General features: G+C 41.6%; 6 protein-coding genes, 1 non-coding gene and 3 pseudogenes across 18 annotated transcripts in view; 8 read left to right on the forward strand and 2 right to left on the reverse strand.

The window, feature by feature from the left end:
- Positions 1-66,406: 66,406 nt before the first annotated feature.
- Alg6 (ALG6 alpha-1,3-glucosyltransferase) lies at positions 66,407-130,907 on the forward strand. 2 transcript variants are annotated; one of them, XM_045151153.1, is made up of 16 exons: positions 66,407-66,514; positions 68,459-68,714; positions 88,151-88,235; positions 95,750-95,839; positions 97,401-97,489; positions 101,070-101,152; positions 102,414-102,478; positions 110,204-110,389; positions 110,935-111,070; positions 113,376-113,461; positions 114,519-114,603; positions 122,075-122,145; positions 125,652-125,720; positions 125,831-126,029; positions 127,199-127,330; positions 128,603-130,907. In XM_045151153.1, the coding sequence occupies exons 2-16, from the start codon at positions 68,633-68,635 to the stop codon at positions 128,663-128,665; spliced, it is 1,521 nt and encodes a 506-aa protein (XP_045007088.1). In that variant the 5' UTR covers positions 66,407-66,514; positions 68,459-68,632; the 3' UTR covers positions 128,666-130,907. The 2 variants fall into 2 exon arrangements, with proteins under 2 accessions (XP_045007088.1, XP_045007087.1); XM_045151152.1 differs by lacking the exon at positions 128,603-130,907 and having other exon boundaries at positions 127,199-127,526.
- LOC101601253 (integrin subunit beta 3 binding protein) lies at positions 111,785-220,657 on the reverse strand. 10 transcript variants are annotated; one of them, XR_006637279.1, is made up of 11 exons: positions 220,397-220,657; positions 194,830-194,872; positions 179,586-179,721; positions 171,807-171,876; positions 164,444-164,522; positions 163,689-163,782; positions 162,774-162,833; positions 150,779-150,925; positions 142,127-142,223; positions 141,288-141,335; positions 135,492-136,175 (listed from the first exon to the last, which is right to left on the reverse strand). XR_006637279.1 is itself a non-coding variant. In XM_045151155.1 (10 exons), the coding sequence occupies exons 1-9, from the start codon at positions 220,399-220,401 to the stop codon at positions 141,289-141,291; spliced, it is 681 nt and encodes a 226-aa protein (XP_045007090.1). In that variant the 5' UTR covers positions 220,402-220,655; the 3' UTR covers positions 111,785-112,502; position 141,288. The 10 variants fall into 10 exon arrangements, 8 of the variants coding, with proteins under 8 accessions (XP_045007090.1, XP_045007093.1, XP_045007096.1 ...); XM_045151155.1 differs by lacking the exons at positions 135,492-136,175; positions 142,127-142,223 and adding an exon at positions 111,785-112,502 and having other exon boundaries at positions 220,397-220,655; XM_045151156.1 differs by lacking the exons at positions 135,492-136,175; positions 142,127-142,223 and adding an exon at positions 112,381-112,499 and having other exon boundaries at positions 220,397-220,655.
- Positions 116,258-119,181, forward strand: LOC123460912 (neuroligin-2-like). Its single transcript, XM_045151149.1, is given in 2 exon segments — positions 116,258-116,737; positions 116,739-119,181. Coding segments are annotated over 2 exon segments (2,520 nt in total). The 5' UTR covers positions 116,258-116,260; the 3' UTR covers positions 118,782-119,181.
- Positions 207,766-208,779, reverse strand: LOC101600949 (annotated as a pseudogene).
- Positions 220,603-282,157, forward strand: Efcab7 (EF-hand calcium binding domain 7). Of its 2 annotated transcripts, XM_045151151.1 has the most exons (15): positions 220,603-220,894; positions 221,321-221,461; positions 222,984-223,171; positions 229,081-229,292; positions 230,439-230,525; positions 233,908-234,103; positions 234,497-234,615; positions 248,122-248,263; positions 264,106-264,215; positions 267,418-267,575; positions 268,775-268,908; positions 275,151-275,299; positions 279,444-279,653; positions 280,432-280,539; positions 281,840-282,157. In XM_045151151.1, exons 3-15 carry the CDS (start codon positions 222,985-222,987, stop codon positions 281,912-281,914), a joined length of 1,887 nt encoding a protein of 628 aa, XP_045007086.1. In that variant the 5' UTR covers positions 220,603-220,894; positions 221,321-221,461; position 222,984; the 3' UTR covers positions 281,915-282,157. The 2 variants fall into 2 exon arrangements, with proteins under 2 accessions (XP_045007086.1, XP_004663247.2); XM_004663190.2 differs by lacking the exon at positions 221,321-221,461.
- A 19,998-nt stretch (positions 282,158-302,155) lies between these two features.
- On the forward strand, positions 302,156-384,615 carry Pgm1 (phosphoglucomutase 1). The gene is made up of 11 exons (XM_004663189.2): positions 302,156-302,452; positions 334,607-334,769; positions 335,198-335,344; positions 337,412-337,537; positions 340,956-341,146; positions 342,407-342,561; positions 345,223-345,338; positions 362,756-362,891; positions 369,302-369,485; positions 372,262-372,396; positions 383,989-384,615. The coding sequence occupies exons 1-11, from the start codon at positions 302,207-302,209 to the stop codon at positions 384,076-384,078; spliced, it is 1,689 nt and encodes a 562-aa protein (XP_004663246.1). The 5' UTR covers positions 302,156-302,206; the 3' UTR covers positions 384,079-384,615.
- A 28,024-nt stretch (positions 384,616-412,639) lies between these two features.
- LOC123460685 lies at positions 412,640-471,988 on the forward strand (annotated as a pseudogene).
- A 28,388-nt stretch (positions 471,989-500,376) lies between these two features.
- Ror1 (receptor tyrosine kinase like orphan receptor 1) overlaps positions 500,377-576,716 on the forward strand; it is a 401,244-nt gene continuing 324,904 nt past the window's right edge. The window contains exon 1 of the mRNA XM_045149154.1: positions 500,377-500,485. Coding sequence (XP_045005089.1) covers positions 500,377-500,485 — 109 coding nt within the window. The remainder of the gene's footprint in view (positions 500,486-576,716) is intronic.
- On the forward strand, positions 513,306-514,088 carry LOC101600655 (annotated as a pseudogene).
- Positions 562,069-562,177, forward strand: LOC123461242. Its single transcript, XR_006637533.1, has one exon. It is a non-coding gene; the product is annotated as a U6 spliceosomal RNA (small nuclear RNA).

Here is a 576,716-nt window from a genome sequence, read left to right on the forward strand (position 1 = left end):
TAGTGAGGTCATAAGTGAAATAGCCACTTCATGTCTGGAAGACAGCATTTCAAAGAACTCCTCCCCACCCTTTGGCTCTTACATTTTTTCTGCCACATCTTCCACAATGGTTTCTGAGCCTTGGAAATTATGATACAGATGCTTCATTTAGTGTTGAACGCTCAATAGTCACTTCTCAGCACTTTCACCAGTTATGACTCTTCCTCATAATCACTTCCATTTGCAAATGAAGAGAAGGAGAAGGAGGAAAAAGAGAAAGAATAGGAAGAGGAAGAGGAAGAAGAGAAGGAGGAAGAAGAAAAGGATAAGGAAGAGGAAGAAGGAGAAGCAGCTTTTCTGACCAAAGCTGAGAGCAATACTAATACATGGGCATCAATATAAACAAAGGACAATTTGATATGTACAACCTACACATTTAATCCAACAACAGTAGTAGCTTCCCCTTAGTGCCTGACCAGGTATGAAATCCCTCCCATGGAGTGGGCTTCAGATCCAGTCAAAGAGAAGTTGGTTACTCCCATAATAGTAATGTCAGTATTGCACCAGAAGGCACAACTTGCCTGCAGTTGGTTGTACAGCTCACAGGGCCCACTGCTGATTAAGACTGTTGATGACTTTTCTTTCCCAGGAGACTGCATAGTAGCACTTTCCAGCTCTACGACAGCTAGCCAGCTGGGATAAAACTTTCAGCTCAGCTCCTGCTTGATTTCTTAGCATCCTACAATCAAAGCATGTGGTGTCTTCAGCAATAGGATTTTGCCATCTAATTCTGGTGGGCAAGAAAGAAACTTGGCAAATTAGCCTATATAATTTTGAAGACCTTAAGAACCTTCCTGACCATCAACTCAGCAGGAAATATCCCACCCTTGGCACTGGGATTTTTCTGTAACAACCTGTGCCTTCTGGGTACAGCATTAGCCATGCCTACAAGTTTCTTCTGCCCAAATTCTTTTTTTTTTTTAATTTTTTGTTGTTGTTGTTTGTTTTTCAAAGTAGGGTCTGGCTCTAGTCCAGGAAGACCTGGAATTCACCATGTAGTCTCAGGATGGCCTTGAACTCATGGCAATCATCCTAATCCTGGTTCCCAAGAGCTGGGATTAAAGGTGTGTGCCACCATGCCCAACTTTTAATTTTAATTATATGTATGTATGTTCATATACATATATACAAATTTATACCTATATATAATTTAAATTTGTATTTATTTGCAAGTGCACACGTGTGTGTGTGTGTGTGTGTGTGTGTGTGTGTGTGTGTGTGTATTGGTGCACCAGGGTCTCTTGACAGGGTAACTGAACTCTAGGCACATGTACACTTTTCATCTCCTTTATAGGAGTGTTGGAGAATTGAACTCAGGCTAGCAGGCTTTGCAAATGCATTTAAGTACTCATCCATTTTTCCAAGCACTTAATTATAGTTTTAATTGTTTAACAAGGAAGTAAGTTTCCATCTGGCTTTTAAATAACATTATTGATTTTGGTTATCTCTCCCCTCTCCTTTATCCCTCCCTTCTCCTTTATCCCTTTCCCTGGTTTTTCTTTTTTTCTGTTCATCTTTTTTATTAACAACTTCCGTGATTATAAAAAATATCCCATGGTAATGCCACCCCCCCACCTTACCCTTTGAAACTACATTCCCCATCATATCCCCTCCTCCTCTCAATCAGTCTCTCTTTTATTTGATATCATGATCTTTTCCCCCTCCTATGATGGTCTTGTGTAGATAGTGTCAGGCACTGTGAGGTCATGGATATCCAGGACATTTTGTGTCTGGGGGAGCATGTTGTAAGGAGTCCTATCCTTCCTTTGGCTCTTACATTCTTTATGCCACCTCTTCCACAATAGACCCTGAGCCTTGGAAGGTGTGATAGAGATATTGCAGTACTGAGCACTCCTGTTACTTCTTTCCAGCATCATGATGCCTTCTGAGTCATCCCAAGGTCACTGCCATCTGAAAAGAGAAGGTTCTCTACCAAAAGTGAGAGTAGCATTTATATAAGGGCACAAACATTAAGAGAAGTATTTACTGGACAGTTTGATAAGCATAGTGTATACATTTAGCCAGACAGCAGCAGAAGTTACACACCTACCACTCATGACTACCCCTGTTTTTCGTTTTCAGTATCAGGGATGTATTCCCTCACATGGAGGAGGCCTCCAGTCCAATTAGAGGGCAATTGGTTTCCACCATGACAGACATGCCACTATTGTACCCATTGGCTCATTTGGCCTGGCTGGCCAAATACAAGGCTTGCAGAATCCACTGTTGAGTATCTTCACTGGTGGTATCTCTTTCTCCCATTGAACTACATGTAGAATGGCTTCTTCCAGCTTTCTGTCAGCTGGTCTACATGGAGGAGGTTATCAGCTCAGTTCCAGCAGGAACTTGGTCTTGTAGCCCAAGTATGTGGAGTCTTCAGCAATAGGGTCTTAGCATCAATTCCTGGTGGGAAACCAAGGGCCTTGGCAATGGCCTATAAGGTTTTGGGGGCATCAGGGACCTCCCTGGCCAACAAGTCACTGGAAGGTATCCTATCCCTGGCACTGAAAATTTTCTAGCAACAATCTACGGCTCCTGAGTATTCCATTGTCTAAAGTAGGTTTCCATATGATTTATTCATATCCTCTTAGATTTTTATTAGCCCTACCTCCACCTTTCCTTTACTCAGTCCTTTCCCCTGACTTCAGTTGGGCCTTTTCACCCTCATGAATCTTTTCTTCTACTTACATATATACAATACCATCCTATTAAGTACCCCCTCCCTTCCTTTCTCTTCTGTTTATCTCTCTTTTCTAGTTTACTGGCCTTTGCTACTGAATTTTTTTCCTACTCACATGGAAGTCCGATCATCTGTAGCTCGGATCCACATTTGAGAGAAAACATGTGACACTTGGCTTTCTGGGCCTGGGTACTTCACTTAGAATAATCCTTTCCAGATCCATCCATTTTCCTGCAAATTTCATAACTTCATTTTTATTTACCACTGAGTAGAACTCTGTTGTGTAAATGTGCCATATCTTCATTATCTACTCATCAGTTGAGGAACATCTAGTCTGGTTCCATTTCTTAGCTACTGTGAATTGAGCAGCAATAAACATGGTTGAGCAAGTATTTCTAAGGTAATGGGATGAGTCCTTAGGATATATGCCAAGGAGTGCTATAGCTGGGTCATATGGTAGATCTATTTTTAGCTGTCTTAGGAACCTCCACACTGATTTCCACAATGGCTAGACCAGATTTCATTCCCATCAACAGTGTAGAAGGGTTCCTCTTTTTCCACATCCTCACCAGCATTTATGGTCATTTGTTTTCATGATGGTAGCCAATCTGACAGGAATGAGATGGGATCTCAACGTAGTTTTAATCTGCATTTCCCTGATGACTAGGGATGTAGAAAAGAGTTTTAGATGGTTATATGCCATCTATATTTATTCTTTTGAATACTCTCTATTTAGTTCCATAGCCCATTTTATAATTGGCTTGTTTGATTTCTTATTATTCATTGTTTTGAGTTCTGTGTATATCCTACATGTTAATCCTCTATCAGATGTGTAGCTGGCAAAGATTTTTTTCCCATTCTGTAGGTTGCCTCTTTGCTTTATTCACAGTGTTCCTTTGCTGTACAAAATCTTTGTAATTTCATGAGGTCCCAGTGATTAATCTGTGGTTTTATTGCCTGAGCAATTGGGGTTATATTCAGAAAGTCTTTGCCAAGACCAATATGTTGAAGGGTTTCCCCTACTTTTTCCTCTAGCAGTTTCAGAGTTTCAGGTCTGATGTTAAGGTCTTTAATCCATTTGGATTTAATTCTTGTGCATGGAGAGAGAGAAAAATCTATTTTCATCCTTCTACAGATACATATCCAGTTTCCCCAACACCATTTGCTGAAGAGCTGTCTTTTCTCCAATGAGTATTTTTGGCATTTTTATCAAATATCAGGTGGCTATAGCTACCCAGACTTACATCTGGGTCTTTTACTCTGTTCTATTGATCTACATGTCTACTTTTGTGCCAGTATCATGCTGTTTTTGTTACTATGGCTCCGTAGTATAGGTTAAAATCAGGTATGGTGATACCACCAGCCTTATTTTGGTTGCTCAGTTTGGTTTAGATATTTGAGATTATTTCAAATGAATTTCTGGATTGTTTTGTCTATTTGTGTGAAGAATACCATTGGAATTTTGATGGAGATTGCATTAAATGTGTAGATTGCTTTTGGTAAGATTGACATTTTCATCATATTGATTCTTCTGAACCAGGAACAAGGGATGTTTTTCCTGCAACTTCTGTCTTGAGTGTTTTAAAGTTTTCATTGTAGAGATCCTTCACTTCCTTGGTTAGGTTTATTGCAAGAGAGTTTATTTATTTATTTATTTATTGATGCAATTGTGAATGGGAGTGATTCTTTGATTTCATCCTCTTTGTGTTTGTTGTTAGTATATAGGAAGGCTACTGATTTCTGTGTCTTTATTTTGTATCTTGCTACATGGCTGTAGGTTTTTATCAGCTCTAACAGTTTGCTAGTAGAGTCTTTAGGGTCCTTTATGTATAGAATCATGTCATCTGCAAATAATGATAACTTGATCTCTGCCTTTCAATTTTGTATTCCTTTTATGTACATCTCTTGCCTTATTGCTATGGCTAAGACATCCAGTACTATATTATATAAAAGTGAAGACAGTGAACCTCCTTGTCTTGTCCCTGATTTCAGTGGAAAAGCTTCCAAATTTTTCCCATTTAGTGTATTGTTGGCTATAGGCTTGTCATAAATAGCCTCTATTATATTGACATATGTTCCTTCTATTCCCAGTCTCTGTAGGACTTTTATCTTGGAGGGATGTTGGATTTCATCAAATGCTTTCTCTGCATCTAATGAGATGATCATGTGGTTTGTGTCCTTCAGTCCATTTATATAATATATTTCATTTATTGATATGCATATATTGAACCATCCCAACATCTCTGGGATAAAGCCCACTTGGTCGGGGTGAGTGATCTTTCTGATATATTCTTGTATTCTGTTTGCCAATATTTTGTTGAGAATTTTTGCATGTATGTTCATGAGGGAGATTGGTCTGTAATTTTCATTTTTTTCTTCTATCTTTGCCTGGTTTTTGTATCAGGGTGATGCTGGCTTCGTAGAAGGACTTTGTTAGGATTCCTACTTTTTCTATTTTACGGAAAAGGTTAAGAAGCAATGGTGTTAGTTCTTCTCTGAAGGTCTGGTAAAATTCACCAGTAAATCCATCTGGGCCTGGACTTTTATTAGTTCAGAGAATTTTGATAACTGCTTGGAACTCCATACTTGTTATAGTTCTATTTAAGTGATTAATGTCATCTAGATTTAATTTAGGTAGGTCATATAAATCAAGGAAATTATCCATTTCTTTCAGATTTTCATACTTGGTGGAGTATATGTTTTTATACTATGTCCCCATGATTTTTTGAATTTCTCGGTACCTGTTGTGATACTGCATTTTTCATCTCTAATTTTACTAATTTATGTCTCTTCTCTCTTTCTTCTGGTCAGATTTCCAAAGGGTTTATCAATCTTGTTTATCCTTTCAAAGAACCAACTCTTTTTTTCATTGATTCTTCAGATTTTTTTTTTTTTTTTTTTGGTTTCTATTTCATTAATTTCTGCCCTAATCTTTATTATTTCTTCCTGTGTACTGTTTTTTGGATTGCCTCATTATTCTTTTTTGAAGGCTTTAAGGTGAAGCATTAGGTCGCTTACTTGATTCCTTTCTAATTTCTTAACATAGGCACTTAAAGCTATGAATCTCCCTCTTAGGACTGCCTTCATTGTGTCCCAAAGTTTTTGAAATATTGTGTTCTCATTATCATTTGAGTCTATGAATTTTTTGATTTCTTTCTTGATTTCTTCATTGACCCATTCATCATTTAGTACTGTATTATTTAGTTTTCATGATTTTGTATATGCACTTTAGCTTTTCTTGCTGTTAATTTGTAGTTTGATTCCATTGTGTTCTGATAAAATACAAGGAATTATTTCAATTTTCCTGTATTTGTTATGGCTTGCTTTGTGTCCTAATATATGGTCTATTTTAGAGAATGTTCCATGTGCTGCTGAAACAAATTTATTCTGCAGCATTTGAATGAAATGTCCTGTATATATCTGTTGGGCCCATTTGTTCTATGACCTTATTTAACCCAAGGCCTCCCTGTTTACTTTTTGCCATGATGACCTGTGAATTGATGACAGTGGGGTGTTGAAGTCACCCACTACCACTGTGTTTGGTGTTATCTGTGACTTTAGTTCTAATAGCATTTGTTTGATAAAGTTGGGAGCCCCCATGTTTGGTGCATATATGCTTAGAATTATAATGTCCTCCTGTTTTAGTTTGCCTTTAATCAATGTAAAGTGCTTTCCTTATGTTTCATAACTAATGTTGGACTGAAGTTTACCTTGTCAGATATTAAGATAGAAACGCCTACTCATTTTCTAGGCCCATTTGCTTGAAGGACGGTTTTCTAACCTTTCACCCTAAGATAGTGTTCATCCTTTGTAGACAGGAGAGTTTCTTGGAGACAACAAATTGAAGGATCCTGCTTTTTAACCCAGTCTGCCAAGCTATGTCTTTTGGTTGGGGTATTGAGGCCATTGATATTAAGAGATAATACTGAAAGGTGTGTATTCATTTTTGCCATTATTTTTGTAGTTCTTCTGGTTTTACCTTTGTTCTCTTGTGCTAACCAGAATTTGAGCATCGTTTGTTTTTTCCAGGTTCCTTATATGTTTGCTTTTCTTTCTCTTCAGTATGGAGGATTCTTTCAAATATTTTCTGTAGAGCTGGTTTTGTCTTCAAATATTCCTTTACCCTGCTTTTGTTGTGGAATGTCCTTATTTCTCCATCTATCTGAATGGATAGATTTTCAGGATAAAGTAACCTCGGTTGACAATTGTTATCTTTCAGAACTTGGAATACATCACTCTAAGCCCTCTGGCTTTTAAAGTTTTTGTTTGTAATTTGCTGTGATCCAGATGGGCTTGCCTTTGTAGGTAACTTGATTTTTATCTCTAGCTCTTTCAATAAATTTTCTTTGGATTGTATGTTTGTTAGTTTAATTATAATATGGTGAGGATAGGTTCTTTCCAGGTTTTGTCTGGGTTGATTTTCTAAAGGATTTCTGATACCTGCATTGTTACCTCTTTCCAAATTTGGGTGAAGTTTTCTTCTATGATTTTGTTGAAAATGCCTACTATGCCCTTGGAGTGAAATTCTTCTCCTTCTACTATACCCTGAATTCTAATGTTTTATCTTTTCATAGTGTCCTGAATATTTGAAATTCTCATTCATCTTTTCCTATTAGTTTGCCTTTTTCTTTGTTGGACTATATTAGTTATGCCACCTGGTCTTCTAGTTTAGATATTCTGTTCTCTCCTTCATCCATTCTACTGGTGAGATTTTCTACAGTGTTTTTTTTTTATTATTTCATTGACTGTGTTCTTTATTGCTAGTAATTCTGACTGATTTTCCTTTATTATTTCTATTTCCCTATTTGTGTCTTGTATTCACCTCTTTATTTCATTAAATTGGGTTTTTGTGTCTTTTTTGATTCCTTTGATTTTCTCTTTCATTGCTTTGATTTTCTCTTTGACTTCTGTGAGCATATTTATAATCATTGTTCTGAAATTTTTCTCAGGCATTTCCTCTAACTCCTTCTCACTGGAGGTCATTTCTGATGCATTAATACTTTTTGGTGGATTTATATTGTGTTGATTTTTGGTGTTTCTTGTGTTATAATTTATATATTTTTGCATCTTGGATTAATTTAATGCTTGAATTTTCTAGTAAGCTGCAGTATTATATGTATCTATCAATCTTGATGTTATATATCCTCAGGGTAGGAGCTTTAGGTGCTAGGTATGGCTCTTAAGACTCTCAGAGTATGTATGAAAGTGACCTTTGATGTTGGGTTTGCCTGCTATGAGAGTATACAAGTAGGCTGAGTGGAACAAAATACAGGCAGATTCTAAAATTTAAGTAAACAATGTACACTTTCAATGAAAAGCAGCACAAAGTATTTACGCAAGAATAGGTATTATGACAACCAGATCCTCTAACAAAGTCACTGTCCCTTAAGGTGTGTGGTTTCCCACACCTTTAATCCTGTCAACAAGCAGGTCTGTTGAGTGTTCCAAGTTAGCTTGTGACCAAATTAGACCCTTCCCTAATGTACAACAGAAGAGGAAACAAAGCCACTATAAATCAAGAAGCATCAAATAACAAGCCCAAAGTATAGCTTATTTAAGAATGTCAAAATGACCATCCATCAGATTCAACACATAGTTTTTCTTGATATGGAAGGTGCAATTATCACTTCTAGTTCAGGCCTATATACCAGGCTTATTGGTGGGTAGTGACCTGGTGTAATTTTAGTTACCTTTTGGGATGATTTTGGTCTCAGTTATGCTGCTCCTGTTTGGGTCCCTCTTTGGTGCACTGTGGGTTCATGTAGGCTGGCTGGGTCGTTGGATCGCTGCTCTGGTCACTGGTGCTGGGTGCTGTGAGCTCCCTTCCCCAGGTCTCTTGTGCTTGCAGGTGCTTGCGCTGGCAATGGGGTTGGGCTGTGTATGCTGTCTCTAGTTCTCCCCCTGGTCCACACAATCCTCTACCTCATGATCTGCTCCTCTGTTGTTTGCTGCTGTTCTCCCTTCATGTTTCTTGAGTTTGTGAAGAGCTCTGGTGGAGTGGAAAATCCCCTCACCTGGCTTTTCTTGCAGCTCAAGCAGAGCCTTGTAGCTGTGACCCTACAGACCTGGTGCTGCTGCTGCTGGTGCCGCTTCTGCCTGCCTATGTGAGCTCTTGATGCTCTGTGTCTCTCCTAGTTCTCTGCTGCCATTGGTAATTTCTTATAGACCTCACTTTTTAGTATAAGAGTGTATTTTGCTGTTTTTTTTGTTTTTGTTTTTGTTTTTGTTCTTTTGCTTTTTCTCCCCTAGGCTGTTTTGCCATGGTTCCTACACCACCATCTTAACCAGAAGTATCCCCTGATTTTTCTTTTAAGAAACTGGGCTCTTCCTCCCTCAGCCTATGCACTCTGCAACACAGTTTATATCATTCACAATTATTTTGGAAGAATAGACTAAGAGTCTTGTTTCACCAAATTACATAAGGAGACCTGTTCATGGGGAGGAGAGAGAAGCAATCTGAAGATGTCTGACACTTGCCCCAATCCAGGTTCACTCGCAAAGTACCTCTGCATGAGTGTTCAGTTTAACAACAGAAGAAAACTGGTCCTTTTTCTGTAACCTTTTGGGACTGGGACATAAGCATTCTTACTATACCTTTTTCATCCCATTTTTTTCCTTCCAGTTACAGATAAGATTCATCATTCATTGCTTCAGAAAAGGGAAGTCTCAAGAATACCCAAATTTTTTTATACTAAAAACACTAAAAACAATCATAGATCTGGTCAAAATTTCAAAAAAAAAATACATATTTAGAGCTGGGTGTGGTGGTGCTCATCTATAAGCCCATGGCTCCAGAGACCAAGGCTGTGGGACTGTACATGCTAGAAGCTAGCCTGGTTTACATAGCAAGTTCCAGGCCAGCCAGGGCTACAGTATGAGGAATTATCTCAACAGCTAAAAATCAAAAACATCTTGCCTTGAATGTTGGTAATTGTGACTGTTAAATTATATTGCCAACTTGGTCAGATTAGGAATCAAGTAAGAGACACTCCTCTTGGACAGATCTGTGAGGGTGTTTCCAGGAAGGACTGATGCAGGGAGGGAGACCTTCCCCAAGAGTGAGTGCCCCTTCTGATGGTGAACTATATATGATAAAGCTCTGAAGGAACACAGAATAGCCTGGCTGCCAGTGCTGTGGACTGGTGACCTCTACCCTGTTGCTGTTGTCCTTCGTGGATATCAGAGCCTAGCTTCATCAGCCTTCTATTGTGGACTGAAGATTTCTTGGAACCCTCTAGCCCTTTGGTGCCAGATTGGAACTGCTGAAGCATCAAGACTAAGCAACTACTGTTCTCAGACTCTCCAGCCTGAAGGCAGCTATTGTTGGACTGCCTGGCTCACACTGGTAAGCTAGTATAATAAACTCCCTATATAATACATATTCATTCTATCTGTTTTGTTCTATAGAACTCTATTACAATGTTCTAGCATGCAGGCTCCATGGCCAGTTAGGACTGTTGGTCACAATTCTCCCCCAGCAGCCTGGGATGCCTTCCAACACCACACAAGCTCTCAGGCAGGGAGGAAGTTTCCAGGTGAGTTTCATCTTGAATTCTCCATGTCCTACAACTGAAGCCAGCCACTGACTTTAGCAAGAGGGTCTTACCACTTGTTCTGGTGATGAGCCAATGACAGCAGCAATAACCTGGACTTTTTGGAGAGGGGGGTCTCAGGGATCTCTCTGGCCAACAACTCAGATTAGCCTACCCTTGGCAATGGAATCTTATGTTTTTGAGAGTGACTTTCTCCACCCACATAAGTTTCTTTAATTCAAAAGCTTTTACCATTGATTTGACATTTGTAGGCACAGCCTGTTGTAGGATTTTTATCACCCTATTGGGTCTCATCTGTACCCTACACATCCATGATGCTCCCAAGAACTTCACAGCTCTACCTGGCTCTCACCTCTGTGTGATATGATTTCCTTTAGGTGTGCTTGCACATGCACATCTTCCTTATGATTTTCAACATACTAAAACACTCACAAGTTAGAATTCCATCATCTATGGTATGAAGCTTCTATTCAAAGGGTGGGCAGCATCTCTGAAGGCCTCCCACCCACCACTCCAAGCAAATGCCAGCTGGTTCCAGAAGTCCCATACAGCATGGAAAAAAATCCCATTATTTGTACTAATTACTTACTCAAAAGATCAATGTTTGTGGGCTGTAGAGATTACTTAGTGGTTAAAGTGTTTTTCTGCAAAGCCAAAGGACCCAGGTTCAGTTCCCCAGGACCCACGTAAGCCAGATGCACAAGGTGGCACATTATGTCTGGAGTTTGTTTGCAGTGGCTAGAGGCCTTGGTGTGCCCATTTTTTTCTGTCTGTCTCTCTGACTCTCCCAAATAAATAAATAAATAAACAATACTTAAAAAAAAAAAATCAACGTTGGGTACAGTGGCATTGACAAAAGACCTTGTCTTAGTGTTTCACAATCTTTAGTCATTCTTTTTTTTTTAATTTTTATTAACATTTTCCATGATTATAAAATATATCCCATGGTAATTCCCTCCCTCCCCACCCCCACACTTTCCCATTTGAAATTCCATTCTCCATCATATTACCTCCCCATTACAATCATTGTCGTTACATATATACAATATCAACCTATTAAGTATCCTCCCCCCTTCCTTTCTCTACCCTTTATGTCTCCTTTTTAACTTACTGGCCTCTGCTACTAAGTATTTTCATTCTCACGCAGAAGCCCAGTCATCTGTAGCTAGGATCCACATATGAGAGAGAACATGTGGCGCTTGGCTTTCTGGGTCTGGGTTACCTCACTTAGTATAATCCTTTCCAGGTCCATCCATTTCTCTGAAAATTTCATAACTTCATTTTTCTTTACCGCTGAGTAGAACTCCATTGTATAAATGTGCCACATCTTCATTATCCACTCATCTGTTGAGGGACATCGAGGCTGATTCCATTTCCCAGCTATTATAAATTGAGCAGCAATAAACATGGTTGAGCACGTACTTCTAAGGAAATGTGATGAGTCTTTTGGATATATGCCTAGGAGTGCTATAGCTGGGTCATATGGTAGATCAATCTCTAGCTGTTTTAGGAACCTCCACACTGTTTTCCACAATGGCTAGACCAGATTGCATTCCCACCAGCAGTGCAGAAGGGTTCCTTTTTTTCCACATCCCTGCCAACATTTATGATCATTTGTTTTCATGATGGTGGCCAATCTGACAGGAGTGAGATGGAATCTCAATGTAGTTTTAATCTGCATTTCCCTGATGACTAGTGACGTAGAACATTTTTTTAGATGCTTATATGCCATTCGTATTTCTTCCTTTGAGAACTCTCTATTTAGCTCCATAGCCCATTTTTTGATTGGCTTGTTTGATTCCTTATTATTAAACTTTTTGAGTTCTTTGTATATCCTAGATATTAATCCTTTATCAGATATATAGCTGGCGAAGATTTTTTCCCATTCTGTAGGTTGCCTCTTTGCTTTCTTCACTGTGTCCTTTGCGGTGCAAAATCTTTGTAATTTCATTAGGTCCCAGTGGTTAATCTGTGGTTTTATTGCCTGAGCAATTGGGGTTGTATTCAGAAAGTCTTTGCCAAGACCAATATGTTGAAGGGTTTCCCCTACTTTTTCCTCTAGCAGTTTCAGAGTTTCCGGTCTGATGTTAAGGTCTTTAATCCATTTGAACTTAATTCTTGTGCATGGCGAGAGAGAAGAATCTATTTTCATCCTTCTGCAGATATATATCCAGTTTTCAAAACACCATTTGCTGAAGAGTCTGTCTCTTCTCCAATGAGTATTTTGGGCATTTTTATCGATTATCAGGTGGCTATAGCTACTTGGGCTTACATCTGGGTCCTCTATTCTGTTCCACTGATCTACATGTCTGTTTTTGTGCCAGTACCATGCTGTTTTTGTTACTATGGCTCTGTATAGGTTAAAATCAGGTATGGTGATACCACCAGCCTCTTTTTTGTTGCTCAGTATTATTTTAGATATTCTAGGTTTTTTGTGATTCCAAATGAATTTTTGGATTGTTTTTTCTATTTCCATGAAGAAAGCCTTTGGAATTTTGATAGGGATTGCATTAAATGTGTAGATTGCTTTAGGTAAGATTGCCATTTTCACAATATTGATTCTTCCAATCCAGGAACAAGGGATGTTTCTCCACTTTCTAGTGTCTTCTGCAATTTCTCGCTTGAGTGTTTTAAAGTTCTCATTGTAGAGATTCTTTACTTCCTTGGTTAGGTTTATTCCAAGGTACTTTATTTTTTTTGATGCAATTGTGAATGGGAGTGATTCTCTGATTTCATCCTCTGTGTGTTTGTTGTTAGCATATATGAAGGCTACTGATTTCTGTGTATTTATTTTGTATCCTGCTATATTGCTGTAGGTTTTGATCAGATCTAACAGCTTGCTAGTAGATTCTTTAGGGTCCTTTATGTATAGAATCATGTCATCTGCAAATAATGATAACTTGATTTCTTCCTTTCCAATTTGTATCCCTTTTATGTGTGTCTCTTGCCTTATTGCTATGGCTAAGACTTCCAAAACTATATTAAATAAAAGTGGGAACAGTGGACACCCTTGTCTTGTTCCTGATTTTAGTGGAAAAGCTTCCAGTTTTTCCCCATTTAGTAATATGTTGGCTGTAGGCTTGTCATAAATAGCCTTTATTATATTAAAATATGTTCCTTCTATTCCCAGTCTCTGTAGGACTTTTATCATGAAGGAATGTTGGATTTTGTCAAATGCTTTCTCTGCGTCTAATGAAATGATCATGTGATTTTTGTCCTTCAACCCGTTTATGTAATGTATTACATTTATAGATTTGCGTATGTTGAACCATCCCTGCATCTCTAGGATAAAGCCTACTTGGTCAGGGTGAATGATCTTTTTGATATATTCTTGTATTCTGTTTGCCAATATTTTGTTGAGAATTTTTGCATCTATGTTCATGAGGGAGATTGGTCTGTAATTTTCTTTTTTTGTTCTATCTTTGCCTGGTTTTGGTATCAGGGTGATGCTGGCCTCATAGAAGGAGTTTGGTAGAATTCCTTCTTTTTCTATTTCTTGGAAAAGCTTAAGAAGCAATGGTGTTAGCTCTTCCTTAAAAGTCTGGTAAAATTCAGCAGCGAATCCGTCCGGCCCTGGGCTTTTTTTAGTTGGGAGATTATTGATAACTGTTCGGATGTCCATGTTTGTTATAGGTCTATTTAAGTGATTAATCTCCTTTTGATTTAATTTAGGTAGGTTATATAGATCAAGGAAATCATCCATTTCTTTCAGATTTTCATACTTTGTGGAGTATATGCTTTAATTGTATGTCCCTATGATTTTTTGAATTTCTCTGGAATCTGTTGTGATGTTACCTTGTTCATCTCTGATTTTATTAATTTGTGTCTCTTCTCTCTTTCTTTTGGTCAGATTTGCTAAGGGTTTATCAATCTTGTTTATCCTTTCAAAGAACCAACTCTTTGTTTCATTAATTCTTTGGATTGTTCTTTTTGTTTCTATTTCATTAATTTCTGCCCTAATCTTTATTATTTCTTCCCGTCTACTGATTTTTGGTTTGCCTTGTTCTTCTGTTTCCAAGGCTTTAAGGCGAAGCATTAGGTCGTTTACTTGTGACCTTTCTAATTTCTTTTTTTTTTTTTTAATTTTTATTTATTTATTTATTTGAGAGCGACAGACACAGAGAGAAAGACAGATAGAGGGAGAGAGAGAATGGGCGTGCCAGGGCTTCCAGCCTCTGCAAACGAACTCCAGACACGTGCGCCCCCTTGTGCATCTGGCTAACGTGGGACCTGGGGAACCGAGCCTCGAACCGTGGTCCTTAGGCTTCACAGGCAAGCGCTTAACCGCTAAGCCATCTCTCCAGCCCTTTTCTAATTTCTTAATATAGGCACTCAAGGCTATAAATTTACCTCTTAGAACTGCCTTCATTGTGTCCCAGAGATTTTGGTATGTTGTGTTCTCATTATCATTTGACTCTATAAATTTTTTGATTTCCTTTTTGATTTCTTCATTGACCCATTCATCATTTAGTAGTGTATTGTTTAGTTTCCATGATTTTGTGTATTCTCTATAGCCTTTCTTGCTACTGATTTGTAGTTTAATTCCATTGTGGTCAGAGAATGCAAGGAATTATTTCAATTTTCCTGAATTTGTTAAGATTTGCTTTGTGTCCTAATATATGGTCTATTTTAGAGAATGTTCCATGTGCTGCTGAAAAGAATGTATATTCTGCAGCCTTTGGATGAAATGTCCTGTATATATCGGTTAAGTCCATTCCTTCTATGACCTCATTTAGTTCAGATGCCTCTCTGTTTATTCTTTCCCGGGATGACCTGTCAATTGATGAGAGTGGGGTGTTAAAGTCACCCACCACCACTGTGTTTGGTGTTATCTGTGACCTTAGTTCTAATAGTGTTTGTTTGATGAATTTGGGAGCCCCCATGTTAGGTGCATATATGTTTAGGATTGTAATGTCCTCCTGTTGGAGTGTGCCCTTAATCAATATAAAGTGACCTTCCTTATCTTTCTTGACTAACGTCGGACTAAAGTCTACCCTGTCTGATATTAGGATAGCAACCCCTGCTTGTTTTCTAGGCCCATTTGCTTGAAACACCATCTTCCAACCTTTCACCCTAAGATAATGTCTATCCTTTGTAGAAACAACAAATTGTAGGATCCTGCTTTTTAACCCAGTCTGCAAATCTATGTCTTTTCGTTGGGGCATTGAGGCCATTGATATTAAGAGATATTATTGAAAGGTGTGTATTTTTGTTTGCCATTTGTGTGTGTGTGTGTGTGTGTGTGTGTGTTTCTGGCTCTACCTGCGCTCTCTTCTGTTAACTAGTATTTGAGTATTGCTTGTTTTTTCTAGGTTCCTTATATGTGTGCTTTTCCTTTTCTTCAGCATGGAGGATCCTATCAAGTATTTTCTGTAGAGCTGGTTTTGTCTTCAAATACTCCTTTAACCTGCTTTTGTCATGGAATGTCTTTATTTCTCCATCTATTTGAATGGATAACTTTGCAGGATAAAGTAACTTTGGTTGACAGTTGTTATCTTTCAGAACTTGGAATATATCACTCCAAGCCCTTCTGGCTTTAAAAGTTTGTGTTGAATAATCTGCTGCAATCCTGATGGGCTTGCTTTTGTAGGTAACTTGATTTTTCTGTCTGACTGCTTTCAATATTTTTTCTTTGGTGTGTGTGTTTGGAAGTTTGATTATAATATGGCGAGGAGAGGTTCTTTCTGGGTTTTGTCTGGCTGGGGTTCTAAAGGCTTCCTGTATCTGCATTGGCACCTCTTTCCCAATTTGGGGGAAATTTTCTTCTATGATTTTGTTGAAGACGCCTACTATGCCTCTGGAGTGGAGTTCTTCTCCTTCTACTATGCCCTGAATTCTTATATTGGATCTTTTCATAGTGTCCTAAATATTTTGAAATTCCCACTCATACTTTTCTATAAGTTTGTCTTTCTCTTTGTTGGACTGCATTAGGTCTGCCACCTGGTCTTCTAGCTTAGATATTCTGTCCTCTCCCTCATCCATTCTACTGGTGAGATTTTCTACAGAGTTTTTTATTTCATTAACTGTGTTCTTCATTGCTAGTAATTCTGACTGGCTTTTCTTTATTATTTCTATTTCCTTATTTATGTCTTGTATTGCCTTCTTTATTTCATGAAATTGGTGTCCTGCATCTTCTTTGATTCCTTTGATTTCCTCGTTAAGTTCCTCTTTGACTCCTTTGATTTGTTCTCTGACTTCTTTGAACATATTTACAATCATTGTTTTGAACTCTTTCTCAGGCATTTCCTCTAACTCTTTCATTGCAAGAGAAAAATATACAAAGGTTTATTGTGAAAAGTAGATAATTATTGCTCACCATGGAGACAAGTTTAGGTTTTGTTTGGTTTTTCCAAGATAGGGTCTCACTGTAGCCCAGGCTGACCTGGTATTCACTCTGTAGTTCTAGGCTGGCCTCAAACTTTCACTGACTCTCCTACCTCTGCCTCCCAAGTGCTGGTATTAAAAAGTTGTGTGTCACCACACCCCATCAAACTTAGGGTTTCTTTTTAATTTTTTAAAGAATATTGATTTTTTATTGCATTTTAAACATATTTTTATTTATTTACTTGAGAGTGGGGAAGAGAAAGTATGGGCACCCAGGGCCTCTTACAGAGGCAAAGGAATTCCAGATACATGGTACATTCTGTGCCTCTGGCTTTACATGGGTATTAGAGAATAGAACCTAGGCCAATAGACTTTACAAGCAAGCACCATTAGCCACTATGCCACCTCCCCAATGCCAAGCTTAGTTTTGTTCTTGCCACATAAACTTGGTCTTTTTCTCCTTCACTGCTCTATAATTCATTCCCTCACAGAATTCATGCCTTCATGAGGCCCCAAGCACTAGATTTAGCTTTCTTTCAATTTCTCCCCCCTAGGAACTCAGACTCAACATCAATTCTGCCACATAGTTATTTATTTAGTATTTTATTTTATTTAAGAAAGAAAAGAGGGGCTGGAGAGATGGCTTAGCGGTTAAGCGCTTGCCTGTGAAGCCTAAGGACCCCGGTTCGAGGCTCGGTTCCCCAGGTCCCACGTTAGCCAGATGCACAAGGGGGCGCACGCGTCTGGAGTTCGTTTGCAGAGGCTGGAAGCCCTGGCGCGCCCATTCTCTCTCCCTCTATCTGCCTTTCTCTCTGTGTCTGTCTATCTCAAATAAATAAATAAAAATTAAAAAAAAATCTTTAAAAGAAAGAAAAGAAAATGAGAGAGAGAAAGAAAAGAATAGGCAACCTAGGGCATCCAGCCACTGCAAACAAACTCAAGACACATGTGCCACCTAGTGCATCTGGCTTACATGGTACTAGGGAATTGAACCTGGGTCCCTAGGCTTCTCAGGCAAGTGCATTAACTGCTAAGCCATCTCTTCTGGCCCACTTTTGCTTTTAAGGGATCCACCCAGACCAGGTCATATATCAGTTACTTTCTCATTGTCAGAACAGCATTCATGACCAGAGGCCACTTAGGGAAGGAAAGGGCTTGTTTTGGCTTATAGTTTCTGGGGGAGTCTCTTCATGGCAGGAGGAGCAGACAGCTGGTATCACACCTTCACATCAACAGGGAGGAAGGAGTTAGAGTGAGAGCACCAAGAAGCTGAGCTATAGCAACTCAAGGTCTGCCCCCAGGAACATACTTCATCCAGTAAGTTTCCACCTCCTAAAGTTTCCATAAGTATCCAAACACTGAGGATGTGGGAGATATTTGACATTCCAACTACCATGGGCCCCTTTGACTCTTTAGCACTTTAGGGACCTGATATACATGCCAGTCTAAATCATTCAGATCTGCTAGTACTTCTTGCCTACCTCATAAAGATCACATCATACCATGGGGTTCAACAAAGCCCCTAAGACTACATACCAGTTCTGAGGCCCATGCTGAATTAACTTCTTTCTTTTTAAAAAATTATTTTTATTTATTTATTTGAGAGAGAGAAAGAGAAAGGGGGGTAGATAATGGATGCACCAGAGTATCCAACCACTGTAAATGAACTCTAGACACATGTGCCACCTTGTAAATCTGGCTTGTGGGTCATGGGGAATCAAGCCTGGGTCCTTTGGTTTTGCAGGTAAGTACCTTAACCCTTCAGCCGTTAACTTCTTTCTTAACTGTGCTATGAATACGACCCTATATGCCCCAGTGAACTGGGCATCAAACACTGTCATATACCCAGTTCCTTCAGTAATGCCTGCCCTTCCTCTATTGTCCTTTACCTCTGATATTCATGGGGACCTTGGCCAGTGATAACCAAGTTTTCTTAGTGGTTCTTATGAGACAATCCAGCAGGGAGTGATTGCCTTCATATTGCCTTAGATTATCCAGTCTTTGTTTCAAGGGGGATGAGTAGATATATTCTTAGTTCCTCTGCTTCCCAGGCACTCAGACTGATTCCCCATGACACACCATGTTGTGAGTCAGGCTGTAACAGGCTCTTTTACTCCTTGTTTAAAAGCCTTCCCCAGTTCAAGCAGTTTAAAGTAACAATACTTTTAGTTTCACAGTTTCCTATAACTGATCATTGTTATTAGGTTCCCCATCTGCCAACCATCTCAGGACCTAAGGTTGGATTGGAGGATTATCTTTGACTTCACTGTCCAAGTCTTCCCATAAATTCCAAGTCTTTGGTTCCCAGGAAGGGTTCTAGCACAGACAATTTGAACTCTTTCTCTTCTGGCCCCCATCTTTAAGAAACTGCAGAATAACACCTCCATCTCACCCAATTTTTTTCTCTACTTTTTCTTTCAATTCAAAGGCCAGTGCAGAGGGTGGCATTGGCATGTCTTTTGCTTATTGTTACCCCTCCTTTACATAGCTGGTCTCTTTCTAGGCAGAAATTTGGGGCCCCAAAATTGTTTGGGGGCACCCCTGTATGTATTGATGGACCCCAGTCATCAAGAAGGCACACTACTCCATACCGCATAGGAGATGCAAATTCTTCCCACAATACTCTACCTTCAGACAAAGCCACCATAATTCCATGTTCTTCCACGCATGTCAGGGACAGCACAACTGCTATTTCAGCAAGAATGCATGCCAGCCCATACCATAGGGGAAAGATGGCCAGAATTGGATTGCCACCACTGATGTTCTAGCCTCAGATGGTACAGTTTCAGTGGAATGTCTCATCACTCACAGCAGAGGCAATGAAAGTGCCCCTTCCAAATTCATCTTTAGTTCTGTCATGTTTCATATTCAGCCATGGATACCTGGTAAAACCCTGTCTCAAAAATACAAAATAAAAACAGAAAGGAAGGAAGGGAGGGAGGGAGGAAGAAAGAGAATACAGAAAGACGCTGCTATGGGCCTGTGTCTGGCTCGGGTTAGGCCAATGAGATCAGGCCAGGTCTTTTTATGGAGCTAATGTAAGAGAGGAACTCTCTTTCCATCAATGTTGCCAAGTTGGTAAAAGGTGAGCCTGAAGCTATGGTAGCCATCCAGTTCCATGAGGGAAGAATCTATGCAGGATAATGTGAAGAGAAAGAAAAGCCAACCTGACACATGAAGGAAATGGATTCCTGATGATATCTTTTAACATGTGGATTCAGCCAGCTGTAGGACAAACACGGTCCCTGCCTTGACGGAGTGCAGAGGGCAGTATGCTGAGGGCTGGAATTCAGTACTTTTTTTAAAAAATACTTTTTTTAAATTTTGGTTTTTCAAGGTAGGGTCTTGCTCTAGCCCCAGGCTGATCTAGAATTCACCATGTAGTCTCAGGGTGGCCTTGAACTCACAGTGATTCTCCTACCTCTGCCTCCGAGTGCTGGGATTGAAGGCAAGCACTACCACGCCCAGCCCTTAAAAATCTTTTTATTGACAGTTTCCATAATTATAGATAATAAACCATGATTATTCCCTCCTCCATCTCCTCCTCCCCTTCTCAAATCCACCAGCTATGAGTCTCCATCATCTCTACCTACTGCAAGAAGAAAACTATGACTAGCCAGAAAATTAAAACAAGAAGAAGGGCTCCGCTATCAAGAGCACAAAAAAAAAAGAAGGTGAGCGCTAATAGGGAGGAGCAGGACAGAAAGGAAAACAAGACAAATGTGTTATTAGGAATACAATGCACAGGAAATCAGGCAAAATATTTTTAGGTGGACCTGCTGGGAGGCTCTTCCTTCCACCCCCTTCCCTTCCCTTGCCTCCTCTCATTCTCTCTCTCTCCCTCTCTCTCTCTCTCTCTCAAATTCGAGACCTCAAGTATGCTAGGAAACTGCTTTACTGTGGACTCACATTTTCAGCCATGGGATATTTTTTATTTATTTATTTATTTTTTCAATGCAGGGTCTTACTGCAGCCCAGGCTGACCTGGATCCTTCTACCTCAGCATCCCAAGTGCTGGGGCTATAGGTGTGAGCCACGATGGGATTAAAGGCCTGTGCCACCATGCCAGGATGCCTTTTACTTTTTGAGAAGGGGTCTCACTATGAAACCTGATTGGTCTTGAACATGGGGAGGAGGGGGCGATCCTGCATCTGCTCCGAAGTGCTGAGAATAATAGGAATGCACCACTGAGCCCAGTTCTAAGTAGATTTTCTTTTTTAAAAACAACCAAAAATATCTAGTTAGCCCCCATTCTTGTGAGAATGAAGGGTAAAATATTGACTCTGTTCAGCTTAGAGCATTAGCCCAGAAACTGTTCGTATGTGCTCTTTGAAATCCCAAGAACAACTTGAGTTGATGTAGTAGAGGAGATTTAAAAAATTATTTGGGGGCTGGAGAAATGCCTTAGCAGTTAAGCGCTTGCCTAATGACCCTGGTTCGAGGCTTGATTCCCCAGGACCCACATTAGCCAGATGCACAAGTGGGTGCACGTGTCTGGAGTTTGTTTGCAGTGATTGGAGGCCCTGGTGCATCCATTCTCTCCTCTCTCTATCTGCCTCTTTCTCCCTCTGTCTGTCGATCTCAAATAAATAAATAAAAATAAGGCTGGAGAGATGGCTTAGCGGTTAAGCGCTTGCCTGTGAAGCCTAAGGACCCCGGTTCAAGGCTCAGTTCCCCAGGTCCCACGTTAGCCAGATGCACAAGGGGGCACACGCGTCTGGAGTTCGTTTGCAGAGGCTGGAAATCCTGGCGTGCCCATTCTCTGTCTTTCTTTTTTCTATATTGCTATGCTTATAAATAAATAAAAGATATTTTAAAATCATTTATTTTTTTTGCATATGTGTATGTGTGTGAGCATACCAGGATTTCTTGGCATTGCAAATGAATACCCATCTGGCTTTCCATGGGTGATTGGAGACTTGAACCCAGGCTGGCAGGCTTCACAAGTAAGAGCTACCAGCTTAGCCCTGTAATGGAGTTTTAACTAGCTAGTGACAGGTGTTTTTTGTTTTTTGGTTTTTTTTTTTTTTTTTTTTTTTTTTTTGTGTGTGTGTGTGTGTGTGTGTGTGTGTGTGTGTGTGTTTTCAAAACCACCTAAATAAAAATGACTCCAAGTGTAGTGGCTCATGCCTGTAATTCCAGCACAAAAGAGATTGAGGAGGATTACCATGAGCTTGAGGCCAGACTAAGTTACATTTTTTTTTTTTGTTTAAATAAAGTGTATAATCTCACTTTATGAGTGACTGTGCTGTTTCTTAACATCTGGTCACTTAGGATACACAGCTCCTGATGGGGCAAAGGATGCATAGCATTGAGGTACCCAACACTGTCTTTGTTGAGAGACAGCACATTCTTGGGCCTTTTATTAAGTTACATTTACTCATTCTAAAATATTTAGAGTTATGCACTTAAAAGATACAGAGCATACATATTCCACCACTGGAAGTATTTTACTCAGTGAATGTTCAATGTAGCAGGTAGAGATGAACTTAACGCATCTTGTAGACTGAAGCGGGAACAGACTCTTCAGCCATAAAATGCACTTAACAGTCTATTTAATAGTGGCAAGGTCCTTGAAAATGCAATATCCATGCTAATCTTGCCTTTTTCCAAACCACAGATGAAAAATAGGTAAGTTAGGTAGAGCCTTCTCTTTTACTTAAAGTGTGACATTTAATCTATTTAAACAGCTACCCAAACTTTATTAACTCAATGTAAGATAAGCATGCTGGGAAAGTAGCTAACTTTGTTAAGAAAACCAGGCTTTCCAGAGTTTGATCTGGATTTTGTGGATCTCAGGACTCTAGAAAAATCTCTATTTGGGGGTTTTAATCAAATTAGTAACAAAAGAAGAACCCAAGCAAAGCAATTTGGAACATAATTAAGCTCCACCCACAGTTACACAGTTTAGGAACAGAGGATAATACAAAAACTAAGTAGCACAAGTTAGAAGATGTGGTGGTTTGATTCAGGTGTTCCCCCATAAACTTAGGTGTGCTGAATGCTAGGTTCCCAGGTGATGGAGATTTGGGAATTAATGCCTCCTGGAGGGAGCTTATTGTTGGGGGCGGGCTTATGGGTTTTATAGCCAGTTTCCCCATGCCACTGTCTGGCACACTCTCCTGTTGCTGTGGTCTACCTGATGTTGGCCAGGGGGTGATGTCCACCCTCTACTCATGTCATCGTTTTCCCCTGCCATCGTGGAACTTCCCCTCGAGCCTGTAGGCCAAAATAAACCTCTTTTTCCCAGAAGCTGCTCTTGGTTGGGTGATTTCTACCAGCAATGCGAAGCTGTCTGCAACAGAAAAGAAACTATCAGGACCGGTGGAGCACACCTATAATCTCAGCACTGGGGAGGCAGAGACAGGAGAATCACCAAACCAGGCCCTGTCTCAAAGACATCAAAAGGAAGCCCTAGCTCTAACCAACCAGCTGCCCTCTGGCTCACCTGAGCCAGAAGACAGCCACCACTATAAGGTTATAAATACCTTTGCAAGGAGAGTGTAGGCTTTCTCTGACCACTTGGGAATTTCCAGCTATAACTGAGTTTTTCCCCCAGCCAGGTTGGGCCAAGAGGAAGGCCCCCTAGCCCTTACTCTCTACATGGACTCCTTACCCCTTCCAGCTCTCCACATGACAGGTGATCCTTGAACTTTCTTTTTCCTTTCCATGTCCCCCTCCCCAGGCCCTCCACTTGGGATCTCTAGCCACATGGGTGCCTTTCCTTGGCTCTGTACTTCTGTCAATACACATAATAACTTAATTTAAAAATTCAAAAGAAGGGAAGGGGAAATTGCTCAGTGGTTAAAGGCACTTGCTTGCAAAGCCTGATGACCCAGGTTTGAGTCCCCAGTACTCACATAAAGCCAAATGCACAAAGTGGCACATATATCTGGAGTTTGCTTGCATTAGCAAAAGGGTCTGATGTGCCCATACTCATTCTCTCTCTGGGTCTACTTCTCTCTCCCTCTCTTTCTCAAATAAATATTTTTTTTAAAATACCAAAAGCTGGGGAGATGAGATGGCTTAGTGGTTAAAGGTACTTACTTGCAAAGCCTGCTAGCCAGGTTCAATTCCTCAGTTTGTGTAAATCCATACACAAAGTGACATGTCCATCTAGAGTTTCTTTGTAGTGGCAAGAAGCCCTGGCAAGCTTATCCACTCTCTCTCTCTCTCTTTTTTCCATCCTTGCAAATAAATAAATAAATATTTAAAGAAAACTTTAAAAAATATCTAAAGGAAAAGAATGAGGCAAGGGAGGGAGAGAAGGAAGGAGCAGAGGAGAGGAGCTTCCAAGAAATGTGTTCTTCATGCCCTGATATATCTATGCAAAACACTTTTAGGGAAGAAAGGAACACAGCAATAAAGAAACAAAGAAATCTTGGGGCTGGAGAGATGGCTCAGTGATTAAAGTTGCTTGCTTCAAAGCCTATTGGCTTGGGTTCAGTTCCCCAGTACCCATGTAAAGCCAGATGCACAAAGTGGTGCATATTTAGAAGTTAATATAACCAGATGCCACCTGTGGTGTACATCATTTAAACTACAATGTTTGGTAAAATTAGTTGCAGAAGAAAGTGCAGTATATCTCCTGAGTATAATTGATTTCCCTGGGGTCTGTTTTGTAAAATAATTGTTCCATATTTCTTTCTAGTCCTTCCTTCTCATTTATTTGAATAGGATTTGGGGTTCTCTGGCCTCACCCATCTAGTCAACACCAATGGATGCAGGGCGATGCGGTGGTTCCATCTTTCCAAAGAGCTGAACAACAAAGACCCAGTACCCAGTACTGACAAAGTACAAGACACAATAATGAGGAAGAGCCAGCACCCAGTAATTACAAAGTAAATGACATAACAACAAAGAATACACAGCACCCAGCCCTGGCTAAGTACACACTACAGAAGCATTTTGCAACAGCTCTGCTAGGGATTTTGAATTAAAAGAAAGAAAAAGTAGTCTAGCCAGGTGTAGCAGCACACATCTTTAGTTCCAGGACTCAGGAGACTGAGGTTGAGGATCACCATGAGTTTGAGACTAACCTGGGACTGCAGAGTAAGTTCCAGGTCAGCTTGGACTGGAGTGAGACCTTGCCTCAATAAATAAATAAATACCAATAAAAAATGTAACCTGCCTTCCCAGCTTTCTAGGAAGCTGAGATATGAGAATTAAAAGGCTAACTCTATTCTTGGATACAGAATGAATTCAAGGTTAGCCTGGGCAACTTAGTGAGGCCCAGTTTCAAAATAAAAGTATAGAGGCCTGGAGATATAGCTCAGTTGTAGAGCACTTGCCTAACACATGCAATCCTGTAGTTTCAATCCCCATTACCACAAAAATAAATTAAAAGGAAACAACAGAACACTTCCTTGGACTATAGATTTGGGTGCTGTTACTGAAAGGGAAAGATATTGTTGTAGTCCAGTTCACATTGCTGGTAGAAATCACCCAACCAAGAGCAGCTTCTGGGAAAAAGATGTTTATTTTGGCTTACAGGCTCGAGGGGAAGCTCCACGATGGCAGGGGAAAACCATGGCATGAGCAGAGGGTGGACATCACCCCCTGGCCAACAGAAGATGGACCACAGCAACAGGAGGGTGTGCCAAACACTGGCATGGGGAAACTGGCTATAATACCCATAAGCCTGCCCCCAACACTACACTCCTTGCAGGAGGCATTAATTCCCAAATCTCCATCACCTGGGAACCTAGCACTCAGAACACCTAAGTTTATGGGGGACACCTGAATCAAACCACCACAGATACTTTCTGGTCCTTATCCTCTGGTTTAGATAGTGGAAGAAATCCTCAAAGAGAAAGAATATCTAGAGGTTTCTTCTACTTAACCGACTATTATGGATTAAGTCACAGTTTAGTTCTGTTTCTTTCAAATATCAGCTCCAACAATTAGAGAAAGGGAAGCGAAGAGAGAGAATGTGTGTGTTTGTCTCATTCTGTAACCTAGGTTAGCCTGGAATTCATGGTGATCCTCCTGCCTTGGTCTCCTAAATACTAGGGTTTCAAACATAAGCCTCCACGCATGTGTTTTCTCTTTGTGAGAATCATTTTGGTTGGTCCTATGCATCAACTACACATAGTAGCTGCCTTCTGGGTACACATGGTACCTTGTTTAGATTTCACATCTATGTTCCTGGAGTCAAAGTAGTGTCTCTGCCAATAACTGCCATCTCTGTTTTCCTTAGCCCCAATCCACTAACAGCCAAATGGTAAGACAGAAGCCATGTCCTTGTCCTACCCCTACTCAATACTTCTTTCCAGTTTGATAATCTTTTAAAAGATGAAAATGGGTGTGGTGGTGCACGCCTTTAATCCCAGCACTCGGGAGGCAGATAGGAGGATCGCCATGAGTTTGAGGCCACCCTGAGACTGCATAGTGAATTCATAGCCTGGACTAGAGCAAGACCCAACTACAAAAAAAAGAAAAGAAAAGTCCTTGGGATAGCAAAGATGGCTATGTAGGTAAGAGTGCTTGCTGTGTACACTTGAAGATCTGAGTTCAATCCCCAGCAGCTACGTGGAAAGCTAGGCATGGCTGCACATTACTGTAACCTGAGGGAGGTGGAGGCAGGAGAATCACTGGGCTCACTGGTAGGTCAGTGTGACTGAAAATAGCAGCTTTAGGTTCAGTGAGAGACTCATCATAAAGAAACAAAGACAAAGAGCATGTGTATCTGCACATACAGATGCCACTCACCTCTTACCAAAAATACAAACAAATGCAAAAATTCAAGCAAAAGCTCAGGCTTAATTTTTAATTTTGTGCCTTTTCATTCTGCTTCTCTAAGTTGGACTTGACTCTTTCTATAAATAAAATTTCACCTAAAAATATGACTTTAATTCCTGATGTATTTACTATAATTTTAATAAGCTGGAACTTCCTCTCCTCAGAGAAGATTTTGGTTTGAATAGTTCTTACTAGAAGGTTGTGCCTCCTTTATATTTAGACAAAATTTCATTTTTCAAGGATCATTTTAGACAAGTGCCAGCTTTAACCAATGGATCTGCATGCCACATAATAGAGTGTGGCAATTCAATCAGTTGTGAAAGACAATGGAGATGAAGCAATAAAGCAACATTTGTGTTTCAGCACTGACCCAACGGTGCCACTTAGCCCTGGAAATTATAGATGCTTATAGTTCTTCAAAAATTTGCTGGACTAAGTTATATATCATAGATTTAAATTGAAATTCAAACTTCTGGGCTGACGGAGATGTAGATCTGTGACATGTGACACTCCTTGGAGGGTTGGGGGGACCATGAACAGATGAATACATTATATTTCCACATTAAAGTACTGCAAAAATATAAGCACCATCCTACATTTTTAAATAGCTTCAAAAAAAAAAAAAACCAGAGTAGTAGAATCTTAGGATTTGGTTGGGTTTGGGGTGATTTCTCAGTGGTTAAAGGTGCTTGCTTGATAAGCCTGGTGGCCCTGATTTGATTCCCCAGTACCCATGTAAAACCAGATGCACAAAGTGGTGCATGGGTCTGGAGTTCGCATGTAGTGGCAAGAGGCCCTGGCATACCCATTCCCAATTCTTTCTGTCTCTCAAATAATATATATATATGTACATATATATATATGTGTGTGTGTGTATTGGTTTTTTGAGGTAGGGTCTCACTCTAGCCCAGGCTGACCTGGAATTCACTATGTAATCTCAGGGTGGCCTCGAACTCATGGCAATCCACCTATCTCTGCCTCCCAAGTGCTGGGATCAAAGGCGTGCACCACCACACCCAGCTCAAATAAGAACAATTTTTATAAAATCTTAGGATTTTATTGAATTTAGAGTTTTATATCAAATTTTATCTGTGGGCTGTTATGGATTTATATTTGTTCTGTCTTATGTATATCTTTTTTTTTTTTTTTTTGGTTTTTTCAAGGTAGGGTCTTGCTCTAGCTCAGGCTAACCTGGAATTCACTATATAGTTTCAGGGTGGCCTTGAACTCACAGCAATCCTCCTACTGCTGCCTCCTGAGTGATAGGATTAAAGGCGTCACCACCACACCCAGCTTATGTATATCTTTTAAGATATAAAACATAAAAATATAAATGTGTTCTCAGCATTGTTCCTAGAGTATATTATAATAATGCTAAACTTTGGGCTGGAGAGATGGCTTAGCGGTTAAGCGATTGCCTGTGAAGCCGAAGGATCCCGGTTCGAGGCTCAGTTCTCCAGGACCCACGTTAGCCAGATGCACAAGGGGGCGGACGCATCTGGAGTTCGTTTGCAGTGGCTGGAGGCCCTGGCGCGCCCATTCTCTCTCTCTCTCTCTTTACCTATCTGCCTCTTTCTCTCTGTGTCACTCTCAAATAAATAAAAATAAACAAAAAAAAATTAAAAAAAAAATAATAATGCTAAACTTTATGGCAGGAACATACCATGTCCCTTTTATGGATATATCAGCAAAATTATTCTTACATGTATGAATATATATATATATTTGAAAATTTTGAATATGTAAGAGAATAATTCAACTGTTACCTTAAATTGACAATAAAAATAATGATTATACTCTCTTGCAATGTATGAAATACAGGTCTCTAAGCTCTTTAAGGACAGGATATCTGTTCAGTGAATATTTGTTGAGTAAATAAGTATATCTAAAAGTAATTATAAATTAACAAGAAGATATCAAAATTCACTCTACTCACATAAGACAAAATTGGCTCCACTGTGGTTTCACCCAAATGTGAGATTAGTTTTTGAAATTCCAGAAGAATTCCCTTTCACCCAGAAGGCTGTTTTGTGACTTGGGAAGAGGGTAACATTGTGTGTATGTATATGAAAGAGAGAAAGAACAAAACAGAAGGAGGGAAGAGGTGATGAACTAAAATATTTTAAAGAGGGCCTCTTTTATATCAACTGTGGCAGTCATGTGAAAGCTCTCAGAATGGGTTGGTAACTCCATAACAGACTTAAACCACTATTGCAGCAGTGGCATATTTTGCCCAGTTGGTTGGTAGTGAAGCACGCAGGATCCATTTTCTGTTTCTCATTACACAATCCCACAGGCTGGTACAAAGAAAACTTATAAGAAAAGAAGATCCATTCTTGCTCATAGTTCTGCGGGTGTAAGGCTGCATCGGATGATGACATCAGGGATAAGGGAGTCCTGAGGTGATGGAGGGCATGTAATGTCTGTGTGTCTCTTTTTAACCTTGTTTTGTTTAATTTTGTGTGTGTGTGTGAGTATTAGTGAATGTTTGTATGTGCGTGAGTGCATGTGTGTGTGGGTGCGAGTAGAGGCTGAAGGTCAATGTCAGGTGTTTTTCTCAGCCACTTGCTCTTTGAGGTGGGCTCTCTCACCGAGTCACCAGTTTAGCTAGACCAGCTAGCCAGTGGCCCCAGGGCTTCCCTGTCTCTACCTCCCTAACACTGAGATTACAGGTGGTGCCACTATACCTAGAATTTTACATGTATACTGAGGATCTGAACTCAGGTCCTTTGAGGCATCTCCCCTTATCATCCCCTTTCTTATAAAGCCACCAGATATGGTCATGGGGCTTCTTGTCTCAATAACCTTATCTAATCCTAATGACCTCCACAAAGGCCCTATTTCTAAATACCATAATTAGATTACATTCTTATTCTCTAAATACTTTACAAAGATGATTAAATTATAATCTAGATTGCCTTAGAGGCTGGAGAGATGGGTCAGTGGTTATGAGCACTTCCTGTGCAAGCATGAAGGCCAAAGGAGGACCCAGAGACTTCATGTGGCCAGGCACATGTGTAACCCCAGTACTACACCAGAGTTTGCAAAAGCACAAAAAAGAAAACAAAAACGGCAAGGTCTAGGAACAATAACAGACTCTTGCTCAAGTAAGAACCAGCAGAAGAGAGATGAAGTGGGACATCCATGTTCTACTCTGGCCACCAGAGGCAAGTGGTGGGCACATAATGCACTGCATGAGTGCATACATCTCCATACCCCACACCACCCACTGTGCTCACCACCTTACACACATATCCACCACCACACACACTTCAAATGTCTTTGGGTGTGGTGGCACACGCCTTTAATCCCAGCACTAGAGAAGGGAGAGGGCAGAAGTTGGAGGATCATCATGAGTTCAAGGCCACCTTGAGACTACACAGTGAATTCCAGGTCAGTGTTGACTAGAGTGAAACCCTACCTTGAAAAATAGTAAATAAATAAATAAATATAAAATGTCTGTGGAAACACACTCAAACCAGAGCCAAGCAACGCTAATAGTAAATATGGTTTCTCTTTGTCCTCTCCTTCTGTTTCTCTCTTCTTCCCTTTTTATTTTTCTTCCAAATTCAATAAAAGAAATCCTGAATTCATGCTGAGATTTAACTTCATTATGTTATATGTTTAACTCATTTTTTCCCTGCTATAAGAATCATGGTTTTTCAGGCTGGGATTATATAGACATGGTGGAACATGCCTGTGGTCCCAGCACTTGAAAGGTGGAGGCAAGAAGATTACAAGTTCAAGGTCAGCCTTGGTTACATAGAAAGTTTGAAGACACTGGGTTACATGAGACCCTGTCTCAAAAAATCAAAAGAAAAAAAAAAAAGAATCCTGCTCTCTCAAATCACTAGTGATGATAGAATTTATATATTACACAAATCTTCATTGTCTTTTTAAAAATATAATTTATTTATTTGCAAGGAGAAAGACAGACAGAGAAAGAGAGAGAGAATGGGTACACCAGAGTCTTAGCCACTGCAAACTAACTCCAGATGCATGCACCACCATGTACATCTGGCTTATGTGAGTACTGGGGAATCAAACCCAAATTGTTAGGTATTGCCTTAAGTGTTGAGCCATCTCCCCAGCCCCAAATCTTCATTTTCCTTATTCTCCTGTTTTACACACACAATAGTTTTAGAATAATATTTTAAAATAATTAATTTATTTTATATATTATAACAGGCTATACTCTTATTTATTTATTTATTTTATTTTTTAAGGCATGGTCTCACTCTAGCCCAGGCTGACCTGGAATTCACTACGTAGTCTCAAGGTGGCCTCAAACTCATGGCAATCCTCCTACCTCTGCCTATTGAGTGCTGGGATTAAAGGCATGCGCCACCACACCTGGCTTAAGCTATACTCTTCTATATTTTTATTTTTATTTGTTTACTTGCAAGAGAGAAAGAGGGGAAACAGAGAAAGAGAAAGAGAATGGACACAACAAGGCCTCCAGCAGCTGCAAATGAACTTCAGACACATGTGCCACCTTGTGCATTTGGCTTATGTGGGTCCTGGGGAATCAAACTGGGTCCTTTGGCTTTGCAGGAAGCACACATCTCTCTAGTCTGGTTATAGTCTTATCCCCTTGCCCCACTCCTGTTTCCCTAGGAACCCTCCTCAGTGGGTTTATGGTATTCACTGTGGGGTCATGAAGGCCTCAATCAGTCCCTGTGGGGTAGCAAGGAACCCATTCCTCAGGTTATTCCTACCTACTCTGTGGCTCTTACAATCTTTCTGCCCCCTTTTCTGTAATGTTCCCTGAACCATGGCAGGTTTATTGGCAGTTTGATTTAGTGTTGAGTTTTCTGTAGCCTCTGTATTTCTGCTTTGATGGGTTTTCATTGTTCACTGTGTATGTCATCACCATCCTGGAGTTGGTTGTCAGGCGAGCAGTAAGAGCAGTATTCATGTCACCACTTCCTCTGCAATTTCTCCTGGGCCCTGGAAGATGTGGTAGAGGTGATATGTCTTGTGGTTTGTAGTCAGCTATCTTCTTATCTTATTGACAGATCTTGGTTCTCCATTTTCTCTGCCATCTGTAAAATAAAAGATTCTTAGGCTGAAAAGATAGCTTAGCAGTTAAGGCTCTTACCTGCAAAACCTAAAGACTCAGGTTCAATGCCCCAGTACTCATGTAAGCCAGATGCACATGGTAGCACATGCATCTGGAGTTCATGTTCAGTAGCTATAGGCCCTGGCATGCCCATTATCTCTGTCTCTTCTGCCCTTCTCTCTCCCTCTCTCTCAAATAAAATAAATAAAAATTTTAAAATATTTCAAAAATTCTCCAACACAGAATGAAAGTATTTCTTTTTTTTTCCTCCTGGTTTCTTTTATTGTGGTGCCTATTCTGCCATCTTTTGTTTTTAAGGTAGGGTCTCACTCTAGCCCAGGGGGACCTGTAATTCACTATGTGCTCTCAGGCTGACCTTGAACTCATGGTGATCCTCCTACTTCTGCCTCCCAAGTGCTGGGATTAAACGCATATGCCTCTATGCTTGGCCTATTCCACCATCTTAACCAGAAACCAGAAAAAAAATTTATTTAACAACACGATTTGCAATAAAATAATTTATTTTAATAGATTCTTTTTCCCCTTAAGTATTGTGATGATTAATCTTTGTTAATATTTGTTGTTCAAGTTTCCCCTATAAGTTTAGGTGTTTGTTCTGAATGCTAGGCTCCCAGCTGATGGAGATTTGGGAATTAATGCCTCCTGGAGGCAGTGTATTGTTGGGGGCTGGCTTATGGGTATTATAGCCAGTTTCCCCTTGCCAGTATTTTCCCCTGCCATCATGGAGCTTCTCCTTGAGTCTGTAAGCCAAAATAAACCCCTTTTTCCCTCAAGCTGTGTTGGCTGAGTGTTTTCTGCTGGCAATGTGAACCTGACTGCGACAGTAAAGTTGGTACCGAGAGTGGAGTCATTACTGCTTGAAACCTGATTGTGTGGCTTTGGCCTTTTGGAGCTTATTTTCAAGAGGAATATGGAAGGATTTGAAACCTTGGCCTAAGAGATGCCTTACAGTGCTGTAAGTACAGCTTGACGAACTATTTTGGTCAGAGTTTTAAAAGACCTGAATGCAGGAAGAAATAAGGATGATGAGGTTTGGCTTATGAGGGTGAGAAATGGCTTTGCCTGGACTAGTCTAGAAGCAGTTTCTATGACAGACTTGCTGTTATGCTCATATCCTGAGAACTTGCACAGGGTTGCTTTGCGTAGAAATGGACTGGTGTGAGCAGAGCATATTTGGGATGAAACTTCTGCCCATTCAGCTGCAATTATGTAAGAGATTATAACCTTTAAGATTGGGCCAACTGACCTGCATTGGGGAAGAATGTAGACGCTTTGAAGGTGTCTGAATGCTGAAGGACTGTTCTGTTCCTCAAAGTCTGTTTTATTCCTCCCTGGATTAATAATTTGGCATTCCAGTTTGTATTATGGAATATAAGACATGCAGGAAAGAAAAGGTCATTGAATTTGCAACATGGTCTTGTGTTTTGGAAATGGCCATGGGCAGTGTGAAGTAGGATTGCCTGCAGGGAGACTTAATAGAGTCAAGAGGATGGACCATGGATTGCAGTAGAGACCACAGAGCTGCCGGCCCCAGATGAAGTTTTCCCGGACTGTGAGTAGCCTAGCTGTAGGGATGGAATTGGAACTCCAGAGATTTGATACTGGCTAGAATTATCAGACTTGGAGATTTGTCACTAGCTAGAGTTATTGGATTTGGAGCTATAGAGTTTGGTGTTTGCCATATTTAAATCTTGTATTGGTTGAATATTTCCTTTCTATGCCCGGTGCCATCTTTTGTAGTATGAATGTTTATTCTGTGCCATTATGGGAATTGGGGAGGATTTTTTTGTGTGGTATTTTTGAGGTAGGGTCTCACTCTAGTCCAGGCTGTCCTGGAATTCATTATGGAGTCTCAGGGTCTCAGGGTGGCCTCAAACTCACAACGATCCCCCTACCTCTGCTTCCCAAGTGCTGGAATTAAAGGCATGCACCACCATGCCCAGAAGATTTTTTGGTATTTTGGCTCAGTTAAAAGATCTCAGACTAGGGCTGAAGAGATGGCTTAGCGGTTAAGCGCTTGCCTGTGAAGCCTAAGAACCCCGGTTCAAGGCTAGGTTCCCCAGGTCCCACGTTAGCCAGATGCACAAGGGGGCGCACGCGTCTGGAGTTCGTTTGCAGAGCTGGAAGCCCTGGCGCGCCCATTCTCTCTCCCTCTATCTGTCTTTCTCTCTGTCTCTCTCACTCTCAAATAAATAAATGAAAAAAAATAAAAATAAATAAAAAAAAAAGATCTCAGACTATGGGCATTTTTGAACATCATTAGGATTGATAAAAACTATGAGAACTTTTGAAGTTGATCTGAATGCATTGCATTTTACATCATGGACGGTTATCAGTTTATGGGGACCAGGGGCAGAATGTGGTGGTTTGATTTGGGTGTTCCCCATAAACTTAGGTGTTCTGAATGCTAGGTTCCCAGCTGATGGAGATTTGGGAATTAATGCCTGTTGGAGGCAGTGTATTGTTGGGCAAAGGATTATGGGTATTATAGCCAGTGTCCCCTTGCCAGTGTTTGCTATTGTCCACCTTATGTTGGCCAGGGGGTAATGTCCACCCTCTGCTCATACCGTCATTTTCCTCTGCCATCATGGAGCTTCCCCTCGAGTCTATAAGCCAAAATAAACCATTTTTTCCCACAAGCTGCTCTTGGTCAGATGTTTTCTGCCAGTAATATGAACTTGACTGCAACACCATGTAAATCCAGATGCACAAATGGTTCATGCTCCTGGCATTCATTTATAGTGGCAAGAGACCCTGGAGTGTCCATGATTGCTCGCTGTCTCTCTCTCTCTCTCTCTCTCTCTCTCTCTCTCTCTCTCTCTCTCTCAAATAAAATATTTTGAAAAGGAAGAGTCTGAGTTGAGAATGCTGCTGAGGGGATTCCCTGCTGGAAAATGGCCACCTAAGGAGTGTTCCTGAGGTTCAGCCACCATGGCACACAGTGGTCCCTGTGGCTGTGGTAGAAGTGGGTCAGAGTACATCTTTAGCAGGCAACAAAACTTGGCAGTGTTATTTACATGGTACTGATTTTGTAGGCAGGCAAAATATAAGAGTTACAGGGTCACAGAGGCTTGAAGCCAGGTTTCCAAAAGCTTCCAAGTCAGGCAACACACAGCAGGGTTGGATTTCCTGCAAGGTGGACATGAAAGACCCTTGTATGAAATTATGATGGTGAAGCCTAAAGTTGTAATAGAGACTTCAGGATGTTGGAGATGGCAGGACCTTGGAACGCACACCAAGGAAAGCTGAAGGAATAAAGTAGAGCTGGCCCAAGAAAGAGACATGTTGCATGAAACATTTTCCCTGCAGAGACATAAACACATGTCTGGTCATCCCAGTAGGTAAGGCACAAATGACAGTCCAAAGCATGATTACACCAAAATCAGTTTTGGTGTATCAGTGGCTTTATTGGGTTAGTTACAGGGCATAGGTGAGGTGTTAATTACAGGAGCATGAGTGATTCAGAGGCAGCTGCAGCACCCCATCCTGGAAGGAGACCTCATGGAAGCTGCATCATGGAGCCCCATTTTAGTTAACTTTCTACCTCCTATATAATCTAGTTTCCCCCCAAGAGCACCTGCAGCTGGGAGAGGCCACGGGGAACAATTGCTGGAATTCCAAGTGAAGGTCTTGTGAGCTTTCCCTTCTCCATCTACTAAGGATTGTCAATAGCTCCATTACCATTACTGTAGACCTGGTACCATTACATTGTTTTGCTCCAAAGTTGTCATAACTAGCAGGCCAAAGCACTCTTTACTTTAAGATGGCTGCCTGGGGAGGTAGCTCAGTGGTTAAATGTGCTTGTTTACAAAGCCTGCCTGGGTTCAATTCTCTTGTACTGTCTATGCAAAAGACACAGCTCTTATCTCAAAGGGGATAGGAGTTTATCCTGGAGCCAAATATAGTGACCATGGCCTGGGAACATGGATTTAGGTTACCCCAAGTCCATGTTCCAAACTGCTAACAATTTCATAAAGGTTTTATAGATTTATAACAGAAGAAAATCATAAATAAAGGTCCCTTTCAAATACATTGGCTGACCATTAGGCAGACAGGTTATGGTAAAATTGGGAAATCTCTACCATAGGCCTCAGATGCTCTCTAGTGACATTCTTAGCCCTTTTGTTGGTGGTCTGTCAGTACATTCCAGAAAGTTCTCACCTGGTCAACTGATAGTCACATGAATGTTAGGTTAGACACAGAGGTGGGCAATAAATGACCATTGAGGGCCTAAAGGTAGATCAAGGTAACTTGACTCTGATCCTGAAACATTCTTTCTCTATGGGAGATCTGTCAGTCCACTCAGCTTTATCTGAGACAGATGCTGCACTTTCAGGAATTTTAGTACCCATGGAAAGCCAGATGCACAAAGTGGTACATGAATCTGGAACTTGTTTGTAGTGGCAAGAGGCCCTGGTATGCCCATCCTCTTGCCCTCTCTGTATCTCTTTTAAATAAATAATAAAATTATTTTCTTTTTTAAAAAGATGGGATCCTGTTATGCTCAGAGGAAAGGTAGCATATAACAAGGCTACATGAATTGTAAGGAAGAGCGAGGAGGGTGGGCCTACCTGAGGCTGTTGGAGCTTAGATGATTTCACCAAGAGCCCCAGATGCCAGACATGGAACTGAAGACTTTATGCTTGTCCTACTAAGTTTTGATCTGATATTTACTTGATATGTCTCCATTCTTTTTTTTTTTTCTTTAGGAATTTTTATGCTATTGTAAATTGAATGTAATTTGGTGTTTAGTTTTTCAGGTGCTCACAGTTAAGAGATTGTCTTGAGTTTTAGAAGAGACTGTGAATTTTGGACTTTTGAAAGGTGTTAGGACTGTTAAGACTTGGGGGCTTTCAGGAGGGATTAAATGCATTTTGCATCATGAGATGTACATGAGAGTTTAAGGGACCAAGAGTGGAAGACAATGATTACAAGTGCTCTGCTTGAATGTCAAGTTGACAAGGGGTGGAGTTATGAAGGTTAATTTTCATTGTCAAACTGACTGGATTTAGAACTGACCTGGAAAATACACTTCTGGGCATATCTGTGGGGATGTTTCCAGGGAGGTTTAATTAAAGAGTCACCCTGAATTCTGTGGGCTGGGGCTCAGACTGAATAAAATACTGAGTATAATAATTCCCCTTTTCATCCTGATCTGCTGAGATGTTGATGCAAGATTTTTGGGTCCAGGGAGGGACTACCTTCTATAAAGATGCAGGAGATCCCAGGCTTATAGATCCCAACTTTTGGGTTCTTATCTGATGAACAAAGAATTGAAAAAAAAAAAAGGATTCCAAGAAGGGTAAATTATGAATTATGAAGTTTATTTTAGGAAGAATTAGGATCCAGGGGAAAAGCTAGCTGAAAGACTCAATCAAGCCAGAGGGAATTCTTCCCCTTTCCCTGGCTGGGAAGGGAGAGGGGAGAATGGAGAGAATTTCCTTTACACAGAGATCTCCAGGGAGGAAGCCTCTGCACCCTCGTGCACACACACACACACACACACACACACACAGTAAGAGAAAGCTGAGACTGGATACTAAAGGACTCAGAGCTTAGAGAATGATCACACGTTACAAAACAAGAAAATACCCAAAAACAAGATAGCAAAGTGCCCAGATATGAAGAAATCCCAAGCCGGGTGTGGTGATGCATGCCTTTAATCCCAGCACTCGGGAGGCAGAGGTAGGAGGATTGCCATGTGTTTGAGGCCACCCTGAGACTCTGTAGTGAATTCCAGGTCAGCCTGGGCTAGAGTGAGATCATACCTCGAAAAACCAAAAAAAAAAAAGAAGAAGATGATGAAATCCCCCTTCCCCACCAACTTGGCAGCCAGGCTAGGAAGGAGAAGAGTTTACCAAAGACCAGGAGACATAAGTGCCAGGAGAATGAGTATTGAGGAGAGGATCCACACTGCCAGGCCTATTTACATGGATTAGACATCCAATTAGGATGAGCCCTGCCATCACATTCAGGTGTTTGATGGAGAGGCCTGGTTGGTTGGTGGACTCAAGGGGCTGACTCAGGAAGGGCCAGCCCACCAGGTGTGCTGAGCTGAGGAAGAAGCAGGAAGCTGCTGCTGGGGAGTGTTTTTTGCAGCCATCATAGGTGAGACTGGATCAGACATGGGTTCTGGTCCTGTTAGGGTAGGCAAGGTGGCATATCCTTGGGCCGTTGTCCCTGGCTGACTGCCTATAAAAGAACTATCTTGTTCCTTTTCCTTCTTCAACACTAGCAAATGTCCAACACCACATCTGTTACTACCCTGCCACCATGCCTTCCCAGCCATGAGGCACTGTAGTCTTAAATTGTGAGACCAAATAAGCCATTCCTTAGAAAAGCAAACAAAACCTTATTTACATTGCCTTTTTCACAGCAACAATTAATAAAGGTATATTATTCTAGAAGTTTTCCATCTAAATTATTGGGCTTTTAAGGTCACCTGAGCTGAGTGTGGTGATGCAAGGCTCTAATCTCAGCACTCAGTACTTGAGGCATAAGGATAGAGTTTTAGGCCAGATTGGCTACATAGTGAGAATATCTCAAACAAACAAAAAATCCAAAGGCTGGAAATGTAGCGTAGTGGTAGAACATTTGCATAGCATGTGCAAGCTCCTGGGTTTGATCACTAACATAGGGAAAAATGAAATTTAATTGAAACAGTTACTCTTTGTGTAGCTGAGCAGACTGGAAATATACACTTGGGTATTTTCTTTTGTAATACTGGGGATTGAACCTAGGGCTTCATGCATTAGCAAGTGCTCTGTTCCCCGGCCCATTACACTTAAGTTCTTTTTTTTTTTTTATCAATTTTATTTCAAATTTAGGGGCTTTGTTTTTTAAGGTAGGGTCTTGTTTTAGCCTAGTGTGACCTGGAATTTACTATATAGTCTCAGGCTGGTCTCAAATTCATAGTGCTCCTCCTATCTCTGCCTGCCAAGTGCTGGGATTAAAGGTGTGTGCCACCATGCCCAGCAATATTTATTTTTAAAAATATGTTTATTTACTTATTTGCAAGAGAGAAAGAGAGAGGGAAATAAAAAAATGAAAGAGAGAGAGAGTCTCTGTGGGCACACCAGGGCTTCTTGACACGTTGCAAATGAACTCCAGATACATGTGCCACTTTGTGCATCTGGCTTTGTGTGAGTACTGGGGAATTAAAATTGAGCCTGGAGGCTTTTCGAGCAAGCACCTTTAACCACTGAATCATCTCCCCAGTCCAGTACTTATTTTTAATATTTAATATTTAAATTTAACTTAATTACTGAATTATATACTCATACATCCTTTATATAGACAAGAAACTCAATGAACATAGCTTATATCCCTTTTTTTGTTTACTGTTGTTGTTTGGGGTATATATGTGTACATGTACATATGTGTGTGCAATTGCATGTTCACATGAATATGCATGTGTGTGAAGACCAGAGGCTGACATTAGCTGTCTTCCTCATTCTCTACCGTACTGGGTTTTTTGTTTGTTTGTTTGTTTGTTTAAGGCAAGAATTTTTTTTTCAAGGTAGAGTCTCACTCTAGCCCAGGCTGACCTGGAATTCACTATGTAGTATCAGGGTGGCCTCAAACTCACGGTGATCCTCCAACCTCAACCTCCGGTGTGCTTAGCTCCTGGCTAAGACAAGCATTTTGAGTATGTATATATGTATGTATGTATGAGAAAGAAAGAGGGGAGAGAGAGAGAGAAAGACAGAGAGAATGGGTGCACCAGGGCCTCTAGCCACTGCAAATGAAGATGCATGCACCACCTTGTGCATCTGGCTGACATGGATCCTGGGGAATTGAACCAGGTTCCATTGGCTTTGCAGGCAAGCACCTTAATCACTAAGCCATCTCTCCAGCCCTAGTTTTTTTTTTTTTAAATGTTATTTTATTTCCTTATTTATGAGAGAGAGAAAGAGAAAATATGGCATGCCAGGACCTCTTGCTGCTTCAAATGAACTCCACATACATGTCCTACTTTGTGCATCTGCTTTGTGTGGGTACTGGGTTATGGAACCCAGGCTTTTAACCACTGAACAATCTCTCAAGCCCCACCTTAGTCCTTTTGAAAGCATCTCTCACTGAACCTGGAGTCACCAATGGGCTAGACTAGGTGGCCAGCCAGACCCAGGGACCCTCGCCTGTCTCCACGGTGATGGGAGTCCATGCAGGCCACACTGCCACACAACCTTCTTACATGGAGGCTCGGCATCAGAACTGGGGCTTGTGCAGCAAGCGCATTACTGACTGAGCCATCTGCCTGCTATCTGTTGCTGGTTTTGTTCAGAACTGGGGATTGAACTTGCATGCTAGGCAAGTGTTTGTATACGAGCCATATCCTTAAGTCTCCTCTTCCTAGACCGTCATCCTCTTTTTGAGACAGGGTCTCACTATGTAGTTCAGACTGAACTGGAGTTCATTATGTAGCCCAGAGGCAAGCCTTAAATTCATTATTCTCCTGCCTCGGGGTCCCTAGTATCTGCAATTATAGGTAGGCATATGCCACTGGCTCTGGCTCTGAGATCCATGTTTGTTTGTTTGTTTGTTTGTTTGTTTTTGGCTTTTCGAGGTAGGGTCTCACTCTGGTCCAGGCTGACCTGGAATTAATTCTGTTATTTCAGGGTGGCCTTGAACTCATGGCAATCCTCCTACCTCCTCCTCCCGAGTGCTGGGATTAAAGGCGTGCGCCACCACGCCCAGCAGATCCATGTTTTTGATCCTCCCATGCTGGGTATCCAACCCAGGGCTTCATACATGCTAGTCAAATGCTGCTGTGCTACACCCCTCAGTCTTTGTTCTAGTAATTGAACTTAAATCCTCACACATACTAGAAGAGTGATCTAACTGAGCTCATTCTCCAACTCCCAGAGTCTTGCTATGTAGCCTAGGTTAACCTTGAATTCAAGAGCTTTGTGTCTTGGTATCCTGAGTGTTGGGATTACAGAAGTATACTACCATGTCCATCAAACTCCATATTTTAACCGAAGTACATTTGTTTGTTGTACCTGTTAGGGAAATTGTATAATGTCTCAAGCCAGATTTAATTTTTTTTGTAATTTTTTTGAAATTTTATTTCATTTTTTAAAAACTTTTAAAAATTATTTTTATTTATTTATTTATGAGAGAGAGAAAATGCGTATGCCAGGGCCTCTGGCAACTGTCAAGGAACTCCAGACGCAGCACCACGTTATGTATCTGGCTTACATGGATACTAGAGAATCAAATTTAGGTTCTTTGGCTTTGCAGACAAGTGCCTTAACTGCTAAGCCACCTCTCCAGCCTGAAATTTTATTTTATTTTTTGGTGTTTTGAGGTATTTATTTTTAAAGAGTTTCTTACATGTGTTTATGGTATGTTGAAGATATCCCTTGGTGCACTATTCCCCCACCCTCCCTTTTCTCACTGTTTTTCCTCCCATTAATTTCCCTTTTTCCTTGGATAAAGTAATTTGTATTTCATTTACTATATACATAGGTGATCTTAAGTGACTATATAAAATCAAGGAACAACAAATAAGAGATACATGTGATATTTGTCTTTCTGAAACTGGCTTACTTTTTTTTTTTTTTTGGCTTTTCAAGGTAGGGTCTCACTCTGGTCCAGGCTGACCTGGAATTACTCTGTCATCTCAGGGTGGCCTTGAACTCATGGAAATCCTCCTACCTCTGCCTCCCGAGTGCTGGGATTAAAGGCCACCACTCCCGGCTTTAAATTCTTAGTAGAATTCCCCCCAGTGTATTTTTGCAAACAAAATAACTTCATCCTTTTTATGGCTAGAAAAATTCCATTGTACATATGCACATTTCCCTTATCAATTCCTCTTTTGTTGGATATTCAGGCTGGTTCCATAGTTTAGATACTGTGAATAGTGCTATTGTAAGCACTGATGTGCATGAATATCTGTGGTATGTTGACTTGGAGTCCTTTGTATAAAGACCTAGGAATAGTATAGGTGAGTTATATGGTAGACTTTTTATTAGTTGAGAACCCTTCATACTGACTTCCATAGTGGCTACATTTGTTTATATTGCCACCAACAGTATATAAGGGTCCCTTTTTTTCCACATCCTGGCCAGAATTTATTGTTATTTATTTTCTTAATGACTGTCATTCTGACTCAGATAAGATGAACTCTCAAAGTAGTTTTGATTTGCATTTCTCTGATGGCTAGTGAAGCTGAACATTTTTTCATAGATTCATTGACCATTTGTACTTCATCTTGTGAGAACTGTCTACATTTCAGTAGTCTGTTTGTTGCGCTATTTTCTTGTTGCTCAGTTTATTTGTTTTACTTTTTTAAGTTCTTATATTATAGCTAATTCTCTGACAGAGGTATGGCTAGAAAAGATTTTCTTTCCATAGGTTCTCTTAACTCAGTTAATTGTTTTCTGTACAAAAATTTTCTAATTTTTAAAAAATATTTTATTTATTTAAGAGCGAGAAAGAGGGATGGGGAGATGGCTTGGCAGTTAAGCGCTTGCCTATGAAGCCTAAGAACCCCATTAAAGGCTGGATTCCCCAGGACCCACGTTAGCCAGATACACAAGGGGCACACACATCTGGAGTTCATTTGCAGTGGCTAGAAGCCCTGGTGCATCCATACTCTCTCTCTCTCTTCCTCTTTCTCTCTGTTTGTCGCTCTCAAATAAATAAATAAAATAAAGAAGAGAGAGAGAGAGGCAGATAAGAGAGAGAGAGAGAGAATGGCCATTCCAGGGCCTCCAGCCACTGCAAACGAACTCCAAATGCATTTGCCCCTTGTACATCTGGCTTACATGGGTCCTGGGGAATTGTGACACATCAAAAATCAGAGTGGCTATTCTGATGAGTTGAGCAAGGGAGGTTAGCTTGATAGACTAAAAGGACTGAAGAAGCAGAAATAGAAAACAAAGAGTAGTCACTTCAAAATTATTTTAATTGTAAAGGTTAAAACAGAAGTGAATTCTTGGATAAAACTGGTCTGTTTGGGGATTTGGTTATTAATCTCTTTCTTCCTTTCTCACTTCTCAGAAGGCTAGATGAACAATTCAGTCATGTCTTGGTTATATGGAAGTTTGGTATCATCTTGGTTTGGTCTGATGGGTCCAGCACAGTGAGCTCAGAGGCCCTATGGGGGTAGGAATTGACGCTATTGTAGATATTCTAGCTTCAGATACTCCTGACTGCCATCAGTGACCTTGGTTAATGCCAGGGAGACAGAAGAACAACCCATCTGAATGACCTGGATTATTGAGCTATAGAATAATGAGCAAGCAAAAATATTTCTGCATTACTGCTGTGAAATTTGTTCTCCAGGCTTGACATGGCCATTAAGATCTTGAAATTAGTGCAACTGTGGTTACCTGCATGAAGTCCTCACAAGATTGTGCCTACAAACATTTCCTCATGAAAGGATGGAGGACTCACCAGGTGGCCTCATGACATGAAGCAGTTACATGAGGCCCTTCTTCTCCCCAAGGATATATAAGCCGTTAACAGTCACTGGGAGAGAGGCTCTTCATCAATGGTATAACTGCCCATTCTTCCCTAAGTAACTAACCGCATACATTCTGTAAGCTAGATGTATGGAATCATTTATTTGGTCTTACATTGTCCTCTTTATATGGTGTGGACAGAAATCAATTCCCTGGGAAAAAAAATCATACAATAAGCCCCTATGTTTGATATAAAAATATGAAATTTGTTATGCAAAGTAGATAATTGCAGCCATCACTTGTTGGTTTTAGAGCTAACGCTGAGAAGTAGTACATATTAGTATAAATTGGAGTCACAGAAAACTTTCTGCCTTTCATCCCAGCACTCTGGAGGCAGACATAGTAGGATCACCATGAGTTCGAGGCCACCCTGAGACTACATAGTGAATTCCAGGTCAGCCTGAGCTAGAGTGAGAACCTTCCTCAAAAAATAAAATAAATAAATAAAAGAAAGAAAGAAATAAAAGTAAACTTTCAAATAGTTGAAATAGTAGGCTTTGTCTTTGGAAGGAGTTGGAATATATGTATGTGTGGACAGTTATATGGTAGGAAAGTGGACACTTCAGAGAGGAAAGGGCTGGGCATGGTGGCCCCACACCTGTAACCCCAGCACTAAGGAGACTCATGCAAGAGGAGTGCTGCAACTTTGAGAACAATCTGGGCTATACAACGAGTTCCAGGCCAGCCTAGTTCAAAAACAAGATCAAGGGCTGGAGAGATGGCTTAGTGGTTAAGGTGCTTGCCTGAAAAGCCTAAGGACCCAGGTTCAATTCCCCAGTACCCATGTATACCAGATGCACAAGGTGGCACATGCATCTAGAATTCATTTGCAGTGCTTATAGGCCCTGGTGCACACATTTTTTTCTCTCTATCTACCTTTCTATTTCTCTCTCTCATAAATAAATAAATATTTTTTAAAATCCAAGCCCCCATTCAGAACTTACAAATCATTCCAGTTTGGGTCTCTAGGTGGGCTTTACCCTCGCTTGCCTTCTTCTGGGCAGGAGATCTTCATATTCTTACTTCTTTCTTTTAATATAATAAAGTTTCTTTAATTTTTAAAACAAAAACACCAAGAAAAGCCGGGCATGGTGGTGCACGCCTTTAATCCCAGCGCTCAGGAAGTAGAGGTAGGAGGATCGCCATGAGTTCGAGGCCACCCTGAGACTACAAGGTGAATCTCAGGTCAGCCTGGGCCAGAGAGTGAGACCCTACTTAAAAACAAAACAACAACAAAAAATAAATAAAAAAGAAGAAGAAAGGATGAAAGGAAGATAGGAATGAAAGAAGGAAGGGTAGAAGGAAGGAAGGTAGGTGAGAGTGATATTAAAAGCAAATTAGTAGTTATTGTTTATTGATTCATGTTACATAACAGGCAATATGTTCAAAGCTTTACATGCATGATTTCATTTTACTCTTATTATAACTTAGAGAAAGCAGTAAAATACTATTATTCCTTTTTGTAGATGAAATAATTACATTATAGATACATTAGACAATTTTACTAAAGCCACATACCAGAAAGAGCTGATTTAAATTTAGTTACGTATTTATGTTTTTATTTTAAAATTAATTTCTTAGTATAGAAAATATTTCCATACATGCATATCATCATATCTTGCTCTTATTCTCCCACTCTCACTACATTTCTCCATCTCATTTCTCATTAGTCCCCTTTCTATTCTGAATAGGCCCACTTCTACTTTAATGTCCTATGTATAAATGCATGTATAAATATTATTCTACCTGGATTCTGCTTATGAGAAAAAACATTTCTTCCCCCATTAGCCTCTCTTCTTTACCCTCCCTTTAAACTTCTTCTCCCCCCTAACTAGTCCCACTTTATTTGAATTTTCATGTTCTATATATGATATGAAAATGAGAGTCATACATATGTAAATATAGATTTGGCATATGAGAGAAAAGCATGTGATATTTGTCTTTTTTTTCAAGGTAGGCTCTCACCCTAGCTCAGGCTGACCTGGAATTCACTATGTAGTCTCAGGGTGGCCTTGAATTCACAGCAATCCTCCTACCTCTGCCTCCCGAGTGCTGGGATTACATGCATGTGCCACCATACCTGGCAATATTTGTCTTTTTGCTAGCATGATGATTACCAGGTCTATCCATTTTCCTGCAAGTGACACAACTTCATTCTTTACTGAAATTCCATTGTATATATCTTTTTTTAAAATTTTTAAAAAATTTATTTGAGAGCGACAGACACAGAGAGAAAGACAGATAGAGGGAGAGAGAGAGAATGGGCGCACCAGGGCTTCCAGCCTCTGCAAACGAACTCCAGATGTGTGTGCCCCCTTGTGCATCTGGCTAGCGTGGGACCTGGGGAACCGAGCCTCGAACCGAGGTCCTTAGGCTTCACAGGCAAGCACTTAACCGCTAAGCCATCTCTCCAGCCCATTGTATATATCTTCTACATTTTCTTTGTCCATTCTTTTTTTTCCTCCAGAGCTGGGATTTAAACCCATGACCTCATGTCACACAAGTGCTCTACCGACTTATGTGGACAGTGCTACAATAAACGTGGATGCATGAGTATCTCTGTAGTTTGCTGACTTGAGTTCCTCAGGTATATTTGCAAGAGTGGAACAGCTGAATCTATGGTAGTTCTGATTTTTTGTTTTGTTTTGTTTTTTGAGGTAGAGTTTCACTCTAGTCCAGGCTGACCTGGAATTTACTATACAGTCTCAGGGTGGCCTTGAACTCATGGCTATCCTCCTACTTATGCTTCCTGAGTGCTGGGATTAAAGATGTGCATCACCATGCCTGTCCTCTGTTTTGTTTTTGTTAGAGCTGAGCATGAGACTTTAAGCACTATGTTGAGCAAGAGTGGAAGAGTGGATACCTTTGTTTCATTGATACTTTAGAGGAAATGCTTTAAGTTTCCTCGTTTAGTATAATGTTGGCTACAAGTTTGTGCTATATATCCTTTATTATGTTGAGATATGAGTATGACCATGCCAGGACCTCTTACTGCTTCAAAAAACCTCCAGATGCATACAACATTCTATGCATCTGACTATATGTGGTACTGGGAAATTGAACCCAGGCCAGCAGGCTTTGTAAGCAAGAGCCTTTAATCCCTGAGCCATCTTCTTATCCCTAAAAGGTTTTGTTGTTGTTTTGAGGTAGAGTCTTGCTCTAGCCCAGGCTGACCTGAAATTCACTGGGTAGTCTCAAGGTGGCCTCAAATTCACCATGATCCTCCTATCTATGCTTCCCAAGTGCTGGGATTAAAGGCATGTGCCACCATGCCCAACACCAAAAGTTTGACAGTATGATTTATCCTGCAGATTGCAGGTGTCATAGGAGCCTATCCAAGGGACTCCTGTCCTTTCTTTTTAGGCTAAGAGTCAGTCCTGAGCCAAGCCTGCCCTGAATATGCCTCCTGAGCCTCTCCTGGCCAGATGGGTACCATCTCCTATCCAGCATCTCCGTGCAGCTTTGAACTGGAGCCACTTTCCCTGTGCAGGCTTCACTGGTCCAAGAGAGGTCATGGGACTCTGAGCTGCTGGAGACAAGCTCTGTTCACTAAAGCCCAACACCCTAATTCAGTGTCACAGCTGCAAGTTGCCCAGCCAGGCCTTGAATGTGGGTGGAGTGACCAGAGATACTGTTCTATATCTGCATCTTACATAACCATTTTCTTCTCTGTCCTTCTCTGCCCCAGCACTGTCCCCTCTAGAATGAGCATGCACCCTGCTCAAGAAGAGGCCAGCCCCTAAGTCGACTGAGGCCCATACTAGAGTCCCCAGAAGTGTGGGGCACCAACTCTCCCTAGAGCTTCACCTTGACTGACTATATGTGGTACTGGGAAATTGAACCCAGGCCAGCAGGCTTTGTAAGCAAGAGCCTTTAATCCCTGAACCATCTTCTCATCCCTAAAAGGTTTTGTTGTTGTTTTGAGGTAGAGTCTTGCTCTAGCAAGACTGACCACATAGGAGCACAGCAGTGATGTCAGGGATGTAGTCTTTTGCCAACAGCTCCAGGCACTGACCTTCAGCACTTGCTTTATCCCAATCTCTCTGGATGGCAGCTAAAAAGTATAAGAGAGCAAGGAAATGATTAGGGAGGCCAATTTTTGGTTTAAAGACATTATTTACTCAGTTTCTTGGCTTCTATTTTGGAAATCTAAAGCAGAAGTTGGCAGGAGTGGTTCTCAGACTCTTTTGGTATGATGGGTGAGCCAAGAATGATGTTTCACCATTGTTGAAGAGAAAGAAGAAAAGATACAGAAACTGTATGTAGCCCACAAAGCCTGAAAACATTAAATTCTAAAGAGTTTGGCTAATACCTACCAAAAAGTGCCCAAGTGGACGTAGGTGCTCAATAACATTGGAAGGCAGAATAGACCTTCTGAAAGAAATCTTCAACCAAAAAGTTTAGCATATTTCTCTTCAAGGAATCAAACAGAATTTTGTTCCTTATTGAACTCTCTTCAAAAGCTATCAAGGAGTTATCATTAAATGTCATAACTATAAGTCATTTCTGATCCTGGAGAATTTGCATCTGAGCAAAACTTTTTTTGTCTTACCAATTTCAGAGTTAGCTGGAATGGAAGCCCAATTCACTTTGGTGAGAAGGATTCTTACAAACAGGAGACTAAAAGTAATTTTGCAATATATTAAATAGGCTCACTGTTAAAAATCATAGACCAGATTTGGTGCTGCAATTTGTAATTCCGGTGCTAAGGAGTATGGGGCAGAAGGATTAAGAATCTGGGACAGGGCTGGAGGGATGGCTTAGCAGTTAAGGAGGTTGTCTGTAAAGCAAAAGGACCCATGTTTGGTTTCCCAGGACCCATGTTTGATTCCCCAAGACCCACATTAGCCAGATGCACAAGGGGGGGCATGTATGTGGAGTAAGTTTGTAGTGGCTGGAGGCCCTGGCATGCCCATTCTCTCTCTCTCTCTCTCTCTCTCCCTCTTTCTCTGTCAAATAAATAAAATATGAAAAAAAATCCTGAATCTTAGAAACTGGAACCAGAATGGGATACATAGTGAAACCCTGGCACAGAAATCAAACCAAAACCAAGATGGAGCCCTAATTTAAAACATATCTAAAATATTTTTACATTTGAAAGGTATTTTAGGTATACTTTAAAATGTTTATTTATTTACATGTGTGTGTGCACACACATGTGCTAGGACCTCTTGCTGCAGCAAACAAACACCAGACTCTTGAACTGGCTTATGTGGATGCTTGGGAGTTGAACCTGGGCCAGCAGGTTTTGAAAGCAAGTGCGTTTAGTCAGTGAGCCATTTGCCCAGCCCCAGTGTTTTTACCAATCTCAGTCATTCATGGCTCTGAAAGCTCTGTGTCCTTCCTGCATCTGATACAAATAAATTCTCATCAGAGAAACTGCAACTAGAAAAATCAAGTGTGGGAGTTCTCAAACCTTTCTCACCATGCTGAAGTTTCCAAATCCTAGGGCAACAATGTGTCTCCTCTCTTGAACATAAAGATTATCTCAAGTGGCATTAAACTGTCAGAAATGTGTAGTGAAGAGAGGGTCCAGCTCACAGTGACCAAACTCTGTGGGTCTTGTTTTAGACCAGCACACTGCTCCATGACTACCTCTCAAATCCAGAAGGCACTTGTTCTAGGCATGTTCCAGGAAGCTCGAAGACTGGCTTCTTCTCTCCATGAAATAATATGCTGCTGAATGTCTTCCTGTGCAGATGGTGTCTGATCTAGAGTTCATTAACTAAACCAACAGCACATCCAGGCTGCAGGGCTCAGTCAGGGTGAAGCTCTAGGGAGAATTGGTACCCCACACTTCTGGGGACTCTAGTCTGGGCCTCAGTCGACTTAGGGGCTGGCCTCTTCTTGAGCAGGGTGCATGCTCATTCTAGAGGGGACAGTGCTGGGGCAGAGAAGGACAGAGAAGAAAATGGTTATGTAAGATGCAGATATAGAACAGTATCTCTGGTCACTCCACCCACATTCAAGGTCTGGCTGGGCAACTCGCAGCTGTGACACTGAATTAGGGTGTTGGGCTTTAGTGAACAGAGCTTGTCTCCAGCAGCTCAGAGTCCCATGACCTCTCTTGGACCAGTGAAGCCTGCACAGGGAAAGTGGCTCCAGTTCAAAGCTGCATGGAGATGCTGGATAGGCTGCCAGAGGCCTGGCAGGATCTAAGTTGCCTGGGTCATGGGCTTTCAGCATGCTCTGCAGTCCCCATCAGACCCCAAGCAGAGTGCCAATACCAGCAAGCAGCTGCTGGAAGTCCCAAGAGCTAGGAAGACACCAGAACTTCATCTCCCCCAACCCCTTGCAGCTCCTATTGATGCCCATGGGCTCCTGCGCCACCCCTCCCCAAGGAGCAAAACTGGACAGGGCCAGCACTATGCAGGTGGAAACGAAGGAGCATTTCTCCTGTTTGATGTCTCTTCTCTGGATCATTAGTTTGAGCACTGACTGCTCAAAATAGGCAATTTTCTGAGGTTGTATAGCCTTCCTATGCTACTGGGCTGTCACCTGTCGGTTGCCCATCTGCTTCTGCCCCAGCCCTATGTGCAGGGTGCTCCCAGTGACACACACCAGGTGCCTTGTCCAGATGGCTTCTACCACACCACCAGGAGGAAGGGCCTTCTACAGTGGGCTATGGGCTCCTCTCAAGGGATGCTCCCGCTGCAATACCAGAGGAAACTGGGAAGAATTCCCTTCTGCAACTCCTGGATGGCCAGGCCCTCCAGAAAGTTAAGAACCTATCCTCCTGGTGAAAGAGTGGTCTAGACTGCAGAGCCCATGACATCTAGTCACCCCCTTTTTCCTTGCCCAAAGGGCACAGAAGGAAAGGTCAACGAAAAGCCTAAAGAAAGAAGATAAGAAAAGGATGATAAGGAGGAGGAAGAGTGATTGGTGGTGTCAGGACAAGACAGAGACAGAAGGGTAAGATGACAAGAGCAGGGGTTCATCTAGCCATGGGGAAGTAGCAACATGGAAGGCTCTGGAGGCCCAGGAGGACCTTGCTTCCATGAAGTGCACTCCCAGATCTCAGGAAGGAAATCTCTATCCTTAGAACTTATAAAACACGGTGCAGAAGACACCCCAGGTGTCTTCCGTGTGCTGCTATGGTGGCCATGCCATCCTCAGCTGACACAGTGCTGCTTAAAGGCACTTTGACTTGTGGAAAGACTGATGCAGTGTGCTGGTGATTCTGACCCAGCCCCAGGCTGCTCCACAGGTGGGAAACCTTGCCCAAGGAGAAGCTGCATGCAGATCATCTGCTAGGCTCTGCAGACTTCCAGGAGTCAGGGAAGGAAGTGCAGGGTGAAAGCCTCCTGACAGTGCACGAAGGAACTGTCCTCGGGCTGTAGCTTCTGACCACAAGTTCTGCAAGAGTAAAGCAGCCACACAAGTGCTGTCAGGGCTACCTTCACTGCCATGGTCACTGTGAGGTAATGAAGAGTTGCCTCCACATCCCATGCTCTCCTCACTAGATGAAGCTCAAGACTTGGGCACATTGGTAACATGCAATATCAAGGTAGAAAGATCTGGAATGATATATCAGAGACCCTGAGGCATAAAAGACAGGCAGTGGCAATCTGCATTACTTCTCAGCCTGCTTTACTTTCCTTCCACCTGCTGCAGGGACTGCAGACTTTCTGTCCCTGCCCACTTACATTTTGCAGATCCCAGCTCCTTCTGCTTCTACTGGCAGACCAGGCTACTTGGCCTCCACATCCTGCCTTTTCCTCTACCTTCCCTCCCATCAAATAATACCCATCATCCCCCTTTTTCCTTCTTTGGCTCTCCTTTTTGACCCTCTTCTTCCCCTTTAAAAAATAGTAACTAATTAATTACTTTGTAAGCAGAGAGATATAGAAGAGAGACAGAAAGACTGGGTATGCCAGGGCCTCCAGACTTTGCAAACCAACCCCAGCGGCATGTACCACTTTCTGCATCTGACTTTGCGTGGGTACTAGGGAATCGAACTTCAGTCATCAGGCTTTGCAGGCAAGCACCTGAACTACCAAGCCATCTCTCCAGCCCCTTTCTTCCTCCTTTTAGGATCAGACCCAACATAGGAGTTCTACCTGATGAAAATGAAGTCTCTATTTACTCTTAGAGCAACAGTGCCTCCCATTTATCTCCTCCCCAAAGCTTCTTGCCCTGAGCCTTTACTCTTCAAACCTTACTCCTGAAGAAGGGAATTCTAGTCTTCAATGTGTCTAGGTTCCCTTCCTCACCCTCCTCTAGCTACTTCCCCCTCTAGCTCCTCCCCTAGGCACCCACATAATCTGTTCTACCACAGAAGCCTGTGCATCTGAACACGTGGCCTGCCAGCAATCTTCAAGGCCTATGGTGATTGACATGACATGGTCATGACTCCCCTCTTCTGAGATTGCTATTTTGACAGTTTTAAGTTTAGAATTTATTTTTATTTATTTGAGAGAGGCAGGGGAGATTTGAGAGAGGCGGGAGAGGGGAAGAAAGAGGGAGAGAGGAAGAGAGAGAGAGAGAGAGACAGAGAGAGAATGGGTGCACCAAGGCCTTCAGCTGCTGCAAATGAACTCCAGATACATGTGCCACCTTGTGTATCTGGCTTCCATGGGTCCTGGGGAATTGAACCTGGGTTCTTTGGCTTTTCAGGCAAGCACCTTAACTGCTAACCCATCTCTCCAGCCTGATAGTTTTGTGTGTGTGTCTGTGTGTGTGTGTGTTTTGAGGTAGGGTCTCACTCTAGCCCAGGCTGACCAGGAATTCACTATGGAGTCTCAGGATGGCCTTGAACTCACAGCAATCCTCCTACCTCTGCCTCCCGAGTGCTGGGATTAAAGGCGTGAGCCACCATGCCCGGCTTTTTTTTTTTTTTTTAAGAAGGGTCTCTATCCCAAACTAACCTGGAAGCCACTCTGTAGCCTAGGCTGGCCTCAAATTCACAGCTATCCTATCACCTTGAAATTGCTATTTTGAGATTCCCCCACCCCGGGCTCCAGTGTGAACACTTTGTGATTTCTCATGTCACGGCTGCATGCATCAGAGACTCACTGAAAATAACACAGTCTCTACCAGTCCTCTGTCCCACCACAAGTTTTAACCATCCTTTTGACCCAGAAACAAGTTGGGGACCACATGTGGGATCTCTGATGGATCTCACAGTGCTCCTTTATTTTGGGTCCTTTCTGGCCCAGATCCTGTACTTTCACCCATCACAATAGGCAGCACCTGTGTCATACCACCATCCCACTCACCATGGCTGATGAGGCCCCCATCTTTCACTCCCCTCCTGTCTTGAGTGGCAACTACATTTGGGGAACTACCCCATAGGACCAGCATGGCCTCCACCCAACTACATAGCAGTTTGCACGTAATGTCAGCTTGGAGCTGATTGCAACTTGTAGCTGCATTTCCAGAATTATGGCCACCACATCTGGAATCCTTATTGGGCAGGCATATGACAACTTTGTCTTGGTGAGGGACTTAGCAGCTCTGTAGCAGCTATTGGCCTAACCACTGTTGCAGCCCACCCAATAGTAGCACAAGGCCAGCAGAACTCACAGGCCTGGCATCACTCAGCCAGCAACTGAAAGAGTCCAGATGCTTTACACACTGGCATAGCCACAGCTTCTGGCTTTAGATTTAGCACCAAATGTCCAGTTCGGGGGACAGAAGTTGCCTAGTCTACTCCCAGCACATTGATGTTAAGTGACCTGAAGCTTCATCTAACAGAAGGAACTAGAGGTTTGACAGCTTACTTGAGGCTTCACTTCATAGTGAAGATGTTAGTACCACTGCTGTTGCCCCCTTCATCTTGAACATTTAGGCCCCATTTGGACACACCAGGGATGCTGCACCCAGGGCTCAGGGGTATCAAACACTAGAAGAAAATGTGTGGATCACCAACTGCCCTGCCTGGCTTGAGTGCTTGCTGGGCTGATTCAAGCTTGAGGGCAGTTTCTCAGTCCTGGATATGGCAGGATGCCAACTGCTGTTTATAGACGCTCTCTCTCAATGATTGCCTTAATGACCTTCTCTCTACCCAGTTACAGACATTAAAAACTCATTTTGTAAAACTTTTTATTGACAACTTCCATACATATACATAATATACCATGAGCATAATCCCCCACACTTCCCTGATTCCCCTTCATTCAATCCCCTTTTCTTTCCAACTAGGTTTCTGTTCAATTTTGATATCATATTTTTACCCTTTTTATTATTCAGGTCTGTGGAGGTATAACATTTGTCACTGTGAGGTTATGAATGTCACAGCCTCTTTGTCTGGAAGTTAGTAATTACAAAAGACTCCTTCCTTTGGTTCTTACATTCTTTCCACCACCTCTTTCACAATGGTCCCTGAGAAGCTGGTTATTTTTTTTTATTTTTTTCTGTTCATATTTCTGTTTTGCTCCTTTGAGTCAAATGTGGAGGAAGAACCAACATATATAAGTGGCAATCTGCTAAGCCAGACTTTATGCAAATTTCCTGTGTCCCAGGGAATACTGGGGGCTTTCTAGTACACCATGCTGGTCTAAACTTTTTATTCTTCAGCATGTTTTTATTGGAATAGTTCCTATGCCTGAATTCTTTTAATTTATTGATGTTAATAAGAAGGTTGCACACATAGACCTCCTCTTCCCCATCCCAATTCTGCTGAGGGCTTTGGTGGGGTCATTGGTATTCATTGTGGGGACCAAGAGGCCTCAGCAGTCTCTGCAGGGATGGGGAAACATGGCATCTCAGGCTGTGCCCACCCACCCTGAAGCGCTTCCAATCTTTCCTCTTCTGCAATGCTGTCTGAACCTTAGTGGGCAAGATAGATATCTGATTTAGTTTTCTGTGCCTTAATTTTTTGTTTAAATTTCAAATTTTTATTAACAACTTCCATGATTATAAAACATATCCTGTGGTAATACTCTCCCTCTCCCCACTTTCCCTTTTGAAACTCCATTCTCCACCATATCCCCTCCTCATCTCAATCAGTCTCTCTTTTATTTTGATGTCATGATCTTTTCCTCCTCTTATGATGGTCTTGTGTAGATAGTGTCAGGCACTGTGAGGTCGTGGATATCCAGGCCATTTTGTGTCTGGAGGGAGCACATTGTAAGGAGTCCTACCCTTCCTTTGGCTCTTACATTCTTTCCGCCACCTCTTCCGCAAAAGACCTTGAGCCTTGGAAGGTGTGACAGAGATATTGCAGTACTGAGCACTCCTGTCACTTCTTTCCAGCACCATGATGCCTTCTGAGTCATTCCAAGGTCACTGCCATCTGAAAAGAGAAGGTTCTCTACCAAAAGTGAGAGTAGCATTAATATAAGGGTATGAACCTTAAGAGAAGTGCTTTCTGGGCAGTTTGATAAGCACAGTATATACATTTAGCCAGACAGCAGCAGACATTACACCCCTAGGGCTTATGACTACCCCTGTTTTAAGTTTTCAGTATCAGGGATGGATTCCCTTCCATGGAGTGGGCCTCCAGTCCAATTAGAGGGCAGTTGGTTTCCATCATGATAGATGTGCCACTATTGTACCCATGGGCTCATTTAGCCTGGCTGGACAAATATAAGGCTTGCAGTGTCTACTGTTGAGTTGTGGGGCAGGCAAATGGATCCTGAGATGTTAGTAAACTCTGATCCTTCACAGAACTAAACACCCTGCAAGAGGGTAGAAATGATAAGCATTAGAGTTCTTAGTTCCTGGGCTGGGGAGATGGCTCAGTGGTTAAGACCACTTCCAGTGCAAGTATGAGGGACTAAGGCATCCTGGGATGACCTGAATTCAAACACTAGAACCCACATAAACAGCTGCGAATGACTACACACATCTGTAACCCCAGTCCTGTGGGGAGCTGAGCCCAGAGAACAGCTGGAGACTTTGGCTCAAGAATGAGCAGAAGTGCAACACAGGGAGACAGTGACATGAGTGCAGCCCATTGCAAGCAAGTACTGGGGTGCTTCATGGGTGCACACACATGTGTATATCACATACACATCCCACATCACACACACATGCAAAAAGAAAGAGTTCTCATTCCTGCCATTGTGGCAGAAAGATAAGGACTTGGAGAGAATGGCATCAAGATGAACATATGAAAGAAGGAAAAGGCAATTACAGAGAAGACTGGAAAACTTCCCGCCCCTGGCTACATTCACCATAGGGTGCACTGGAGAAAAGTTGGCAGTATACACATGCTGGAGAGGTGGGTGCTATGTAAATGACCTATATTGGGTCATGAGCCTTGTGGCCTTTTTCTAGTTCACTAGCCCACTCCTCTTCTTGGAAATGTCTCATTTTTAATAAACTCTCTGTTTCTATTACTCTGTGTCACTGGTGCAATTCTTTGATCTGGAGCATTTGAACCTGGAATTCTCAGCAGGTGACCTTGGAACTCAACCTAAAACATCAAGGATGCCATGGAGTTCTAGCTGCCCATTGAGGCTCAGGGCTATGAGTCTATCCAGAGTTATCCAGAGCTTTAGAAAGCGAATGGTATATATGTAAGTACAATAATTGAGATAGGGAGGTAATATGATGGAGAATGGAATTTCAAAGGGGAAAGTGTGGGGGGGAGGGAGGGAATTACCATGGGATATTTTTTATAATCATGGAAAATGTTAGTAAAAATTGTGAAACAAAAAAAATAATAAAAATTAAATTAAAAAAAAAAAGAAAGCAAATGGGGCCACCAGCTATGGAGCCCTTGACTGCCCAAGCCCATGCCATCTGAGCTTCTCAACATGTCTGCACCCAGCCCTTCCCCAAACCATGACTATCACCAGTAGCCATCTCCACAGCCAGGGGCCGTGGCAGGTGGACTGTGTTCCTTGTTATCAGGCCCTCAGAGTAGCTCAACAGGGTCCCTCTCAAGATGGTGCAAAGCCATGGAGAGTGACAGAATGACCTCTTATCCCTTATTGAACATGTCACCAGAACCCCAACTGACTTTGAGGCTCATAAGAACTGTGGGTCTGTTCTGGGTGCAGCTGGCCTACATTTTGGGTGAGGACTCTGTTTCCACTATCCGCCGGAAGCCGCATGGCTGGGACTATGTACTGCTTACTCCTGCTCATTGGGTCATCCTTCTGATGCAGGATTTCTGGGGTTCAGAAGAGGTCCCCTAAACTTGTGAAGCCCCATATTGGGTCCTTATCCTATTTTTAACAAAGAATTGATAAAATGGATGCAAGAAGGGTGAATTATGAATTACTGAGTTTATTTTGGGAGAAATCATAATTTGTGAAGTTCAGTTAGGGGAAATTGGTATCTAGGAAAAAGGCTGGAGCAGTTACACACATGTGGGAGATCAAAGAAGCCCCATAAAATAACAGACAAGAGATGATTAAGAAATTGTGAAGGACTCAGAGATCAAAGATAAATCTTAAATATAATCAAAGTGACAGGGTACCCCCAAAGCATGGTGCAGAAGGCAAGAAGAAAATGCCCAAGCCAAGATAAGTACTCTCCCCTTCCTGCCAGGCTGGTCTCATCCAGGCTGGGACGGAGGAGGGATAGACTCACCTGTTCAGTGTCGATCACAGGGCAAAAGAAAAAGAAGAGAGCCTGTGAGAGATGGAGAGAAGAGGCTGGGCTATGTGGGTAACCTCTTTTATATGGATCAGACATCCAATTAGGGTGAGCCTGTCATCAAGCTGAGGTGCTGACCCAGAGGAACAAAGTTCTGCTTCATGGACTCAGAGGCCTGACTCATGAAGGTGGAACTGAAGAAGAGGCAGGATGCTCAGCTGAGCTTGTTATTGGCAGCCATCTGGAGAGACAGGATCAGAACCAAATTTCAGTTTTGCCAACATGGACATAATGGTATTTCCCTGTTCCCTCCTTGGACTTCTGTCACTAACCAACTGACTGAAAGAACCTAGCTTTCTCCTATTTCTTCTTCACTTCTGTCTCTCAGCTGCCTTTCAGTCCTTCAGCTGTCCTGTCAGTCCCTTTGTGATTTCTGATACTGTCCTATTCTTTCTTTAAATAGATCATTTACATAAGAGACCCGATTCTGACTTCTCATTTGCTACAGCTTCCAGTCTGCTACCTTATCCTGGAGGTCAAGGTTTAAATGTAAACTTGTCTGCTCACTCAGGTACTTGCTTCCTCCTTTTCTCCCTTCCCTTCTTCTCTTCCTCATTTCCTGTCTCTAACTCTCTCCTCTTTTTTTTTTTTTTGTAGGGGGGAGGCTGTCATTTTTCAAATACAGTCTCTCTCTCTCTCTATCTTAGCTTTCCTCAAATTCATGATGATCTCCTTACTTCAGCTTCTGGGTATGTGTCCTCACACCCAGCTTCATACTAGTTCCTAGTTCTTTATTTTCCTTCCTTTCTTCTTTTCCTCCCTTCCTGAGACATGGTTTCATGTAGCTTAGGCTGGCTTTAACTCAATAATCTTGAACCTCTGGTTCTCCTGCCTCCACCTCCCAAATGCTGGGATTATAGGTGTGCATTACCATGCCTGGTGCCCAGTTCAGTGTGGTGCTGAGGATTGAGCCCAAGGACTCATGCATAATAGGCAAGTATTCTATCAACTAAGCTACGTTTCAGACTTCAGATTTTTTAAGTGTGCTCTTCAAAGATAATGCACCACCACCAATCCACATGCCCCAAATAGGTCCTGGCTTCTTCTACCCAGATACTAATTATGATGGCTTATATACTGTTATTTTTTCAAAATTTTATTTATATATTTGAGAGAGAGAGAGAGAGAGAGAAAGACAGACAGACAGAAATAAAGAGGCAAATGGCGAGATAATGGGCCTCCTAGCCACTGCAGGTAAACTCCATCTGCATGTGCCACCTTTTGCATCTGGCTTTATGTGGTTACTAGGGAATCGAACCTGGGTCATTTGGCTTTGCTGGTAAGTGCCTTAACCACAAAGCCATCTCTCCAGCCCCCTTTCTTTATTTCTGAGACAGACAGACAGAGAGAGAGAGAGGGAGGGAGAATGGGCATACCAGGGCCTCTAGCCACTGCAAATGAACTGCAGACATGCCACCATGTTCATCTGGCTTATGTGGGTACTGGGAGAAAGAACCTGGGTCCTTAGGCTTCCCAGGTAAGCAAGCCCCTTAACTGCTAAGCCATATCTCTAGTCTCCTCTAGCCCCTATTTTTATTGAATGTTTTAAACATTTTATTGACAACTTCTGTACATATAGACAATACACCATTATCTCTTCCTGCCACTCTATTTTCTCTCTCCTCAATTTTTGCTCTACCAAATTCCTTCTTTCCAACTAGTCTGTCCTTCATTTTGATGCCATCACTTTTTTCATCTTATTATGCAGGTCTTGTGTAGGTAGCATCAACCAATGTGAGGTGTCATGAATACCATGGCTACTTTGTGTTTGGGAGACAGTTTTGTAAGCTTTTCTCCTCTACCATTGGCTGTTATAGTCTTTCTGCTACCTCTTCCACAATGGTCCCTGAACCTTAGAGGGTGTGATAGAATGTCTCAACTGGTGAGGAACACTCCACTGTCACTTCTCAGCACTTTGGTGAGTTTTGAATCACCCCAGGGGTTACCACAATATATATGATGGTTTATATTTTTTATCAATTTGACAGGACCTAGCATGACCTATGAGGGATTGCTATGTAGATCAGGTAGATCTTGGCTTGTTGGTGAAGGATTTTCTTGATTAGATTAATTGAGGTGGGAAGACCCTCCTTAACTTCATGGGCTGGGGACCCAGACTATATAAAAAGGAAAGAGCAGCATTTATTGCTTTCTGCTTCCTCACAGTAGATGTGACCTGCTCTGCTTCAAGCTCCTGCAGCCATTCCTTCCCCATCATAATGGACTGTAACCTGGAACTGTAAGCTGAAATAAACCTTTCCTCTTGTCCTAACAATGAGAAAGTAACTAATGCACTATGTTTAAATCATCATTCTGTACTGTCTGTAAACTACATCAACAGTTTTTCTATGGCTTCTCTTGTTTGCTGATGGTAAATATAATCCTTCAAAATGCATTGATAGGCTGGGGTCAAGTGCTTGCAGCACAAGCATGAAGACTTGAGTTCAGTCCCCAGCACCCACATAAGAGTTTGGTGTGGTGACATGAGCTTCTAATCTCAGTGCTGGGTAAACTGAAACAGGTGGATTGTTAGGGCTTGCTAGCAGGTAGGCTAGCCAAATAAGTGAGGCTGAGAGATCTTGTCTCAAAATATAAGGTGGAAAGTGACTGAGAAGTACACTTGACATCAACCTCTGGCCTCCACATGTGTGCATAGAAGTGTGCTCACATACACACACATATATACATATGTACCACCCATATATACACATACTATATCAGTTATTTTATTTGTGAATAAATACCCAACCAGAAACAACCTAGGGAAGGAAAGAGTTTATTTTGGCTTACAGTTCTCAGGGGTAGAGTCCATCATGATGGAGAAGGCATGGCAGGCTAGAGCAGGACAGAGCTGGTCACATTTCTCATTGGCAGGCAAGGAGCAGAGGAACAACAGGAAGTCAGGCCAGACTACAAAACCTTAAGGCTTGCCCTCAGTGACCCACTTCCTTCAGAATGGCTCCACTTCCTAAAAGTTCCACAATCTTCCCAAACAGCACCACCAGCTGGAGGGGATCAAGTGTTTAAACACATGTGCCTGTGGGGTATATTTCACATTCAAACCATAACACACACCCAAACCAACCAACCAAGCAAACAAAAAAACCCAAAAAAACAAAAATGCATTTTCTGAGCCAGGTATTGTGACGCATGCCTTTAATCCTAGCACTCGGGATGCAGAGGTAGGAGGATCGCCATGAGTTCGAGGCCACCCTGAGACTACATAGTGAATTCCAGGTCAGCCTGGACTAGCGCAAGACCCTACCTTGAAAAACCAAAAATAAAGCACTTTCTGAGCCTGATATTTATAGGCACTAAACATTCACCAGGGAAAGATAGTCACTAGTGAAGGGAAGGGCAAGAGTGGGGTGCAGGTGGTGGTTGTGGGACAATCTTTTAAGTTTCTTAAACTATTTTTCATGACTACTACAAGGAACAACTTTGTGCCAAATACTGAATTGAAAACTATTTGGCTTGGGAGGCAGGAAGAAACACTATTAACTTTCACCACCCCATAATGCATTTTTTCTCATATTCATATTTCTGAATTATATGTTTTCCAATAATTACTAGTTTAAATGGAAGCTCTTCTTTTCTTCTGTCTTCGGTGGTACATAAAACAGTGGTGCTGTTCCTCTCCATTGACAGAAATTTGTATCTAGAAAAATATGGTTTTTGGAGCTGGGTGTGGTGGTACAGTACTTGGAGGTTGAGACAGTAAGATTTTCACAAGTTTGGGTGGGCTTTACAGCAAGACCCTGTCTCAAACAAACCAACAACAAACAAACAGACATGGTCTACCAAGCATGACTCTTGTTCACAAGGTGTTTACTATTCATGATCCTGAAGCATCCTGGTATCCCACATTTATAACTGTGCAGCACAATTCATCAGCTCACCCTCTCTTGGTTTAAACACATTTACTCAAGTGCAGTTGTCTATTTTCATTTTATCATATCTCCCTCATTCTTCAGCAAATGAAAACATTTCATTTCTCCACCTTCAGTCCCGGCTTCTTTTCTGGATTCTGACGCATAACTGGCACCTGAGAAGACTATTTTTTTCTTTAAATTTATTTATTTGAGAGCGACAGACACAGAGAGAAAGACAGATAGAGGGAGAGAGAGAGAATGGGCGCGCCAGGGCTTCCAGCCTCTGCAAACGAACTCCAGATGCGTGTGCCCCTTGTGCATCTGGCTAACGTGGGACCTGGGGAACCGAGCCTCGAACCGGGGTCCTTAGGCTTCACAGGCAAGCGCTTAACCACTAAGCCATCTCTCCAGCCCTGAGAAGACTATTTTGTATGTTGATGTCACATTAAACTCAATTCAGGGCAGCATCTTCCCTCCAAGTCAGCTTCTCCAAGCTTCCCAAGGTCTATCAGTTCATATAATCATTCCAATTCAAAACCTGTGGTGCCATCCTTCAGCCTTCCTTCCCCTTGACTTGACTTGACTTTTGCATATTTACTATGTTACCAGGACCAGGACATTTTCACTCTTCATTGATCCCTTCCTTTCCAGTTCCACTATTACCATATTAGTTCACACCCTGGTCTAATCATGGATTAGGATAATCACCTTTGGATCTTCCTCTGACTCATCTGATCCAGTATCACCAGTTTGTTTCCTCTAACACTGTGTACACTTGACTCCCTGCTGAATGTCACTTAATGGCCCTTTACTGATCACTGAATAACTCTAACCCCATAGCTTGGTGTTCAAGCTTCTTCATGATTACTTGTCCTTGTTAATCACCCACCATCTAAACTGAAGGAAATGTTCTATACTTCTCAGCTGCCATATTTTGGCTTCAACCATTTCCTTTGTGTGATTCAGATTCCCATTCTCCTGACTTTTTCCATGCTCAGTTTCCCCTTTTAAGTTCAGGGGACTTCCTAGGAAAAGCCTTTCCTGAAAGTTTATAGTTTCTAGTGAGCCCAACTCTTTTCTTAACTCATGCAAGTGCTTAGAGTATAAGCCCTGGACATGGTAACTATTATGTAATTCCTTCTGTTGCTTTCTATCTTAGGCATGGAATTGTTTTTTCAAAGAGAATTAAGTTCCTTGAGGGCAAGGACTTGGCCACAGCTTGCCATAGTTCCAAGTTTATGGTGATTTGTTTGTTTTTGGCTATTTGAGGCAGGTTCTCATGTAGCCAAGGCTGGCCTTGAACTCAAATCCTACTCTTCAACTTCCCAAATGCTGGTATTCACAGATAAAGAAACCAAAGCCCAGAGTGCTCAACCTCACTTACTCGAAAGTCACAACAATAGTCAAACACTTGCTGAAACTTAGAAATTAAAGGGATTGGTTTATACAGAATGGCAGAGTTCAGAATTCAGTTAGTTTTTTTGTGGCTCTGAGCAAATGTACTAGACAAGGGAGGAAGGGTGGGGGGTTATTTTGGCTTTCAGTTTAAGAAGAGATACAGTTCGTTGTTGTGGGAAAAGTAAGGCAGAAACTTTGGTCAGAATGATGAATGTTCACACTCAGCTCCCTTTCTTCTTTATATGCAGTCCAAGACTCCAGCCCAGGGTGGGTTTTTCTATCTCTATCAACCCACCCAAGAACCTTCCTCACAGACATTCCCAGAGGTTTGTCTCCGTTGGGTGAAACTTTTTTCCCTGGGGAGACTCAGACACATATCTATTCACTTCAGATGGGACACAGACAGCAGACAAGTAAGATTACACCAAAACCAGTTTTGGTGAACCAGAGAATTTATTGTTGTACTTACAGAGCAGGGTGAGGGGTTACTTACAGGGATGTGGAGCCCCCAAAGGCAGCCATAAACCCAAGACGTCTCTCTTAACCCAGCATAGATGGCTACTTCCTCATGTCTGCTTAGGGCTCTTTGTCCCTTGGCCTTACCTTCTATATCTCCCTTTAAGGCCACAAGACCTGGTGCATCACTGCATACATCCGGCACAGGAGGTGTTGAGATCTCAGTGGGAAAGGGGATCTGATGGCCCTCCCCACGCACTTTCTATGGGGGAATATCAACAAGCCCAATCTCAGAGTCTTTCCTGGATGGTTACTGCTTTTAACGTAGAGGAATTTGCTACACAGCAGTCTCCTAGGTGATTCTAAATTCTGTCAAGTTATCAATCAATATTAACCATCACAGGCAATATATAGGTATTCTTTGACCAGTTGTGGTGGCACACGCCTTTAATCCCCCAGCACTCTCGGGGCAGAGGAAGGAGGATCGCCATGAGTTTGAGATCACCCTGAGACTACATAGTGAATTCCAGGTCAGCTTGAGCTAGAGTGAGACCCTACCTGAAAAAAAGGTAGGGGGTATTCTTTGAGAAATTCTTTGAGTGGAATAAGAGATTCAAGATGCCAGATAGAGGCATGCATAGTGGCTATTCGAGAGCAGAACTGTTTATTTTTTTGTGAGGGGTTGGGGTGGGTATGGATAAGCTTCTTGCTTTGTAGCCTGGGGTGGCTTCTAACTCTGGATCTTCCTGCCTTGGCCTCCACAGGGCTGGGATCGCCACTACTCCTGGACAGTGCTGATCTGATGTCCCACCTAAAGGCTCTAGGGAATGGTGAGATGTTCAACGTTCTCACAAGAAGCAATTTCCAGTCTTAACACCTCAATACTCCTTCTTAGCTGGACGCGTGAAGTAAGTTGGCTTCGTCACTGCTGGGGGGCACAGGCTTAAAGGAAGACTGTACAGTTCAGGGTGAGGACCAGCGAAAGGCTCTCCACTCTGCAAGGCAGGCCAGGGCCCGCCCCTCGCAGGAATCCGTGGGCTAAGCAGCCGCTCTGGCCTTGGCCATGAGCCCAGGAAAGAAGAGCAAGGGGCTTTCCACTTGCACCCGGCCTAACCCTGGCAGCCAGGCCTCTCGGGTTCCAGCCACTCGTGCCCCACCTCCGGAACTGCTGGGCATCTCGCCCTACCGCACCGCGCCCCGACCCTCTCTCCTAGACCCACCCCAGCCCGCTCCTGTCCTTCACGCACTCCCCGCCCCCTCTCCTGGCTCCGCCCCCAGCCCGCTCCTGTCCTTCACGCCCGCCCCGCCCCCTCTCCTAGCTCCGCCCCCAGACCGCTCCTGTCCTTCACGCACTCCCCGCCCCCTCTCCTGGCTCCGCCCCCAGCCCGCTCCTGTCCTTCACGCCCGCCCCGCCCCCTCTCCTGGCTCCGCCCCCAGCCCGCTCCTGTCCTTCACGCACTCCCCGCCCCCTCTCCTAGCTCCGCCCCCAGACCGCTCCTGTCCCTCAGGCCCGCCCCGCCCCTTCCTTTAGCCCCGCCCCTCTCGCCTCACAGGCTCGCTCCCGCGGGCTGCGGGGCGGTGCGCGTGCTCATGGAGGCCGAAGCAGGAATTGGCCTCGTCGGCGTGGAGTGCGCAGGCGCTATCGGGGGCGCGCGAATTCCGGTGGCGGCGGCGGCGGCGGCGGCGGCGGCAACGGTGGTAAGTACAAGCCCCCGCTGGCAGAGCTGTGTGTGGCTCGGGCCGTGTGGGAGAAGCAGGGACTCGCCTCGCGCCGCCGCGGGCCGGAGCTGAAGGCTCGGCTCCCAGCCCCGCTCTGTACCCAGACACGCGCCGCGCGGCCTCCGCGTCCAGCTGCGGGGCACGCGGGAGCTTGCTGCGGGGAGCCGGGCCGCGGACAGCTGCGGCAGACGCGGTCCCGGCGGCCCTGTGCTCGTAGACCCGAGGGTCTGGGCTCCCGAAGTGACGGGAAGGACCGGCCCGGGTCATCTGTGGGTGTGCGGGCCGCGGGCGGGGACCGACGCGTCTGGCGTTGTGGAAGCACTGCTGTTCAAGGGAAGAAAGCGAGGAAAACTCTCACTGGGTGTCTCACGACCCCCTCCCTTCTGCCCCTTCTCTCTTTTTCCTCTGCCAATCAACAAATGCTTAGAGAGCACGGTCAGTGGCACTTTTAGTCCAGTTGACAGGTGAACGTCATTTCTTTTATACTTTTTTTGTTGGAATAACATAAGTACAGAACAGTACTGTACACAACCTGTGACTTGTTGCTTGTGCACTTATAACAAAGTGAGCATAGCTTTTCATCAACCACTACCAAATCAAGAACTTGAATATTCATAGTATCTCTACAGATCTCCCTGGATACCCCGCCCCACCCCCTCTTTCCTAGAGTCGCCTCCCCATCACCCGTCACCTCTTTCCTCCCCCCACCAACCTCTTTCCTGAATTCTAACATGTTCTGCCTATTCATGAGCCTTTGGCAGGGGGGAACCCTGTGTTCTTTTATGTCTAGCTTCTTTTACTCTAAACTATGTATGAGAGAATGTTGAGAGCTGAGCTACCAGCTCTATGTTGTAATTTTCTTCCTAATTCTTTTGCTTTACAAACAGTTCAGGGAGGAAATTTTAGTAGCATAAGGAGGAATGGTCTTTTCAAAGGTATGACTTGATTGCTGAGTTAATAGCATTCAAAGCAAAAAGACAGAAGGGAAAGGAACTGAATTTGAATAAATTTGACAGGTCCAAAAGAGGGAAGCCCTTGTGGTAAAAAGTGAGAAGTTGAGAGGCAGGTTGGGGTCAGATCATAAAAGGGCCTTTGACTGGGATATTTGATGTCATTTTAAGTGTAGGAGCTGTCAGAAAGATAATTTTGATGCTTTTCAACTATAAGCATGATTCATGTGTGTGAGATGTGAAGGCCTATTCATCGTAGAAGCCCTGCAAAAAAATGGCAAACATTCTTATTGGGTTGGGGAACACTAAATCAAATTTAGAAATTAATCATTTATTCTTTTTTTAAACAATATTTTATTATTGGGGGGGAAAGAGAGACAGAGAATGGGTGTGCCAGAACCTTTAGCCAGTGCAAAGCAACTCCAGATGCATATCCTACCTGTGCATCTGACTTTATGTGGGTACTGGGGAATTGAACCTAGGTCTTTAGTGATCTCAGGCAAACACCTTAACTGCTAAGGCATCTCTCCAGGCCCCTTACTCATTTATTCTAACTCTTTTAAAAAAAGTTGTGGTCAAGCCAGGTGTGGTACTGCATGCCTGTAATTCTAGCACTTGGAAGGTGTTGCAGTCAGGTTTGTATTACTGGCCGAAAACACCTGACCAAGTGCAGCTTGTGGGGGGAAGAAAGGGTTATTTTGGCATACATTCTCAAGGGGAAGCTCCATGATGGCAGGGGAAAATGATGGCATGAGAGGGTGGACATCACCTTCTGGGGGACAACAGCAACAGGAGAGTGTGCCAAACACTGGCAAGAGAAAGCTGGCTATAATACCCATTAGCCTGCCCCTAACGATACACTGCCTCCAGGAGGCTTTAATTCCCAAATTGCCATCAGCTGGGGACCTAGCATTCAGAACACATAAGTTTATGGGGAGCACCTGAATCAAACCACCACAGATGGTGTAGGTAGGAGGATCTCAAAATTGAGACTGGTTTGGGCTACAAAGCACCACCCTGTCTTGACAATCCCACATCCATAATATTCCTGTCAATGTATTTGAAGGCTGAAGAGATGGCTCAGCAGTTAAAGGCGCTTACTTGCAAGGCCTGATGGCTGGAGTTCTTTTCCCCAGTACCCTTGTAAAGCAGATGCTCAAATTGGCACATATGTTTGCAGTTCATTTGCAGTAGCAAGAGGCCCTGGTGTGCCCATTGTCTCTCTTTCTCTGCTCTCAAATAAATAAATAATAAATAGAACAGTCTTTTTAAATCTGCTAAAGAGAGACTTTCTTCTGAAGAAGCCACTCCTTTCACTTTGGGACAGCTTGAATTGTTATAAAAGTTGGCTCAGTATGTGTATACAAATGCATGAATGCACATATTTATTTTCAGTGTTGGGCATTGTGTGAATTTTTCTTAGGGAGACATGAACAAGGTCTCTTTACCCCAGATAGGGCACTTCCAACAGATGAAGGAAACCATTCCACTTAAGTCTAGCTTAGTGAACCAGTGAGTTTATTGGGATTACTTGTAGGAGCATGGATGACTCACAGGTAGTTGCATCAGCAGAAAGCCCACCCCAGCATGGTTGAGGATTCAAGGAAGCTGTATCTCTGAAGTGCTGGAGAAGTGGAGACAGGAGGATTGACAGAGTTGGCTGGTCTATCCAAATTGGTGAGCTCTGGGTTCTGGGAAGGACCATGTTACAGAAAGTAAAGTGGAGAGTGGTGAAGCAAGGCACATGATCAGCCTCTGACCTACATACACATGTACACACACACACACATGAACACACACATGCTTACTACACATACCTACAAAAAAAAATCAAGCTCAAGAGGTAGAATGTGTTAATTTTCTCCTAAGGTTCTTAGTTGATTCATTATTTGTATTTTAAAATCAGAACCATTCTTACTGATTTTTGAAAAAGTTTATTTCTGTTACATAGTGATACTGTTAGCACAAAGATTTTGAGAGAAAGGAAGTAAAAACCAAGCTATAGGGCTCAGTAGATAAAGCACTTGTGCAACTCTGAGTACCTGAAATCTGGTCCCCTCAGACCTCTTATGAAAGCCAGAAGCTGTGGTGGGTTCTGGAACCCCAGTGCTCCCATGGCAAAAAGGGAGGTGACAACAAGGGAATTGTCTGCAAGCTCACCAACAGCCGTGAAAAACAGTGAGAAGCCTTGCCTCAAACTAGGCAGAAACCAACCCGAAAATTGTCCTCTGACTACACACGGGTTGCATAGTACTTGTAAATCCATGCGCGCGTGTGTATACACACTCTCTCCCCACCCCCACAAAATTTCTTTTTAAGGTAGGATTTTGCTCTACCCCTCAGGCTTACCTGGAATTTACTTTGTAGTCTCAGGGTGGCCTTGAACTCACAGCGATCTTGCTGTCTGTCTGCTTCCCGAGTGCTGGAACTAAAGGTGTGTGCCACTACGCCTGGCTAAAAATTTAATTTTTTTATTATCAACAGTTTCCATAATTATAGATAATAAACCATGATAATCACCCCAGTTTCCCTTTCACAACTCTACTCTCCATCATATCCCCTTCCCCTCTCCATTAGTGTCTCTTTTATTTTGATGTTGTCCTCTTTTCCTCCTATTATGATGGTCTTGTGTAGGTAGTGCCGGGACTGCAAGGTCATGGATATCCAGGCCATTTTGCACCCCAGAGCCTCTAGTCACTGCAAATGAACTCCAGGCGCTTGTGCCACTTTGAGCATCTGGCTTACATGGACCTAGACAGTCACACCTGGGTCCTTAGGCTTTGTAGGCATGTACTTTAACAGTGAAGCCATCTCTCCAGCCCTGGATGATAATTTTTTAAATTAAAAAAACAACAAAAAACAAACTATAGACGTTATATCAATGGGAGACTTTTCCAATGTAAATGCAAAGACAGAATTCTTTTTTCTGTATCAAAATCAAATCATACTTTCTCTGCCTTTGTGGTCTTTTTTTAAGAAGAAATATTTTTATTTATTTGAGAGAGAAAAAGAGAGTGAGAATGGGTACACACCAGGGCTTCTTGTCACTGCAAATTACCTATAGACACTTGTACCACTTTTTGCATCTGGCTTTATGTGGGCACTAGGGTTGTCAAGCCTGGGCCAAGAAGCTTTGCTGAGCCATCTCCCTAGCTCTGTGGTCTTCTGTGTGTATGTGTGTGTGTTTGTTTTTGCTTTAAAATATGTCCTGAGCATGTAATGCAGTCTGGCCTGGCACTTAGGATTCTTGTGTCTCATACGTTACCCTCCTGACTGCTAGGGTTACAGGTCACCTGTATGGTTTTATATTTTTCTGTAAGTGAAATGTTTAATAGAATTGACTGTGCTACTATTGATGTGTTGTCGTCGTAGTTGTCTTTTTTTTTTTTTTTTCTCCTCTCAGAAGCAGTTACTTATGAGAACAAACCTTTATCTTTAGGTATACTGAGCTGCATCTTATAGAGTGCTACCTGTTGAAACTCATTTCCCAATTCTGGGAATAAGGAACCCTCAATAACCTAATCCAACCCATACATTCTCCCTCAATATCCCATCTCTCTTCTGGTGTCATTTGTTCCTTGTTTAGGTACACAGCTAAATCTTGTTTTCTTTCTCCCTTAGGCTGCTTCTCCAGGCATAATCAACTCTTGACTTTTGAAGTAAAGTATTGAAAATCTCCTCAGACTTCTAATTCTGAAGAAGTGATGACATTTCTCTGATCCAGGAAAGAAGTGACCAACTCTGTGTTAATAGTTTCTGAGCCCAGGGCTTATTTGCCTCCTGAATTTGAAGAATATGGAGAAATGGCCTTGGATGACCATTGTGGTCCTGATAGGACTCACAGCACGATGGACAGTTTCTCTTAATTCTTATTCAGGTAATGCTTCTTACTGTTTAAAAAAAAGTAAACACTCAAGTTAGTAGAGGGTTTTTTGTTTGTTTTGATGATAATTTGTATTTTTTTAACAACAGGAAATGAATTTTAAGACTATCTGAGTACAATAAATAATGAAAACACCTAACACACCATGTAGTTTCTTCCAGTATACACAACTTTGTAAAAATAAGGCAAACTTCTACATGTCCTCATTTCTGAGCTTTTAAAGCTCTTGAATCTGGTCTCTGACTAGAAGTAAAGGAAAGGATTCTATAAAAATCTCTTTTGTTTTTTCTTTTCCCATATATTTTTTGACTGAAATGGAGGAATTCAGGTTTTCATTGGCATGGTCAAGAAAGGAACTGGAAGGCCAGAGAGATGGCTCAGCAGTTAAGGCACTTGCTTATCTAGGTTTGATTCCCTAGTATCCACATAAAGCCGGATGCACAAAGTGGCACAGGCATCTTGAGTTTGTTTGCAGTGGCTAGAGGCCCTGACATGCCCATTATCTCTCTTTCTCTGTCTGCAAATAAATAAACTTAAAAAAAAATTTACTTATTTATTTATTGGAAAGAGAGAGAAAGAGGGACAGAGAAAGAATGGGCATGCCAGGGCCTCCAGCCACTGCAAACAAACTCCAGACTCATGTGCCACCTTTTGCATCTGGCTTACATGGGTCCTTGAGAATCGAACCTGGGTCCTTAGGCTTAGCAGGCAAGTAACTTAACTGTTAAGCCATCTCTCTAGCCCCAAATAAATAAAATTTTAAAAATAATTTACTTAAAAAATTATTTATTTATGAGAGAGAAAGAGAAAGAGGGATAGAGAAAGAGAATGAGCATGCCAGGGCCTCTAGGCACTGCAAAAAACTCACATGTGCCACATGTGAAGCTGGTTTATGTGGGTTCTGGGGAATTCAACCTGGGTCTTTAGGCTTCGCAGGCAAGTTCCTTAACCGTTAAGCCATCTTTCCAGCCCTAAATAAATAAATATTTTTTTAAAAAAAAGAAAAAAAGCTAGAGAGATGGTTCAGTAGTTAAATGTGCTTGTTTGCACAGCCTGATGGCCTGGGTTCAGTTCTCCAGTACCCATGTTAAGACCCACATGCATCTGGAGTTTGTTTGCAGTGGCAAGAGGCCCTCCCATGTTCATTCTCATTTTCTCCGCTTGAAAATAAATAAATACATATATAAACACATAATACTTATAAATACTATAAGAAAATACACATATAAGTATCCAAGTCTAATAAAAAATGTATAAGAGCTAAACATATTTGTGACACGAGAAAAAAAAACTATCCTATCTTGTGATGGGACAGTGAATGACAAGATATAAATATGTCTTGAGCTAGTACTTCAAGATGGTCGTGGGATCAAAGGGGTTTATGTTGTTTGTGGAGAAGGGACATTACTAGTTTGTTAAGAAGAGATAAGTACAGAAGAGTAAGAGTAAGAGGGAAGAGGGGGAGTTAAGGGAGTGTGATCCTGGAGACTGGGGTGGATCAGACTTCATTCTGCAGGTATATATTTAACACTTTTGTCCCAAGTATCATGTGGGCTAGGTGTTAGAAATACATGGTGAATATTAACTTTTTTTAAAAAAATTATTTATTCATTTGCAAGCAGAGAGAGAAGAGAGACAGACAGAATGGGCACACCAGAACCCCCAGCTGCTGCACATGAACTCAAAGAAGCATGAGCCACTCTGTGCATTTGGCTCTACATGGGTACTGGGGAATTGAACCTGAGTCCTTTGGCTTTGCCAGCAAATGCCTTAACTGCTGAGCAATCTCTCCAGTCCCTCATTTTGTTTCTTATTTTATTTTCCAAGGTAGAGTCTCACTCTAGTCCAGGCTGACCTGGAACTCACTCTGTAGTCCCAGGCTAGCCTCAAACTCATGGCAATCCTGTTACCTCTGCCTCCCAAGTATTGGGATTAAAGGCATGTGCTACCATGCTTTCCCTTTCTACATTTTTTAAAATTTATTTATTTGAGAGCGACAGACACAGAGAGAAAGACAGATAGAGGGAGAGAGAGAATGGGTGTGCCAGGGCTTCCAGCCTCTGCAAACGAACTCCAGACGCGTGCGCCCCCTTGTGCATCTGGCTAACATGGGACCTGGGGAACCGAACCTCGAACCGGGGTCCTTAGGCTTCACAGGCAAGCGCTTAACCGCTAAGCCATCTCTCCAGCCCCCTTTCTACATTTTAATGTGTCCTTGACTATAAAAGTTTTAAATTTAAATTTAAAGTAATATTTACCCATCTTTTTAATTTTTAAATTAAAATTTTTTTATTTGTATGTATATGTGTGGGGAGGAGGGCACCAGCGCCTCATGCCACTGCAAAGAAACATCAGGCACTTGTGCCATTTTTTGTGTCTGGCTTACATTTGTGGTCATCTTTAACTGCTGAGCCATCATCCCAGTCCCCATCTTTTTTCTTTTTTTTTTTTTTAAATTTTTATTTATTTATTTGAGAGCGACAGACAGAGAGAAAGACAGATAGAGGGAGAGAGAGAGAATGGGCGCGCCAGGGCTTCCAGCCTCTGCAAACAAACTCCAGACACGTGCGCCCCCTTGTGCATCTGGCTAACGTGGGACCTGGGGAACCGAGCCTCGAACCGGGGTCCTTAGGCTTCACAGGCAAGCGCTTAACCGCTAAGCCATCTCTCCAGCCCCCCATCTTTTTTCTTTATGATTTGTGTTTCTTGTGTGTTTTAGAAATTCTTCCCCACTCCTAGATTACAAAGACATTTTCCTAAAATTTTCTTCTAAAAGTTAAAAAATTTTTTTCTTTTCCTACTTAACTTTTGTCTCCTACGTATTGATTTTTGTGGAAAGTATGACAGAGGGAGCCACTGACTTTTTTTCTCATGTGGGTGATCAATTGTTTCAGCCCATCTGATGACTCTTCTTTCCCACTAGATGTTATTATAGTCTAGTGGGCTAGACTAGGTTACATGTGTGATGGGTCTGTTTTCCACTGTTCATTCTGATGCATTGGTCCAGTTCTCCTGTGGTCTTCCTTAGTTTCATGTATTGTCTTCATTTGTAGTGGAGCAAGTTCTTCTACCTGGCCATGGTGCTTCTGGGATGTCTTGACTCTAGGCTTTGCTCTTTCATATTGTAGGCAGGAAAATGGCTCCTTAGAGGTGTCCTTACTTGAATCCACAGATGTCATGCATAGCAGACCTGTTTGGGTTTTTTTTCTTGTTATGTTTGGCATCAAGACCAGAACCTAGACAAACATTCTCACACAGTTGACTTCTAAGATATTGCATTAGATTATTCAGATGTACACGGTGTAATCAGATGAGCACTTAAAAGAAAGAACTTTGTTATTTTGGGACAGGATCTCTTGTAGCTCAGAATGGCCTTAAACCTACTATGGAATTGAACCTTTTTTTTTTTTTTTTTTTTTTTGAGGTAGGGCCGCACTCTGGCCCAGGCTGACCTGGAACTCATTATGTAGTTTCAGGGTAGCCTTGAACTCATGGCAATCCACCTACCTCTGCTTCCTAAGTGCTGGCATTAAAGGCGTGTGCCACTGTGCCCGGTGGATTTGAACTTGTTAGGAAGATTCTCCTGTTTCAAGCTAGTATGTGTCACTTTTTGAATGAAAGTTGTTAAAGTCCTATGAAAAGCTTTGTTGGGATTTCCCCCCTCCCCCCATTTTTGAGACATCCTCACATAGCCCACGTTGGCCTTGAACTTAATCAGCAGTTGAGGATGGCCTTGAACTCCTAACCCTCATGTCTCTTGCCTCTACCTCTAAGTGTTGGAACTAGAGGTAAGTCCCATAACACGCAGAAACTTTCCTTTTCCTTTTTCTTCCCTCCCTTCATACCTTCTCCCCTCCATCTCTCCCTCCCTTCTTCCTTTCCTTCTTCATTCATTTTGCGATAGATTCTCATGATGTGGTCTAGTTTAGCCTCCAACTTGCTAGGTAGGTAGTCCAGGCTAGCTTTAAACCTGATTCTTCTGTGGCAGCCTTTTAAGTGCTAGGAGTACAGGTATACACTCCTATGGCTAGCTTTAATTTGTTAACTGTCCACTTAATTTTAAAATTTCATTTATCTAAGTAAGTGAGAGAGAGAGAGAGAGAGAGAGAGAGAGAGGGTGAGTGTGTGTGTGTGTGTGTGTTTGAAGATGAATGTGGAAGCCAGAGAACAATTTTGGAGGTTGTTCCTCAGGAACACCAACTACATTTTTTTTTTTTCTTTGATACGCAGTCTCTCATTGGCATGGAGTTTGCCAAGTAGGCTAGACTGGCTGGTCAGTGAGTCCTGGGATCCTCCTATCTCTGCTTCCCTAGAGTTGAGATTACAAGGGTATGCCACCACACCTGACATTTTACATGGATTCTGGGGATTAAGCTCCAGTCCTCATGTTTGTGAGACAAGTACTTTACCTGTTGAGCTCTTTATCTAGCCTATATTTTATTTATTTCCAGAAGTTGGTTGGCTGTCATTCATATCTTTTTTGTTGTTATTGTTTTTTCAAGGTAGGGTCTCACTCTAACCCAGGCTCTGCTGAAATTCACTATATAGTTTCAGGTTGGCTTTGAACTTTTGATGATCCTCCTACCTCTGCCTCCCAAGTGCTGGGATTAAAGGCTTGCACACCATGTCCTGCATCTTGATCGTTTCTGATAGTCTCTGTTCTCTTCAATGTGTTCTCAGTATCTTCTAAGATTAGTATGTTTCTTGTATATTCCTTATCAAAAAGTTATCTCTCGGGCTGGAGAGATGGCGGTTAAGTGCTTGCCTGTGAAGCCTAAGGACACTGGTTCAAGGCTCAATTCCCCAGGACCCACGTTAGCCAGATGCACAAGGGGGCACACATGTCTGGAGTTTGTTTGCAGTGGCTGGAGGCCCTGGCACGCCCATTTTCTCCCTCCCTCCCTCCCTCCCTCCCCCCCTCCCTCCCTCCCCCCCTCTCTGTCTGCCTTTATATCTGTCACTCTCAAATAAATAAATAAATAAATGAACAAAAAAATAAAAAAAGATGTTATCTCTCTTTATTTTTTCTTTTTTGTGGTTCAGAGGATTGAATTTAGGACCTGTTCGTTGGTAATATGTAGGAAAGCTACTGATTACTATGTATTTTGTATCCTGTTAGGTTGCCAAAAGTGTTTTTCAGCTGTAACTGTATGCCAGTAGAGTTTTTAATAGGCTCCTTTGTGTATAGAATCATATCATCTTCAAATAATGATAATTTGATCTCTTCCTTTCCAATTTGTATCCCTTTTATATGTGTTTCTTGCCTTATTGCTATAGCTAAGATTTCCAGTACTATATTAAATAAAAGTGGTAACAGTGGGGCTGGAGAGATGGCTTAGCGGTTAAGCGCTTGCCTGTGAAGCCTAAGGACCCCGGTTCGAGGCTCGGTTCCCCAGGTCCCATGTTAGCCAGATGCACAAGGGGGCGCACGCGTCTGGAGTTCGTTTGCAGAGGCTGGAAGCCCTGGCGCGCCCATTCTCTCTCTCTCCCTCTATCTGTCTTTCTCTCTATGTCTGTCACTCTCAAATTAAAAAAAAAAAAAAAAAAGTGGTAACAGTGGACACCCTTGTCTTGTTCTTGATTTTGGTGAAAAAGCTTCAAGATTTTCCCCATTTAGAAATATGTTGGCTGCAGGTTTGTCATAAATAACCTTTATTATGTTGAGATATGTGTCTTATATTCCTAGTTTCTGTAGGCCTTTTGCCATGAAGGGATGTTGGATTTTGTCAAATATTTTCTCTGCATCTAATGAGATAATTGTGTGGTTTTTGTCCTTCATTCCATTTATAAAATGTATTACATTTATCGATTTGTGTGTGCTGAACCATCCCTGCATCTCTGGGATAAAGCCTACTTGGTTGGGATTAATGATCTTTCTGATATATCCTTGTATCCTGCTTGCCAATAATTTGTTGAGAATTTTTGCATCTATGTTCATGAGGGAGATTAGTCTGTAATTTTATTTTATTTTTTCTGTCTTTGGCTGGTTTTGTATCAGGGTGATGCTGGCTTCATAGAAGGAGTTTGGTAGGATTCCTTCTTTTCGTATTTTATGGAAAAAATTTCTTAATATATGCACTTAACACTATAAATTTTCCTCTTAGGACTGCCTTCATTTGGTATGTTGTATTCTCATTATAATTTGATTCTGTGAATATTTTGATTTCTTTTTTTTTTTTTTTTTTTTGGTTTTTCGAGGTAGGGTCTCACTCTAGCCCAGGCTGACCTGGAATTCACAGGGTGGCCTTGAACTCATGACGATCCTCCTACCTCTGCCTCCCAAGTGCTGGGATTAAAGGCGTGCGCCACCACGCCCGGCTCTTGATTTCTTTTTTTAAACTTTTATTATTTATTTATTTGAGAGAGAGAGAGCGAGAGAGAGCGAGAGAATGGGTGTGCCAGGGCTTCCAGCCACTGCAAACTAGCTCCAGTCGCGTGTGCCCCCTTATGCATCTGGCTTACGTGGGTCCTGGGGAATTGAACCAAGGTCCTTTGGCTTTGCAGGCAAGCACCTTAACCACTAAGTAATCTCTCCAGTCCTGTTTTGATTTCTTTAATAACTACTTACCATTCATTAGTGTACTGTTCAGTCTCCATGATTTTGTGTATGCTTTGTAGTTTTTCTTGTTGCTGATTTGTCTCATTCCACTGTGTTCAGATTGAGTATAAGATACTATTTCAATTTTCCTGTATTTAAGATTTCCTTTGTGTCCTAATACATGGTCCATTTTAGAGGATGTTCCATGTGCTGCTGAGAAGAATGTGTATTCTGCAGCATTTGGATGGAATATTCTATAGATATCTGTTAGGTCCATTTGTTCTAAGACCTCATTTAATCCAGATGTGTTTCTGTTTATTTTTTGTCAGTATGACCTGTCACTTGATGAGCGTGGGATATTGAAGTCACCTACTACAATTGTGCTTAGTGTTTTCTGTGACCTTAAGTCTAATAGTGTTTGTTTGATGAAATTGGGAGCATCCATGTTAGGTACATATATGTTTAGAATTGTAATGTCTTCCTATTGAATTTCCTTTAATCAATGTAGTATTTATCTTTCCTAGCTAATGTTGGTTTGAAGTCTACTGTTATCAGATATTAGGATAGCAACCCTTGCTTGTTTTCTAGGCCCATTTGCTTCTGATACTATTTTCCATCCTTTCGCCCTGAGATAGTGTCTTTCTTTTATGGAGAGTTGAGTTTCTTAGAGGCAACAAACAGACGGATCCTGCTTTTTATTTATTTTTTATTTTTTTGGTTTTTCGAGGTAGGGTCTCACTCTGGTCCAGGCTGACCTGGAATTAACTCTGTAGTCTCAGGGTGGCCTTGAACTCATGGCGATCCTCCTACCTCTGCCTCCTGAGTGCTGGGATTAAAGGCGTGCGCCACCACGCCCGGCTGGATCCTGCTTTTTAATCTAGCATGCAAGCCTATGTCTTTTGGTTGGGGCATTGAGGCCACTGATATTGAGTAATTATTGAAAGTTTTGTATTTATTCTTGCCATTCTTCTTGTTTCATAGTGCTTCCTGTTTTTTCATAAATTTACTCTTGTATTAAATATTATTTGAGTATGGTTTATTTTTTCCTGTTTCCTCATGTGTGTACTTTGCCTTCTCTATTTTCTGTAGAGCTGGCTTCATGGTCATACATTCCTTCAGCCTTTTTTGTTGTGGAATAATATCCTTATTTCTCTGTCAATTTGGATGGATAGCTTCACTGGATAAAGTAATCTTGGTTGACAGTTGTTGTCTTCTAGAACTTACAATACATCATTCCAAGCCCTTCTGGCCTTTAAAGTTTATGTTGAGTAACCTGCTGTTATCCTGATGGGCTTGCCTTTATAAGTGACTTGGTGTTTTTCTCTAAACTGCTTTCAATATATTTTCTTTGGTTTGTGTGTTTAATTATAATATGGTGAGGAAAGGTTCTTTCCCCGTTTTGTCTGTTTGGTGTTCTAAAGGCTTCCTGTATCTGTATTGGCATCTCTTTCCCAATTTGGGGGAAATTTTATTCTGTGATTTTATTTAAAACACCTATTATACCTTTGGAGTGAAATTCTTTTCCTTCTACCATTCTTGTTTGATCTTTACATAGTGTCCCGGATGTCTTGAAATTCCTATTTATACCTTCCTATCAGTTTATCTTTCTCTTTGTTGGACTGTATTAGGTCTGCCACCTATTCTTCTAGTTTAGATATGCCATTCTCTCCTTTATCCATTCTGTTGGTGAGACTTTCTACAGAGTTTTTTTTTTTTTAATTTGACTTACTGTGTTTTTCATTTCTGGTATTTTCCGATTTTTTTTTTCCAGTATTTCTATTTCTTCACTCATGTCTTGTATTGCCCTCCTTATTTCATTAAGTTCGTTTCCTGTGTTCTCCTTCAGGAGTTTGTTTACTTCTTTGATTCCTTTGTTTTCTTCTTTGATTTTTTTGGAAAATAGTTATAATCATTCTTTTGAAAGATTTGTCAGGCATTTCATCTAAATCAGTCTCACTGGAGGTCATTTCTAATGGATTTATAGTTTTTGGTGTATTTGTGGTGGTTTGTATTCAACTTTTAGAAGCACTTGGAAACAAACCTTGGCACCCACCTAACTGTTCTATGGACTTAGGCACTAGACTGGATGAAAACAATAAAGCTAGCTTCATCTATGTCTTTGGTGACTGTGGAGTGAATGTGACCAGCTCTGTCAGACTTTCCTTGTCGTGATGGGCTAAACCCTTGTAATGTAAGCTGAAACAAACCCTTCCTTTTAAAAGTTGTTTATGGCTATTTAGTCATAGCAATGAGAAAATAAATAATACAAAACCAAACCAACCAAAGCAATCCAGGGATGTAAGAGGCCATGTAAGTGTGGGCAGTAATGAATTGAAGACTGAAGAGTAGTTAGCAAGTGGACATAGAAATGTCAATAAGTTTGTTAGTGTAGAGGAGGGGAGGTAATTGTGTAGCTAAAATGAAAGATTGGATGAGGAAATGCTCAATTTAAAGTATACAGGGCTAGGAATGTGGTTCAGTTGTAGAGCACCTGTGTAGCATGTACAAGGCCTACTACCACCCAACAAAATAAAGTGCTATATAGAATATGGTCTTGCTTTCAGTTTAAAGTTGGTCTATTAGACAGTCATCTTCTTTTCTTATCTCACTATATTATTCCTGAACATAACTAGTTTCCTTTTTTTGCTTGTGTTACTGAGGTTGAACCTGGGTTTCACACATGATAGGCAAGCACTCCACCATACCGGAGCCACATCTCTATTCCCATATTTATTTGTTTAAGTTCATTATTGTGGTGCTTTGAATGAAATGTCCCCCCTTGGCTCCTAGGTTTTGAATATTTGGTCCTTTTCTGATGACAGTTTGGGAATGTTGTGGGGCCTTTGGGTGGTAGAACTTTATTGGAGGAGTTGTGTCGGTGGGGGCAGGCTGTAGCTTTGTGGTAATTTAGCCCATTTTCAAGCCCAGTACTTCCTTCCTGCTACTGTGGGGATGTGATGTCCACCCTCTGCTCCTGCAGTGCTTTCCCTGCTGTGGTGAAGCTTTGACTCAAAACTGTAAGCTGGAAACAAACCCTTTCCTTCCATAAACTGCTGGTGGGTGTGGCTGGCTGTTTTGTCCTAGCAATGAGAAGGCAACTAATACAGTTATTTATAATTTTTTGGTCACCACACAAAGAAATGGATTTTTCTGTAGGCAACTGATACAGTTATTTTCTTTTCTTTTCTTTTTTTTTTGTCACTGCATAAAGAAATGGATTTCATTGTGACATTTTCATTATATTATCATAGTTTGTTCTTATTTATCCCTCCATTGTCCTCTGCTGTGTACTGTGCCCCACTTGCTGGTCCCCTTCCTTCCTCCAAATCATTCCCTCCTTCTACTTTTATTACATATGGAATAGATAGATAGATAGATAGATAGATAGATAGATAGATAGATAGATAGATAGATATTCCATTATCCTTTTGTTATCCCCCCTCCTTTTTTTTTTTGTTTTTGTTTTTCAAGGTAGGGTCTCACTCTAGCCCAGGCTGACCTGGAATTCACTATGGAGTCTCAGGGTGGCCTCGAACTCACGGTGATCCTCCTACCTCTGCCTCCTGAGTGCTGGGATTAAAGGTGTGTGCCACCACACCCGGCCCCCCCTCCTTTCAGACCTTTCATTAGCCCCCTTCTACATTCATGTCCTATGCACAGAGGCAGATAGACAGACAGATAGATACAAATATAAATCTATATTCCCATACAGGAGAGAAATATTTATTTTTCTGAGTTTGGCTTATTTTGCTTAATATAATGATTTTTGGTTCCATTCATTTTCTTGCAAGTCTTAACTTCATTCTTATAGCTGCCTAAAATTTTCTTTCTCTGTCATCTGATGATGAACAGCTAGGCTGGTTCCATATCTTGGCTACTGTGAATAGAGCAACTATAAACATGGAATGTAAGCATATCTTTGGTATGCTGACTGGAATTCTTTGGGTATTACCCAGGACTTGTCTTTGATTTGTAATCCTCCTGCCTCAGCCTTCTAAGTGCTGAGATTATAGGCTGTGTCATTGTATTTGACTAGGTAGTTCTACTTCTAGGATTTTTTTTTTTTTTAATGAGAGAAAGAATTGGCATGCGCAAGGGCCTCCAGCCACTGTAATCGAACTCCAGACGTGTGTCATCTTATGTGCATGTGTGACTCTGTGTATTTGTGTCACCTTGTGAATCTGGTTTATGTGGAATCTGGAGAGTCGATCATGCATCATTAGGCTTTGCAGGCAATGCCTTAATTAGCCATTAAGCCATCGCCATAGCTCTACTTAGGGTTTTTTTTCTCCCCAAGGTAGGGTCTCACTCTAGCCCAGGCTGACCTAGACTTCACTCTGTAGTCTTATAGTGGCCTCAAGCTCACAGCCATCCTCCTACCTTTGCCTCCCAAGTGTTGGGATTAAATGCGTGTACCACCATGCTCAGCTTCTTTCTAGTTTTTTTTTTTTTGTTATTTTTATTTATTTGAGAGTGACTGAGAGAGAAAGAGGCAGAGAGAAAGGGAGAGAGAGAATGGGCACACCAGGGCCTCCAGTCATTGCAAATGAACTCCAGATGCCTGCGCCCCTAGTGTATCTGGCTAACGTGGGTCCTGGGGAATCAAGCCTCGAACTGGGATCCTTAGGCTTCACAGGCAAGTGCTTAACCTCTAAGCCATCTCTCCAGTCCCTTTCTAGGGACTCCATGTGGATTTCCATAGTGTCCATCCTCTGTTTATTTTTACTTTGAGATAGGATCACAAAGTAAGGCAGGCCTTGAACTTCTATCTTCTGCCCACAGTCTCTTACATAGCTGGGATTACAGGCCTATGTCATTACTCCTGATTTCTGTTTTATATTAATTAATTAATTATTAGCAATAGGATCTTCATATGCAGTGAGGCTGGCCTCGAATTCACTATGCAGTTCAACCTGGCCTTGAATTGTGATCCTTCTGTCTCAGCCTCCTAAATTCTGAGAGTACAGGCATATGCCACCATGTCCAGCCTAGTTTTTAGTCCTGTTCTTTTAGCTTTTCTTTTCTAGTTTGTTTGTTTGTTTGTTTGTTTGTTTGTTTCTTTCTTTCTTTCTTTCTTTTTTTGTTTTTCGAGATAGGTTCTCACTCTGGCTCAGGCTGACCTGGAATTCACTATGTAGTCTCAGGGTGGCCTTGAACTCACGGCGATCCTCCTACCTCTGCCTCCCGAGTGCTGGGATTAAAGGCGTGCGCCACCACGCCCGGCTTTCTTTTCTAGTTTCTTAATTTTAAGATAGTGTTGCTATGCAGCCTCAGCAACTGCAGACACATGCCTCAGCCTACCTGCTATTGGATTGAAGCTATGTGCTGCCATGCCTGGCTTGAGTTTTCTTTTCTTCTTCTTTTTCAAAATATTTATTTATAAATAGAGAGATAAAGAGAGAATATGAGTATGGGTGGGCTTCCTGCTATTGCAAACTCACTCCAGATGCATGTGCTATTTTGTGCATTTGGCTTATTGTGGGTATTAGGAAATTGAACCCAGGTCATTAGGCTTTGCAGGCTAGCATCTTAACTGCTAAACCATCTCTCCAACCCTGGCTTGGTTTTCTAATTTTGACCAATAAAAAACAAATAACATTTTATTTTTATTTTATATATTTTTAAGTTTTAATTATTTATTTGATGGAGAGAGAGAGAATATGAATGGACATGCCAGGGTCTCTAGCCACTGCAAATGAACTCCAGACACATGCGCCACTTTGTGCATCTGGCTTACTTGGGTCTTGGGGAATTGAACCTGGGTTCTTTGGCTCTGCAGGCAAGCTCCTTAACTGCTAAGACACCTCTCCAGGACTTTATGTTGTATTTTTAAAGACAGTCCTGCTATGTAGCCCTAGCTAGCATGGAACTCACTATGTTGATCAGGCTGGTCTTGATCTTGTGATCTTCCTATCTCTGCCTTCTGAGTATAGGATTACAGGTGTACGCCATTGAGCCCAGCTGTTTTATATTTAAATAGTATTTATTTATGAACTGACATTATTTTGTTTAAACTATGTTTAACATAGTTTGAACAAAATTGAATTGAAAAGAGCTAAAATCAGAGTGTAGGGTAAAATAATGAACTTTTTAAATGTTTATTGTTTTCTTGAGACAGGGAATCATTCTGTAGCCCAGGCTGACTTCAAACATGTGGTGAGCCTCTTGCCTTAGCCTCCCAGTTCTGGAATTAGGTGTGAGCCATCATACCTGGCTAAATAATATACTTTTTATTTAATTTTATTAATTTTTTATTTTTTTGAGGTAGGGATTCACTCAACACTAGGCCGATGTGGAACTCACTCTGTAGCCCAGACTGGCCTTGAACTCTTGGTGATCTTTTTATGTCAGCCTCATTAATGCTGGGATTAAAGGCATACACCATGCCTAGCTTAAGATAATAAACTTTTAAAAGCCTGCCATTTCAGTATTGCTCGTATATGTAGTCAAATGCATGAGGATTCAGAATTACACAGTACATACAGGTTATACAATACTTCCCCAAGGTGTTTCCTATAGTATTTAAGTTCACACTTCTCTCATAGAATCTGATTTACTTGTTTACTTTTCTTACTTGGAAAACAGGAACTGTATTACCTACTTTACTGAGATGTTATTATAAAAGTGGATTGTACATTTGAAATGCTATTCATTAAGAAACATGCTAATTTTCCAGAGATTTTTCAATCCCTGACAAGGAAATAATGTTTGTAGCACTTACATGTGGAGAACATATTTTTGCAGTGCTAGGGATGGAACCTAGGGCCCCACACATGCTAAGCATGTATGCTACCACTAGGCTATGTCCTCAGCCCCACATATGAAGAACTTTGACACAGGATTAATGAATCTGATGTCTGTAGTTCTCAGGATCCTCAGTAGTTACAATGCTTCTTCATTATCATTTGTTTCAACATGCTTACTGCAGTTTCCTTTTGGCTTACCATTTTTTAAGACCGTAATTTAGAAGCATTTTTAGGAGAGAAAAAGTGTTTTTTCCTTTTTGGACTTCTAGGTTCTCTGCTGGAGCACCTATAAAAGAGACAAATTAACAAGAAATAACCATAAAAATTTGTTCAGTTTAAGTTTTATGTGGCTTGGGGACCTTCATATGGAAATGAAAACCTGAAGAAATAGTTTAACCTATGTGTTTTATGAAGAGAAGGAAGCTATGGGAAAATAAGAGACAAGGGATACAAGCTAAGAGTAGTAAAGTGTGGAAACTTGGTGGAACTGTTCATTTGGTTCTTATAGCCTGTTCTCAAACGAGAGTCTTGTGACATCTCTAATTCTGTCAGCTTAAAATAATGCAGTGTGCTATGGTGCCATATTTTGGGTAACATGTCCAGATCCCTGTCATACTCCGGGGTGGAAACTCAGGTTAGCTGTTTCAGTATTCACATATTATTGTTTTTTCAGAAATTAAGGCTATTTATGTTACAGTTTAAGTTTTTCTAAAATTTATATTCCTTAGGTTTTTAGTGATGCTTAATGTATATTAATTTTCAACAACTTAAAATATTGTGTTACTTTTAAACAATCTAGAGAGTAGACCGTGTGTGCATGTGTGTGTGTGTGTGTGTGTGTGTGTGCGCGCGCGCGCGCACGCGCACTCGGGCCTATATGCTTGCCTCAGAGCATATGTGGAGGTCAGAGGAAAGCAGACATCACTCCTCCCCTTCTTCCTTTTTTTTTTTTTTTTTTTTATTTTTCAAGGTAGGGTTCCACTCCAGCTCAGGCTGACCTTGAATTTACTCTGTAGTTTCAGGCTGGCCTTGAACTCACAGTTATCCTCCTACCTCTGCCTCCAGAGTGCTGAGATTAAAGGTCTGTGTGTGCCACCACGTCTGACTCCTTCCTTGTTTTGAGGCAGGATCTCTTTTTTTTTTTTTTTTGTACCACTGGTTTCACCAGGCTGTCTCCCATCTTGCTTTAGCTGTCTTGCTTTCTACTGGGTATTGGGGATCTGAGCTCTAGTGTTCTTGCTTGTGCAATAAATGTTTTATCTGTCAAACCATCGCCCCAGCCCCAGGCTCTTATTTTAGCACTGGTTATCATGGTTTGCAGAGATTCACAATTCCTCTTACACTGGCTCCAAAGTGTCATGACCATCTTTAGAGAAAAGTGGTTGAAGAAAGTTATTTTATAATAGTCAATTATTTTCCCTGAAGTCATATTGGCTGCTTAGGATGAAAAAGTAACAGAAAGTCAGTATTGCAACATAAGTTTCTTTTAACCTAACCATTACTGTTTGTAAGAACTTACAAATTCTTATCAGAAACCTAAAAGAGATTATATATGGCATATTTTCTTGTCTTAGTTTAAAATATAGTAGACTTCATATTGTTTAAATTTGAACATGATTTGATCAATTCAGCAAATAATAAAAATGAAAATTTAAGTATTGCTTTATAAGCCCATTTTCCTGTATAAATATATATCAGTGTGTTTTCTTTATGTAGTTCCAAATCTCATGTGAATACATTTGTAGAATTAATCACTGTGGGAAGAATCCTTTTGCCCTTCCCGAGTGGAGCTCCCACAGGTACAGTTGGGATGTCCTTCTGGGCTGCTTTAAGGGCACTTTAGCAGTTTTACAAACTTAAGTACTAATTTCATAGCCAGTGTCAGCTGAATTTATTGAAGTAGGTCAGACTCTGGATAAAAACTTGTTTCTCTACCCTAAAGAGAGTCATTATCCACCCTTGGATTTGTTAGAGAATGGTAGTAAATTCTTCCACAATGACCACAAGTCTTGAATAGTTTCACAAAAATCTGGGTAGTTGGATTTTTTTCAGGCCTAGGAAATTATTGAAAAATTTTGACTTTTATTATCCAAATGACCCCTAAACAAATTGAAAATGAATTTTTTCCCTTTCCCCAGAGAGGCCATATTTAGTGGTTGTATTCATCAGAGTGTAAACACACATATACACACTCCTAATATACATGTAAAAATGTAAATAACTAGGCTGGAGAGATGGCTTAGCGGTTAAGCGCTTGCCTGTGAAGCCTAAGGACCCTGGTTCGAGGCTCAGTTCCCCAGGTCCCACGTTAGCCAGATGCACAAGGGGGCGCACGCGTCTGGAGTTCGTTTGCAGAGGCTGGAAGCCCTGGCGCGCCCATTCTCTCTCTCTCCCTCTATGTGTCTTTCTCTCTGTGTCTGTCGCTCTCAAATAAATAAATAAATAATGAATAAAAAAAATTTTTAAAAAAATGTAAATAACTCATTGGTGATTTCTTTTAAGAAATTATTGTAGCTTATTCTTCCTCTCCTGTTCAGTTTAATTAAGCAAGTTTTTTCTTTTTTAATTTATTTATTTGAGAGCGACAGACACAGAGAGAAAGATAGATAGAGGAAAAGAGAGAGAATGGGCATGCCAGGGCTTCCAGCCTCTGCAAACAAGCTCCAGACGTGTGCGCCCCCTTGTGCATCTGGCTAATGTGGGACCTGGGGAACCGAGCCTCGAACCTGGGTCCTTAGGCTTCACAGGCAAGCGCTTAACCGCTAAGCCATCTCTCCAGCCCAAATTAACCAAGTTTTAAATGTAGTATATACCTAAAATATATTTCCTTTAAACTTTAAAATAAATATCTATCTGTCATCACCAAAATTCTTTTTTTTTTGTTGTTGTTGTTGTTGTCCACTTTCATTGGCAGATACAGCACAGAGGACATTGTCTGCGAATTGGGAGGTCATCAAAGAGGAGGTGGTGGAGGCTCATTTCCTTTATTACTGTCTTTTAAATTTAGGTTTTCTAAAGCAACCATCACCAAAATTCTTATTTGGTACCAACTGGGAAGTTTTATATGATAAAATCTGATACTAAAAGTATATGCAGTATGAGAATCAATAATTTATGATGAATATGTTTTTAATTCATTAGGGAAGGTTTGTGGAGGATTTGAGATTTGAGGTTTTTTTTTTTAATTTTTTTTTGTTCATTCTTATTTATTTGAGAGTGACGGGGGGTGGGGCAGAGAGAGAGAGAGAATGGGCGCGCCAGGGCTTCCAGCCACTGCAAATGAACTCCAGACACCTGCGCCCCCTTGTGCATCTGGCTAATGTGGGTCCTGGGGAACCAAGCCTCGTACCGGGGTCCTTAGGCAAGTGTTTAACTGCTAAGTCATCTCTCCAGCCCTAGGTGATTTTTAAAAATATATTTTATTTTTTATTTATTTGAGAGAGAGAGAAGCAGAGATGGAGAGAATAGGCACACCAAGGCCTCCAGCCACTGCAAACAAATTCCAGATGCATGGTACCTCCTTGTGCATCTGGCTTACTTGGGTGCTAGGGAATCGAATCTAGATCCTTTGGCTTTGCAGGCAAGTACCTTAGCCACTAAACCATTTCCCTAGACCCCTCCCTTTTTTTTTTTTTTTTTTTTTTTTTTTGAGAAAGGGCCTCAGGTTGCCTAGACTGGCTTTGAACTCCCTATGGTCAAAAGTAGGAATATTGAATATTGAATATTCTGCCTCCATCTCCTGAGTGCTGGAATAACAGGCATGCATCACCATGCCCAGCCTTTGAGGTAATTTATTTACTTATTTTTTGGTTTTTCAGGGTAGGGTCTCACTCTAGCCCAGGCTGACCTGCAACTCACTATGTAGTCTCAGGGTGGCCTTGAACTCACGGCCATCCTCCCACCTCTGCCTCCCTAGTGCTGGGATTAAAGTTGCATGCCACCACGCCCAGCAAGGTAATATTTTAATATATGTGTGTGGTGTGTGCATGTAGGTGAGTGTATGTGTGGAGGCCAGAGGTTTATGTTGGGTGTTTTGCTTAGTTGCTCTCTTAGTATTCTGTTTTGAGACATGTTTGCCAGTGAATCAAGAGCTCACCAATTTTGCTAGACTAGCCAGCCAGCTGGTGAGTCCTAGGGTCTGCCTTGTCTGCACCTCCCAGTGAAGGATTACAGGTACCCTCTACCACACTTGACTATTTTTGTCATTGTTTGAGACAGTGTCTCACTTTAGCATCAGGTTAGAATTCATTCTGTAGCCTAGGCTGAGCTGAAACTCAGAGTGACCATCATACCTCTCAGACTCCCAAATACTGAGATTAAAGGTGTGTACCACCACACGAGGCATATTTATCTGGATTCTGGGGGTCTGAACTGAGGTCCACATGACTTTGTGGCCATCACTTTACTTGCTGTGCCATCTGCGCAGCCTTTTTCTAAAATTATGTGAGCACATGTATGTATGGGCAGGTACACCTGTATATACATGTGTGCTGAGGCCAGAAGGCAGCCCCAGGTGTTATCTTAAACATGCCAACCACGTCCTTTGAGACATGGTTTCATTGGCCTGAAGCCCAACCAGTTAGGCTAGACGGGATGGCCAGTGAGCTATAGAGATTTTCTTCTTTCTGTCTTTCCCAGCGCTATGATTACGGGTATGTGCTGCCGTTCTCAGCATTTTTATGTGGATACTGGGGATCAAACTCAGGTCCTTATGCTTATGAGGTAAGCATTTACCAACTAAGCTATCTCCTATCCTCCATTGAGGTGGTTCTGGTTTCTGATACCATTTTGTTTTGTTTTTTTTCAAGGTAGGGTCTCACACTAGCCCAGGCTCACCTGGAATTCACTATGTGGTCTCAGGGTGGCCTCAGAGTCAAGGTGATCCTCCTACTTTTGCCTCCCAAATGCTGGGATTAAAGGTGAGCGCCATGATGCCTGGCCCTAGTGAGCATATTTGTTAGTATATGATTTTCACCTTATTCTTCCTCAGAGCTTGGTAGTTAATTGCTACTTAACCAGAGAATGGGTGTTTACTCTTTGTTATGTGGAAGTATCTAGATGTTATCTTCAATGGGCACTATAGGGTAGGTGTTAAGAATGTGATTTATAGAGCCAGTCTGTTGGATTTTGGTTTTGTGGGGTAGGGTCTCACTCTAGCTCAGGCTGACCTAGAATTCACTGTGACCTAGAACTCAGTGATCCTCCTCCTACCTTTTCCTCCTGAGTGCTGGGATTAAAGGCATGTGCCACCATGCCTGGCTCAGTCTACTGGATTTTACATCCAGACCCTGCTCCTTTTCTATCCAAGTGACCATTGCCTTTATTTTTCTGGCCTTCAAGTACAAGCCACAATAACAGTAGTCAATAGGATTGTTGTATTTAGCAATGTATTGGTTACACTTTACATGTTGCTGGGACAAAACATCTCACAAAAAAACATTAGGAAGGAAAGAGTTTATTTTGGCTTATAGCTTCAAAGGACTGACTACATTTCTGTCATGGTAGGAAGGCGTGGCAGCAAGAAGAGGGAGGCCAGCTGGTCATACTGTATTTACTTAGGAGGTAGAAGATGAACAGGAAGTTGTGCTGGGCTATAAAACTTCAAGGTCCACCCGCAAGTGATCCACTTTCTCAAAACAAAGCTCTACTGCCTTAGAAATTCCACAGTCTTCTACATACTATGAGCCTATGGGAACATTTTACATTCAAGCCACAACTGTATTGTTGACAACTTTTGTCATGAAGCAGAAATAACATGGGTACTTATAACAAGCTATTGTTAACAGTACTTTCTATTTATTGAATGTTTACTGCATACTAGACAGTGTACTGGGCACTTTATATCCATTTTTATATGTATTCTACTAATTCTCTGGTAGTTTGCATTGGCCATGTTCTGAATGTGCTGAAGCTTGGGAGAATAATTTGCCCATTACACAGTCATTTCATGTGAGAGCAATGCTAGGATCCAGATCTCATTTTCCTACTGTTTTGGAAACTTCTGTTTTCTTTCCTTAACTTGCACTGTTCCTGTATAGGCCATTCTTGTAAAGAAGTTCAAAAGTGATACACTAAATCACTGATGCATTAAAGTACATTATTTTGCTGTTTTTAAATTTTTATTTATTTGTTTTTACCTTTTTTAGGTATTGGAAAACCCCCAATGTTTGGTGATTATGAAGCTCAGAGACACTGGCAAGAAATCACTTTTAATTTACCAGTTAAGCAGTGGTATGGTTAGTTTTATTTTTATCAGAGTTAACCTTGGTTTATTTGAAGATATTGAAATTCTTTTGTTTTTAATGTTTTGTGTGTGGGGAGTGGTGTATATATGTGTGTAGTGCATGTGGAGATCAGAGGAGAATATGAGGTGTTTTCCTTGTGTTCACCACATACTTTTTAAAGACAGAATCTTTTACTCACCCTAGAACTGCTGTTTATGCCTTTTTTTTTCCTTAGTTGGTGAGCCCCAGAAATTCTCTAGTCTTTCTTGCAGAACTGGGGTTACAGATGTGATGTTTATATGGGTACTGGGGAATCGAATTTGGGCACTTTTAGGCCCTCAGGCTTGTTTAGCAAGTACTCCTAACCACTGAGCAATCTCCTGGGCCTATTTGAGGATATTTAAAGGAATAGCCATTTTCTTCATCCTGACTGGAATCATCTGTTGTGTAAAATGCCTCATACTTTTTGCTCTAGCTTTATCTTGAAAATTTCATTCAGTTAGCTAGAATATGTTTATTGAGCTAGAACTTTGATGATAGGACACACCATTATGTCTTAGGAACTCCTTTGCTTTTCTCAATATAAACTAGAAATACCATCATGAGCTGAAACTATTTTTCCTTGGGACTGGGGAGATGGCTCAGTGGTAAAAGGCATTTGCATGGGTTCAGTTTCCCAGCCACCCTCGTAAAGCCAGACAGGCTACATGTGTGTAAACACACATATGCAAAGAAAATTTGGTTTACAAAGTGGTTCTTTCTTTCTCCACTGCTTTTTCCACTAAAGATATTAGATGAGGGCTGGAGAGATGGCTTAGCAGTTAAGCACTTGCCTGTGAAGCCTAAGGACCCCGGTTCAAGGCTCGGTTCCCCAGGTCCCACGCTAGCCAGATGCACAAGGGGGCGCATGTGTCTGGAGTTCGTTTGCAGAGGCTGGAAGCCTGGCGTGCCCATTCTCTCTCTCTCCCTCTATCTGTCTTTCTTTGTGTCTGTCGCTCTCAAATAAATAAATAAAAAATGAACAAAAAATATTAAAAAAAAAGATATTAGATGAAAACAGAAGAGTTTTGGCAGTAGCAAGTAACTGCCATTTGTGGAGCTGAAAAAGGGACGAAAAGGAGATTTGGATTTGTTTTCAGTTCTGGAAGTTTCTCTTTGCCCCTTGGATCAACTGAATCTGCACTGAGTGTGGGATGTTGGGTTTGATGTGTTGCAGACCTCTGAGTGTCTGTGGAAGGCATGGGTATTGATGCATTCCTCCCTACATGCTCCATGTCCATAGGGCTCTCTATTAGGAAGGAAGGGATCAACTCCATCTTCATGGTTTCATGGTCTGTTATCTCTGCTACCTTCTGCTTTACAGAACTCAGAAAACATAGAGATTGTTACTATTTACCTTTTTCAATCACTACAAAAGTGGTGATTAACCTTAATTTCATGTATATATCTACCTGGAGGTTTCACAAGTGTATCTTGGAAATGTTTGAGATGTTCAAGTGTGGTGAAGAGTGTAGGTGCTAGCTCTGCGATTTACTAGTTGTATGACCTTTGGTAAATTATTTAACTCTACCTGATAGGAAATAACTGACTAAATTTTTAACTATTGTTGTGAGGAGCAAATAAAACAATCTCTGTAAGGAATATAGACCAGTGCATGTGATGAGCTGTCAGTGTTAGCTATGGTTATAGAGACCTAGATGGCCATGCCTGTGGGCTGGATGTGGCTCAGGCACAGTGCTTTACTAGCATCCATGAAGCCCTAGATTGAACCTCCAGCACTGTAAAAACTGAAATTTGTGTGTATGAATCCAGCATGGTGGCGAACATCTATAATCCCAGCATGTGGGCATGCATTTATAGTCCTGTGTGTTGGCATGCACCTATAATCCCGGTGTTTGCCTGTAGTCCTGCATGTTGGCATACACCTATAATCCCGGTGTGCACTTATAGTCCTATGTGTTGGCATGCACCTATAATCCCAGTGTGCACTTATAGTCCTGTGTGTTGGCATGCACCTATAATCCCGGTGTGCGCCTGTAGTCCTGCGTGTTGGCATGCACCTATAATCCCGGTGTGCGCCTGTAGTCCTCGTCAGTCCTTATAGTCCTGTGTGTTGGCATGCACCTATAATCCCGGTGTGCGCCTGTAGTCCTGCGTGTTGGCATGCACCTATAATCCCGGTGTGCGCCTGTAGTCCTGTGTGTTGGCATGCACCTATAATCCCGGTGTGCGCCTGTAGTCCTGTGTGTTGGCATGCACCTATAATCCCGGTGTGCGCCTGTAGTCCTGCGTGTTGGCATGCACCTATAATCCCGGTGTTTGCCTGTAGTCCTGTGTGTTGGCTTGCACCTATAATCCCAGTGTGCATTTATAGTCCTGTGTGTTGGCATGCACCTATAATCCCGGTGTGCGCCTGTAGTCCTGCGTGTTGGCATGCACCTATAATCCCGGTGTGCGCCTGTAGTCCTGCGTGTTGGCATGCACCTATAATCCCGGTGTTTGCCTGTAGTCCTGTGTGTTGGCTTGCACCTATAATCCCAGTGTGCACTTATAGTCCTGTGTGTTGGCATGCACCTATAATCCCGGTGTGCGCCTGTAGTCCTGTGTGTTGGCATGCACCTATAATCCCAGTGTGCACTTATAGTCCTGCGTGTTGGCATGTACCTATAATCCCGGTGTGTGCCTGTAGTCCTGCGTGTTGGCATGCACCTATAATCCCGGTGTGCGCCTGTAGTCCTGCGTGTTGGCATGCACCTATAATCCCGGTGTGCGCCTGTAGTCCTGCGTGTTGGCATGCACCTATAATCCCGGTGTGCGCCTGTAGTCCTGCGTGTTGGCATGCACCTATAATCCCGGTGTGCGCCTGTAGTCCTGCGTGTTGGCATGCACCTATAATCCCGGTGTGCGCCTGTAGTCCTGCGTGTTGGCATGCACCTATAATCCCGGTGTGCGCCTGTAGTCCTGCGTGTTGGCATGCACCTATAATCCCGGTGTGCGCCTGTAGTCCTGCGTGTTGGCATGCACCTATAATCCCGGTGTGCGCCTGTAGTCCTGCGTGTTGGCATGCACCTATAATCCCGGTGTGCGCCTGTAGTCCTGCGTGTTGGCATGCACCTATAATCCCGGTGTGCACTTATAGTCCTGTGTGTTGGCATGCACCTATAATCCCGGTGTGCGCCTGTAGTCCTGTGTGTTGGCATGCACCTATAATCCCGGTGTGCGCCTGTAGTCCTGTGTGTTGGCATGCACCTATAATCCCGGTGTGCGCCTGCAGTCCTGCATGTTGGCATGAACCTATAATCCTGGTGTGCACTTATAGTCCTATGTGTTGGCATGCACCTATAATCTCGGTGTGCGCCTGTAGTCCTGCGTGTTGGCATGCACCTATAATCCCGGTGTGCACCTGTAGTCCTGCGTGTTGGCATGCACCTATAATCCCGGTGTGCACTTATAGTCCTATGTGTTGGCATGCACCTATAATCCCGGTGTGTGCCTGTAGTCCTGCGTGTTGGCATGCACCTATAATCCCGGTGTGCGCCTGTAGTCCTGTGTGTTGGCATGCACCTATAATCCCGGTGTGCGCCTGCAGTCCTGCATGTTGGCATGAACCTATAATCCTGGTGTGCACTTATAGTCCTATGTGTTGGCATGCACCTATAATCTCGGTGTGCGCCTGTAGTCCTGCGTGTTGGCATGCACCTATAATCCCGGTGTGCACTTGTAGTCCTGCGTGTTGGCATGCACCTATAATCCCAGTGTGCACTTATAGTCCTATGTGTTGGCATGCACCTATAATCCCGGTGTGCGCCTGTAGTCCTGTGTGTTGGCATGCACCTATAATCCCGGTGTGCGCCTGTAGTCCTGCGTGTTGGCATGCACCTATAATCCCGGTGTGCGCCTGTAGTTCTGTGTGTTGGCTTGCACCTATAATCCCAGTGTGCACTTATAGTCCTGCGTGTTGGCATGCACCTATAATCTCGGTGTGCACCTGTAGTCCTGCGTGTTGGCATGCACCTATAATCCCGGTGTGCGCCTGTAGTCCTGCGTGTTGGCATGCACCTATAATCCCGGTGTGCGCCTGTAGTCCTGCGTGTTGGCATGCACCTATAATCCCGGTGTGCGCCTGTAGTCCTGCGTGTTGGCATGCACCTATAATCCCGGTGTGCGCCTGTAGTCCTGCGTGTTGGCATGCACCTATAATCCCGGTGTGCGCCTGTAGTCCTGCGTGTTGGCATGCACCTATAATCCTGGTGTGCACCTGTAGTCCTGTGTGTTGGCCTTGCTCCTGCTCTGAGACATCTTCTGTATCTTTCACACCAGTCTTTATTGTTCTATCTTCAGCGTTTTTCAGATGCTAGCATTGATTTAATGAGTGTCACTGTTCATATTAGTAATGCATTCTTTTTTGCATAAGTGTGTGTACACCTCTGGACATGTGTGTGTATGCATGTGGAGGTCAGAGGTTGTCATTGGGTGTCTTTCTCCATCATACTCCACTAAATTTATGAAGGCAGACTTTCCTGAGTTCAGAATTTATTGATTCAGCTAGTCTAGCCAGGAGGCTGACCCCAAGTTCATCCCAGGGAGTCTCTGTCTCTGCCTCTGCCTCTTTAGTCCTGGTTTTTAAGCAGTTGCCATGCCCACCTGGCATTTTAAGTGGGTACTGGGGATTCAAACTCCAGCCTTCATGTTTGCACAGCAAGTGCTTTATTGACTGAGCCAGGTGTCCAGCCCTAGATTAATATATTTTTCAATGTTTTTCATGTGTTTGATTGGTAGAAAAGGATAAAATTTGCTAAGATAAATTAGATTATTGCTTCTTAGCTTTGAATTGGTTCCAAAAATTACATGGATAAGATAATTTCCCTCTTGGTTTTAGATGAGTATATCTCAAAGATTCTGATATAAAATTAAATGTAATATTTAATATTGAAAGATTAAAATCTGTAGCTCTTAGCATAATGCTATGTAGAGAAAAATATTGTGTTTTAACCTTGTGAGTGGATGGATCATTCCCATCCCTAGCCACTTCAGTTTGCAGTTTTCTCTGTGAATGGTCTACCTTGGCCAATGTAGCTAAGAGTTGATTATATGTACCTGTGGGAGACATGGTTAAAGCTCCCCAGTGGAGGCCTGAAACCATGTATGTAGAACTCTATTTCAATATAGATATATTTAAAAAATATTTTATTTGTATTTATTTATTTGACAGAGAAAGAGAGAGAGAAAGAGAGAATGGGTGTGCCAGAGCCTCCAGCCACTGTAAACAAACTCCAGATGCGTGAGCCCCCTGTGCAGCTGGCTAACGTGGGTCCTGGGGACTCAAACCTGGGTCCTTTGGCTTAGCAGGCAAATGCTTTAACTGCTAAGCCATCCCTTCAGCCCTCTTAGCCCATTTTCAAGTGCTATAATGAACTATAAGGCTGAGTACTTACAGAGAGGCCCATTTAGCACACAGTTCTGCAGGGTCAAGGGATTTGTGCAGGCATCTGCTCAGCTGTAGTGGGGGTATCACGGTGGATAGCATCACAGCGGTGGGAATATGTGCAGGAGAGGTCACATAGCAAGACAGATTAGGGAGCACAGTTGTTACCCTTACATTCCTTCCTCTCAATGTCTTTATTGTTAGAATATATGTCTTCAAGCTAGTTTACTGCCACATTAGCACGCCTTCTCATTGATCTCTAGCGAAGCTCAAGGTTAAAGTAAGTGAAAATTAGTGGTTTGCTTTATGAAAAGCTGAAAACCAAAACAAGTTGTATTGTTCACAGTGCGATTCTTGAAGTACTAGATGATTCCATTCCTATTTGTATTCCAGTAGTTCTGTGGCTAGTGACCAATTGTAACTAAGCACTTTGTGCCAGGAAGTGACTTAACAGTTTTACATGCTTAATTCAGTGCTTTAATAACTCTACGAGTCAGGTACAATCAAGCTTTATACCAATGTGCCTGTAGTTATATGAACTGGTAAGTAGCACAATTCACACCTGTCTTCAGAAGACTCCCTGTCAGGGGAAGTGAGCCCTGTTGTCTTCTGTCCAGTTTTCCAGATTCAAACTATGCAAAGGGACTCTAGCTAACTTGGAGATTCTTAGACAATGTTGCTCCTATGGATGTTTCTGCTGGAGCACACACCTGCCACCAGCTGGTGCCATACTGTAGTGCCCATACCCAGATTCTTCAATCTTAGCATGTTTGTTTGATAATTTTATTACTTGCCTCCCTTTCCATACAAACCTTCATTTTAAGCAGACCTTCTGAACATCAATGACAGCATGTTGAATGCTAATTTAAAAAAAAAGTTGTTTTAATCCTGAAGTGAGAGATTGTGACCCATTTGAAGCAGCCTTACAAATAATGATTATTTGTGGGTTTTACAGCTTGCTTTGAATTATTGTAAATTACTCCTATGACTGAGAGTAAATTGGACAGAAGAAACTGCTTAGATATAAAGGATATGATTAAGAAATTAATTAATCTAATCATGCTATTTCTTAAGGCATAGTAGTGTTGTGCCAAGACCCCTGACCAGGAGCCAAGTCTCCCGGTCACCCAGGAGTCACCCAGAGAACCGCCACAGAAGCCGAGACACTCGAATGCAAAAGCAGCAGGTTTCTTTATTGCAAGCCTAGGCCTGGGCTCCGTCCCCACAGTCCTGTACAGCGGTAGTAAGGGAGAGAGCCCCTTTCTTTTGGGGTAAGGGGTTCATATAGGAATTCAAACAAAGAAGTAGTACATGATTGGTTGATTAAAATAGTTCTGATTGGCTTGGGGGTTTCAGCGGGCAAAGCTGGGGGCAGGAGCTAGGGGCACTCCAGGCAGATGAAGTCATCTCCATTGTACTTGAAGTGGAGATTCCTCAGTTTCTTATCTAATCAGGTGGTCGGAGGCACACCCTGCCCCCCATAGTGGAGTGTTTCTGCAATGTCCTTGAAGTGGAGATTCCTCACAAATGTTAGGGGGAAAGGCAGCAATTAAGCAAGCACCTTAATTGCTAACCCATCTCTCAGCACCGTGGATTTTTACTTTTTATGAGTTCAAAAAATACTGTTTCTTGGGCTGGGGAGATGGCTTAGTGGTTAAGGTGTTTGCCTGCAAATCCTAAAGACCTAGGTTCAATTCCCAGTACCCACATAAGCCAGCTGCACAAGGTGGCACATGTATCTGGAGTTTGTTTGCAGTGGCTGGAGGCCTTGGCATGCCCATCCTCTTTTTTTCTCTCTCAAAATAAGCAAATAAATAAATAAGATAAATACTGTTTCTGTAATTTATTAGATATAAATTGTCCTTTGTTGAATTTTTTTGAATTTTTTTTGTTGTATGAGTATTAGTCATTAATTAAGTCTACTAGTAATAGTGTGAGAATTCCCAGGTGCTCAGGAAAGTCCTGTTTTGTATGTGATGTCATAGCCTAATTATTATATCTTAATTACTTAAATCATTAAGCTTAAGTTTAATAAATGATATAAGGTGTTACATTATTTCTTGGATATTGATAATGAAATGGTGCTTTTTTTTCAGGTATTTTAACAGCAGTGATAACAATTTACAGTATTGGGGATTGGATTACCCACCTCTTACCGCCTACCACAGTCTGCTATGTGCCTATGTGTAAGCTTTTTTCCTTGACGTAACTGAATATATGGTAAGGCACAGTGTAATCCAACTTTAAGAGAGAAGAATTGCTTGTAGCTACTATTGTGTTATGTATTACAAACACATTTCAAGAAAGTATGTGTAAAATGTGAACATTTCTGTAATTTTTGTGGAGAATAGGCTAGAAAGAAATACAAAAATTGAGTTTTGTTTTGAGTAGAGATGTCACCAACTGTATAGTACTGAGAAATCGTATCTAATATGGGTTAGTTGTGCAGTCCTGGAATGGCCTAAAATAAATGAGAAATAGAGGTCCAAATGTTCTGCTGATTTACCTGTCAAGGTAGAAACTAGAACTAGAATCCCCCCCCGCCCCCCGCTTATTTTGAGGTAGGGCTTTTACTCTAGCCCAGGCTGACCTGGAATTCACTGTGTAGTCTCAGGGTAGCCTGAACTCACTGCAATCCTCCTACCTCTGTCTCCTGAGTGCTGGGATTAAAGGTGTGCATCACCATGCCTGGCAAAACTGGAATTTCTGTACTGACTCACATATGACTTAAGATTTAGGATTGGACTTCTCTCGTTCCTAGAAAAGATGAAAGATGAGTACTTGTGGGTTTAAAATTCTCTCTCTCTCTCTCTCTCTCTCTTTTTGAGAGTGAGGAAGAATGTGGGCATGCCATGGCCTCTTGCTACTGCAAACAGTCTCCAGACACATGCACCACTTTGTGCATCTGCCTTTACATGGGTACTGGGGAATTGAACCCAGGCCAACAGGCTTTGTAAGCAAGTGCTTTTAACCACTGAGCCACCTTTCTATCCCAAACCTGTGTTTTGATGGAGACTCAGTTCTACTCTATAGAAGTATTCCATCTCAAGTTTGAAATGTATCAACAAAAATTTGAGGAACTCATTTCCTGAGCCTATTTTCTTTGTTTCATCATTTCAGTATTTATTGTATATTTTATAAAAATTAACTTCCAATTGAAAATAAGCCACTAACCATCATGATGATCAACTGTACTTTGTAGTGTTTAGCATATGAAATCATTCATTGATAATGGTAGTGTTTAGTTTCATGCAAACTTTATGGTATCTGCTTACTATAGCTAGTTGATATAATAACTGAAAAGCTTATAAACTGTAAAACATGAACTTACTATTCTTTACAAAGCATGTTTTTAATAAGTGAAATGTGACACATTAGGTTGTTTTCTTGCTAGCCTGTGGTACAGTAAAAGTAGGACTGTGAGGGTAAGGCTGTGGGGATGTAGGGCTATGAGAGTAGGAGTAAAGGGTAGGGCTTTGAGGGGCCAGACTGAGGGCCAGGACTGTGAGGGTAAGACAGGTTGTAGGGCTGCGAGGATAGGACTGAGGGAAGGGTTGTTTCTGCATGTTATATAGTTTTGTTGGAAGATGAGCAAGAAGAGGTGGTTAAAGTCTTGAGTTTCACATGATTTTCATAAAGAGTAAAGCTGCATTGTGGACTTTAAGAGGAATGGCCAGTTCTCAAAGTCCTATGTCTGTTTTGCTAGAAGTGATGAGGAATAAAATGTATGTATGCTTTGATTTACAGGGCAGAATTTATAAACCCAGACTGGATTGCTCTCCATACATCCCGTGGATATGAGAGCCAGGCACATAAGCTCTTCATGCGTGCAACAGGTAAAAGAGCAGTTGGTATTGAATATAAAATTGGATTTTTAAAAAATACAATATTGGACAAATTGATTAAAAATTACTAATATTCAGGCTGGAAGGTTAAAGGTGCTTGCTTACAAAGGCAGATGGTCTGGGTTTGATTTCCCAGTACCCACATAAAGCCCGATACACAAAGTGGAGTGTGCATCTGGAGTTTGTTTGCAGTGGCTAGAGGCCCTGGCATGCCCATTTCCTCCCATCTCTGCTTGCAGATAAAAAAAAAAAGTAGTTACTGTAATGACTTTAAAACTGTATGAGTATAAATACGCAGGCATATGATAATAGCATAAGGCCAGAAGTATATGTAAACTAAAAAGAATAATTCTGAATATTTTCCACTTTTTTAAAATCACAATTCTTTGACATGTGAGTGAGGTGACTAACTTCTTACACTTACTGTTAGGTGAGGAAACTCTTGAGATGCACTTGAGTGAGGCAGACACCTGCCTGAGGCCAGGTCCTTATAAAATGAAGCTTTACTTAAAGTAATCCTACTGATATACCTCATATGTTGTATTGTTAGTGCATTATTACTACATTAAATAATCCACATGACCCTTTTATGTGGAGGCAGGGCACTGCTGTCAATTCAACACAGGGATCTGCATATGCCAGGCACATGCTTTACCACTGAGTTATATCCCAGGCACCTCAACAAATGCTTATTGTTTTTGTATGCTTTTCTCAGAGACTGGAAGTAATAAGCTTAGATTCCTTTAAAAGCTTTCTATGACTAAGACTTTAGTGGCAACCTGCATCTTTTTGTTAGTCAAAGTTTATTCAGTATTTGATGTCTTTACTGTTCATCCAGTTGCACAATACCAGGCCCAGGGAATTACCTGTCTCTCTCTTTTTTCACATCTCTCTCCTTCCTCTTCTAGTGCTTTAATCTTTCCCAGACTGCATACTCACCATGTGATGATTCAGCATCTAAACCAATATGACATTTTAAGGAACTCACAAACTTTAGCATCAGCCTCTTTTATTTTCAAGAGTCATAGTCATAAAAATTTCTTCCTGTATTGAAGTAACCACCAGTCATTCCAGGTGCTGTTTTCTTGGGTCACAGAACAGGAGTGATCCCTTGTCTACCCAGTAGTCTGTAGGCATTTGAAGTCATCCCTCCTCCAGATTGAACATAACTGGGTGATTTAGCTATGTAGTACATGACCAGGTTGTTTGGGTACATTCCAGTTTGTCAGTCTGTTGCTCTCTTGGTTTCTGCATGTGTGTGTCTCTCTCACACATATACATGTGCAGAGGGTCTTGTGTCCCATGTACTTTGATGACATGTGAGTGTCAGTACATCTGGTTTTAAAAACAAAATTCATGTGGTTTGCCCTGCTGGGTATGGAACTCAGCTTTGTGTAAGTGCTCCATCACTGACCTATATTCCCAGCCTCAGTGTCACCTTTAAATTTTTTCTTCTCTCTTGGGTTTTTTCTTTTTTTGGAGTAGGGTTTCATGCTAGTCCAAGCTGGCTTGGAATTCACTATGTAGTCTGACTAGCCTCAAGCTCACTGCAGTTCTACCTCTACCTCCTGAGTGCTGGGATTAAAGGTGTGTTCTACCATGCCCTGATAAAAAATATGTTTTGATTTACTTGAGAGTGAATGAGTGTATGGGCATGTTAGTCTCTTGCTGCTGCAAATGAACTTCAGGCACATACATACACCACTTTGTGCATCTGGCATTATGTGGGTACTTGGGTATCCAATCCAGGCTGGCAGGCTTTGCAAATTGTTGAGGAATCTTCTCAGACACCCAGTGTCATTTTAAACATATCATCTATAGCTGAACATAGGTTGCATGCTCTTAAGAGGGACAGTTTGCAATCATTTACTCTTTTTTTCTGTTTAGTGAGTGTTGCAGTCAGGTTCCCATTGCTAGTACAAATCACCCAACCAAGAGCAGTTTGTGGGGAAAAAAAAAGAGGTTTATTTTGGCTTACAGGCTCAAGGGGAAGCTCCACGATGGCAGGGAAAATGGTGGCATGAGCAGAGGGTGGACATCACCCCCTGGCCAACATAAGATGGACAATAGCAACAAGAGAGTGCCAAATACTGGCAAGGGGAAACTGGCTATAACTATACCCATAAGCCTGCCCCCAACAATACACTCCCTCCAGGAGGTGTTTATTCCCAAATCTCCATCAACTGGGAGCCTAGCATTCAGAACCTGAATCAAACTGCTACAGCGAGGTATAAAAAAGTAGGTTCTTTGGACAGCTGTGTTATTCTTTTGAGGAATGGATTATTTTCAAGGGATTATGCATTTCTTTTTCTCTCTTTCCTCCCCTCTTCTTTCTCTTTTCCCCTCCCCTCTATTTCCACTTGCCTCCTAATCTGAACCTAAGCTCTTTTTTTTTTTTTTTTTAAGATTAATTTTTATGTTACGTTAGAGAGGGAGAAAGAGTGAATGAGAATGGGCAGGCCAGGGCCTCTAGCCACTGCAAACGAACTCCAGATGCATGCACTGCCATGTGCATCTGGTTTATGTGATACCTGGAAAATCAGTCCTTAGGCTTTGCAGGCAAGCACCTTAACTACTAAGCCATCTCTCCAGTCCTTAAGCTTTTCTTTTCTTTCTTTCTTTTTCTTTTTGAGACAAGGTCTTGCCTTGTTCTACAGCTGGCCTGGAACTCTTAGTTCTCATTCTTCATTCACCCAGTGGTGGATCACATGTGTGAGCCACTGTACCCAGCATTCCTAAGTTACTTATTGTATTAATTAACAAAAGCGTATGTATTTTTATAAATACTAGCATTTGAAAGTGATCCTCCTTTGTATCACACTGGAGTTCTTCACAGCATAAAATTTGAAGTAGAGGGCTGGAGAGATGGTTTCGTAGTTAAGGTGCTTGCCTGTGAAGCCTAAGGAGGCATGTTTAGCTACCCAGGTCCCATGTAAGCCAAACACACAAGGTGATACAAGTGCACAAGATTGCACATGTGCACAAGGTACCATAAGGTCTGGAATTTAATTACAGTGGCCTGGCATGTCAATTCTCTCTCTCTTTTTCTTGCATAAAAAGGGAGGGGGAGCTGGGTGTGGTGGTGCATGCCTTCAATCCCAGGCAGAGGTAGGTGGATCGCTGTGAGTTCGTGGCCACCCTAAGAATACATAGTGAATTCCAGGTCAGCCTGGGTTTGAGTGAGACCCTACCTTGAAAAACCAAAACCAAAATAAAAGGCCAGTCTGTTGGGCTTGCCTAAAAAAAAAAAAAAAAAAATGGAGTAGACAGCTAATGAGACAAGTGATGTTCTCTGCTTTGAATATCATTCATTTTAAGTTCAAGTAAGAGCAGAGTGAGAGCAATGAGTCCATTTAATTGATTAGACGTATGAATTTGTTAGAGAAACTGAAGAGACTCTTAATGACATCGCATTTACAGTCAGGTACAGGTGAGGGGGATGAAGAGGGCTAGTTGTGCCAGGGTTTGCCAGTAATGGGTATAAAGTCAGGGTTGGAGGAAGAAAGGTGGTTACTGTGTTGTTGGAGATCTTAATGGCATTCATAATTAAAATTATTTGCTTGCTTTTCAGTTTTAATTGCTGATTTACTGACTTACATACCTGCAGTAGTTTTATACTGTTGTTGTTTAAAAGAAATCTCAACCAAGAAAAAAGTAAGTTTTAAAGCAACCTGACTTTTCATCTCTGAAATGTTTTATTATTATATATATAACTGTATAATATAATCACATATATTTTATATTATTCATTATCAGACTATTACTGATTTACTTTGTGGAAGCATGTTTTTGGGAAACAGAATATTAGGGACCATTATGTCTTTTGTCAGTTTTTTTTTTTTTGTTTGTTTTATGAGGTAGGGTCTCACTCTAGTCCAGGTTGACCTGGAATTAACAATGTAGTCTCAGGGTGGCCTCGACCTCACAGCGATCCTTCTACCTCTGCCTCCTGAGTGCTGGGATTAAAGGCGTGCACCACCATGCCTGGCTTGTCAATTTTTATTTAGAGAACAATAATTAATGTTTTACTAAACATTAATAATAAGATGTACTAAATTTTAGAACTTGTGTGGTGGTTTGGAGCTATATCATGCTGAATTTATTATTATTATTATTATTGGTTTTTCAAGGTAGGGTCTTATCCTAGCCCTAGGCTGACCTAGAATTCAATATGTAGTCTCAGGGTGGCCTTGAACTCTCAGCTATCCTTCTACCTCTGCTTCCTAAGTTCTGGGATTAAAGGTGTACACCACCATGCCAGGCTCATGTGTTGAATTTATTGTTTAATAAATCAGAATTTTGAGCTAGCCTATGACAAATGACTGAACTGCATTTGGGGAAATTGGTGTGTCCTTTCTTAGTCATAGTTACCAACATCCTTTTACATTGGTCATCTTCCCTTGAATGATGGGCTGTGTCTCTGACTTGCATGTCTTAGAAGTACTCCCTTTGACAAATACCTTTTGGTAATTTTTTCTTTTTCTTGAAGTATGTTTGTTACTCTCTTCAATTTCAGTTTCAATGTTGTAAGTTTTATAAAATGGAGTCTCGTTTGTTTTGAGGTAGGGTCTCACTCTAGCTCATAGTGACCTGGAACTTACTCTGTAGTCCTAGGCTGGCCTTGAATTAAGTGATCCTCCTGCCTCTGCCTCCTGATTGCTGAGATTAAAGGCATGCACCACTATGCCCAGCTGTTTTTTCTTTTCCCTCCCTCCTTCCCTCCCTTTCTCCTTCCCTCCCTCCCTCCCTCCCTCTCTCTCTCTCTCTCTCTCTCTTTCTGAGAGTATTTTGATAAAAAGAAAGGCTTGCACTGCAGGAAAATATAGACATTTATTACCATGTTAAATGAAAACCACACCTTTACCCTTTTTTAATAGCATACTCCTTTACTATGTCACAATATTTTTCTTTGCAGATTGCCAATGCATTATGCATATTGCTGTATCCAGGTCTTATTCTTATCGACTATGGACACTTTCAGTATCCTTTATTAATTTAGAAATGAAACCAGTTACATACATGACATCCAGGCCCAGCACTGCAGTTTTGTCCAGTAATGTTGTGTTTGTAGTATGCTTGCTTATATGACCATTTTAAAAACTAAATTAATTAATTAATTAAAAATTAATGTGGTTTAGATACAAAATGTGGCTGAGGAGATGTCTCAGTAGTTAAGGGTGCTAGCTTGCAAAGCCTGCTGGCCTGGGTTCAGTTCTTCTTTTTGTTTGCTTTTTTTCGAGGTAGGGTCTCACTCTAGCCCAGGCTGAGCTGGAATTCACTATGTCATCTCAGGGTGGCCTTGAACTCACAGTGATCCACCTATCTCTGCCTCCCGAGTGCTGAAATTAAAAGTCTGCGCCACCACACCTGGCATGGGTTCAATTCTTTAGTATCCACATAAAGCCAGATGCACAACATGGAACATGTGTCTGTTTTCAGGGGCCAGAGGCCCTAGTGCATCCATACTTTCTCTAATGAATAAGAATATTTAAGAAAATTAGAGTCTATATATGAATTGTGCCCCTAAAACTCATGTGTGGAAGACTTGGTTCCTAATACAATGCACAGAAGTGGGATTTGGGGGAAATACTTGGACCATGAGAGCTCTGACTTAATCAGTTGATTAATGTGGATTCATTGAAGATGTCAAGTTGTAGGACATAATGGAAACGAAGGGCTAGGGTGTAGTTAGAAGAATCAGGTCACTAGAGGGTGCCCCACCCTGTCCTGGTGACCATGAGATGAGTAGTTTTTCTCTGCTGTACCCTTTAACCATCATGCCTCACCACAGGCACATTAACAGAGCCAAATGACCGGCCTGGAATCTCTAAACCTTGGAGCTATAACAACTCTTAATTCTTTAATTTTTTGTCTTCTTTTTTTTCTGGTTTTCCAAAGTAGGTTCTTGCTTTAACTCAGGCTGACCTGGAATTCACTACATAATCTCAGGCTGGCCTTGTACTCATAGCTATTCTCTTACCTCTGCCTCCCAAGTGCTGGGATAAATGTATGCACCACCATGCCCTGCTCTTTCATTTTTTGTTAATTTCTTTAAGGTACAAGTTAGACTCAGAGAAGAGAGAAAGACAAAGGAATTGCTCAATAACAGCACAGGGCTCATGTGGGGGTTTCTGGTTTCCTTCAGAGCCCTCTTTCTACTTACAGACCCCAATAGTTAGTGCCCATGGGAGGGGAAGTAGGGATGGCAAATTTTATAGCTAGCCAATCTCAGTAGAGGTGGTAATGTGATGGCTGTTACTGATCCCATGAGGAGGAAGGAAATAGTAGCAGAAAGTTTCAACTTATTTTTTTAATTTAATTTATTTATTTTAAAATTTTTATTAGCATTTTCCATGATTATAAAAAAATCCCATGGTAATTCCCTCCTTCCCTCCCCCCAAGTTTCAACTTATTTGATACAGCAATCAAAGGAGGCTTTAGATTAAAAGAACTAGTAATGTATCAGACTCAGAAAGCTACAAGCTTTGGTTCATCTTAGCAATTAGTGTCATTAGTTGTTTATGTGGCCATCATCTAGAGGATTAAAGATCATAGGCACAATGAAATTTTGTATAATAACCACATTTTATAAATAGATTTAAATCTTTTTTTCTAGTAGGATAAGTTTTCTGCAGGTTTAGGGAGATGGCTTAGAGGTTAAAAGTGCTTGCTTGAAAAGTCTGTCAGCCCCTGGTTCAACATTTCAGAAAACTCCATTGTTGTAAAGTGAGAATTGTATGTTAGCTTTAGAGTTTTGATATTTTGGCCTTAAAATTTAATATTCTTTAATAATAATAATGAACTATGCCAACTTTTTAGTTTAACTCTCAAATATACCTTAATCAGAAATTCACTTGTTAATATAACCATAACATTTTTTTTCAAAATACACATTATAATTTCTATACCTTTTAAATAAAACCCAGGAAGTTGTATCTAAGAGACAGAAAGCATGTATGTAAATAACTACAGGTAAAACATATCAATAATCTTGTATGTTATAAGTCTTTTTGTTCTTTATTGAGACAGGGTCTCATGTAGCCCAGGCTGCCTTGAACTTGATTTCTTTTTTTCTTTCTTTTTTTTTTTTTGAGGTAGGGTCACTCTAGCTCAGGCTGACCTGGAATTCACTCTGTAGTCCCAGGCTAGCCTTGAACTTACAACAACCCTCCTACCTCTGCCTTTCAAGTGCTGGGATTAAAGGTGTGCACCACCACACCCGGCTTGGCCTTGAACTTGGTATGTAGCCAAGGCTGACGGTAAGCTTCTGATTTCTGCATCCACCTCCTGAGTGCTAGGATGACAGGCATTCTCCATCTCACATGCCATCTTGTGTTTTATTAGTAAACCCAATTTGGTTACATTTTTAGATTTAAGTCATTATAAGAATCTTTTAGAAACCATCTAAAATCTTGATTTTTTTAATCGAATCTGTCAGGAAATTTAAAAGCAGATGTAAGGGCTGGAGAGATGGCTTAGTGGTAAAATGCTTGCCTGTGAAGCCTGAGGACCCCAATTCAAGGCTCAATTCCCCAGGACACACGTTAGCTAGATGTACAAGGGGGCACACACGTCTGAAGTTCGTTTGCAGTGGTTGGAAGCCCTGGTGCGTCCATTCTTTATCTGCTTCTTTCTCTCTCTCTGTCGGTCTCAAATAAATAAATAAAAAATTTTTTTAAAAAAAGCAGATTTAAATTTACCATTTGCCCTTTTCAACATGTTGTGTGGGGGTTGGCCACATTGCTTAGGTGGTTAAAGGTTTATGTTTGCAAAGCCTGCCAGTCCTGTTCAGTTCTCCAGCCACCCATACAAAGCCTGACAGGTATTTGTTTACAGGACAAGAGACCTTAGTGTACACACACGGACATGCATATAAATAAATGTCTGTTATTTCATTTAGCATGAACAAGCATTTTTCTTTTAAAGTCAGAAACAGAGAAACAAGTTTTAAGCACATTATAGCGGATCTTTATTAGTTTAAAATACATATGTACACATTATAAAATTGGAGTGCTTAATGGAGATAGATTTAGTTACATAGTTTTTGAACATAAAATAATAAAGATAGCCAGGCGTGGTGGTGCATGCCTTTAATCCCAGCACTCAGGAGGCAGAGGTAGGGGGATTGCTGTGAGTTCGAGGCCAGCCTGAGACTACAGAGTTAATTCCAGGTCAGCCTGGGCCAGAGTGAGACCCTACCTCACCCCCCCCCCCCAAAAAAAAAACCATAAAGACAGAGTAATGAAAAGAACATGAATACATGATGGTGGCTAGCCATCCATAGACATATGACATAGGACATGCAGTATAATTAAAGGAAAGAAAGATATCTTTAAAATTCTAGCTATACTAAACTGAAAGGGACTTGAGATCATTTAATATTTTATTAAAAAAATTTTTATTAACAACTTCCATGATTGTAAACAATATCCCATGGTAATGCCCTTCCTCCCCCCACTTTCCCCTTTGAAACACTATTCTCCATCATATCCCCTCCCCCTCTCAATCAGTCTCTCTTTTATTTTGATCTCATGATCTTTTCCTCCTATTAGGATGGTCTTGTGTAGGAAGTGTCAGGCACTGCGAGGTCATGGATATCCAGGCCATTTTGTGTCTGGGGGGAGCAGGTTGTAAGGAGTCCTACCCTTCCTTGGCTCTTACATTCTTTCTGCCACCTCTTCTGCAATGTACCCTGAACCTTGGAAGGTGTGATAGAGATATTGTAGTGCTGAGCACTCCTGTCACTTCTTTCCAGCACTATGACGCCTTCTGAGTCATCCCAAGGTTACTGCCATCTGAAAAGAGAAGGTTCTCTACCAAAAGTGAAAGTAGCATTAATGTATGGGTATGAACATTAAGAGAAGCGCTTACTGAGCAGTTTGATGAGCATAGTGTACACATTTAGCCAGACAGCAGCAGACATTACACCCCTAGGGCTCATGAGTACCCCTGTTTTGAGTTTTCAGTATCAGAGATCAATGGTTTCAGAGTGAGGAGGGTCTGGACTTCTGCCTGGTAGAGGAAGACAGCATTTGACTCAGGGCTGTGCTTTTCCAAAGCAGGCAGATGTCTTGGAAGGACCTGCTAAATTTGTCATTCCATGTGGGGAAGGGGAAGGGGAAGGGGTTGAGGATGTGGCAAAGAAAGAAGGAAAGGGGGCAAAGAAGCTTTTTTTTTTTTTTTTTTTTCCCATGAACTGAGAGGATTTGGGAGGCCAAACAGGAAGAGCAGAAAGAGGGGTAGGAACATAGACAAAGGCTTGGATGTAGGGGACCTTTAGGTCATTCTTTTTCTCTGAAGGAAATAGCTGTTGTCTAGAAGGAGAAGGACAAGATTTGGAGGATAAAGTCTTGGCTATAGGGGACCATTTTTCATTGTGTCAGATGAATTTTGCAAAATCCATTTGAATTTAGGTGTTGGAAGGTGGTGGTGTTCTTGGGCCAGCTCTGTGGCCAAGGGGACTGTGGCCAAACCTGATTACAATAAAAAATGCCTGGCCCTATGCAGGGAGGTTACAGATGAGACATCCCAGTCACCAGGAGGTTTGGCATTATTTGTGGGATCATGGCTATCAAATATTTTTTAAAACATTTTTATTTATTTATTTATTTGAGAGCAACAGACACAGAGAGAAAGACAGGGAGAGAGAGAGAATGGGCACGCCAGGGCTTCCAGCCTCTGCAAACGAACTCCAGATGCGTGCGCCCCCTTGTGCATCTGGCTAACGTGGGACCTGGGGAACCGAGCCTTGAACCGGGGTCCTTAGGCTTCACAGGCAAGCGCTTAACCGCTAAGCCATCTCTCCAGCCCCAAATATTTTAATAATATTAGAAGCAATGATAAAAATATAAAAGAAAAAGCAAGGCCCAGTATTTGGGAAGTTGAGGCCAAAGGGTAATGAATTCAAGAGCACCCTGGATTGCTACATAGGGAGTTTGAGGCCAGCTAGGTTACAGAGTGAAACCTTGCCTCAAAAATAAAAAAGGAAGACTGGAGAGATGACTCAGCAATTCAGGTGCTTGCCTGCAAAGCCTAAAGACCCAATTTCTATTCCCAGTACCCACATGAAGCCATATACCAGATATACAAAGTGATACGTGCATTTGGAGTTCTTTTGCAATGGCTGGAAGCCCTGGCACACCCATATTCTCTCTCTTCTCTTTATCTCTATCTGTTTGCAAATAAATTAATAAAGATTTGTTTAAAATCAAGGCCATCCATGGTGGCTCATGCCTTAATCCCACCATTGGGGAGGCAGAGGTAGGAGGACTGCTGTGAGTTCAAGGCCAGCTGGGACTACAGAGTAAGTACCAGGTCAACTTGGGCTAGAGTGAGACCCTACTTAAAAAAAAAATCAGTTTGAAAATTGTATTTCCTTTGACATATGATATTTATATAGAACACTATGCAAAACATCAGTGAATTGGCAAAGTATTCTCAGACAAGAAGTAGAGCACTGTTACCACCCAAACTGCCCTTTCATACACTTCTGGGAACTTCTCCCATCCTTTTCCACAGGCAGCCACATACTAACTGCAGACACTACCACAGTGTAGCCCTCTCATTCTTAAATTCTGTAAAAGAAACACTACAGTAGGTAATCCTCTGTGCTTGGCGGCTGGAGTTGTCCAATTTCAGTGCTCTACAATACTCCATTGTGTGACTAGGCACAGCTCTGTCACTAACTGGCATTTGGGTGGTTTCCACATTTTTTGGCTATGAATACTGCTATAAACATTTTTATAACTCTGTGTGTGTGTGTGTGTGTGTGTGTGTGTGTATTTCTTGTAGGTGGGATTGCTGAGTTATCTTGAACTGTTTTTAAGCCTAATGTTCCAGTTAACATTCAATCATTCATTCATTTATTTGCAGAGAGAGAGAGAAATTAATGAATGGAAATGGGCACACCAGGGCCTCTTGACACTTACTTCAGACGCATGTATCACTTTGTGCATCTGGCTTTATGTGGGTACTGGGGAATCGAATCCATGTTGACAACCTTAGCAAGCAAGTGCCTTTGACTGCTGAGCCATCCCCCAATCCTCCAGTTAACATTCTTAACAATGATGGAAAAGATATTTTTGTTTGTTTTTGTTTTGTTTTGAGGGAAGGTCTCATTTTGTGGTCCCTACCTCTGTCTCCCCAATGTTGGGATTAAGGGCGTGTGCCACCATGCCCTAGCTCTGGAAAAGCTTTTGATGTTTTGTATTTTCACTGAGTGTTAGTCATTTTTTCTTTTATCTATTCTGGTAAATCTTTATTTTTTGTGGTTTATAGATTTAAGTCTTAAAGCGTTTGGGTTATGTGATTTTTGTGGGCACACATTATCTTAACCATTGTATATTTTCCCCTTCTTTTTAAATGGTGATAATAGCTCTTACTTGGTAAGCTTGCTTTGAGAATTGAGTTAATGTTTGTAAAGCACTTAAAGTAATCCCCTGAAAGTGGTAAACATTGTATAGTTATTCGTTGCTACTGGTGTAATTGTTGTTGTTACTTACTTGGGGGGCCACTAAGCATGTACAGCGATATGTTTAGGTGGAGGTGTTCCTCACAGATGGTTTGGATAGCATGGGTACATCTGTTTTTTTATTTAAAAAATTATTTTTATTTATTTGAGAGAGAGAGAGAGAGAATATGGATGCGCAAGGGCCTTCTAGCCACTGCAAACTCCAGACACATGTGCCACCTTGTGCGTCTGGCTTATGTGGGTCCTGGGGAATCAAACCTGGGTCCTTTGGCTTTTCAGACAAGTGCCTTAACTGCTAAGCCATCCTAGCCCAGGTACATTGGTTTTTAAGGCTCATGTTCTTTAGTTGTGTTCTGCAGAACACTTATGTCTTTCATGATTTATTTCAGCTCTTTTTTTACTAAGCTTATCAGTCAGAAACTTGTTCTACTTATCTTTCTTAACATATTTTATTTATTTATTTGCAAACAGAGGGTGAGGAGGGAAAGCCAGGCCTCTTGCCACAACAAATGAACTCCAAACACACGCACCACTTTGTGCATTTGGCTTTACATGGGTACTAGGGAATCAAACCGAAGTCATTAGGTTTTGTAGGCAAGTGCCTTAACCTCTGAGCCATCTCTCCAGCCCCTATTTGTTTCTTTTGTGCTCTAGAAAATTGGCTTGACTTTACCATCATCACCTGTATTAAGTCCATACTTTGGTAAGCATAGATTTTGGCATATGATAGCAATATCTGAAGTATCTAACAAAAGCAAAGCTGTGTTGTAAATATTTAGAGCTCTTTTATCCCTCTCCACATTAGTTGCTGTTTAGTAATAGATTTAATATATTTGAGGCTGTTAGTATCAAAATGATGAATATAAAATTATATGTTTCTACTTAGATGTAGCCTTCACTCTACATACATATATATGGACACACACACACACACACACACACACACACACGTGTGTGTGTGTGTGTGTGTGTATAAAATATTTTTTTTGAGAGCGACAGAGAGAGAATGGTCCCACTAGGGCCTCCAGCCATTGGAAACGAACTCCAGATACATGTGCCACTTTGTGCATCTGGCTTACATGGGTACTGGGGAATTGAGCCTCAAACAGGGGTCCTTAAGCTTCACAGGCAAACATTTAACTGCTAAGCCATCTCTCCAGCACTACATATATGTTTTAAAATCACATAAGAAATATGTTGTGTAAATTGAGATAATTTCCTTGACATAGTAACATATATAATTCTGTGAGTCTTGGCTTTGCTTTGTGGGGTATTCTTGGAGTATCTTGTGACTGGGACCTGCTAGGGTCACTCGCATTTTGCTTAGCTTTAAATTATAAGCAGATGGAACTTTACCACTCCCTGCCATTTTTTTGCTTTTTACTTGGCAAGTGTCTTAAAAAAGGCCTCAAAGGAAAGGGGTGAGTAACTTTTAAAACATAGAATTCACAATATTACTTCAGAGAATTTTGCATACTTATTTGGAGGAAGGTGGTCTTTCTCTTAGGTGGGTGTTTATAACTATGTTGGCCATAGGTGAACAGGAGGAAAGACCTTAAGTCATATTCTGTATTCCTTTAAATCTCCATTGATAGAATAACTTAGGGTCAGTGTACACTTAACTTTGTTAGAGCACTGCTGGAGAATGTTAGCTGTTAAGGCTTACTACATCATACACATCTTGGAGAAGTATAAATGCCTCTCCATTTGGCATTTTTCATGACTGCATGCCTTTATTTCCATAGAAATAGCATTCAAGTTAAATGCATAATTAGGATAACAACAGAAGTCTTTTTGTTGGAGAAATGCCTACCTGGAAATTTTCAGTGTTTTATATTTATATTGGTAGTATAGATTGAGTATTACTATTTGTTTGCATTTATTATAATTAATGGGATTGGCATCACCTTTGCTGAACTGTTGGCCTTTCCCTGGCTTATTACTGCTCATCTGTCTTCTCTTCTAGGTTTGGGTTGTTGCTGAAGCTAGCTTGTACTGTGCTGGCTTCCTTTCTTCTCTGCTGGCTGCCCTTCTTAACAGAAGGGGAGCAAGTCTGGCAGGTCCTAAGAAGACTCTTTCCAGTTGACCGTGGATTGTTTGAGGCATGTTTAAAAACTTTCCTGTTCACCTTTTCATTACTGTAGCTTTCTTGTGGCCTTTGGGGAGCTCATGTAGAAGACAAAAGGGACAGGAAGAGCTGCTTTCCCCCTGCAGTCATTCCTGGTCACTCACTCACCCTCTAGTGAGCTGGCATTTGTAGCTCCTCATAGCAGTAGGTAGTATTTTTTGCTAAAATTAGGTCTATAATGAAAGACAACATGAGATGTGGCAGCTACATAATCAGTATGTCTGTAATTTTTTTTGACTATATCAGCTTTTTAGTGTAACAGTTATTTGTTGAACTAGAAATCATGCTTCAGAAAGATCTCATAATTTCTAATGAGATACAATACCCTCATTCATAGTAATTTTTAATGAGAATCTTCCATTTAATGCCAGCCTAATCATTCATGTTAAACTTTCATTACATGAATAATTTGATCATGTAGGTTTAGTAATTAAATTAAACAAATCATTTTTCTGGAACAAAATGCCATTTAATAAAGTTAGACAGAGACAACATATTTATAGATAATTTGCTTTTGAATAACGTTTCTTTTACAAATTACCAATCATATCTATGTAATTTTTTTAGCTTAAAAATTTTTTTTTTTAAATTTTGAGAGCATGTAAGAGAGAGAGGAGATAGAGAATTGGTATGACAGGGCCTCAGCCACTGCAAACTCCAGATGCTTGTGCCACTTACTAGGCATGTGCAACTGTGCTTGCCTCACCTTTGTGCATCTGGCTAATGTGGGATCTGGAGAGTCAAACATTGGTCTTTAGGCTTTGCAGGCAAGCACCTTAACCACTAAGCTATCTCTCCAGCCCATATCTTTGTAATAATTTTTGAATGTATGATCCTATAGAATATCTTTCAGTGGATTTATGAGAGGATGGAGCAAGCATTATGAAAGAAACTTAAGTGAGGAGTGAATTTTTATGAAGGCAGAGGAACACATGACTCAGTGGGGATGACAGATGCAGAAACTGGTGACTATCGTCACTTCTAGGTGCCAGACTGCTCCTTGTGATTTCATGCGATCCTTTCAGCAGCTCTGAGATGGCTGTTAGGCCCCACTTTCCAGACAGAAAACTGAGGTCAGAGATTTATATGACTATTAAATAGCAGAGTTGTGAATGTTTGACAGCTGTGCTCCAGTCTTCTTATATAGCTTCTAATGTTAGCACCTAAGTAAAGAAAACTGGGTTTTCTATGAAAGCTACTTGGTGATTTGCTGTATCTGCCACTTCAGAAATAATGTCTCTCATAATTATGAAGATGGGCATGGTTGATAGTGCTTTGTTTCCCTTTCATTGTTCACCTCACAAGCTGAGAGCTTTTCTTTGATGCAGCACAGGAAAGTGGGATGGTGCAGTTGTCAGAGATGTTACTTTCCCGATGTCATGCCCACACATCTGTGTGCTATGCAGCTGTGTAAAGAATGGAAGAACAGTAATTACAGATTAAATTTTAAAAATGATCTTTGCACAGTAGTAGTTTTTAAATTCTTGATTTATTAGCAGTTAGATACTGTCATTGTTAGTAGATTAGTTGAAATAAATTAAAATTTTTAATAAAATGAGTCAAGTTAATATGAGTTTTACAAATTTGTGATAAAAGGATTTCTTGGAAAACTTCCCAAAGGAATATTTTCAGTATTTATGGATAGTGTACTATTCTTTGAAAAATAGTAAGTATTTCATTGGTATATCTTTATTATGGTTGACTAATGATTTAGTTAAACTTCCATTGAAAAGAGGAAAAAATGCTTGAGATTACAGGTGTTTGTTTTTATTGCTTGAAGAGTTGAATATAGGGCTGGGGAGACTGCTCAAGCACAAGGTCCTGAGACCACCAGAGTTCAAATCTCTAGGACCCATATAAACAGCTGGGCATAAGCATGCATTCTGGTAATCCCAGTTCTGCAAGGAAACAGAGAACCAGAAATTGTTGCAATATATGCGGAAAATTAACAATAAATGGCAAGCTTCAGAATCAGTAAGACTGCCTGAAATAAGAATTGGTAGACGAGGGATTATGAGTTTGCTCTAGTCACTACAGGCTAGTGTACCTTGCTGCAAGCAAGTGCATGGGGTACCTCAAGGCATGAACACATGCATATACCACACCTACCACACACACACACACACACACACACACACACACATGCCCAAAATGAAAAGTTTAATCTATTTGGTTATAAATGTGAATGAAAGTTTAGAGATTATGGGTTGTATTTCATAGGTTTAATACTTCTTTCAATTACAACAAAATGTAAAACTAACAAATCTTTTTTTTTTAAGGATAAAGTAGCCAATATATGGTGCAGTGTCAATATTTTTCTAAAGATTAAGGACATTTTGTCACATCACATCCAGGTAGCAATCAGGTAATAAACAGAGTTTATGTGTAGTATTTTACAAGCTATTCTCTAAAATACAGTAATATTTCATTTATCTGAAATGTTGTTCTGTAGTGACTTTCCCACTTAAAATTGTCTGTCTATATAGTAATAGGTTTTCTCTCTCTCTTTCACCTTCTACTTATTTCAAATAATTATGTGTGTATGTATGTAGTTGTGGAGGTTGTTGGGCAAGCAAGCCATAATCTACAAGGCAGGCAAGAGGAATGAAAACTTTCTGGGAACTAAGTATGACTGTGCCAAGCTGGTGTTAGGGAAGGCTTGAGCTCTCTTCAGAGCTGTTTCAGTCAGGTACTTAGGTCAAACTCCCCTATGATTGACTTAAATGAACCAAATAAGACAGTGTTGGAGTAACTAGATGGGTGTTGCCCTTCTTTTGTGTGCCAGCTGTCAGAATATCCCTGTAACCTATCTTGGCAGTGAGTACACAGGAAAGGAAGTTTGGAAACTAGTTGATAAGAACCACCACAAGTGAGAGAATCTGGTCCTATTTTCAGGTCTCAAGATCTGCTTGTCATAGATGCTAAGTGGCTCTGGTGCTTCTCTTGTTGTGTCTGTATTGGAGTTCTGTCTCTTCCCCATTCATCAGCCATCACTAAGGGAAGCTACAATAACTCTTATTCCTGTTACACTTTGTTCTGATTCTCCATGGGCTTGAAAATCGTATTTCACTTTTGTGAAATGAGGGCCAAAGGGAGTCTTTGAGTAAATTTATGAATGTGTTAAAAATACAGTATTACCTCCCTCTATCTGATTGTTTTCTTATTCTGAATGCCTGGTAATTGACCTCTATGTCTTTTGTGAATGTAATATTAAATACTAGGATAACAATATTTAGTATTATATTTGTTTTTTTTTGTTTTAATCACATATAGTTTGTGCATTTCAATGTATAGATTTTATTTAAATGTTACAGTTCTAACTAATTTGAAATCAACTTTGATAATGTGATTCTTATATTTTTAAAAATATTTGTTTTAGATAGATATCTGCTTCTCAAAGAAAAATTTTTATTACTTTTTAGCTTTTGTTTTACATTTTTGAGCTTGCTTCCTGCATGTATAAAGTTAACACTTCAGCCCTCTCCCAAAGGATTCAGATATACTCTGGTAAGTTTCTCATTTTACTTTAGATATTTAATTATTGCTTTAACTAATATTTAAAAAAATATTGGAAGTAATTTTCTTGTCTTGAACGAGATTGATTGGGTTGGAAGATAAGACATTCATTTATTTGGCAAACATTTAAGACTATTTCCCATACTGGATGCTGTGTTGGGCACTAGGCTCCTTAGTTTTTGTTTTTTATTGGTTAATGAGGGTACACAAAGAAGAAAATAGTAGTGATAAACATGTACTAAAGTAATCATGCTGTCAAGCAGCTGGTGCTAAGTTCTGTCAGGCACAAATCAAGTCCTGTGATGATGTGGGAAAGGGAGATATGATCTTGGAGGAAGAGTTTAGGCAGCTGTTTAAAGCAATTTGGATTTAGGCCAGATTTTGAAAGCTGGGCCAGATCTGTATAGCAGAAAAGATACTCAATAGAGGAGCATTCTGAGATGGATTATTAAACAATAAAATTTGTGTGGTGTGTATGTGCATGTGGGTAGGAAAAGAAACAGGTTGTCAAAAACAATGGCCAAATTGTAGAAGACTAAATGAAAGTACAGATTTTAGGAACAAGATAGAACAAATCTTCTAAATGATTTGTGTCAATTTAAGGACAGTGCATAATTTCTGACAGCTTAGTTTTTCTCAGTGAACTCACATATCAAAAATTTTGTTCCTGTGTGTGTCTTGGTCTGTAAAATGACTTTAAAAGTATCTTAAGTTTTGAGAACATTCAATTGGTGAAAAAAAGCAAATACCAGTGGACTTAATTAGATGTTAGATGTTCACGCTTCTGTTCTGGGACTGCCAATTATGTACATTTGCATTCTCAAAACAAGTTAGAGCAGAGTCAAGAGTGAAATGCTGTATTTCAGTGTCACAGTACCAAAGAGTGTATTTCAGTTGTTTTTTTTTTTTTTCCCCCACGCTAGGGATTGAACCTAGTGCTATGCACTTAGTAGACAGACACTCTACAGACTAGCTTTATGTTATTGATGCCTTTTTGTCCAAATTTATTTTTAAATATTTATTTGAGAGAGAGGAAGATAAGTAGAATTGGCATACCAGGGCCTCCAACTACTGTAAACAAACTCAGATGCATATGCCACCTTGTGCATAAGGTTTATGTGGGTACTGGGGAATCAAACCTGGGTCCTTTGGCTTTGCAGTCAAGTGCCTTAAATTATAAGCATGTCTCTAGCCCTTAATTGATTCATTTTGTTGTTTCAGTCTGTGAATAAACTCTTAGCACACTAAGTCATCTGTTAATAGTCTATAGGATGATCTCCTTAATGGGTCTAACTTGAAATGCTTCAAATTTGTGTAAGGTTGTCTTTCTAGAAAATAGCATGCTAAGGAAATGTATATGTCAGATATAATGGAATAGGACTTTAAAGTGTAAATAACAATGTTAGAAATATAAATGTATAATTAAGGTTATAAGTAATATGAATCAGTATATCTAAGCAGCAAAATGATTTATATTTATTCCAGTAATACTGTGTTTCCTCTAATGTGCCAGTTCTTTTTCTGGGTAGTGATATATAAATGATTGACAGATAACATTCCTACTTCTTGCTTGGGTCCTTTCACAGTAGTGGCAGGAGATGGACAAGAAATAAAACAAGGGGGAGGGAGGGGGGGTCCCCCGATCAGCATGTGGCTCCTGGCGTTGTGTCTGGTGGGGCTGGCTGGGGCTCAACGGGGAGGAGGGGGTCCCGGCGGCGGCGGCGGCGGTGCCCCGGGCGGCCCGGGCCTGGGCCTCGGCAGCCTCGGGGAAGAGCGCTTCCCGGTGGTGAACACCGCCTACGGGCGAGTGCGCGGCGTGCGGCGCGAGCTCAACAACGAGATCCTGGGCCCCGTCGTGCAGTTCTTGGGCGTGCCCTACGCCACGCCGCCCCTGGGCGCCCGTCGCTTCCAGCCGCCGGAGGCCCCCGCCTCGTGGCCCGGCGTGCGCAACGCCACCGCGCTGCCGCCCGCCTGCCCGCAGAACCTGCACGGGGCCCTGCCGGCCATCATGCTGCCCGTGTGGTTCACCGACAACTTGGAGGCAGCCGCCACCTACGTGCAGAACCAGAGCGAGGACTGCCTGTACCTCAACCTCTACGTGCCCACCGAGGACGGTCCGCTCACAAAAAAAACGTGACGAGGCGACGCTCAATCCGCCAGACACAGATATTCGGGACTCCGGGAAGAAACCCGTCATGCTGTTTCTACATGGCGGCTCCTACATGGAGGGCACCGGGAACATGTTCAACGGCTCAGTCCTGGCTGCCTATGGCAACGTCATCGTAGCCACGCTCAACTACCGTCTTGGGGTACTCGGTTTTCTCAGCACTGGTGACCAGGCTGCAAAAGGCAACTACGGGCTCCTGGACCAGATCCAGGCCCTGCGATGGCTCAGTGAAAACATCGCCCACTTTGGAGGCGATCCTGAGCGCATCACCATCTTTGGGTCTGGGGCAGGGGCCTCCTGTGTCAACCTGCTGATTCTCTCCCACCATTCAGAAGGGCTGTTCCAGAAGGCCATTGCTCAAAGTGGCACCGCCATTTCCAGCTGGTCTGTCAACTACCAGCCGCTCAAGTACACGCGACTGCTGGCAGCCAAGGTGGGCTGCGACCGGGAGGACACTGCTGAGGCCGTGGAGTGTCTGCGCCGGAAGCCTTCCAGAGAGCTGGTGGACCAGGATGTGCAGCCCGCCCGCTACCATATCGCCTTTGGGCCTGTGGTGGACGGCGACGTGGTCCCTGACGATCCTGAGATCCTCATGCAGCAGGGGGAGTTCCTGAACTACGACATGCTCATCGGCGTCAACCAGGGGGAGGGCCTCAAGTTCGTGGAGGACTCTGCCGAGAGCGAGGACGGCGTGTCCGCCAGCGCCTTCGATTTCACTGTCTCCAACTTCGTCGACAACCTGTATGGCTACCCCGAGGGCAAGGACGTGCTGCGGGAGACCATCAAGTTCATGTACACCGACTGGGCGGACCGGGACAATGGCGAGATGCGGCGCAAGACTCTGCTGGCCCTCTTCACTGACCACCAGTGGGTAGCGCCGGCTGTGGCCACTGCCAAGCTGCACGCCGACTACCAGTCCCCTGTCTACTTTTATACCTTCTATCACCACTGCCAGGCTGAGGGCCGGCCAGAGTGGGCAGATGCAGCCCATGGGGACGAGCTTCCCTATGTCTTTGGTGTGCCCATGGTGGGCGCCACTGACCTCTTCCCCTGCAACTTCTCCAAGAATGACGTCATGCTCAGCGCAGTAGTCATGACCTACTGGACCAACTTCGCCAAGACTGGTGACCCCAACCAGCCTGTGCCACAGGACACCAAGTTCATCCACACCAAGCCCAACCGCTTCGAAGAGGTGGTGTGGAGCAAGTTCAGCAGCAAGGAGAAGCAGTACCTGCACATCGGCCTGAAGCCGCGCGTGCGCGACAACTACCGGGCCAACAAGGTGGCCTTCTGGCTGGAGCTCGTGCCCCACCTGCACAACCTGCACACGGAGCTCTTCACCACCACCACGCGCCTGCCTCCCTATGCCACCCACCAGTCCGTTCACCCGCCGAGTCACGGCTCCCCTGGCACACGCCGCCCACCTCTGCAGACCCCCCTGCCATCTGACTCTGACCTGGAGCTGGGTCCCAGGGCCTATGACCGCTTCCCCGGGGACTCGCGGGACTACTCCACGGAGCTCAGCGTCACGGTGGCCGTGGGAGCCTCCCTCCTCTTCCTCAACATCCTCGCCTTCGCCGCCCTCTACTACAAGCGGGACCGGAGGCAGGAACTGCGGTGCCGGAGGCTCAGCCCGCCCGGAGGCTCGGGCTCAGGTGTGCCTGGTGGAGGACCCCTGCTCCCCACTGCTGGCCGAGAGCTGCCCCCGGAGGAGGAGCTGGTGTCTCTGCAGCTGAAGCGGGGCGGTGGCGTGGGGGCGGACCCTGCTGAGGCCCTGCGCCCCGCCTGCCCACCCGACTACACCCTGGCCCTGCGCCGGGCACCGGACGATGTGCCTCTCTTGGCCCCTGGGGCCCTGACCCTGCTGCCTAGTGGCCTAGGACCCCCACCACCCCCACCGCCTCCGTCTCTTCATCCTTTCGGGCCCTTCCCGCCGCCTCCCCCCACCGCTGCCAGCCACAACAACACGCTACCCCATCCCCACTCCACCACTCGGGTATAGGGGGCAGCTTGGGGAGCCTGCCTCCCCAGCCCTCCCCAGCCCAGGCCTCTCTGAAGGCAGGGAGGAGGACTTGGCACCAGGCTTGTCTACTGTGGAGTTGTCACAGGTCATCGAGCAGCATTAAGGCGGACATGGGATTCCTCACTGGGATGCAAGCTTCTCCCATGCGGAGAGGCCCGTCCTCTTCTCTGGACCTGGGACTTTGAACACCTGGGGGGAGGTTTATGCCCTCCATTGGGACACCAGTGTACGGTGTGTGGAGATGTGGAAGTCTTTTCCCATGTGGAGGTGTGCTTTACGCATCAGGGGGTGTTTTCCCATGTGCAGGGTGAGGTTTTTTTTTGCCGCACTGGACACATGTTGACCCCCTCAAAGAATTCCTGTGGGGATTTGTACCCCAGAATCCTGTTCCCTCATGCCTCTGGCCCTCCTCCTCCTCTCCCAATCCTTGGAGACCCTGGAAGAGAAGTGTTTATATACAGTGACCCTTGGCCACCAGACAACAGAGGGTGGTACCCGAGGAGCAGCAACGACATCACAGACACCCCGATCCCACTCTCCCCGTCACCCCTACAAAGCATGTTTCCCCCCATGGCACAAGTCAGGACAAGCACGGTCTCCTAGGAAGGCCCTTGCCTTCTGCAGACAACTGATTTCCTGCCAAGGGGAAGGGAGACCTGTGCTCCCACTGCGGCCTGGAAATGTCTTTTCCCATGGTCCAGGACACATTTCACTGAATGGAGACATGTTCTTGCATGTGGATGTGTGCTTCCCAGGCAGAGGGTCCCCGTCTCCCCAGCACTTCCCTGCACCCCCCAAGCCGCAGGCCCAGCACTCAGTTCCTCCTCACGTAACAGGTGGGAATGGACTTCAGCGTGACAGAAGCTAAGGGGGTGTACAAACCGAGGGAGCTGCTGAGATGAGAGGATGGGGGCATGGCATATGCCACCCACAGAAGCCATGCATGTTTGACCAGAGCCCTCGTGGGGCCTGAGGACAGCCTTTCCCTCAGTCCTCAGAACATTGATCATCTGTGCCAAACTGGGTCGGTGGGTTGGGGGCGGGCGGAGAACTTCAAAATGTGCCAAGGATCCCCTAGTCCTAGGCCAGGTTGAGGGAAACAACAGAGGGCAGTGAAGGGGGCTCTTACCCACGCCTTGTCTCTGTGTCACGCCGCCCTCTCTGCCGCGGCTCCTCGCTCCCCCCTGGTTCCTGTGTCAAAGTTGTCCCCATCTCCGGGTCAGACCAGCTTTCTCTCTTCACCTTCTCTGACCTGCTCCCCTCCCTACCTGCTCAGGCTGATGGATGGAAAGGAGCAGAGGGGAGGGAGGGAACGAACGCGGAGAAAGGTTGCATGGGCAGTTTGAGGAGAGAATGAGGTCAGCTGCACCGAGGAGCAGATGGAGGGGGCCGTAGGGGACAGGGGCTTGGGCAGATACCAGCAGGGAGAATTTGAAAGGAAATGTGTGAGGCAGCTGCCCAGAGGTCCTTGGGTTTAGGCGCTCTGGGGAAAAGAACCATCGTAGGGGACACCAGTGGAGGTGTCGTGTGGCTCTCTGTGGGATGCTAGTGCCAAACGTGTATAGGGGTGGGGTGCTGTCTTCCACTGACGCCCAGATCCAGAATCCTGGTCTTGAGTTCCCTGGCCTTCCTCCCACTTCCACCCATGGAAATGTAGTTCTTTTCTGGCCCTTTCCCTGCCTGGTCTAGCAATTCTTGGAGCAGCCATGCCTTCCAAATGCTATCAGCCTGGGCCTTGAGCCATGTAGGCAGATATCCCCAGACCTAGGGCATGAGAGCGGGGCTGGGGGAACCCCATGATATAGCCACGGACTCCAATTCCAATACCCAGCCCCTCCAGAACAATCCCGTGACCCCACCCCAACCCTTTGCGGCTCTGTACACATTTTTAAACCTGGCAAAAGATGAGAATATTTTAAATATAAAAATTTTAAATTTTAAAAAAAAAAAAAAAAAAAAAAAAAAAAAAAAAAAAAGAAATAAAACAAACCTCAGTAAGAGTATCTGGGGGTAATGCGTACTAAAAAATGGGAGGAGAGGAACGAGGACAAAGAGCGTGCACGAGAGCACTGATGGGGTAGATTGGACAGGGTCTGTCTGTGTTGCTCAATTCCTGGACCGAGTTGATCCTTAGTTTTTTAAATTTTTTTGTTTGTTTGTTTTATTTATTTGAGAGTGACAGACACAGAGAGAAGGACAGATAGAGGGACAGAGAGAGAATGGGCGTGCCAGGGCTTCCAGCCTCTGCAAATGAACTCCAGACGCGTGCGCCCCCTTGTGCATCTGGCTAACGTGGGACCTGGGGAACCGAGCCTCGAACCGGGGTCCTTAGGCTTCACAGGCAAGCGTTTAACCGCTAAGCCATCTCTCCAGCCCTGAGAGCATTACTTTAGATTGAACTTACCTTGCCAAAGAAAAGGTATTAGGGCCAGGAAATGAATGACCAACTAGAAGAAGACAGAAAGCCTTGGCCTTAATTTGATAAAATCAAAATTTTTAAAGACAGGAACACATTTAGGTTGCTCTAAGCATACATAATAGATATGAAGTGGCTGGGTTGAAGTGAATGAAGGTGACAGTAACTGATAAAGTAGAAGAAGACAGGAGCGAAGTCTCATGGGAATTTGGATTTTATTTGATAAGTCATGAGAAGCTAGTGGGAGATTTAAACAGGGAAGTTACATGATGTGATGTAGCTGCTTGGAGAACAGACTGTAAGGAGCAAGAGCGCTCCCAGTCACATTACTGCACCAGTCCAGGTGTGGCTGAGGTCTGCAATGGGGAGCAGAGACCAATGTAGGAAGTACCATTCAATAAGGTATATTGATTGTAATTCAACCTATTGGCTTGAGTAACTAACTAGATGTATATAGATAGTTAAGAAATTTAAAATCTCAAATAGATTAATTTATAAAACCTTTACTAGATTTTATTGAAGCACATTTTTTAAAAAAACATTGCAATAGATTTTATTTTTTTGCAGTTTTAGATTTTGATCTTTTTGTACTTATACTGTTAAATTAGTTTAGCCAAGGGAGGATGAAGATATGATTAGTGTATTTCACATACTCAGTAGTTTTGTTTGTTAACTGAGTCACAGTAAAATTATAGCTTTATAATCATTGTTTTAAACTATATTTTAACATTTGGTTTTACCTTTAGTTGGTAACTACAGCAAATATTCAAAAATTTTTTAAATGTTGAGGTATAATTAAGTTGATATATTTTGCAAGTTGTTACATATTATTTTACCCCCTTTTTTTTTCTTAAAGGTTAGCTGTGCACTATCATTCTTTTTATTTTCTTTCCAAGTACATGAAAAGTCCATTCTCTTGGTGTCACTGTAAGTAGAAATCTCTAAAATATGCACTTAATTTATTATGTATAAGTGAATTTACGACTTATAGGTAAATCCTAATTTAAATGCAAAATAAAGCACATTTTGGCATATTTATATTTTTATCAGAGTGATGATGCATTAACTTCTTTAAAAAATGTTTTAAACCAAAACAGTTGCTAGAATATACTTCACATGTCTTCCTATTTCTTTGTATCTTCTCTGTGCAGATACACATTTTCCAACAAGAATTTCTCACATTTGAGCCTGTTCTTTACCTCTAGTTTCATCATCTCATTGACTTCATCATCTCATTGACTTCCACATCTGTTTGAAACCTTCTCTATTTACTGCCATGGGGCCTTTCATATGTTGCCTCCTTTGTCCTATCTCCCCCACTTTGTAACCTGAAGGTGAAGATTTTTAGACCCTGTTGTCAATCCTTATCAGACCACCTTGTTTAGGAGCATTAAAAATTTTTCTGCCCTTTTTTCTTTCCGAGGTAGGGTCTCACTCTGGCCCAGGCTGACCTGGAATTCACTATGTAGTCTCAGGGTGGCCTCTAACACAAAATGGCAATCCTCCTACCTCTGCCTCATAAGGGTTGGGATTAAAGACATGCACCACAATGCCAGGCCCTTAAAATTTTCTGCCTTTTACAGAAAGTACTGGTGAAATTTGGGGATATATTATCCTAATAATAAAACAGTATTTGCCTAAGACACTTTGGAATACTTAAATTCTCTCCTAAGTCAGTCCATAAGCTGCTACCATAAATCCCACCATGTGCTCGTGAGGCTGTCGTAGAAGACCTGTATGGGTGGTGAGGAGTGGAAGGGAGCATTATGTGTAGGTGGAGTTTCACCTTGTGCTCGTAAGGCTGACTTAGAAGACCTGAACTGAATGGTGGTGAGGAGTGGAAGGGAGCACTACCTGTAGATGGAGTTTCACCCTGTTCTTGTGAGGCTGATGTAAAAGACTTGAACTGAGTGGTGGTGAGGAGTAGAAGGAAGCACTGCCTGTAGGTGGAGTTTCACCTTGTGCTTGTGAGGCTGATGTAGAAGACCTGAACCGAGTGGTGGTGAGGAGTGGAAGGGAGCACTGCCTGTAGATAGAGCTTTACCATGTGCTCATGAGGCTGATATAGAAGACCAGTGCAGAATGTGAGTTAAACATCTGAGCTGACTATAGCAGGTATCCTTCCTGTGAACACTACAGACTCTTATCCCTGCAGATTGGGAGGACATGTCATGCTTGAAGCCTAAATCTTAGTTGGATTTTACCACTTACTTCCAAGGTATGAGGGATCTGAATACTGTAGGACCGTGTAGGTGATACTAGAACCTTTAGCTTTTTTTTTTTTTTTTTTTTTTTCATCCAGGTATGGATAGCTCAAACCGATGAAGGGGAAGAATGAGAGACAAGTAGGTGTAGGGAATTTTGTTGCTCAAGTATGAATTTTAATGTACTTTGAAGTTAAGGTAGGGTTATATTTATCGTTCAATTATTTTAAAAATATTTTATATTTATTTATTTATTTGACATAGAGAGAGAGAATGAGAATGGGCACACCAGGGCCTCTAACCACTGCAAATGAACTCCAGATGCATGTGCCACCTTGTGCATCTGGCTAACATGGGTCCTGGGTAATAGAACCTTGGTCTTTTGGCTTTACAGGCAAATGCCTTAACTGCTAAGCCAGTCCTTTCAATTATTTTTACAGCAATGTCTATGTGTAATAGATGTTTGTTTATTTTGTTTTATGAGAGAGAGAGAGAGAAAATTAGCACACCAGGGCCTTCTGCCACTGCAATTGAACTCTAGATACATGCACCACCTTGTGCGCATGGGTCATCTTTCACACTTGGGGCATTTGCATCTGGCTTATGTGGGACCTGGACAGTTAAACATAACCCCTAAGCCATCTCTCCAGCCCTATAATGGACTTTTGATCACTGGCTTTGATAACTATATTTTGAATGAATAAATGGGAAAGAATTACGAACCAGAAAACCTACTACATTCTTGCTGATGAATCCATTTTGATTGATTTAAAATTCATTGAAGAAGGCTTATAAATCTTGTATGTTAGTTGATGTGGAAAAAAGCCATCCTTTTAAGAAAGCAGAGAATGCTTAAACCTTATGGAACATTTTTCTTTTTCTTTTGAGGTAGGGTTTCACTCTAGCCCAGGCTGACCTGGAATTTACTATGTAGTCTCAGGCTGGCCTTGAAATCAAAGCCGTTCCCCTACCTCTGCCTCCTGAGTGCTGTAAGTAAAGGTATATACCACCACACATAGCTTCCTATGGAACATTTTTAAAGTAAGTACTAAAATAATGGCAGTTGGGCTGGAGGGATGGCTTAGTGTTTAAGGCACTTGCCTGCAAAGCCAAAGGACCCAGGCTCAATTCCCCAGGATCCATGTAAGCCAGATGCACAAGGGGCGCACACATCTGGAGTTCATTTGCAGCAGCTGAAGGCCCTGGTACACCCATTCTCTTTCTTTCCCTGCCTATTTCTCTCAAGTAACTAAAGAAAACTATAAAATAATGGGAGTAGTAGCAACAATTATTCAATAGCCATCAATATTAGAAAAGAAAAAAGCCAGGCATGGTGGTACACACCTTTAATCCCAGCATCTGGTAGGTGGAGGTAGGAGGATCGCTGTGAGTTCAAGGCCACCCTGAGACTACACAGTGGATTTCAGGTCAGCCTGGGCTAGAATGAAACTGTACCTCAACAAAACAAAATGAAAAGAAAATACTAGTTGATACTTGCAGAGTGTTCTATCAGCTGTTTACAATAAAAGTATTTCCAGATACGTATGACAAAACAGGTCACACAATATGCACCAGAGATAAGCCTAGCTTTGCACATGTATGCAGTTGAATTCAGAAGGTATTGGACCAGGGACTAGGGCTGATGCCCCTAAACAGATGTTGTGGGTAATCTAGTAGCCCCACTGATTGACACTGTATTTTCAGTTCCTCTGCTATCTCCCTTTCCTTGTAACTCCTCATGCTTAGTTTTCACCTCTTCTTTTAGTCCACTGTTACCGTGGGTTTCTGTTTATAATTCATTCTATTATTCTTTCTTCATTGACATGATAATCTCATCTGTCAGAACTCCAGCTTGTGACTAGCTGAGTAATACTAACATGGAGGAAGTTTGAAAACAACTGCCCTGGGAATTCATCTTCTATTTCCCCACTAAGATGTGCTGTACACAAGTCTCTTTTCTGAAGATTCAGGTCAACCTTATGTGATCTTTCTCTCGGTACTGTTAACGTGCTATAAGCTTTGCTGGTGGTACAATGAAACAGCGGTATTCTGTTCTGCCCAGTTACCACCTGTTTAGTTTGGACTGTTATAAAAACCAGTCTATATGGAGAATTGGCTTTTTTCTTTCAAGCTAACTTTGAAAATTATATTGAATGTGTTTATGTGTTTTATAAGTTGTAATTGAAATTATATTATACATATTAAAATACTTTTTCTTTGTCATTTTAGACCAGTTTGCTTAGTTTTAAATGAAATTCCTTTTATGTCAACTTGGTTTTTACTTGTGTCAACATTTAGGTGAGTCAAACCAATTTCCATATATTTTCACTATAATTCTTACATATTCACTTAAATTTTTTTACAAAGTATTAGCATTTGACTTGATGCCCCCCCATCTTTCATTACAGTATGTTACCTCTTCTGTTAAAAGATGGGCTCCTAATGCCCTCAGTTGTGACAGTGATGTCATTTTTTACGGCTTGTGCAACTTTTTTTCCAATACTTGAAAAGATTTCTGAAGAAGAACTGCAGTTGAAATCCTTCTCCATTTCTGTTAGGAAATACCTGCCATGGTTTACATTTCTCCCCAGAATTATACAATATTTGGTAAGTTGTTAGGTCTTAGGGAGTATATTTTTCCAGCATGTCACTAGTTTTTCAAATTATTTAATTTTTTTTTGTTTTCACTTTTTTCTTTTCTTTCTGTAAGGCTTCTCTTTCTGGTTGACATACATCTTGTCCTCACATGGCCTCTACCTTATGTACACAGGAATAATCTGTGGGATTTGTCTTCATTAGGAAGTATGGCCTCATTCTTACTTCATTGCATCATAACTGCCTTTCTAAAAGCTGTATGTCCAAATGTTGGGGGTTTTAGTCTTCAACATGTAAATTAAAAAAAAATTATTTAAGAGAGAGAGAGAGAGAGAGTGAGAATGGTTGTGCCAGGCCTCTAGTCACTGCTAACAAACTCCAGATACATGCACCATCATGTACATCTGGCTTACATGGGACCTGGAAAATGAGCCAGGGTCCTTAGGCTTTGCAGGCATGCACCTTATCAGCTAAACCATCTTTCCAGTCCCAACATGTAGGTTTTGAAGGGGGACACAGTTCAGTCTATAACATGGAATCATTGAAATGCAGTCTCTTGACTGGTTTCTTTTATAGCATCATTTTATTTTTTTGGTTTTTCAAGGTAGGGTCTCACTCTAGCCCAAGATGACCTGGAATTCACTCTGGTCTCAAGCTGAACTCATAGTAATCCTCCTACCTCTGCCTTCCCAGTGCTGGGATTAAAGGCATGCACTACTATACCCAGCTTCATGGCATAGTTTTTGAGGTTCATCCATGTTGTAGTAGTATATGTCGATATTTTTTTTTTATTACTAAAATCCATTATGTGGATTACCACATTTCATTTATCCATCAATCATTGGGCATTAGGTTGGGTTTGGCTAGTATGAACAATGCTGTTAGGAGCATCTGGGAAAGCCTTTGGAGAGCTTTTAATAATAGGTATTAGTATTTAGAGCTACCCTTAAATTCTGATTTCATTTGTCTGGGGTATGGTATGTGCATCAAGACTCAAAAATCTCTTGGGTGATCCTAGTATGAAGGCAAGGTTGACAACTACCTATAGAACAGATTGGACTTCCCCCACCAAAAGACACACTTATCCTCAGTTCTACTCACATAATAACTACAAATTAATATTACCAGTACCTTTAACTTTACCTTCTATGCTATTCCGTAATAACTCTTATCTTTTTTAGTATCTTTCTTCAGTAGTCTCTATGGTCCTTCTGACACTGATGACTGTCACATTGGATCCTCCGAAGAAATTACCAGACTTATTTCCTGTGTTGGTGTGTTTTGTATCCTGTATGAACTTCCTGTTTTTTTGGGTATACTTCAACATTATAATCATATGGGATTCAAAAATTGGAAGAAATGGGAAGAAAATCAACTAGCTGTATTACCAAACAAAAGGGATCTTTTTGTTACATATAAATGAAATTTTCATTTTGAGAATTGTGGAATTACAGGAAATGATGAAAAGGCATTGTTATTTACACACAATAAATGTATATGGCTATCAAAGACTAATGGAGGTTTTATTTTCTTTGTATTGCTTGGCCAAAGCAGAGCCTATGTAAGTGGTAAAATAAGTGTCTCATGTCTCAGTTCCTACTTAGGAAAGGTATTCTATAAAGTTGTCAGGAGCTAGCAACTGCAGCTGGGAATCTCAATGCCTGCTTGGGAAAGGCTTCCACCAGATCCTCTAGGCCTTGCCTCAACAGTATCAGCAGATCTTTTTGGAACAGGGTCCCATATGCAAAAAAGAAAAGAAAAACACCCAGAAGGGGTGCATGCAGATAGCAAGGGCAACCCAGCGGTAGGTAGCCTCTAGGAGAGTTCTCTAAACAGATCTCACCCCCAAGTTCCAGTCACCACTACAGCCCACAGGAAGGATCCAAAGTGGAATCCACCCTTAGACACCTGGCAGTTGGGCACTGAAGCTCAGGTGGGTTTCCTACCACCCACCCACCCCCTGTGCATACTGGGTCCTAAAAGAGCTGGCAGCCGTAACCTGCCACTCTAGAGCAGAATTCCCTAGCTGTAGCTTGGAACACCAGCACGAGTCCCACAAGGTCCCTAGGCTGATTCACACCAAAGGGCAGGTAACAGATGGGCATAGGTAGGCATTTGTGCCCAGGTAGGCTTCTTAACCCTCCCCTACGTGCATCAGGTCGTGAGAGTGCTGTGAAAAGAGTTGCAGCCACACTGGAGCCGAATGTCTGATCCCCCAGCACACCCTTTCCAGCAGTGCTAGCACTGCAGCCCACATAACTCTAGGGCTGACCACACACCAGAGGCCAGGCAGAACACTGGGCACTCAAGCTCAGGAGCTTCCTTTCCCCACATGAACCTGGTCTGATGCTTGCTGTGAGGTGGTAGTTGCCACACTAACCGCAACATAGAACTTCCCTCCTTCCCATCCAGTGGCCCTGGCATAGCCCCACTGCAAATGAACTCCAGACACATGTGCCACTTTGTGCAACTGGCTTAGTGTGGGTACTAGGGGGACTCAAACCCAGGTTGTTAGGCTTTGCAGGCAAACACTTTAACTGCTGAGCGTCTCTTCCGACCCCTGTTTTTTGTTTTTTCCTGTTTAGATGTATGGAAGCAAGCAGCTTCTTCCACCATTGATGGAACTTCTCCTGGATCTGGAAACCTGAAATAGATCCTTTTCTTCTATAAACTGTGTTTGGTTGGTTGGCTTCAGCAACTTGGAGCTGGAACACCATCTCATCACAGTCAGAATGGCAATCATCAAAAAAATTAAATGACAAAAAATGTGGGTATGCAGAGAAAGAGGAACCCTTATCTACTCCTGGTGGAAGTGCAACTTTGTACAACCATTATGGAAACCAGTATGGAGACTCCTCAAAAAGCTGAAAATAGACCTATGATTTGATCTAACTCTGCTACTGATGGGCATATATACCCTAAAGATTCTACTCTTTCCTACAGAGATTCTTGCTTAGCCATGTTTATAGCTACTCTAGTCACAATAGCTAGGGACTTGAATCAGCCCAGATGCCCATCAACAGATGAATGGTTAATGAAGATGTGGTACATATACACAAGAGACTCTCAGTGGTATGGAAAAATGCTCAATGAAATTTACAGGAAAATGGATGGACTTGGAAAAAGCCATACTAAGTGAACTTACACAAGCACAGAAAGACAAATGTTGCATGTTGTCCCTCATATGTCGTTCCTGACCTGGGACATCTTGAGTTGCAGGCATATTTGACAGGCAACTTGAAGGACAGATAATAGGGGTGAAAGGATTTGGGGGGAAGAGAAAAGGGGTGGGAGGAGATTTATACAAAACTAAAGCCAACATGAATAGTACCATAAGAAAACTTTCTCCTGGATAGCAAACTTAAAACCCTGAATAGGAATGTGGGGGCTGGGGGATTGTCTGGATAGAAGGAAAGAGGCCCAGAGAGGGCAGGAGGAGTCTAATTTTAAAGCCATGGGAGCTAGCTTGTAATTCCCAGTACCAGAAATGGGTTATACCCCATAGTGAGCTGTTGGTCATACAGACCTATGAGGTCCCCCAAACAAGGCAAAAACACTTGATTACCCACCAAAATTAAAAGGTAAGCCCCAACTGCTGAAGATACCATAAGCTGCCAACACAGAGCATGAAAAGATCATGCTGGAATATGGAAGGAAGGTAGCTTTCTGATGACAAGCCCTCATAGTGCTGGGTCACTAATGTTATGAACAAGCAGGGGATCCTGCTAGCTATGAAATCAACCAGCTGGACAAGATGCCCATATCAATAATAGCACTCAGCCTATGCAGGTAACCAATTGATTGATTGGATGAGAGACCCACTCAAAGGAAGGAACTCAGAGCTGGTACTTGGAATCAAGTCAGAATCCTAAAGAGACAATGGTCATGGACTCCAGTGAGAAGCTCCCACTAGTCTTTGGCCAAGAGAGGTACACCCATCAAAACCTCTCTTAATTAACTATACTTACCCCTTTAACCCATGATGCTGTCATTTTATGTTGGAGAATCTGTTTTTTGTAGAAGGCAATGAAAACTGGGGAGAGCCAAAATCCATCAACATGACAAGAAAAGATAGCTGACTCTGACCATGAGATGAGCATATCAGCCAAGGTCCATGTGAAACCAAAGAAGAATTGGCAAGTTAAGCATGAGTGCTGCTCCCATGGTGAGCCTGAACCAGGGAGATGGCAGTTGATACTCAAAATGTATCAAAGTAGAAATCCAGAAGTTGCTGAGAGCTGAACACTAAAGTAGACTTAAAACACACCTGCCAAGGCTCAGGGAACATGGGGAAGAGGGGGTGGAAAGATCTTAAGAGCCACAGGGTAAGAAGGAATGGTCAGAAGTATTGCCCAACCCCCACCATGACTGCTGATCTCATAATTCATAACCCATGATGAATAGCAGTAACCCCATTGATGAGGGTCCTCAATGGAATGGGGGTGGGGAGGAGGGGAATGGGACCAACACATGATTTGGCCACAGAGCTGTTTTCTAATTAATAAAAATTTTTAAAAGTCATGAATTCTGCAGATGTAGTGAGCTAAAAGGGAAAATCTTTCTTTTTAAAGAAATCTTTAGTAATGATATTCAAATTTAGATTTTTTTCTTTGCATTTTACAAGGCAAGTAATACACATTTCATTGTTTAGAAGTCCTATCAGGGACTAAATTGGTTACTTGTTTTATATTACTGAGAGGGTAAAGTAAGCTGCTTGAAATTTGAATATGCCTTATAATATATGCTGAATTAAAGGCTAGTTAAGGAGTGCTTTTATTTCTCAAGAGTGCAGGATTACTTGAATTCATTTAAAAAATGAGCTATACCACTCCTAGGCATATATCCTAAGGACTCTTTTCACTACCTTAGATACTTGTATAACCATGTTTATTGCCACTGTATTCACACTAACTAGAAAATGGAACCAGTCTAGATGGCCCTTAACTAATAAACAGATAATGAAGATGTGGTACATTTATACAGTTCTATTCAGCAGTAAAGAAAAATGACATTATGAAATTTGTAGGGAAATGGATGGATCTGGGAAGGATTATACAAAGTGAGGTAACCCAGGCCCAGAACACCAAAAGTTGCATGTTCTTTCTCATTTGTGGATCCTAGCAACAAATGTTAAGACTTGTATGTGAGTTGGAGTAAAACTCCAGGCCAGTAAGCCAGAAGAGTAAGCTGTATGGGAGGAAGGAGAGGGGAGGACTTAAGGGGATGGTATTGTATACATGTCAGTAGAAGAACAGAATAATGGGGGTGAAAAGGCCTAAGTGAGGTCAGGGGAAGAGAGTAAGTAAAGGAAAGGTGGAGGGATGGCTAATCAAAATTTAAGAGGATATGAATAAGTCATACGGAAACCTACTTATTTAGATAATGGAACACTCAGAAGCCAGAGATTACTAGAAAATTTTCAGTGCCAGTGAGTTGGTTTCCCACCACAAATAGATACTAAATTTGGGCTCACGGTCACTGAGAAATCAAGCTGGAGCTGAGCTGAAAACCTCCCTGTAAGCCAGCTGACAAACAGCTGGTAAAAGCAGCATTGCATGCAGCCCTGTGGGAGACAGAAGTCATCAATGGTGAAAACAGTGAACACTGCAAACCTTAAGTTTGGCCAACCAGCTGAATGACTGAACGGGGGCAATAGTGGTGTGTCTGCTATGGGGGAAACCAACTGTTCTTTAATTGGACTGGAGGCCCACTCCATGGGAGGGAATACATGCCTGATATTACTGCCTAGTAAGCACCTTACTTAACATTCCTACCCATATGTTAATGCTACTCCCACTTTTGCTACAGAAGCTTCTGTTTTCAGATGGCAATGACCACTGGGATGACTCAAAAGGCACCACAGTGCTGAGAAGAAGTGACAGAATAGCATTCTGCAGTAAAATATCTCTTACATCTTCCAAGGCTCAGAGTCTATTGTGGAAGAGGTGGCAGAAAGAGTGAAGAGCCAAAGAAAGGGTAGGATTGCTTACAATGCAGTCATTCAGACAAATTGGCTTCAGTATCCATGACCTCAAAGTACCTAGCACTACCTTCACAAGACCCCTCATCATAGGAGGAAAAGATGATATCAAAATAAAGGAGAAACTAATGGATAAAGGGAGGGGATATAATGGAGAGTGGATTTGTGAAGGATTTGTGGGGGAGGGGAGGGAATTATCATGGTTTGTTAGTCTGTAATTATGAAAGTTGTCAATAAAAAAGTTTTAAAAATGAATTTTCTTCCCACTCCATGGGAGGGAATTTATGCCTGCTACTGAAAATCTAGTCACAAGCCTATGGCTAGGGAATCATAAGCCTGGGAAGAAGCTACTACTGTTGTTTGGCCAAATGGATACATTATGCCCACCAAACTGCCCTCTAACTACTTATGTTTATGCCCACACACAAAACAGATGACATTGACAACTTGCCAAAATGGTGAGAAGTGACAGTGGAGTGTTCAGCATTAAGAGTGATAACTCTATCACACCCTCCAAAGCTCAGGGACCACTGTGGAAGGTGGTAGGAAAAAAATATAAGAGCCAAAGGAAGGGGAGAAGTGCATACAATACTGTCTTCCACACACAAATGTGGCACTTAATGACCTCTTAGTAGCTGATAGTATGTATTTACACAAGACCTGCATAATAAAGAGGATAAAATGATACTAAAATATAACATGGATTAGCTGGGAAGAAGGGATTCAGAGAAAGGACCATAGGGGAAGGGGACAAAGGAAAGTGATGAGAGTAGATTATGATCATGGTATGTTGTATATATGAATGGAGGTTGTCAAAAAGATAAAAAATGATTTTTCTTGAATTTGAATTTAAATGGCTTTAGGTCTTTTTAGTTTCTTATGATCACTAGTTCTAAACTTCCAGAATCTTTCTGTTTAAGTTAAATTATGTCATACGAAGCATTTCATATTCCTTTTCTGTTACAATCTGGCTTAAGGTTACTGCTGGCATAAGCATTTATTTAAACCATGCTTCAAATTAGCTTGATCCTATTCGTGTGGTTATCACTTCCTATCAACCCAAGTGTGTCTTTACTATAGTATTCAATTGGTAAAAATTACGTGTCATATTTATCTAGTAGTTTCTCATATAAAGATGTTTCTTCAGTCTCTAATAAAAATAAAATGGTCTATTTTACCATTACCCTATTTTTTTTTTATAAGGTTCAGAACTATTTTTTTAAAATATTTTTTGTTCATTTTTTATTTGTTTATTTGAGAGTGACAGACACAGAGAGAAAGACAGATAGAGGGAGAGAGAGAATGGGCGTGCCAGGGCTTCCAGCCACTGCAAACGAACTACAGACGCGAGCGCCCCCTTGTGCATCTGGCTAACGTGGGACCTGGGGAACCGAGCCTCGAACCGGGGTCCTTAGGCTTCACAGGCAAGCGCTTAACTGCTAAGCCATCTCTCCAGCCCCCATCACCCTATTTTTAATGAACATATTTTTCATAAGGTAGTCATTAAAGCATATTAAGTGGTACATTTTAAAACAATGTAAGCCAAACCATGTCCATACAGGAAATTTTGTTCTGGGCATGGACAACCACAGGCTCTGTAAGAAGGTATATATTTTTCATTCTGATAAAAGTGGGCATAGACAAAAGAAAAATTGAGGCACTACTTTCTCAATGCAAATGTGCATAGATTAGTGGGCAGGCCAGCACAAAAAAGCAGCCTTGAGTTGCTGCTGAATCAGCAGAAACATCACTGTCCATGGTCACCATCTGTAATGACTGTGGCCAAGTGACAGCATCTTGGCTGGGCTGGGTTAGCTTTATTAGTTTTTTTTTTTTTTTCTAATAATGGTACACTTGAATTTAACATAGATGGTTGATTTTAATTAGAGATGAAGTTCTGACATTGAGGAAACTGAAGTAGAGCAACTTTATTATTTGGAAATAAAAAGTACTGCATAAGCAATGTAGTATATCATGTACATTCAGGGTCTCAGGTAAATTCTGACCGGAAAAAATTTTCAGATTTAATCTGATATTTGTTTGGGAGACTTAGGGTAATGTACACCAAGTAGCTTTGAGCTGGGCATGAGAGTTCCACTTGTGATCCTGTACTGGGGAGCTTAGAGACTGGGGGACCAGAATTTTAAAGCCAACCTAGGCTGTGTAGAGAGTTCATTGCCAGCCTGGGCTACATGAAACCCTGTTTTCAACAAAACAAAACAAAAACTATCAAAACAACAAATAGAATATACTTCCAATTTGGAGTATCTGAGTTTCAAAACACTGAAAATATTCAGCAATGAATTAAGATCATAAAAAGTGGGAAATTGCAGAGAATTCCTCTCAGCTAATTTGTGGATTCTAGAGACATTTTAATAGATATTTAGGTTATACAAAGATATTAAAGATAGACTTCTCATTTTCTTATCTGTCAAAAATGAACCCTTCTTTTATTTCCCAGTGCACATAGAGGGAAGAGGTAGTCTGAGGAATATACTTTTTTTCATTGCTAATAAACTTGGGCTTGCTTCTTAAAGCAATGAAGAAAGGGTGTGTGTTCATGCAACATATATGAAGCATACGGAAGTCATTTTCCTCTGAGGCCTTAGGGAGGGGAGAAAAATCCCCAATGTAGCATTCTGTCCAAATGATAAACCACAAATAAGTGAGCAAACATTTACAAAAGTCAGGGCAGCCAGAAGAGCCTTTCTGTTCAGTGGGTAGAAAGCAAGAGATGGATAGATTTTAACTAAATAATGGTTTCAAGTTTCAATTGGTCACTCTTCTGTTATGTTCATTGGAAGATCAGGGCCAAGCATATCCCTCCATTTTCTCCCCCCATATAAACATTAGTTTTGTGTGTAGATCTTTCTGTTTTGTCCTTCATGTGGCCTCCAAGGGTGATAAAGCGAGAGCCATCTAATCTACAATGAAGACAACTGGGAAATGACTCTTAGCAGACCCAGCTGTTTTGAAAGGCAAAAGCTTAGTACATCAAGAGGTCAAACACACAATAACCGGCTTAATAGCATTAAGCACATACCTACACAGCTTGGATTACATATGGGACCAATCTACTTAACCCTTTGCTCTCTAACAAATGTAGGCTACTTTATAAGATGCTTTGGCTCTTATCCTAGGGTTGATAACATTCAATTGGAAGGACTATCACAAAGTAGTTTGGATATTTAGTAGCAAATTGAAATAGCACCAAGAAAAGCCATCATAGAAGGCAATTAGGTTGAGTAGGTGACTGACTGGATTATTGTTTTGTTCCTATGCCATTCAATTGTTTTTCATTTTAAAATATGAACCTGAAATGTTTCAAATGGAAAATGAGTTCTTTACAACCTTAATTTTTTTTAAGGTTTTCAAGGTAGGGTCTCTCTGTAGTCCAGGCTTACCTGGAATTGACTCTGTAGTCTCAGGGTGGCCTCGAACTCATGGTGATCCTCCTACCTCTGCCTCCCAAGTACTGTGATTAAAAGCATGCACCATCACACCCAGCTTCTTCAACCTTAATTTCAGATTTTTGTACAGGATATTTATTTTCATAATATACTGAATTAAATGATATTTTACACAATTTTTTTTTCCCCAAATTGAGGGAGCATACCCAGGAAAAGAATTTTGTTCTCTGTTGGAATGGCCAATTATGGGTCTTTAAAACCATGTTATCAAGATATGACATACTTGGGATCCCTATTCCCCTATTTATCTGACAACACAGGTACTCAGTGGCACCAACACAATGATTAGTAGAAGTTCAAGCTGATGCTTTAGAATGATTGAAAGGGATCACATGCTGCCCAGAATAAAGGTCTTTTCTTTAAATTTACTGTAGTCTAAATTCAGTGCAAAACATCCTTCATAGTTAAATGTCTGTACTAAAAATGTATTCCAATATTTTCTAAGAAGGTATGAAACTTTACAACTTTCTCCTATGTCCTAGCTTACATTGAAGGGTCAAGAAGAAATACAGTATTTACATTGAGATTATCTACTCGTATGTGTAGAAAGTTTAAATTAGCTGCAAGAAATTTTATCTAGACTTGCACCTGCCTGGTGGTATGAGCTGGTATTTACTGGGCAGATGAATTTCACGCAGTGCTTCTGTTCCTTTAAATATGAGCAGGCAGATGCAGACATTGTGTTCATAATGCATTTCTTCTAAGTGTCTGTGGGACATAAAAGATGATTATTACATCATCACAAGTTAGTTTACAAACTAATATACATCACTTAAATTATTTAAATGCAAGCCGGGCTTGGTGGCGCACGCCTTTAATCCCAACACTCGGGAGGCAGAGGTAGGAGGATCACTGTGAGTTTGAGGCCACCCTGAGACTACATAGTTAATTCCAGGTCAGCCTGAGCTAGAATGAGACTCTACCTTGAAAAAAAAAAAAATTATTTAAATGCCACTTTGCCATGTAATTTGGTACCTAGTTTAGTTAGCACTAGTTAACCTCTTATTTGCTTATTCTTATTCTTCTGAGCAAAATTCACCTTCACAAATAATTTTACCAAGTATTCTGACTGTAATTTTCCTCTTAGGTGAAGACACAGATACTTTGAAAGAATTTTGATACTCCAGAAAATACCAAATTTACATTCCTTTGTCTACATGCCTTAAGAGGCTTCCTGCACATATTTCCTCCAACAGCTGCCAAAAAGGGAAGGAAGAAAGGGAGGGAGGGAGGAAGAGAGGGAGAGAAGGCAGGTGGGTGAAAAAGAAAACTGAAAAACAAAAAGACCAATCCAAACTATTCACTGTGATAGATTCCTATTCAGTGTGTCTCTCTGGGGACTCCTAGTGGTGGTGAAGGATCTTGTCTTATTTGGCAACTGATCAATACATCCCACTGGACATGTGGCTCTCTGGCTCTTTTCTTGTGTACATTAGCAGGAAGAAAGCAGCAGTAGTACAGAAAGAAGCAAACAGGCTCTTTATGTTCTATTTGAAGAAAAAAACCCCTAAGATATTCTACTCCTTTTCTTAGAGGACGGGTTATAAACTTGGTAATCTACTTTGGTCATCTCTTCATTTCAGTCTGGTCTGTAGTCTCAGGGAAGGTTTAAGTACTTTAATATCTGTGTAGAATATGAATACGGTTGTCAGAACTTTTGACACTATCAAGGGAGGAAAGCTGACTTGCACTAGAAAGCTACTAGGGACAAGACTAAGTTATGCTAACTGTTATGTTCACCAGACAGTACCACTAGTCCCATTTTATAATGAAGCCTTAAGGAAACTAGTACCTTGCTTAAGACCACATAACTAAATAGGTACTAGAGTTGGTGTTGAGCATCTAATCCAAGTAAGACTTTAGGGGCTGGAGAGATGGCTTAACAGTTAAGGTGCTTGTCAGCAAAGCCAAAGGACCTAGGTTCGATTCCCCAGTACTCATATAAAGCCAGATACACAAGCTGGCTGGGACATGTGTCTGGAGTTCATTTGCAATGGCTAAAGACCTGGAATGCCTGTTCTCTCTCTTTCTCTCTCCCTCTTAATAAATGTAAAAAAGATTAAAAAAAAAAAACAACCTTGCTACAAAGTTTTCATCATTTGATCATGGCTTCAGGGAGAAGTATGTTGAGAAAGATTCTAAGTTCAAGCCAGGACCCATCAGAAAGAAATATTTGATGAATGAGGTTTATGTCAGCACAATAGGGAGTAGGAGCATTTATCCTTCATAACAACTATATTTTCTTTTTTAATTTTTATTTAACAAAGAAAGAGCAAGAATGGCAGCACCAGGGCCTCCTGCCACTGCAAACTAACTCCAGATGCATGCACCCCCTTGTGCATCTGGCTAGCATGGGTCCTGAGGAATCAAACTTGGGTCCTTTGGTTTAACAGACAGACGCTTTAACTGCTAAGCCATCCCTCCAGCCCTATAACTATATTTTTTTTTTAAAACATAATCCTGTGTTAATTGAGATTCTCTGCCTAGAACACAGTAGCCTAGTATCAGTGGTGGCTTGATTCCACCTTCCCTTCATCTTACTTTTTTTTTTTTTTCCCCACTTTGTTCTTTCTGCCTACCATGTTTACATAACCCATCACAACTATCCTGTTTGTATGCATGTCACCCCAGCACTTTAGGAGGCGGAGGGAGGAAGAGTAGGTCAGTGTGGACTATATAGTAAGATCCTGTCTCAAACAGGCAAAAAACCCATTTTCAAATTTCAGCTACTTGGTAAAGTACATAGAAGCTATGCACTTTACATTACTATAGTCCCAATCAGAGACAAGCAGAATGAAATTACTTGAACTGATTATTTATTTTTTGAGATATCATCTTGCTACAAGCCTTGAACTTGACAGTCTCTGTTTCAGTCTCTCAAGTGCTCTTCCACACTGGATCAGGACTGGTTTTAAAATCCTAAAACTTTAACAGATTACCTCATCACTGGAGGTCATTATTTGCACATTCTTTTCCATACATACTATCCTTATCACTGCAATTCCAGTCCAGTAAGTCATGTGCTAGGGAACTACTACTTTTTCTCATGCTGACTACAGTCATGAAAAGAAGGCAGGTCTGTGTTAAGTCTTCACAGACCAAGAGATAGAGCTTTCCCAGGTTCAAAACATACAGAATGTAAGGTTTGAATTCAGCAGGGGTTCTACTTCTATTGAAGGCACAATCCATATTAATTATCCTGACCAGAGACTTGTCCTGCTGGAGGCTATCAGTTCCTTCACTAATACAGCTGATAATTTGATCCTTATTAGAGTCAAAATCTTTACAGTGGCCAAAACTCTAGAGTGGATAAAAGATTGAGCTTGTACTGATAAATATAGCTGAGAAGTCTTTGTTCCCATATCTGAACTGCTGCTAGGTCACAGCATTTCTGAGTATGCTTTGAGTGTCTAACCCGGAGTGAGCTCTATACATCCTAGGAGAGTAGGAGGAGGGCAGCTGTGAAGGCTAAATGACAGAATAAGTACATCAGGGTGTGCTACATGGCAGCTAGGACTGTGGCTTTACTGATCAGCAAGAGAGACCACATACAGGTTTGGAAATCTTGTTTCACTAAGATGAAAACTAAAGTCAAGGGTGTTTACAAGATGAAGAAAACATAAGTGAAAATCAGAACCCAGGGAAGTGCTTCAAGGCTGAAGCCATTCTTTACTTCTCACTGAAAGCAACATTTCCTGGTTTCTCATCCTTACTGCTCAAGCCAGAGTTATGAGACCATCCCTGAAGCATGATGCTCTTCACTAGGATTCATGAACACAAAGTGTCTCTCAGTACTCAGCTTCCAGAATGCACAATGCGACTATCACACACTGGGTGTGCATGTTGCTTTACTCAGTGATTGTGGACATGGACTCTGAACAACACCTAACTGGTTTCTGTGGATTTCTGTGAGCCAGAAATTATATAATATGTTTAACTCTATGTTGAGTAAATATATATGTTATATGTGCCTAATAGCATATAACATCCTTGACTAGTTGGTGATGTTGTTCATAAGTAACCCTGTGCAGTAGTCAAGACTTTGGCACCAGACTCCTCAAGATGTTGGATACCCCTACTGATGGTTCGGGGACAAGATTCTTAGCCTCTTAGTGCCTCAGTCATCTCACTTGTCAATACAGGTCATAACTGTACCTACTTCCTACATTGTTGTGAAGATTAAATAAAGAGCAGTTCCTGGCACAGAAAACATGTCCAAAACCTGTTACAAATTATTTTTGTACACAACAGGATGACCATCTTAATGAATGAAAGTGGCAGTTTTTTGTTTGCTTTTTGTTTTTTTCAAGGAAGGGTCTTACTCTAACCCACGCTGACCAGGAATTCACTATGTAGTCTCAGAGTAGCCTCGAACTCACAGTGAACCTCCTACCTCTGCTTCCCAAGCGCTGGGATTAAAGGTGTGTGCTACCATACCCAGCTAATGGCAATTATTTTTTTGTAAAAAAAAGTTCTGCAAATAGTTTGAAAACAGCTAGTTAGGCTAAAATTAATCACTTCAGACATTTCTAGAATGCTATGAATTCTCTAAATAGAATATAATTCTCATTTTTCTTTATTTTTTTTTCTAAGAGACAGCAGACAGTCCCAGCTTAGTGATTCCACAAAGTCTGGGATCATACCAGCTCCTAATATGATCCCTAAGTTACAGGTACACATATTGACAACATCCTGACTTAGATTATATGTTACAATTAGCTCTTAAACACATATTGCCTTTACTTGTCTTGTTGAAAAATAGAAGTTTTTTGAAGGAAAGCAATAACTAATGTTTAATCATGTTAATTATTATTTACTTGATAGGTTAGCATATTTCCAAATTTAAAAGATATGTAATGCCTTATTCAGATGAATCTTTTAGAGACTATAGTATATTACATTAGTTATATGTAGTACATATTATGTTAGTATTTCCATTTAGCTATCTTCACAAAGTGCTTAATTAAGAGCTCTACTTACACTCAGTTCAATATCTGACCTCTTTGACTTTGACTATGTACTTTTATAAACTTACTAAATTTTTATTTCTTTGTGAACAGAGGGATAGAGAGAAAATACATGAATTGTGCATGCCAGGGCCTCTTGGCACTACGAACAAACTCTAGATGCATAAGCCACAGTGTGTATTTGACTTTACATGGACACTGGGAAATTAAACCCAGGCCGGTAGGCTTTGCAAGCAAGTGCCTTTAACCACTAAGCAATCTCTCCAGCCTGAAGTCTTTATTTTATTTATCTTTTGTTGACTTTTTGAGGTAGAGTCTTACTCTAGCCCCAGCTGGATAGGAACTCACTCTGTAGCCCAAGCTGGCCTTCTATCTCAGTCTCCCTAATGCTATGATTAAAGACATGTACTACCACCACACCTGGCCCAGTCTGCTTTTTTAGCAGGTCTTAATCTCATAGATCATGTTAGACTGCTCTTCACAAGAAAATACTAAGTATAATTTCAACAAAGTTTAAAGTTCATATGTCTATTTTCTTGATATAAAAAAAATATTTTGAGAGAGAAAGGGAGCGAGAAAGATGGACACAGGGCCTCCAGCTGGTACAAACAAAGGCCAGATGCATGCATCACTGTGCATCTGGTTTTACGTGGGTAATCAGGAATTGAACCTGGGCAAGCAGGCTATGCAAGCCAGTGACTTTAAAAACCACTTAGCCATCTCCCCAATCCCATATACCTATTTTCTTATATAAGATCATAATAAACCTCATAATGTAAGCAAAAAAGTTTCTACCTGTACAAAACAGTGAATTTCAATATAGTTAAACTGAATTTAAAAAGTAAAACAGTACCTCAGTTTAAAATGGCTTTAAGGAATTCATAGCTGTCAAGATGATGTTCTGTATGAAAAAGAAATTTTTCAGAATAATTTCACAGTAAAGGATATAAAACAAATATTGAAGCAAAACATAACTAAAATAACCTAATGTTTCATTTTAAGTGATAGTGTTGGGCCATAAGTTTTTATTTTAGTATACTATAGCTTGCCTTTATTCTTTATGAGAATGTCCATTTTAAAAATGTATTATAATAGCCAAGAAATTTACCACAATCTATGCTTATCCATTATATCATTTTATTTACCATATTATATATTATAGTATATATTAATTATATAGTATACATTATACATTATAGTATACAAGTATAGTATACATTAAGAGTATACTAATATGTAATACCATTATTATGATACTCTTTATGTTTTATTATGATGAATTGCCATTTATGCTGGATTCTGTACCCCCAAGGACAGGGCAATGTCTGTTTATATGTCATTGTACCCACAAGGCTGGAATAACACATATTTCACAATGGGCATTCTCTTAACATTAAATTAATGAGATGTGTAAAGACAGCAATTTATAAATATTTGAAAATGTCTAGTTAATTCTTTTAAAAGTTCTTAGACTATCAATTCATATCATTGCCTTAAAGGACTTCAGCCAGGTTTGAGGCTGGTGCTTTACCACTGAGTCATACCCCAGGCTTCTGAACTAGGCTACCATACAGAGAATTGTCCAGAAAGAGCCCTATAATCAGAGAATGACATGAATGACACCACCAGGTGTTTATAGATGTTCATGCATGTAGTGGAAGCTTAACGATGAAGCAACTGTGCTTTCTTTACCTAGGAAAAGGGAGTCTTCACAGAGGATAGGACATGTGACAGTGAGCTTATAGTCAGATAAGCAAGAATTTTCCAGGCAGAGAAGGAAGACAGCAATCTAGCAAAGGGAGAGAAGCACAGAAGTTCAAAGTCTGCAATGAAAGATCCCAGAGGACTGAAACTCAGTGTGGATAAAAATATCCTCTCCTCTCCTGAGGTCTCAGATGGAGGAAAACTCATCTAACATAATTAACTATAGAATAATATAAATATCTGCTTAATTATATATCTGTTTAAAATGTGCACAGCACTTAGATAAAATGTATCTAGTTTTGGGCGGGGGGACTTTTCTGACTAAGCATTAAAATGGGAAAAATGCTCACCTGTCAGGTGACAGAAACCCAATTTCTATAAATGTGCCAGAATGATTTTTCTCTACCTCAAGAACAGTTAGTCTTCAGTCTACTCATTACTGTCTTTTTATAGTATTTTTATTTAATAAAACCTATTAAGACTACCATACAAATCTCTTTACTTATGCTTTTATCTTTTAACTGATCAATTTTTATATTGCTGACATCCCTTCTTCACCATTTGTTCATTTAAAAATTCATAGTATGTGAGCTATGTCGCTGGGGAAAATGTCTATAAAATTTGTTACAGCTGGCAAATGTGTATGAGTCAGTGATAGCAATGACTAAATGCTTCACAGAAAATAAAATTTGTTTCTGTAGTAAGCAGAACTGTTTAAATGTTATTTATTTTTATGTTTCAAAGAAAATATATTGTGAAGTGCTGCATTGATTTAATACGCAACAATGTCTGTGTACACGCTGGAGAAGGAAAATTTATGAAACCTTTGCACAACTCCTTTAATTGAATTTTCCAAATCTCTCACCACACACAAATAATCAATATCTTCTGCAGAGAAAACCAGTCAGAATTATTACAGTCTTTCTTTTCAATTTTGTTGTCATCAGCACATAGAGAGTACCTGGGTATTTGTACTGTCTGCTAGCATGTTATTTACACCTCTTAAACACATAATTGCTATTAAGTGAGCCCAAATGTATGGTTTTAATTTTTTTTTTTTGGATTTTCTCCAAAAGAAAAATTATCATGATTCTAGTAAGGTGTAAAAAATTTAAATCACATTAGAAAATTATTAAGATGGCTCTGAAAAGTAATAAACCCATTTGGTTTTCCTTAAACCCTGGATAAATCTCAAGTAAGCATTTCCAGCAGTTAAAATGTATTCTCTGAAACAGATATGACCAGTGTGAAACAGAACCATCAATGCCACCATGGGCAAAGGTGGGATCCACAGACAGCACCAGGAAAGCTGAGCATGACAGAGGTTGAGGACGATTATGCACTAGAGACTATGTGTGCTACCAAAATTAACAGCTATATTTTTATATCCCATTGTATAATTTAATTAATATAATATGCTCAGAATATTAAAGTTTAAAGGGGAATTTTAGGGGAAAGTTTTCAAGCTCACATGTTTAAACTTCAAGCATCAGTACTTTTAAAATTAAACTATCTGCTTGGAAGATACTTTTTAATATTTAAGATATAATTGAAAAAACAAAATGCATTAGTCTTCTCGAAGTAAAACTATTTAGCAGACATGATGAATCCTCTTTCAAGACTGAGTTGGGGAAAGAATGACATAATTTTATGTTTAAAAAATACTTCCGTGGTAGTAAGAATGAAAAGGTATTATCAAACTACTTTATAGTCTTAGAACAAAAAGGTTTTAAATGTGACTAGTACACTGATCATTTGATAACTGTAGAATCCTATAGCCAAGTTGAATTTTACAATGTAAGAATATAGTGAGTTAACTAAAGAAAACTTTATAACTAATGCTTTCTTAAACATACCAGAGCTAGAAATTCTGAAATACTTTCTATTACAAGTAGCTGAAACAATGAGCTTTTTTGAACACTATAAAGTTCAGATATTCCATGTAAAATATGCAACCTACACAATTATTCTCAAAACGGAAAGTATGTTTTAAACTGAAGCTAAGTGTCTGGATTTCATATCTTGGCAACTGCTAGACAATTTGCTTACATTCTTTTCAAAAATATTTTGTTTACTGGAAGTCCTAGTCATAGACAAACAATGGTGGCATTTTTTAATATTTCAAAAATACCAAGTGATACAGAATGCCATCTATTGACTGAGGATATCTATATCAAATTGTTTTTAGCAGAGGTTCATTATGTAAAGTAAATAAATGTCATGCCTTACCATGTGATGAGAGTGTGACATTCCATCTGTTTAACCACTGAATAGTCTTGTTTTTACTCTTCAGCATAACAAATTTAAAAAAATTATGAAAACTCACATCCAAATATAATAGAGCAGAATCCTTCATTATTTTCATAACAGTCATAAAACCAAGATTATTAAGGAAAGTGAAGTTAGGCTTGAAGCCTTCATTTGTTTAAGAAATTTGTCTTAGCAGAGGAGAGCCTCTGTGATTCACATACTAACAAGGCATTCTCTGATTCATCCTGAAAATGGTAAGATGTTCATGTGGGTGTTTTAAAGCTCCTGGAAGTTACATGGAGCTAGAAGTAAGAATGTGCAGTAGATGTGTATTCACTGAAAACAGCAAGTGCTGCTTGATGATTGTCTCCTTCTTCCCACAGCTATGACTGCATGTGAAACCAGTAAAGGGAACTAGCACCAAGAGGAAAAAATAAGCTGAAAGACTAATTTTAATGGTTGGTGACAACAGAAATGTTACATTTTTCCTGGAATAATTACAATTAAAGACAATTGTAACATTTCTGTTGTCACCAACCATTAAAATTTTAATTTCACATCATAATATTCTGAATCTTGTCCAGTTAGGAAATTAAAATACATACATTTTAATCAATATATACAGTGCTAAAGCAGGAGAGGAAAGACCCCAAACTTTTCCCTAGAAAACTACCATTTATGTTAAATTCTTAGGGTTCTAGTACAAAAGACAGGCTCAGGAAGCCTGCTTGTCTTCCCTTCTACAGGAACTTTAGAGATATTGTTACAATTACCTTCTTGCTGAGAGAAAACATCCAACCAAAAACAGCATATGGAAAGAAAGGGTTTATTATGGCTTAGTCTCAGAAGGAAGTTTAATTATGGGATGACACAGCAAAACATCACATCTTGTCACATTAGCTTGGAGGTAGCAGCAAAAGTACCTGAGTTCTGGCAAGGGAGGGGGATGGCTTATAATAGTCCAAGGCCCAACCCAAGTGAAACTTTCTTTAGCAAGGCTCAAAACCTTCCATATTGCCACCAGCTGGAGACTGAGTAAGAGGCTTTATCACAAACACATAAGGGGACATTTCACAGTAAACTACCACATTCCATCCCTGGCCCTCATAAAATCACAACCATCTCATGCTCCAGAATCTATTTAGGGGCTGGAGAGAGGGCTTAGTGGTTAAGCACTTGCCTGTGAAGCCTAAGGACCCTGGTTCTAGGCTCGATTCCCCAGGACCCATGTAAGCCAGATGCACAAGGTGGTGCATGCATCTGGATTTCGTTTGCAGTGGCTGGAGGCCCTGGTGTGCCCATATTCTCTCTCTTTCTTTCTCTTTCTCTCTCTCTCTCTCTCTCTCTCTCTCTCTCTCTCTCTCTCTCTCTCTCTCTCTCTCTCTCCCCCTCCTCCTCCTCCTCTTTCTCTGTAACTCTCTAATAAATAAAATAAAATAATCTTTTTAAAAATTCCATTTAGTCCAACTTTAAAAGTCCCAAAGTTTTCAACACCATTCCAGAGTCTTTTTTTGAGACTCAAGACAGACTCTTAACTCTGAACTTGAAAAATCAAAACAAGTTAAATGCTTCTAACACATAATGGCGCAAAGTAAACATTCCTACTGCAAAAAGCTGACATAAGCAGGAAAGACTGAACCAATGCAAGATTTTATATATATATATATGTATAAATTAAAGCAGTAGGGCAAACATTAAATCCTTGAGCCCCATGTTTGGCATCTGGGACTTGCAATGAACTCTCTAAGCTCCAAACTCCACCAGATTTGGATGATTACTTTCTGGCAGATCTACAGAGTCAGAGTGAGCACCTTTACTTGGCAGCCATCTCATAGTACTGGCATTTCCAAAATACTTGGGTGTCATCTGCAACCCACAGTTCATCTTTACAGGGTCTTCATGCAGGGACTACAACATTACTGCTCTACTGTCTGTGGCTGTGGTTATATTTCCTGCATGTGTCGTATTTCAAAACCAATAACAGGCAAATTTGTTAATCCAGGGAGATAAAGCCAAACTTTGAGGAGCAGGAATGGTGCCATCATTCTTCCCACAGGCCCAGTGCAGAGAAGCTGGCCAATACTTAATGGTGGAAATCTCTAAAACTGAAGCAGTCTCTATGCCTGGGATTCAAACCTGCTCACATTTCCTCTGCCACATATAGCAGTCCATTGCTTTTAAATTCAACTTTGGGCAGAATGCAGTCAGAACATCATACAAACTTCCTTTAGCCCAGTCTTGACAAAGTCCTTTTTCCTGTCTGAAAAAGGATGAAGTGATGAAGACTTGTAGCCTCATAGTTCCTTCCCTGTTTAGGTCTTCCAAATTCTTAACAGATGGCTCATTAAAGTCTGCTTACGGCACTGCAAGTCTTTAGTCCAAAGTTCCAAATCCTTTTATATTCCTCCCACAAACCAGTTACAAAAGACCAAAAGCTAACAGTCAAGATCATCATAGCAATTACCCCACTTCTTGGTACCGATTTTCAATATATTATTTGTACTTATTATTTGAGAGAGAAAGAGGGAGAGATAGAGAGAGAAAGAATGAGCACACCAGGGCTGTCAGCCACTGCAACAGAACTCCAGACGCATGTGCCACCTTGTGCATCTGGCTTACATGGGTATTGGAGAATTGAACCAGGGTCCTTTGGCTTTGCAGGCAAGCACCTTAACCACTAAGCAATATCTCTAGCCCCCAACTTTCTATTATAATTACCTTCTCATTGCTGGGCCCACAGCAGCATATGGACGGAAAGGGTTTAGGGTTTATTTTATCTTACAGTTTCAAGAGTGTCATCATGGCAGGGAAAGGATGGCAGAAGCTGAGCATCACATCTTGCCACAGCAAATGGCAGAAAGCAGCACGTCTGAGCTAACTTACTTATCTGGGTAGAAGTGTAAGTACTGGGCTTGCAGCTGAGCTAATAAACCCATATTACAAGGTAGAAACTTATAATCTTAATGGCATGGTCTATCTGAGTGCGAGGAGAAGAATGGTACCCTCAGTGGATTTGGAGAACCTGGAGAGGACTGGAGGGAAGCTCAGACTCGAAATTGTTTTATTGTAACTTCTATTTTTAGTAAGCGTTCAACAAGAGTGGGTTATGGAGAGAGGCAACATAACCCCCAGAATTGTGGCAGATGGGAATTGATTATTACTCAGACATTTGTATCACACTGTTGTCATGTGGTTTCCAGGAAAAGAAATGACTCTAAGATTAGGCTTAGACCCAGGTTCTAAACTGGGGTGCAGAAATGGTTGGAAAAGGTGATGAAGACTTGCATTGTGAAGGGCTCTGCTTTGGGCCAGGCAGTCCTGGCTGTCCCTTAGTGACTGCTCCCTATGATGAGTCATCTGGCCCTACAACCAGCAACCTAGATGTCTCCACATTAGCCTAAGGTTCCAGAGCACCTGTCTGCAGGACACAAAGGATCACCAAGTTTTCACTGAGAAGTCCCACCTTGTGGTAGTTTAAATGGATGGCCCCCAATATATTCAAGATGTTATTAAAGTTTATAATTTAGATCTACAGACACCTGGTTGGAGGAGGTGTCACTGAGCAGATTGTAGGGTCCAGCCCTAAGGTGTGGAGGTGGATTTGGAATTCCAGTGTAAACATATACAAAATGCCTCAGTTTTGGTCTGATGTCTCTAAAGTGTGCTTATTTTTGGTGCTGGTGTTGACCTGGGGCTCTTCTCTCTCACACTCTCTCTCTCTCTCTTTCTCTCTCTCCCTCCTTACCTCCCTCCCTCCCTCCCCCCCCCCTCTCTCTGCTTGGACCTGTGAAAGCAGGCCAGAGTCTCCTGCCATTGTGGAACTTCCCCTTTATCTTCAATAAATCCCTCCATAACTGTGCCTGCTCTGGAAGTTCATCTCAGTGACCTGAAGCTGTGTGCTATACACCCCCTTTTTAACTAGAGTCATTTCTACTTTATCTCTGCCTAGAACTGGAAAACAGGAAATAATTCCTTAAAGAAAAATGTTGTGGGCTGGTGAGATGGCTTAGTGGTTAAGATGCTGGCCTGTGACCCATGTTTGACTCTCCACATCCTACATAAGCCAGATGCACAAAGGTGAGGCAAGTGCATGGTCACACATGCCCACTAGGTGGCACAAGCATCTGAAGTTCAATTTCAGTAACTGAGGCTCTGGGATGCCAATTCTTTCTCTCTTGCTCTCTCTAAGATGAAAGGAAGGAAAGAAGGGAGGGAGGGAGGGAGAAAGGGAGAGAAGAAGGAAGGAAGGAAGGGAGGGAGGGAGGAAGGGAGGGAGGGAGGGAGGGAGGGGGGGAGGAAGAAAGAAGGAAGGAAGGAAGGGAGCAAGGAAGGAAGGAAGATGTGACTAGGCAGTCTAAGGCAGAATAGCCACTCCAGCAGAGGTTTTCAAGAGTTGACATTATTTGGATAGAAGGCAGTGCAGGACCTAGATGAAATCTCTGTGATATCCTTCCTCTGTAGTTTGGATCTCATTTCAGTTGCTTTCTACTTCTTAGGATCCATCCAAGGTTGGTGGTTCATCAAAACTGGGGCAGGGAACACAGGAGCAGGAAACTACTGCATACCTTTGGCTGGGTAGAGAGAGAGTGCAGGTGCTAACTCCCAAACTTGATAGCTTGTATCAAGATAGAAAGTGGGGCTTCCTGGCTGTACACAGTACTGATGTATTGGGAGGACATACGTGGAATGCTCCTGTCTAGGGATGTATCTCTGGGAAATTGAGGCAAGCTAGGAGGGGAACATCTTTGAGATCCGGCAGGGTAGACATGGTCAGGTGGGCCAGGACTGCACTCAGGAACTGGCCGTGGCTAGGTTAGAAGTGATGGCAGGGTTGAGAAGGCATGCACATTCATGTTCCTGGCAGTGTACTAAATACCACCAGTACAGTCTATCTTGGTGGAAGACCTGGCTGTGAGTCTCTAAGGGACCAGGTAGGTGAGGGACCCATGGACCTTTGTTTATTATATTTAGTGTCAAATTAGGATGTCCTCAGTACTCCTCAGGTAAGTACAAAGTGCAGCTTATAGGTTCTGGGTATCTGAGGGCTTTGGGTTGGGAGATAAGGACTATCAACTGGCCTCGGCTAGGCCCAAAACCAATCAGATTAGAAATTACTGGTCTTACTGCAATCAGCTGTGGTATCCATCTCTGCCCTCAAACTGAAGACACTGGATTCAGAGCTTAACCCAGAGAAACATGGGGGCATATACATGGAGACAGAGGAGGTCAGCTAGGCAGGCCAGGCCCTAAAAGGCCAAGCTGACAGGGGCTATGGAGGAGTGGGTTTCAGGCAGTGAAGGCTGTTGGCTCAGAGAGCCTGAGGGGCTGGGGGGTGGGGGTGCTCATCTCTGTCCAGCCATCCCTCCCTCCCTGGACTAGTACCAAAGAATAATATGCTAATTCCAAGCAGCTGAGCTGCAAAGGTCCAGGAGAAGGAGTGGCTAGGCCTGTCTTGTGGACTGTTGGCCGCCTCTGGTCTGGCCAGCCAGTTGGGAGCCCTCCCAATGCACTGAAGCCTGACCCAGAATACTCTTAACACCACTCAGACTAGACCCACACTCACAGACTGATCTGGTGTTCATTCACTCACTCTCTCTCTGCCCCTTTTTCTTTCTTCCTTCTACCTCTGCTGCCCAAGTATTGGGATTTCTCCTTTTATCTCTATTTCCTTTTTCATTTTCATTTTGATAAACTTATTTATCTTGATAGGCTGGCTTAGTTTGGCAAGTAGAGTAACAGGCTTCCATGTCTCAGCCTCCTGAGAGTGGGTACTTTTGTTTCTTTAACTCTCTTTTGTCATTTTACCATAACCAAAACTGCTTCATCTCCCCTCCCCTTGTCCCTATTCTTCCCTTTTTACTTTACCTGCCTCTATTTTTTTCACTATCAATTATATATTAATCTAAACTACTCTTAGTCTCCTTTTTAATCTTTCCACTCATTTTGATAGTAACTAATATTTTACTGTGCAAAGTACTAGAAGTGTACCTTTACTTCCTAAAATGGTGAGTATTTTATGGGCTACTGCTTTTCATTTGACTATTATTTTCATAGTGGACCTTTACTTTGATAGTGATTGCTTTTGTAGACAGTATTTTACCTCCATGGAACTACTGAGGATTAAGTCACTAAGTCTGGTGGGCTTGACCACATTCTAGTAAAGAAAATTACTAGTCAAACAATAATGACCTCAAATGAGTATGAATTAAATGAAATCCCAAAGAACTGAAAAGAATGAGTATAAGTATCTTCAAAGAAAACAAAGACTGAAGGCAAAAGAACACAAATAACTGAATGAAATAAGGAAATCAATACAAGGTATGAAAATGGAATGCATTAGAGGTAAGCACAGAAAAAATAAACTAAACTGAAAGTGTGTGTTGTAGTTACCTTCTTGTTGCTGGGACAAAATACCCAGGCAGAAGCAGCGGATGGGAGGAAAAGGTTTACTTTGGCTTACAGTCTTGAGTGGAATATTTGCCATCATGGAGAAAGTATGGCAGAGCAGAGGCTGGCCATTATATCTTGCTACAGCAGCTACCAGAAAGCAGCAAGAGAGTGAGCTGGCTCATATCTCTGGGTAGAAGTCATTTAAGTATTGGGTTTGCAACTGGGCTTTTAATAAACCTCAAGTTCAACCCCCATTGACATAAATCAAGGCTCTATCTCCCAAACTAGCACTAGCTAGGAACCAGACATTCAAAATCCATGATGCTATGGGGACACTTTACATTAAAACTACAACAGGGGCTGGAGAGATGGCTTAGCAGTTATGCACTTGCCTGTGAAGCCTAAGGACCCGGGTTTGAGGCTCAGTTCCCCAGGACCCATGTTTACCAGATGCACAAGGGGGCACGTGCATCTGGAGTTCATTTGCAGAGGCTGGAGGCCCTGGTGCACCCATTCTCTCTCTCACTCACTCTCTCTCTGCCTCTTTGTCTGTCACTCTCAAATAAATAAAAAATAAGCAAAAAATTAAAAAACCCAGCAGACTAGAAATGAAAAAGTTCAGTAAGACAAATATTGCTGTTGCTCCATGAAAATTACTGAAAGTAGAATGTATCAGGTGGTGGATCGGGCTTGAAGATAAGGTAGATAAACTGAGTATTCAGACAATGACTAATGTAAATTGGTTGTAAAGTAAGAACATAACATAATAGATCTATGGGGCACTATGACAAGACCAGCTCTATGAGTCATGAGTGTAACATTTAATGTTAGAAGCATAGTAAACATTTTAGGAATTTTTTTATTATTAAATTTAGTCTGGAGGGATGGCTTAGCAGTTAATATGCTTGCCTGCAAAGCCAAAGGACCCAGTTTCAGTTCCCCAGGACCCATGTAAGCCAGATGCACAAGGTGGAGTATGCATCTGGAGTTTGTTGGCTAGAGGCCCTCTCATGCCCATATTCTCTCTCTCTACCTCTTTCTCTCTCTCAAATAAATAAATAAAAATAAAATATTTTTTAAAAATTAAATTTATTGATTTTTTTGAGGCAGTTTCACATAAACATTTTAAATAAAATTATTTCCCTAATTTAGGAAAGGAGATGCACACCCAGATTAAAGAGGCATATAGAACATAAGCAGACAAGATCAGAACAGAGCTTCCTACATTAAATTATAGTTTAAACACTAAATATGCAGAACAAAAAAAAATATACTAAAATCTGCAAAAGAGGCAATGTAAGAAGCAGACCTTTTAGAATGACAGATTTCCCAACATAAATGTTAAAGTCAAGAGGGCTTGTCAAGTTCTGAAAGACACCAGCTGCCAATTTAGACTGCTATGCTCAGGGTAACTATCCATTGCAATAAGAGAAAGAAACACTTTCCACAACAGAAACAGGCTAAAAGCAATTCATAACCACTAAGCCAGCTCTAGAGAAGATATCTGAGGAAATCCTTCAGACTGAAGAGAAAGATAAACATAGCTATGTGGCTATAGGAAAGCATTCCAATTTAAAAAAAATAGTTTTTGCAAAGAGAAAATCAAAACAGCAGCACTACAAAATAAGTGGCAAGAATTAATACATACTTTTAGATAATAACTCCAAGTATTAATGGTCTTAATTCCCCAACAAATAAGAGGACTAATAGATTGGATAAAAAACAAGATCCACTGGAAACATTTTTCTGGGAAGCATTTTAAGCAAATGGAACAAGATAATAAGTAGGTGTCACTATTCTAATACAAAAAACTAGAGTTCAAGCCAAACTCAGAAGAGATAAAGGCAGTTACTGCATACTGATTTAGGGAATGATATGTCAAGAAGACATTACAATTATAAACATATAATTATAGATACACCTGCATCTAATTTCATAAAACAAATATTACTACATTTGGAGACAGATTAACCTCAAAACAGAAAAAGCAAATGGTATCAGTACTCCATTTTCACCAACAGATTGAATATCTCTACAATATTAAAGAGAAATATTTGAGTTAACAACATCGTAGATCAAATGGACCCAACACGTGTACATACATGTACAGATCATTCCATCCAAACACTTCACAATACATATTTTTCTCAGAAGCCCATAGAACTTCGACTAAAATACATCATATAATAAAATACAATGCAAGTCTTAACAAATATAGGAAAATTTAAACAATTTCTGCTATTCTATCCAAAAACCAGGGAAAAAACTAGAAACTACAAAACACACAAAATTATGGAGATTAAATAACACTCTACTGAATGATATGTGGATCAGTGAAGAAATCAAGAAGTAAATAAAAAATCCTTGAATAAAGTAAAATAAAAACACAACAGGGCTGAGTGGTTAAGGTGCTTGCCTGTAAAGCCTAAGGATCCAGGTTCAATTCCCCAGCACCCATGTAAGCCAGATGCACAAGGGGCACATGCATCTGGAGTTCATTTGCAGTGGCTAGAGGCCCTGGTTTGCCTATCCTCCTTATTTCCTCCCTCTTTCTCTCTGTCTAATAAATAAACAAAATAAAATAAAAAATTTTTAAAGGAGCAAAAATCCCCACAACATACAAAAATCTATGAGATAAAATGAAAGCATTCCTAAGGGGAAACTTTCTAGCTACAAGTACCTACATTAAAAAAATTAAAGAGCTCAAATAAAAAACTTGACAATGTACATTAGGGTCTTGGGAAAACAACAACAACAACAACAAAACCCTCTAAATCTAATGGAAAGAAATAATTAAAGGTAGAAATTAATGAAACAGAAACAAATACAATACAAGGAATCAACAGAGCAAGAGTTGTTTCTTTGAAAAGATAAACAAGATTGGAAAAGCAATAGCCAAGCTAACTAAAAGAGAAAGAAGACTCAAATTAGTAAAATTAGAAATGAACAGAGAGATATAACAGATACCAATGAAATTCAGAAAATCATTAGGACATGTCTTAAAATATATATATATTCCACTAAATTGGAAAAGAAAAATAATTTCTAGATGCATATGACATGCCAAAACTAAATAAAATGATAAGCATTTTAAATAAATCTATAGCAAGCAAGCAGACTGAAGTAGTAATGAAACTCTCCCAAATAAGAAAGTTCAGGTCCAAATAGACTCACTAACAAATTCAACTAGATGTTTAAAAAAATTAAGAGCAATGCTTCTAAACTATTCCAGAAAACAGATCAGGAAGGAATACTATAAAACATTTTTATGAACTCAGTATTACTCTGAAACAAAAAACAAGACACAACAAAAAAGAGAATGACAGGTCAACCTCCCTCTTGAACACAGCTACAAAAATTCTCAATGAAATACTTGCAAATCATAATCAAAAACACATATAGAAGACTACTCCCCATAATCAAGCTGACTTCATTCCAGACATGCATGGATGGTTCAACATGACAAATTTATCAATGTAACACATCTCATAAATGGTAAAGAAATCACATGATCATTTCAATACATGCAGAAAAAGCTTTTGCCAAAATCAAATATCCTTTCATGATAAAAGCCCTGAAGCAGAGTTGTGGTGGCACACACCTTTAATCCCAGAACTCGGGAGGCCAAGATAGGAAGATCACTATAAATCTGAGGCCAACTTGGGATTACAGAGTGAGTTTCAGGTCAGAGACAACCTTGAAACCCCTCCCCTCCAAAAACAAACCCTGAAGCAAGAAGAGACATAAGAAATATCTGAACATAAAGGATATACTTGAGAAACTTATAGGCAACATTATAGTACATGGAGGAAAATCTCACAGCATTTTCATAAAAATCAGAAACAAGAAAAGGGTGTCCATCTTCTCCACTCTTATTCAATACAGTACTAAGTCTTTGAGCAATAAGAATGAAATAAAAGTAATACACATGGAAAATGAAGAATTTAAGTCATCTTTATTTGCAGATGATAATTCTATACATAAGTGACTCACCAGAAAATTCTTAGAGCTGATAAAAACTTTCAGTAAACTAGTAAAATATAAAATCAACACACAAGTCAGGAGACTTCCTATATTATATGCCAATAGTAAATACACAGAGGAAGAATTTAAGGTAACAAGCCTATTCACAACTGTCACACATTCACCAAAAAAATAACCCCCCAAAAAACCTTGAAACAAAACTAACTGCAGTAGTTTGAGTGTAAAAGGCTCCTCATAGGCTCAAGTGTTTGAACACTTGGTACCCAGTTGGGACTATTTGGGAAGGTTCTGGAACATTTAGGAGGTGGAGCTTTGTTAGAGGACGTGGGTCACTGAGGGAGGACACTGGGGTTTTATAGTGCAGCCCCACTTCCTGTTCATCCTCTGCTTCCTCACAACATGACTGTGTCACTTCTGTTGCCATGTCTTTCTGTGATAATGGAATGTATCTCTTTGGATCTGTAAGCTGAATTCTTTAAGTTGTAGACTTTCCAACTTTATGCTGCTTCTGTCAGGCTCACGGTAACAATAAAGTAACTAATACACCTAACCAAAAAAAAAAGTAAAAAAAAAACTTCCATAATAAAAAAATTTAAGAGAGAAACTAAAAAAAAAAAAAAAAAATAGAAGATGGAAAGACCTCCAGTGCTCATGGATTGGAAGCATAGATCTTATAAAAATGTTCAGCTTGCCAAAAGCAATCTAAAGATATAACACAATCTCCATCAAAATTCTAATACCATCTTCATGGAAATAGAAAAGAAAAAACTATCTAAAATCTATTTGGGGGCACAAAAGAGGATAGCCAAAACAATCCTGAGCAAAACAAACAAACAAAACTCAGTAGCAGAGGCGAGTAAGTTACTAAGCTACAAAGGAGATATAAAGGGAGGGGGGGATTTAATAGGATGTTATTGTACATATGTAAGTAGAACAAATTTATGGGGGTGAAAAAGCCTAAGTGAGGTCAGGGGAAGAGATTGAGTAAAGGAAAGGTGGAGGGAGGGCTAATCAAAATCTAAGAGGATATAAATAAGTCATATGGAAAGCTACTTTTTTGGACAATGGAACACTCAAAAGCTATAGATTGTTACTAGAAAATTTTCAGTGCCAGAGATGGGATGCCTTCCAGTGAGTTGTTGCTCAGGGAGGTCCCTGATACTCCCAAAACATCACAGGCCATTGCTGAGGCCTTTGGTTTTCCACCAAGAATAGATGGTAAGACCCTATTGCTAAAGTTTCCACATGCTTGGGTTGCAATGTCATGAGAAACCCTGCTAGAGCTGAGCTGAAAACCACTTCCATGTAGACCAGCTGACAGAAAGCTGGAAAAAGATACGCTGCATGCAGTTCAATGGAAGAGAGAAATCACCAGTAAAGATACTCAACAGTGGACATTGCAAGCCTTAAATTTAGCAAGCCAGGCCAAATGAGCCAATGTGTGCAATAGTGGCACATCTATTATGGGGAAAACCAACTGCCCTCTAACTGGACTGGAGGCCCGCTCCACCGAAGGGAATACATTTCTGATACTGAAAACCTACAACAGGGGCAGTCATGAGCCCTAGGGGTGTAACATCTGCATCTGCTGGCGTCTGACTAAATGTATATACTATGCTCACCAAACTACCCAATAAGCACTACTATTAATGTTCATACCCATATATTAACGCTACTCTCACTTTTGGTCAGATGGCAGTGACCTTGGCATGACTCAGAAGGGACCATGGTACTGAGAAGTGACAGAGGAGTGCTGAGCACTGCAATATCTCCGTCACACCTTCCAAGGCTCAGAGGTCCATTGTGGAAGAGGTGGCAGAAAGAATGTAAGAGCCAAAGGAAGGGTAGGACTCATTACAACATGCTCCTCCAGACACAAAATGGTGTGAATATTCATGACCTCACAGTGCCTGAAACTACCTACACAAGACCATCATAATAGGAGGAAAAGGTGATGACATCAAAATAAGAGAGATTGATTGAGAGGGTGAAGGGATATGATTGAGAGTGGAGTTTCAAAGGGGAAAGTGGGGTGAGGGAGGGAATTACCATGGGATATTGTTTACAATTATGGAAGTTGTCAATAAAAAAATAAAAGTTAAAAAAAAAAACAACCAACCCAAAAGAAAAAAAAAAACAACCCAGAGCCAGACATGATGGCACACGCCTTTAATCTAGTACTTGGGAGGCAGAGGTAGGAGGATTGCTGTGAGTTTGAGGCCACCCTGAGACTACACAGTGGATTCCAGGTCAGCCTGAGCTGGAAAAAAGTGGTGTAAAGTATAGGGCTGGAGAGATGGCTTAGCAGTTAAGGCACTTGCCTGCAAAGCCAACAGACCCTGGTTTGAATCTTCAGGACCCACATAAGCTAGATGAACAAGGTGGCACATGCATCTGGAGTTCGTTTACAGCAGCTGGAGACTCTGGCATGCCATTCTCCTTTCTACCTGCCTCTTTCACTCTAACTCTCAAATAAAAAATGTTTTTAAAAATTTGAAAGAAAACAAAAACCACAAAGCACCATAGTAACAAAACAGAAAGGTACTGGTACAAAAACAGACATACACACAGATCAACAGAAAACAACAGTGGACCCATAGATAAAGCCACACAGCTACATTCACCCACTGCACAACCCATAATCCCCACGGGGATGCCCTGCATCCCCAATGAGGGGGGCCCTTTTGGAAAAGGGGCAGAGATGAGGGAAAGGATAGAACCAACATGTCTTATTTACATACTAAGTATGTTCATAGTAAATTAAAAAAAGAAAATGAAATTAGATTCTTATTTTTTATTCTGTACAAAAATCAATTTGCAATTGATCAAAAGCTTTTTGGCAAACTTGAAGCTGGTAAGAAAAAAAGTAGGAAAAGCATTTCAAGATTTAAAGATAGATGAGGTCTTCTGGATAGGATTTCAGTCATTCAGGAAATAATGCCAATGACTGACAAATGGGACCTCATGACATTAAAGACCTTGCATACAGTACTGTAAACAGTTAACTGAGTAAAGTGACAGCCTACAGTATGGAGAATATCTTGCTAGCTATACATCTGGTCCAAGACAAGTGCTCCTAATATACAAAGAACTCAAAAATCCAAACAAGAAATCAAACAACTTAATAAATGGGATAATGAAGTGAGCAGTCAGTTCTCACAAGATGAAATATAAATGGTCAATAAATGTATGAAAAATGTTCAGCCTCACTAGCTATCAGAGAAAAGCAAATTCAAACTATACTGAGATTTGAGTCTATGACCATAGCACAGAACATACCAGATGTCATTTGAGATTTGATCTCGAGTCAGAATAATAGTCATTAAGTAAATAACAACAAATACTGGCTAGGACTAGGACAAAAGGGAACCCTTATACATTGCCATTAGAATGTAAACAAGTGCAACTACTATGGAAGTCAGTAAGAAGGGTTTTTTTGTTGTTTTGTTTTTGATTTTTGAGGTAGGGTCTCACTCTAGCTCAGGCTGATCTGGAATTCAGTACACAGTCTCAGGGTGGCCTTGAACTCACCATGATCCTCCTACCTCTGCCTCACAAGTGCTGGGATTAAAGGCATGCACCACCATGCCTGGCTCCTGAAGGTTCTTTATAAAGCCAAAAATAAATCTACCACATGATCCATTTTTATTACTCCTGGGTAATCTGAAGAATTTTTAAATCAACATATCACAGATACTTTACATTAATGTTTATTGTAGTACTATTCATGTTCTCATTGCCCAACAATGGAACAATGGATAAATATATATATATAATTTGTGCTGGATCCTTTTTTCAGCCATGAAGAATGAACTTACATTGATTGAAGGAAAATGAATTGAATTAGAGATAATAATAATAGATGAATTAAGCCAGTCTCAGAAAGATGAGTATCACCAGATTTTACTCATTTCTGGTTATATTTTATATAGATGCATAAGATCATGCATGTATACATGCTGACATAAATACAAACTACAGAGGAATAGAAAGACCTAACGGGAAGGAAAGAAAGAGGAGGGGTAAAGATATGGGAAGAGGATGCACAAAATAAAATATGCACTTGTATGAAAGTGTCTACATGTTACATAGTACCATGTATAATGTCAACACACAATAAAAATTAAAAAGAAAAATAGAAACCACTCATATGCAAAAAATGAACAGAAAAAGAACAAATTGAGTATGTGGTGCATAAAACATGTGTTCACATAAGTATGAACACACACCATCACATTTCAATTTGGTTACAGTTTGGGTATATAACTGAAATTATATTGCATATAGCCATTAAAGTCTTCAAAATTAAGCTGTTAATGGCTGAAACATGTTCTGTTCTATGATATCATAATTTACTTTGCCTAATTGCTATGTTTGGTCACTTATGCTGTATAAAATTTCCTTCATTGTAATATCATTATGAGGTATATACCCAACAAATGAGTTCTTATAGCAACAAAAAGCCATGTATATGAATATTCATTACATTTTTTTTTTTCGAGGTAGGGTCTCACTTTGGTCCAGGCTGACCTGGAAGTAACTCTGTCATCTCAGGGTGGCCTTGAACTCATGGCAATCCTCCTACCTCTGCCTCCCGAGTGCTGGGATTAAAGGCGTGCGCCACCACGCCCGGCTCTCATTACATTTTTAATAACCATAGGGAACAGGAAGGAACCATGTCATTTACAGGAAGTTGAATAGAACTGGATATTATCATGTCAAGAGAAATAAGCTTGACTTAGAGCTATCACATGTTCCCTCATACGTAGAATATAGAGAACAACAACAAAAAAAGACAACATGAGGGACTTCCTGTTAAGATGGTGGTGTAGGTACCGTGCCAAAGCAGCATAGGGGTTAAAAGACCAAAAAAACTCAGCAAAATACACTTTTACTAAAAAGTGAGGTGTATAGGAAATTGAAATGGCAGCGGAGAAGTAGAAGAGATCCAGAGCATCCAGTGCCCACACAGGCCAGCAAAAGCAGCCCTGGCAGGTCCGCAGACTGTGGTGGCAGCATACTAGAAAGCCACCAGGCTCAGCTTGAACTGCAGGAAAAGCCAGGTGAGGGGAGCTTCCACTCACACCGGAGCACTCCGCAAACTCTAGAAACATGAAGGGAGAGCGTCAGTGAACACCAGAGGACCATATCACGAGGTAGAAAAACACGTGGAACAGCAAGAGAACTAGAGCATCATCAGCTCCCTCCCCTCCCCCACTGCCTGTGCCCAGCTCCAGCGAACAGAGCACCAGTCCTGGGACCTGGCCATGCCAACTTGAGCCGACAGCGGGACCCAAGCTAGAGCAGAGTCCAGCAGCAACATCAGTGGCTCCAGCACGGGCAACAGTGGCCCCAGAGGCAGAAGATCCAGCAGCAGCAGCTTCAGCAGCAGCAGCGGAAGTTCCAGCAGCGATAGCTTCAGAGGCAGCAGTGGTGGATCCAGCAGTGGCAGCTACAGCAGCAGCAGCAGCAGCAGCAGCAGTGACAGATCCAGCAGTGGCAGCTTTAGCAGCAGTGGTGATGGATCCAGCAGCGGCAGCTTCAGCAGCAGCAGTAGGGGTTCAAGCAGCGGGGGTGCTGATCTGCAGGGCCACACTTCCCGGGCTCGGTTTGCCCCACAGGAAAAGCGAGTGCCCAGCTCCAGAAATTAAAACAGCAGCCCAACAACCCAGCCAGCAACTTGACTGAGACCAAAATCATCCAAAAAGGTAACTGGGATTGCACCAGGGAGGGGTCTCACTAGGTCACAAGCTGACTTGGATTCCACAGCAGACAAGAAATCTTAACCTCTTTGTTGATAGAGGATCTGGTTGTTATAATACCTACTGTTACATAAATACTCAGTGCTGTTTTTGATTGAATGTGTACAGTGTTTAGTTAAATTTTAGAACCTACCTATATTTTATTCCACTCAGCCTACTTGAATACTCCCATAGCAGGCAAATTCAAACCCTACGAACACCTTTGTAGATATTCTGAGAGTCTTAAGAGCCACACCTAACACCTTAAGCTCCTACCCTGAAGATATGTAACATCAAATCAACTGATACAGCTAAGAATACCCAGCTAACTAGAAAATCCAAGCATTAACTTAATCTAAGATGCAAAAATATATACATTATAACACTAAAAAGCAAGACAATATAAATCCATCTAAAAGTATTAATGCATCAGAAATGGCCTCAAGTGAGAATGACTTAGAGGAAATGCCTGAGAAAGATTTCTAAAGAATGATTGTAAATATGTTCAAAGAAGTCAAAGAACAAATCAAAGGAGTCAAAGAGGAACTCAAAGCGGAAATCAAAGGACTCAAAGAAGATGCAGGACACCAATTTCATGAAATAAAGAAGGTAATACAAGATATAAATAAGGAAATAGAAATAATAATAAAAAAAACCAATCAGAACTACTAGCAATGAAGAACACAGTTAATGAAATAAAAAATTCTGTAGAAAATCTCACCAGTAGAATGGATGAAGGAGAGGACAGAATATCTAAGCTAGAAGACCATTTGGCAGATCTAATACAGCCCAACAAAGAGAAAGACAAACTAATAGAAAAGTATGAATGGGAATTACAAGATATTTGGGACACTATAAAAAGATAAAACATTAGAATTTAGGGCATAGTAGAAGAAGAATTCTACTCCAAAGGCATAGTAGGCAGCTTCAACAAAACCACAGAAGAAAACTGCCCAAATTGGGAAAGAGGTGCCAATGCAGATACAGGAAGCCTTTAGAACCCCAGCCAGACAAAACCTGGAAAGAACCTCTCCTTGCCATATTATAATCAAACTACCAAACACACACACACCAAAGAAAAAATATTGAAAGCAGTTAGAGAGAAAACTCAAGTTACCTACAAAGGCAGCCCATCAGGATTACAGCAGATTATAAAACGCCCCACACAGGCTAGTGTGTTTGCATGCTTGGTTCCCAGCTAGTGGTGCTGTTAGGAAAAGTTGTGGAGGTAAACCCTGCTGGAAGATGTGGGACACTGTGTGAGTGGGGAAGGACTTGAGGTTTTGTAGCTTGGCCCCATTTCCTGTTCTTCTACTTCTTGATTGCTGAAGGAATGTGAATAGCCCACTTCCTGATCCTACCCCCATGCCTTCCCTGCCATGTAACTTCCTCTGGAAACTTCAAACTGAATTTAAGCCCTTTCCCTCACTAAGTTACCTCTGGTCAGCTTCAAAGTTCAAAGCAACATGTGAAAAAAAGGGAGACACCTGATCCTCACAGTGAATGATCACTCTTAAGTTGGTCTAAAGTTTTAACACGTTATATTCCATGGTTAGTTTGTTTACTGATGTATATTTGCTATGAGAACTTAAAAAAAAACTAATTTAGTCCCTCATACTGTGAAATGTTCAGAGGTTTAAGTTCATAATAGATCAAATGTCAAAAGGTTATTAATGATTTGTGTTTCCAGTTCACAAGTTACAAAGAAGCTTATAATGCTGCATCACTAAAGCTTGTGTCATATTAATATATCATTATCTTTATTGGTCTGTATTTTGGTAGAGAAATTGTCATACAAAGACAAAAGTGTGTTTCAAAAGACAGGGATGTAGATTTCACCATACATAATTCTTCCTAAATGCAGTAGATTTTTTTTTCAATTTATATTCATGATTTTCTTTTTTCTTTTTTAAAATTTTGTTTGATTGTTTATTTATTTGAGAGTGACAGACAGAGTGAGAAAGAGGCAGAGAGGGAGAGAGAGAGAGAGAGAGAGAGGGAAAGAATGGGTATGCCAGTGCCTCCAGCCACTGCAAACAAACTCCAGATGTGTGCATCCCCTTGTGCATCTGGCTAATGTGGGTCCTAGGGAATTGAGCCTCGAACTGGGGTCCTTAGGCTTCACAGGCAAGCACTTAACTGCTAAGCCATCTATCCAGTCTTATATTCATGATTTTCTGAAAGAATATACTAAAAGGATTCATGAGATCTTGTTTGGTGAAATGATATGAAAACATTTCTTTAATATTAAAAGTACAATACAACTCTACCTTTTTGAGGAAGTTCTGAACTCTTCTTTACAAACAGTTTTTGTTTTGTTACTTTTATCACTAAAAGAGAAAAAAAAATCTATTATTAACAATTACTATGGGTGGCTGGGCGTGGTGGCATATACCTTTAATCCCAGCACTCAGGAGGCAGAGGTAGGAGGATTACTGTGAGTTTGAGGGTAGGTAGCCTGGGCTTTAGAGTGAGTTCCAGGTCAGCTTGGGCTACAACAAATCCCAACCTTGGCAAAAAAAAAAAAAACAAGAGAAAGAACAAAAGCAAAAAAAAAAAAAAAAAAGTAAATCAATAAAAGAATAAAAAGAAATAAAAGCTCTGGATCCCCTTCCTCTGTTAGAAGTCTGCCCCTCTGTGTGTGTGCATTTATACTCGCAAATACACCTTGGCTGTATACTGCACTGTGTGTATGATGGGGGATGGGGAGGTTAGAGGTTTAGAATTACTAAAGGGAAGTTGAATGTGGTAACACAAATCTTTCAGCCCAGCACTCATCTGACAGAGGCAAGGAAATTACTGTGAGTTTCAGAACAGCCTGGGTGACAAAGAAATGGAAAAAAAAAACTAAATATGAGTAATTTCTTTTAATTTGGAAGAAAAAGCTTCATGAGAAAAAAATGACTCTCAGTAATAGGTATCAAGGACAAAATGCAATTTCTTCTTATATATCTGATTTCTAAAATGAACCCAGCATAAAAGACCTACTAGAAGTTTCTAAGGTGCAGTCTGTTCTAACACATTTAAGAAGAACCCTACCCCAACCATATCCTATTAAAAGATGTTTCTTAAACAAAGCAATAGATTTCTATTACATGTCCAGGTATAGTTTACGTGATCTACCAAATTTAAGTTATAAAAAATTAAGTTTATCTTTAAAAGTATTAAAATTGAAAATTTCTTACATAGTTCTTTGGTTTTCTCCACTTCTCCTTTTAAGAAACATGGTGCATGGGAAATGCCAATGAGATTTTCAAGCTCTCTATTGCCTTCCAAGGCCTAAAAAAAAGTCACCTTTAATGAGCTAAGTACACTGGCTACAACAAGATTACTGACATAGGAAACTATAGTACATTGTCTTTATACTGGAAAACACAAATCTCATGTGAGGAACTTTGAATTTTTTTTTAATTTTTTTTTTAATTTATTTATTTGAGAGCGACAGACACAGAGAGAAAGACAGGTAGAGGGAGAGAGAGAGAGAATGGGTACGCCAGGGCTTCCAGCCTCTGCAAACGAACTCCAGATGCGTGCGCCCCCTTGTGCATCTGGCTAACATGGGACCTGGGGAACTGAGCCTCGAACTGGGGTCCTTAGGCTTCACAGGCAAGCGCTTAACCGCTAAGCCATCTCTCCAGCCCAACTTTGAATTTTTTTGGTAGGTAAAGTATTGCAAGTCCTACAATGCCTGAATAACAAACAAATATTGTTAAAAAGATTACATATAATCTAAAAGTTACTTTTAAATGCGAAAAACCAACTATTATTAAAACATTACAGTTAAATAATATGCATACAATCAAAGAGATTCTACAGAAAGTACATTAAACATAACCCTGCAAACTCTCAACTGGATTTCTAATTTGGGGCTTCTTTCTTACTCTCCTTTTCACATTAGGCAATGAAAATAAAAACAATTATATGCAAGAAAAATGCAAACCTGTGTACTTCTTAAATTCTGCATTATCTTCATGATTTCTTCTGATGATTGTTCAACTTTAGATAGCAACATCATTAATCTAGGAATGAACAAAACTATCATTAATAAGAGCAAGCATTTAAATGTGGCAAGTCACTCAGAACATTAATTGTATTTAAAGAAACTCAAGGGCTGTAGAGAGGTCTCAGTGGTTAAGGCACTTGCCTGCAAAGCCTAAGGTCCCAAGTTTGATGCTCAGTACCCATGCAAAGCCAGATGCACAAGGTGATGCATGCATCTGGAGTTTGTATGCAGTGGCTGGAGGTCCTGGTGCATCCATATTCTCTCTCATTCCTTCTCTACCTTTTTAACTCTCACTCTGTTTCTCTCAAATAAAATAAAATAATTCTTAACGAAACTCAGATTTGCCTTCTAACCCATTTTGACATTTGTCAAAGACAGAAATATGTAAATACTCTTCCTTTATATTACTCCTTTATAAACACAATGTATGTTCATCAACTTTCCTCTCAGAATGGACTTTTTCTTATTCTCACTGAGCAGTGGGAGAGAAGACATAGTTGCTTTCCTCCTCCCCATAACACCATTTTGAGTATGTACCTCGATCTGAGTCGAGAGAGAGAATATGAGAATGAATGAATGCCAGGGTCTCTTGCTGCTACAAACAAACTCCAAAGGTACCATATTGTATATCTGGTTTTGTGTGAGTCCTAGGGAATTGAACCTGGGCCAGCAGGCTATGTAAACAAGCAACTTTAACCACTGAGCCAGCAATCTCCTCAGCCTGGGACTTTTTTTTTTTTTTAAATAATAAAGCTGGGCATGGTGGTACACACCTTTAATCCCACCACTCAGGAGGCAGGGGTAGGAGGATCCCATGAGTTTTGGGCTAACCTGGGACTACAGAGTGAATGCCAAGTCAGCCGGCTAGCATGAGATCCTACCTCAAAATAACTAAAAATAAATAAATATTTTTTGAATTGTATATTTCTAAATGAAACATACAATCTTTCAAATTTGGAAATAAAGAACAAGGAAAAAGGCAATTCCACTTATAATTCGACTTTGTGGTCATACAGCTGGTCAGTATCCCAGAAAAATCCTCCTAAGGTTTTAAAGTTTATTTCTGTTATTTTTCAGACCATGCTCTTTTTGTTCTTAATTCTATTATTATTATGTTATTATCTTATTGTGGGGAATATCACTGGTTTTCTGATTGGACCTGAAGCCTACTCCACAGGAAGGAATTCAGACTTGGTACTATTAAATATGGTAAAAGCCCATGGCTAAAGAGGTCACAGGCCACTGACAGGAAAGCTACTATTATTGTTTTGCTGATTAGGTATGATACCAAAATGTCTTCTAAACATTTATGTTTGTGCTCATAGGTCTGTGCTACTCTCAGCTTTAATCAGAGAACCTTCTTTTTGCAGTGGGTGGCAGTTAATGCACAGACTCATAACTGGTCAAGGTGATGAGAACAAGTGACTGTTGAATGATCAGCTCCAGATGGAACATCTCCCCCCTGGAACTTTCAGGGGAACTTAGGAAAGAAAGGGCAGAAAGAACATAAGAACTGGAGGTGGGAGGAGTGTTGTGTAGTACTGTCTTCTGGACATGACTTGGTCATTGTGCTCATGAACTCACAGCAACTATGGTTACTTACAGAAGACCCACACATTTTGGGCCCACTAACATTCCATCATAGTTGTAAGACATACTCATGAAGCCTCACTCCACCCTGACAAACTACTAGCAATTAATTAATAGTTATCTAGGGAGGAGAATCACTTCCTTCAGTAGTATAGCCACTGGTAAGTTGACCATGATACAGTAAATAATCTTCCACCCTTCCTTATGCAAGTAATCCTAATTATACTCAGTGGGTCACAGAACAATGTTACCCAGAAGTATAAAGCATTCCAAACAACTCTTCAGACACTATAGATACAGTGGAAGATGATACTTCTAGAAGCCATTATGAACACTTCTCAAAATCCCAATTTTCTTCATTTCTGTAATTTCCAACTGTTTAATTTGTGTCTTTGTTAGATTATAAGGTCTATGAGGGCAGTGATGATATATGTTTATAACCTATTAAGTACTTTCTCTCATAAATAAATAAATAAAAAATTTTGAAGATCTCATATTAGGGGCTGGGAAATAGCTCAGCAGTTAAATGTGCTTGCTTGCCAAGCCTGTTGGGCCAGGTTCAATTCTTCAACCACCCATGTTAAGCTGAGACCAAAAAGTGGTGCAAGCATCTGGCTTTCCATCTACAGTAACAAGAGATATACACACCCATGTGTGCACACACATACATACCCCATAGGCAAATACATAAATATTTTTTAAAACTTGTAATAAAATGGCATTTCTATTACACACCAGCTTTTGAGATTCATTAATCATTTTTGACTTATCATCTCCTAGTGAGCTTCTAAATTTGAACAGTATAGGACGAAATAATAAATCTAGAATAACCATAGGCACCAGAGTCCCATGAAAACTCCAAGAAGCAGGTACCCTGGGCTTCTTTTTCCACGTGTCTTTCTTGGTTACATGGTACTTTGCAGAGAGGAAAAGATGTCATGAGAATATTGCCAAAACAAACACAGTATTTTATGATCATTTAAAACTACTCCCATACTTGGGCTGCAAGACCATTGAGAAATCCTGCTGGCAGTGAGCTGGTAACCTCCTTCATGTAGACCAGCTGACAGAAAGCTAGAAGAAGCCAGTGAAGATACTCAACAGTGGACACTGCAAACCTTATATTTGGCCAGCCAGGCCAAATGAGCCAACGGGTGAAATAGCAGCACATCTGTCATGGTGGAAACCAACTACCCTCTAATTGGACTGGAGTCCCACTCCATGGGAGAGAATACATTCCTGATACTAAACCTACAACACGGCATGAGCTCTAGGGGTGTAACATCTGCTGCTGTATGGCTAGGTGTATATTCTATGCTTATCAAACTGCCCAGTAAGCACTTCTCTTAATGTTCATACCCATATATTAATACTACTCTAATTTTAGGTAGAGAACCTTCTTTTTTCAGATGACAATGACCTTGGGATGACTCAGAAGGAATCGTGGTGCTGGAAAGAAGTGACAGGAGTGCTCAGCACTGCAATATCTCTAGCACATCTTGCAAGGCTCAGGGTCCATTGTAGAAGAGGTGGTAGAATTAATGTAAGAGGCAAAGGAAGGGTAGGATTCCTTATGACATACTCCTCTAGACACAAAATGGCATGGATATCCATGACCTCACAGTGCCTGACACTACCTACACAAGACTATCATAATAGGAGGTAAAGATCATGACATTAAAATAAAAGAGAAACTGATTGAGAGGGGGAGGGGATATGATAGAAAATGAGAGCTTCAAAGGGGAAAGTAGGGGAGAGAAGGTATTACCATGGGATATTGGTTACAATCATGGAAGTTGTTAATAAAAAATGAATTAAACATAAAAAAAGCTACACCCCTAATGTGAGGTATTCCATTTAATTTGGGCTTATAAGAACTATCTTTGGGCTGAAGAGATGGTTAAGTGGTTAAGGTGCTTGCCTGCCAAGCCTAAGAATGCAAGTTTGAATCTCCAGGTTCCATGATGCAATCATGCAATGTCGCACATGCACCACAAAGAGGCATACATGTTTGGAGTTTGTTCACAGAGGCTGAAAGGCCCTGGTGCACCCATTCTCCCTCTCTCTCTCTCAGAAAAAAAAAAACAAAAAAACAAAAAAACAAAAAAACAAAAAAACAAAAAAACAAAACACTAGTTAAAAATGTCTTTCTGAAATGAAGTTATGAAATTTGCAGAAAAATGGATGGACCTGGAAAGGATTATACTAAGTGAGGTAACCCAGGCCCAGAAAGCCAAGCGCCACATGTTCTCTCTCATATGTGGATCCTAGCAACAGATGATTGGGCTTCTGCGTGAGAATGAAAATACTTAGTAGCAGAGGCCAGTAAGGTAAAAAGGAGATATAAAGGGTAGAGAAAGGAAGGGAGGAGGATACTTAATAGGTTGATATTGTATATATGTAATTACAATGATTGTAATGGGGAGGTAATATGATGGAGAATGGAATTTCAAATGGGAAAGTGTGGGGGTGAGGAGGGAGGGAATTACCATGGGATATATTTTATAATCATGGAAAATGTTAATAAAAATTAAAAAAATAAAGTTAAAAAAATGTCTTTCTGATGAGAACTAATTTCATAATAAATGGAAAATTTTTAAATAGATTATTTTTATGTATTTTAAAATATCTCCACTTAAATTCACTAATTCTAGCACTAACGGAGGTTTTCAGAAACAAATGTTAGTAGAAATTAATAAATTAAATAGAGGTAGACAAATCCCTAGGTGACAATAACAAAGGTTCTCGCTGTGCCCTTGCTGCCTGAAAACAAACTGCCATGAGAGACAGTCATGAAAAATTGTTAGCTCTCAGCCAATTAATGAATTCCAGAAAGAAAGAAATGGGAATTTAAGTATAAAAACGTGGAACAATTGAAGAACAACTGATTTGGGAGAAATCAACTGGTTGGTTTGCCTTGCTTACATGGAATCCCTTTAGTTCAACAACCTTTCTTCTTTCACTGACTACTCTTATTTCAAAATTTGTTATATCTGATGTGATTATACCAAAATCCATCTGAGTTAGTACTCATCAGCTTACAAATACAAGCTTACCTGTGATTTGTAAATGATCCTTCCTACTTTGCTTTCACTGTATGTTATCGCATACACTCTGAGATTTTTGCTGTATACATGTTACCCATATTTATTTATTTATTTATGTATTTATTTATTTGGGAGCAACAGACAGAGGGAGAAAGAGGCAGAGAGAGAGAGAGAGAGAATGGGCGCGCCAGGGCTTCCAGCCACTGCAAACGAACTCCAGACGCATGCGCCCCCTTGTGCATCTGGCTAACTTGGGTCCTGGGGAATCAAGCCTCGAACCAGGGTCCTTAGGCTTCACAGGCAAGCGCTTAACCGCTAAACCATCTCTCCAGCCCATGTTACCCATTTTTAAAAAGGTAAATAAAGGGCTGGATGGCTCAGCAGTTAAGGCATTTGCCTGCAAAGCCTAATGACAACTCAGGTTTTATTTCTCAGGACCTATGTAAAACCAGATGCACAAAGTGGTGCATATGTCTGCAGTGGCTAGAGGCCCTGGTACACCCATATTTTCTCCCTCTCTCCTTCCCCCCATCTTCTCTCTCTCTCTCTACTTGCAAAAAAAGTTAAGTTAAAAAAGAATGATTTCCTCTTAATGTAGTTAAGATTGGTTTCACTGAGGAAATGGGAGCTTTGATTAGGAAATTAATAAAAAAAACAAAAAACATTTGTGGGGTAGGAAAGAGTGGAGAGAGAATATTTGGAGGTAGGTAGAGCATGGCTAGGGAGGACGACTCCTAAAAGTGAATGGAGAGGGCTACAATTCCATGTAGATGACCAGCAATGAGGCTTGTCCAGGAAATCCTCCTCTTCATCCTTAAGTACTTTATTTTAATTTTTTTTTAATTTTTATTTATTTGAGAGAGAATATGTGTGTGCCAGGGCCTACAACCACTGCAAATGAACTCCAGATGCATGTGCCACCTTGTGCATCTGGTTTATGTGGGTTCTGAGGAATTGAACCAAGGTCCTTTGGCTTTGTAGGCAAGTGCCTTGACTACTAAGCCATCTCTCCAGCCCCCTTTATTTTTATTTTTATTTTTTATTTTTACAAGGTAGGGTCTCACTCTAGCCCAGGCTGATCTGCAATTCAATATGTAGTCTCAGGCTGGCCTTGAACTCACAGAGATCCTCTTATCTCAATCTACCAAGTGCTGGGATTAAAGGCATGTGCCACTATACCCAGTTTCTTAAAGTACTTAAAATGTCATTCAGTTTTCATCTTTTAATCTTGACTCTTACTAATAATAATAATAACTCTAGCTCAGTTACATTATGAAAGAGATGTGTGATCTGACCCAGTTATAAACCACACATCCTAACACTATTTATACAAAACATGCATAGGAGTTCCATATGAATAATAGAAAACATTCTTACACATAACCTACTTTTAGTTGAGGAAGGCATATTAACTTAAAATGGAAGACCATGGACTCTTACTAGACTGAAACTTCATTTTCCATTGAAGCACATGGCATACAGAAATGGTAAAGGAACACATCATCTACTTTGTACTTTCCTCATCACCTAAAGTAGCCTTTCCAGGAAGACATGTCCTTTTAGGATACGCTAGCTTTCTGCAGAAAATACTTCATTCTAAGGCACTGCTGCAGCCCTATGGAATTGGTTGGCTGTTGCATGTAAGCTTCCAGGGTTCCCTTACTCTACTGGTTTTGCTGCATACTTTCCTGGCATTCAGTTCCTTTTTTATCCACTTGAGTGGGGATTTTCTCAATTTTTCCCTAAACTGGTCTATTATAATCAGCCCACAGAACTAGGCTTAATCAGTATTAAAGTTAAGGCATCATATTAATAGCATTACATAGGACTGTAAAACACACCATAATGATTTGACTTTTCTTTTAAAAAGAATTTATTTAGGACTGAGGGATGGCTTAGTGGTTCAGACATTTGCCTGTAAAGCCAAAGGACCCTGGTTTGATTCCCCAGGATCCACATAGCATCTGGAGTTCATTTGCAATAGCTGGAAGCCCTGGCGTGCCCATTCATATTCTCTCCCCCTCTCCCTCTTTCTCTATCAAATAAATAAAAAAAATAAAATATTAACAAAGAATTTATTTATTTATTTGCAAGGAGAGAAAGAATGAATGGGTGCACCAGAGCCTCTTGCCATTGCAAATGAACTCCAGATGCTTTGAGCATATGGATTCATGCAGGCTCTAGGGAATTGAACCTGGGCCATCAGGCTTTGCAAACAAGTGCCTTTAACCACTGAGCCATCTCCCCAGCTTGTATTTTACTACTTTAAGAAAGAATACTCCAAAAATCAATTAATAGCAAAAGCAAATATAAATAAACTAATATACAATAAACAGAAATAATTTATAGAAATAAAAGGCTTTTAGGGCTGGAGAGATGGCTTAGTGGTTAAGGCACTCACCTGTGAAGCATAAGGACCCACGATCAATTCCTCAGTGCCCACATAAGCTAGATGCATAAGGTGGGTGCATGTGTCTGGAGTTTACTTGCAGTGGCTAGAGACTCTGCACCCATTTTCTCTATCTGCCTTTTCCTTTCTCAAGTAAGTAAATAAATAAATAAATGATATATTTTTTAAAAGGGCATTTATTAAATTTTAATTTTAAAAAATATCAGCTTTTCCCTGAAAAATACACATATACTTTCAAAAACAACAAACTTACTCGTCATTCTCTTTTGTGGTAGAGTCCATCCTTCGAATTAAAATGGGGTGATTTGGTTTACTTCTCTTTCCTGTATGTGTATAATAAAGAAAAGAACACTAAGTTAAGGAGGCAAATTGTCAAATAAATGAAATTTAAATAGATGAGAGTGCCAAATATTAGCCAGGTGTGGCATTACAAAACTGTAATTCCAGTACTTGGGAGGCAGAGGTAGGAAGATTATGAGTTCAAGGCCAGCCTGATATATACATCTTGATCCTATTTCAGAAAAAATAAAAATAAACATTAAAAATAAAAAATAAAAAGGAAGAACTTAGATTGCCAAATATGAAATAGAAAACAAAAGATTGCAAAAAAATGAAATGAAGGGAGACAAAAGAAAAGTATTTTGGTTTTCTCATTTCCCATGCTCATAGTTTTTTAATGAAGTAGAGTTTGGGTTAGCTAATTTTTTTTTTTTTTTTTTTGATTTTTCGAGGTAGTGTCTTGCTCTAGCTCAGGCTGAACTGGAATTCACTATGTAGTCTCAGGGTGGCCTCAAACTCATGGTAATCCTCCTACCTCTGCCTCCCCAGTGCTGGAATTAAAGGTGTGTGCCACCATACCCAGCTTAGGTGAAATATTTCACTACAGATTTTAAGCATGAGGGTTAAGAAGGAAAAGTGAAGGAAGAGAGTAAAGAAGCAAGTTTCACTGAGCATAAAAAGGGGTTCCTCTGAGAGAACTGACCTTTGCTATTTTCACAACCACCATCTGTATTACTTAAGTGCGTTTTGAACTTATTAATTTCAAAGAGTTCCTAAGGGATCTAATGAGATCAGAGTGGTTCCTGAGAGGCATGTGGCAAGATTACCCTTGATAACATAAAACTAGACACAGGGAATGAGAATATCTTTAAGTAAACAAAGCTTATAGTCTTGTGTATGAATCCTGGAAAGTAGCTGGGAGCAGGAATGGAGTCATAGATATTCTGTTCTTAAGCTTGGTTTATTGCTATTTAACATAAAGTATCTATATTTGAAAGGCATACTATCTCTGCATGTGCAGCCCACAACTGCTATGATGGAGTTCTCGCTTCTCTACTGTCCAGAGACTTCAAGTACTCAGGGTTGAAGGGCATCTTTCCCTTCCTATAATTTCCCTGTCTACCTTGCCTCAACTTACCCTTTTGTGGTTCTGATCCTTTAATTTTGAGGGCTGACAAGGCCAAAATTCCATTTTCTTAAACTTCATCCATGCTGAGTAGGGTCACAGATCAGGTGACAGCCATGGACCCCAAGTCTTAGGGACTCCAAAATGGCAGGAACCTTAAAATGTCAGGATGGCATAAATTCCTATTTACAACAAAGACACAGATTTCCATTTCCCTGAGAAGATATCAGGTCCTACTGTCAGGGCAGGACCTCTCCTGTGTGGACCAAGGCAGGAGATCCAATTGCCAGCTCCGTGAAGACCAAGGTTGAGGGAGAGAAATGAAAGGGACCTTTTTCAGTTAGCTTCCCTGCTCCTGAACTCTTATTTTCTATTTGTTACATCAGTCTTCTCATCACTTAATTCATCACTAGATGCAGAAGAACACACTTGCAAGCCGGTACACAACGATCAATCTCAGCCTGCCTGGTGAAAGGGGAACATAAAAGTCTAAGGAGCTCAGAGAGTGAGTTTCCCGCAGAAGTGCACCTAGTCCAGAGGTGTGATTCTCAGTTCCCTCCTTTGTGCTCTCAGGCACATGTCCATGGCCTGGGTTCTACCCTCGTGCTCTGAGGTGCTGGCATGGGGAAAGAGACATTTGTGTCCCTGACAGTTCCCAGACCTCAGCAGATCCTGTAGTTTGCCTCAGCTGCATCAGTGCCTGGCTTCACTCAATGGCTTCCAGGCCTGGGCAGTCCAGCTGAGTAACTGCAGAGCCCATGAGTAAGAAGTGCTTCCATGACACTGTGTTCTGTGGAGCAACTTGATTCAGTCAGTCTCAGCTGCTCCCGCTAGCTTCCCTATGGAGCTCATGCCCAGCTTAACCCCATTCTCATATTTAATACATGACATTATATAGAGAAAATGTTTTCAATCAAATTTCCACTGAGGTTTGGTTTAGTAAAGAGAAAATTAGATCTGATAATTTAAAATAAAACAGTAAACTGTAATCGATTATTTATTTATGGGTTTTACAGAGGAAAGAACTTACTCTAGGCCAGGCTGACCTGGAACTCACTCTGTAGCTCCAGGCTGGCCTCAAACTCACAGCAATCCTCCTACCTAAGCTTGCACTGCTCAGATAATGGATTTTTAAAGTCAACTATTTAATTCAAAGATAATATAATAAGGCTTCAAGAACTTGTATTATTTTTACCCATTTATTTTTTCTCCAAGTCAACTAAAGATTAATGATACTAATACCTAGGAAGTAGTAAGATTCCTACTGATATAACAGTAAAATAAGTTTGATCTTAGGTATAAATAACCTATTTATTTATTTTTAAAAGATACCCTACCAATTCAATCAATATTCCAAGTCTTTTTAAAAAAAATTTATTTATTTATTTATTTATTTATTTATTTATTTGAGAGCGACAGACACAGAAAGACAGATAGAGGGAAAGAGAGAGAATGGGCGCGCCAGGGCCTCCAGCCTCTGCAAACGAACTCCAGACACGTGCGCCCCCTTGTGCATCTGGCTAATGTGGGACCTGGAGAACCGAGCCTCGAACCGGGGTCCTTAGGCTTCACAGGCAAGCGCTTAACCGCTAAGCCATCTCTCCAGCCCAACCTATTTATTTTTAAGTAAGATATATATAGATACAACATGATATTTTCTTTTTTTTAAAGATGGATACTTCTTCCTTTTTTTTTTTGTTTTGTTGTTGTTCATTTTTATTTATTTATTTATTTGAGAGCGACTGACAGAGAGATAAAGAGGCAGAGAGAGAGAGAAAGAGAGGATGGGCGCGCCAGTGCCTCCAGCCACTGCAAAGGAACTCCAGATGCGTGCACCCCCTTGTGCATCTGGCTAACGTGGGTCCTGGGAAATCAAGCCTCGAACTGGGGTCCTTAGGCTTCACAGGCAAGTGCTTAACCGCTAAGCCATCTCTCCAGCCCACATGAGATTTTCTTATTGGTAGAATGGTTAAATCAAGATAATTAACATATCCACGAATGACCTCACATCCCTGTCACAGTTCTGGTGTGAGAATATTTTAAATCTTCCCTCTGAGAAATTTTTAAATGCACAGTTCTTATTTTTAATATCAGCCCCTGTATTATACATTAATCTCCTCAACTTGGTTCTCCTGTGTAAATACAGTTTGAACCCTTCCAGGAACCCTTCCTTAGCTAATGAAAATAGCTTTCAGAGGTTCATAAAGCCTGGGGGCACTGGTCATGATGATGATGGCTAATATAGCATTTATTAGGGCAGGTGCTATTTTAAACATGTTATATGTAATAATTAATTAATCTGAGCTAGCCATGATGGTACATGCCTGTAACCCTGGCACGTGAGAGGTAGAGGCAAGAGGATAAGGAATTCAAGGTTATCTTCAGCTAGTCTCCAGCAAGTTCATCCCTACTTCTCCAAAAAACTTCAAGTATGGTTCTTAGTTGGGATTACTCTTCCAGTTCCTGATACTGGTAAGAAATCTTTCCTCTGGCTGTCTTTAAATTTTTCTCTGACTTTGATGTTATGCATTTTTTTAAGGACCTGACTAGGTATGCATTTAATTTATTCTATCCAAACTAAGCATACTATTTTAATTTAGAAATTCTTAGTGGTATGCCTTACATCTTAGACTACTGGCTCTGCCCATTCTCTTTATTTCCTCCTGGTGAAAGTCCTATTTGACAAATGGAGTTTCTTGTTCTGTTCTGCTTTATCACTCTGTATCTCTTTATTTCTCCATGCCATTACATTGCTACAGTTTGATTTTCTTTAATCTACTGCCCAGTTGACAAATGCTCTATTGACCATGAAGGGTTTTTTTTGTTTATTTTTATTTATTTATTTGAAAGCGACAGAGAGAAAGAGAGAGAGAGAGAGAGAGAGAGAGAGAGAGAGAGAGAGAGAGAGGGAGAATGGGCATGCCAGGGCTTCCAGCCACTGCAAACGAACTCCAGACACGTGCGCCCCCTTGTGCATCTGGCTAACGTGGGTCCTGGGGAACCGAGCCTCGAACCGGGGTCCTTAGGCTTCACAGGCAAGCGCTTAACCGCTAAGCCTTCTCTCCAGCCCAACCATGAAGTTTTTTATCTTAATTTTTTTTGTGTGATAACATAGTATCTCATGTGTGTCCTAAACTGGTCTGGAACTCACTATCTTCTGATATGCCATGTTTTAGTGACTCTTGTCCAGCCTTCTGAGTGCTGGAATTACAAGCATCTGCTACTAGGCCCTCATTAAATAACAAGTCTGAACTTTGCTACTTATACATCCTTTCTTTTCTCTTCTTGCTTGATTTTTGTTTTGTATTTTTGAGATAGTTTTTTATGTAATGTAGGCTGGCTTGACCCACTCCTCCCCTCTGCCTCCTGAGTGCTGGAATTATAGGCATGCACTACCATGCCTGGTCCAGTCACTCTTTTTTTTTTTTTTTTTTTGTGGGGAAAAAAGGTTTATTCTGGAAGGGAAGCTCCATGATGGCAGGGGAAAATGATAGCATGAACAGAGGGTGGACATCATCTCTTGGCCAACATCAGGTGAATAGCAGCAGCAGGACAGTGCAGAACGCTGGCAAGAGGACACTGGCTATCACACCCATAAGCCCGCCCCCAACACTACACCGCCTCCAGGAGGTGTTAGTTCCCAAATCTCCCGCAGTTGGGAACCTAGCATTCAGAATATCTAAGCTTATGGAGGACAGCTGACTCAAACCACCATGGAGAAAGCAAGCAAGCATTCACGGCTCTTGCCACTGCAAACAAACTCCAGGTGCATGTATCACTTTGCAGTCACTCTCTTTTCTAAATGCCTAATAGTTGGAAAATTTTGGTAAAGGTTGGGGAAAAGCAGCAATACAATATAATTGTAATTACAGTAAATGATATAACAAACATATCTATCTCTTAAAAGTATTAACTGAGGAGTTGCAACCAGTTACTTCATATTTGCCAAATATGCACTTTAAGCAGAGGGAAGATAAAGAACCAGACTCCATTCCTTTTCTAATTACAAATGGACTTAAAGGTAACACAGTCATGATTTAGATATATAAGGTACACATACAAACACATCAGGAGGGAGAGAGTTACAAGGAGAAAGAACTGTACTACATAACTCTATGGCAGCAAGGGGCCTCAGCATGACTAATGGATGAATAGGGATAAGAGTCACTAAAACATGGCAAGAAATGTAGTTTTAAAAAATAAGGTGGCTAGGTATAAGATGGAAATACATCTTTCAATGTCATAGTAAGGGCTTTGGATTTACCTTCAGCATGATGGGAAGTGAAGAGCAACTGAAATGTTCTTGAGTCTTGCATTCTACTTTAAATGATATTTTTAAAGTTTAACAAAGGTTCTTATGATCTCATCAGGATCTTACCCTTATAACATTTTATTATTTATTTGGATATTATGCTACTAAAGAACATGGTTTCTCTTTTAATTATACTTTGAATTATTTGCATGCACATGTATGTGTGTGCATGCATGCATGTGCACAGGGGCTCTTGATACTGTACACAAATGCCCTTTGGCTTTATGTAGGTGGTTGGGGAATTGGACCTGGGCCACCAAGCTTTACAAGCAGATGTCTTTAATCACTGAGCCATCCCCCAAGCCCCAAGCTTATTTTTAAAACATGTGGAATAAGGGCTGGGGATGGCTTAGCGATTAAGGCGCTTTCCTGAGAAGCCTAAGGATCTAGATTTGATTTTCCAGGTCCCACATAAACCAGATGCACAAGGGGTCTAGACTTTGTTTGCAGTGGCTAGAAGCCCTGGTGCACCCATTCTCTCTCTCTCTCTCTCTCTAAAAACAAAAAAAAAAAAAACACAAAACATGTGGAATAAGACATATTAGGATGAGCAGTATAATGATAATAATATATATACTTTAAATCAAGACCTTAGATAAAATTCTTCTGTTCTGAGATTTCTATATGTAAGATATCCATGTACCAGAGTAAATAAAATATCAATCTGTACTTTTATGATTAACTAGAATAAACTGGTATAACTATCACATAGGCCACAAGATAGAATATTGCTAGCACCACTGAAACCCTTGCTATTTGACTTTTAAAAACTTTTTTTTTATTTTTAAGAATACTTAGTTCCCTTTAATGTGATAGTTAACCACAAAAATGTCAAGTGAAATCATGTGACTAGTCTTTTTTATGGCAAAAGAAGAGGCCCCTTAAGTTCATATTTAATTTAAATATGGAATTTTAAGTATCAACTTAAAATCTATTCACAACTGGGCAGGGTAGCACATACCTTTAATCCCAGAACTAAGAAGGCAGAGGTAGGAGGAATGCTGTGAATTCAAGGCCACCCTGAAACTCCTTAGTGATTTTCAGGTCAGGCTGGGCTGCAGTGAAACCCTACCTTGAAAAAAAAAATCTATTCATATTCTTATATAGAGAGATGCAATTTCTAAGCTATTAATTTTTAAGCAAAAGATATATTAGCTACATAAAAACATAAGCATTAAAAAATACACATTTTTACAATTTTTTTGAAAGCCAAGTTAATCATAATAGCTTAGAGATAAAAACATTTAGTTAAACTAAAGTTAAAGACATTTAAAAGCTTAGTATCTCATTATAAAAAATTAGGTAAAATGAGACTTATTTCTGTGAATATTCTAGTGTATGCTTAGCACTTAATAAATATTAAAAAAATAAAATATGCATTAGGCTAATCACAGCAAATATAAAGTTTTATCAAGTATGAGCCTATTTATAACTTTATAATATAGAAAATGACATGTCACTGATTTATTGCCTTTTATAATATAAAAAATTAAACCCATAAAATTGAGATCTTTGCTTTTAAATATTTTAGCAATAAACTACCAAAGAATAACATATATGTATGGCCAGAATTAATTACCAATATTTTAAAATTAAGCTTTTATATTAAGTAATTAAGTATATTATGTAAAATTCTGCAATTGCTTTGCAAATTTATTTGAAATAAATAAGAAAAGGGAACAAATTATAATATAATAATGTAAACTATATAAAACTACTCTGAATGTGGACAAAACTAAATGGGCAATATAGAAATAACATTTAGAAAGATCAATCTTAGCTGGGTGTGGTGGCCACACCTTTAGTTCCAGCACTTGGGAGGTAGAGGTCAGAGGATCGCCAAGGGCTTGAGGTTACCCTGAGACTACATAGTGAATTCCAGGTAGCACAGTGAGAACCCCCACCTCAAAATAACAAGAACAAAAAAAGGAAAAGAAAAGAAATATCAGTCTTACACTGTAGTACAGCACTAACTGAGGTGTGTGTCCTTTAATTTATGCACATGATGGATAGCTCATTAGGGGCCTATCTGTGACTTATAATTGATAATAGCTAAAGGCAGTCAGGCCATAACTTCAACTTAATAAATGTGATAGTAACAGAACAAAGTCTACATTAGCATTTTAAAATAACTGCTTAGTAAGTTTACAATTATGTCTAATATAATACCTACAGTCTAGCCTTTTCTGTGAAGTTCTTTGAAAAAATAAAAAAAACAGCTACCAGAAGAGCCATGTATTATTAAATCAAAATTTTGATTTAACCAATAACTAGAAAAATCTTACTATATAAGTGGAAATGAATGTTCCACTAACCACATGATAATGAGGCTCTGTACTCTTGCTTTTCAGAGGTTGTGGGAGAAGAAAATGGGCTTATTCGACAAGTTCCAGTTGTTGGAGAATACTCTGTCATACTTCTCTTGCTTGTGATTCTTGAAGGATCAAATGACTAGAGAGAAATAAAAATTTGGAAGAAAAATACTCATGTTTAGTTATAGATCTTTTAAAATACCTTTAACTCAGCAAAACTCAAACCCACACCTATTTCCTTGTTCTTTTCAGATTTCAAATGTATTTAAGTATCATTTCAAAGTGTACACTGTTCTTTGAAATGAGGCAGATATTTCAGATCATATTTATGAAATTAAACATAGTAAATTTCTGGGATGCTATCTCCCAACAGTTTCAGAGATAATAACTCTGGCAAGCACACCCTCGCCATTAGTGTATAATATGTAATGTATATAATAAGTAACTATGTAAAGCATAATTATGGAGCCAAGCCAGGAGGTGCTGATTCACAAGGAAATTCTGGGAAGGATCAGTGCTCAGCTTTTCCCACAGTTCTATGATACAGTGCCTTGTTCTAAAAATAATTACAAGGGTTCCAACAACTCAGGCACTGAGACCTGAGAATTTAAAATGAACTACACACTTCTGTCCCAACTTCTCCCATTATATTCCTCTAGGTACTATGTATGCCTCTTATTACAGCCACATATTTTCATAACTTATACTTTTCTCTGCTATATTAGAATTTGCTCTGAAAATCTCATTTCCTCTTTGTAAAAAAAAAAATGTGAAAGAATTAATGACTTAAAAGGAACATGGTCATACCACTGACCCCGATTATCATTTGTTCACAGATTCACTCATGAACTAGCACCTGTAACTTCAGTTACTGGACTGCACATGTAGGTCTCAAATCAGTATATGATCTCAACTTGGAATAATCTTGCTTATCTTCACCAAGACCTAGTCTTTCTTTAATTTAGGTATCCAATTCATAACTCACTTTCTCCAAGCATCCACTATCACACTGCTATTTGTTTGCTCTGAAATTCTCTGAGCCATACTTTCCGTTATTCTTACTGATCACTTAAATTGCTACTTGTGGAAAAAGAAATACATCTATAGCAAATTGTTCTGGCCTCAAAGAGTGTCTACTAAAAATTAAAGCCAAAGATCAAGGTTTCTTTTTTAATTTATTTATTTGTGTGTGGATGGGGAGAGGGCACACCAGGGCCTCTTGCCCCTACAAACAAGTGCAAGACACTTGTGCTACTTTATGTGTCTGGCTTATGTGGGTAGCTTTGCAAGCAAGCCCCTTTTTTTTTTTTTTTTTTTTTTTTTTGGTTTCTCAAGGTAGGGTCTCACTCTGGCTCAGGCTGACCTGGAATTCACCATGTAGTCTCAGGGTGGCCTCGAACTCTCGGCGATCCTCCTACCTCTGCCTCCCAAGTGCTGGGATTAAAGGCGTGCACCACCACACCCGGCATGCAAGCACCTTTAATTGCTAAACCATCATCCCAGCCTTCCAGGATGAGGGTTAAGTTAGCATGTATGATACAGTAATGCAGAGAAGAGGGAAGATCATCATACCCAATCTAAAGCTATATTACAAAGCCATAGTAACAAAAACAGCACGGTTTTAGCATAAATACAGAAACAAACCAGTGGAACAGAATTGAAGACGGGACCTTAGGTCAAGTAACTACAGCTACTTGATCTTTGACAAAGGTGCCAATAATGCACACTGGAGAAATGACAGTATCTTCAACAAATGGTGTTAGACAAATTGTATAGCCATATGTAGAAAAATGAAATTAGACCCACTCATCTCTCCATACACAAAAGCCAAGTCCAAATGGATTAAAGACCTCAATATAAGACCTGAAACTCTTCTACTGGAAGAAAAAATAGGAGGAACTCCCATAATATAGGAGTGGGAAAAGACTTCCTGAACAATGTGAGCCCAGGAAATTAAGCAATCACTCAACCAATGGGATCTCATGAAGCTAAACATCTTTTGCACAAACATACTCATAAGCAGAGCCACTAGATTACCCACTGAATGAGAGAAAATTTTCACCAGTTATACTACTGACAGAAGCCTAACATCTACAATCTACAAAGAACTCAAAAAACTAAACAATAAAAAAAACCAAACAGCCCACTCCAAAAATGGGGCAGAGAACTGAATAGGGAGTTCTCAGAGGAAGAAATGCAAATGGCTAACACACACTTAAGAATATGTTCAACATCCCTAACCATTAAGGAAATGCAAATTAAAACAACCATGAGATTCCATCTTACTCCAAAAAGGATGGCAGTCATTAAAAAAAATCTACCAATGACAAATGTTGGCAAGGATGTGGAGAAAGTGGAACCCTCATATACTCTTGGTGGGAATGTAAACCTGTACAACCACTATGGAAATAAATATGGAGATTCCTGAAAAGGATGAACATAGAGCTACCAATGATGGTTTAGCAATTAAAGGTGCTTGCATGCCGGGTGTGGTGGCGCACGCCTTTAATCCCAGCACTCGGGAGGCAGAGGTAGGAGGATCGCCGAGAGTTCGAGGCCACCCTGAGACTACATGGTGAATTCCAGGTCAGCCTGAGCCAGAGTGAGACCCTACCTTGAAAAACCAAAAAAAAAAAAAAAAAAAAAAAAGGTGCTACCCACATAAGCCAGACACATAAACATAGACCTAGTTATTTTCTGGGCATTTATCCTAAATGCTCCATATATCACTAGAGATATTTGCTCAACCATGTTTATCTGCTCAATTCATTACAGCTAAAAAATAGAATCAACCCAGATACTCATCAATGGCTGAATGGATAACTAAGTTGTGATACATTTACACAATGAAATCCTACTCAGCAATGAGAAAAAAAATGAAATTTGTAGAAGAATGGACAGACTTGGAATAGATCATACTCAGCAAACTCACACCATCACAGAAAGTCAAATGCTGTATGGTGTCACTTAGCTGCAGTTCCTAACATGGACCTGCTTGAGTTGCTGACACACCTGATAGGCAACTCAAGGCCCAGAGAATAGGGATGGAAGGGTTTCAGGGGGAGGGAGAAGAGGGGCAGGGAGAAACAAACACAAAACTAAATCCAAAATGAACTGCTACCATATCCCTGGAGATAGCTTAAAAGATATAACCCTCAAAAGGTGGGATGAAGCCTAAGCTTAAAATTTTTTTTCTGTCTCCAGTACCAGAGATTGGTTGCTACCTACATTGAGCTGTTGATTGGAGAGACCTACAAGGTCCCCAATCAAGATAGCTTTCTGTCAAAGCACTGATTACCCACCTGAGGCAAAAGTAAGACCCTAAGCTGAAGACACCATCTGACAGAGAGCATGGAGAGAACTGGTTGGAATCCAGAAGAAAGTCAGTCCTCAGACAGCTTGTCTAGTGCTGGAAGGTGCTACATGAGCTGCTGGAGGAAAAGTATCCAGCAACGGTTTGAACCACCAGAGGTCTAAGCTACCAAGCAAACAACCTGACAGGATGTACACTCCAGAACAATAGTGGCACAAAACCCTAGTGGGTAACCAATAGCTTTCTGATTGGCCAACAGATCCACTCAGTGTAAAGGAACCCATATCTGAAATTGGGAACCAGATCAGAATCCTATGGAGACAAAGATTATGCTCTCCATTGTCAAGCTCTCACATTAGTCTTTGGCTAAAAGAGGGGTTACATACATCAAATTCTCCCTAAATTAATAATGTTTATCCCATTTAAACTATGCTGACTTCACTCTCCATTGAAGATTCTGTTCTTCTTTTTCAGAAGGTAATGAGATCAGAGGAGATAAACTACCCCTCGCACTTCAGCCAAGCCACACATGAAACCAGAGGAATGGAGAGATGAACAAGAGTGTTGCTTCCAAGCTGAACCTGATAATGAGCACCAGGGTGTGGAAGACAGACCCAGAGGACACTCAACACTTACCAAAACAGAGATCCAGAGGCTCCTAAGAGCTTGTCACTGAAGTAGACTTAAAACTCCCCCACCATGGCTCAGGGAATTTGGCTGAAGAGGGGGTGGAAAGATTGTAAGAGCCACAGGTTGAGACATCATGCCCAGAGGCACTCCCCCCTCAAAATAACTGACTGCTGCTCCCACAACTTATGAGTCACAACCACATGGGGAATACCTGCCACCTCACTGAGGAGTGTTCCCAACAGAATAGGGGTAGGGATGAGGTAAAAGAGGGTATGACATATCCATATGAAATATGTTGTTAATAATAATAAAAAACAGTTAAACATGGGAAAATTATTTATTGGCATATGGATGGGAAGAGGGTGCAGCATGGCCTCTTGCCCCTACAAACAAATGCCAGAGACTTGTACTACTATATGTGTCTGGCTTATGTGAGTAGCTTTGCAAGCAAGCACCTTTAACTGCCAAACCATTGTCCAAGCCCTCCAGGATGAGGGTTAAGTTCACATGAATGATAGGGAAATGCAGAACAGAGGGAAGAACAGTCATGTTATCTGTGACTCAGGGGTTCTTGTAAGAGGGAAGGCTGAGTATCAGATAAGGGAAAGCATGAAAACCCTGAAAGCAGAGGAGTAGATGCCTAGGATGAATTCAGAGGATATAGAAAAGGTCTCAAGGTGTATATGCAGTCAGCACTGTAAAACTAAACCAATCTCTATGGTCAAGCATCCTTTTAAGACACCCATGACAAAAACAGTGGCTCTGTCATCTTTTTCAATAATCTAGGCATTTGTTCCAGAATCTATAGCACAGGAAAATTTTACAGTTAAGATTTTAAGTGATAAATATTTGTTTTGGGAAAAAAGACATTTATACATCAACAGTAGCCAAAAAAAAACCAACATCTTTAAAAAAATCAAACTGTAATAATATTATAACTCCAGAGTAATCTTTTTAGAGTGAACAGTTTCTACAAGTCTTTTTTATCAAGTAGTTATTAACTCTCCATCTTGAGTTTTCACCTGTGTATATGTACTCAGTCACAGACTATGACATTTATCCAATCCATTCTCTGCTTTTCCAAGAATTTATTGCCCAGAACTATTTCACTGTGTATGTACAAGAAATGAAAGTCACTACCTTAATGTACATTTATGTCAATGTTTTCCTATTTTCACCAACAATTATTTTATCCAATTGCCAAATGTCTGAACATTGCAACTGTAGATAATATACTTTTTTCTTGAAAACAGTTTCCCTGTTTTCAGAAAACAACTGTGTGTATGTGCATGTGTATGCTTCACCTCACTTTAAAAAGTACTATCTTCAGGGCTGGGGAGTTAGCTCAGCAGTTTAAGATACTTGCTTTCAAAGTCTGCTGATACCAGTTTGACTTCCCACTATGCACATGAAGCTAGATCCACAAAGTGGCACATGCATATGAAGTTTGGAGCAGCAAGAGACCCTAGCATGGCCATACACACTCTCTCTGTCTCTCGTCTTTCTCACAAATAAATAAAGTATTTTTTTTAATACTGTCTTCTTTTTCTTTTATGGCTACTTGTGTGGTTTAAAAGGAAAAACCACTATGTACGACTATACACAGAGAGAAAACTAAAAAGTCTACCTTTCTATACTAAGGATTTTTCTGTAAAATGTGCATTTTAATATATTTGCCCTACTGTATTCAGACATAACCTTTACTTCCCTGTTTTTCTTTCCCTCAAAGTTTTGTCAAGGTCTTTGAATTTTTAATCTGTGAAGATTCAGAAACAATGGTCCTAGGATCAAAGAATTTCATTCTTCCATCCTCCATCTCTGAAAGACTTGGCTTCCATTACCTCCCACAATGGGAGAAGTTGGAAGCCAGGGATGAAGGGAGACTGACCTACTAACTTTCTACTCCACAGAGTGCTTTATATAATCACTTATAACTACTAATATTTAGAAATATTTAACATTACTAAAGCAAGAAAGACAATATTCTAATGTTTAATCTAAGATCAGCCCAACTACTACTTCTATACTTTTTGTAAAGAGGTCAAAACTTGTATATTATGGGCTGGAGAGATGGCTTAGTGGTTAAGCACTTGCCTGTGAAGCATAAGGACCCCTGTTCGACACTTGATTCCCCAGGACTCATGTAAGCCAGATGCACAAGCTGGAGCATATATCTGGAATCCGTTTGCAGTGGCTGGAGGCCCTGAAGTGCCCATTCTCCTTCTCTCTCTCTCTGCCTCTTTCCCTCTGCCTGTCACTCAAATAAATAAATAAATAAATTTTTTTTTAAAAAATTGTATTAGAAAAACTAAAATTTAGGCATTTTGCCTCAAGAAGTCAATATTCTCACTATAATTTCAAATAGATCCAGCATTTGCCTTCAATATTGTTCACAAACTGTAGCTTCCTTTGTCACCTTGTTTAAAACATTCAACCCAAAGTGGCTGCATTTTATTGACTTTGTACATGTTACAGTCTGGAAAGCACAGCCAGTTTCTTTCACAATAAAATATAGGGCAGAAATGGATTACTCTACATCCCTAGCCTCTGCTGTCACCATTTTATTTGAAGCACAGGCATACATTGTCTATATAGCCAAAAAAAGGCAGTCAAAGGGAGATTAGTCCTTCACCCATTTTTTTTTTTTTTTGAAACAGGGTCTTTCTAAGCCATGATAGCTTTCAACTTAAGATCTTTATACCTCAGCCTTCTGTGTATGGGGATTATAGGTGTGTGATTCTGAATTTGGTGAGTTCATTCTTAATAAGCAGATAGTAGCTGATTAGGTTACTAGAATATCCCACCTAGGAAACAATGATGGATACCATTACCAGTTATGTATATTAGGAAACTTTAAATACTAATTAGGTGGGTGTTTTTCTTGTTTTGGACACTGGATTCTTGGAAGAGTAGCAGCTGCCAACTATTATCAGCTGCCACAATCACTGATGCCATGAGCACTGGGACTTTGCTGTTGCTTTGGAGTAAATGCAGAGAACAAAAGCACTTTACATTTATCTAGTACTTTTACAGGGACAGCAGGGAAAGAATATGACCAGTATGTCAGGCTTATCGTAATGGAAACATTCTATCTCCTGCTAGAGTGATATTCCAGGCTATGCAATGTTAAATTCATTGAAAGGTATAATATACTCAAGGTTTACAAATTTAATGTGAATTTAACCTTTAAAAGTTAACAGGAACCTGTCATGGTAGAGCGTGCCTTCAATTCCAATACAGAGATTCCAGAGACAGAGGTAGGTAGGAGGACTTTTATGAGTTTGAGGCTAGCCTGAGACTATATAGTGAATTCCAGGTCAGCCTGTGCTACCTTGAAAAACAAACAACAACAAAAAATCTAACAGGAAAAATAAAACTCACTGAAACAGTTGGTAAACTGTTTTTATTTTTCATATAACAGGATACTTTTTAAAAACATATTTTATTTTTATTTATTTGACAGGCAGAAGAGAAAGAAAGAATAAGCATACCAAGGCCTCCATCCATTGCAAACGAACTCCAGACACATGTGCCACCTTGAGCATCTGGCTAATGAGGATCCTGGGGAATCAAATCTGGGTCTGTTGGCTTTGCAGGCAAATGCCTTAACCACTAAGCCATTCCTCCAGCCCCAGAATATACTCTTATATCCCTTTGCCCCAGCTCTTGATATCCTGAGGGTCCTCCTCAATGGGGTTATGGTATTCATTATGGGGTCATGATATCCACAGTCAGTCCCTATGAGGTAATGGGGTAACCATGCCTCACAGTATTCCTACCCACTCTGACTCTTACAATCTTTCTGCCCCCCCCCCCCTTCTGAAATGTTCCCTGAGCCATGGCAGGCCTGTTGGTAGTCTGATTTAGTGTTGACTTCTCTATAGCCTCTGGATTTCTGCTTTGGTCGGTTTTGCTTGATTACAGTGTCTGCCCTGGAGCTGGTTGTCAGACTAGCAGTAAGAGCAGTATTCATGTTGCCACTTCCTCTGCAATTTCTTCTGGGCCCTGGCAGATGTTGTAGAGGTGGCATGTCTCATGGTGGGTAGTTATTTGAGAGATTTTTGGTGTATAAGCTCACTCTTCTCCAAAGACCAGTGGGGGATGTGAGGTCAATCTGACTGTGACATCTGTCACCCCATTGATCGCCAGGGTTGATTCAACTGATTTGGCTGGCACCGCTCCATGTGCGTCCCTCCTGAAGCAGCCTGCTCAGTCAAAGAGGATGACCTTCCCCGAATACAGGAGGACTGGTGTTCGGTCAAGGGTATATGACTAGCTGTGCTCCCCTGTGAGAACCTCAAAACAAGCTCTCAAGGTCCAAAGAGCAGTGGGGACTACTCTCTAATGTCTAAGTTTCCTGACTATGGGATTATGACATGGTTTCCAGTACCAGGTATGAATTTGGTCCCACTGAGCAGGCTTTCGGTACAATCAGAGAACAGTTGGGTATCCGCAGAGGCCACATGCCACTATTGCACAAACATGTACTCCCTGTCTGCCTGGTTGATTTCGTAGTCTGCAGGGTCCCCTGCTTATTGATACTGTTCCAGCAGCCCAGGAGGGAGCTAGTTTTCCTTTTGGCTCTAGCATTTTGTTCCGATGTCCTGTGACCTCAGCCTGTTGGTGTCTTTAGCAACCCTGTCTTAACTTTTACCTCTGGCAGATAATCAAGTGGCATACCGTTTTTTAATTTAGTTTGTTTTTGAGATAGGGCCTCATGTGTAGCCCAGGCTGGACTAGAACTCATTGTGTAGCTTAGGCTAGCCTCACACTCACAGCAATTCTCTTGCCTTAGGCTCTTAAGTACTAGGATTACAGATATGAGTCAGTGTCTGGCTGGATAGACTATTTTTTAAGAAATTACTTTTTTACTTTAAGAATTTACTTTTTTAAAAAATACATATCTTAGAGACAGAAAAGTAGAATAAGGGAAGGAGGGACGGAGAGAGGGAGGATCACAGCCTCTAGCCACTGCAAATGAACTCCAAATGCATGGGCCACCTTGTGTATCTGGCTCATAAAGGAGAATCAAATCCAGGCCATCATGCTTTGCAAGTAAGCACCTTTAACCACTGAGTTATCTCTCCATCCCAGAAATTCTATTTTCAATTAAAATAATGTTGGTGTGTGAGTAAAGTATGTCATGGCACATGTGAAGGTTGTCCTCACATTCTACCTTGCTTTAGGCAGGGTCTCTTCTCTTTTCATCTGGGTTTGCCAGGCTAGCTGGCCTGTGAACTTCTAAGGGATACTCTTGTCTCACCTCCCATCTTGCTATGGACACACTGGGATTAAAGACACCCTTAGCTACAACAGCTAGGTTTACATGGATTCTGGGGCTCTGAACAGAGGGAATCACGCTTTATCCTCGGAGTCAGCTCCCCAGCTCCTAGATACTTTTTAAATTTGTAATCACTCTTCTTCCACCATTTTATGGGTGCCAGAGGCAAGGAAAAGAAAGCATCCTTTGGGTCTAGAACTGTTTTACTTCTAATTGAAGGGTCGAGTGGTCACTTTTCTTTTTCCTGTTTCAGCATTCATTTTTCCAATGCCCCATTTGCTTATATTAGGCACACTGATCCTTTTTAAATTTTGTTCTCCCTCAAAAAGGTCTCAGATTCTTATCCTTGGGCTTTCTATCATTTGTTTCCCTTGGAATTGCTCCTACCACCTTAGCCAATTGTTTTGTTTTTCTTTTACAGTATCCCTATTGTTATATACTTCTTTGTTATATACTTTTTGAGCAGTTTTTAATAATTGAGGCCTGTTTATGCCTTCAAATCTTTTTAACTTTTGTAAATCCTTTCTAATGTCTGGGGCTGACTGCATGACAAAGGCAGTATTTATGGCTTGCTGGTTTTCTAGGGTGACTGGGTCTACGGTAGTAAAGACCCAATAAGCCTCCATAAGATGCTCCAGGAATCCAGCAGGTAACTCTTGAGGCCCTTGAGTCACCTTGCTTACCTTAGACAAATTTTTAGGCTTCCTAGAAGCTGCTTTCATTCCCCCTAGAACAGTTTGGAGAAAGTTGTCCAGACACTTCTTACCTCTCAGAATTGGAGTACCAATTAGGTCTTACACAGGGAAAGAGATATGCTCTATTTGAATTTTGTTGTCTGGGAAAGAGGTTGCCCCTGGTCACAGAACAATCTTTTTTACTTTTAATTTTAATTTGGATTTGTTCTTCCATTGTGAAGAGAGTGGCCAGGAGTTGTTGACAATCATGCCAGGTGGGCTGGTGGGTATAAAAGATAGTCTCAAGGAAAGTGATTAGTGCTTGTGGTTTCTCGGAGAAAGGGAGGGTTTGGGGTTTTCCAACTGTGTAAATCATTAGTAGAGAAAGGAACATATGCCATAAATGGACGTGGAGCTTATCTGAGTGGGAGGAGAGGTGCAGCCCCAGCCTCTCCAAGTAATTGTTTCTCTCCATACACAGATCCATCTCATGTATGAGATGGGGAAGGGGAAATGCAGCCTCAGCTTCTCTAAGTGTCTGCTTGCCTCTCTGTGTGCAGATCTGTTCTGCACCCAGGGAGGGGAACTGAGTCTGAAGTGGAAGAGGTCAGATCCCCATGAGATCCCCTGGCTCAGGACCAGGCAGAGGTCTTCCTGGTACATATGGTGGTGGAAGTTTGTTCTTCTTTGGTGGACCCAAGAGAATCTGCTTTACTTTCAGTTTCTTCCCCATTGTCGCCAGACACATGGCACAGTCACACAGCACAGATCACACAGCACAGTCACACGGCATAGTCACACAGCACAGATAAACGACGCAGTCACACAGCACAGATAAACGGCACAGTCACATGGCACAGATACATGGCACAGTCACACAACACAGTATTTTTATTTGCAAGGACAGAAAGAGAGAAAAAGAGGTAATAGGTCCGCCAGACTACAGACGCATGCGTCACTTTGTGCATTATGTATCAGCTTTATGTGTGTACTGGGGTACTAAAACCGAGCATCAGGATTTGCAAGCAAGAACCTTTAACCACTGAGCCATTCTCACCAACCAGCGTTTGAATGTTTTTATTAGAAATATTTCAATTTTATATTTATGTGCATTTTAACACCGTGGATAAGGTGCACAAGCCACCACAGAGATCATTTGATAGCAGCTCCAGTTCTGCAGAGCAGGAGTTTTTGCTGGTGGTTATGTTGTCTTGTTACCATTAACAGCTACGTGGAGTATCAGTCTTTTGAGTGACTTCATTTCTGCTGGCATTTCTACCAGTGCCTTTTGAGACTCCTGCCATGTGATCATGTTTTATGGGAGACTTGGTTTAGTCAGCTGGCAAATTACGTCATCTCTTACTGGAAGACTAGACATGAGTGTACGTAAGAAGACAGTGCAGAGAATTTATAGCCCAGCCGGGAAGAAGGACCTGGAGCTAGGACTAGATGAGGTGTCTATGCATGTAAGGAAGGATTCCTACTCCAAATAGAACTGGTTTCTCATGCCAGATAAAGCCAGGCCTACCATGCACAGTAATTGTGTGTATGTGTGCTTATGTGCATAAAAATATCAGCTGGTAAATTTTGGTTTTTAGAATGATAACTGAAGATAAAGGAAGTGCCCAGTATAACAAATCAACCATCAAGTAAGCAAATCATCCTCAAAATAACCATCTATGCTTTTAGGAATGAATACATGTAGCAAGGGTGTAAACCTCTCCCAATTAGTGAGGTGATATTATTTTATTATTATTGTTTAATATCTGCAGTACCCTTCCCTGCTACAGAGGTGAATATGATTATCACAATAGGCCAAGAGAAAGGGGCTCATTTGCAGGATGTAAGACCACTGTGATCTGATAGTACTGCTGATGTAACAGAACAAAGGAGGGCATATACATATGTCTGATCTTGAAAGAAGATCCTCCCCCCACAAGTGAAGATGAAAGTACAAGTTGACTACTTAGGAATTTTACACAGGTACAAAAAGTATGCTAAGGAGGGCACATGAATAACTAACAGGAAAACATTTCTCCATAATTGTTGCTAGAAACTCTTGAACTTAAGAGCTTTTCAGATTAGTAATGCTTACCCTAATTACTCTGAGGAAATAAGAGAGGTAATAAGGAGATACACAGAATGATTCTATGTTAATCAAATAAATAATTTGGATGAGATGGCTCAATTACCTAAATCTTACATCCTGCCCAGACAGAAACATTAAGAACTAAAAAATACAAATAGGTTAGTACCAAGTAAAGAAACTAAGTTAACATTTAAGGCAATTGGCTTAAAGTACAGAACTGGGCTAAATATAACAATGTACTTTAAAATTTTACTTACTTATTTGCAAGGAGAGAGTCAGAAAGAGAGGGGAGAGGGAGAGAGAAGAGGGTACCAGGGCCTCCTATGGCTGTAAACAAACTCCAAACACATTCGTTACTTTGTCCATGTGGCTTTAAGTGGGCACTAAGGAACTCAACCCAGGCCATCAGGCTTTCCAAACTAGTGCCTTTAACTACTGAGCAACCCAACCCAACCCAACAACGTATTTTTTAGATACTGAATATTAATTGTAACACTGGCTACTAGATAAATTCTCATCTGAAAAAAAAAAAAAAAAAACCCCACTGGGAGAGGGGAAGCCTGTCACAATGACAACTGTGCTCTGAAGGGAAAGGATTCTGAAATAATCATACTTTTCCATCAGATGTTTTCATCTCCTAAAGAATAGCTTAGGGGCAGGAAAAGAGTAGTATTTCATTTCAAGGTGGTCTAATTATTTACCAAAATACCATTTTGACCAAAGAAACAGATGCAGAATTACAGTCACAGCTGCAGTCTGCAGAGAACAAGTTGTGCAATGGTACTCTAAACTGCTAATTATACTGTTAATGATTTCTTTAGTCCCATTGTAGTATTTTGCCACCTTTGTATAAATTTTCTAAAAAAATCTAGAAAGTTTAGGTGATCAATTTCTTAAAACCCAATGAGTATTCCAAAGGGAAATTCTCTATAGAATCCATTTTTTGAAATGGGATATTCATGGGATTTTTGTAAAAACTCATTTATTGACTAGCTGTTTAAATTTACCTTACCAATTTTATTTGCACTTAGGATATTGAAATCACAAGAATCTAAGTATTAATGTTTATACATAGATCCATAGTTGGTATGAAAATTTAGTTAACATACGTTATAACATGCTGGCATTGAGAATGTGCTTTGACTAGACTGAAAAAGTAATAGCAACAATACAATCTTATTTTCATTGTCTAACCATGGTGAAATTTACTGAACTGTTAGCATTCTGTTGTTTAATCCATGCCAGCACAGCTAAGACAAATTACTACATTAAAATTTTTTTTTGTTTTCTTTATTTATTTGAAAGTGATAGAGAGAGAGAGAAAGAGGCAGAGAGAGAGAGAGAATGGGCGCACCAGGGCCTACAGCTACTGCAAACAAACTCCAGATGCGTGCGCCTCCTTGTGCATCTGGCTAACGTGGGTCCTGGGGAACCGAGCCTCAAACCAGGGTCCTTAGGCTTCACAGGCAAGTGCTTAACCACTAAGCCATCTCTCTAGCCCTCATTTTTTGATAAGAAAATAATTTTACTTTAATACATTGCAATATGCAGATTAAAGATCTTTTAAATTTTTTATATTTATTTGAGTCAGAGAGAAAGAAGCAGAAAGAGAATGGATGCCAGTACATCCAGCCACTAACTTCAGATATATGTGCTATCTTGTGCATCTGGCTTATGTGGGTCCTTGGGAATTGAACCTGGGTCCTTGGCTTTGCAGGCAAGCGCCTTAACCACAAAGCCAGCTCTCCAGCCTGATTAAAGTACTTTTATTATTCCATATTGCTTCTTACACATTTGAGTGACAGACTATTTTTTCTACAAAATAATTTCTACTAAGGTATTTTATTAAGGTTTTAAAATAAATTCATTAAAAATATTTACTTATTTCATGTGTGTATGTATGTGTAAATGTGTGTGAATATGGGCATGTATACCATGCATATGGAGGTATGTGTATGTATGTGAATGCAAAGTATGTGTGGTTATACATACCATGCAAATGGACATGCAGTTTTTGGGTTCTACTGTTCTTGTTCACTGTTTCCTTTAAGAGCTTCTGGAAAAATTCCCCTATTTTGCCTCCCTTAGGACACTGAAAGCACAGAAACTTCCAGCTTTTACATGGGGTCTGGAGGTCTGAACTTAGGCATCAGGTATTTGTGCACAGAGTTGTATACAAGTGCTTAATCCACTAAGCCGTCACTCTAGCCTCATAATTTGCTTCTTGTATAATCTTAAAGCTGGCTAGACATTTTGGAACATTAGATTTATTTATTTATTTTTTATTTTTTTTAATTATTTATTTATTTATTTGAGAGCGACAGACACAGAGAGAAAGACAGATAGAGGGAGAGAGAGAATGGGCGCGCCAGGGCTTCCAGCCTCTGCAAACGAACTCCAGACGCGTGCGCCCCCTTGTGCATCTGGCTAACGTGGGACCTGGGGAACCGAGCCTCGAACCGGGGTCCTTAGGCTTCACAGGCAAGCGCTTAACTGCTAAGCCATCTCTCCAGCCCACATTAGATTTATTTTTAAGATATTTTCTATGTGTTAAACTGTATTATTCACAACTATGTCATGTTGTTTTTGATATTTTTTACTTTTAATCTAAGAAAACCAGTAGCTAAAAGTTTAAAACACACTCTAAACATATAATCACAATCTCTCCTCTCTCTTTCCCTCCCTTCCTTGCTTCTTTCCTTCCTTCTTCCCTCTCTCATTTCCTCCCTTCCCACAGGGTCTCATGTAACACAGGTCACTATGTAGCTGAGGATGACCTTAAACTTCTGATACCCCTGTCACCATCTCCTAAGTATTGGGATTATAGGTGTCTGCAACCATGCCCAGCTGCAATCAAAATTTTTGGGTAGAGCCTTTAATCCCAGCACTTGGTAGGCAGAGGTAGGTAGATCACCGTGAGTTTGAGGCCACCCTGAGACTACATAGTGAATTCCAGGTCAGCCTGAGCTAGAGTGAAACCCTACCAGGAAAAAAAAAAAAATTGTTTTTCTTTTGGATTGGAGAGATAGCACTTGCCTGCAAAAACCTAAGGACTCAACAAAAAAAAAAAAAAAAAAGGGCTGGGAGTGGTGATGCATACCTTTAATCCCAGTACTCAGGAGGTCCAGGTAGGAGGATTACCATTAGTTTGAGGCCACCCTGAGACTACATATTGAATTCCAGGTCAGCCTGAACTAGAGTGGAACCCTACCTGGAAAAACCAAAAAAAGCAAAAAAAAAAATCTTAGGCAGATACTTACACTTTCTTCAAACTGATCATCCAGCTTCAATGATCTTTTAACACTAAAAATAAAACATTTAAAGAATTTTAGATTTGACATGATTTATTTTAATTAGGTATATATTTATAGGTAAAATATTTAAACAGAGATTCTAAGCTATTTTTAGCAGCTAATATTTATATTGCCTGTTCAATCAAAATACAACATGAAATAAGCAATTATTGACGATGAAATGTTTGGTTCTTGTGTTTATTTGTTGTTTAAAATATTTTTACTTATTTGAAAGAGAAAGAGGAAGAGAGAGAGAGAGAGACAGAGAGAATGGGCACTCCAGAGCCCCTAGCCAACGAACTCCTGATGCATGTGCCACCATGTGCATCTGGCTTACATGGGCACTGGGGGAATAAATCTGGGTCCTTGAACTTTGCATGCAAGTGCCTTAACTGCTAAGTCATCTCTCCAGCTGAATTTTTTTTTTTTTTTTTTTTTGGTTTTGAGAGAGAGAGAGAGAGAATTGGTGTACCAGGGCCTCAGCCACTACAGTCAAACTCCAGACACACCACTTACTAGGCATGTGTGACCTTGCGCTTGCCTCACCTTTGTACATCTGGCTTACTTGGAATCTGGAAAAAGATCAAACATGGGTCTTTAGGCTTTGCAAGCAAGTGCCTAGCTGCTAAGCCATCTCTCCATTCCGATGATTTTATTTTTAACATAAAGTATATTTTAATATGGAAACAAAAATAAATTTCTGAAGAGATCTCACCACTTTTTTTTTTTAAATTTTTTATTTATTTATTTGAGAGCGACAGACACAGAGAGAAAGACAGACAGAGGGAGAGAGAGAGAATGGGTGCGCCAGGGCTTCCAGCCTCTGCAAACGAACTTCAGACGCGTGCGTCCAAAGGGGTGCATCTGGCTAACGTGGGTCCTGGGGAATTGAGCCTCGAACCGGGGTCCTTAGGCTTCACAGGCAAGCGCTTAACCACTAAGCCATCTCTCCAGCCCTCTCACCACTTTTTTATGTATGTATTGCCTATACATGGACTAAGCATATAAATTAAATATCAAAGTTTCTTGTTTAAAAAGTCTTAGTAAATAAACAAAAAGTTGTCAGCTTTAAAATACTACTGAGGGCTGGAGAGATGGCTTAGCGGTTAAGCGCTTGCCTGTGAAGCCTAAGGACCCCGGTTCGAGGCTCGGTTCCCCAGGTCCCACGTTAGCCAGATGCACAAGGGGGCGCACGCATCTGAAGTTCGTTTGCAGAGGCTGGAAGCCCTGGCGCGCCCATTCTCTCTCTCTCCCTCTGTCTGTCTTTCTCTCTGTGTCTGTCGCTCTCAAATAAATAAATAAATAAATAATTTTTAAAAACCATTTAAAAAAATAAAATACTACTGAGACAGGTGGAAAGAAGGGATTTAGTGGAGGGGGGATTTGGGAGGCGGAAAGGAAGGGTTGTGGGAGGAAATTATGATATACTGTCTTCATGAACGGAGGCCAATAAAGTTAAAAATAAAATAAAATGCTACTTAGAAAAAGTCTACATAAGAGCAAAATAGTCTACATATATTCAATAGAGACACTGAAAATAGATCATTTGCAAAAATAGATCCCAGGTATCAGAGGTACTTGCAAAACAAAAGAAGTTGTGAACATTACATGGAATATAATTCAGTGCGACCAGAACAGGACTTTGCTGAGAACAGATGCTCTATGTCTTCGTAAGTCCCCAATCCATAAGAAACTATTTTTTGTTTCCTTCACTAAACTAGTTCAGGAACATGCTGGGCTCTCTCTCTGTGAAATCTGTTCTGCTAAACTGGATGCCCAGCTGTTGGTGACAATGCTGAGAAAGGAAAGCTGAATATTTATAATACTTTATTTAGTACAGCTGTCTTCTAAAGAGCAGTCATCAACATTTTACGGAATGCACACTAAATGTTCAAAGGAGAAAAAGGTCAATATAAATTAAAACTAGTTTTCCCAGTGACAAATGCAACATTAAAAGCACTTTCTTCATCTCTGAGAAACAAATTGTTCAGAATACTAGAAAATTACATTAGAAATTGCCTTATATTCTGTTTTGTAGAACTTCTCTACACAAATAAGTATAGATTCTAAAGAATTATTACTCCTAAATAGCTATTGATTTACAATCAGCATGCAGGACCAAGAAAAACTGGAAGAGACAGTCAAGCTGAAATCAGCAATAACTTTTACTATAAAACTTCATTGGCACTGAATTTACTCTTGCTAGTGCATCATTTGCCATCACAACATTATTTCCTGAAATTAATTAAATATCTTTAGAAGTCAATTTAAAACCAATTTAATGTGTATACTCAATGAAATAAGAGGAAAATGAAATATGAACAAATAAAAATAGGTGACAATTTTTAAAAAGTATTTATATTAAGCTTTGGAACGTATATTAATCTATTTAGGTATGGAAGATATTCTAGGCATTTTGAATACAAATCAAAAACCAAAGTTACATGCATGGTGGCACACACCTTTAATGCCAGCACTCAGGAGGCAGAGTTGGATTACAGTGAGTTTGAGGCCAGCCTGAGACTCACATTAAACTCCTGGTCAGCCTGGGCTAGAATGAGACCCTACCTCGAAAAACAAAAAATGAAAGTTATACACTATAGCATTTAAAAAAATTATTTGCGCACGTGTGTGTATATATGGGCATGTTAGAGTCTCTTTCTGCTGCAAATGAATGGCTTTACATGAGTGCTGAGGAATTAAGCCTGGGCTGACAGGCTTTGCAAAAAATACCTTTAACCATTTCCCAAGCCACAGTAAAACATCTTAATACCATTTTTAGTAGGACACAAACCCCACTCTGATAATTGTTTTAAACACTGCTTTATTATCATTGGTTAATTTTTAGAGAAATAACTCAATAACTTGAAATAAAAGGTTTCTAGATTAGATTTTAGGTTGATATAAGAAGACAAGAAAATCTGTGAAGTAAACAACTTGATGTTTCTTTGTTGGGAATCTAAAGACATAATTTACTAAGAGAATGTTAAAACAATAAATAAAGTAGGTAACAGTTGTAAGTAATTTAGGAAGACTTAATAGGCAAGACTAGAAGAAATCTTAAAAAAAATCACTTGGGGGGGTAGGGAGGGAATTACCATGGGATTTTTTTTATAATCATGGAAAATGCTAATAAAATTTTTTTTAAAAAATCACTTAGTTCAGCTCATCATTGGTATAACGTGCTTTTTGACTCAAAGTTTGAGAGAGGGAAACTCAGACCCTTGTGCTTAATAAAACTGTTGAAATAAGGAGGAGGGAATTAAAGATCAGTGAAAGAAGAAGAAACCTACTAGAGGAATTATGACCATGTATCCTTACCATTACATCAGAACTGGAACCAGTGTCCAATTATCAAAAATTAACCCAGTGTAATTTTGCCCCTTATAAAGAAAAAGAAATGGAGTCATGAACTTTGTAGGAAAACGCATGAAATTGGCAAAAAGTTATCATGAGGTAAGCTAGGTCAAGTAAGATAAAAATAAAATTGCATGTTGTCTCTCATATGTGGATCCTAACTTTTTTTTCAAGATAGGCTGACCTGAAATTCACTATGTAGTCTCAGAGTGGTCTTGAACTCACAGCAATCCTCCTACCTCTGCTTCCCAGTGCTGGGATTAGAGGCGTGCACCACCACACCTGGAAGATCCTAACTTTTAATGATTGCATGTATGTACAGGGATCTAAGAGAAAGATGAGATGAGATGAGATGCGATGCGATGCGATGCGATGCGATGAGATGAGATGCGATGAGATGATGAGATGAGATGAGATGAGATACTAAACCATGAGAGGTGATAAGAAAGGGGCAAGAAACAAAGGCAAACCTGGAGCATGAAAAGTACACAGGCATCTATAGAGGAAGAAGGAGAATGGGATGAGGGGACACCAAAAACTAAATTTGTTTAAAAAAACACTATAATGAAGCCTAATTTTTTGCATTCTTGTAAAAAACAAAAATGAAAACATTAAACACATACTGTAAACAAGGCACTCCTTTACCTGTGAAAAACTGCAACCAAAGAATGAAGTGAGGCTAAATGGGTTAGGGTGATATTAGTGGTGGAGACTACAAAATCATCAAGGAAGAGCAGGCAAAACCTGATTAAAGATGAGATAGTTGTTTCTATAAATTTTTTTCTGCTTTAAAAATTTATTTTTATTTATTTATTTGAGAGTGACAAAGAGAAAGAGGCAAATAAAGAGAGAATGGGTGCTCCAGGGCCTCCAGCCACTGCTAGCGAACTCCAGATGCATGCACCACCTTGTGCATCTGGCTTACGTGGGTCCTGGAGAATTGAGCCTCGAACCAGAGTCCTTAGGCTTCACAGACAAATGCTTAACCGCTAAGCCATTTTTCCAGCCCCCAAATTTTTCTTTGAATTTTTTAATGCATTTATTTAATGTGTACATAAAAGAAAAAGAGACAAGAGACAGAGAAAGATGCCAGGGCTGCAAATGAACTCCGGGCACAGTGTGCTGCTTTGTGCATCTAACTTTATGTGGGTACTGAGGAATTGAACCCAGATGGTAGGCTTTGTAAGAAAAAACTTTAACTGTTGAGCCACCTCCCTAGCCCTATTTTTCTGAAACATTTTCTGCCACCAATATTACTTACTGATTGAAAGTGGCATTTTCCTGGCTTTTGCTCATACTATCTTGACTTAACATACACACACACACACACACACACACACACACACACACAAACAGGCAAGGGGATAGAGAGATGGCTCAGTTGTGCCTGACAACCCAGGTTCAATTCTATTCTCTAGTATTCATGTAAAGTCATATGCACAAAGTGTGGTCTGGAGTTCATTTGCAGTGGCGGGAGGCCCTGGTATGCCCATGCTCACCTCTCTCTGTCTATCTGTCTCTCTCTCAATTAAATAAAAACATTTTTTTTAAAAAAAATCACTTTTAATCAGTGGCTTAGGTACTTGCCTGCAAATCCTAATGACTTGGGTTAGATTCTCCAGTACCCATGTAAGGCCAGATGCACAAAGTGGTACATGCATGAGGAGTTCATCTGAAATAGCTTAAAGGTCCTGGCACACCCATTCTCCTTCTCCCCCATCTCTCTCTGTCCATATAAATAAATAAATAATACAATAAAAATCACTTTAAAGAGGGGGGTGAGCAAAGCATGGTGTCACATGCCTATAATTTCAGAAATCAGGAGGCTATAGAAGGATCACAAGTTTGAGAGTAGCAAGTGCAAAGCTAGTCTGGGCTGTATCGCAAGACTTTGTCTCAAAAGAAAGTGGAGAGAGAGAGAGAATAGGAGAATGAGGCATAAAACAATGGGCCAAATATTTGAATACACTTTTCCCTATGTAAGACACACCCAGCATGTGAAAAGTTGTTCAACACTGTCATCACTAGGGAGGTGCCCATCAGAGACATCACTAGAGTAGCACACTGCTACCTATACTTGTGGGAGGGCTGCCACAGACAAACAAGAAATGACAAGTGTCAGTGAGGGCATGAAGAAACTGGATCCGCTGTGCACTGCTCAGGGAGTGTAAACTGATGTATTTAAACAATATCACAGTGCCCTAGACGGTTAAAAACATAATTACCATGTGATGCAGGAATTTCACTTCCAAATGAACTAAAAGCCAGGACATGAACAATTATATATAATTATATATATTATATATAATTAATATATATAAACAATTATATATAAAATAATACTGTTCATGATAGCAAATGCATCTCAAGTGTCTGGTGACAAATGAATAAACAAAATGTGGCACATGGTTATGTATGCATATATATACACATATGAACTACTACTTGGTTTTTAAAAGAAAATGCGGTACACACTAGTACACAGATAAACTCTGAAAACATCACCCTAAGTAAAAGAAGCCAGTTACAAAAGGACAAACTGTTTTCTCTCATGTTTTTTCATGAGAAAAGTCAAATTCAGAAACATAACTGGGTGTGGTAGCACAGGCCTTTAATCCCAGCATGCAGGAGGCTGAGGTAGGAAGATCACTGTGAGTTTGAGGCTTGCCTAAATCCAATCCAGATCAGCCTAGGCTAAAGCAAGACCTTATCTTGAAAAACAAAAATTCAGAAACGTGGGAAAATAAAATGGTGGTTTCTAGGAACTTGAGGAAATAAAGGACAGGAAATTATTGCTTAATGAGTACAATTTTAGTTTTATAACATGAAACCCACACTAGAGATGATGGTGGTGCTTGTTATACAAAAGTATGCTGATGCCTCCTTCTTATGGGTAATTTTATAACTATGCGGGTAACTTCTCACTTCCAACTTATCTAAATTTCTACCTATGCCTGTAACTTGAATATTATATTTCATTTTCATGTGTACTAGGTTTAGATTCATGGATATGTTCGTTAGTTATAACTATCAACTGAGTGTACTGAGAACTGTCTGGGAGATTAGTAAATCACTATTTTGGATGTCATGAGGGCATGTTCAGAGAAGATTGACTAAGGAAAGACAGCTGCCCCTTGAATGTAGCAAGCATATTCCAGACCCTGGGGGCCTGGAAGGAATAAAAGGGGAAAAGAAGAAAGCTGCCTGCACAGGCATTCATACTCTTTCCCTGCTTTCAGGCAACCATGATGTGGATTGCTCTGCTCTACCATTTCATCACCATCACGATGGACTGAAAGCTTTTAAACTGTGAGCCAAAATAGAATTTTCCTTCCTTCAGTTGTTTTGCCCAGGCATTTAGCTGCAATAATCAAAAGTCTTCTTAATAGATCAGGGATCAAAATCTCAGTTGCAGGGCTGGAGAGATGGCTCAGAGGTTAAGGTACTGGCCTGTAAAGCCTAATGAGCTGGGTTCAATTCCTCAGTACTCACATAAGTCAGATGCACAAGATGGCATATGCATCTGGAGTTCATTTGCAGTGGCTAGAAGCCCTGGCATGACCCCCGCCCCTGTATCTCTCTGCTTGCAAATAAATAAATAAAAGACTTTTGAAAAATCTCAGGTCTACTAGAATTAATACTATTGGAAATTTAAAAAGATAAAATATTTTTAAATAGGTAAATTATGGTTATCAACTTAGATATATTATTCTTTTTATTTTTTTTTTATTTGAGAGGGAGAAAGACAGAGAGAGAGAGAATGGGCACACCAGGGCCTCTAGCCACTGCAAACAAACTCCAGATACATGCACTACCTTGTGCATCTGGCTTACGTGGGTACTGGGGAAACAAACCTGGGTACTTAGGCTTCACAAGCAAGCACCTTAACTGTTAAGCCATCTCTCCAGTCCAAGATTATGTTATTCTTTAAAACCATTTCTTCATTTTATTTATCTTAAAAATGATAGTATCCTGCCAGGCATGGTGGTACACTCCTTTAATCCCACCACTTGGGAGGCAGAGGTGGGTGGGTCACCTTGAGTTCAAGGCCACCCTGAGACTACACAGTGAATTCCAGGTCAGCCTGGACTAGAGCGAGACCCTACCTCAAAAAAACAATATATATATAGTATCCTAAACAGGATTCTCTAATTCATCTTAACAAAATGGCTCGGTAAATTTTATTATATGATGTAACTAAAACAAGATGATATTAAGAAATTATTCTAGGGGAAAAAAATCCATCATTAATTTCTAACCAAAGCTGGAAATGACAACACAGTAGCAGTTCACAAAATTACATGTTTTGAGGTCCACTTTTATAGAATCTTTAAAACATTAGACTAAACATGATTTTGAATCACAGGGCTAAGGAGGGAGTAAGAGGTGAAGAATAAATGTGGCCAAGCATATATGACTCAGGGAGCTTTGATGCTATGTCAAATTCTTCCCCAAGGTTTAGCTTACTTATGAAGTGCACTCGGCTTCATAAAGCTGATCATACTGGCCTGTAAAGTTGTAAGAAATTTCTGAGTAGAAGATAAAAATACCACTTAGTATTTCAGTGCTTGCGTCACTCCACACAGAAGCAGACATTGTTGGGCCCTGAGAGGCCCAGACGCAAAGCCTAATGGAACTTTCTGAGCCTAGCTAAAGTTTGGCGACCTGTCTCTGGCCAGCTATGACTCAGCAGGGCTCCAATTTACCTCTGGCCTGCTATTTCCCCATAGGAAGTTAGAGTTCCCGCAGAACCAGTCATTTCAAAAGTCGCGGTATGCTATTGGCCCTTATACCTCACCCATCCTGAGATCCCCATCCTCGTTCTCAACTCCATATAAGCACCTGCCTGTTACAATAAAGTGAGATCCTGCTTCGACAAGTCTCTTGACTCAGTGTGTTTCTCTCTGGTGAGTAGGAGAGAGTCTGGGTCATGGACACTCACTATCAGCTCAGCCCCAAGGAGAGACCGGCGGGACGGCTCTCCTACAGCCCTACTTGCAGGAGAGCATGGCAGGACATGACAATTTTGTCAGCTAACAACTTCACATGACTGTTCAGAGGGCTACTAAGTGTGCTGAGATGCACACAATCCCTTGATGAAAGGCAATGACGAAATTCATAGCCCACATGATTTAAGTATAAATTGAGATATTGAAGCAGTGTACTTTCTACTTAGCAAGTGAGAATGAGCAAAGAAGGGAAAAGAACCTTTTATATCCTTTCTATACTCTTCTTGCCATTCAAGCCTGTGCTTCTTTGTGTTCAAAATTTCTAGCAATACACACACACACACACACACACACACACACACACACACACACACCCCAATATGCTCCCATACCACAGGTGAGTGAAAACACCACTGCATCACATATGGTCATTGTGAAAGCATCTACATGAATCATTAATTCTGTTTCTCTTTATGATAAAAATGGCCAGAAATGTATTGGTAACATGTTTATGGTACCAAAGCCTTCCTTATCAAAAGAATTTTCACAGAGGTTAAATGGATATATTTGGGAATATAGAAGTGAGATGATTTGGGATTGAATAAAATGAGAAATGAAGTTCTGACCATTTTACTCCTAAATGTGCGTCTATTTGTAGTCAGCTCCACACTACTGAGATGAACTTCCAAACCAAACATGTTTATGGGAGGAAGGGATTTATTTGAAGCTTACAGACCCAAGGAAAGCTCCATTGATGGCAGAAGGGCTGGCACCTTTCACAGATCCACACCCACACAGCCAGTACCACAAGCAATCAAAAACAGCAGGGAGGCCTTTAATCCCAGCACTCGGGAGGCACAGGTAGGAGTATCACCTGGACTTTGAGGCCACCCTGAGACTACAGAGTGAATTCCAAGTCAGCCTGAACAAGAGTGAGACCCTATCTTGTAAAACAGCAGAGAACAGGCAGCCAGCAGCAGGGATCCAGACAAAGCTCAGATCTCTCTGCATACTTTTGGAATGGAAATTCAGTCCACCCACAGTAACACCATTAAGGCTAGATCCCAGGATCCCCCCTGCCAGTGACACCTCTTCCAGCCAGGCAGCTAGAAGCTAGAAATCTAAGTTTTAATAAAACACCTGAGTTTACTGAGGAACATACATTCAAACTATCACAGTATCCCTAATATAAAATAAAAAGTTATTACTACCTCCTGCTAAAAACTCATACATAAACACATATATTTACATATGTATCTGACATATACATAAATATAAATGAAGGGCACACATACATCTTTTTAAAGCTGAAAGAACTCAGGTATCATCTTCCTCTTTTTGAGACAGGGTCTCTCATTGGCTTGGAGCTCACCATCAGACTAGATTGGCTGGTGTGGGAGCTCCAGAGATATACCAGTCTCCACTGTCCCAGCAGTATGATTATAGGCATCTACTACCATGCCCAGTACTTAGTTGGGTACTGAGGACCAAACTCAAGTCCTCATGTTTACATGGCAAGCACTTTACTGGTGGAGGTATTTCCGTAGCCCCAAGTCAACATATTACATCAAATGTACCAGTCACTGTTAGGTTTTGGGGATCCAAATATAAACAAATACTGTGTTACCTAGTTAAGTTTCTGTTTTCATGGAAGAGGTGGTTCAATTAGAATTTCTACAACTTACAGCCTTCCAAATGGCAGTCATGGTGCAAATAACATATTAATTAGGGAGGAAACATACATACTATTTTAACATAAAAAGTTATACACAGATGCTATGAAGTACAGAAGATGAGTACTTGGTGCAAACTGGACCGTATCAGGGAAGACTTCTTAGAAACGGTTGTGCAGGAGTCCCAGAAGTACAGTATGCATCACTTTAGGCTTGATTTATTTTTAGGATGTGAAATACTCATGCCAAAAATGTATAAAAAAACACCCATATGCCATTTTTTAATGCCAAATGCTAGCAAGAGGAAGCTGGCTGTATTACCCATAAGCCCACCCCATCAATACACTGCCTCCGGGAGGCACTAATTCCAAAATAACCATCAGCTGGGAACCTAGCATTCAGAATACCTAAGTTTATGGAGACACCTGAATCAAACCACCATACCACATAAACCAGATGTACAAGGCGGTACTTGTTTCTAGAGGCCCTGGCATGGCCATTATCTATCTGCCTCCTTCCCCCTTCTCTTTCAAATAAATAAATAAATAAATAAATAAATAATTTTTTAAAATTCTTCTTAAGCAAGGTATGCTGGTGCATGCCTTTAATCCCAGCACTCAGAAAGCAGAGGTAGGAGGATCCTCATGAGTTAGAGGTCAGCCTGAGTCTACAAAGTGAGTTCTAGGTCAGCCTGGGCTAGAGACCCTGCCTTGAAAAACAAAAAAACAAAAATTCCTCTTAGCTTTTACCGAGTTCTAACATGTTTTTGTGTTTTGTCCTATTTGCTTAAACATTCTCTAAATGCACATACATGGAAATTTATTACATATGCAGATTTTCTCTCAATGAGATTAAAAATAATAGGGCCCTACCCATAAGCATTTCCATGGGTTCATTCACCCATTCTTTCTCTATTCCTCTCTCCTTCCTCCCTCTTTCTTTCCTTCCTTCTCTATTTCCTTCTTTGAGAGGAGGCAGGTTTGAGAGGGCTCAGGTAGCCCATGCTGGCCTTGAATTCACTATGTAGACATGGGCAACCATGAACTCTTCTCTTGTCTCCATTTCCCAAGTGCTGGAAATACAGGCATTGTCACTACACTGGGTTTAATGTGTCTTATTTTATATTTCACATATTTTTTTTACTGTTATCACATGCATCAAATGAACAATTTACCATTAAAGTGCACTGGTCAGTGATACCATGTATATCCACAGTATTGTACTGCCCACCATCCAGCCACAGGACACTTCACCTTGAAAAATTGTACCTCTACCTATGAGAAAATATTCCCCATTTTCTTTTCTCTGATCATACCCTGACAGCCACACATTACTGTTTGTCTGAGTTTGGCTGTTCTAGGTATCTCATATAGTAAGTACAAGTAATATAATGCCATCAAGGATGGCCTTTCTTGCAGCCTGTGTCTGAATTTTCTTTCTCTAATTTAAGGCTGGATACCCTTCAGTTGGATGGACACACTTCATTCTGCATAGCCATTCTCCTGTTGACAGACACTTGGTTTGTTTGTTCTTTCTAACAATTGTGAACATGAATGTACAAATGCTCAAAATCTTAAATTTCAATTCTTTGGAGCATGTGTTCATATTTTTTTTTCTAAACACAAAACAACTGCTCATATAAACATAATAATCAAAATTTTAATATATTTTAATGTTTATTATTGTTGTTATTATTAACAAGATGTTTCATATGGATATATCATGTGTTGGTACCTTCATTTCCCTTGCCCGTGCCCCCATTCCACTGGGGGACTCAGTAGGGTTGTATGTTGCTAGTCTATATTCAAATTTTATCAGCTGTCCTATTCTTCATAGCCAATTTCCCTCCAAGTATAGGTGCCAAACAAGACCACTCATTATAACTAGTTACTATGCCTTTTTAGTCTGCTTTATATTAAGATAATTGCTCAACTTCTCTTTGAATTCCTTTAATCTGAATTTTTTTCAAGAATACAAATGATTTTAAATTTTTTTAGCTCTAGGTACACTTTACTAAATAATTTTATAGGATAAGAACAAAAGTAGATCTCAAGCACTGGTAGACAGGACTATAAATGAATAGTTATTAGAAACAAGAGACTTAAGCCGGGCATGGTGGCACATGCCTTTAATCCCAGCACTCAGGAGGCTGAGGTAGGAGGATGGCTGTAAGTTCGAGGCCACCCTGACACTCCATAGTGAATTCCAGGTCAGCCTGGGCTAGAGTGAGACCCTACCTCAAGGAAAAAAAAAAAAAAAGAAACAAGAGACTTAAGCTTCTGTTTAAAGTGTATGAACATGAATAAGGGGGTGGTCATTCCCAAATGCTTAATACTAGCTAGATACAAGTCCAATTGTTTCCATGTGTGTACATGTGCATATAGTACCCCACTCTAGCTCCAGAAAGTGTCTACTGCTGTACAATACTGGGAAAAGTATAACCTTCAAGCTTCAGGCACAAGTTTTACAGGGGCCAACCATGGTCATGGAAGAGAAAGGGCCAATAAACAAACATGTAGTGGTAAAACAGAAAATAATCTTAATTGGAATAAATTCTTCTATTCAAACCCAGTAAGGGTCTGGTGAGGATGAAAAGGTACAAAAATAACAGCAAGACAACAGGAATAAAACCCACATAATCACTGTGGCGTCCAGTTTCTATTCACAAAAGAAAAAGCTTCCAGCCCATCTTTTAATTTGTTTTTGAAAAATTCCTGACATTACAGAACTAAACTGAAATGTATTATAATATTCCACTCATATTTCCATGACAAAAAAATCCATGAGCAAAACAAAAAAAGGGGTAGCTTATAAAACTAAATATAGATCTCAGCATAACAGCTGAACAGAGAAAGGAATTAAAATGCCTTAATTAAAAAATCAAGAGCAGGTGATAAATTGTGTAGAAACTGAAAATTCACCAACTATTTAAAACCTGGAAGCACTGACTGTTCAGAAACTACACACATGGGTCGTGGGTGGTGGTGGTGAACAGCAGAAAGGGAGTATGGATGAATCTGCACTGTTCTAGCTGTTCCCCTCTCACCCTTCTCTGAGGAAAGCCCAACACTGATTAAATATTGGGCCAGGCTAATGTTGGCAGCAAATCCAGAGAGGTAACAAACTCTTCCACTGGGTTTGCAATTTTGATCTGAGCCCCAGACATCTGATGAATCTCACTGATTTTGGTGCCCTGACGCCCGGTTATGCAGCCAATCAAATTGTTTGGAATGATGAGTTCCTGAGAAGTAGTCTGAACAGACGCATCCAAACCTGCCCAATAACCTTTCATATCTGGAGAGCTGGATTCAATGCCACTGAATATGGTGTTGGCATGCATCACAGGAAAATGAGACTGTTGTAGCATCAACTGGTACAGCTTGGTCAAATCTGGCTGTGGAATGGCATACTGCCCACCCTTCTGGGGGGCACTCCAACATGACCATGCAGATGTTTGACACAATGATGGACTGTGGAATGCCAGTAACAGTGATGGCCTGCTCAGTTGAGTTAGGAGCATATCCCCTGCCACCTGGACCTAAGCCCCTGTACATTCTTGTATTTCCTTGATCTTGCAACCACCTCTTCCAATGAGATAGCCACACTCACTAGCAGCTACCACCAGCCTTAGGGTAACTGGGGGCGGGGGGGGGGAGGTCTACTGGCATATGTGCTATTAGTCATCGAGTTGCTAATTTCTCTTCCAGTTTATCAATGATCATAGCAAAGACTTTGACAACGGCATTAGTGGGTCTAGCCAAAGTGATAATTCTCTTAGGACAATTCCATTCTGAGATGTGGATGTATGCATCACTCTCCTCCCACATCTTCTCAACTGATCCTCCTGTCTTTTCAAAGATACTGCCAACTTCCTTCCCATGAGTAACTAGCAGGATGGCGAGAGTGACATTTACACCTTTTATCACACTGGTGTCCATAGGGAGCAGAGTTATGGGGAGCTGGACATTGAGTGGCCAAGTCTTTGGACACTGATGGGGGGGATGATAGCCCAAAACTGCAAGCAAGAAATGACTACAGAAGGGGAGGGGAGGAGGTGAGCAGGCAGGAAGGGGAAGGGCAGGAGGCATGGGGGTAAGGAGGCCCAGAACAACAGGGGCAAGCAGGAATGCAAGGTGGGCAGAGGAGGAGGGTGAAGGAGGAGGAGGAAGGGAGAAAGAGAACCCAGGGCGGAGGGCGGGTGAGAGAGGACACAGACTGTGGCTGCTCTGGCTGCTGCCTCTGCTGGTCTCGATTTTAATTTTTATAGACTATATTCAATTTAGACTTATGCCCTATTTCCTTGTAATTGAGTTATACATGTTTTGGCACAGATATGATTGATATGATTTTATACTCTGAGACTATAATACCTTGAGGCACATGACGTTGATATACTCAGTGATAAGAATTTATTTATTTACTTATTATTTCAGAAAAGGAGAGAGGTAAGGCAGAGAGAATGGAAATGCCAGGGCCCTTTTTCGCCACTGCAAATGAACTCCATATGCATGTGCCACTTTGTGTGTCTGGCTTTACATGGGACCTCGGGAATCAAACCTGGACTTGTAGGCATTGAGAGCAAGCACCTTTAACTTCTGAGCCATCTCAAAGACCCAGTTCCAGTGATAGGAATTTTGATCAAGATACTCTTTTCTACTTTTCTCCAATGTAATAAATAAGAAGTCCAGGCTGGAAAGATGGCTCTGTGGTTAAAGGCACTTGCTTGCAAAGCCTGCCAGCCTGGATTCAATTACCCAATACTCACATAAAGCCATACACACCAAGTGGCACATGCATCTGGAGTTCACTTGGGACAGCAAGAGGCCCTGGTGTGCCTATTCATTCTCTCTTTTTCTCCTCACAAATATTTTAAACAATAAAATTAAATAAATAAGAAATCCTGTACATGAGAGAAACTGGTGGGTTTTCAACACAACATTCCCTTTGTCTTTGTTGGCATCTACTCAAAAGCAAAGCCTTCCTTTCTCCTTTCAGGTACAACTGCAGTGTTACAAATGTTTATTATCAGCTAATCCTATCATTTATGTTTAAAATGTTTCTGCATAGCTTTGAAATCAACTTCTTCTACAGTGAGACCAAATTCTTTTTCATGGAAGACAATGGCAGTTAGAAATCAATATGGGCACTAACTGTATTCACTGGTACTCTGTCATTGCTTATGGGTCCTCACTAGTGCTAGAACATATGCAACACACCCAAAGAAAGACACAAATTTCTATTAATATTTAATATGCCATATTGCCACATTAAAACTTAGGATCTCTAGCTGGGCGTGGTGGCGCACGTCTTTAATCCCAGCACTCGGGAGGCAGAGGTAGGAGGATCGCGGAGAGTTCGAGGCCACCCTGAGACTCCATAGTGAATTCCAGGTCAGCCTGGACCCTACCTCAAAAAAAAAAAAAAAACAACTTAGGATCTCACACTGGTCTCCAATACCAAGTCAATATACAATATTTAGAATTCCTTTGTTCCAGAGTGAGAAGTCATCAACCACAATATATGTATTAATTTGTTCAAGTCTAGAATATAAAGAAACCAATTTCAGTACACTATGCTTCAATATTTGTCTAGTTTTAATGTAAAATTTACATACATGAGTTATATTCAATGGAAAGTTACAAGTGAAATTATAGTCTCTTATACTTTATCTCAGTCCCAATATTCTGTATTCCTTATAAATCTAAAATTTTACAACTGTTTTTCTTTCTTTCTTTCCTTCCTTCCTTCTTTCTTTCTTTCACTATGTAGTCTCAGGGTGGCCTTGAACTCAGAGTGATCCTCCTACCTCTGCCTCTCAAGGGCTGGGATTAATGGCATGCGCCACCACACCTGGCTCACAATTGGTATTTTTAACCCAAACAAGATCCCTGAGCATTTCTTTTTAGTGTGTCTGATGTGGCATATTCTCTCAATTTTTGTTTAGTTAATATCCACTTCAGCTTCATTTTTGAAGGATGGTTCTCTAGAGACAGGATTCTGGGTGACAGGTGTTTTTGTTCCTTTCAATACTTTAAAATATATTATCTTTTAAATTTCATTGCTTCTAAGAAAATTTAGGTTTGATTTGAATATGTTCCTTATATGTAAGCACCAATTTTCTATGGATTTCTAGGGATTTTTCTCAGTTTTAGTTCCTGCCACTTTTATTCTAATATATATATGCATACTTCTATATGTGAATATACACTTCTGTTCATCCTTGATTGAAATTTACTGAATTTCTTGCATGTGTAATTCTGTTCTCAGTGAAATTAGAAAATGTAGATTTCCTTCTCACCTTCCTTCTTATCTTCCTGACAGGTTCTCACTGTATAGCTCAGACAAGCCTGCAACTTGTTTTGTCCACCAGGCTGGCCTCAAACTCAAGACCCTCCTGTTCCAGTCTCCCAAGTGCTGAGATCACAGGCAGAAGCACCATGCCTGGCTGAGTATTTGGTTTTTTTCATTAAAAAAACAAAACAAAAAAAAATCATGCTGGGCGCTGTGGCGCACGCCTTTAATCCCAGCACTTGGGAGGCAGAGGTAGGAGGATCGCCATGAGTTTGAGGCCACCCTGAGATTACATAGTGAATTCCAGGTCAGCCTGAGCTAGAGTGAGACCCTACCTCGAAAAACCAAAAAAAAAAAAAAAAAAAAAAAAAAAAATCTTGCTGCTCTCTGTTCTTATTACTCTAATTCGTTAATGTAGATTAAATCACTTGATGTTGCTGTTTTCCCCTTCATTCCTTCAGTTAGATTATTCTATTCTTCCTCAAATTCAGTGACCTTTTCTTCTGCCCAGAAGTTCATTTTCAATCAAGATATTTCATATTTTTCAAACATAGAATTTTCACTTATTTTTTCAAAATTTCTCTACGTTCTCTAATTAACCTCTGTTTTTCAGAGATACCCCAGGAATTCTTTCTTGTGAGCATTTTTCCTTTAAATCCTCTAACATATTAATAATGTTTTAAAAGTCTTCGCTAATTTTAGAATTTGTGTCATCATCAGGTCTATTTTAAGGTTTTTTGTTTTTGTTTTATTGTTTGAGGTAGGGTCTCTACCTAGCTAAGATTGACCTGGAATTCAGAATACACTATGTAGTCTCAGGGTGGCTTTGAACTCACAGCAATCTTCCTACCTCTGGCTCTAGAGTGCTGAGATTAAAGACTTGCTGGCTTTTTAAAAAAGCATGTTTTAATTATTTATTTTCAAGGAGGGAGGGAGTGGGAGAGAGAGACAGAGAGACAGAGAGAGAGAGAATGAGAATAGGTGCATCAGGGTCTCTAGCACTGCAAGTGAACTACAGCTACATAAGCACTTTGTGTAGCTGGCTTTATGTTCGCACTGGGGACATGAACCCAGGTCATCAGGTTTTGCAGGCAACACCTTAACTGCTGAGCAATCTCTCCAGCATTTCAAGATTTTTTTTTTAACAACACAGCTCACTTTTTCTTGTTTTATTTTCCATATGTTAGTATTTTACTTCATGTTGGACAATGCAGAAGACAGGACACAGAATTCTGCTAACTTAATCCTCACAAGATTAAATTTTGTTCTAACAAGCATTTAACTTGACTAAATTCAAACTCTACCCTTTCTTTCCTGTGATGAGAAATGAAATCTCTAATCAATTCTTTCAGCATTCCAGCTACTCATAGTTCATGGGATTTCTTCAACGCATGCATTGTTCAGATGTGGCAAAAACTTAGGTAGTTATACTCACATTTGGAGATATCTTTCAAAGTTTTTTTTTTCATATATATATATATATATATATATATATATGAAAAAATATATATATTTATATATATATATATATATATATTTTTTAGAGAGAGCGAGAGCAAGCAAGAGAGAGAGGGAGAGAGAGAGAATTGGCATGCCAGGACCTCAGCCACTTAAATGGAAATTCAGGCACTTGCACCACCTAGTGGGTATGTGCAACCTTGCACTTGCTTCACGTTTGTGCATCTGGCTTATGTGGATCTGGACAGTCAAACATGGCTTTGCAGGCAAGGCATCTTAACCCCTAAGCCATCTCACCATCTCTTGGAGATACCTTTCTATTTTCCCACAAGACTAGTAGTTTCAAACTTGATCCTCTGATTCTTTAAGCTAGTAAAACATGACTTTTTTTTTTTTTTTTTTTAGTTTTCGAGGTAGGATCTCACTCTGGTCCAGCCTGACCTGGAATTAACTATGCAGTCTCAGGGTGGCCTTGGACTCTCAGTGATCCTCCTACCTCTGCCTCCCAAGAGCTGGGATTAAAGGCGTGCACCATCACGCCCGGCTATGACTTTTTTGTTGAGTTGTAGATGTATGATATAACACAGACTGCCATCAGGCAGGTCAGACAAACTCAAGCTTTGTCCATTGTAGTTTCTTTCAAAGATCAGCATTTGTCAAATTTCTATCATCTAGAGCCAGCCATCTACTACCTCCAAGTAGCTACTTTTTTTTTTTTTTTTTTTTTGATAGTGACAGAGAGAAGAGGCAGATAGAGGGAGGGAGGGAGAATGGGTGTGCCAGGGCCTCCAGCCACTGCAAACAAACTTCAGATGTGTGCACCCCCTTGTGCATCTGGCTAACGTGGATCCTGGGGAATCGAGCCTCGAACCGGGGTCCTTAACCTTCACAGGCAAGCACTTAACCACTAAGCCAGCTCTCCAGCACCTCCCCCAAAGTAGCTACTTTTAATATTGTATACAGAACATAAAACTATATCTATGGAAAATTTAGTCCAATACAAACTACTTTGACATGGAAGGACATGCAGTCTGTTTCAACAATTACAGTGTTTTGCTTCTAAATTGTATAATTATTCTAGTTTAAAATCTGCTTGACTTTGTAATGTTTTCATGTGTGATAGCTTATCTAGTTGTTAACTTGACAGGATGTCTGTTCATGATTGTCTTGATTAGGATAACTGGGTGGCACTATCCCTTTAGCTGGGATCCTGGACTACATAAAGAGAGAAGATCTAGCTAAGCATTTACCTTTCAGCTCTCTCTACTTTCTCCCTGATGATGTGAAGATATGACACTGCCTCCCTGCTCCTGCCATATGTTCCCCACCATGATGAAAATAAACCCTCCCAGAAACTAGAAATTAATTGATATATGTTATAAATTTCATTTTGGTAGTTATCTTTTTTGAATGGCTATCTGTGATTTTGTGGTATCTTTTGGTTGTTCTGAACCTATGGAAAAAGTGGAGTCTTAAATTGAGCATGCCATCTCCCAGAGATGTATATTTGACCTCCTCACTAGCAGAGGGATCCATTCCAACAGGGATCATTTAGTTCCTGTCCTAACTTAACCACAAAGGCTTCAATTTAACTCCTTTACCTTGCCTGTAGCCCAAATCTACAGAGAATTCCTACTTTTCATCTATGATTACTTTTTACCATTTTGTTTAAATTCATTTTTTAGTTTATTCTTTGAGATTTAATTCCTTACAAGCCAAATGTGATAAAAATGTGATCTATGAAGAGTCTAGTTGTATTGAAATGTTAGACTGTCAAAGACTAGTTTATATCTGACACCTATTTTGGTTTCCTGTATTCTTATAATTTACTGACTGAAGGGAAGAAGTAAAGAATTACACCATGTGCATGGTTTACATAATACTAAAGTCAGATGTAATTAGTGCTTTTTATTTCCATCTTCATCTTTTTCTTTACAAGCTTACTAGTATCATTTGCTTAGCATTTAGTGTGTATCATGTTAATTCTGACCTTCCCCTTTTCTTCCCCCTTATCTTCCCCCTTACCTTCTCCCCTTACCTGTTACCTGTTCTTGTCTCCCTTCTCCCTTCACTTCCCTTCTCTCTTTTTTGAATGTTTTTGTTTTACTGTAGCCAAGGCTGGCCTCCAACTCACTATGTAGCAAGAAAAGTTTACTTTAAATTCATACTTGTAAATATTGACAACAAGTACTAACCATTTTACTTAATCTTAAAAATACAAGATACTTTTAAGTAAAAGAAATTATATAACCCTGAATATCTACTATGAGTCAAACAACATTTATTAAATGATTAGGTGTTATTTAGCCTGGCATATCATTTCACGCATCTGTGTTTTTATAATCAATACACAAAATAAGAATCATCACCCTTGGCATTAGTATCAGCAAGACTACATATCCAAATACATGCAATAATATAGCTAGGCTTTAGAGTTGGACATGGTGATGCAGGCCTGTGATCACATCACCTGTAAGCTGGAGGCAAGATATCATGAGTTAAAGTCATCCTCAGCTATGCAGTGTACTTGACACCATTCTGGGTTACATTATAGCATAAATAAAACAGGCACCTCCAGAATGTACTTACATAGACCGTGAATTTTATTTTAACATGGAAGAAATAGCACATTTTAAAGTTCTCCAAAAAAAAAAAAAAACAAACAAAAAAAAAAACGCATAAGTACATCAGCCAAATGAACATACTCTAAGAATACTATTACATACTGTTAAAAAGTCAACACTAGGGCTAGTCTAATATCCTAACTTCGGTCATAGCTTGGAATAGAATGTAGTTAATTCTTCCAGAAGTTGACTGAGTATCCTCGGCAGAATTAACATGATGATACACACTAAATACTAAGCAAATGGTACTAGTAAGCTTGTAAAGAAAAAGATGGAAGATGGAAATAAAAAGCACCAATTACATCTAACTTTAGTATTATGTAAACCATGCACATGGTGTAATTCTTTTCTTCTTCCCTTCACTTTTCCCTTCCCCTTATCTTCTCCCCTTACCTGTTCATGTCTCCCTTCTCCCTTCACTTCTTTTCTCTTTTTTAGTGTTTTTGTTTTACTATAGCCATTTACTCACTATGTAGTTGAAGCTGATCTTAAACTCCTAATCCTCTTGCCTCTACTTCCTAATTCTGGAATTTTAGGGATAATTTTTCTTTCAAAGCAGCAACTTTTTTATTATATTAACATTTATTGATTATTTTATTAATGATGACATCTAGTAGCAACCTATATATCACATGGCTGCCTAATAGAAGATTTGAATCTTGGTTTGTCTTATGCCTAAGCATAAACAAAATTAAGATTTTTAAAAACAATTTTAAATTTTGTTTACTTTGTGTGCAGGGGAACATGTGGAGGGAGATCAGAGGACAACTTTGAGTTGTCTTTGCTCTTCCTACTTTGAGACAGTGTCTCTTGCCACTGCAATGTGAAACTGGATGGCCCACCAGGTTTACATTTTCCTAGCTCTACCTCCCGTTGTCATAGGCATGCTGGGATCACAAATCTTGCACTATTTTGTATCCAGCTTTACACAGGCGCTGGAAAATTGAACCTGGGCTGACAAGCTTTGCAAGTGAGCATTTTAACACTTGAGCCATCTCCCCTCCACCCTCGCCCAAAGTCCAGATTTGATCTAAATAAATAATAATGACTTAAGTTTTATAATACAAGGCCGGGCATGGTGGCGCATGCCTTTAATCCCAGCACTTGGGAGGCAGAGGTAGGAGGATCACCGTGAGTTCGAGGCCACCCTGAGACTACAGAGTGAATTCCAGGTCAGCCTGGGACCCTACCTTGAAAAACCAAAAAAAAAAAAAAAAAGTTTTATAATACAGAGAAAAAAACTAAGTTTGGGAAAGAAAATTAGCTTAAAGAAATCAGGGGGCACAATGAGTTAATTAATCTGTTTTTCTCATTCCCAGACATATCTAAAGGACAAACATTGAGAACTTTAGCTAGGTAATCTCTTGATCTTTTCAAAAACATCTTAAGTATTATATGATTACATGCTAAAAATAAATATAAGATGTACAAATTATGAAAAACAAGTACCCAAAAAACTCATCACATAATTTAAGAAACAAATCATTACCAATATGGTTGTCTAGACCTGTGTATTTCTTCTCTATTCCACCTGCTTCCCCAAGTGGCAGGCATCAAACTAACTTGTATACTTATCATTTCTATCATATTTTTATTATACTTTTATCACATACATATATAACCCCAAATAATAATTTGTGTTTATTTGTTCTTGAGCTTTAAAGACAATATACTAGATGTAGTCTTTCATAAACTGGTTTTCATTCAGTATGATTTTTAAAAATATTTTTTGTTTGTTTGCAAGCAGAGAAAGAGAGAAAAGAGACAGAGAAAATGGGCATACCAAGGCTGTTTACCATTGCATACAAGCTCCTGATGCATGCGCCTCTTTGTGCACCTAGCTTTACATGGGTACTGGGGAATCAAACTGGGGTTATTAGGCTTTGTAGGCAAGTGCTTTAACCACTCTCTCCAGCCCTCATTATGACATTTTAATATGTTCTTAGTCAAAAGAAGTATATTTATGTTAAATTTAGAATGATTAGCTCTCTACTAATCTTTCAAAGTACTTACAGACACTAATAGTACTCATAGTTGTGTAAGTTAACAAACACCCAATACTACATTTTCTAAGAACTTTCTTAAGGCATTAGTGCTTTTAACTTAAAGTAACAGATTTTTGATTAACTATTGAAGTCTGTGTGATAGTGGACTTAAGGAGCTCAAAATCCTATTTCTTTTAAAAAACAGATTTTTTTTCTGTGCGAGGATTCATACCTACCAATTCTTACAGTTTTTGGTATCTATGTTATATTTCTCTGGTCCAAATGTATAGTTCCATAGGTGTTTCGTGTAATCCCAATTTTATGCTCTGCCACTCTCCACTGGGTAGTTAACATTGAGACTTACTTGAGTTTGATATGTTCCAGTTTGGTGGTTAATCTGACCATAGGTTTTCCAACCAAACCTAGGAAGATGTATTCTAGAAAATTAGAGCCTGTTGGGCTGGAGAGATGGCTTAGCGGTTAAGCGCTTGCCTGTGAAGCCTAAGGACCCCGGTTCGAGGCTCGGTTCCCCAGGTCCCACGTTAGCCAGATGCACAAGGGGGCGCACGCGTCTGGAGTTCGTTTGCAGAGGCTGGAAGCCTTGGCACGCCCATTCTCTCTCTCCCTCTATCTGTCTTTCTCTCTGTCTGTCGCTCTCAAATAAATAAATAAAAAATTTAAAAAAAAAAAGAAAAAAAAGAAAATTAGAGCCTGTATATACCACTTCATAAACATATTGCCATTGTCTCACACATACTACCCAGGCTGTCCATCTTTACATCACTTAAAAAATTGTTCCACCTTCCTATGTAACTTGCTAATATGACTACTTGTATTCCCATACTTTTGACCACCCTTCCCACATTTAAAACTGTTTGCAAACATTGACGGAGATCTACTAAAGTGCCACTATTCTTCATGCACTTATCAAACTATTGATCTGTTCATAATAACTTTGCTAAAACATGTTAATAGCAAAACTGGGCTGAGGATGAAGTTTAGTTGGTAGGGTGCTTATGCTGGCAAAATGGATTCCCAGCACTGTATAAACAGGTGTGGTGGCACACACCTATAATCCCAGCATTCAGGAGGCAGAGGTAGGAGGACTGCCATGAGTTCCAGGCCACCCTGAGTCTACATAGTGAAATCCAGGTCAGTCTGGACTACAGTGAGACCCTACCTTGAAAAAACAAAAATAAATAAGTAAGTGAACAAATAAGCAACCAAAATACATGAGATGGCAATCTCAACTTTAAGCCAGCATTATTTTCAAAACATATTTGCTTCCTCCTCATATAAATCAACAAACCCCAGTGACTGCCAAAAAGGATAATGTGATGGGTATATGATCAATTCAGAGCATGTTATATTGAATTTCACAATAAAATTATAGTATTAAAAAATAAAGTTCATGAATAAAGTATAACCTTTGGTAAGATTTTTTTTTTTTTTGATGTAGGCATGCACCTTCAAGCCTAGCAGAAAATGTATTAAAAAAAAAAAAAAAAAAAAAAACCTTACTAAAGAAGACAGGTGTGGTGGCGCACACCTTTAATCCCAACACTCAGGAGGCAGAGGTAGGAGGACTGCCATGAGTTCAAGGTCACCCTGAGATTACATAGTGAATTCCAGGTTAGCCTGGGCTAGAGTAAGACCCTACCTCAAAAAATCAAAAAGATAAAAGAAAAAACATTTTCTTCAAACTCTTCTAATATAACATGCATCTACTGATTACTGAAGTTGCCAGTCATCTAAAAGGTTTTTTTTTTTTAATTGTTATTTTTTATTTATTTGAGGGAGAAAGACTGGGAGTGTCAGTAGGGCTCCTGCAAACAAACTCCAGATGCAGATGCATGTGCTACATTGTGCATCTGGCATTACGTGGGTACTGGGGAAGTGAACCTGGACCTTCAGGCTTTGCAGGCAAGCATCTTCAACAAGTTAGCCATCTCCCCCAACCAAGTTTTTTTTTTTTTTTTTTTTGAGGCAAGCCCAATGACTTTTTTTTTTTTTAATGCGAGAGTGAGAGAGAGAATTGGCACGCCAGGGCCTCCTGCCACAGCAATGGAAATCCAGAAGCATGCAGCCCCTTGTGCACATGTGACCTTGTGCACTTGTGTCACTGTGTATCTGGCTTAGGGGTGCGGTCTGGAGAATTGAACATGAGTCCTTAGGCTTTGCAGGCAAGAGCTTTATCCGCTAAGCCGTCTTTCCAGCCCCCAAGTTCTACTTTTGTGTTTTTTTGAGGGGGTCCACCACATATATAAACAAGTTCAGGAAACACCAACATTTGTTAGACAAACACATAAGTTTGCTTTCATTGTATCCTAAGTTTTTTTCTTTTTTGCTGTTACATTATCTTTACAGCTTTGTATATGTAGTGACTAATTTTTCTAATGCAGTAATAGGGAGACAAGTCTTTTTTGGCATCCAGATGATAGATTCCATAAATATAGGTTATTGTTTCTATACATGCTCTCATTGTCATGTCAGTTCATATTTAATACAAACATTTTACCTGATGTTTTATTTTGCATTTTACTGAGCCCTGAAAGTAAAAGGGAATATGCTACACTATTGGGCAGCTCCTTAATCAGCCTGTTGAATGTTGTATTACCCACCCCTCTTTCAAAGTTTACAGACCTTTTAAGAAGTTTGTGTAGGAGGGTCTACTGTGTCTTACTCATCTCACTACAGGGTGAATGAAAGGTAGGAAGAACAAAAGATTATTATTACCTAGCACAATGCTCAGCCCCACTATGGTTATTCTCAATAATTAAGACTACTGGAGCTGGATGTTAATTTACGGATTATCCGATACAAACATATAAGAAAAGTATGTCATTTAAGGCTGGACAGTAAAATCCAGGTAAGATTTCGTTCATAAGATCTCTCGAGAGTTTACATGAATTCACTACACAAACGTAGGCATAGAAAAGATTTACAATTATACAGACATATTTAGACATTACCAAACAGCCTACAGAAGACTTTGTGAAAAAGAACAAAGGGAGCAAGGGTATCAGCTGAGTCCGGTTAGAAGAGGTGTGGAGCTGGACTAAGCACCGCGAACCATCAACAGAGATAAGTTTTAGAAATAAACAGAAAGGGAACGGGGTGCCGAGCCGCCACATCATCTATTCGTCTTGCCCATAGAGAGCTCCCCATAACAGCAGTATCAAGGAAGGGATACCTACGGCATTTCTAGAGACGGGAAGCACCGTCCTCGCAGGTCCAAACGGTCTAACCGAAGTCTTCAGAGGGCTGAGGAATGAACACCTAAGCGCGAAAGGCGCGGGGGCGGGGCACGAGGTGGGGGCGCTGTGTCACAGCGAACGCGGCCCGCCGGAAACACGCCCCGCTGCATGAAGCATCCCGTCCTGCGCGAGGACAGGGATGTGCAGGGAGTCTGGGACCGGAATTCCTATCTAGTCCCTGCCTAGTTCCAATGTGACAGCTCTTCGCTGTTGTGCCCATCGCAGCCTCGTGGCAGAGGAGTAACAGTGCTGGGACCTCTCTTTGGATCAACGGTCCCTAGATTTCTAGTCGGACCCCTTGGGTCAGGGCTCTGTATCTTATTTCCGGCGGCGGAGAGGAGCAGTTGCTATAGTAATTAGAGAAAGACTGCGTCTGTCGGGCTGCTCCGAGAAGACTGCGGTTTTGGCTGCGCCCCGGGGTTTGTGAGCTGAGATGAGGTAGAAACAGCTCGCTCTTCACCCCTCACTCCCTCTGCCCCTCGCCCTGCTCGCTGGCTTCTCTTCTCTGTGCTCCTAACAGCGTCGCATGCATGCTCCTGAAATAGATGTACCGACGCCGCGCCGTGCCCGCAGGAATACAAAGGAACGCGAGCGGCAGCCCCAGATTAGCTGTGGACGGATTTCTCTGCGTAGGGACGCGGCTGCTTGGCTCTGTTTTCACTGGTCTGAAACGCCTTAGGCTCTTGTTAACAGTTTATTTTTCCTGCTTATTGTGTGTCTGGTTATTTATGGAGCCGTTTGCTGCGGTGTACTCTCTAGGCCCCTGTCTCAGTCTCGAGATGAAGTTTTAAATAAAGGAGGTTTCTCAGCCTGAGGGGTACAATTATATATTTATTTAAACTTCAGTTTATATTCTTTTCACAGAAAGGAAAAGAATAGGAATCTGGAACATTTCTGCCAAGGAGTTTCCATGTGAGAATAACCTTTTAAGGAAAAAGAATTGGCAGAAGATCCAACTTAATAATAATAATAATAATAATATATTTTAAAATTGCTTTCTGTCAGGTGAGCGAGTCTTCATTCTTCCTTGTTGGAAGTTCTCTTCCACATTTGTGGTGTGAACGCATATGTGTCTAAGACTCTGATGTTTAATTATAGGAATATCAATTTGTAATAACCAGAGTGTGACATCACATCCCTGTGGAGTCCTTCTAAAGCTGGTGTAATATGAAAGTGTCAGGCAGGCGGTCTGTGTATTATAAATAGAGTACTTCATCTATGAGAAGTGATTATTATCTTTCTTTCCCAAGGTAAAAGACCTACATAATTCAAGAAGGTACCCACGATTTAGGCCTCCTGAGTAAGAATTCAATGAGTCCTGAAGGGGACCCTACCTGTGTCATCCCACTGTTGAACTATTCAATTTATTAGATTGGAATGTATTTTCACAAGTCAAAGCAGGATAAAATAATGTTGGAAGTCATTAGGCCACCAGCATAATTTAGCACCTCATAGCGACAATTGTTCAGGAAACCATTCACATGCACAGAAGAAACTTACTGAAATTTTACCACTTACTGCTAACTAGATGTTATCTCTGTTCTTCAATTTCACCATCTGTGAAATGGACAAAAAGTACAGGATTACCTTAGTGGGATTAAGCAGATATGTAACAGTTCATTAAGGTCTTATAAACAAAGGTGGTATATAAACCCAAAATATTTCTACTAATAAACACAGTAAAGCCCCGTGGTAATTTCATAAATGAGACTTTTTAAAATCCACTTGTTTGACATGTGCTGCATTATAGAGATGTTAATGCAATTATTTGGTTGATTCTTCTGTGGAGGATGATTGTCAACTGTAACTGATTGATACAAAAATTCTCATCATAAACCGGGCGTGGTGGCGCACGCCTTTAATCCCAGCACTCGGGAGGCAGAGGTAGGAGGATCACCATGAGGCCACCCTGAGACTACAGAGTTAATTCCCGGTCAGCCTGGACCAGAGTGAGACCCTACCTCGAAAAACCAAAAAAAATTTCTCATCATGAGTTGGGCATGGTGGTGCATGCTTTAATCCCACCTCTTGGGAGGCAGAGGTAGGAGGTTCAAGGCCACCCTGGGACTACATAGTGAATTCCAGGTCAGCCTGGGCCAGAGTGAAACCATACCTCAAAAAACAAAACAAAACAAAAAAACAAAGTTTCACAGTAACTACAGTTTATTTAGCACTTATGTGCCAAGCAGTGTTCTATGTGGATCACATGAATGAGGTGGTGTCTGATCTGTCTTCTGATTTTGAGAGGTTAGAGGTATGTTCTCTCTGTGTCCTGATTCTTTTAGTTCTTTCGGCTGTTATTACATATTTGAAGAACAATTACATACATGTTTGTATATATAATTAGAGATCAATTGCCAAGAACATATTTTATGTAATATGTACTAATAAGTTTATATAGATAATATTCATCTTTTTCTTCTACATATAAAAACTTTAGTATCTTGATTCCCCCCATCAATTGTGAAATTTGCATTTCAGGTGATTAATATTGACTGAAACAAATTCTTAAATTATTTTACCATAGAATGGCTGCCAGCCCAGGAAACGATGCAGTTTTTACCTGTCAGAAATCAACGCTTTCAGGGATTCCTGGGACCAAGAAGTCTCCACTAAGTGAAGAGGAGATATTTTATATGAATTGTAGAGCTGCCTACTTAACTGTCTTCAAGAGCAGCTTAGAAAATATTATTTCTAAAGACCAACTTTGCCTGGGTAAATTTTTTCATGTTAAATATTTCACCTTATTTGTTGATAATAAATCAGATTATATTGCTGAATCTACCCAATTTGATAGTGAAACTTGAGCAATAGAATTTTAAGAAGCTGTCATTTCATTTTATGTAATCACATATTGTAAGAACTTACAGCTATTGTTAGTGCTGTTGTAGTCTATCTCCATTTGCACGTGCACTGCTTTTATCATTTACTGCTGGCATAGGCATGTTTTCTCTAGTTTTCATTGTGGTATTTTGGATTTATGATAATAGAATTAAAACTTTTGTCATCTGGATCACTAGTCTGAATTTTGACCTATATTGAGGCAAATAAAAAGCATGCAAAAATGAGTTGAAATGACTGAGAGGAGAATATCCAGAGACAAATTAAAAGAAAATTAAAAGTTTAGGGTTTTGGTTTGTGTTCATAATGCTTCTCTGCAATTGTCATATTTAAAAATTCTCTTGATTGCAAATATACCCTCAAACCACTTTTGATCCTTGTTATGATATGAAATGACTTCAGAATCTTAGGTCTTTAGTAACAGGAGAGCAGTAAACACCACTAGGTAATGCCAACTACTAATGTCAGTTTCATCAAGGCTGTAACTCTGTGGCATAAAAACTGATTTATTTTGTCATTAGGAGTGATCGCCTTAAACTCTGGTATATTTCTGCAACAAAATACTGGGTTTGTATACAATATGGTCTTTATTTGAGGAAATCCACATGGGGGATAATGAGAGTTGAAAAGATTAAAATATATTTGGTGTCTAACTAAAGGACATTTATAAAATAATTTAAGAACAAATGCACATGACTGCAGCACTTTTTAAAATTATGTTTAACTTTAACTTTTGTAATTTTAAAATTAGTAGAATATCCCACTGTGACTTATAAATATTTATGTTGAACTGATAATATACTACATGATATAGGAAGAAATCTGATTCATTAAAATTCTAGAATTTGGGCTGGAGAGATGACTTACCAGTTAAGGTGCTTGCCTGTAAAGCCAAAGAACTCAGGTTCAATTCCCCAGTATCCATGTAAAGCCAGATGCACAAGGTGACACAAGTGTCTGGAGTTCATTTGCAGTGGGTAGAGACCTTGGTGTGCCCATTCTCTCTCTCTTTTTCTCTCTGCCTCTTTCCCTCTCTTTCTCAAGTAAATAAATAAATAAAATTCCAGGGCTGAGAGGTACTTGCATGCAAAACCTGATGTCCTGGGTTCAGTTCTCCAGTACCCACATAAAGCCAGATGCACAAAGTGGTGCATGTATCTAGAATTGTTTGCAGCAGGAGATCCTGGTGCACCTGTATTCATTCATTTTCATTTTCTCTCTCTCTTTCTCTCTCCAATAAATAAGTATTTTCTTAAAATTTTTCAGTTACTGTTCAAATATCCAAGATTTTTTTCTTTCATCTTTTGAAAATAGACTGGAATAACCAATCTTCTGCTTAAAAGTTTAACATACCTTCCACTGATACTGTGCTTAGTTTGTAACTCATTGAGTATGTATTAATCAAATCCTGTCAGTCTTGTGAAATAATCTGAGTGGATAACAATGCAATATTCACTTCTCCAATATTATATGTACTTTAGATTTTATAGTGGCATATTATTGTAACACTGTTGGATTTCAGATAATCTAGTTAAAAAGATAAATAATATGGGACTGGGAAGATGATTCAGTGCTTAAAGGTGCTACCTTGCAAAGCCTGTCAGCCTGGGTTCAAGTCTCAAGCCATCCACATAAGGCAGACACAAAACGTGGCACAAGCATCTGGTGTTTGCAGCTTCAAGAGGCTCTGGTGCACACACACACCCAGGAATAATTTTTCAAAAGAGTAATATATGAACCAGTGATGTCTCTTTCTTATTGCTGTTCTCTTTTTTATATATCCTCTGCCTTTAGGCATATAATGTGCTCTGACATTTCCATTTCAAAGTCGGATAGAAGAGTACCATAAGTATTATATGTACATTTTAAAGTTTAAAATAAACCTTACAAAAGATCACTATCACTATGCAGGTGTTAACCTTTAAACATCTATAGTTATATAACATTTTCACTATAATTAAACTTAATGAACTGTAATTCTAAACTGAAGTTAAAGCAGCTTGATTGTATCAATTTCTTAAATACAGAGGTGTCTATTTACTGAGTGCATATTTTGACATAATTCTTACCTTCAGAAAGTTGTTTTAATTAACAGTACATTTTATTTTTTAAATTTATTTTAATTTATTTATTTGAGAGAGAGAAAGAGACAGAAAGAATGAGTGTGCCAGGGCCTCTGGCCACTGCAAATGAATTTCAGATGCATGCACCATCTTGTGCATCTGGCTTATGTGGGTCCTGGGGAATCAAACCTGGGGCCTTTAGGTTTGCAGGCTAGTGCCTTAACTGCTAAGCCACCTTTCCAGCACAAACAATACATTTTAAAAAAATATTTTTTATTTTTATTTATTTATTTGAGAGCAACAGACAGAGAGAGAAAGAGGGGGAGAGAGAATAGGCACGCCAGGGCCTCCAGCCACAGCAAACGAACTCCAGATGCATGCCCCCCCCCCGCCTTGTGCATCTGTCTAACGTGGGTCCTGGGGAATCGAGCCTCAAACTGGGATCCTTAGTCTTCATAGGCAAGTGCTTAACCACTAAGCCATCTCTTCAGCCCTCAAACAATACATTTTTAAAACTAGTCATTTCTAAGGCTGTAGGGATATAGCCCAGTGGTAAAGCACTTGCCTAGCCAGCACAAGGCCTTCAGTTCAATCCTCATCTCTGGAGAAAAAAAAAGGCATCAACCAGCAGATTCATAGCTGGGCATAGGCAGGCATGACAGCGTCAACTTATAATTTCAACACTTGAGAGGCTGAGGCAGGAGGATTGCCATCTGTTTGATGGCAGATGAATCTACATAGTGAGTTCTAGACTAACCTGGGCCACAGTGGGCAACCTTGTCTCAAAAAAAAAAAAAAAGCATTTTCTTGTTAATGAAGGTAAAAGTAGAAAGTTTGTGCTAAGCTCCATTTGGGAAAATTGGATAGAAAGTGCTTTTTTCATGTAGATTTTTAAAATGTAGATTTTTTAAAATATATATTTAATTTATATATTACTTATTTAAGAGAGAGTGTGTGTGTAAGGGCACCAGGGCCTCTTGACACTGCAAACAAATTATACAAGCATGTGCTACATTGTACATCTAGCTTTAGTGGGTACTGAGGAAATGAACCTGGGACAACAGGCTTTGCATGCTGGTACTTTTAACTGCTGTCATAACTCCAGGCCCCACATGGATTTTTGATCTTTAAATTATACCTTCATTTAAGTTCTAATTGTATTCTTAATGTTTAAGGACCGGGAGTTAGCTGGGGAGAGATTCTTAAGATTTCCATTCTTTTTAGTAGGTGAATTAGGGAATTATCTCATTATACAATGGACAGCTTACCTTTTATTCCCAGCATAGCATGGTAATCCGAGATTTTTGTCTACATCCCAAAATAAACTTGAAAATAGTTATGTCCAATGTTTCACATTTCCACAAAGGTTTTGCAGTTGAATAGAAGACAGCAGTTACTACATAACTTCAATTGGCTCTGAAGCTAATCTCTGAGCTTGTTTCTCTCTGCCAGAGCTTCTGTTCTCTAGGTACAGTGAAATGAAATAACCTAGGGGAATGAAAATTTTGTCTTTGGGCTTCTGAAATATTGTGGACTGTAAGTCATGAGCACAAATAGCAATATTAAACTTGTGATATAGGCTTCTTACCCATTACAAAACATCTTTGGAACTAAAATGTCCATTCCTCTGAAAACTCACCCTATGTATGCTTATGCACAATAAATGCCCAATATGACTGACTCATAAATGTCTGTATCTATTACATTGAGCTAGTTTCTATTCCTTTGAATATATTGCTCTAGATTCTTTTATTAGTCTTGATTATATTAAATTGTAAGTATTCACATAATCATCTTACTTCTGGTTTTTGCTGTACAAACATTATAAATCACCACTTAAGATAATTAAAATATCCTAGATAGGGTTTTTTGTGGTTTTTTTGTTTTTGAGGAGGGGTTGAGGTAGGGTCTCACTCCAGCCCAGGCTGACCTGGAATTCATTGTGTAGTCTTAGGATGACCTCAAACTCGTGGCAGTCCTCCTTACCTCCACCTCCCAAGTGCTGGGATTAAAGGTGTGCACCACCATGCCTGGCCTAGGTCAGGTTTTTAAAAAGCTGGTAGCATAATTAAGAAGTTATCCTTTTTAAAATTCTGTTCTCTTCTTTTAAAAATATTTTATTTTTATTTATTATTTGAGAGAGAGAGAGAAAGAAACAGATAAAGAGACAGAGAGAGAGAGAGAGAGAGAGAGAGAGAATGAATGGGCATTCCAGGGCCTCTAGCTGTTGCAGATGAACTCCAAACACATGTGCCACTTTGTGCATCTGGCTTACATAGGTCCTGGGGAATAGAACCTGGGTCCTTTGGCTTTGCAGGCTTACACCATAACTGCTAAGCCATCTCTCCAGCCCTGTTAATTTCTTTTATGGTGCTTAAGAAACTTACTGTTTTTTTGTTGTTGTTTTGTTTTGTCTTGTTTTGTTTTGTTTTGTTTTGTTTTGTTTTGTTTTGTTTTGTTTTGTTTTGAGGTAGGGTCTCATTCTAGCACAGGCTGACCTGGAATTCACTCTGTAATACCAGGCTGGCCTCAAACTCGCAGCAGTCCTCCTACCTTGGCCTCCTGAGGGATATATTGGTTAATTTTAAATAGTTATGTTTTAGTATGCAGAAATTACTTGCAAATTATTGTTACTTATTTTCAAATAGTGGTTTAAAGGTACTTTATTTTAGTATGATATGACATATATGCAGTACTCTTCTTAGAGTATCATGCTTTTATTGATTTAAGGACATAGCTAAAATTTAAAAACATCTTTAAAATTGTATCTTTATGATAGTCTTTTCTCAAAGTGCAATTATATTCCTTGATTTTTAGCAGGGTCACAACTACAAGTGGATATTTTGTGGTGCTTATATTTGGCATTGGGAACATGATGTTTTCATAAGCCTACTACCTAGAAAGATGAACACTTGGATGTGGCACCCTGTTGACATGCATATTCTCAAACATGATTTCTCCACTTCTTTAAAATATTTGTCACCAGGTGTGGTGGTGCATGCCTTTAATCCCAGCACCCGGGAGACAGAGGTAGGAGGATCACCGTGAGCTTAAGGCCGTCCTGGAACTACAGTGTGAGTTCCAGGTCAGCTTTGGCTACAGTGAAACCCTACCTCAAAAATATGGAGAAAAAAAAATTGTCAAGTCAGAAAAACTAATAATGCATGCATTTGTGTTTATCGTATGTTCCCAAAACAAATTGTCACTTTTTCCTCTGTAAAAATTTTTAGGTAAACCAACCAGGTGTGGTGGTTCACACCTGCAGTCTCAAAACTCAGAAGACAGTGGCAGGAGGACCACCGTAAGTTTGAGGCCAGCTTGCTCTATAAAATGAGTTCTAGCCCAGGATAGGCTACAGAGTGAGACTGCCTCAAATGAAAAGAAGTTCTTAGATAAACCAGATATTATCAATTGTTTAACCATATAGGTTGAGACCAAACTAACAGTACAGAAAAAAAAAAAACTGTTCAATTCTGGTACTAATGAATCAAGACTCTTTAGCTGTAAGCAGGCATGCGTACATACAAATATATACGCTCACACACACATACACACATTTTCAAGAACCAGGCATGCATCTGTATAACTAAGATAGTGAAACCAAAGATAATGTATTGGAATGTATTTGATTTGCCTGATAATATATAGTGATTAAAATTTAAAGTATGCTTAACTGATTCCAAATGTTACAAAACAAATAATGCTTGTTTTATTGGACAGCTCTTCAGCATGCAGGAAGAAATCCATCCCAAAAGATCATTAATAAGTACTGGACTCCTCAAACTGCCAAATTGAATTTTGATGATTTTTGTATAATTTTAAGAAAGGAAAAACCTACTTCAAAAGCAGAATTGCTAGAATCATTTAAACAGTTAGATGTAAATGATGATGGCTGTATTTTACACACGGACCTTTATAAATTTCTAACAAAGGTAAGCTTTGTGAAACTACTTTACAATGTGCAACTTTTAGTGCAGCTTGGCCCATTAAAATTCACTTTCAAAATAATGTTTTATTACTTTGACAGAGGAATCTCTGTAATTGTATTGTTTTGATAACTTCTGTATGAAAAGTGCTTTATAAATGAAAGATAAGCTGGGTGTGGTGGCACATGCCTTTAATCCCAAAATTTGGGAGGTAGAGGTAGGAGGATCCCTAAGAGTTCAAGGCCACCCTGAAAAATTCCAGGTCAGCCTGGGCTGGAGCAAGACCCTACCTCAAAAAACCAAACTAAATAAATAAATAAAAGATAAAATATAAAGTTGAGCCCATGTCACAATCCTCTTCTCCTATAAAGTTCCTTCCTTCCTAGAACACTATAAACCAGTGCTATGAGTGCTACTCTCACGGTGAGCCTGACAACCTGTGCCAGGGAAATGGAGACCGACACTGAGGCCACTCAAAATGCACCAAAGCAGAAGTCCAGAAGTTGCTGAAAGCTCAACACTGAAGTAGACTTATAATGCATATGCCAAGGCTCAGGGAACAATATAGAAGAGGGGGAGGAGACATTGTTCCCTCACCCCCATATTGACTCACTGCTGCTCTCATAACCTGTAATGTCATGGTGAACATGAATATCCCCACTGCGGAGGGCCCTCAGTGAAAATAGAGCTGGGAAGAGCAGAATGGGAACAACAGATAATTTGTTCATTCAACCATGTTTCTAATTAATAAAAAAAAATCAGTGCTTAGTCTATATGTAAAAAGTAAAAGGAAAATAAAGTATAAAGGGGATTAGAAATCTATTCTCTTCTTGGGAGGTTGAGGTAGGAGGTTCACCATGAGTTCAAGGCCACCCTGAGACTACGTAGTGAATTTCAGGTTGGCCTGTACTAGAGTGAGACCGCACTTTGAAAAAAAAAATATATATATATATAAACAATTTTGTAATTTCACAAAATTTAATAAAGTTGTGAAATTTTATGTAATACTCTTTATTTCTTGACAGTTATCTCTCTGATTATAATGTAAGCATACATTCAACTTGTAGAAGAGATCAAAATGGGTTTCTACTATCCTTGTGAATAACAAGATGATAATCACATTGTTTTAGCATAAATCTTATTTGATTTCAGAGAGGTGAGAGGATGACTCAAGAAGAAGTAAATGCCATAATCAATCTGGCTGATGTAAATGCTGATGGCAAGTTTGACTACATTAAAGTATGTAAGCCCATATTGATTTTAAATTTATAGACTATGCAGAAAAATATTATTTTATTTTTCACAGCTTTTAAAAATAATTATTTTATTTTATTTATTTGAGAGAAAGGTGGATAGAGAGAATGGGCCCATCAGGGCCTCTAGTCACTAAAAACAAATTCCAGACACCTATGTCACCTTGTGCATCTGGCCTTGCTGGGTACAGGGGAATCAAACTTGAGTCTTTTGACTTTGCTGGTAAGTGCCTTAACCGCTGAGCCATCTTTCCATCCCCAAAATTATTTTTATTAATTTATTGGCAAGCAGAGAGAGAAAGGGAATGGGTATGAGGACCTTTTGCCACTTCAAACTCCAGATGCATGTGCCACTTTGTGTAACTGGCTTTGTGTGGGTACTGGAGAATCAAACCAGGGCCATCAGGCTTTGTGAGCAAGCACCTTTAGCTGCTGAGTCATCTTCCCCAGTCTAGCTTTTTATAATTGATAAAAATTGTGTATATTTACTTTATACACATAAATGCTTTTGATAGGTATATATGTTTGGGAATTATTAAACCAAGGTAATTCATATCAGACAAGTGTTTATTATTGTTGGTTCCTTTTGGTGCTGAGTATTGAAACCATGCATGTTGCACACACTATCATAGAGCACACCTGTAGCCACTAGAAAAGGGCACATTGGCAAGAACATGTTTGTGTGCTGGGCATCAATGTACTTCTGTATGAAAAGTGCTTTATAAATGAAATTTATTGACAACCTCCAAACAGATAAAAAATATATATATACCATGATCATAATCCACCACCCTCCATTTTCCACCTGCCCCATTTCTTCTCCACTGAATCTTTTTTTTCCAACTAGTCTTTCTTCTATTTTTTTAATTATTGACAGCTTCCATAATTATAGGCAATAAACCATAATCATTTCCTCCCCCCATTACTTTCCCCTTCACAACTCCATTAATTCTCCATCATATCCCCTCCTCCTCTCAATCAGTCTCTCTCTTAATTTGATGTCATCATCTTTTCCTCCTATTGTGCGGGTCTTGTGTAGGTAGTGCCAGGCTCTGTGAGGTTATGAAAATTCAAGCTTTTTGTGTCTAGAAGAGTGCATTATAAGGATTTTTGCCCTTCCTTTGGCTCTTACATTGTTACTGCCATCTCTTCTGCAATGGATCCTAGGCCTTGGAAGATGTGTTGTTTCAGTGCTAAGCACTCCTCTGTCACTTCTTGTCAGCACTGTGGTGCCTTTTGAGTCTTCCTTAGGTCACCACAAAGCTTCTCTAACCAAAAATGAGAGTAGTGTTAATATATGGGCATGGACATTAAGAGAAGTGCTTACCAGGTAGTTTGGTAAGCATAATATATGCAGTTAGCCACACACCAGCAGACATTATACACCCGGAGCTCATGACTTCCCCTATCATAGGTTTTTTCAGTATCAAGCATGTATTTCCTCCCATGGAGCAGACCTCCAGTCCAATTAGAGGGTAGTTGGTTTCCCCCATAACAGACATGCCACTATTGCAGCCATTGGCTCAATTGGCTTGGCTGGCCAAACTTAAGGCTTGCAGTGTCCACTGTTGTTTATCTCCTCCGATGATTTCTCTCTTTCCAATGGAGCTGCATGCAGTGTACCTTTTTCCAGATTTCTGTCAGCTTGTCTGCACCTTTCTTCTATTTGTATGTCATCATTTTCTTTCCTATTATGCAGGTCTTGTATGAGTAGTGCCAGCCACTGTGAGGCCATGAATGTCACAACCACTTTGTGTCTGGAAGATAGTATTGCAAAGCACCCCTCTCCTTCCTTTATCTCCTGCAGTCTTTCTCCCATCTCATCCATAGTGACTTTTGGGCCTTGGAGGGTTTGCAAGAGATGTCTTACTTAGTGCTAAACACTCCAATGTCACTTCCTCTCAGCACTTTGATAAGTTTTGAGTCTCCCTGGTGGTCACCACATCTGAAAAGATAAGCATCTCTAGCCAAGAGTTAAGTAGTTTTAATACATGGGCATAAACTTACGTATTTAGAAAGCAGTTTGGTGGGCATAATATATTCATTTAGCCAGATAACAGTAGTAGTTTCCTCCCTAGGCCTTATGACCTACCCAGCCATAGGCTTTTGATTAGGTTTTCAGTACCAGACAGGAATTCCCTTTCATGGAGCAAGCCTAGAACCCAATTAGGGAGTAGTAGATGTTCCCCATAGCACACATGCCACCATTGCACCAGGTGTCACATTTGGCCTGACTGGGCAGCCATAAAGCTTGCAGAATCCACTGATGGTTAAGATTGCTGATGACTTCTCTTCCTCAACCATCTGCATAATTTTTTCTAGCATCACGACAGCTAGTCAGTAAGTTTCCAGCTCAGCTCCAGCTTGATTTCTCAGTGTCCTGTAGCCCAAGCATACGGTGTCTTCAGCAGTAGGGTCTTTCATGTTCTGGTGGGCAATCAACAGCTTTGGCAATAGCCAGCAATATTTGGGGAGCATCAGGAGTCTCCTGGACCAACAGCTACCTGAAAGGTATCCCACTCCTGGCACTAAATTTTTCATGTGATAATCTTTGACTTTGGGGCATAGCATTATCTATCCTCAGAGGGTATTTTTGCCCAAACCCTCTTTTTTAAACATATATATTAATAAGAAGGTTTCCATATGGCTTATTCATAACATCCTTAATTTTAATTAATCCTCATCCACCACCTCCTCTCCATGACTTCCCCTAACACAAGTTAGACCACTCTACCCTCCAGTATTCTGTCCTTCTGTTTACATATCTACAATACCCTCTCCTTAATCCCTCTCCTATTTTCCCTCCCATATTACATTGTTTATATAAGGCATACATGAAACATAAGTGAACTTCTCACTTGTTTCTATATTCAAGATCTCTCACTGTGTATAAACAAATAATGACAAAATATGAAGAAATCTGAAACCCTTTTGGTCTGAACATTTCAAATGATGAGAATGACTCAGCCTGGATAACCACATTATACTATGTTTGTGTGTACACACAGATGTACAAACAAGTATAGACACTCTTTAGAAATGTATCTTTTGGGGGGCAGAAACGCCATGAAAATTACTTAGAGCAAATGTAAGTTGATGTGTCTTGTAAAAAATAAATCACCTCTCTCTCTGTAACATTTATTTTCACTCAAGGCTATGACCTTCTCATTGATTCATGGCTGCATTTCACTAGGTCACTTGAGGCTGACCAATCTGATTCAAGAAAATAAAATGAGTGACCAAGTTCAGTAAGACATGTATTCCATCTATCAGTCTGTTCTTTGCTTACTAATATGTATTTGCCTTCTTGTCCTCCCAAATGTGTGATTCAATACTTTACCCACTAGGTTACTTTTTATTTCCTTTAGTTCTGTAAATTATATATGACAACCAATGACCGATGTCTCAAGACTACACTAGAAAAACTAGAGGCCAACAGGAAACTGAGGCTTCAACAGTTTGGAAGCCACTTTGAAGGGTCCCCTGAAAGAGACCCATCACCAGTACCAAAACCATCACCTAGAGTCATAAGAAAAAGTGACCAGGAAACAGTCTCAAATAAAGGTATTTACTTCAACACTAAGAATTCCATGATCAGGAATGATAAGTCTAATTCAGATAAAATTTTACTTTCAGCTTAGGGTATCAGAGTTAAAACAAATGAGAAACTAGCTTTTGTTAGTCACCATTTTTAAATTGTAAGCTGTAAAATCTACTGACTTAAATTCTGTTATGGAACCTGACGTGGCAATCTAACTTTTGTTAAACCTAAATTTTACAATGAGGTGGCATATTAAAATGGAAGTTTGTTAATAGCACATACATTAGAGATCATTAAGGCCTTATAAAATTTTTGACTTTATTTCAATAGCTAGAACAGAGAATGAAAATGACACAGTAGGCATTTTTATAACACTGTTTAGAAATAAACTTTTATTGACAACTTACTTTTTACAGGTGAAATAAGGAATTCCTTGCTGTCAGCAACTAGAAAGTTCAAAGCATCTGTTTCCTTCATGATCACATTAGCTGCCAATAGTAACCAAAATGCAAGGTTGATGGAGCCAAACTTAAAGGTATAGTACTTTGAGAGATCACATACAACTTTTTATGAAAAAGATTAACATTAAGCTTATTAATAACTATTGAGTGTGCATAAAAACTAATAAAAGTTATAAAGTATTTCTTTTGAGATTTTTCCTATGGAATGTAACATTACTACTTATAAACCAGTCATAATATTTTTAAAATAAAAATATTGAATAAGGATATTTTTATAAAGTCTATAGTTTGAAAATGATGATTCAAATTTTTCAGCTTGAATAGATTACCTAATTAGATACTTTTACAAGCAACTTTTTTATTTTTGCTTAACAAGTACTTTCCATGGGTATTTCTTATGATTCAATCATTCACTCAGTATAGCTGCACTGAGAAAGATGCAACAAAGTCACTTGGCTAAGTCAATATTTGTGGAGTGTTAATATTGATCTTTTTTCTTTGTTTTCCCTTTCTAGACTCAACCTTTACTAGTTTTCTTTCAACAGAAAATTATAGCTATAGAAATATTAAACATTAACTGGAAACTGCTAGGATACATTAAAAATGTGCACCTAGAGACCTCAGTATAAAGGGGAAAAAATGGTTATGACCACAGACTCTAACTGCTGTTAGAAAACTGAACTGATTGTTCTCAAGAGCTACATTTTTGTTTCAAATAACAACTCTGTATTTGTTATTGAACTCTGAAGTCCCTTATATCTTTAAATTGCTAGACAGTGACATTTGTTCTATATTAAAATTTTAAAACATTATCTCTAAGGAATTTTGTTCTGGCTGTTTAGGAATCTATACACCCTAAGCAATTTGGTCTGCATGTCCAGTATGTTCACACAATATTTAATGTTCCAACAATATTATTTTTCACCAATGGAAACTCTATAAATTTTATTACCAAATTAAATTAATAAGCTTAATTAAATAATTATGATTTCTTTGAATAAAATATTTTAGTTACTATAGAGATAAGTAAATATTAATGTATTATTAATTAATTAATTATTAATATTAATATATTATTTAATAAGGCTTTTTCTCTTTTTCATTAATTAAGTTCATACAATACAAGTCCTTTAATTTAGTTCACTTCAACAAATAATTTCTCTGTGTGTCAGCTATTTTAGTGTAAATATGGTTGTAAAATTAAAAATTAGAAATTTTCACTTGATTACTAACAGTCTTATACCAAGGTAGGATAGTATACTACTTCATTTATTCAATAAATATGTATTGCTTAACTGTTCTCTGAAAAGCAGTGTTCTAAGAATTGGTGATGAGCTCCCAGTAGACAGACGTGAGCTTGAACTCCATCAGTTCCTCTTAATAATTGATACAAACTTGGGCAAGTTTATCAGCCTGTCTTCTGAGACTTCGTTTCTTTATCTGTCAACTAGGAATAATTTTATCTAGTGTGTTTTGAGAGATTTAAATCATCTCTAAAGCATTTCACACAGTACTACAAACATATCAAGTGAAATACAAAATAGTGTTAGTATTACAGAACTAAGACATGACTACACTTCACATGGGAGATGATAAAAGTACTGTTTAGGAAGTTATCCTAGTATTGTATTGAAATGGAGACCTCAGAGAAACTTACCTGAGACTGATGGAGTTATCCATATATGGAGTGATGCCAGAGCTCTTGTGTTTAACTGAGGAAGATGTTGATCTTAATAAATCTTCCCAGAATCAGTCTGCACAGTAGGTGTGAAGAAGAACCCCCTTAAGGTTTGCTTCTCACTCATCAAAAACAAGGAATGGTAATTAAGAATTAGACTAAGAAGGTACTAAGAATTTAATGACTAAAAATAGTTGGCATATTGTCAACTTTTTATTTCTGTAATTTCCACATATGCTTAATGTCTTTTAGAAATATTTTTTAGCCTTTTATTTCCTAACCCATTTTATCCTGTTTATATTTCCCACTTTATTTACTGGTATTTCTTAGCTGAGCTGAAAATGTGACTACTATTATTATTTTGGTTTTTTTTTTTTTTTTTGAAGCAAGGTCTCACTCTAGCCTAAGCTGACCTAGAATTCACTTTATAGCCCAGTCTGGCCTCAAACTCATGGCAGTTTTCCTACCTCAGCTTCCCAAGTGCTGGAATTAAAGACATGAGCCACTCTGCCCATCTTTATTTTTATTATTTTTATATTATATTTATTTATTTATTTTTCGAGGTCTATTCTCGCTCTAGCCAAGGCTGACCTGGAATTCATTATGTAGTCTCAGAGTGGCCTCAAACTCACAGTGATCATCCTACCTCTGCCTCCTGAGTGTTAGGAATAAAAGCATGTACCACTATGCCTGATATATATATATATTTATATATATGTATATAGTATATTTAATTATTACTACGTAATATAATATATTTTATAATATATAATATTTTTATATCTTATTTTAATAAGAAATCTGGCTGGAGAGATGGCTCAGTGGTTAAGTGCACTTCCTGTACACACTTCCTAGCATGAGGGCCTAAGGAGGCCTGAAACCAGCAGAATTTGAGTCTTCTACATAATCAGCTGGGTGTTACCACACAAGTCTGTAACCCCAATCCCAGAAAGGAGCAGTGACCCAAGAATTGTTGGAGTACCGCAAGCTCTGGAGTCAATAAGAGACTCCTGCTCACAAAAACAAGACCAGGTGGGAGAGTGATGGAGTGGGACATCCGTCATTCTGTTCAGGCCACCCACCATAGGTGAGCATGTGGAGCACCACATTACAGTATCTATACATACACACACATAAAAGCAGTCAGATAGATAGATAGATAGATAGATAGATAGATAGATAGATAGAAAAAAACTGTGGCTCTTTGCTCTTCAGCAGGTTTCCATTCTTTGTTTTCATCTGCTTTTTTAAAATTTAGAAATAATTTGTCTCCCAAGTTTTAAATATTTATGAAGTTTTATAAGCACTCTATTAAATATTTAGTTATGCAAATACAAAATAAATTTCTACAAAGATAGCTAGATTTGACTTTATTAAAGTACTTTAAATTTACTCTAAATAAATACCTCAGATCATGTATAATAGACAGAGAAATAAGGAATTGAGACAGAGAATAAAAGACTTTAGAAATCTGAAAATTGCTATAATAGGGATAGCATAAGCCAGCTTTGTTTTCCTTTCTTCTCTACCTATACTCACTCTCTACCTTCCTTCCTGTATTCCTTTTTTTCTATTCCTTTGTTCACTTCTTTTTTTATACAGAGTCTTGCTCTGTTTGCCCAGGCTGGTCTCGAACTCCTAGGCTCATGTAATCTTCCTGTTTCAGCCTTTTTGAATATCTGGAACTACAGGTAATTCCACCATGCCCAACAATCAAATTTTAATAATATATCCACACAATTGGTAAATGACTTGAGTTGCAGAACACTAAGATCTTTACTGACTATATGTATATGTGACTTTTTACTGGGGATACTTAGACTGCCCGCCCCCCCCCCCCCAAGGTAGGGTCTCACACTAGCTCAGGCTGACCTGGAATTTACTATGTAGTCTCAGGGTGGCCTCAAACTCATGGCGATCCTCCTACCTCTGCCCCTCAAGTGCTGGGATTAAAGGTGTGCATCACTATGCTGGCACTATTATGTCTTTTTTATTTTAAATTCTGTCTGATTGCTTAGGTTCTGTACTGCTCAAGGAATGTTAGGAATTTTCCTTTGAGAGGTAGCTTCAATTTACGTGCTAAAGTCAGTCATAACCAAAATTAGTAGGCCATGAGCCACTTATCATAAGCCCTATAGATCCAATACTTCCTACATTTGGACTCCTAATTGAAATATGCCTGAATATGTTTTATACATATATGTTAAATGATAATGTACACGGCATATACATATATCATAAAGCCCATATATGGTATATAGAAATATGTCTATTTTACAGTATCATGCTATACATACTTACAATATGTGTTATGTGTATATAACCATATAATGTTTTATACCATATATGCATTATATTCATGTTTTCTCTTTTTTTTTTTTTTTTTTTTTTTTTTTTGGTTTTTTGAGGTAGGGTCTCACTCTGGTCCAGGCTGACCTGGAATTAATTCTGTAGTCTCAGGGTGGCCTTGAACTCACGGAGATCCTCCTACCTCTGCCTCCCCGAGTGCTGGGATTAAAGGCGCGCTACCACGCCCGGCTTTATATTCATGTTTTCTCTATGACAATACAAATGCATGAACATTTCAAACTCAAATAGTTTTGTTTCTATTTTAGAATGCTAATCAGCACAACCAGTCAATTAAGAGACAATGCATATTGAATTTTCCTTCACAAATCATTTAACCTTTTATTTTCAAGTATTCTTTTGTTTGTTTTTGAGGTGGGATCTCACTCCAGCCCAGGCTGACCTGGAATTCATTGTGAAGTTCTAGGCTGGCTTTGAGCTAACAGTGATCCTCCTACCTCTGCCTCTTGAGTGCTGGGATTAAAGGAGTACACCACTATGCCTGGGTCAAGTATTCTTTAATAACAAATTTTAGAAGTTATCTACTTCTCTTAACATACTGAAAGCAAATAGTTTTCTGATAAGGATGCAAAATAAGATATCTTGATAGAAAACAGTGGTGCTGATAATGTAACTTCCTCTACTGATTAGGTCTGTGGTACATGTACTGCTTATTATACACCTAAAATTCTAGAAAAATACAGAGTTTGCATGTTAGAACAAATGTTGACTATTGTGTAAGAAAATGTAACTTTACTGATATATTTGCTTTGATAACTATTTTCTGCTTCACTATGTGTACTGTGAGACTTTTAGCATTCCCTCATTTATTATAGGAACATAAGTAAAATTTGTAAATGACAAGTAAATGAAATTAACAGTTGTTTGCATTCATATGGATTTACTTGAATTAGTAGAGTTTAGCACCACCTCATGCCTTACATAAGAATTACAACTGTTGTTTTATTTGTGAAAAATTCTCAATTTCTTCCTCTATCATTTAAAATTTTAATACAATATATTTCCATGTTTTTCTAATAGTATTCAAGCTGTCAACTTAATCTATAGTCCTTTGAAAATGATTTATTTGCACAAGGCAATCAATTTACCAGTACTTTTTACTTTTAATTCATAACATTTTAGCTAGATCCATGAGAAAAATCATGTGGAAATCATTTTTTAATGGAAATTTCAAGTTGAGTAAGTATTGTGTGTTTAATAATTGGCATATCTTAAGAAAAAGAATATCTCATTTTAAACAGCAAAGCTACAAATTTTCCTAGCAATATTATTTATTGTTCACAATATGTGGCTATTATACTGAAGCTCATTTGGTATCACCTGTGTGGCATTTGTCTTCTGTACCATTTCCAGCCTTATCAAGCTATGTATAGTATTACAATATGTATTTTGGCACCCTTCCATAGAATCTTGCAAATTCCTTTCTAATGTAGCATTATTTTCTAGCAATGAAACTTGGGAAAGATCTTCAATAAAAATGTTTTAACTTCTCTTCATGTAGCTTGTATATAGCCATCTCCTGTCAGCCCATAACACTACCAGAAGAGCCATTTACCATGGAAATGATGCAAATATGTTTACCACCAATATAGCAGGCAAAGTACTTTAATTTATTTTTTATGAGAGACAGAGAAAGAGAGAGAGAATTGGGCCTCCAGCCACTGCAATCAAACTCCAGACACATTTGCCACCTGTGCGCACGTGTGACCTTGTGCACTTGCTTGTGCTGCTGGCTTATGTGGGACCTGGAGAGTCAAACATGGGTCCTTAGGCTTCACAGGCAAGCACCTTAACCACTAAGCCATCTCTCCAGCTCACAACTTTAATTTTTTTTATAATTACATTTAAGCTATGGAAAGCTGCTACATCCATGGTTATAATACAAATATAAGAAATGCTGTTTACTAAAATCTAAGTAAAAAGGCTAAACACATAAGTTTATCTTAACACTTAAGTGAAGGGTAATTCAGAATGATAATGCCTGATTGTACTATATTATAATGTCATAGAACTTGTTTTTAAAAGTGGCTCATGCCAGTTGTGGTGGTACATGCCTTTAATCCTAGCACTTGAGAGACAGAGGATTGCCATGAGTTTGAGGCCACCCTGAAACTACATAGTGAATTCCAGGCCAGCATGTGCTAGAGTGAGACACTACCTTGAAAAACAAACAAACAAACAAACAACAACAAAAAAAAAACTGTTTCTTAGGGCTGAACAGATAACTTAGCGGTGCTTGCCTATGAAACCTAAGGCCTCAGGTTCTGTTCCCCAGTACCCACATAAACCAGATGCACAAGGTGACACATGCATCTGAAGTTTGTGTGCAATGGCTGGAAGTCCTGGCATGCCCATTCTCTCTATTCTCTGTCTCTCTCTCTCTGGCTATCTTTCTCTCTCTGATAAATAAATAAGATATTTTAAAACTGGCTCTTAAAAAGACATGCAGGAGGGCTGGAAGGATGGCTTAGAAGTTAAGGCATTTGTCTGCAAAGCCAAAGGACCCAGGTTCAATTCCCCAGGACCCACATTAGCCAGATGCACAAGGGGGTGAACGCATCTGGAGTTTGTTTGCAGCAGCTGAAGGCCCTGACACACCCATTCATTCTCTCTCTCTCTTTCTCTCAATCCCTCTTTCTCTGTCTAATAAATAGATAAAAATAAAATATTTTTAAAAAAGAAATGCAGGAGCCAGAGGTGGTGGCTTACACCTTTAATCCTAGCACTTCAGAGGAGGATCTTTGGGAGTTTGAGGCCAGCCTGGAACTACAGAGTGAGTTCCAAGTTAGCATGGGCTAAAAAGTTAGACTCTACCTCAAAACTAAACAAACAAAAAGACATGGCAGGGTGGAGAGACAGTTCCATCAGTAAAGTGTATGAGGAATGTCCTCTCCTCTCCACACTAATATGCAATATGTGCATGCACACCCCCCACACATGTGTACGTACACACACACACCCCATCGTCATCATCATCATCGTCATCCCAGTTTGTTGTTGCTATTGTTGTTTTGTTTTTGAGCTAGAGTCTCACTGTGATGCCTGCCTGGCATGGACTCCATGTGTAATCTAGACTAGACTTAAACTTGTAGCCATCCTTCTGCCTCTGCCACCCAAGTCTTGGGTTACAGGTATGAGCCACCATGCCATAGTCATGACAGAGTTTCAAATGTAAAATGGAACACAACTCAGAATATAACTGGTAGACTAGAAAGAAAGTAAAGAGTTCTAGCTCTGGTTCTATAGTCATTGAGAATTGTGGCATTGTGCCCACCAGTTTGCTTTTCAGACCCTGTACCAAAAAGGAAGTATATACTTGCTTTGTCAGTACCATATACATTTAATTCAGGTTGAGATACACCTAATGCAAAAATTCGAAATCTAAAATAGTCTAAAAATTTTCAATACCAACATGATGCCACAAGTAGAAAATTATACATTTGACTTTATAAAATGGTCACAGTCTAAATTTAGGCATATATGTTACATATTTTATGTTATGTGTACATAAGATACATACAAAGCAATGAATTTCATGTTTAGAGTTGGATCTCATCCATGACACATCATTATGTATAAGGAGTTAATTCTGATATCTGAAAGTCTATGGTGCATCTAGAAAAATTGAATCTGATACTGTAATCAAAACTGATTGAGAAGCTGGGGAAATGGCTCAGTGGATACAGGTGCTTACTTGTAAAGCCTGCCAACTTGGGTTTAATTCCTCAGCCACCCACGTAAAGTTGGACAAACATACACACACATGAATAAATAATTGAAAGGAGAACATTGCATGTCAAGATTATAGTTCAGACTTTCTCAGAGCGTAACTTACCTAAAGAAACGTGAGTTTATGTTTTCCTTCTTAGGATCCCAAGTCATACTGATCATGTTAAGGCCAGTTAACTCTGAGATCATCATCTGTTGTGATTACATATATGTTCCCATACAAGAGATTTATAGGAATGCGAAATGACAGTTTGTACACATCCTTATTTATCACTAATAGTTGAACTTAGGCTTTTGGCTCAAGGCTAAATTTGAATTTTACTGAATTAAAAATAGTTTTGTATTGTCATACTGATTATATTTTCTTATGGAAACATGACCTGATGGCAAAACCATTGATCCAAAGTTATGGACTTTAACCCTAGTATTTCTATAAAGTCCTCTTAAAACTTGGATCCCATATAACCACTGCATATTTCAATTTCTATGTTTATTAAAATGACTAATTTATACCTACCCCATATTGCCTCAGGTGATGTTGAAATATCACATGCCATAACTTGTTTATGTCACTGGCAATATATTTGAGAAAATTGATTCTATTTGAAATCATATTTTAATTTCTCAGAATTAAAATACCTCTATTCTTTATATCCCAAAGTTGTGACAATGTACATGATTAATGGTTGGCTTAAAGCTTGAAACTTCATTAGTAATGATGAAATCTTAAAAGTCAATTTAAAAAGTATTCTCTAAGTAAAAGATAATAGCCAGGTGTGGTGGTTGTAATCCCAGCATTCAAGAGGATGAGAAAGGAGGATTACTACAAATTTGAGGTCAACTTTGGTTACAGAGTGAGACCATCCATCTCAAAAAATACAATAAAAGTGAAAAAGGGAAAACTTATATCAGTTAAGAAATAACTAAGAGTAAAAATAAAAAGAAATAGGGCTGGAGAGATGGCTTAGTGGTTAAGGTGCATGGCTGTGAAGCCTAAGGACCCAGGTTCGATTCTCCAGGTCCCACCTTCTTACATGGTGGCATATGCATCTGGAGTTCTTTTACAGTGGCTAGAGGCCGTGGTGTGCCCATTATCACTCTCCCCTCCCCCCTGTGTCTCTAATAAGTAAAATCTTTTAAAAAAGAAATATCAAAAATACATGTATGAAAGAAAGTTCACCAAGTATGGCTAATATCTAAAATAATCAGAATTTATTAAAATATATAAGAAAATACCAATTTATAAAATAGCTGTGAAACTAGAAGATGAATAGGCAGTTCATACAAAAGGAAACAGTGATAAGCACATGGGGGAAATGTTCAATCTTGCAATTATAATTATAAATTCTAATGAAAATATTCTAATGAATACAAAACTTATTACAACCCATTTTTGCTGTCAGTTATACCTGGTGTTCAAGAATAAATAGAACACTATAGAGAATGTTTTATGTGCCCATATCTTGCTTAAGCATTCCTTTTCACCCTCGTTTTTTGTGATAAAATACTTTGACCAAGTTATGGTAAAATTATTATATACCATTGGTGATGTGATATTGTAAAAATAACATCACTTGGATGGGGAGATGGCTCAGCAGGTAAAGGTGCTTGCTTCAAAGCCTGCTGGCCTGAGTTTGATTAACCCCAGCAGCCGCATAAAGCCAGATGCACAAAGTAGTGTATATATCTGGAGTTCATTTTCTCTTTTTCTCTCCTTGAAAATAAATAAAAATATTTTCAAAAATAGCACCACTAAGCTGGGCATGGTGGCGCACGCCTTTAATCCCAGCACTTGGGAGGCAGATGTAGGAGGATCGCCAAGAGTTCAATGCCACCCTGAATTCCAGGTCAGCCTGAGCTACAATAAGACCCTAACTTGGAATACCCCCCCAAAAAAATAGCACCACTATTTTACCAAGTAATATGGGAATGCATGTCAGTATGTTTAAAATATGTATATTTTTATCTGAAGTTTTTCTTTTTAAATTTTTTAAATATTTTATTCACAAGAAGAGAGAGAGCGACAGAGAATGGGTGCACCAGGACCTTTTGGCACTGTAAACTAACTCAAGATGTATTCACCACTTTGGGCATCTGGCTTTATGTGGGTCCTGGGAAATTGAACCCTGGCCATTAGGCTTTGCAAGCAAGCTCCTTTTGCCAGTGAGCCATCCCTAAAGTTTTTCTTAGGGAAATCATTCTTTCAGGGAAAAGCTTTCAGACAAAGAAGTATTCTTTATAGGATCATCTATGCTAAGAGGAAATTGGAAATAATTAAACAAGTAATAGTAATTAAACAAGTGATTAAATGGTAATTAAACAAGTAATTAAATAGTAATTAAACAAGTAATAGTCTCACTCTATTCCAGGATGATCTGGAATTCATTCTGTAGCCCAGACTGGCATTGAACTCATGGTGATACTTCAGCCTCCTGAATATTGGGTTTAAAAGTGTGAGCCACCATGCCTGGCCCAACTCAGTTTTTTGTTTTGTTTTGTTTTTTGAGGTAGGGTCTTGCTCTTGCCCTATGATCTGTGTAGTCTCAAGGTGGCCTTGAACTCATGGTAGTATTCCTCCTCTGCTTCCTAAGTGCTGGGATTAAAGGCATGAGCCACCATGTCAGGCTCTCAACTCAGGTTTTTTTTTCTTTTTTCATTTTGGTTTTTCGAGGCAAGGTCACACTCTAGCTCAGGCTGACCTGGAATTCACTATGTATTCTCTGGGTGGCCTTGAATTCACGTCAATCCTCCTACCTCTGCCTCCTGAGTACTGAGATTAAAGGCATGCACCACCACGCCCAGCTCAACTCAGTTTTTAATACCGCTAAATCAAAATTCTGAATATCATAGCAAAATTCTTTGTATGTGGTAAAATAAACAGCATGAAATTTATCATTGATTTATTTTTAAGTGTGCGGTTCTATGGCATAAAAAGGCTGTGCAGCCATTACCATGATCTACCTGCAGAATTTGGTTGTCTATACTCAACCCATTAAAGTAGCTCATTTTTCTCCTCTCCTGGCCTATGTAAGCCACCCTTCTTCTTTCTGAGTTTGACTACTCAGGGTACCTCCTATAAATTGAACTGTTTGATTCTTGTTCTTTTGTGTCTGCTTTACTTTACTTAACTAAATATCTGTTTCATGCATGTATTTCATGTATTAGAATCTCATTCCTTTTTTGAGGATCTTGCTATGAAATTTAGGCAAGCCTTGAACTTATCATCCTCCTGCCTCCACCCACCAAGTGCTGGGATTATAGGCCTTCATGACCACAACCAAAGAATTTCATCCTTTTTAAAGCTAAGTAATATCCACTTGTATATATTGTGTCTATGATCAGTTGACATTAGGGAAATTTCCAAGGACCTAGGTTCAATTCTCCAGGTCCCACAAAAGCCAGGTGCACATGGGGGCACATGTGTCTGGAGTTCGTTTGCAGTGGCTAGAGGTCCTAGAGCACCTATTCTGTCTCTCTCTCTCTCTCTCTCTCACTCAAATAAATAAATAAATCTTTAAAACTTTCCTAGGCTATATGGAATGTTGTATTTAATTTTTTTGTTTGTTTGTTTGTTTTGTTTTCCTTGCTGGAGATAGAACCCAGGGCCTCATGCATGCTAGGCAAATGCCATACCACTGAGGTCCATCCCCAGATCCCTACATTTAATGTATTGCATATGCATGTGTGTGGGTGTGTGTGCATGTGGAGGCCAGAGGTTGACATTGGATTTCTTTCTCATTTAACTCCTTTTATTTACTGAGGCAAGGTCTCTCACTTGAACCCAGAGTTCATTGATTCAGCTAGTCTCAGCCTGTTTCTGCCTCCCAAGCACTTGCATTATAGGTAGCTGCTGTACCAATAGAATGTACATGGGTGCTGCGACTCTGAACTCTGGTTTCTGTCTTACTCTCTTACTCCCTGTCTTTCATTCATTTCAGGTTTTTCTAGATAGCTCAGGCTGCTTCAAACTCACAGTTTTTCTCTTTTAGCCCCCCAAGTGCTAGGATTACAGGTATGTATCATCATGCTATTTCTCAACAAATTTCTGGTAGTTGTAAAACTGTTTTTTATTGTTCTATATAGCTAAACTTTAAAAAGTTATTTGAATTTTTGTGTAATTTACTTTTAATTACAGATCCTACCACTCTGTCTTTCAGTGTATGTGTTGTAGCAGTCCTTACTTCTTCATTGTTACTGTGCTTCTAACACTGGTATGACTCACATTGTGACAGAACGCATTCACTACTTTCTTTTCTTATTCAGTCTTTTGTGCTCCTAACACTGATGTTGCATATTCATTACTTTGCATCAGTATTTTGTTTTTTCACTTTTGAGCTTTTAAAAATATTCTGGGGCTTGAGAGATGGCACAGCAGCTAAAGGAACTTGCTTGAAAAGCCTGCTGGCCTGAGTTTTATTCCTCAGTATCCACATAAAACCAGATACACAAAATGGATTATGCATATGGAGTTCATTTGCAGTGACAAGAGGCCCTGGTGTGCCCTTTCTCTCTTTTTCTTCTCTCACTCTCCTTTTGCAAATAAACTAACAAAATATGTAAAATGTTTTTGCTGAGCTGAAGATATGGCTTAGAGGTGCCTGCAAAGCCAAGGGACCTAGGTTCAGTTCCCCAGGACCCACATAAGCCAGATGCACAAGGTGGCACATGGGTCTGGAGTTTGTAGTGGCTGTAGGTCCTGGATCACCCATTTTTTTCTTTCTTTCTCAAATATATTTTTAAAAAAATTAAAAAATACATATTTTCTAACTTTTCATTATTTGAATGAATTTTTTCATGGTCTAGTTCATTTGTAACCCACCCACTTTATATCAGGGCTCCCCGTTAGTCAGACCAATATATTTATTGAGCAACTACATTGAATTAGGCATTATTTTAGGAACTGAAGTTATAGTATTGTTTTATACATATAATTCTTTTTTGCATATTTATGTGTATGTCTTTGTATGTGTGTGGGTGAATGTTCATGTGTGTAGAGACTATAGATTGATAATGAGTGCCTTCCTCAATAACTCTCCACCTTATTTTTTTTAATTTTATTTATTAGAGAGAGAGAGAGGAACAGGCAGAGAGAATGAAAGAATGGGCACACCAGGGCCTCCAGCCACTGCAAACGAACTCCAGATGCATGTACCCCCTAGTGCATCTGGCTTATGTGGGTCCTGGGGAATCGGACTGGGGTCCTTAGGCTTCACAGGCAAACGCCTTAACAGCTAAGCCATTTCCCCAGCCCTCTCCACCTTATTTTTTGAGGAAGGATCTCTCACCAAACCTGAAGCTTACTAATTTGGCTACATTAGCTAGCTGGCAACCCCAGATCCTTCTGTGTCTACCTTGCTGATGCTGGGATTTAGGTGCTGTTACACCAGCGTTTTATGCACAGGTGCTGAAGATCTGAACTCATGTTCTCATGCTTGTGCCGCAACTGAGCCATCACACCAGACCTAATTTTTTACTATATGTACACACATACACACACACACACACACACACACACACATGTATATGTATATATGTGTATATGTATGTATATGTATGTATGTGTGTATATATATACACACACACACACACACACACACATACATACATACATACATACATACATTTCACTGCCAATTATGTCTGCTTTGTATCATGCCTATTTTTTACCTACTATCTTGCACGTTTCTGAGGAGCATTTACTGTATTTGACATGTCTTTTGTATCCTCCTTGGGTTCTTCCTCATTCCTAAATATGCTGCAAACATTGAATAAATACTGTTTAAAAAACATTTTCCCTTTCTTTCAGGACTGGCAATGTGTACAATCCAAAGGCTGCTTCTTTTTAGAAGATGATGGTGAAATCATTAGTCACCAATACAAGATGCAAATAGCTCAAAGGTCCATGGTTTATCTAACAATTAAGCCATTAAATTTGAGTCAAGTAGAAGGCAAGTTTACAGTTTTTGTTTTCTTTTCTTTTATTTCTGACAATGTCATACACGTGTGTAGTCTATTTTGATCATATTTACCCTTCATTGCCCTTTATTATCCCCTTCACATTCTTTTCTTTTTTCATATTTTATTTATTTATTTGAGAAAGAGGGAGAGCGGGAGAGGGAGAGAATGGGTGCACCAGGGCCTCCAGTCACTGCAGACGAACTCCAGATGCATGCACCCCCTTATTGCTAACTTCCATAATTGTAAACCATATCCTGTGGTAATTGTAAACAATATCCCATGGTAATTTCCTCCCTCCCCCCACTTTCCCCTTTGAAACTCCATTCTCCATCATATCCCCTCCCCTCTCAATCAGTCTCTCTTTTATCTTGATGTCATCATCTTTTCCTCCTATTATGATGGTCTTGTGTAGGTAGTGTCAGGCACTATGAGGTCATGGATATCCAGGCCACTTTGTGTCTGGAGGAGCACATTGTAAGGAGTCCTACCCTTCCTTTGGCTCTTACATTCCTTTTGCCACCTCTTCCTCAATGGATCCTGAGCCTTGGAAGGTGTGATAGAGATGATTGCAGTGCTGAGCACTCCTCTGTTACTTCTCAGCACCATGATGCCTTCTGAGTCATCACAAGGTCACTGCCATCTGAAAAGAGAGGCTTCTCCAGCCAAAAATGAGAGTAGTATTAATATATAGGTATGAACATTAAGAGAAGTGCTTATTAGGCAATTTGGTGAGCATAGTATATACATTTAGCCAGACACCAGCAGACATTACACCCCTAGGGCTCATGACTACCCCTGTTGTAGGTTTTCGGTAGTTTTGTTTATTGTTTTTGACCCCACTGAGTTAAATTAGGGTTGCTTTTATGAGAACAGGAAGGATATTATTTACTTGAGTATGGGCAACTTACCAGTGCCATACCACTGAAGAACTATGACTCTCCCTCTTCCAATAACTATTAAACTCTATACTTCCTCTGGGAAATGTGGGTTCTCATGAGTCCCTCACCCCCCACAAAAATATTAATGGGTGTTAACCCAGAATTCGCAAGAATAAAGACCACCAACCACAAATTGTTGCCAAGTTGAAGCAAGCTTTTAATAGTGCACAGTAGAGCCAGTCCAGCTGCTGCCTCCTCAAGGTGGAGGTGTGGAGAGAAGCCCCAAGTCAGCTTCTCGGAATCTTTTTATAGGCCAAAACCATAGAAATCACAGAGTAGGAGGTTTTCAGAGGCAAGCAAATGTGACAGATGCAGACCAGCTATTACAGTTAAACTACTTCCCTGAATGTTATGAATACACAATCCTGGGAAGAGTAACCAGGGAACAATTTGTGGCCCCTGCTCAGACATAGAAACTTAACTTAGTCATTATATCAAAATGGCTTGTGCTATTAAAATGGAGTCAGGTTGAGTCTTCATTGCCCCCCTTTTAAAGGGTATTTCTGATTTTTTTAAAATCTTTTGTTTATTTTTATTTATTTGAGAGTGACAGAGAGAAGGAAGCAGAGAGAGAGAGAGAGAGAGAGAGAGACAGATAGAGAGAGAGAGAGAGAATGGGCGCACTGGGGCCTGCAGGCCCTGTAAACAAACTCCAGATGCGTGCGCGCCCCCTCGTGCATCTGGCTAACGTGGGTCCTGAGGCGTCAGGCCTCAAACCGGGGTCCTCAGGCTTCACAGGCAAGTGCTTGACCGCTAAGCCATCTCTCCAGCCCGGTTTTCTGATTTTTAAAAAATACTTTATTTTTATTTATTTATTTGACAGAGAAAGAGGGAGAGAGAGAGAAAGAGAAAAAATAGGTGCACCAGGGCCTCCAGCTACTGCCAGTGAAACCAGATTCATGCGCCCCCCCCTTATGCATCTGGCTAATGTGGGTCCTGGCTAATCGAACCTGAGTCTTTTGTCTTTGCAGGCAAACGCCTTAACTGCTAAGCCATCCCTCCAGCCCGGTTTTCTGATTTTTTTTTAAAAAGTTATTTATTTATTTATTTATTTGACAGAGCAAGAGAGAAAGGGAGAGAGAGACAGAATGGGTGCACCAGGGCCTCCAGCTACTGAAAGCAAACTCTAGACACGTGCATCACCTTGTGCATCTGGCTTACGTGGGTCCTGGGGAATCGAACCAAGGTCCTTAGGCTTTACAGGCAAATGCCTTAACTGTTAGGCCATCTCTCCAGCCCTGCCCCCTTTTATGTATCCCTATCAAATCTTTGATAGGGTTTTTTTTTATTTCTATTGGCTGTATTAGTTGATAATGTTTATTAAGAACAAGTAGTTTAGTAGTTTCTGTCTGTCTGGTTACAAAATTAGTAATGTCCTGGAGAAGGCATGACTCAATTGTTAGGGCAAGTAAGACAAGTAACAAAGGGCCCACTGCAGCTGAGATAAGAGTAGTTAACCAGGAGGCCCAACTGAACAAAGATTGACATTAGTTACCTCTTGGGGATTCCTTTAGCTACTGACAGAGATAAGTTTAGCTTCTTAGTAGTTAATTGTTACAGTGACTTTACATTTATCTTCACAGTCATAATCCCTTATAGTCTAACATGTAATTTTTTTAACTAGGCACAGTGTATATCATGTCCATTTTTGAAAATCTCATGTTGAATTCCTCAAACTTCTGCTGTGTGTAGACTAGTCAGCTTCCAGAGTGACTAGAGCAAGGCTGTAGTCTCCTTGTCAGGAGCAGGTGTCCTCTGGAGTTAGACTTTACAGAGACCCTCTGGGTTCCTGGTAATCTGTTAGCTGCTGCAATCAGCTGAGGACATTGTCCTCTTGATTCTGATGTGATGAATTTATATCCCTTGGGTATGGGACCAATTCCCTGAGAGTATGTGGGTCCCCTTATGTTACAATTTTTTAAAGTTTTTATTTATTTATATATTTATTTAAGAGAGTGAGAAAGAGGGAGAGAGAATGGACACACCAAGGTCTCTAGCCACTGCAAATGAACTCCAGATGCATGTGCCCCCTTGTGCATCTGGCTTATGTGGGTTCTGGGGAATCAAACCAAGGTCCTTTGGCTTTGCAGTCAAACACCTTAACTGCTAAGCCATCTCTCCAGCCCATTAGGTTACAAATTTTAAGGGAGTACCATCAATGGCAAATCTGATTTACCTCTGTAAATCTGAGCAAAGATACACCTTCAAAACCAGCACCATACAGGTACAAATAGCTAGAATTTTAAATTGCTTTTACATGTTAGGATGGGGGTCTGAGATCTGTCTTTAGTGATATACCTCCTTTAATAAGACATATCAAGGATAGATTGGACTAATACAAATCAGTAACTATCAGGTGAACATAACCAGTGAGGAAAATTTTGGGAATTTTTATTTAAAGGCAACAGTGGCTGACTAATCAGGGACAAACAGAGGCAGAAGGCATGAGTTAATGTTAGAGTTTAGTAATGTAAGCCAGCATCAGACAGGGGAGCCTATTAGTCTGAATCTTTGTTTATATTGTAATATTGTGTGGTTATATTTTTTCTTGGGTGATTAAGACCATGCAGACTGCCAGAATTAACTGTGTATTTTCGAGGTCAATAATGGCATTGTAGGAGAGACTTAGGGGCCTGTGAGGAGTCCTATGACTGTCAGCATTGTCATCTACTAGGATAAGTCAAGGCCATGCTGACCAAGTGGCCCTTCCTCTTTTGGGAAGCCTGGAGGACTGATTTTCCTCCAATGTCACTCTCCTGTTGCAGATACACCTACTTGGAATTTATCTCTGGGTTTCCATATTTTCTCTGATCAAGAAGACAGGTGACTTACCAGAGGCTAGAAATTAGCAAGTGTCCCATCATCTCCTGTGGCCTTCTGACCTGGGAGCAGGAACCAAAATATTGGTTATTGTTATGCCCAGTTCTCGGCACCCCTAGTGACCACCAAGGAGAACCAAACACGTATGCAAGGGCAAGGAGCTTTCATTCGGGCTTAAACTCGGTCTCTTGACTTCACCAACACAGTGGATCCATGCAAGAGCCCTGAGTAGTGGGAGGGTAGGGCTTTTATAGGGATTTGAACATAGAAGAAGGGGATGGGTACATGTATTTGAACATAGAAGAAGGGGATGGGTACATGATTGGTTGATTTAAACAGTGTACTCTGGTTGGCTTAGGATTTTGGTGGGCAAAGTTGGCGGGCTGGAGCTAGGGAATTGAGCTCATCTATGACTATGGGACTGTCTCATGACTTCAGGAATGTATGGCATAATGTATGGCATAATTGGTTTAACTGTTAAGCCTACCCTTATGGCAAGGTCAGTGGGCTGGAGCTAGGGGAATTGAATTTATCTTACGACTCCAGGAATGTATGGCATAATCAGTTTCCAGTAACTGTTAAGCCCACCCTTACTTGAAAATATAAACTTAGACCTTGCCGGGAAACAGAAACTTAGGCCTACTGAAGACTCTGAAGCCTGTCATGGCATCCATCTGGTTCCTAAGTCCTTCAGTTATCTTTTTAACTATGATGTTTCCAATTGACTTTGGCTTCCATATATGGCTATTAATAACTCAGAGAGACTTTACATATCTGATTAGCAAAACAGATTTAGTTAAAAAGGTGCAGAACATATCTGGTTAGCAAAGCAGATCTGGACAGAGAATGACACAGTAGTTTAAAATCATTCTTACTAGTATTTAAGTTTAGTTGGCATGTGACAGTGTAAGTTATATCTGAAACATAGAAAGCATACACATACCTGTCAGTTATAAGTACAGGCAGAACATTTTAGTAACCCTGAAAACAATATTTTATCAGTAACTTTAAGCTAATTGATTTAATATAGATATTGTATGTCAGGAAAAGATAAGACAGTATAAAAACTTGGCATCTGTGTTTGAAAACAACTTTGGCTAGTCTGTATACCTATGTAGGTACCAATTACTCTCCAAACTGGAAGCAAAACAGCAGTTTAAGATTTTTTTTTTAGTGCAAGAAACATGTCTTAAATATCAATATATTTATGAGCAATTAATCTACTTAAATAAAACTTTGAGACTGATTTATACATAGCTTAAGAATAAAGTCAAACCTTGTCATTCATTGTTGAGTCAGGCTAGCCTGATTTTAACATACATTAGAGACATTATGACAGACACAGCAATTTTTTAAATAAGTAATTCTTATCATTGAACAATTTTATGGCTTAATTAAAGAAATAATTATGACTGTCATTTGAAGTTTAGACAAACAAAAGTAACATTGTTTGTATATGGTAGGTTTCCCTAGAAATTTGTGACTCACCCATCATCATGCTGGGCCAGGATCCTGAGATTCCCTGCACCTGTAACATCCCTGGCTCTGCAAGGGAAGCTAAGAGCCTTCAGGGATTCCCCTGGGGACAGCATAAACTCCAGAGAGGTCTGTGTCTTGTCTTTGTGTCCAACAGTGAGCCTTGTGTGTTTGGCTCCTCCTTTTACTCCCAGGGCCACCTGGCCATCTGCAGATCAAGCCCTTCAGAGGAAAGCAGTAGGTGACACATTGCAGATGCCTGTTCCTATGTAGTCTCCTGCTTTTATCTTTGTTATGGAGCCACAGTATGTGAGAACAAGACAATTTTCCCCATCTAGCATCTGCCTGGGATTGACTCAGAATTTAACTATTTTCTTTCTTTCTTTCTTTCTTTCTTTCTTTCTTTCTTTCTTTCTTTCTTTCTTTCTTTCTTTCTTTCTTTCTTTCTTTCTTTCTTTTTATTTTTGTTTTTTGAGGTAGGGTCTCACTCTAGCCCAGGCTGACCTGAAATTCACTATGTAGTCTCAGGGTGGCCTCAAACTCATGGTGATCCTTTTACCTCTGTCTCCTGAGTGGTGGGATTAAAGGTGTGCACCTCCATTCCCAGCAGAACTTAACTATTTTTTATATACTTCTTGCCCCTGGGAAACACAGCAGGACAGCATCATCCCCCCCTCCCATTTTGTTTTTTCTAAAATTCTGGGGATAGTTTTGGACTTCTCTCGGGACTATAAGGCAGCTTTCTGATACTGTCATTTTATAAATTTTTAAGAGCAGGAGAACCTTGCATTTTTCTTTTTTTTTTTATTTATTTGAGAGTGACAGATAGAGAGAGAAAGACAGATAGAGGGAGAGAGAGAGAATGGGCGCGCCAGGGCTTCCAGCCTCTGCAAATGAACTCCAGACGCGTGCACCCCCTTGTGCATCTGGCTAACGTGGGACCTGGGGAACCGAGCCTCGAACTGGGGTCCTTAGGCTTCACAGGCAAGCGCTTAACCGCTAAGCCATCTCTCCAGCCCGAACCTTGCATTTTTTTTCCCTGCTTAGGATTTTAATTATTTTCAGTGTTCCTTCTGGTGGACACTCAACAATAAAAATTGGCCATGCAGTCTAGGACAGTGGGCTTGGTGGAGGACATTCTCCACAGTGAATTTTACACTGTGTTGGTGGTGCAGGACAGACACAAAGGCAAAGCCTTATCATTCTGCAGCCTTAGGGCTATAAGCCACACACACACTCATATACACACATTCATTCTAAGTGCACTTTTCATATAGACTCCAGACATAGCTCCCCCCCTCACATATTCATTCATTTATTGAGAAGTTTTGCATTCTCATTTTAAATTCTTATTTTAGTTATGACTCCAGAGACCAAAATTAAACCTTGAAATTACTTCGAGTATAATTTCAGATTTCATATTCAGGGTTTTCCAAACCATAACTGCTTATGATTGGGTGCTTTATCCCAGCAGTGTGATGGTAACTACAACACATTCCCACCAGCAGTTTGGTGTTACTGTTTTCTGTGTGAGCTATTCTTACTGGGGTGAGATGGAATCTCAATGTAGTTTCAATTTGCATTTTATTGGTTATTAGTGAAGTTAAACATTATTTCACATATTTTTGGCCATTTCTATTTAATGTTTTGAGTACTGTCTGTTCATTTCATTTGCCCACTATGGTAGTTTAAATGAATGGTCCTCAATATATCCAGGATTTTATTAAAGTTTGTAATTTAGATCTGTAGCCTCCTGGCTTGAGGAAGTGTCACTGGGTGGACCTTAGAGTTCAGCCCTAAGGTATGGTGGTGGATTTGGAATTCCAGTCTAAAGCTGTGCAAAGTGCCTGAGTTCTTCCTGGAGTTCCTTTAGTGTGCTTGCTTATTTGTCATAGCTTGTGGCTCTTTTCTGTCTCTGCTTGGACCTGTGAAAGCAGGCCAGCTTCTTCTGCCATTATGGAACTTCCTCTCTATCTTCAATAAATATCCCTTCTTCAATAACTGTGCCAGATCTGGAAGTTCATCTTTGTGCCCTGAGGTTGTCTGCTATACCCAATTATTGGTTAGATTGTTTGATTTCTTGTCACTTAGTTTTTTGAGTTCTGATATTAATCCTATATCAGATGAATAGCTACAAAGATTTTTTTTTTCTTATTCTGTAGACTGTCTCTTCACTCAATTATTCCCTTTACTGTGAAAGTTTTCAATTTTATGAGGTCCTGTTTGTGAGTTGTTGACATTTTTTTTCCAGAGTTCTATTAAGGAAATTCTTTCCTATGCCTATGTTTCCCCTTCTTTTTCCTCTAACACTTTTAGAGTTTTAGGTCTTATGATCCATTTGGAATTGATTTTTGTACCAAGTGAGAGGTAGGGATCTAGTTTCATTCTTTTATATATGGATATCCAATTTTCCTGCCACCATTTATTGAAGAGGCTTTCTTTTCTCCAGTAGCTTTTTGGCATCTTTATGAGTTTATATCTGGGTCCTCTATTTTATTCCATTGATTTTATTATATGTCTGTTTTTGTGCCAGTACTGTGCTGTTTTTTGTTACTGTGCCTCTGTGGTGTAACTTGAAATCAGGTATGGTGAGGCCAGCAGTATACTTTTTGTTCAGGCTTTCTTTGGTTATCTGGGGTCATTTGTGCGTCTATGTAAATTTTAAGATTTTTTTTCTCCATTTCTGTGGAGAATGGCATTGATATTTTAAACAATACTTTTATTTGTTTATAAGAAAGAGCAAGAAAAATAGAATAAACCAGGGCAGTCCCAGATACATATGCCACTTTGTGCATCTGGCTTTAAATGGGTACTAGGGAATTGAACTGGGGCTGTAACTCTTTACAAGCAACTGCCTTTAACCATTTAGCTATCTTTTCAGCCCCAGGATGCTATTTTTCCTGTGTTAACTTTGCATCCTGCCATTTTGTTCAAAGTGCTTATCAGCTTCTAAGAGTTTTCTGGTGGTCTTTAGGGTATTTCTTGATCTCATGTATAGAACCATATAATCTACAAATAAGAATAGTCTGAGTTCTCTCTTTCTTATTTGTATCCTTTTCTTTCATTCTCTTAGTGATCTGGCCAAGACGTCTAGTATTTTATTAATATTAATGAGATTTGAGAAAGCATACCATTATATTTAAAGAGTTAGTTTATTCTTTTGTTGCGTTATATTATGGAAAAGCAAGTAATTTACTTTGTGTGTACTTTTAAAGTATGCTTATTGAAAATATAAATAAGCCAGGCATGGTGGCACATGCCTTTAATCCTATCACTCAGGAGGCAGAGGTAGGAGGATTGCTGTGAGTTCGAGGCCACCCTGAGACACCATAGTTAATTCCAGGTCAGCCTGGACTAGAGTGAGACCCTACCCCGAACAAACAAAACAAAACTATATATATATTTATAAAAGATACACTTTGAATTATTTATGATATAGAATCAGATTCTTATTTTGTAATTAATCTTTAGTCATAGACATAAATTTTGAAAGTATTAAGAATTTAAGATTAATTATAAAATAAAATAGTATCATTCATGGTAATATTCATTTGTAGACCAAATTAATAATTTCCTGTTGTTCCCAGATAGTTATTTTGTCAATTTTAATCAGTGAAAGATTAAAGATTAAGAAGATTAAAACTGCTACAAAGAATGCTTTCTCTAGGTGTCATTTTAGTGTTACTTGTTCTTAAATTATTTTCCTTTTATAATGTTTGTACATAAATGTTTTCTTGCTAAAGTATTCTCTCATATCCTAAGGTAGAGATTTTGAAAGGTTTTCCTAAAAATATTCTAGGATACTTACAGTGTTTGATAGGTAACACTCCCTTCATCCCTCTGTTTGTTGATTTATTGTTGTTGTTGTTTTTGAGGTAGTGTCTCACTCTAGCCCAGGCTGACCTGGACTTCACTATTTAGTCTCAGGTGGCCTCAAATTTATGGTGATCCTCCTACCTCTGCCTCCCAAGTGCTGGGATTAAAGGCATCTGCCACAACGCTTGGCTGTTTTGTTGATTTTTGAGACAGGGTTTTGCTAGGCTGACCTGGAACTTGATATGTAGCCCAGGCTGGATTTTAACATATGATCCTGCTGCCTCAGTTCCCAAGTGCTAAGATTACAGGCGTGGGTCACCAAGCAAGCTCAGTAATTGAGACTTTTAAATAGCAAATACAATAGCAGTTATTTAGAGCAAGGAATATAAGTACTAATTCACTCTACTCTTATGGAAATGCCTTTATTAATTTATTCATCAAATTTTTATTAAAAGTCTTATGTACAAAACATAAATTTAAGTCTTTTAAGATATATCAGAGCATAAAACATCATTTTAGCCGGGCATGGTGGCACATGCCTTTAATCCCAGCTCTCAGGAGGTAGAGGTAGGAGGATCGCTTTGAGTTCGAGGCCACCCTGAGACTCCATAGTGAATTCCAGGTCAGCCTAGGCTAGAGTGAGACCCTACCTTGAAAAACAAAAACAAAACAAAAAAAAAATTAGTGGAGGAAAATCTAAATAATAAATACATTAAATAGCTAAGGAACAGAACACATTCTCATCACTCAGGAAGCTGTGGTGGGAACATCATGAGTTTGAGGCCATCTTGGGCTACATAGTGAAATACTATCTCTGAAAACATAAACAAAAAAGTTGGGTGTGGTGGTTCACCTGTAATCCCAGTGTTATCAGTGACCTCTGGGTATTTCTAAGTTCTTGGTGTATTGGAAAATTGAAGAAAAGGGAACTAGGAAGATGGAACACACACATGCAACTACATCAGTAAAATTAAAAAAATAAAAGAATTAAAGAGGGCTGGAGAGGGCTGGAGAGATGGCTTAGCATTTAAGCGCTTGCCTGTGAAGCCGAAGGACCCCGGTTCGAGGCTCGGTTCCCCAGGTCCCACGTTAGCCAGATGCACAAGGGGGCACACGCGTCTGGAGTTCGTTTGCAGAGGCTGGAAGCCCTGGCGCGCCCATTCTCTCTCTCTCCCTCTATCTGTCTTTCTCTCTGTGTCTGTCGCTCTCAAATAAATAAATAAAAAATTTAAAAAAAAAAAATAAAGAGGGCTGGAGAGATGGCTTAGCGGTTAAGCGCTTGCCTATGAAGCCGAAGGACCCCGGTTCGAGGCTCGGTTCCCCAGGTCCCACGTTAGCCAGATGTAGAAGGGGGCACACGCGTCTGGAGTTCGTTTGCAGAGGCTGGAAGCCCTGGCGCGCCCATTCTCTCTCTCTCCCTCTATCTGTCTTTCTCTCTGTCTGTCACTCTCAAATAAATAAATAAATAAAAAATGAACAAAAGAATTAAAGAAAGGTGCACATAAGTAATCAGCAAGAAAACTTAAAGAGCAAAGTAACAATAAGGGTTTGAGTTCCCTGCTGAGGAGCAGCAGTCACTCAAGTGAACAGTACTCAGGGCACCACTGACTGATCTGGAGCTTGTCTTTACAGGATTTTCAGGGGAGAATAGATGGTAGTTTGGGTGGTTCTCTGGTATGATTGACAGATTTGGGCTATATAAAGTTTTCTGTACTGTATATGTTCCTTTCCATGATGTATCTGATTTTAACCACATGTATACCCAGTTAGACACTAGCATAAGATGGTAAATAAGATTTTTTTCTAAAAGCTTACTTTGAGGACACAGTTTGTTTATTGCATGTACACCCCACATCACCTCAGGCTGGATAGCCCTCTACTGCTCCAACAGACACTGACTATGAACAGTGGTCCCAAAGGGGAGGAGAAAACTAGTTCATTGTGTGAACTCGGATAGATGGGGGGGGGGGTCCAGGTTCCCGACAGATTCCTGGATTCAATGTTTAGAAACAGTGTCCTGGGTGGCTCACATATTCATTCTGCTTGCCTGCCTCACTAGTTGGTGGCTGGAGGTTGAGGCTGGAGGATGGCCACAAATTGAAACCAACCTGGGCTACATAGTGAGACCATATCTCAGGAAAAAAAAAAAAAAAAGCTGGGTGTGATAGTGCATGCCTGTAATGTCAGTACTTGGGAGGCTGAGGCTGGAGGATTGCCACAAGCTCAAGGCCAGCCCGGTCTACATAGTAAATTCTAGGCCAGCAAAGGCTACAATATGAAGCCCTATCTCAATGAATGAATGAATGATGAATGGAAAATGACAAACAAGATCAAAGGGACTGCAGATGCTGTAGAACATGAATTGCCATTAAAATGTAGTCACATGCTTCATTTGGGAAGTGATGTCAACAAAGACTTTTGAAGACTGTGTTCAGTTAACATCTACTACACAGAAAAATGCTCCAAATTCAGTAACTTAGAATCTGTTAGTCTGCTAGACAGATCTTTGTTTGTTTGTTTGTTTTGAGGTAGGGTCTCACTCTAGCCCAGGCTGACCTGGAATTCACTCTGTGTTCTCAGGGTGGCCTCGAACTCATGGCAATCCTCCTACCTCTGCCTCCCGAGTGCTGGGATTAAAGGCGTGCCCCACCATGCCTGGCTAGACAGATCTTTTGAACAGCTTTTCTCTGTCGGGAACCCTCATGCATTTGTTTTCAGCTTCAAGGTAGTTGATAGCTTTTGCTGATTTTGGTTTGGTTCTCCTATGTGTGGAGTCAGTGAAGACAACTTAACCTGCTTTGTATGATCTGTCCTGTCTTTCAGAAAGCAGCTTTCAGTTGTTCTCATTTTCTAATGGGTCTGAGAAAATTTTATAAAAAAGTACAATAGGACTTGCTAAGACCTGGGCTTAAACCTATTGTAAGCACTCTGTCACCAGACCTAGTGTAAGTGTTCTTTGCCACTTGTCACTAGATAAAACACCAGGAATTGGATTTTTTAGTTGCTGTACTAGGTGTAGTTCATCTGCTGACAGAGAGTCAGCTATCTGGTTTTTTTTGTTTGTTTGTTTGTTTTCGTGTTGATAGATTTTGGGTATCCTCAGTTCTCACTGCTTTCTAGAGTACACAGGCCTCAAACATGCTCTACTTCAAGAACTTCTGTAAACAATTTATAAAAGAGATCAACTGTATCATGCGCAAAACTCCTTGACTCATCCTCCTCCTCCTCTCAGAAGGTGTAAGGAGAAGACCTTTGGTTTTTCAAGCAGTTTGAATATGTGTCTGAATTTTTTTTCATTTTTTTGTTTTATTTTTATTTATTTATTTGAGAGAGACAGACAGAGAGAGAGAGAGAGAATGGGCGCATCAGGCCTCCAGCTACTGCAGAACTCCAGATGCGTGCGCCCCCTTGTGCATCTGGCTAATGTGAGTCCTGGGGAATCTAGCCTTGAACTGGGCTCCTTAACCTTCACAGGCAAGTGCTTAACCACTAAGCCATCTCTCCAGCCCTCTGTGTCTGAATTTTGTAATTGATGTTATTGTGGTTGGCAAGCTTGTTTTGTCTTTAACCTGTTTGCCATTTTCAGTTTCTTGGACTTAGGACTTCTTATCTTTCATTATTTGTAGAAAATCTTTTGCCTTTATTTCTTCAAGCAGTTCTTCTGCATCTTTCCTTTTCTACTGCTATGACTTCTGACAGGCCTCCTATGCTCCAACACCAACAAATGAGGGCCTGTGGGATCCCATCTCTCCTTGGAAAAGTCTGCCTTTCAGGCTATTTAGTTGCCTTGTGACCTCAGCTCTGATAGTTTTAAGAAAGGTTATGATTTTGTAGCCTATCTAGTTTTTCTTAAGCTGGGAATCATAGATCATGCCTGTGATCCCAGTATTCAGAAAGCTGAGGTAGGAGGAGTAAATTCCATGTCAGACTTGGCTAGAGTAACACCCAGGCTTAAAATTTTTTTGTTGTTGTTCATAGAGCACACATTTCCAACTCTATTTCACTTTAAGGTTTTGAGTAGAAGGTATAATCTTCCCTGTATTTTAACAAGAGCGATTAGGTAGATCTGGTGAAAATCCTGAGTATGGGAAAATACTCAGAAATACTGCGGACAGGGCTGGAGAGATAGCTCAGTGGTTTGAAGCACTTGTTTGCAAGGCCTGCTGGCCCAGGAATGGTTCCCAGTACCACATAAAGCCAGATGTACAAAGTGGTACATGCATCTGGAGTTCAGTTCATTGCAGCAGCAACAGGCTCTGGTGTTCTCATTCTTCCTTTCCCCTCTCTTGCTATGTCTCACAAATAAATAAAAATAATTTTAAAAGAATATATTTCAGGATAGAGCAAAGGGACTAGCTGGATATTATTATAGAATTATAGGAAAGACTAGAACCAGGTGCAGTCAGGAGAGAGTCAGATATTCAGGACATAGTGTTTTCTAAGAATTGGTTTTGATATGCAAGAAGAGTTAAACAAGGGTTTGAGGGCAAGTTGTTAAAAGACTGAATTACTGTACTTTCTGAGCTAGTGAAGAGTATAGATGAATAGCTTGCTTAAGATACTGTCAAAGAGCTAGAGAGATGGCTTAGTGGATAAGGTGCTTGCCTGCAAAGCCAAAGGACCCAGGTTCAATTCCCCAGTACACATATAACCCAGATGCATAAGGTGGCACATGCATTGGAGTTCGTTTGCAGTGGCAAAGAGTCCTTGCGTGACCATTGTCTCTCTCTTTCTGCCTTCTCTCTCTTTCTCTCTGTCTCATAAATCAATCAATCAATCAATCAATCTAAGACGCTAGCAAAGTCAGGAATCCATTTTTGTAAATAGAACCTTACGTGGAAATGCCAAATGGGCAATTGGTTATATGAGATTAGCATTTAGAAGATAGATCGTACATAAGGATGGGAGTTTTTGGCTTGTAAACATATAGATGATGTTGACACAAAAACATCTCATACCTCAAAAGGAACAGAAGATATTTTATTCTGGAGCCAAATATGAGTGGCTGTGACCCACGAACATAGGTTCAGTTTATCCCAAATACTATGTTCAAATGAGCTAACAGTTTCATGAAAGTTTCACAGTAACGGAACAAAGAAAGTTCAAAACTAAGATATTTTTTCAAATATATTGGTAGAAACATCAGTTAGGCAGGATGGAGGAACGTGGGGAAGTCCACAGTAGGCCTCAGATGTCATCTAATGCCTTTTTTTTTAGCATTTAGATTGATAGAAGCTAGGGGATTGATCTTTTGTATGTTCTATTTTTTTAAATATTTTATTATTTATTTGCAACCAGAGAGTGAGAGACAGACAGACAGTTTGGGCATACCAGGACCTCTAGCCTTTGCAAATGAACTCCAGATGCATGTGCTACTTTGTGCATCTAACTTTATGTGGGAACCTGGAAATCGAACACCAGTCACTAGGCTTTGCAGGCAAGCATCTTAAGAACTGAGCCATCTCTCCAGCCTTGTATGGGCATTCTAAAAAGGATTGTACCTGATAGTTACAAGGATGTTAGGTTAAACACAGATGGCAGTAAATGATTGTTAGGGGCGAAGGATAGCCTAAGATCATCTGACCTGCAACATCCCAGCTCTCCATAGTCACTAAAGTTGTAAGTGGTCTTGAAGAAGATGGGCTTTTTTTTTTTTTTTTCTGTGAACCTCAGTTCATAATGATTTCTTCTTCTTCTGATCTATTGCCAGCAAGCCAGTGCTTATCCCATTTCTTCCTAAACATAAAGTATTGGTTGCACTTACATTTCTAGATGCGTCATTGTCTTTCAATTAAGCTTTTTTTTTTTGTTTTGTTTTTTTGGGTTTTTTTTTTGAGGTAGGGTCTCACTCTGGCCGAGGCTGACCTGGAATTCACTATGTAGTCTCAGGATGGCCTCGAACTCATAGCGATCCTCCTACCTCTGCCTCCCAAGTGCTGAGATTAAAGGCGTGTGCCACCATGCCTGGCTTAAGTTTATTATTTTTTTTTGATGGGTTAGGTTTATTGGGATCAACCCAGGCCTCACATATTAGGCAAGCACTCTTTTATAGAACCACATGATCCACTGAACCTTACCCTTTAGTGACTTAAAGTTTAGGATTTTTAGAAACTAAGTATACGTGTCTCATAAAATTATATATAGTATGTGGCCTATTATAGATGTTTAAACATTAAAATGGCATGTAGATTTCTTTTGAAAAGTCCAGTGGGCCTGGTGTGGTGGCGCATGCCTTTAGTCCCAGCTCTCAGGAGGCAGAGGTAGGAAGATCACTGTGAGTTCGAGGCCACCCTGAGACTCCATAGTGAATTCCAGGTCAGCCTGGACTAGAGTGAGACCTTACCTCAAAAAATCAAAATAAATAAATAAAATAGTTTTTAATAATGTCCAGTGGATGTGCTGGAGTGATAGCCTTGCAAGTGTGAGAACCTGAGTTTAATCCCCAGTATCCACAAAAACATTCAATAGGAAAAGAAAGTACTAGCTTTATTTTAAAATATGAATTTGAGTGGGCTGGAGAGGTGGCTTAGTGGTTAAGTCCTTGCCTGTGAAGCCTAAGGACCCCGGTTCGAGGCTCGATTCCGCAGGACCCACATTACCCAGATGCACAAGGGGGCACATGCATCTGGAGTTGGTTTGCAGTGGCTGGAGGCCCTGGCGTGCCCATTCTCTCTCTCTCTCTCTCTCTCTCTAAATAAAAATAAAAATAAAATTTTAAAAATATGAATTTGAAATATGAAAGTAGTGATTGCTTGATTTAAAGTGTTTTTCTATGTTTCTAGGAAAATCATCTCCATGGCTATCCGTTGACACTGCTTTATATGTTGTAAAGGAAAGTGAGAGTGAGGCCCATCCACAGCTCGTGTGCTTCACTGACCTGCGGAACAGAGAAGTAAGTGCATACTCTCTAATGCTCAGTCTAAGCAGCCTTAAAATTTTTGTTGTTGTTGTTCATAGAGCAACACATTTTTTTCTTTTATATTTTAAATCCTGTGTTCTCTTTTCCTATTAAAGTACTTAACCTGCTAGAGTGAGACCCTTCCTTGAAAAAAAAAAAAAAGAAAAACAGTACTTAACCAGCATGAATACTACATGTTCTATTACTTATAAGGGACTTTCCTATTTGCTGAGATTTGTGGGGACTAGGGATTCAAGTTGTTTGACATTATATTCAACATTCTAAGTGCTTTGATATATCACGTGTGAGCATTTTTTGTCATAAAAAGATGGGTGCTAGTAGAGCCTCCCTGACCTCCACTCCCAAATACAAGCAATTCCAGACTTTGGGAAAGTTGCTTTTACGTTTGTCTTGCTTACGCTGCTATCACAAAATGGAAAATGTCATGATTACTGTCCTCAGGCTTGACTCTGATTATAAGGTTCAAAAATAGACTGATATGAAGAAATGCCTTTAAATGTTTTTATATGTTGCCCTGGGGGTTGTTGTGGTCTTTCTAATTATATATTTTCTCAGAGACCAAATATGTGAGCTGATACATAAATGTGGCTACTTTATGAAGACTACCAAATACATCTAGTTTACAACAACAGAAATAATACTATTCAAGAGCTTACTACAATATCATATTTAATCTTTATACAGGCCTAGTGACAGACAAACATTTCCCTGATGGAATGTTATATAAAAGTCTTTATTGTAGACTTCCTAACAGACAGGGATAGTTACAGGCAAGAAACAAATAAAATGGCAGAAGTTACTGTTTTGACTAAACTCTTCTTCAAAACTGACTACAAAGTAAAGTTCAAGATAAAGCACTGTCTGAAGGAATTGCTTTTCCCATTTGATTTTGGGTAAAATTACTTTCTTATGAGATTGCATGTGTAAAAAAAGTCAGCACATATCAAGATAGTAATAAAGTTTGATATGAGTTTCTGTTTACCTCTTTATAGGCTTCTGTTTATCTGTAATATATCATATTTACAAAAGAATTTTTATTTTTAGTTTCACAATTATTTTCTTTAAGAAGAGTTTTGAACTCCTGAAAAACTTTCCAGTTACCATTCATAGAGGCAGTCCAGGGTTATATGTGGAGAATAAAGGTGGTTCATGGAGTTGCATATATTAGGAAACAACAAAGGTTTTTGTAAACTCCTGGATGTCAGACTGTATATAACCAGTCTAAACAATTATGGTCTCTACAGTATGGAGTTGGTAGTTTTGTCTTCACAGTGGTCCTCAGTTATATTGAATTACTTCTTTTTTGGGGGGGGTTTTCAAGGCAGGGTCTCACTCTAGCCCAGGCTGACCTGGAATTAACTATGTACTCTCAGGGTGGCCTCGAAGTCCCGGCAATCCTCCTACCTCTGCTTCCTGAGTGCTGGGATTAAAGGCATGCGCCATCATGCCCGGCTTGAATTACTTCTTCTGGTAACCTTGGGGTGATTATCATCCTTTGACTAATCAGGGCAGAAATACTGCTGACTGAAGAATTCAGATGAGCAGCTTTATTTTGTATATAAATCTTCAGGATTACCTAAAATATACCTAGGTGTTTTGTTTTGTTTTGTTTTTTTCTGAGGTGGGGTCTCACTGTAGCTCAGGCTGACCTAGAATCACTTTCACTATGTAGTCTCAAGGTGGCCTCGAACTCCTGGCAATCCTCCTACCTCTGCCTCCTGAGTGCTGGGATTTTTCAGGGCATGTACTCCCACGCCCAGTATACCTAGGTTTTGAAAGGAATATTTAGATAGAATATCCGACAAAATTCCCTTAGGCTAGCCTGTGCTAAAGGGCAAATTACTGTAGTTAGCTCTTACATACAACAATGAAATATGTAGATTTAGGATATTCAAAAGATTTGTGGTTTTTATATGAAACTCATGGGCTAGAGAAAGCCTCTAGGAGATGCATAGAAAGATACCATTTTCTTTTCTTTTATAGAACAGGAGAATAAAATGTTTTCCTATACAAATGTCAGGATACTCACTATAAATATCCAACATTTGATGGCAAACAGAATTGCATATAAGGCAAGTCTGTTCAGAATTCTGCATCTTGTTTTATACTTTGTATTGTGTAACTAATCATAACATTCTGTCTGTAGGACAAAAACATAAGGCTGTATCAGAAAGACAGCTTGTGTACTCTGAAATAGTCAATCTTATATAAGCACAGATGTAACTACAATACCAGAATGGGGGAGTCAGTAGAAGGACTGCTCTCAAGGCCAGCCTGAGCTACACAGCAAGAGATTATCTCAAGCAAACAAAACATGAGATCTTACCTGAAGAAAACAGAAACTACAGTAACATTCTAAACTATAATTGGGCAGTTACAAATATAACTAATTCACTCAAATAATGAATTCTAAAATATATCTCATTTTTTGTATTGTTGAAATATTACCTACAAATCATATATTTGCTTAAAAAATATTTATTTATTTAAGAGAAAGAAAGAGAGGCAGATAGAGAGAAAGAGAGACTGGGTGTGCCAGGGCCTTCAGCCATTGCAAACAAACTCCAGACACATGCACCCCCTTGTGCATCTAGCTTACATGAGTCCTGAGGAATTGAACCTGGGTCCCTTAGACTTCACAGGCAAACACCTGAACCGCTAAGCCATTTCACCAGCCCAACAAATCATATATTTGTTTCAAACTTCATAGAACACCATAGCCTTGAATACTACTACCCTTTTAAGGGGCTCAGTGTTTTCATTTTTAAAAATCCTGAAATAAATGCTTCCTGATGAAGGTATTCACATCACAAACAATTTTGAAGGTTATGGGGATGGCTTAGAAGGTGGACAGCTTCTTACTTATTTTGGTTTTTGGGTAGTATATAAAGAACTACAAATAAATATATATTTGCTATGTGTATGTAATACGGAATATCATTTAATATATTACACATATTTAATATATATTATATGATAATATATAGAATAATATATCATCTAGTCTTGTGTTAGGGTTACCATGAATAACAAATTGGAAGTCTACACAAGATTGATAGAATATAGGCTTGATAAATGGATTTAAAGCAAATCATGTCCAAAGTTTCTCTTTCAGAAGTAAGGTTAAAAGTCATTAAGATTCAAGGTTGTTTTTGTTTAATTGTTTTGAGTAAAGGTGTTTGGATGGACTGGTGAACTTGGACCTGGGATTTACTGGTTAATTCCTTCCACAACTGGCTGTAGGCTGAAGAAAGAAATCAAACCAATCACAGAAGAAGTTCAACTTGTGTATAGAGATGAAGCAGGGAGATTATGTCTTACAAGTGAATTTAGGTACGTTTTATCTGTTAAAGTCAGAGCTGTCACATGTAGACTGAGATATACACTAATCTTCTGTCTTCCCATTGCTTTTGGTGAGCATCTACCCTGCCCTTGTGTTTTAATTAAATAACTCAATGCTTATGACAGTAAGGATAAATATGGAGGATATTTTACTGAGAAAATATAAGACAGGTTCAAACAAACAAATGCTTTGTGACTTCACTTATGTGTGTAATCAAAAAAGTAAAACTTAGAGAATAGAATAGAATGATAGTTACCAATGCTCAGTAGTAGAGGGAAATTTGTGAGATATTGTTTACAAGATATGAAATTGCAGGCAGAAGGAAAAAGTCAGGGTATCTATTGTGTAGTATAGTGACTATAGTTAACAGCAATTTACTATACTTAAAAATTGTTCAAAGAATAGATGTCAAATATCCTCCCCACAAATAACAAGCATTTGGGATAATAGCTATATTACTTAGCTTGATTTCTTCATTTCACAGTGTATACCTATACCAAAAACATTTGCATGTAATAAATACATAGGGTGTTTTTTTTTAAATTTTTTTTTTGGTTTTTTGAGGTAGGGTCTCACTATAGCTCAGGCTTACATGGAATTCACTGGGTAGTCTTAGGTGGCCTCAAACTCACAGCAGACCTCCTTACCTCAGCCTCCTGAGTGCTGGGATTAAAGGCATGCACCACCATGCCCAATTATAAATACCTACTTAAAAAAAAAATAATGTAAGCATCTGAAAGAGATTTCCATTTTCAGATCTGGAATTATACATTTGACAAGTCAACTTTAGTGATACACCTATCAGTTTCTCCTCCACTAGCCACTGTGTATGGAAACAGAACCTGCTAGTTGTACCCTTGATTTTTATAATTGTCACTTAGGAAATTCAAAGCTGAGGTAGTTTTCTGTGTCCTACATCTTCACACTGAGATTTGGCCACAGACAAAAAGAAGAAAGTGGAATAGAGAAATAGAGAAATAAAAGGGGAACTAGTGTAATTCATTGAATTCCTACTATGTATTGAGGTTCAGTGATTGCTCTGGAAGCTTGTTTGTCTCATGGAATACTGGATCCAAAAATGAGGGTGCAGTATATTCATAATTACTTCCTTTGAAAGTTATCCTTAAAATCTTTTTTTAGCCTCATTATCTTCAAGACAATAAATAATTTCTATATTTTATAATTTTAGGTCAACTTTATCAGATGTATTTGAAGTAATTGATTTAGATGGAAATGGTTTTCTCAGCCTTGAAGAATACAATTTTTTTGAATTGAGGACAAGTGGTGAAAAATGTGATGAAGATGCTTGGGCGGTCTGCAGAGGTGAGGGATGCTCGGTTTCATAGCAAGGGTGTAGGAAAATCTGTGTCATTCTCTTATTCCTAAAAAGTAAGAAGCCAAGCTTCATCAGGTGTGGTGATGCACGCCTTTAATCCCAGTACTTGGGAGACAGAGGTATGAGGAGGATCACGGAGAGTTAGAGGCCACTCTGAGACTACATAGTGAATTCCAGGTCAGCCTGAACTAGAGTGAGACCTACCTTGAAAAGGAAAAAAGGAAAAAAAAAAAAAAAAAGAAATCAAACTTCTTTAACATGAAAAAAAAACTTTTCACTTAACATGTAAAATTTTTAACAAAGTAAAAGTGGTAGCAGTATTCATGGATATAAAAGCTAAACATTTGTTTTCTTAGACTAATAGTTGACATAATACTTGTCAAATGATGAAATCACATAATCATTATTTTAGTTTTTATCCTGTGCATTTAAGAGTGTAAAGGATAAAAAGCCCTAGTTTCTAACATTACTGAGCCACAAACGGGTTCTTGAAAAGGCAGAAAGAGTTGATAAATTAGTATTGCTAAAAAATAGCAAGAGGTTTCCTGGGAGATAGTATATATTCAGGATTCTTTAATGTTTCTTATATTGATATTGAATTAATATAGTCCATCCACAGGACTGGAGGGATGGTTAAGGCATTTGCCTGTGAAGCCAAAGGATCCAGGTTCAATTCCCCAGGACCCATGTAAGCCAGATGCACAAGGTGGCACATGCATTTGGAGTTCATTTACAGTGGGTAAAGGCCCTGGTGTACCCATTCTCTCTATCTGCCTCTCTCTTTCTCTCTGTCTCTCTCTTTCTCATAAATAAGATTAATTAATTAATTAATTAATTAAAAAAATAAAGTAGACATATGGATGCTCAAAACACCAAGATGGATAGAGAACATCAGTGACATGAAAAAGGTAGTCAGTTGTCACTGAGGAGGAGGGTAGAGGGCCTTGACTGAAAAGCCAGAGGAAGACTCAAACCAGACTCATCTATAGAGTACAGAATAGGAAGGCCAGAATGCAGGCAGGAGAAGTGAGCCCTCCAGTCACTGATATAGAATGTGTTTCTTAAAATGATCTAAGCTTGGCTAAGTCAATGAACCAGGTGAGAGTCAGATAAACCTGTTTCTCTTAAACAGCAAATAGCATAAAAAATAATACTAATATGAAGATTTTCTTCATACTTCTTTTTAGCTGAAAGTTTAATTAATGATAATTTTGTATCAATGTGTAATTTTAAAGCTTAACAAGATTGATAATATACATAGTATAGTTTTATCTATAAGATATAACTTTAGTGATACAATTTTTTATGTCTCAATTTATTATCACTTGAGCTCATTGCATAGAAATGAATCCTAATTGGGATTTTCTTATAGAAAAATGTTGATAGGACTAGGGAGATGGCTGTCAGGCAAGCATGAAGACCTAAATGGGGATCCACAGCACCCATGCAAAAGCTGGGTGTGGTGGTAGTGGTATACCTGTAACCTAGCACAGGTGAAGTGCAGACAGGAAGATACCAGAATGCTCACTGTCAAGCTCATCCAGCTAAATTGGTGAGCTCAGTTCAGTGAGAGATACTGTCTCAAATAAACAAAGATGGAGTGCTACTGAGGAAGAAGATACTTGACATGGATCTCTGGCGTTCACATGCACATGCACATGCTCACCCATACAAACATACACATACAAATACCACCAAGTCCATGTGTAACAATATTGATTGTAAATTAACTTCTGCTTAAATGAACAATGTTGACAGTAATATGTTTTGAGAGCTTGTCTTGTACCAAGTGCTAATCTAAGCACATCTACAAAGCAACTCTGTGAGGTAGTACTATTACGATTCTCACTTCACAAGTAAGGAAATAGAATCAAAGAGGGTAGTAACTTGATTAGGACAAGAAAGTAAGCTTCATAACTGATCTGAAGCCCAAGAAGGCATGTTTTACAACCCTAAACTTCATGCTAATAAACCATTTCTGAAAACGATTGAATTAAAAATGATTTAATGAGGAATTTCAAAGGGGAAAGCGTGGGGGGAGGGAGGGAATTACCATGGGACATTTTTTTATAATCATGGAAAATGCTAATAAAAATTTTTAAAAAAATGATTTAATGAAACAACTATTTTAGTGACAGCTGTAATACTACAAAGAAACATGCACTTTTTAGTATTTGCTTGTTATTAACATAGTTGCTATGATATATTTGTTAGAATTCATGAGTCAATCTTGCTATATTATGGTTCACTCTTGTGTTCTGTGGGTTTAGACATGTGTATAATGTCACAAGTACATTATTAATCATTCAAAGTAGCTTCACTGCCCTGAAAAAAATCCCCTGCACTCCATCTATTTACTTTTTAAGCCCCTCCAAACCTCTGGCAACTGTATAATGTTGCCTCTTTCAGAATGTCGTATACCTGAATTCACACAGCATTTTTAAATATTTATTTATTTAACTATTCATTCATTTGTGAGGAGAGGAGAGAGAGAGAATGGATATGCCAGGCCCTCTTGTCACTACAAACAAACTTCAGATACAGGTAGCACTTTTTGCATCTGGCTTTACATGGATACTAGGGAATTGAGTTTGGGCTGGCAGGCTTTGTAAACAAGTGCCTTTCACTGCTGAGCCATCTTTCCAGACCAGCGTGTGTTCTTTTTTAGGCTAGCTTCTTCCTTTTCTTTTTTGAAAATATCATACATTTATATAATGTATTTTATCATATTTACCCCTCTTGCCCTCTCTTAGTATCCCTCAGACTCTCACTAAAACCCTTTGCTCCAACTAACCCCTTTTCTAATTTCATGCCTTGTGTGTATGTGTGTGTGTGTATGTGTTTGTGTGTGTGTGAAAGAGAGAGAGAGAAAGAGATAGCGAGAGACTCACTGAATTCAGTTAGCATTGTTTGCATGAGCATAGGTGGGAGGTTATTTACTTCCCCTTCCCTGGTAACCTTAACTGCTTATAACTACACTGGGAGGAATGGGTTCTTTTGAATCCCTTCTCCATCCAAGATGGAATGAGGTGGATTTTTTTAGTTTGTTGTTTTTAATGTTTTTATTGACAATGTTCATTATGCACATTATGTACTTTGATCATAATTCCTTCCCACTAACTTCTTTCATCCTTCATACCCCTTCCACTGAACTAGCTTCTTTCTAACTCATTGCTCTCCAGTTGTGGTATCTTTTTCTCCCCCTCCCTCATTGTACATAATGGACTATTGATAGGCCCGATATTGTAAAGGTCTCTTGCAGTTAATGAAAACTACTGTGAAGTCATGAAGGAAATGGCTGCTTCATGTCCTTAACAGTGTTGTAAAGTACTCCTCTCCATCCTTTAGCTCTTGCATTAATTTCTATTCCCTCTTCTACAATCTTTCCTGAGCCTTGGAAGGTGATATATATGTCATCCAGCACTGAGCATTCAACAGTCACTTATTCTCAGCACTTTGACAAGTTTTAAGTTTCTTCACTAGTAATTTTAATGTGTAGGAAGAAGCTTCTCTAACAAAAAGTGAGAGCAGGGGCCGCAAAGGAGAGGCCACAGCGACCCGGGCAGCCTGTAGGGAGGGCCGTCCGACGGGTCCTGGCGCCGGCTTGGCCTCAGTCCGCGGCCGGCCCTGCGGGACGGAGGGCCCAGATGAGCTCGGCCTGGGTCACCACCTTAGAGAAGCAGCATCTCTGGATGCTCCTGCGGGTGCTGGGTCTGGAGCCCTGCTCGACCACCATCTCCGGCGGGAAGGTCCTGTTGTACCAGCACCTTGGCCTATAAATGGTTAAAGAAAATGTGGGCCATATACACTAAGCACTTTCACATGGCTATACAGAAGACTGAAGTAATGACACCATAATGGGACTGGAGGTCATCATGTTAAGCAAGGTTGACTACTCAGAGTTGGTGTGAGAATCCAGTTGATATTTGTAAAGAATTTAGCACTCTATGCTATGATGACAGTGATGGTGATGCTAGTCCAGGAGCTGCTATTGAGAATACAGAAAATGACAAGATCTGTCCCTACTGTTGAACTGCCCGTGTTGGAATATGATCAGAGGATGGACTATGTGTTTAAAAGGACAGAAGGAGAAGTGAAGCCCAGTAGGTGACAGAGGTCAGAGTCTAGCACTGTGGTAGGGTCCCATGGGCTAGAAATCAGTGAGTTTCCTTTGGCTTACACAGGGTTTTATTTCTTAGCTCACTTGCCAAAAGTAGCAGGCTATAATTTGCCAATAGGTTCCCATACTAATTTGTGGGCTGAGCTGACATCATATTACTTACTCTTACTGCATTCTATAACATGTGTGTTTTACCTAGTACCTATATTAGGTAAGCAGATACCCAGTGGAGAAAAAAGAGAAAATTTTTATGGATTGTTGATGGCTTCTTAACATTGTATAGCTCCACAACAAGTTTTCTGGATTGTTTGGGGTGGTGAATGTGGGCGGTGTCATCCCATGGGCTGGGGTCTGGAACTGAATACAAAGGGGAAAAGGAAGAGGCCAGCTGAGTACCACTCTCACCTCTCTCTGCTTCCTGACTGCAGAAGCACTGCTCCTATCACCATGCCTTCCCAGCCACGAAGGACTGACCTGTCTCTCTGAAACCATGAGCCCAAATAAATCTTCTGTTGGCTTGTTAAAAAAAAAAAAAAGTGACAGCAGCATTACAGGCAGAAACATAAAGATTTTGAGGATAGCCTGACATGGTGGTGCACACCTTTAATCCAAGCACTCGAGAGGCAGGGGTAGGAGAAACACAATGAGTTGGAGGCCACCCTGAAACTACATAGTTAATTCCAAGTCAGCCTGGGCTGGATCAAGACCCTACCTCAAAAAACAAAGAAAAATTAAAAGGGGGGCTGGAGGGATTGCTCAGTGGTTATGGCACTTGCCTGCAAAGCCTAACCATTCAAGTTCAATTCTCCAGTGATCACATAAAGTCAGATGCACAGTGGAACATGCATCTGGAGTTCATTTGCAGTGACTAGAGGCCCTGTCATGCACACACACACCCCATCTTCCTACTTGCAAATAAATAAAGAAAATTTAAAACTAAAAAAATTAAAGAAAAGAAAAATCAAAAAACATAATTTAATGGGCACAATATATTTATGTAGCCAAGCAACAGTAGTTAACTTCCCCTTATATTCTTTACCAGCCATAGACTTTTAAAAATATTTTATTTATCTTTATTGATTAATTTATTTGAGAAAGAGGAAACAAGAGAAAGAGAGACAGAGAGAGAGGCAGATAGAGGGAATGGGTACACCAGGGCCTCTAGCCATTGCAATGAACTTCAGATGCATGCACCACCTTGTACATCTGGCTTGCATGGGTCCTGGGGAATCAAACTTGGGTCCTTTGGCTTTCAGGCAAGAGCCTTAACTGTTGAGCCATATCTCCAGTCCATCATAGTTTCTTTTTCTGGGTTTTCAGTACCAGGCATGAATTCTCTCCTATTAAGTAGCCTAAAATACAGCACTTGGTTACCCCTGTGACAGTTGAGCCACTGTTACACCAGTGGGCACATCTTACCTGGATAGGCTATGTAGGTCACTGGGTCCATTGGTGGTTAAGACTGTTGATGACTTTTTTCTCCCAGCAGCCTGCATAGTAATTTCCAGCACTATGACAGCTCCCCAGAAGGCAAGAGGCTTCCAGCTCGTCTCTCAGTGTCCTGCTGCAAACGCAGCAGTATCTTCAGGAATAGGGTCTCACCATCTAGCTCTGGTGGACAGCCAAGAGCACTGGCAATCTACTATATTGTTTTGGGAACCTCTGGGGCCTCCCTGACCAGCAATTTACTGGGAGGCATCCTACCTCTGATATGGCTTTCCCTATAAAAAGCTATGGCTTCTAGGTGTAGCATTATCTATCTCAGTGATTACAGAACAAACCTAAAATGAAGAGAGCATACTAAGATTTTCCTGAGAAAATGTAGACCCCATTTTGAGCACTTTTTCAAGAATTGACAGTTTGGTTCAATTAAAGGAAGTAGCAATGTAGTAGTCTCTTTTGGAGTGATTCTATCAACTCTTCTTTTTTCAGACTCCAATACTTTGGAATATATCCACTTCATCCAGGTTCTGATAGATTTAAGGATACACACACACACACACACACACACACACATATATACATATATATGAATAATAATACAGATGGTTTATTAAATGTATGAAGTTTTAAATAATACATGAAAGAAACTTTTGGTTGTTTTAACAGAGAATTTTGATACAAAGAAGAATGAATTAACAAGACAAGGGTTCTTGGATTTGAATCTGATGGAAGCCAATGATCGGGAAGGAAATCCTCTTGATCTGTGGGTAACTCTTCATGCAATGGGCTATAATAAGGCTCTGGAGCTAACAGAGGTAAGGCATTCTTCAGGCTTTGCCAGTTGGTTTAGGGTCATAAGATTTTACCCTTAAACATTCTCCTGTCACAAGACATTTTTAAATTGGGTACGCAAATCCTTGAATGTCAGTAGTATAGGAATGAATCCTAGTGTCTACTAGTTTATTCAAGTTCCTGATCTTTATTGAAATGTAGTTGCTACCAACTACAATTAAATAATTCAGAGACACAAAAAGAGTTTGCTTATATGATATGCAGGGGAAATTGATCATGAAAAATATATATGCTCTTTAATTGAAGATAGCTATTTAAAATTGCCAGTCTCATCTATAAATAGGGAAGTTCTTTGTCCTAACAGAATGAAGATTCTTTTATAATAAGAAGAATGGAGCTGGGGAGATGGCTCAGTGGGTAAGAGTACTTGCTGTGCAAGCATGAGGACTTGAATCAGTCCTGAGCACCCATGTAAAAAGTAGGGTATGGCCATGCAGGCCTCTAACCTCAGTGCTGGCATAGGGACACAGGAGGATCATTGAAGATCAGTGGGGCTTACTGGTTAGACAGCCTCACAAGTAACTGGGGAGCTCCAGGTTCAGTGAGAAACTGTCTCTGGGATACCTGACATCTTCCACTAGACTCCTGTGTGCACACACATATGCATGCACCACACCCACACACCTCACACATACTACACATACACATACAAAACAAAAAAGACTGTGTCTATAGAGAACTTGAATTTTTATTTTATTGTTTGTGGTACTTCTTTTTTTTATTTTAATTATTATTTTTTGAGAGAGAGAGAAAGAGAGAGGAAGAAAGAGGCAGAGAGAGAGAATGGGCATGACACCCAGCCATTCAGCCACTGTGAACAAGCTCCCGATGTGTGCACCCCCTTGTGCACATGTGTGACATTGCACTTGCATCACTTTTCCATCTGTCTGTACATGGGACCTGGAGATTCAAACTAGCGTTCTTAGGCTTCATAGGCAAGCACCTTTATCACGAAGCCATCTCTCCAGCCCATATATGGTACTTCTTGAGTTACTGTATATAAACATTTGAAGTAGTGGCTGGCTCATACAAAACATTACATTTGCTGTATATCAACTATCATAATTATTATTAACATGATAGCTATAAAAGTTGAATAATACAACAAACCCAGAAGAATAAAAAATTAGGCCTTTAATTCTATATCAGATCTAAGACATAGCATTCAAGAGTTTCTGTTCAAAGTCACATACTAGGTAGTAATATATATGTTTATACTCTTAAAAATAGTGTAGTCCTCTTCCCACACAGGAATCAACTTAAGGATAACACTAACATTGACAAATTTAAAATTTTAGGTGCATTGAGGCTTTGATTTAATTCCTAGTTCCTAAATAAGTGCTTTCTGAGAAGGACCATATTTGTTTTTTTTTTATTTTGTTTATCTTTTCCATTTTCAGTAATAGGTGAACAGTTACAGATTTTTTATGTCCTACTTTAACCTAATGTTTAGTGAATCCCACATTTAACCATGGCTGTAAAAGGTGCATATAAACCATGAACAACATTGATTCTGTTACACATGCTATAGCTTATTAAAGAAATCAGTTAAATGCAATTTAAAACTGAAAAAAATTATTGGTGTTATTTACCTTTAAAACCATAGGCAAGTAAGATTTATGAGATAAATTTTTTATTTAACTTAAATCTTATATATTGAATAGGAAATCTGTTCACATAATTTAAAATTTAACAAGAAAGGGTCTGGGGATTATAATTCAATTGGCAAAAGTGCTTGCCTAGCATGCACAAAGTCCTGGGATTTGATCCCCAGAACCATATACACTGGACATAGCGGCACACATTTCTGTAATTCAAGCACTCAGGAGATGGAGGCATTAGGCTCAGAAATTCAAGGTCATCCTTAGATATGTAGCAAGTTTGAAGTAATCCTGGGATATATGAGGTGCTATCTCAAAAAAGTAAAATAAAATTAAAAACAAATAAATGCAGGAAACTACATATAGCTGAAAATGTAAAAGGCTGATGGGACCACCACTCATTAACTAAAATAAAAAAATCTTTATTTGTGAATTAGTATAAGATCTGTACTGGGAAGACAACAGTTGTCCTCATTTTATTTATTTTAAAGTTTGCAGGAGGCATGGAATTCAGGAATTCCCTTTCTCTTAAAGGCATAACTGGGTTGACAGCCTCTGAAGAAATTTGTGGATGGAACTGTTGATTGTATTGAGTGGTTGCCTTGTAGTGGTGTCCTTGCTATGAATATATTCCTGACTGCCCCACTCCCAAAGTGAGGAACAGACACTGGTGGCTTTCTAGAATTGTTCATTGAGTGCTATCTGTCAGTCTCTCTTTCTCTGTCCCTGTCTCTTTCTCTCTGTCTCTTCTCTTGTTCCTTCTCCTCTTCCTCCTCCTCCCCTTCTTCTTCACTTCTTCACTACTTACCTCCTCCCTCCCTCTTTCTACTTCTCAGTTCTGGGGCATTGAACCCACTGTATCATGCATGCTAGGCAAGTGCTGTACCATTGAGCTATATCCCAAACCCATGTTTCTGATTAATTGAACAAATTTAATACAGGTTCTGATGCCTAGCATTAACCATCTACTAACAACAGAATAATCAGTTTTTCTAGTTTATGAAAATTTTGTAAGTTCTCTTCCCCCCTCCTTTTGAATCCAGCTAAATCCAACTGATGTTGATCTCTTTGAAGAGGTTTTATCAGTATAGATTTGATTTTAGTTTATGCATTGACTAAGCTTTTTCCTGTTTTTAATCTGTGAATAATAGTGAATCACCTGTTGAAGCAGAGACTATGAAGAATCATTTAAAAAATCTGGACAAAAGTTAATAAAAAGAAAACTTTGAGACAGGCTGGTATGATGTCTGAACTTTCAGCACCTGAGAAGCTGAGGTAGGAAGATCTTGAGTTGAGGCCAGCTTGGGCTGCATAGCAAGACCCTGTCTCAAAAAACAAGACATAAACACAAAACAACAACACTTTTGAGACAAGCAAGTGAATTTATTTTGTACATTCACTTCTTTTCAGTTTACTATATCCATGTATTGTTTAATTTATAAACATAATTATTATTATCATTGCTTTTTTTTGGTTTTCTGAGGGAGGGTCTCACTCTAGCTCAGGCTGATCTGGAATTCACTATGTAGCCTAAGGGTGGTCTCAAACTCATGGTGATCCTCCTACCTCTGCCTCCAGAGTACTGGAATTAAAAGCATGTGCCACCACACCTGTCAACATAATTAGTTTTTAGAATCCTTCAATGAATTATTCCTGTAGTCTTAAAATTAGAAAAAGAAAAAATAACACAATATTAGTTAGTACTGAACCAAATGAAGGAATGGCATTATGATTTAAAGGAGGTATTACTGATTTTTCATGAATATTATCAGTTAATACGCTTCCAAAAGAATCTCATGAGTTTTTTAGTTATTAAACTAGTAGTACTAAAATTTTTGTCAAAAAGAGTCTCAGGGGCTGGAGAGATGGCTTAGCGGTTAAGCGCTTGCTGTGAAGCCTAAGGACCCCGGTTCGAGGCTTGGTTCCCCAGGTCCCACGTTAGCCAGATGCACAAGGGGGCGCACGCGTCTGGAGTTCGTCTGCAGAGGCTGGAAGCCCTGGCGCGCCCATTCTCTCTCTCCCTCTATCTGTCTTTCTCTCTGTCTATCGCTCTCAAATAAATAAATAAATAAAATTAAAAAAAAAAAGAATCTCATGAGTTTTTTAGTTATTAAACTAGTAGTACTAAAATTTTTGTCAAAAAGAGTCTCAGGGGCTGGAGAGATGGCTTAGCAGTTAAGCACTTGCCTGTGAAGCCTAAGGACCCCGGTTCGAGGCTCAGTTCCCCAGGTCCCACGTTAGCCAGATGCACAAGGGGGCGCACGCGTCTGGAGTTTGTTTGCAGAGGCTGGAAGCCCTGGCATGCCCGTTCTCTCTCTCTCCCTCTATCTGTCTTTCTCTCTCTGTCTGTCACTCTCAAATAAATAAATAAAAAATTAAAAAAAAAAGAGTCTCAGAAGGACAAGCTTGAAGGCTTAATGCATTTTATTAGGTAACAGGATAAGTTGTTTATTTACAATTCTCCTAGAAGGCTAACACAAGGTTTTCTTGTTTTCTTTCACATTAGGCATGTCCGTTTGTCATTGATCTTTATGCAGAGAAGTGCAAGCCACGAATTAAAGCTGTCCTTATGGAAGCATGCAGTGGACAACTCGAGAAGGCCATCTGTAAATGTGTCCATAGTAGAGGTGATGCTAAAGTAATGGATGGCTATGACAATATAATCATACATACTTTCAGTTGTGACACTTGGATAACATCAACTATTGAAAATAAGGTATCAGTTATGACATGGCTTTCCTTGATTAGCACTTAAATTTACTGATAATAATTTTTACATGGTACCTAAATATGGTATTTCCATTGTTTATAATGGACATAATTTGTTGTCCTATATCTCTTACTTTCTATCCAGCTGAGATGCCATTATTTATTATCACAATAGTCACTTCTTCCATGAAGTCTACCTTGAAACCCCAGGCACAACTGTGTTTCTATAGATCCCTATAAAATACCTCTGTTAAAATTATTTAGCAAAGTGTTTTATAACATCAATTTTTACTTGTATCCTGTTACAGTTGTATTTTATATCTCCCTGTCTCTAGAACCCGAAATAATGCCTGACATACAGTTACTATTAGATAAATATGTGCTTATTGAATGTGTGAATGAAGAAGGTACACAATTAAATGGATGTACTTGGGAAATAGTGTTGAGTAGATGGAAAATGAAAAAATTGGAGATAAAAGGAAAATAGATCACTACTATAATAAGACAAGGAGAAGAAAACATGCCCATAGTATCAACAGTGGTCTGGAAATGAAGACTGAAAGGGGACATCCAAGTCCCATTTAGAAGAAGGAGCTTATATAATTGGTAACAGGTTAGAATGTGAATGAATGAAGAAAACTTGTGATACAGAGAATAGAGAAGGAGTCAGTTTGTATGAATTTGTAATGGACTGGATTATAAGAAAACAAAATTTTAATTTTAATTTTAAGGTTTATACTTACATTTATTTTAAAATTTAGAGATTTACATGTTTTTCTTAACAGTCAGATAATAAAGTAATTATTCACATCAACAATGAGCTGAGTGAAAACTGTGTCAACAACAGAGGTCTCAACATATTTGCAGTAGAAGTGGCCCCAAAGTCAACAATGGTAATTCACTATTCTCTTTTTTTGTATTTTTCTTATGAGAAAGAGAGAGAATTAGCACACCAGGACCTCCAGCCACTGAAGTCGAACTCCAGATGCAAGTGCTATCTTGTGTGTATGTGTGCAACCTTGCTTACTTACATCACCTTGCACATCTGGTTTACGTGGGACCTGGAGAGTTGAACATGTATTCTTAGGTTTTGCAGGCAAGTGCCTTAATTGTTAAGCGTCTCTCCAGCCCAGTAATTCACTATTCTCTAAGTACCTGGGACTACAGACATATGTTGCACCTAGTTTCACAGGATTTTTGTTATTCCAGGCCTTGAAATGTTATCCTATTGAAAATTAGCAAATCTTAAGCCGTGTGTGGTGGTACATGCCTTTAATCCCAGCACTCGGGAGGTAGAGGTAGGAGGATCACTGTGAGTTCGAAGCCACCCTGAGACTCCTTAGTGAATTCCAGGTCAGCCTGGGCTAGAGTGAGACCCTACCTCAAAACACCAAAAAAAAAAAAAAAAGAAAAGAAAAGAAAGAAAGAAAATTAGCAAATCTCAATAATTTATCAAAGAAAAGTAAAAGCTTTCTGTGTTTATTATTATTAACAACATATTTCATATGGATACATCATGTGTTGGACCCTCTTTTCCCTGTCCCTGCCCCCATTCTGTTGGGAACACTAATCAGTGAGGTTTCAGGTGTTCCTCATAGGATTGTGGGTTATGTGTTGTGGGTGGAGCAATCAGTTATTTGTGGGCGGGGGGGGGGGGGATGCCTCTAGACATGGTGTCTCAACCTGTGGCTCTTACAGTCTTTCTGCCCTCTCTTCTTCAAAATTCCCTGAGCTGTGGTGGGTGAGTTTTAAGTCTACTTCAGTGATAAGCTCTTAGTAGCCTCTGGATCTCTGCTTTGGTAGGTGTTGAGTATCCTCAGGGTCTGTCTCCTCCACTCTGGCTCTGATTATCAGGTTCAGCATGGAAGCAACACTCAGGTTCATCTACCTAACTCCTCTGTGGTTTCAGCTGTGGCCTGGCTGAAGTGCAAGGGGTAGATTATCTTCTCGGGTCTTGCTACCTTCTGACAAAAAAACAAAAAGATTGTGCAGTGAAGAGTGAAGTCAGCATCATTTAAATAGGATAAGCATTATTAATTTAGGGAGAATTTGATGTGTGTAACCATAACCACTCTTTTAGCCAAAAACTAGTGACAGCTTGACACTGGAGGGCATAATCTTTGTCCTACTGAAAATTAGCAAATCTCAAAAATTTATGAAAGAAAAATAAAATCTTTCTGTGTTTCTATGCAGGTTTGTCAGCATGTAATGCCTCTGAATGAACAACAAGAATGGATATATCATTGTGTGTTTTCCCTTATATCTTAAATCATTCCACTTGCAGACACCAACCCAAGAGCGCCTTTAGAATGAGTTTGCTGCTTATTCATTCACTAAGTACTACTCAATTTAGCATACTTAACTAACACACTAATTTATATGCATTTATATGTCATGCCCATGTTATATACTTTCTTATTAAAATATAAATGTTTTAAATGTGTTCCTGTCTTGTTAATTTATTAGGAAATCTAAGTATATTTTTTATTATGAATAGTATGCCAAAAGAAAATACAGCATTTTTAAATAGTAATAATCAATGGATTCATCAAAAGTCTATATACTTTTGATTTATCTTTAAAAAAAACTAGAAAAAAGATAAATATAAAAATAGCCATTTAATCTTGCAATTTAAAAAAAATAGTAAAATTTAGAGAATGTGTTTCTTGTTAATGAGCCCAAACCTAATGGCAATAGGAATTTTTTTCCAATAGTAAATTTTCTACTAATTTACTTGTAGATTTCTTATCATTAAGTGTATTTTGAAATAGTAGGAATTAAATGCAGCAGGTCATGAAGTAGTGCGTGCCTTGAAAAATGATATTCAGCAAATGAAAGCCATAGAGCAGCATCAGCAGAGCACTTGCCCAGCAAATGTCCCCTTTTGAAATATGAATCCATGTGCAGATACTATTCCTAGAACATACAAGTGTCCACTTTTGAAATATGAATCCATGTGACAGACACTATTCCTGTACCTAGAACATACAAGCACATTGCTTAAATATCATGTGCAATTTTGGCCTTTGATTTGAATATCTGTAAAATGGGTTGTCAAGACTTAGCAATTTGACATTTCAGATGATGTGTCTCAAAAGTAGGAAAATGTGAAACTATTTTGTTCAATACCAAAAGCTTTGTAAGCCCTTTCAATGTCATAAGTTCTATTTTACCATATATTGAGTTATAAAAAATTGTGTGTGATGCTAAAAATACATAATAAAGTTGTTATCTTTATCCCAAGTAGTAAGCGTCTTTTATAACTGAGTGATAGGTGACATAAGGCCTAATCATTGAAAGTTGGAGATTCAAGGAAAAGGATAAAGAGCACTGAGGCCACCACTACCCCCCCCCATACAAAACCTTTCCTTTTACCTTATAAAATAGATACCAAGTCATCCGCTGTTAAAAAGTACTAACTTTCAGGTTTTTTAAAACCTATTTTTGTACTCAGTGAATACAGTCAAGTTGGTACCATTTTTAGCCTCTTCCCTGTCCTCCCCCTCCACAGGGACCCTTCTTGTTGGAGTATATGGGTCGTGCATTGTGAGGTCAGCCATCAGTTATGGTAGGAGGAAATGTCTCTGTGTATCATGACCCAGTGTATGGCTCTAACATTCTTTCCACCCCCTCTTCTGCAAATTTCCCTGAGCCATGTTGGGTTCATTTTAGATCTGCTTCAGTGATGAGGTCTTGGGAGTCTCTATGTCTTTTGTATCTGGTTTGGTAGGAGTTGGTTATTCTCTGTGTCTATCTCCTTCACCCTTGTGCTGGTACCAGGTTCACGAAGAAAACAGCACTCTTGCTTGTTTCGCCAATTATTCTTAGTTTCAGCTGGGGCCCTTTTGAGGTATGATGGGGTGGTTCTCTCCTTAGGATCTGCGTGTATCTGAAAAAGAGAAACAGATTAGCCCACAATTGGTGGAAGCTTGATAATGGAGAGCAGGTTCATTTTTGGATATGGTTTTGACTTGTTTCACAGCTCCAGCTATGGGTTCCGTTCTACTGAGCAGATCAGTTAGCCAAATCAAGAGCAGTTGGTTTCCCACTCTGGCTGTGCACCACTATTGCACTTGTGTGAGGATCACATCAAGTTGTTTGCCGCTAAAGTAGGTTAGACCATGAGTTGCTTGGACAGGTATATATCATTTTCCCCCAGTCGCTCATGTAGCACCTTCTGGCCCTAGACGTGCTTACTGTCTGGGGCCTGACTCTCTTCCAGCTTCCAGCTATGTCACGACCTGTTATGTGCTAGCAGCATATGGTGCCTTCAGCAGTACGGTCTTACCACTAACCTTTGGTGGGTCATCAAGTACTCTGACAGAAATCTGTCTTCTTTTGGGAAACCTTGTAGGTCTCTCTGATCAAGAGCTCATTGTAGATGATAGCAACCTTCTGGTACTGGGAGTTTACAGGTGCCCAAGAAGAGAGGGAAGAAAAAAATAAGTATTATAAAAGAGATAGAGAGATAAGAGAGAAGAGGCAGAGAAAGTGAGAGAAAAATAGAAGCAGGAGATTTTGTGACAATTGTAAGTATAGACATGGTCTCACTAGCTTTACATAGTATTAAAGGTCTATCTTCACTAATAAACATGCCTAATTGCTCAGGGAAACAAAGAACTACATAATAATTTGAGGGAAAATAGAGGAAACAATGGGACTGTTTCATAGGAAGTAGATGACAGCCACATTGAGAAAGAATTTGATGACCAGGAACTAACAATAGTTGTTGAAAGTAAGGGGACAAGATTTTTGTTGCTTTGAAGTGTTTGTACTTGATAACTATGGCTATTATTGTCTGAAGAATGAAGGATAAGTATGCTTACTTAACCCTTACAAATAATTCACAAACTACCTATATTTGTAGTCAAAATTGGTTTGTAGTTTAAAACTAGGCACTCTGAGGATGAAGAGATGGATCAGTGGTTAAAGGGACTTGCCTGCAAAGCTGGCTGGCCCAAGTTTGATTCCCCAGCACCCACATAAAGCTGGATGTACAAAGTGGTTAATGTATCTGGTGTTTGCAATGCAAAAAGCCTTGGCATACCTATAGTCTGAATGTTTTCCCCCATGGCCCCTCCCTCGCTCTCAAATAAATACATTTTTTAAAGATTCTGTTATATAGGTACTGGAACTGGGGTTCAGTGGTATGATGATTATTTAGTGTGCACAATGCCTTGACTTCAATTCCAAGCAGCACAAGAAAAACAGGATTGAGATGATTTTTACGTATTTCTCAAAATAAATACAAACATTAAAATAAGGAACTAAGGTGCTGGAGAGATGGCTTAGCAGTTAAGCGCTTGCCTGTGAAGCCTAAGGACCCCGGTATGAGGCTTCATTCCCCAGGACCCACATTAGCCAGATGCACAAGGGGGCACACGCATCTGGACTTTGTTTGCAGTGGCTGGAAGCCCTGGCGTGCCCATTCTCCCTCTCTCTCTCTCTCTCCCTCTCTCTCTCTCTCTCTCTCTCTCTCTCCCTCCCTCCCTCTCTCTCTCTCCCTCTCCCTCTTTCTCTCTGTTGTTCTCAAATAAATAAATAAAATAAACAAAAAACTTAAATAAAAAGTAAGGAACTAGGGCTAAAGAGATGGCTTAGTGGTTAAGACACTTGGAGGTAAAGCCAAAGAACCCAGGTTCAATTCCCCAGCACCCATGTAAAGCCAGATGCACAGAGGGGCGCATGCATCTGGAGTTCATTTGTAGTGGCTAGAGGCGCTGGCCCATCCATTGTTTTCTCTCTCTCTCTCTCTCTCTCTCTCTCTCTCTCACTCTCGTCAGCAAATAAATAAATAAAACTATTTTAGGAGCTACAGGGGCCTGAGAAGATAGCTCAGTAAAGTACTCAATCATGAGGACCTGAGTGTGATCATTCATTTAAAAAACCAGAAATGGTGGCACACACTTGTGGTCCCAGCTATGGAGAGGCAGGTAGGTCCTTGAGGCTCATTGGCCAGCCAGTCTAATCTGTGGTGAGTTCCAGACTGGCGAGAGACCCTTTGGACTGTGAGGATAGAGAGCTGGCTCAATGGATAAAGGCACTTGCTTGTAAAGCCTGGTGGCCCAGGTTTGATTCCCCAGTACCCACATAAAGCCAAATGCACAAAGTGGCACATGCCCTGGAGTATATTTGCAATGAAAAGAGGCCCTGCCATGCCTATACTTTCCCTCTCTCTCTCTCTCTCTCTCTCTCTCTGCCTCTCTTTCAAATAAATAAATAAAATATTTTTTAAAAAATTTCTGAAGTAAGCCCAACAGATGGGCCTCTTTTGTTATGAGAGAGAGCGAGCAAGAGAGAGAGAATTGGCATGCCAGATCCTCCAGCCACTGCAAGTGAACTCCAAATGTGTGCACCACCTGTGCACGTGCGACCTTGCACACTTGCATCACCTTGTGCATCTGGCCTACATGGGATTTGGAGAGTAGAACATGGGTCCTCAGGCTTTGCAGGCAAGCTCCTTAACTGCTGCGGCATCTCTTCAGACTCCATAATTATTTTTTTTTAAAGAAAGGTGGACAGTGCCTGAAGAAAAATACTCAAGGCTGTCTTAGAACCTCTGCATGTTCATGAACATGCATACACAAGTAAATAAAGATAAAAATAACACTGATCTATTATAAAGGCTTTTGAGTATAGTTCCATTCCTCAAAAAGTGAAGAATGTATTTTTTTTTTTTTTTTAGTTCTTTTAGATACACTTCATAAATAGCCCGTATTTTATACATAGTCCCAATTTTATTTTCCTTTACTGGCAAACACAAGACCCATTAAGTTAAACTGAGGTCAGTTTAAGTTTAATCTCTACTTCAGGCCAAAGTCAGCACATGATAGAAATTCACTAAGGAACAGTATTGCAAGTGCTCTGGCAGTTTCAGGTGAGTTTGTAGCATTATTAAAAATTGTGTTTCGGACTGGAGAGATGGCTTAGCGGTTAAGCGCTTGCCTGTGAAACCTAAGGATCCCAGTTCGAGGCTCAAGTCCCCAGGACCCACGTTAGCCAGATGCACAAGGGGGCGCATGCGTCTGGAGTTCGTTCGCAGTGGCTGGAAGCTCTGGCACGCCCATTCTCTCTCTCACTGTATATGCCTCTTTCTCTCTCTCTCACTCTCAAATAAATAAGTAAAAATGACCAAAAATTTTTTTAAAAACTGTGTTTCATTGGGCATGGTGGCACACACATCTTTAATCCCAGTACTCAGAAGGCTGAAATAGGAGGATTGCTGTGAGTTCGAGGCCACCCTGAGACTACATAGTGAATTCCAGATCAGCCTAGGCTTACAGTGAGACGCTACCTCAGGAAAACAACAACAACAAAAAAGTGTGTTTCTCTGTGTCTAGTTTAAACATCTAAACAAAAACATCTGCATTTAGATTTTGAAAAAAGTTCTTTCCAGAAGATAAGTAAAGGAATTATGTGTGGAGTGGTCTGGGAAGTGTAACCCAGGGACGTCCAGTTGACAAGTGGCAACTATACGTTGCTGTAGTTATAATAAAGAAGGGACAAGCATAACCTGTCCTCGGGAGAAGAAAGAGCGGAGGGAATGAATTTTGCTGTCGTTATAATAAAGAAGGGACAAGCATAACCTGTCCTCGGGAGAAGAAAGAGCGGAGGGAGTGAATTACACGTCGGCCTGTTAGGGCATAGCCCTAAATCTTAAATTAGCCAACACTGGCTAGGAGTAAAGTGCTGGCTACCGAAGCCTGACAGCTGGGTTCAGATCCCCAGAACCCACGTGAAGATGGCATCTGTAATTCCAGCACAGCTACAGAGAGAAGAGAGGCAGAGACAAGCGTCCTAAAGCCTGCGGAGAAGCTGGCAAACGCAGCTGCAAACAAGAGACACCCTGCCAAGAGAGACCCTGCTCCATGAGGGGGAAGGCAAGGAACAGCACTAGAGGTTGTTCTTTGACCTCCACATGCATGCTGTGGTACACAAACTCCACAAACACACACACATACAAACACACAATTTTGGAGCTGGGAAGATGGGTCAGAGATTAAAGGGCTTGCCTGCAAAGTCTGACAGCCCAAGGTATATTCTCCAGTATTCACGTAAAGCTAGATGCACAAAGTGGTGCATGCACCTGGTGTTCATTTGCAGTGGCAAAAGGCTCAAACATCCATTCTCTCGCTCTCTCTTTCACCCTCTCTCACTCTGCTTACAAATTTTTTAAAATTTTAAACAATTTTTTCAAATGTCCACAGTGATGTTATATATTTAAGTAAGTGATAATGATGTGGGAACAGAAGAAGAGCTGCATCCTGCAATTTAAGCATGCCAGGGCAGGTTAGAATCTCAAGGAATTGACGAATGCTAAATAGTGCTTCAATTTAATTTTTAAAAATATTTTTCTTGGGCTGGAGAGATGGCTTAGCAGTTAAGCGCTTGCCTGTGAAGCCTAAGGACCCCGGTTCAAGGCTCGATTCCCCAGGTCCCACGTTAGCCAGATGCACAAGGGGGCACATGTGTCTGGACTTCGTTTGCAGTGGCTGAAAGCCCTGGCGCACCCATTCTCTCCCTCTCTCTCTCTCTCTCTCTCTCTCTCTTTCTCTCTCTCTCTCTCTCTCTCTGCCTCGTTCTCTGTCTGTTACTCTCAAAAAAATAAACAAAAAACTAAAAAAATATTTTTCTTTATTTGCGAGAGAGAAAGAAAGCAAGCAAGTCTGGGCAAGTCAGAGCCTCTTGCCACTGCAAATGAATTCCAGATGCATGCACCACTTTGTGCATCTGCCTTTTCCTGGATACTGGGAATGGAATCCAAGCCAGCAGGTTGTGCAAGCCAGCACCTTTAACTGTTAAGCCATCCCTCTATCCCTTAATTTTATTTTTTTTATAGTTCTTTATGGTGAGTGTAAAAAATATCATTAGATTATATTTTCAACTCAACTTTACATGTATTTACCATAAAACCTTTTATTTCTCCATCTTTTGAAGCAGTGGGTTTCACTGTGATGCTTTCATATGTGTCATTGTTTTCCATTCTTAATTACTTTCCCCACAGCCCTCCTCCATTCTCAGTCCTTCCCTGCTTCTGTCCCCTTTCCCTTTCTCAAAGTTGTCCTTCCTTTGCTTTTTTTCCCTTAAAGACTATTTATTTACTTGACAGTGTGTGTGTGTGTGTGTGTGTGTGTGTGTGTGTGTGTGTGTGTGTGTAGAGGCACACCAGGGCGTCAAATTCAATCAGAGAGTAATTGGTTATCCACATAGTAGCCATGCCACTCCTGCACCAGTGGGCACATCTGACCTGGCTGGTTGGTTGATTAGCTCACAGGGTTTACTTCTGAGATTTTCTTTTCAAATAAAAATTTTCTAAAAGTAAAGGAAAAGAGGTATCACAAAACCATTAGAACATTTGACACTGTGTTTGAGAAACTAGTTCATCAATATCTGGTTCTATAGTGGTCGATGCAATTCTTAATGCATTATCAAGGTGCTCATCAGATATTTTGGTTTTAACTTTACTCTTAGTCTACTTTATTCCTAAAAACAATTGCTCACAAGTGCAAAATATGCCAAAAATTGATGACATGGGCTGAGTATGGTGGTGCACGCCTTTAATCCCAGCACTTGGGAGGCAGAGGTAGGAAGATTGCTATGAATTCGAGGCCACCCTGAGACATAGTGAATTATAGGTCAGCCTGGACTAGAGTAAGACATTACCTTGAAAAAACAAACAAACAAAAAAAGGTGATGATATGAATGAGGCGTAATTATACGGTGAGTGGCACATGTCTCTGGAAAGATAGGTGTGTGATTTGACTATAAAATGTCTCCAATAGCCTCATGTGTTCGTAAGTCTCATACTTAATCTCCAGTTGGTAAAGCCCATGGGAGGTAAGGCCTCACTGGAGGAGGTGTGTCACTGGGATGGGCCTTGGGGTGTTATGCAGATATAACACCCAGCTGGCTGGTCCTCTCATGCTTTCCTCACCACAATGAACCTTCCATATAATATGCCCTATAAATGTTTAGTAAAGAGACATGATCAAATTTTCCTTTAAGTTAAATGCCATATTACAGTTCCATGCAGATAACATATTTATGTTGACTTAAAGTGGAATTATAAATATACCAAGATATTGTTTAAATTTCTGGAAATCTTAAAATCTGTTTTCAAATTCCTGTATCAAATCAAAAAGCAAAGTGCTGGGGAGATGACTTAGTGGTTAAAGGCACTTGTTTGAAAAGCCTGCAGGCCTGTCTTTAATACCCCAGCCACCCAGGTAAAGCCAGACAGGCATTCATTTGCAGCAGCAAGAGATCCTGGTATGCCCATACACCCATACACATGCAAGTGACTTTTTTTTTTATTTTTATTTATTTATTTGAGAGCGACAGACAGAGAGAAAGAGGAAGAGAAAGAGAGAATGGGCACAACAGGGCCTCCAGGCACTGCAAATGAATTCCAGACACATGCACCTCCTTGTGCATCTGGCTTAACATGGGTCCTGGGGAATCAAGCCTTGAACCGGGGTCCTTAGGTTTCATAGGCAAGAGCTTAACCACTAAGCCATCTCTCCAGCCCGCAAGTGACTTTTTTTAAAATGGTTTTTCGAGGTAGGGTCTCAGCTGAACTGGAATTCACTATGTAGTCTCAGAGTGGCCTTGAACTCACAGCAATTCTCTTACCTTTGCCTCCTGAATGCTGAAGTTAAAAGCATGCACCACCATGTCCAGCTGCAAATGAGTTTTTTTAAATAAAAAAGCAAGACTACATATTTTTACTGCTCACAGGAGTATGTTTAGCCAACATATGCAAATGCATAAATTGTTTTGCTTAATTTCATTTTCCTTTGGAAAGCTGTTAGGATTTGAAACACTGTATTTTTAAATTGGTTTCACCTTGAAGATACATGCTGAACTCATTTTAAAAAGCAGTTAAGGACTGAAGAGATGGCTTAGTGGCTAAGGCATTTGCCTGCAAAGCCAAAGGACCAAGGTTTAATTCCTCAGGATCCATGTAAGCCATATGCACAAGGTGGTGCATGTGTCTGGAGTTCAATTGCAGTAGCTGGAGGCCCTGGTGCACCCATTCTCTCCATCTCTTTATCTTCCTCTTCCTTCCTTCCTTCCTTCCTTCCTTCCTTCCTTCCTTCCTTCCTTCCTTCCTTCTTTTCTTCCTTCCTTCCTTCCTTCCTTCCTTCCTTCCTTCCTTCCTTTCTTTCTTTCTTTCTCTCTCCCTCAAAATAAATAAAATTAAAACAAATTTTGAAAAGCAGTTAAACCCACTAAAGATGCTCAACCTGTAAGCTAGTTTTTACTATCAAGTTGTAGTATGAAATTTCTTGTTTTTTTAAAAACTATTATTTGCAAGCAAAAAGATGAGAGAGAGAAAGAAAGAAGAAAGAAAGAAAGAGAAAGAACAAAAGAAAGAAAGAAAAGAAAGAAAGAAAGAAAGAAGGAAAGAAAGAAAGAAAGAAAGAAAGAAAGAAAGAAAGAAAGAAAGAAAGAAAGAAAGAAGAAAAGAAAGAAAGAGGCAAAGAAAGAAAGTATGGACATGATGCCAGGGCCTCTTGCTGCTGCAAACTCACTCCAGACACATGTGCTACTTTGTGTTTCTGGATTTATGTGGGTATTAGGTAATTGAAAACCCAGGCTAACAGGCTTTGCAACCAAGTCCCTTTAATTGCTGAGACATCTCCCCAGCCTCAAATTTTGTTCTTAGAACCATACATAACTTGATAACATGTCACAAAGTCATAAAACCTTCAACATTTAGCCTCAACTTAGCCATTTTACCTTCTTAAGTAAATTGAGTCATCACTAACATGAACACTTTCTAGGAATCCTTGGAATTGGCAATGATTTAATCCCTTAGCCTTTATGGAATTCATAGTCTTGATTTGCATGACATCCATCTTTAATGCCTCTGTGCATAAATTTTCTTGATATACTTTACAGTGATGCTTCATTAAACATGTGTTTGGGGTGGCAACTACATCATCTACTATTAATCTTACAAAAGTCCTTGTCTTTTACCTACCATTGCAGAAGCACCATCAATAACTATACCAGATAAATTAGCAATGGGCAAAAATTGCTGTAGTGTATTTTTACTGTTTTGTACAAGTCTCATGATTTAGTTGTGTCTTTTAATAGCACTAACAAAACCATTTCTTCAGTGACATTGTCTTTGTCATCGATGCCTCTAACAAAAATGACATGTTTAGCCATATTGGTAGCATCAGTGCTGTTGTCCATCACCAATATACACATTTGAAAATTAGCATCTATACTCTTCAAACTTTTTTCTTTCAATTCACTTGGTATAGTGGTTTGAATTTGAGTCGTCCCCATATCCTCATGTGTTCATGATCAGTTGTCTACTGTGCTTCAGCACACCATGGCCTATGCAAGTGATACACACACACACACACACACACATCACCTAAAAAATAGTGGATAAGGGACTATATTTACTTTTATCATGAATAGTAGTTTAAAGGAAATAGAAAACAAGGTTTGGGTCCTCCCATGTTTTAGCTGCCATTGTAGTGGGGTAGAAAGGCTGATTGTAGAGCATGGTGGACAATGTGTGAGGCACTGCAGAGGTGTGGAAGTGCCCTTAATAACCAAATCATACTGGCATGTCTTCAAAATAATATTACATGCCTATCACTTGCAATGTTGGAAAAAAGCATTACTGTTAATTACTGTTTACTCAACAAGTCACTGAGCACATGTAACATCTGATGGTGCAAATTTTATTGTCTGTGCTCAGAAGATAACACACTGGAGACAACATGCCACCATAACACTGAACCCATTCATGTGTGTAAACAGCAAGAACTTATTTATATTGCTTGGCATTATGATATGATGTCATCTACAAAGCTCATGCTTGAGAACTAAGCAATGAAGTTACAAAAAAAATCACAAAATAATATTTTAAAAATATTAAATATATTTAAATAAATGCTTAAATTTATTTTAATAGAATAAAGTAATAATAATTTAAGTTCATGATTTTGTGTTGGGCCATATTGTCACTATTCTAGGCTGCATGCAGCCCTAAGATCTTGGATTAGATACCTGCATTGAGAGCTTTGTATGAGTTTCTTAACTCCTTTCTTAGGCTCCACCTGACTCTTCATTTACATTTCTCTGCTATTTATGTACTGAAGCCTCAGAATGGTTTTGCCATTGTTGCTGCAGTTTGTCACTTGCTGGCCACTTGAAGCCATACTTTCAGCTTCTAGACAATCGGGCTGTTTCCTGCCTTACACTCCTCCACCCACCTAAAATATCTTTGTTAGTTCCCTATGACTGCTATAATCATTACCCTAAATGTTGTCATTTAAAAATAAACAAACTGAAAAAAAAATAAAACAACTTGATGTTCTCACAATTCTGGAGGCAAGAAGTCCAAAATCACTATCAAGGGGCAAATATCAAAGTGACAAAAGGGTTGTGCTCTTTGGGATGTTCCAAAGGAGATTGCACTGCTTGCCTCTCTCAACTTTGCTTGGGGGGGGGGCGATGTGTCTATCAATTGACTTGTGAGTACATCACTGTAATTTAGGTCTCATTGCCTTATTACCTTCCTTCTGTAGTTGTTATAGTTTGAGTCTGAAACATCTCCCACAGGCTCATGTACTTAACAACTGGTCCACAGGTGGTGGATGTGTTTTGGGAGGTTGTGGAAGTAAGTTAGCAAGGGTAGGCTTTTGAAGGTTTGTCCACCTGTGCTCTGGCTTGCCCCTCTGCTCCCTTTCTGCTGTCCTGACATAAAGAAGTCATCACACACTCCTGCTCCCATGATCTTTGGCATGTCTTCCCTACCATAATGGACTGAAACTTCTGAAACTGTCAGGTGAAGCCTTCCCTCCCTGAAATTTTTGTGGAGTATTTGGTCCCAGCAAGGCAAAAGTAAAGAATACTGTAGCAAATCTATTAAAAGAACACTTGTGATTGCATTCAGTGTCCTACATTTCAGGATAATTTCCCTATCCAGAAATCTTTCATTTAATTATACGTGAAAAGTTACTTTTGCTATATAAGGTAACTAATTCATGGGTTCTGGAGATAGGCCACAGGTATCTTTGGCTGATGGTGTTACTAAATCTACTTCATGATAAACATCCATGCGTTCTGGAGATAAGCCATGGGTATCTTTGGGAGATGGTGTTACTTAAACTACTGTATGATGTAATTGAAATTGAGAACACTGATGAGTTATGATAATGACAACATCCATTATCTCTTGAAAACAGTCCTTTATAATCTGTGTTTAAAATCTTATCTTTTGTCACTTAAAATATTCATATGTGTACATCAAATATTCATTCAAATTAACTCTAAATGATATTCTGTATATAAAATCCCAAAAATTAATTACAAAGAACAAGTCCAATTCAGCACATACCAGTTCTTTTCACATAGCATGACTAATAACCACTGGAAACTGAAACACAGTTTTGGAAGCTTAACTATTTGGCACAGAAACAAGCTGAATTTTAGAATCATGGTCTCTATAACGGACTTTTAGTCAAATAAAAGCTTCAGCTACCTGAATAACTTACAGATAACACACACATAAACTTAACTTACACATTGTATATCCACAGCTTCATGTATAGGTCCACAAGGATAAATCAGTAGAGCAAATTTCAAATCAACTAGATTAGATTAAAACTGAATGAATTAACTAAATCTGCACTCAGAAAGAACCTATGATTTAGGCCTAACAAACAGATAATACTGGCTGACATTTGCAACAATTCAGTTTTAATTTGGATTTACATGAAATCATCAGTTGATTGTCAGCTACAAATTACTGAAAGTTCTTACAGAAGAGTATGACTGACTCATTCTTTTATAGTTTTCTGAACTGAGAGATTGTTTTGCAGTTCTAGTAGAACTCTTGGGTAGGAAAAAGGCTGGAGCATTACCATTTTCAGTTTATTCTGGGGATAATTCCAATATTCCTCAGCATAGGCTCTTTAAAGTTACTTGACATTACCAGAGGAGAAATGAGTATATGTGTGTGTGTGATATGTGATGCCTAGTGTGTGTTTGTGCTATGTGGTATATGTGTGATATGTTGTGGGTGATATGTGTGCGTGTATGATATGTAGTGTGTGTATGTGTGATATGTGTTTGTTTGTGATATGTGGCATGAATATGTGTATGTGTGTGGTATATGCACATATGTGCAGATGCACATACGGAAGCCAAAGGAAGACACCTGGTGTTTCTTCTATTGCTTTCTCCCTTTATTTCTCAGAGTCTCTCATTATTTTTCAGTTAGACTGGCAGACCAGGGAGTCCCAGATATCCTCCTGTTGCTGCCCACCTCAGTGCTGAGGTTATAGGCACATGCAACCAAGCCTGACTTTTTTACGTGGGTGTTGGGATTTGAACTCAGGTCTTCATGTTCGTGTAGCAAACACTCATACCCACTGAGCAATCTCTCCAGCCCTGAAAGCTTCTGTATATAGCTGGGTAGTGCATCAAAAAAGTGTCACTCTTTCTGCTGCTAGGTCAATTATAAATACTGTATTTTCCAACAGTAGAAAAACCTATTTATCACACTTTTAAATAATGGAATTCCTTAGAACTTGGTGTTGGACCTTTTTTCCCCCTGTACTCTGTATTTTCTGTAGGGGATCTCATCCACTCATGCCTTCAAACGCAATCTCTATTTTATGTGCTAATGGACAGGAATGCATAGCATCTGACCACCTTCCTTTTAAGTCCTAGGCTTATGTGTCCAGTACTTTAATCTATATCTCTTCTTAGATGTATAACAGACACTTCAAGCAACATGTTTAAAAGAGAATTCATACACATATTATATAAGCCCCTCCCCAACTCCAGATGTTTAATATTCTCAATCCCAGGTTGCTGGGACACACCACTTCTTTTCACTTGCCCTATGCATGTCATAACACCTTGTTTGATTACTTTCTGGCAATATCTTGAGTTTTATTTCCTTCATTTCATTCACACTGCCTTCAATATATTACAGTCCACCAGTTTTCTACCTGAGTTCACTTAATTTTTTTTTTTCTTTAAAGGTAAGGTCTTGCTCTAGCTCACACTGACCTGGAATTCACTATGTAGTCTCAGGCTGCCTCGAACTTATGGTGATCCTTCTGCCTCTGACTCCCAAATGCTGGGATTAAACGCATGCACCACCATGCCTGGCTTCTATTTTTAAAAAAATATTTTCGTTAAAAAATATTTTATTTATTTGTTTGAGAGAGAAAGAGGCAGATAGAGAGAGAATGGGCATGCCAGGGCCTCTAGCCTCTGTAAATGAACTCTAGACACATGCACCACCTTGTGCATCTGGCTTTATTTGGGTACTAGGGAATGTAATCTGGGTCCTTTGGCTTTGCAGGCAAGTGTCTTAACTGCTAAGCCATCTCTCCAGCCCACTCCTTTTTAATTCACTCATCTAGTTGCCAGAATGAGCTCTAACAAATGGTCTACTTAAAAATATTTCTCTGCTTAAAGATAAACCTTTGCTATGTAATTGAAATAAACCAGACACAAAAGGACAAATATTCTATGATTCTATTTATATGAGAATGAAATATGTGAGAATAGAATAGTCAAATTGTAGAGCAGACAGAATAGTGGTTTTCAGAAGCTGAGAGAGAGAGAGAAAAGGAGAGAGAAACGGGGAGTTGTTAAATGATTACAGAGGTTCAGTTTGGGATGGTGTGAAAGATCTAGAAGAAATCAGATGTGGCTCAGTGGTAGTATGTGCTTAACCTGTGAAAGGTACTAAGTTCAATTTCCACCAAAGCATACACACAAAGTTCGAGATAGCTAGTGGTAATAATTGCACAAAAATGTGAGGGCACTTAGTGCCACTGAAAGGTCACTTAAAATGGTTGAAAATGTAGCCTGGGGAGATGGCTCAGTGGCTTAAAGTGCTTGCTTGCAAAGCCTGCTGGCCTGGGTTCGAGTGCCCAGTACCCATGTAAATCCAGATGCACAGAGTGGTGCATCTGGAGTTCGTTTGCAGTGGCTAGAGGCCCTGGTGAACCCATTCCCTCTCTCTTATTCTATCTCTCCTCCCTCTCTGCTTGCAAATAAATAAAACATTTAAAAAATCATAAATACTATGTCATGTATATTTTGCCACAAAAAATATTTTGATTGCTTGTTGCTATTAAATAAAGACCCTATAGGTGACCTATCTAGCAGGCTGGAATTATCAGGCCTGTCATTCAATTTCTATCTTGGTTATACTGGCTGCCTTGCAAGCTATTATTTTTTTTATGGGGCTGGGACTGTGTAATCCAACAGTGGCTATCTGCATCCTGAAAAGGTAGGGAACCAGGTAGCTGTCCCATCTAGGGATCTTGCTGTTCCCAACCTGGCACAATCTGCAGGGAGTCAGGAAAGTGCTTGCAGGTTTGCTGGCACTGGGTGAAGAAGCTGGAGCCTCTGTCAGCCGAGTGCTCAGCAGTAGCAACAGATGCATGTGCTCAGAGACAAAGACACACTTCTTGCAAGTTCTTGCTGTCACTAATTTCCTTTTCTTCAGACTTTCCCTAGTATGCTTCCTGCTCTGGAGTGAAATGCTCTTCCTGTCTTTCATTTGGTACAAGTGTCTGGAGAACCTGTACAAGCCAAGAGACTCTCTCATGCCCATACTTTCTCTCTCTCCCTCCTCTCTCACAAATCAATAAAAGTTTAATAAAACAGATGAAAGAATTACTTATACATACAATCATAATCTCTGCAAGAAAGACTTTTTCTTTTTTTAGTTATTTTAAAAGTAATTTGTGCACATATGTACACATGTGGGGGCACATGTGTGGAGGTGAGAGGATTGTCTGTTCCCTACCTTCTTTTGGGACAGGGCCTCTTGCTAGTAAATCAACTGGCTTTATATGGATGCTGGGGAATCAAACCTAGACTATACCTTGGCTGGTAGGTTTTATAAACAAACATCTTTAATTTCTGAGCCATTTCCTCATCCCTACAGCTTGCTTTTTCTATAATTTAATGTTTACAAAACTGTATTCTGTTTAGATAGCACAGACTCAGATTTCTATGGGCAGATACAAATCTCTGCCCACAGAATTAGGAGTTCAAGAAATGAAATTCTATTTTTCAGAATATTTTTAAGGCAGGGGGTAACTATGTAGCCCAGCTGGCCCCAAATTTTCCATGTAATCCATGTAGATCTCAAATACATACTGTTTTCCTATCTTAGCCTCCCAAGTGCTGTAATTTCAAGCATGCACCACCATGCCTGTGCATGTGTGTGTGTGTGTGTGTGAGAGAGAGAGAGAGAGAGAGAGAGAGAGAGAGAGGGAGGGAGAGGGACGGGGGGTAGGGAGAGGGAGAGAGAGATACACACAGGGTCTCACTCTAGCCCAGGCTGGCCTTACACTCATGATGATCCTACCTTACACTTTATGTCAGCCTCCTAATGCGGGATGTTAGGTATGAGCCACCACACCCACTCAATGCCTGTCTTGAGAACTCATCTTGATTCTTGTTTTATTTCACTGAGGTTGCTCAATCTGAGGCCATGTTAATATACTGTTAGTTTGTATAGTGCCAAAGTATTGGGGAAGAACACCTGGGTTTTGATACCAAGTATCTATGTGGGCACAAAATCATCCTGTTGTGTTATAGGCCACAGGTCCACATTGCCAAGAACTTCTGTCTGCATGGGTCCTTATGCCCAATGGCTTCTTTCCTGATTTCAGTGCCACCCACAGAGGACCAGGAATCATTCTGTTGCTTTTCTTCAAAACTCCAACTTGGCAATCTCAGGTCATTTTCTGTGCAAGGGTAGTACCTGTGACTATCTCACGTCTACAAGCAAGTTACGTTACAAAGCAAAATGGAGACTATTGGGTAGGTCTAATCTAATCACACAGGCGCTGTAAAAAGCAAAGTTTCCTCTGGCAGATGCCAGAAGAGTAAATCAATCACAAGGACGCAGGGTGGCAGAGTGGACTGGCTGACAGCCAGCACAGCCAGCAAGGACATGGGGCTTTCAGTCCCACAGCTGCTGGGAAACCTGTCCCGTCAACAACCAGAATAAGCTGTGTAAAAAGTAAAATCAGATTTTTTTAAAAGTTAAAGTTTATTGTTCATTTAAGGAACAGCTCACAAAGTGGGAGCTTTAAGCCCAGATCACAGCAGTTACAGTTCATCTTATAAAGCAGAGAGGAAGGAATATTTTGATCATATTTGGCTGCTATAGATCAGCATTCCCTTTAGGGAAGGCAGAGCTGTTTAAGCTGATTTGTCTATAGCTGACTAGTTTAATTTTTGACAACTTTATACATGCATATAATCTCCATTTCCCTTCTTCACAACTAGTCCTCTTCCTACTTTCATGTCATTTTTTTGTGAGGGGGAGGGGAACACATTGAGTTTAGTTAGGTTGTTTGCATGTGCATAGGTGCATCTTATTTACCTGAGCATGGGCAACTTAACAGTGGCTATACCACTAAAGAAAATATCTCCCTCTGTGGCAACAATTGCTAACTGCCACTGGTTCCTCAGGAAGCTGAGACCTCATGAGCCCCTCCCCTATCCATGATGGAGTATTGATGGGCCCTATCCTGTGCAGGTAACCACAGCTGCCACCAGTTCACGAGTGTGACAACCATGTCATGTCTGAATGACAGTGTTCCACAGGACTCCTCCCTATCCCCGGGCTCTTACATTCTTTCACTCCCTTCTTCAGTGATATTCCCTAAGCCTTGGAGGGGGGTGATACTGATGTCCTGTTTAGGACTAAGCATTCAACAGTCCTTTATTCTCAGCACTTTAACCAGTTATGATCTGTGCAGTAGTAAATCTTGTTCATGGCAAAAAGCAGCTCCACTGACTAAGGCTGAGAGTCACACTATTCTATGTTTACAAACAAATATTTACAAGGAAGCTCGGTGGGCACAACATTTCTATTTAGAAAAACAACATCATTAGTTTCCTCCCTAGGACATATGACCTCCCCAGTCAGGAGCTATTGACCAAGTTTACAGTACCGAACATGACTTCCTTCCTGTGGAGTGGGCCTCCAATTCAATCAGAAAATTTGTTGTCTACCACCTTAACAGTCCTGCCACTATTGCACCAGTGGTCACATCTTGCCTGGAAGGTCACTAGTGTAGCATTCATGGCCCATAGCAGGGTAAGACAATTGATGACTTTTCTACTCAAACAGCCTGCACAACACCTTCCAGCACTATGAAAGCCAAGGAGCAGGGGGTGGTCTTCCTGCTCAGTTTCAGATTGATTTCTCACTGTTCTGCAACCAAACTTCAGCAACAGTGTCTTACCATCCAGCTCTGGTGGGCAACAAAGAGTAGTGGCAATCATCTATATTGTTTGGTGGAAGTGGGGTGCTCCTCAGGAGCCTTCCTGATCAACACCTCATAGACAGGTATCCCATCCCTGGCACTGGGAGTTTTGAACATAACCTGTGACTTCAGGGAGTGACTGGTTTAATTCTACTGACTCAGGATGATGTGGACATTCTGTGTTTTCTAACTAGACTAGCAGTATTGGAGGGTAATCAATGATGACTGATATTTTAGGTGTGTGGTAATCAGTGATTGGACTTTGTGAACCTAAACTGCTCTTCTATTTACCTTAACATTTGGAAACAAATTCTTTCCTGGCCTCCAGATAAGAACCCAGTTTCGCCAACAGCTTGGTTTTAGTCTTGTCTTGTTTTATACCCTAAATATAGAACTCAGCCAGACCTGCCCAGACTTCTGACCTACAGAATTGTGAGAAAATAAATGTGTGTTTTCAATCACTGAGTTGTGGCACTTTGCCACACTGCACTAGCAAAGTAACACAAAGGTGTGATTACCAGGAGGCAAGGGTCACAGGGACTATACGTGTGTCTGCTGCAGGAGTCCAGTCAAGACTGGCAGAGTCCTCTTCAAGTCAATAGAATGGCTCAGTTAATTTGTGGCATTAAATGGTGCCTATGTTAAGTGATAGAATTTAGACTGTTTTGAAATGCAGAAAGAAGTTAATTTCTGGACCTTCTGGAGTGAAGTATAGAGTAATTCTTTTGTTCTGGTTTATTTGTTTGTTTGTTTTGTTTTTCGAGGTAGGGTCTCACTCTAGCCCAGGCTGACCTGGAATTCACTATGTAGTCTCAGGGTGCTTGAACTCACGGGGATCCTCCCACCTCGGTCTCCCAAGGGCTAGGATTAAAGGTGTGCTTCACCACTCCCAGCTAGAGTCATTCTTACATATGAACAGCTTGATCATACTTCCAAAGATGAGGAGTGAAGAATGTGGGAAGAATAGGGATCTGATTTGGGCCTAAAACTTTGTGAGTAACCATGTGTTGAGTATTTGTGAGTACTGTGGTAAGAGCCTAAATTTAATCCATGTAATTCTAAAGTAGATATTTGTAAGATTCTAGTCTTCCAAATGGGGAAGGGGAGCAAATATTTGGAGAGCTTCTAGGTTCCAAATGCCATGTCAAATGCTCAACCAGTATGTTTGGAATTCATTTGGAATTGGACTGGAGCTGGAGTATCCCAAGTGATTCTGTCTATCGTTGGTTGGGGATTACTGACACACAGAATCTCGTTAATTCCAGCTGAAATCGTCCAAAGATTCATTTGATATAGACACCTACAGATGAGTAATTTCCTTAAGGTCAAGCTAAGTTTTTTTGTTTTTGTTTTTGCCTCACTTTACCAAAATGACACAAAATGGAGGAAGATCCTAAAGCAACAAGGGCACATGGTAGTCAAGTCCTCACCGTTGACCTTGCTCCTCTCTAGGAACAGGGTCTGAACTCTTCACAGATTTCTGCTGTGTAACTGGCTTGTCATGGTCACCATACTCTACTTCACCTGGTATCCCTACCTATAGTTATCAAAGCTGCTGTGTTTGTTTCCTGGTGTTAAACTTGATGGTTGGCAAGGCCAGTCCTGGAAGGAACCTGGTTTGTGGGTTTAGACTCACCTGAAGTGGGCTCCTCCATGAACTTGGCTGTGTGGCCCTTGAGGAGGCATTTTATTCTTAGAAAGTACTGTTTTGTGCACATAAAATAAGACAAAATAAAATCTGCCCTATTCTGTTTAGAAACGTTCCATTCAATAAGTCAGTTCTTTGAATACCCACTGTTACCAACAGATTGTGGTCCACCACAACACACAAAAACGCAGCAACTCCACTTGAACTTTCAGGTCGATTCTTTTTCTAGGTCAAACGCCCTCAAAGAAAGAAAAAGCAGTCATGAAACCTAGGGGAGGCACTTCTGTCGGCCACGGAGGTGCCCAGGGTTATTGACACGGGATACTGGGATACTCGGAGGGCCCCACCATGGAACTCAGGAGAGTGAACTCTGCCCGGTCCCCAGCCCCACTCCCCACCGCGCCTCCGCCCGCCCGGCCCCGGGCGCTTCTTCGCGCAGTGGATCGGTTTACCGAGGGGCGGGGTGTCGAGACAGGCTCCACCCCTGCCCCGGCCGCGGGCCCGGGGCTCCGGGTCCCTCCCGCTGGGGCCCTGTCCCTTTAAGGAGGAGGGCCCAGCGCGGCGGCCCGGGAGCCGCGGCCTCAGAGCAGCTGCAGCCGGAGCGCGGCCGCCACCGCCACCATGGTGCAGATCGTGAGCGTGAAGACCCAGGCCTACCCGGACCAGAAGCCGGGCACGAGCGGGCTGCGGAAGCGGGTGAAGGTGTTCCAGAGCAGCGCCCACTACGCCGAGAACTTCATCCAGAGCATCATCTCCACGGTGGAGCCGGCGCTGCGGCAGGAGGCCACGCTGGTGGTGGGCGGGGACGGCCGCTTCTACATGACCGAGGCCATCCAGCTCATCGTGCGCATCGCCGCCGCCAACGGGGTAAGCCCGCCCGCCATCCCTGCGCGCCTGGCGGCGCCCGCGGGCCCTGACCTTGGCGCCCGCCCTCCGCGCCCAGCCCGGCTCTGACTTCCCTAGCCCTTGCGGCCGCCAGCTCCGCGGCCTTACCCGGAAAGGCGAGGCTCCGCACGCTCGCACGCTCTTCGGGTGTGGGGCCAGCGCCCACTCCAGCTGGCCCTGAGCCTGGCTCTCTGGGGCCCCGGAGCCCAGGGCACCCATCTCCCCCGGGCGTCGGGCCTGCAGGCAGGTGCCAAGCCTCTCCCCACCAGCGTTTTGGGCTTGGAGACGTCGCTGCTGCATTTGAAAAGTGAAGGCTCTGCCGAGCAGTGCCCTGGATTCGGTTGCCAGCTTGGGGATTGGAGCTGAATTTTCATTAAAGCAGAAACAGTGTACCCAAGGGTGCTGTTAAGCAAGCTGTCTTGGCAGGCCAGGAAACTAATGCAACGCCCTGGTTCCACGTCCCCTCCCTATAAAGGACCTTAACGAATGTAATTGGTCAGATCCACCAGAGAGGTGAAACTAAAACTTTAACGGGTTCCTTCCTTCCTTCCTTCTTTCTTTTTTTGTCAAACCCGATGAACAAAAATGTATAAAATTGGGGTTGGTCATTCACTCCTAGGAAACATTTTCAAAGGAGGTCTATAGAGCACATTTTCTTTCTATATTTAACATTACATCTAACTTCTACCCAGCTCTTCCGGAGCGCATTTCCCTTTAACAACAGCTTCGTTAACTTTAGCAGCATTTTGTCTTATTAACATATTTCAGGTTGTCTTGCAAACACCCCTTAAGCACTTCTCTGGCATGTCTTCTGTGTCCTCTGCAAGCCCCATGAGGTCGTAACCCTATTATGGGTACTTTCATATCAGCAGTAAGAGTTCTGGAGCTTGGGCAGGTTAAATCATTTATAACCACTAAAATAGCATCCCTGAGAATCCAGTAGAGACCTACCAATCCCAAGAATTCAAGCAGCTTCTGAGAATAAAGGGAACAATGAATTTAAATATCTATTTTCCAGTCTCTAAAGTCTGAACTAGATTCTGTTTACACCTGCCTCTGTGGGTCAGATGAGGGAAGCCTGGATATCTTTTCCCTATGCTTCTGAGTCTTCAGACCATCACATTCCCAGCAGAGAACAATGAGTAGCTGTTTCCCCTGCGGACCCCTTCAGCTTTATCTGTGGCTGTCTTTACTTCATTCAACAGCCCTGGAGCTTGTGCCATGTATAGAGAAAATCTGGAGTAAAAGGATAGTGCAGGTGCAGCCTGGTCTTTAGGATCTTACAGCAGTGTAGGATTTTGGAGGTACAAATGGCAGTCTGTCAATGTGGAAGTAGTGCGGGACTGAGAGGGAAAGAATTAGTTAAGGCAAAAACAAACTACAAAAAGAAAAGTTTTCAGAAGGCTACCATCCTTTAGCTAGGCCATGCTGGTGTTCCTTCCTATCTTTGCACAAGTTCTGCATGCCCACTGTCTGAGCTTCACCCCTTCACCCAGATCTGCAGACTGCTTCCTGTGCCTCTTCACAGACTTGCTCTTGCCAGTCACTGGTGACTCTGCTTGTCACATCTGTGGAGCACCATTTAGGCCTATCTTCACCTTTCCCTTGCACTTGATACAGCCAACTGTACACTCAACCATCTTACTCACGGCTCTATCACACCTCCGACCCTAATCACACCTTGTGAGTACTTGTGGACTGTTTGCTGTACCTATGACTAGCCCTTCCCTCAGCCTTTGGCCTCAGCTTGCTGCTCTCTGATTTTATTCTCTCCCTTGACTCAACAGGGATTTAATATGTTGCTCCTCTGTCAGTCATTCAGTTCAGACGGCATCTTCACAAAGCCTTCCTGGACAGCACCCCACTGCACTCCTCTGCCTAACTGTTCTCATGGATACTTATAGCAGCAATATGTCACATTTCTATTGAAATTACGGTAACATGTCACACACTTGAATAAGATCAAGACCTTCTGCAGACACCAGATTCTATAGTCAAGTCCTTTTATAAAGTGGGGAAGTTCTTGTACATAACTATGCACATCCTCCCAGAGACTTCATCATCTGTATTTTTACTTATAGTACCAAGTACAATGTAGAGGCTATACTGTATAAGAATGCAGTGTATACAAAGTAGGGGTTGTATTTTTATTTCTATCTGAGTTTATTGTTCCTTGTTTTTTAAACCTGAATATTACCAGTCCATGATTGCCTGAATCTCTGGATGTGGAACTGATGAATATAAAAGGCCAACTGTAGTATCTGAGTAGTGTTCAGCATACCCTTGCTAGGTTGTCCTGAATTGGGAGCCACACATGTATTTCAGTGTTTTGAGGTGGCATAGTTGTGGTAGTTTGAATCACATGTACCCCATAAACTCATGTGCTTTGGGTGCTTGGTCTCCAGGTGGTGACAGTTTGGGAAGTGGAGCCTTGCTGGAGGAGGTGTGCTCCTGAGGGTGGGCTTAGGGGTGTTACAGCCAACTCCCTCTTGCCAGAGCTCAGATCACTCTCCTGCTGCTCTTTTCCACCTGCTGTGGAAAGGAAATGATGTTCAGCCTCTGCTCATGCCATGCTGCCTCGTGCCATTTTGAAGCTTCCCATCAAGGCTATAAGCCAAAATAAAAAGCTTTTCCCCCATCAGTTGCTTTTGGGTGGGTGTTTTGTCCCAACAACATGAAGGTAACTACAATGATATTGATTGTGGCCAATAAATTCTTTCTTATTCAACATTTTTTCTGTGCTTGCTTTATATCAGATAATGTATTTGGAATACAAAATACTCCTGCTTTCAGGATGTAGTAGACAAGGGTAGATTGACCAAGAATAAGCAGACCAGTTTGTTGACTGATGTTATGGAGGTAAGGCAGGAGAGAGATCCATGGAAGGAAACATGATTCAAGGAAAGCTTCCTGAAAGGGAGAGAGTGGATGTGAGTCTAGAGGATGAGCTGAATGTGACAGGAGGAATTCTGGAAAGAATGAGATGACTCTTGTCTTAGGCTTTTTCTTCCTTGGTAAAAGTTGGGAATAATAAATGGCCAGAGAGATTGTTGTGAGGATTAGTTTCCTCTCTTCAGGAAACTGTTAAAATGACATTAGAAATACAAGTTAATCAATCTGGTGCATGTATTATCCACTGATAGACATCAGCATTGTCTCCCATCTTCCTCTAACTCTCCACAGCCCCAAGGAGTCTGAGGGATTCTATTGGAACAGTTTGGTGTGGCAGAAACTTTTTAGCTTATTTTCATGACCCTGAAAGAAATTCTACGTATTAGCAGTCAGTACCCCTTGTTTCTGTACCCATTCATCCTTAAGAAACCATTAATGTGCTTTAGAAAGGCCCTACAGATCTGTGTGGGCATATTTTACACGGGCCAAAATGGCCAGCTTGGGTTAGTGGGCAGGGCATGTTGCATTTACTAAAAAGCACTAGCACTATTCATGTTCTGGATTCTCCCAACCATTGGAGGACTGTTGAGAAAGACCATTGAAACAAAGGTAAAGGGTTTGTGTCAAGAGAAGTGAAATTAATGTCTGTATTACTATAGCAAAATGCCTAAGATGAAGGTTTATTTGGTTCAAGGCTTTAAAGGTTCCTCTCCATGACTGTGCACACCTACTCTTTTTAGGTCTGTGGTGAGACAGCTTATGGCAGGAGCACACAGCAGAGCAAAACCACTTCGTCACAAGCCAGGGAGCAAAGAGAAGAAAGGGGCCAGGGTCCCACAATTCCCAGTTGCCTAAGGCCTCCCATAAGGCCTTTGTTGCACCATTTTGAGGACCAAGCCTTTAACACAAAATCCAAACTACAGCACTGCCCCACTTCTGTGTGCACTGGAGGTGCAGCTATGATGCCATCCTCACTTCTAAAGGTCTTCTGTTGCGTAGGGTAGAGTGACATCAAGACCACACTACCATGTTATTAAAGGTGACATCAAAGGAAAGAGATCTGTTTGGGAGCTGAGGGCCTGCCTGGGACTGGGTGTGTGTGTGCGCGGCATGAGAGCACAAATGGATGCATGCTGGGGCCCTGAGGACAGCCAAGTCTTGCTGTGGAGGGTGAGCCCAGTGTTCTCAGCCTCCTCCCTATCCAAAGCAGACCAGGCTGCCAAAAAGAAGAGGTGTATTTTCTCCAGGAGAGTAGCCTTCCTCATTGCCATCTACATAAGCAGTCAGGTTTCTTTTTCACAAACATACTTGAACCTATGTATGCCAGTTAGCAGTGTTCCCTGCCAAGTGACTGCCCTGGGAACTGCTCACTCACTTCAGTGATGCAGCCAGGGTAACTCGTCCGTGGGAATTATTTTTCAGGCAGTTTATGGGCCACCTATGAAAGCCAGTCATGCCTCATTTTTCACCTAAAATGATGTAAAAAGATTTGATCACCCACTTTATTCATTAGACATGGCTCCAACCAATTTTTATTTCTTTCCAAAGTTCAAATCTATTCTCAGAGGATGGAATTTGTTATGACTGAGGACACCCAGAGAAAGTGCCACAGACAGGAAAGGCAGTTTGCTCTAAGAGAGTTAGTATGGTGTCAGCAGTGTTTGAATAAATTAGATGCTTCCTAAAGCTAGTCGGTTTAAAGGAGCTAGCACTGAGATGAATACATCCTAGCACACTGTTTGAAATACATTACTGTGCATTGTACTTTTTAAGCACACTGCTGCCTGGCAGAGAGGATCTTAGAAGGCACCTGTGCTGAGGGGAACATTGCCATCCTGTCTCCTCTTGCAACCTACCGTGGCGCCTGGGACAGGATTAATTCTGTGAACATTGAAGTGTGCTTTCACTAGCATTTAGCAGCTAGGCACACAAGCAAACAAAATGGCCAAAGTCAGGGTCCTGGCTCTAGGAAGAGATTCTTGAGAGCTATGAGTCACAGAATCCAGAAACACAGGCTTTAAACCCAGTGCCCACCTGACTGAGAGAGAGCCCCATGGTAGCAAAGAAGGTAGAAGATGGAGCTGGATAGCATGACAGGCTGGGGACAGGAAAAGGCCTTTAGATTATGTTTCTAGGCCTCTAAGGGGCTTTTGAAGAATTCACATCCTGTGGATCAAAATGAAATACAATTGGAAGGAAGATTTTAAGTGAAACTAAGGGGAAATTAATGCAGAAAGCCCAGATGGGATCAGGAGTAAGATTGGCACCTGTCATGAAGGCTGAGCTTCCCCTCTGGGCTGGACCACACAGGCAACTCCAGCTCCTTGTGGTCAAATCTGTGCAAACCAAGCTTTCCACACAGTTCTCAGTAGCCAGCATGTGTATGCCTTGAACTCTTCATGTGAGGATGAACTAACATTTCTGAAGCACTGATTATAGTGCCTAACATAATGTAGTAAACAGCATTCTAATGATTCTACCTGCCTTAGTGCTAGTCCAAATACTGAGACCACTGGAGGGCAGAGGGAGGAGATAAGAGGGTCAAGGAAAGGGCCTTCTCTGTGTACAGCCAACCTATGCTTAGCTGTCTCATCCTCATCTTGTCTCTATCCACACATTGTGCTTTGGATTTGCCTGGCCAGGCAGAAGTTTGTGGTTCTTGTGAGGCTTAACCACGTGTTCCCTAATGTGAGGCCTGTGCCTGGTATGAAATGATGTTTCCAACTGGGTCTGGGGAGTAGTTCCCAGGCTCAGGCCAGTGTTTACCTGCAGAAATGCATGCTAGCATCACTTGGAAGCCTTCTGGAACACATTTTTTGCTTTGTGGTGTGTGTGTGGTGCATGTGTGCACATGGAGGCCAGAGGTCAATGTTGGATGTCTTCCTTGATTGTTTTCTGCATTAAGTCTTTCACTTGAACCCAGAGCTTGTCGATTTGGCTAGTCTATGTAGCCAGCTTGTCCAGTGGCTGCCATGACTACAGGTGGGTTGCCATGTCCATCTGGTATGAGCAGAGGTGCTGGGGTCTGAACTCCAGTCCTCACACTTATGTGGTGGGTGCTGAGGCATTGTCCCTAACCCCTAGAACACATGAATTTGTTCTTTTGACAATATTTACACTCCTGATGACTCAGTGAGTCACACAACATTAGTGGTCTTAGTGTGCTCGTGCTGGTGGAGGCACACCTGTGGGTAGCTGTTAAAATATGGTGTATGTTGGTTTCCTATATCTGCTGAGACAAATGACCATGAGCTGGGGGCTTACAAAACAAAAATTTGCTGTGTCACATTTCTGGTAACCAAAAGTCTAAAATCAAGGTGTTAGCAGCAGACATGCCACAGGGAGAACACCCTCCTTGCACTTTTGATGACCCTAGGTGGTGTCTCCCAACTTGTGCCTGCCCAAGTGCAGTCCGTGTTTCCAGCTTCACTTTGCCCTCCCATGTGTCCATCTTCTTCTCCGCTCCCCTCCCTTCTTCCCTTCCTGTGCTGGTGATTAAACTCTAGACCTTAAGCATACCCCATACAACTGAGCCACACCCCCAGCCCTCTTCAGTTGTCCATGGGGGCTCATCATTGGATTTAGGACCCACTTGGGTAACCCAGGATGGTGACATCTTAAGATCCTTAATTTACTTACATCTGCAGGGTCTCTGGTACCCAACAAGATCATTAGCCAACACAGTTCTTGAGTGAACATAAAAGTAGGGGTAGAAGAGGCCACCCTTTACACTTCTGGAACACATAGTACTTTTTGGAACCTGAACATAAAAGTGGGGGTAGAAGAGGCCACCATTTACTCTACTGGAACACGTAGTACTTTCTGGAACCTCTCCTGAACAGATTAAATGGTCTCCACTCTGGAAGTGGAGACAGGGCACCCCTGAGCAAGCTGCTTAGCTAACCTAGCCAAATTGGCAAGCTCTGGGTTTCCTTAGTATGGAGTGCAAAACTGAGCACAGCCCCCAGTGCCACTTTGGTGAGGGCACAGAGACCAGGAATGTGTTCAAATGAGGCCAGTGTGGATGAGAAAGGATCTGAGGGAAATTAGATGGGGTAGTGTGAGGGTAAGGGCCGAATGTGGCTGTTCATGGCCACATCTAGAGGGTGCCTCTGCTGTCCTGTTTAAGCATACACTGATGATAATTGGCAAGCTGCTTACAAGCTTCACCACACACAGCACTTCTATATTACCTTTGACCTAAAGCTAAAAGGAAGATAGGCCTCTGGGTGGTACCCTGAATTGCACCAAATAACTAGTTCTTAGGATCAGTTGGAGTTGACTTTGGTTCCAACCTCAGTTTTATAGTTTACTGTGAAGATGAGTGTACTCAGCGTAATTTCTCCGATGCCCATTTCTAACATCTGCTACAGCCAAGAGTTTTATGAGAACTAATTGAGTAACTAAGAACAGAAAGGTTTTAGGGACTCAGAGTTGCAACTATGGGGAAATTATCATGGTTGCCTTTGAAATTCCACTGTTGATTCAAGCCAGTCATCCATGGGCTGACTGAATCCTGCCAGTCAAGACAAGCCTCTGCATGTGTGATTTTAACTCATACAGCCCATGAGCTAAGGAGTGCACATTTTACAACCTAAGTAGGACATCAGACTTACTCCTTTTATGCTAGAAAATTACTTCAATATGATCATTAGTTGGTTCCTACATATGCTATTAATTAGCAGTTTAGTTTTGGGCAAATTGAACTTTTTGGGGATAGGGTTACTGGGGATCAAGCTTAAGGCCTTATGTGTTCTTGGCAAGTGCTCTACCAGTGAGCTACTTGAATTGTCCGCACTCATTTATGAAATTAAAATAACATGTCATAGAAGTGGCTTTAGGAGATAACGAGATAGGTTGTAGAAAATCTCTCTGCACAGATCACACTGTCCCGTCTAAGTGGGCCACCTGTGAGGATTGCCTGCCACGGGAAATGCAGGCACTTTAACTTTCTTACTGAGTTGCCAGTGCCAGGGCCTTCTTAGCTTTGCCTCTCTCCTTACCAGATTTGCCGGTGACCTTTCAGGATGCTGCACACCTGTTGACCTATAAATTTTAGAACAGAAATGTCTCTCCAGAGTGGTTTGTGCATGGGACTGTGGGTGGGTAGGAACCTGTTTTGTGTAACCTTGGGTTTTCAGTGCTATGTTATTAGCTGTCTTGTCCTCAAAGATCATGGCGGGCAGCCCCACAGTAAGCAGCAGGGCCCGAGTGCCATGAGCCCCGCTCAGTGTTTGGTGTTCATACTGTGTCTACCCATTAGAGTGTTAGAACAGTGGCTCTAGGAATGGTTCGTTGGGTCCTTTGTTTTTGGAACCTCTCCCAAGCAGTATTTGTGGGTGTTTTCTGTCTCTCAAATATTAACTGAGGGTGTCCTCGTTGCTCAATAGCGTGCTGTGCCCTGGAACATGCAGCTGCAGCCACGTTGCCATGCACAGCAGGGCTTCTTTCTTAGGGTATTCCACTGTGTATGTGTGTGCCCTTTTCTGTGTGTGTCCATTCATTGGTGGACGCTCCTCTTGATCCATATTTTGGCTGTTGTGAGTTGTGGCTGCAATAAACGTGAAAGTACAGGTTTGTCTCCTTTTCCTTTGCATTTGTAACCATAGTGGGATAGTTAGCTCATATGGTAGTTCTACTTTAAGTGCTTTTTAAAAGTATTTTACTTATTTGTGAGGAGGGAGTAAGGGAGGGGAAGAGAGAGAGCGATCACATGAGTGAGCACTCCAGCGCCTCTTGTCACTGCAAATGAACTCTAGCCACTTTGTGCATCTGGCTTTACATGGGTACTATGGAATCAAACCTAGGCAGGTAAGCTTTGAAAACAAGTACCTTTAACCATTGAGCCATCTCCCCAGCCCTTTTAAGTAACTTTGTAAGCCTTTTATGATGCCTTTTCTTACATTCCCACTTAAAATAAATCATACTACAAATAGATAATATATCTATTTATTTCCTACAGCTCTTTAATACACAAACATATATCTATCCTTATATGAAAATACACATGTATGCACACACATATATGTATATATGTAAGTTTTCTTTTTGTGACAAGGTCTTGCTATGTAGCTCTGGCTGGCCTGGAATTTACTTTGTAGCAGGATACCCTTGAACTCATCTCAATTCTCTTGCCTCTGCCTCCCAAGTACTGTGTTCCCAGACATATTCCACCATGCCTGACCTTCTCTGACTTTTATGGGCAGGCTCTGATCCTGGGTCTGCTGTGCCCTCTTTTTCTCCTGAGTGCCTTCCCTCAAACCAACCACCCTGTTGCAGAAGGACTAGTGATTCTTAGAGGTGGACTTGTCTTTTTTTTTTTTTAATTTACTCTTAGCCCAGTGTGCCAGCTTCTTAGAGTTGCTATAACAAAGCACCACACTCTGGGGCTTAAAACAACAGCTACTTGCTGTCCCATAGCTTTGGAGCTTGGAATTCAGAAGTCAAAGTGACGGTAAGGTCATGCTGATTGTTATTCTTCCACTTTCTCCTCCTTCCAAACGTAGGGCCTCATACATGACAGGCCAGCACTCTTCCGTCCAGTGACGGCCACAGAACCATACTTCCTCTGTAGGCTCTAGGGAAGAGATAATCTTTCCTTGCCTCCTGACTACTGTCACCAGTAGGTCCAACATCTCTGCCTTTGTCCTCATGGGACTCTTCCCTGTGCAGTCCATATCTGTGTCTTCAAATCTCCCTCTCCTTATTAAGATGTCAGCCATCATTGGATTTAGTGCCTGTCCTAATCCAGTAGGACTTTGTCTTAATTTGACTATACCTGTAAAGTTTACTTCCAAGGTCATACTCACTGGAGCTGGAGAAGGACCTTCAGCATACCTTCTGGGGGAGGTAGAATTCAGGCACATGCCTGTGTCATACCCACCAAATGCCTCTGCTTGAGCAGGTGCAGATTTTATATCTACTACATGTGGCAGTGTCCCTTTGGGATGTTGCTTAGGATGTATATCCTCTTATTTTTCTCCAAATTCCAACAAACTTAGTGTAATTCGGTGAGCCACGCAGCCTGCTGAGGAGTGTGAGCTTTGACACAATACATAAATAAGCTAGGAGACTTGGGGCAAGTCACATAACTTCCTTAGGCCTCAATTTTTCTCATCAGTAAACTGGGAATCATGAGACTATACATACGGTAGGGTTGTTACTAAACTTACAAGGAAACCTGCCTGTTCCAGTTTACACTGTACTAAGTGCTGCCTGTGAACTCATGCAGTCTTCAACAGCTCTGAAGAGAATGCTGCTTGTTCTGCGGTCACAGGTTAGGGACTAAACCCTCAGTGCTTTTCTCAAGATCCCTAGGGTACAGCAGCGTTGTCTCCCAGACTTGGGATTTGTACCTAGATTTCCACTGTGCAAAATTCCTCAAAGCTGACAAAAAGGAGTTATCTAGATCCATAGCCTAACTGGTGGTCCCCAAACTTTATGGTGAGGTCTAACCTTTTATTGTCCCTAAGCCTTGGGCACCCTCAGTGATCCCTGTGGCCATGAGAGTGCCTTGCTGCTGCCCCCTTGAGGCCATTCTAGGAATTCCCACACTGGTCACATTGCTTTTTTTTTTTTTTTTAATTCGTCCACAGCTTTTGTGTATTTGTAAAGTTGCTTGTTACATTGAGAAGCAGCCCAGTGTGATTGTTAAGTGTATGGGTTCTGGAGATAGCTGAGCTTCTAAACCCAGTTGCACAGCTTACCTGCTATTTGATCATAGCAGATGGCATAGCTTTGAATCCCCTTGTTTTCTCATCTCTAGGACAGAACAGTAGTAGCTACAGAGCACCTAAATGTTGCCCAGCACATTGTGACTTACCATGCTGGTCACTGCAGTGCAGTGACCTTTAAAACTGGTATTATTGTCCATTTTGGGGTGCATGTGTGTGGTATGTGTTTATGCATGTTCATATGTCTGTAGGTGTGTGTATGCATGTGTATGGAAACCATAGACTGACATCAGAAATTGTTTGTTCTCAGTCGCTCTCCATCTTCTTTAAGACTGTCTCTTACTGATCCTAGACTACTTCAGCTAGACAAGCTAAGCAGTGAGCCCCAGAGACTCCTGGGTTCTGCCTTCCCAGTGCTGGTACTGCAGACATGTACTACTGTGCCAGGTGTTTTACACAGTGTGAGGGACCCTACCTCAGGTCCTTAGGCTTGCACATCAAACATTTTACCCATTGAACCGTCTCCCCAGCCCCTGTTTTGTGTTTTGTGTGTGTGTTTTTGTTTTGTTTTTTTTAAGACAGTGTCTCACTCTATAGCTCAGGCTGGACTCAAACTCATACTAACACCTGTCTCAGCTTCTTGAGTACAGGCATGCATCATTGTTCCTACTTTACAAGTAAGACTGTTTAAGCCAGAGAATCTGCAGACAACCAGGAGATGGTAAGTGTTTGGTTCATCTGTAGACTCCCTTCCTCCACATTTCTGTTTCCCCAGAACCTGGACCATCAATGAGGTCAAGTCAGCATTTAACACACTGCCCACCCCAAAGCATTGCTTCTCTCCTGCCTGGGCTTACCTGCTTTCCAAACCAGAGGGTGCATTAAAAGTGACCAAGGGGCTGGAGGGATGGCTTAGCGGTTAAGGCAATTGCCTGCAAAGCCAAAGGACCCAGGTTCGATTCCCCAGGACCCATGTAAACCAGCTGCACAAGGGGATGCATGCATCTGCAGTTTGTTTGCAGTGGGTGGAGGCCCTGGCACATTCATTCTCTCTCTCTTCCTCTTTCTCTGTGAAATAAATAAATAAAAATAAAATACTTTTTAAAAGTGTATGATCAGGGTTATTAATATCTCTCTCTTGATTTTTATCATTTGATTACTGTATGTAATAAGCACTTATAATAAGCACTCTACATGGCTTGTCTTATTTACTTTTAGGACATTTACAGGTAAGTTTTGACTTTCCCTACTACACAAACATCTCACAGAAGAGTCTCTCTGGTCACATTCATTTACTTTCTTTCAGCTGGCCTTTTGAGATGGTCACAGAATAATGTCACCCTTTTTTCTCCTCCTGTTAGAAGCCCAGGAATCCTACCACTGCTAATGATTTGATGGAGGGCTGGGGGCATACTTCCTTTTGGCAAAGGAGGACCCCCTTCACTTGTGCAAGGCAGTAGTTCTATGGTAAGGCTAATCTTGCCTGTTTTTCTGTTTTCTACCACAAGAGGGAAACATACAACCAGGAATGCACTGGCTATAAAGCAGTTCTGTATAATGATCGTCCATACTTGTGAGGTACAATATGACGACATGGGGCATGCGTGCAGCTGCAGTGACACCTAGTCTTTCCTTTTCTGGACACAGGTTGTCTGTCTGCGTTGGCAAGCTCTGATTTGGGCCTCTTTTTACCAAGGCATTTTAGTACTTAGCTCCTAATAATAGCCAAAATATGGGAAATTCTTCCTTTAGCTTCAAATGAATATTTGTGAGCTAATTAAATAGAAAGTTCTTTGAGAACACTACAAAAAGGAAGCAAAAGATGCTTATAAAAATTTATATGAGCCGGGCGTGGTGGTGCACACCTTTAATCCCAGCACTCAGGAGGCAGAGGTAGGAGGTTCGAAGCTACCCTGAGACTACATAGTGAATTCCAGGTCAGCCTGGGCTAGAGTGAGACCCTACCTCAAAAAACCAAAAACATAAAAAAGAAAACCAAAAGAAAAAATTATATGAACCATATAAATTGCTCCTCTACCAGTGCATATGGTTGGATTTGCTCATTTCTTGTAAACCAGGAGAACCAGGAGCTGTGCTCACATGTGCATGACCTAGAAGGGTTCCTGTGCTCTCTACAGTTTCAGGCTGGAGAGTTTGGAGTTTAACCTGCACAGCTTGAGAATGGTATTTGTGAGGCTCAGGGATGCTGTCCACAGTGTTCCTTCTTTCTGAGCACACAATATTCCCTAGCAAGTTCCTACTTGAGAAATATTTACTCTAGTTTGTGATTTATCATCTGTGTTACATGAGAAATTTCTCAAAGGAGAAGGTGGGGGAAATTGCTTTTCTTCCTGCTTCTCCCATCTGGACAGCGGGAGAGGCTGACTTCGGCTGGCCAGCAGGCACTACAGAGCCCACCACCACTGTGAAGAGGTGTCAGGCTATAGGTAACAAGGCCAGGGAGCATCCAGTGAGCTGCTAGGGGTCTTCAGTATGCACTGGGGCTCCTGGGGACTGCAGGCAGGAGGAGCCTCTTCCTGTGCTGACCCCCTTGTCAGTGGTAACTTATTCTCTTTGTTTGTGTGTTATTTTATTTATTAACACATGTATCCAAAGTCCTGTAAGCATTTCAGATTTATAAACCACATGTTTATGTTCTTATAGAATCCTTTGTCTAAAAGCTATACTAAAATATTCAAGTATTCTTCTATAATCTAATAATGACAACAGTGGATACTCACATAGGTCAGACTGATCAGCTTGTAGAACGTTTCATGCAAAGTTAGTTTCTCTATGAGCAATTCTGCGCATGCACATTTAGCAAACTTGGGTTTAAAATGCTTTTTAAAAAATAGCTTCAGGGGCTGGAGAGAGAGCTTAGCAGTTAAAGGCGCTGGGCTGCAAAGCCTAAGGACCCAGGTTCGATTCCCCAGTACCCACATAAGACAGATGCACAAGGTGGTACATGTGTCTGGAGTTTGTTTGCAGTGGCTAGGGCCCTAACATGCCCATTCTCTCTCTTTCTCTGTCTCTCTATTTGCCTCTTTACCTCTCTCTCTCTCTCTCTCTCTCTCTCTCTCTCTCATAAATAAATAAATAAATAAATAAGTAAAAATTATCTCAGGCCAGGCACTTTGGAGGCCAAGGTAGGAGGATGGCTATGAGTTTGAGGCCAACCTGAGACTACATGGAGAATTTAAGGCCAGCTTGGGCTAGGGTGAGACCTGACATTGAAAAACCAAAAAAATAAAAATGGCTCTTACTCCAGAGAGATGACCAAGTGGTTAGATGTGCTTTCTGTGCAATCATGATGGCCTGAGGGGAGCTAAAACTGCCCGAGTTCGAGTCTCCACATCTCACATAAAACAGCTGGATTTGGGCGTGTGTGCCTGTAATCCCAGTCCTGCAGGGGAGCAGAGACCCAAGAATTGAGAATCAATGGAGCCCTGCAAAGCTCAGGAAGTAGTAAAGAGAGACTCTAGCTCAAAACAAGGCAAGGTGGAACCAGCCTCCCCAGATGAGTGACCCCTGCCACAGGTACAGAGCATATGAGGCGGTGCAAGGGCACGTATACACGCACACACCCCCTACACACATGCAGGTGCACATGCACATACACACACATATGCGCACATATGTGAACAAAAATTTTTAAAAAATGCTTCTTGGACCAGATGGAAAGAAGAGGGGCCTCAGTGGAAGAATTATAGGAAAGGGGACATGTAATGGAAGGGGGCTATGATCACAATACATGATGAACATGTAATGAAAGTTATCAATAAATATGTTTTCAAAAGTTGCATCTGTATTGAACATATATGTAATGTTAGGTAGCATTTATTAAGTAGCTACTGTATGGTCAGGTCTTGTGAAAAGTAGTTTACTTGCTCTCTTAGAACTTAGAACTTTTTCAGACAGGGTCTCATGTATCTCAGGCTGGCCTGCAAATCACTGTGTTGCAAAGGGTGACCTTGAACTCCTGCTCAGGCATTTTCATTTCCTGAATGCTAGAATTATAGGCAAGCACCACCATGCCCTGTGTTATTTGGTACTACGGATGGAACCCAGGGCTTCTTTCATGCTACCAACTGAGCTATATTCCAAGCCATGACTTGTAGAACTTTATTCAGGGAGTTTCACTATCCCTACTTTACAGAGACTCTTTTAACAATATATCATAATGATTATTTCTGTGATTTTTATACTGTATTAGACATGGGGCATTCTGGAGGTAAAAATGTGGGGAATATGCATAGGTTATATGGAAATACTACACCCTTTTATATCAGGACAGCTGCATATTTGGTTTCTACAGGAGTCCAGGAACCAATCCCCAGATAGTACAGAGGGATGCCTACATTGCTTCTTTCAGTCATGACTACAAGTGAAATAGGAGAATTGTACCTCCCTCTCCAGTGCTGCTGATGACGAAATGAAGCACAGAGAAGTTAGAACTTCTGTCCAAGATCACCCAGAGAGAGCCTGGTTGAAGCTAAAGTTCAGAACCTTGTCAGTCTGGACATACAGTCTGTTCCTTTAAACATTAGTTCATCTACTGGGTTAAACTTTTAGTAGATTCTATGTTCTCTTAAGTGTTTTGTTAATGTTTATAATTTTTTTGTGGGGGGGAGTATTTTGAAACAGGGTCCCCCTCTAGCCCAGGCTGGCCTGGAACTTATTCTGTAGTCCTTGGCTAGCCTTGAACTCACAGCAATCCTCCTTCCACAGCCTCACAAATGCTGGGATTAAAAGCATTGGCCACCACACATGGCTCTGTACTTATAATTTTTTCTAACTTCCTTTTATTCCTTAAAAGTTAAAAATTATAATTCTAAATTAGTCAGGCTGGAGAAATGGCTTAGTGGTTAAGGCACTTGCCTGCAAAGCCTAGAAATGCATGTTCGACTCTCCAGATCCCACATAAGCCAGACACAAAAAGGTGAGGCAAACACAAGGTTGCACATGCTCACTAGGTGGTGCAAGCATCTGGAGTTCAATTGCAGTTGCTGAGGCATTGGTGTGCACCAATTGTTTCTCTCTCATGCCTTCTCTCTATAATATAAAAATAACAAAAATTTTAAAAATAAAAACTTTAAATTATTCAACTACACATTGTTAACTATAATCATAAGGCTGCTTTGATATGCTAATATCCAAAATGTATTAAATATACTTAAAATGCTAAGTATATCTAGATTTCCTCTAAACTTGCTCCAAAAATATCAGTATAGATGAGCACCCCTCATCACATAATCTGATTCCTGGTGTACATCATAATCCAAATCTTTCTGAGCATCAACATGACATCACTTTTGGGGACTTCATTTGCCTCATGTGACAAAGTCACAGCCAAAATACAGGCATACTAAAAATATTGTATGAATTACCTGTGGGTTATGTACAAAAGATGCATATATACTTGGGTTCTCTCCCTAAGATATCTATGTATATGCAAATATTCCAGAATCCAGAAAGAGATATCTGAAATCAAAAACATATCTGATCATGAACATTTTGGGCAAGGGGTGCTTGATTTGTGCTGTAAATTTGATTTATCATCTTTATATTCAAGGTATACTTTCTTTTTAAAAAAATATTTTTATTTATTTGTTAGAGAGAGAGAGAGAATGGGCATGCCAGGGCCTCCAGCCCTGTAAATGAACTCCAGCTTCATGTGTCCTCTTGTGCATCTGGCTTACGTGGGTTCTGGGGAATCAAAATGAGGTCCTTTGGCTTTTCCGGTGAGTACCTTAACCACTAAGCAATCTCTCCAGCCTGAGGGTATACTTTCTTTCTTTCTTTTTTTTGGGGGGGTTTTTTGAGGTAGGGTCTCACTCTGGCTCAGGCTGACCTGAAATTCACTATGTAGTCTCAGGGTGGCCTCGAACTCTCGGTGATCCTCCTACCTCTGCCTCCCAAGTGCTGGGATTAAAGGCGTGCACCACCACGCCCAGCTCCATGGTATACTTTCTTAATTTTATCTTTTTTTAAGTTTTCTGTTTATCTGAGAGAGAGAGAGAAAAGGCATACAGAAAGAGAGAGAGCACCAGGGCCTCTAACCACTGCAAACAAACTCCAGACACATGCACCACTTTGAGCATTTGGTTTATGTGAGTACTGGGGAATCAAACCTAGGCCCTTAAACTTCGCAGGCAAGTGCCTTCCTTAACTGCTTAGCCATCTCTCCAGCCCAAGTGTTAGTTTTAAATCTGTGTTTTAAAATGCCCACATAGAGGCTGGATATGTAGGTTAGTGGTACAGTATGTTCCTAGCATGCTCAGGGCCCCAGATTCAATTCCCAGTCCCCACCTACTCTCCAAAGCCCACTTAAAATTCTGTCATTCTCTCCTGCAGGGAGTTGAACGAGGGTGGTGATGGTGTCAGCTGGATGAGTGCATATGCTGGGGTCTGGTGTTATCTGTGACCTTAGTTCTAATAGTGTTTGTTTGATGAATTTGGGTGCCCCCATGTTAGGTGCATATATGTTTAGGATTGTAATGTCCTCCTGTTGGAGTGAGGGCTGGGGTCTGAATATGGAGCCACCCTGGTCCAGAATGTGAGTCTCAGGTGCCAATGTTCATAGCACATGTTTCTTCATTTTCATGTATGATAGTCTGATACCTACTTGAGAAGATTTATCTAGCCTGTTTTCTGGTTGGTTATTCTGAATTCTTTTTGATTTTTTAAATTTTATTTTAGAGAGAGAGAGATACAGAGAGAGAGAGAGATACAGAGAGAGAGAGAGAGAGAGAGAGAGAGAGAGAGAGAGAATTGTCATACCAGGGCTTCAGCCACTGCAATCAAACTCCAGACACTTGTGCCACCTAGTGGGCATGTGAAACCTTTCACTTGCCTCACCTTTGTGCATCTGGCTAATGTGGGATCTGGAGAATAGAACATGGGTCCTTCGGCTTTGCAGGCAAGTGCCTTAACCTCTAAGCCATCTCTCCAGCCCCTGAATTCTTTCTGAGTCTTATTATGCATTAGGATGCAATGCTTAGAGATGTTTTTCTGAGCAGATCTTTCTCACATATCCCTGTGTGTCATCTGACTGTTGGTAATAGTCCTGTGACATGACTATTCCTGGTCTGCAGTCCCCTAGTCTATGTGTTTTCCTGCTTTAAGAGCCAGCTGACTCTGACGGACTGGTGTGCTGTTGAGTCCTAGTTTGAGATTCCAAAGTCTAGGTTGAGCCAAGTGTGTACCCCTGGTGATCATGGCCTGGAGTCAGGGTTCTATAGTAGAAATTTGCCTTGGAAGTTCACTCTAGGGGTGTAGGGTAGGGGACAGAGGAAAGAAGGAAAGAGCAGAAGACAAGACATGGAAAAAGGCTCAGAGGAAAGGTTGTTTTCTTGTTGGAAGAAAACAAAACGAAACAAAAAGCCCTGCACTCTAACTGCTCCGTAATTCCAAGTTGCAGATGTCTGCGGGAGGCCTGTGGGGCACAGTACCAGGAGAGCGTGCTGAGGTGGGTCCTCAGAGCCGCCAGCTAAGGAGGCAGTGCTTTTTACCAGCCTTGGTCAATCCTCGTCCAGTTTCTCCTTCTACAAACTGTTCTGTGCACACCAGTCAAGCTTTCAAACCCATACTGGTTTATGTCCTTCCTGATTACATTATTTCCACAACTCCCTGATGCCTACAAAATAATTGTTAGCATGGTTTATGTCCTAGCTATTTCTCCAGTCTCATCTGTGCCATTGCAACCTCTCAGAGTCATGATTCTGTAAAGAAGCCTCTAGTATAGTACCTTGGTCACCACACCATGATGGTTCCTTTTCTTGCAAGCAAGGACCCATTCCTCTTCTGTCTCTCCTTCTCTTCACTTAGAATGTGAAAAAAAAAAAATCCTATTTCTTATCTTGACATCATTTTCTAGTAGACAGAGCCCTGCCTTGCTCTTCAGGAGGGTGATAATCTTCACTGCAGTTATATGAGGCAGGTTGTAGGATCCTGATTTATAGATGAACTGAATCTTGGAGGGGAGAGGGGCTAACCCTCATCAACAACCTGCTACATACCCATCCTGAGTGGGCTGGAGAAATGAATGAGTTTTTCCCATCATGGTGGACTCAGGTCTAACACTTTGGGCCATGACAAGAGTAGAGCCTTGGGCCAAGAGTCATATGAGCTCTGTTGTATTTAGTCCAGTGAGTGTCTGGCTTCCTAGGACTTATGCCTGGAGTCAGGATTAGTAGTTCTTTTTGTTAAAATATTTATATTTTTTTGAGAGAGAGAAGAAGAAAAAGAGCCGGGCATGGTGGCGCACACCTTTAATCCCAGCACTCGGGAGGCAGAGGTAGGAGGATCTCCGTGAGTTCGAGGCCACCCTGAGACTCCATAGTGAATTCCAGGTCAGCCTGGGCCAAAGTGAGACCCTACCTCAAAAAACCAAAGAAGAAGGAGAAGGAGAAGGAGAAGGAGAAGAAGAAAAGAGTGAATATGGGCACACCAGGGCCTCCTGCCACTGCATACAAACTCCAGATGCATGCTCCACTTTGTGCATCGGGATTTATGTGAGTACTGGGGAATTCAACCTCAGCTGTCCAGCTTAGCAAGCGAGTATCTTTAATTGCTGAGCCATCTCTCTAGCCCCAGGGTTAGCAGTTCTATCCTGTAGACCCACTTTCATGATTTTTTCTTAAAAATAACTGTGTGTGAAAGGGTGGACCCATTCAGGGTCCAGGCCTCAGATGAGGCCTATAACATAATTAGCTGCCCAGTGAATATTTGTTGATGGAAGGGAAGAAGGAAGAGAGAAAGAAAGAAAGAAGGAAAAATAGAAAAGAAAGAAGGGATGGCAAGTCTCCAGCTTGCTGATGAAAAGGGGGCCTGAATCTTCAGGAGACCTGGAGTGAAGAGGTTCATAGTTCTGCCATTGTGAAATTGATTGGGCCTGTGACCAGTATGAAAGTTCCTTGTCTGAAGGGAGCAATCCTTAAATCCCCCATATAGTTTAAATGTAATTTGTGTCATTGTGAAGGAGTACTGGCAATGCAGGCAAATTCATTAGGCCAAATTGGGTTCGCTGTGCTCGACAGTAGCGTTTCTGAAGATGAAGTTCAACCTTTGCTGGAGAGCTGAGACAAATGAGTTTCTTAATAGCTGCCCCACTTAGTCCGAGTGTCTTCAGAAGCTTAATGTTTTTAATGCCTCTTCTCTTTTACCATACTTCACAGTCCATCTAACATTGTAGCTTCTGGTAATATTTTTATATGGGGTGGAGTTCTATAGTGTCTGTAAAATTCTGACTCATCATTTTCAGAAGAGAGGCTTTTCTGTGGTAAGGATGGTGTTCTTTTGGATTCGTTTTACCTAGTGATAAACACCAGACCAACACGCACCACCACCACAAGTGACAGTCGTGTAACTTCAGCTTCTGAAAGAGCAGTGGCTGTGAGTGGCAGAGCAGCCTTGGTAGGTATGTCTGGTGCTCCTGAATTGACCATAGATCTTTGAGATCTCATTAAGAAGGCTACAGTGATAGGGTTGGTTGCTTTGTTAGTTCAATGAAATAATTATGGAATAATATTTCATAAATCTTGATCTCTTGTTACATAGATTGACACTTATGTTGGCCTAAAGTTATAAGCTGTAAGAAACTAAAGAGAACTGGACACAGAACTGAAAATACCCAAATTTGGAAAGAAAAAAAAAAAAAAAAAAACAGCCAAATGAGGAGGTTCATGCCTTTGCTCCAGCACTTGGGAGGCTCAATCAGGAGGATTACTTTGAGTTCAAGGCCAGCCTGGGCTACAGTGAATTCCTGCCTCAAAAGAAAACAAAAAAACCATTTGCAGTAAGTTGAAAAATAGTGGGTATGTGGCCATTAATAAAGTAAGCTGGCTTTCTAGTTAATTTCATGGAATTTTACTTTTAAAAACTGAGAGCAGGTTGGAGAGATGGCTTAGCGGTTAAGGCACTTGCCTATGAAGCCTAAGGGCCCATGTTTGACTCTCCAGAGCCCACATAATAAGCCAGATGCACAAAGGTGAGGCAAGTGCAATGTTGCACATGCCCACTAGGTGGTACAGGCATCTGGAGTGTGATTTTAGTGGCTTAGGACTTCACATTCCAATTCTTTCTTTCTCTCTCTCTCTTTCTCGTTCCATCTAAAATAAAAAGCTAAGAGCCCTAAACTATCAAAAAAGTAGTTGGGTTTGGTTGCCTGAGTCTCAGCCTAATAGAAGTGCCTTGCTTGTTTCCATGCAAAGAGAACCACAATCCCTGGCCAGCAGCCTGCATTCTAACCATGGCCCAGTTAGTTCTGCTGGTCCTGTGCAGAGAAGCCCCCAGAACATGGGCAAGTTCTGCCAGTACTTCTCTTAATAGATTATTATTATTATTATTAAGAAAATCTTAAGGTCAAATGAGATTACGCAGTGCTGGGTCGGGTGGACTCCCAAAATGGAGTCACTGAGGACAGCAGGAGAGTGACAGAGACATAAGGAAGTAGGTCATCCACATTCCTCTAAAACTGCCCAGCCATTATCCCTTCCTTGCCTAACAGTGCCCAGGTCACGGTTTCCCTGTTCACTGTTCTGGTCTCACACCCTAGCTAGTTGACATGGCTAGTGTAAAGAACAAAGGAGTTCTTTTCCCTTCTTCACCTTCCCTCAACTGAAGAGCTCTGTAAAGCCCACTGTCTGGAAGCTCAGGTTGGCTGTGCTCTGATCTTGAGAGTCAGTCCTGGCAGCTTATGTTGTTCCCAAATAAAAGCTTCCATCTTTGCCTCAGAGTGGTCTGTGTGGTCTCAGTCACCCCCAAACCTTATATCTGGTGCTCATGACTCAGAGGAGGTTCCCGGTTGCCCTCTTGGGCAACCAGACCTCCTTTGCCCTGACCAGCCCACCAAGCTGCCATTTGACCCTCTGAAGGCTTTGGACCATCTCTGCCTGGTACTGGCTTTCACATCCACCACAATGCAGCCTTGCTCTTCTTCCCTTCACCATTTCCTCCCTCATTCTCCATAAGTGTCCCTCTTGGATTGGCCTGCACTTAGGTTCCTTATGTCTCTGTCACTCTCCTGCTGTCCTCAGTGACTCCATTTTGGAAGCCCACCCGACCCAGCACTGCCTAATCTCATTTGACCTTAAGATTTTCTTAATGATCTATTTAAATATATATATGCATTTTTAAAAATCTACCCTTACTCCTTGTGGAAGCCATGCTGGCATTCCAGGTTATACCCCTTGGCCACTTTTGGGCCCCAACCCTAGGTCTCAAGAAAGATGCACTCTCGACACCTCGGGTCTCTCTCTGTCTCTCTCTGGTCTATAGTACCCTAAGGGGCACCTTTTGGTTCAGTTACCATCTTGGGACACTCCCTCCCACCCCTCCTTTCCCTGTTCTTCCTGAGGTTTCATTTTCTACTGCCAGCTGCTTTCGCCATCAGGAGCGCAGTTGCCCGCCTTGCCCACTAACAGACTAAAAAGCCGCCAGTTACGACCTGCATGGCCTCTGCCTATGTGAGAGGTGCAGGCCCTGTTCACCCCGACAGGCCCAGGGTCATATTGGTGTCTGTGTAAACCCAGCTTAAGCCCTGGTTCCTTTTCTCTCAGCCAAACCTCTTTCCCTGTCTCCTGAGAACTTAAAGCCTCTACAAGTCTCGAACTACATCTTTTGTCTTTCCCTGCAACTCTGCCTGGCTACAGTATAAGCTGGACAGTGGGTCCAAATGGCCTGAAAATGGTACTTTTGATTTCCAAATTCTCATTGTTCTACAAAACTTCTGCCAACGTCTAGGCAAATGGTCCAAAAAACCCTATTGTTCACTCTGCGTGCACAGCCTTCTTTCTGGTCTACCTGCTTTTCTCACCTGGTCCCTTTAGCCAAGGTCTCAGGAATGAGCTCTCATTCATCCTCTCCCCATACTTGTTCTCACCCTCTGCTTTTGACCCAGACACCATAGATGACTTGGCCCCAACAGCTCCTCCAGCTCAGCCTCTCCTGACCCCCTACGTGGTAACAAGGTTTGATTTTAGTCTCTGGAGTTGTAAATAGAATAGAAAGAAATTTAAAATGGGAATGCATAACTTCTGAATAAGTGAATGAATGAATGGGAAATGGTTGTCTAGAATCTATATGAAAAGTATATTTAAAATGAATGTGTGTGTGTGTGTGTGTGTGTGTGTGTGTGACAGCCCTAAAGCTGCAGAATGATTTCTGTTCTGAGAAGTGCCATTTCATTGTGGGGATGTTCTCCACCAAGCCCACTGTATGAGATGGCATAGCCAGTTTTTACTGTTGAGTGTCCCCTAGGAGGAACACTAAAAGTAATTAAGATTATAGGCAAAAAAAATTGCAAGATACTGTTACTCTTAAAGAGTTGCAAAATGGCAGGATCAGAAAACTGCCTTGTAGCCCTGAGGGAAGTCCAAAACTCTCCCTGGAATTTAGGGAGGAAGAGGCTCTTTCTTAGCTTCCCTGCCTTGCCAGCAGCCAGGGGTCTGCAAGCACAGGGAATCTCAGGATCCTGGCCTCAGCAGGATGATGAATGAATGCCAAGTTGCTATGAACAAAAAGAAGTTTGTAACTGTTTTACGTTTACTTTATCTTTCTATGCTTCTGTGGAACTACTAACAGACAGCAGCCTCAAGATTTATGTTTAAATTTAGAAGTACTCGATACTAAACTTGTTTAAAAAAATCTCATAATGTTCGAATGTGCTTTTATATTTTTTAAAAATGTGTTTCAGCAAAGTTATAAGCAACAAAATTCCAAAATCTACATGTTTATTCTGGGTAAATAATATCAATCAAATCTGATCTACTCTTTCTTTTAGAAAGCTATTTTCAAAAGGCCTTTTGAGGAAAAAAAAAAGGTCATATTAAAAGTATGGTAAAGACAATAAAAGTTTTTATTGATAGTTATGAGATAAACTGACTAAAGAAGATAAACTGGAGAAAAAACCTTATATGTTGGATGTTAAATGTTTGATGAAAAAGATTGTTACAGACTGATTTCATAGACTGTAAAGTAAAAGTAAGTAGATGGAAGGTATTGAGCAAAGTATGTAGATGGAGATATGAGTAAGTTTAAACAGAAGGTTAAAGACAAAATACTTAATCAGATTACAGACTTCTTGAGATATAAAATGACTAATAGCCTAGGACTTGTATCAGACTAACAGTATGGCCCTGGCTGGTAGCAGGTTGCTATGGTATTCAGGTTGTAAACTTAACTTTAAATCATTGATGTTAATCTGGCCATAATAATGGTCATGAAATACTAAATTTAGAGTACCCAAGCAAGTTAACTAGGTTTCTCTATTATCAACCTTTTAATTAAATTTTAAGGTTAAAATTAACTCATTAATATGTAATTCTCTTCTAAGGTTATTATATCTAAAACCCTGCCTCAAAAAAAATCTCACAGAGGAATTAGTTACTATTTTTCCTATTTTATAAGGCAAATATACCACATTTGAAACATTAAACAGTATTTATCTGTCACACACTTCAAAACTGCTTTATGGTAAGCAGTAAAAAGAAATTCTAAACAAAGTTATGTTGTGATTTAAGATGTAATTCCTCAATTTCTCCAAAAATCAGTGTTAATACTTTAGTTTTAACTTATACCATTACCGAACAAGTTCACCAAAGTATCACAGGCAGAATTATAGAGTTAGTTAAAGTTCGAATAATTGTTGATTGTGTCATAAAATTTTGTGTATGTTTGGAATTCAATATAGTTCTATAAAATTGATTTCAAAGAGATTAAAGGTATTTCTTTTTGACTCAGCAGTTAAAGGTGCTTATTTGCAAAGCCAGATACACATCTCTGGGTCACCATATCCTCTCTGATCCAGAAGACAGGTGACTTATCAGAAGTTAGACGTCAGTACTGTCCCATCATCTCCTGTGGCCTTCTGACTCAGGAGCAGGAACCAAAATATCTTCCATCTTTGCCTCAGAGTGGTTTCTGTGGTCTTGGTCAGTCCTGAACCTTATAGGTAACAAATTTGTTCATGTAAAATATTGTAAAACATTTCAGGTTATTCAAGTGCAAAACAAAAGCTGCTTCAATAAACATGTTGTCTTAGAAGTCAGGTCTGTTTGGGCTGAGAGTAGTGCCACGCACTGTAACTATCTCTGCACTTGTGGTCACAGGCAGGACGAGTGCTAGCTCAACTCGAGTAAGTCCAAGGCTAGCCTGGGCTACATGAGACACTTGAAAGAAAAGTTGTCTTTTTGTTTTCTGCAGTGGGGGGGAGGGGTGTTAAGGTATGGTTTCACTCTAGTCCAGGCTGATCTGAAATTCATTATGTAGTCTCAGGGTGGCCTCAAACTCACGGTGATCCTCCTACTTCTGCTTCTCAAGTGCTGGATTTAAGGCATACGCCATCATGCCCAGTGAAAAGTTTTAATTAATCTTATGTCCCTATTATTTTTCTAAGTAACATTAGCTGACTCATTCTCAAAAACTCAGGGACATTCATACCTGCAGCCCCATATAATCACCCTCAGGATTTGGTGATCCTTATGGTCATTTTTCAGAAAACTTGAAGGAATGAACAAGCTGTTGGTAAATGAATACTTTAAAAAATATAATTTATTTATTTATTTGAGAGAGAGAGAGTGAGAGAATAGACACACCAGAGCCTCTGGCCAGTCTCCAGACACATGTGCTACCTTATGCATCTGGCTTAAGTGGGTATTGGGGAATTGAACTTGAGTCTTTAGGCTTCACAGGCAAGCACCTTAACTGCTGAACCATTTTTCCAGCCTGGTAATTGAATACTTTTTTAAAAATATATTTTTTTTATTTGCAGAGAGAGAGAGAGAAAGGAAATGGGTGTGCCAGGGCTTCCTGTTACTGCAAATGAACTCTAGATGCTATACCGCTTGGTGCATCTGGCTTTACAAGGGTACTGGGGAATTGAACCTGGGCTGTTAGGTTTTGCAAACAAGCACCTTTAACTCCTGGGCCATTTCTTTAGCCCCATAATTGAATACTTTTTGTTGATTTCTTTTTCAGGGTTGGCAGTGGATCTCTGGTCTTGCATGTGAGAAAAGCACTTTACTACTGAGTGCTACTCCCAACCCTTTTTGGTTAGATTCTTAGTGGTCAGTGAACAAACCTATTCTGTTGGATGATTTTTCCCCATTTACCTGAGATCACATGGGAAGTACAAAATCCCATGGGTAATCACAGTGACTGTGGAATGAAGTGACCAGAGGTAACAGAGATCCGTCTCTTCCATTTTAAGCTTGACCTTTAACTTGCACAGTGGCACTGAGCAACTTTAGCTGCAGACAGTCCGGAGGCTGCACTTCGAGGGCAGTGAGAGCTACAGCAGGTGCCTTGTCCTAACCTGCTTCCTGAGACTGCAGTCAGCCCATCTTTGCCTGGGCTCCAGGAAGGTTGGCAGGCATTGGTGTCAGACACTAAATTCTGGACAGGCAGCACTCTGGAATTCTCTACTCTAACCAGGGGATAAGGCAGAAACAAGTGAGGTGTATTTAGTTATATGCCTTCATCCAAACAGCTTTGAGATCTTTGTGTGTGGGTATGGGTGGGTGTGTGACCCGTGACTTTTTTTGCAAGGGGTAAGAACCAGGAGGAGTTAACCAGGCTTTCTCTTTGGGAGTGATGGTCTAGGCAACGGTCTCTGTTAGCTACTTGGACAAGACGGTGGCAGCTTCACACTATTTTGGGGACCCTAAATTGCTTTCTGGATATCCTCACTGAGGTCAAGTAGTGGAAATGAAAGATGAGCGGCTTTGAAGAATGGATTTCTGGGACACATAGAAAAGTGGAAGAAGGTCCTCTCCCTCTGTTGACGTTTGCTACAGCTCCCTACCATGACCAGAAACCGGGAACAAGTGGATTACGGAAGAAAACTTACTATTTTGAGGCAAAGCCATGCTATCTGGAGAATTTCATCCAGAGCATATTTTTTTCCATAGACCTAAAAGATCGCCAGGGCTCATCACTGGTGGTTGGTGGAGATGGGCGGTATTTCAATAAATCAGCAATAGAAACAATAGTGCAGATGGCAGCCGCCAATGGGGTTGGTATACGATAAGTATTATTACATTTCTGGTTCTCCAAATGACCTCTTAATTCTGTAGAAATGTACAAGTGCACAGAGATGTGTATGCGACCTATACCTTAGTTGTAAAACTCACTTAAGTTTTGTTGTGACTTTAGAGATTGTTGTGAAAATACTCCAGAATTAAGTAGTCACATTGGAATCTAATAGTTAAATTCAGCTTTGCTTATGGTTGGCTTGGTCTCTGCTGCCTTGTACAAACCTGTTGCTCTTTAGACATTTAAAGAACACTCCTGTTCTTGAGCTTCTTTGTGTACATGCTAACTAGCTTCTAGAGGCTTCCTAGCCTCTGTCAGGGAGCTGTCATTAATGGTGGAGAGAGCAGGATTTGCTGTGCCTTCTTCAAAGGCTTCTTTGTTAAGCTCAGTCCCTTGTCAAGCAGGAAAACAAAAGCCAGGGCATGCTGTTGTATAGAGAGCCTGGTAGTCATGCAAAAATGTGGGAAGGGACTGGAAACTGTTAGGTGTGAGCCTTATGAGAACTTGCTACAGGGGGATATGCCGATAATGACCTCAGACACAAAGAAGCCCTGTGTGAGGGTGAGTTTGTGCAGGAGGATAGAGGTAACAGTTCCTGTGCAAGCAGGCTCTGCCAGAGCTCTGTACAGCGAAAACACATGTTGGCTGCATTAAGCAAGTCCGAGGGAGCATTGCGGCAGAAAGCAGGGATCTTGATGATCCGCACAGGCCACTTATTTATAAGAGCATGGGTGTTGGGACATTACTGGGTTTGCTCTGAAGATTCCTTCGTGAGAATTCTGTAGTGTTTGAGGCAACACTTAGCAAGAATGTGGAGCACACAGCTTTGTACTACCTGTAAATTTTTAAAGTCTATTTTATTTTTTTCTGGAAGACATTCTGGTTCTAAGAATATTATTTTTAGCACTGCAATCAAATATGTTGGGCATCCACTTTCAGTCTCTTTTAATGATATGCCAAGCAAGTGTTGCAGAAACCAAATTAAAAATGCAAGCCACCAAAGTAAATGTACAAGTGTTATGTCCTATTGCCTAGCATATGAGGTTTCCTTTGATTCTTGGATGCAGAATCTGAATGCCTCTCATGTAAAAATTGCTGATAAAGCACTCAAGTATGAAATTATTATGAAGCATACACATTTTTAAGATAAAATGTGACATGCTGTAAATTTCACTTTGAGGGGCGCCGCTCAGGGAATAGTATTGAGGCGCTTTAATCTTTTGAGAGGGACGAATGGCACATTATTTCTCCATCTATCTGGGCTGCCGAGTGGATCTGGTACACTGTCCCTTTTGTGGTGATATATTTGGCTTCATTTCATTTTTGTGTGGAGCTGAAGGATGTGGAAGAGGTGGTAGGAATGTGTAATTCAGACAGACCATATAGACTTTGTCTGAATTACTAGCTTAAGGTTTGCTAAATAATACATTTCAGAGATAATAATTGATTAAATATGGTAACTGCCTATTTGTTAGGGCTGTGGCAGTCCAAGCACTATTTTAAAGTCTTTTCAAGGACATTTCCTATTAAAAATAGCATTGCATTTAGAGCAGTCATGCTGGCCAGCTGAACTACTTAAAACATTTAGTGGGCTGATATAACACTTTAATCTGATAAAGCCTATGAAGTTCTAAAAGGCTTGGTTTCTTCTTTATCTGATGTATAGTTCATTCTGACTGTGTCAACATCGCTGGGTGTGGGTAGGATACATGGGTAGGATAGGGAATATGAAGAAAAGATAGCTGTTTCCACAGATTTCAGCAAAAGGCAGCATTCCTCATCATGGTCAGTAGCCACTCTCCCCAGTGACTGGTTCGTGGAGGACTTCTCAGTGTCATGAACCACATGGACATTATGTCATTTTCCCTCTCCAGTACACTTATCTGGTGCATTTATACAGTATAGAATATAACTAGCCTTCATTAGAAGTTTCTCTTTTTTCTTATCTGTACAGAATGGTCTACTTCTATAGCCCATTTTAATATACAAAATCAGTCATTGGCAGCCCCTATTGAGAGTGTTGATGCCTCATTCTGTCCCCTGCACTGTTAACTTGGAAGACAGACAGTTTAGAAGCACAAGGACTGTATGTCTAGAAAGCAGGGCTTGTTTTTCTTTTTAATGGAACATAGAAACCTCCAAGCTATATATTCCCTTGATTAGAGAAGGTAACACACAACTTCAAACTGACCATTTTAGCCATTTTCGGTGGCATTTACAATGTTGTACAACCATTACTGCTTTACATCTCCAGACTCCATAGCCATTAAACATCACTCCCAATGTCTCCTTCCTCCAGTCCCTGGTAACCACAATTCTACTTTCTGTATCTATGTGTTTGTTATTGATCTCTTGTGCAAATGGTGTCATCTCATATTTGTCCTTTTTGTACATAGCTTATTTCATTTAGAATACTGTTTTCATTAATCATTGATATTGGAACCTGGATCAGAATTTCATTCCCTTCTGTTTAAGTTTCTAGAAGGAATATTTAAGCTGAGCATGATAGTACATGCCTGTAGTGCCAACACTGGAGAGGCTGAGGCAGGAAGATTATGAGTTTGAGGCCAACTTCAGATATATAGTAAGCAAGACCCTCTCTCAAATAAAAAAAAAACATTAAAAATGTATCCTATATCTGTCCTTCCAACAACATCTATATGCATAGAGGCAATGTCCTCTTTGAATATAGCAGCAAGTTAAAAGTAATTATAGTAAAGGCAACATTATTTATTGTCATAACCTTTGATTTTGGGGGGTGGTGGGTTGTTTTTTTTTTTTTTTTTTTTTTTTTTTAGGTAGTGTCTCATTCTAGCCCAGGCTGACCTGGAACTCACTCTGTAGTCTCAGGCTGGCCTCAAACTCACAGTGATTCTCCTACCTCTGCCTCCTGAGGCATGTGCTACTACACCTTGCTCTGTCATAGCTATTTTAATTGTACAGTTCAGTAATGTTAACTGTATCCAGATTGTTGTATAACAGATCTTTAGAACATATTTGTCATGCTAAATCAAAACTCTGTGTCTCTTAAATGTTCATTTCTACCTTTGAGCCCCTGGGAGCCACCCTTTTCCTTTCTGTTTCAGTTGGTTTTGATGATTTTGGATACCTAATGTAAGTAGAATCACACAGTGTCTATGTTTTGTGATATAGACATATGTTCTTGATGCATACTGTTCTTGATGCTCATCTGTGTAGCTATGTATGGCCGGTTTTCCTTCCTTTGTGATGTACTGTGCCTCTGCTTATTCTCCAATCTGATCTTCTCTTTTAAGACTGAATAATACTCCACTTCATGGTGTGCAGTACTTGTTTCTCCAGTCACGGAGAAAGAGCATTTTGCTTGTTTCCCTAGTTGGTTTTTGTGATCAATGCCAGCATGAGCATCTGAGCACCAGGTCCTGCTGTCAGTTCTTTGGGAATCTACCTGGAAGAGGAATTTCTGGATTGTATGGCATGGGGAAGGTTTGTGAGTAGAGGAAAGACAGAATTATATTTAGAAAGATAATTGGGTGAGCCCAAGTAGGTGGGATGGATTCATCCTGGAAGAGCAATAATGGGTGATTGATGAGGAAGGCTCTCAGTAGTCTAACCTTCTTCAAAGGAAGGAGGGTAACAGCAACACCTCAACATTCCTGAGAGCTATCCACAAGGGGAGTCTTCTCTGGAAGCTTTCTCCCAAAGAAAGAAACAGCCATGGAATTTCTTGCTTCTGTCTCTCAGCTGCCCTTCTTACTCTTAGCCCCTGCTGTGGTCCCTTCAGCTTGGAATCATTGTTGGCTTTAGACCTCACTAAGGAAATGATGGTAGAATGGTGATTTGTCTGATCTAGTCTTCAAACTCTTTCCTTACCAAACACGAAATCAGAGTAAAAGTTGGTGTGCTCAGTGTGTAAATACAACCTCCAGATAGCTCAACCAGCTACTTTTTAGCTGATAAAATCACCACCCCTCAGCTCCTCTCATAGATATTCTGGGACTGCCTGGTTCTGGTAATATTTTTATGTTCATCACAGTCACATAGGAGACCTCTGAAGTGTGAGACGTGTTCCTGTTTCTGTTGCTCAAGTCAGGATGTTTTAGTGCCTTCCCCATCTATGAGTAACTTGCTGTGTGACCTGTGACATTCGTTCCCAACATTAGCCAGGGTACCTTTCCATGCCTGCTTGCCATAAGAATGAGGGGACAACTCTGTCAGTGGCACTTGGGAGGACCAAATCTGAAACTGGGCTGCAAGTGCCAGTGGCTGCAATGCACACACAGCAGCTCAGGAATAACCATCAGTGTTGATTCCACATCTTCTGGTGGCTCTTCTACTCTAGAAAGGAGCCTGCTTTCCACCACCTGTCCTCGTGGCCACCTCTGCTTCATGGAGGCACGGCATAACTGCTACAGTAGGGAAATTTTTGAGTTAGACATGAGAGCCAAGAGGTTGAAGTGGAGAAGGAGCAGCATCTGGCAGTGGGGGAGGGTGGGTCATTAGGCAGTCAAGTTTTCATGACCTGTTTTGCATAAGAATGGAGGTAGCAAAGCTAAGAGTCCCAGAAAATACATTCTCCAGGGATTCTAGGCCTCTCTCATGGCATTTTCTACACTGGAAACACATCTTTCACCCTCAAGTCATTTCTTCAACCATATTTGTCTTGGGCCCAGAAAAAAAAAAAAAAAAAGAATGGAAAAAGAAAAACAAAACAAAACAAAACATTCCTGTCCATTTCTTCTCTCAGAAAGGAGATGGGAAATGGTACCCACTCCTTGTGTTTTAAGTCTTTCTAGTGCAGCAGCCTCATTCTTTCCAAACATCTTAGGAGAACTGACCAGACTTCTTTTCCAACTTGAATTGTGTTAAAATGGATGTAAGCTTCGTTTTAACAAAGAAAGCTTTAAGAGCTGGGCTGGGTACCACCTGGGAAAGGTGAGTAGGAAGTGCAGCAAAAGTCCCAGTGCATGTAGGTGGGTCTGACTGGTCTGTTCAGCAGTCACTCTTGGCATTCTTCTCTTAGGCCCAGGAAGTAACAAAGGTACACCCTAACATGGGCAGGTGTATTCCTCATTAAGAAAGCCCTTTACATGTCAAAGTCAAAGTTGCTTGGAAAGATAAATTGATATTATCCTTGATATAATGTGTGATCCTTTTATTTCTTTGAACAGAACCCCTTTAACTAGCTAAGCCTATATCCTTTCTGCCATTACAAATATAACTGAGTTGAATAAAAATGTGAGCGTTCTCACAGTTACATTGAGTCTGATCTGGAAAGGCTCCACTGTGAATACACTGTTTTCCTGCCAGCACCCGACAACACCCTAGACCACACAGTGCTCTACAACGTCAAACTCCAAACTCACTGAAGGAAAGGCTTTGTTAACAGTGTGGCTTCTATTTTGGCAATGTGGTAGACATTTGAGAGATGGATGTTAACTTATGAAAATCTTTTCTGGGCCAACAGAATGTTTCCATTGTCCATCTCTTATTGCCTAGCATGTCTTGTGGTGGCTGTGGCAGTGTGGGTTTTAGCAGGTATGTTCTGGACTTCTTCTAGATTGGCCGCCTGGTTATTGGACAAAATGGAATCCTCTCTACCCCTGCTGTATCCTGCATCATCCGAAAAATCAAAGCTATTGGTGGGATCATTCTGACAGCCAGCCACAACCCAGGAGGGCCTGATGGAGATTTTGGAATCAAATTCAATATTTCGAATGGAGGTGAGTTTGCTATCAGTTTGAGAGCAGGCAGGCTTGTTTTCAGCTGAGAAAGCCAGTACCAGAGGCTTAGGAGGTAGAGGTTCTGGCTCTCCTGTTTGTAAGAAGGGGCTGTGCTTCCTTTTAATGGTAGTGGGCCTGTTGCCTCAGCTGGACCTTAGGAAGAGGAGCCATATGTGAATCATCACTAATTTGCTATTTTCCTTTAGAAAATCTTGATGCTATTAAGCTAGGCATAGTAACACATGCCTGAGATCCAAGCACTTAGAAGGCTGAGGAAGCAGGATTATGCTTTTGAGGCCAATCTGGGCTACATTGTGGAACCCTATCTGAAAAAATTCTGAGAAAACAATCCTGTTACCTGGTGCTAGGGTAGAGGACTTGCTGAGCTGGGTGGTTTATCTTTTCACTGCTTGCTATATGGCTTCTAGGTCCTGCTCCAGAAGTGATCACCGATAAAATTTTCCAACTCAGCAAGACAATTGAAGAATATGCAATTTGCCCCGACCTGAAAGTGGACCTTAGTGTTCTAGGAAAACAACAGTTTGACCTAGAAAACAAGTTCAAGCCCTTCACAGGCAAGTATACTGTCTTCTTTCTGCACACTCTTTTTCCAATGTGAACCATTTCTTTTACAGTTTTATGAAAGTGGGTCCTCAGCTTTGGAAAGATGGTGGTCACTGAGCTCTGCATGGATTAATTAATTAGCAGGTCTGGGATTCAGTTTGAGATTCTAGAGACTTGAGCTTTTGGGGTTTTGCCAGTGATGAGCTGTATGGCTTTGGGGAACTCATTTCAGCTCTGCTTACAGGTTTCCCCACCTGTAAATCAAACAGCCTTGACTAGAAGACTTGTCTGATTCATTTGAGCTCCTACTATGTGCCAAGCTCTTTATGCACGTTATTCTATTTCATTCTCACAGCCGCCTTTGAGGATATCACGGTCAGTGCTCTTTCTTTACAGAGGAAGAATCAGACACAGAGAGCTAGTGACAGGCTCAAGGTCACATAGGCAAAACCAGGATTCACACTCAAGGTGAATGATTCTCTAGCCTGAGTTCTCAATTTTGTTGTTGTTTCTCAATAGTCAGTGAAATCAGACTATTTGGGCTATGTGGAAACTCACTAAAGAGGTAGTTGAGATTAGCATTTTTATTTTTTATGGGAGAAAGAGAGAGAACTGGCACACCAGGGCCTTCAGCCACTGCATTTGAACTCCAGGTGTGTGTGCCACCTTGTGTGCATGAGTGACCTGTGTGCATGTGTGACCTTGTGCACCTGGCTTACCTATGTTCTGGGAGAGTTGACCTGGGTCCTTAGGCTTCGCAGGCAAGAGCCTTAACCGCTAAGCCATCTCTCCAGCCCAAAAATTTATTTTTTAAACACTTTTATTTATTTGTGAGTGCAGGGGAATGAGTATGGCTATGTCAGGGCCTCTAACCATTGTAAACAAACTCCAGATACATGCACTACTTTGTGTATTTGGGTTTATGTGGGTACTTGGGAATTGAACCCAGGTCATCAAGCTTTGTAAGTAAGCACCTATAACTGCTGAACCATCTCTCTAGCCCCATAACAAATATTTATAAATTCATATTGATAAAATGCATATGAGATAGTTGGTTCTATAACCTGCATTTTGACTTTTCCCAACTTGTACTTTTTCCTCAGGACAAAAACTTTAGGATCTGCACTTTTTATTTAGATATACCTATTAAGGCTGACAGTTACAACATAACAAACATCTAGTGACATGTTAATATATATTGAAGATATTCTTGAGGTTCAGTAAACGCTGGCAGAGAGCTTCATCAGCTCTTAATGTGCTGGGAGTCCAGAACTTCTGAGAGTAAGAATACTACTAGTTCTTGTGTTTGTTAGATCCCTGTAGCACATGTAAAAAGTGACTCGTTTTTCTTCTGCCTCTTACCATTAAGTCTTGATGATAGTAAAGAGAAGGAGACATTGCATTTTTGTTATTCATGACATCAAAATAGCCTGCCATGCAGATTCATGGGACAACCTGGTGATGGCATAGAAGAGTTCATGCACCCTCCCTTGCAGTTCTTATGTATGGCCCACCCCACTGCACAGCAAGGTCCTTATGAGTTTCCTCATCTATAAAAAAAGACCAGAGGAAAGTTGTGAGAATTGAATATTATTTGATAAGTCCTTTCTTAAGTGCCCTTTCAAAAAACAGTTATTACAGGTTTACAGAAATATAATTTTAGAGTATGTGATAGTAAATATGGTCAGCTTGACAGGACCTAGAATTGCGCAGGAGGCAAATATCTACGCATGTCTATGAGCTAGTTTTCTAGATTAGGCTAATTGAGGTGGGAAGACCTACCCTTCCTGTGGGTGGCACTATTCCATGGACCCGGCTCCTGGATTGAGTGAAAGCTGCACACCAGCAGTCATTGCTCTCTCCTTCCTGAGGGTTGACTGGGACCAGCTCCTTCATGTGCCTGACACCCTGCTTCCCCACCAGGATGGACTATGTTTCCTGAACTGTAAGCCAAATAAACGTCTCCTTCATTGAGTGCTTTTGTCAGGTACTTTGTCACAACAGTGAGAAAAGTAATACAGAATATAATATTTCTGAATGCATTTTGTTCTGTCTTTTTATGTTGCTTGTTCTCATAGTGGAAATCGTGGATTCAGTGGAAGCTTATGCTACAATGCTAAGAAACATCTTCGATTTCAGTGCATTGAAAGAGCTACTTTCTGGTCCAAATCGACTGAAGATCCGTATAGATGCTATGCATGGAGGTAAGGACTCATGGCCTCACTATGCTCTTCTCACAGAGATGAGGAGCTGCTCTTTCCTGAATGAATCCCAGTGCCTTCATAACCCTCTTCTCAAGCCTTGGTGGATTCTTTTGTAACCATTTCAGAGCAAGACTCACACAGATGAGAATCTAATTGTAGGTATCCAGTGACAAGTAGGTGTGAAGGTACGGCTTCCACAGTAAGCCTTGGGCTGTGAGCCCTGCAACTCCTGTCAGGCGCTTCTGTCTCTCAGCAGGTCACTCATGGTCTTCTCTGCACCCTGTGTATTTCTGAAGGGGTGGTCATTGGTTCAGTGGCTAGCTGGCCATGGTAAATGTGCCCTCACCAACTGCCCCCACATGTTTCTTTTCTTGGAAGAGAACAAACGAGCTGAGGATAAGATTCAGCAACAGCAGGATGTGTATCTCCCTCTCTTCCTCTTCTTGTGGGTGTTTAGCCAGGGCAGTGGAGACAGCCGACTAGACCAGAGGGTTGTTCTCACATGTAGGGCATGAGAATTCCTGAGTACTGCAGTTATCCATATGTTTCTCTGATTTAAAATTTTAGAATCTCTATGCCGGGTGTGGTGGTGCACGCCTTTAATCCCAGCACTCGGGAGGCAGAAATAGGAGGATCACCGTGAGTTCAAGGCTGCCTTGAGACTACATAATTAATTCCAGGTCAGCCTGGACCAGAGTGAGACCCTACCTCGAGAAACCAAAAAACAAACAAACAAACAAAAAAAAAACTACATAAAATTTTAGAATCTCTAGATTTTAAAGAGATGGCTCAGTGTGAAGGCTCTTGCTTGCAAAGCCAGACGGCCCAGGTTCACTTCCCCAGTACCTATGTAAAGCCAGATGCACAGAGTGGCACATGCATCTGGAGTTCATTTGCAGTGGTAGAAGGCCCTGGCACACCCATTTCCTTTCTCTTTCTCTGTCTCTCAATTTCTCTCTTTCTACCTCCTCTCTTTCCAAGTGCTGGAATTAAAGGTGTGCACCATCATGCCTGGCTTTCTCTCTCTTCTTCTGTCTCTCCTTACAAATAAATAAATAAAAATATTTAGAGCAGATGGAGAGATAGCTTAGAGGTTAAGGCTCTTGCCTGCAAAGCCAAAGGACCCAGGTTTGACTCCTCAGGACCCACGGAAGCCAGTAAGCTAGATGCACAAGATGGCGCATGCATCTCATTTACAGTGGCTGAGGCCCTGGTGTGCCTAATGTCTCTCTCTCTCTAATAAATTTTTAAAAGAACCTTTAAAATATTTAAAGAAAAAATTTTAGAATGTGAGTGACAAGGATTATCCCTTGTGTGGCGCTGTGCTGTCTGTTTGGGGAAGGCCTTCTGCCTGTGCCTGAGTCTGTTGAGTGGAGCTATGCAGGGCCTCCTGATAACTGCAAACCTCAGTGAGAAAAATCTCCCGATGGGTCAGAATCTTCTATCCCCAGAATGCCTACTCTTGGATCCTTGCTGGTCCTCTAGGGCTTCACAGAATGGGTCTATTCCCTCTTTCATGTGAGGACTGTGTTATATTATGCCAGTCAGCAGACATGCGCACCTCATATGTGCATGCTCATATATAGGAAGCGAGTGGGGACTGGTCAGATGACTTCCTTCAAAAACTGTGCTGTCTGGGGCGATTAAGTGGGTTAACAAATAGGCCAGGGGATTGAGGGCTAGGTAGAATTTAAAATATTCTTTCTGAGGTATGAAAGAAGGTTGACTAGGTCCATAAAGGAAAATGTCCCAGAAGAAGTGGTGGTCAGCTCAGCTTTTGCAAAGATATCAGTGACAGTTGCTCTCCACTGAAGTGTTGACTGAAGCAGAAGCTTTCAGACTTCAGAGTAGATATCATACTGGGAAACAGGAGAAATGTGAAGGTGGGGCATGGGACAGGGTACTTCAGGGAAGCGAGTTAGGAAGTAGCTTCTTTTCTCCAAGCTTCTCTGTGCTCATTTAATTCCTCCCTATCTACATCCTCTGAGCTCTGGCTTCCTGGACCACATTGTTCCAGGCGTTGACAGCTAGCTGAGCATGTGGCTTCCGGTAGGAGACAAGCATTCAGTGCTATTCCCTTCCCTGAAGCATAATGCAGGACTAGTACCGTCCATGATGGGAGCAAGAAGCATTCTCAGCACTTTAGTCCATCAGGCTGCCTCCCAGCCATTCTCAGCACTTACACTGTCATGTGAAGATGTGATTGGTTCCCCTGTTTGTTGTTGTTACTGGGCTTTGCTTACTTAAAGCTTGATATAATAGGGAAATCCCACATCTATTGATAAAACTTGGATGTATATCTTTATTTCAGAAACTCTTGTGGTTTTGTTTGTTTATTTATATATATTTTTTGAGACAGGGTGTCACTATGTAGCTCCTAGCTGGCCTGGAACTCATTATGTAGACCAAGCTGGCCTCAAGTTTCCAGAGATCTTCCTGTGATAGGGTTACAGGTGTGAGCCACCATGCCTGGCAGAAACTGTGTTCTCTTATCTGTAAATTGGAGGTCGGAATCACAGAATGAACACTTACAATAGGCTGGGCAGGGAGGCTGAAGATAATGAGCTCAAGGCAAGCATGAGCCTACAGAAGGAGTTCCATGTCAACCTGAGACAGAATGAGACACTTTCTCAAAATAAAACAAAACAAAATGCATTCTGAGCCCTTCATGTTGTTAACTCATACAATCCGTGCACCAACCATGCTACAGTTAGTGTTGGGATCCTCTCCCTCCACTTGGGAAAGGCTGAGGTAAACAAACACAAAGAGCTTTCCAAAGGTGGTTCAGGCAACGATTGCAAAGATGGGATTTGAACCCAGACAGCCAGATCCCAGAGGCCAGCTGTCCACCACCTTGTGGGCTTTTCTAAAGGCCTAGCTGAGAAAAGGGTTGAGCATGTAGAAGGGCCTTCTTTTCCCTACTCTTTCTTTCATGAGCTGGCTCCACTTTTTTCTAACTTAGTCTTCCTTTTTGTAGGACCTTCCATCCTAGTCAGAATTATCTCTACATAAGCCCCTGAACATAATTTGCACGTTCCCACTTCTACTCACGAAATTCTTATTCCTAAAGTGCTCACCTCCCAACATTACATGTTTTAATAAAGGGGTGTGTGTGTATGGTGTGTGTGATAAGTGGTGCATGTACCTATGTGCAGATCAGAGAAGAGCATCAGTTGTCCTCTTTTTGCTTGTTCATGTATTTCCTAGACAGGATCTCTACCTCAACCCAGAGCTACCGTTTGTCAGTGAGCCCTGGTGATTCTTCAGTCTCACCCTGGGGTTAGAGTGTGTGACCATGCCCATCTTTCCAGGCTAAGAGGCTTTATGCTTAAGCAGCAAGCAGTCTTAAGTGCTGAGCCATCTTCCTGGCCCTGGAGTTTTATTTTCTGATTCTAACACTGCTTTGTGCCTTATGTAGTTGTGGGGCCATATGTGAAGAAGATCCTCTGTGAAGAACTTGGAGCCCCTGCAAACTCAGCAGTTAATTGTGTTCCCCTGGAAGACTTTGGGGGCCACCACCCTGACCCCAACCTCACCTATGCAGCTGATCTGGTGGAGACTATGAAGTCAGGAGAGCATGACTTTGGGGCTGCCTTTGATGGAGATGGGGTGGGTACAGTCCATTTAAATGAGTTCTTGCAGGCTAGGCCTTGCATGTGGGCAAAAGTAATGGGCTGCTTCTCCCATGCCCTGAAAGCCTGTTGAGTGGCTTTCCAGGCTCCTTCCTGGTATTGGAGGTCAGAAGCAATTGACTAAAAGACCTTCTTTAAGAGAAATAAGAGTCACTGAAATGTAACCCATGAATTTAATTCCAGATGTACATATTTGCTAAGAGTGACAGGGTTATTAGGTCCCAGTTATGATATAATGACTTCATAAGCTGGATGAGTTCTATATACCTGTCCTCAAGGTAGGTTTCTTCCTATAACCAGCAACTGGCTAATTATTTAATCTCTAGAAAAGTTTTAGTCTTATACTTGCTTGATCCTATACTTGCTAAAGGATGAAACTATACTTTTATAGCATATTTGAAGACTATGTTGAGAGAATTGACATTTTATTCTTTCTTTACAATGAAAACTTTTGTATGTAAATTGCTTCCTTCCATCAGAGGTCATGTAAAAACAGTATTATCTTAATGTATATCCCAAGTTTCTCATAGAAAGTGCTGTACATATTTATTATGTCATATTTTTAGTTTGTTGTTGTTACTGCACTTTACCAGCTTAAAGCTAAATTTCCTAAGCAGTATTTTCCCTCACATCAAAATTTGGGGAAATTAAATGGGTTCAGAGCAAACATTATTTTTTCACTACCTCTTTCTGGTACAGTGTATGCTGGGAGTTTCCCCTCATGCTCTCAGATACTCGAGTGCAACAGGCCCCTTGGAGGCAGTGAAGGATGTGGCATAGTTCACTGGGTCTAGTACCAAATACAGGGACTGCGATTTAGAAGGCCAGCCTTGAAAAGCCTGCCTTTGTTCCTCAAAGGATGCCTGGCAGACCTGTCAAACTGTATAAACAGCCAGCATTTCCTCTCTTGTACATCCTTTCTCCTCCTCTGGGAGAGATGAGATTGGTTCCAGAGTTTGGAAAAGGTCTAAAAGGTTAAAGTTAGTTGGCCCCCGGAGGGAGAACAGAGGATTTAGCTCAGGACTTATGTTGTACTTTAATTGAAACCAGTTTTGACTCTTGGGCATGGGGGTGTCCTTGTCTCAGCAATACTGTGCAAATCCATTAATAAAATCCAGTGTTTAAATCTCATTATGAATAAACTCATCAATCTTAAATTTTGTAAAACTCCATGAACGTTTGCTGGCTTTAGTAGTTTGATTACGAGATCTTAATTCATATCTCTATTCTCCCAAAGGATCGGAACATGATTCTGGGCAAGCATGGTTTCTTTGTGAACCCTTCGGACTCTGTGGCTGTCATCGCTGCCAATATCTTCAGCATTCCGTATTTCCAACAGACCGGAGTCCGTGGCTTTGCCCGCAGCATGCCTACAAGTGGTGCTCTAGATCGGTAGGCCTCTCCATTTTCTAAGCCCATCAGTTCCAGGTCACCTGTACTTTGCTGTCCATGGAGCATGCTTCCTCCCCTTTCAGCACAGCTAGCCAGGGCACATGTGCTCAGTGCCCCTTGAATGAAAGAATGGATGGATATTTCCAGCATCTGCCCTCTCAGCACCCTCCACTACTCACCCAGCACTTACCGCACTATGTTCTGACAGGCCACCTGTTTGATTGGCTACGTACTGACTAGGCTATGTACATCTGCTGAAAGAGTCCTTCTTTCCTTCCTTCTTTTCTTCTCTGCTTCCTTTCTTCCTTCCTCTGTTTAAGAGAGAAAGAAGTAGATAGAGGGAATGGGCGCACCAGGGCCTCTAGCCACTGCAAAAGAATTTCAGATGCATGCACCACCTTGTGCAACTAGCTTATGTGGGCACTGGGGAATCAAACATGGTCTTCAGCCTTTGCAGGCAAATGCCTTAACTGCTAATCCATTTTTCCAGCCCCAAATGTACTATCTTGTTCATTATCTTGGAGTCGGTTTGACCCCAGGGTACCTAAAACATCAAAGGGTATATAGACACACATACATATATCATGGTACCTAAAACATTATATGATACACATGCATTTATCATTTTTAAAATGAATGGATGCTTATCTGTTAGTGAATAGATGAATGGATAGCATTTCCTGTCTACACAAGCCATTCCTGTAGTACCGTGCACAGACTGTGAGTGAAAGAGCAGTGTTAGTAACTTTAGTGTTCCACAGACCTTGGTTGCTCATGTATACTTAAACATAGTCATTCCTTACTTGCCCAAAATCTGAAGCAGAAATTTCAAATACATAAAATAGGAAAAAATTACAATTCAAAGTTTTTCATGATAGAAAAAAAGTGACACTTGATTTTTTAAGATTTGCCTATATGTCTACTTACTATTTACTTACTTCTCCTTTGTAACAGGTAGTTTATGAGATCATATTTAAAGCAATTAAAAAGCAACAAGTAACAGGGGAAATGTTTTTAGAGCATGTATGGTGCCTAGAAATGTTTCGTTGACTGAATGAGTTAAAGGTGAAGGCCAGGGAGAAAGCAGAAGCATAAGACTCTAGTCTTTACCAAACACTACCTATCACAGACTTCACATGTGCAGGTCATTTAGTTCTCACTAACCACTGGGGAAAACCCCATTTTACTGATGGACAACAAAAGGACAAAGAAGTCTCATTGCTTAAGCATACCGAACTTATAAGCAGCTGAGTCAGCCACTGGACCATGCAGTAGTTTCCTCTTATTTTTTTATTTGTTATTTTGTTTGTTTGTTTCTTTTCGAGGTAGGTTCCCACTTAGCCTAGGCTGACCTGAAACTCATTCTGTAGTTCCAGGTTGGCCTTAGACTTACAGTGATTCTCCTATGTCCGCCTCCTGAGTGGATCAAAGGAAGGTATGTGCACCATGCCTAGCAGTAGCTTCCTTTTTAAGAAGAGATATCATATATTTTCTACCTTCTACCTTGTGATGCTCACCATAATCCTTACTTTAAAGAAGATGAAGCTAAAGTCCAATGTTGGCTTGTTTTCTCCAAAACCTCACAGCTAAATCAGAGCAGGAGTGAGCAGCCAGTTCTGCCTCCAGATGCTGTTTCTGGAGCTTGGTGACCCTGCTACAGTGTTAGGAGTGGAGGTTGGCATGGCCATACTACAGTGTTAGGCTGTGGGTCCTGAAATCCTTCTGTGCCTTTCAGGAACAATTTAATTCCAATTTTTGAAAAACATTATAACCCATTTAGGCCTACAGCTGAAACAGTATTATTCAGATAGCAGTGCTTTCATAATTTTCAAAATCATACATATGATTTTCCTCAAACATTATAATCCAAACATGACGTGGCTTTGCTTAGAAGGAAGCCAGCATTCAGGAAGGTACATCTCCTCAACCTACCAGGCAGTGGCCTATTCAGAGGGAAAGGAAAAATTCAAAGTCAGTCAAACATTCTATTTCTTCTTATTTATTTTTGTTGCTGTGGGTGGCACACTGGGCCTTGTACATGCCAAGTATTCTCTTTACCACTGTACTGCACCTGTGGGCTCTCAGAGATGTTACATAGTCTAAAGCTATACCGAGAGGAAAAGTTTCTTGGGCAGAAAGGGGACCATGGTCAGAGTGAGAGAAGCTGGTATAAATGAGAGACCCCATGGGGTACTTTCCTTGGGAGGCTTCCACTGAGATGAAAAGAACACTGGTTGGGAAGCCAAGTTTGGAGCTGAGGTTCCTGCTGATTGTGTGACCTTGGTCTGATCTTCATTTGTTGCCCTTCTCCATAATATGTTCACTTTCCACACCCTCTCTGTAGAATGTTGCAGATGCGTTCTGGACCCAAGATATACAGATTTCAGTTCCCCTAAACTAGCCCTGCAAATGTATGTCTACTAAAACATTAAATATGATCAGAATTAGTTTTTCCTCTTTTCCCCTTTCCTCTGAATCCATACAAAAGAGCCCATTGTGTCCAAGCTTTCTCTTATGATTTTCTACCAATCTTAGAATTGTGTCTACCTCTTAGCAGTGCTGAATGGGACCCTTGATTACAGTAATGGTTGCTCTTTTCCATTCTTCACATGGCCCTGCTCCATCCCGCTGTGATGTAACTTTGATTTCATGCCTTTGAAGGGTAGCAAGTGCTACAAAGATTGCTTTGTATGAGACCCCAACTGGCTGGAAGTTTTTTGGGAACTTGATGGATGCAAGCAAACTGTCCCTTTGTGGAGAGGAGAGCTTCGGGACTGGTAAGTTGCATTCCTGTGCAAGCAACATTTTCTTTCCCACAACTGCCCCCAGTGACAGTTCAGGCTACTTAGGTGGCACTGAAATAGCAACAGGAGCTGATGTGTCCTAAATCAAGACACGGTTTATTTATAAGAACTCTTATTAAGTATACACATTTGAAAAACAGTGTGCACATTGGGGCAGGAAGGCTAATTTTACTTTCAGAGGATCACATCTTCTGAGACAGGAAGCTTGGGGGACTTCTTGGCAGTGTGAGTCTGTGAGGATTAAACAGGCTGATAAACATATTTTCCATCCCTTAGTGGCCAAGGAAACCTTAATAAATGTTTTCATTTCTGAGAAGACATATGGTGGAGCAAGTCAGTTTTTCTTTTTTATTAAAAAAAAAAAAAAAAACGTTTAGCACAGCATTGAATATTTCTTTTCCATAGGCCCAAGCTTTTTTTTTTTTTTTTTTTTTTAATTCAAGGCTAGATGCCTCTAGGTCAGAACTAAGTCAGTAGAAAAATAAGGATAAATGTGTAAATTGTAGTATGCTGTGAGAGTGGAATAGGCTCTTCTCTGTAGGTGATCCAAGACCCTAAGATCCTTTTCTGGGCTCGCTCTCCTCATCTCTGTCCTTCCAAATACTAATGTGCACTTCTGCCTCCTCCCTGACTTTGCCTACTGCTCTATCCTACCTGCATCAATTGCTGTGCTCCAAAAGGCTACGCAGCATGTGATCCTTTCCTGTGGATTGCTTTCCAGTCAGGTTGCAAGTACTTAAGTGGCCCCATTTCTTCAGTTCTCTCTGTCTAATCCTTCAAAGCAAAGGAACTTGTCTTGTGATCCTTTGTTACTTGATGGCCACCTTTTTGCAAAGAGAAGATCAAAACCTACATCCTCTAAGCCTTGCAATTGAGTTCAATGTTAATCAGAATGAAATACTGATCTCCTTTTCTTTCCTACAAACCCAGAGGCAGGGTGGGGATTCTGAGCTGGTAGATTTGAGGTAAATATTTACAAAGTTTTAAGCAGTTTAATATCTTTGGGAGAGTGGCAGTACTCTTTGGCAGTAAATTGACTTGATAGAATTGGGAGGTATTCAGGAAGATAGGTGAGTGAGGGGGTTGAACAATGCCCACGAACGATGCTAGGTGATTTCCCAGAGCATAGGTCTTTAGTCAGAAATTATAATACCACTGCTTAGTACCATACAATTCTGTAAGTTATGCTTCATGAATGCTCAATGAGACTTAAAGGTGGTCTTCCATGAGATTCCCACAGTGTCACCCCATCCATGCCTGACTTTAGTCCTTCTTCCTCCTCTCCCTCCTTTTCAGTGCTAGGGATTTAACCCAGAGCCTTGCCCATGCTAGACAAGCACTTTGTCACTGAGCTATATCCTCAGCCCTGTTACTCTTTATGGAAGATGGTACTTTTGGAGGCAAGTACTGGGTCTTTTGCTTTCCTGTCCCCATGGACCATATTAATGCTGAACCTAGAGAAAAGACAACAGTCTAGAATCAGGTTTCCCAGAGTATGGGTTTGTGGAAGAATACCAGTTCCATGAGAATATACTGGGAAACTTGGAATGTATATTGGAATGTAAATCTTGTCTTGATATTCACAGTGATAGTAGCCTTTGAAGATTCCAGAACATTCTAGCATAAAGCCCTGACTAGTTCATTTTTACCCAAATGCAGCTACTTACTATGTATGTAGACAGACAGACAGACCAATGCGGGAGCACTGAGTAGGAAGAAATCTGAGTCCCAGAGCTAATAGGATTCCTTAGCATTGGCTGGGAAGAGGCATGGCATCAGGATAACTGAGCCGCTGTTGTCTCATATAGGAAACTTGCAAATGCTAGGAGTAACTGTTAGATTCTGTCTTCTCCAAGCTACCTGTCCTTGCTTCCTCTAGTCATTCTTTACTCCACACTGTTGATAGATTCCTCACCAGCTTCTAGATGCTTCTGAGTCCATCACTGCCCTCCTTAGAAGCCATGCCCAGAACTGAGCCCAGTTCTTCCAGATTTGGCAGGTGAAGGGTATGGTGGGTGATTACTTCCAGTAAGCTGGATAGTGTACTCTTCTTGATAAAACTTTCACTTACGGTAGCTTTTTGGAAGTTCTATAATGCTGCTGAGCCTACATAAGGTTGTGGATAATTAAACTCTCTTATGATTTTTTTTTTTCAAGGTAGGGTTTCACTGTAGCTCAGGCTGACGTGGGATTCACTATGTAGTCTCAGGGTGGCCTCAAACTCACAGTGATCCTCCTACCTCTGCTGGGATTAAAGGATTAAAAGTATGCACCCCCACACCTGGCCTCTCCATGAATTTTTTGTTTTGTCTTTATTTTTTATTTATTTTATTTTATTTTATTTCATTTATTATTTTTTTTTTTTTTTTGAGTAGGGTCTCGCTCTAGCCCAGGCTGACCTGGAATTCACTGTGTAGTCTCAGGGTGGCCTTGAACTCACAGTGATCCTCCTACCTCTGCTTCTCAAGTGCTAGGATTAAGGGCATGCACCACCATGCCCGGCTTGGAATTGATTTTTTTTAATGAAAATATTAGACTTTGGGCTGGGGAGATGGTTCAGAGGACAAAGTGCTTTCTGTGCACACATGGGTACCTGAGTTTGGATTCCCAGAAATCATGTATGACCACGCATTGTAGTATGAGTGTCTGTAGATGGGAAGTGGAAATAGGAGAATCTCTGGAAGTTTAAAGGCCAACTAGCCTGGCAAATACAATGGTAAACAGTGAGAGTCCCTGTCTCAAAGAAGATAAAAGGTGAGTGCTGAGTCCTGAGGTTGTCCTCTGACCTCCACATGTGCACTGTGCCATGCATGTACCTACACAAATGCAAGTTCTCCCTCCCTCCCTCCTTCCCTCCCTCCCTCCTTCTCTCTCTCTCTCTCTCTCTCTCTCTCTCTCTCTCTCACACACACACACACACACACACACACACACACGAAAAAAAAAAAAAAAGGGCTGGAGGGATGGCTTAGCGGTTAAGGCATTTGCCTGCAAAGCCAGAGAACCCAGTTTCGATTCCCCAGGACCCACGTTAGCCATATGCACAAGGGAGTGCACACATGTGGAGTTCATTTGCAGTGACTGAAGGCCCTGGCATGCCCATTCTCTCTCTCTCTGTCAAATAAATAAATCAATAATAAAAATAAAATATTAAAAAATCACTTTTTTAAAAAAGAAAGTATCCAACTGTAGATTCTTGCTTGCTAACGTTGGTTCTTATTGGCCCATTCAACAAATAACTGGTGCCAGCCATGGCTTCCTCTTTCTCTGGATATTATATCCAAAGAGAGACTGCGTTGTAAGACTAATCCACAGCTCTCCCTTTGTCTTTGAAAACTAAAGAAAAATAGGTAAACAATTTGTTCAGGTAATATATTGTCTGGTTGTTAAGTACTGTCAACACTAGACTGCATAGCTTAGTCTCCAAGGCTGTGACTGAGCACAACTGGTCTTATGTTCCTGAGCTCCTAGGTCCCTTGCAGGCTTTGTGTCTATTGCCATGTGCCCAGCTGGTGAACGTTTCCAGCTGTTCCTTTCAGACCTTCTCAGTTAGATGCTAGTGATTCTGTGCATTATGAAATATTCAAGTTGGGATGGAGAGATGGATTAGTGGTTAAGGCATTTACCTGAGAAGCCAAAGAACCCAGGTTTGATCCCCCAGGACCCATATAAGCCAGATGCACAAGGTAGTACATGTGTCTTGAATATGTTTGCAGGGCCTAGAGACCCTGATGCACCTATTCTCTTTCTCAAATAAATAAATACAACTATTATAAAAATAAATATTCAAATTCTATAATTTCATTGAGTTCAAGGTATTTTATTTCTGTGTTTTCCAAAGTGATAACAGAAACAATTTCTTAGGAAAGCCTCCACAGCCCGAGTGGGCCGAACTGCCTGACTATTGGTTCTCAGGCCCCGTATACCACTCTTTGCTGAGCTCACTGAAGCTGTGATTTTTAAAACATTTTATTGATAACTATCATGCATGTACATAACATATTTTGATCATAATCCCCTCTCACTTTATTTTGTCCCTCTTCTGCTAAATCCCTTCTTTCCAGCTTGTCCCTCTAGTATTTTGATATCTTCCCTTCCTCTTCTGTCATACATTATGAAATGTCAATTGGCCCAGTATTATGCAAGTCTTGTGCAGGCAGCTAATGACAGTGACTGTGAGGTCATAAATGCAATCACCACTCCATGTCCATAAGATAGCACTTCAGAGCGCTCCTCCTGGTACTACTATTCTTTCTACCCCATCTTCCATAATGTTTCTTGAGCCCTTGAGGGTGTAATAGCAATCTCTCATCAACAGTCGTTTATTCTCAGTCATAGGCTTTTGATTAGGTTTTCGGTACCAATCATGACTTCTGTCCAGTGGAGTGGACTTCAAATTCAATCAGAGAGCAGTTGGCTACCCCCATTACAGACATGCCACTTTTACAACAGTGGATCCATCTTGCTTGACAAGTCAGTTGTGTAGCTTTCAGGGTACTTCTGGTTAAGACTGTTGCTGACTTTCCTCTCCCAGCAGCCTGCAGAGCACTTTCCAGCACTGTGACAGCTAGCAGGGAGGAGGCTTCCAGCTCGGTTCCTGCTTGATTTCTCAGAGTCCTGATGCAGCTGTTATTTTAGTTACTTATGATTATTTAACTCTTGTTTGTTGGTTACGGTAGACTATCAGTTCCATGAAGATGGATGTTTTCCATCCCATTTTCCTTCGAATCCCAGAAGTCTCCTATATTGCCCAGCATAGGCTAGGTGTTCATCAAATGCATGCTTGCTGAATGAGTGAGAGAGAGAGAGAGAGAGCACACTCTTCCCTTGGGACCTTCAATTTAAAAATCGTTGTGTATAATTTCCTGTATGAGGCTAGAACGTTGTAACTTAACATTAACATCCACCTTCATGGAGAACCCTCATCTCACCTTACCTCTTACAGTGGGATGGGACTCAGCACAACTCCCACTCCAGTGTTTAGGGTTGGGGACCTCAAGGCCTTTGTGGGGTGAAGAAAAAGAAAAAAATGTGCGTGCAAGGAGGTATAATAGAAGCAGGCTTCAAAAGAACTGGCTCATGAGGTAAAACCATCTCTCAATACAGTGGAAGTAATATTACCAAATTCACATCTATTTGTCCATCATGCAGAAATAGCAGCCTTCACACACAGTTATAACCACATAGTCCAGAGCATGTCCTCAGACTTCAGCATTACAGGTATCAGAATGGGGGGGTGGGCACAACTAGGCAGGAAGGACCCATGACCTCATAGTCCCACACTGTCTGTTCCTGCTGGTGGTGGACAGTAATGTGCATATGTGTACATAGTGGAAGAGTGTCAGCTAGGACCCACTTTGAACTTGTTAGAAAATTCAAAGTCACAGAGTGTCACTATTTATGAAGTCCTTCTCTAGGAAAACGGGAGACTTATGAAAGAGGAAACCCAATTGAAGATGAACTTGGTATCACATGGAGATATATCAATAAACTATGGTCTTTTCAGAGCCAGAGGATAGGAATGTTTTTCTTGTCCTGTCTATAAAAGTGGTAAGTTGAAGAAATAACTTTGCAAATATCATTTTGTTTGAATTTCTTTTAAAAAAATATTTTCGCTTTTTAAAGATTTATTTTTAGTTATTTTGTAGAAACAGAGAGAGAGAGATAGAGGGAGAATGGACCCACCAGGGCCTCTAGCCACTGCAAATGAACTCTAGACGTATGTGCCACCATATGCATCTGACTTACAGGGGACCTAGAGAATTGAACCTAGGTCCTTAGGCTTTATAGGCATGTGCCTTAACTGCTAAGCCATCTCTCCACCCCCTCACTGAGTTACTTAGAAAAGCCTTCCATGTTTGTACTTATTTGCATCAACTCATTCCTCAAATGTTTATGGCACTGACTGTGTTGATGGTAGGCTAGGCGCAAGGTAGGGCCAGAGAGGTGAACAAGATGTCCTTTTGCCTCATGAGTTTCCATCTGGGGGAGAAGTCAGACTCTGGCCAGGTAATTACAGATATGCAGGGTGATAGGAGATAGGTGCTCTGAGAACTTTGGCTGTGAGGTGTTGGGGGTCAGATTTCTGTCTAGTTTTTACTACTCTACTTGTATAGCTTTTGGTATACCTCGCAATGGGTAAAGCCTCCACAGGAAGCAAGAAAAGATAGTAGCATTCCATGTCTGGAGATTCCCCAGGTAGACCCCAAATAGCTAAACTTAGACCCTTGTTAAACCTAACTCAGACAATCTGTTACCTGCATGTCTGTTTCCTCACCTGTGTGTCTATCTACAATGACAGGAGACATGTCTTGATACTTGAAACATACTGGCACTGATTCTGGCTTGTTGAGTATAAAGTGAAGTTCATGTTAAGACAGGTATTTTTTTACTGCCCTCTAAAGGTGTTTTGTAGGAAGGAAGCCAGGTTCTAAGGCCATCAAGAGGTAGTACAGGAGGAGTACTAAATGGAGAGTTCAGGAATTCCTGGAGACAGTGCCCTGGGAGCTGCAGTGTCCTGAAGAGGGTTTTCTGGAGCTCACTAACATTTCCTTGGAATACCATTTGAAATGGAGGGGTACCATTCAAGCAAAGGAAATCAGAGCCAGGTAGCCAGGAAGTGACTATCTGGGCCAAACCCTAAGAACTCACCATGGCCCCTGCACCAACTGGGGAATAATGTATAGTCAGGGCAGAGTGTGCTCCCGGGAAACTGTAGCAATAGCCCAGAGGGAGACAAAGACACCATCCTGGGTGAGGGTGAATCAAAAGTAGTTGCAGGAGATGTGAGCTGTTTTAGTATGGGTATGTGGGATGGAAATTTCCAGGCAGAGAGAACAGCATGTTCAGAGAACTAGAAGAGATTCAGACAGACAGATGCTGACTCCTTCATAGGATTCCATGGAGCTATTTCAGTTTTTCATATCCCTATGCACAGGCTGTCACCTGGCAGGGACAGAAGCTGGGCAACTCATGAGATGCCCAAACTGGTAAGTGTAACTAAATCCCTGAACTGTTAGCTTTTGGCTCCCTCAGCCAGGGTTGATATTTTTCTTGGCTTCAACACAGAGCATGTCCTGACTAAGCCAAATTTGTACTTATCACAAGGTGCTGATTAGGCCAAGTATAATGACAGGTGTTAGAAGATGCTGAAAGGGCAGAATCCCATATGCTCAGTGGGGCCGTGAGCCTGAGCAAGAATGAAAAGAGACAAAGCAAAACCTAGTACTACCTTTGTGCCTACTGGGACAACAGTAGCTTCTCTTTCTTGTACAAGTTGGCCTCTTTTACTGTTCAAAAATTAAAATATAAGGATGCTAGTCAGAATGAGGCTTTCTATGGAACTGATTCATATTGTCTTAACTTTGGTGTAGTTCCCTTCCTACCCGCACTACCTCATGCCCCTCCAAGCCCCTAGATATCCTGTCCCTTCCCTATTCTATCAGGTAACTCCTCCTCTCCTCTCTCCCTATTTCTTCTCTCCTGGTCTCCTTCGAGTTCTCTGCCCATATTACTGATGATTACTACTATTTGCACGCATCTCTAATTGATCCCAGTTAGTAACCTTATGTGAGAGAATACATGCACAGTTTGTCTTTCTGTGCCTGCGTGACCAACTCCATCCATTTTCCTGCAAACTTCATAATTTCATTTTCCCTTACCACTGAATAGAATCCTATTGTATATATAGACCACATATTCATTATCCATTCCTCAGTAGGTGTCCGTCTGGGCTGATTCCAGTTCCTGGCTATTGTGAATAAAGCAGCAACAATATGGCTGAGTAAGCATCTCTTTAGTAAAATTTGGAGGCTTTAGCATATATGCCCAGGATCAGTTTAAAACCAACTGGATAAAATGTCAGATATATTTTCATCTTTTTCAAGAGTCTCCATACTGACTTCCATAGTGGTTATACCAGTTTGCACTCCCACCAGCAGTGGGTAAGGGTTCCTCTTTCCCCAGAGCCTCACCAGCATGTGTTGTCATTCAATCTTTTGATATATGTTATCCTGACTGGAGTGAGGTGAAATAACAGAGTTGCTTTGATTTGCATTTCTCTGATGACTAAAGATGTTGAACATCTCTTTTAATGTGTAATAGCCATTTGCATTTTTTCCTTTGAGAATTCTCTGTTCAAATCTCTACCCCACTTTTTGTTTGGGTTGTTTAGTTTTTTGAGCTCTGTGTAGATTCTAGATATAGACCTTTATCAGAGGTATAGCTAGTAAAGATTTTCTCCCATTCCATGTGTTGTCTGTTGATTCTGTTGGTGGTTTGCTTATATGTACAGAAACTTTTTAGTTTCATGAGGTCCCAGTGGTTGAGTGTTATTCTAATTCTCTGCTACTGGGGTCTTATACAGGAAGTCTTGCCATGCACTTATATTGTTGAGTGTTCTCCCTATTTTATTTTCTAGCTGTTTTAGAATTTCAGCTAATGTATTGAGATCCTTAATCCATTCAGAGTTGACTTTTATGTAGGGTGAGAGAAGTGGATCTAATTTCATTATTATACATGTGGTTAGCCATTTTCTCCAGCACCATTTGTTGAAGATGCTGTCTTTTCTCCAGTGTGTGTTTTTGCCCCCTTGTCAAAAATGATGTAGCTGTAGTTGCTTGAATTTAGAAATGGGTCTTGTAGTCTATTTCATTGATCTCTATGTCTGTTTTTGTGCAGTACCATGCTGTTTAGTTAGTTAGTTAGTTTGTAGTATTTCTCGAAGCCCAGGTAGGTGAAACCTCCAGATAGCTTATTTTGTTGAGGATAGTTTTGGCTATCTGAGGCCTCTTTTCTTTCATATGAATTTGGAGATTATATTGTCTATCTCTGTGAAGAACATTGCTGGAAATTTTGTTGGAATTGCATTGAATCTGTATAATGCTTTTGGTAGAATGGCCATTTTGACAATATTAATTCTTCTAATCAATGTGCATGGTAAGTCTTTTCAGCTTTGTGTATCCTCCTCAGTTTCTTTCTTCCATGTTTCTATGCTTTCTTTGTATAGATCTTTCACTTCCTTGGTAGTGATATTTTAAGGTATTTAATTTTTTGTGGCTATTGAAAACAGGATAGTGTCATTTATCTCTTTATCCATTTGCTTGTCTTTGGCATATAGGAAAACTACAGTTTTTGTGTGCTGTTTTTATATCCAACCACTTTACTGAAAGAATTTACCACCTTTAGATGTTTCATTGGTAGACTGTTTTGGCTCACTCATACATCAAATCATATCATCTGCAAATAGCACTAATTTGAGTTCTTCCTTACCAATTTGTTTTCCTTTTATGTGTTTCTCTTGTCTTATTGATTTCTCTAAGACTTCAAGTTTTATGTTGAAAAGTAATGGTGAGAGTGGGCACTCCTGTCTTGTTCCAGACCTTAATGGAATGCTTCAATATTTTCCCCATTTAGTGTAACCTGGGCCTTAGAGGCACTACAAATAGCCTTTATTATATTGTGATATGGTCACTCCATCCCTAGTCTCTCAAGTGTTTTAATCATGAAAGACTGAATGTATTTTGTTAAAGGCCTTTTCTGCATCTATTGAAATAATCATGTGATTGTTATATTTAAGTTTATGTGGGTGGTGAATTAAATTTATTGATTTCCATATGTTGACCCATCCCTGCATTTTTGGGATAAAACCTATTGATCAAGAGGAATGATGCTTTTGAGATTTTGCATTTGGTTTGTGAGGATTTGATTGAGAATTTTTTCATCTAAGTTCATTAGGGATATCAGTATATAATTTTCTATTTTTGTTGGGTCTCTGTCTGGTTTAGGTATTAGAATAATGCTGGTTTTATAGAAGGGGTTTGGGAGCATTCCCTATTTTGCAATTGTATGAAATAATTTGAGAAAAGGTGGTTTTAGTTCTTGAATGAAGGATTGGTAGAACACAGCAGTGATTCCTTCTGTACCTGGACTTTTTGTTGAGATATTTTTAATTACTTTTAAATTGCATTAGAAGTAATGGGTTTGTTTAGGAAGTCTGTTTGTTCTGGATTTAGTTTTGGAAAGTGATATGATTCAAGGAATTTATCAATTTCTTCCAGGTTTGTGGAATATAGGTTTTTGAAATATGTCCTGATGATTCTTCTAATTTCATTGGTATCAGTTGTGATGTATCCATTTCCTTATGTCCAAAATAAATACCTCCAGGCTATCACAAATTCCCATTATATTGAGGAAAGTGCCAGAAGCCAGCTTCTCAGGATGTGCTGTTGCCAAAGCATATCATTTGCAAAAGCTGTAAGAGGCAGAGTGCTAACCTTTGGTTCCTAAAAATAGTAAAGGCAAAAGTCTTTGAAAACTTGTAAACACTTCCAAAAATTATTATATACAGTCTTACAAATACTGTCTCTAGTCTTCTACCATCTGGGTTTTGAGATGTTACATCTTTTAAAAAAAAATCATTCACTTGCATGTGGGTGTGTGTATGTATGTACACTCATGGGCATATCAGGGTCTCTTACTGCTACAAATTAGTGCCCATCCAGCTTTATATGGGTAGCTGTGGAATCAAACCCAGGCTGGCAGGCCTCATAATTAAGTACCTCCAACCTCTCAGCCAAGATCTATTATTTCTAAAAGTGATATTCCATTAAAAAAAATGTCAAGGAAAAATTTATGAAAATATTGGAGTAGAAAAGTTAATTGATTCACAGTTCCCTGCTGTACAATTAGTTATCAGACCATGTTATAAAGATAACATACATCTCTAAGAAGCACACAATTAGTAGGGAAGGCAAATGACTGGGGCTCAAGGAATCTGGCACCACCCAGCTGTCTTGTACATGTTATGATGGAGAAGAAAGGGAAGGGAGCTCACAGGTGCCTGGGTAAGCCAGATGCTCATCTCAAAGAAGAGAAGACATTTGAGCTGGGTCTAAAAGGATGAACACAGGAAGGCAGGAAGCTTGCCTCATGCCCACGTGGCCAGCATTATGCCACATACCCTGGAAGTGTCAAGAAAAACAAGACCAGGAGAAATCAAAGTAGGGCTGGAAGATACATAAATAATTCAAGATTGACAATATGCAAAACATGATTATAAAGAGAACGTACAGAATCCCATTCAGAAATCAAAAAGCAAACTCCATATAGCCTATACTTTGTTTTGACTTAGAGCAAGAAAATTAAAAGCAAAAAATGAGTTTGTCCCATATAGGGCTTTTAAAGGGAGGTCTCCATGACCACAAGCATATCCAAAGAAGCCAGTTTCTTTTTTTGTTTGTTTGTTTGTTTGTTTTGTTTTGTTTTGTGAGGTAGGGTCTCACTCTGGCTCAGGCTGACCTAGAATTCACTCTGTAGTCTCAGGGTGGCCTCAAACTCTCGGTGATCCTCCTACCTCTGCCTCCCGAGTGCTGGGATTAAAGGTGTGCGAGAAGCCAGTTTCTTAATTTGGTAACAATTTTAGCAAGGCCCTTAGCAGGAGAAAGATGTGTCACAGTTTTAAAACTAAACTTTATTGGTTAAAGAAAGGTGTTTTATGATAAGAGTTACTTGTTCAGAGGTTACTTATCTTTAAGATTTTGATACTTTCTGCCAAATTACTTTTCAGATGATGGTACCAGTGGATACTCCAAAGGCACTGTGTTAGAATCCCATTTTTTTTTTTTAATTTTATTTATTTATTTTTTTTTTTTAATTTTTATTAACATTTTCCATGATTATAAAATATATCCCATGGTAATTCCCTCCCTCCCCACCCCCACACTTTCCCGTTTGAAATTCCATTCTCAATCATATTACCTCCCCATTACAATCATTGTAATTACATATATACAATATCAACCTATTAAGTATCCTCTTCCCTTCCTTTCTCCACCCTTTATGTCTCCTTTTCAACTTACTGGCCTCTGCTACTAAGTATTTTCATTCTCACACAGAAGCCCAGTCATCTGTAGCTAGGATCCCCATATGAGGGAGAACATGTGGCGCTTGGCTTTCTGGGCCTGGGTTACCTGACTTAGTATAATACTTTCCAGGTCCATCCATTTTTCTGCAAATTTCATAACTTCATTTTTCTTTACCGCTGAGTAGAACTCCATTGTATAAATGTACCACATCTTCATTATCCACTCATCTGTTGAGGGACATCTAGGCTGGTTCCATTTCCCAGCTATTATAAATTGAGCAGCAATAAACATGGTTGAGCATGTACTTCTAAGGAAATGCGATGAGTCCTTTGGATATATGCCTAGGAGTGCTATAGCTGGGTCATATGGTAGATCAATCTCTAGCTGCTTTAGGAACCTCCACACTGTTTTCCACAATGGCTGGACCAGATTGCATTCCCACCAGCAGTGCAGAAGGGTTCCTTTTTTTCCACATCCCCGCCAACATTTATGATCATTTGTTTTCATGATGGTGGCCAATCTGACAGGAGTGAGATGGAATCTCAATGTAGTTTTAATCTGCATTTCCCTGATGACTAGTGACGTAGAACATTTTTTTAGGTGCTTATATGCCATTCGTATTTCTTCCTTTGAGAACTCTCTATTTAGCTCCTTAGCCCATTTTTTGATTGGCCTGTTTGATTCCTTATTAGTTAACTTTTTGAGTTCTTTGTATATCCTAGATATTAATCCTTTATCAGATATATAGATGGCGAAGATTTTTTCCCATTCTGTAGGTTGCCTCTTTGCTTTTTTCACTGTGTTCTTTGCGGTGCAAAATCTTTGTAATTTCATTAGGTCCCAGTGGTTAATCTGTGGTTTTATTGCCTGAGCAATTGGGGTTGTATTTAGAAAGTCTTTGCCAAGACCAATATGTTGGAGGGTTTCCCCTACTTTTTCCTCTAGCAGTTTCAAAGTTTCCGGTCTGATGTTAAGGTCTTTAATCCATTTGGACTTAATTCTTGTGCATGGCGAGAGAGAAGAATCTATTTTCATCCTTCTGCAGATATTTATCCAGTTTTCAAAACACCATTTGCTGAAGAGGCTGTCTCTTCTCCATTGAGTATTTTTGGCATTTTTATCGAATATCAGGTGGCTATAGCTACTTGGGCTTACATCTGGGTCCTCTATTCTGTTCCACTGATCTACATGTCTGTTTTTGTGCCAGTACCATGCTGTTTTTGTTACTATGGCTCTGTAGTATAGGTTAAAATCAGGTATGGTGATACCACCAGCCTCTTTTTTGTTGCTCAGTATTATTTTAGATATTCAAGGTTTTTTATGATTCCAAATGAATTTTTGGATTGTTTTTTCTATTTCCATGAAGAAAGCCTTTGGAATTTTGATAGGGATTGCATTAAATGTGTAGATTGCTTTAGGTAAGATTGCCATTTTCACGATATTGATTCTTCCAAGCCAGGAACAAGGGATGTTTCTCCACTTTCTAGTGTCTTCTGCAATTTCTCGCTTGAGTGTCTTAAAGTTCTCATTGTATAGATTCTTTACTTCCTTAGTTAGGTTTATTCCAAGGTATTTTATTTTTTTTGATGCAATTGTGAATGGGAGTGATTCTCTGATTTCATCCTCTGTGTGTTTGTTGTTAGCATATACGAAGGCTACTGATTTCTGTGTATTTATTTTGTATCCTGCTACATTGCTGTAGGTTTTGATTAGCTCTAACAGCTTGCTAGTAGAGTCTTTAGGGTCCTTTATGTATAGAATCATGTCATCTGCAAATAGTGATAACTTGATTTCTTCCTTTCCAATTTGTATCCCTTTTATGTGTGTCTCTTGCCTTATTGCTATGGCTAAGACTTCCAAAACTATATTAAATAGAAGTGGAGACAGTGGACACCCTTGTCTTGTTCCTGATTTTAGTGGAAAAGCTTCCAGTTTTTCCCCATTTAGTAATATGTTGGCTGTAGGCTTGTCATAAATAGCCTTTATTATATTGAGATATGTTCCTTCTATTCCCAGTCTCTGTAGGACTTTTATCATGAAGGGATGTTGGATTTTGTCAAATGCTTTCTCTGCATCTAATGAGATGATCATGTGGTTTTTGTCCTTCAACCCATTTATGTAATGTATTACATTTATAGATTTGCGTATGTTGAACCATCCCTGCATCTCTGGGATAAAGCCTACTTGGTCAGGGTGAATGATCTTTTTGATATACTCTTGTATTCTGTTTGCTAATATTTTGTTGAGAATTTTTGCATCTATGTTCATGAGGGAGATTGGTCTGTAATTTTCTTTTTTTGTTCTATCTTTGCCTGGTTTTGGTATCAGGGTGATGCTGGCCTCATAGAAGGAGTTTGGTAGGATTCCTTCTTTTTCTATTTCCTGGAAAAGCTTAAGAAGCAATGGTGTTAGCTCTTCCTTAAAAGTCTGGTAAAATTCAGCAGTGAATCCATCCGGGCCTGGGCTTTTTTTAGTTGGGAGATTATTGATAACTGCTCGGATCTCCATGTTTGTTATAGGTCTATTTAAGTGATTAATCTCATTTTGATTTAATTTAGGTAGGTCATATAGATCAAGGAAATCATCCATTTCTTTCAGATTTTCATACTTTGTGGAGTATATGCTTTTATAGTATGTCCCTATAATTTTTTGAATTTCTCTGGAATCTGTTGTGATGTTACCTTGTTCATCTCTGATTTTATTAATTTGTGTCTCTTCTCTCTTTCTTTTGGTCAGATTTGCTAAGGGTTTATCAATCTTGTTTATCCTTTCAAAGAACCAACTCTTTGTTTCATTAATTCTTTGGATTGTTCTTTTTGTTTCTATTTCATTAATTTCTGCCCTAATCTTTATTATTTCTTCCCGTCTACTACTTTTTGGTTTGCCTTGTTCTTCTTTTTCCAAGGCTTTAAGGCGAAGCATTAGGTCGTTTACTTGCGACCTTTCTAATTTCTTAATATAGGCACTTAAGGCTATAAATTTACCTCTTAGAACTGCCTTCATTGTGTCCCAGAGATTTTGGTATGTTGTGTTCTCATTATCATTTGACTCTATAAATTTTTTGATTTCCTTTTTGATTTCTTCATTGACCCACTCATCATTTAGTAGTGTATTGTTTAGCTTCCATGATTTTGTGTATGCTCTGTAGCCTTTCTTGCTACTGATTTGTAGTTTAATTCCATTGTGGTCAGATAGAATGCAAGGAATTATTTCAATTTTCCTGAATTTGTTAAGATTTGCTTTGTGTCCTAATATATGGTCTATTTTAGAGAATGTTCCATGTGCTGCTGAAAAGAATGTATATTCTGCAGCCTTTGGATGAAATGTCCTGTATATATCTGTTAGGTCCATATCTTCTATGACCTCATTTAGTCCAGATGCCTCTCTGTTTATTCTTTCCCTGGATGACCTGTCAATTGATGAGAGTGGGGTGTTAAAGTCACCCACCACCACCGTGTTTGGTGTTATCTGTGACCTTAGTTCTAATAGTGTTTGTTTGACGAATTTGGGAGCCCCCATGTTAGGTGCATATATGTTTAGGATTGTAATGTCCTCCTGTTGGAGTGTGCCCTTAATCAATATAAAGTGACCTTCCTTATCTTTTTTGACTAACTTCGGACTAAAGTCCACCCTGTCTGATATTAGGATAGCAACCCCTGCTTGTTTTCTAGGCCCATTTGCTTGAAACACCGTCTTCCAACCTTTCACCCTAAGATAATGTCTATCCTTTGTAGAAAGGTGAGTTTCTTGAAGACAACAAATTGTAGGATCCTGCTTTTTAACCCAGTCTGCAAATCTTAGAATCCCATTTTTTAAAATACCTTTCCTGGTTGTAGTTCTAATTTTTAAATCTGTGGCCATTTGTCAAAAAAGTGACAATTTTACATTGTGATTTTAATTTCTCTTCTTAAAAATGATGCCACCATTTTGGTATGATAATTAATTAACTGTAATTGTTTTTTGCGTGCCAATTGTCTGTTAGTATTCTTGGCTCATTCTTCTATAAGGTTTTGTATTTCTTTTATTAATATATAAGAATTTATTTCCGGGGCTGAGTATGTACCTGAGTTGGTAGAATGCTTGCCTAGAAGGCACAAGATACCATATATTGCAGTTACCTTTTTATTGTTGGGGAAAAAAAACTCCCACCAGAAGCAGCCAATAGAAAGGGTTTATTTTCAGCTTTTAGTTTCGAGAAGTTTCACCATGGTGGGGCACACACGGTAGGAGCAGACAGCTAGCACACAACAGAAAGGAGAAAGCAGAGAGAGTGAGCTGGCTTGCTCTGGCAAGCTGGCCTGGACTATAAAATCCCAAGGCCCACCTCCAGGACACACCTGTTCCAACAGGGCTCCACCTCCAAAACACTTTCCAGCTGGGAATAATGTCTGAGGCTTAATCACAGACTCATGAGGCTGCAGGGGCTACTTTACATTCTAACCACCACACCATGTGTAATCCCAGTTTGTAGTAGGAGGACTAGGAGTTTAAGGCCAGTAAGCCTTGCAAAATAGTGAATTCCAGGCCAGCCTGAGGTACATGAGACCCTGTCTCAAACAAACAAACAAATAAATAAATAAGATATTATTTCTATACTAAATGTGTTAAAAATATACTTTACAGTTGTAAATATGTTGACTCCTTGAAAAAGTGTCATTGGCCTTTAAGTTATTTGTAGTAGTTTTACTATGTAAAAATGGAAATTTAGGTAGATAAATGTACCATTTGTTCCCCTTTATGAATTATGGCTTTACATATACTTGCAAGCCTCAAGATTTAGAAAATGCTTATATCTTCTAGTGGTGTGTGTGTGTGTGTGTGTGTGTGTGTGTGTGTATGAGACATGGTCTCATGTAACCCAGGCTTTCCTTGAACTCTTAATCTTCCTGCCTCTACTTCCCAAGTGCTAGCATTACAAGCATGTGCCACCATGCCCAGCAAGGTTTGTAATTTCTATATTTGAATTTTGGGGGTTACTTTCATTTATTTCACAGAGAGGTAGGTAGATAGAGAATGGGTGCACCAGGGCCTCCAGCCACTGCCAACATACTCCAGACACATGTGCCACCTCATGCATCTGGCTTACATGGTACTGGGAAATCAAACCTGGATCCTTAGGCTTTGCAGGCAAGTACCTTAGCCACTAAGCCATTTCTCTATCCCCCTTGGGGGTTGTTTTTTTAAGCAGGACCTCCTTGTAGTCCAGGCTGACCTGGAAGTCATTGTAGCACAGGCTGGCCTTGAACTCTTGAAGAGCCTCTTACCTAAGCTTCTCAAATACAAGTTCTGGGATTAAAGGTGTGAGCCACCATCTCTGGCTGCATTTTTTGACATCTGCCTAAGATTCCTAAATTACTTTGGGAAGCAGCCACTGCTTGTCAGTATTGTGTCATGTCATTCAACATGAGACTCTCTCCATGCCCCCAGAGTCCTTGGAAAAGCCTCATGACCTTCCTTAGTAGGTTAGTATGTCAACTGCTGGATTTGCTCTCAAGTGTTGTGGATACCGTTCTTGCTATCCCGAAGGTTCTGATCATATCCGAGAGAAAGATGGACTGTGGGCTGTTCTTGCCTGGCTCTCCATCCTTGCCACCCGCAAGCAGAGTGTAGAGGACATTCTCAAAGATCACTGGCAGAAGTTTGGCCGGAACTTCTTTACCAGGTGAGACACAGTGTGGACAGGGTTGGAAGGATGGTGGGTATATGGGCAGAGAGAACTCTCATGCAGGTGAGACACAGTGTGGACAGGGTTGGAAGGAGGATGTGTATATGGGCAGAGAGAACTCTCATGCAGGTGAGACACAGCGTGGATGGGGTTGGAAGGAGGATATGTATATGGGCAGAGAGAACTCTCATGCAGGTGAGACACAGTGGGGACAGGATTGGAAGGATGGTTGGTATGTGGGAAGAAAGCATTCTAAAACCCTAGCCCATCCAGCTTTAGTCAATTGGGACTGTTAAAGTGGTTTAACCAGGGTCAAGTTGATGTCAGCTTGCAGGTCAGCTATAAAGAATGGGGCTTTTAAAAAATTAGCTAATCTAATCAAAAGAATAAATGCTTTATAAGCATTTTTAAATGCACTAATCATGTAGATGTGACAATAGTATTGAATTTGAATTCACAAAGTAGATTTGAATTTTATTTCTTCTCTTTACTGAATTAGTCATTTAACCTCTGCATTCAGTTTTCTCATCTGTAGAAAGAGGAATAATGGTCCAATTTTAAAGAGGATTAAAGAAATATGAGTCTGGAAATATCTTAGGAACTTTGGAGCATAAAAAGTATGGAAATGGTTTTCCTTAAACTGGGGAAACAATTATGCTTAGTCCATCTCATCTTTTCTGACACGTAAAAGAGGTCCCCAGTGGCTGTGTTTGCCAACATTTCACTCATTCCCTTAACAAATATTTATTTCTTCCAACTACTGGTGATTGTGCAGGGAACAAAATACTTGGAACATTTACTAATTCTTCTTTACCATGCATATTTCTATTTTCAAGAGCTATTAAAATGTGGGGTGTAGGACTAGAGGTGTACCTCAATAATAGAGTGTGAGGTTAGCATGTGTGAGGCTCTCAGTTTGATTCCCAGCACCCCAAAATATTTTTACCACTGGTACTATTCACTATTTCTAATTTGTTCCTCAATAATCTAATAATATTTTAGCCTGTATCTCAATATCCTATTTATGACAATGAAATTTGAAAAATATTATTTAGCTGTAAGAAATTTGCTACTATAATTTTTCTGGACACCAATTACCTTTTTGAGGAAATAGGTGTTAGATTAGATAATTTTAAATATATGTTTCATATTTTAAAGTCTATGGTGTTTAGATAGTAGAGAAAAAATTCAACCATAATCAGAATGATTAAAGTGCCCTGGTTGCTTAAGGATATGATTCATTTTTGTGCAAAGCGTAAGTAAAAACTGCCCTGTGGTATCATGTAGTCTGGGAAACAAGGCAGGAATGTACTCTGTAGGAGCCAGAAACCCCTGCAATTCACAGCAGCAGTCATGATCACTCTGGAGTCCAAAGTTCCACCAAAACAGACCATGTCTGTTTTTGAGCCCCATAGTATCCACCAACACCTAAGTCACACAGACACTGTGAAAATATTTCTTGAATAGATAAATGAATTAGGTAATGAATGAACAGTAGCCAGAGTGCAGTAAGTTAAGAATGGAGTCAGAGAATCACATTTGGGTTAGTTAAAAGCTTATATATACAAACTATTTAACATACATTTACTAATCATCAAGTAGAGCTGTTAATCAAGTATTACCAATCAGGTCTCATATCCTACATTTATGATTGGATCTTTCTCTGCTACACACTCCACTTACTGAACAAGAGTGTTAGATGTTTTTGCATGCATCTCACATTAGTCTCAAGCCAAATGTTGTCAAGGCAGCTTACATCTGACAGATGGACCAGTGGCCCTTCATCACAGTAAGCAGAGATTCTGAGAGATGGACCAGTGGCCCTCCATCACTGTTAGCAGGGATTCTGAGAGATGGATCAGTGGCCCTCCATCACTGTTAGCAGGGATTCTGAGAGATGGACCAGTGGCCCTTCATCACAGTTAGCAGGGATCCTGAGAGATGGGCCATTGGCCCTCCATAACAGTTAGCAGGGATTCTGTGAGATGGACCAGTGGCCCTCCATCACTGTTAGCAGGTATTCTGTGAGATGGACCAGTGGCCTTCCATCACTGTTAGCAGGGATTCTGAAAGATGGACCAGTGGCCCTCCATCACTGTTAGCAGGGATTCTGAGAGATGGACCAGTGGCCCTCCATCACTGTTAGCAGGTATTCCGTGAGATGGACCAGTGGCCTTCCATCACTGTTAGCAGGTATTCCGTGAGATGGACCAGTGGCCTTCCATCACTTTAGCAGGGATTCTGAGAGATGGACCAGTGGCCCTCCATCACTGTTAGCAGGGACTCTGTGAGATGGACCAGTGGCCCTCCATCACTGTTAGCAGGGATTCTGAGAGATGGACCAGTGGCCCTTCATCACAGTTAGCAGGGATTCTGAGAGATGGGCCAGTGGCCTTCCATCACTGTTAGCAGGGATTCTGAGAGATGGACCAGTGGCCCTCCATCACTGTTAGCAGGGATTCTGAGAGATGGACCAGTGGCCCTCCATCACTGTTAGCAGGGATTCTGAGAGATGGACCAGTGGCCTTCCATCACTGTTAGCAGGGATTCTGAGAGATGGACCAGTGGCCCTCCATCACTGTTAGCAGGGATTCTGAGAGATGGACCAGTGGCCCTCCATCACTGTTAGCAGGGATTCTGAGAGATGGACCAGTGGCCCTCCATCACTGTTAGCAGGGATTCTGAGAGATGGACCACTGGCCTTCCATCACTGTTAGCAGGGATTCTGAGAGATGGACCCAGTGGCCCTCCATCACTGTTAGCAGGGATTCTGAGAGATGGACCCAGTGGCCTTCCATCACTGTTAGCAGGGATTCTGAGAGATGGACCAGTGGCCTTCCATCACTGTTAGCGGGATTCTGAAAGATGGACCAGTGGCCTTCCATCACTGTTAGCAGGGATTCTGAGAGATGGACCAGTGGCCCTCCATCACTGTTAGCAGGGATTCTGAGAGATGGACCAGTGGCCCTCCATCACTGTTAGCAGGTATTCCGTGAGATGGACCAGTGGCCTTCCATCACTGTTAGCAGGTATTCCGTGAGATGGACCAGTGGCCTTCCATCACTTTAGCAGGGATTCTGAGAGACGGACCAGTGGCCCTCCATCACTGTTAGCAGGGATTCTGAGAGATGGACCAGTGGCCCTCCATCACTGTTAGCAGGGATTCTGAGAGATGGACCAGTGGCCCTCCATCACTGTTAGCAGGGATTCTGTGAGATGGACCAGTGGCCCTCCATCACTGTTAGCAGGGATTCTGTGAGATGGACCAGTGGCCCTCCATCACTGTTAGCAGGGATTCTGAGAGATGGACCAGTGGCCCTCCATCACTGTTAGCAGGGATTCTGAGAGATGGACCAGTGGCCCTCCATCACTGTTAGCAGGGATTCTGAGAGATGGGCCAGTGGCCCTCCATCACTGTTAGCAGGGATTCTGAGAGATGGACCAGTGGCCCTCCATCACTGTTAGCAGGGATTCTGAGAGATGGACCACTGGCCTTCCATCACTGTTAGCAGGGATTCTGAGAGATGGACCCAGTGGCCCTCCATCACTGTTAGCGGGATTCTGAAAGATGGACCAGTGGCCTTCCATCACTGTTAGCAGGGATTCTGAGAGATGGACCAGTGGCCCTCCATCACTGTTAGCAGGGATTCTGTGAGATGGACCAGTGGCCTTCCATCACTGTTAGCAGGGATTCTGAGAGATGGATCAGTGGCCTTCCATCACTGTTAGCAGGGATTCTGAAAGATGGACCAGTGGCCCTCCATCACTGTTAGCAGGCATTCTGAGAGATGGGCCAGTGGCCCTCCATCACTGTTAGCAGGGATTCTGTGAGATGGACCAGTGGCCCTCCATCACTGTTAGCAGGGCTTCTGAGAGATGGGCCAGTGGCCCTCCATCACTGTTAGCAGGGCTTCTGAGAGATGGGCCAGTGGCCCTCCATCACTGTTAGCAGGGATTCTGTGAGATGGACCAGTGGCCCTCCATCACTGTTAGCAGGGCTTCTGAGAGATGGGCCAGTGGCCCTCCATCACTGTTAGCAGGGATTCTGAGAGATGGACCAGTGGCCCTCCATCACTGTTAGCAGGGATTCTGTGAGATGGACCAGTGGCCCTCCATCACTGTTAGCAGGGATTCTGTGAGATGGACCAGTGGCCCTCCATCACTGTTAGCAGGGATTCTGTGAGATGGACCAGTGGCCCTCCATCACTGTTAGCAGGGCTTCTGAGAGATGGACCAGTGGCCCTCCATCACTGTTAGCAGGGATTCTGAGAGATGGACCAGTGGCCCTCCATCACTGTTAGCAGGGATTCTGAGAGATGGACCAGTGGCCTTCCATCACTGTTAGCAGGGATTCTGAAAGATGGACCAGTGGCCTTCCATCACTGTTAGCAGGGATTCTGAGAGATGGACCCAGTGGCCCTCATCACAGCAGGGAGTCTGAGAGTTGGACCGTTGACCCTCCATTGCAGTTTACAGTCTGCAGATGCTGGCGCTGGAGTTCACTCTCTCTAATTGGAAATCCAGGATTCTTTCCGTTCCAATTTTGTCTCTAATTCAAAAGAGTTCCTTCTCAAACACACAAATGTCCAGACATAAAGCCCAGACACCTGGTTTTAATTTCTTGCACCTCATCATTTTAACTGGTGGAAGAACTGACTTCAAGGAGATGGAGGCTATTTTGTACTGAGTCCATAGAATCCTGGAGTCAGAAGAAGTTGCCTGTAACTCCCCAGTACTGCTCACGTCAAAGAGTTGTCCTCTTGCAATCTTATATTTGTTCCACCACTGGAAACCAATGCAGATTCCATTATCTTAAACCTGTAGGACTTATGCTACTAAGTTAAGAAAACCTACCTTCAGTAGTCTTTAATCTCACAAGAAAGAAGTCAAGAGCAAGTAGTAGTTTTTTAAATTATCAAAGCCAGTGATTCGTGGAAATCTATGCAGACTGTGTCAATATTTCTATGGCTTATCTAGACATCAGTTGACCAAATTTTTATTTTAGTTTTTACAAAACACTCATGTGGAAATGTAGACTGATATTCTAGATATGGAGTCTTGTTGCAGTCAGGTTCACATTGCTGGTAGAAATCACCCAACCAAGAGCAGCTTGTGGTAAAAAGAGGTTTATTTTGGCTTATAGTCTTGAGGGAAAGCTCCATTACATCAGGAGAAATGATGGCATGAGCAAAGGGTGGACATCACCCCCTGGCCAACATAAGGTGGACCATAGCAACAAGAGAGTGTGCCAGACACTGGCATGGTGAAACTGGCTATAACACCCATAAGCCTGCCCCCAAGAATATACTCCCTCCAAGAGGTGTTAATTCCCAAACATCCATCAGCTAGGAATCTAGCATTCAGAACACCTATTTTTATGGGGGACACCTGAATCAAACCACAAGTCTTATAAGATCATTTTGTTTTCATCTATTAATTCAAGAGATTTGTTGAGCAATCATTAAAATCCTGTGTCTTTATAGTGAATTCTTCCCAACAGTTTAATACTGAGATTATAGCATCTTTACTATTTACTTTTAATCAGCATATAAAATAACAATTTTCCTGTGGTACCATGAAACTGGAAAAGCAAATAGTAATTGTGGGATGGCACAGGTGGGCAAGGGACACTGGAAGTGGAGAGAAGAGCAACAGAGGAATCAACCCAAATGATGTATGAGACCAAGTCTTAGAAGAAAAATAATTACAGAATTTTATTTGGGTTGCTGCTTTTTATTTATCTTTTAATTTCTTGAGCCTTCAACATCCATATTCAGGCTGAATTTAAATCATAAGCACCCCTCTGTCCAGCTGAATTTGAAGCACTTTGGACCAGCACTCACTGCCCTGGGAAAAGGGACAAGTATCTGAAGCATAGGAGTTAGGCTTTGGCTGATGCATTTGGTCATGGAAGGCCTGGCCTTGCTCCAGGTGACCCCTCTGGGGACTGGCACTCTGCTTACCCACAGTGTCAGCAGCAGCAGGCAGGTCCCAAGCTCGAGGCAGTGCCAGACTTTATCTCAAGGAAGACCCAGGAGCTTGGGCAAGCAGAGCTTGAGTCATGAAATAGATAACAGAGCTGTTCTTTATCGCTCCTTGTGATGTTAGAGATGCAGTATCAGATAGTGTCTCCCCAAAACCTTTGAAAGATCTGGAGCTGCATTTTGTAAAAAAGCCAAGCTGGAAATTTCCTGCTTATTCAGAAAGCCCTACCACCTTCTTCCAAACCTTCCTTTCATCCCCAGCCCACTCCATCCCCACTGACTGGCAAGCTCATAGCTTCTGACAGCTTCCTTAAAGTCAGATAAGGCTTTGTGAGGGGTGCAGGGCAAGCCAATGATGAAGATGGTGCAAGTTGCCTTGGGTACTCAAGCGAGCCCCACGTCTCAGCTCTGTCATCTCTCCAGGTATGATTACGAGGAGGTAGAAGCCGAGGGTGCAAACAGGATGATGAAGGACCTGGAGGCCCTGATGTTTGATCGCTCTTTTGTGGGGAAGCAGTTTTCTGCAAATGACAAGGTCTATACTGTGGAGAAAGCTGACAACTTTGAATATAGTGATCCAGTGGATGGAAGCATTTCAAGAAATCAGGTAGGAACCGATCCATGTGTGTGGCAGGCAAAATGCCCCAAAGCTACATGGACTCTGAAGCCTCAAGGGGAAAAAAATGACTCCTTGGTTGTCTTCTCTGGCAGTCCTGTGTTTCTGGGGTGTTTGCTCTCAATTTGTTGTCCAGTTACACGGGACTGTCCCGTGCATTTATAGGAAGAAGAGCTTTTGCAGCAGTTCCATGTAGTCCCAGATGCTCCCATTCTGGGATCTTAACTGCATGCCAAAGGGAGATTTGTACCCTCTGGAGTCACATGCCAGAGAGTAACTAAAAGCCAAGGAAATCTCAAGCTGGGCATGGTGGCACACCCCCCTTAATCCCTGTGCTTGGGAGGTTGAGGTAGGAGAATATCTGTTTGAGGCCATCCTGGGCCCACACAGTGAGTTCCAGATCAGCCTGAGCTAGAGAGATACCCTAACTCAAAACAAAATAAAACAAAACAAAAACTTCATTGAAATCTACAAAAAAGGTGACTGTGGCCTAGATATCAGTCCCCCTTTTTGACATTATAGCAGAATGACCCCATGAGTTATCATCACAAAAACTTCTCTCATACATTTTAAACTCCAAATACACATATGCCTTTGTAAGTTAAGGCATTTCAGATTTAGAAATGTCAACTTGTGGGGTGGGAGAGATGGCTTAGTGGTTAAACACTTGCCTGTGAAGCCTAAGGACCCTGGTTTGAGGCTTGATTCCACAGGACCCACGTTAGCCAGATGCACAAGGGGAGCATGCATCTGGAGTTCGTTTGCAGTGGCTAGAGGCCATGATGCACCCATTCTCTCTCTCTCTCTCTCTTTCTCTCTCTGCCTCTTTCTCTCTCTGTCTGTCACTCTCAAATAAGTAAATAAAAATAAATAAATAGAAATGTCAACTTATGGTGTCTGCAGCTCTTCTGGCAAGGCAGTGAGGAGCAGAACCACACAGTTGAGTGCCTGGGCCATCCTAGGTGGTAACAGCTGGAGTTTCTCTCATTGTATTAGGTACCCAAGGATGTAGGCTCCTCAGGCCTTCTCCCGCTTTGCACAGACACGCACTGTCCAGGGTCCTCTCACTTGTGGACTGATTGCCTCTTGTCACAGAACAGAACCATCTCTGTGAATTTAGAACACAATTATCAAAAGGGGCTGAAGACATGGGTTCTGCCTCCCTGTTTGCTTTTTCTTGAGAGACACAAGGCCAAGATTTGGAGAAGATGGGTATGGGGTTTACTGGAAGTCTCTCTGTGAGGAGAGTGCGTATGGATGGGCAGTAAGGCCTCCTCATAGCTACCCTCAGTGCCCAGAGTCTCTTTCCTCCCAATTCTAGCTCATCATCCCTGTCCCTCTTAGTACTATGATAACTTTGGATCCAGTATGGACAATGTAACTTAGGACTGGGATAATTAGAAGAAAGGAGGCCTGGGTAGAAAGAGAGGCCTTCAGAGGAGAGGGCAGCCTGGGGGGTGTTAGAGCCATGTGGAGGTTGTTGCAATGAGACCTTCAGAACAAGAGTACATATTCAGTAACAACAGGGATGCACATGGCCCCAGCCAGAAGGAAATCACAGAGCAGAGGTGAGGTGGTGGCCCAGGGACAGTGCATCTGTGCCCAAGATCAGATGGGGTCTGTGGGATCTAGCTCTTTGCCCTGTGCCCCATAAGGCAAGTGGCAACAGTACCATTTTGCAGAATTAAAAACTTTAGCATTTAGGGAGAAACGGGTAGGAGAAGAAATGGTTCCAGAGGAAGGATGGGTTCTTTAACTAAGTGAAAAGAGTTTAGAAGCTTTGAATTGAAGTCCTTGGGGAAGGAGACTAACCCTGGTGTGGTTCTACAAGCAAGAGATAGTAAGAGAGAGTGAAATTTGTCCTCTGCATTGAGTAACTAGAGGTTGTACTTTGTATCCCATTCATCGTCTTCACCAGTGAGCACTAGTGAGTGTGGCACAGGTAACTCTGGGTGGGGAGTGGGAAGGATGGAGAGTGGTGATGGGTTGGAAGTGGAGATGCATACCAGGTAATGAGTGTCTTTCCTTCCAGTCATAACAGGCATTATGTAGTCTGTCATTTTGCAGAAAGACTGATAGATTCGCAAAGAGTGAAGCTCAGGCAACCATCTGGCTTAACCTTCCTTCCTCAGACTGGGAAATCTCTGTCTGAGAGTCCTCAGCCTTTTCCCAAGGAAACATAGGTACTGGCAAGGAGGAAGGAAAAGATGCCAGAAAAGGGGCTCTGTACGCACAGGGACCCCACTTTGAGTCCTCAGGCATCATCAGGAAATTGAGGAATAGCTGCTTATTGCCATCTGGGACACAGAACTTCCTCTGGTATTTCTGAGGCTCCGTATCAGATCTCTGTAAAGAGCCTCACCCCCACCCCATCTGCCTGTGGTTCTTCACAACTGGGAGTCAAGTTTCTGCATTTAGCTGCTTTACTTACTTTTTTATTAAGCTTCAAGCTGAAATGGCCAGGCTGTAAATCACAGGGAGGCCGGCAGGGAAGCGCGCTCTCATGCCATCCAGCCTCACTGAGATCATGTCTCCCAGCTGACCCTAGAGATGTTGCTCCCACATTAGCTAAGCCCCATCATCTGGATCCAGTGAGAGGCTGACGGAAGACAGACACACTGCTGCAATTGCTGCCATCTATCAAGGATCTAATCCTCTGATTGATCAAGTATGGATGAGATTATGTCTCCAAAGGCATCTCTCACCATTTACCATCTTCAGTCTCCTTTTCAGCATGTGGAAGACAATCTCAACTTATCTTTTCCAGGGCTTGCGGCTCATTTTTGCAGATGGTTCTCGTATCATCTTCCGACTGAGTGGCACCGGGAGTGCAGGGGCCACCATCCGACTGTACATTGATAGCTATGAGAAAGACATCGCCAAGATCAACCAGGACCCTCAGGTAACGCCTAAGCCCTCTGCCCTATTAGTTATTTATGGGAGGGAGTGGATAGTGGCCAGTATCAGTATCAGTTCTCTGACCTATCTGGGCATCAGCTGTGCCTGCTTTCCTCCATGTCATTCCCAGTGTGTCAGAACAAAAAGAAGACAGAGAGGAGCAATGCTTCACAAGGGTCTGAGCATTTGCTGTTGGCCAGACTGTGCTAAGCCCATTACATGAAAATGTACCCTATAATTCTCCAGTAATATGGACTCTGTTATTCTCCCTCATGCCAAGAACTGAACAGAGGCAAAGGCTAAGCAGCATTGAATAGTTTCACACACCCCGTAAGTGGCAGAGTCAGGATAAGGAATCTTTCTCTCAGCCCCGTACGTGGTGCTCCACCTAGTTACTTCGTCACCTACCTTGATTCTAGATTTTGTGCAGGAAAGTAGGCATCCCGATGAAAATGTCACCTGACTTGGGGCTGGGGAAATGGCTCAGTGGTTAAAATCACATGCTCACAAACCTGCTGCCTGGGTTCGATTCCTCAACCACTTACATAAAGCCAGGCAGGCATTCATTTGCAATGGCAAGACACACTGGCATGTGTACACACATATACCTATATGTGCAAGTAATTAAACAAATTTATAAAGTCTACTGACTTGTCGCCTGGTGGTTGGGTGTCTAACCACACCCATGAAGTCTCTAGGAGTATATCAGAGTGAGAACAGACCTGGAAATCAGGGACAAGACAGGGAACTTAACAGGACCGCTACCAAAGGGAGGAGCTAAGAAGAGGAGTGATTCACGAGAGTCTCCAGAAGCATGTTCCTCACGGCACTTGTCTTGACATGTGCTCCCCAGCTAGTCTTCACTGCCACGGGAGCTCTAAGAAGAAAGTATGACACATTTCCTCTTATTTGGTGATTGACAGCATATACTGCACCTCAAAGACAAAAGAAGATTTGTACTAAAGATATCCATTTAAATAGTATTTTCTGAAAAATTGAACAGACATTTTTCCAGAGACATATAGATGACCAACAGGTATATGAAAATATGGCCACCATCACTAAAGTGAAAGGCAAAACCACAGTGAGGTAGAATAAAAACCCGTATCTAGCAGGATGGCTGTTGTCAAAAAGACAAAAGATAGGGTTAGTGAAAATGTTGGAGAAAATGGAACACACTTGTATACTGCTGGTGGGAATATAAATTAGTGTAGCCATCTTGGAAACAGTATGGAAATTTCCAAAAGAAATAAAAAGTAGAACTTCCATGTGACCCAGCAATCTCTATAGTATATATCCACAGAATTTGAGGTCATTATCCTGAGGTTCTATCTGTACTTGTATGCCCATTAATCAGTATTCACAAGTGCTTAGATACAGATATGCCCTAAGGAGAATGGATGAATGAAGAGGTGAATATGGATCACATCATCCAAAATTATTCTATCCTAAAAAATAAAGTCCTTAGGGCTGGGGAGATGGCTCAGCTATTAAAAGGTACTTGCTTGCACAGCCTGCTGGCTGGGTTCATTTCTCTAGCACCCATACAAAGCCTGATGCAAAAAGTGATGCATGCACCTGGAATTCCTTTGCAATGGCAAGAGACTCTTGTACACACACGGAAATTTAAAAAATATTTAAGGGCTGGAGAGATGGCTTAGCAGTTAAGTGCTTGCCTGTGAAGTCTGAGGACCCCAGTTCAAGGCTCAATTCCCAAGAACCCACATTAGGCAGATGCGCAAGCGGGCGCATGCATCTGGAATTTGTTTGCAGTGGCTAGAGGTCCTGGCACACCCATTCTCTCCCTCCCTACCTCCCTCTCTCTCTCTCTCTCTCTCTCTTCCTTTTTATCTCTGTCTGTCGCTCTCAAATAAATAAATAAAAATAAACAAAAAAATAAGAAAAAATATTTTAAAAAACAGATAAATTCCTGCCATTTGCAGCAGCATGGGTGAATCTGGAGAATATTATGGTAATGAACCTGGAGAACATTATGGTAACAAAACAGGCAGGCTCAGAGAGATAAATTCTTCAAGATGTCATGTATTTGTGAATATAAAATGTTAACTCAGGGCTGGAGAGATGGCTCAGCAGTATGGCACTTGCCTGCAAAGCCTAACAACCCAGTTATATTCCCCAGTACATATGTAAAGCCAAATGTACAAAGTGACACATGCTTCTGGAGTTCATTTGCAGTGACTAGAGGCCCTGACACACACACACACACACACACACACACACACACACACACTCACTCACTCACTCACTCTCTCTCTTTCTTTCTCTCTCTCTTTCTTTCTCTCTTTCTCTCTCTCTCTTTCTCTCCCTTCTTCCCTCCCTCCTTGGAAATAAATAAAAATATTTTAAAAGTTGAACTCAGTCGAGGCCACCCTGAAACTACATAGTGAATTCCAGGTCAGCCTGAGCTAGAGGGAGACCCTGCCTCAAAGAAAAAAAAAAAAAAATCTCAGAGGATATAAGTAAGTCATGTGGAAACCTACGTTTTTGGGCAATGGAACACTCAGAAGCCATAGGTTGTTACTAGAAAATTTTCAGTGCCAGGGATGGGATATCTTCCAGTGGCCAGGGAGGTCCCTGATGCCCCCAAAACATTACAGGCCATTGCTGAAGCCCTTGGTTTCCCACTAGGAATAGATGGTAAGAACCTATTGCTAAAGACTCCATATACTTGGGCTGCAAGGTCACTGAGAAACCCTGCTGGAGCTGAGCTGAAAATCTCCATGTAGACCAGCTGACAGAAACCTGGAAAAAGCTATGTTGCATGCAGTTCAGTGGGAGAGAAATCAAAAGTGAATATAATCAGCAGTGAAGACTGCAGGCCTTATATTTGGTCAGCCCAGCCAAATGAGCCAACGGGTGCAATAGTGGCATGTCTGTTATGGGGGAACCCAACCACTCTCTAATCAGACTGGAGGCCTGCTCCATGGGAGGGAATACATCCCTGATACTGAAAACCTACAACAGGGGTAGTCATGAGCCCTAGAGGTGTAACGTCTGCTGCTGTCAGGCTAAATGTCTATACTGTGCTCACCAAACTGCCCAGTAAGCACTTCTCTTAATGTCCATGCCCATATATTAATGCTACTCTCATTTTTGGTTAGAGAACCTTCTCTTTTCAGAGGGCAGTGACCTTGGGATGACTCAGAGGCATCATGGTGTTGGGAAAAAGTTACAGATGAGTGCTCAGCACTGCAACATCTCTATCACACCTTCCAAGGCTCAGGGTCCATTGCAGAAGAGGTGGTGGAAAGAATGTAAGAGCCAAAGGAAGGGTAGGACTCCTTACAACGTACTCCTCCAGATACAAAATGGCCTGGATATCCAGGACCTCACAGTGCCTGACACTACCTACACAAGACCATCATTATAGGAGGAAAAAATGATGACATCTAAATAAAGAGAGACTGATTGGGAGGGGGAGGGGATATGATGGAGAGTGGAGTTTCAAAGGGAAAAGTGGGGGTAGGGAGGGAATTACCAAGAGATATTGTTTACAATTATGGAAGTTGTCAATAAAAAAATTAATTTATTTAAAAAAAAGAAAAAAAAGTTGAACTCAGAAACAGAAAGGGTCTGAGGCTGGAGGCAAAAGGTAGCTATTTGTTAAAGGATCCAGAATTTTAGTTCTGTAGGATGTAGGAGTTTTTGAGCTCTGATGTGCGATTTGATGCTACAACTGGTAGTCTTGTATTATGCACTTCAACTTTACATAGAAAGAAAGTGTATCTTGTGTCCTCACAACCACCCATATAGCCAAAGAAATAACTAAGTGAAGAGATTTCTATGTTAAGTCCTCAGTTGACATAGTAGTCAGTTCGTGATATACACATTTAAAGACATCTTATTTTGAGAAGAGATGTGCCAGTGGGCCAGCACTTGCCTGTCATACATGAGGCTCTGCATTCACCCCAGTGCTGCAAAAATAAATAAATAATCAAAAATAAATAAGTAGGGCTGGAGAGATGGCTTAGCTGTTAAGGCACTTGCATGCAAAGCCTTAAGGACCCAGGTTCAATTCTCCAGGTCCCACATAAGCCAGATGCCCTTGGTAACGCATGTGTCTGGAGTGAATTTGCAGTGGCTAGAGGCCCTGGCTCACCCTTTCTCTTTCTTCCCGTCTCCTTGTCTGAAATAAATAATCACATTTGAAAAGTCTAACAGACTGGCCTTTTTTAGGAGAGAGAGAGAGAGTTGACAAATCCAGGGCCTCCAGACACATGTGTCACCTAATACATTTGTGTCACCTTGTGTATCGGCTTCTGTGGGATCTGAAGAGTTGAACATGGGTCCTTAGACTTTGCAGGAAAGCACCTTACTGCTAAGCCATCTCTACAGCTCACATTTGAAACATTAAATAATTTTTATAAAAATACAAGAAAGTAAGAAATAAATGGAATAATATTTGCCATCTTATTTTTGTATGAAGTCTCTTTTCTTCTAGTACTTAGAGCTAGTACCATAAACTTGCATTTCTCCCAGCACCTAGTACTAATACTGTAAACTTGAATTTGGAAACTCCTTGGGTAGTGGGTTTTTGCAGATAGGTTTCAGAGTTAGTGAAAGCTTTCTTAAATTTTCTTATTGTCACTTAAGACCCATGCACCACTTGGTGAGTTCTTTCATATCTGTGTGCCTTTGTTCCCCTGTCTATAAGATGGAAGAATAACTACTTCATACTGTTGTGGAGACTCAGGGAGACAATAAATGTACAGTGCTTAAATGCTGTAGCTACGACATGGGATTCACTCTTTTTTTAAAAAATTATTTATTTATTTATTTGAGAGTGACAGACACAGAGAGAAAGACAGATAGAGGGGGAGAGAGAGAATGGGCATGCCAGGGCTTCCAGCCTCTGCAAATGAACTCCAGACGCGTGCGCCCCCTTGTGCATCTGGCTAACGTGGGACCTGGGGAACCGAGCCTCAGATCGGGGTCCTTAGGCTTCACAGGCAAGCGCTTAACCGCTAAGCCATCTCTCCAGCCCAGGATTCACTCTTAAAAAAGAGCAATTCTTACATTTGCTCTTATTTTTCAGATAAATATGTCTATATATAATATATACAAAATATGTACATGATATATATGTATGTATATGTATATAATGAAGCAGGGTCTCACTCTTACCTAGGCTGACTTGAAAATCACTCTGTAACCCAGTCTGTCTTTGAGCTTACTGCCTTCAGCCTTCCCAATCTTGGGATTAAAGGCACAGGTCATGACACCTGGGTCAATTTTTTTTAATTGTCATGAACAACAAACCAACTTGGCTGGGGAAGATGGCTCAGTGGTTAAAGGTGCTTGCTTGCTGGGCTGGAGAGATGGCTTAGCAGTTAAGGTGCTTGCCTGTAAAGCCTAAGGACTCATGTTCGACTCTCCAGGACCCACATAAGCCAGATGCACAGTGACGCAAGTGTGCAAGGTCGCACATGTGCACAACGGGGCACACGCATCTGGAGTTTGATTGCAGTAGCTGGAGGCCCTGGCATGCCCATTCTCTCTCCCTCTCCCTCTCTCCCTCTCTCTCTCTCCCTCTCTCTCTCTCTCTCTCTCACAGACACACCCACACACACACACACTAAAAGAAAAAGGCCAGTCTATTGGGCTTGCCTCAAAAAAATAAAGGTGCTTGTTTGCAAAGTCTGCTTTGCTCGCATAAAGCCAGATGCACAAATGTCTAGAGTTTGAGCAAGAGGCTTTGGTATGCCCTCTCCTCCTCCTCATATGTTGCAGTCCGGTTCGCATTGCTGGTAGAAATCACCCAACCAAGAGCAGCTTCTGGGAAAAAGAGATTTATTTTGGCTTATAGGCTCGAGGGGATGCTCCACGATGGCAGGGAAAAACAATGGCATGAGCAGAGGGTGGACATCACCCCCTGGCCATCATAAGGTGGACTACAGCAACAGGAGGGTGTGCCAAACACTGGCAAGGGGAAACTGGCTATAATACCCATAAGCCCGCCCCCAACAATACACTCCCTCCAGGAGGCATTAATTCCCAAATCTCCATCAGCTGGGAACCTAGCATTCAGAACACCTAAGTTTATGGGGGACACCTGAATCAAACCACCACATTCCGCCCCTGGCCCCCATAAACTGATATCCATACATGATGTAAAATGCAATGCATTCTGTCTGACTTTAAAAGTCCCTATAGTTTTTAATCAATTCCAATGATGTTCATACATCCCCATAGTCCAAGATCTTTTAACTGAGCCATAATACCAAAAAATAACCTCAAAAAACCCATAATGGCACAGAACAAATATTCACACTGCAATAGATGGCATTGGGCATAGCAAAGAAACATTCAACCAATACAAGATTTAAAACAACCAGGGCAAGTATCAAACTCTGTAGCTTCAAGTCCAGCAACTCTAACCAGTGGCAAATCTTCAAGTCTGATTATTCTAACCAGCAACAAGTCTCTGGCATTCCAATTCCGCCCCTCCAGCTAGGCTACTCACAGTCCTGGAAAACTTCATTGGGACCGGCAGCTCCTTGGCAGCCATCTATCTCATGGTCCCGGCATCTCCACTGGGTCTCCACTGCAAGCCACGGTTCATCCTCATGGCCCCATGGGGTCTCTATGCAGGCAACCAGCAAACCTGCTTCACACTGCCCATGGCCATTTCCAAAACACAAGACCGTGTTGCAAACTCAATGACCCTCTTTCCAGCATTTCTTATACTCCACAATACCAGGTAGGGTGCCAATTTGTTAATTCAGGGGGGAATAAAGCAGACTTTGAAGAACAGGACACTCCTTGAGCACTCAGGCCCCTTCAAAAGAGTCGACATTCTTTCTGTTGCCCCAGCGCAGGTCAGCTAGCCCAGTCTCAAAGGTTGTAATCTCTCAGTTGCAGCTGAATGGGCAGCAGTTCACCCAAAGATTTTTCTTTCTGTGCCATATCCCTCTGCACACACCAGTTCATTTCTACGCAAAGCAACCCTGCACAATTTCTCAGGACATGGGCATAGAGCAAGCTTCCCACACAAACTGCTAGCCCAGTCCAAGCAAAGCTCTTTCTCATCCTCATAAGCCAAACCTCACAGCCCATAGTTCTTACTGCCTTCCGGTCTTTCAGCTCTGACCAGGATAGACCATTAAGCTGTACTTACAGCACTACAAGGCATCTCTTAGGCCAAGGTTTCAAATCTCCCACATTCCTCTTGAAAATCAGCTCCAAAAGGCCGAAGCCACATAGTCAGGTGTTTAGCAGCAATCCCACTCCTCAGTACCACTTTACTGTTGCAGTCCGGTTTGCATTGCTGGTAGAAATCACCCAACCAAGAGCAGCTTCTGGGAAAAAGAGATTTATTTTGGCTTATAGGCTCGAGGGGATGCTCCACGATGGCAGGGAAAAACAATGGCATGAGCAGAGGGTGGACATCACCCCCTGGCCAACATAAGGTGGACTACAGCAACAGGAGGGTGTGCCAAACACTGGCAAGGGGAAACTGGCTTTAATACCCATAAGCCCGCCCCCAACAATACACTCCCTCCAGGAGGCATTAATTCCCAAATCTCCATCAGCTGGGAACCTAGCATTCAGAACACCTAAGTTTATGGGGGACACCTGAATCAAACCACCACATCATATAAATAAAAATATTAAAAAAAATACCCTACACCTTTAATCCCAGTACTCGGGAGGCAGAGGTAGGATGATCACTGTGAGTTTGAGGCTACCATGAGACTACATAGTGAATTTCAGGTAAGCCTGAGCTAGAGAGGGACCCTATCTCAAAGAAAATAAAACTCATAAAATTTTATGTTAGTTTTTAGTGTGTACACTTTGGTAGCAGTATGCATACTTACATTGTTTTCTAACATATCTTCGGTACCTCTGCAGTTTGCAAAACAGAAACTTGATAGCCCCACCCCAGCAGTAGCCTTCCATTTTTCTCTCCTTGCAAGCAGCATCTGCTTTCTGTGTACGCATTTGACCAGCTACTTCATTTAAGAAATACTGGCCTCGGTCATCTCCAGATCCCGCTGTATTGTTGGCTTCTGTGAAACCTAAGCCAAGGGCCCTGGAGTCTATATCATAGGCCCTCAGGATAGTAGGGCAGAAGGAAAAGAGGAAGGAAATTATGTTTATTTCTCTGTTTATCAAGATAAAAGTCTGGCTCATGCTAGATATAAAGGATGAATGAAAGACTTATTTTTTCTAAACTAAAAGCCCTGGGAGGTTGGACTCTACTAAAGGGTATGATGTTCCCACTGTGCCCAGGTCCAGCACCATTCTGGGCAATGCTTTCCTTTACTCTGTAGCTGTTGTGCCTCAGCCTAGACTCTTGTGGACTGTCCAAGGCCCAAAGACAAGGGCAAGTTTTAATCTCAACAGAGCTGGTTTTCTAGTTATTTTGCACTGCAGGCATGGAATAGAGAAAGTAACAGCAGAGAAGATCTGCTCTTGACCTCTGAGTCAGGTCACTGTACCTCCTTGGGTTCAGTTCCTCATCTGTAAATGGGTAGTTCAACAAGATGCACAGTTTTAGTTTTCTTTAATTACTTTTAACTTTTGAGATAGGGTGTCATAATCCCCAGGCTGAACTTGAACTTGCTATATATACCAGGCCAGCCTGAACTCATTTTGTAGCCAAGGCTGTCCTTGAACTCCTGCTTCTGTCTCCCAGATGCTAGGATGACAGTGTGTGCCACCCATGCCCTGGCTATTGAACCCAGGGCTTGTGCATGCTAAGCAAACACTCTATCCACTGAGCTATAATTCTTTTTTTAATTTTTTTTTTATTTGAGAGCGACAGACACAGAGAGAAAGACAGATAGAGGGAGAGAGAGAGAATGGGCGCACCAGGGCTTCCAGCCTCTGCAAACGAACTCCAGACGCGTGCGCCCTCTTGTGCATCTGGCTAACGTGGGACCTGGGGAACTGAGCCTCGAACCGGGGTCCTTAGGCTTCACAGGCAAGCGCTTAACCGCTAAGCCATCTCTCCAGCCCTATAATTCTTACTTACATAGTTATTGACAATTTCATACACCTATTTTGATTATATTCACCTCCAATGCCCTCTTTTATCTCCCTCCCACTCCTGTTGAACCCCATTTTCACAACTAGTCTCCCTCCTATTTTCATGCCTTTCGTTTTTGTGCTCCCCCTAGTTTAATTAGGGTTGCTTGCCTGAGTATTATTAATGAGGGGTTATTTACTGGAACATGGACAACCTACCAAAGACTATACCACTGAAGAAAATGACTGTCCATCCCCAGCAACCATTAACTTCCAATAGCTCCTTAGAGAGGGCTGAGGACTCATGAGCCATCATGATGGACTATTGATAGGCCAATCTTGTACAAGTCTTGTGCAGGTTACCACAGCTATGTGTGTGCATAATTTCAATAGCCATGTCATATCCAGAAGACAGTATTTCACAGCACTCCTTCTCATCCTCTGGCTTTTACATGCTTTCAGCTTCTTCTTCTGCTATGTTCACTGGGCCTTGGAGGGGTGATTCAGATGTTCCACTCAGGACTGAGCACTCTAGCACGCTGACCAGTTAAAAGTCTCTGCAGTAACTCCTGGGCCTTGGAGGGGTAATTCAGATGTTCTACTCAGGACTGAACACCCTAGCACTCTGATCAGTTAAGAGTCTCTGTAGTAACTCCTGTGCCTTGGAGGGGCGATTCAGATGTTCCACTCAGGACTGAACACCCTAGCACTCTGATCAGTTAAAAGTCTCTGTAGTAACTCCTCGGCCTTGGAGGGGTGATTCAGATGTTCCACTCAGGACTGAGCACCCTAGCACTCTGATCAGTTAAGAGTCTCTGTGGTAACTCCTGTGCCTTGGAGGGGCGATTCAGATGTTCCACTCAGGACTGAACACCCTAGCACTCTGATCAGTTAAAAGTCTCTGTAGTAACTCCTGTGCCTTGGAGGGGCGATTCAGATGTTTCACTTAGGACTAGGCATCCTAGCACTCAGACCAGTTAAGAGTCTCTGCAGTAACTCCTGCCTACTACAAAATAAAGCTTGTCTTACCAAGTATGAGGGCATCACTAGTCTATGGGTGTGAATATCTTGAACGCAGCATGACAGTATGTCCACTTAGCAAAACAACCATAGTAGATTGTCCACTAGGGCTTGTAATCTCCCCAGCTGTGGGCTTTTGACCAGTTGTACTGTACCAGGCATGAATGCTCTCCTGTGGAGTGGGTTTCAAATCCAATCAGAAAGTGGCTGTTTACCTTCAAAATAGTCAGTATTGTGCCAGTGGGAAAATCTTGCCTGGCAGGTCTGTAATGTAGTACTGAGTCCAAAGTTTGGTAAGACTATTGGTGACTCCCTGTTCCTCCCTAGCAGCCTGAATAGGACCTTTTGGCACTATGAAAGTTAGCCAGCAGAGAGGAAGCATCCAGTTCATTCCATCTTAATTTCTCAGTGTCCTTCAACCAGAGAATGTGGTTTCTTCTCAGCACAGTCTTATCTTCTCATCCTTGTGGGCAATCAAGAGCACTGGCTAAAACCTATATTGTTTTGGAGGCCTCCATGCATACAACTCATAGGGAAGTATCCGACATTTTGCCTGGAATTTTCATTTAGTAGCCTCTGACTTCTGGAAGCAGCAATACTGATCCATGCAGGGTACCTTGATTCAAATTCATTTTAAAAATATTTTTAATTAGCTTATAAAGTAGTAATGTGGCTTTTTCATAATTCTTAGTTTTAGCTAACCCTCTCTCTCCCTTCATTTTTTTTATACATCAAAACTATTCATTTCAGTAGCAGAATTCTTCTCCCTTAAGTGAGATGTAGACATAGGAAAGAGCTGCACTTGAAAGATCCCTTAGATGCAGTGTGAGAGTAAAGCTGAGGATGAGGAAGAGCAGGAGGCACTGCTGCTTCAGGTGAGAGGATGGTCCCTTAGCAAGAATCATAGATACCATGGAGCTATTTGGGAGGTGAGAATCCCTCAGGCCTGCTGGTGGCTGAGCACAGGGAACGTAAGAGGAATATATCAAGCATGGTTTAGTTTACTGCATAGACCATGGTATCAGTTCACTGTAGGGAACACTAGATTTGGGTTTTGGGGAAAAGAACATGTATTTGTCTTTAAAGAGTTTGAGGAGTCTTAGAAGCATGGAACAGACAGTTGGGCTCCTAGATCTGGAGTCAGGGGTAATGTTAGGGTTGGAGCTAGGTGTTTGTTTAGTGAAAGTGATGGAAACGATTCTTGTATTAGTTATTTTCCTTGTTGCTATGATAAAATACCTAACAAAACAGCATGAGGGATGAAGGGGTTATTTCGGCTCACAGTTCCAGGGTTCAGCCCATCATGTTTGGAAGAGCAGAAGCTTAAGGCAGCTGGTTGTGCTTCCTCCACCTTCTGGAAGCAGAGGGGGAGAATGCTTTTACTCAGCTGGATTTATCATTGTTATTCAGCATAGGACCCCAATCCGTGGGATGGTACCACCCACACTTAGGGTGTGTCTTCCTACCTCAATTAACCTAATGTAGAAACTCACAGACAACCCAGAGGTTTGTTTCCACTGAGATTCTAAGTCCTTTCAGGTTGACAAGATCAGCCATCACAGTTCTTCTCTTGTGTTTCATTCAGGTCATGTTGGCCCCCCTTATTTCCATTGCTCTGAAGGTGTCCCAGCTCCAAGAGAGAACAGGACGGACTGCACCCACCGTCATCACCTAGGAAGGCAGCCGGATGTGGTACGTCTTCTAATCAGGAGCCATCCACACCATCTGATCGAAGAGCATAGAGAGAAAGAAATTGTATTTGCCCAGGCTTTTTAGAATTTCATTTTTCCTCTCCCCAGTTGTTAGCGAGTAGCACGTTTGAAGGATACTGCCTGTGGAACTGAGTGAGGAGGGAAGGAGGGCCTGTGGCCTCATAGTAACGTCTCTTTCTTCTCTTCCACTTCTGCACTGCCTCTGTGTGGGTGTTTGTCTCCTTAGCATCAGGTCTGCTCTCACTGCAGCCTAGACTGCAGCTGATGTCAGCAAGTAAGGTAGTCTATCATCCTTATGCTACACCCACAAAATGACAATCAACTTCCTTTCTCCCCATTTACTGTTTACATGTCATTCAACAAAACATAGTTTCTGGTGCCTTCTCTCCAATCAGTTTTCCTCTGAGAGACGTACTTGTCTACAGATTTCTGTGTTACTTTGCAACATAGTCCCATTTGCACAGATATTTGGGGATATTAAAGCTGAATAGGCTACCATGGCTTATTGTCTTTTCTTTCTTCCTAACTACAAAATGTTCATTTGATTCCAGAAAGAAAATAGGCTTTCTGTTTTGTTTGAGTAAGAAGGATTGTATTTTTTTTATGTTCTAGCCAGAAACACAACAACAACAAAGATTTATGAATAGGTTAAAAATCTTTAGACTCAGGAACTGTAATTTCAACTTGACCAGGGCCAGCTGAACTCTGGATCCTCCAGGGTAGGCAGAGAATGCTGGATATGATTAACATATAGTGAGAGAAAGAAGATGGTTTTCAGACCTAATGGCTCAGAGCAGTGCCCTAGGGCCTTACAGCTCTGAGATGCTGCTGCTGCTGAAGGGGCACGGGTAGAACTCTCAAACATTTGGCTTGAAGCTTTTTTCATCCTAGAACATTTATATTCAACCCACAAGAATAACACAGCAGTTAAAAGCACAGAGTTTGAAGCCAAAAGACCTGAGTTTGAATCACACTAAGACCTTATATGACCTTTAGGTTGAGAATAATTCCAATTTTTGGAGGTTTGGGGAATATTAGGTGAGTAGACCTATGAAAAGCTATTAGTATAGTTTCTACTTCATTGTAAGCTGTCAAGTAGGTAAGAACCAGGATAATGCTGAAAAATTATTCCTCAATTTTGAGAAACACAATGGTAATGGTGATATTTACAGTCTACTGTATAGTTTGCAAGGCACTTTCATGACGCTACCTTGTCATATTGACTATTCCAGAGAAGTGGCCAGCTCTGTATACCTCCACTACCCGGGTGGACTCTCCATGGCAGGTGGTAGGGTCTTTATCTAGGTTGAGATTCCCATCATTGCCATCTAACAAGGGAGTCAGTCCATCCTGGCAAACAGAGCTGAGCTTTGATGAAGACAGTGGTGGCGATGGGATGATGAGTCCTTCTGCAGCCTCAACCGCATGTGAGGCCCTTGTTTAAGTGCTTCCACATAGTCTTTAAACACTTCCAGCAACTGTACAGGTAGGTATTCTGAATCTTTGCATTTTATGGATGAGTTCCAGTTATCAGCTAAGGTCCAACCCCTGGAGAATGGTGAGTACCCCCAAACAGTGCACTTCCAGCCCTGCTCATGTGACCACTACTTGGTGTCACTAGCCACTTCTATGTCTAATTGTGAGAAAAACGTGTAAGCGCCCCCGTAATTTAGTTGTTATGGGGGAGTGTTAGCACTACTCTTCTGTTGAAGTCACTTTCTTGTTGCTGGGTCGAACACCTGACCAAAAGCAGTTTATGGGGAAAAGGGTTTATTTCAGGCTTACTGATTCCAGGAAAAGCTTCATCATGGCAGAAGAAGCCGGCTCACTTTACCATCCATCCACAGCAGAGAGAGAGGAAGACAGAGCAACACCAGCAACTACTGTGTAACTCAGAACACACAGTAAGACTGCACTCATGATCCACCTCCAGTGACACACCTCCTCCAGCAGGGCTCCACCTGCTCCAAACTTAAGTGGGAAGCTTAATCTTAATAAAAAATACCTAACGCATAAAGGGTAGAGAAAGGAAGGGAGGAGGATACTTAATAGGTTGATATTGTATATATGTAATTACAATGATTGTAATGGGGAGGTAATATGATGGAGAATGGAATTTCAAATGGGAAAGTGTGGGGGTGGGGAGGGAGGGAATTACCATGGGATATATTTTATAATCATGGAAAATGTTAATAAAAATTAAAAAAAAATACGTAAGGTGCTGGGTGTGCTGGCGCACACCTATAATCCCAGCACTCAGGAGTCAGAGGTAGGAGGATTGCCGTGAGTTCGAGGCCACCCTGAGACTCCATAGTGAATTCCAGGTCAGACTGGGCTAGAGTGAGACCCTACCTTGAAAAACCAAAAAAAAGAAAACCAAACCTAAGGCAACTGGGCATAATTGTGCACACCTTTAATGCCAGCACTCAGGAGAAAGAGGTAGGAGGATTGTTGTGAGTTCAAGGCCAGCCTGAGCCTGGGCTATGGTGAGACTCTACCTTGAAAAACCAAAAGGCTTTGGGATCGTTATAATGAAACTATTACATGTTTTCTCCAGAAATCTCAACATCTTCATCTATCAGTCTGCCAGGAACTATGCACTAGCGCACATTAAGTGTGAGAGGCGTGGGAATGCACAGTCACTGCCCTCAAGCTACCAGTGAGACTAGTTAGGGGTCAAGTCAGCATAAAAAGAATATCATGAGTTGGGCAGGTAATACCTGCTGTTAGAATTTGTATCTATCTTCTAAGCACCTATTCTGTTTTAGATCCTGGGATATGTGCTGTCCACTAACCCTGTAAGCACAAAGTTATTCCATTTTAGTAAACTCGACAGAAGCACACAGAAGCTAAGCAGTGTGCCCAGGTCTCCAGCTACTGGGATGGGATTAGAATTTTGCCTTTGGAGCTTGTTTACTTCCCATCACTCTTGGGCACCTGTCTCAAGAACCAGTGCAGACACTCCCATATTGTGGCCCCTGGAGTAGTTTAAAAAATATGCCTCTTGTCTTCGTCACAATTCAGCTACTTTCCCTGATCCCACTTAGCAATTAGGAAAAGAAGAGACTAGAGCGAAGGGAGGTGGCCATGGGTAAGGCTCACCCTCCTGTGGCTGTCAGAGGGACTCCAACAATGGTCCCCCGGGAGTGAGGCATCAGGGTCCTGGGGCTAGTTAGCAGCAGCCAGACCCTACTCCCAGTGCTGACGTGGTCATGGCATCATGTTTGTTGACTTTGGGGTATGGTAGGGATTGCAGTGAGAAAACTGGGGCCTACCTCAGAAATTTCACCTTCCCCTCCCTCTTGACATTCAGCTCTCACCAGAGAATCAATTGCCTGCTCTGATATTCCCCATGACCCAGACACAGCCAGACCTCCTGGGCTGGGCTCCTTGCAGAGCAGGAAGGCAGAGGCCAAGCTCACTGTCAATCTGGGGCTGTATTCCCCTGAATCCCTCTGTTTCCTCTGCCCCAGATTCCTTCTGTGCTGCTACCTGCCGCATTTCTTGACTCCCTAGACAGAAGCTGGCCGTGCTATGTAAGTATCCTCCAGAACTCTGTTAGCATGTGAGAGAGACACACCATGCTCCAGGTTCTCATGCCCCCTCCCCTGCAGTGGAGGCAGTGGGATGAGAATGCTAATAGCATCCATGCAGACAGCCATTGCATCTCCTTGCCTTGGGAGGCTTGGGAGGACCACCCCCTGGCCTGGCTTCACTCTTGACTACACTACATGTTCTTTGAAATACCGAAGCCTAAAGGCCTCAGTGACCTGCCGGTCTGCTTACCCAGCAATATCTTCTCTTTTGGCCATAATTCAGGCTTCAACCTTACAAGATGACCTGTAGTTGCCTCTAAATTCCATGCTCTTATGACCAGATCTTTCCACGTGCTTTTCTCTGCCTGAGTCACCTTCTCCTACATCTGCACTCCACCATGTCTTACAACTCCTGTCCTTCCTCTGGTTTCAGCTTAAACACTTCCCCCATGACAATTTTTCTGATACCGTCCCATCATCTGCTTGGTTTGGGAGCTTTTGCTAGTCTCCCTGTTTCCTCTTCACTATCCCATGTGCTTCACATTCTCCTGCCCTGGAACTCCTTGGTGGGCAGGACTGCTCTCTGCACCAGCGCTTACCCAAGGTCTAAGTTCATGACTGGACCTTAGCAAAAACCTTTGTTTGTTGACTGAGTGGATGAAACCTAGTAGCCAGCGGCATGGCAGAATGTGTCATTATACTGCAACTTTCTTGACTTAAGAGATGGAAATATCTTAATCATACAGTTGACAAGGGACATGACCAAATTTCACAGCTAGTAACTGGCTAATCAAACACTTTTTGAGAAGCTTTCATGGCTGAGGGGAGGAGGATACTGGCAACAAATGGGAAATATGCATCAGGATCTGTTTAAATAAAACTTAATTTGCTGAATGTGATAGTAGACACTTACAGTCCCAGCTACTCGGTAGGCTGAGGCTGAAGGATCACTTTGGGTGCAGGACTGAGGATCAGCCTGGTCAAAACAGTGAGAGCCTCCATCTCAAAATTGGAGGAAGGAAGTAAAACTTAAATATTACAAGACATCTTATCTTCCCTTGCAACAAACATTAGTTGAAAGTCTAGTTGTGGAGGAGTTCTGTTGAATACAGAAAGACAACATTTCCCTTCAAGGAGTAAGATCAACAAAGTCAGCCCCAGGCCTTAAACCTCTTCTTGGAAAAACTAACAGGGAGAAACCTTGGCTGAGATAAAACAGGTACCCTGGCCCTGAGCCTCACATTATAGGACACAAAATATATGCTCCTGCATGGCTCTTCTTGGTTCCTATTACGAGACAAAGAAGCATTCCTACAAGCTGGCATGTCATTGTACATGGGGTCAGCATCTGCCATAGAGCCTGTCTCTCTGCCTGCCAGCTGCCTGCCCTGAGCATCCAGGTTTGGTTTTCATCTGATGCAAAAGCATTCAGGTCCATTAAATGAGCTTTGAGGGTGTGGGCTAATAACTGCTTTCCACAAGGAGTCACTGTCTGATGTCTCCAGCTAGCAGGATGAACAGCCAGCACTATTTACTTTTCATGAGTGATGTTTGAGGGCAGCTGTGTTTCCATAGCTTCCTGACTTCATTCTACACCATGATAAGGAGCTATTCCTATCCCAGAGGAAGAAATGGAAAGTTTGAAGGTTTGTATGTCCTGTACAGAGTCACACAATTGTGATAGAGGAGAAGACCCACCATCTACTTGTACCCATTTTGTTTCTGGTGTGTCTCTTTACACATGTTAACAGTGTGCTGGAGGATGCTTACATAGCAAGGCCAGCTTCTGTCTACCTTTTTTTTTTTTTTCTGATACAACATTGTTACATGGAAAAACACCCTCCAAATCTACTGGTTAGCTGCCAGGAGGCATAGTCTGCATGATGCTGTGGTTTGATTGACAGGTTTGGAGTATATAATCCCATGACACATCTGATTTTACTTGCTCAGTTATGTATAAAGCATAAGATAGTGAACAGGGGATCCTCTTTGCAAGTTCACTTAAGAGACCCAGTTTGCCTTACTACTCATGCTCCCATAACCAGTCCAGGCTGGATGCCCCCTGCTGTTCTGATCCTGGGTCTGTTTAAGAACATATTTGAATAGGGCCTGATCTTGAATTATGGTCACTAAAGGGAAGACAAAAACTAGTTCATTATTAGGAGTAGGATGCTAGGTGCAGGTGGGGGATTTCAGGTTGTCAACAGGTTGCTCAGGTACATTGTGAGAAAAGGTGTGTATCCTGTATGGCTAAGCTACTTCCTATGCTTGCCTGCTTCATAGCCACCATTTGAAGGTGTCTGTCACATTCTTAGATTAGTATCAGAACATTCTTTTGTCAGTTATCTTCTGTGGAAATGTGCTATCATCTCATGTCCATAATAGACATAATTAGTTACATCCCAATTTGTACTCCAAACTCAATAGTAGGGGCTAGACAGAACATGATATCTAGCTACCAAAGTATTTCCCTCAAATCATATGTCATTAATAATAATGACTTTTGACTTTACTGTAGGGCCTGAAACAGAAAAAAAAAGTTGGGAAAATACTTCAAAATACAGGCATAGATAAGGACTTTCTGAACAGCCACTCAAGAAATAATGGCAACAATCAATAAATGGGACCTAATGAAATTATTAAACTTCTGCACAGCAAAGAAAACTGTCAATTGAGTGAGGAGACAAACTATAGGATGGGAGACTGTCTTTGCCAGCTATACATGTAACAGATTAATATGTAGAACATACAAACTCAAAAACCTAGATAAGAAATCAAACCATCCAATAAAAACTGAGCCAGTGAAATAAACAGCTCTTAAAATATTAAATACAAATGGCTAATAAGCATTTTAAAATGTTCAACTTCACTATTCATCAGTGAAATGCAAAACGACATTGAGATTCCATCTTATCCCGGTCATAATCTCAGTCATTAAGAAGACAAACAACAACAGATGCTGATGAGGATGTGGACAAATGAGAACCCATATAACTGTTTGTGGGATGTAAACTAGTCCAGCCGTTCGGGAAAGTAGTATGAAGTTTTCCCAAGAAACCACAAATAGATCTTTCATATGACCTACTATCCCCCTCTGGGTGTTTAGCTGTGGGACTCCACATGAGCACATCACAGCAATCCTGGCACATCAGTGTTCATTGCAGCACTGTTCACTGTAGCTAAGTTATGGAACAAACGTAGCTGTATAATAATAGGACTAGATGAAGAGAATGTGGTATACATACACAGTGCTATTTTTTTCACCATAAAGATGAAGTTACTCTGTTTGTAGAAAAAGGATGCAACTGGAGATAATCCTATGAGAGAAATGAGGCAGTCTCAGAAAAACATCATGTTTTCTCTTGCTTGTGGTTCTTAGATTTTATATAGCTACATAAAATCATTTATGTCTATAAGAATGAAATTAGATGCCAAACTCTAGAGGAAGAAAGGGGACTAATGGGACAGGGGAGGTGTGAGAAAAGGAAGGATGCAGATGAGAGAATATGCTCAACGTACAATGATACTTGTAGGAAAATTTAAAAATAAGAATAATGACTTAAGAATTATTTATTTGAGCTGGGTGTGGTGGCACACACCTTTAATCCCTGCACTTGGGAGGGTGAGGTAGGATTGCCACGAGTTCAAGGCTACCCTGAGATTACATAGTGAATTCCAGGTCAGTGTGAGCTAGAGTGAAACCCCATCTTGAAAAACCCCCCAAAAAAATCTATTTGAGAAAAAGAGAAAAAAAGAGAGGGAATGGGCTGGAGAGATGGCTTAGCGGTTAAGTGCTTGCCTGTGAAGCCTAAGGACCCTGGTTCGAGGCTCGGTTCCCCAGGTCCCACGTTAGCCAGATGCACAAGGGGGCGCATGCATCTGGAGTTCGTTTACAGTGGCTGGAAGCCCTGGTGCGCCCATTCTCTCTCTCTCCCTCCATCTGTCTTTCTCTCTATGTCTGTCGCTCTCAAATAAATAAATTAAAAAAAATGAACAAAAAAAAATTAAAAAAAAAGAGAGGGAAGGAGAGGGAAAGTATGGGTGTGCCTGGCCTCTTGCTGCTATAAATGTACTCCAGCTGAATGTGCCATTTTTTTGCACCTGGTTTACCATGGGTACTTGGGAATTGAACCCAGGTCAGATTTTTCAGCAAGTGCCTTTGACCATTAAGACATCTACCTGACCCAAATAACATATACCAGGTGCCACTTAATAACTTGATGTTCTTGAATCCATATCACAACCTTAAAGGTGACTATTATTAGTCCATGGTACAGATGAGACAATATAAGAGATGAAACAATTTACCCAAGGTTGAAATTAGCAAATGGAAGAAATGGGATTTAAACCCAAGGCAATGAAATTCTAAAATCTAGGGCTTCATTTACTTCCTTTGAAAAGCAAAATTTTAGTTAGATTCTATTTCTTAAGGTGAGTTGTGAGTGTGTGTGCGCGCACATGTGCGTGCATGCACGCGTATGTGGAGGTCAGAAGTTGACATTGGTGTGTTCCTTGATCGCTATCTACTTTGTGTACTGAGTCAGGATCGCTCACTGAACCCAGGGCTCACGAATTGGTAGATAGCCAGCTTACCCCAGGGACCTCCCGTCTCTGACTCTCAAGCACTGAGGTTATAGATGGCCAACAACACCCACACAGCATTTTTGTGGGTGTTGGGGATTCAAACTCTGGTCTTCATGCTTGTATGGTAGGTGCTTTGTACACCAGGCCATCTCGCAGACCCCAAGGTAATGATTTTTGCAAGATGAGCTGATGATTTGATTGCCAAGGTTTTCAGGCTCATGAATGGAACTAGTGGGAGAAATATTTATATGACTAATACTTAGGTAGAGGCCAAAGCTTTTAAAACATAAATATAAGTTCAAGGAGTTCAGTAGATAACACCTTGCAAGATGGCTCATTCACAAGAGGAAGGAAAGACTTGGGGGTCTTCCCAAGCTTGCCTGAGCCAGTGTCGTCCTGGGTGCTCTCCTGGGCATCACAAGGACCATCTCAGGAACCAGTATTCATGGTTTTCTTCCTATCTCTTTGCTCCAGGCATATTTTCTTTGTGGTCATACAATAACACCCAAAGAATGAAGGCTTGCCTCTAAGTTGTCTTTTGGGGGAATGGGCGGCTATGACCACAGACAGCAATGAGCAGGGACTCTTACTGTAGAGCTCATTATAGTTCCAGCAAGTCCACAGTGAGCATCTCTCAGGTTATGACCCCTTATCACCATTACTTTATTATCCTGCAAAGCAAAGATGTCCTGATTTCTTGAAGAAGGAGAGAAGGCAGCCCCATGTAGCTTTTGACCTCCATCTTTGGCATCACAGTGCGACATTTCTATCCTTCCCCAACAACTCCTCAGGTACCTCCTCCTCCCCCATACTGGTTTGACTGTGTACATGCTATTCCATCTGCTTAAAATCTTTTCTCCTGGTAAACTCTACTCAAGTCCCTTTTAAGGCAAACTGGCTCCTGCTGAAGGGGCCATGGCCAGCAGGGCTGGTACCATAAACTGCCACCACATTTCTGGACACAGCTAATTGAAATAAAGGCAAGCACCTGAATTAAGGGCAGACAACCCACTGGCTAGTCAACAACCTGTAGCCTATGACCTCCAGCTTCACTCACAAGGATCAGGCTCTCAGGAATCCCAAGGAAGCCAAGAATAACTTTGTGTACTTTAGATGTCCAGGAATAAGATGTCTCTTCTAGATGGCACTTTATCCCTCCTTACAAATGATGTCTGGACAATAAAAATAGTGTCCTGCATTGATTATATCCCTAGGGTCTAGCTCAGTGCCTGACCCTGAATAGGGCTCCATGTAGTTAGCCCACAGATTCAGATGGACAAGGAAAAATATCCCCATTTCTTTATCATCTTAAGATAATTTAAATCTCACTGTGACTATCATTTTATTAGGTCATCAGGGACTTCTTTTCTTTTTGTCTTTTTTTTTTAATTTAAGGGCTGGAAAGATAGCTTAGTGGTTAAGCTCTTGCTTGTGAAGCCTAATGACCCAGATTTGACTCCCCAGAACTCAGGTAAGCCAGATGCACATGATGGCTCATGCATCTGGAATGAGTTTGCCATGGCTAGAGGCCCCAGTATTCTTATTTTCTCTCTCTCTAATAAATAAGTAAATAAAAATAAAATTTTAATAATTTAATGTATGTGTGTGCATGCACATGTCTGTGTGTGTGTGTGTGTGTGTGTACGCCAGAGGTCACCAAATGGGCTGGACTGGCTGGCCAGTGATCACCAGGGATCTTCCTGTTTCTCCTTCCCTAGTGTTGGGATTTCAAACATGTGATGCCATGCCTGACATTTTCCAATGAGTTCTGAGGATTGGGCTTAGGTCCTTGTGCTTGCAAAGCATCTTTACCACCTGAGTTACCTCCCTAGCCCCAGGATTTCTTCATTGGCCATTTAATGTTACTCTTGTTTAAGGCTCACAAAGCACATGTGTGTGTGTGGGGGGGAGAGAGAGAGAGAGAGAATATGGGTATGCCACTGCCTCTTGCTGTTGTAAGTGCTGCATGCACCACTTTGTGCACTGGTTTTATATGAGTACTGGGGGTTTTAACTGGGATGGAAGGTTTTGCAAGCAAGTGACCTTAACTGCCGAGCTATCTCCCCAGCCCCATACCCCTACTCTTAACAATTAACACCTAAATTCTTTATTCATCATTGTGAAGAATGAATGGATAAATGAGTGAGATGCTTTCCTGACCCCCCTACTCTGTTCTACCACATGTTAGCCCCTTCCTCTTCCATGTTTCTTCGGCATTTATGTTTGATTTACCCACACTTTTTCAGAGAATTTCCTATAGTGTAATAACTAGTTTTAATATTAAGGACTTGCCTTGTGCCAGGTGCCATTCTAGGAAATGTAGAGAAAAACTGATTAAATATGGTTAAAAATAATATATTCTGAAATATCAAGTTGCCATTATTTCAAAAGGTTTTGTATCTGTTTGTTTGCTTTTGTTTTTAGTACCAAAGTCCTTTCTTCCTGTTAGAAAATTTAGGTTCTAAATAGAATGTTCCAGATCATTCAATTGGGTCCTTGTTTGCTTTCCTTTGGAAAGCAGAGCTTGTGTTAAGGGGTGGGAAAAATCCAATTAATCAGCTCATGCGATGTGTGTTTATAAAAGACTGATTCTTGCTGCTGGGCATGATGACATATGCCTTTAATACCAGCACTTGGGAGGCAAAGGATCACTGTGAGTTCAAGACTACTTAGTGAATTCCAGGTCAGCCTGGACTAGAACAAGACCCTACACCTCAAAAAACCAATAAATAAATAAAATAAATAAATAAATGCTTTTTAAAAATAAAAGACTTGTTTTGAAAACTGGATATATATCTGCAGAAGGATGAAAATAGATTCTTCTCTCTCGCCATGCACAAGAATTAAGTCCAAATGGATTAAAGACCTTAACATCAGACCGGAAACTCTGAAACTGCTAGAGGAAAAAGTAGGGGAAACCCTTCAACATATTGGTCTTGGCAAAGACTTTCTGAATACAACCCCAACTATTTAGGCAATAAAACCACAGATTAACCACTGGGACCTAATGAAATTACAAAGATTTTGCACTGCAAAGGACACAGTGAAAAAAGCAAAGAGGCAACCTACAGAATGGGAAAAAATCTTCGGCAGCTATATATCTGATAAAGGATTAATATCTAGGATATACAAAGAACTCAAAAAGTTAAATAATAAGGAATCAAACAAGCCAATCAAAAAATGGGCTATGGAGCTAAATAGAGAGTTCTCAAAGGAAGAAATACGAATGGCATATAAGCATCTAAAAAAATGTTCTACGTCACTAGTCATCAGGGAAATGCAGATTAAAACTACATTGAGATTCCATCTCACTCCTGTCAGATTGGCCACCATCGTGAAAACAAATGATCATAAATGTTGGCGGGGATGTGGAAAAAAAGGAACCCTTCTGCACTGCTGGTGGGAATGCAATCTGGTCCAGCCATTGTGGAAAACAGTGTGGAGGTTCCTAAAACAGCTAGAGATTGATCTACCACATGACCCTTCTATAGCACTCCTAGGCATATATCCTAAGGACTCATCTCATTTCCTTAGAAGTACATGCTCAACCATGTTTATTGCTGCTCAATTTATAATAGCTGGGAAATGGAACCAGCCTAGATGTCCCTCAACAGATGAGTGGATAATGAAGATGTGGCACATTTATACAATGGAGTTCTACTCAGCGGTAAAGAAAAATGAAGTTATGAAATTTGCAGAAAAATGGATGGACCTGGAAAGTATTATACTAAGTGAGGTAACCCAGGCCCAGAAAGCCAAGCGCCACCTGTTCTCTCTCATATGTGGATCCTAGCTACAGATGACTGGGCTTCTGCATGAGAATGAAAATACTTAGTAGCAGAGGCCAGTAAGTTAAAAAGGAGACATAAAGGGTAGAGAAAGGAAGTGAGGATACTTCATAGGTTGATATTGTATATATGTAATTACAATGATTGTAATAGGGAGGTAATATGATGGAGAATGGAATTTCAAATGGGAAAGTGTAGGGGTGGGGAGGGAGGGAATTACCATGGGATATATTTTATTTTATTTTTTAATTATTTATTTATTTATTTGAGAGCGACAGACACAGAGAGAAAGACAGATAGAGGGAGAGAGAGAATGGGCGTGCCAGGGCTTCCAGCCTCTGCAAACGAACTTCAGACGCGTGTGCCCCTTTGTGCATCTGGCTAACGTGGGTCCTGGGGAACCGAGCCTCGAACCAGGGTCCTTAGGCTTCACAGGCAAGCGGTTAACCGCTAAGCCGTCTCTCCAGCCCATGGGATATATTTTATAATCATGGAAAATGTTAATAAAAATTTAAAAAAATAAAAAAGAAAAAAAAAACAAAAAAAATAAAAAAATAAAAATAAAAGACTGGGCTGGAGAGATGGCTTAGCAGTTAGACGCTTGCCTGTGAACCCTAAGGACCCTGGTTCGAGGCTCGATTCCCCAGGACCCATGTTAGCCAGATGTAAAAGGGGGCACACGCGTCTGGAGTTCGTCTGCAGTGGCTGGAGGCCCTGGCGTGCCCATTCTCTCTCTCTCTCTCTCTCTCTCTCTCTCTCTGTTGCTCTCAAATAAATAAAAATAAAAATAAATAAAATAAAAGACTGATTCTTGCAAGGCTTAGTGTAGTGATGTGGAATGGTTCTGTGACAGTGCAGAGTAAAGCACCTTGGTAAAGGTAGCATGCTGAGCAACTTCTCCCCTGCTTCATGAGCCCACTATCTAGTTCACCATCCCATTTTACTAAAGAGGCACGGAAAGATTATGTTACTTGTCCCAGGTCAAGTGACTCTCTAAGTGGCAGGCAGACAGACTCTAGAGCTTCTTTTCAAAAATTGAGATTTGATGGGCTGTGGAGATGGCTCCACATGGAAAGCCAATACACAAAATGTCATACACATCTGGAGTTCATTTGCAATAGCAAGAGGCCGTGGTATACCCAGAACTGCTCTCCCTTCCTCTTGTTCTCTTTTTGTCAAATAAATCAATAAAAATATTTTACAAAGCAATAACAAAAATTGATGCATGACTACATACCATAAAATTGACTCTTCAAGTGTGCACTTTATTGCTGTGTGGTACATTCAGGAGCTGCGCAAGGTGGGTATCCATCACCATTATCCAATCCCAGGCCATTTTCTTCACTCCCAGATTCCACCATTCCCCACATCTTCCCCCAGCTCCTGGAGTTCACAGATTTCTTTTTTGTCCCTGGATTTATCTGTTTTAGACATTTCATACAATTTTTAATTATAAAGTATGCATTATTTTGTGTCTATACAGCTCTTACTTTAACACAAAGCAAATGCTCATCTAGAAGCCACTCCAGGGTGAAGACTGTGCTATTGATGACCTACCATGCTACCTTCACAGTGGATTGTGAAGCATGTATATGCAGAAACAGGCTCAATGACAGGGCTTTTTAAAAATGTTTTATTTATTTGAAAGAGAGGGATGGAGAGAGTGAGAGAGAGAGGGAGGAAGAGGCATCTACAGAGAGTGGGTGCGCCTGAGCCTCTAGTCACTGCAAACGAACTCCAGAAGCTTGTGCCACCTTGTGCGTCTGGCTCGCGTGAGTACTGTGGAATCAAACCTGGGTCCTTTAGGCAGGCAAACATCTTAACCACTGAGCCATCTCTCCAGCCTCACTGTTAGATTTTTGAATGTTTACCACAGTCCAAACCACCTCCCACAAGCTGCAGCTAGTGAGTGGTGGAACCAGAGTTGGCATTCCTACTATGGCTGCTGGGCCTGCACTTCTAAGCGGTGTGCAGAGGAAAGTTAGAGAGTATTCTGTCTGTGGCAAGCAATGGAAATCTTTAATGCCCTGGCATCCATTTACTAAACACCAGCCATGAACAGTGGTAGTCAGGCCTACAATTTGAATGAGGCTCTAGGATGAAGTCTGGGTATAGAGAGCTGTGGGAATGGTGAATGTGTAACCCAGGGCCTGAGCCATCTTTTAATTTAATTTTCTTTTGTTTTTATTTTTCATTTACTTATTTGAGAGTGACAGAGAGAGAGAGAGAAAGAGACAGATAGAGAGAGAATGGGCGGGCCAGGGCATCTAGCCACTGCAAAGGAACTCCAGACGCATGCGCCCCCTTGTGCATCTGGCTAATGTGGGTCCTGGGGAATCAGGCAAGCGCTTAACAGCTAAGCCATCTCTTCAGCCCCTGGGCCATCTTTTTGTCTCTGCACTTAGCTAGGCACACCCTTGTGTGAGCTCTCAGGCTCATAGATGCCCTCTTTCCACCCTTGGGGGCCAGCTACCTGACCTTGGTTATGTTCCTGGCCTTCAAGGCTCATGGAGAGAGTGTGCCCTGTCCATGGCTGACAAGGCCCTGCCTTCGACAGAAATGTGCCTGGCAGCCTCCTGGTGCCTGTAGGGCAGGGTCAGCTGCCAACCTGGCCACTGTGGATTTTCTTGCCTGCACAGGGCTTTGCTCTCCTCACAAAGACTGGTGTGTTGGATCTGTTTCTCTCAGTCAGGTAGTTGTTTGATTTCTACCTCAGAACTCCATGCCAGCACTCTGTATTCCAACCTCATCATAGGCCATGGTGTGAAGAGGAATTTAGGTTCTCGAGTGCTCCTTGCTCAGGGAATGTGCCCATTATCCAGGTGGGCAAGGGTGGGACAGGCTCCCACACCCATGGTCAGTGTTGTCACACTCAGCCTGGTGTGTGAATGGACTGTGGTGCCAGGAGGAGTCTGGGTCCACTAAGCTGTATTGCCTTCACAAGATGCCACAGGTGGATGAAGACCGACTCAGTGGGCTCCTAAGTCCCTGTCCCCTCTGTCTGTCAGAGCCAGGGGAAAGTGAAAGGAGCCGTCTCCACACGGGATCACAGCAGGATGCAGGCCTCAAGCTATGCTGAGCTTAAATGGTGGAGACAGTTGCTAATGGGGGCAGCCAGTGGCCTGATATCTGAAATGAAACCCCAAAGTAGGTTAAGTGGGAAGCAGCAGGTCTATGCCAGAGAAATAAAAGGGCTCATTTCAGGCCACAGGTAGGAAGAATCCTGAAGCAGTCACAGGTTGGAAAGGAGCCAGGCCCAGGGGCTACTGGCCAGTGAAAGGTCCCAGTGGTTATCAGAAGAGCTCGCTGATGGCACTCTGGGTATTTCCATGGCAGTTCTAGGTGCCATCGGTTGAGGAACACTCCAGAGGAGTTGGCCTGTTTCTTCAAGGGACCTCCAGGGCACGAGCAGTCTGGAACTGGTTTTAAAGTTAATTACAAGTGAAATGAATTTTAACTGGAACTCATAGATACATCCTTGTTACAAAATCTCAAAGGCTTTCCCCCCCACCCAGAGCCTCAGCAAAGACACGCACTCATCCTTAGGACCTTAGGAATGCAAAAGGAGCATTCTTTGTATTCCCAGCTGTTATTTCATTGTTACTGAAGAGCCCAGCTATATGGACTGTATATGGACAGGTAGTAAGAGGAAGGTTCTCAGATTGTTTAAGGCCCAATACCTGTCTCCCTTTCCCTCATGACTTAAAATTCAAGTATCCTGGTTACCTAAGGTTGGAACTCCCTAAGGGAGCTGAGCTTCAGGCACCCCCTTAACCCTCTGCTTTACTATAGCTGCCTCATGTTTGGCCAGTGAAGACATCTCATATTTTCTTATGAGTTCTGCTGTATATTTAAAGGGGTTTTTACAATGATTTGCTTATTACTTTCATTTTTTGCTGTGCTAAGGACTGAACCTTGCTATGCTAGGCAAGTGCCTCAGGAAGCCCTCAGTCATTGGGAGATGCTTCATTTTGCCTGGAATTTGAAATCCTCTCTGCTTGACTTCTCTTGCCCCCTTTATTCCCGCCTTACAATAGCCAGTATGATCTAAAAAAGAAAAGTCTTGGGCTGGAGAGATGGCAGGCCTGCAAAGCCTAAGGACCTAAGTTCAGTTTCCCAGTACCCACCTAAAGCTACATGCACAAGGTATCACATGCTTCTGGAGTTTGTTTGCAGTAGCTAGAGGCCCTGGTGCCCCCATTCTCTTTCTCTAGCTGCCTCTTGCCCTTTTTTTCTATCTCTATCTCTCTCTCCCAAATAAAAATAAATTTCTGGGGCTGGAGAGATGGCTTAGCAGTTAAGCGCTTGCCTGTGAAGCCTAAGGACCCCGGTCCGAGGCTCGGTTCCCCAGGTCCCACGTTGGCCAGATGCACAAGGGGGCACACACGTCTGGAGTTCGTTTGCAGAGGCTGGAAGCCCTGGAGCGCCCATTCTTTCTCTCTCCCTCTATCTGTATTTCTCTCTGTGTCTGTCGCTCTCAAATACATAAATAAAAATTTTTATTAATAAACAAATAAATAAATTTCTAAGACTCTTATTTTCCCTTGCGTAACTCTTCACCTGTTTCTCACAGCTGTTTACCTGTTTATAACAATTCTGTTTTGCTAGTTTTGTAGTTACATACATTTTCCTATTTCTGTTCTACAAATAGCACTGCTTTTCTTTGGGAGATAATTCCTCCCATATAATATCTAATTATCTACTATCCACAGGACTTCCCTCCTCTTTTCTTTGCCCTGACTTTCATTCTAGCTGCAATGGTAGGAACATGGGCCAACTTACAGTAATGGAACACATCCACTGTGCACATTTTTTTAATATTTTACTTTTATTTATTCATTTGAGAGAGGGAAAGAGGCAGAGAAAAAGAGAGAGAACAGGTGTGCCAGGGCTTCCAGCCAATGCAAATGTACTCTAGATGCATGCGCCACTTTGTGCATCTGGCTTACATGGGTCCTGGCAAATTGAACCAAGGTCCTTTGGCTTTGCAGGCAAGCTCCTTAACTGCTAAGCCATCTCTCCAGCCTCCTTGTGCATATATTGATTGGCTCGGTGTGTAGTCATGTGATTGGTTCAGCATATAGTCATGTGATCCAAGCCATGTCAGAGTTTTTTCCCAGACATTGGAGGTAGAGGAGTAGATTCCTTCTTGGATTATAAAGATGTAGGCCTGGTGAGTATTGGTGACTATTTTCCAAAGGATTGGCAGAATCTACTGGCTCAAGAGAGAGTCAGACCTACTGGGAAGTACAGACACACTTAGTTTGTGGACAAGAGTCTTGGAGACTCTGTTGAAGTCCAGAATCCAACCCTGCCTTTTCAGTCATATGTCAGGAAATTATTTTGGTTTACACTAGGTTTTTGTCACATGTAACAAAAAAAGACTTGATCAATATGAAGCCAAGTCTTTCACATGACACTTTAAGGCCTGTGTATCTGGTTATTGCCTATAGCTAGTCTTATCTCACCTTAACTGCTTTTTAGCTTTTCAACTGTTCCAGGCTCCTTCTTGTCTTAGGGCCTTCACGCATGCTGTGCTTATGTCCTTAGGGAAGGCTTGCCAAACTGCCTCACTAGCCAAGGCTATGGTTCCTACAGCTGTTGGGCTTTTGTTCCTGAGCTCAGTACAGAGTTCTGAAGTTAGGGACCATTTATTTATTGAGGAGCAGAAGGGGAAGTGGAGCCAGTATCTCATTCTGTAGGCCAAGCTGTTCTGTAATTCACTGTGTAGCCCCAGGCTGGCCTTGAACATTGAGCAATCCTTGGCCTTGGCCTCCCGAGTGCTGGAGTTACAGGCATGAGCGCCCACCCATTTACCTGCTCACCACTGTAATTAGCATGTAACATAGTGCACTGCTCACAATTGGCATTCCACTAATACTTGTCAAATAAAAGAAACACAGTACGTTTTACTTGGAAGCTCCATGAACTTTATCAACCAATATAAACTCTGGCTGTCCTGAGTCACAAGGTGACCAAAGAAAGCTCCCTTGGGGAGGAGGAGACAGCCTTAATACATAAATTTAGTCAGGTACTCTAAGCTGATCTCTATCTTCCCAGGCCAGAGTGGCCCTTGCTCCCAGGAGATGGCAGTGTTGTACAGTCAAAGCTCCAAAACACTTCTGCTCTGGTAGCTGTCTATCTGGGCATCATCCCCTAAGGCACAGAACAGAAGTGAATAGCTTTCTGAAAGAGCTGTGTTCAAAGGAGAAGCAGAGCCTTTGAAAGCCAAGACTTTAGAACCAACCCTCCGTGAGTCATCTGCTCTACCTTGTGGTTCAACACCTCCAGCTTTCCAAAGGTGGCTGGAAGGTGCCTGCCCAGTCTATAGGTTTTGTAGTCTCCTAGGACACTCAGGCACAGAGCTGATGCCTTCTGGGGAGGGAGAAAATTGTCTCTACTCACAATTTCTCTGAGACTCTAAGGCTGCAACTTTGAGTGTGGACTAACTACCACAGCTATCTGGATAGACCCACACGTGGTCCAAGCTCTGTCTCTTTACTGTGAGACCTGAGAGAAAACCCTTCCTTTTTCTTTATAAATTAACAGTAATGACTACTCCCCAAGCTTGTGCCACACAATCAAGCCAACAGCGTGGAGTGTGGCTGGAACATGCTTAGGAAGCACATTCATTCCCTTCACTCCCGGCCCCCACTTTCCCAGCACCAGGACAAATGTGTGTGGAGGAAAAGCTGCCTCTGCAGGCTTTTACTAGCAATGTCTAAAAACAGCAACCTTCTTCACATCCCCAAGCACCTTCCTATCCCTAGTGTGACTGTAAAGATCCATCCCCAAGTGCCTGTGGTCATTGGACTGCATCCCAGGCAGGTAATCCACATTAGGGGCCCATCCCAATAAGCCCAGCTCCTGCTGCTCCGCAGGGTGGAGACCAGGTGCTTCTGGGATCCTGGCTTCACCCCCGCCCAGAGGCCTTGGCTCCCTTTCAGTCCATTTCTGTCGTCTGAGGCAGAGCATCTGGGCTGTAGTGCTGGAAGTGTTTTGGAACTGATGTTGGGCCCTTATCTCTGAGCTGTGTGAGCCCCATGCCTGCCATGTCAGAACCCATTAGAGAGCCCTCAGCTGAGACGTTTGAAAGAGTAATCCGTCTGTAGAAAGAAGGAGCCGTGCCAAGCCAGGCCAGATGGAGTAAGTAATGAAGGTCCCGGATTAATCTTGCTTGTCTCTTCTTTCCAGGCAAAGGCTCAACCCAAGTGCTTGGCTGTCTCAAGACAAATTACACTTGTCAGCTTCAAAGTACAAGCTCCCTTCTGAGCCAGAATGTTCGTACTTTCTCTTTTTCTTTTCCCATCTCATTCTCCTTTTCTCTTGAAACAAGAGGCTGGAGTCAAAGAATGGGATTATAACAATAAGGACTTCCAGTGGGTATATACCATGCTCTAAGCACTGTCGAGTACTCTACATGCATCCCACTCATTTCTCACTAAAATATGTAATAACCCCCATTCTACAGAGTAGCCAAGCAAGGCTCAGAGAAGATGAGAAACTGCCTGGGCCAAAGTCATACAATTAGAAAGCTGTAAGAACAAGGATTTGAGCCCATGTTTGCACTATTCAAATTACAACACTAACACAGCCTCCTGTCGTTGCAGTTGTTAATTTCTCTAACTAAAGTTTGTGCTTGCAAGGAGAGCCACATTCTGAAGCCAAGAACACAGTTTGTACTCCTTCCCATTGCTAAAAAATCTCCCTAGAGTCATGGGCTGAGATCAATGGGCAAGGATGCAGTTTCCAGAAAAGCATATACTGAAGGGTGTTCTGAAAGCCCTGTCTTTGAGATGTTAGGAACAAATATCTTCTGATTAAATCAACACTCTCCCATATTGTAGAGCCACAAGACATAGGAACAGTCAGAAGGTCCTCCAAGTAAAGCCATCTATGTTGGCACATGCCTGTAATCCCCGCGCTAAGGAGGCTGAGGTAGGCAGGGGGTTCATGAGTTTGAGGTCGGCATGAGGAATCAGGCAGGGAGAGTACTGCTGGAGCAGACAGGAGCTGCAGGTGGAGGGGGAAGGCCCTCGCTCTCAGTGTTGCTCAAATGCTGACCTTCAAACTTCTAAGTATGGCCAGCCAATGCATTGCAGCAGTTCACATAAGCCTGTTGTTGTGGACAAACCTCAGTATCCACCCAGACCACCTGCCTTGCATGGACATATGATCCCTCCCCTGCTACTTATTCTCATCCTTGTTGTCTGACGCCCATTGCTATGGTCCTGACAACCATTCCAGGGCACTCTCCTTAAGGCTCCACCTCTTTGGTTTTGGCCCAGGCCTCCTGGACGTGGTTGCAGAGTCTTTCATTACTCACCTCCCCATAGGCCAGCACAGGATGCTGCCAAGAGGAGGATCAAAGTCACCTTAGGAGAATTTTCAAAACCCTCTTTGCTGGGAATTTTAAGTCTTGGTCTCACATGGAGACTGAAGCATCCTAATTATCTTAACAAGCAGGTGAAGCAACAGGCAGTTACTGAGCAGCTGCAGCACAGCGTGTGCTCACTGCGTCCTGGGGATTGTGTGGAAGTCACCCAGGTCACTGGACAATAGAACATCCCTTTTTTTCTAGACAATCCTTCCTCAAAGGCCACTGAGATAATCCCTCCCTCCCTCTTTCCAATACTTCCTTTCTGCTTTCCTTCCTTCCCCAGATGTGTGCCAGCGAGATCAGTGGTGAACAGAGCAGGACATCCTGTCTGCCCTTAAGGAACCTCAGTTTAGAGTGCCTTGATAGGGCTGGAGAAATGGCTTAGCGATTAAGCACTTGCCTGTGAAGCCTAGGGACCCCGGTTCGAGGCTCAATTCCCCAGGACCCACGTTAGCCAGAGGCACAAGGGGGCACATGCATCTGGAGTTCATTTGCAGTGGCTGGAGGCCCTGGTGCACCCATTCTCAGTCTCTCTCCCTCTCTCTCTGCCTCTTTCTCTCTCTCTCTGTCGTTCTCAAATAAATAAAAATAAAACACAACAACAAAAAATTTAAAATAAAATGTAGAGTGCCTTAATATGTTTTGTGTTATAGTAACAGAATCCTGAAGATGGAGTGGTTTTCACAGAGAATAGGAAGGTCAACATTAAGAGCAGCTGGTGAAGGCCTTCATTCTGTGTCAAGATGGGGCTGAGGAATTCTGAGGTGAGTGCATTTGAGTGAGGCAGGTGTGGAAGAGAACTGAAGGTAGAGCACTCACTCTTAAAACACTCTGAAAAGTAACCCACATCCATTACAGCATCCATCTGCTAATGAATGTGGAGTTCAGTATAAAAATACAGAATTCTCAGCTATTGAGTTATATTGAAAACTCATGCAAATGACACATAATGTTGAACAAGTATGTCTCCAATACTACATTAAACATACTTATACTAAAAATGTATTCATTGTTTATTGGGAATTTAAATCTAACTGGGTGTTCTATATTTACCTGGCATCCTTAAAACTGTTTAGAGAAATGGGAAAAGAGTATTAGGTGGAGAGAAGAGCTTGTGTATAAGTGGGCCTGTAGCTGGTCAATGTTAGACAGAGATGTTCTTTTGTCTTAGTCCAGCACAAAGAGATCTACGAGCTAAAAGCTCTCTCCTTCTAGCATCTAAGGGAGAGCCTGGGGACATAAGGAATTTTGACCTCTTCTGCCCTCATAGACTTCAAAACCTCCCCAAGTCATATATCCCAATAGACATGCTACTGTCGACTTCTCTGTCCATATCTACTTCTTGTCACATGAGGAGGAGTCTTGCAGAGTCATCTTATTGTCACAGACAGTTGGAATTGGGATGGCCTTTGAATTTTAAAAGATCAGGCAAGAAGGGGAAGGAGAGACAGTGGCAGGGCAAGCTTGGGGACTTATTTCTGTAATTCCCACGAGGGCTCCTTCTTCTGTATTCCTCTACCCATATTTCTTTATTTAAAGAAACATTTTATTAAAATTTTTAATATGTAAATACACTGGAATTTGGTTGTATTTACTTCTTATTTAACCTCTTTTGTTTCCCTTCCCCAGCCCTATTCCATTGATCACACTCTTCTTTCCAAGTAGTTCTTCTGTTTTGATGTTTCATTTTGTTTGTCCTCCTCCATCCTTTATGTCAAAAGGTTGATGGGCTCAGAATTGTTCAGGTAACAACAACCACCATAAGATTATAAATGCACCAGTCAGTTCATGTCCAGAAGACAGTGGCCCAAAGTACCAAGCTCCACCCTGTGGCTCTTATATTCTCTCCACCTCCTTCCACAATGTTCCCTGAGCATTGGAAGGTGTGGTGCAGATGTCTTGTTGAGTACTGAGTTCTCAGCAACCTCTTATTTTCAGCTTGGATGGACTTTAGGTCTCTTCAGTGCCTAGTGACATCTCCATGGAGAAGCTTCTCTAGCCGCCTCTCTCTTTTCTCCTCTACAATGCCCCCTGAGACCTACTAGATGTACTAGAGATGTCTTGTCTAGGGCAGTGGGTTTTCTTCTCTTCTCATCATATTGATGAGTCTGGAGTCTCCCCAGAATTCACACCATATGTAAAAAGAAGCTTCTCTAACCAAAAGTGAGAATAGCATTAACAATGGGAAAAACATGTACATTTAGAAGGCAATTTGATGGACTAAGTACATCCCTTTAGGCAAAGAGCACTCACCCATATTTCTAAAGTTATGATTTATCCATTTTGCATAGATCTTTATTAATTTGTCATCATTTCAGGAGATGACTAGACTACCCATGCAACCCTTACCTTATTAACCATTCTGATTATAGCTACTTACTGAGTAGCTTGCTAAGTCTGAGGATGAATTAGGTGTGTCGGTGCTTGGCTATCATGCTATTTGTCGTAGTCAACTCCACATTGCTGGAATGAACATCCACCCACACACAGTTTAGGGAAGGAAGGGATTCAAGCTTATAGATCTAGGAGGAAGTTCTATCAATATTGAAAGAAGCTGGCTGTCTTTCATAGCTCCAAGCAGAGAGACACCATCAACAGCTAGCACTACAAATGGGAACAGGACCCTACCAGAGCTCAAGCTGCTCTCCATACTTTTGGGCTGGAATTCAGTCCACCCCCAGTGACATGCCCCCTCTAGCAGACTGCTGGAGAGTTAAGCCAGATGCTTAACTTTAAAAATACCGGAGGCACCATTTCTCCAGAGCATATTACAGGTAATAGTCCACACAGAAGAGATGAGCAAACAGACTCAAGAAGTCACAGTGGGGAAAAGTTATAATCAAATATAGAACACAACATACCAAAACTTAAGGAAGACAATGAAGGCAGTCCTAAGAGGTAAGCTTATAGCACTAAATGCCTACATTAAGAAGTCACATAGAGCTCAAGTCAATGACTTAACCATCCACCTAGAGGCAATGAAAAAACAAGAACAATCCCAAAGTACCAGATGGAAAGCAATAAAATCAGAACAGAAATCAATGAATTGGAAATTAAGAAGATAATTTTTTAAATTGATGAAATAAAAAGCTCGTTCTTAAAAAAATAAACAAGATTGTTAAACCCCTGGACAAATTGATTGAAACAAAAACAACAGCAAAAAAGCCCTCAAACCAACATTAGAATTGAAAATGAGATGTGGTAACAGATACCAGTGAAATTGAAAGTAGCCGCAGGACATAATTCAAAACCTGTACTCCACAAAACTAAAAAGGTCTAGAAAGGGCTGGAGGGATGGCTTGGTGGTTAAGGTGCTTGCCTACAAAGCTAAGGAACCAGGTTTGATTCCCCAGGACCCATGTAAGCCTGGTGCACAAGGTGGTGCATGCATCTGAAGTTTGCAGTGGCTGGTGTGCCCATTCTCTGCCTTCCTTCCTTTCTCTCAAATACGTAAAAATAAAATATTGTTTTAAGTCTAGAAAAATTCATTACTTCCTTGACTCTTAATTAAACCCAGAAGAGATTAATTAACTGAATAAAGCTATAACATCAAACGAGATTGAAAATGTAATTAAAAGCCTACCAACAACAAAATCTCCAGGCCCAGATGATTTCACTGCTGAATTCTACCAACACCTCATTGAAGAACTGGAACCATTATTTCTCAAGTTATTCCACAAAACTGAAAAGGAAAAAATACTCCCTGATTTCTTTTTTGAAGCCAGCTCACACTACTTCCTAAACCAGAGACCTAACAGAAAAAAAAAAAATTACTGATTAATATCCCTGATGAACTTAGATGCAAAAATTCTCAGTAAAATTCTTGCAAACCTAAAGAACACATCAAAAGTATCACTCACCTCAATCAAATAGGTTTCATCCCAGGGATTCAGGGATGGTTCAACATACAAAATTGATAAACATAATACATCATATAAACAAAGTTAAAGACAGGAATCACATGATCATTTCAATTGGTGCAGGAAAGGCCTTGAACAAAATACATCCTTTCATGATTAAAACACTGGAGAGACTAAGGATGGAGAATCCTTATTTCAATATAACAAAGGAGATATGCACGTGTGTGTGTGCGTGCGTGTGTGTATGTGTGTGTGTGTGTGTATATATATATATGTATTGGTCTGAGGCCCATATTATCTAAATGAGGAGACAGTCAAAGCTTTACCGCCAAGGCCAGGAATAAGCCAGGGGTGCCCACTCACCACTGCTTTTCAATATAGTACTTGAAGTATTAGCTCAAGCAAAAAGTCAAGAGAAAGAAATGAGAGGGATACAAATTGGAAGTGAAGGAATCCGGGAGGGGGACACCACGCTCTGCCCAGATATGGCGACACCCCAAATCACTCACGAGAAGCAGTCTTGATGCAAACTGCAAGAGGATTTTATTCCAAGTGCGCTGGGGCCCACAGTTGTACACCTCACAGGGGTAGAGGACTGCAGAGCCCCGAATGCAGGAACAGGACAGTTTTTATAGGCTTTCTAACAAAGCCTGTGCATTAGACCAATCATTTTTTAATATCAGGAGCCCGCAAGGTGTTAGCCAGTCAGTTTGTGCCACCCCATAGTTTCTAAGCCAATTAGTTTATGACCTTGGTGGTCAGCATTTGTGCAGGTCCTTGGGTGGGAGTAGCAGAGTGTGGTACCAGTCTCCTATGACCTTGGAGGTCAGCCTTTGTGCAATTCCTTAGGTGGGGGTAGCAGAGTATGGTATCAGCCTCCTATGACCTTGGTGGTCTGAGGCAGGCTGCTATAGCTTATGGTGCGAGCTATTAAGGCTTATAGTGTAAGGCTTATAGTGCAGGCTATTTACAGAAACCAAATAAGTGGTTCACTTCATTACTCATTTCCCATCCTTGAGGGCTATCTCATGCCCTTTTTACCTAGTTTTATATTAGGAGCGGGCTCTGATATAATGAGAAGAAGGATTCTTTACTTGCTTCCAACAGAGAGTAAAGCCTGGAGTTTGAGGTATGCAGGGGGCCCGCTTAAGCTCCCCTTGGAGCATAATAGTATTTCTGAGCTTCTGAATTCTTGGGCCTCTCAGAAGGAAGAAGTCAAACTAGTTTTATTTGCAGATGGTATGATTCTCTACATAAGTGATCTGAAAGACTTTACAGAGAAACTTCTGGAAGTGATAGACTCTTTCTGCAAAGTGGCAATATATAAAATCAATACACAAAAATCAGTAGGCCAAGCTGGGCATGGTGACACATACCTTTAATCTCAGGAGGCAGAGATAGGAGGATCGCCATGAGTTCAAGGCCACCCTGAGACTACATAGTGAATTCCAGGTCAGCCAGAGCTACAGTGAGACCCTTGAAAAACAAAAACAAAAACAAAAACAAAAAATCAGTAGGCCAGTGACAAACATAGAGAATGAAATCAGCAAGGCAGTCTGTGGTGGTTTGAATAAATGGCCCACAATATATTCAGTTGTTTATTTGTTTGTAGTTTGCATCAGCAGCCACCTGGCTGGAGGCAATGTCACTGAGTGGATCTTAAGGTGTGGTGGTGGGTTTCACATTACAATCTAAAGATATGCAAAGTGTGCCTAGCTGGAGTTCCTGAAGTGTGCTGTGGCTTTTGACCTTTTGGCTTGTACTTTTCTCTCTCTGCTTGGTCCTGTGAAGGCAGGCTAGTTTATTCTGCCACTATGGAACTTCCCTTGGATCTGTAAGCTTCAACAAATCCCTTCCTCCATAACTGTGCCTGGTCTGGAAGTTCATCTCAGTGAAACTGAATCTGTCTGCTACACAGTCCCTTCTACAATAGCCACCAAAAAATTAAGTATCTTGAAATATTCATAACCAGGGAAGTAAAAGATCTATACAGTAAAAACAAAAACTCTGAAGAGGGTTGGGGAGATGGCTTAGAGGTTAAGGTGCTTGCCTGCAAGGCCTAAAGACATATGCTTGACTCTCCAGATCCCACGTAAGCCAAACGCACAAAGTGACACACACACACACACACACACACAGGGTTGCACATGCACACAGGTGGTGATGCATTTAGATTTTGATTGCAGGGGCTGGAGGCTCTGGCATGCCAATTCTCTCTCTCTCTCTCTCATATAAAAAAAGAAACAAAAAAACTGAAGAAAGAAATGGAAGAAAACATAAGAAGATGAAGATTTTCCATGCTCATGGATCATAAAATTAATATTGTGAAAATGGTCATCCTACAAAAAGCAATATACAGATTTAGTAAAATTCCAATCAAAATTCCAACAATATCCTCCACAAAATTAGAAAACAAATTCTCAGAATTCATATGGAAGCATAAAAGGCCCCAGATAACCAAAAGTATTCTCAGTAAAAGAGATACCTCTTGTGGCATCACCATATGTGATTTCAATACATACTACAAACTCATAGTAATATAAGCAGCTTGGTGCTGGCACAGTGTCATATAAATCAATGGATTAGAATAGAAGATCCAGGTACAAGTTCCTCTAACTACAGTTACCTAATCTTTGAAAAAGGGGCTAAAAATGTATGCTGGAGTCAAGTCAGCATTTTCAACAAATGGTGCTAGGAAAACTGGATAGCCACATGTAGAAGAATGAACATGGACCCTTTTCTCTCATCCTACACAAAAATCTACTGCAAATGGATCAAGGACCTCAATGTAAAACCTGAAACTCTAAAATGGCTAGCAGATAAAAGAGACAGAACACTGCAAGATTTAGCATAGGAAAGGACCCCAGTAGCCCAGGCTTTTAGACAAACACTCAACCACTGGGATCTCATAAAACTCAAAAGCTATTGTACAGATAAGCTAACTGTCAACAGAGTCAATAGACAACCTACAGAATGGGAGAAAATCCTTGCCAGCTATACATCTGACAGAGGTCTGATAACTAGAACTTATAAAGAATTCAAAAAACTATGCAATAAAAAGCCAAGCAACCCACTCAAAAAATGGGGAAGGGAACTGAGAGTTCTCAAAGGAAGAAATTCAAATGGCTATCAAACACCTAAAGAGTTAGTTAACAGCCCTGGTGATCAGGGAAATGTATATTAAAATATCATCTCACCCCAAGCAGAATGGCAGCCTTCAAAAAAATCAATTGACAACAAATGCTGGCAAAGATGCAGAGAAAAAGAAACCCTCATCGATTGGTAATGGGAGTGCAAACTTGGTCAACCACTGTGGAAATCAGTATGGAGACTCCTCAGAAAGCTGGATATAGACAGATTATTAGATCCAGCTATACCACTCCCATTACCCTAAAGACTCTGCTCTTTACCAGAAAGACACTTGCTCAGCCATGCTTGTAGCTGCTCTATTCACAATAACTAGGATCTGGAATCAATTCAGATGATCATCAACAGAAAAATGGTTAATGACGATGTGGTACATATACACAATGGAATTCTACTCAGCTGTAAGGAAAACTGAAATAATGAAATTTGTAGGAAGATGGATGGAAATCATACTAAGCAAACTCACAGAAGCACAGAAAAACAAATGCCACATGTTCTTTTTCATATGTGCTTTCTAACCTGGAAGAGCTTGAGTTGCAGGCACACCTGACAGGCAACTTGAGGGACAGATTATAGGGATGGAAGGGTATGAGGGGAGGGGAAAGGGAGAGTGGAGGTGAGACAGACACAAAACTAAAGCCAACATGAATTAGCACAATAGAAACCTTTCTCCTGGAGAGTAAACTGAAACATATGACCCTCAATAGGAGCATGGGGGATTGTCTGGACAGAAGGGCCCTGTAAAGAGTGGGAGAAAGCCTAATCCTAAAACCATTGGCTCTGGGGTGTAAATCCCAGTGTCAGAAATGAGTTACACCCCATAGTGGGCTGTTGGTTGTAAAGACCTATGAGGTCCTCAAAACAAGACAGGCTTCTGACAAACCACCTTATTACCTGCCTAGGATAAATGCTAAGATCCTGTTGCTGAAGATACCACAAGCTTATACAGAACATCAAGAGATCATGCTGCAGAGCTGGGCGTTGTGGCACACACCTTTAATCCCAGCACTAGGGAGGCAGAGGTAGGAGGATCACCATGAGTTCGAGGTTACCCTGAGACTACTTAGTGAATTCCAGGTCAGTACCTCGAAAAACCAAAAAAAAAAAAAAAAAAGAAAAAAAAAGAAAAAGAAAAAGAAAAAAAAAGAGATCATGCTGCAATCTGGAAGAAAGCCAGCTCCCTGATGACTAGCCTTCATAGTGCTGGAAAGTACTACACAAGCGGGGAAATGGCCACCAATGTGGTGAACAATCAGGGAATCCTGCTAGATATAAAATCAACCAGCTGGACAAGATGTACACACCTGTATAACAGTGGTATTCAGTCTAGGCAGGTAACTAATGACTCTCTGATTAGATAAGAGACCCACTCAATGGGAAGAAACCCATAACTGGTACTAAGAACCAAGTCAGAATCTTAAAGAGACAAGAATCATGGACTCCAGTAAGAATCTCCTACTAGTTTTTGGTCAAAAAAGAAGCTACACCCAACAGAATCTCTCTTAATTACCTAGGTTTATCCCCTTTAGCCCATGAGACTCTCATTCTCCATTAGAGAGGTAACAAAAACCAGGGAGAACCAAAATCCATCTGATTCTCTATCATGAGGTGAGCCACCTCCTGCACATCAGCCAGGATCCAGGTGAAATCCCAGAGGAATTGGTGAGTTTTTCATGAGTTCTGCTCTCATGTAAGCCTGATAACCTGTGCCATGGTGATGGCAATAGACACTGAGAACACTCAAAATTTATCAAAGTAGAAATACAGAAGTTGCTGAGAGCTTAACACTAAAGTAGATTTATAACAATAACATACCCACCAATTGTCAGGGAACATTATGGAAGAGGGAGTAGAAAAGTGGGAAGGAATATCCAGAGGCATCCCCCCAAACAATGACTGACTGCTGTTCTCACAACTCATAACCCATGATGAATTCCAGTAACCCCCATGAAGAGAGCTCTTACTGGAATGGGAGGAGGGGAATGGGTCCAACACATTATTTGACCATATAATAAAGTTTTAATTAATAAAAAACAATACTTGAGGCTATTAGGGATATACATTCACATTTAAACCACCATATTCTTCCCCTGACTCCCCATAGATTCATAATAATCTCATACTGCAAGTTGCATTTAGTTCAGATTCAAAGGTCCCATAAGCTTTACCAACTTTAAGATTGTTTCGAAGTCCCAAGCCTCATCTGATATTTAGGACTGTGTCTTAACTGTGAGTCCTATAAAATCAAAACAAATTACATATGTCCAACATATAATGGGAAAGAGTAAACATTTTCATTGCTATAAGGCATAACAAGGATAGACTGGACCAATACAAAACCAATAACCATCACACACCTACAGTTTAAATATTTTATTTTTATTTACTTACTTGAGAAAGAGCCAGAGAGAGAGAATGGATGTGCCAGGGCATCAAGCCAGTGCAAATGAACTCCAGGTGCATGTGCCATCTTGTGCATCTGGCTTACATGGGTCCTGGGGAATTGAACCTAGGTCCTTTGGCTTTGCAGGCAAGTGCCTTAACCACTAAGCAATCTCTCCAGCCCAAACACCTGCAGTTTAAGCCTAACATCGATAATCAGTGACAACAGTCTCTGGAATTTTTATTTCCATCACTCCAGATGGGCTGAGTAGCCAAGGAAAACTTCCATCCCAAGCCACCAGGGCTCCATGGTAGCCTTCGCACAGTCCTGGCATATCCAAAACATCCCCCCTGCAAACCACAGTTCATCTTACAACGGCCTCACTGAACTTCAATTCATAGACATCTCCCTGTTTCCCATACTGCATCTCAGCAGTGGCTTCTGGAACCATGTGCACTTCATGACCTGATTCTGTGTATTTCTCATGCTTCCAAACCAATACCAGGTGTGCAGTAACATAGCTATTTTGTTAATCCAGGGAGAAAATAGATTGTGACCTTAAAGATTAGATTACCTTTTCAGAATTTTTTTCCTTTAGTCACTTCATTCCAAAAGAGTTTGCATTCCTATTCATTTAGCCTTTCTTGGGTGGATTTCACCCTCAGACATCTTTTCCTCTTCTCATTATTTTAATGTAAAACCTTTAATGGTGGTAATCTGTTTAGCAATAGCAGCTTTACCAACCTAAAGTCAGCCTTTGCGCCAGTAACTTTAAACTTGCTTGAATTTTTCCAACTTTAAATTCTTTAAAAAAAAAATTATGTTAGAGGAATAAAGAGAGAGAGAAAGAAAGAATTGGTATGCTAGGGTCTCCAGCCACTGAAATTGAACTCAAACATGTGTGCCACCTTGTGCACATATGTGTGACCTTCTGCACTTGCATCACCTTGTGTGTCTGGCTTACGTGGGACCTCAAGAGTTGAACATGGATTCTTAGGCTTCTCAGGCAAGCACCTTAACTGCTAAGCTATCTCTCCAGCCTGAATTTTTCCAACTTTAAGTGGTATATCTTTTAGTTCTGTGTTCTGACAAGCACACTAGTTAGTCTATTACTTCTAAATTTAACTTTGTTTAAATTCTCTGTGCATTGACAGAAAAACACAGCCAGCCTTTATGCCAGTATCACAGTTCAAACAAAGTTCTCTGCCATCTTTCTTTCCCCTTTGAAGGTTCACAAACCAGTACAATTCTCTGCATTTATCATTTCCAAACTCTCACAAGAATAGTCCATAAAATCTGGTTTATTGCCTGTATGGCTTATGCAGTTCCAAGTACCAAATCCATTGACATGCCTCCAGCATACAAGTTCCAAAACACCAAAACCTACATGGTCAGGTTCATCCTCGGAAGCACCACCAAATTTTGTTGTGGTCATCTCTACATTGCTGGGATGAACATCCAACCAGACACAGTTTAGGGGAGGAAGGTATTCATTTCAAACTTAAAGATTCAAGGGAAGTTCCATCAATGGCAGAAGAAGCTGGTTCCCTTTCACAGATCCAAGCAGAGAGACATCATCAACATCCAACACCACAAACACGAACAGGAACTTGTCAGAACTCCAAGTGTTCTCCATACTTTTGGGCTGGAATCCAGATACACCCCCAGTGACACACTACCACCAGAAGGCTTCTGGAGACTTAAACCAGAAGCTTAACTTTAAACATACCTGAGGCTATGGGGAACATACATTCACATTTATACCACCACACCCTCTCGGTGGGGTTCTGGGAATCCCAGGTGAGCTGATACTAAGTTGTGGGTCCTAGAAGTAAGAGTTAGTTATCCAAGGAGCAAACTACAGAAACTATCTCATGGGGTCCCAGGACAAAAATGGTTGGGCTCAGGATCTGGGCAGAAATAGAGTGGAACGGTGGGCGGGGTGGGGGGTATATTCAGAGTAAAGTGAGGAGAAGTAGGGGAAATGAGGTGTTATAGGATGAGTTGTGTCCCTTCTGAACAAAACTCCCAGTGCCTCAGAATATGGCCTTATTTGAAAATATGGTCTTTTCAGAAGGAATTAAGTAAAAATTATGTCATTTGGATCCAATGACTAATGTCCTTATGAAAAGGGGAATATTTAGACCCAGTGACAGATACACAGACAAGGACACTATATAGACATGATGATAGAGAAGGTATCTATAAGCCAAGGAGCCAGCAATTGCCAGTAGACTACCAGAATCTGAGAGAAGAGTATGGATCAGATTCTCACAGCCATAAAAAAAATCAACTTTTTAATTACTTGATCTTAGTTTTCTAGCCTCCACGTTGTAAGACAATACATTTACCATGTTCTGAACTACTCAATATTTGGCAATTTGTTATGGGAGCCCTTGAGGACTAACACAGTGCTCCGGGGTTCTGCTATGTTCTTCTGTAAGTAGATTTATCATCTTCACTTCAAAACCATTACTAGGTTAATCCCAAATTTAGGTCTTTCCCCAGAACATCAAGCTTCTAAATCCTGTTGTCTAATTTGTCATTAACTGGAGTGTCTTTTAGGTAACTTAAATTAATGTGTCTCTAAATAGAAGTCATGGCCCTTTGAACTGTCATGATCCTCTTATTTTTCCCTGGTGTGATGATTGATTTTATGTCTCAGCCAGACTGGGTAATGGGCCCAGATATTTAAAGCTCTCTCTCTCTCTCTTTCTGTGTGTGTGTGTGTGTGTGTGTGTGTGTGTGTGTTTCTGTATGGGACTAGCATTTGAATCTGTGGACTGAATGGAGCAAATTGCCTTTCCAAATGTGAGTGGACTTCACCCATGCTGTTGGAAGACTTAATAAAATGAAAAGTTGTGTAAGAAATAATTTTCTCTCTGTGTCTACCTTTGAGCTAAGCCTTGAACTAAAATTACACAATAGCTCTCCTGCACATCTGACCATCAGACTTTGTCTGGAATAAACCATTAGCTATTTCCAGTCTCTAGCTTACTGACTGGACCCCTTAGCCTTATGATTACATTAGCCAATTCTTCGATAGTAAATCAATCTTTTTCTCATCTCCCCAGAGAACCCAGACTAGCACATCTACTTTTTCCATCTCAATAAACAATCCCCAAATGCTCAAGATGCTCAACCAAAACTCAAGAAAAGATGGAAATACTGTCAATTGTTATGTATGTTAATTCTTCTATAGAAAAGACCTAGTAATTAGGTGGATTTATAAATAGCTTTTATTTGTAGGAAGTCAGTATTTACACATGACATTTATCAATTGGAAATCAAGTCCTATTTAATAACTGATGAATAAATAATTGTTAGAGAAAAATGATTTGCAACCACAGCAAGTTATTGCCACTTGAGTGCAGGCAGGGATGGGAGCTTTGTGCACAATGTTCTTTGGTGGAGGTTTCCTTGGTGTCAGACTCTAAGGAGTAGAGAAGTCAGGGGAAGAGAGAGCTACCAAGGAAGAACATAATTTAATCACTTTCCTCCTGTGGGAAATGAGAGCTTGACCCACTAGGGAAACTTTAGGAGCTAATTAAAAATATGTGCTTGCCAGGCATGGTGGTATACACCTTCAATCCCAGCACTCAGGAGACAGAGATAGGAGGATTGCCATGAGTTCAAGGCCACCCAGAGACTAAATAGTGAATTCCAGGTTAGCCTGAGCTAGAGTGAGACCCCACCTTGGAAAAATAAAGCGTTTTAGCGCTAACCTGCCTGAGGAGAGGATTTGGTACATACCCCAGGTCATCAGGTGAGGACGTGTTTATCCTGTCTCATATGTGTGTGGAGAAGCTGTCCTCCATTAAAAAGGAAGAAAGAAGCCCAGGCTTCTACTAGGGAGACTGAAGCAGGCACATCAGGAAATCCTGTCTCACATTCCATTTTCTAATTTTATTTGAGACAGGTCTCGTGCATCCCAGGCTAATTTTGATATCGCTGCATAGCCAAGGATGATCTTGAACTTCTGATCATTCTGCTCTCACTTCCTGAATGCCAGGATTACAGTAGTGTGCCCCCAGGCCTGGTTTACCTGTCTCAACATGATAGTCATTAAAAGGCATAGCAGTTGTAGCTCAGCAGTGGCACGCTTGCAGGTATGCCCAAGGTCCTGCGTTTCATCCTCAGCACCATGGGGAAAAGATGTGAAAGAAATTTGGAAAAGGCTGAAGTCAAAAGGGCATTAATGCTGAGTCTTCAGGGCTAGTTCATCCCAAAGTGGACAGGAAAGCCCGAGGGGACATGGCAGTCTCTGCTACTGGGCAGTGTCACTAGCCCTGAGTGAGGTGCCTGACCACAGCAGGCACTCCACCTTTTCTCAGTAGGCAAATGAGTTCACAGCTGCACCGTGGCTGCAGGGGAGGCTGTCGAGGTAACCCACCACTGGAGCAGGGAATGCCAGTGTGCCTAAGTACACATGTGTCCATGCCGCAAGCCTCTGGGTGTATCTGCAACACAGCTTTTACTTTGAGTTTAGGGATTCCATTGTGATAAAGACAAGGCTAGAAATTTCTAGAACAAGTTGAAGCTAGAGAGGCAAAGCAAGCTGGGTGTGGTGGCACATGCCTTTAATCCCAGCACTTGGGAGGCAGAGGTAGGAGGATTGCCATGAGTTCAAGGTCACCCTGAGACTCCATAGTGAATTCCAGGTCAGCCTGGGCTACAGTGAGACCCTACCTCGAAAAACCAAAAAAAAAAAAGAGAGGCAAACCAGTGCTCAATGAAGTCTAAAACACTGACCAGAACATCTAGCAGAAGGAGAGTGCCTTGCATCCTAGATCTAGAACAAAAAAACTGCTTCTCTTGTTTAAACTAAGAAGTCCTTTGGCATGGGAGGCAATGATCTAGAAAGTAAAAAATTTGATGTCAGAAGACATAAGAGGAGTATGGGGTTAGAAAAAGGATATGGTTTCTTTCTTCTTTTTTTTTTAAGAAGCCATTCAAGGGGTGAGGGCTTCAGGAAGCTTCCACATGCCATGGTGATATATTGTGGCAGTTTATCACAATGGTTAGCTAACTATATTTTTTAAACATTTTATTTATTTATTTATTTATTTATTTATTTATTTATTTGAGAGCGAGTGTGTGTGTGTGTGTGTGTGTGTGTGTGAGAGAGAGAGAGAGAGAGAGAGAGAGAGAGAGAGAAAGAGAGAGAGAGAATGGGCGCGCCAGGGCCTCCAGCCACTGAAAACGAACTCCAGACATGTGTTCCCCCTTGTGCATCTGGCTAACATTGGTCCTGGGGAATCGAGCCTCGAACTGGGGTCCTTAGGCTTCACAGGCAAGTGCTTAACTGCTAAGCCATCTCCCCAGCCCACTTTTAAATCTAACTTCATTGTTTATTTGCTGGCCTTGGACATACTCAGCCCTAGTTCTCTTATTTACACAGGGAGATAATTCTCATGTGAGAATGGAAATAAAATGAAAGGACACATGTAATGATTTTCCATGTTGTCTGCTAGCAGTAGAGTTGAGCATCCAAGGTTATTCTCTTCCAAGGACCCAAGTATGGGGAACTCAGAACCTCACATCCAGCACAGTGACTCACACATATGAAATGATGCAGAATTGAATGGAATAATTAGTAACATGTTAATTAATGCATAATCTCCTCCCTCTCTCTCTCCCTCTTCCTTCCTCCTTGGTGGGTGTGATGTGTGCAGGGGTGTGTGGACCAAGGCTTACATGTGCACGTCAGAAGCCTTGCAGGCGTTGGTTCTTGCTTCCCACTCTCACTCATTGTTTTTCTGCTGTGTTAGCTAGGCTACTTAGGTCTGGGAAGTTCTCCTGCGTCCACCTCCCATCTCACATTTGGCATGTGGAAATTATGGAAGCCCACCACAGCTTCCAGCTCTTACGCAGGGTCTGGGGATCCAAGCTCAGGTACTCACACTTGCGTGGCAGGCTCTGTATCCACTATGCCATCTCACTAGCCCACATCTTCTCCCAAGTGTTCCTACCCAAGAAAACGCTGACATTTAGTCTTGATGTCCTGAGCATGTAGAACTTGAGAAAAAAAATACTTCTGGAAGCTAGGCTGGAACAGATTCGCCCATCTCCCCCTCATTCTAGCACTGAGGTAAACACTTCCTATGCAGAAGCTAGTTAATTCTAAAACAAGTATTGGGTTGAACCTTCTGGAATTGTTGTTTCTATAGGTCAAAATGGCTGAATATAAATGACTGCATTTGATCCTACCATACACATAAGTTGGATTTATTCTCATTTTAGAAATGAAATATGTGAGATATGAGAGGGTAATATAACCCTGGTCTCAGAGACTTTTCATACTGTAATGTGCATAGGAATCTCTGGAGACCTTGTTAAAGAGTAGGTTTGTATTAGTGGACTGGGGAGGGAGAAGAGTCAGCATCCCCACAAGTTTCCAGGTGGTTCCTGCTGGTCTGTGGGCCACATACTTAGTAGCTGATCTGGCCAGAGGTAACCCTGAAAGGGCCTCTTGAGTTGACATGAGGATCAAACAAGCATCCTGTGCTTTATTTATGAAAAGGTGGCTTTGTTGGGTTGGGTGAGTCACATCTGTAATCCCAATGTTTCAAGAGGCTGAGGCAGGAGGATCACCAGGAGAGTTCAAAGTCAGCCTGGACTACTGAGTGAGCCAGCTGTTGTCAAGTGTCCACCATGCAATGAGCATGTGCTCAGCACCCACTTGCCAAGCAGAGGAGGACTCCAGCTTCTTTGTCTCCCTTCCTTTTCTTCTTCCTACACTCCTTTTCATGTCCCCTCTTCCTCCTTTCCCTCTCCCCTATCTTTTTCCTTAGGTTGCTCTTTCCTTTTTTATAAATAAGAAGTTTATTTAGGGGAGGAGAGATGGCCTAGCAGTTAAAGCACTTGTCTGCAAAGCCTAAGGACCCATGTTCAACTCTCCAGGTCTCATGTAGGCCCAATGCACAAAATGATGCAAGCATGCAATGTTACACATGTGTACACGGTAGTGTCAGCACCTGGACTTCAATTGCAGTGGCTGGAGGCCCTGGCACACCAATTTTCTCTAATTTCTTGCTCTCGCTCTCTTGCCTTAAAAAAAAATGGCCAGTCTATTGGGCTTGCCTATCTGTCTTTGTCTGTCTATCTATCTATCTATCTATCTATCTATCTATCTATCTATCTATCTATAGTGAAGTTTATTTAAACAAAACACTTGACTTGAAAGGAAAACTATCTAGGATTCATTTTTAAGGTAATTTTTCTCTACTTAAGTACAGATTGCCCTACATATAACAGCTACGTACAAAAAAAAAGTTTAAAAAAATGTCCTTGGTTTTACAGTGGTAAATAAAAATCATTAAAATTGTCCAATCAGGGATGGAGAGATGGCTTAGCACTTAAGGCACTTGCCTGCAAAGGCAAAGGATGCAGTTTCGATTCCCAGGACCCATGTAAGCCAAATGTACAAGGGGCCACATGTATCTGGAGTTTGTTCACAGCTGCTGGAGGTCCTGGCATGTGCACTGTCTCTCTCTTTCTCAAATAAATAAATAAAGATTTTTTAAAAAATATTCTTCAATCAAAGAAGGTAGTAAGAATTTTTTTAACTTTGTTTTTATTATTTATTTATTTGAGAGAGAGAGAGAGAATGGGTGCTCCAGGGCCTCTGGCCTCTGCAAACCAACTCCAGATGTGTCCGCCCCCTTGTGCATCTGACTAACGTGGGTCCTGGGCAATTGAGCCTCGAACCAGGGTCCTTAGGCTTCACAGGCAAGCACTTAACCACTAAGCCATCTCTCCAGCCCAGTAGTGAGAATTTTTTATGTTGTTGGGTTTTGTTTGTTAAAACAATGAGAGAAAAATAACTTACTGGAATATAGATAAGAGCTGAATAAGCATGGCACTAATGTAGAAAGGGGACATTTCACAGAACCAGTGCTTTTCCCCATACCATCTTCATTTGATGTCAACCAAAACATTGGCCATTTAGTTTAAAAAAATAAAGAAAAGTCAAACATGATTGTCCATATACACCAGGTTACTTTATGTACAATGAAGAGATGGAGAATAATAAGATAATAAAAGAATAGAGAAATCTATACTGTAGTAGTCAGGATGTAGTGGAACCAAATTGGGGCTTTCTGATTGAGAATGTATTTTTGGTCTATAGCAAAATCCTGAAGTAGAGGTTCTCTTTGTAGTAGATACCTCCTGTCTGTTGCTGGGACACATCCATTGAATCTTCAGCTTCCATTTCCAACTGTGCAGGTATGTCTGTTTCATTGATTGGCTGCCAGTCAAATCGGAATCTGATCTGCCTCATTGACACACCCTGTTGTTCACAACAGGTCTTCATTAGTTTACTAAGTGATGTATACCTCTTAACCTTCAATCGCACCACAGAACCACCCTGCCTCACAACCTTCTAGTTAATATGATCATCAGTCTCAGTCTTTGAAAAAATATATTTTTGGTGGGCTGGAGAGATAGCTTAGCAGTTAAGGCACTTGACTGCAAAGCCAAAGGACTTTGGTTCAATTCCCCACAACCAATGTAAGCCAGATGATAAGGTGGCACATGCATCTGGAGTTCATTTGCAGTGACTAGAGGCCTCTCTCTCCCCCTATGTCTCTCTCTCAAATAAATATATCTCAAATAACATAATAAATATATTTTAATATTTAAAATTGAATATTAAATATTAAGTGTATTTATTTATTTGAGAGAGAGAGAGAAAAAGAAAAAGAGAGAGAAGGGTGAGCCAGGCCTTCTGGCCCCTGGAAATGAACTCTAGATGCATGCACCACCTTGGGTATCTGGCTTTACTTGGGTACTGGGGAATCAAACCTGGGTCCTTTGATTTTGCCAGCAAGCACCTTAACAGCTAAGCCTGGGTTTTTCATCTGCTATGGTAAGAGCCAGTCTCCTCAGCGGCCGCTTCACAAGAGGTACCAGGTTTACACACAAGCAGCACCAGGAGTGGCAGCAGGAGGCAGCGGCGCTGAATGAGGGAGATAGTTAGATTGGTTTTTCGTTATTTATTTGTTTTCTGGATGAAGTACTGAAACAGGCTCTGGTTTCATTGAGTCAAAGGAGGAAGTGGGAATTGATTAGAAGCGACAGATTAATTTTCCAGGAACTCTGGAAGATGGTGCTCTGAACAGAGGTGAAAACCAAAAGGACTCCAGAGGGTCCTCTGGTTGGAATCCCAGTTACCACATCCCAGCCAGCTTCTTGTTACTGCCTCTGCCTCCTGCCCGAGGTGCTAGGGACTGAACTCAAGCCCTCCCGCCGGCTAGGCTAGAGCTACATTCCCTGCTAGGCAACTTCCTCTTGATACAAACATGGCTACTCCAGCCAAGATTACTCTCCTATTTCCCTCCACAACTGCTGCTATGAAAACATCGATGGAGCTGGAGAGATGGATTAGCGGTTAAAGCGCTTGCCTGCAAAGCCTAAGGACCCAGGTTTGCCTTCCCAGAACACAGGTAAGCCAGACACACAAGGTGCCCATGCCTTCTAGAAAAGACCAAGTAATAGTCATTAGCCTAAGAGACTAAAGACCCCCATATAAACAGTGCCACATGTTTAATTCTGCTCCAGTAAGGGGCGTGATAGTTTCATTAAAGTCTGTTAGCAAAAGCTCCAAAACATTTTGTGATTTTGTAAACAAATACGTCCCTCTATAGTTTGCCATGAGCTGAAGTTCATAAAGAAAAACTTCTATCCTCCCTCCCTCCCTCCCTTCCTCCTATCCATTAATTTACACTTTGTACTTGATGACTATTGAGTATCCATTATATCTCAAGACCTGTGTTAGGTGAAGAGTAAAGCCAGATGAGTAAGAGAGAGGTCTGATAGAATGATACAATAGGACATGGTTATAATATAGTGAAAATAAGAGTTATAGTAGAGTCACTCTAGAGGGCTCTGAGAACTGAGGATAGCTTTTTATTTTTGTTTAGGTAAGTAAATCGATCTTCCTCTGGTGGGCAGATTTTATACCACAAACAAAATGTTCTTAGCTGCAAAGACTTCTAATGATGTTTTCAAGGCACAAGCCCCCATTCCTAACCTTACAGAGGAAGTCACCTTCCATTGCTACCACGAGAGGGCGACAACATGAAGGAATAAAGCTGGTCCTCGGAGGAGGACAGGAAACACATCTGAACTCTCTTATGAAGGAGCTGGAAGAATAAAGTCTGGCAGTAAAATCTTTTTTGCATTTCCCTTATAGAAAGCTGTTTCAAAACTTTACAGTCTGGTCTCAGGGAGTACGTATTTCTACTAGTGAGGGAGGAAATTCACATAAAGAAATCAGGTCCAATGTAAAAATCAATGGGATTTAGGCAAAATGAACAGGAGTCTAGGGACACAGTCCTAACAAAATCATTGCTCAGTGTTAAGTTGTAACATGTCTTTGTGGACCAGCTGATCTGCAGCATTTGTAAAGTAACTGCTCCGTACTCTAGGCAGCCAGGAGCCTTAAAAGAAGGCGACCCACTTTGGAGAGAGAGAGAAATCCCAAGCTCCTGTTGTTTTTAACATGAGCACACGGCAGAGTTGAGTGTGCTAGTGCTAAGGTCTGATTTACGATATATAGAGAGCAAGCAAAATCTGCCATCACTGTTTATACACAGTGATGCTGAGTGGCTGATCTGTACGTGTCCAGACTCAAGAAGATGCAAGAGTATTGCCCTTGTTGAGCTGTCCAGTTAGTTCTTCAGCGAGTCCCTGGTGCACAAGGACCTTTGTGATGGGGCTCTTTTGGACACCCTGAAGATTCTAGGAACTCAAAAGCACAGTCTCTGTCCTAAAGGAAATACTAGTCTAGCTAGAGAAATGAGACGTGCTGTTTATTAACAACAAAACAGTCAAGGACATGGTTTGGGTGGACAGTCTTGCAATGGGGGTGGGTTTTCAGGTCTGCTGGTGCCTGGACCACATGTCATTTGGAGATGATCCCAGGCAAGTCATCATCCTCACTGTGAAGCCAGGGGGATCTGGTGACAGAATGCTGGGTTTGATGTTGGAGCCAGGACCTAATATCTGGAGAAATTGGACAAGTTTACTGCTCTGAGACTGTATGGACTTAATGGGTTGCATGAAGATAATCTATCGATGTCATTCTTGAAAAGTATGCAGTCTATAATCTAGTGTGAGATTAACTCTTGTCATATTGATGGTCATTTTTTCCCCTTTCTCTCTCCCTCCTTTTCTCCCTCCTTCCTCCCTCCCTCTCTCCCTTCCTTCCTTCTTTCCTTCCTTCTGACAAGGTCTCTCTACGAAGCCTAGGTAGCCTACATAGCCTTAAGCTCATGATCCTCCTGCCTCCAGGTCCTGGAATGCTGGCGTTACAGGTATGTGCTGCCATGCCAAGAAAGCTTCCTCTTCTATACACTAGGAAGAAGAAAGGTTCACAGGGTTTTTGTGAAGTTCTAAGTGGGAGGACTGAGTGTAAGAGCTGAGTGTAAAGATTAATTATAAGGACTGCGTGTGAGGATTGTGTATAATGACTGAGTATGAGGACAAAGTGTGAGGACTAAAGAATATAAATTGCCAAGCACAACTCTCAGAATTAATGCCTGGGTCTGTGTGAGATGCTTCCTGGAGAAAAGAGAAGACTAGGCAATATGAGGGAAGAATCTAGAAGATGTTCTTTCAGGGACAGTATGTAGACACAAGGGTAAAGGGTAAAAGTGGAGCTATGAAGGGCATACTCCACAGAAGGAGGCCCTGACCGGACGACCCGATCCAGTGAGAAACTTAGAACAGCCATTATACTGAGGGATGCTCACACTGCCGCAACAAAACTGTGCCTGCGTCCTGGAAGGACGGCTTCCCTCCGTGGGTCAGTCAGGGAGGACAGAAACACTCACTCTGCAGGGCCTCCTGCACTGTTAGCATTCTCCATCCCGGTGCAAGCTTGTTCCACAGTGGAGTAAAATAAACGTGTGAGTATATGTGTTTATGCCACCCCACTGGCTTTTGAAATTCATATGTGAAAATCTCAGCACTGACACAAAGAGGCAGTTTTTTTTTAAGTCATCCATCTATTCTTCCCTCTTCTCTCTAAACATCAAGTGTTCACTAAGCACACACTATGTGTCAAATACTGTTCTAGATGCCAAGACTTGCCTTCTAAACTTAGTATCTGGTCACATCCTGCTGTGCTTAGATGGTTCCAGAGACTGTTCGGTGCCAAGTGCAAACTCCAGGACACGTACAGTGTGTGTTTGACTAGCTGCTGGCTGTTGTTTGTGCAGTTACTCCTCTCTGGACTGTCCCTCCCTCCTTGTGATCCAGATTGACCAACATCCAATGCCTCAAGTGCTTTTTAAAACATTCTTTCCTCTGGAGCTGTTACTGTCTGTAACAACTACCTTGCTTCCCAGCCCTGCCCCACATTAGCATCATACTCTTTCCTTTGTTTCCTTCAAGTGTTATTGTCCTTGTTGTCACTTTGCAGTTTAATTCCTTGTTTCTGTGGCTTTCTCTCCTGCTCGATTTTCAATTCAGTGAGGTAAACACAGAGTTTCAGCCATCTTTGTAACCTCAGCACCTAGTGTACTGCTTGGCACAGAAAGTTTTCAAATGTCTGATGAATGAGTTTGCTGAAGCTCTGGAAGTGGGTCGGAATGGTGACATGAATAATAATGACGAAAGTAGTGACTACCTTACATCATGTACTTCTTGGATGCCAGACTCTCAGCCAACTGCTGTATATCTGTGATCTGTTCAGTTTAATCCTCACCACATGCTATGCAGTCAAGGAATTGGAGTTTGCTGAGAGAGCCTCTCTGGAGTCAGAGGCCAGACTTGGAATTCCAGCTCCACCAGCCCATTTTGGGTTTCTGCCTTTGTGCCCTGCAAGAAGGGACATGGCTAAGGGGACAAATGGTGTTAAATGCTCCCTCTTTTTGCCCAAGCCAACCACTCCAAAATGGGGCTGATCTGCTCAGAGGAAAGGGGTGTAAATAAAGGTACCCTATGGGCAAGTGGTGGCTTTGACTCGCTCCATACCTTGACCACTGTAGCCTTGCACCTGTCACTCAGTCCTGCTTCTGCCTTGACTTCTGGTCTGCACAGTGAGGTCAGGGCACTCCAGTTTCATAGGGCTTTTGTTAGGGAAACGTGAGATAATGTAAGCCATATGTTTGGTACTTGTTTCATATATGCATTCAAAGATATAAGTAATGGTGCTACTTTCCAGAGAAAAGAGTTAGCTGATGCAGGAGAATGAGGAATTTGAGGGTCATATTGTGAGTTCTAGGCCAGCCTGGGCTCTCTAATGAGACTCTGTCAGAAACAGAAGAGATTATGGGGTGTGCTTCTGTTGAAAATTAACAGAAGAAACAGGGAGAAAGGAAGCCTGAATTAATAAGCAAGAGAACATGAGAAGAGAGACTGTCCACTGCTCAAGATGAAGCTTGAGGCCTGTGAAGCATCTTTTGGACTCAACATAGGTCATTAGTGACTTTTGAATGACAAATATGACAGCAGTGGGGGCAGGAACTAGACACTGTGGGTTAAGGAGTCTATGAGCAGTGACTATAGTGAGTCTTGTCTAGTCACTAGAAATTAGGTTATGAAGTACCATGATGTGAATATGTATATTGCAGTCCTAACATCCAAAGTTATAATGGTATTTGAAGGTAGAGCTTTTGAGAGATAATTGAATCATGGCACTGGGATTAATGCCCTTATTTAAAAAGGTGGGGGGGGGGCTAGAGAGACACTCCTTGGACTTTCTGTTGGGCTCTGTTTAATGACTTAGAAATTGCACCTTTACCAAGTCTGCATTGGTCTTGGGCTTCCAGTCACCAAGTCCATAAGAAACAAATTTCTGTTGTCTATAAGCTACTTGGTTTGTGGTATTTTGTCATAGCCACCTGAATATACAAAAGTTCAGAAACAAATACTCAGTAGATTTAGAAGGATTCTGGGTAAATCCCTTCCCACATATATTATTTATGGTGCTAGTCTTACCTTTCAAAGGGCCAGGTCTGAACCACAAATCTGTCTAGAGACTTCTAGGATAACAGGAAAATAGCTTGCCTCAACTATCCAATTCCTGAATGGACTTTAAGGGAAGATGGGGGTATAATGAGTTTTTGAGCAGAGGCACAGGCTGCATGTACAGGAACAGATTAAGGAGGTGTGATGGAGAACCCAGGTGGAGGCCTCATGCTGGCGGGTGATGGATGGGAATGCAAGGGTGAAGACGGCACAGACAAGCCAGGCATGGCAGAAGGAAGTCAGAGGGCCTGTCATGGTCTTCCTTTCTGGGAATAGCACTGACCATGCACTGAGGGAAGGTAGAGGGTCAGGAGGGTTAACTGTGGCAACAAGCAGTCCCTGAGGTATGCTCACTTATCAGTGTCTGGTTACATCTCTTCACATTAAGTTCAGACAATATGAGACAGGGAGGGGGCTTTTGTTCTCTGCAGTGACCAAGGACCCAGATTTCTTTCCTTTTGTGTCTCTGTGATCTATGGAATCTCACCTCTGATCTTAGCCAAAAGACTGACACGTGGTCCTGTGGGATCTGGACCTCTTGGCTCCACTGGCAAGCACAGAAGAGGACTATGGAAGATTAGGTTGGGATCTTCTAGACCACTCCTGGTGGGGTTGACTGGCCCTTTTGCTGATGTTTCACTGGCCAACTCTCAGACACATGACCATCCTAGTGCAAGGGAGACTGGGAAGCAGCACCAAATCACATCTTGTCCTGTCCACATCTTTGGGCTTAGCATGATGTCTAGGGTAGAGCAGATGCTCAGTAAACAGTGCTGAATACCTTCCTAGATAAACACAGTATCATTTGCTGCTGCCCACTATTATCTATCCTGGTTCCCTGTTTAAGATTCAAAGATGGCATACACCTAGATGTGAGCTAATGGTTGTGCTTGCTTGTGCTTGGAGCTGTTCTTCCTGCAAATGGTGGTGTGCTGCAGCAATCCATTCCTACTCTCTGTACTTCTATGGCTGTTACCTAGGTTAGGCCACAAGTCTTCCATTAGCAAATCTGGGAGAGTGGTGTTGACTTGCTCTCAGTAAGAAAAAGATCAGGGTCTTTAAAGCCAGGGCTAAATATAGTAAGTTGAGCTTATTAGCAAACATGCCCATTAACCACTACAATTTTGAATTGAATATGAAATAACCTGTCTTGTCTTTTGTGAGCAAGACCCTACCTCAGTTCTCCGCACCCCCCTCCATTGAACTAGTCAGTACCAGAAGGAGTGGACCAATCACTGACTGAAGTAACCAGTCCTCAGTTTATCTAAGTAAGTCCTAACCAAACTAGCTGACCGTTAAGTACCATGGATTCTATGTGTCTACAGAGAATGCTATACAACCAAGGCTGGCATTAATCTCTACAATTTTTACAATGGTCCTTTTTATGGATAACATGAGTCTGGGAAGAAAAGCTGGAGAGGTGAGTCATAAATTCCCTAAAGGGCAAATAAAGGATTCCTTAGCAGGCTGGCAAAGCCTGCCTGGAAGTGGAACATGGTGTGAACCATGTGGGGCACAGCATGCCAGAGATATTTCTGTGAACAACTCCAGAGCTATCAATTCTGTGGGACTGAGGCAGAGATTTTTGTATTTTCAGGTGTTATTTCATGAACAAAATGGGTGCCAACAAGGCCAAGAAGAAGAGGGAAGCAGAGGCGGGCAATTATAAAATAAATCAGTCTTTCATCCTCATGGATACACAAGGCCAAGGGCAGCATCTCTGACTCCCTCAGCCTGGCTTGAGGCAGCAGAGACACGTAGGGAGGCAGGATGCAGGTGGGTGAGAAAGGAACAGTATTGTGCAGGTGAGCGAGGACCCATTGAGATATTGCCCAGCAAGTAGCAGGTGCTTAATGCAGATGCTCTCTTCCCTTTCCCATCTTTACTCAGAGCTCTCTGAAATGAGTTCAAGGCTTCCAAAAGCCCACTGCATCCCTTCTGCTGTGCCCATTCTGACTAACCTGCCCACCAGCTAGGGGCTGTTATCCAGCTGCCCTGAACAATATGCTTCAGTGTGGTGGACAATGGTTCTGACTATGCCAGCCTGTGATCAATATCCAGACCCAACAAGCTCATTTTTCTATGGCTCTTGGAGAGTCTAGGTAGGCAAAAGACCAAGGTTTGGAACCTCTGCCTGGATTCATATAGAGTCAAAACCTGGAATAGGAATGTGGCTCATTAGATAAAGTGCTTACCATGTAAGCACAAGGATCTGAGTGCTGATCCCCAGAATCCACATAAAATGACCAGTGTTATGGTATATGCCTATAATCCCTGTGCTGGGAATACAGAGACAGGGAACTCCTAGACCTCACTGGCTAACTAGTCTGAGTCAGTGAACTCTAGGTTCAGCAGAAGGACCTGTCTCAAACAGTAAGGAGTGCAGGGTGGGGCTGGTTAAACATGCTTGCTTGCTCCAAAATGCCCATGTAAAGCCAGATGCACAAAGTAGCACATGCATCTGTAGTTTGTAGCAGCTGAAGGCACTGTAGTGCCAATATGCTCTCTCTCTTTTCCTTCTCTCTCTCAAATGAATAAATACACAATTTTTTTTTTTACGGAAGAAAAATTGAGGAAGACACCCAACATTAATCTATGGCCTCCACATGCATGCCACACATCATGGCTGGCTGCCTTGTCTCCTGTGTCTACAGAGAATAACATGAATGTCAGCTTCCAGTTCTGCAGATGAAATTGTCTAAAACAGTCATTTGACCTAAGGAAGGGTTTGAACTCAGGCACAACTTATATCACAAAGTCTACATGAGCTGAGCGTACATGCATGGGTGCACGCTCATGGTCAAGCAAGAAACACTGTGCCTTCCTCCGTGACGTTGTGTGGCATTTATTTGGGGAGGACTTGGCACATGCAAGGCCCCAAGCTAGTGTTAATTACAAAGGCAAAACTCTAGTTTCCCCCTTCCTTGCACCTCCAGGGATGCATGTTATGTTTGGGGAATACCAAACTGGGCGTGGTGGTGCACGCCTTTAATCCCAGCACTTAGGAGGCAGAGGTAGGAGGATCACCTAGAGTTCAAGGCCACCCTGAGACTCCACAGTGAATTCCAGGTCATCCTGGGCTACAGTGAGACCCTACCTCAAAAAACCAAAAAGAATCCTATATTTTGGGGATACCATCTTGCTTCCTTGACCTCACTTCCTGTCCAAACACTGCTTAGCCACCCTGTCTTCTACCTGCAATGCTATAATTATCTCCACACGGATCCTATGGGACACTCCTCCTCCTGCCCCTGCCAGCAACTCCCTCAAGACCACCTTGTCAGAGAGGCCATCTTTATAAAATAACACACTCCATTTCCTTTCATGCTGGTTTCTTTTTGTCGAATGTATGAGACCTATGACTTTTTTTGAGCCTGATCCGCACTGGAGAATGAGTGCCCTGCTGGCAGGACGTCATTATCCCCACTGCTGTCTACTTACTTCTACAGAAGAGCCAGGCCCCTGGTAGGCTTTAGCAACTATTTGTTGAGTAGATGTTAGGCTTGGCCTTTAATTTGGTCTGTTAATATGTAGAGAATAACTTAGGAAGCTATCACCAACCATGCTCTACAGATGAGGAAACTGAAGTCCAGAGAGTCTAAGTGACTTGCCCAGGTCACCAACTGGGTAGAGACAAGGTCATGAGCAGAGCCAATGTAGGCTGAATTGTAGCATATTACATTGTTCTGGGAGCTATTTGTGTCTCCTTAATTCCTCTGTCCATTCCCAGAGGACAGCATGCTGCATTGTTTGGAAGATTGCCCTTGGGTGGAGCTCTGTCTCCATTTAATTTGATAGATTTTGCTTCTGGACTTGTCAGAAATTGGAATTCAGAGGTAATGGGCAAGGCATAGATAGGGGTTTTAAGTACAGACCACTTTTCAGTTCAACTGGCCCCTATTCTGAATTTTGTTTATTCCAGGTCTAATGCAGAAAATACATGCAGTAAAAAAAAAAAATTAAAAATAAATGTTAAGTGAGATAGAAACTGCCTGGGGCCATTGGGAACTTGTGTACTATGCTATGTGACTTTTGAGTAAATATTTGCTTAGCAAGCCAAGAAGCAATCCATATCCACTGTGGCTGTCTCTGGCTGAAAGGCACATATGCTACTTCTGGGTCTGACAGTCTCTGGGGAAGTATGCACATAGACCTAAGTGCCACAGCATCCTGAAAAGAAGAGACAAATTGGCTTGACACAGCTGTGCACTTGGTTGAGCTCTGCCCCTCACTTGTTGAGCAAACTTGGCAATTTATGCTTTTCTCTGGTCCTTTTGTCCATAACATCCTCATGAAAACATGTACGAACAGTTTCTGGTCAATAATTGGTATAGATGCAAGAGTGAGTTGTTGGAAGAGATCATGAATGTTTTAGCTGTCTGCTTCTATCTGTTCTATTGAGTCAAACTTTTCTTTCTTCATACTTACTCTCATTTTAGGAATCCCTTTTCTAAGGTCTTGTAATCTCAGACAGCTTTTGCTTTGTTCTTTAATGAGAGCTAGCATCTGTGTTCAGAGCATTCTGGGCTTATGGGATGGTTAGCTTTGTGGGGTGATGTGATGGATATGAGAGCTGAGGGCCACCTCTGAAAGCATCCTTCATCAAGTCAGTCAATGGGAAGATGCTCTCTGAACATGTTTATTACATGACTATTTGTTGAGCTCCTTCCAAAGAGACACATCAGTGTACAGAGCTCAGCCTGACCTTCCTGAAGCTTATGGGGCTGGTAATGGAGAGATGACCAAGCAGTCAGCTGTATTTCATGCTCCTGTAACACAATTACAGGGAGCTATATCCACAGGTGGGACAACTAATGTCAACCTCAGTCTTGAGAAGGAACATTCTGGCAAATATTACCAAGCAAATGGCATCTAAATTCAGACCTGAAATTGGGGGAGCAGAAGTTATTCAAAGAAAGGTGAGGAGAGAGAGAATGTTTCTGGTTGAGGATGCAAAAGGCAAAGCCAGAGAGCAACGGCCACAGAAAGCAGAGTGGAGCAGAGACTCAGGGAGAAATGGGAGTGACACATGTTTTCAGGTCAGGGAGAAATGGGAGTGACACATGTTTTGTGAGCCCCTGCTAAGCCACTGATAAGAGTTTGGGCTCTGTATTTGGGCAGTGGGGCTCATTGGAGCTGGGAGGGTCTCATTCAGCCCTTACTGAAGGGAGGCCAGGCTGGGAAAACTGGACCTGAGAAATAATAATGCAGATGCAGCTTTTGTCTCTGATAGCAGGTCTGGCATTAGCACTTAGAATATGTTTAGCTCCTGTCCATTCTCAAACCCCTATTGGTCCAGCATTCTCATGCTGGGTCCCCATAAGTCCTGGAGCTTTTGTCACCTTACAACAATGGGATTCAGCTTTTGTAAGCAAGAGCTCCATCATGAATGTAAATGTAACCTGCTCATAGTCATTGTGCTTTCACTGTTAATTGACCAAATACCTACAGAACAAAGCTCCCCATAGATGTATACACACTGGAAAATTCTACCCATGCATATGTGGAAGCCAGTGTTTAGCCAGTCTATTAATATTGCTGGGTAACATCTGGGTTCCCCGAGCTATCTCAGTAACCCTGAGTCCCTCCAAGTGGTTGGGAACTGCTGCCCTAGAATGTGTGTTAAGAAGCCACAGAGACATCTGTCCCCAGAGTCAGCGCATGGCTGCCTTCTCTGTAAACCATGGGGTGCACAAACTCAGCTGGTTCTAATTGCATAGGGCATGCCATATTGTTGCCCGATGTAATGTCAATTTTTATTTATTTGTGTTTGTGAGAAGCAGGGCTGATTAGACCACTTAAAACTACACAGGCGAGTTAGAGCCAGGCTGGCACTCATGAGTTCAGCTGCCCTCTCGACAGTCAGCCCATGCTCTCAGCACGAGGCCTCCCTCTGAGAATGTAAACTTGGGGCCTTGTGCTATCATGATTTCTATTTCATCCTGACTCTTATAAACTACCATAGAAAAAGCAGCCGCTGAAGGTTTCTTTCTTTTGTCTTCTTTTTTTTTTTTTTTTCATTTTCATTTTGAGGCTTGGAAAATCACAAAAATAGCCCTGAGAGTGGAAAGTTTGGGGGAGTTTGTTTAGTTGTCTTTGAAATGTACTTTGTGAAGGAATAAGTAACTCATAATATCTGTGCAGAGTGCTTCACTGTTTGCATAATTTTTATGGCTCTTTTCTCCTGTTTGATTTCCACGGAGTTCCTGCAAGGTGTGGATGGTTACTATCTGCATCTTGCAGTGAGACAGAAGCTTGCAGAAAGGAAAACCCAGACCTGGGCTATGGTTACATGAGCAGGTATTGACAGAGTCCCTCCCTGTAACTCCTGGCGTCCCTGTACAACCTCCTGTCTCCCTGAGCCATTTAACCACAGCTTTTGCCTTCCTTTCCTCAGCCATTCACAGCAAGAGGAGGTGTTTAAGGCTGTGTTTGGACAAGTTTAGACTCTACGCTGATTACCCAGCATATCCCTCTCTCTTAAGGAATATACTACATAGTGGAATAATAACTTACAGGACCCCTGAATCTATCACACCCCGTCAATTCCTCAAGGACAGGCCCTTTGCCAGTCATCTCTGTTCTTAGACCCCAGAATAGAATTTATTACCTAGCAGATGTCCCTCATAAATGTTTTCCCAGTTGAAATACTGCTAAATAAGAAACATTTTAAAAAGTCATCCCCATGGGCTGGAGAGATTGCTCAGTGGTTAAAGCACTTGTCTACAAAGCCTAACAACCCTGGTTTGATTTCTCAGTACCCACATAAAGCCAGATGCACAAAATGGCAAATGTTTCTGGAGTTTGCAGTGGCTGGAGGCCTTGGCATGCCCATTCTCTCTGTCTGTCTCTCTTTCTATATCTCTTTGCTTGCAAATGAATAAATTAAATATTTTTTTAAAAAATACTCCTTGTACTTCCTTTAATTTTCTTATTGCAGCAAGGAATCCATGCTCTATGTTCAATCAAACACTGATTATTGGGTGATTGGTGAAAATCTTGAGATCATTACTGAGTTTATCATTGCCCAAAATGCTTTGTAGAAAGTTTGAATCATGCCAATGTGCATCCCAGATAAGTAACCCCACTGAGAAGGGCCATCAGTGGAGTGAGGGCGGGGGAGAGGGAACATAAGTGTATAATATGATGGGACTATGACAAATTTGTGTTATGTTCATGTATTAAAGTTCTCAATAGAAAATTTAAAACTACAAACTATAAAAATAATGTTTCATGGTCATGTGTGACAAATGCTAATTCATTAAGTTCAACAGACTTTTTAAATTGCAAATGTCCTCAAAACATAGATTCTTCTCCAGATCTGGTCCTCTTCAAGATCTCCCCATTTGTGGGAAGTTCAAGCATGCCTCACAACTGCTTAAAGAGGAGCTTTCAGACATGCCAGCTGTATGCGCACCTAGGACTGGTCCAGAGTGGCCCATGGTTTGTCAGTTTGTAGGTCTGTGGTTTCTCTCTTGGTGTTGCAAGACCAGCAAAAGCAGGGGAGTGCATTCTCTCTCTCTCTCTTTCTCTCTGTTTATTTTGTTTTATTTTTAGTCATCTCTCTTGCATCCTAGCCAGTACCACACCACTGATCTCCGGATGTTGAAACCTCCTTCCTCTAGCTACTTCCTTCAGTCTGAACTGTGCTGAAGTCCCTTAACCGAAAGGAATTGTGCCTCCTCCATGCCACATTCTCAGCTATGGCTTCATTTTATTCCTCCTGTTGGCCTTTAAAGACCTTTAGAGGGCCAATCACACTCTTTCTTCAAGGCAATTTGCAACTGATGAGTTGAAAATGCATTTGCATCCAGTCAGCCTCCATTCCCTACTTAGGCTTGGGCTGCATTTTCACCTAGACTCCTGAGAATCCCTCTCTAGCAAGCTAACTTCTCCCTCCACCCAGTTCTCTTTTGTGTCTATCAAGATGTGCACTGGAAAGTCTTCTCTAAGTCTACATACTAATGGTCGTTTCCGAGCCTGCTTCTCAGGAAATCTGACCCCTATCGCATTGGTTCTTGAAGTGTCTAAGAATGCAGATGTTAATAGAACTTTGGGGGCTGAATTCTGTGCTGGCAATGAGAATGACATAGATGGTTGTAGATGGAAGACAGATGGCTCCTGGCACCAAGCAGTGCAGTTAAAATTTCACCATGGTGACTGGAAAGTTATACAAGTGTAAGGCTGTGGTGGGTTAGGTGTGGGGTACGGAGTAATAAAGAGAATGGAATTGGATGGGTGTGGCTGAGAAAAATTTCTGCTTTAGAGAAAGATGATGAAAGGCAGCATATCAAGACTTTATCTCCTGAAGTCTGCAGTGGAAAGGCTGGAAGTCACATCCAGACTCATCCTGAGAGTAACAGAGAGTTTCTAAACTGTGGCAGAGCTACTCCAATACTGAGCCTGATTGAGAAGGAATGAAACCCTCCCAGTGGTGACAGGAAGTCAGGGTTGATGTAATTAGCCATCTTGAGTCTTCAGATTCCCTGGAATCTTCTGGGCCTGTAGATGCAGCTTACCAAGTATAGTTAAAGGCTAATGCTTTCCCTTGCTTGTGAGCAATACAAAGAACTTTGCTTTAAAAAATAACACATGGTTTCCCTATTTTCTTATACATCAGACCAAAAAATAATACGATTGAATTACAATATGGCTTAGCCACAAAAGTGCCAGGCCTTCTAAATGCAGAGAAGGAAAGAGCTATATCTTAGAAGAACTATAGGACCTAATCAACTTAATCCAACAGAAGCTGGGAGAATATGTGGAACTGGATTCTGAGAACACACCATCAAGGTGGATCAGACCTTAACACTGGATGACAGGAAATTTTTACGTGAAGCAGCATTTTCCCTGGTGAGGTGTGGTAGTTTGAATGTACGTCTCCCCCAGGGAGTCACGTGTTTTATTAAAGCTTCTAACTTGAATTTCTAGCTGCCTGGCTAGAAGAAGTACCCCTGGGGGGTAGATCCTGTCCTAAGGTATATTTGGGAGGCAGATCTGATTTCCAGGCCAAAGGCATGCACAGCAGTCTGGGCTCTGCCTGGGCCCCTGCTGCTTACTGCTTTTTGGTGTGTATGGTACTGGTGCTGGTGTGTTGCTTGCTGCAGTTTTTCTCTCTGCTTGGATGTATGGAAGGAGTTTCTCCCACACCAGTGGAACTTCTGCCTGCTTCCTCCACCAGCTTCCCATGTGATCAAGTCACTGCTGAGCATATTCTAGGCATGCCTGCTGGGCTGCTGACCCAGGGGATCACATACAGGAGCCATCTGATCAGACAGACGAAGATCCCACTCCATGTGCCCAAGCTCTGTGTCCTTGAAGTACCCGTGATACCCCATCACACTTCACCCACATGATCTTGTGAACTCTGAGGAGAGACTGAGTCACATTCCTCCCTATTCTCTCTTGCCAGCATAGCAGCATGCTGGTACTTTGAAATGGTAAATTAGGATTTGGGTGATGGAAAGACTTCATTATATTTGTATTCTTTCCTCTGTTCTTTCTGTTTCTTGATTGTGCAGGAATTTCAACCAAATAGGCTTTTCTGGATCAGATTGGGTTAGGCTATTCTGTAACAGCCCACTCTAAGATCTCAGTGGCTTAACTTAACAACAGTTTATTTCTGACTCATGAGATGTCCCCTGTGGCTATGGGCAACTCTCCAGGACAGCTGTTCCACATACAGTGGCTCAGTGATCTCCCAACTCCTTTGATTTGGTGGCCCATCATCTCATAGGCCAAACAACAGCTGCTGGGAGGCACAGTCCTCTGGGCTGTGCTCAGTCCAGAAGTCTGTCTGGTCAGTTTTCCTAGTCACATCCAGCCTCAAGATGGCTGGAAAGAGTCATTTTCAGTGTGCTGAGGAGGGCGGAAGGACTGGATACCAGTGTGGATAGTCATGTTTACTCTAAGAGCTCAAAATGAAATGTAAGAGCCCAAGCTTAAATTTTTAAAAAAGCCAATTTGCTTAATCATGAAAAATTCATTCATGTATTTACTCATTCACAGGATATTCATTAGTCAGCTATTAAATGTAAGGCACTTGTGGAACACATACCAGATGCCAAGTGTTGCTCCAGGTATTAGGGCACAGCAGGGATTTTAAAAGGGCTCTTGACATCATAAGCTTCCCTTCTATTGTCAGATGGTTATATGTACACAGAAGAAAGTGAAGAAGGTAAAAGAAGAGAGAGAGCTTGAGGAAGTTGCTGGTTTGGATATTGTAGGAGAGGAGAGACTTGATGAAATGAGAATAGTGCTACGCATTGGGTGAGGGTGGGAGGCAATGGCACACAGAGCCACCTCCACGCGGTGGTCAGTGTACTCACTGTTCACTCGTCAAACATGCCTTTTTTTTTTTTTTTTGAGATTTTACCACTCGTGTGGAATTGGCAATACAAATGTGAATCAAACCAGACAGCAGCCTCCAGAGTTCTCCATTTCCACAGGGAGAAAGATTTGCAAAGAGTCATGTCCAATGAAGAGTAAGGAGCAGAGGGGATGCGAGAGAGAGAGAGAGAGAGAGCACTAGAGCTTCCATTTCCATTTTGATGAATGAGAATCAAGGGAGATGTGATACAAGAGGTGACTTGATGGTCTGCAGTGGAGATTAGGAAAGTCAGCTATTAAAAGGGTTGCAGAGCTAGAGAGTTGGCTTAGTGGTTAAGGCACTTGACTGCGAAGCCTAAAGGCCTAGTGGTTAAGGCACTTGACTGCGAAGCCTAAAGGCCCAAGTATGATTCCTCAGGACCCATGTAAGCCAGCTGCACAAGGTGTCACATGTGTCTGAAATTCACTTGCAGTGGCTAGAGGACCTGATGTACTCATTGTCTCTCTCTCTCTCTCTCTGTCTACCTCTCACACACACACTCTCTCTCTCTCATAATTAAAATAAAACTAAAATTTTTTTAAAGTGCTGTATATATATTTTCTATTGTATAACAAAACACAAAATGTAGCTCAAGACCATATTTTATTATTTCTCCTGATTCTGAGGATTGGTGAAGCTCTGCTGGTAGCTCACGAGCTCAGTAACCAGGCTAATTTCCCCCTTGTGCCTGGTGTCTCACTGGGTGGTGGGAACCCCTGGGGCTGCCTGTACTTCTGCCTTTCTCCATGAGAACTTTGTAGTCTGATTCAGATTTCTTTCCAACATAGCTGGATTTCAAGAGAGTGACCAAAGGCTACAAGGCCTCTTAGACGGCCTGGAAGTCACCTGTCATTTCCTTTGCATTCCATTGGTTGAAGCTAATTGAAAAGGCAGCCAAGATTCAAGGGAGGGGAGAAGTTTGATCCTGCACTCCTGGCCAGGTATGAGGATTTGGGGAGCCCATGCTGTCAGACAATCTGCAGCAAGTGTTAACAGTTGGCCACAACAGGTTTATCTATGCTCTTACACACGCTCCTCCTCATGACACACTCAGATCACTGATCGCTTTAGCATACACCTGATGAACAGGCTCATTTTAGAGTCAGTACCTCAGCCAGATTGACCAGAGGCAGGGCAAGAGATGAGGCCCATTTACCGTCTGACCACATAGGAACACAGAAACTGCCAAAACTGTGGCATCATACCACTGACTCCATGTCAAGAGAACAAAGTGGGGACAGGCAGTAAGATTGCCAATGATGCTTTCTGCACCTTTTTGTGATAAGTAGACAGTTTCAAATGTCTGAGGCATGAAAAAGTTGACAATAACTATAGTACGGAGCAAAGTAGAAAACGCAACTCCTGAGAATGAGTCTAGGTAAAGAGAAAACATCCTCAGAGACAGAAATTCTGAGGGGCCCAGAAAGGGAAGCAGGGGACACAGGCATGTCAAGGGGTTCTGGAACGAACAATTTTGGTCTGAACTCAGCAACGGTACTTGGTTTTTAGCCAGCATGAGCTTGGCACTCCTAAGCACTGGGGCCTGAGGAAATCATCTAGCTGGGCTTAGAGGTACAGCAGGTTGGAATGTAAAGGCAATTTTATGCGTCTAACTCTGTGAGCTGAATTCTAACATAAAGCCCAGTATCTGCACTTGACCTGTTTCCATGGGGTTTGAATCCCCCAATGTACCATAATGTGTTCAAATCGTTTTGTGCTCTGAACTGCTGAGAGTGTTGTATTTCAGACACGCATCGTAAAAGAAGGTTGCAGAACGGTTAGGACTGGGCTCCTGAGAATAGAGGCAAAAATAGAAGGGATCTATGTTACTGCTCTTGGTGACAGAGGCAGCTAGCTGACTTTACTAGGCTCCAAAACCAAAGGCCAAGGGGTTTCCTCTGAGGTCCTGCACATACAATGTCTGCTGACCATTTTAGTTCTGTCCCTCAGAAGAGCAAAATTCTGATGTGTGTAAGTGAAGGTAGACACATCTTCCCCTTCCTCCAGGCCACTGGCTTTGGATCTGGAGCCAAGACAGCAATAGCCTGAGCCATCTCTAGGATGCACAGTGGCTTTCAAGTATCATTTAGACTTGGCCTTGAAACTAGACTCAGCCATTTCTGGGCCAGATGACTTATATACCTCAAGTCTGTAAAATGACAATAATGACACCTATTTGTTGTGAAGAAAGTATTTTCAAAGGAACCATGGTGCAGGAATAATACCTTCAGAGCCCCTGCCATGTGACTCTGGCTCTCATCACTTAGTGTTAATCAAATGAGTGGCTTCCTTTCTTAGCTGAAGGGTTGAATCCTGTTACAACTTAGTTCTACTTGTTCGGTGGCCCCAGAGGTAGGGATTTCAAATCCCTATTACTAATACTGAGAAATAGATGTCTTTGTGCTGATGCTTCAAGTCAGACTACCTAGGAGGCTAGACCACTGTACATTCAGGAATTCAAGGAAGAGCCTTTTCCCAGATAACATAGAAAATTGCATTTCCTGCCATCTCAGCCACCATCTGGGATTCTTTCTATGAGTATCTTATTTTGGCTACTGAATCCTTTTAACCACTCTGTAGACTCTTGTGGAGTGTTTCAAGGTCTCTCCATATAAGGTTTTAAGCAGAAAAATCTCTTGGGATGATGAGGGATGGCTATGGATAGGAACACTTCAATTCGTCACATAGGAAACATTTCCTGGTGGGGCCTTCAAAGAGTATTTTATTGGAGATTTCATCTTCAATTTTATTGTAAGTGTAATGCTGTTTTAAGTCCAAAAGAGTTAGGTATTGCCATCTACAGGAGTATCTGTCTTGTTTCTGGCTGGAAGAAGCTCCAGGCTGAGTTTAGATTCTCTCTGCAACATACTAGAAATGGTTCCTGTGTTTCTGGTGACAGGATATTTGCAGTAAGCTTCACCCTTGCATCCATTCACTCATTGGTGGCAGGGAGGCCATGGGGGTGGTGAGGTCTTAAGCACAAATGGAGTGTGTACTGCAGGCCAGGCACCACACTGGACAGCGAGGCTGCAGAAAGTGGGACAAAAGGTCTCAGCCCTGTGGGTACATATGTCCCTTGAAGGTTGCAGAACAGTTAGGACTGGGCTCCTGAGAATAGAAGCAAAAATAGAAGGGATCTATGCTCTTGGTGACAGAGGCAGCTAGCTGACTTTACTAGGCTCCTCATCTTGGTCCATGAACCCCTCCTGTCCCCAGCCAATCTAGTTAACCTTTAGGTAAATAATTAGTTTCTTGACTTTCTGTGAGGTGAACAAATTATATTCCATAGCAACCCACAGCCTGGCATATTGGCCTCAATTCTCATATTTAATGACTTTAATACTGGATGTCGAAACAAACCCACTCAAGGTCTAATGGATCAATCAGAGTAGTTCATGTGTACCTCATCACATCCAAGTATGCTCATTTTTGCCAAAATGCTCTTCTCTAAGTAGAGAGGGTTTGAAGGACTATGGTGGCATATGCCTTTAATCCCAGGACTTGGGAGGCAGAGGTAGGAGGATCACTGTGAGTTTGAGGTCACCCTGAGACCATATAGTGAATTCCAGGTCACCATGGGCTAGAGTGACACCCTACCTTGAAAAGAAAAAAGAAAATAAAAGACTCTCTGCTTTTCTAACAGTTGCTGAATCACTGGGAAGGCACTCTTCACCTCTGGCTCAAACATGACACACATCACTCTTGTTCATTTTATTGACAAGAACAAGTCACAAGGCCACAATAAGAGGCAAGTGGAGGGAGAGCCTGGCCTAGCAGACACTTCCCAGAAATACCTCAGCACTGTGCAAGGGGGTCTGTGAAAGAAAGATAATAATGCTTGCCCTATAGAAGTGTTATCAAGATGAAATGTAAGTCACATCCAAAGTACCGCATAGAATGTCTGACAAATAAGAGAAACTCCGAAGATGTTTATTGTTCATTGAGTGAATGGTGAAAGAAACTTTTATCAGTCATTTTCCTGTTGGCTTGCACTAGCTCCTGTGGCTGCATCTCTTGGTACTGTTTGGATATGTGGTGGGGGTGGGGAGTGGAGAGCTGGGGTGATGGAGGGACTGAAGTTTTCCCAGCTATCCAATAAAGTCACCGAAGGCAGGGCTGTGTGTAGGTTCTCTGATGTATGTCCTGCCCTGCATATGTGAAACAGGAGGAATGTTTAATAAACTGATGCTGAGTATAACAGTCTCGTTGACAAGCAGACAAGTGATGACGCCATTGCCTCTAAGGAACTGGACACGGGTGGCTACAGTTATGGCCACAGACCAGAGCCATGCTTGTCTAGTCTCCCAAATTCACACTATGTTTGTTTTCCTGGTTGCAAGGAGGGAAGATCAGTGCTGGTCCCCACTGACTATAAATGTGAGAGGACCCGTCTATTCAGCAGGCAGATGGCTTTTGGCTTCTGGGCTGACCTCAGTGATCAAATTGCCCACTTGGGTATTCAAAGTAATAAGTCTTTCTAGCAAAACATTGGCAACTGTGGTTGGGCTTGAGTTAGATGTTAAAAGATTTGGCTTCCAGTTTTGAATGTGCCACTGACTTAGCAGAGCTGGAAGAGCAGGAAGAACATGGGTGTGTAGCTCGACAGTTTGGGCTTTCAAGGTGAGGTTGGTCAGGAGGTTTTTAAGCAACATATTCAACCATCCCGAACCTCAGTTTTCTCATCTGCCAAATGGGGATGATAACCCTGCTACTGTTCTACCTTTCTCTCCCCTCACAGGGTTGGAGACAGTAGACTCTGTAGGCAGACTGGGAAGGGAATTTTGCCTTACCTTTCTGTGTCTCAGTATTCTCCCTGTGTAAAACTGGGACAAGTTTTCCTGCCATGTGTGCTTGTTGTGAGGATTAGCGATTCATGTGAAATGCTTAGAACAATGCCTGGTGCAAAATGAGCAATTGAGAGGACCCTGTGCACATTCCACATGGAGGAAAATCAGGGAAGAACAAGAATACGTGAATACATCAAGAGGAGAGAGCCAACTGTCCATGAGGTGATGGGTCACCTCCACCTCATCTTCCCTGGGCCCAGAAGTCATTATGGTAGATGTGATGACATAAGCACTGTTCTCATGACTAGTCTGAAAACCAGTTCTAGGGCAATGGCCACAGACACTGTGGTCACTGAAACCTCATAAAAACAGATCCAGAGTCTACAGAGAAAGCAACACCAAAATAGACATTTATCTTGCCCACCAAGGCTCAGGGGGTATCATGGAAGAGGGGACAGAAAGATTGTGAGAGCCCCAGGGTGGGTGGGCACAGCCTGAGACGCCATGTTTCCCCATCTCTGCAGAGACTGACTGAGCTTCTTGGTCCCCACAGTGAATACCAATGACCCCACCAAAGCCCTCAGCTGAGTTGCATGAGGAAGAGAGGGGTCTATGTGTGCAACCTTCTTCTAAAAGATCAATAACTTAAAAACTGAGCAATTGAGTGTAATAAGTAATAATAACTTATTAAAATAACATTGTTACTAAGGTAATTAAGTGAATATGGAGTTCTGTGATTGCTTTAAAGTCACAAATTTAGGTTCGCCAAAGCAGTAGACTTGCTGCTTTATCTAGCTCTATTTCCTGGTCTCTATAATCACAGAACATTTCTCAGAACCATGGGGGCCACTTGCCTGACTTTAAGGCTTCTGCCTCCTGTGGCCAAGAGCTTGAGCTTGTTGCATGTCAGGGCCTGTACTCTAAGCTTCCCCCCTGTGGTGTCTGGGAGACACTTTCCCTTCATTACAATTTTCATTTGCATTAACTGCAACATTCCCATCATGTGCTTACACTGTCCCTGAGGCAATGGGGGTGCCCCCGGGGCAGCACTGTAGACTAGGGGAAGAAAGAGGGGCCTAGGCATCTTTCAGTATGATGGTCTTCTGCTAATCCATCCTAGAAGCCTGGTGGACATGGGGCTAGTAGAAAGTCCTCACTCCTCAGACCAGGAGTGTGGGGCTTGTATTTTCTGTATTTGAGTCAGTTTCACCTTTTTATAGATAAGTGATATTAGTTTATTGTCTTACCTTTTTGAGTTTAATTTCTTTATCCTCTAAACTGGGTAGTCTCATAGTCTCAGCTCCACAGTGTTGCTGTAGATAAAGATGGTTTAGCATCTGACACATGGCAATATTTCAACAAATGTTAACTGAAGCCAGAAGACTAGGAGTTGGCAAAGTTGGGTTCTAATAGGAAGTCTTGCCGGGTGTGGTGGCACACACGGCTTTTGATCCCAGCACTTGAGGGAGGCCATAGTAGGAGGATAGTTGTGAGGTCAAAGCCACCCTGAGACTACACAGTAAATTCCAGATCAGCCTGGGCTAGAGTGAGACCCTACCTCAAAAAAAAAAAAAAAAAGGCTGCCACAATTGTCATTAAGGCACTGGGTCATCACTTAAGTTGTCTGGATCTTCACTTTCTTCCCCTGTAAAGTTAGTGATAACTTTATAGCCTATCAGTTTGGCTAGGCTAGAATCATGCTTCTCTTAACTCCCTTTCCTGTGTGGATCTAATTTCGCATTGGTCACAACACAAATCTGTGCTGGATTTCAGTGGCAAAAGTCAGTGGTGGTTGCCACTTTCATGGTGTACAGGCGTACTGTTGCTGAGCCGCTACTCTGCTTGCTGGGCTGCACCAGGCCCTGCGCTCCTTCTGCTCCTGTGGATCTTTTACATGTCCTGAGTCCTAGGAGGGAGGGTGTACTTGCAGGGAAAGGTCATGACTTCTCCTACAGGTTACTTTGGATTTGGCAGCAGACAGCTGTAGGCTTCGGTGTATTTTTGTGTTCCACGTTTTCCATGTGAGTTCCTATTTCTCCTTGTACCCCAATGATTCATGCCTGGTTTTCATTCTTGAGTTCTAGCCCAAATGACTTGCCTTAATGCTGGGCAAAACAGACACCTGAAACTTCTTATGATGGTTAATTTTGACTGTCAAATTGATTTGGTTGAAAGACACCTAAGAATCATAAAAGCACTCTCAGAGTTTGTCTGTGACAGTGGTTAGAGAGATGGGCACATGAAGGGAGAGACCTGCTGTGCATGTGGCAGTGCAGTACGCTAGGTGAGGGCTCAGATGGAACACAAAAGCCACAGCATGAAATCACTACCTGCACTGAGTGCTGTGTCTGTGGCTCCATCAGGTGTGGATGTCAGACTCCAGTTCCTTCAGCCTTCTGGGTCAGTTTACACCAGTGACTCCCCAGGGAGCTTGCAAGCCTGTGGCCTCTGACTGAGACTCACCATTGGCCCCTTTCTTTCTGTGCCTTCCATTTCTGCTATACTGAGCAGTTACTGGTGTCTCTGGCTCTTGAACATGCAAATGGCCATTGTGGGATCTTCCAGACACTCACTGTGTAAGCTAATCCAAGAGATCCCTTTTTACAATTATATTAATATATATAATATATATGCTGTTTTTTTCTGTTAGTTCTGTCCTAAAGAACCCTAATAAACTTTTCCAGTAGCATACAATTAAACTTGATTTTGTTTCTTTTACCCTTTTTTGTTTTCTCTTTCTCTTGCTTTTCTTTATTTCACTCTTCCTTGCTTTTACTCTTTTGTTTCTTCCTCTTTTAAAAAAATATTTTATTTATTTATTTATTTGAGAGAGAGAGAGAGAGAAAGAAGCAGAGAGAGGATGGGCATGCCAGGGCCTCTAGCCACTGTAAACGAACTTCAGATGCATGTGCCACCTTGTACATCTGGATTTATGTGGGTACTAGGGAACTGAACCTGGGTCCTTTAACTTTACAGGCACATGTCTTAACCACTAAGCCATCTCTCCAGCCTTTCCTCTTTTTTGTTTTTCTTCTTTGAAACAGGTTCTTGGTATACAGTTCAGGCTTGCCCTGAGCCTGTGATCTTCCTACTTCAGCCTCCCAAGGCACATATTACGTCCCATATCATTTACAGTTCTGTCTTTGCTCCATTCAAATTTGGACTAGTATGGTTATAAGCAGCAACCTCAAAGAATGCATTAAATGACCCACAAGCCAATAGCTAGGAACTTTTTTGGAAAAGCATAATGTGCATTATGTGTAGGCATGCCTTTTAAAGATCATGTATGAAAACATTTATTAGTGACACTCAAAAGTATAATTTTTTCCAACCTTTAAAAATAACAAAGGGAGCCTGAAGAGATGTCTTAGCAGTTAAGGTGCTTGCCTGCAAAGCCTAAGCACCCATGTTTGACTCTCCAGGTCCCACATAATCCAGAGTCAAAAGGTGACGCAAGTGTACAAAGTTGCGCATGCACACAAGGTGGTGCACACATCTGGAGTTCGATTTCAGTGGCTGGAGGCTCTGGTGCACCAATTCTCTCTGTCTCTCTCTTCTCTCATAAAACAAACAGACAAACAAACAAAAAAGCCAGTCTATTAGGCTTGCCTCAAAAATAAAATAAAATAAAACAAAACAAAACAAAACACAAAGGGGCAAGCAGAAGCCCTGATCTTCCTGTACCTGCTTCATGTCCTCTTCTTGGGTGCTTTGGCCAAAATCTTGGATGACATGTGATGCTGTTCTCCTCTATACACCGCTTCTCTGTGGAGTCCAGGCCCTTCTTGCCACCATACCCAGAATGGCACAAGAGTCTCCTCCGCACCTCTGTGCATCCACTCTCTCCTAAGTGACTCAGTCACCATTTTCTCAGGCTCTGTGCAGAGCCCTTCAGGGGCTTCCTTCCCTCTTGGAGGTCATCATCTTCCTTCTAACGACATGATGGCCCTTCACTCTTCCTGTATCTCTGATTTTACCTGACCCACCTTTCTGTTGCTCACCTGTGCTGGCCCTCCTGGAAGTCTTGCCCTTCTCCAGACATGACTAATATGAGCTATCTTGTTATTCAGAGAGGAGAGGCCACACACTGAGTTGATGACTATCTGATGACTGAGGCTTGGATGCATTGGGAATCCCACTTGTCCACTCCTGCATAAGCCTTTTTACCAGTCAAATACATGATCACAAGTTCAAGTTGGACTCCATTCTGGACAGTGCTTTTTACCAGGAACTATGCACACTTCTTGGTTCCTACTCATGTTGCGGTTAACAAGGGCAACTCAGACTTTCATTAACGCCCACAACCCCCGCGTCCCAGTAACTACTCAGGGTTATCAGAGTACACTCATGTCCAGTATTTTATCTGGTCCTCACAGCAGTTGGATGTTGTTTTTATCTTTTGTAAAAATAGGAAAACTGAGGTTGAGAGGAATCCATTGACTTGTCCAAAATGAAAGATCCAGCAGATAACACTCAGACGCTGGCCAGACCAGGCTCCATGCCCTCCTTTGTTCTGAACTAGGTGCTGCTTTCAGGGCAATCACAGTCACAGCGAGGACTAAGATGGACTGTACAAAACACTGTTCTTGGGCTAGGGAGATGCTCAGCAGGTAAAGTGCCTAAGCATGAGGACCTGAGTTCAGACCCCAGCACCCGAGTAAAAGCAAAGCATGGTGATGCACACCTGTGATCCCAGTGCTGACTCCGGTAGAAACCCTATTTCTTTGAAGGTGGAGAGGGATGGAGAAGGATGCCTAACATTGACCTCTGGCCTCCACATACAAGCACACATAAGTACATGCACACTCACATGCATGTGTGTGCCACACACTCACAAACACACACATATATGTACATGGAAACACATACATATACAAATAAGGTCTTGCCATTTTCACCATCCAGAATTCAAGATGTCCAAACTTTCGCAATTTTCCTCCTTTTTTTCTGTGCAGGTATCCCTGGGTTTGTGCACTGGCTCAGGCTGAGAGAACCTGTACTGAAGAATAGCTTATTTTGTAGAAATTGAGGAAGATATACAGGAGAAATGTCAGGTAACAAGGATTCTTGCTCAACTATAGGCTCCTAAACTTCTGGTAGGCCATTGCACACACTGTGCACTTATAAAGTTCAGTTTTAATAAGCCTCCTACCCTCTGCATATCTGAGTAGTCCTATATCTTTTCATACCGTCCCTCCTCAGGAAGAATCAAGTTAGATCTCTTAGCTAGAGTCCTCTTTGCTACTGACATGCTGTCTGAGTAGCTTCCTGTGAGCTAACCTTACCCTGCTCCTTGGCTATACATTCCCATCCGCCCTTGCTCTATCTGGAGTTCAAATGAATCACTCTCCTGCTGAATACTCTTACTACAGTCCTTTCTATACTCAAGCCCAATTGCCCTGAACAAAGTCTTTCATTAACAACATATCATTAGCTTCATTTTGAGGATAGGCAACTTGACTCAAAGTGCTTAAAGTAACACGTTGGCAAAAAGTAAAACCATAATGCCCTCGTATCCCTTGAGTACTGAAGGATGCTGGATTAAATATCACTAAACTCACCTTAGCCCACCTTGAGCCCAGTTTACTAACCTTTGACAGCTAAGTTGGGACAAGAGAGCTCCAAAGACATTTATCACTTGTGAAACTTCTGTATCCAAATGACGCCACTTCCACTTGGTGGCTGTGTGTCCTTGGGCAAGCAACAGGACTTCACTCTACCTAGGCTTATTCGTGCATAAAGTGGGGCAGAATAACCAATTACTCCAGAGAAGAATAGCCAATTTAACCCAGAGAGGTGATTTATGTAGGACCCAGTCTACTTTCTAGTTCACTATCATCACCAAGAAATGTTGGCTGTAGGGGCTGGGAGATTGCTCAGTGGCTAAAAACACTTGCTTGTAAAGCCTGTCATCCCAGGATCAATTTTCTAGTCACTCACATTAGAACTAGATGCAAAAAATGGCACAAGTGTCTCGTGTTTCATTTGCAGCTGCAAAGAAACCCTGGCATGCCCCCCAACATGCAATTAAATAATTTTTTTTTTTGTTTCTTTTCCGAGTAGGGTCTCACTCTAGCCCAGGCTGACCTGGAATTCACCATGTAGTCTCCGAGTAGCCTGGAACTTACTGCCATCCTCCTACCTCTGCCTCCCACGTGCCGGGATTAAAGGCGTGCGCCACCACCCCCAGCTCTCAAGTAAACAAAAATTTTAAAAAGAAAATGTAATTGCTGGTCTTGTTGGTATGATTGCTTCACTAGGTCTCACAGGTGCTCTCACTTCAGGAGTGAGTGGGTTGCGGAGGACGCTGGTGAGAACTGATGGGAAGGAAGGTCTCTCGCGCTTCCTCAGAGCCTCACCTTCAGCGAGCTCCTCCGCACTATGACGAGCCTCTGGGAATTGTCCAGACTCGGGGTTTCTCCATAACCCCCAGGCTCCCTGACCCACAGGAGAGATGGAGAACCTGTGAGGAGAACAGCTTAGAACCCTGAGAGGGGAAAGACAATGAGCAGAGAGGGACGGAGGAAGGGTGTGGTCCGGGGAGGGCTGGAGATCGCAGTCCTCGGGCTGTGTGTGAAAGATGCAGGGGTGGGCGAGCTCCAGGCTGACTGTTGGAGGAGGCAAGATCACCCAGCTAGGAGATGTTTTTCCTTCAGTGGCTCAAGGGGCAGAAGTTCTGTGCCTCTGGTCAGTGGAGGTAAGAGAAGTTATGGGACTGTGTGCAGTGGAAAGGCATACTACTGCCCCCATGTGGGACTGAGCCAGGGCCCAGCCTAGGCACCGAGCAGCACTGCTCGAACCGGTTAAAGCGCTCCAGTGCGCTAGTGAACGAGGACTGACCCTGGATCAGAGTCCACGTAAGGACATCCTAGACGCGTAGAGGTTTCCACCTCAGGCCTCCAAGTAGAATTTACTTTGAATGCCTTGTTGTCTTTATGCTTTCTTAATGCTAGACATAAAATTTGTTTATACTTTGAATAAAAATGAGGGAAAGGGGTTGGAGAGATGGATTAGTGGCTAAGCCTAAGGACCCTGGTTCGAGGCTCGATTCCCCAGGACCCACGTTAGCCAGATGCGCAAGGGGGCACACGTGTCTGGAGTTCGTTTGCAGTGGCTGGAAGCCCTGGCGCGTCCATTCTCTCTCTCCTTCTCTCTGCCTCTTTGTCTGTCACTTTCAAATAAACATAAAACAAAAAAAATTTAGAAAAAAAAAATGAGGGAAAGGTTCTGTTGTGACTACTACAACAGAAAGGAGCACTGCCCGACGTGGAGAAGCTGCTTGGTGAGTGCTTCTTGGCTGCGTGAGTGTTGTGCACACAGACCAAACCCAAGTTCGAGGCATGGAAACCCTCTATCGGGTTGTAATTGGTTGGAGAGAGAATTAGTGGTAACTTGTGTATGTTTTTATCCTCTAAAGTTTTGTATTGTGGTAATAATTATAACAACAAGTAATTATAATCAAAAGGAAGTTAGCTTCAAAATGAACAAGTCATTTCCATATGAAGCAGAGTCCAGTTGCACAATTAGCGATTCAGCTGTGGGAGCCTGGTCTATGGGGTGTAGTTTTACATCTCTTGTAGGACGTCTATTTTCATGTCTGCTCTATCTTGTCAAAACAAAACAAAAAATCTTTCTGTGCCCTGAGCACTGCATGCAGGCCCGCTTGCTCCCTGAGTTAATTAGTGTGCAGTCTATAAAGTTTTGCAGAGGCTCCAGAGAGGCCATATTTTGTGGTAGTTAAGACAAGAAGCACTGCTCTGTCATTAAGACAGGACAGGGCCACTGGACTCATCAACTAGTGGCAGCAATGGTCCTGCACAGGGCCTGCAAGTGATGGCCAGTCAGCATTCGGCTATGGATGGTTGGGAGAGGCTTTTCAGCCTACATTCCTTGAGGAGCTAATAGCTGCTGAAGGAGAGGAGTGTCATTTTCTTTCATGGCATAGCTACTGGTAAGTGGTGGGAAGAAGGGGTACAGTGGACAGGGGATAAAGAAGGGTGATGTGGGGTACATGTGACCAACATGCAACATATATGCATGAAAATATCAAAAGTAAATATAAAAAATAAATACAAAAATTTAAAGCTAAACAGAATGAACACATCACCTAAGTGTTTTAAAATGGACTATTGATTCTGAAATTTTTTCTGCATGATATCTATTTTTTCAAAAAGCATTCTCGGGCTGGAGAGATGGCTTAGTGGTTAAGCGCTTGCCTGTGAAGCCTAAGGACCCCAGCTCGAGGCTGGGTTCCCCAGGTCCCACGTTAGCCAGATGCACAAGGGGGCGCACGCGTCTGGAGTTCGTTTGCAGAGGCTGGAAGCCCTGGCACGCCCATTCTCTCTCTCTCCCTCTATCTGTCTTTCTCTCTGTGTCTGTCGCTCTCAAATAAATAAATAAATAAATAAATAAATAAATGAAGCATTCTCTCCTGATGTTAAACACCATGTTGAAGACTAGATAAGTGGGCATGGAATAGGCCTTTGACTATAGACTGGCACCATTCTCAGGACTAACTATTAACCAACCAGTCATATTTAGATTGGAGGAACCCTCTCCTGAGCCTTCCTATTCATGTTCATGTACTTGGCCCCTAAATATTTACCCATTGTCTTCTAACCTCATAACCATTTAGGCTAAAACAATGCCTGCCAAGGGGACTATAGTCATTTGAGGGTTAAGCCAGAAAAGTTGGTCCCTGTGACAAGGTTCAGAGCTAAGATAGAATCTCTAGAGCCCTAGTTACCAGCTCTACTGTGGAGAAGGCACAGTTGCTATGGAGACAGGAATAGTGTCACTTAAAAAACACCACCCCTTCTTCAGCCCCTCAGAAACCCCTTTCATCCCAGGGTTGGTCTGAAGTTCTTGAGTTTTTGAGTAGTGAGCAGGTCTGAGAAATCCTAGTGCAGGAGATTCCTGGAATTCATCTCCACATCAGGAACTTCTTATTGAGAGTGGCCATGGGCTATGGATTTCATTTCTGGTTCTGCCACTAATTTATGTGGCACTCATTTCTGTTACTTCTTTTTTTTTTAATTTTTTGTTCAATTTTTATTTATTTATTTGAGAGTGACAGACACAGGGAGAAAGACAGATAGAGGGAGAGAGAGAGAATGGGCGCGCCAGGGCTTCCAGCCACTGCAAACGAACTCCAGACGCGTGCACCCCCTTGTGCATCTGGCTAACGTGGAACCTGGGGAACCGAGCCTTGAACCGGGGTCCTTAGGCTTCACAGGCAAGCACTTAGCCGCTAAGCCATTTCTCCAGCCCTTCTGTTACTTCTTTGTGTATGGAGGAGTCTAATATGTGGGTTCATATGTGTAGGGACACATGTGTGCACATGCATGTGGAGGACAGAGGTCAACATAGGATGTCTACCTTACTCTCACTACCTTGTTCTCACTAAATCTAGAGCTCACTGATTCAGCTAGACTGGCTGCCAGTAAGGTCCATGGATTCCTGTCTCCACCTTTCCAGAGCTGGGATTATAGGCACACACACACAACCATACCTGGCATGTTTGTGGGTGCTGGAGATCCAAACTCAGATCTTCATATTGTGAGGCAAGAACTGCACCTGGTGAACCATCTCCCCAGCCTCATTATCCCCACCTGGAAGCCTTACTTTATAAGGAGGTAAGAGGCCCCAGCTGTGGTGATTGCTCAATTATTTTAACTTACTTTCTTTCTTTCTTTCACCACAAAACATCAGGATTGTGTCTGTTGCAAAGCAAAGTTCTTGGTGAAGATGTCACATGTGTCACCAGTCTATCTCAGCCCCTGCATACTACCACCTCAGAGCTTTTATTTCAGGCAGGAGAGCTGGCACTTGACTCTGCGGCACTGAGCTTAGAGTCATGCTCCATCAGGATTGATTATGGGCCACTTGCGGAAGGAGGGACTGCCACTGCGAGCAAGGGTGGCTGCTCCCTGGTATCGGTGAGTTGGAGGGAGTGGTTGCATTTTGTTGTTGGGCTGTTTGTTTTAAAACATCTACATCCTGTTACACAGCTGGGGCATAAAATTAAGCTTTAGTTGTGGGATTTTGGTTTACTCATTTGCTGAAGTGGTCAGGAGTTTAACTGAGGTCAATGCCTTGCAGTCTTTAAAGAGATTCTAGCAGTTTCTAGCTACTAAGTCTGCTGGAGTATAAAGGGACTTAAAAACATTGACCCTACACAGTCTTGTTGTTTATGAGATAAATTCTTTTTTGTTTTACTTAAAAAATAATAACAAGCTTGTAAATGTTTATATGTTTTTATTTTGCACAGGCAGCTTTGACAGTGAGACTTTTGGTAGAAAAAAATTAAAGAAATAAATATGGTCACTTCCACAGCTGCAAGTCATTGATTTAGTCTCACTTGGGTAAAAGAGCAAAGAAAAAAACAGAAGAGGAAAAAAAGGCGATTAGTCTTATTGTAGAGAGGCTTCCCTGTCAGTTTCCCTAACATCTCCCTCATGTTGCTGCTCAGAGGATTTCACAGGTCTGGAAAGTATTTGATTGTAAATACAGAGAAAAAGTGTTCCCTGAAAAAAATATTTGAAAAGTTAATAACACCTCATGCTGTTTTCATGATGCACATCATATTTATTTGAGAAAACAAAATGAAAGTTGAGAAAAAAAATGAGAAAGTATTCCCTGGCCCAATGCAACTCATCTTGACACTGGTGTTTCTTGGCAGTCTTTTTTCTTGGTTTTCTTCTTCCCTTGATTTCATGCAGATGATGATGGGGTGTGCATGCTCTTGTGCCTGATCGTTCATAACAGATCACGCCATAGCGTTTATTAAAGCCTTGCTGGGTGCCAGGCTCGACCTGCCCCCCCAGTGTCTGTGTCAGCCTGACATGCTCACATGTCATCATAAGTTACACAGACATTATTGGTTGGTCTCTCTCTCTCTCTCTTTGACATCACATTATATGGAAACAGATGGATAAATTTCACCACACTGAAGGGTGTTTGAGGATGACCTCATTTCAGATATAGGCTCATGATATCCAAACTTCCCCATGGAAAGGCTGGGGTAGAGAGGAGCCCCATTCCTCCTCCACACAGAGTCAGTTCTGTGACTTCATTTTGAGGATCCCACTGGACTATAATCATACATTTACACTTAAAAGTATTTTATTGTTTATTTAAGAGAAAGAGCCAGGGCTGGAGAGATGGCTTAGTGGTTAAGCACTTGCCTGTGAAACCTACGGACCCCGTTCGAGGCTCAGTTCCCCAGGACCCACGTTAGCCAGATGCACAAGGGGGCGCGTGCATCTGGAGTTCGTTTACAGTGGCTGGAGGCCCTGGCGTGCCCATTCTCTCTCTCTGTCTCCTTCCCTCTTTCTCTCTCTCTCTGTCGCTCTCAAATAAACAAATAAAAAAATAAAAATATTAAAAAAAGAGAAAGAGCCAGATATATATATAGAGAGAATGGGTGTACCAAGGCCTCTGGCCACAGCAAACAAACTCCAGATGCATGCACCACCTTGTGCATCTGGTGTATATGGGTCTTGGGGAATTGAACCTGATTCCTTAGGCTTCCCCGGCAAGCACCCCAACCACTAAGCCATCTCTCCAGCACTCATTTATACTTTTTAAAGTTTTCTAGAATTCTGTGAATCAGAAAGCTCCTTTGGTTAATTATATTCCAAGATAATCCTCATTCCTTCCAGTGAGTACACATCAAAAGTTATTTGTGGGCTGGAGAGATGGCTTAGCAGTTAAGTGCTTGCCTGTAAAGCCGAAAGACCCCGATTCACTGCTCAATTCTCCAGGACCCACATAAGCCAGATGCACAAGGTGGCATATGCATCTGGAGTTCGTTTGCAGTGGCTGGAGGCCCTGGCATGCCCATTCTCTTTCTCTTACCTCTTTCTTTCTCTGTCTGTTGCTCTCAAATAAATAAAAATTTGCAGGATAGAAACTCAATGCCAGGAAGAGGTTTTTTTTTGTTGTTGTTATTTTGTTTTCTTGAAGTAGTGTCTCTCTCTAGCACAGACTAACTTGGAACTCACTCTGTAGCCCCAGGCTGGTTTCGAATTTACAGTGATCCTCCTACCTCTGCCTCCTAAATACTGGGATTAAAGGCATGCAAGGGAACTTGTGAAAGATGTCAGTGACAATGTTATAGATGTTTGAGGCACAAAGAAGAGATACACAGTGAAATTTACTATGACAATTGGCTGCGAGAGGAGTGTTGGGCAGATGTCCAGTGTACAGGCATTCGTCCTTCACAGCGATGAAATGGAAAACAAAGGGCCCATCTCTGATGCCAAGAGAGAGACAAGTCTCTGGCTTCAGCTGCCAGGGACATGCAAAACCAGCAGTGATGTCATATATGAGGCTGAACCAACATTTCTGTGGGCAGATAATTCATAGTGTCACCACACAATTGCTTTCATGTGGTAACTCTGTGACCTTTTGATTGAGACATGAATAGATATTTATGCCCCAAACAGCAGGACAATCATTGTGTGTATGAAGACTTTTCTACAACGAAGTTTAACGTTACTAAGGAAGGGTCTGTTTGGATTATTACAACTCTAAATCTGTCTCTTCAGATGGTGGCTGATGCAACAGGGAGTGAGCAGCAGCCCTCCCCTGTACCTCTGTCTCCCGAGTCAACAGCTTAGCTGAGCTGGGCACCTGTTCATGCTGGACAGATAAGTGAGCCACTCAGTGAGGCAGATCAGGAGGGAAAGGTCACTGAAGAAGAATGGCTGGGGCACTCTCTTCTCCCAGTGATTGCCTTTGTGCAGTAACCTGGGCCAAGGACTAGTTCCTGGGCACTCTCAGGATGAGAGTGCATCTGAGAGATGAAGTCGGAGGAGAGCACTGGAAGAGTGACAAGAGAGAGTTACAGGTCCAGAGATGGGAAACAGTTTGCTCAGGGTTGTCCAGGTAGCCATCATGGTCAGCAGCACTTAGGTGAAGGATACTTGGATCAGGCTTTGTTTTTAGCACTTTATTTGAATTCTGGCATTTCTATTAGATAGGCACATGTATCATCCCATTTGATTGATGGAGAAATTGAGGCACAGAGAGGCCAAGTGACCTGCCAAAGGTCACACAGCACATAGGACAGACAAAACCAGAACTGAAATCTGTCCATGTGGAGTCTGAGCATGAGCCTGACCATGGTGCTTGTTGCCTTCAGCACCAGCCAAGTCTGTGAATTCCAAGCTTGCTGCTGTTTCCAAGACATTGTCATAGTTCTTGGCACAAAAATGTCAAATATCATGCCAGTAATCTCATATATAAGGGATTTCAAAGATACACCTCTGGGGAGTCTATGATCTCAGCTATATTGCAGGAAATAAATTGCAGGAATTTTATGTCTTAAATTCAGATCACAAACATTCTATTAGCACTGGAGAAGAAGTACTAGTAAAATTTCATGTAATTAACTGAACATCTGTTTCCTGGAATTTAACAGCATTTCACAGAAGTATGGCTAGGCTTGCCAGCTCACTGAGAATACTAAGTCTACTTTCTAATGAAACTTTATTAGTTATAAAAGCTATAGAAATGAAGTAAATGGGTAAGCAGTCTGAATTTTACCTACTCTAAAAAAGAAAGAAATCAGACATTCTCTTATTTGCCCAACCCTAGAGCCATTGTATCTCCCTCCTCAGTGCAGTGCCAACAAGACACAGAGAGTTTGGACAAGGAAGTGGTATTTAGTGCACAAAGGGCGTTTAGCAGGGCTATGAGCATGGCCCTGCCTTTTACTTGCTTAGGGATTGAGGTGAAGTATCATGGCAGATTGACTACAAAGGGTGGTTGGTTCTTCGAAGCAGTTTGCAATGTGGTTTTGCAGGCAGCACCATAGAGTCTCTTACCTACCTCTTGAAACGTGACTATCTTGTCACTTACTTTAGCAATAAAATGTGGCAGAAGAGATGATGTGTCAGTTGTAAGCCTAAGGTCTTAAATCAAGACTTCTGGTCAGTTCTAATACCAGGAATCCTGGAACACGCCCACTCTTTCTTCTGCCCCTCTGCCTTGACATTAGATAATGATGAACTTCCACTGGGAGCTGAGGCAGCATGCCAAGCAGGTGGAACACTCCCAGGGAGGATATATGAGGGAGACACATGACAGGTTTGGGTGACATCATCGAAGCCCCTCCTTAGCTTAGTGTGGCTATTCAGCCAGCCCCGAGATTCTTGAGAAATAATAAATAGTTGTGGTTTTAAGACTAAATGTACATTTGATCTGATTTCTAGTATTTCCCAAACTTTATTCCATTTTCTGTTTAGAGAGGTTTAGAAGGGTTTAGAAGTGAGAAGTCCAGAGTTGCACAGGTTTGAATACACGCTCTACTCTGCCTTGGCCACACAATAGTTATGTCATAGTTAAGTCATAATGTCTCAGGTTCTAGGTACATGGCATGAGGCTTGTCATCTCTATCTGCAACGTTACTGTGAAGATGAGAGATGGTGTGTGTGCTGAGAATGTAGTACATGTTCAGTAAATAGGAGCTGCAATGGAGTAGTGGCTTAATTACCCTTTCTCTGGCCCCTCTCAGAGCCCTAGCTGGGATACACATCGCCTGCTCAGTGCCACATCATTCTCAATGGACTCCAGTATCACAGGTCCATTTCTAGTCCTTGTGGGTACCCAGCCTGATAGAAATGCCAGGGTGACCCACTTCATGCTCATGCCAGAAGAGAGCATCATCAAGGCCCTGTTGTAAGTAGGTCAGTGGGCGAGTTCCCTCCCCAGGCCCATGCTCTGCCAGCCTGTACCGGCTTCCACAAGATGGAGTGGCCCCTCCCCTTTGGTGCAGTTGTAGGTTTCCTCCGAGACCCTCAGGTGTTGCAGACTTTTTCCCTCCTACATTTCAGTAACAACCTGCTCCTCTGCGTATTTCCCCATGCTTGTTTGGAGACCTGCATAGGAAACTGAGACAATGGTGACTTAACTTTTACCAGAAATGGGGCATGAGCATTGATTAAGCCTCCTGTCTGCGCCTTGCAGGGAAGGTGCTTGTCCAGTGCTGAAACACAAGGCCATGCAAGAGCAAGCCTGGTGCCATCATTGTTTTTTTGCCAGATCAGAAGGTCCTCACTCAGCAGGGAAAGGAGAACTCAGAGGGAGGTGGGCGGATAGAACACATGACATACAAACTGACACAATATTTCCAAAATCAACAAACCAAGTCACAATCACTCACACTCGTGGAGCAGCGCAGTCCTGCCCGCTCTCTCGCGGCCTTGTCTCTGTGCTGCCTGCAGCAACTGTGAACAGCAGCAGCCCTGGTCAGCTGTACTGCTCACACAACTAGGTGACAGAGAGCAAACCCACATGCACCTCTCGGGTTCTGCCCCTCAGCGCTCTAGCTCCCTGTAATGCTGTCATTACTCCTCCATTTCTGACCATGACTAAGGCCTAACATTTTCCAAATTTTCCAAATGACATCCCTTCTAGGGGAGGGCAATTGAAATCTTCTCAACACAAAAGTGCTGCCATCCTATGCTTTATCTAAATAACTCATTAACATTGTAAATTCTTTTGCATTATCTACATTATAAATACTAAATATATTTTATATTCTTATTGCATGTGCATGTGTGATGTGCATGTATGTGTGCTTATGTGTGTTAGCACCTACATGTGCACCCGTGTGTGTATGTATGTGGAGGCCAGAGGTCATTGTTAGGTGTCTTCTATCACTCCCCACCTTATTCTTTGAGACGGGTTCTCTCACTGAACCTAGAGCTCCCTGGTTCAGCTGGACTAGCTGGCCAATGAGCCCCAGGGGTTCCCTGTCTACATTATCTAATATTGGGATTATAGGTATACTCCACCACACTTGGCATTTTACATGGGTGCTGGAGGTACAAACTCAAGTCCTTTTGCTTGCTGTGATAAGCATGTTATCCCCTAGACTCATATTTTACATTCTTTTTTAAAACATTGATTTATGAGACACAGAGAGAGAATATGAAAGAGAATGAGCATACCAGGACCTCCAACTACTGCAAACCAATTTCAGATGCATGTACTATTTGTGCATCTGGCTTTACACAGGTACGAGATCATCAAACCCAAGCTCTCGGACTTTGCAAGCAAGTTGCTTTAATGAATGAACCATCCCTCCAGACCCTCATATTCTGTATTCTTTATGTAACAGTAAGGTACTGTTTTAGCTTTTTCTAAAGTCAATGTTTCAGGAAGATCTCTCTTTTTCATTCCTGGAAACTTAAGGGATTTGCAGCATCTGGCTCCATCTAGAAGCTTTAAGCAGTATGGAAAATGTAGGGGATGAGTATGAGAAATGTGAAAAGGTTTTACTTGAGCCCCAAATGGATTTTGTCTTTTTGAGACAGGATTGTAGTGTACAGTCTAGGCTGGCCTAGAACTCAAGATCATTCTGTTTCAGTCTCCCGAGTACTGGGATTATAGGTGTGTGCCAATACATTTAGCAAGGGTGGGTTTTTAAACTGGCATTGTTGACTAGGGCTTCTCTAAACCAGTGCCCCAAATATTCTCTTCTGTGCTCATCATGATGGAAAGACATTATTAGGTAGGTTTCATGGCTGGAGGCTTTTGCTTCCCATGTGCACTGAGCTCATTTGCAGAGCAGGCAACAGGAAGCAGAAGTGGGAGCAAGTGGGGACAGGATAGCTGTGTGGGAGCTCAGCCATAGGGTTTGAAGATGAGATCTAGGGCCTCAGAATTATTGTAATGTTATGTGCTGACTTATGTCATCTGCTCAGCTATCTTCTTAGGGGCCTGGAAGTGATGTCCCACTGTTACCCAGGGAGCTCCTTCTCTCCACTCTGAAGGTCATACCTTTCACCCTCATTGTTGAGTCCACAGGGCCTGAAGCTGGAGCCTCTTCAGACCCTGCCTACCTTGCTGTCCAGAGCTGGTAGGCCCTTGCTAATGGGCTATTTATTCCAGAGAGCACTCTTGGAATCAACAGTTTGCAAAGCTAGCATGGGCAATAGCAGCACACTCAGGTCAGATAGAATCTAATCTCCCAGTCAGAGGTGAGGAGAACTATCATGGGAGCAGTTTTCTTTGGCACAAGTTTGAAACAAAGGAGAATATATTACAAGCAATCTTACAACTGTTTGGAACCATGGATGTGGAATCTGCTTAAGGAAAGAAAAGATGACATGAAAGCATGTCAGCATCTTGGGGGATTAGTTCATGTCTTTCCACAGAAGTCTTATAATGTAGGTGCCACTAAAGTCATCCCCTCCTTCTCACAGATGAGAACATGGAATCTCAGGGACAGTAAGTTACTTGCCAGCATGTGGCAGGCCTGGGATATAAACCCTTGAATGCTACACTTGATTCTGTGTGTGTGTGGTGCTGGGAATTGGACCAGGGCCTCATTCATGCTAGGCAACTACTCTACCACTAAAACCCAGCCCTGGTCTCTACACTTTTAAGTATCATCTGGACTCACCACCTGCACAATGTAGTAACTGAACCTTCTTTATGATTCTTTGATGTCAGGCACTGTGCTGAATAATTGACGTACAGTACTCCCACAGTTTCTGCAACATTCCCAGAGAGACGTATTATTGCTACTTGTATCAGTCAGGGTACTCTAGAGTAACAATCAATAGATTATTATATATCAAAGAGGGATGTATTAGATCAGTTTACACCATATAGCTAGGAAGTCCACTAATGTGTCTGTACATTGGAGAGGCTGAGAACCATGATGCTAGATGCCTCAGCAATCCCAATCTGATACTAAAAGCCTCGAGGAAACCTGGAGAGCCACTGGTCTTAAGTCCATGCTGGAAGGCCAAAGAAGCTGGGTCCCCATCTTAGCAATGACGGTGGCTGCAGGTTGGGCGCACTGCCAGCAAGGAGGGAAGGCGGCCTCGCAGGGCTCCTTCGCTTGGGACCACTTCATGGATAGGCTTCCACCAGAAGGGCTGCCCCCAGGGTGGGGAGGAGTCATCACTTCTCAGTCCTTCCTAGAAATGCCTCTTCCAGGATATCCCAAGAAGTGTATCTCTTTTTTTCCTTTTATTTATTATTTTTTTTTCTTTTTTGATTAATTAGTTTTGTATTCAGCGAATACAGTCAGTTTGGTACCTTTATTAGGCTCATCCATGACCTAACCTCTCCCCATTGGCCCCTCTTTGTTGAGGTATATGGGTCGTGCATTGTGGAGTTAGCCCACAGTTATGGGTAAGATAAATGTCTCTGCATATCATAACCCAGCATGTGGCTCCGACATTCTTTCCGCCCCCTCTTCCGCAAAGTTTCCCTGAGCCATGTTGGGTTCATTTGTGGTCTGCTTCAGTGATGAGGTGTTGGGGGCCTCTGAGGCTCTGGCTCTCTGATTTGGTAGGAGTTGATTTTTCTCTGAGTTGGTCTCCTTCCCCTTTGTGCTGGTATCCAGTTCATCAGGAAAACAGCACCCTTGCTTGTTTCACCAACTTTTCTTAGTTTCAGCCAGGGCCCTTTTGAGGTATGATGGGGTGGCTCTCTCCTTAGGATCTGCATCTATCTGAAAAAGAGAAGCAGCTTCTCCAATGGAGAGTAAGTTAGCACCAGGACAAATGAGATAACCCTTACTTTTTTAATAGAGAGTTTAATAGGTGTAGGCCCTCTTATAGCCCATGATTGATGGTATCTTGATATTGGAGAGTGGGCTTATGTTTGGATATGGTTCTGACTTGTTTTCCAGCTCCAGTTATGGGTCTCATACCACTGAAGAGATCAGTTAGCCAAATCAAGAGCAGTTGGTTCCTCACCATGGCTGTGTGCCACTATTGCACTTGGGTGGGCATCACAACAGGTTATTTGCTGCTAAGTAGGTTAGACCATGAGTTGCTTGGACCTTTATTGGTCATTTTCCCCCAGTCGCCCATGTAGCACCTTCTGACACTAGACGCGCTGACTGGGGACTGGTGTGTCTCTTTTTTGATCCCTGATTTGGTCAAGTTGAAAATCGAGGTGTAGCTGTCACATTGCTTCATTGCTTGGAGGTGTTAACTTGTGCATGCTGGCAAAGGGTTCTGAAGCCTCAGCTTAGTCCCTCCATTTTGCATAAACTGTGAAAAGCCCAGAACTAGTAAAGTGGTTCTGCAGAGAATTTCTCATGCATTCTAGACAATAAACAAACACAAACTCCATTTGTAGGAAAATCTTACAGGATTTGAGATCTGGGGCTATGTTGTATGGAGAAAAGCAAAGAAATGTGCACTTGAGGTCAGCAGGTCCAGGTCCAGGTTCAAGTCCACTACTGGCACTTAACATCCCAGCCTCACCTTCCAGTTTCCTCTTTTGAAAAAAAAAAAAAAAGGTATGCAGAAGACTAGGATTATTTCACATACAGGTTTTGTCTTAGCCCAAATCCTTTAGTTTTGTAGATAAGGAAGCTGAATCCTAACCAGGCCAAAACCAAAACAAAATTTTTAAAAAGCTCATTAGACAAGAAAACCAAACTAGTTCAATCCCAAGCCTATGGCTAGTTGGTCTTAAAAACAAGTCTTGTTGGTCATGGGTGCAAATACCTGTAATCCTAGGAGAGCCTGAATCAGGAGGATAGAGAATGGAAGTTGAGGCAAACCTTGAAAGCCATCGATCTTCCAGTCTGGCACTTGTGCTTGCTCTCTGGCATTCCCCAGAGCTTGTGCTGTGGGACTTGGATGCACTTACACTGCAGCTCGTGTATGGAATTATGAGCTGGGGAGCTTTGGATAAGACAAATGCTATTTCCCTTCAACCACCTATTATGCTCTTTAGTGCTATCCCTTCATCATGAAAGCATTTTATTTTATTTTTTTTTTTTTTGGTTTTTCGAGGTAGGGTCTCACTCTGGTCCAGGCTGACCTGGAATTAACTCTGTCATCTCAGGGTGGCCTTGAACTCATGGCAATCCTCCTACCTCTGCCTCCCAAGTGCTGGGATTAAAGGCGTGCGCCACCACGCCCGGCCTCATGAAAGCATTTTAAAAGAACAACTAAAAAGTAGCTAAATTGGAGAGATTTCTCTTTTTACAATCTGTTGTGCTTCTTTGGAAGATGTCACTCCATATGATGATGTGACCAGAGATAAAGGAAGGCATAATGAAGTCCTCAGGCCAATATGGTCTCTCCTGAGGCAGGAATGGTGTATTAGGAAAGGGAACCACTGAATAAGAGATCCAGTAGTAGGGCTAGGGAGGTAGGTTGATGGCAAAGCTCTAATGCACTTGCTGAGCAAGTTTTAGGACCTGAGTTTGGTTGCCCAGTGCCTACATAAATACCAGGATAGCATGACAACTGAGTTGTAATTCCAACACTCAGAAGGTGGAAGTGGGATCCCCAGGATGTGTGGGCTAAATGGATTAGCCAAACAAGCAAGCTCTGGGTTCAAGGGAAAACCCTGTCTTGATAAATAAGGTGAATAGTAATCAAGAAGACACTTGAATGGAAGGGAGGAGGGTACTTAATAGGTTGATATTGTATATATGTAAGTACAATGATTGAGATGGGGAGGTAATATGATGGAGAATGGAATTTCAAGGGGAAAGTGTGGGGGGGAATTACCATGGGATATTTTTTTTATAATCATGGAAAATGCTAATAAAAATTTAAAAGTCTTTAGGATTGAAATAAGAAGAAGACACTTGATGTCTACCTCTGACTTCTATGTGCACACATATGCATGTGTACTCCCCCAAACATATGCCCACACACATGAGAATATATATACACACATGCACATGTGATGGTTAAGGTGTCAACTTGGTCTATTTAGTAATTCACAGACATTCCTTTTGGGTGGGTCTCCCAGGTTGCTTCTAGGAAGGATTAACTAAAGAAGGAAGTCCTTACCCCAGGGTGAGCCCATCCCCCAGAGTGGGTGACCCTTCTCAGAGGGGGACTTTTATAAGGAAGCTCTGGATGAAAAGAGCCTCCCACTTTCCTTCCACTTGGCTGCCTTCTAGCATGAGCTGAAGATCAGCGTCAACTGAAGACCAGCAGGAAGCCTCCAGGCCTTCAGTGCTGGATTGGGACTACTGAAGCATCTAGCCAAATGGACTGAGCAGCTATTGGGTTCCTTGATTCTCAGGCCTGCAACTGCTATTGGACTGCCATAAACTAATCCAGTAATTTCCCCTTTTAATATAATTCATTTTAGCGGTTCTGTTCCTTGAGAAAACACTGACTAATACAGATTGTGGTACCAAGAGTGGTTCTAGAGAAACAGAACTCTAAGGATGGATTTCTCTTGTACACTTGGTGTTCTAAGGGGCTGGCTCTCCAATTTCAGTGCTACTAAAGGCCCTGCTGGTAATAAAGACAGCAGTTTTACTTTACTTTATGGAGAGCGCTTTTACTGGTAATAAGGTGGGCACTAATATTCCACAGTGCTAACTATTTAAAGAACTTCATGAGATAGATGTATTTGGTGATCCTGAGTCATGTCTTGTGAGGAGCAAGAAATTTAGTGACTCTGCATCTAAAACATTTGAATATTTGTGGAAAAGTAAATGAAACAACCTCTGGTGAACAGACCTTAGGGACACCATCATAGGCCACTTAGACATCTGACATTGTCCAGGAGCTATAAGAGAATAAAGATTAACACAGAGCAGTAACTACAAGCCTGAGGGCACGATTCCAGTAAAGACATCTGATGTTAGTCTTGCCCTGAGGTCAAGGTGGCCTGGTACTCCATATGAGCTTCATCTGAAGTTTGGTCTCACCCTTATCTGGTGCTTCCTCTGCCCAAATTCTGCTTTTGTAAATCATGCTTGCTTATTCTTGCAAAAGATAATGGGGGGTGGGGGTGACTAAAGAATGAGGGATAGGTCATTGTAAAGGAATGTGGCTTTCGCCTTTAAAAACTCACTGTAGAGATAGGATGGGGCTGCTCTCCTCCTTACTGTGAGGGGACAGATGCTGGCTGGCTTGATAAAGACTCTCCTTTTAAAATTTTTATTCAGGTGGTCTTTGCTCCTTTCTGGTCTGTAACTCACTACATTTGGAGGCCTCCGTGAGATATATTCTTCTCACCAAACTGACCCCTGAATCTGGTATCAGAGTCTTGATTTCTTGGGATTCCTACATCAGGTGAAGACCCTAGAGGGTGGCTGCTGAGAGATATCCCTCAGCCCCAGTGACGTTCTCTAGACCCTGACAGGAAGGAGTGGCAGTCAGAGCACATCAACCCCATGAGCGGAGAGTCATCTAGTCTGAAAACTTCTGGAGGTAAGGGGGATTCAAAGGAAGGCTGGATGCAGCACTACTTCCTGAATCCCAGGTGGTGGTGAGACATCACCCTGACCCCTGGTCTGTCTGTTTCAGTCCTGTGTGGCTCTATGTGTCATTGTCTTTCTGTTTAGTGTTTTGTCTGTTTGTGCTTACCATTTTTGGATCCTTCTAGGAAACCAGCTGCAGAATCAAAACTCCACAATGGGACAGACGAGCTCCACATCTAGCCCATTGCCATGTGTCCTTAATAACTTTTCATTCTTCCAACAGTGGGCATCTGACACAGGGCATCCACATGCCCTCAGGGAATTAGGCATCAGCCAAGTGGTATAAATTCATCACACCAGAGTCCAGAGGACAGTGTCCTCAGCCAAGTGTAGCACCTAACAGGTCATCAAAGGGTCCCCTCCAAGTCAAGCTCTGGAGGACAACTGCCCTTGACAAGGAAACTACAACCCTGTGCCAGTCACTCCAGAAGCTGACTAGCCTATGCAGGGCAGAAGCTTGAGGAATTCAATGTGAGATTTAAGAAGTCCACCAGTCCTGTTGGTGTTTGTTGTTTCTGGTTGGGAAAGTTACATGTTGGAACATAAGAGATTATGACTGGGAAGAGAAGGGAAATATAATGGAAAAGCTGAAAGCTGTACTGATGCACTAAGTCACTATAAGAGTTAACTTCTAAGGAGATGAACTTATCTCTGTCAGTAGCTGAAGGAATTCCAAAGAGAGAACTGTTTTAGGGGGACCCAAAGGGATGATAAGAGGAAAGGACAGTTTAAGACTAAAATAGGATAAAATAGAACTCATAGTTAGGGAAACCCAATAGCATGATTCATAAGTATGCTTTGAAAAATTGTTTTGAATCATATAGACTATACAAGCTAACATCCTGCTTCTGTAAACCAGCTGCTCATTTGCTTGTATGAAAATTTGTTTTCTTGGTTACCCTGGCTCATCACTCCAATTATTGCCATCTTTAGACCCATCATTCTGTTACGTTTGTTTGTTTGTTTTTGTTTTTCGAGGTAGGGTTTCATTCTAGCCCAGGCTGACCTGGAATTTACTATGGAGTCTCAGGGTGCCTCTGCCTCCTGAGTGCTGGGATTAAAGCTGTGTGCCACCACGCCCTGCATTCTGTTACTTTTATGATTGATTGTAGACCCCTGCATTTTAAATGCTCTGATCAAGTTTATCTAACAGAAAATTTCCTCAGTAAAATTAATGGTTCTCAGGAACAAATATGAGCCTATGGTAACTGACGAGTCTAGGATTTGACTCAGTTACTAAAACCAATGCAAAATGGAACAACCTCTGGTGAACAGAGCTAAAAGAAGCCATCTTAGGCCACTCAGCCATTTTATGCTCCAGGAGCTATAAGAAGTAAAGATTAACACAGAACAGTAACTACAAGCCTGAGGACATGATTCTAGTAAAGACATCTGATGTTAGTCTTTCCCTGAGGTCAAGGTGTCCTGGTACTCCATATAAACTTCATCTGGTGTTTGGTCTCACCCTTATCTGGTGCTTCCTCTGCCCAAATTCTGTTTTTGGCAATCATGCTTGCTTGCTCTTGCAAAAGATAATTGGGAGCTGGGTGTGGTGGCCCACACCTTTAATCTCAGCATTTGGAAGGCAGAGGTAGAAGGATCACTGTGAATTCAAGGCCACCCTGAGACTACATAGTAAATTCCAGGTCACCCAGGACCAGAGTGAAACCCTACCTCGAAATTTTTTTAAAAAAGAAAAAAGAGAAGATAATAGGGGGTGGGTGACTGAAGAATGAGGGGTATGTTATTGTAAAGGAGTGTTTTTTGCTTTTAAAAATTAATTGTAGAGATAGGACAGGGCTGCTCTTCTCCTTGCTGAGAGGGGACAGATGCTGGCCAGCTTAATAAAGACTCTCCTTTTTAATTTTTTTCAGGTGGTCTTCTGTTCATTTCTTGTCTGGGACTTGCTACATAAGATGAATGATGATGCTGGTTTGTTGTTTGTAGCATCTCTAGGTAAACTATTAAGGGAATAGCAGAAGCTCAGAAAGGAAAATTCCAAGCTTTAGACCCACATACATGATCTGAAGATTTCTAAGGGTGCCCTGGAACAGTTTCCTTTCTAGCCAGAACAGAGCTCAAATTGCAGAAAACGGAACCCAGGCTCTCATTGTAGGAATGGCTAACTTGTAACATAAACTCAAATCCCAGCTTCACAAGCTATCAGAAGTTAAAGTGAAGCCATTGATTGGACAAGTGTGTGATTTTGTGACTAGGGGTGGGGATGTGTGGGAAGACCCTGAAGAATCTAGGGACATTGAACTGTCAGATTCTGAAGAAGTTGTTTTGCATGAGAATGTGTCCTCCCCTCCTTTAGGGGCAGTTGCATCCCCACCCCCACACCCTGAAGTCTTGCCCTCTCCACCCTTGCCTGAGGGAATTAATCCTTTCTCTGAGGAATCAGCAGTAGATGCTGATGTTCCTCAGTTCCCACCCATCTTTGCCTCTAGGCCTATAACTAAGCTAGGCAGGCCCCTAAAGGTGAGATAGAAATTGTAACACCAGAGAAGGTGAGGTGTCCCTTAAAGAGCTTCAGGAGTTTTCTAACTTGTACAAGCAGAAGCATGCGAAATATGTGTGGGAATGGATTTTAAGGGTGTGGGATGATGGTGGAAGGAATATAAGATTAGATCAGGCTGAAGTTATTGAAATGGGCCCACTGAGCAGAGATTTTAGATTTAACACTGCAGCTCATGCAGTTGCAAGGGCTGCCAAGAGTTTCTTTGATTGGTTGGCTGAAGTATGGATCCAAAGATGCCCTACTGTGAATGAGCTCGAGCTGCCTGATATCCCTTGACTCAATGAAGGGATTAAAAGGCTCAGAGAACTTGGAAGGCTGGAGTGGATTTGCCATGTAAACTCATCTTTGCCCCCACAATGGGAGCATCCAGAAGATGTGCCTTTCACTAAGACTGTAAGAAACAGATTTTTGATGGGAGCTCCAGCATACTTAAAGTTACTAGTATTTGCCAACATATGTAAAGAAGACATCACAGTGAGAGCCACAGTTGCTATATTAGGTGACTTAGATGCAGTGGGTTTAACTGGATCTCAAGGTAACAAGGGCCAAGTGGCAGGGCTGAATTGCCAAAGACAAGGTGAGCATATTTACCATAATATACAGCATATGCAAAACATGCACATAAAAGTATGACTTGTGTAGACCTTTGGTACAGGCTGATTAATCATGGTGCTCCCAGAAGTCAAATAGATAAGAAGCTTACTGAGTTCCTGCTTGATCTGTATAAGAAGAAAAGTTCCAGACCAAAGGAATAAAAGGCCACTTTGAATTTATAGCAACAGAGAATCAAGGCCTCTTAGTCAGTTTCCAGACTTGAGCCAGTTTACAGATCCTGAGCCCATTGATTGAAGGGGTGACCAGGTCCTCTCAAGGAACAACCCCCAAAAGTTTCAGTATTAAACTTGTTCCTATCTTTTCCTCAGAGGAACCTACGGCCTTTTGCTAGGGTAACTGTCTACTGGGGAAAAGGAAATAATCAGACTTTTGGGGGCCTACTGGACACAGGCTCTGAATTGACATCGATTTCAGGAGACCCCAAACAGCATCATGGCTTTCCAGCTAAAGTAGGTGCATATAGAGGTCAGGTAATCAACAGAGTTTTGGCAAATTTTAGGCTGACAGTGGGTTCTTGAATTCATCCTGTAGTTATTTCCCCAGTTTCAGAGTGCTTAATTAGGATAGATATACTTAGGAGTTGGCAGAACCCCCACACTGGTTCCCTGACTTGTGGAGTGAGGGCTATTATGGTTGGAAAGGCCAAATGGAAGCCACTGCAGCTCCCACCACTGGAGAAAATAGTGAATCAAAAAAGTATCACATCCCTGGAGGGACTGCAGAAATTTAATGCCACTATATATAAGGTATGCAGGGTGGTTGTTCCCACCACATCTCCCTGTTCATAAGACAGATGGATCCTGGAGAATGACAGTGGATTATTGGAAACTTAATCAGGTGGTGACTCCAACTGCAGCTGCTCTACCAGACGTGGTGACTTTACTTGAGCAGATTAACACATTTCCTGGTACCTGGTATGCTGCTATAGATCTTGAAAATGCTGTCTTCTCCATACCTGTCCATAAGGACCAACAGAAGCAATTTGCCTTTAGCTAGCAAGGTCAGCAGTACACCTTTACTGTTTTACTTCAAGGTAATATTAACTCTCCAGCCTTGTGTCATAGCTTAGTTTGCAGGGATCTTGATTTTCTGTCCTTTCCATAAGTTGGTCCATTATATTGATGACATTATGCTGATTGGATTGAATGAGCAGGAGGTGGTAACCACTCTAGAACTGCTGGTACATCATATACACATCAGGGGATGGGAAATAAATCCATCCAAAATTCAAGGACCTTCCACCTCAGTGAAATTTCTAGGAGTAAAGTGGTGTGGGGAATGCAGGGGTATTCCTTCTAAGGTGAAGGATAAATTGTTGCATCTGGTCCCTCCTCCCACTAAGAAAAAAGCACAACGTCTAGTGGGCCTATTTGATTTTGGACCACCACATTTCTCCTTTGGGTGTCTTACTCTGTCCCTTATACAGAATGACTTAGAAAGCTATTAGTTTTCAGTGGGGCCCAGAACAGAGAAGGCTCTTCAACAGGCCCAGGCTGCTATGCAGGCTGCTCTGCCCCTTGGGCCATGTGATCCAGCAGATCTGATGGCACTTGAGGTGTCAGTGGCAGATAGGGATGTGGTTTGGAGCCTTTGGCAGGCCCCCATAGGTGTATCACAGTGGAGGCCATTGGGATTTTGGAGCAAGGCCCTGCTATCGTCTGCAGACAATTATTCTCCCTTTGAGAGACAGCTCTTGGCCTGCTATTGGGCCTTAGTGGAAACTGAACATTTGACAATGTACCATCAAGTCACTATGTGACTTAAGCTGCCCATTATTAGCTGGGTGTTATCTGACCCACCAGGTCATAAAGTTGGACGTGCACAGCAGCAGTCCATCATCAAGTGGAAGTGGTATATTCATGATCGGGCTCAAGCAGGCCCTGAAGGCACCAGTAGGTTACATGAGGAAGTTGCCCAAATGCCTATGGTTTCTACTCCTGTAACAATGCCTTCTGTCCCCAAGTATGCACTTATGGCATCATGGGGTGTGCCCTATGACTGAGGAGGAGAGGACAAGGGTATGGCTTACAAATGGTTCAGCACATTATGCAGGCACCTCCCAGAAGTGGACATCTTCAGCATTATAGCCCCTTTCTGGGAAAACTCTGAAGGACTGTGATGAAGGGAAGCCTTCACAATGGGCAGAATTTCAGGCAGTGCACATGGTTGTGCATTTTGCTTGGAAAGAAAAATGGGCAGGTGTGCAGTTATACACTGATTTATGGGCTGTGGCCAATGGTTTGGCTGGATAGTCCAGGACTTGGAAATAGTACATTTGGAAAATTAATGAGAAGGACATTTGGGGAAGGTGTATATGGATAGAACTCTCTGAATGGGCAAAGGATATAATGATACTTGTGTCACATGTTAATGCTCATCAGAAGGTGACCTCATCAGAGTATGACTTTAATAATCTAGTAGATAAGCTGATCCGTTCTGTGGTTGTTAACCTCTTTCCTCAGCCACCCCTGTCATTGCCCAGTGGGCCCATGAACAAAGTGGCCATGGTGGCAGGGATGCAGGTTATGCATGAGCTCCACAACATGGACTTCCACCAACTAAGGCTGACCTAGCTATGGCTGCTGCTGAGTGCCAAATCTGCCAATAGTAGAGACCAACTCTTTGCCCCCAATATGGTAGCATTCCTCAGGGTGACCAGCCAGCAACTTGGTGGCAGGTTGACTACATTGGACCACTTCCATCATAGAAAGGGCAGTGTTTTGTCCTTACTGAAATAGGCACGTATTCTGGGTATGCATTTGCCTTTCCTGCACATAGTGCTTCTGCCAAAACCACCATCTGTGGGCTTATAGAATCCATTATCCACTGTCATGGTGTCCCACACAACATTGCTTCTGACCAAGGAACTCACTTCACAGCCAAGGAAGTCCAGGAGTGGGCTTATAATCATGGAATTCACTGGTCTTACCATGTGCCCCACTACCCTGAAGCAACTGGCTTATAAAATGGTGGAATGGCTTTTTAAAGAAACAGCTACAGTACCAACTAGGTGGCAATAGCTTGGAGGGCTGGGGGGTGTCCTCCAGCAGGCTGCATATGCTCTGAATCAGTGTCCTATATATGGTACTGTTTCCCATATAGTCTGGATTCATGGGTCCAGGAATCATGGGGTGGAAATGGGAATGGTCCCACTTGCCATTCATTTCAAGTAATCCATTAGCCAAATTTTTGCTTCCTGTTCCTGCAACCTTATGCTCTGCTGGCCTAGAGGTCTTGGTACCAGAGGGGGTGTGCTTTTGTTAGGAGGCACAAAGAACATTCCATTGGACTGGAAACTAAGATCTCCTGGCCACTTTGGGCTCCTGATGCCCTCCAGTCAGCAGGCTAAGAAAGGAGTTACAGTGGTACCAGGGGTGATTGATCCAGACTACCAGGGGGAAATTGGACTCTCCACAATGGAGGTAAGGAAGAGTATATCTGGAGTGCAGGAGATCCTTTAGGGCATCTCTTAGTGTTACCATGCCCTATTACCAAAGTCAATGGACAACTGCAACAACCCAGTAGAGGTAATATGATAAATGGCCCAGATCCTTCAGGAATGAAGGTATGGCTCACCCCCAGATAAAGAACCAAGACCAGCTGAGGTGCTTACTGAAGGTGGAGGAAATACAGAATGAGTAGTAGAAGAAGAAGGTAGTTACAAATACTAACTAAGGCCATGTGACCAGTTACAAAACTGAGGACTGTAATAGCAATGTTTCTGTCCTACCTTGATACAGAGTGTTTGTACATATCTACACCAATATTAAAACTATATCACTAGATAACTGTTGAATTTATATTAGAGACCACGCATTCCTCAAGGAACCTTGCTTTGTAGTTTTGATGTTGTCCAAACTGACTGGGGAACTTGAGCAAGTTTCTCACACTTCTCAAAGAAAGGAAAAACCTAGTTCCTATGCATTGTGTATTATGATCAGATGCATGAAAGACCCCTTCTGCATGCCACATCTAGACATTGGATTACAGCTGCTGATGGACATGGGAAGGAGCTCACAATGCAGGGCATCATAGAGCAGGAGATGGGGAGCAAATGTCTCTGGCTAAAGCATGCACTCATTGGATCCACTCTAATGAACTTATAAAATCCTAATCATCCCTCAAAAGCCCCACAACTACATTGAATTTCTACCCTCTTCATACACCACTCATACTAAATTTCAACACAGGAGCCCTCAAGGAACCCAGGCGGTCATATCCAAGCCTCACCAGAGCATGGCCGTGCTGCTCCCAGGGAGCTCCAGCAGCTGCTCTTCAGTGGGTGGAGAGTAGAGGGGATATCTTTGTGTTCCTCATAGTCACAACCATATCTAATTGTCAAAGTTGTATTTTCCTGGACTGGAGAGATGGTAGTGGTTAAGGCACTTGCCAGCAAAGCTAAAGGACCCAGGTTCAGTTCCCCAGGATCCATGTAAGCCATATGCATAAGGAAATTCATGCATCTGGAGTTAGTTTGTAGCAGCTAGAGGCCCTAGAGTGCCTGTTTTCTCTCCCTTCCTCTCCCTCTCCCTCCCTCTCTCTCTCTCTCTCTCCTTCTTCCTTTATCTTAAACAAATAAATAAATAATATATATTAAAAATTTCTAGTGTCCTTTACCTGCCCTTGAAAGGCATGTCACAGCCATGTTTCATGCAATTTCCAATATCTGCCTTTTTGATTTAGACAGAGGCTGAACATCTTTGCCCTTGTGGGAAAACAGATCACCATAATCAGTTGTTTTTTTTCTTCCTCAAAACGTTTATTTCCTGTACACACATGTGTGTATGCATGTTTATGTGCATGTGTATGTGGACACATGTATGTGCAGGTATGCATGCATGTGTTTGTGAACATATGAAAGCCAGAGGACACCCTCCAGTGTCTCTTCAGGTTGACCACCCACCTCTTTTTGAGACAGGACTCCTCATTGGCCTGAAGCTCATCAATTAGGCTAGACTAGCTGGCCAGTGAGCTCCAGGCATCCATCTACCTCTGCTTCCCTGTCACTGGGATTACAGGAGTATGCCACCATGCCTGGCATCTTTATAGATATATATATATTTTTTAAAGAGAGAGAAAGAGGCAGATAGAGAGAAAGAGAAATGGGTACACCAGGGCCTTCACCTTCTGCAAATGAACTCCAGATGCATGCACCACCTTGTGCATTTGGCTTATGTGGGTCTTGGAGAATCAGACCTAGGTCCTTTGGCTTTGCAGGCAGCTGCCTTAACCACAAAGCATCTCTTCAGTTCCATGCTTGGCATCTTATATGAGTACTGAGGATCAAACGCAGGTCCTCATGCTTACAAGGCAAGCAATTTAATGTCTGAGCTATCCCCTCCAATCCTTCTAAAGATTTTAATTAATTTTCTTGGTTGTCCCTGAGTTTGAGTGATTCCCATATCATATTCTTCTAATCTCTACCTCCAATCTTGACACACAGAACAAATTTCCTATTTGCTGGTGACCAGGAAGCATCTGGATTCATGGTTCAAATAAGAAGGGCTCTAAAGCCTTTGGAATGTAAAGCCCCACCTTCAACAGGCTATGCCAAGTCAGGTACTTGGGTAACAGGAATGTTGAGGAAGACAGTTTTCTAGGTTAGATGCAGGTGGACATGGGATTCATGGAAAGAAGTGGGAGACAGATTTTATAAATGCCTTAGAGTCTGGGCTTTTTGAGAGCTGGACACTGTGTATGTGTGTGTACTCTCTGTGTCATTAGCTCTGAAAGTTGTACCTGGCATATAGCAAGTATTAAGCAAATATTTTGTCAGTGTTATGTAAAAATGCATGAATAGAAAGGAGCACTGTGGGAGTTCTGGGGAAATTCCATGTTCCTGTTGGAGTGTTCAGGGCAGATTTCCAGGGACTTGAGGCAGGCCTTCAGAGGCCTCCAGAACTTCAGTTTGTCAGAAGACATGACACATCAGCATACAAGGATTTTCTAAGTGTGTTGAAGAGGGATAGCTGAGGCTGTGGCTGATTTGCAATGCTCACGTGTGTTTCAATGGGACCAGGGTCAGAGAGTTCTAGGTATTGCTGAGGGTTGAGGTGTAGCGGTGTGGTAATGATGGACAAGGGAGTGTGGTCAGTGATGAGAATATCATGTAGATGGAGGAAGGGAAATTGAGGAGGCAAAGTTGAGTGGGCTGAAGAAGATGGGGCTGGAAAAGAAAGAATGGGTACAGAACACAGTAAACTGAGATATTCAGGAAACAATTTCTGGAATATGACAGGTGAAGTCTAAATGCTTTCTCTTTGCTCTGTGACATCATCAAGATCCCTTGTCTTCCATTGTGAAAAGGGCTGTGACACTCACGTGTGAGAACTATGATACTCACTTGTGAGAAGGGCTGTGCCATTCACATATGAGAAGGAATATGGCATTCACCTGCATAAAGGACTGGGACACTCAATTGCATGGAGGGCTGTGACAGTCACCTGTGAGAAGGGGTGTGAGACTCACCTATGAGAAGGAATGTGACACTCACCTGTGTTATGTGGTGTGACACTTACCTGTGAGAAGGACTGTGACACTCACTGGGAGAAGGTTGTGATGCTCACATGTGGGAAGGACTGTGACACACGTGAGAAAAGGGCTTGATCCTCACCTGTGAGAAGGACTGAGACACTCATGTGTGGGAAGGACTGTGACACTCACCTGTGAGAAGGACTGTGACACTCACCTGTGAGAAGGACTATGACACTCACCTGTGAGAAGGACTGTGACAATCACTTGAGAGAAGGGATGTGAAACTCACCTGTGAGGAGAACTGTAACACTAATCTGTGAAAAGAGCTGTGACAGTAACTATAGGAACATGGTGATCCTCACCTGGGAGAAGGACTGAGACACTCACCTGTGACAATAGCTGTGACACTCCTGTGGGAGAAAGGCTGAGACACTCACTTGTGGGAAGGGCTGTGATACTCATGTGGGAGAAAGGCTGAGACACTTGCCTGTGAGAATGGCTGTGACATTCACCTGTGAGTGGCACTGTGACCCTCACCTGTGGGAAGAGCTGTGAAATTCACCTATGAGGAGAACTGTTACATTTCCCTTTAAGAAGGGCTGTGACATTCACCCTGTGGGAAGGACAGTGTTCCTCACCTGTGAGAAGGTTGTGACATTCACATGTGAGAAGAGCTGTGACACCTGTGAGAAGGACTGTGACACTCACCTGGGAGAATGGCTATAACACTGATAATGAAGATGAACTGTGGCATTCATGTGTGAGAAGGGCTGTGACACTTGCTTTTGAGAATGACTGTGACACTCACCTGTGAGAAGGACTGTGACAGTCACCTGTGGGAAGGACTGTGACACTCACCTGTGAGAAGGTCTCTGACAGTCACCTGCGAGAAGAACTGTTACATTTCCCTTTAAGAAGGGTTGTGATACTCACCTGTGGGAAGGACAGTGTTCCTCACCTGTGAGAAGGACTGACATTCACATGTGAGCAGTGTTGTGCCCCTCACCTGTGAGAAGGACTGTGCCCCTCACCTGTGAGAAGGGCTGGGACCCTCACCTGTCAGAAGGACTGTGATACTCATCTGTGAGAAAGGCTGTGACACTTACACAGGGTCACTTGTCAGAATGACCGTGACACTCACATGTGAGAAGGCTGTGGCGCTCACGAGTGGGAATGGCTGTGATGTGCATGAGATGGCAGTGGCACTCACATGTTAGAAGAGCTGTGACAATCACATATGAGAAGGTCTGTGTCACTTAGTTTGTGGTATGGTGAAGGCAATGAAATAGCATATGAAGATTACTAAGTGAAATGCTCATATATAGCACATATAATCAATGTTTTTAAAAATAGTTTCATTTATTCACACGTGTGTGCACAAGCGCACGTGTGTGTGCGTGTGTGTGTGTGTGTTGGTACTCAAGGACCTCCGGCCACTGCAAACTTACTCTAGAGTCATGTCCCACTTTTGAATCCGGCTTAACATGGGTACTGAGGAATCAAACTCAGGCTTTGCAAGCAAGGCATGTTAGCCACTATGTCCACAGTTCTGTAAAAGGTTGTTAAAAAATAATCATCTTATTATTTCAGGTGTGATGGCACATGTCTTTTATCCCAGCTGTTGGGAGGCAGAGGTAGGAGGATTGCCATGAGTACAAAGCCACCGAGACGGTATAGTGAATTCTAGGTCAGCTTGGGCTAGGGTGAGACTCTACCTCAAAACAACAATAAAATAATAATAATCAGCATCCTCTTGGTGACGGAGAGATTGCTCAGTGGTTAAAGGTACTTGCTTGTAAAGTCTGATGACCCAGGTTCAATTTCCCAGTATTCATATAAAGCAAGACACACAAAATGGTACATACATCCAGAGTTTGTTTGCAGTGATAGGAAGCCCTGCCATACCCATATATATATATAAAATTTAAGAAACCATCATCTTTAATATTAGAGTACAAAGAAGTAAAGGCTCAGCTGCTGATGGTATGTCTAGGGTTTAGAAAATATTGTCCCTCGAGCCTTACATCAGTGGTCCACTAAAGCTGTTTTCATGCCACTCTTTCCCCAGATCTGGAACTAGACCATGCCATAGGTGGTATGAAAGTCAGTCCCATAGAGTTCATAGGCACAGTGGGAGGTAGGAAGTGGCCTCCCAAGTATCCATATTCTATTCTTAAAATCTGTTACTGGCATCTCATGGCTGTTGAAGGATGGAGAAGACATTTTTGTTTTAGTGGTGTAGCCAGGGGTAATTTTTCTCTACCTGTGCTCGTGCAAGTAACCCCAGTTAAACTCAGTGGAAAGACACACACACATCACAGTAGGTCAGGGACAAGCTGGGAAAAAGAAGAGGTCCCCTGGGAGGGAAAGGAAGGAAAGAGAAAATAACAGGAGGTGATTACGATTTTAAAAGTATACATGTCAAGTTGTCAATAAATATAATAAAAAAGAGCAATGTCAACACTACAGAGTCCTTGAGTGATTAATTACATGACCCCATGTCATTTGACAGAAAGAGAAACTAGGTATCAGTTCTTCACTGAACCAGTGCTGTCCTCTGGCCCTGATTCCTCTGAGGTCCAGAGAGAGGAGGCACTTTCATGGTACTCATAGAGAGGCCAACCTGGCTTTCCCTGAAATTTCCACCTCCAAGGAAACTGCTGAGTCCTGAGCGAACCAACGTGGTTGGTCATTCTACTACTGGTAAGTATGTTTTGGATTCCTAACTCTCCCTGATGCCACAAGACTGATGTTAACCACACTGGCATGAAATGTCATCATGAGGGCATTACTCAGTCCTTCCACACTCCAAGTTTTTTCATCTGTAGGGTGGAAGCAGATACAATGAACTCAAAGAAGTGCTATGTGGATGAAAACAGAAAACATACATGAGGTAATTACTAAATTATGGCTACTATGATTATTATGATTATTATTACCTGAACTAGAAACATGTTATCTTGGCTTTCTAATTAATTCTCCTTCTGTTTCTCCTGGTTGTCTCCAGTAGAATGAATAAATCACCATTCCGGGGTTTTTCCACATGTGAAAGTTTCCCATATTATAACTGGAAGTTTTTGTAAGCATGGCTAATCAAGAAGCATAGCTTTTGCTGGGGGGGGGGGGGACGGGGGGGCGAAAAGCTTTGTGGTCTATGCTTAAAGTCACATCTTCCAAGAGAAACTCAATCTACTGTTGTGCTGTACCAAGATGATTTCTTTTTAGATGGTGAGAACAAGCTGCTATGAAATACACTGTGATGCAAGGTTTGATCTACCTGGCACCAAGGTCTTAACTAGTATCTGTAACAGTGAGAATGATTAGATTGTTTCTATCATGTGCGACAATGTACGATAGACGTTTGTGAATATAGTGACGATCTGATCACAGTTTTGTTGTCATTATGTTGCCACATATGCCTTGTCTTATCACATTATATGTAGAGAATGCTAAGCTCCAGCATTTCATTCTAGCTTTAGAAGACTGTCTGTTGCCCTGGTGCAGGGCTTCAGTGGTTGTTTGAACTCTGAGGCCCAGAGGGTGGCAACCCTCAGAGTTCTGTGTCTCAGTGGGAAATTCTTTGCTTCTCTTCTTCAGTTTCTTCAGCTATAAACAGGAATTCTAATAACTCCCTCTAGCCCAGAGTTTCTTTGAGCTAGTGTACAAAGTTACATAGAGTTGAAAAACCATGTGGTGACAGTAAATGTTTAGTATTATTATTCATCTAGAGCTCAGAGTTGAATGAGCTTAAAATAAATGAGGACACAATCTCCAGGAGGAAAAACCCAAAGCACTGTCTGCTCAAACTATGGTATTGTGCGCATAAATTTTATGGATTGATTTCTGTGCAATTTCCTGGAGGGGGGTGATTCTGAAAATGTCTTTCTACTCTTTTTCCTAAAACAAATCCTCTCCATCACAGTTTTTAAAGGATCTCCTCCCCACCCTTTTAAATAAACTGTAGTAAAGAAAATCAGAGAGAGCAGCTTGCTGGCTGCTGGTGGAGAAGGGACCTATATCTCTGTGGAAGCTTGTTGATCAAAGGCTTGCTCATCCCTGCCGACATTTCTGTGAGCGGGAGGCAGAGGGTCCAGATGCTGCCTCACTGAGAGGAGCACAGATGTCCCGTGTGCCATGGGACTGGGCCTGCAGAGCTCAAGGCTGAACAGCCATCGCTGAGAATGTGTGCAGATCATGATGGTTGAGAAGGACACCCCACATTCCAGAGAATATGGAGTCCATGGCAAGATGCAGATGAAATGTGTCAATAAAATCTGGCATTTATTAGAATGATAAGGAAGTTTAGAGCAGATGGTGACTCTGAATGAGACTGAAAGGTTGATATCAATTCCTGGTTCTGGGAGTACCTGTGTTTATTTAAAGTTTATAACATATTTCCTTAAAATGATTGTGGGATTTTTGCCGTGCTCCCCTCTTGGCTTGACAGTGTTTACAAATCATTCCAGACAATAGATCCTTAACTGTATTATTTTTAAAAATAATAGACAATGGGGTGTGTGTGGAGCTTTTTCTCCAGGGGAATGAAAACCATAAAGATATTAACCACAAGAATTTTACTGTTTATAAAAGTGAAGCAATAAGAGAAGCTGCAGCATGGAGAGTCTGTTGCTTTGCTCCACAGTGGCTCTTCCATAGCTGCATGTGACTGTTTGGGACAGTTATTTTCACAGTGACCTATATCACAATGGCAAGCCCAGCATGACTGGAATCCTTAAGGCTTCAATTTCTTTGTATGTTGTTGTTGTGAAGAGAAACACAGGAGAAGATGAATCTGCTTCTAGAGTCTGGCCTTCAAAAATGTTTTCAGATTGAAGAGTTTCATTGTAGGCTTCCTGATTTAGTGTTTAGGTTGAAAGAGGGAAAATATTTTGTATTGACAGGTGATCAAGAGCAGATGTTGTACAAGGACTTAAAACATACGTTCTAACTTACATTGGTGTGCTATGAGCAATTGTCACAGAGCCAAAATGTGATCTGTGATCACTAACTGTAGACGGGTTGGTAGTTTTTGCATAGGAAGTAGTGTTTTTGTATGTTTTCAGTGTTGTTTTCCTCATCTGTCATCCTGCCCATGCTTGGAGTGTTTACTTCATGGGTTACCTGAAGGTTTTAATGGACAATGGACAGTACTGGCTTTTATACCCAGAGCTTTCCTGAGAAATTGAAGGTGGTTATGACAACTGTTTACGGGTGCAGTTATTAGAACTATAGAAACAGGGAAGGCACATTTAATCATGGTAAAAATCATGTTGGATCATCTGAGAGTCAAGACTTCCAAAATATATGTACTTTTGTGTCCAAAAAAATCCAGATTGCATGTCATATCTGCCTGGTTCAAATTTGTTAAAAGATCCCCAGGCCTTGGGTTTCTCTGGAGTGTGGAGCTGAGAGAGGGTTGATTCTGTTGAGTAGCTATCCAAATGTCAACACAGCTGATGGGTGTTCATCAACCACAAAGCAGGCATGTTTGGTCCTCTGGAAAGAGCAGCTAAGCATATGGCAGCTTGCAGAAAAGTGGGGATGGCAAATATAAATGCCTACATGTTGTGAGTGTGAGTGAGGCAGACTTATTGTCAGGCTGTGAGAGGTTACAGGGACCCTGAGGAGGTGAGGGGACCAGCCTCATCTGAATGCTCCCTGGTGCTGGGCTCTGGCTCTCTGCTGCTCTTCAGAAACAAGCTCAGTGTTGCCAACTCTATCCTCCTCTCCACCAATAAGCAGGAAATTCAGACTACTACATGAAATCTCTCACACTTTAAATATTGGCTTAAATTTCTTAAAACATAATGCCCTTGGAGTCTAAATACTTCAGAAGACCAAATATAGCTAGCAGGCTGCCATTTTGAGATTTCTGATTTAAAAGTTGACTCAAAAAGAGAAGAACTCCCTCCTGCTCCTCAGCTAGAGGCTGTTTTCTAGCAACCTCTGTGGTTGTCAGTTTTATAAAACAGCACCACACTGTGTGATCTAGGGAAAGACTTTCTCTGTCAAGTGTATCAGTCATTTCATCCAACTAATATTTCTTACAGGCTTACTTGAATGTAGTGTATTTTACTTCCTCCTCCTGAAGGCTTATGAAGGAGACACTCTTCACATGTGCAGAGATGAACAGAATTCTGCAACTGCCAACGAAATAGCTCAAAGTCATAGAGCTAATTGGTGTGAGAGGAGAAATCCAGGGCAGATCTGTAGATTTTTACTTCAGCTTTCCATTGGGAAGACAGTTCTTGGATAAGCTATAATTCATTTAAATGATCAGCAATAACTTTATTTTAGCCTTTCATCATCCCTTCAAATACAGAGGTAATAAATAGAATCTTACATGGGCAAGGTACTAGACATCTCTAGGTCTTGGTTTCTATACTCTTAAAAGAGAGCTGTAAGATCAGCAGAAGGAGAAAATTGGTGTTTTGAGAGCTGTATTTAGTTCAGTTGTGCTTGTTTGGACCTATATATACATATATACTTTTTAAAGATTTATTTATTTATTTATTTATTTATAGGGAGAGACTGGGAGAGAGAAAGAGATAGAGAGAGAATGGGCATGCCAGGGCCTCTGGCCACTACAAACAAACTCCAAACCTTGTGTATCTGGCTTATATGAGTACTGGAAAATCAAACTTGGGTCCATTATTTTTGTAGGCAGGCTGACCTGGAATTAACTCTGTCATCTCAGGGTGGCCTTGAACTCATGGCAATCCTCCTACCTCTGCCTCCCAAGTGCTGGGATTAAAGCCTATGTATTATTTTTATTTTTATTTATTTATTTATTTTTTGTGTTTCATGCATTTTTATTGGACCTCAAAATAAGTATGTTAATATCCTTATTAGACCTACTTCAAACACACTCTACTGTGCCTTAATCTTTGGTTGTTATAAAGAGTGGAACACTGGCCCGTTTGGTGATAAATAACCTTATCAATGTCTCATGGGTATGATTGTCTTCATTACTTTAAGACTTCTGTCTAAAGCATACTTTCTGTATCTTTAGCTAATTGGTTAATCTTTTAGGAGTCCAAGGTTTTCCAGAACCTTTTGATGAGCAATGCATAGGAGAGCCTGGTGTATGTAGACCAATAACAGTGATCACCTCCTGGCGCCTAGAGACTGGAAACAGTGATAACCTCTTGGCGCATGGTTATTTTTAAATAACATTTTATTAAGCGGTGCATGGTGGCATATGCCTTTAATCCCAGCACTGGGGAGGCTGAGGAAGGTGGATTGTGAGTTCGAGGCCAGCCTGGGGCTAGAGAGGCAGTTCCAGATCAGCCTGGGCTAGAGTGAGACCTTACCTCCAAAAATTTTTCTAAAAATATGTTTTATTGATGTATAGCTGAAATAAAGTAGATAGCACATATTTTAAGTATACAATTTGCTAAGTTTCATCATATACCTGTGAAAATTATGCCCACATTTAAGATGATAAGCATATTCACCACCCCAAAAACTTTCCTCTTGATGGACCTGTTGTGGTCCATCTGGGTCTCTGCTCCTTGTACCCAGGTAATGGTGACTACTCATGTGTTTGCATTGCTTAGTGTTCTGTATAGATGGAGTCATTTCTATAATCAAAGCATTCTTCTGACCTGGCTTCTTTCCCCCGGCTTGGCCGGCTTGCCTCCCATCCATGCTGGAGTGCATTGCTAGGCTGTTTCTTTGGCTGCTGGTTGGTGCTCACTGGTTGGTTACAGGACCATTTGCTGCTTCTTCACCTGTGGGTGGAGGTTTAGATTGCTGTAGGTTGGGACAAAGACAGCTGCCATGACTACACCTGTAACTTCGCATGGCCATAGGCTTTCTTTTCTCTGCAGCTCAAGCCTGGTGGTGGGATGGCTGGTTCACACGGTAGGCACATGTTTAACCTCTGCAAAGGCCACACTGGTCTGTAAGGCTGGACGGTTTTCCACCCCCATGTTTCAGTTTCTCCCCATTGTTGTCAGCAAGTGGATAAGCAGTCATTTGAATTTCCATTCTAATATGCAGGTTTTACTCTTACAGTTTATGGCCATGACTTTGAATGTCTTTTTAGATACTTCTTAATTCTCTATGTTGTTTGTAACTTTTCCTAACTTTTATCTCCCTCCCCTCCAGTGCTGGGGATTGAACTCAGGGTTTCAAAACCACTAGGTAAACACCCCTGAACTACATCCTTTTTTATAGTTTCCTTTTGTAAACTTTTGAGTCTTGACCGTCCTTTGTATATTCTGAGAAAGCAATTCTTTATCAGACATATTACTGGTGAATATTCTCTGCTGATCTGTGGGGTGTGTTTCTATTCTTTTAGCAGTGACTTTTGAATAATGAGCTTTAATTTTGAAAGTCAAGTTTATCCATTATTACTGTGTGACTTGTGCTTTTAGTGTTCCTAACTAAGAAGTACTTGGAACTGGGGTTGTAGCTTACTTGCCGAGCATCCATGAAGCCTGGGCTCCATCCTTGGGAGCCCACTGACTGGGAGTGACGGTGCCCATCTGTGTACCCAGCACTTGGGAGGTGGAGGCAGAAGAACCAGAAGTTCAGGTCATCATTGGCTCTGTGGCAAGTTCAAGGACAGCCTAGACTACATAAGAATTTGTCACAAAAATATGTGTGTGTGTGTGTGTGTGTGTGTTGGCCTACTTCAGGGAAAAAGCAAGTTTTTGCCTATCTTTTCTACATCGCATTTGCTTATAACCTGCATCATTTTACATTATAGGTTGAGAAAACTTTCTTTTTTTTCAAGGTAGGGTTTTTATCTAGCCCAGGCTGATCTGGAATTCACTATGTAGGCTTAGGATGGCCTCAAACTCACAGCGATCCTTTTACCTCTGCTGGGATTAAAGGTATGTACCACTACACCCAGAATGAGAATTCTTTTTATCTATGATGCTTGAGAACACAAGCATATTGGTGTAGCCTTACTGGCTGAGCATCCCTAATCTTAATTTTTGACACTTTGATTTTAAATTTTCAGATTAGAGATACCCAGCCTATAGTTACCAGCATTTAAAAGTTAGAAATTTTCAGATAAGACATCCTAACTTTCAGATTATTTTGTTTTGTTTTTTGAGGTAGGGTCTTACTCTGGCTCAGGCTGACCTGGAATTCACTATGCAGTCTCAGGGTGGCCTTGAACTCATGGTAATCCTCCTACTTCTGCCTCCAGAGTGCTGAGATTAAAAGTGTGCACCACCACACCCAGCCCAGTTTTTTTTGTTGTTGTTGTTGTTTGTTTTTAAGGATGAGCTGGGAATATTGGCCTACATCCACAGGATGGTGTGCCACTGAATGTAAGTTATAGTACAGTTTGCTGGGTCCCCTAGGCTGGCCACACTTGTTACATCCCTATCTTGTGAACCACCTTATAGCTCGATGTCCTCTGTGACTCTATGCAGTGGCAATTCTGTAAGTGTTTCATTTGTTATTCTTGTGAAGACCCCTCAGGAGAGAAAAAGAGGTAGCTAACCTTAGCGGAGCAGGTCTGTACTTGGCGATTTTGGAAGGATTTTGCTATGGAGGTGGAGTTTCATAATCTGGAGAAAACTCTGATGTAGTTTAATTCTGGAAAGCAATGATTTGAATTATCTTTGAGTAATCCCCAAATCTTTGTTATTTGTTTTCTGCTATAAATTAAAAACATTTTTGAGCTGGGCATGGTGGCCATGAGTTCAAGACCAGCCTGGGCTACAGGGTGGATTCCAAGTCAGACTGGGCTAGAGTTAAGACCTTACCTTGAAAGAAAAAAAAATTGAAGTATAAATATATACCACAAAACACACATATAAAATGTACAACTTAACAAGTTTTAGAAAATGTAACCACCCTCCAGTTGTGATATGCAGCACTCCCAAATACAGTTTTTCTTCCTGTTCCTATGCTGTTGAACCTTTTCTGTATTTGGAGTCAAGCATTAATATAATTTCTTATTGTAGGTGACTGTTATGTGTTTTTGGAATTCATAATAATAGTGTTAGAGGTTAAGTACTCTTTTGAGTCTTACTTTTTCTGAGCATCTCCCCCACATTCTTTTGGGGGGCAGACAAGGGCTCATTAGGTAGCCCAGGCTAGCCTTGAACTTTTACTTCAGCCACCAAAGTGCTATGACAACAGGTGCATGCTATTACCTCTGACTAGTAAGTGTCCTGTTTTTGAGAACCATCACTATTGCTCCTTTTCACATTGAATTCATTCATTTTCTCACTGGTGAACATTTGAATTATGCCCAATGTTTTACTATGATATATAATGACCATTGGTTTACAAATCTTTGGGCTGTACATATATTTGTATTTCCTCTGAGTATTATATTAGAGTAAATTGCTCGATCATAAGATGGATAGTTAATCTTATCAGAAACTTCTACAAAGTTACCAGTGGTTGTAACACTTCCCATTCAGCAGCAATGTCTGAGGAGCCCAGTGGCTCTCCTCCTCTCTTGCATTTAGAGCTTCAGTATTAAATTTCAAATGTTTTGGCCAATATGAACTGGTGGATTGTCATCTGAATTTGCATTGCCCTGTGACAATGTATAGCACTTTTTTGTGTGAGATCGGTGACCATTTACATTAAAATATCCTCTTTTGTGAAATGCTTGCCAAAATTCTTGACCATTTAAAAATTTGAGTTGCTTGTCTTTTTGTTATTGATTTTAGGAGTAGCTTACATAATTTTGGCCTGCACCATGTCGCATATTTATGTACATATATTCATATGATATATCCACTCGGTCTGTGGCTAATCTGTTCATTTCCTTAGAGGTGTTTTTTGATTTACATATGCTTTTAATTTTGCTGAGTTCCAATTGACCAGTTTTTCTTTTATAATTATTGCTTTCTGTATCCCAGGAAACCTTTACCTACCCCTAATTACAAAGATATTCATCTGTGTTTTATTCTTTGAGTTTTCAAATGTTAGCATTTACATTGAAGCCTTACTTCATCTGAAGTTCATTTTTCATTCTGATATGAGGTAAGATCAAAGTTCACTTTTCCCCAGTTGGTCCAACACTGTTTGTTAGACTTTACTTTTGTTCACTGAATTCCATTGCTGCCTAGAGAATCAACTGTCTGCATATGTTTGCATGACCGCTTTTGGACTCTGTGTTCTTTTCTAAAGGTAATTGTTTTCCTGCCATATTTATAGTCCCATGTCTTTTAGGCAAAGGACAGGATCTAGCTCTCTGTTTTGAAGTGTTTTCTTTCAACAATGTTTTGTGTTTGTTTTCTAGTGCATTTAAAATTACTTAATTTTTTTATTTTTATGGTTTTTATTTGTGTTTATGTACGTTAAGGTCAGAGGACAATCTTGGGGTGTTTGTCTTCTTTTTCCTGTTTGAGAGAGTCTTTCTATTGTTTGATGCTGGGTAGCCTACAAGCTTCAGGATTTCCCCAACTCTGCCTCCCATTGCTGTAGACACATTGGGATTACAGACCCAAGTGCCACTTTGCATCTGGCTTTAAGTAGGTGCTGGGGATCCAAACTCTTATTGGCAGGCTTGTGGATCAAGTGCCTTTAATCTCCAAGCAATTTTCCCAGCCCTGTAAATATCTTTCTGACTTAAAATATTTTTATTTATTTATTTATTTATGAGAGAGAGAGAGAGAGAGAGAGAGAGGAAGAGGCAGATTGAAAAGGAGAATGAGTGTACCAGTCTTCAACCACTGCAAACAAATTCCAGACGCATGCACCACCTTGTGCATCTGGCTTATGTGGGTAATCAAACCTGGGTCCTTAGGCTTTGCAGGCAAGTGCCTTAATGGTTAAGCTATCTCTCCAGCCCCATGTTTCTGACTTTAAACTCATATTTTTATAAAGGGTCTTAGTGTTATTACATAACACATTTTGTGTTTGGCTTATGAAGATAGTGTGCTGGGGATACCTTTTAAGGAGATAAGGTCTTTGCTTCAGGATCACGGAGGCTTATACAATGAGGGGTAAGTATTATGTTTATGTTACCAGAGTTTGTGTCATATTGGATTTATTTCTTCCTTAAATGTTTGATAAAATTTACCTGTATAGTCATCTGAGCTTGGTGTTTTTGTTGTGAAAAGGATTTTTTTTGCTCACGTATATGTGTGTGGTTTGTATGTGTATATGCATGTTCATATATGTGTGGCACACATGCATGTGGGTGTATGTGAATGTGGACACATGGAGGCCATATGTTGGTGTCAGGTGTCTTCCTCTATCGTGTTTCACCCCATTTACTGAGACATGATATCTCACTGAACCAGAGCTTGTCCACTATGGCTATCTATAGCTAGCCAGCTTGCCCCAAGGACCCTTTGTTTCTACATCCCAAGCATTGTAATTACAGAAGGGCTGCCACACCCAGCTGAGGACTAGAACTCTACTCTTCACACTTGCAAGGCAAGTGCTTTACCCACCAAGCCATCTTCCCAGCCCTACAGAATGGTTTAAATTCAGAATTCAGCTTTCTTAATAGGTACATAGTTATTTTGGTCTTCTATGTATCCTAGCATTTGTAGTGAGTTGCATTTTAAAAATAATTTGTTCATTTCATCTCTGTTGTTTAATGTGTTGGCATAAAATTGTTCCTTTGCAAGATCTTAGGACCTATGGTTAAAGTCTCACATTTTAGGGGTGGGAGAGATGGCTCAGCAGGTAAGATGCTTGACTGCAAAGGCTAAGGATGTAGGTTCAATTTGCAAGGACCCATGTAAAGCCAGATGCACAAGGTGGGGCATGCCTCTGGAGTTGCTTGCAATGGCTAGAGGACTGGCATGTCTATTCTCTCTCTATATATATTTGCCTCTTTCTCTCTTACACACTCTTTCAAATAATAAATAAGTAAAATCTCTTATTTTGATGTTGGTAACTGTAAGTTTTTTGTCAAGCCAATTATTAGTAGAGGATTGTTAAATATATTAATACTTTCAAAGGATGAAGTTTTTGCTTTGGCACTTTAGCTCTGTCATTTATTTTCAGTTTTAATTTTATCCTTCTTAGCTTATTCCACTTATTTTGCTCTTCACTTTCTATCTCTTCAGGGAAATGATGTCATCATGGCTATGGTCCTTTTTTGTTTTCTAATGCAACAAACATTTGTGGCCATAATTTGTCTCTTCATACCATGTTAGTTGTATCTCCACATTCTAATATGTTGTGATTCCTTGTCATTTAGTTAGTACAACATATTTTCCAACTTTTTCTATGGATTCTTCTTTTTTTTTCTTTTCAAATTTCTTTTTTATTAACAATTTCCATGATTATAAAAAAATATCCCATGGTAATGCCCTCCCTCCCCCCACTTTCCCCTTTGAAACTCCATTCCCCATCATATCCCCTCTCCATTTCAATCAGTGTCTCTTATTTTGATGTCATGATCTTTTCTTCCTATTATGATGGTCTTGTGTAGGTAGTGTCAGACACTGTGAGGTCATGGATACCCAGGCCACTTTGTGTCTGTGGGGAGCATGTTGTAAGGAGTCTTACACTTCCTTTGGCTCTTATATACTTTTCTATGGATTCTTCTTTGATCCTAGGATTATTAAAATATTACTTTCCAAAAATATATGGATTGTCTATGGATGCTTTAATTAATTTTGAGTTTACTTGATTTGTGATTGGAAAACATACTCTGCATTATGTCTTGAAACTTATTGAGGTTTGTTTCATTGTTCTACTATTTCCTTGTTTTCAGTATATGGTCTTTTAAAACCTTGTTTCCTGAGGCAGGGTTCTAATATGTACCAGAGGCTGGCCTTTAACTTGCTATGCTGTTGGTTATGGCCTGGAAATTATGATTCCCCTGTCTCTACCTCTCAAGTGCTTGTGAGGTATGTGTTACCATTCCCAACTAGGTTCATCTTGATGATTGTTCCATAAATGCCTGAAAAGAATATGGATAGTTTATTGTGTTTTCTTTATTTTTATGAATTTCATTATTCATTAATTTACTTATTCTTTTAAAATTAATTTTAGGGTAGCATATAAAGTAATGGGCTTCATGGCATCTTCATACATATGAGTACACACATACATGCTTCGTCCTCATTCATTCCCTTGCCTCACAGTCCTCTTCTGTGTCCTCTCCTCCTCCAGCTGGTTCTCTCTCCATCAGTAAGTCCTCCCTGCTGTTCTCTTATCACATGTATTACCACTTCCTACTTCCCTTCAAGTCTCTCTTCCCCTCTCATGATATCATTTCTAGTTGTTTATCTACACACACACACACACACACACACACAAGCATGTATGTACACATACATACATATGTAGTTTAAAAATAGGTTTCACATCTCAGAGAAAATGTGTAGCATTTGTCTCACTGAGTCTAGCTTATTTCACTTAACATAATAATTTATAATTCTGTCTATTTTCCTGCAAATGTCAGGATTTTATTCTTATGTACAGTTAATAAAATTCAATTATGTTTATGCACATTTTCTTTATCATTAATTAGTTGATGAACATCTAGGCTGGTTCCATTTCTTAGATACTGTGTATAGTTCAGCAATTAACATGGAGATTCTGGAATCCCTTTGGGTATATACCCAGAGTGAAATTGCTGGGTAGTTCCATATAATGTGTACACTTTAGTTGTCAAATATAACTTTCACCAATGCCTATGAAATTGAGTTGGTTGATAATGTTCACATCTTAAGCATCTTCGCTAGTATTCTTTTCTCCTTTAATTTTTTTTTTAAATTTTTTATTTATTTGAGAGCGACAGACACAGAGAGAAAGACAGAGGGAGAGAGAGAGAATGGGCGCGCCAGGGCTTCCAGCCTCTGCAAACGAACTCCAGACACGTGTGCCCCCTTGTGCATCTGGCTAACGTGGGTCCTGGGGAACCGAGCCTCGAACCAGGGTCCTTAGGCTTCACAGGCAAGCGCTTAACCGCTAAGCCATCTCTCCAGCCCTCCTTTAAATTTTTATTTATTTATTTGCATGTGTGTGGGGTAAAAGTGCACTGTGGTAGTTTGAATGTATGTCCCTCATAGACTGGGGTGTTTTATTAAATCTTCCAACTTGGGTGTCCAGGTGCCTCACTGGAGGAAGTGTCTCTGGGGGCAGATCTGAATTCTAGCCCAAAGGTATACAGAGAGGTTTGATCTTTGGGGGTACTTCTTGATGGTTTGTGCTTGCTGCTTTTGCATTTTGCTGGCTGTTTGGTTGTGTCTGCTTGGATTTATGATTGGGAATCAGTTTCTTTTGCCATGTATGAAACTTCCCCTGGATTTGTAAGCTTGGAAGAAATCCCTTCCTCCCAGTTTGGATGTCCATCTAAGCAACATGGAACTGACTACAACATGTGCCAAGGTTTCTTACTGCTGCAAAGGTACAGCAGCTGCACTTACATGGGTGGCTTGGGAATTGAACCCGGCCACACAGGCTTTGCCAAGCAAAGGAGTTGCCATTCTGGTCTCCAGGAGAGTAATGCTGTTTTAGAGTAATGGGTAGTTGTCTACTATGCATGGACATTTTTGTCTGGTATTTTGTCCCAGCAACAAGAAGGTAACTAATACACAAGGCAACCTGACTACCCTTCCAATCTCACTACTCATCACAGTCATCATGTCCATCCATAGTGCTTCTTCATTTAAGGACTTCTGACTGGCAGTTCGCTGGTGCTCTTGCCATACTATCAGCAACTGCTACCTTCAATTCTGGCATGTACCACTCCTCATCCTCTCTGTGATGCTGGTGTTCTCCCATAACTCACTCTCCTTCCCACATCTGCTTCCTGATTTCAGTTATATCTTCCAGTATTTATCTTTGCAGTCTCAAAACACTCAGCTTTGTCTTGGTATTTCAGTAGTAACATCTGTTGAGTTTCCACTATGAAATATGAGCTTCCTTTAACATCACCATCACTACCATTACCTATATACATTTCCCATCCTTGTAGCCTCTCATCATAATTCAAGCATAATTTTGGCTAGATTTAGTGTTTAGCATGTCTTTGTGGTTTCTATCTAAAGCTAGCTAATCTATGGAACATGTTTATTTTTGTTCAACTTTTTGTATTTCACAGGGCTAATAATTACAATTGTGTTTGTTTTCTAAATGGTCATCACCAGCTAATACTAAAACTCTTTCCAGTAAAGTATCTCTCAGATGGCTTAGCAGTTAAGGCATTTGTCTGCAAAGCCAAAGGAACCCTGTTCCATTCTCCAGGACCCACATAAGCCAGATTCACAAGGTGGCACATGCATCTGGAGTTCATTAGCAGTGGCTGGAGGCCCTTATGCATCCATTCTCTCTCTCTCTCTCTCTCTCTCTCAAATAAATACATAAGATACACACACACACACACACACACACACACATATGTGTGTGTGTGCATATACATATATATATATACATATATATACATATATATATACATATATATACATATATATACATATATATATACATATATACATATATATACATATATATACATATATATACATATATATACATATATATACATATATATACATATATATACATATATATATATATCTTTTTTTTTTTTTAAGTATCTCTCAGACCTAAATCATATGGGATCATAGTCAGTGATGGCTTCTGTCCAGAGCCTCAGATCTGTCCCAATCTTGGCTACTTCTCTCTAATCCCTTATTCTCACTCTTCTAGAAATCTCTCTTCATTATTATTCTTAGAATTCCCTTTTCTTCTAGCTTTTCCCTAGATTTCATCTACTGATCCCACCCTTACTCCTTGACTTACTTTCCTTAATAAATAAGCCATATCCTCTGGGATCATCCTTGGAAAGGTGGATGGTATACTGAGTTTTCCATGTTCCAACTCCCCAGATCTATACATATCTAACATCATATGGCAAAAAGAAAAAAATAAAGACTTTGCAGATGTGATTAAGGTAACAACCTTGTGATGGAAATGTCATCCTGGTTTTAAAAAATATCTAGTTAAAAATATTCTTTGGAAGCAGAGAGAGATAGAGGGAAGAGAGACAGACAGAGAAAATGTGCATGGCAGGGCCTCCAGCTATTGCAAACGAACTCCAGATGTATGTACCACTTTGTGCATCTGGCTTTACATGGGTACTAGAGGATCTTTCCTGGGTTGTTAGACTTTTCAGGCAAGTGCCTAACAGCTGAGCCATCTCTTTAACCCATTCTGGCTTATTAAATTGGGCCTTATATAACCACATGTATTTTTTTAATATTTTTATTTATTTGACAGAAAAAGAGGGAGAGAGAGAGAATGGGCATGCCAGGGCCTCCAGCCACTGCAAATGAACTCCAGATGCGTGTGCCCCCTTGTGCATCTGGCTGATGTGGGTCCTGGGGAATTGAACCTGTGTTCTTTGGCTTTTCAGACAAATGCCTTAACCTCTAAGCCATCCCTCCAGCCCTAACCACATGTATTTTTAGGAAAGAGAAAGCAATGTGGTAAGGAAAACAGGAGATTTGCAGATGCTACACCACTACATTGGAAATAGAGGGGGAGGCCATGAGCAAGGAATGCCAGGAATGCAGCTCTAGGTGCTGGAAAGTTACAGCTTTTTCCCTAGGGCCTCAGAAGGAACTGGCTTGACTGACACTTTGACTTTAGCTGGTCTGTAAGAGAATACATTTGTATTGTCTTAAACCACCATGATTATAAAATTTTCTACAGAAGCCTCAAAAAATTAATACAGTTTTTATATAATACATAATTTTGGTTTTGTTCATGTTCAGAGATGCTCTTTATTATTCTAGATGATAGTTCTACTGGGTATAGAATTCTTTTACTAGCATACAAAGAATTAGGTATCATGATTTTTTAGAAACAAATATTTTCCCCTTTTCCTCTTTTCCATCCTCCCTCTTGTGCTTGTCTTCCCCCCCATCATATAGAATTAGAAAATTATTTTCCTTTAGAATTTAGAAAGCATTTTCCAAAGTTTTTGATTCTACTACTGTAATTAAAATGAACAAATGTAGCCAGGAGTGGTGGCTCACGCCTTTAATCCCAGCCCTTGGGAGGCAGGGGTAGGAGGATCATCGTGAGTTCGAGGCCACCCTGAGACTCCATAGTGAATTCCAGGTCAGCCTGGGGTAGAGTGAGACCCTACCTCGAAAAACCAAAAAATAAAAATAAAAATAAAAATAAAAAAATAAAAAGACCAAATGTTATTCTTGTTTATATTTAATCTGGTTCTGCGAATTTTTGTTTTGTTTTGTTTTGTTTTTGTTTTCTGAGGTAGGGTCTCACTCTGGTCCAGGCTAAACTGGAATTAACTATGTAGTCTCAGGGTGGCCTTGAACTCACAGTGATCCTTCTATCTCTCCCTCCTGAGTGCTGGGATTAAAGGTGTGCGCCACCACGCCCGGCTCTTTTGCTAAATATTTTAAATGTCTGGAAGCATTTAGGAACTTGTCTTTGTCTCTAGTAGCCTATACTTTCAAAATCCATGTGCAAGGCTTTCAGTAGGATTATTATGGTTTGAGTATGAAGTACCTTGCTCAACAGGCTTGGTTGTAAACTGGTGAACTTTTAGGAATTGGGAGGATCATGACAACTCTGACCTAATCAATGGAGTATTGTACTGAAGGACTCATGATTTCATGGAATATTGAGAGGTGATGGGCAATAGGTTGTGGGGCCTGATTGGAGGAATCAGGGATATGAGTGATTTTGAAGAGTACATCATATCCTCCACCTTTCCTTCTGCCTGTCTTTCTTCTTCCTAGCTGCCATGAGGCAAGTAGGCTATGCCATATGCTCCCACCAAGTTGATGTCTTTGCCTTGTCTCAGTCCCAGAGCTATGGAGCCAGTTGACCATGGGCTGCAACACCCTAAACCATCAGCTAAAGCAAATCCTTCTGCCTTTAAATGACTTTTCTTTGGTGTTTGTCACAACAATGGAAAGTTAATCTGGGGAGCTTTTAATATGTTAACATGTCCTGCTGAAGCAGGTTTTCCTTATTTGTTATTTTCTCTATCTTATCTCATATGTTATCATCTTCTAAAACTCTTATTTAGCTGACTTCCTCTGCTGGTTATCCTGCAGTTTCTTTCCACCTCCTTGACTACCATCCTTTTGAGTCATTGCCTTAGGTTTTCTAGTCCTTATATTTAGTTTTCCATTTCAACCATAAATTTTTTTGATTTTTAGCACTCCTTTTTTTTACTCTGAACCTCCATTTCTGCCCCATTGCAGCCCGTTCTTGTCTTAGAAAAGAATTTTCTTTTTCTTTTTTTTTACTTTAAAAAAAATTTTTAATTTATTTATTTGAGAGCAATAGACACAGAGAGAAAGACAGATAGAGAGAGAGAAAGAGAATGGGCACGCCAGGGCTTCCAGCCTCTGCAAACGAACTCCAGATGCGTGCGCCCCCTTGTGCATCTGGCTAACGAGGGACCTGGGGAACCGAGCCTCGAACCGGGGTCCTTAGGCTTCACAGGCAAGCGCTTAACTACTAAGCCATCTCTCCAGCCCAGAAAAGAATTTTCTTTGCTTATTTCTCTAAGTGTTTGAATGAAGAGGTTTATAAGTGTATGTGCCTAAGACTTCTACTTAAATAATCTATTCCCTATAGTCTCTTCCCTCCAAGTTGCTTTTTGTAGATTTTTCTTTCATCTCTTTCTCTTCTGTTTGGAGCCTTTCTACAAATGGTATTTTTTGGCTTATTTAAAGAATTTTGAGTTATCATTCAGGTACAGTAAGGTGCACATATATAGAAGATTACATATAATGAAATGAACATATTTAAAGTATATAGCTTGGTTAGCATGCTGTTTTCTACTTACTGCTTTCAATTCTGACTTCCTCTTCAATGTATTTGTTGCAGTCTGGTTTGTATTGCTGTTAGAAATCACCCAACCAAGAGCAGCTTCTGGGAAAAAGAGATCTATTTTGGCTTACAGGCTCGAGGGGAAGCTCCACGATGGCAGGGGAAAACGATGGCATGAGCAGAGGGTGGACATCACCCCCTGGCCAATATAAGGTGGACCATAGCAACAGGAGAGTGTGCCAAACACTGGCAAGGGGAAACTGGCTATAAAGCCCATAAGCCCGCCCCCAACAATACACTCCCTCCAGGAGGCATTAATTCCCAAATCTCCATCAGCTGGGAACCTAGCATTCAGAACACCTAAGTTTATGGGGGACACCTGAATCAAACCACCACAGTATTCCTTATAAGAAACAATGCACTTAAGCATTTTCCATATAATGTAAAGTTTTTCAGTGGAGGGGAAATATTGTAGCAGAAAGAGTTTTCTTACAAATTTCAGTATATCCTACATGTTGTAGCATAAGAAGGTATGGTGGAATCTGACCAACCACAGGCCTAAACCCACTCACCTATCTTTCCTAAAGTCTCTCCACATGGAAACCATGTGGTTTGCATATAATCATCCCTGGCTCACATGGTCACACATTGAGCAGTTACTTCTGTTATGAGACCCCACACCATACCTGTGGCCTACAACATAGGAGAGATTCCTTTAGAGTCTGTGGTATCTGCAAGCTCCCCATGGCCTGTGTGACTGAAGCCCTTCTGCCTCTCCAGTGCCCAGATGTCTCCTTCCTGGCCATGCCTTTAGCTTGTGCTTCCTTGCCGGCAAGCCAAAAGAAGAATGTTGAATCTCAGACTGTTGAGACCCCAGTGATCTTTTCTGCTGCTCAGGGGCTGAATGACATCTTTAGTGAAATCTGACCCTTTTCCACATCTGCCCTTCATGAATTGATCTCCCTGTGCCTTGGGGTCCCATATAGTTTCCTTATGTTTATGGCTACTCTTTTTGTGTGTGTGTGTGGTTTTAGATCCTTATTGGACTCAGATTTCTGTGTCTATACCTCTGAAACTATCACCACAATCAATATAATGAATATCTTTTTACCCATTTGTTATTCATCCTTCCATTTCCTTCACCCCAAGTAGTCATTGGTCTATTTTTCTGTCCTTATAGACTTGTTTACATTTCCCAGAATTTTTTTTTTTTTTTTTTTTTTTTTTTTTAGAGGTAGGGTTTCACTCTAGTTCAGGCTGACCTGGAATTCACTATGCAGTCTCAGGGTGGCCTCAAATTCACAGTGATCCTCCTACCTCTGCCTCCTGAGTGCTGCAATTAAAGGCGTGTGCCACTACATGTGGCTTTCCTAGAATTTTATATAAATAGACTCACATAGTATGTATTTAAAAATTTTAGTTAGCACTCAGCACAATTATTTTCTATTCATGCATTTAGTTGTGTATTAATAACTTATTCTTTTATTGGTGACTATATTTCATTATATGGATACACCAGAGCTCATCCATTTACCTACTGATGGACATTTGGGTTGACTTTGGGTATCTTCCTTGACTCTTCTCCACTTTATTTTACTGAGGCAGGGGTCTCTCACAGAATCCAGAGCTTACTCACTTGCCTGGGCCCAGGTAGCCAATTTCTCCTGGGAATCCTCTGCCTCTGCCTCCTGAGCAATGGAATTATAGATGGGCTACCATGCCTGTCCAGCATCAATGTGGGTGCTGAAGATTTGAACTCTAATATTCACCCAGCTATTTCCCCAGCCCTTGTTTATGCATTTCTTATGACAAAAGTCATTTTGTCTTTGATTTTCTTTTATGAATAAATGTACCTAGGAGGATAACAGAACACAGCATGAAATCTAGGTTGCATTAGAAATGAAGGTTGTATAATCACCAAACTTACCCACATGTTTCATCTCATAGTGCAGGGGTTTAGAAACAAACAATAATAATTTATTGAAAAAATATCCAAAACTCATACTAAGACCTTATAATCAAAGTATAAAGTCTGTTATTTATACTAAAATTGACAATACAGTTGGTTCTATTATCTTTACGTAAAAATATATGAGAATGTTATATCATAAGGCAGTTAGATAACTTGTTCAGATGATCTAGCTAGGTCTGTCTAATGCTAAATTTATAGCTTACTAATAAGAATAGCTTATAAAGTGTGGCTGCTTATTCTATATGCTAAGCCTTTGAGAGGTACAACTAGATAGTAGATATTGCTATTATACTTTACACTTGAGGAAAACAAGTGCCATGTCCCAAGTTATTATAGCTGTTAACAGCACAGTTAGGAATTAAATCCAAGCCACCTGGCTCTAGAGTCCTCTTTTTTTTTTTTTCGAGGTAGGGTCTCACTCTAGCCCAGGCTGACCTGGAATTCACTATGGAGTCTCAGGGTGGCCTCGAACTTATGGCAATCCTCCTACCTCTGCCTCCCGAGTGCTGGGATTAAAGGCGTGCGCCACCACGCCCGGCTACCTCTTTTTTTTTTTAATATTTTAAAATATTTATTTGAGAGAGAGAAAGAGGGAGACAGAGAATGAATGTGTACACCAGAGCCTCCAGCCACTGCAAACAAACTCCAGACGCATGGGCCACCTTGCTCATCTGGCTTACATGGGTCCTGGGGAATCGAACCTGGGTCCTTTGGCTTTGCAGGCAAATACCTTAACTGCTAAGCCATCTCTCCTACCCTACAATCCTCTTGACTAACTGTCATGCTCACATTGTCTCTGAGAAGAATTCATGGTTTTATGTGTGGTCTAACTGCCTCACACGAGTCTTACATCTAGCAATTTTATGAAGAGCTCTTTTTATGACTCCTTAGGCACTTGACCCTGTTTCGTTCTTATCCCACTCCTATTCATGTTCTTTCTGTACCTTACCCATGGCTTTATTTTCCCGAGTGTCCACAGTGATAACTTGAGCCACATGTGTGTAAGTGCCTCCCTTCTTAGGCAGTGGGTACCTCAGTGGAATCTCAGTGCTGGAGCTGGGAAAGTCACTCAAACTGTGGTTTTTAATCTGCTAGCATCAATACTGGCCTGGTGAGGGAGACTGGTGTTGAAGGAGGCCTGCAAGAGATGCATTTCAATTGCTTGCTGCCTTTCTCCTAGCACACTAAGAAAGATGAGGCAGGAATGTGTAGAGAGAGACTCATTTGGAGTTGAGCCCAACCTTGGAATGGTTGGTTTAAGTCACAGTTTTGATTCTGGCCAGCTTTGTGACCTTGGGCAGGGAAGTTCTGGCTCTCTGTGTGCCATGTTTCTCCTATATAAAATGCCCAGTGGGTAGTTTTTTAATTTCCAAGGCCTCACATTCCTCATGTTTATGATTCTGTGATTAAGTTCCAGGAAGGTTTAGGTACTGATAAAAGTGCCAGTAAGCTCTATGCTAAGAAATGGCAGCTGTCTGTTACCTAATATACCTGGCCTAGCAATTATACGTGGGGGCTGGGGACTGGGTAAGTGGACAGGTCAACGGCTCCCAGTCTGGCAAGGTCATGTAGTACTTTGGACAGAGAGTTTCTGTGTATTGTGCAGGGTAAAAAGGAGTTTCCTTTGATTTCTAGGCCACAATATACTAAGGCTAGCCTTCAAAGACACTTTCCCAACATCAGAACCTTATGCAGCAAATTCCCCATGGAAGGGGAGATACTAGAGACAGGATTGAGTGACTCACAGGCAGAGAGACTTGGAGAACAGACCTATGGGTGGGGGTGGGGGGGGTCAGTGGGATAAACTCCTTGCCCTAAGGCCCCTCTGTCTATCATTCCTTGACCTGAGGTCAGAGCCATAGAGTGGGGGAAAGCTATCATGGCAGCTGGGGAGGCTCTTGCCCTGAAGTCTTGGAAAAGAATAAGTGACTATTTGTCCCATGTGGGCCAGTTATTCACCTGCCTAGAGGCATAGGGTAGAAGTCTAGAGTCTATATGACCTCCTGGGATGTTACTCCCTTCCCCAGGCCCTCCTCAGACTCTGCTCTCAGAGACCCAGAACAAATATGGTAAGGAACTAATCACAGAAAAAGTATTCTCAAATGATGCCTTTATCTTTATTCATGGAAAAAGCTTCATTGTGTTCCAGGATGGGCAACTGAGAGCAATTCCTTGTCCTCAGTGAGTGGCAGCTTGTTATAGAATCCTAAAGATGGGTCTTAACAAGGGGAGGCTGGGGCAGTAGCCCCCTTCCAACCTCCTGTTACTAAGTGCTTATGACATGGCAGGTTTGAGTTAACTTTTAGCACCCTGTGGGAGAGGATCTGAGTACTGGCTTTGCCACCCAGAATCCAGTGACTGTGGACAAGTCATTGGTTCTCTTTTTGTATGTCGACTTCTAAAACTGAAAGATAGAAAAATACATATGTGTACACTCGTGTGTGTGTGTGTGTGTCCTTTTGCTTCTGCAAAGGATCAACCATTTGTGCTGCTTTTGGCATGTGACTTATGTGGGTGGCTGGGGAATTGATCCTGGACTGTTAGGCTTGCAAAGTGCACCTTTAACCACTGAATCAGCCCTATAATTGAGTTTTAAAAAGTGTCAAAGTATATAAAGTATCAAACAGATGTTTAGTAAGTGGCCATGTGATAATTGATAGGCTCTGTGTTCCTCTCTTCTAGGGCAAGGCTGACAGGTGTCCCTAATTACTTTTGCATCCTTGGAAGACAGAGCAGGACAAAGAAGACAGCAGATACTCAGCACTTTAACTGACCCAGGGTTCTTTCTACAGGGAAACCCTCAATAGCATTTATGAAATACAAAATTCAGAACAGCAAGCCCAAAGAAATGGACAAAAGCACTCTTAGTTTAATGACTCCCTTATCCCAGGGTAAAGCAAGACTGAAATGACAGAATGAGCATAAATTTCAAATTGATTCAGCATTTTATGAAGACGGAGAAACCCCTTTCAAGACAGCAGGGCCCATGGACAAATCCAGACACAGTGGAATCCTGTTAACCTCCAGAAAGCAGCAGATGACAATGATGGCAATGCAAAAAACAAAACAAAACAAAAAACAGAAATCAAAAGCTAAAACACAAAACAAAACAAAACCAAAAAACCACGTGTCCCTGGTGTAAGAACTTTCTCTTAAGCAACTCTTGGGAAAAGGAAGAAAAAGGAGATTTTGGATGATATCTATAAATGTTCTGTTACCAAGGGTCACAGCTAACAGTCTCAGAGACGAGGTGGCTAGGATATGGGTCTCATAAGTCATTCAGCCGCAAACTCGGCTCAGAGCCCGAAAGAGCCTCTCGGTTTCCCCTCTGTTAAAAGGCCTCCAGGGTCCCGCGGGGCAGGTGGGGGAGGGGAGGGAAGGTGAGCCTCGGGGAGGCTCCGAGCCGCGGCCACTTTCTGGAAGCCGGGAGGCCGCGCGTCCGCCAGGCGCCGGCAGGGGGCGCCGGGGCGCCGGGCTGGGCGGGCGCCTGCCATTGGTCCAGGCTGGGCGCTGGGCTGAAGAGTTGGTGGAAAGTGACAAGTTGGGGAGACAGGGAGCGCGGAGCGCGGGAGGAGCCGCCACCGAGGGGTTCCGAGACGGCAGCCCGGTCACCGGGCTCGCTTTTCTTCTGGAGTCCGAGGCGGGGACACTCGCCGTCCGCCAGAGCATCCGGCTCAGCGCCGGGCGTAGTGGCCGGCCGCCGAGAGGCTGCCGCCGGAGGGCCGGGGCAGGACCGCGCTCCCGGCGTCCGAGGCGGCCAGGCGGAGCGCGAGAGCAGGTTCGAGGGACAAAGAGCTCCGCGAACGCCCCGGCGTCCAGAGAGCGCGAGCGGCCGGGACGAGGTGGCCGGGAGCCCGGAGGAGAGCCCGTGGATGCTCTGCGCGCCGCCGGGGAGCCGCCGCCGCCGCCGCCGCCGCCAGAGGAGGAATGCCGCGGCCGCGCCCGCCGCCCGCGCTGCCGCTGCCGCCGCCGGTGCCGGTGCCGGTGCCGGTGCTGGTGCTGCTGCTGGTGGCGGCGCGCGGGGCCGCAGCGCAAGGTAAGCCAGCCCGCACGCACGCTGCACGCACGCGCACACGCCCGCACGCGCCCGGCCCGGCCCGGCCCGGCCCGGCCCGGCCCGGCCGGGCCAGCGCAGCAGCTGGCAGCGGACTAGCGCCGCCCCGGCCCGGGAGCGGGTCGGGATGTGCCCGGGACCGGGTCCTAGGCGCCCAGCCGAGGTTGTCAGCGCTGACAGGAAGCATGAAGGGCTTTGGGCAGCTTGGGGTGACCGGGGTACTTCCGTACTGGTCGTCTGCCCTTCTGTCCCTGAACTCCTGGCGCACCCCACTGGTCTCCAGGCCAGCTCCCCCGCGGTCCTCGAGCGGTTTGCATTTTGCATTTTCAGTGGTGCTCGCTGGAGCCCAGGCAGTCCGCGAACCCGCGCAAACAAAAGCCCGGTGCCGCCGGGGCTCCTGAGGCCTTGCATCTCCAGCGCCCCGCGCTCCGGCCTCCGCAGGGTCACCGCGCAGGCCAAAGCCGGTGCTCCGCCGACGCCGCCACTTTGTGCAAAGTGTGCTTGCTGTCAGGGGCGGCCCGAGTGCTCCGAGTGTGCACACGCGCGCGTGTTACAAACAAGGCGGGGGAAGGGGAGCCATCTAATGCATACTTGATTTTGGTAATCTCCAAAGACAATCTCAACAATTAGAGAAAGAGTCCCCCGGCCGCCGGAGCGTCTTAGTTCGCTGCGGGGAGCTCGGATCCTCGCTGGGGCTGAGCCGGAACACAATGAGAGGGAAGGGCCCGCTGCGCCAGTGGAGACAACCGATTCATTCTTCCCAGGTTGGAGGGGGAAAGTTGATTAAAGCCTCCCGGGTCTTGGGCCTCACTTTTAACATGCATCCCCTGAGGGGGTGTTGAGCCTCTGCGTTCTTCCCGCCCCCACTGCAGCCCCCAAGCCCCGTGGATAAATAGTCCTCGCTCTTTTATCATTCATCTCTCAGTGTAAGGAAGACTGTAGCTTCCTTAGCTGTTCATTACCCAGACTGACTGGAGAATTAGTTTATACCAAAAGTTCCCAGAAAACTGTCGTAGAAAACACTCTGGAAGTTGTGTGTAGATTTGAACTTAGAGATGACTTGGGGACGTGGGAGCAGCATGCTCTGAGCACACTTCTGAAACTGATCTTATGGGATGGTTGTGCTAATCTGGGTGAATACAGCTACTAATTGTAATTAAGATGTGCATGGCAGGGGATGGAGTGGGGGTAAGAGGCGGAGTGCATCTTCCTGAAGGGGAAACTCTACTGAAATGTAAACAGTTTGGTCACAATGATGTTTTGCTTGATGCCAAACATCCGGCTCTGTGCCGGCACACCTGGATAAAAGAAAGAAAGAAAGAAAAAAAGAAAGAAAGAAAGAACAGGTATCACACGATGTTACCATCCTTCTGAAACCCGTTGCTCAGGAAATGGAGGTGGTGATAACCCAGGTGATTCTACCACCTAAAGTTGGACTTCGGCTTGGCACCGTGATTAATTCTGTCATTTCTTCCATAGACCCCTTCACTTTGTACCTAATCTTTCAACAGTCACTGCTTTTAGTTTTTAAGTCACGGCATCTGTTGGTGGAGGGATGGAAGGTTCACCTCTTTTGACCATTTAGATAAACATCCATGCAATGATGTTGCTGAGTGTAAAACAACATTGTTATCAGAAGCCACCCAAATTCTGTCTCTTTTAACTCTTGATAGGCTTTCAAAGGTAAAAACAGGCTTTGCCTATTCCATGGTCTGATGAGTTCAAACCCCTTATTGCTTTTTGGGAAAGTTTACCTTTCTTTATTTTTGTTGTTCATGTTTTTTGGGGGGAGGGAGCAGGGTCTCATATAGTCTAGGTTAGCCTTGAACTCCTGATTCCCTTGAAATTACCTCCCAAGTGCTGGGATTACAGGTGTGCATCTCCACACTCAGCTGCTCTTTTCTGAAATTTACCTTTTCCCCCGCCTGAGACTTCTAAGGTAACCTCATCACCTGGCTCAAGAAATTGGCCAAAGGGGTGATATATTTATTAAGTTTTCAAAAATTAGTCAGCACTTCTTTCTTCACTTTCTTACTTGGTTTATGGGAGGGGACAGCCTTTTAGATATACTATGGCCTGCTTCTTGTTGACCTCACCCCCCTGTACCTCTGGTCCAAAGCTGAATTTCATTAGAAAGGAGAAGCCCTCATTCCTGGCCACACAGCTCCAGGCCATCAGAACCTACCTGATCCTTTCTCAGAATTCTGTCTGTCCATTCTGTGGTTTGGCTGCTTAAAGCCAGAAAGAGGTTTGCTGTCATTTTGTGAGTCTCCAATTGCCATTTCATTAGGTGTCTGTCTTGTCTACATTTAAGAGTCTCCTGAGGGAGATAAGGCTGTCAGCTGTGCTGGTGAAGTCACCAAGGATCTGAGGCAGCCAGCCTCAACTTTCATTGGAGATGCCTGAGAACCCTATCTGTCTAGCTGGGGTCACCTCACAGAGGTAGAACAGGTAGAGGGTTTATTCAAACTACCTCTAGCTTGGTTTTAGAAATTCTTGTCTTCCAGTAATGATTTACTTTATTGGAAAATATGGTAGGCTGTTTTGCTCCTTTAATGCCTAAGACTATCTGCTGCCTGATAGGAGTCTTTAAAAACTGTTTTAGTCTGTTATATTTTCTATCTCCTGTATGGTGAAAATAGCCTATGTCACTGCAGCCAAATGAGCATCAGATTCTGGCCATAGTTTGATGAGGAACACCTTCCTCACTTCAGATATTTAGAAAATTTACTCAGCATGCCATGGCAAACCCATTACCCATAGATCCTATGTACACAGATGTAAATGTCTATTTTCAGATAAATGGATTATATGTACACACAACTATACTAAGAGGCCCATGGAATTTTACGGAGTGAATGAACAACTTTTTTTGGTTGTACATCAAAGTGTACTTCACTTAGTAAATTTTAGCCTGGCATATTTTGAGAGACCTTTTTTGTTTGTTTTCTTATTCCATCTTCTAGTATGAAGGGTTAGATAAGAGGAATCTGATAACAAAGTTTAATGCCTATAACATTTAGCATTTGACTGACCTGGTTTTGAATTTTTCCTTTTTTTTTTTTTGAAGGTATTTATTTATTTATTTGGTAAGCAGAGAAATAGAGAGGAGACAGAGAGAGACAGAGAATGGACATTCCAGGGCCTCTAGCTACTGTAAATGAACTCCAGATGCATGTGCCCCCTTTGTGCATCTGGCTTACGTGGCTACTGGGGAGTTGAACCCGGGTCCTACGGCTTTGCAGGCAAACACCTTAACCACTAAACCATTTCTCCAGCCCTGAATTTTTCATCTTTAAATGGTGGGTATGATGATTAAATTTTCTGAGCCATGTAAGAGAAGAGCCCCCATCCTAGAAGTGAGTACATGGAATTTAGAGTATTTGACCTTTCAGATAATATTTAAAATCGCATGTGTAGTTTGATAACCATAGTCTTATGGTAATCAAAATTTCTGAGAAAACTGCAGCTCTGCAAAGGTAGGGGCCACTGACTTACTGTTTAGGCAGTAAGTTGCCTGCCTGGGGAGTCTGGAAGAGTAGAGTGGTAATGATGAGTTATAGGCCTCAGCCCCAGTCAGCTGCTCCTTGGAGCCCTCTTAGGGAGGCTGGTGATGGTAATCAGACCTGGTAAAGCTGACAGATGCTCTAAAGACTTTGTGACCTGAATTCAAACATTCTGAGATGTCTGTATGTGTGCAATTTATATAGCAGATACTTGGTGGAATCCTTGCAAGGGCTATCCACTGTCTTAAGCTCTTAGTAGTATTAACTCACTGAATTCTCACAGAAAACCCTCTAACTGAGACGACATAACTAGCTTATTGTATAGCTGGGTCATCTGCTCTCCCTCTAGGGAGCTGGTAAGTTACTTTCTTAGGGTCATAAGCCCTAACAGTTGATGCTGGTGTGTTATCTCTATTCTCCAGTCTTTCCTGGTTTAATTCTTCCAGTTTGTCATCTTTTTTTGTGTGATCCCATGGCGGTGTTTCCCTAAGTCTTCTTAGCCATCACCTAGAGGGTATAAGAAACGATGGAAGATAGCCAATTCCAGTTTCTCTGTAGTTGGGGACTGCCCCATCTGGTCTTGGTAGCACTGAGAATGGTCAAGGCCTCTAGGTCTAGAAGAATTGCAACAAACTGTGACTTTGATGTGCTCCAAGGAGCGTGCCTGGCAGTTCCTTCCAGCTAGTGACGAGATGCACTTTAATGGAGTGCTTGTGCACTTGCGTCTTGGTGCATAACCCAGGGTGCTGGCTGAGGAGGGCTGATTTATTGGAGTGTTCTCTACAGGGAGAGCCGTCTGCCAGTTCAGTCTTCCAATGAGGAGCAGATCCAGCTCCCTCTAGACAACAAGCAAATCTCCCAGGTCTTTTTCTAAAGCAGTTGGTTCTGGGCCTGGCTTCACCCGTCCCCTGGGCTGTGACAGGAGAGACGGGTCTGTGGACACATGAAAAGAAAGGAATAGTCTTCTACGAGTCTGAGAAGGTTCTCTGGAGTTGAAGGGGGAAGGGTGGAGGGACCTCTGCAAAAATCCTTAACTAAATGCAGCTGCTTGTTACACGGAGCCTGACTTGCATGCCAGGAATATCTAAAAAGCTAACGAATACAAAATAAAAATAAACAGCAGTAAAAAGGCTCTCTCTTTGTTGCAGTAAGCTTGGTCAGGGTTTTTGGTTTGTTTGGGAACGGGATAATTGTGGCATCCACTTTATTTTGGTAAGGCAGCGAGTTGCCGATTGATGTGATGTCATTGGGATGTCCCACCACCTGACCCTTTTCCTTGTCTCCACTCTACCAGAATGCTGAGGCTCATATATCTACAGGGGCTGTGGCTCAAACTGTTGTCCCTGAGTGAATTACACTGGAAGAGGGCAGATAATTTAATGGGATGATCTTGGCAGACCCAGTAAACTCCACACCCCATCTCTCACTAATAGAAAGGCAGAAGGCTACAGCATCCTCAGATGAAAAGGTTGTATAAAAAGACTGCTTACAGTGACTGTCTATCCATAAATAGGGTTCTATAGACTTTTGATCCAGAAACTGTTATTAAATACTGATAAGCCAAGCCCCTAGCCTCACTACGGTTGGCCATTTTACATTCCTTTCCCCCTCCTCTCCATGGAACTATGTTTTTGTTTTAAAGGAGCTTCAAAGATCAATCAGCCTACACTGTTTATTTTTTGAAGTTTTTCTATATAGAATGGTACTTCTTTGATAGTCATTTGAAGAGGTGATGTGGAGTAATAGAGATAAAATGGGCTTTGAACCTAATAGACTATGATTAGAATTGGGGCTTTGTTGCTTACTACTGATTATTTGTTAATTGCTTTTGTATTGCTGTAACTGAATACCTGTCAGAAACAACTTTAGGGAGGAAAGATTTACTCTAGTTCACAGTTTCAGAGGGATTTCAGTCTACCATGGTGGGGACAAGCAGGGTGGGGTAGCCCTGACCATGGTGGCAGGAACATGATGAAAAACAGCTGTTCACATTATGATAGACCAGGAATGAAAGAGCAGGCCTAGCCTTCTGGGGCCCACCCTTAATGATCTACTTCCACTAGCCACACCCACCTCCTAAAGGAAATGGCCTTTGAAGTAGTACTACATGCTAGGGACTCAGTTCTCAAAATGTAAGCCTGTGGGAAACATTTCAGATTCAAACCATAGCAAATTTCTCACCTCTGTTTCCATATTATAAAATGGGAATAAAAGCAATACCTGACTTGTAGGCTTTCCATGATAATTAAGAATATTGTGCATAGAAAGCCCTTAAAAGTGTCATTGATTTGGGAAATGAGGAGTGATTAGTCACCATCATGACCTTGGGCTGACTGGAGAAAACATAACATTTGGCTCTGAATTAATGACTGTGATAGTAGATGCAATCAAGACTGCAAGAGCAACATTCTTCTTCTTAAAAATTTTTAAATTTATTTGAGAGCAACAGAGAGAGAAAGAGGGAGGGAGAGAGAGAGAGAGAGAATGGGCACTCCAGGACCTGCAGCCATTGCAAACGAACTCCAGATGCATGTGTCCCCTTGTGCATCTGGCTAACGTGGGTCCTGGGGAATCGAGCCTTGAACCAGGGTCATTAGGCTTCACAGGCAAGCGCTTAACTGCTAAGCCATCTCTCCAACCCACATTCTTCTTTTTGTAAATTTAATTTATTTTTTAAAATTCTTCTTTAAAAAAAATTATTTGTGTGTGTGCGTGAGAGAGAGAGACAGGTAGAGCATGAGAGAATGGGCACATTAGGGCCTCCAGCCACTGGAAACAAACTCCAGATGCATGTGCCACCTTGTACATCTGGCATATATGGGTACTGGAAAGTTGAACCTGGGTCCTTAGGCTTCACAGGCAAGTGCCTTGACTGTTAAGGCATTTCTCCAGTGGAACAGCAGCATTCCTACAGTACCATTATAAGGCCTGAGTGTTTGGTTCACAAGAAGATTGGAGACACTTTGGGTCCTGAGTGCGTGTTCTCAGGGAACATGTAGACACTGGGTCTAAGCAGTCCTCAGTTCACTGCTGGACACCTGTGGGAGGAAAGTCCGCAGTGCAGTTCTACAGTCTTAAAGGCATGTTTTTTCTTTCAGAATCTTGAGTTCTTTTGGGAAGAGCAACCTTTCCTAGGCATTTGGTATCATTCTGGGATCCTGCAGTGGGGAATGCTACATTTCAGGGAACTCCACATGTAATCTGACCTTTCTTAGCTCCAATGTCCAAATAATATCAGTACAACTTGAAAGAGAAGGGTGATGGCTAGAGGGAAGAATCTTGGGGTGCTCTCTTAGCCATTTACAATTTTTGAGTATAAAAAACTTCATGTTATCCAAAGAAAGAAAGGTACTTAACTGTATGGGAGGTGGGAAGGAGTGGTAAAAAACTTCTGAAGACAAGACAGACTGGGCTTTTTTATTTTTGTTTTTTTCAACAGTGAAGCCTGTTATTCCATGCATTTCAAGAAATATTCATACTAATTTGTTTGAGATGCAGTGTTAGTTCTTAGAATTCAATACGCTTTACCTCAAGAACAGGGGGAAGAAAGAAATCCTTACCTTTCAAAGCACCTACTTTTTGCTTATTGTTCTTTACAGGTACTTTTATGTACCTTTGTAGGATTGGGGCTGGGCTTCTAATTCTGTTTCATAGATAAGGGAAATTGAGACTCAGAGAGGAAAGTCCCTTGGCCAACCTCATGGAATTATTAAGCTGGGATTTGGGATCTGAACCTAGATTTTTGTTTTGTTTTGTTTTTTTGTTTTTTTGAGGTAGGGTCTCACTCTAGCCCAGGCTGACCTGGAATTCACTATGTAGTCTCAGGGTGGCCTCGAACTCACGGTGATCCTCCTACCTCTGCCTCCCAAGTGCTGGGATTAAAGGCGTGTGCCACCACGCCCAGCTAAGATTTTTTTTTTTTTTTTTTTTTTTTTTTTGAGGTAGGGTCTTGCTGTAGCCCAGGCTGACCTGGAATAAACAATGTAGTCTCAGACTAACCTTGAACTCAAAGCAGTCCTCCTACCTTGGCCTTCCGAGTGCTGAGATTAAAGCTATGTGCCACCACACCTGGCTTGAACCTAGATATATATTTTTCTTTTTTCTTTTTATTTATTTATTTATTTATTTATTTTTGAACCTATATATTTTGATGATCAGGTGTATACTGTTTTCATATCCTTGAAGTATCATGAGGAGATGCCAATGAACAGATGCATTCTCTCCATACATCAAATGAATTATGGGAAAGGGCGAGGAAAAGTACCATAGAAACACACATGGGTGGAGAGCCTTCATTCCCAGGGAGTTGGACAGTCAAGAGTGTGTCCTTCACATGGTGACTAGAACACTCTGTAAAATAATCCATGGGAAATGCTCAGCTCAGTGCCATGTGCACAGTGAGTGCTTGCTTAGCTGGCAGAAGGCCACACAGGATTTGTTGGCTTCCAAAGCCTACATACCCCACTATGCCCACTTCAGGGTTTTAGTTGGATGATATAGCAGCTGTGCTGTCTCTGCATAGAAGGGCTGACACCAAGATCATTGTTTTGACATTTGTCTTTCCCTCCACACAAACCCAGGCTTTGGATGGACAGAACCTGGGACTTCCCTTCTTCTCTCAACACTGGTGGGAGCCACCTCCTGACTCATGCTGGCTTTGGTTTGATGTGAACCAGAAGCAAGTTTTAACAAGTTTGTTGTTAGGCTGAGGTATTTGAGTTTCAAAAAGTTGTAAACCCATAGTGTACCTCAAGATTGTGGGTCAGAACCTTTTTTTTTTCTTTTGAGGCTGCATCTCACTTGGTAGCCCCCAGGGTGGCTTCTCATGGACTTCAGCCTCCCAAGTGCTGGTATTAAAGATGTGAGCTGCTGTGCTTGGCTGGGAGTAGCATTTTTAGATAGAATAAAGCAGGCAAGAGATTTGGGTTCTGATCTGACCTCCTCACTTGGAGCCTGAGGCTCCCGTCTGTGATTTCAACTCTTTACAGCAGGCCTTTTGGTGCTCCTCACTGCGGGGTCTAGAACAGTGACTGGTAATTTTCCTTTGGAGAGTTCATCTTTAGGGGAAATAAAATAGACACCTGTGACATAGTTACATACCCAGTGAGTACAGAGTTGACAGCGACATGCAGGGTCTCAAGAAGGAAGAGGTCTTTAGGGAGGGAATGGGAGAAAGCATTAGAGTTCAGGGATGGTGAGTGTATCAGTTACTTTCTCATGCTGGGACAAAATACCCAACCCAAAACATCTTTGTTGGAAGTAAAGGGTTTATTTTCAGCTTACAGTTTCAAGGAGAAGTCTGCCATTGCAGAGAAGGCATGACAGCAGGAGCTGAATACGTTCAGTCCAACACTGTGAAACAAAATAGAACAGTGAATACCATGAATGCCCAGTGCTCAGCTAGCTTTCTTTTATACACGCCAGGAACTCAGCCCATAGGATATTGCCATCCACTTAGGGTGGGTCCTCCCATCCTAATCTAATCTAGAAAATCCCTCACATACATGGCCAGAGACTTTTTTCCATGGTGATTCGAAATCTTGTCAAGTTCCTAGTCAGAGATTAACCATCACACATCCACCCCTTGTCAACTTGACAAACAACACTTTTAAGCAATAACCTTCTACTGCCTGTTCCCAGAGGCTCATGGTCACCTTGTAATGCAAAATTCATTCAAGTCTCCATAGTCTTTACCAGAACTGTTCAAAAGTCCAGTCTCATGGCAGTCTTTTAACCGTGAGTCCTGTAAATCAAAGTACAAGTTACATATTTATAACATTTAATGGCACAGAATAAACATTCCCATTCCAAAAGGGAAGAATGGGTGTAGAGTAGGGAATGACTGGATCAAAGCAAAATGGGATCTTACCAGGGCAAACATGAAACCCCCAATTCATGTCCAATATCTGGGACTCTTGATGAAATCCTCTAGCTTTCATCAGGTTTGGCTCACTCCATCCCTCCCGCTGTGCTGCCTATAGTCTCTCTTGTGGGGCCAAGTCCACCCTGAACCCACAGCTTTTCTTGGCAGATGGTCCTGGCATCTCCCAACATCCTGAGTCTCCACTCTAACTTTGGGTTCACATTCACATCTTCCTGCAGTGGGGTCACAGCATGTCTTGCAAGGACTCTGATCCTGCCTCACATTGCTTAGCCTTAGCCAGTCTCTGGAAATGTGGTGAAATACTGCACAACCTTCTCAATCTTGTATCTTTCATTCTTCCTTAACTGGTACTATGTGGGCAGTGCTGACAAGTTTTGTGCCAGATTGGGATGAAGCCTGACACCATGGATTACTGCCTTAGCAGTCTCTGGATGCTGACTTTGGGAAGCAGAGACGTCTTTTGGCATTCTTCCTTTAGGCATTTTCCTAAAAGAAATCACATTCTTCCAATCTTGGTGGATGTTGCCTTTAGGACATCTTTCCAATATCCTAGTGCAGAGAAATTGTCTTATCTTTATTATATTTTTTAAATTTTTATTTATTTGTGAGAGAGAGGCTGTGAGTATGCGTACACCAGGGACTTCAATGACTGCAAACGAACTCCCGTATGCGCCACTTTGTGCATCTGACTTATATGAGTCCTGGAGAATTGAACTGCATCTTAACCACTAAGCCATGTCCGTAGCCTGGCTAATCTTTAATGGTGGTCATTTCTTTAACAATTACAGTGGAAGTGGCCACAGTGTTCCTGCTTGGGACTTTAGATTTGCTTACATTTCTTCCTAATCAAGCTTTATATTTCTCATATTTTTTTCCTCTGTTGTTCATTGTAGATCTGAATCAGGGCAAAGAATCCATATCACAGATAGATTGTTTTTCTGTCTTGAAATTTCCTCTCCTACTCATATTAGTCCTTTATCTTTATTTTTTAATATTTTATTTCTTTATTTTCAAACGGGGGTGGGGGGAGAGACTGAGAGTGAGGAAAGGTGCGCCAAGGCTTTTAGCTGCTGCATACTCCAGATCCACTTTGTGCATCTGGCTTTGCATGGGTACTGGGGAACTGAACCCAGGCCATCAGGCTTTGCAAGAAAATGCCTTAACCCCACTGAGCAATCTCTCCAGCCTAGTCCTTTATCTTTAAATTCAACTTTGCTGAAGTTCTCAGGACATGGGTAGACAGCAACCAGCTTCTTTGTCAGAATATCACATGAGCTTCCTCTAGCCCAGTTTCCAATAAAGTCCCTTCCACTCTGAAAACTCATAAACCAAGCCTCTACCAGAATGGCTCTTACAATGTTGTAAGCCTTCGTCATCCAAAGTTCCAAATCCCTGCACATTCCTGTGTAAACCAGTTCCAAAAGACTAAGAACCACATGATCAGGTTTACCACCACAAAGGCCCCACTTCTTGCCAGTTTTCTGATTCCATCACTTTCTCTTTGCTGGGAGAAAATACCTGACCTGAATCACTTTATGGAAGAAATACGTTTACTTTTGGCCTACAGCTTTGAGGGGAAATCATGGCGGGGAAGGCATGACAGCAGCAGGGTGTCACAGCCCAGGGAGGAGGCAGAGCTTTTTATATAGCCCAGGACCCAGCCCATAGGATGGTACCACCCACAGTCAGGGTGGGCCCTCCCACTTCAACTACTCAGGACAAACCCTTCCCAGCAAGACCAGAGACTTGTTCTATGGTGATTCTAAATCTGCTAAACCAGAGGTTAACGGTCACAGCAAGCATGGTGGAGAGAAAGAAGGAAAAGGGAGAGGAGGAGCCAAACATTTCTTTGTCCTGCTGGGAAAGGGCTAGATTCTGTACCAGACTGCAGCTAGCTGCAGACCAGCACCAAGTCCTCCACCTGGGTTGATGTGGGTTCTTAGCTGGGTCTTCTACCAGCAGTGGAACAGGGCTCCATGTGATGGAGAGCAAACAAAGGAAACCTTGAGTGGTGTTTGGTGCTTAGGAAGGTGGGGAGGAGAGAGGGAAGCAGGGTTTTACTGGAGGCTGACGGCTTGCCTTTCTCTTGGAAGGGTGGTCTAGAGAAATAAAGACCCCTCAGTCAGAATGTGCTCTTGCTAAGTCAGTCCCACTGTGCCAGTTGGATAAAAATCTCGAGGAGGCCAGTACTGCGCACAGCCAGCATACTGGGTCCCCAGTCCTGGTTTTGTTTGTTTGCTTTGTTGCTGGAGCTTAGCTCAGGCCTAGAGCATGCTTTAAGTCACTCTGTCAGTAAGTCATACGCTAGACCTCTAGGTTCATTAAGTATTTTATCTTGCATGAACTTCAAGGCAGCCATCTAAAGGAGGTACTAAATGCTGTTCCCATTCTCTACATAAGAAAACTGAGGCACAGAGAAGATCTTGAGTGCTGAAACCACACAGCCAATTAAATGGGACAACCAGGATTCAAACATGGGTATCTGGATGTCACAGCTCTGTCCTTAATCCCCATGCCATACTACATCTCTGCTTTTTTTTTTTTAGCTTGATTAAAATTCTACACAAGATCCCAGCCAAGTAGCTGAGTCAAGATAATTATAATTAAATTCTTCATTTGTATAAAGCTTATAAAGTTATTTAATGTACAATATTAACCTTAATTTTCCAAGTAATCCAATAAATAGGTTTCTTTCTTTCTCTATTTTTAAGCCAGGCCAGTGAGGTTGGCAGCTCACCCCAAGGTCACTCTGTAGGAGGCTGGTCTGTCTGAAGTATATCCTTTCCTGCTCTAAAGGATTTCTTGTGTTTGAAATTTGTGCTTCTAAGATTCTGATGCATGGCAGTGTACACTACTGCTTTACTAGCAAGCACATTTGCTGATCCTCACACAATCCATTGATAAACTCCTGACAGCCATCACGTGAGAACCACAGCTGGCATTCCTATAACATAAGGACATTCCCATGCAAATTGACTGAGAAAAGGTACTTCAGACCAAGGAATTTTCTGAGAGGTTGGCAGCTCTGAAGAGCACGGTTTAGGCATTCTATGGATCTTGGATCCCCTCTTCTGTCTGCAACTTCTGTGACCTTTTTCTCACCTGCTATGTGGGATGCCTAATGGTGCCTACCATGATGGGCTATGAAGGACAGTGGAGTTCTGGATCCAGTACTTAGGCCACAGTTTGAGCCAGCGTGTGACTGTAGCCACATCTCTTGCATGGAGGGCAGCAAACCCTCTGAGATTATCACATGATGGGATGGAATAGAATTTCTTAAGTTCAAACCTGGTTACCTGGACATCTAAGCTTATACCTAAATTTGTGTATCCAAGGCCAGGAACTTTCTTATGCTCAGTAAAGGATAAACATCAAGATATAAAAAACTGCTTCTTCTTCGGGAAAACACCAAATGGTGGATGACGCTGTTGCAGCGGGAGCGCCTGGAGGACCCAGGGGCCTGGGCCTGGGAGGCCGCGGTCCTCCGTGGAGGTTTTGGCAGCGGGTCGTGGGCGTGCTTGGGGGCCAAGGCTGAGGGGCTCATGGAGGCAAAGCCAAAGACAAGGAGTGCATCCCGTCCCCAAGCTGGGACGCCTGGTCAAGGACATGAAGATCAAGTCCTTGCAGGAGAGCTATCTGTTCTCCCTGCCCATCAAGGAGTCTGAGATTATTGACTTCTTCTTGGGTGCGTCCCTTAAGGCTGAGGTTTTGAAGATCATGCCAGTGCAAAAGCAGACTTGCGCTGGACAGTGGACCAGGTTCAAGGCTTTTGTTGCCATTGGGGACTACACTGGTCACTTCGGCCTGGGTGTCAAGTGCTCTAAGGAGGTAGCCACTGCCATCCATGGGGCCATCATCTTGGCGAAGCTCTCCATTGTGCCTGTCTGGAGAGGCTACTGGACTGGGTGAACAAGATTGGCAAGCCCCACACAGTCCCCTGTAAAGTGACAGGTTGTTGTGGTTCTGTGCTGGTGCCCCTTATCCCTGCCCTCAGGGGCACTGGCATTGTCTCTGCCCCATGGCCAAGAAGCTGCTGCTGATGGCTGGTATTGACGACTGCTACACTTCAGCCAGGGGCTGCACTGCCACCCTGGGCAACGTTGCTAAGACCACTTTGGACGCCATCTCTAAGACCTACAGCTACCTGACCCCTGACCTCTGGAAAGAGACTGTGTTCACCAAGTCTCCCCACTAGGAATTCACTGACCATCTTGTGAAAACCCACACCAGTGTCAGTGCAGAGGACCCAGGCTGTGGCTACAACATAGGGATTTTATACAGAAAAAATAAATAAAAGTGGATTAAGCCTGTAAAAAAAAAAAAAAAAAAAGATATAAAAACCGACCCTTGGCTTCAAATCCAAGATAGCCTTGACACCATTTCAGGTTCAGGTCAGACATGAGGCTATGAAAGCAACTTACTCTACATTTTCTCCCATGAACAGTTATATCCTCACCTCTTGGACGTCACTCTATCTGGGGTGTTCCATAGTGTTTTTTTTTTTTTTTTTTTTTTTTTAAAGAATGCTCATGTCCCCTGGAGGGTATTGGTTGCTTTCCATATCCCCCCTAGAACTTTCAGTGTGGTGATGAGAAGTCCTGCCCCTACATGTGCAAACCTTCAGGAAGCAGTGCTTAGCCCAATGCTTACTATTCCAGGACTGTTGGGTGTAAGATAAGAACTTGCAGTCCCAAGACATGGATCGCTTGACATTAACTGCAGACTGCCGATAACTAGCAGAAACAATTTTTGATGATAACTGTAATCTACTGATTTTCTCTTTTTCTTTGTGTTGCTCATAGCACTCTGTTCCCTCACATTGGTTATCTCTTAACCTAGGAATGAAGAGCTTTGCCTGTAAACAGACAGTCTTCATGGAGGCAGGGCCTGCTGTTGGGATCTTCTAGGAGATACTTGATAAGTAATATCCCATTGAGGAAGTGAGAGGTGAACTGAGCATGCTCATTTTGTTCTATCTACACTTAGATCCTTAAGTCACTGTCCCAGGAAGGTGGTCCATGTCTCTGCAAAGGAATGAGAAAAGAGGTAGAGTCCAGGATGAAACTGGTCTGTTCCCCAGAGGAAAGTGCCCCACCCAGGCCAGAGAACTTTCCTTCTTAGCTCAGTTGCCACTTGATTTCTTTTTGGGTATCACTTACTAGATCTCAGGGTTGTGTTGACATTGAAGCAGTGTAGGTGAGATGGTCAAAGTACTTACAAAGAATCAACCTGCATGTGCTTAGAACTCAGGTGTAGAAAGTTCATTAGTACATGTGGGAGTGGCTTCCCCCAGGCTCATGGAGTCAACAGAGCCATCGATCTGTCTGTTCAACTTCCAGATGCTGGTGTTGGAGGTGAGGTGTAGTTCCCTCACCTGCCGAGTGATACCTCCTGTGTAAACTACCAGGTTGCCCCTGCTTCCGCTTGGTTAAATATTTGTTTAGCAACTAAAGTGATACAGGAAAAATATATGGCAGTATCTTCCCTGGTAGGAAGTTGACTGTTTTTGTTAGAGATGTAAGAGTGATACAGCTAAAATGGCTTAAGAGACAAAGCCTGGTCTTTGTTTAGGGACCTTTCCCTACCTTGCAGCCTCTCTGGATCTCCGCTACACACCTGTCTACCTCTGCCTCATGCTGTTTTCCCTTTATGCCCCTCCTCCCTCTTACTTTTATTCAGCCCCAGTGCATACACACTCAGTACCAGCTTGGCCTGCTTGTTATCTGTCCTTCACTCCCTCTACTCCCACCTTCATTTCTTCCAGTTTTACCGTGCAGTTATCTGAGCCCCCTTGCTCAGATGATCTGTATCTTTGCAATGTTACCGTTGTCATTGGTTATCTGCTATGGGCCTCATGCCTGGCAAGGCATTTTGTATGGGAATCATATTATTTTGTTTTTCCAGCCCCCTATCCCTCACTCCTTCCTTCTGAGATGTGTTTTTGCTCTGATCTGGTTATGAGCTGCTGCAGTATAGTCTGTGACTCAGCCTGGCTTGGAGGGTGAGTCATATATTTTCCCAGGAAGCCAGGGGTGGGCCTTCTGGGGTAGGGAAGCTGAAGAATGCCCATGGCCACATCTGTGCCCAGGAAAAGAAGCTAGGGGAGAAGGTCATGGTTATGCAGTAGGTCTTGCTGAGTGGTTGTGTAGGCTGGGCTGCAGTCTCTCTTCCTCTCTCCCCTGCCCCTTGGGACAGTGGTGGTGGAGGAGCTTTCTCACCTGAGCAGGACAGAGTACTTCCCATGAGGTTATTGTATCCTATCATGCACACACCTTATCTTACAATTCCTTTTCAAAATTAGAGTATTATTGTTATTCTTTAACATAATAGTTTTGTTTTTTCTATGAGAAAAAAAAAACAGATCTATGAAGCACAAATACAGCAATGTACAATAAAAACAAAAACACCAAGAATCCTATCATTAAGATGTAACCTGTGTTATGAATATGCGTTTATGAAAGGAGGTAGCACTTATATTTTCAAGAGAATGTGAGGCTCCAATATGAAGCAGCTTCCCCAGGGCTTTATCCAGGTGCTTTGCATTCTATCCATTTCTGTATGGCTGGGATTGGATCATATGCTGATTAACTTGTTTTGACTGGTCCAGTCCACTTTACTTAGGAGGAGATGACTAAATCCATGGTGAGCGAATCCCAGATGCAAAGGTGTGGGCAAAGGAGGAGCGAATTCCTGGGAGGATTCTTTGGAGTTGTTGCTCAAAAGTGTCTTTTTTCCTGTCGCTATGTCAGAACACCTGGGACTTGATCATTTATGAAACAAAAGGAGTTTATTGAATTGCCAGTTAAAAAAGCCCTAGTTCTAGAGGCCAAAAATCCAACCACAGGCAACTGCCTCTTGCAAGGGCCTCTGGTTGTTGCATCATATCTTTCAGAATAACAGGAGGCAAGTGGGCATGTGTGGGAAGAACAGAGCAGGAGGGGGAACTTGACAGTTCTGGCTGAAGCTCTTGAATCCTTCTTAATGACCTGGTTACCCTTACAGGCCCTTGAACTGCTGCCGTGGTGCATTCAGCATTGAATTTTGGAGAGGACAAACTATGCTCACACCATACTTGAGAACCATGTGATATTGACCTGATTCCTTTTGCTCCTGAGTAGGCCAAGACGGCAAACCAGAACACCTGAGCACTTCTTCTCCTAGAGTAGGGCACTGCCAGAGACACGAATAGCTTCTGAGCTCTTGTGAAAGTGCAAAGTAGAAATGTGTGCACAAACATGCCAAAGATGGGCAGAGGAAAGGACAGACACCTCCTCCAGTCAGGGCTGGAAATCTAAGTTTTAATAAAGCTGAATCTGTTGGGGGACATCCATTCAAACTACCACAACTGGGTTCCCTCTCACTTCCCTGTGTTTTAAGGATCATGTGTTATACTGTTAGTGTTTGCTTGTGTAGCAGTTAAGTGTGCACTGCCCTCTGTCACTGTTGAACACTCCCTAAGTTGAGGACTGCTTCTGGACCTCCCCAGCCAGCCAGCACACAGCCCAGTGGCAGTTGGTCAGGATCCCAGGGATGGAGGTTTGGCACTTGCCCTAGGGAATGCCACTGGGAGTTGCCTGGTGTCCACATTTAAAGTTGAATGATGTGGATGCCTTCCAGGATCTTTAGCAAGTCCACAGAGGTGACAGCTGCTTCAGGGTTCCTTGCTAATGACTGGCATGCAGGGTCCTATCCAGTTGGCGCTGTGTCCAACCATGGAGCCATGCGGTCTGTGCTTTGTTTCCCATGTAGCACAAGCTTTCACTGCAAGCTGCATCTTGGCTGAGCTGCCCTTCTCTCCTTGATTCCCAGGTTCTCTGGTCCATCCCTCAGGGAACAACCTCACGGGAAGGATCCTGGCTCTGTCATGTGTATCTAGGGTGAGATAGAGTTGAACTCCTGCAGCCAAGCCAGGCTAGTGTCCTGAATGCTTTGAAATTAGAAGAGAAAGACTCCCCCAACCCCCCAACACACACTTTATTCCCAGGAAGGGCTTTCTCCCTCTAGTCATTTGCAGGACCCAAAGGGGCCACTGAGTAAGTGAATCTGGCTGAAGCCACAGACCCCAGAACCCATCTAACTTCCAGTGAATTCAGATCTCTTTTTTAACCTATATAAAATCAGGGTTCTGGTCATCTCTGCCTCGCTGTCTTTGCAGGAAAAAGGATGTGTAGCAAGTACTGGATACTGCCCTTGTGTAGGCTGGAGTGGTGGCAGCAGCCTATAGCCCCAGTACAGGGGATGTGGGGGGCTGGTAGGTGGCTTGGGCTTCATATCAAGAGTCTTTCTCTCCTCCTCTACTTCTTCTGCCCCCTCCCTTCTTCCTTCTCTTTTTTCCTGAGCCCCCATTTCTTTCCTCATTGCTGGAGTCTGGAATAGAAACCAGCTTTTCTGGCCTCCAGCACTAGGTCTTGAAAAAAACCAACTTCCTTCTCTCACTGTGGTGGTCAGGTGTGCCTTTCTGGCCTAGCACTGAGGGGAGATTGGGTAGCTGAGGGACAGTTGCCCAGGCTCAAGCAACTTCTAGCCAGATCACTGGCTGGACCACCAGTGATGGAGCCACTCCCAGGCCTGACTTCTCATCTGTCAGTGCATGTAGCTTGACTGCCTCAAACATTTTTCAGAAAGGAGAGGTGGAAGGAATATGGTAGTATCATATAATAATAGCTAGTGTATTATTTAAATGTTGACTACCTGTCAGGGACTGTGCTAAGTGCCAGATATGCACAGAGTCCAGAATATGTCCTTGCTTTCCAAGGGACTCCCCAATTTGGGGTCTGTGATAATGAGGAGCACAGTGAGGACTGGAGAGACAGGAGAGTTAGAATTCTGTGTCCTTGTGCCTTAAGAGAAGTGTCAGAGATGCATTTAGTTATCTGGGCCTCTGAGCAATGCTGGCAGGAAGGACCCTGATGTGGGGATATGGAGTCTTTATAGCAGGGCAGGTTCCAGAAGGTTCTTTCTGGTGAGAAGGCTGGCAATCAGACCAGAGCTCTGAGAAGTGGAGGCATTACATTCCCAGTTTACATTTGCAAACCAGATGAAGCCCCACTGGGCTGCCTCTGTGGCTTTGGAGCTGTGCTGGTTCCTCCTGCAAGGGGAGAAATTAGTTTTGGCCTCAAGTGTTAATTGTCTGTCCCCTTGGTTTCTTAAAGATCCAAGTCTCAATTATCTGGTTGAACTTGCCAATTGAACAAAGTAGTCAAGTGGGACAGCAAGGCTGGACTGCCATTCTTCCCTATCTTCCAGTTTGCATTTTCTGATATTTTAAAATATTTTTATTATGTCTGGGGAGAGAGGGAGAGAGAATGAATATGAATGGGTGATCCAGGGCTTCCAGCCACTGCAAACAAACTCCAGACACATTCAACCTTGTGCTTCTGGTTTACATGGGTCCTAGGGAAACGAACCTGGGTCCTTTGGCTTTGTAGGAAAGTGCCTTAACCGCTAAGCCATCTCTCCAGCCTATTTAAAAAATATATTTTATTTATTTCTCATTTTCTGACCTTCTAAAGAAAAGTCCTGCTAACAACCAGGAAAACATGTGGCTAGGAGGCAGAAGTAACAGTGGGCCAGGGACACACTGCTGCTACTATATGTTCATGGGCCTGAGCTGAGCAGGGTTATGAAGTGAGTTTTCTTTAACTCTGGGGACTATGAAAATGCACTCCCAGGTGTAGAAGTGGCACAAGTCTAGGGGCTTTGAATCCTGTCCCAACACTTTGATTGTAAAGTACCTCTCTTCAAACACTTCACAGGTCCAGGGCCGAGTGGTCCAGTTCAGAGTGTATTCAGGAATGTGAAATAGGCTGCTGGCCCTGGATTAAAGACTCTTATCTCCTCTCATTATTGGCTTAGAAAAATAGCATGTCTTGAGCTTTCCCCCAACAAATTAATTTTTAATTTAGGAAATGTCTGTAGGGAAAACAGTATATGAGCACTCAACGTTTTGAGGATATGGGACGTCTGGTCAGAAAACAGTGTTTAAAGAAATGAAGAAAATAAAGATGTTACTAAAATAGATCTCCTACCCATCAGATAAACCCATTGTATTTCTAGTATCTTTTGGTTTTGCAGAATTCTGGCCTGGAACCTGAGGGAGATGTAGACATTTGGCTTCTGTTTTCTGTATCTGTATGTTTTTCTATGTGTGCCTGTGTTTGTGTGCATGTATAGCATTGTCATTGACAGGAAAAGGAAGTTAGATTCCCTCCACCCCCAAGGTGTTTTGCTCCCCTTTGGCGAATACTTTAGTGCATAGTAGAAAGAGTCTTGGGCGAGTCAGCAGTTTATTATTATTATTATTATTATTATTATTATTATTTGCTTTTTCGAGGTAGGGTCACACTTTAGCTCAGGCTGATCTGAAAATCACTCTGTAGTCTCAGGGTGGCCTCGAACTCATGGCAATCCTCCTACCTCTGCCTCCTGAGTGCTGGGATTAAAGGCATGCACCACCATACCCAGCTTCTTTATTAATTTTAAATTTTATTTTTATTGACAACTTCTATAACTATAGACAATAAACCATGGTAAATCCCTCTCCCCTATTTTAATCTTTATTTATACAAGAGAAAAATGGAGGATGAGAAAAGACAGAGAGAGAGAGAGAGAGGGAGAAAATATGAGAAAATGGGTGTGCCAGGGCTTCCAGCTGCTGCAAATGAACTCCATATGCATGTGCCACCTTGTGCAGCTGGCTTACATGGATCCTAGGGAAGCAAACTTGGGTCCTTTTGCTTTGCAGGCAAGTGCCTTAACCGCTAAGCCATCTCTCCAGCCCAAGTCAGCAGTTTTGAGTTCCTCACATACCATTGCCTCCAGCTAACTCTGGGACCTCAGAAAATACTTGCCTTCTCTATTCCTCAAGCTCTCATCTGCAAAGTCATAGGCTGGATGAGCTCTGTACATCAGCAGTCTGTGAGAAGGGCAGTCGCAGGCTCCTCCAGGTCCGCTGGAGCAGGATTTGTGACTCACAGGATCCTCAGGTGACTTGTAAGCTGATTAAAGTTGAAGAACTATAACTATCTTGCTCTTAGATTTTAGTATTTTATTTCTTCCAAATATTTATTATAATATGTTTATAAAGAATTTATCTAAGACTGAGTCAGACATTCTACATGGAATGGGCATTTCATCTCTTACCTTTTCAAAAGTTTATGTTGTTAGAAAAAAAAGATTTAAGGGCAGACACCTGCACACGTTGTTATGCATTTGTTCCATATGCTGTGCATGTGTATATGTGCGCTGTGTGTGTTTCCATATATACATTTAGGCATGTTTCACCTTTTTGCTGTGCATATGCTTAGATGATCAGAGGACCAGAGCAGCTATAGCTTGTGGTAGGGAGGTGGCAGGAAGTCAAAGTAATTGATGGAGCAGGTGGCAGTGAACTGAGACTTCTAAGCTGGCTAGGGGAGCAGAGCAGTGTGCCCTACCCATGGTACTCCAGCATTACCGCCAGGGTTTGATCAACAGTTGAAAAGTATTTGAATTTTTCAAGTATGTTTGAATTTTGCTTTGATGAATTTGACGAATGAATAAAATATCAGTGGCTTTTTTGATATTTTTATATCTTCCTGATCAGTATTAAATACTAAGCCTATTAGTTGGGAGGGCAGTCTTTCATCTTTGTATTAAAGAGCCCTTTGGTAACTATTGGAATAGAGCATACTGCTAACAGTGGAGAACTTCCTAGGTTAGTCATGTACCATTCCTTACAGGGAGACTCTTATATCTACAAATCAATTAAGGATAAGGAAACTGAGGCTTGGGTAGTAAATTGTCTTGGGTCACACTGGAAAGGAGAGATTGATGATCTTAGAGTAGGACTAGGCATCCTGGGTCTGACAGTGTTTTTCTTCCTGCCAGGTCTGACTATAGTCTGCTTGTTGGCTGCTCTGGTGTGGCCTGTGGCTAAATGTGGGGTGAAGTAGATGGTTCTTTTTGGCCCCTGCTTTGGGAGTCATGGAAAGCAGTGTCTGAGCTGAAGAAAAGCTGGTGATTAAACCTGACTGGGTGAGGGAAGGGGCTGGGCTCAGTCAGTGATGACTTTGTTTTGTTGGTGATGGTGTGATGGTTTTCTTTTACCCAAAAATTGGCTGTGCTTCATAGCAGTGAAGGAAGCTCTTTGGGAGAAATCAGGTGCTGGTGCTTTGTCCTGCTGTGCCTTTGGTTACTGTATGCATTCCATATCTGTGGAAGGAATTTAATTGCATAGTCACTGGTAACTACAGACACTCAAATTTATTTTTATTGTTATTGCTGGGTTTGTTTTTTGGACCAAGTTTTGCAAATTTAATTTATGTACAGTTTTGTTTTCTTTTTAAGGTAGGGCAGATGCTGCATTCTCTCTGTCCTCCCCCATATCTATCTTAAGGATGACCTTTGAGAACCCAGACCATTGGATTCCTTTTCACTGAGTAGTGCATCACATAACCTTGGAACTCAGTATTTTGAAAGGTGGAAGGTGGGCCCTACAGACAGCTTCATCCTCCATACTTGTTGACTCTTGAACTTAGAAGCCATCTTCTTGGCAGAGGTAGCTTGATCTTGAGAGAACAAGGCCAGAAGAGCCATTCTCCAGGAGCCAGTCAGGTGCCTGTGCATGCCTAGTTATTATCAATCCAGGAAGCAAGAACTTGTGTTAAAATCAGGGCCAACTGTAAAGACATGAGGCCTTTGTAATTGTGCCAGCCCCTCATTCTTGGGTCTGGCTATTCATGTAAACATTCTGTTGTTCCTGTCTTAGAATTTGAACTATCGTTGTGAACATAGGACCATTCAACTTTATTTTGCAAAACACCTTGCAGACATGGTGGAGCTGGTTAGCACCATTCTGACTCAGGACCTGGAGTCCCTGAGCAGCAAGCCATCAGTGAGGTTTGTAGCCTCTGGCCTGACCCCTGGTGGTGGGTCCCAGTATTAACAAATAGGCATAATCCAGGCTGGATGGTATTGGCCACCATGGAGGGGAAAGAAAGTAGGGTTGTTTTATTTCCATCAGTTGACCATGTGTTAGGTAAGTCAGTGACCTCTGTCCATCTCTCTTCACATCCCAAACCCCATCATCACACATGGTGCCAGCCAGCACATAGTGACCCTTTGACACATGGTATTTTTATTACCATAAGCCACCATTAAATAATTTCGAGAAAGCAGGTAAAGGGTGTGACAAATGTGCCATGAACCTTGCTATTTGCAGTGTTTCTACCAGCTTCATAGCCAGACTCCCAGGAGCCTTACATTAACTCCCCAGTGAGCACTTAACTTTTCCAGATCTGCTGTGAGCCACACTACCTTTGATACATGGCCTTCATGGTTTCATTTACTTCATCTCTAGGAAGGGGATGATCATGTTCCCCTGAGAGGCAGGGAGGAGTTTAAGATCTTCCCTCTGCTCTTGAGGTTTGCTAACCTAGTCTGTGGAGTAAACTGATAGCAAGTGACACACAGGAGAAAATACATGCTTGTTTGCCACACTTACATGCACAGCAGTAATGCAGAGGCAGTCGCACAGGAGGCTCAGCAGGATCAAGCCACTGAAGCTTTTATGTCCAGGCTTCTGAGCCGGTAGAAGCCATGCATGGGAGGAGTGAGGGGAGGAATGCGCTGTGAGTAGGGCTGTGCGGTTGTGCAGCTCAGGCCTGACGTCCTATTCCAGAAGACTGTGTCCTCACTCAGGACAGTCTCAGTGCCGATGTGTGTGTGTGGGGGGGGGGGAGGGAGGGTTGTGAGATTTCAAATCTGTTTTTCTGTGATCTGATCTTTCTGGGCATCTAGGTAGGTGAGCGGCATGTGAAAGAGCCTTTGCCTGCATCACTGTTTGCTAACGTAGACATGTAAGTGTCTCTGACTTACATCTGTGCCTGTGCTTACAGTAAGCCAAAGCAGTATGTTATGGGGTGGCACCTTTTACTTCCCATAGAAAGCTGCTGTGAAAATTTGAGATTACATGGAGGCCCCTGGAATAATTATGACTGGCACATTGTTTTCAACAAACAGCGGAGAATATATAGATATTGCTTTCATCATGTCTTTTTCCCCTTTCCTTGAAAAGTTCTTCAGTGGTGTGTTAGTCAGCTCTGTATCACTATAACAAAAATACTTGAGAGAGCAAACATAAAAAGGAAAGGTTTACTTTGACCCTTAGTTTTAGAGGTTCCAGACCATGGTAGGCTGGCCCTTAATTCCATACATAAAAATCCAGTGTGGCAGGAGTGTGGGGAGGGATCAGAACTCATTTCATGACCAAGAAGCCAAAGTGAGTAGGGAAAGAGCTAAGTTCAAAATGGATTGTGGTTTTGCATTTGAGTTAGGAGGAGGGAAAAAAACAAAACAAAACAAAACAAAACAAAAAAAACCCACAACTCATTCTTTCATCTGTTTTTTTTTTTTTTTTTTTTGTTGTTGTTGTTTGTGTGTTTTTAAGCTGCCACTGTCCCTCTGCAGGGATTGCTTGTTTTATATTGCCCCTCCCCCACCCCGCCCTGTGGGCTCCAGCTGGGGAGGAATGAGGTTTAATTTACCTTCCTATCTTTAGTGCCCAGCACACTTACCCTCTGCAAATAAAAGAGGCATTCACTAAATATTTGTTCAATCAGTGGATATTGGGAAGCTCACATTTTTATAGCAGACAAGGGAGGCAGTGGGAGCTGCCTTTTTACTGGAAAAACATTGTTTATTAGATCTGTATGGATCATTTAGAAAATATGCAGTTGGATATCTTTTATGGTCAAAGAAGAAAATCAGTATCAAATGCTTAATTAAAAGCAGAGGCTAACATTTCCCCTCATAATGAAGGCAGGATTGTGAATATTTTCCTTTCTTCATCCCAGGAGATGGGCAGGCAGCCAGGCTGAAAGACAGGGACATTGTAGAGGCAGATAAGGAGGTTTGACTTCAAGGGTTAGTCACTTCAATGTTGAAATGTGAAGACACAGTCTGTGAAAATCATATCTCCTTCAAGATGCTTTGGTGGGACCTTTGAAACTCCTACTTGCTTGTGACCTGATTTGAATAATGGAGTGCATTCTGTTTTTGAGGTTGAGAGCTCCAGTGTGTCCGCTGTTTTCTTCTGGGGACTTAAATGTGATGTGCAGAGCTCCCACTTCCTCAGCACTGGCAGAGTCAAAAATAGCCAAGAAGCAGAAGCTGGGGAAGTGAGGTTTTCAGTGGCCTCGGAGGACATGTGTACACCCCGTCAATGAGGACAGGACTTGTCTCAGCCGTGTCACCTGGAGCTTGGTAGAAATGCAGATACCCTGAGTGGACACACAGGCGGCTCACGGGCTGGACAGGTCTGCGGTGTGCTGCTGCTGAGGTGTGCTGCTGCTGAGGTGCTCGGAGGGCTTCCTCAGCTGAGCCTTGTACTCTGGGTTTTTGCTGTTCTGCTGTGCTGCCCTTGGGCTGACCTTGAAGTCCAGAGTAGCCAGGAGGGGCTGCTATTTCATCCTTTCTGATCTTGGCTTCTTTTAAAATCTATAAAATGCATGTCCTTTTTTTTCCAAATATTTATTTAATCTCAAGCAAAAAAGGGAGGAGAGGAGAGGAGAGAGAGGGAGGGAGGGAGGTGTCAGGGCCTCCACCTGTTGCTGCAAATGGACTCCAGATGCATGTGCCATTCTGTGCATCTGGATTTACATGGGTACTGGGAAATCTAGCCTGGGCCTTTAGGCTTTACCAGCAAGCGCCCAAACTTCTGAGCCATCTCTCCATTCATAAGATGTACATTTTGTTGCTATTTGTTTGTTTTTGTTTAAGGAGCAAAGTAAATGTAATGTCTTGGCCATATAGTAGGAACTTAATATTACTATTTGTTAATTATTGTTTTATCTGATCCCTGGTTCTGATGGTTCAACTATTTACTATTTTTCTTTCTTAAAAAATACTTTTATTTATTAGAGAAAGAGAAAAAATAGAGAGAGAGAGACACCAGGGCTGTTGCAAATAAACTCCAGATGCATGTGGCATTTGTGCATATGATTTTATGTGGGTTATGGGGAATTGAATCTAGGTCGGCTGGCTTTGCAAGTAAGTATCTTTAATTGCTAAGCCATCTCCCAGCCCTGACTCAATTACTTATGAATGGAGTTGCTGTATTCTAATGTATCTAAATGTATTCTCATGACAATGTAGTAGTTTGATATTAATGTGTATTTTCATGATTTAATAAGTAGCCATATAAAATTACGGCTTTTGAACTCTTCCCATTTACCTGGTTTTGAACCTTCTTCTCTTAACTTGGACATAATTTTCATGTGACTGTATTTTTAGCCATCATCTGCTTTTCTAAAATTATATCATCACATATTTTCTTTTTAATGTTTCTTACTTGTTCTAATGATTATGTAGTAGACTTCTTATCTACCACCAGGGAGATGGTTAATGGAAAGGTCAGCTCAAGCAGGGAGTAAAGAAATGAACTGCTTAGATATAATTAATTTACTCTTATAATTTTGGTCCCAGGTTCTTTTGAACCTGGGTCTTTGGGGGGGGGGGAGCTTTGTTTTCTTTTACATTCACACCTCATTTATGCAAGTTACATATTCCTCCTCTGAGATGGCTGAAAACAGAGGTGTTTCAGACTTTATTTAATTTTTTCAGATTTCAGAATATGTGCTTATACATAAGGAGACTTCCTAAAATTGTTTATATACACCTTATGCATCTGGCCAGAAGTTAGTATCATTTACTATTTAGAATAATTTTTATCATGAAACAAAGTTTTAAGTTGTGTCATATTCTACTTGTATTTGCATTTGCTGGCACTAAAAATGTTTTGAATTTGGAGGATTTTAGATTTTTCAGGTTAGGCATAATCAACCTCTAATATATCTTCAATGGTAACTATTTTTTGTTTCTTTAAAGACATGGCAGGCCTGGTGGTACAGATCTATAACTACTCCCAGGTGCTTGGGAGGCTGAGGAAGGAGCAGGGAAGTTCAAGGTCTCCATTGGCTATAGAGTAAGTTCAAGGCCAGCGTGGGTAATTTAGTGAGACATATCTTAAATGAAAAGTAAAAAAAAAAAAAAATAACAGAGGAATAGAAATATATAGCTCAGTAGCAGAACACTTGTCTAGCATGTGCAAGGTTCTGGGTTCCATCCTCCCTAACTAAAAAAGTAAAAATACAATGTAATAAAAGGCACTCTAAATGCAGCATACTTTTAGCTGTCTATCCCATCTCTTTGTCCTCATCTCACAACCTGACAGTGACATAATTTGAGAGGAAGAGGATATTTTTATTTCCCCTTTCAAAGAATTTGACTTGGTTTTCATGGAAGCAACAACTGTACCTTAATATTCTCATGTTCCATCAATTTACATTCTTTGGAGTTAAATTACATGATTTCTAAAATTAAATAAAGAAAAATAGTAGATAAGTAGATATTCCTCCTCCCACTAAGCCTGTTGTATGACTGTGTAATGAGTGTTGATCAAGCCCTGCTGATTTTTGTTAGAAAAAAGCCTCATGACTGGGCCCAGGAGAGCATAGCTTGTTTGGAAGTGTCCACAAGGCACCCTAGGACACTGTGGAGGAATGGAAGGTATTGACCCTGAGAGTCATGTGGAGACTGGCTGACAATATGTCTGCATTTCTATTTATTTGCATTGTAATTTATGAAAATACTTTTTAAAAAAAATTATTTATTTATTTATTTATTTGAGAGCGACAGACATAGAGAGAAAGACAGATAGAGGAAGAGAGAGAATGGGCGTGCCAGGGCTTCCAGCCTCTGCAAACAAACTCCAGATGCGTGCACCGCCTTGTGCATCTGGCTAACGTGGGACCTGGGGAACCGAGCCTCGAACCGGGGTCCTTAGGCTTCACAGGCAAGCGCTTAACCGCTAAGCCATCTCTCCAGCCCATGAAAATACTTTTAAAGTAGACAGTGCCACTTAATTTTGAAATGAGCAAGGTGGGAATTCACAACTGAGGAAACAGTTTATTGAGAGCAGAATGATGTGAGCTGAGGTGAGAAGTCTTGTGATAGATCTTCACCCACCCTTCCTTCTCTAGCAACTCTTCACAGATCTTCATTCATCCTTCTCTATTGACTCATCATGCTTACAAGCCTGGCTTTACTCAGGTAATTACAGTTTTCTTATAGCAATATGTCAGTGCCATAGTAATCACCAGGAACAGTCACATATCACATTATCTTAATGTTACATATTAATCACTTCAGCATCCTACAAGCAAAGAGACAGCCAAAACCCTTCCAGAGCATCCTTGTCTGGTATAATTATCATGTGAGCCAAACCTTCTCTTTTGGTGGGAATTCTCAGTGGTGCTTGAACCTGCAAATAACATTGAATTGAATTGTGTAAGTGCTGTGGTTTTTTTTTTCTCAATTTTTTTTTATTAACAACTTTTATTAACAACTTAAAAAATATCCCATGGTAATACCTGCCCTCCCCCCCACTTGAAACTCCATTCTCTGCCATATCCCCTTCCCATCTCAACCAGTCTCTCTTTTATTTTGATGTCATGATCTTTTCTTCTTATGATGGTCTTGTGTAGATAGTGTCAGGCACTGCAAGGTCATGGATATCCAGGCCATTTTGTGTCTGGAGGACCATGTTGTAAGGTGTCCTACCCTTCCTATGGCTCTTACATTCTTTCTGCCACCTCTTCCACAATAGACCCTGAACCTTGGAAGATGTGATACAGATACTGCAGTACTGAGCACTCTGGTCACTTCTTTTTAGCACCATGATGCCTTCTGAGTCATCCCAAGGTCGGTGCCATCTGAAAAGAGAAGATTCTCTACCAAAAGTGAGAGTAGCATTAATATAAGGGTATGAACATTAAGAGAAATGCTTACTGGGCAGTTTGATAAGCATAGTATATACATTTAAGTGCTTTTTTTTATACTGCATACCTGTCATAAAGTTTTATTTATGTATTAAGTACAGTAAGATTAACAGTTACTATTAATGAAGTAGAACCATTGTAATTATACACGGTAATCAAAGTTATGTCCATATGGTGTATAATACCAATGTTGTCTCCAAATATCTTTTATTTTGCTTTCTCGTGGTATGAAATGACTTTGTGTTTGTGATAAGGTGAAGGTGAGGGAGGTGAGTGATGCAAGCACTGAGTTGTAGCATTAGGCTTCCAGGTCAGTGTCACCTGAGCACAGCTACTTTGATAGCCGTTCTGCATCAGCTTGGATGGCGAGTGACTAACAGGAGGGCGGGATAGATATGCCTGGCACTGAAGACTTCTCCAAAAGCATATGGCTCGGGAGGTCATGAGCCCTGGGGAGAAGCTACTGCTACTGTTGTTTGGATAAATGGGTGTATTATGTCCACCAAACTACCCTACAAATATTTATGCTTATTTCTATATATAAATGCTGCTCTCACTTTTGGTTAGAGAAGCTTTTCTTTTTAGAGAGATGGTGGTGACTACTTGGGAGAGTCAAAACTCATTAAAATGCTAAGAAGTTATAGTTGAGTGTTCAACACTGAGAGGCATCTTTGTCACACCCTCTAAGGCTCAGGGACCATTATGGAAGAGGTGGCAGAAACAGTGTCAGAGCCAAAGGAAGAGGAGGGGATTATGATCAAGGCACATTGTGTATGGAGGTTGTTAATAAAAAGTTACAAAGGACAACATTTATAAAACATTTTCAAAATAATGAAGTAGGAGCTGGGCATGGTGGTGAATGCCTTTAATACCAGTACTTGGAAGGCAGAGGCCACTCTGAGACTACAGAGTGAACTCCAGGTCAGCCTGGTCTAGATTGAGACCCTACCTCAAAAAAATAAAAAAGGAGATAAGAGACCCCTGTGATGCTTGCCAGGGCCAGCGCTTGGGTGTGGGCAGACAAGGGGGTATGACTGACTGTCAAAAGTGGCAAGAGCAGCTTTGTGATTCCTGTGGGGATGAACAATTTTGTATCTTGGTTGTAATGGTGGTTACATGAATTCAAATGTGATATAGTTGTTCAGAACTATAGACACACATGGAAATGTGTGGCATTCAATGGAAAAATATCAGAGTAAGACCTAGCACTTGGGAGATGGAGGTAGGTGGATCACCGTGAGTTCAAGGCCAGCCTGAGACTGCATAGTGAGTTCCAGGTCAAACTAGGCTAGAGCGAGACCCTACCTCAAAAAAAAAAAAAAAAATTGTGCTGATTTGAATTCTTGGCTTTATTGTTATTGTACAACTCATGTAAGATATTAGTGACATCAAAAACGTGTGCCCATTCTCTCTTCCTCATTTTCCTTGCAAATAACTGAATAAATGAATAAAATTATTTCAAAATTTTAAAGAAAGCTTATACTCCGTATGTCAGCACATGCCTATAACCCCAGCACTCAGGAGGGTGAGGCCGAATGGCAAGTCTGAGGCAAGCCTGGGCTAAGCAGTGAGTTGGAGGCCAGGCTGAGAGACAGCTCTACCCTGTTTCAAAAAGGGAAATGTGCTTAAACAGAATTTCTGTTGTGTAGATAGTTCCTCGCCTAGCTCTCCACAGGAAAGTGCCTCAATGAAGCTGAATCAATGAGAAGATGGGACCACGTGTGTCTGAGGACTGCCTTTACTATGTTCGGTGTGGGCTCACAGCCATACTACAAAGTGGAGTGGTGGCCTAAATGCAGTTTTTGCAAAGTAAGGAGGCATGGTGAGCACTGCAAAGGGCATTCTCCTGGCTGTCTCTTAAGGTCACTGTAGTGGGTGGCTTATCGAAGCCCACCTGACCAGGTCCTTGACCCTGATTGTCCTCTGAGGTGTCACTGGGCAGTTTGACCACCTGGGGACATAGGAGCCTGAGATCTTGCAGGTCTGCTCTCAGCTGGGCTCATTTTCATATTAATGTGTCATTGCCCCTGTGAGCATTCCAAGCCAGATGAACTTTAATCCCTGGATGCTTTGACAGGGGGAGGGCCTTTTCCTCTTTTGAAGATTTTGATCTCCATCAGAAAAATGCACGAGTTAATTAATGGATGAAAGAAAAGGGCCCAGCAGGAAAGGAGTCAGCAGTGTTGCCACCCACTCTCAGGCACAGGACAGACAGCACAGCACCTGGTCAGGGAGGCAGTGACCAGGAGGACAAGGACCAGTCTGTGTCCTGGAGTTCTTGCTTCAGGACCAGCTTGTCCACTGACTCAGGGTGACCTTGAAGCTTAGCTTCTGGGACTCATTTTCTCATCCTTTGAAAATGGAGATGGTAGAATATAGATCCTTCCACCCTCCAGAAATTTGTTGCTAGTTGTGGTGGTTTGATTCAGGTGTCCCCCATAAACTTAGGTGTTCTGAATGCTAGGTTCCCAGCTGATGGATATTTGGGAATTAATGCCTCCTGGAGGGAGTGTATTGTTGGGGGTGGGCTTATGGGCTTTATAGCCAGCTTCCCCATGCCAGTGTTTGGCACACCCTCCTGTTGCTGGGGTCCACCTTATGTTGGCCAGGGGGTGATGTCCACCCTCTGCTCATGCCATCGTTTCCCCCTGCCATCGTGAAGCTTCCCCTCAAGCCTGTAAGCCAAAATAAACATCTTTATCCCAGAAGCTACTCTTGGTTGGGTGATTTCTACCAGCAATGTGAACCGGACTGCAACACTAGTAGAAAGAGGAAGGGGGAAAGACAACAAAGCTTTTCTACTTTTATTTTTTGGGGATAGGGTCTGTGTATCCCATACTGGCCTTGAACTTGTGATCCCTCTTTCTCAACCTCCTGAGTGTTGGGTGAAGGCCTATGCCACCACACCTGACTTCACTGTCCAGTAGTTTTGTTTATTTTTTATTTTTTACTTTTTTTGATTTTCGAGGTAGGGTCTCACTCTAGCCCAGGCTGACCTGGAATACTATGGAGTCTCAGGGTGGCCTCGAACTCATGGCGATCCTCCTACCTCTGCCTCCCGAGTGCTGGGATTAAAGGCTTGCGCCACCACGCCCGGCTTCCAGTAGTTTTTGATTGCTAATCATGTATTACCTAGATTGCTGTTGCTAAGCTTAGAATGCGAAGATGCAGAACTCTTCCCTCCCTCCCTTAAGCAAAAAAACCCCCAAACAACAACAACAACAACAAAACCCAATAAAATAAATACATTAAAAAAGAGGGGCTGGAGAGATGGCTTAACAGTTAAGCACTTGCCTGTGAAGCCTAAGGACCCCAGTTCGAGGCTCGGTTCCCCAGGTCCCACGTTAGCCAGATGCACAAGGGGGCGCACGCATCTGGAGTTCATTTGCAGAGGCTGGAAGCCCTGGCGCGCCCATTCTCTCTCTCTCCCTCTATCTGTCTTTCTCTCTGTGTCTGTCGCTCTCAAATAAATAAATAAAAAATTTAAAAAAAAAAAGAGATCTCTTGGTTAAAAGAAATGGTTTCACATGTCTTATAAAGGTAATCATGTGGTAGTTATCCATTCATCCATATAGGAGCTATATGTTGCAAAAGGTGACATCAGCCGGGCGTGGTGGCGCACGTCTTTAATCCCAGCACTCGGGAGGCAGAGGTAGGAGGATCGCTGTGAGTTTGAGGCCACCCTGAGTTAAATCCAGTTAAATCCAGGTCAGCCTGAGACAGAGTGATACCCTACTTCGAAAAACAAAACAAAACAAAACAAAACAAAAAGTGACATCTTTCATTAAAACAAGTTCCCTTTAAGCAATGTTAGTTTTTTATTCAGGGCCTCTTATTTGTCAGGTGTTGTACTGCATAAATGAGATCTTCATTTCATCAAAGGGCTATAATTTAGATTCTCCAAATCTTATAGTGGGAGGAACCCTTTTTTTTAGATTTTTTTTGGGGGGGTTTTGAGGTAGGGTCTCACTCTAGCCCAGGATAACCTGAAAATCACCATGTAATCTCAGGGTGGCCTTGAACTCATGGCAATCCACCTTCCTCTGCCTTCCAAGTGCTGGGATTAAAGGCGTGCACCACCATGCCTGGCCTGTTTTAGATTTTTTAAAGAAAATTTAATTTTTATTTATTTTGAGAGAGAGAGAAAGAGGCATATATAGAGAGTGAATGGGTGCACCAGGATCTACAGCTGCTGCAAACAAACTCCAGACACATGTGCCACCTTGTGCATCTGGCTTATGTGGATACTGAGGAATCAAACCTGGGTTTGTTTGGCTTTGCTTTGTTTGCCTTACCCACTAAGCCATCTCTCCAGCCCAGGAGGAACTTTTGAAAACATCTGACCCCAAGAGCTGACCTTAAGGGAGATGAAAGTCTAAAGCAGCCAGGCTGGAGGGCTGCTAATCTCTGGCCTGCCCTTTCTGGTCAAATTGCCTTAGGGAGATGGTGTTTTAGCTGTACCCTGCAGAAGTACCTTTCTACTTGGGTAGGTTTGACTTCCTAATGCACACATGGAGTCCCAAAATAGCAGAAGGTGCACTTCCATGCTTTCAGTAGATCATATGTCAAGTCCCAGTACTGAGCTCTGGGAACAGAGAAAGTCAGCGCTAGTGTTTGAAGGACTGGACTGCAGACTGGAGGGGACCAACAGCTGTCATCAGAACCATGCAATGCTAGTGCCACAAGTGGTGTAAAGTATTGTTTTAGAGAAGAGGCCCTAGGAGTGGTAGAGAAGGCTCCACAGGAATATGTTATTGGGCCAGATGTTGAAGGTGTGTTGAAGATTATTGCCATCAAAGAAAGAAGAACCACACGTGGTGGCTCACGCCTTTATTCCCACAACTCGGGAGGCAGAAGTAGGATTGCTGTGAGTTTGAGGCCAGCCGGAGACTGCAGAGTGCATTCTAGGTCAGGCTAGGCTAGGCTAGAGTGAGATCCTATCTTGAAAAACAAAAACAAAACGTAAAACAAAAACAAAAAACAAGAGGAAGGAAGAGGAGGAAAGGGCAGGCCAGGGGAGAGTCCATTTGAGCAGAGGCAAGGAGGGTGAAACAGGTTGAACAACCAAGGATCGCTCAGAGTTCATTAATTTGGAACAAGGTTTTGGGGGCCCATAGAGTGTATTGTGGGAAATATTGCCAGACCACCTAAGGCTTGTTATGCTACTCTACAGAATCCACCCCTCATATTTTGGGAAGTGAATAGCTTCTCTGTGGAAAATGACTGCTAATGATAGGAAAGGAAGAGGTGTTTATTAAAAGAGCCAGAACTCCAACATATGGACCTCAGGGACTCACATAGTAGTTTGTATCTCCTTGCTTCTACTGAGATATAGATGACCTGAATTTGTCTGAAGATGGATCCTAAAAGAGACAGGTGGTACAGAGAGGCCACAGAACCAGCCAGCTGTAGAAATGTGCAACTGAAGTTAATAGATAATTTGATTTGATTTGGGTGATGTGGGAAGGGAGGTTGGGAAAAAGAATATGCATATTTGGTTCCCTTTGTGTGAGGCAGGGTTGGAAAAGAACTTTCTGTGTGGGGCTGATGCTTGGGTTCTGTGCGTTCTGCAGAGGAACACTGGAGCTACTTTTCTTGGCCCTTGTCTTTTCTGTGCGGAGAAGGCATTGCAGACCACTGAGCTTGCCTTTCTGACCTGTTTCTCTTCTCCCTCTGTGCTCACTGATAAACTTGTGGCTAGGACAAATCCAGGTGTCATAGGCATGGATGGGGAAGAACTGCATACTTAGCCTTGTCTCTGCTTCCTTAGGTCCACATTGAGATTAATTTGAGCAGCTCAAGAAAGTTTTGGGAGTTAAAACCAGACTGTCAGGATCAGGAGTTGGTAAACCAAGACTTAAAGACCAAGTCTGGCTGGGGTTCCAATTTTAAAAATAAAGTTTTATTGGAACCTACCCACATCCATTCATTTACACATGATCTATAACTGAATTCATGTACAGTGCCTGAGGCAAGTACTTGAAGCAGAGACTGATAGCCTGCACATGCTTAAGTGTTTGCTTCCAAGCTTGATAGAAGTCTTTTTTGATCTCTGTCCTAGATCACAAGCTCCAGGAGGGCTAGGCACATCAGTTCAGTAAGTTTTGGTTGAATTAATGAATAGATAGAAAATCAGAATTTATTAAGCAAATGCATATTTGGCAACCCTCTTCAAGTCCCTTTAAAGAAAAATGAGAGCAACAGTGTTTATGAAATAGGCAGAGTTTATAATGATCACTTCTTACAGTATAACTCTGAGTGCTCAAGAGGCTATTAAAAATATAACTGTTATCTATTAGGCTTTATATGTGTTAAGCACTCTATCAAGGCCTTTACTCTGATTGCCTCATTTAGTCCTCATTACCACCCACTGTAGGGGAGGAATTATTGACTGTAGTTTACAAATGAAGGGATAGCTAGAGAGGCTAAATTACATGCCACACAGCTGGTGAAGTCAGAGATGCTGACTGTGGTGTGTGATTCAAAGTTGTTGGCCAGGCCCACTGCCTCCGAGATCTACTAAGTGCATTCCATCTTCCCACAGAGGTAGATACTAATTTGTGTGTGAGAGAGTGCTTCAAAATAAAGAATAGTAAAAGAAAAGATTAGCTTTTAAATTTCTATGACATTACTTGTCATTAGCCTTGAAAACTCCCTTCCTTAAAATCCAGCTTTTTGAGTGCCTTGTGGGAAAAGGAAAGTAAGGAGCATGTTTTTCCCTTGAAAAGACAAATTTGGGTTTACAGAGCTGGAGAATTTTCATTTGTCTGGTAATATTGCATGTGGCAGGAAAATGGGTTTCACTGCTGATTTCGTCAGAACCCTCCATGCTAGTTGCACTCCCTCGAGCTCTGTGCGCAGCCATGGGGGCGGTGTTCATTGGGGTTGGTTGCATGAATGATGTGTGAATGAATGAATGAATGAATGAGCTAGACTTCCTGGCTTGTCAATTTGCAAGTTAGTTTGGGTTGGTGCATCAGCAAATAGCTTCTCTGAACATCTTAGCTTTGGGGCATTGGGAGCTGCTTGGGTCCTGTCTGAGGGCAGCCAGGATCAGAAAGGCTCATCAGTCTTGGCTTCCCTGAACGAAGTTGGTGGGGGCAGGAGCTGGTGCCTTGTGTACCCATTGGTGGGGGCTGGAGCAAGTGCCTTGTGTACCCATTGGCAACAGGACCAGAACAACACATCATGCACACAGCTCAGACCAATATGGCCTCTCAGCATAGGCTCCCCAGCCTTTTCTCCTTTCTTCTTGATTCATGGGTTGCCTGTGATGTCAGCTCTTCCACTACCTCAAGGACCACAAGGACATTCCCAGCCTTTTAGGACTGTATTTTTTTTTTTTTTTTTGAATGTCTGTCTGCTAGGCTAGGAGTTTGGACCCACTTTGACCAGTTCTCCTCTTCTCCCACCCTTTCCCTCTCACTTAACTTGTTTTTGCTTTGATTATTTTGGAAAAAACAAAACACCCAGGCTCTGGGATGTCATTACTGGTCTCTGTGTTTGCAAATGCATTCAAATTCATTATTGGTCTTTTGGCTAATCTGAGACTAGCTTCTTCACAGCAGCCCAAGTTCCTGAATGTTGTTCTGTATGAGAAATACTATGTATTCATTTATTTAGTTTGTATTGATGAGAGTCTCCAAGTGAGAATTTTTTTGGGGGGGATATGGAGAATAGTAGAGCCAGTGGACACCAGTAATTATGCTAATCTGAGAGCATTACATCTTCAATACTGTACATTTTTGGATAAGCAATTATGTTGATTTTGAAGTTTGCCTGTCTTTATGTTTCTCAAATGGTGGTGGCCTGTAATTTTCTATTAAGGAAAACTACCTAATCATTATATATTGGCTTGCTGTACAACTCAGGAGTGTATTTTTTCCTCCTGAATGTTCATGAAAAGAAACCAGGAGAGTGTGTAGGTCTAATAATATATTGCTTTGTGTATGAAGACAAAACTAGTAATAATCATTCTACCTTCAGTAGTAAAGCTTTTAACTTTCAAAGCATAGCTCCGTTTTATGAGTGAATTTTATAGTGGGAAAGGTACTTTTGGCTCCCGTCCCCTGCGGTGAAGGTGGGTTTGTAGGTGCCTGGAGGTGCAGGATAGATGTGATAGATGCTAGACTCCACCTCAGGGGTTCCTATTCAGGGTGAGCCCTAAGTCACCTGGGGAGCTGCTTGGAATTACACTTTCACAAGCCCAGCTCAGCCCAGGACCTTCCAGCAGACCACCCTGGGGCCCTGGGGGTTGCACATTTGGAAAAGCTTATTGGAACTCCCTAGGCTGGATCCATGGGTGCTTCGGGAACCTGTGCTGTCACCTGGCTGGGTGAGGGGTGCCATTCCATCCATAACTAGAACCAAGAAGAGTGAACCCCCTCCCATGTGGGTACTGTGTAGACCCACAAAGACAGCACTTCTTGGAAGCTAGCCATAGGCTGAACTTTATTAACTATTTTAACAAGAGCTAACTTCTGCTGTGGGCCTATGGCTGCCACCAGAGAGTCATCAGTGCAGTATGTCACACAATCATTTAAGCCAGTGCCTTCCCCAAAAGCCCCTGAAAGAAAGCAGATCTCCTGCTGGAGTCAGGAGGTATGGTCTGCGGAGAGAGGTTGAGTGGGTTTTTATTAACACAGGTTTCTATAACCTCAGCATTTTGTCTGCGGTGTGGGTTACAGGAGTCCAGTGAGAAGGAAGACAGGTCCAGTGATTCCTCTGTGTGTCTAACCTTGCCAAGCCACCCTGAGTACCCATATCTTCATTTGTAAGGGAAGGATCAGACATCCCACTTTATGGCGACCACTACATGTGGCAATGTGGAAGGAATCCTCTATGTATTCTACAGATGCTCAGCCCAGTGTGGTTGTTTTTTCTGTTGTGATGTATGATGGAAGAGATGTGTTTTGTCCACCTGGCACCCTGAAGGGTCTGCCTGGTGCCCTGCACACTTGCTGTTGTTCAGCAGGTGATGTAATGACCGAAGGAGCTTTCTTTCACTGAGTACTCTCTGTGAGGCATATGCTGGGTGCTTGGCACTCTGGGAAGAAGAAGAGAAACCCCAACAAGAATATTTTTCAAAGCATCCTATTTGTTAGAGGAACTCTTTAATGTAATGGCTTCTAACCTATGCATTTCATAAGGTAGTGGGTTGAATGTGGCATGCTCTGCTGGGAAGACCTGGGGCTTTGCATTTCCGGCTGGCCTCTGCTGCTGGATATGTGGCTGTGATGCTGCCCCGCCTGAGACTCTGGCAGTTCATATTTCTCTGAGCAGTGTGATGTAAACGCCCTGTGGTCTCTGTCGACAAGAAGGATAGACCTAGGGCAGAGGGGAGAAAGGCCCATTTTCTAGGTCTTCCTTGGAGATTTGTGCTGAGTTTTTACTTGAGCTCCCCACATCTCCTTCTTCAAATGTTCCTAGTGCTGGGTCCACATAAACCATGCCAGTGTTTTGGAAGATTCAGCTTTGACCACTGTAAATTGGTTCATATTTCCAGCAGGGCAGTTATTTAATTTCCTGTTGGAAGTCTACAAATATTGGCAGTGTTTTCTCTTTGGCAAAGGACCAAACCCCAGTACAGTATCATTAGCATGCTCTGGTACATAGATTAAAGCATGATTGTCTTTAATAAGAGGCCATCCCTGTTTAGGATGGGGCATGGGGGGCTGTGAGGCGCGGGGAGGCACGGCAGAGCTCTCTAATCAAAACCAAAGTGCATCAACTGTGACTCACACAAGAGGAAGGTTAGAAGGAGGGCAGAGCTTTGCTTTCTTGTCTCAGTTTCATCTGCTTGGGTTATTTTTTTCAAGATTGGGAAAGTTTTGGAGGCTGAGGCTGGCTGGTTTGTCGAATGTACTAATCTGTGGCCTTGTGTCTGTTTCCTCCTGGGCAACTAGTTGTGCTCTTGGAAGCCACCTGCCTGCTGAGGCCTGTGAGGAGCACAGTGTTTCCACAGAACCCTTGTGGTAACGAAAGTGGGTCGGTGGTCATGTACTAAGGCTCTGTTGTCCATGTCGCACAGTAGCAATTTTGAGGCTAAGTGCAGAGAGTGTCCACAGCCAGTTGCTCTATAAAACAGGTAGGAACTCAATCTTGTTGCTTTGGAAAGGTCTTTCTCTTTCTGTAGGTTGTGTCTGCACCCCAGTGGGAAGTTTGAAATCTGTCTAAAATGAAGCTTGAGGGATTATTTCTAGATGCTTGTTACCACAGAAGCCCTTTTTAGCAGGAGTCTTTCCAGATTGGGTCTTTGTTAGGATAAGTACAGAGATATATTGTATCATGAAAAGTACTGGAGGATTGAAAAAGTTGAGAAAATTATACGGTGAATCCTGTTTGGTCCCCACCTACATTCCCCCATCATTGTTTATTCTGTTCTCTTTTTCTTTTTCTTTAAATGTGCATATGTGCACACACATGTGACAATGTGTGCTCGGAAGTCAGAGGACAATTTTGTCTGTGTTCCATCTCCTTGCTTGAGACAGGGTCTCTTGCTACTTCCTGCAAAGGAACTGCTAGACTGCGAATGAAGCCAGACTGGCTGGCCTGTGGGCTTCACATTCTCCTGGCTCTTCTCCACTGTCACAGGGGAATGCAGATGCATGCAACACTTTACATTTGGCTTTCCATTGGTGCTTGGGAATTGAGCTCTGGGTGGCAGGCTTTGCAAGCACATGCCCTTAACCACTGAACCATCTCTCCAGCTCCTTCTCTACTTTTCACTTGTCTCTCTATCTGTCCTCCAACTTGTATCTATTTTTGTCACAACACCCTTGCTCCCAGCCCTTCCAATTCTTTGGTTAATGGCAGCAGCCAAACTGGAAGTGATTTCTACAACCAGAGAGAAAGGGCTGTTTCATAGTCTTTCTACAAAAAAGGGAACAATGTTGTTATGTTTAGAAAAGCCCCAAATAAGTGTTTTTTTCCCCCTAGTTCTGGTGTATTAGGAGATGATGGAAATGAAATGATGATGTGGCTGATGGTGAATGTCCAATGTGTAAAACTCTCATCCTCTTCTGAGCACCATGTACCTTGTTCATGGGCTCATTAGCTTATGCACCCTTCCAACATTGCAGCATATAGAGAGCCTTTCAGAGGTGAACTCCTGAGTTGAACTTCAAACCATGTGCAGACTGTCCTATGATTTCTCTGCATTTCAAATGTGCCTCCTTGTATTTCTGTTCTGATGTTTAGATGTGAGGTCCCAATTAGTAATAGAGTAAAATTGTGAGTGCCCCAGAAGTTGAAGGCCTCCAAAGCTTCTCCAGGAGTAGACCTAGTTTCCACAGGATCTTCATAACGTTGTGTCTATGGAAGAAGGGCAAGTTTTGCCCTCCTGAGTGACACCAAAAGTTCTTATAGCATTTGGAGATTCTCATGACACATTTCTTCCATTTATATCTTTAAAAACACTCAAATACCTTCAGGTCATCAGTTAGTTCTGTAATAGTGGGATTATCTGTGGTGTCCTTAGACCTAGAAACACAGCACCTTTCCATCTTGGGAAAGAAAATACTATCTGTGGACATTGACTCATAGGAGCAGGTATAGGTGTGTGTGGTGGCTTGATTCAGGAGTCCCCCATAAAGTCAGGTATTCTGACTGCTAGGTTCCCAGCCGATGGAGATTTGGGAATGTCTCCTGGAGGCAGTGTATTGTTGGGGGTGGGCCTATGAGTATTATAGCCAGTTTCCCCTTGCCAGTATTTGGTACACTCTCCTGTTCCTGTTGTCCACGTCATGTTGGCAAGGAGGTGATGTCCACCCTCTGCTCCTGCTGTTGTTTCCCCCTGTCATCATGGAGCTTCCCCCCGAATCCACAAGCCCAAATAAACCTTTTTGCCACAAGCTGTTCTTGGTTTGGTGATTTCTACCAGCAATGTGAGCCTGACTTCAACAGTGTGCATGTCCCTTTTGTAAGGGACAAAAATTAAGAAAGAAAGGACCCGTGTTTCATGAGCCTGCTTGATATTTCAGTGTGGTCTTGAGTAAGTCATACAAGTTTCTTAGACTCTATGCCCCTCTGTAACAATTAGTGTTGTGAGAGGGATAGAGAAATGGTACCGCTCCTTCCATCAGAAAATTTAGTCTTCCTCATGAGACAAAGCATGCACCTTTGAGGAGATCACTGCTGAGACTGAGAACAAGACCCAGACAGGAAGATGCTGCTTTGGAAAGAGAAGCAAGGTGGCCCGTCTGCTGCTTGAGTGGTTGAGTGGAAAGCACGCGTGACAGAGACTTACAGCTGAGTTCTAATCTCTTAGCTGCCCATTAGTAATGGTACAGTTTAAGCCTCCTTAGTCTGTAATTTTCACCATAAAGTGGGATTATTTATTCATTAATACTTTCTTCATAGTGTCATTGGAAGGATTAAACTTGAATAATTTGTAAATTTTCCAACATAGCAATTGTCAATAAAAGAGATGTGTTGTAGGAGGGAAATGGGGAAGTGAGGAAGGTGTTGTAGGCTTAGCAGCAGTTACATATATACATCCCAGTTCTGAGCGTATCTTACAGATGTCACCACAAAATACTGTACAGATGTCAAGAAGCATGGCTGAAACCAAAGCTCCTCCCTCTTAGTAAAGCAAAGGTGGCTAGCTTATTAAATAAAAATTCTAATTTGTCACTTGTCATTGGTAAAATTTCAAAATCTCACATTATCACTTTGATGGAAGCTCAAGTTGGCAAGGACACAAGGGTGGAATTCCTAAACAGAGAGACATATTTGAAGCCATTATGGTTTGGTGTTCTCTATAAGGCATATTATGAAATAGGCTCTTTCTGTCCCCAACCCTTGTAATCAGGCTGTATTTTTCCTCATATATGTTGGATTATTTAATGAAATCTGTCTGTATTACCACAGGCCATCAAAGAATGGGAGAGTGAATTTTGGATCCTGAAGCTTCAGTTGTACTGTGGAAGGCTTTTGTTGTTTTGCTTTTAACATATGGAGGACTTTGGGAGGTTAAGAGGGGGAAAACTATTCCAGGAGAACTGAAACCCTAGGCAGTGAATTTTCTTTCTTTGTCTACTCTGCTAGCTTGTTGAGAAATTTCTACTGTGTGCTGATTAAGTCTGATGTGAATTTAACTTTAGCTAGAAGTAGTTCTTTTGGCCTTGGCTTTGGAAGCATGTGGATGTAAGAACTAACACATACCAAGAGTTGACAGGAAGTTTCAAAAGGTCAGATGAAGTTCTGGATGCAGCCCCTGCTCGGATGGTTGTGGGATAATGGTGTTAGGACTTTATAAATATTTTTCCATTTAATTTATACAACAAGCCTTTGCTATTAGGTGGGTATTGTTTTTATTGCTGTTGTATAGATAGTGCAGAAGTTGGATAGCTCACAGGAGGTACTACAGCTAGCTAGGAAGCCTACAGAGATGAAGCTGGGATTCAGGCCATTGGAACCAGCCCCTTGCTCCCCACTGTTTGGAGGACTTTTGAGAATAATCCATTAGTGGCAGGCTTCTCTCCTTGTCAGTGCTCTGAAAGCAGTTCCTGAGAGTGGAGGGGAGTGACAACCTGTTGCTCAGTTTTGTCCCTTCAAGACAGTGGGGATCCTGGAGCAAGAAACACTGGCACTACCTTTAGTAAGTACTTAAGTACTCACATTGTGCCTGGGTCAGAGCAAGGTGGTTTGCATATGTCTCACATTTAGGACTGGAGAGATGGCTTAGCGGTTATGGTGTATCCCTGGGAAGCCTAAGGACCCAGGTTCAGCTCCCCAGGATCCACATAAGCCAAGCATACAAGGTGATGCACGTGCACAATTTCACACATGCACACAAGATGGTGCACATGTGTGGCGTTTGATTGCAGTGGCCAGAGGCCCTGGCACACCAATAAAATAAATTAAAAAGAAATCTCACATTTAACCTTTGTACCATTTCTGTATTTCATCCATACACTCCAAGAAGTCAAGTTTACCCAGGGATAGAGTGCTAGAGGGAAGTTACCACCTTGCTTCCTTTTTCAGTGCCTGAGACTCCTTTGTGCCATATAATGGAGTTGGTGGCTTTCATGCCCAACATCCATAACGTTGCTACAATTAATATATTTGATATCTATTGGAAACTGCTGAAATTTCAGTGCTGCATTTGGAAAAAAAATTCCACTGAGTTGATGTGTTCATGATTCAAGACTTGTGGGGACTGGGTGCACCCATGGGCACTTATTTCGAGTCAGTACTTTATGAGCAGCTCTGGCCCGGAAGGAGAAAAATCTGTCCTCTGAAATTGAGTGCGGGTCTCTTAGTGGCTTAGCTCAGTAGGAGCCAGTTATTACATAAGCCAATCCTGGGTCTGTGGGTTTCCATTGTCCCAAGAAGAGGCAGTGTCTGCAGTTATGAGGAAAACAGAAAGGCCTGTCCGTTGCTCTGTGGCGTGATGCTCGACAGGCTGCTTCAGCCAGGATGATTTTGGCTAGAGGAAAATGTAGCTTAAGAAAAGTCCCAGCTGGTTCAAGTAACTTAAGCTGTGCTATTCATGAAATATTATCTGACAGCTTCCCCTCTCCTGAGGGGATTGACTCAGAGTGGCCCCAGGAACCTGTGGTGTCTGACTGGTCTTCAGCATTCCAGGTTTACCCACTCTGTACACTAGACAGCTTTGGGAAAAGTTGGGTTTAGTGCCAACATTTTTTTGTGTGTGACTACAAAAACATGTACATGTCCTTCCTGGGAAGCTTGCTGGACTGAGTCCTTTTGTTAAGAAGCTAATCAACACTAACTTTTGATGTAGGACTTTTGCCTATTTTCCAGCCCTATGCTTGCTGGTGGAGGAGATCCAGAAATGTGAGACATCTAAGACACTACAAATTTTATGAAGGCAGAAATTGTCTTTTTTCTTAAACTTATAAAACCATGATATTTGGAACAATGTCTGGGACATAGAAGACACTAAATAGATATTTATTTATTTATTTTTTCTTTTCACAATTTTTTTAAACATTTTCCATGATTATAAAAAATATCCCATGGTAATACCCTCCCTTCCCCCCCTCCCCGCACTTTCCCCTTTGAAATTCCATTCTCCATCATATTACCTCCCCATCTCAAACATTGTACTTACATATATACAATACCAACCTATTAAGTACCCTCCTCCTTTGCTTTCTCTTCCCTTTATATCTCCTTTTTAACTTACTGGCCTCTGCTACTAAGTATTTTCCTTCTCACGCAGAAGCCCAATCATCTGTAGCTAGGATCCACATATGAGAGAGAACATGTGGCATTTGGCTTTCTGGGCCTGGGTTACCTCACTTAGTATAATCCTTTCCAGATCCATCTACTAAATAGATATTTATTGAATGAGTATACTCTCTGCCTATAAGGACATGCAGCCTAATTTGTATGAATTAATTGATTAATAAATATGTTTTCCCTTTATCCTGCTTCTGTGAGTGTCCTAGAGTCTTATGTTGTTGTTAAAAATTTTATTATTTGGGGGCTGAAGAGATGGCTTAATGGTTGACATGCTTGCCTGCAAAGTCTAAGGACCCAGGTTTGCGTCCCCAGTACTCACATAAGCCAGATGCACAGGGTGGCACATGTGTCTGGTGTTTGTTTGCAGTGGCTGGAAACCCAGGTGGGCCCATTCTCTCTCTCTGTCTGCCTTTTCTTCTTCTCTCTCTCTCAAATAAAGAAATAAAGTTAAATAAAATTAATTTTAAAAATCATTTTATTAGTGAATTTTCTCATTGCTTTGACCAAACACTTGACAAGAACCTTAAGGGAGGAATGGTTTATTTTGGCTCACAGTTCACAGAGTTCAGTTCCTGGTAGTGGGGAAGATATATGGTAGCTCAATTGACTTGGTCTATTAGTAATGTGAGACAGCTGGTCACATTGTAGTGACAAACAGGAAACTGGGCAGGCTGTAAGCTTGAAGGCCAGCCCCTAGCAATCTACATCTATTAGCTAAGTCCTACATCCCTAAGGTTCTATAACTTCTTAAATCAGTGCTACTGACTGAGGACCAAGTATTCATGCAGATGCACTGGGGGAGGGACATTTCATGTTTAAACCATGGCAACTGGGCTGGAGAGATGGGTTAGCGGTTAAGCACTTGCCTGTGAAGCCTAAGGACCCCGGTTCGAGGCTCGACTCCCCAGGACCCACGTTAGCCAGATGCACAAGGGGGCGCATGCGTCTGGAGTTCGTTTGCAGTGGCTGGAAGCCCTGGCACGCCCATTCTCTCTCCCTCCCTCTCTCTCTCTCCCTTCCTTCCTCCCTCCCTCCTTTGTCTGTCTGTAGCTCTCAAATAAATAAATAAAAATTTTAAACCATGGCAACCATTAGAAAGTTCTTTTTGTAGAAAGTGAGAAAGACAAGTAAACAGAAAAAACGATGAGATAATAGTTACTGTGTTTTAAGCCTATATACTGTAAACCTTTTTCTAGATCAGTGTCCAATTTAATAAAAAGAATGTATGCCCTTGAAAGTTGATTTGCTGACTGGCTTTTCTTCCCTCCTAGTTGCTGATGGTGTGAGCAGATTTCTATATTAGAATACAGAATTCTCAATCCATCACATTTTAATCTCACTGTACAATTTAGCATTGCATGTGATTATTTCAGTTCTATTACTCCTTTTTACGAACATTAGGACTCTCTCTTTTCTCTCCCTTCTTGCCCCTGCTGTCTGATTTCTAATATAAATAGGCCATGGTCTGTAAATCCTTGTGCACATTTATGGTTATTTTCCTGGCAGTAATTCTTAGAGATGGAAGTACTGGTTCAGAGGAAAAAGGCCTTGATGTCTTTGCCTCCCATACAGCCCAGGAGAATATCTACCTACTCTATTCCATGGAAAGTCAGTGGCCTTTTGCTTATGCTGATTCCATGTATGGTCAGGATTGTTTTTCTTTGCTTGTTTTTTGAGATAGGGTCTCACTCGAACCTAGGCTGACTTGGAATTCACAGTGTCATTGGTTTATTTCTTAGTGTGATTTACAAGTATGGAGAAACTATTAGTTGCTTTGCAGAGAAATATAAATGCTTTGAAGGATTTTGATATTGCCATTGTCAAGCACAAATCTTACACTTTCATTTATTTACTTTTTAAAGTATTATTTTTATTTGTTTATTTGACAGCAAAAGAGGAAGAGAGAGAGAGAGAGAGAGAGAGAGAATGAGAATGAATATGGGCATGCCAGGGCCTCCAGCTGCTTGCACACTAACTCCAGACATGTGCGCCCCCTTGTAAATCTGGCTAACATGGGTCCTGGGGAATCGAACCTGGGTCCTTTGGCTTTGTAGGCAAACGCCTTAACCACTAAGCCATCCCTCCAGGCCAAATCTTATACTTACAAAGAAGATATATTAATGAAAATTAATAGAACTGACAATTCAAACAGTTTTCAATTCCAATGAGTTTTCCTTAAATTGAAAGATCTGAGTTTGTCTTCTCTGTGTTACCATGAGGGATGGGCAGGCAGTGACCAACACACCTGTAAGAGGCCAAAGGGTAGAGGTTTGGGACTTGGCAGGCATGTGATCTTCACAGCATCTACTCAGCTCCAGCAGTGCCAAGTGGCCACAGACAGCTCAGAAACAAGGAAGCAAGGCTATGTTCCAACAAAAGTTTATTTATAGGATTGAAATGTAAATTTCATATAGCTTTCATATGCTGCAAAATGTTCTTCGGCTCTTTCCCGAACATTTATAAATGTAAAAACTTGCTCTTAAACTTATAGATGATGCAAATACAATTGGGCTGTGTTTGGCTTTGGGTTTGCCCATTGCTCAGAGTAGGGCAGAGAAAGAAGCGGATCTGGTTTTATAGATAATGCCTAGAATGGATAGTAAGGGGTTAGCAGAGCTTGGTTGAACTGAGGCATGGGCATATGGACAGACTCAGTATTGTAGCAGTATCTTTCATTTTTAAATGCTTTTCTAGTACATATTTAATTGTACAAAAATTCATAGTGAAATGTAAAGAATCTGCTCCTTGTGTCAATATTTTGATGTAGTTGTTTTCAGTCTCTGTGTCCATGCAGCAGTCACACATGTGAGATCATTTATATAAACAATGTTCAAGCCGGGCGTGGTGGCGCACACCTTTAATCCCAGCACTCGGGAGGCAGAGGTAGGAGGATCGCCGTGAGTTCAAGGCCACCCTGAGACTACAGAGTTAATTCCAGGTCAGCCTGGGCCAGAGTGAGACCCTACCTTGAAAAACCAAAAAAAAAAAAACAATGTTCAATCCTGTTTTTATATCTCTTAATATCATATGGCAAGCATTGCTTAGTGTTTCTGAATATTCTAATGTAAACTAAAACCACAATAAGATACTACTGCCTTTTATTTGTTTATTTTTTTTTGAGGCAGGGTTTCACTGTAGCCTAGGCTGACCTGGAATTCACTATGTAGTCTCAGGGTGGGCTTGAACTCATGGCGATCCTCCTACCTCTGCTTCCCAAGTACTGGGATTAAAGGCGTGCATTACTATGCCCAGCAGGTGGCTTTAATTAAAAGAAAATGATCAGTTCCACATGCTGGTGAGGATATGGAGAGAGAGACTCTCATGCACTTTCGGTGTAACTATAAAACAATACAGCCACGTAGGACATGTTTTGTTGGTGGCAGTGGGGCAGGAGACAGCTCCACGGTGCTGCCAGCAGCAGCTTGAGTTCTGTGAGAGACTGGAGTCTTGGCTTCATTGAAGAATAGAATTCTAGGGTGAGCCAGAACAAAGCAGAGTTGGAGGTGACTAGAAAAGAGATTTTCACATAGATTTAAGTATGGGGTTAGTAGAGAAGTGCTCAGGGAGAGGATGAGATATACTCAAGTGTGGGTATGAGCTTCTCAAGAGCATAAGGATTAAACCTCTTAACAATAGTTACAGAAGATTTTGATGGCTTCTGAAATGGCCTATCTTAAATGAGGTCATAGAGTGGTTCCTGAGGTGCCTGGAGAGGGCTGCATCTGATAAGGTAAAATCCTAGGTCACAAGGGTTGCACAGGGAACTAAGTCAAGTCTTTACTATAAACAAAGTTTTTGGTCTTGTTTCTGAGACTTCTCAGAGAATTTTCCCCTTACATTTGAGAAAGGAACAAGGCCATATTTTAAGGAGATATAGACCCAGGTTCTAAGCATGGTTTACTGCTATTTTAACATTCTATTTAAAATATCTTTATGTATAAGGAATATTGTCTCTGTGTCTTTAACCTTCCCCGCAAATATTAGTAGTTGTGCCGGAATTCTTGACTCTCAGTTGGTGAGAGATTTCATCCAGACTTCAGAGTGAGGGGCCCCTGTCCCTTAATCTTCCCTGACTTTCTATCCTGCATCATGTTGATAATTTAAAAAGCATTAAACATAACTTTACCATATAATCCAGAAGCTCCACATCTAGTTATTTCTCCAAAAGAAAATAAGACATATATACACTTAAAGACATGTTTGCAGGTGGTCAAAGCAGCACTGTTCATAGCAGCCTGACATGAAAACCACAGAATCAGTCATGAGTGGATAAAGAGAATAAACAGAATGTGGTACATCCATTCAGCAGAAGGTGATTTAGTGTAGGAAATTTATCTACCACATTACATTCAGGCACATTACATCAGGTGAGAGAAGCAGATGTAAGAGACCATGTGACATTCTGCCCAAGTCCTTTTACAGTACATTTCTAGAAGGTGCAGAACACTAATGACAGAGAGCAGGTCAGTGCCTGCCAGGCTCAGGCTAGGGTAGGTGGGTGAGCAAAGTCTGCTACAGGGCCAGCAGGACTTTTGAAAGTGATAGTAATGGTTATACATCTATATTATTTAACTGAAATGAGATGAAATTTATAGTATGCAATTCATACATAATATATTTTTTGACTATATTCTTTGGAAGCAGCTCTCTTTTTTCTTTCTTTCTGAGACAGGGACTCACTATAACCCAGCTGTGCTTCAGTCTTACTGCAGTTCTCCTGTGTCATCCTCACGAATGCTGGGATCACATGTACACAGGGTGGCACATGTGTCTGCAGTTTGCTTACAATGGCTAGAGGTCCTGGTGCATCCATATTCTCTCTCTCTCTCTCTCAAATAAATAGGTAAATAAATAAAATTAAAATTAAAATAAAGAACCATGTGTGGGATCCTGAAATAATTGTTATAAAAAGAACTCAATACTTGGAGAGGACTCAGGAGAGACTCCTATAATGAGAAGAGGTTTGATGGGATCTGCTTTGTAAGCCAGACACCTTCTATTTGGCCTTGGCAGTTGCCCTGGTGTTGATGATGATGCACTTGGGTGATTTGATCATCAGGAAATGATCTAAGTTTGTGCTGCAAAGAGTAAGTGAGCAGAGCTTGTGACAGGAAGACTGAGGCTAGAAACACCTTTAGAACTGAAAGAAGTGTTGCTGTGAAAATGATAGGCCATCATGCCGTGTTCATCTGAGAGGGAGCTGGTCTCTGACCTCAGTGGAGTTTAAATAGGGTGCAACTGAACTGCTCCCCAATTCCCTGTATATTTGGTTCCAGCTGTGTTCCTGCCTCCTTTTCCTAGAGTACAGTTAAGAGCATCTGCACCCAGAGAACACAAAAGGAAAGTTATGGAAACTAAACTCATAAACATTGTTTTCATTAGTTTCAGGCTCCCAGCCACCAATAAACTGTATGTTTTTAAACTCCTTCATTATTTTGTGAGTTAAAAAAATGTGCACACTTCTCTTATTTATATGTTGGGATTTTCTTAAAATGTTACTTATCAAGTACTTATCTGTTTAATTACTCCAAAACATAACAAGATTTTGGCTGTTTTGCATAAAAGAGAAAAAAATGCCATTTAATAAACTTGCTGTAACTTGAGACTGTTGGTGGTCTTGGAGGAAATCCAAATCCAGGTTTGGTTGATACTATGTAATGTGAATGCAATTAGTAGTGGTTTTTCTAAAGTAAAAAAGACATGTAGAAAAATAATGCACAGCAAATTTCAGTCAGAGCTAGGAGACTTTTAAATCCTTATTTTTGCTTTCATTACTTTAAGTAATAGGGACATTTTTGCCTTTATTATGTAATTTCCTTAGCAATAATACATTTTCAAACATTTTTTTCCTGTTAATTTTGTGCATTTGATCAGATAGCCACAGCTCATATAGCCCTGTGATGTGGCTGCTGGCACTCTTTACATACAGAGGATGTGTTCTTGTTCATCCCTTGGAAGCCAACACAAGAATTACTGATAGGAGTAACTTTCACCACCTGTTTCTTCATGTGGTGGAAGGTCTGATGAGGCAGTTTCAAGGCATCCTCCTCATCCTGGTAGGCTAAGGAGAGACTTGACCTTTGCATAGAGCATCCTGCATCTCAGAGCATGTGGTTTCATTCTAGCATATTTAAACCTGGGTCAAGAATGTAAGGCCAAAAAAAAAAAAAAAAAAAAAAAGAATGTAAGGCCTTTAAGGATAGGAAATAACTTTGTAGTCATCACTGTGTTCTCTTGGCACATAGTAGGCTTGCAGGAGATGCTAGCTGTTTTTATTCTTACCCCCAGATGTGATAGGCTATATGCTCCTTCCTAGCTGCATGGTCCTTGTGGTTCTCCAAGTATGTGCAAGGCCTCCCCCTCCTGCAGCATTTTGGCACTTATTGTCCCTTCTTTATAAAGTTCAGTGATCCCTTGCAGGAATCACTTCCTCACTTGTTCCATGTCTTGGTTAGAAAAGTGCTGCTGCCCATTTCTTTTTTTGCTTTTTTTTTTTTTTTTTTTTAATAGTATCTCCAAGTGGAGGTTTGAATCAGATGTCCTCCATAAACTCATGTGTTCCAAATGCTTGGTTCCACAGCTAGTGGTGGTTTGGGAGGTGGAGCCTTACTGAAAGAGGTATGTTGCTGGGGGTGGAACTTGAGGCCTTGCCAGTGTTAGTTTGGTTTACACTCTAGATGCTGTTACCCTCTGCAGTGGCAGAGGTGATGCCCAGACTCTGCTCATGCCATCCTTTCCCTTGCCATCATGGAACATATCTTGAGACTATAAACAAAAATCAACCCCTTCTTTCCATATGCTGCTTTTGGTGGGTGTTTTGTCCCAGCAATGTGAAGGTAATACACCATCACTGGTAGACCAACATAATGAATGATGTACTCTGTTCATTTCTTCAGTTATGTGATTATGTGAGCTACACAAGAATGGGGTTTCTGTATGATTTGGTCATTGCTGTGCTTGTAATGCCTAGAACATAATAGTTATAACTTAGTTGAGCTTATGAGTGAATGTTCCATAGTCTACTGGCTATGTGATAATGACTAATGTGTTTGTTTGGTTTTCCACTTGTTCATTTAATGGCACATGTAGGTTGGATGGTATGCTGTAAATGAAAGCTCTTTCATGCTGTGTGTTATGCAAATGCATTCAGTCACTTAGTCATGCTGTCCCTGCCTTGACAGTGCCTAATGGTTAGACAAATGTGTTATTTTATCAAAGTGTGCTAGCAGCTGTAGGAGGGAATGTACAGGAGCTGTGGGAGCACCTGTGAGGGTATTCTTTGTTTTTCTAATATTTTTGTGAGATGGGAGGAGAGCAAAGAGATAAAGAGAAAAAGTATGGGCACACCAGGGCTTTCTGCCACTGCAAAGGAACTCTAGACAAGTACACTACTTTGTGTGTCTGGCTTTACATGGGTACTGGGGAATTGAACCCTGACCATTTGACATTACAAACAAGCACCTTTAACTGTTGAACCATCTCTCCAGCACACTTGCGAGACTTTTAATCTAGATGTAAGGATAGAATCCCAGAGGGCTTCCTGGGGGTGAGGGAGAGGGTCTTGGAGGCTGAGATCTGGATGGCAAAGGCACTGAGCAGGGAGAGCAGGAGGCAGTACGCAGGGTTGAGTTTGGATTGAGAACTCACAGAGCACTGGGAACTGGAAGCCATTTAGTGTGTCTGCAGCATTTGGTGGGACATAGCTGGGGCTTGCCATATTCTCTAGGGCAGATCTGGCAGAGCTTGGCATACTGCTAAGGAGTTTGGTTTGATCCTCTGAGGGCAACATGGGAACCTGAAGCATCTTGGTCAGATTTCTCCTGTGCAGCTGCTTTGTGGAAAAAGAAGTCTCTCCCTTGCACAGGAGCCAGAACACTGACTCCTAGGAAGAGAGTGTGAAAACAGGAAAGAAACTTCTAGAAAGTGAATCCCAGAGCTTCAGGAAATGTCCTACAATTCTCTTGACTCTGAAAAATTCCTTGGGAGAAACTCAGTCATCTCTGGGGCAAAGCTCATAGTGTGAGGTAAGAGACTGGGTGGTACCACTGTCTAACCCTGCATCTCTGTGGCCCAGCCAAATAGCACTGGAGGAGTCTGTTCTGTCCCTCCACAGATAACAGGGCCTCAGCTATGCACCTGACGGCAGTGGGAATCACTTGTCTTCTCTGAGCCTTGGTTTCCCTTCCTGGAAAACAGAGTTCATCTTTTAGTGTTGCCTAGATTCCATCAGATAAAACACAATTATTTCTGCTATAACATGTTTTAGAAATGCAAATTTGTTCCAACTTTATTGAAGTATTAGGAAGCTGTTTGATGATATGAATTATATATATACTTATGATTTGAAAAACATAAAATGAACTCAGAAAATAGCACCCAGTTAAAGTGAGTCATCTAGGGAGACACAGAATATGCCCCTCCTCCCTCCACCCTGCCACCTGCCAGCTACCTTCCTTTACCAGGTGTTTTAGGAGCCATACCCACCCTCCTCTGTTACCAGATTTCTCCTGCCACCTCTCAACAAGCCACAAGTCCCTCCCATTCTGATACCTACTTTGGCAAGTAGATTCCTGGTAGTTTTTAAGGCAAAAGAGCCCATGCTTTTCTTAGCCATTTTACATATATAAAGCTATGCTACTGTTTTTCCTCAGGTTCCTGTCTTTGTAAGCTTTGTTTTTGTGTGGTACCTCAATCCTGCTATCCCATAAATCCTGTGGTTTTGGCATAGCATGGTGATTTTTTTTTTGATACTTCTACTTTATTTATTTAATCTCATTCTTTTTAAAAATTTATTTATTTATTTGAGAGAGAAAAAGAAAAGAAAGAGGCAGATAGACAGAGAGAAAGGGCACACCAGGGCCTTCAGCCACTGTAAAGAACTATAGACATATGCACCACTTGTGCATCTGGCTTATGTAGGTCCTGGGGAATAACCTGAGTCCTTTGGCTTGGCAGACAAAAACCTTAACCACTAAGCCATATCTTCAGCCCTCATTCTTGTTTATTTTTATTAAGTAGGAGATTTGTATGGACATATCATATGTTGGTATTATTTCCCTGCTCCTTGCCCCCATTCCACTGAGGGCCCTCCTCAGTAGGATTGCTGGTTGGTATGCACCATGGAGCTGTGGATTATGAGTTGTGAGAGCAACCGTCAGCCGTTGTTGGGGGGTGGTTTGATTCAGGTGTCCCCCATAAACATATGTTCTGAATGCTAGGTCCCCAACTGGTGGCACTTTGAGAATTGAAGTCTCCTGCAGCTAATGTTTTTTTGGGGGGTGGGCTTATGGGTGTTATAGTCATCTTCTCCTTGCCAGTGTTTGCACACTTTCCTGCTGCTGTTGTCCACCTGCTGTTGGCCAGGAGGTAATGTTCCCCCTCTGTTCATACCATTGTTTTCTCCTGCCATTGTGTAGCTTCCCCTCAAGTTTGTAAGCCCAAATAAACTGTTTTCTCCCATAAGCTGTTTTTGGTTGGGTGTTTTCTGCCAGCAACATGATACTGACTGCAAAAGTTAAAATTGGTACTGAGAAATGGGGTTCTTGTTGCTAGAAATCTGGTTCTATAGCTTTGGCCTTCTAGAGCTGATTTTTTGAGAGGAATGTAGACAACTTGACATTTTGGCTAAGAGACACCTTGCAGTGTTGTAAGTACAGCTTGATGTACTATTCTAGTCAGAGTTGAAAGATCTAAATGCAGTAAGAACTATGGACTGTGAGGTTTGGCTTATGAGGGTGAGAAAGATCTTTGTCTGGACTGATCTAGAAGCAGTGTGTGTGACATGCTTGATGGTAGGCCTATGTTCTGAGAACTTGTGCAGGGTTGCATTGCATAGAAATGGACTGGTGTGTGCAGAAGGATGTGGCACAGGAAAAAGGAAATCTTTGCCCTTTCAGCTGCAATTGTTTGAGACATTACAACCATTGAGATTGGGTTAGCTGATCAGCATTGGGACAGCAGGAAGAATGTGGACTGTTTTGAAAGTCAGGGCCTGAATGCTTGAGGAGTATCCTTCTCTCTCAAGTTGGCTTTATTCTCCCCTGAATTAACAAGTTGGTAACCTGCCTGGTGCTATGGAGTATAACTGATGCAGGAAAGAGTCATTTAGTTTGCAACATGATTTGCTTAATTTTGGAAATGGCCATGGGCAGTGTGAAGCAGGCTTGTTGGGGTACCTGTGTGGAGGCCCAATGGAGCCATGAGGATGAACTATGGGTTGCAGTAGAGACCCAATGGGGACACCATAATGAGAGCTGCCAGCACTGGATGATGTTTTCTGGGACTGTGAGTACCTTGCTGAAGGGGTGGAATTGGAACTCCAGAGACTTGCTGCTGGTTAGAATTATTGGATTTGGAGACTTGTTCTGGTTAGAGTTGTAAGAGTGGGAGCTACAGAGTTTGATGTTTGCCCTGTTTGTTTTAAATCTTATATTGGTTCAGTGTTTCTTTGCTATGCCCAATGCCATCTTTGCAGTGTGAGTGTTTATTTTTACCATCATGCATCTTTTTTCTTTTTGGTGTTATGTCTCAGTTAAAAGATCTTGGTCTATAGATTGTTTGAACATCATTGGGATTGTTCAAAATTATGGGGACTTTTAAAGTTGGATTGAATGCCTTGCATTTTACACCATGAAATGTTGTCACTTTATGGGGTCTAGGGGTGGAATGTGGTAGTTTGATTCAGGTGTCTCCCATAAACTTGCATGTTCTGAATGCTAGGTCCCCAGCTGGTGGCAGTTTGGGAATTGGAGTCTCCTGAAGGTGATGTATTGTTGGGGGCGGGCTTATGGATATTATAGGCAGCTTCCCCTTGCCAGTGTTTGCCACACTCTCCTGTTGTCCAACTGATGTAGGCCAGGAGGTGACATCCATTCTTTGCTCATACCATCATTTTCTCTGCCATTGTGGAGTGTTCCCTTTAGTCTATAAGCCAAAATAAACCCTCTCCTCCCACAGACTGCTCTTAGTCTTGTGTTTTCTTCTAGCAACATGAAGCTGACTGCGCAGGGGCAATGCCTCTGGCCATTCCATCCCACCCTGTGGCTCTTACAATCTTTCCTTCTGCTCTTCCACAAAATTCCCTGAGCCATGGTGGGTGTGGAGCTCTCAGCAGCTTCTGGGTTTCTGCTCTGGTATGTTTTGAGTATCCTCAGTGTCTGTCTCCATCAGCCTGGTACAGGTTGTTGGCTTGCCATGGAAGCAGCACTCTTTTTTTTTTTTTTTTTTTTTCGAGGTAGGGTCTCACACTAGTCCAGGCTGACCTGGAATTCACTCTGTCGTTTCAGGGTGGCCTTGAACTCACAGCGACCCTCCTACCTCTGCCTCCTGAGTGTTGGGATTAAAGTCGTGCGCCACCACACTTGGCGGAAGCAGCACTCTTATGCATCTCACTAGCTCCTCTGTGATTGCACCTGGGCTCTAGGTGATGTGTGGGAGATGGTTCATCTGGTACTTCTTTTTATAGCAGAACTGACTGTACTTAAAGCACTGGTTACAATTTCTAGCCAATGACACATAGCAGCTGCCTTATTCTTAATCTGAATCCACTATGTACGACTTTGGATGGAGACAGGATCACTAATTACATAATCTAAACTTGGACTGAGTCATTGAATGAGCATCTGAGTGGAGGGTTGTGGTGAGCTTATTTTATTTGAGTGTCTGCTGTTATAACACTATTGAGGTAGCAGCAATGACAAACTGGGTGTGTGCAGCAAAAAGCCAGTCAGGCGAATTAAAGGCTAGAGAATCCTCTCCAGACCATTAGAGGGCTGCATGTGACAGACACTTCCTGCACCCAGGGTTCTGTTCAGTATTGGGAAGGGCCTCAGAATGGTCCCGGGCTGATGTGTTCTCTAAGTGCCCAACTTTAGCCCTGGGAGAAGGGTAGACAGAAAGGAGTCAAGCTGGGGTTAGGCAGTTTGATCTTATGTGTTTATTTTCTTAGAGTGTGCAAGTACAGATACCGTATAGCTAACTATGGTAAATTTCCGACAGAAACAGCCCTGTCTTTTCCAGCAATACTTGGATCTCTCCTTGCCATTTTTCCTAGTGCTCTGAAATGATATTGAGCCCATGTGAGTATTTCTATACTGGTTCTTTTAGTAATGTCTTTGAATACTGAAAATATATTGACTGTGCTTTACCAATGCTAATGGCTCCAACAGGCTTAGGATGTTGGGAAGGCATCAGCACTTTCCACAAACAAGGATGCTTCCTTCACCTCTTGATTCCTTGTTTCTCCCTCCTCCTGGCCCCCAGTGCAGAGAAATTGTTGATCTAGCTTTAATTTCTCCCTAACATCCTGAATTGCTTTTGCCTTCTCTACCTTAAGTAGGATGTTAAGCCATTGTAGGATGGAAGATGCCCCCTTGGTATTAGACCCTTTCACTGTGACTAAGATGGGTGCACATCAGGAGGCACAGGACATTTGAGAGGGTTGGCAAGGTCTCCTTCAGATGTTTAAAACAGGATGCTCTGAGTTTGCAAACCAGAGGTCTCTATAGGAAAATTAGTTCTGGACCCCCTAGATGCATTCAAAATTAATTACACTGAGTGTTTTGCTTTGTTTATATATGGATATTTAAAATTCTAGCTTTCTATTTGATGTTGTTATTAAGAGTAGAAGATGTTTTAAACATGTTTGGTTTCATTGGATTAGTTTCCCTCTAATCATTCAGGGCATACTGCTTACATGCTAAATTTTAACAAAACTATTAAAAACACATAACAAAATGACATTTACAAAAATGGCAGCTGTCTTGCTCTAGTGCTTTAAAAACTGAATGTCTTCTCTTTTTGTTTCTATGAGGAGCACATGGGGTTTAGGCTTGCTTGTAGGTTGATATATATTTTTTTCTTCACAAAATCAAGAAACATTACATTTCTTCCTCTGAGATGAAACACTGAGCCTCTTCCTATAGCTGTATGGGAAATGGGGGTGGTTGTCTCATGTGGAGCTTGTGTGCCCTGACATCAGCTTGGAACCCTACGGGGAATGGGCTGCAGGTTCTAGATCTGGCCCTGCAGCTTTCTGCTGGACCAGCCTGGACTTGCAGATTCTGACCAGTAGGAAGCAGAAGTAGGCTGCAGGCCATTTCCCCAGGCCTGAAGAGTCCTGCTTGGAAATGTCTCTGGTCAACATCCTTGCTTTCACCCTGCTGGACAGGTTGCAGATAGCAGGCCATCTGCTGGACACATGGTCCTCTGCTCAGCCTCTACCTTCAGTCTTATCCATGGTTTTCTTGACCTCCTTTCTCTTCCAACACCAAGGGCCTTCACATACTGCAGTCCTTTCCTTCTGTGGGCTGCTCTCCTTGGCCTGTCATGGTGGAGAGCCTGGGGGGGGGGGGAGGGCACATGGCCTGTCGCCTGCTGCCACTTCCTGCCCATTGTGATGTAGTGCTGAGGCTGGCAGCCACATAGATGCCTCATGTGGAAGGAAGTGTGTAATTGCCCTTGACTTTAAAGTCTTGTCTTGGGCAAGTGCACAGGAGAGTGGCCTTCTTTCCCTATACTCAGGGACCAGGAGAATATGTGCACCCCAGAAAGGTGTCTGTCAGGGACCAGGAGAATGTGTGCACCCACAGGTGTCCAGTGCTCTCACTTCCACTCAGCTTGGGCATGTTGAATACTCTGTCCAGCACAGCCACATGACAGACTTTCAACTTTGTTTTCATTTTGTTCTACATATGAACTTGACCTCCACAGTAGAGTGCTGTTAATTTCCCAGAGCTCTTCCAATCATTGTATTTTGTGAAAATGTGCAAATTATTATTCTTTTGGGGCTGTGTTATGACTGGTGTTTTGAAAGTGCTTAAAGGATTGCTAGTTGCACATGGAGTCATGTGTGTGTGATGCGTGTTCCCAAATGTAAGCAGCTGCTGAGGTTCATTCCGTAGCTTGTAAAGCTACTTCAGCTCTTTCGCCATACTCAGCTTAGTCCTTTCTGGCCAGCAGACTGTCTGTTCTTAGGAAAACTAATTTTGCATAACCTTTCCAATGAGGCAGTTTTAGTTTTGAAATATTGATAACTGACTGCCCAAAGAATGTGTGTGCCTAGTTCTATATGAGCAGTTACTCTTCTGACACAGTTATGGGAAGCCTAGTTCATGGACTACACTGGGTACCATCCACCTCCAGTCATGGTTTCAAGGGTTGAATCTGCATACCTAGCATGCATGAAACGTTACCTTTAAAATACCAGTTGTTAAAAAAGAAAGCTGAATTACAGAAGGTAGCCAGCTCTCTTTTGAAGAGTGGCTCTGTCTAGAATGTTTCTGTTAAAACAGGCCTGTGTGTATGTCTCCATTGTATGCATGTATGTATGATGTATATATGTATACATCTGTCTTCCTACCTGCCTTTCCTCTCCCTTCCTCCGTATCCATACCGGTTTACCCATAAATCCATCTGTAAAACAAAGGGTAATGTGGCTCTTCAGTGCAGGGATTTTTAGACAGCATAGCAGGCCAATACATTTAGAAGAGTTTGAGAGGGTTAAGTGGAGACAGGATATTGGATGCCTTAGGTTGCTCTTCTGGTCTCCCTTTCCCCCAACCTCCTCTTTCTAAATTGTTTTAAAATTAGTTTGTTGTAATTAAAATTATGCAAGTAATATATGTGCCTGAAAGAAAAATCAGAAAAGAAAAATACTGAGAAATTGAAAAACCACTGAATCTCCACTAGGCTCAGATTACAATATAATCACTTTTCATGCTTTGATATATTTTCTTCAAAATTTTTCCCCTATAGATGCACTTTTTTTAAAAAAATTTTTGTTCATTTTTATTTATTTATTTGACAGCAACAGAGAGAGAAAGAGCCAGATAGAGAGACAGAGAGAGAATGGGAGCATCAGGGCCTCCAGCCACTGCAAATGAACTCCAGACGCGTGTGCCGCCTTGTGCATCTGGCTAAACGTGGGTCCTGGGGAATCGAGCCTTGAACCGGGGCCCTTAGGCTTCACAGGTGAGCCCTTAACCACTAAGCCATCTCTCCATCCCTATAGATGCACTTGAAAAAATACATTAAGTGACTTTTCTTTGACACAGAGTTTCATGTAGCCCAGGATGGCCTTGAACTCACTATTTAGCCAAGGATGAATTTGAACTTCTGATCCTCTTGCCCCATTTCCTGAGTTCAGAGATCACAGGGATGTGCCTCATGTTCAGCTATGTGAAACTAAGTTATGTACAATTTTTTTTTAAATTAAGCTGTTTCACCTTACATGGGGTATTGTTTTCCCTGAGTCCTTAGTTGGATATTTAGAGAATTTCACCTTTAACTCTTTGAAAATGAAACAAGCTTCTTTATTCAGGATTCTGGGGGCAAGAAAGTGCTTGCTTGCTTGTTTATTTATTTATTGTGTTAGTTATCAACCTGGGGCCCTACATGAGTGCTTTACCACTGGGCTACAACTCCAGTCCTGAAAATAAAAGTTGGTTCAAGTTCAAGGTGGGCAACACAGTGGCTATATAACTTAGCAGTCACATTCTCCCAGCGCCCCCCCCCCCCCCGCGCCCACACACAGACACACACACAGCCAGATCTGCATACTAAGAGGAGGGTAGTCTAAACTAAAATAAGCAAGTGTTCACAAGCTACCACACAACAGTGGTAAACAGGGACATGCTACCTTGTAAAGTACCTCATAGCTTGAACCTTGTTTCCCCAGCCTGTGAGTACATGGAGCTCATGAGTCTGACCACAATGTACTTTGATTTTGTTTTGCACATTTGGCATGAGACATTAGATCTTCTTGGTCATTTTATGAAACACAAACCTCATCAATGCAGGAAAGTCTGTCCACTATTAAATTTTATTGAAATATTGAGTAGAATGGTATCTGTAATTGAGGGTCCTATTCTTTTCCTATAAACCCATGTCATAAAAAAAAAAAATCCTGGTCTCCATGAGGAGACAGTTGGGTGGCTTGGGATTCTGGAGCTGGACAGTCTTGGTTTATTTCCTCCTCTAGTATTTTCTCTTGGGTGACCTTGGGTTTTTCCATTTGGAAAATGGGAATAATAATACATTTATGGCTTTGTAGGGATGGATTAAGTAAGTTAAAACCCATCAGGGACTCAAGTGTTAACTATTATTGCCTCCACCAGGCTTCTAAAGTTCTGAGTTCCTAGTGCTTTAAACCACTTCAGGGGCATTGATAATGTTCTGTATTGTCCCTCAGTGAGAGATAATATGAGCAGTTAAGTCTTCCTCAGCTGGGTTATGCGATGGTAGCAATATGAACTGACACTTTTTGGGGGAGTTGCCAGGTGCTGTACAGCATACAAATACATGTCTCAACCCATTTGAAATACATGCTTTTTAATTGATCCCTATCTACAGATAAGGAAATGGAAGGTTATTGAGATTAAGTAAGTTGCTAGAGGAGCTAAATATGGATGTAAGTTCCAGGCTGATATATTTGCCACCACTCTGGTTTAGTTATGCCTTTAAGGAAGGGTAGTTTATACTTTTTAGGCCTATTAAAACTTCTAGCTTTTAGTAAATTTAGTAGGTCTTCAGTAAGTTTGATTATTTGTTGTTTTCTCATGAGTGAATGAATGAGGCGATTTTGTGGATAACTAGAACTTTCTCCTAATAAGAAAGCCTACAGTTCTGTTTGCTTAATGACCATGAAATCAAGAGTCGTGGAATTATGTTCTGCTTCTGAACAGCATATAAGAGAATGATAAATTTGTAATGTTTTGCATGTGGAACTGGCTGAATTTCATGTGTAACTCTGTATGTGAGATTCCAGTTTGGATTCAAATTGCACAGATAATGTTGCAGCACTTTTAGTTTAAGTGTAAACTACAGCCAGTTCTATGTGTGTTCCTGACCATTTGTTTGATAGACATGTACTTGTTAAGTTTTCTCCTGTATAATAAAATGTTTTTTTTTTTTTAGAGAGAGGGAGAGGGAGAGGGGGAGGGAGAGAGGGAGAGAGGGAGAGAGGGAGAGAGGGAGAGAGAGAATTGGCATGCCAGGGCCTCAGCCACTGTAATTGCACCACAGACACTTGTGCCACCTAGTGGCTGTATGTGATCTTGTGCTTGCCTCACCTTTGTGCCTCTGGCTTACATGGGATCTGGAGAGTTGAACATGGGTCCTTAGGCTAAGCAGGCAAGAGCCTTAGCCACTAAACCTTCTCTCCAGCCCTAGGATGGTTCTTTTAAGTGCTCTGCCCAGGGCTCAATGAGAGTCCAGCAAGCTTTCTGTATGCTGGGCAGCAGAATGATGTTATTTACTCTCATGGTTTCAGTTGCCCCTAATATTAATGACTCCCACATCTGTATCTTTAACTCTGCCTTTTAGATTTCATCATCAAGCTCTGTATTAAATATTTCCACACTAGGGTTCATAGCCCTCCAAACTGAACTTACCATCCAATTCCCAGCAGCCCTTATACTTCTACCTTGCACCTGTTACTGTTTGCATCTTGGTAGTGCCATCCCTGGCCTCTGTCATAGAAACTAAAAACCTAGAGGTTTCTGCAGTTTCATTCTCTCCCCTACCTTCTACTTTTATCCAGTCCTGCTGATTTTTCTTCATGTCAAGAACATGAAGGATTTAAGACTTTCTTTAATTTCAACCAAACTAGTTGATTTGCTACAGTCTTGTGGATGCTGGCAGAAGATATGAGTCATTCATTAGTAGTGCATTAGCAGCAGGCAGAGTCAACATCCTTTTGCTTTTCCATAACTTGGTGCTTGGAAAATGTCATGGCAAGAGCCAGATTCCTCTTATATATGCATTGTAGCATGTTCCAGAAGGGGACTTCTGAGCTTAAGAACTGGACAAATGTATGCTTACTCTGTGCTTCCCAGGGAGACTGTTCTTCCAAGGCTATTCTCCATGTAAGTATCTTTGAAAAGGTAGTAGGAACCAAGGGCAGCCAGCAATGAACACACAAGATGTATAGCGACTCAAGAGACCCATGAAGAGCTGTTTCCCAACAAATATGTCTTAAATCTCTTCCCCTCTGCTTCTTCCTATGACTCGCAGGCATATGACAACAACTTTCTGACACCTCCTTAACTCTGGTTGAGTTTCTTTTAATCTCTACCTCAGGCCCTTCTTGGAACCTGCTGAGACACAAGTCTTAACTGTACTCCCTCTTTCTTGAAAACATTTAATGTTCTCTTCAATGGCACATATATGAAAAGTGGAAAGGGAAAAATGGAGAAGGGTTGCATGGCCCTTGCCCAAAGCTGACATGCAGATTCATGAAGCTATCCATATTTTTGTCAGCATACCACCAAGATACTTGCAGAGCCATGTTTATGACAGCACAGTAATCAAAATATGAGACTAACCCAGATGCCCCTCAACAGATGTGTGGATAAAGAAAATGTGCTACATAAACAGAGTGGGGTTTTATTTAGCCATATGTTAGAGTGAAATGGTATTTGCAGGATAATAGTTAGAGCAAAAGTTCATCATATTAAGTGAAATAACCCAGACTCACAAATATTCCATGTTGTCTTTCATATGTGAAATCTAGGTTTAATGTATATGTATGTATGCATGCATGTATGTATACATATGTATGTATACATACATGCATATGGCATGTAAGTAGAAGGGGTATAAGACAAGGTGATAGGGCAGTGAATATGAGCAAAGTACAATGATGTATGTGCATGAAAATGTCATAATGAAACCTATTATTTGTATGCTCCCTAAAAAAAGAAAGAAATCTGGGTGTGCTGCACACATCTGTAGTCCTAATACTTGGGAGGAAGAGGCAAAGGGATCCTTGGTAGTATAAGGCCAGCCTGGTCTACATAGCAAGTTCCAAGCCAGCCAGGGCTATAAAAAACCCTACTTCAAAAGACATCCAATAGGAGTTGGGCATATGGCTCAGCAGTTAAAGATACTTGCTTGCAAAATCTTCCAGACCAGGTTCAGTTCCACATTCATTCACCTAAGCCAGATGCAAAAAGTTGCTCAAGTGTCTGTTGTTTGTTTGCAGTGGCTAGAAGCCTGACGCACCCTCCTCTACAAGCAAATAAATAAATAATAATAAAAACCAACCCTCCAACAATAGAAAACACCATTTACTGTCCTGTCTTTGTTTATAGGCAGAACCCAAGCCCCTTGACAGAACTCCAGTGCAGTTTTAGACCTGTCCCTCGGAGAACCCAGGCCCTTTGGTATAAATTAGACAATTTTGTCTCTTGAAGCAGCGTAGAGCATAGCTACTATCTTATGGCCCAAGTCCCATAACCCGCTGGTGTGAGTTTCCTCATCTGTAGCATTAAGATGATAGAGCCTTCCTCATGGAATAATTGTGAGGATTGATTTCATGATGCTAGCTGTTTTGGGTGTGTCTTTCTTGTCTCTGACTCACACTGTAAGATCTTTTCACGTGGTTTTTCCACTCACTGTGTCCTTCTCACCACAGGTATTGCCTTTGTCCCTGCCACCCCTCTTTCTTGGATTGTCCTCTAATAACCACTGCCTGGGTTCAGGCTATTTAGGTATATCCTCTCTCTCTTCCCGTGGGTGTACTGGGTGTATCTCAGCCATGGGGTGGTTGGCATCTATTCATGAGTCAGTTTGTTCTATTGTGTTGCTTCTTAAGGATGGAGACTCCCTTATTTGTCTTTACATTACTGACATGTTTTGGAAAAAATAGTGATTGAATACATGCAAGAACAGAAGGAGTTCATAGTTTGTTGGATTGTTTAGGGGCTAGGGATGAGTTCTAAAAGACAACTACATAGCTTGGTAACAGGTAAAAGTATGTGGGTTCATGTTGGGGTCAGGGTGTTGTAGGAGTCTAGTGCAGATCATCATCTTACTGAGTTTTGGTCATGTGATTTGGAAGCCTGTTTAAAGTTATCTTTTCAGTGAAAAAAAGCAGCTCATTTTATGTGATCCTAATAATTCCCTTTCCTGAAAGAAGCTATTGCAAATGGAAGGTCAAGCAATCTGCCTTCTTGTCAGAATTTCAATTCTTTTGAATACAATGATGCCTCTGTTACCTGGTGGAGTGCATAGGATGGAGCTTTTTTTAATTAACTTGTCTCTGCAACACAAAGTGACTTTATCCCTTCTTCTGAAGTCTCCTAGTCTCCAAGGTCGGGCTCAAATCATCCTCCTTGACTTTCCTGCCCTGCTAGTGCATGCCTAATTCCCTTGTGAGATATTCTTTGGGAATTCATATTTTCTTCTGAAATGTTGATGATTATACTTTTGAATTAAAAAGGCGGCTCATGTACATTTTTATATGGGGCTGGGATTCTTTATATATATGATAAGGCCTTCTGAACAATTGGAAGACTGCCATGGTCTATTTTACTTATTTATTATTTATTTGTAAGCAGGGAAGGGGCAGGGCAGGAGAGAAAGGGCATGCCAGGGCCTTTTGCCACTGCAAAGGAACTTCAGACGCATATGTCACTTTGCACATCTGGCTTTATGTGGGTACTAGGAAAATGAACACAGGCCACTAGGCTTTGCAAGCAAGCACCTTAACCACTGAGCCGTCTCTCCAGTCCTGCGGTCTGCTTCATTCCTCTTCCATGTTGATAGATGCTTGTGAAAGGTAATGCTGAAGGAGTTCTTGTTTTTGGCACTTCTAGCTTTTAGCTTGTCAGTTGACTCGTCGTCACTCTCTGTTTCCTTATTTATTTTTCTAGTAGTTCCAGGATTGAATCCAGAGCCTTATGCATGCTAGTTGAGTGCTCTACTACTGCCCAGTACTCCCAAACCCTTTCCTTGATTTATTTATGTCTCTAGGTTGACTCATGTTGTGTTCTGTTCGTTGGTACCTTTGGACATCTTCATATTGAGTTCCAATTTTGCATCATGTCTGCTGTGTACCAAATACATATGTTTGTTTGGCATACTTAAAAACCTGTTATCTGCAATGTGTGTTTGAAATCTTCATTTCACAGAGGAGGAATTTAGTCTAGTGATTTGGTGACTTAAGAGTGACCACTGGGGCTGGAGAGATGGCTTAGCGGTTAAGTGCTTGCCTGTGAAGCCTAAGGACCCCGGTTCGAGGCTCGGTTCCCCAGGTCCCACGTTAGCCAGATGCACAAGGGGGTGCACGAGTCTGGAGTTCGTTTGCAGAGGCTGGAAGCCCTGGCGTGCCCATTCTCTCTCTCTCCCTCTATCTGTCTTTCTCTCTGTTTCTGTCACTCTCAAATAAATAAATAAAATTTTTTTTTTTTTTAAAAAAGAGTGACCACTAAACTCTGGGTCTTGAGCTTGAAGTCTTTACGTGTATCCCTTTCCTGTATATGCAATTGCCACCCCACTCCTTACTGCTTCCTCAGCCTCCAAATCGTTCTGGAATTTGGATTTTAGGTGCTATGTCAAATTAGTTTGTAGTCCTATGTTATCCTTTCAAGGGCCCCATAAGCCCACATTCCTGAACCAACATAGTAATTTCATATGCTTGGGAGAGAAAGGGAGAGAGCGAGTGAGATAGAGCGAGAGAGAGTGTGCGGAGAGGATATGTGACTATATAAAAGTTGTGGCTGTTGCTTTGTGTTCTCATGGTGATGGAGGTAGCCAGCCCTTCACATCTGTTTTTAACCCCCATCCCTCTATACCAGAGTTATTTTCTAGTAACCCAATACACCTTTCCTTTGTAATTCATGTCAGTTTTCCTTGCAGCCACCTGCATACACTCTTGTGCTTGCTTTCTCTCTTGCTGTCTGCTTACTTTCAAGGTCATCAGTATGTTCTTTGTGTACTTGCTGTTTTTGATAACCTTATGCCAAGATTTCATGTCAAGGTGGGGACCCTAGTAAAGATTTCTGTTAATCATCCTGTGTTGCAGTCAGGTTTGCACTGCTGGTAGAAATCACCCAATCAAGAGCAGCTTCTGGGATAAAAGAGGTTCATTTTGGCTTACAGGCTAGACAGGGAAGCTCCGAGGTGGCAGGGAGAACGATGGTATGAGCAGAGGGTGGACATCACCCCCCTGGCCAACATGAGGTGGACAACAGCAACAGGAGAGTGTGCCAAACACTGGCATGGGGAAACTGGCTATAACACCCATAAGCCTGTCCCCAACAACACACTGCCTCCAGGAGGCATTAATTCCCAAATCTCCATCAGCTGGGAACCTAGCATTCAGAACACCTCAGTTTATGGGGGACACCTGAATCAAACCACTACGCCCTGTTTCTGTCTGGAGATCTCTGTGTTGGCGACTAGGCAGATCCTAGTAGCTGTGAGCTTCCCAAGCAGAAATCCTGCTATCTGGGGTGAAGGCATCCAACTGAAACACATTCAGGCAAAGAAAAAGCCACTGAGACTAATAGAATAATCCTTGCTTGTGATCTGGATTCATCTGTTGCATCTGGGCCTCAGTGTTAGTAATGACCTTAAAATCAGTGGCTCCAACTTCTCAGTTTGAAACTTTATTTATTTATTTTTTATTTTTGGTTTTTCGAGGTAGGGTCTCACTCTGGCTCAGGCTGACCTGGAATTCACTATGTAGTCTCAGGGTGGCCTCGAACTCTCGGCGATCCTCCTACCTCTGCCTCTCGAGTGCTGGGATTAAAGGCGTGTGCCACCACTCCCAGCTCTCAGTTTAAAACTTGAGGGAGCTGAGGCAACCGATTAAGCAAGTAATTTAAGATTTTAGAATGCCAAGGCTTCTAGGGACTTGGGACATGACCTAGCCTTGCTCTTTAATCTGATGGGAAGAACAGTGAAGCCTCAGGAAGCCCATAAGCCCTTATGGCGCACAGTGTATTACTACAAGGGTACTCTTCACTGGTTTTCTGACCGCAGCCCCAGGAAGGTTACTGGAGGAGACATTCTTGCCTGTCAGTCACTAGGGTAGATCTGTAAGATTCCCCTTTCTAGTGCTTCTGTGTTTTTCTCTCTGCCCCCACTGCCCTGTGTATCTCTTTTCCTTGATCCATGGTAACTGCTTTCTCCAAAGTGACATGCTGAGGTAACCAGAAAGGGAAAGAAAAAGCAAAGGAAATGGAGCAGGAGGGGCTGAGGATAAAAGGGCTGCTTCCTTGCTCTAGGGTTGTTAACTTGCTGTGGGGACAGGTCCTGGGCATCCCCCACTGAAGGAAGAGGTGACATTCTACCCAGGAACCCCTGCTTATTCATTCTTCAGTTCAGCTCAGCTCCCCCAGTTTACTCTCCCACTGTTTCTCCAGCACATGCCTGTGTGCTGGGTTACAAGAAAGACCAGGTATGGAGAAGGAATCTTTCAGAAGATTCTTGTGTTTCTAGGTGGCTTCCTGCCAGAAGGATCTGGGGTAGAGGACATGGAAGTGGCGTGTGTGCAACTTCATACATCTGACAGTGCAACAGAGACTCTTTGTCTGTCCTACAAGGCTGGGTTCAGTTATCCTGCCTTAGTTGAAAGATGTGCTTTAGCAACTTGATAATTAAATTCTAATATGTGAACCTAAGCAGTCAATGAGCTGTGGTAACTAAAACATTGAAATCCAGCCTCAGGGATTCCCAGTACTTTCTCTTGCAGATTGTGGCTTTCTCATACACCTGCAAGGCCTTCATTCAGGCACACTCGCCAGAGGACTAGAGCCCGGTGGTTACACAGTATGCACAGTGATTCTCACATGACATGGACAAAAAAAAAATGTGATGTCTTCAAGTTATACAAGCCAGTGAGTGGCCTTTCAGGAGCAGAGGAGGCAAGTTCATGGACAAGCACTTTTGGATCTCCCCATTTGGTTTCCCCATAACTGAAAACAAAACTAAGGAGAACACCCTGAGAGATGATATGCCAAGGTGGGGCATCAACTGGAACCTGGGAATTGGTTTATGTTCTGGAACACTCTGGGAAAAAGGTCACTTGTTGCTATCTGTGTCTAATAAAGAGGTCACTTTATCATGAGGCTTTGACTATGCATCTAGTGGCTTTAGCAGATGGTTATGATTTTTGACTTAATGTGGTCCATCTTATTAATAATAAAAAAGGACTTTTGGGCAAGAAAAGCATCTTAATTTTTAACTCTAAATTTCTTTTTCTTTTTTAAAAATTTTTTATTTATTTATTTGAGAGCGACAGACCCAGGGAGAAAGACAGATAGAGGGAGAGAGAGAGAATGGGCGTGCCAGGGCTTCCAGCCTCTGCAAACAAACTCCAGACGCGTGTGCCCCCCCTTGTGCATCTGGCTAACGTGGGACCTGGGGAACCGAGCCTCGAACCGGGGTCCTTAGGCTTCACAGGCAAGCGCTTAACCGCTAAGCCATCTCTCCAGCCCTTAATTTTTAACTCTAGAAGCAGGACACAGATACTTTGCAGCCTTCCTTTGTGAGGAGCAGAACATGTGGTTATAGTAAAAGGCAACCACACGTGGGACACCACCTCTCTGAGGCAGCTCCCGTTAAGTCCTTACCGTGGTAGATTTCAGGATGATAGGAACATGCTTTCTTTCATGGAGAGGCATTTAGAAGGAAGCTTCAGGGTTATATTTAAAAGTAAGTAATATTTTTAATAACATAAAGGAGAAACTGAATAATACTCAGTATTTGAGATACTGCAGGCCTGTTGTCCTTTCTAGATTTACTCTTTCTGTTTTAAAAGTTTTTATTTACATGTGTGTATGCATGTGGGTCATACCAGTGCCTCTTGCCACTGTGATGGAAAGCCAGATACCTGTGCCACTTTTTGTGTCTGGCTTTACATGGGTGGCCTAGGAGTTGAACCTGGTCTGGCAGACTTTGCAAGAAAAAGCCTTTAACTACTCAGCCATCTTTCCAGCTCTAGACTTATTCTTTTTGCTTAATCTACTGAATGCTGATGTTTTGGACTATCACTAAGCTGTAGTGAATATTTTCTTCTTTTCCCTTTTAAATTCATTTGCATCTTGTGAAGATCAGCAGTGTCAACAGTATGTGATAACAGATTTCCGCTGTTTCCCCAAGTCTGTGTACTATCTATCCCCTAATGATCAGGGGCTTGAAGTCATGATGACAACTTCTTATTGCATACTGCATACCATGTAAGCCCCACTTGGCAATAGCCTATGTTCATAAAAGTAGGCTGATTGAAAATCTCAAGCACCTTATGGTCAGGGAAGAGGAATGCTAGAATTCTTCACCCATGGCTCTGAAGAGCCTTCATTAAAGGAGATTTCCTAGAACTAATCTGTATTTCAGGCCAAGGGCAATGTTCTGGGGTCTGTTACAGCCTCAGAGGGCTGTTGGCTTCTTAGCCCAGTAGAAAGGGATGAGGGTGCTGCTATACTTGACTCTAAAACAAAGAGAAGACCATTGTTTGTTTTTCCTCTACCAATGGTGCCTTTAAGATGAGCTCCAAGGACACAGACTTAGAAGTAGCTTGAGTTTCAAATGGCCAACAATAATTGCTTTTCTAGTTTTAAGTAAGCCAAGACATGTATATGAACCAGTGGGTTAGTTCAGGTCTGTTTATTTATTTACTCATTCATTTCATTCGGCACTTAGTTCCTGTTCGTGTCTGGCCTGGCACAGTCCTGGTCTCAGGCACACGCCTGGGACTGTGATGCTGCCCTGCCCCAGGCGTGCAGGACCCTTGTTATCTAGGCCATGCGGTGTCCCTGCCACCATGGTCTACTTTCTTTCTTTTAACCTTTAAACTATTTTAAGAGTACTAAAATATACAGATACAAGTTATTATTATTATTATTTTTGCTGTATTTGCTTCAGCTTTTTGAAAAGCAATGAAGTATTATAGGCAGAACGAAGCCCCAGTATGCCCCTTCTAAGTACTGTTGCTTTTCTTCTCCATGGGTATTCTCTCAACTAGATTTGATATCCTTTATTCCTGTATGTGTGTGAGTGTACTTATGTATGTATAAATCCTTTAACATTACATGGCATGTCTTTGCTTAATTTTAACTTCCTATAAATGACAACTTACTGGACCTTTCCTGTTATATTGTGTACTTTTTGTTGACATTATACTCATATGCTCATTATGTACATAATGCTGACATACTTTTGACATTTTAAAAATATTTATTTATTTGGCCAGGCATGGTGATGCCTTTAATCCCAGCACTTGGGTGGCAGAGGTAGGAGGATCACCATGAGTTCGAGGCCACCCTGACATGATACAGTGAATTCCAGGGCAGTCTGAGCTAGAGTGAGACCCTACCTTGGGGAAAAAAAAACAACAGAATAAAAAATTATTTATTTATTTGAGAGAGTGGGGGGAGAGAGAGAGAGGGAGAGAGGGAGAGAGGGAGAGAGAGAGGAGGGCGGGAGGGAGGGAGGGAGGGAGGGAGGGAGGGAGGGAGGGAGGGAGGGAGGGAGGGAGGGAGGATGAGAACATGGGTCCATCGGAGCCTGCTGTTGCTGGAAACAAACTCCAGACACATGTGCCACTTTGTGCATCAGGCTTTATGTGAGCACTGGGGAATCAAAGCAAGGCCATATCTCCAGCTCCTGATTTTGACATTTAATCTTAATTTAGGGACTCTGCTAATCTAGTAAATTGCTTTGGTTGCTATGGAGTAGCTATTCTATTGGTTTTTTTTTTTGTTTTTTTTTTTTTTTACAGTTAATGCACCCCTAGTTTTATTTCTTTCTGTATTGTTATGTTTTATTTTATATTTATATTTTAGAGAGAAAGAGGCAGAGAGAGAGGGGGGGGGAGGGAGGGAGGGAGAGAGGGAGGGAGGGAAGGTGGGTGGGAGGGAGGGAGAGAATGGGCATGCCAGGGGCCTTCAGCTGCTGCAAATGAACTTCAGAAGCATGTGCCACCTTGTACATCTGGCTTATATGGGTCCTGGGGAATTCAAACCTGGGTCCTTTAGCTTTGCAGGCTAGCCCCTTAACCACTAAGCCATCTATCTCTCCAGTCCTCTTTCTGTATTGTAAAACAGCACTGCCATACATGTGGTTTTGTGAAGATTGGGGACAACTTTTATAGTTAGGGGAAGAATAGAGAATGTGTATCTTCATCTGGCCTGAATATTCCTGACTTCCTTGAGCCAATGTGAATGCCTTTCTGTTCTACATGAGTGCCCGTTGCTCTACCCTTCTCCAGATTTGGGTATTGGAGATATTGCTTCTTCAGTGGGTGTGAACCAAACAATTGAAATTTAGGTCTATAAAGATATGTCAATAACTGGAGAAAGATGGAGATATGACCCTCTCCTTCTCATCCTGGCTGTATCAAAAGGCAGTTTAAGTTTCTGCTTAGGCAGCTGTCTTCATCAAAGCTGTCTGACCTGATTAGTTTGCTATGCATCTGCTGCACACGGAACTCATCATGGACCTTCCTAAGGCAAGTGAGACACCAGATCCCAAATCAGAGGAGGACCTATGAAGTGGATGGTGGGGGTTGGGTGGGAGACAATGGACACTACCTCAGTTTATAGTGGATTCATTGCACTGGAGTTGAGTCCCCAGGCCAGCTCCCAAGCATAGAATACTGTTGTTGACTGTGGACATGTGTCCAGTTCCATAATATAGATGGTGACACTGGGCATTCCTTCAAGTTCTGACTTTTTTTTTTTAACCTGTTTAAGATTCCATGTTTCTAAATGGCACTATCCCTTGGTTGGTATTTTAAATGTTTTTGAGCTCTTAATATTCAATTTGTATTGAGAATAGAGGTGTTCTATTGCAGGAGCCCATATTAAGTGAAGAACAGTTAAAATGCTAAAACATATAGTCCATTTTGAAATTATATTCTAAGCTAAAATTTGTTGAGAAAGAGTACCATCACTGCTACATAAATATGATAGGGAAAATAATAGCATATAGACTATAGGTGATTATTCCATTTTTCTGTTTTGTAAATTTTCTTTAATAGCCATGTATTAATATTTTTGAAATCAAATAATAGGCAAGCATATGCAAGCAATTATAAGTTTATATGGAAAGAAAAAAGAATATGATTTATACAAAACATATGCTGGGCAAAAGGGGAACACCTGTATATATGAAAAATGATTTGTAATAATTTCTTAGATGAGCCCTATAATCCTTCCCTGGGTTAAGGTTGGTATGGGACATGTGTCTCTTTATGTGTTGCTATTGGAAGACTCTGGGAAGATGGAGGACAGCCAGACTGGCTGCTTGTATGAAGGCAGTAGCAAAGCAGAGAACAGAACAACTTGAGTTTCTCTCAGCAGGTTTAAAAACCAAAAGGGAAGATGGGTACTGTTAATTAGAAAGAGAGGAGTAATCATGAAACTTACCATGAATCATGATGAAGATTTCCCCTTGGTTCTGGGCCAGCTGTGGAATGGAGGAATAACTATGCCATCGAGAGCAGAGGGTGAAGATAGGGTGAGAACCGTGTGGGGCTCATCAGTGCTCTTTGGACCTCGTAGTCTGTCATTGTCTGAAATGTGTGTGTGCCTTTGTCCTGCCGTGTCCCTTCCCTAGTTGAATGCTGCCCCTAGGAACTGTCCCTAGTTGGGTGCTCTTTCTATCTCTGCCCTACAGAGAGCTCACTGCAGGTCTATTCCCACACTGACCTGTCAGCCCTAGCCCTTCAGATCTCCAAAAGGCAGTCAGAATCTCTGTACCCTGTCTCCTTCTGACACTTGTCCTTTCTGAAGGGCTTGGAGAGGTGTTTTTATTCATAAGTGCCCCAAGAAATTTCATTGTTTTTAGACTCAAATTGAGTTTTCTGGAAGTATTGATATTTGTTGTCGATAAGATAAATTAATTGCCCAGAAGAGGAAAAACCCTGTGTAGATACTTACTAATGCAAACTAGTTCCTTTGGGTACTGATGGAAGGAAAAAATTATGTAAAAATGTGCCAGGCTATTTTCACTGGTTAAGTAGTTTTTGAATTTACATTTAGCTTTCAGGACAAAGCTGCTGGGTGACACATCTGTATTTCTACCCACTTTAGCCATGTGAACTCCAAGGTAACGGTTAAGAGGTACAGAGGTAGGAGAAAATGCAGTACTCTTTATGTTTTATGACAGCACTCCATGACCACATTTTTACAGCATAAGGAAGTGAATAACTTAGCTCTATTTAGACTAGAAATTGCAAAAAAAAAAAAAAAAGTCCCAGTCTTGCCAGTGTCTGGTACATATATGCCAGAATGCTTTTTAGAACAAGAATGGAGAAGATGTCTAGTGTGATTGCAGCCGAGATAATATCAGTAGCAGTCCTCCTGCCTCCAGATCCACTGGCTGACAAGGGCTCGTGGTGTGCTTGAATGCCTGTGGTGTGCCTCACAACTTAGGCCCTTGTTAGCTAGCCTCACTTCACAAATGTGGCACCTGAGAGGTAACTTGTCATCCCCATAGTTACACATCTAACAGATGGATAAGGCAACCACAATTTAATGTAAAAACCACCAGCCTCCCAGAGGTGGGAAGACACGAATTTTACCTAGCACTGGTACTAACTCCTGTGGTGGTGCCCCCACCTTGCTTTCTCTGGATCTCAGTGTTCCCATCTGTAAAATGTGGGCAATAGACTCCGATCATGAAGATGTTTTCTATGTTTGCATAATGCATAATGCATGACTGCTGGTTTCAGGAAAAACAAGATGCCTTTGTTCTTTAATGAAAAAACCACCCAAGCATCCTGATGCCAGCCTCTTGCTGTGAGCTTTTTACTCCTTGAAGCCTTTTCTAGAACATGTGACATGTTACTGCCCTGCTGTCCATCTACTTCAGACATTCTTCAGCAGACTTGTCAGGGCTTATGAAAATCCCAGCCTCAGTTGGGTGTGGCCAGTGGCTCCAAGGATGAGGTTCTTGATTCCTTCCTTACACATCACAGTGAGCAGGAATCAGGACAAAAAGGCTTGGCTTCCTGTCTTTCTAGGGTGCACATGTCCATGTATTCTAGCAGGTCCTTGACAGCCCAATCTGGAAAGCAGGACAGAATTGAGATTGTAGAATTAGGTGACAGTTGTTTGTCTCATGAATTTCTTTTGGGTATGTTTTCTTTCCCTAGCAGAGATACTAACTGCCACCTTCTCACAACAGTCTGAACATATTTCCTTTAGAGCTGGGAGACCAATTGCCATTTTTCTCTTTTATTGCCTCTGAATTATCAACCCATCATGGTTAGACACAGACCGTGTCAGGACTTGTATAGTATCTCATCCATAATTGCTGGTACATGGTAAAAGGATCAGAAAGAATAAGGTTTGCATTTCTACATCTACACTATGCAATGATGCTGAAAACAGACCTTTCAGAAATAGATAATTCAAGTGTGTCCTCTCTGATGCTCGCTAACCTGACCTCACTGACTGCCTGTAATCTATTTTCTTTTTTAATATATATTTGAGAGAGAGAGAGAGAGAATGGGCATACCAGGACTTCCAGTTACTGCAAATAAACTCCAGATGCATGTGCCACCTTGTGCATGTATGTCTTAAGTGGGTCCTGTGGAATTGAACCAGGGTCCTTTGGCTTTGTGGTCAAGTGCCTTAACCACTAAGCCATTTCTCCAGCCCTGTTATTTTCTGAATAGTTACAAGTTGTTTTTGTTTGTTAGTTAGGTTGTCTCATGCTATTTGCTCCCTTTTTTTTTTTTTGAGGCAAGCCCAACAGACTTGCCTTTTTTTTATGAGAGAGAGACAGACAGAGATGGGGGGGGGGGCTAGAGCGCGCGCGCACAAGTGAGTGAGCGAGAGGGAGAGAAGTGGCATTCCAGGGCCTTCAGCCACTGCAGTCGAACTCCCAACTCATGTGCCCTTGTGCATGTGTCTGACTTTGTGCACTTGCGTCACTGTGCATCTGGCTTATGTGAGACATAGAGAATAGAACATGAGTCCTTAGGCTTCACAGGCAAGCACCTTAACCACTAAACCCTCTCTCTAGCCCCATTTGCTTCATTTTTATAAGATATTTATTTAATTGCTTTTTAGCTTTATTATAATTTGTTTCCTCATTGAGGTTGTAAATACGAACATAAATATTTGATAATTTGATTCTTTACTCTCTTTGGGAGACTTCAGTTACATGTACTTTATGCCACTTGACATGGCTCCTCAGCTTGGTGTTGTGCATCCTGTTTTTAAAATTCTCTTTATTTTATTTTATTTTTAAATTTTTATTAGCATTTTCCATGATTGTAAAAAAAATATCCCATGGTAATTCCCTCCTCCCCCACACTTTCCCCTTTGAAATTCTATTCTCCATCATATTACCTACTCATCACAACCATTGTACTTACATATATACAATGTCAACCTATTAAAGTACCCTCCTCCAAAATTCTCTTTATTTTAATTTGAAGTCTTGAATTTTGCATTTGCATTTATTTTTTGCAATGTCTAATTTGATGTTGGTTCCATACAGTAATTTTTTCACTACACATATTATATATTTCACTTCTTGAAGCTTGATTTGGAACTTTAAAAAATCTTCACTGTCTCCACTTAATTTTGAACACATGGAATATAGTTATAATACCTGTGTTAATATTTTTTCTGCTAATTCTAATACCCATATGTGTATGCCCATTTTGATTGCTTGAATTTTTATTTTTCTTGCATCTAGCATAACTGATAGTTTTTTTTGTTTCTCTCAAATATTTAATTTGTTTCCTTATTTGTATATATATTATACATAAAAATTCTAACTTAAATATTACAGTTAGCAAGATTAGAACATTTTCTTGCAAGTACTACTTTAAATCTATATGAAGAGTAAAGGAAAATCTGAACTTGTCATTTCTTCCTATATTAAACTGAAGTTAATTAGTATCCTGACAAAGAAAATTTCCATAAAGCCAGGCACACCTTTAGTTCCACACTTCATTTTAGTCCCAGCACTATGGAGGCTGAGGGAGGAGGATCATTGTGAGTTTGAGGCCAGCCTGGACTAGTGTGAGATGGAGCTTAAAAAAAAAAAAAGAAGAAATTTCCATAAATAAGACCTGACTCTGCTGGGGGAAGGAGGCAGCGAATGTTACTTTTTTTGTTGTTAATTCCTTGTGAGAAAAAGATAATGTATTTCTCTGTAGAAAAACAGTCAGCCTGAAGTGGGAGGATTTGAGAATAGTTCTGATTGGTAATATTTCAGACCTAATTACCAGGCACTTCACTAAGCAGAACAACAATGATTCCAATACATTCATCTTCTGAATTGCTCAGTAACCCCAAGTGATTTTCAAATTGGGAGGCAAATCACTGGCAATAAGCTCATCAAATTTAGATCTCTCTTGAACAGGAACCTTATAGAAATCAAGAACATCTCTGACCCTGCACATCTGGTGAAGCTTGGAGTTAGGCACTGTATGGCCCAAGTCATTAGCCAAATTTGCCAACAGACTGAACTTCATGTGACCATCTTCCAGAGAGACATCTTGCCAATCACTAGGAAGTGATGAACCAACAATTTCTTTAACACGAGATTCCAAACGACTCTGGAGATCTTCAGGTGGTATGTAAGTTCGGCTCCGTAATGTTGGGCACACCAGGACAGGCTCTTTTTTCACCTCTTCAGGCACCTCAGCCACCACTGGCTCTTCCTTTTTTCTGGGTCGAGACCAAAATCCTCTGTGTGCCGCAGCCGGGACTAACCATGCGAAGCCTCTTCTAGCGCTGCCCCTGCTAGTTTTATTTTTAAAAGTCACTTGTGTGTGTATGTGTGCATGTATGCCATGGCATGCATGTAGAGGTGAGAGGACAACTTTGAGGGGTCTGTGCTCTTCCACCTTATGTTTTAAATAATGTTTTAATTATTTATTTATTTGAGAGAGAAAAAGTGTGTCAGGGGTGGAGGGAGAAAGAAAGGGAGAGAATGGGTGCACGAGGCCCTCTAGCCATGACCTCTAGGCACATGTGCCACCTTGTGCATCTGGCTTACATGGGTCCTGGGGAATCGAACCTGGGTCCTTTAGCTTTGCA

This window comes from Jaculus jaculus, chromosome 5 (assembly GCF_020740685.1).
Source record: "Jaculus jaculus isolate mJacJac1 chromosome 5, mJacJac1.mat.Y.cur, whole genome shotgun sequence".
NCBI classification, from domain to species: Eukaryota; Metazoa; Chordata; class Mammalia; order Rodentia; family Dipodidae; genus Jaculus; species Jaculus jaculus.

Excerpts from the sequence above, each read along its gene's own strand:
- Alg6 (XM_045151152.1), top strand. The coding sequence starts at position 68,633 with ATGGAGAAATGGCCTTGGATGACCATTGTGGTCCTGATAGGACTCACA. Across the intron at positions 101,153-102,413 it reads AAATCTCAACCAAGAAAAAA|ATTGCCAATGCATTATGCAT; the intron begins GTAAGTTTTAAA and ends TTTTCTTTGCAG. Across the intron at positions 111,071-113,375 it reads TTGACCGTGGATTGTTTGAG|GATAAAGTAGCCAATATATG; the intron begins GCATGTTTAAAA and ends TTTTTTTTTAAG.
- Pgm1 (XM_004663189.2), top strand. The coding sequence starts at position 302,207 with ATGGTGCAGATCGTGAGCGTGAAGACCCAGGCCTACCCGGACCAGAAG. Across the intron at positions 302,453-334,606 it reads GCATCGCCGCCGCCAACGGG|ATTGGCCGCCTGGTTATTGG; the intron begins GTAAGCCCGCCC and ends GACTTCTTCTAG. Across the intron at positions 369,486-372,261 it reads GAAGCATTTCAAGAAATCAG|GGCTTGCGGCTCATTTTTGC; the intron begins GTAGGAACCGAT and ends TATCTTTTCCAG.
- LOC101601253 (XM_045151155.1), bottom strand. Across the intron at positions 171,877-179,585 it reads CAGAGCCTCATTATCATGTG|GAAAGAGAAGTAAACCAAAT; the intron begins GTTAGTGGAACA and ends ATACACATACAG. Across the intron at positions 163,783-164,443 it reads AGAATTTAAGAAGTACACAG|GCCTTGGAAGGCAATAGAGA; the intron begins GTTTGCATTTTT and ends ACTTTTTTTTAG.
- Efcab7 (XM_004663190.2), top strand. Across the intron at positions 268,909-275,150 it reads TGCTTGGGCGGTCTGCAGAG|AGAATTTTGATACAAAGAAG; the intron begins GTGAGGGATGCT and ends TTGTTTTAACAG. Across the intron at positions 280,540-281,839 it reads TGGCCCCAAAGTCAACAATG|GTTTGTCAGCATGTAATGCC; the intron begins GTAATTCACTAT and ends GTTTCTATGCAG.